This window comes from Sminthopsis crassicaudata, chromosome 1 (genome assembly GCF_048593235.1).
Source record: "Sminthopsis crassicaudata isolate SCR6 chromosome 1, ASM4859323v1, whole genome shotgun sequence".
NCBI classification, from domain to species: domain Eukaryota; kingdom Metazoa; phylum Chordata; class Mammalia; order Dasyuromorphia; family Dasyuridae; genus Sminthopsis; species Sminthopsis crassicaudata.
The window spans coordinates 453,439,881-453,876,699 of record NC_133617.1 but is presented as its reverse complement, the minus strand read 5'-3'; the positions used below and the strand labels follow the sequence as shown (position 1 = coordinate 453,876,699).

Here is a 436,819-nt window from a genome sequence, read left to right as displayed (position 1 = left end):
TAGCTCCCTGGCAAAGAAGGTTTTTTGGGTGTGGTGTTCATGTTTTGTTTTTATTTCTCTTTTGGCTCCCCATGGTTTAAATTTAAAAAGAAGTCTTTTAATACCATAAAATCCTATTTGAAGTTAATATAATTATCATTGGTGGAGATGTTAGTCTGGTATATTAGCTCCAAAATTTACTTAATCTGTACAAATCTTTCCACGTCTTCCTACAACAGACTGATGCCACAGGAAGCATAGGATTTAGAACTTAATGGGGCTTTAGGGACCATCTAATTCAACCCAAAGAAGTATATGTACCCAGCATGCCCAAGATCACTCATGTAGTTCTCTAAGTTATGTTCTCTAAGTCCAAAGCCTATTTACTTTCAAAGTACTCATATATTGTATCTGTTGGCAAAATGTTTAAGTTGTATTTTAAATCTTTATCAAAATTCATTTATGACTAGCTTAATACTTTTTAGATCCTGGAACAAAAAGTTCTAGGTAATTTGTGTGATTGATTTTGTTGTTTTATTTTGTAGAGAAAGATTCAAAATAAGTTACAAACATAAAAAAAAAAATTAGTCTATATGAATGAATGAAAAAAAGATTAACTGATTACAATGTTCAAAGCACTGTTCAAAGTGCTGGGGATACAAATAGAAAAACAAGGCAGTTCCTCCTATCAAGGATTTCACATTCAAATAATGGAGACAACACATCTGGGAGGTTTCAGCTATGAGTAAGAAGAGGAGATCAAGAACTTACTATGTCTCAGGCCCTGTGGTAAGCACTTTACAATTATTATCTTAATTTGATCCCTCACAAGAACCTTAAAAGTAGGGGTTTATTTTATTATGCCCATTTTATAGTTGAGGAAACTGAGGCAGGAAAAGGTTAAGTCAGTTGAGCAGGATCACACAGCTTGAAAGTGTCCGAAGCCTTATTTGAATTCAGGTCTTCCTGTCTCCAAGTCTTTAGGATACAATTTAGAATACAAAGCAGATGGTAGCATAACACCTTTAGTATTATTTTCATTGAATAAATTATATCTCTTTCTAATGTTGAATTATTTTAAAAGGCTATGGTAACCAAAACATCTTTTCCCAGTTTTCAGTAGCTGTGGCTGATGAGAAGGTGGGGTACATAGCATCTACAGAGGCAATTAATAGGCCATGTGTCTATAAAAGTTGTTCTTCTAGATATTGAAGGGACCAGGCTGGTAGCAAGGTTGATGGTCTAGAGGACATCAGCATTCCTGAGGTTCTTGGATTTAACTGTAACAGCTGGTTCAATAAATGATGTTAATGATGATAGGCACAGTTAGCCTACCCTGCACTAAATTTACTGCCTTCTATGATAACTCTGGTCTCTACAATAGAAACAAGACCTGGGGTAGGGCACTGGAATTCCTGGGACTTTTGAGTCCACAAGAAGTGGTGGTCAAGGTGTTAGTGGTTCTTTGACCCATCTTCCATGTGTCATTTCCTGAATCTTTCTCAGGATGCTTTGCTGCTTTAGCTAGGTTCACTTGCTTTAGTGATATGAACATTACATGGCTTAAAATTTGAATAATAATTTGCAAACAGAGGAAAGAGTTTAAAAGTAAATATAACAGCCTGGTTGGATATTTAAAATAAAAACACTCAATGAAAGCAGGAATGACAATCTTAACCTGATGTCAAAATCATATTTCCATAATATATCTTGGAAAATAATAAGGATGACCATAACTTTAATGGGGAGAAAGCCTGTAGCATAAATAAGATATATGCTGCATTAAGCTCTTCATGCCTGTTCCTTTCCTGCTTACCAAAGAAAGATTAAGGAAAGTAAGACACTATGAAATCTTTGCTGATGTTAATTCCAGGGTGTTGCTTAAACATGAGGAGCAAGTGAAGTATCTAAATTTTCATTAACAATTCCCTTCCAATAGTTTGGTCCAGGTAGCAGAGTGGATAGATTGCTAGACTTGGAGATTGAGTCTAAATCCTGGCTCAGACACTAACTTGTGTGATCCTGAGCAAGTCATTTAAACTGTCTGACTTACTTTCCTTACCTATAAAATGGGGATTAAAAATAGCCCCTACCTTCCCAGTGTTATTGTGAAATCAAATAAGAAAATAAATAAGTAAAAGTCAAACAAGTAGCATTTATTAAAGACCTATTATGCTAAATCCTGGGAGTACAAAGACAGGCAAAAGACAATCTCTATTCCCAAAAAATTTACAGTCTAATGAGAAGACAACATGAAAATGACTATATACAAACATGATATATAGAGAATAAATTTGAGATCATTAACTGAGGAAAGGCAATGATGATAAAAGGAGAATCAGAAAAGGCTTCTTATGGAAAGTGGGACTGGAATGAAGTCAAGAAACTTAGGAAGCATGGATGAGGCAGGAAAAAGGTCCAGGCATGGGGAAAAACTAGTGACAACACCAGTCTTGGGATGGAGTGTATTGTGTGCAAAATAGTAATGAGACCAATGTCTTTGGATTATAGAGTACGAGGGGTAGAAAGTATAGGAAAACTAAAAGGTGATAAGGGACCAAGTAATGGAGGAGTGTTAAAAGGAAAATAAGAGTATTTGATCCTGAAGGAATTGGAGGGCCATTTTACTTTATCAATAAAGGGGGTGAAATTATTATATTTATGCTTTAGGAAGATCAGTTTGATGATTGAATAGGGGAAGATTGAAGTGGAAGAGAGACCAAGTCACAGACGCTTGCAATAATTCTAGGATTAAGGTGATACAGGCCCTGTACCAGAATAGTAGCAGTGTCAAAGGAGAAAAGGGGACATTATCTGAGAGAGGTTAAAAATGTAAAAACCTCAATAGTTGGTAAGTAATTTTGTTTGGGGAATAAGAAAGGGTGAGAAATAAGAATGACATCTCAGTTTTGAGTCTGGAGATTGTGAGGATAGTGGTGCTCTTGACCGTAATAGGTAAGTTAAGAAGAGAAGGCTGAGAGAAGTGCTTTTCCCAACCTTAAATTGATATATACAAGTTAAGGATTGTAATTATTAGTGTTAATGATATTGATGATAATAATAACAATAAAATCTGATCTTTATTTTGCATTATCATAGGAATGAATGACTTGAGCTCAGCATGCCCAAAGAGATTTCTCTCAGGGAACATACCATACTTTCCAAAGGAAGTTCAAGAATGTGCAAATGTTTGTAATATGCATCTTCAAAACATTTACGAAAGGTTAGGAGGTCAGAAGAGAGCTCCCTATTTTAAGGATAAGGGAAGATGAAATATCCTGATTTGAGCTGATACTAGACTACATTAGGGAGGCAGTGGAAGGATTTAGAAATAAACAAATTCTAGGACATTAACCTCCTCTCGCCTGTTCTATTTACTAGACCAAGTTTCCTTTGTTTGTTTTTTCATATGCCAACAAGGAACTAAGTTTTATTAACACTCCCTCATACTGATCAAGTTCTTTAGAGCCTGAATGTGCTATCATGCTCCTCTTCTGAAATCTTCCAGAAATTCTCCAAAAGAATTTGATGGGCTTGATGAATATTACAATAGTTATTAGCAATATTATAGCATATTTACTTAAGAATCTAAGGATGTCTTCTTGGACATGTGACAGCTAAATCATTTGTGGGAGGGGAAGGTAATTAATAGGGATTATAATCAGCTCTCCTCTGGCTTCTTGCCTCACAAATCTATCAAGTGTAGAAAAGGTGCCAAGATGCAATGATATGAATGCCACTCTTCAACCTTAAAGGAAGTCAATTCCATAGCCAGAGCATTGAAAGTCACTGAATCAGAGATCATGCCAAAATTTTCAAGGAAAGGGAGAAAGGATCATCAGCTCATAGATGTGGAGCTGTAAAGGACCTCAATCTAAACTCTTTATTTTAATTATGAGGAAACTAAAACCCAGGGAGGTTAAATAATGAAACTTGGTCCTTTGATGCCTAGGACACAGAGTAGTGATCAAGGTGGTTGTGGTTCTTTGACCCATCTTCCATGTGTCATTTCCTTTCTCAAGATGCCTTGCTGAAGTAGTTATTAGGGGAAATTTTATATCTCTAGATGCTTACTTGAATAAAATAGAAAAAGAGAAAAATCAATGAATTGGGCTTACAACTAAAAAAGCTAGAAAAAGAACAAATTAAAAATCCTCAATTAAATGCCAAATTTGAAATTCTGAAAATAAAAGGGGAGATTAAGCAAATGGAAAGTAAGAAAACTATTGAATTAATAAAATAAGAGTTGGTTTTATGAAAAAAACCCAACAAAATGGATAAACCTTTAGTTAATTTGATTAGAAAAAGGAAAGAAGATAATCAAATTGCTAGTCTCAAAAATAAAAAGGGAGAACTTTCCACCATGGCTAAGAAATTAGAGCAATTATTAGGAGTTATTTTGTCCAATTATATGTCAAAAATTTAATAATCTAAGTGAAATGGAGGAATTCCTACAAAAATATAGATTACCCAGATTAACAGAAGAGGAAGTAAATTACCTAAATAGTCCCACTTTAGATAAAGAAATAGAACAAGCTATTAATCAATACCCTAAGAAAAAATCTCTAGGGCCAGATGGACTTACATGTGAATTCTACCAAACATTTAAAGAACAATTAATTCCAATACTATGCAAATTATTTGAAAAAATAGGGAAAAGAAGGAGTTCTACCAAATTCTTATTATGGCCCAGATATAGTCCTAATACCTAAACCAGGTAGGATGAAAACAGAGAAAGAAAATTATAAGCTAATTTCCCTAAAGACTATAGATGCAAAACTCTTAAATAAATATTAGCAAAGAGATTACAGAAAGTCATCCCCAGGATAATTCACTATGATCAAGTAGGATTTATACCAGGAATTCAGGGCTGGTTCAACATTAGGAAAACTATTATCATAATTGACTATATCAATAACCAAACTAACAAAAATCATATGATCCTCTCAATATATGCAGAAAAAAAAAACGTGATAAATTCAAGTTTCCTTGCTGCTTCAGGTAGACTCGCTTGCCTTAGTGATATGAACATTAGGGCATGCAGTGGGAAAGATGTAATGGTGGGGTGGAGTTGTTTTTCTTAACTTATGTCTGACTCTTTGTGACTACTTTTGGGGTTTTCTTGGCAAAAATACTGGAGTGGTTTGCTATTTCCTTCTCCAGCTTATTTTTCGGATGAGAAAACTGAGGCAAACAGGATTAAGAAATTTGCCCACTGTCATATAGCTAGTAAGTGTCTAAGACCAGATTTGAACTGAGGAAAATAAGTCTACTGGCCTGGCACTCCATACACTTTATGCCACCCAACTGCGCATAGTAGGAGGTGGGAGGAATCTAAAAAAAAACCTTTGTCTCCCATGCCTGCAATGTTTTCCTTGCTTCCCTGACTTCTTTTTAAGTCCTACCTAAAATTTTATCTTCCATACAGCTTTTTCCAATCCTCCTTAATTCTAGTCCCTTCCTTTTCCTTTTTTTTTTTTTACTGTGTATAGAGCTTGTTTGTACATAGTGCTTTGCATATTATCTCCTCTTTTAATTAGGGGCTCCTTGAAAGCAGTAACTGTCTTTCTTGTATCTCCATCATTTCGCCTGGCACATAGAAGAGTAATGCTTATTGACTGACTGACGTTAAATGCTTTGTTAGAAAAACAATTTGGATTCTGTTTAGAGTTTTGGCGTAATTTTAGTTATTGTTTTTTTTTTGTTTGTTTGTTTTTGTTTTGTTTTGTTTTGTTTTGACATTTGGAGACAATCTAGCTGACTGTTGGTAGCTAAATGGCTCAGTGGATAGAGTGCTAGGCCTAAAGCCAGGAAAATCAGCATCCAAATCTGACCTCAGACATTTGCTGGCTCTAGATAAGTTGCCTCAGTTTCATTATCTCTAAAATGAGCAGGAGAAGGAAATGTCAAACCACTCTAGTATCTCTGTCAAGAAAACCCCAAATAAGGTCTAGAGTTAGACATGACCTAAAAGAATGAACAATAACATACTAATCATACTTGCTATCTCTGTGGGTGACAGTGGCTAGGAAAATAACAAAAGACTAACCCTTTTCATAATTTATACATGTATTTTATATATGTATATATTTGCAGGAAGATAATTTTACACACATTAATATGATAACATCACACATGTATCCATCTCAGCTAGAGTACCTGAGTCTTAGGCACAAATTTGCTACAAACTCACTGGAGGAACTTGAACAAGTTATGACCTTTCTGAGACTGCTTTTTTCATCTCTGAAATGAAAAGGCTTAATTGAATGATCTCTGAAATCTATATTCAATTTATGCATTATATAGCCACAAACATATATCAGTCAATCATTCAAATTTTAATAAATGCCTGTCATATACCAAGCATTGAAAATAAAGACAATTTTCCCTCAAGAAGCTTATAATTTAATGAGGAAAGACATTCTCTAAAAGGAAGTTAAAAAGCTGGAGATGAAAAGTAGGTAATGTAGAGGGAGTGGGACATGATAGAGATGTCCAAAGAAATCCAAAAGCTGGACAGCTGGTGGGGAATAAATGATTGTCCTTGTCCTCCACCCTTTAAATTGTGGTACTGGAAAAAAAAAAAGGGGGGGCAGCTAGGTGGCGCAGTGGATAGAGCACCAGCCTTGAATTCAGGAGGACCCGAGTTCAAATCTGGTCTCACTTAACACTTCCTAGCTATGTGACCCTGGGCAAGTCACTTAACTCCAGCCTCAAAAAAAATAAAAATAAAAAATAAATAAATTGTGGTACTGGAGTTCAAGGTTCTGTCCTCCAATCAGAGGATGCAGAGGATAAATAAATATACTGATAAGATACAAGTAGCAAGGCCAATTAGATAATGCATATTGATGAGATTTCTTAATGAGTTTTCTGGGGTATGATGGTAAATAATGGAGAAACCCAAAGAAATCTAAAAGCAGTGTAGATAGTAGGAAAAAAGAGATATAATCAGTTGCTTCCGCTTATTACAGTACTTATATGACATTAGGCAAATCATTGAATTTCTCTGGGCCTTCGTTTCCTCATTTATAAATTGAAGGAATTGGACTGGATGTTATTTGAGGTGTTTTCAACTCTAGATTCAATGATTCTACATTAGAGGTAGATTATCCAGACTTGTGTTTTCATCAGTGCAGGGAGCTTCCTTACTGGGAACTCCTTGCTCTGATTTAGATCCACAAGTTTGCTGTAACACAGTCTCAGACACAAAAAATTTAAGTGGATTGACCATGTACACACAATAGGTGTCAGTAGCAGAACTTAAAAAAGATGTAGCATATTCCATGGTTCTATCCACTGTCTCATGCTTTTCACACACACACATACACATATATCTCCCCTCTGAACACAAATAGAATATGGCATATGTTATATAAATAATGTCTATTTTATATATAAAATGTCTATGTGTGTGTATATATATATGTATATGTATGTATATATTCATGTAAGTTTCCCAAAAATCTTAGTGCAGATTGAGTTTTACTACCTGCATTAAGACTTTTAGGACCCTGTGTGTGCATGTGTGTATGTATGTGTGTGATGTTATACATAGGCTGAAACCTATCCATATAGTTAACTTTTTATTTTGAGAAGAAAGTCTTAAATACATTAGAACTGTTAATTATCACAGATTCTAAGATATGAAACTTCAACATCCATCTGGTCCCATTCCTAAATGAAAGGAATCCTCACTATAAAATGTTACAGGAGCCACCTGCTACTGGCTCCTGTGTCATGGTAGTCACCTGCTAGTGGTTGCTTGGGGTCTAATTCTGGCCAACAGAATAGATCCCTTCATGTGAGAGGATTATAACAACACAAGGAGACTGAGAGGCAATTGCATGCTCTTCCCTCTTCCCTCTTCCCTCTTCCCTCTTCCCTTTTAGCTTCAATTTATTTCATTCCTAATTCACAAGCAACATCTGCTTCAGTAAAGGCTGATTTGCAATTCCTTCAGGCGTATTATGATTCACAGCTGTGGGGGATTTCAGGGAATCGACTTGCCCCTTCATACTTAGGCGTGGTCCTTACCAATTAAATATCTGCCAAGTGTCATACAGCTTCTATTATATGTCCTCTAGGGGGGAAGACGCCCATTCTTCTCAAGAAAAAATAAAGGATTGAAAAAATAGGGATTGAAGGAGTCCTACCAAATTCCTTCTATGACACAGACAGGGTACTGATACCTAAACCAGGTAGATCAAAAACTGAGAAAGAAAACTATAGACCAATTTCCTTAATGAATATTGATGCTAAAATCTTAAATAAGATACCGTGTTTCCCCGATAATAAGACCTATCCTGAAAATAAGACACCCACATACTCTTTAATATTCCGCTAAAATAAGCCCTCCCCCGAAAATAAGCCCTATCGAACTTACTATGAAAACGGTCATCATGGTGATCCCCTGCGCTATATGCTGCGTAGCGGTACCTTCAGTAAGCAGCGCCGCCCTCCCCTCCCGGGTGAAACGCACGTCGCGCTCCGAGCTGCATCCAATCAGAGCTGCAGCAGTGAGCGCGTCATCCTCTTCTTCCCTGGTGATTTGCTTGCTGGCGCTACTGAGAGCAGCGCCGCGGAGTAGAGCTGAGACAGGACCATCTAAAAACTCGGTAAGTTCAGTAAGCGATGGAGAATAAAATAAGCACTCAGGGGGCATGATGGAGGCTAAAAGGGGCATGATGGAGGCTAAAATGGGCATGATGGAGGATAAAAGGGGCATGATGGAGGCTAAAATGGGCATGATGGAGGATAAAAGGGGCATGATGGAGGATAAAATAAGCCCTCCCCTGAAAATAAGCCCTCTGGTGTTTTTTAGTCCCAAAAAAATAATAAGACAGTGTCTTATTATCGGGGAAACACGGTATTAACAAATAGACTTCAGAAAATCATCCCCAGGATAATACACTATGACCAAGTGGGATTTATACTAGGAATGCAGGGCTGGTTTAATATTAGGAAAACTATTAGTATAATTGACCATATTAATAATCAAATTAATAAAAACCATATGATCATCTAAATAGATGCAGAAAAAGCATTTGATAAAATCCAACATCCATTCCTACTAAAAACGCTTGAGAGTATAGGAATAAATGGACTATTCCTTAAAATAATAACAAGCATATATTTAAAACCTTCAGTAAACATCATATGTAATGGCAATAAACTAGAACCTTTCCCTGTAAGATCAGGAGTGAAACAAGGTTGCCCACTATCACCATTACTATTCAATATAGTACTAGAAACTAAAGCCTTGGCAATAAGAGCCGAGAAAGAGATTCAAGGAATTAGAGTAGGAAATGAGGAAATCAAATTATCACTTTTCGCAGATGACATGATGGTATACTTAGAGAACCCCAAAGACTCTGCTAAAAAGCTATTAGAAATAATTCAGAATTTTAGCAAAGTTGCAGGATACAAAATAAATCCACATAAATCCTCAGCATTTTTATACATTACCAACACAATCCAACAGCAAGAGATACAAAGAGAAATTCCATTCAAAATAACAGTCGATAGTATAAAATATTTGGGAATATATCTACCAAAGGAGACTCAGGAATTATATGAGCAATTTTTTTTTTTTCATCCAAGCTGCCCATTTATTTACTCTTATTCTTATTAATGTATAGTGCACCTTTTTCTATTCACAAAGATGTCTTTTTTTTTTAATTTTTTTTTTTTTTAAGACTACTAAGTTCATTTTATTTAAATTATATGAGCACTAAATACTTTCTGCATTTTCTCTGACAGTGGTTATTCAATCCTTGCACAAAGATCTCTAATGAAAGAAAAGATAGTATCTCCCTTCTACTTTTGAATAATTTTACTCATTACGAGTTCACATATCAAGTCTAAATTTATTTCTTTTCAATACTATAGCCAAAAAAAGAGCTTGCCTTTAAGTAAAATTATCTGGGTTCAAGTTCAACTCAGCACAGTGTTTGACTCATAATTGGCACTTAGTAAATGTTTACTGATTAATTGATCCTGGACTTTAATTTTTTATTATATATATATTTTTTATAATATTATCCCTTGTATTCATTTTTCCAAATTATCCCCCCCTCCCTCTATTCCCTCCCCCCGATGACAGGCAATCCCATACATTTTACATGTGTTACAATATAGTCTAGGTACAATACATGTGTGTAAATACCATTTTCTTGTTGCACAATAAACTTTAGATTCCAAAGGTACATGTAACCTGGGCAAACAGATATTAGTGCTAACAATTTACATTCACTTCCCAGTGTTTCTTCTCTGGGTTTCTTCTCTGTCCATCACTGATCAACTGGAAGTGAGTTGGTTTTTCTTTATGTTGAAGGTTTCCACTTCCATCAGAATACATCCTCATACAGTATTGTTGTTGAAGTGTACAGTGATCTTCTGGTTCTGCTCATTTCACTCAGCATCAGTTGATTTAAGTTTCTCCAGGCCTCTCTGTATTCCTCCTGCTGGTCATTTCTTACAGAGCAATAATATTCCATAACCTTCATATACCACAATTTACCCAACCATTCTCCAACTGATGGACATCCATTCATCTTCCAGTTTCTAGCTACAACAAAAAGAGCTGCCACAAACATTTTGGCACATATATGTCTCTTTCCGCTCTTTAGTATTTCTTTGGGATATAATCCCAGTAGTAGCGCTGCTGGGTCAAAGGGTATGCACATTTTGATAACTTTTTGGGCATAATTCCAGATTGCTCTCCAGAATGGCTGGATTCTTTCACAACTCCACCAGCAATGTATCAGTGTTCCAGTTTTCCCACAGCCCCTCCAACATTCATCGTTATTTGTTCCTGTCATCTTAGCCAATCTGACAGGTGTGTAGTGGTATCTCAGAGTGGTCTTAATTTGCATTTCTCTGATCAGTAGTGATTTGGAACACTCTTTCATGTGAGTGGATATAGTTTCAATTTCTTCCTCTGAGAATTGTCTGTTCATATCCTTTGACCATTTATCAATTGGAGAATGGTTCGGTTTCTTATAAATTATGGTCAGCTCTCTATATATTTTGGAAATGAGACCTTTGTCAGAACCTTTGTTTTTAAAAATATTTTCCCAATTTGTTACTTCCCTTCTAATCTTGTTTGTATTAGTATTATTTGTACAGAAACTTTTTAGTTTGATGTAATCAAAATCTTCTATTTTGTGATCAATAATGATCTCTAGTTCTCCTCTGGTCATAAATTCCTTCCTCCTCCACAAGTCTGAGAGGTAGATTATCCTCTGTTCCTCTAATCTATTTATTATCTCCCTCTTTATGCCTAAATCATGGACCCATTTTGATCTTATCTTGGTATATGGTGTTAAGTGTGGATCCATATCTAATTTCTGCCATACTAATTTCCAGTTTTCCCAACAGTTTTTTCCGAATAATGAATTTTTATCCCTAATGTTGGAATCTTTGGGTTTGTCAAAGATTAGGTTGCTATATATGTATCCTTTTTTGTCCTTTGTATCTAATCTGTTCCACTGATCTACTGGTCTATTTCTTAGCCAATACCAAATGGTTTTGGTGATTGCTGCTATATAATATAGCTTTAGATCAGGTAAATTTAGATCACCTTCCTCTGAGTTTTTTTTCTTTAGTTCCCTTGCAATTCTCGACCTTTTATTCTTCCATATGAATTTTGTTGTTATTTTTTCTAGGTCATTGAAATAGTTTCTTGGGAGTCTGATTGGTATAGCACTAAATAAATAGATTAGTTTGGGGAGTATTGTCATCTTTATTATATTCGCTCGGCCTATCCAAGAGCACTGAATGTCTTTCCAATTATTTAAATCTGATTTTATTTTTGTGGCAAGTGTTTTGTAATTTTTCTCATATAATTCCTGACTTTTCTTTGGTAGATGGATTCCCAAATACTTTATACTCTCAACATTTGTTTGGAATGGAATTTCTCTTTGTATCTCTTGCTGTTGCATTTTGTTAGTGATATATAAAAATGCCGAGGATTTATGTGGATTTATTTTGTATCCTGCCACTTTGCTGAAATTTTGAATTATTTCTAGTAGCTTTTTAGCAGAGTCTTTGGGGTTCTCTAAGTATACCATCATGTCATCTGCAAAAAGTGATAGTTTAATTTCCTCATTTCCTACTCTAATTCCTTGAATCTCTTTCTCGGCTCTTATTGCCGAGGCTAGCGTTTCTAGTACTATATTGAATAGTAATGGTGATAGTGGGCAACCTTGTTTCACTCCTGATCTTACTGGGAAAGGTTGCAGTTTATTTCTATTGCATATTATGCTTACTGAAGGTCTTAAATATATGCTCCTGATTATTCTAAGGAATAGTCCATTTATTCCTATACTCTCAAGAGTTTTTAGTAGGAATGGATGTTGGATTTTGTCAAATGCTTTTTCTGCATCTATTGAGATGATCATATGGTTCTTATTAATTTGATTATTAATATGGTCAATTATATTAATAGTTTTCCTAATATTAAACCAGCCCTGCATTCCTGGAATAAATCCTACTTGATCATAGTGTATTATCCTGGAGATGATTTTCTGAAGTCTTTTTGCTAATATCTTATTTAAGATTTTAGCATCAATATTCATTAAGGAGATTGGCCTATAATTTTCTTTCTCAGTTTTCGATCTACCTGGTTTAGGTATCAGTACCATGTCTGTGTCATAAAAGGAGTTTGGTAGGACTCCTTCATCCCCTATTTTTTCAAATAATTTATATAACATTGGGGCTAATTGTTCTTTAAATGTTTGGTAGAATTCACATGTGAATCCATCTGGCCCTGGGGATTTTTTCCTGGGGAGTTGATTAATAGCTTGTTCTATTTCTTTTTCTGAAATGGGACTATTTAAGCAATTTATCTCCTCCTCTGTTAATCTAGGGAGCCTATATTTTTGGAGGAAGTCATCAAGTCATTAAGTTATCAAATTTATTGGCATAAAGTTGGGCAAAGTAACTCCTTATTATTTCTCTAATTTCCTCTTCATTGGTGGAAAGATCCCCCTTTTCATTTGTAAGACTATCAATTTGATTTTCCTCTTTCTTTTTTTTGATCAAATTTACCAAAGGTTTATCTATTTTATTGGCTTTTTCATAAAACCAACTCTTGGTTTTATTTATTAATTCAATAGTTTTTTTACTTTCAATATTATTGATTTCTCCTTTTAATTTTTGTATTTCAAGTTTAATTTTTGGTTGGGGGTTTATAATTTGGTCTTTTTCTAGCCTTTTAAGTTGTAAGCCCAATTCGTTAATCTTCTCTTTCTCTATTTTCTTCAAATAAGCCTCTAAAGATATAAAATTTCCCCTTATTACTGCTTTAGCTGCATCCCAAAGATTTTGATATGATGTCTCATTATTGTCATTATCTTGGGTGAAATTGTTAATTGTTTCTATAATTTGCTCTTTCACCCAGTCATTCTTTAAGATGAGATTATTCAGTTTCCAATTACTTTTTGGTCTATTTACCCCTAACTTTTTACTGAATGTAGCTTTTATTGCATTGTGATCTGAGAAGAAGGCATTTATTATTTCTGCCTTCCTACATTTAATTTTGAGATCTTTATGTCCTAATATATGGTCTATTTTTGTATAGGATCCATGAACTGCTGAGAAGAAAGTATATTCCTTTCTATTGCCATTCAGTTTTCTCCAAAGGTCTATCATACCTAGTTTTTCTAATGTTCTATTTACTTTTTTAATTTCTTTCTTGTTTGTTTTGTGGTTTGATTTGTCTAAATCTGAGAGTGCAAGGTTGAGATCTCCCACTATTATAGTTTTACTGTCTATTTCTTCTTGCAGTTCTCTTAACTTTTCCTTTAGAAAGTTAGATGCTATACCACTTGGTGCATATATGTTTAGTATTGATATGGCTTCATTATTTATGCTACCTTTCAGCAGGATATAGTTTCCTTCCTTATCTTTTTTAACGAGATCTACTTCTGCTTTTGCTTGATCTGAGATAAGGATAGCTACCCCTGCTTTTTTGGCTTTACCTAAAGCATAATAGGCTCTGCTCCAACCTTTTACCTTTACTCTGTATGTATCTCCCTGCTTTAAGTGTGTTTCCCGTAGACAACATATTGTAGGGTTCTGCTTTTTGATCCAATCTGCTATCCGTCTCCGTTTGATGGGATCGTTCATCCCATTTACATTTACAGTTAAAATTACTAATTCTGTATTTCCTGCCATCGTATTATCCCCAGATTATGCTTTTTTCCCTTGACCCCCCTGATCCCCCTCCCCGATATTTAATTTACAGACCCCCCTTGTGACGCGCAACTCTCCCTCTTTTTTTTTTTTTTTTTTTTAGGATCCCTCCCCCCTCCCTCCAAGTCCCTTCACTTATTCTCCTTTTCCTTTTCCCTTTTCCTCTCCCCCCTTTTAATGAGGTGAGAGAAAATTCTCTGAAAAACAAATATGTTAATTATTTACTCTTTGAGCCTCTCCTGATGAGAGTAAGATTCACACAATGATTCTCCCCCTCACTAAGTTCCCTCAGATATGGTGTGTTTTCTATGCCTCTTCCTGGGATGTAGTTTCCCTCTTTTTATCATTCCTTCCCCTTTTTCTGAACCGACCTCCTTCCCTTTACTACACCCCCCTTTTTTTCTTTTATATCAGTAAAATCAAATTATCCTTGAGTACTTTTTATATACCCACAACAGAGTTACAGTTCTCAAGGGTTCTGTGTACCTTTTTCTGTTTCTCTTCAGTCTTGTGGATGTAGATCAAATTTTTTGTTTAAGTCTGGTTTTTTTCTTAGAAACATATAGAATTCCTCTGTTTCATTGAATGACCATCTTCTTCCATGGAAAAAGATGCTAAACTTAGCTGGGTAGTTCATTCTTGGTTGCAGTCCTTGATCTTTTGCCTTACGGAATATCAGGTTCCAGGCCCTTCTATCTTTTAATGTGGAGGCAGCCAGATCTTGGGTGACCCTTATTGTGGCACCTTGGTATTTAAATTGTTTTTTTCTAGCTGCTTGCAGGATTTTCTCCTTTGTGTGGTAATTCTGCAGCTTAGCCACAATATTCCGTGGTGTTCTTTTTTTAGGGTCTATTTCAGAAGGAGTTCGATGAATTCTTTCCACATCTACTTTCCCTTCTGTTTCTATTATCTCTGGACAGTTCTCTTTGATAATTTCCTGTAAAATAGAATCTAGGCTCTTTTTTTGGTCATAGTTTTCTGGAAGTCCAATGATCCGCAGATTATCTCTCCTAGATCTATTTTCCAGGTCTATAGATTTTCCCAGTAAGTATTTGACGTTGTTCTCCAGCTTCTCATTTTTTTTTTTTTGTTTTGTTTGACTGATTCTTGGGTTCTCTGTGAGTCATTCATTTCTATTTGTTCCATCCTGACTTTTAAGGAGTTATTTTCTTCTTTCACAGTTTTTAGTTCTTTTTGTAAATGCCCAATTTCGTTTTTAAATGAATTATTTTGCTCTATTGAATTTTTTTCCATTTCCCTAATTTTTTTTTTTTGAGAATTTTCTTTTTCCAATTCAGAAATTCTATTTTCTTGAGACTTTTTTATCTTTTCCAATTCAGAAATCCTAATTTCCTGTGTTTTTTTAACCTTTTCTAATTCATAAATTTTGTTTCCTTGCATCTCCTGTGAATTCTTTATTTTTTCCAACTCCAATTTCAGGACGTTGTTATTCTCTATCATAGCTTCCCTTTCCTTTCCCCATTTTTCTTCAATCTCCCTTAATTTTTTAAGAGTTTCTTCTAGGAGAGAGTTATGTGATGGGGGGCAGGAATCATTCCCCTTTAGGTTGTTATCTGCTGACTCTCTGCTGTTAACTTCCTCGGGGTTGGATACCCGCTCTTTCTCTGTATAGAAGGAATCTATAGTTTTTCTGGCCTTTTTGCTCATATTTAAAAAATCTTTTGGGGTCTGTCCCTGGGGTAGGAAATTATTTATTTACTTCTTTACCAGCTTCCTCCCAGACCGGATGGATGCAGCGGCTCCTGCACCTGAGCTAAGATAGAGCTCTGGGAGAGAGTTCCCCACCCCCTCCCTGGAAGTGCCTCAGAGGTGATTAGCACTGCTGTGCCCAAGGGCGCTGTGTTTTAGTGGCTTCCCTGAGATTTGAGACTGAACAGTAAAGACAGCACAAAGCCCAGCCTATGTGTCCGGGTGGGGAGTGGATGTCTGCAGCAGGTGACGTGAGAAGCCCCTGCGCTCAAACTGGAAGTGTCTGCCAGAAACCGCGGTCCCTAGTTCAAAGGTTCCGCTTCTCTGGGACTTCCTGGAGCTGAGTTCCACTCCCTCCAGCTAAACTAGGCAGTGTGTGTTGCCTTGGGCCGTATCCGCCCACTTGTCAATCTCTTAACTATTCTCAGGTGGTAGCTGAGGCCACGCCCCCTGGTGCCGAGATCTGCTGAGTCATCTCCAGGGTCCGGGGAAAATCTAATCTGAGTTTTAAAATATTTTGGCTTTCTCTTCTGAACTGCTAAATAATTAGCAGAGAAGAGCTAACAGCCTGTGCCAGATTCCTTTACCTCAGTGGCTTCTCTGATCCCAGAGCCCTCCCCAGCGCAACCAGCGCAGTGTGCCACTACCCCACTGTCTGTGCTGGCCTCTCTTCTTCCTCCCCCGAGGACCGACCTTCTCTGTTGAAACTCCAGATTCTCTTCAGCTGGTAAGTCGTGCTTCCAGTCCTTGTGATATCTATCAGTCCTGGGCTTGTTCTGAGGCTGATTTATCTAATTGGTTGTGAGGGAGTGAGGACGTTCACAGAGTCGTGTGTTTCTTCTCCGCCATCTTGGCTCCGCCCCTATATGAGCAAAATTACAAAACACTTGCCACAAAAATAAAGTCAGATTTAAATAATTGGAAAGACATTCAGTGCTCTTGGATAGGCCGAGCGAATATAATTAAGATGACAATACTCCCTAAACTAATCTATTTATTTAGTGCTATACCAATCAGACTCCCAAGAAACTATTTTAATGACCTAGAAAAAATAACAACAGAATTCATATGGAACAACAAAAGGTCGAGAATTTCAAGGACATTAATGAAAAAAAAAATTAAGTGAAGGTGGTTTAGCTGTACTTGATCTAGAACTGTATTATAAAGCAACAGTCACCAAAACCATTTGGTATTGGCTAAGAAATAGACTAGTTGATCAGTGGCATAGGTTAGGTTCACAGGGCAAGATAGTGAATAAAAATAGCAATCTAGTGTTTGACAAACCCAAAGATCCCAAATTTTGGGATAAGAATTCATTATTTGACAAAAACTGCTGGGAAAACTGGAAATTAGTATGGCAGAAACTAGGCATGGACCCACATTTAACACCACATACTAAGATAAGATCAAAATGGGTCCAAGATTTAGGCATAAAGAACGAAATCATAAATAAATTGGAGGAACATGGGATAGTCTACCTCTCAGACTTGTGGAGGAGGAAGGAGTTTGTGTCCAAGGGAGAACTAGAGACCATTATTGATCACAAAATAGAACATTTTGATTACACCAAATTAAAAAGTTTCTGCACAAACAAAACTAATGCAAACAAGATTAGAAGGGAAGTAACAAATTGGGAAAACATTTTTATAGTTAAAGGTTCTGATAAAGGTCTCATCTCCAAATTATACAGAGAATTGACTCTAATTTATAAGAAATCAAGCCATTCTCCAATTGATAAATGGTCAAAGGATATGAACAGACAATTTTCAGATGATGAAATTAAAACTATTTCCACTCATATGAAAGAGTGTTCCAAATCACTATTGCTCAGGGAAATGCAAATTAGGACAACTCTGAGATATCATTACACACCTGTCAGATTGGCTAAGATGACAGGAACAAATAATGATGAATGTTGGAGGGGCTGTGGGAAAACTGGGACACTGATGCATTGTTGGTGGAGTTGTGAAAGAATCCAACCATTCTGGAGAGCAATCTGGAATTATGCCCAAAAAGTTATCAAAATGTGCATACCCTTTGACCCAGCCATACTACTACTGGGCTTATATCCCAAGGAAATACTAAAGAAGGGAAGCTGGAAGATGAATGGATGTCCATCAATTGGAGAATGGTTGGGTAAATTATGGTATATGAATGTTATGGAATATTATTGTTCTGTAAGAAATGACCAACAGGAGAAATACAGAGAGGCTTGGAGAGACTTACATCAACTGATGCTGAGTGAAACGAGTAGAACTAGGGGATTATTATACACTTCAACAATGATACTGTACGAGGATGTATTCTGATGGAAGTGGATTATCTTCAACATAGAGAAGAGCTAATCCAATTCCAATTGATCAATGATGGACAGAATCAGCTATATCCAGAAAAGGAACACTGGGAAATGAGTGTAAACTGTTAATTTTACCTTCTGAATCCAATTTTTCTTGTGCAACAAGAGAACTGTACGGATCTGCACACATATATTGTATCTAGGAAATACTTTAACATGTTTAACATGTATATGACTGCCTGCCATTTAAGGGAGGGGGTGGAGGGAGGGATGGGAAAAGTTGTAACAGAAATGAGTGCAAGGAACAATGGTGTAAGAATTACCCATGATTTTGTTCTGTCAATAAAATGCTATAATTTAAAAAAAAAGAAAAGAAAACATGTAATAATCATAGAAGAGATTATATTCACATGTATCCATCTTTCCTTTGCTTTCTTGTAGATGATTATTTTGTTCTTTGCTGTGTACTTTTTAATTTATTTTTCTCCCTTTTATTCCTCCCAAGTCCTTCAAGCAGGTTACAGTTAATATATATTCACACTTACCCATTTACATGTATACATATAGCTTCATATATACATATATGCATACATATATAAATCTACATACTTACATGCCCACATATACTCAAACACACACATATATACATACACATTTACCCGTATGTACACATAAATCTAAAACAATTTTAATGTGACTGACATACAATGTAGATTTTTCTCTTGATTAATCTTTAAGTTTGATTTGTCTAAAATTAATGACTACTAGCCCTACCTGTTTTCCTAATAAATTCTATTTCTGTCTTGTAATATTTCTGTATATCTCCTTATTTCCTATCCATGCTAATTCGTCTACTTTAATTCTGTTCCTTAACTGGCTTTGCTATTATGGCTATTATTGAATTATTATTTATTAATATTAATTAATTATAATTATTATTGAATTTTCTATTATACCCACAGCTCCCCTCCCTTATCTTCTCTTCCCACCAGTTCTTTCCCTCTTCATCCCTTTTCCTTTAATCTATTCACCTTATTGCATTCATGTTAATATAAATATCCTTCTGTACCCCACCTTATTCTCCTTCTTTTCCCCTTTATTTCCCATTAAGCTATGTATATATATATATATACCTTATCCAACTACATAACTCTACATATCTTTCTATAGCTCACCTTTTCTTTTATCCCTTGCCTATTAATCTACATATCTTGCCCCATTGCCATAAATCTACACATCCTTCTGTAACACCCCCCCCTTATCCTATTCCCTCCCATTTCTTCATAGATTTTGGAGGGTACTATACCATTTATGATAAATATGTAAGTGTTCCTTATTTAACCTATTCCCAATGTAAGTGGGTTTTCAGAACTCCCCATCAATGTTTTTGTAGCAGTTCTTCCTCTTTACCTCATTTGTATGACATAATTATTATTTTTACCTTTTCTTAGTTTTGATTTTTAGAATCAGATCATACTCAACTTTGCCCCAATCTTTTTTTTTTAGCTATCCAATTACTGAAATCCATCTTTTTTTTTTCATTCATTATAGCTTTTTATTTATAAAACATATGCATGGATAATTTTTCAACACTGACCTTGCAAAACCTCCTGTTCCAACTTTTCCCTTCCTTCCCCCCACTCCTTCCCCTAGAGGGCAGGTAGTCCAATACATGTTAAATGTGTTAAAGTGAATGTTAAATCCAATATCTGAATACATATTTATACATTTATCTTGCTGCACAAGAAAAATTGGATCTAGAAAGAAAGAAAAAAACCTGAAAGGGAAAACAAAATGCAAGCAAACAATAACAGAAAGAATGGAAATACTATGTTGTTGTCCACCCTCATTTCCTATAGTTCTCTCTCTGGGTGTAGTTGAGTCTCTTCATTACTGAACAATTGGAACTGGTTTGAATCATCTCATTGTTGAAGAGTCACATCCATCAGAGTTGATTATTGTTGTTGCTGTGTGTAAGGATCTCCTGGTTCTGCTCATTTCATTTAGCATACTGATATCCATCTTAAACATATGGCATACATTTCCATATAAAAACCGTAAATAATTTGTTCATGTTGACTTCCTTGAAATTAATTTTTGTTATTGGCTCTTATATGTTAAATTATCTATTAGGTTTAGGTTTGGTTGAGACAAAGTTCTGAAAATTTAATATAATGGATAATTTTGCTGGATATGATCCTTTTGGCCATAAGCCTACGTCTTTTGATCGCTGGTATATATTATTCTAGGACCTGCAATCCTTTATTGTGGCTATTGATAAATCTGTTTCTACAATTCTAATTGTAGCTCCAGCATATGTGAATTATTTTTTCTTGTTTCTTACAAAATTTTCTCTTTGATCTGGGGATTTTGAAATTTGGCAATAATATTCCTATATGTTTTCCACAAAGAATCCATTTTTCCTATATTTTCTCTTCTTGATATCTTCTCCAAATCTGTTGTTTTTCTTATAAGATGTTTCTCATTTTGTTCTATTTTTTTTTCATTCTTTGTATTCTGTTTTGTTACTTCTTGTTTTTTTATAGCTTCCCTCTTGCCCAATTCTAATTTTCAAAGAAATATTTCCTTCTTTAAAACTCTGTATCTCCTTTTCTAGTTGGTTATCTTTTTTTTTTCATAATCTTCTTGCTTGAGTGGCATATATATATATATATATATATATATATATATATATATATATGTTAGGTTTTCCTCTGTCTCTCACTTGATTTTTAAAGTCTTTTTTGAATTCTTTTATAAATTCTTTCTGGACAGGTAATCATTTAATGTTACTCTTTGGGGAAGAAGATATATATATATATATATATATATATATATATATATATATATATAGTTTTTTTTTTACCTTCACTGCTTTCTGCTGAAGATGAACCCTGGTCTTCTTTATTCCTATAGTTAAGTTTCTGTGATTGGGCTCTTTCTTCTTTGCCTGTTTTTGTTTGTTTGTTTGGGTTTTTTTTGTTTTTAGTGAGAACTATTAGTGTAAGCACCTCTAACCCTGAAGTTGGAGGAGATGATATCCCTGGCTTAACTTCAGCTCTCCCCTCTACAAAACCCCAAATCAAAAGCTCCACCCTCCTGCAAGTGTTCTCAACCAGCAGTGTCTCTGCCCCACTGCTTTGGCAGTCACCAGGTGTGCTGGTTCCTTCTTTCCCAGGGCCTTCTCTCAGCAGCACAGTTGGGCCTCACATTCCTAATTAGCAAAGGAAACTCAGTCTTCCCAAACTCAGATCCCTAATTCCCTAGCTGTCCAGGGAGTAAAAATTCCTGTGGTTCTTACTGAGGCACCCTCCAAAACCAGCTAGCCCCAGAACTGTTTAGAGAGCTAGCCTAGAATTATTTGCACTTCACACTGGTTAAACACTATCTTGGGGTCAGTCTTCTGGTCCTCTTGGGTTATTCCAGGAGAACTCCAAATCTGTCTCAAGTCTTTGTTTTTCACCACTTGTTCATTTTTTTTATCACATGTTCACTTTTGATGTAAACTGTGATCTTTGGGGAAGGATGGTCCTATGTTAGAAATCTCAAACCCTTCTGGGAAGGGCCCCACCCTCTGGTTCATAGGGGAACTCCTAGATAGTAATCTATTCAATTGGAGATCTTGGCTTGGGGCATAATCATCATCCTCTATTGGGTTGAGAATTAGTCCCTCAAATTGCTCCCTAGCTTGGGGCAACAAAATCCAACATCTTTGCTGAAGATCCTAATAGAATTTTTCCTATTGATAAAAATATTTTCTTTTCAGTATAATAAACCCATTTTTGCCACAAACCTTGCCATTTGGGATTTTGAATTCTTTCGCAAAGAACCTGCAGCATCAGGGGATCTCTCACACTAATTTCTCACACCTCAACACTCTAAGGCACAAATTTGTTCAGTGGGGGAAAACTGGAGAGCTTGAAATTTACTGACCAACTTCATCATCTTCCCAGAATCCTCCTTAAACTGTTTATTTGGAAATGATACATGTAACACCTAAGAACTTTATCATTATTTTAGCAGTTAAAAGGAATCTACATAGACGGAGGTATGACTGTGAGTCAATAACATAATTATCCCAACATAAGGATAATCTTTTTTTTAAAAAGGTGAAAAAGAGAAGGGGAATAAAAGAGGAAGAATAAGGAAAATTATCTCACATAAAAGATGTGCAAGGATGACCTTTTATAGTAGAGAGGAAAAGGGGAAAGGGTAATGGGCAATAATTGAACCTCACTCTCATTGGAGCTTGTTTAAAGAGAGAAGAATATTTATACACACTTGGGTATAGAAATCTACATTAGCCAGCATGGAAGTAGGAGGGGAAGGGGATAACAAAAAGGGAGGGAAGAGTGATAAAAGGCAGAGAGTATTAAGTAAGGAAATGGTTAGAAGCAAAACAGACCTTTAAGGAAGAACAGGGTAAAAAAAGAGGGAATGACACAAAGAAAGTAAGAAGGAGGGAAATACATAATCATAACTGTGAATATTTAATGGGATGCACATAGCAAAGTGAATTAGAAACCAGAATCTAACAATTTATCATTCATAAGAGATGCTTTTGAAATGGAAAGTCCACACACAGTTGAAATAAAGGGGTGGAGCAAAATCTATTATGCTTCAGTTGAAGTTAAAAAAAAAAAAAAGGCAAGAGTATCAAGCATGAGCTAAGATAAGCTAAGATCTAATTAAAAGAAATAATAATTGTAAAGGAAGATATTCTTCCTTTGATATTCATAAGGTTTATATCCATCATTCAACCAAAATCCTGGTAGCTGTTATCTATATAACCTTTAGGTCAGTCCTCTTCTTTGCTCAATGAGTTAAGTACCTGATTCACAATTCTCTCAATTTTTGCCTTCATCCTAGGGAATCTAAGATTCCTCAATCCTCAAATAGCTTAACCACTCAATTTCTAAACTTTCTCATTTCCTATAGGCTACTTACTTCTCCCTCTATCCCCCAATCTTAGCCATACACAAAGATCATTATACTCTTGCAATTTTCACTATTATCACCAGTCACAAAAGTACCACTCCCATGTTCAAGAATTTAGAATTCCCCATATCTATTCATAATTTTAATGGCTGTTCATCTCTCCTTATTCCTTCTCTTACAAAACCCTTTGTCCATACCATGGACTCTAATCTCTTGACTCTTCAATTCTTTCCCAGGCCATTTTCCCTGATTTGTCCAATTCCTTTACTTTTCTTCCTCTTGATCCTTTGGTGAACCCATTTTACTCTACAATGCCCTCTTGTCTTGAAGCCTGAAGTCCCTTATCATTTTGCTGATTATATCCTGCCAAAACTCAGCCTCGGATCACTTCAACCATTCACCACATTTGCTCCTCTACAAATGTGCTACTGAATAAAGCAGAAGAAAATCACAAAACCATTTTGACTGTGTACACTACAAACTTATTACACAATCTCAATTACTGCCAGGTAATTCCTCTCAATCTGCTTGTTCAATTCATTATCCCATTCTCTAGAGTAGCTTTCCAAATATTTTAATTCCTCCTAAAACTTCCCGTGGTTTCCACCTTTTTCAGCTAAGAACTTTAATCATATCTTGCAGAGAAAAATGAGACTATTTGCAATGAACAGTCTTTCCCCCTCTTTCTCATTTGATATTACTCATATACTTTTTGCTAGTACCTCTTCTTTCACTTTTATTTCACATAGTAAAGTGGCTTTACTCCTTATCAAAACTAATGCCTCTGTCTGCACAAGTAATCCAATTCCTATCTTTTTCAACAGATTGACCTTTTGTCATTCCAACTCTATTGCTTATTTTCATTCTTCCACTTTCATCTGGCTCATACTTAATAAATTCTAATGGTTCCTTAACGAGATAGTCAGTCACCACACCAGATGAAGGTTGTAGCAGGTACATTTTATTTGGTACAGCTCATGCTGTCTTCTATAATGTCTCTTTCATGATGTCTCCCATTATGTCTCTCCCATGATGTCTCCCATTATGTCTCTCTCTCTCCCTCATCCCTAGCCTTATATCTTCCCCCTAAACGTCCTGCATTTCCCCCATTGTCACATGCCACAGCAATAGTCCTTCCAGAGGAGGGGAGTGCCTGCCCCATTCTTGGCACATACTCAATGCATGACTGTTTGTGCCATAATTCTCTTGATGGCTTGTACTGTAGCCAAGGCATTGTGTTATAGGGGTGGGGTAGAAGGTTTCAGGGCCCAATAGAGTATATAGAATGAAGGCATGGTTATAAGTGTCAAAACCTTCTGAGAGATCAAGAATACTAAGAATTCATAAAAGAACATCATATTTAGCAATTTAAAAAATCATTAGTTTTGGGGAAAATTGTAGGAACTGATGGAAAATTAGATGAGCAAAAATAGAACAATTTGTAGAATTACCATAATGTAAAGGAAAACAACTTTTAAATTCTTTACAACACTGATAAACCTATGACCATTTATGGTTTTAGATAGGCTGATTGTGAAGTGACTAGAGGTACAGAATGACATGCTTTTGGACATGATCACTGTGTGGTTTTATTTTACTTAACAGTGTAAATTTTTTGCAAGAGATGTCTTCCATTTTGGGGAGAGAGAGGAAGTAGATAGTGATGAAGATTAAAAAAAATCAACAAAATATTTTTTAAAAGAGTGAAAAAAGCAAAAAGTAGTTCATAAAGGGAAACTCAAAGGAATCTTATTACTGTCTTGGTAAATGTAATGCTTTAAAAATACAACTTCACATGTCAAAAATTTATGAGTTCACACATGTATCAACTTTTTTTTATTCTTTTCAGTTAAAATGTTTGCATTTATTAATGATTGCTAAATTAGTAGTACAAAAGAAATTATTCCTTTGGAATGTAAATGTAACCTTTGGGAGAGCAGTTTTAGTTAAGTGATAGAATAGATTGAGAAGTGAATGAGAGTCAGGAAGTAAAGTCACAAAGTTTAGATTATTTTCTCTACATTTTCTTTCTTTATGAAAGGTAGGCTAGATATAGGAAAATAGCTTGAAGAGACAAACAAGATGGGCCAAGTGAAGGAGTTGTTGTTCAAGGTCTTCATTCTAAAGATCAATCCTTGAACAATATGAGTAAAACATTCTGCTTTCTTAAGCTTTCTAGCTTTAACTTTGCAGATAGATAAGAATTTATTGTAGTTTATAGAGAACTGCTGAAATAGTTCTTCAGAAGAACTGTTATGAATTCCATAATGATTTCAGTTTGTAAAGGAAATGTCAAGAAAAAAGAAGAGGAGGGAAGGGGTCAGAGAAATTTTTAAAAAATAATCTCTTAGTAGATCATAAAAGCTAAAAAAAATTTAAGAAATGTACGTATAGAAAAAAATTCTTAATGGATAAAAACTTGTAGAAATATTTAGGGCTGATGCTATCTGATCCTAAGAGAGGAAACACTGCCCTGATGATTTAGAACTTAGATTTTTGTTCTGATTACAGTGACAGGATGAGCCAGAGAAGGAAGTTAGATGGCAACTATGTTAAATAGCAGAAGCCTTCACACACACACACACACACACACACACACACACACACACACACACACATACAATCTTATGTGTGAAATCTAGAATAAAATCTTCTGATTCTTTTGTTACTCTTAGGCTATGGAAATATATGATCTTAACTCTTTCAATAAAGAAAATGTAGGGTTTTGTTAGTAAAATGTGTCTTAGATACCTAAATTGCTTTGAATGAGTCCTTCAAAAGAATGTGGCTCCTCAAGTACATTCAGGCTGTAATTTGAGTAGCAAGAAAAATATTGATTATTTGTGTATGTAGTCTTTAAGGAACCTAGTGTTCAAAAAGTAATTTGTCAGGAATGGAAGTGCAGATACTTCAAAACTTCAAAAAAAAAATTCCTAAGAATTCCTTTCATTAATGTGGAGTGTAATCTTTTCAAACTTTAGCAGATTGAATAGTGGGAAGAAAGAAAGATGAAAATAAAGAAATGGAGGGAGGAAAGAAAGAAAGAAAGAAAGAAAGAAAGAAAGAAAGAAAGAAAGAAAGAAAGAAAGAAAGAAAGAAAGAAAGAAAGAAAGAAAGAAAGAAAGAAAGAAAGAAAGAAAGAAAGAAAGAAAGAAAGAAAGAAAGAAAGAAAGAAAGAAAGAAAGAAAGAAAGAAAGAAAGAAAGAAAGAAAGAAAGAAAGAAAGAAAGAAAGAAAGAAAGAAAGAAAGAAAGAAAGAAAGAAAGAAAGAAAGAAAGAAAGAAAGAAAGAAGCAAACAGAATTGAAGTAGCTGAGAAGAAATAGACATGCAAAGTTAGAAAATTTACCCCAATTTGTATTCAACCTGTGGCAGAGCATTCTAATCTCCTGATACACTGTAACTTGACTCGAATAAGGTATTTCATTTTAGTCCTCTTCTAGAATAAAGGACAATCTAGATGGAAAATAAATGGCAGTGACACAAGAAAAAAATAATACCCTAAATCAACTTCTGAAAAGAAGATAAAGTCTGATTCAAATTAAACACCACCCCATCTAGCAGAAAGGATTGAAAACAAGTCATAACTCTATCTACCATAGTGACCATAATAATATCTTACAGTTAAATCACTGGTTAAAACTTTTAAAGCATTTATTACTTCTCAGTAATTACTATCCCCATTCATCTTCTTTCCTTTAATCCCACCAACAGCTCTAGAATCCCATCTACTGCCCTTCCTACCTTCTACCTATCTCTTTAACCATTTTGCCCTATCCAATAATATTTTCCATCAGTTTGTCTCCTAAGTTGTTCCAATTATATTTTCTTATTTACCCTCTTCTCCTTTCTCTCTTTACCTTCATAGAATTTATCAATCATGCCCTTTTATAAAGATTAGCTAGTTTTTTTAAAATAGTTTTGAGGGAATATAATCATCGCACATTCTTACTATTATTATATACAATGTATTCCTCATTCTGCTTGTTTCACTGGGCATCAATTCATGTAATCTTTCCAGGCCTTTCTATAATCAGCTTGTTCATTATTATTATTATTATTATTTTATTATTTTTTTTTATAGAAGAATAATACTCCATTACCTTCCTGTCCCACAACTTATTCATCCATTCCTCATTTAATGAGCATCCAATCTTTTTCTTTTCTTTCAATTCTTTGCTACTACAAAAAGAGCTGCTACAAACACTTTTATACATATAGGTCCTTTCCCCTCATTTATGATTTCCTTGGGATACAGTTCCAATAATAGTACTGCTGGATCAAAGGGTGTGCACAGTTTTAAAGACTTTTGGACATAGTTCTAGATTGCTCTCCAGAATGGTTGGATCATTTCACAACTCCACCAACAATGCATTGATGTATCACTTTCCCCACATCCCCTCCAACATTTATCATTATCTTTTCCTGTCATCTTGGCTACTTTGAGAGGTATGAGGTGATAACTCAGAGTTGTTTTAATTTGTATTTCTCTAATCAATAGTGAGAGCATTTTTTTCATTTAAGTATAGTTAATAGCTTTAGTTTTGATATCTGAAAATTGTCTGTTTATATATCCTTTAACCATTTATCAATTGGGGAATTACTTGTGTTCTTATAAATTTGACACAGTTCTTTCTATATTTTAGAAATGAGACCTTTGTCAGAAATTTTTTCCCAGTTTTGTATTTCCCTTTTAATCTTGTTTTTGTTGGGTTTTTTTTGTGCAAAACCTTTTTAATTTAATGTAATCAAAGTTGTCCATTTTACCTTTCATAATGTTCTCTAGTTCTTCTTTTATCATAAATTTCTCCCTTCTCCAAAGATCTGGTTGGTAAATTATCCCTTGTTCTCCTAATTTGTTTATAGAATCATCCCATATGCCCAAATCATGTTTTCATTTTGACCTTATTTTGGTCTGGGGTATGAGATCTATGCCAAATTTCTGACATATTATTTTCTTGTTTTCCTAGCAATTTTTTGTTAAATAGTGAGTTCTTATTCCAGAAGCTGGAGTTTGAGAATTATCAAATACTAGATTATTATGGGCCTTTATTATTGTGTCATGTCTATCTAATTTATTTCAATGATTGGCCATTTTATTTCTTAGCCAGTACCAAATGGTTTTGATGAGTGCTGTTTTATAATATAGTTTTAGGGTTGGTACTGCTAAGATATCATCCTTTGTATTTATTTTTCATTATGTCCCTTGATATTCTTGACCTTTGGTTCTTCCAGATGGAAGATGAATTTTTTTTTATTTATTGTTTTGTTTATTGTCTAGAATTAAGGAAGTAATGGAGGAAATGTTAATAATGCAGATTAAACTTAAAAAGTGTGTCCTGCCTCTATCTCCTCCCCTGGAAGCTGGTTGTTAAATATTTACCAGTATATCATGGGCCAATTACTTTTCTGGTCCTATCACAAATTGCTCTTCTCCATATATTCTATGTCCTAGTTAAAAAAAATCTATATCTGATACTTCTCTTCTTTTCTGTTGCTTGATCACTTCAAGCACTTTTCCTGTCTCTTTGCCTTGTACCTCTTTCTCCTCATCTATTAAAAGTTTTATCTGTAACTTGGCTTGACCCAAAAGCCATCTTTTCCAAGAAGTCTTCTCTGATTTCCTATCAGTAAAGACTTTCCTCTTGGACTTCTCTTAGATTTTTTTTTTTCCATTTAAAAATAATAATAATAAAATAAATAAAAATAAAAAATAAAAATTTTATTTTGTACTTTTCAATGTATTCATTTTATATTATTGTGTATTATAATTATCGGTGTATGCTACCTTTCTCTTTTTAAAAAAAAAATTTAAAAATTTATTTATTTTTTATTAAGCATTTTTAAAATTAATTTTTATAATTATAACATTTTCTTTAGCAGTACATATGCATAGGTAATTTTTTTTTTTTTTACAACATTATCCCTTGTACTCCCTTCTGTTCCGAGTTTTTCCCCTCCTTCCTTCCACCCCCTCCCCTGGATGGCGGGCATTCCCATACATATTAAATATCTTATAGTATATCTTAAGTACAACATATATGTGCAGAACCGAATTTTGTTATTGTTGTTGCAAAGGAAGGATTGTATTCACAAGGTAAAAATAATCTGGGAAGAGAAACAAAACAAAAACAAAAACAAAAACAAAAAAAAAAAACAATGCTCACAGTTTACACTCATTTCCCAGTATTCCTTTTCTGGATGTAGCTGATTCTGTCCATCATTGATCAATTGGAATTGGATTAGCTCTTCTCTATGTTGAAGATAATCCACTTCCATCAGAATACATCCTCGTACAGTATCATTGTTGAAGTGTATAATGATCCCCTAGTTCTACTCGTTTCACTCAGCATCAGTTGATGTAAGTCTCTCCAAGCCTCTCTGTATTTCTCCTGTTGGTCATTTCTTACAGAACAATAATATTCCATAACATTCATATACCATAATTTACCCAACCATTCTCCAATTGATGGACATCCATTCATCTTCCAGCTTCTAGCCACTATGAAAAGGGCTGCCACAAACATTTTGGCACATACAGGTCCCTTTCCCTTCTTTAGTATTTCCTTGGGATATAAGCCCAGTAGTAGTATGGCTGGGTCAAAGGGTATGCACATTTTGATAACTTTTTGGGCATAATTCCAGATTGCTCTCCAGAATGGTTGGATTCTTTCACAACTCCACCAACAATGCATCAGTATCCCAGTTTTCCCACAGCCCCTCCAACATTCATCATTATTTGTTCCTGTCATCTTAGCCAATCTGACAGGTGTGTAGTGGTATCTCAGAGTTGTCTTAATTCGCATTTCTCTGATCAGTAGTGATTTGGAACACTTTCATATGAGTGGATATAGTTTCTTCATCTGAGAATTGTCTGTTCATATCCTTTGACCATTTATCAATTGGAGAATGGCTTGATTTCTTATAAATTAAAGTCAATTCTCTGAATATTTTGGAGATGAGACCTTTATCAGAACCTTTAACTGTAAAAATTTTTTCCCAATTTGTTACTTCCCTTCTAATCTTGTTTGCATTAGTATTGTTTGTACAGAAACTTTTTAATTTGGTGTAATCAAAATTTTCTATTTTCTGATCAATAATGGTCTCTAGTTCTCCCTTGGACACAAACTCCTTCCTCCTCCACAAGTCTGAGAGGTAAACCATCCCATGTTCCTCCAATTTATTTATGATTTCGTTCTTTATGCCTAAATCTTGGACCCATTTTGATCTTATCTTAGTATGTGGTATTAAATGTGGGTCCATGCCTAGTTTCTGCCATACTAATTTCCAGTTTTCCCAGCAGTTTTTGTCAAATAATGAATTCTTATCCCAAAATTTGGGATCTTTGGGTTTGTCAAACACTAGATTGCTATTTTTATTCACTATCTTGCCCTGTGAACCTAACCTATGCCACTGATCAACTAGTTATTTCTTAGCCAATACCAAATGGTTTTGGTGACTGTTGCTTTATAATACAGTTCTAGATCAAGTACAGCTAAACCACCTTCACTTAATTTTTTTTTTTTCATTAATGTCCTTGAAATTCTCGACCTTTTGTTGTTCCATATGAATTCTGTTGTTATTTTTTCTAGGTCATTAAAATAGTTTCTTGGGAGTCTGATTGGTATAGCACTAAATAAATAGATTAGTTTAGGGAGTATTGTCATCTTAATTATATTCGCTCGGCCTATTCAAGAGCACTGAATGTCTTTCCAATTATTTAAATCTGACTTTATTTTTGTGGCAAGTGTTTTGTAATTTTGCTCATATAATTCCTGAGTCTCCTTTGGTAGATATATTCCCAAATATTTTATACTATCGACCGTTATTTTGAATGGAATTTCTCTTTGTATCTCTTGCTGTTGGATTGTGTTGGATTGTGTATAAAAATGCTGAGGATTTATGTGGATTTATTTTGTATCCTGCAACTTTGCTAAAATTCTGAATTATTTCTAATATTACATGTTTTCTTGAAATGGCACATTATTATTATTATTATATATTTTTAATCCACCATGATGTTCAGCCCTGTACATGACTGATTTTGTTTGGTTTTGTTTTCTCTTTCTTTTTCTATTCTTTTTTTTCACATTTAATTTAATTTTAAAATAAAAGCAGAGAAAAGAAATATCACCACCAAAAAAAGAGAATATCAATAGTTTTAACCCTATTAAGTCCCTCTTAAGTCCCTCCTTAAGTCCTCTTATGTCATATGCTTTTTATGTTTAAATTTTGTGTTTCAATATCAAGTTTTCTATTTAGCTCTAATCTTGTCCTCAGGAACATTTGAAAGTCTTGTGCTTTATTTCATTAAATATACACTTCTCTGCTAAAGGATTATACTCAATTTTTATGGGTGAGTTATTTTGTTGTTGTTGTTGTATTCCTAGCTCCTTTGCTCTTCCAGAATGTTGTATTCCAAGCCCTCCATTTCTTTAATCTGAACAATGCTAAATCTTTCTTTTGTGCTCTTGATTATAGCTCCACAATAGTTGAATTTTTTTCTTTCTAGTTATTTGAACTGGGAGCTCTGGACTTTGGCAGGAAGTTGGATTTTCCTGGGAGTTTTATTTTGGTACCTCTTTCAGAAAGTGATTCATTTAAATTTCTATTTTACCCTCTGGATTTAAAATATCAGGGCAGTTTTCCCTAGTGATTTCTTGAAATGTGATGTCTAGACTCTCTTTTGGATCAGGACTTTCAGGTAGTTTATTTATTTTTATATTATCTCTCCTCAATCTATTTTCCAGGTCATTTTTTTCCCCAATAAAATATTTCACATTTTCTTCTATTTTTCACTTTTTAAAAACTTTGATTATTTCCTAATGTCTGCTGGAGTCATTAGCTTTCAATTGCATAATTGTAATTTTTAAGGAATTAGTTTCTTCATTGAATTTTTTAACTCTTTTTACATTTGGTTACTTTTACTTTTTAAGGAATACTTTTTTCAGTGGATTTTTTGTGCTTCTTATTGTTTTTTTGAATGCTATTTTATTTTTCTTTCTTTTTTTTTTTTTAATACTTCTTTTACCAAGCAATTAATTCTTGTTTCCTAATTTTCTTGTATCATTCTTGTTTCTTTTTCCATTTCTCCTACTACTATTCTTACCTCTAAATCTAGGAATTCCTCTTTGGCTTGAGTCCAATTTGCATTTTTATTTGAGGCTTTGCTTGTAGCTTTTGTTGCACAGTTGCCTTCTTCTGATTTTGTGTGGTCTTCCCATCCATCATAGGAGTTTTTTACCTAGGAAGCACTCCTAATAGCATTTCTGGTACTGTTTATAAGCAATAGAGTTGTCAAATGCCAACCAGTCTTGTACCAAGTGCCACCAGAAGATCGCCTGTAATCTCTTTCTGAACAGTTGTCTGACTTCCTTAATGTCTCTGGGCTAAGAGCTCACAAAATTGCTGTAGTTGTTGCAGGCCTGTTGCTAGTGTTGCCATAATATGTGTGCTCTGGACCAGCCCCATCTCACTGTTGTAGACTGTTGGGAGCCAAAGGCTTCGGCCCAGATGTCTCCCCCCCTAAGTGGGCCTGCCCAGGTGTTTCTCTCCCCTAAGTGGGCATTACCCTCAGACAAATTGTTCTGAGAATCGGCCGACCACAGGTGGGCATTACCCTCAGACAAATAGTTTCGAGAATCGGCGGACCATAGAATATTCCAATATTGTATACTGTTCCTGTTCATTGAACCAGCCATCCCCATGTTCCTTTCCCAGGCCCAATCCTACTTCTCCATCACTCCTGCTCCTTTCCCAGGCCCAATCCTACTTCTCTTTCTCATGCTTTTTGCTATATAAGCTGTACCCCAAGAGCAATAAACTGAGACCTTGACAAGAATCTGCTTGGTCTCGCTCCTCTTTCTCGCTCGTTTCTCTTTCAGGCTGGGTCCCCCTCGACTCCCCGAATAACTGAGTCCCGCTGGACGGGACAGTAGACCTCTCCTGCAGACCTAAATTATTTTGAGTTGGAAAAATGTCTCAGTCCAATTTTTTGACTTGAGTCCAAAAATTTGACTTGAGGCATCATCTTAGAGTTGTTTACAGATTATGGTCAAATTGTTAAGTGTATGCCACCATCTTGACTCTACTTCCTTTTCCATTTTTGGGTGTATTTGTGAGTATGCATGTCCATTGGAAATCACTCCTATTTCTCTAGAAATTCTTCCTCCCTACTAAAGATCTAATCTTAAACTGTACAATACCAAGAAAACTGAGGCCCTTCATCAGGAGCTCCATCTTCTCACCACTTTTGTACCTAGAATTTCCTCGTCTGTTTTTCCCTTTTCAATTCTAAGTCTTAAAGGAGGTTGTAGTCCTTTTCTGTACCATGCTCAATGTTCTTTAAATTTGCCTTATGTCTTTGACCCTCTGGATTTATGAATGAATGAAAAAGGAATTATTAGGTGCTTACTGGGCCCTTTCAAAGAGTTCAGACTACTGTGAAGGGGAATTATGTGAAATAAGGCTTGATGTATTGTAAAAAGGCTTTCCTTAAATTAGGAAAGAATCACAAGATTTTTGAAATAATAAAAGAGATTAGGATTAGATATTTTTGACTGCAAGCCCAGTGCTTAATCCTCTCCCTCCCCCTCATGATAAATTTTCTGAAGAGGATGATTTGATCTTTGAATGTCCAGCACCTAACATATCTTGCACCTTAATAGGTGGTTAACAAATATTTGTTGAACTGAATCATTTACTTACTCACTCTCCCCTTCTAGCTCTTTGCTACCCCTGAACTAGGAAGGGGTAAGGGAAATTGTGTTCTGTTCATGTATTTACTGCCTTGGTTTACCTGTCAATGTCTATTTTTAGTAATGCCTTTTAACTCTGAATGGGAGACAAATGAAATGATGGGATTTATACTTCTCCTATCAATACATTATACAAGGAAAGGAAACAGGAATATAGGGGTGTAGAGGACTGAAACTATTCGATGTGAGACAATGGCTCTATTAGCATATATTTGGATGATGGCTGTCCTCACCATTGGTGCTTGCTGAATGTCTGGGAGTAAGATAATTGTAGGCAAGGATTGGAGGGTGGAGGGAGAAAAGTGTGAGTCACTTGGCTGCAGGACTAGAAGGAGAGAGGCTGGAGACTCCAGACTCCAGAATCCAGGACACAGCTTTGGCAAACTGCATAGCAGCTTGCCTGCCTCCTTCATTTTTCTCCTTAAAGACTAAAGATTTTGATTTATCCTGATTCTGACTGACCCTGAGACCCTCCAGGGAGCTAGCCCATACTTTACATAGGGGAAAATGGGAATGGAAGTGCATTAAGGAAGGGCAGAAGTGGGACTATGCTGTCTGTTGTGTATTTGGTTTTCATTGGCTTTTGTGATAACTGTTGAGGTGTGAGAATTGAGGATTGAGGTCCCCTAACAGCAGTGAAATTCCCTTTGGCCAGCGGCAGGTTTTGCAAAAGAATTCGCAAACTCCAATAAATACAGGCACATCTAGGGGAGGGGGGGAGCAGAAGGAGGGGAAAAGTTGGAACAGAAGGTTTTGCAAGGGTCAATGCTGAAAAATTACCCATGTATATGTTTTGTAAATAAAAAGCTACAATTAAAAAAAACAAAACACAAGGGAAAATATTTGTGCTAAACAAAGCCCATTATAAAAATTTCAAATTACATAAAGATGTAGACATTCTCTGCATTTTGTGTGTGTGTGTGTGTGTGTGTGTATATATATATATATATATATATATATATATATATACGTACACATATATATATATATATATATATATATATATATATATATATATATATATATATATATATATATATATATATATGTATGTGTACGTCCGTTTACATGTATTTTTTTTTCCCCTGAGGCTGGGGTTAAGTGACTTGCCCAGGGTCACACAGCTAGGAAGTGTTAAGTGTCTGAGACCAGATTTGAACTTGGGTCCTCCTGAATTCAGAGTTGGTGCTCTACCCACTGCGCCATCTAGCTGCCCCTACATGTAGTATTAACCTCTTTTTTACAGTCCATATGCACATTCTTAATACCTAATTCTGTGTCACTCAACTATGATAGAATTTTTCTGAGTTTTTATATTGCAGATGTCAACAAATTTTTACATTAAATGAACAAGGGGATAAAATAAAAAGGATATCTATTTTTAGTTTAAAATAAATAAATAGATAAATACAGGTATACAAGGTTTGTGGCAAGAATGGGTTTATTTACACTAAGAAAACAGTATGCTAAAAAGACAACTTTCTTAGCAGGCAACCTCTTAATAGGAATTAGCAAAGATGGGTTGACAAACCCTTGGCTATATCAGGTTAGTCTTGGCCAGGAACTGGGAAGCAGTTTAAATGACTATGCCCCAGACCGAGATTTCCAATTGAATGAGATTACTTATCTGGGAGTTGTCTGGGAAGGCTGTGCCTATTCCAGGGTCTAGGAGGGTTTGAGAGTCAGGAACATTCTTCCCCCAGAGGTTCCTTTCTGACTCATCCCTCAAAAAGGGGCACAGTTTACATCAGGGTCCCCCAAATTAAAGGGGACACAATTTACCTCATTTCCCCCCTCAAGCAGTCCCCCCAAATTCATTTGGGGCAAAGGGACAAAGGTGTAATTTTCTTTAGTTGTTTTAAGCTGACAAGGGTCATAGAGTTGTCCCTATGTTTACTGGGGGTTCAGGCCAGGAGGGGAAGTGTGAGATCTGAAGAAAGCAGCAGCGGCATCTAAGGTATATTGTGTGTCCAAGTAGTTTGGAACCTGGAGGAAACAAATCTCATGAACAGATTAAAAGTGGAGTGTAAATTATGATGTTTAGGAATGGGGCCTTTGCAAAAAAATGCATTAGATCCCATCTGTAGGCTGCCTTGAAGATGCTGATCTCCCACCAAACAATCCTGAATGCCCTGTCCATGGAGCTCCCCTAGCTAAAAGAGGTTAACTACTAGCAGAGGCCATAGAATGACATCAAGTTGGAGAAAAGTTGCTAAGAGCAAAGTTCTCGTCCTTGGAGAAAGAGTTAGGAAGAACAGAGAGTGAGAGAAAGAGGGACAGACAGTTTCACCCTTCTTTCTCCAGAGTGCTCACAGGAGTACTCTGAAATACCTGAGGAGTAAAAGCTAGACTATCTGTTGCTCTTCAAGGAGCTAGGCAGACTTAGGCAAGGTATGATCTCTTTTAGCAAGTATTTTGATACCTCCTGCGCCTTTTCAGTCCTGCAGGACAAAGCTTCTACCCAATCAGTGAAGTGCCAACAAAGACAAAAAGCAATTTGAAACCAATCTCCCATGGGTATGTGCTCCTTTTCTGAACAGGATTCAGGAGAGGGGAAAGTTTAAAACAGTCAAAAGGAGAAAGGGTTTGTTCTTGTGAACTATAAGAAGGGGTGTAAGAATTAAGAGAGCTGGAAGATTAAAGGTGCCATATTCAGGGGATGAATGAACAGCTGCAAACTCATTTCTTTTGGCTTGAAGTGAATCTTTTTTTGGTGTCCTTTACAAAATATGATTCAAACCTCTCTGGGTTTATGGACAGCCTGAAGTAGCTGTAGAATTTCTCCCTGAATATTTAAGAGGAGAGTTCTTTACTGTCAAAAGTCCCCTTTCTTTCCATATAGCCCTGTGAGCATGCAAAATATGAAAAGCATATTTGGAGTCTGTTTACTCTCATTCCCTTCCCCAGTCCCAAAGCTCTGATTAATGCAATGAGTTCAGCTTTCTGGGCAGAAGTCCCAGGGTGCTATTGAGGGTAAGCTTCCCACTAGTAAGCCTTTGGCTTCTAAAATGCTCTGGTGCCCTAGGACAAACTTTAAGGTTTCTTCTCTAAGGCACAAGAGCCATTCTAGGGAAACTGAATCTAGTTCCTTTGAGAAATAGGTGACTGGTCTGGGATCTTTCAGGGCTTGGCCCTGTCTTTTGGGACTGCAGATCAAGATAAGACTGCAGTTAAGTGGCTCCAAATCTCTTAAATCTTTAACTAAAAGTTTGTGCTTAAGAAATTTCTCAATTCTGACTAAAGCTGGAGTGGCTCAAACAGAGGAATTCTTTTTCCTCCCAGATTTCAGAAAAAAATCTAGAGGTCTGAGAAAATTGGATCCCCTATTTCACCATTAAATCATGCCCCAATAAGGGAGCAAGATAAGAGGGAATAATAAGAAGCGAGTATTTAAATAACAGGTCACCAAACTGACAATGCAGAGGAAAAATCTCCAAACAATTCTTAAATTCCCCTACAATCTCCATTTTATGGGGGGAGGGGCAAGTGAAACCAGAGTGCCAGAGCAAGAAGGAAGGAGGAATCCCCATAGCAAAAAGGAATTCAGTGGTCTTACTGGCCACATTCAGGTGTTGGGCTGTTGGGTTTTGGGCTATTGTGCAGGATGACAGGACACTGGGGAGGCAACTTGTCCCCTGTAGGCAGTCTCTCCTCTTAGCTGGACTCAGGGCAAGGACTAGAGCATTTCCTCAGACAGTTTCCATGACACCTAAAGTATAAACTCCTTTGCTTCTGAGAGGTCAACAGCCAAAAATAGGGACTATTCTCTATATCTTGCTTTAACTCTGGTCTTTTTTCTCTGCTGCAGTTTGATCCCTATCATTAAAGACTCCAACAGTTTCTAACAGCCGAGTGGAAGAAGTTTGAGGGCCCAAAACTAGCTTCTGTAGCTTTCTCCATATATCTAGGGCAGATTGTTTAATATTAACAATCTCCCCAGGAAAGATCAAATTGGAGGGCATTAGCTTTGGACCCCTCAAAAAACTGGGTGGGGTCCTCAGAGTAATGGCCAATGTTTTCCTTAATCTGTGAGAGATTTGACATTGAAAGAGCTACCTCTGCTCTGAGTGTCTCTCCCTGAGAGTCTGCTGCTTCTCCCAAGGGGCAGAGGTTAGAATCAGTACACTGAGGAGGAGAAAAAGGGGTCCCACTCCTTGTATCAGAGGGATTGAGAAGTGGGCTGGAAGTCTCAGGATCTAGTTTAGATGAGGGGGATAAGTTAAACAAATATTGTCAGATATAAGGTCCTGTTCTAGAAGGGATTCAGAAGCCTCCTGATAAGGACCGTATAGGGGTGCAGAGGGGGGATACTGTGTCCCTAGAGGAGCAGAAAGGAGGGAGTGTGATTTCTCTCAAGCATTCTGCAGTGCTGTTTTAAGCTTTTTAGTTTTGATACCTGTTAAACTAAATTTGTCTCTGTTTTTTAAGATTCTGCTTAAGGAAGAATCCTTAGGGATAGAGACAGAGATAAATTGTCCCGTTTTGCCACAAATCTTAGATTTCCCCATTCTATAGCACTTCGTCCTTCTCTTAGGTGTCCCCAAAGAGGATCAGATGACAAAACGTTCCCTGATTAAGGGGACTTTTTGTCAGAAAATTCAGGAATTCCCAGCTCTGGCATCCTTGAGGGAATTCTGCTCAAGTGTGGAACTCCCAACAACCCAAATTTTCCTAGGAATTTGATTGTTCTAGCTATAGATCAATCAAATGCCAGACTTTCAGGGATTCCCCCTACTGGGCCACCAAATGTTGAGGTGAGAGAATTGAGGGTTGAGATCCTCTAACAGCAATAGAATCCCCTTTGTCTGATGGCAGGTTTTGAAAATAATTCGCAAACCCCAATAAATGCTGGTAGAGATTTGTGGCAAGAATGGGTTTATTTAAGCTAAGACGATAGCCTTCTTAGTGGGCAAACTCCTGGTAGGAATTAGCAAAGATGGGTTGACAAACCCTTGGTCATATTGGGTTAGCCTTGGCCTGGAGCTGGGGAGCAGTTTGAATGACTATACCCCAGGCCAAGATTTCCAATTGATTGAGATTACTTATGTGGGAGTTCTATGGGAAAGATGTGTCCCTCCCATAGTCCGGGAGAGTTTGAAAGTCAGGAGAGTTTGAGTTAGGAGCACCTTTCCCCCAGAGGTTCCTTTCCAACCCCTCTCCCCAAAAGGGGGCAGAGTTTATATCAGGGCCCTTCCAAGATTAAAGAGGACACAATTTACATCAATAACCATCCTGAGGCAAAGGAGCTGAGGTGCTGTAGGGTAAGGGGACTAGAACATAGAAGGGCCCTACTTGTCTCATTGTATATCTGCTTAATATTATTGTTATTTTCTCCCTAAGTACATTTATTTGTTTCACTCTTTTTGGCCACATGGGAGGTTGGAGATGCTGAGAAAGCAATTTTCTTTTCCTTCTTTATCATTTTTTCCTTCTTAATCATTTCTCCTCATTCCAAAGCAAAAATTCCCTGTTTTGTTCTTGTCAGTGGGAGGAGGTGGTTGGTTTCTAAGGTAATACCCCTCCACCACTCTCCACTCAATATCATCACAATTTTTAAAGGTAACATAAAAAGTCCATTTTTAAAGAATTCTGTGAATTTAAAGATTTAAAAGTAAGATTTAAAGTGGGTTTTGGGGGGGAAGGAGGGGTTTAAATGAAATATATGTTCATTTTACTTCATTTTTATAAGAAATTATTTTAGGACTTCCGGCCAAGATGGCGGCATGGAGGCAGACAGCTGCTTGAGCTCCTCGTTTTCTCTCAGAACTTACTTCATGACAAGCCTCTGACTTAATGCTTGACCCAGAAAGAAATCCACAAATTATCACCAAGAGAAGACATCCTTGAAAGTCGCCAGAAAAGGTCTGTGTTTGTTCGGGGGAGGGTCAATCAGACTGGGCGCAGACTGAGGGCAGACAGCCAGAGCAAGACAGGCAGCTCACACAGCTCAGACCTGAGGGGGAGGGGTGTGATCTCTGCCATTTCTGTGAAAGGGCTTTTGCCCCAGTGTGGATGCTCCATCTTGGCAGCAAGCCAGGAGCGGTGGAGAGGGTGTAAACAGCGGAGGTGAAGATTAAAACCCCAGAAAGCCAGCGTCTCTCAGAGCCCGGCCACCCCCAACCCCCACCTGGACTGACTCGGGTGCGTTCTCGGAGCCTCAGAGCGCAGACTCAGTACAGTCATTGCTGTTCTGTTAGTGGCTCTCTGCTGCCCTACCCCCAGTCTGTAGAGGAAGCCCATTAATACCATCCAGCCCCATCCCCTGTAAAACAGACCAATTGTTTCTCTTGTCAGTTTGTTTTCTTTGATTCCTACTCTGACAAAATGAACAAAAAATTCAAAAGGGCTCTAACCATTGACAGCTTCTGTGTGGAGAGGGAGCAGACTTCAAATGCTGAAGAGACTAGGAACAGAATGTCCCCAGATGTATCCCCTGGGAGGGATATAAGCTGCTCCTCAATACAAAAGAACCTCATAGAGGAAATCAAAAAGGCTCTCACAAGAGAGCTGGAAGAGGAATGGGAAAAGGAAAGGGAAGCTTGGCAAGAGAGCCTGGAGAAGTCATCCCATGCATTCAAAGACAGAATGGATAAAGAAATCAAATCATTGAGAAACAGGATTAGTGAGCTGGAAAAGGTAAACAACTTCAAGGAAAACAGGATTAGTGAGCTGGAAAAGGTAAACAACTCCAAGGAAAACAGGATTAGAGAGCTGGAAAAAGAAATCAGCTCTCTAAAAAATAAAATGGATACAATGGAAAAAAATTCCATAGAAGATAAAAACTCAATTGGACAATTACAAAGAGATATAAAAAAAGTGAGTGAAGAAAATACATCATTGAAAATTAGACTGGAACAAGTAGAAATGAATGACTCAAGGAGAAACCAAGAGGGAGTCAAGCAAAACCAGAGAAATGAAACAATTGAAAAGACTGTCAAGTACCTTACCAGAAAGACAACAGACCTGGAAAACAGATCCAGGAGAGACAATTTGAGAATAATCGGACTCCCTGAAAAATGGGAGGAAAAAAAGAGCTTGGACACCATTTTCGAGGAAATTATCAAAGAGAACTGCCCAGACGTTTTGGAAACAGAGGGTAAAATAGACATTGAGAAAATTTATCGATCACCTACTGAAAGGGACCCTAAAATCAAAACGCCAAGAAATATACTGGCCAAGTTCAAGAACCATCAGACAAAGGAAAAGATATTGGAAGCTGCTAGAAAAAAACAATTCAGATATGGAGGATCCACAATAAGGATAACACAGGATCTAGCAGCATCCACATTAAAAGAACGCAGGGCCTGGAACATGATATTCCGAAAGGCTAAGGAACTTGGCATGCAGCCAAGAATAACTTACCCAGCAAGAATGAGCATCATTTTCCAGGGAAGAAGATGGACATTTAACGAAATAAATGAATTCCATCTATTTTTGATGAAAAAACCAGACCTACATAAAAGGTTTGATCTTCAAATACAGAACTCAAGAGACTTCTAAAAAAGGTAAAAAGAAATCTTGAGAACTATACTTCTGTCAAAAAAATATGTAAAGAACATATGTACAATTTGTCTTAGAAACTAGAGGTGGAAAGGAGATTATATCATAAAAAAGTATAAAGTGGTGTACTACATCTCATGAAGAGGCAAAGGTAACCTATTATATCTGAGAGAAAGAAAGGAGGGAGATGAACATAGCGTGTATCAATAGACATATTCGATTTATGGTGAAACTTCTTCCACTTCATTGAAAAGTGAAAGGGAAGGAGTCAGCTAAGGGGAAGGGAATACAGTAATTTCGAGGAAAAGGGGTAAAATAAGGGGAGGATCTTTAAGGTGGGGGAGGGATCCTAAAAAGGGAGGGCTGTGAAAAGCAAGTGGTGTTTACCAGTTTAATACTGGATAGGAGGGTAAAAGGGAAGGAAAGGGGAAAAGCATAAGCAGGGGTTAATAGAATGGCAAGCAATATAGAATTAGTCCTTCTAACCATAAATGTGAATGGGGCAAACTGCCTCATAAAGAGGAAGCAGTTAGCAGACTGGATTAAAAGTCAGAATCCTACTATATGTTGTTTACAGGAAACACACCTGAAACAGGATGAGACATTCAAACTAAAAGTAAAAGGGTGGAGCAGAATCTATTATGCTTCAGGCAAAACCAAAAAAGCAGGAGTAGCCATCCTCATCTCAGATCAAGCAAAAACAAAAATTGATCTAATTAAAAGAGATAAGGAAGGGCATTATATCCTGCTAAAGGGAAGCATCAATAGTGAAGCAGTATCAATATTAAACATGTATGCACCAAGTGGTGCAGCATCTAAATTCTTAAAAGAGAAATTAAGAGAGTTGCAAGAGGAAATAGATAGCAAAACTATAATAGCGGGAGATCTCAACCTTGCACTATCAGAATTAGATAAATCAAACCACAAAATAAATAAGAAAGAAGTCAAAGAGGTAAATAGAATACTAGAAAAGTTTGATATGATAGATCTTTGGCGAAAGCTAAATGGAGACAGAAAGGAATATACTTTCTTCTCAGCAGTTCATGGAACCTATACAAAAATTGATCATATACTAGGGCATAAAAACCTCAAAATCAAATGCAGTAAGGCAGAAATAGTAAATGCATCCTTTTCAGACCATAATGCAATCAAAATAACATTTAATAAAAAGCCAGGGGAAAATAGACCAAAAAATAATTGGAAACTAAATAATCTTATACTAAAGAATGATTGGGTAAAACAGCAAATATAGACATAATTAATAACTTCACCCAAGAAAATGACAATAATGAGACATCATACCAAAATGTGTGGGATACAGCCAAAGCAGTAATTAGGGGAAGTTTCATATCTCTACAGGCCTACTTGCATAAAATAGAGAAAGAGAGGGCCAACGAATTGGGTTTACAACTAAAATTACTAGAAAAGGAACAAATTAAAAACCCCCAGACAAACACAAAACTTGAAATTCAAAAAATAAAAGGTGAGATTAATAAAATTGAAAGTAAAAAAACTATTGAATTAATTAATAAAACTAAGAGTTGGTTTTATGAAAAAAACCAACAAAATAGACAAACCCTTAGTAAACCTGATTAAAAAAAGGAAAGAGAAAAAGCAAATTGATAGTCTTGAAAATGAAAAGGGTGAACTCACCACTAATGAAGAGGAAATTAGAATAATAGTTAGGAGCTACTTTGCTCAACTTTATGCCGATAAATTCGATAACTTAAATGAAATGGAAGAATACCTTCAAAAATATAGCTTGCCCAGATTAACAGAGGAAGAAGTAAGTAGTCTAAATAGTCCCATCTCAGAAAAAGAAATAGACCAAGCTATTAACCAACTTCCTAAGAAAAAGTCCCCAGGACCAGATGGATTTACAGGTGAATTCTACCAAACATTTAAAGAACAACTAACTCCAATGCTATGTAAACTATTTGAAAAAATAGGGATTGAAGGAGTCCTACCAAATTCCTTCTATGACACAGACATGGTACTGATACCTAAACCAGGTAGATCGAAAACTGAGAAAGAAAACTATAGACCAATTTCCTTAATGAATATTGATGCTAAAATCTTAAATAAGATATTAGCAAATAGACTTCAGAAAATCATCCCCAGGATAATACACTAAGACCAAGTGGGATTTATACCAGGAATGCAGGGCTGGTTTAATATTAGGAAAACTATTAGTATAATTGACCATATTAATAATCAAATTAATAAAAACCATATGATCATCTCAATAGATGCAGAAAAGGCATTTGATAAAATCCAACATCCATTCCTACTAAAAACGCTTGAGAGTATAGGAATAAATGGACTATTCCTTAAAATAATAAGGAGCATATATTTAAAACCTTCAGTAAACATCATATGTAATGGTGATAAACTAGAACCTTTCCCTGTAAGATCAGGAGTGAAACAAGGTTGCCCACTATCACCATTACTATTCAATATAGTACTAGAAACTCTAGCCTTGGCAATAAGAGCCGAGAAAGAGATCCAAGGAATTAGAGTAGGAAATGAAGAAATCAAATTGTCACTTTTCGCAGATGACATGATGGTATACTTAGAGAACCCCAAAGACTCTGCTAAAAAGCTATTAGAAATAATTCAGAATTTTAGCAAAGTCGCAGGATACAAAATAAATCCACATAAATCCTCAGGATTTTTATACATTACCAACACAATCCAACAGCAAGAGATACAAAGAGAAATTCCATTCAAAATAACAGTCGATAGTATCAAATATTTGGGAATATATCTACCAAAGGAGAGTCAGGAATTATATGAGCAAAATTACAAAACACTTGCCACAAAAATAAAGTCAGATTTAAATAATTGGAAAGACATTCAATGTTCTTGGATAGGCCAAGCGAATATAATAAAGATGATAATACTCCCCAAACTAATCTATTTATTTAGGGCTATACCAATCAGACTCCCAAGAAACTATTTTAATGACCTAGAAAAAATAACAACAAAATTCATATGGAAGAATAAAAGGTCGAGAATTGCAAGGGAACTAATGAAAAAAAAGTCAGAGGAAGGTGGTCTAAGTGTACCTGATTTAAAGCTATATTATAAAGCAACAGTCACCAAAACCATTTGGTATTGGCTAAGAAATAGACTAGTTGATCAGTGGCATAGGTTAGGTTCACAGGGCAAGATAGTGAATAAAAATAGCAATCTAGTGTTTGACAAACCCAAAGATCCCAAATTTTGGGATAAGAATTCATTATTTGACAAAAACTGCTGGGAAAACTGGAAATTAGTATGGCAGAAACTAGGCATGGACCCACATTTAATACCACATACTAAGATTAGATCAAAATGGGTCCAAGATTTAGGCATAAAGAACGAAATCATAAATAAATTGGAGGAACATGGGATGGTTTACCTCTCAGACTTGTGGAGGAGGAAGGAGTTTGTGTCCAAGGGAGAACTAGAGACCATTATTGATCACAAAATAGAACATTATGATTACACCAAACTAAAAAGTTTCTGCACAAACAAAACTAATGCAAACAAGATTAGAAGGGAAGTAACAAATTGGGAAAAAATTTTTACAGTTAAAGGTTCTGATAAAGGCCTCATCTCCAAAATATACAGAGAATTGACTTTAATTTATAAGAAATCAAGCCATTCTCCAATTGATAAATGGTCAAAGGATATGAACAGACAATTTTCAGATGATGAAATTAAAACTATTTCCACTCATATGAAAGAGTGTTCCAAATCACTATTGATCAGAGAAATGCAAATTAAGACAACTCTGAGGTATCATTACACACCTGTCAGATTGGCTAAGATGACAGGAACAAATAACGATGAATGTTGGAGGGGCTGTGGGAAAACTGGGACACTGATGCATTGTTGGTGGAGTTGTGAAAGAATCCAACCATTCTGGAGAGCAATCTGGAATTATGCCCCAAAAGTTATCAAAATGTGCATACCCTTTGACCCAGCCATACTACTACTGGGCTTATACCCCAAGGAACTACTAAAGAAGGGAAAGGGTCCTGTATGTGCCAAAATGTTTGTGGCAGCCCTTTTCATAGTGGCTAGAAGCTGGAAGATGAATGGATGTCCATCAATTCGAGAATGGTTGGGTAAACTATGGTATATGAATGTTATGGAATATTATTGTTCTATAAGAAATGACCAACAGGAGAAATATAGAGAGGCTTGGAGAGACTTACATCAACTGATGCTGAGTGAAACGAGCAGAACCAGAAGATCATTATACACTTCAACAATGATACTGTACGAGGATGTATGCTGATGGAAGTGGATTTCTTCAACATAGAGAAATCCAATTCCAATTGATTAATGATGGAAAGAACCAGCTACATCCAGAAAAGGAACACTGGGAAATGAATGTAAACTGTTATTTTTACCTTCTGAATCCAATTCTTCCTGTGCAACAAAAAATTCGGTTCTACACACATATATTGTATCTAAATTATACTGTAATATATTTAACATATATAAGACTGCTTGCCATCTGGGGGAGGGGGTTGGGGGAGGAAGGGAAAAAATCTGAATAGAAGTAAGTGCAAGGGATAATGTTGTAAAAAATTACCCATGCATATGTACTGTCAAAAAAATGTTATAATTATAAAATAAAATTTAAAAAAAAAAAAAAAGAAATTATTTTATTTTTATAAGAAATCTTTTAACTTTTAGAGTAATCTAGACTTCCTCAAACAGAGAGAATTAATTTTTTTGAAAAATAAAATGTAAAAAAAAAATGAAATATTTCAGCCCTGCTATAAGGCCAATTCTTTCATATATACTTGCTAGTACAATTTGTTTTCTTGCCACTGACAGGTGCAATTCTTTCCAGTGAGCAAATTCATCTTTTGTCTATATTAAACGAGTATACTGAAATACTGAATCTCTTAAAATCTAACTCTGATGGAAGTGTGAAAGTAACTATAGGTCATCTATGGCTAGGTCAAAACAGCTTGCAAACTCTGATAAGTCCTTCCAACTGAATAGGCTTTCATTATGCATTAGCAATAGGTCTTTGTTTCCTGAGTGAGGATCAACCTACTAAATTAGAGAGCATCATTACAAGAAGGCTGGTCACCATGAAGAGGGGGACCCGGGAAGTCTGAAAATCCTTAAAGGAGAAAATCTCCTTCAACTCTACCTCAGTGAGAGACCCCACCCCGAAGGACAAACAGTTTCATCTTTGTTATCTGGGTGGGGTTGGCTCAGTCAGGAAACTCATTGAATTCAATTCAAATTCTATCCCTAGCTGAAACCCAGCAAGGAGCCAACTTGGGACTCCACCCATGGGCCCCCTTTGGCTAAATCTCTCATTATAAAAAGAGCCAAACTAAAATCCTCTCTTTGGAGAGGTTCCAAACATGCTAGCTATACCATATTTGACATCCCAAGGAGCCTCTGTACACTGGAATAGTCTTTCCAGTGCTATCCTCTCTTTACCCTGACCTATTTCCCTAACCAGACTTGAACCTTACTTCCAATCCCCATAATAAACCTTTTTTTAATCAATCTAGGTTTTCGGGTCTGTAAAGAGAGCCTCTGCACTGCCAGAAGTGAGTCCTCAAAACTCCCTACCCTTGCACTGAATCCCAAGGGGTTATAGGGGAGCTCCCTGAACCCCAAACCTGCCACCAGACCTTATCATTTAACTCCCTGACCACCAGAAACCCTAATTTCATTTGGGTTCCTCAAATCTAAACCTCATCAACCAGATGATATATTTCTGGCACAGCAACTCATAAGGTAACCTACTAAGCTATGGCAATGTTGCAATCAACATATATGGAAGAAATATCTACATCAATAAAATCACAAATCTTTAAATTAATGGGTATTATCATTGTTATTACTGTTCAGTTGTTTCCATTGTGCCTAATTCTTTATGACTCCATTTGGAGTTTTGCTGTAGTGATTTGCTGTTTCTTTCTCCAGCTCATTTTACAGATGAGGAACTGAAGTAAATGAGTAAAAGGACTTGTCCAGTAAAGGTCTAACGCCAGATCTGAACTTCACACTAGGATTTCTCAGACAAGGAAAACAAGAAGTCTAGACCAAAAGCAAAGGATCTAACACTAGGAATTTTTTCAAAATCTGTTAGGGTTACAAAGTGAGAACTCAGGTTGTCTGGGCAATTCTCTAGCTCAGAATTCACACCTTTGGTTCCAGCCTTTCGGGGGAGTTTGCACCTTTGAACTTCAGAAAAGGAGTTTACACAACGTTTGGGAGGAGCAAGTTCATTGGTTGAAGTAATTTTCTCACAAGCCCCATTGAGTTCTCACTACAATCTCTGCTAGGATAAAAGAGGAGGGCAGGAGGGCAAGGAGTGAGTCGAGTTTGGGACAGAGTTGGGACAGCAATCTCAGAGGAGGATTATAACTTAAGAGACGACAGGACCTTGACAAAAATCCAAAACATTTTTATTTCATTATTTCTCTTCAAGTTTTAATAATTTCTAAATGCAGTGAAATTAACATGATTTTTTTTCCCCAGATGGTAAGCACACACTATTCCTTTTGCCTTATGCTTTTAATGGATTTAATTTTTTAAATTTTAGTTATCATCTTATTGATGAGGTCTAGATTTAGGGTGGTGAGGGAGTTAAATGATGAGGTCTAGTGGCGGTTTGGAGTTCAGGCAACCAAATGGAGAGGTTTGGCTCCCCTACAGCCCCTTGGGATTCGGCACATAGGTAGGGAGTTTTGGGAACCTCCCTTATGGTGGTGCAGAGATCCTCTGTAAAGGAATTACAAACCCAAAAACCTAGACTGGTAAAAGAGGTTTATTATAGGCATTGGGAAATCAGCTTTTCCTATGCATGAATAGAAAGGCTGAATTCCTTAGTGCCAAAGAAATTTTATGGCTTTTGGCAAAGTCATTTTTGTTTGTGTCTGTGTCTTTGTGCAGAATGTCTGTATCATGTTTGTTCCATAAGCCAGATTTTGTTACCTTGAAACATTTAAAATGTAGCCAGCAAGAAAAATCTTCTATGCTGTAGTTGGAATGCTGTGAAGATTTCTTAACATCCTTGACTTCCACCTTAAAAAGGAAAAAGCCTAACTTTTTCCTATGGACCTCAGCTCTGGCCAAACTGGGGGGGCTACTGACATAAAGTTAGCTAATTAAAAATAAAATACTATCTTAGTAAATTCTCAAAGTTTTGGGCGCAATGGTTAATAAGTTTGGCAATTAGTTATTTTAATATCACAAGAAAATTTCCTGAAACACTGGAGATAACTTCAGGAATTTATCCCATTCTGAAAGAAAAGAAAAACAAAAAGCAAAAACAAATTAAGTAAATAGTAACTTTTTGTTAGCTCTTCCTTGACTCCTATCTTATCTGGAGTTCCCTTCTGCTTCTTTCAGAAAGCATCCCAGAAGTTTTTAAGGGACCCTCTCCACTTCACTTCTGGGAGGCCTGAGTGTATCTCAGTTGTGGGGACTGCTATATAGCAATATAGCCCAATATAGATCAATATAGTCCAAGTTCCTCTATTTGCAAACAAATTAAGAGAATGCTAAGGAACTGAAGGGAAACTTAAATTCTGCCTCACCTGTAAGAAATAGGGGAAGCAGCAAAATTGTGGAGACCCCACACAACCTTGCCTAAACACCTCCCCAATCCAACTTGAGGGAATGGGGATAAAATGGGATCAGGCTCCATGATCAGCATTTCCTTATCCCTGGCACCTGAAACTACCATCAAAGGGAGATTCTGGCACTAGTCACCCCCTAACCCCCGCTTTCTGCCAGTTCTGTTCAGCAACTGCCTGAGAAGGATCTGGGTATCCCTGGCAGCACCCAGCATGGCAGTGTGAAGTGTGAGGCAAATTATTTTATCTCTGCCCAGTTTTCTGATTTGGTAAAGAGAAATAATGATTGTTGTTGTGAAGATCACATGATTGCAAAAGTGCTTAGCATAAAACATGCTATATGAATGTTCACTGCTTTATTGGCAATTCAGTTTGCCTGGAACATTTAATTAGAATTTAGGGAATCTCATTAACTAAAGTTAATTTTAAAATTTGTTCTATCTCAATTTTAAGAACTGGTTTTTTTCCCCCCTAAAACAAACATTTAAGAGAAAACTATTTGGCTATTAGGACAATTCTAAAATTGTTAACTAAGTTATTTGGAGTTACTGTCATCCTGATAAACCTAAAATTGGTAATTACTGTGTGTGGAACAAGAGGGAAAGCCTTACTAGTTCACCTCCAAGTATGAAGTGTGCAACACAGTCCATGAAAACACTAAGAATAGTTGGTGTAGGCAACAGTAAGGTCAGTCCTTTCTCTGGGATCTCTGTCAACTTCCCTTAATTTGTAAGTTTGACAGTTTTCTTGAAACTATTAGGGTAAGCAAAGGTCATCAGTTCTGAAAAATGAGACTGTTTAAGGATTTATAGTTCCTAAAAAGAGAATGTGTTTACTAAGAATCCATAAGCTTGTTTAATGATTAATCCTTTGTACCAGAATAAATTTAAACATATAAAACATGTTAAACAAAAATCTTATGTGTGTAAGCCCTGGCAAACTTTTAAAAATAAGGTATTTAGTCCTAAATTGCAATTAGTAAAATTTGCTATTAGAGATAAAATCTCTAGGAACTGTAACTCTTTTGAGTTTGAATTTGATTGCCTGATAATTTAAAAGTATTTTAACTTCTACTTTTACTTCATTTTTTTTTTTTTTCTGTGATTGCCAACCTTGCCTTTGTAAACTATACTCAACTGCTTGACCTGGGCTTGCCCCCAGAGTCTTAGTTATTATTCTGTAGGAGGAGGCAATTCTACAGTAAATATGTATATGCATAAATACATTTTCAATCACCAGATTATAGTGAATGACTGAAGGACTTCGAAAAATTTTAATTCTCTTTATTTGCAAAGATTAATTTTTATCTTTTTTAAAAGACAAAGCTATAAAAATATTGCTTCTATTGGTATGTTTAATGTGTGATTAATAATAAAAATCTTCACTTCTTATGGAAAACCTGGATGAAAAATGTATTCCTGATACTAATCACAACTATTTATTATGTTAGAAGCATATTTGAATATAAAATAAGTCATGACAAAGCAAACATTTTCCTTTTCAGGAAAACCTAATCCATACATTTTTAAAAGTCCTCTTTTGGATTGTTGCTCTCAAAAATAGGGTGATATTTTCAAGGATTCATTTCAATAAACCACTTGTCAACAATAGTTTGTAACTATACATGGGCAGGCTATATTTTCTTCTGTTTTTAATGTTTTTCTATGAGTGAATTTGTTCAAAGTTCAGAAGTACAAGAATTAAAGTACTTGATGGATGCCTTGAAGTAAAGTCTGAATTCAGTTTCGAGTGGTATTGTGAAGAGAGTCCACGATGGTTTTATTGTATTCGGCAATTTGTTTAGTCACATTCTTCATAACTGGCCGATAATCACTCTCTTGACTCTTGGTTGCAATGACTGATTAAAATAGTTAAGGGAGATCACTAATAAATCACCAGTAAAATTTTAATTTAATTTATGGTTGTTTCTACTGAATGAGATGGAGAGAGATCTCTCAAGACAGTTGTGAAAATCGAGTAAGGCTTCATCTACTTCAGAGTTAGAGTAGCCCTCAAGGACTTTCTTGAAACTATTAGGGTAAGCAAAGGTCATCAGTTCTGAAAAATGAGACTGTTTAAGGATTTATAGTTCCTAAAAAGAGAATGTGTTTACTAAGAATCCATAAGCTTGTTTAATGATTAATCCTTTGTACCAGAATAAATTTAAACATATAAAACATGTTAAACAAAAATCTTATGTGTGTAAGCCCTGGCAAACTTTTAAAAATAAGGTATTTAGTCCTAAATTGCAATTAGTAAAATTTGCTATTAGAGATAAAATCTCTAGGAACTGTAACTCTTTTGAGTTTGAATTTGATTGCCTGATAATTTAAAAGTATTTTAACTTCTACTTTTACTTCATTTTTTTTTTTTCTCTGTGATTGCCAACCTTGCCTTTGTAAACTATACTCAACTGCTTGACCTGGGCTTGCCCCCAGAGTCTTAGTTATTATTCTGTAGGAGGAGGCAATTCTACAGTAAATATGTATATGCATAAATACATTTTCAATCACCAGATTATAGTGAATGACTGAAGGACTTCGAAAAATTTGAGTTGAGCATTGACTCAAGGGCATATATAAGTTCCCTTCCTGGTATCGTCCCATGACATCATTTCCTCCCTACTTCAATCAAATGTGGGCACTATGTACTTATTGGCCATGCATTGGTCACAAAGTGCAATTTCAAGGTATCTTCTACTCCTGGTCATCAGGGTCAAACCCAGAGTACTTCCTCATGCTTTTAGTCTATTCAGATATTAGGCTGGTGACTCATCCTTTCCTTGAATGACCCCAAAGATCTTTTTCATGTTCTGTGCTTTTGATGATGCATTTTGAATTCCCGTAATTATCAGTTCTCTAAGATCCCTCATACTTCCCCAATATATGGGGTTATTGTGATCCCAATTCAAATTTACTAAAGGGTATTTCTGGTCAGCTGGGACTACTACTGCCACTGGAGGGTGTCTCCTGTCCCACTCCCTTCAATTTCTTTGGTAGTTCCCACATTTAGAATGTAAGACCCTCAGCCAATGAGGATGATGGTCGGTGATGAGAGGGGTATTTGTGTTAGGGACTATTTAAAGTGTAAATCTGTCCCAAAATGTGCCTCCTCCCTTCTATTGCTTGTTCAAGGGGAGGGACACCTGCTTCTTGCAAAAACGTACAATAAACTTTTGCTCTCCAGCTTTTTTGATTAACTGATCTCCAGCTTTTTTTTTATTAAACAAATAATACCTTATCTTTTTCTTGATTTTTCCTTTTTATTTTAGCAGTTTGTTCCAATTATTTATTTCCCAATATCTACTGATATCTACATAGCAAATTGCTTGACTGATCTGTCCTCACACAGAGCCAGTCAGAATTTTTACCATGGAATTTCTCCCTTTTGCTTTGCCCTGAGTTTCTCCACTTCAGGCCCACTTTACCTTGGGGAGCAAAGAGAAGCCCTTGGACGTCACTGGTGGGCTGCCTAAATCAGGGCAGGGCGCCATCCACTAACACCCAAGAGTTTGCCTATTCACCAAGTCATGTGATCCTGGTCGAGCCCCAAAACTCTGTGGCTCAGAATGGTGAGTGGTCAGATTATCAGTAGAAAGTTACAGAAAGTAGAAGGATGGAATAATAAGAGCCTTTCCAATCTATTGAAGGAGGCCACCAAAGGGTATGTTAGAAAGGATGACGAGAAACAAAAGCACAAAAGCCAAAATTTTAATCTAGACGGTACAGGGAATTGCAAAGAATGCAGAAAAGCCAACAGGACAAAACCCTAAGGAAAGGAGACAGATATTCAGGAAGGGACAGGAAGCTTTCTGTTCCTGACAGTAGAAAGCCTTTGACATGTTGGATATGTCAAAAAGTAGGGCATATACAAAAAGACTGCCCCCAGCAGAAGATTGAGCAGCAGATATGTTGCCTTGTTAGCTCGATGAATGTTAGGGAAGTCAGAGGTGTGGGGATGGAACCCCACCAGTGTTCTTAGTAGACACTGAGTCATCAAGATCTTCAATGATCTGTTTGCCTGAGGGGAGTAAATTATCTAAGGAGACCCTGGTGATTTCTGAGGTCAAAGGAGAAAATTTCAGAAGCAGGAGTAAACTTACTGGGGAGAGATTTAATAACTAAACTAGAAATTGTGTTGATTCCACATGGACCCAGCATATAGCCCAGTAGAATGGCACTAATGAAGAAGAGTAGATTAGGATAAACTCTGAGGTTTGGGCAGGACCTGATAATCCAGGCAGAACAGACATAGTCCCAATAAAAATCACATTGAAAGACCCTAGGGAGGTCCAATTTCATTAGAAGGAGAGATTTACAGCTTGTAAATATGCCCAATATTTCACCCTTCAACACACCTATACTTCACATCAAGGAGGATGGGAAATACTGGTTAGTTCAAGATCTAAGGGAGATTAACAAAATCAAGTTACCTTCCCACCCTGTTTCCAGACCCATATACTATTCTGGGCTGGATTCCTACTTCTGCTAAGTAGTTCAGTGGATTTGAAGGATGCATTCTGGAGCTGCCCTTTAGAGGAGAGTAGTAGAAACCTCTTTGCTTTCCAATGGAAAGATCCAAAGACTGGAAGGAAGCAGCGAAGGGAAGGAAGTGGTATGTCTTGCCCCAAGGCTATACTGAGTTCCTGAATTTGTTTGGTTGAATCCTTGAAAATTGCATGGGAGATTTCCAACCAGTAATGGGAACTTGGGTTACAGTATGTAGATGATCTATGAGTAGTGGGGGACACAAGGGAATACACTAGCAGTTGTATGGTAGGATGGGAAAAGGAAAAATGAATTTAGTATTGTGGATGGAGATAAAACTTCCATTATTACCAAGGGCAGTCTACCTGCCCATTGGTCAGCTCAAACTTGTGAATTGTATGCCTTAAATCAAGCACTGAAGTTATTGAGAGACCAAGATGTATGGAATATATACACCAATTCAAAATATGCCTGGCATGTGGTACATATATTTGGAAAATTTGAGAATGAGGGTTTGTAAATAGTAAGAGTAAAGAATTAGTCCACCATACTTTAGTCTGAGAGAGGTACTGGAAAACGTTCTGCCTCCTAGGCATGTAGCAGTAATACACATAAAGGGACTTCAGATGGGAAATTCTTTAGAGGCAAGGAGAAATAGATTAGCAGATAAAGAGGTCAAGGGAGCTGGAGAGTAGGAGATTACTCATATAATGGCCTTGATACCTGTACTTCCCCCTAGTCTGCCCTTTCCCAGTTTTACCCAGAAGGAAAAAGAGAAGCAGGTGAGAACTCGGAAGGACGATGGCTCTTACCTGATGGCAGAAAGGCCAAAGCAAGTATGAGGTAGGTCTTTTAGCAACTTAACCAGGGCAGGCACTGGGAGGTCCAAAAATCTGTGTGACACTGTACTGACAAGTTATGTTTCTCCTGGCCTATATACTATGGCCTGACAACTAGTGGATGGCTGCCTTATTTGTCAAAGGACTAACAAGGTTGCTCAATGCCAGGTCCTGAAAGGGGGGACGATCTCTGGGAATCAGACCCTTTCAAAGCATCTAGTTGGACTTCAGTGGGTCGCCTCAAATATTTGCTGGTCATAGTGGACCATCTGAACTCATGGGTGGAGACATTCCCCTCAGCCCAAGCAAATGTCTCGACAGTTATTAGAATTTATTAGAATAAATTAATCCCAGATGTGGAGAGAAAAGAGTCAGATCAGGGAAACATTTTTTTGACCAAGTATTGCAGAATCTGATTAGAGCCTTAGAAATCACTTGGGATCTCCATACCCCTTGGGATCCTCCCTCTTCTGGGAAAGTAGAAAGGATGAATCAAGAAATAAAACGGCAACTGACTAAATTATCTTTAGAGACCCAACTATCCTAACTGAGGTCAAAGAAGAAAATTTTCTTGTATTAATGATCATGGCCTGTAAAATTTACATGGGAGAAAGGGAAACATTGGGCACATTTCTTCTTATCTCAGAAGCAGGAGTAAACTTACTGGGGAGAGATTTAATAACTAAACTCTTTCCTAAATGCTTTCCTCTTGCTCTGGTCAAAATCAACACTAAGCCATGTAGAGATATTGGGCTTTCACCTTATGAATTATTGTACAGTCCATCCTTTCCAGGCTTATCATATGGGAAACAGGGACCCTATTTTAGGGACAAAGGCTTTATTTATTTTTTTCTGAGGCTGGGGTTAAGTGACTTGCCCAGGGTCACACAGCTAGGAAGTATTAAGGTCTGAAATCACAGTTGAACTCGGGTCCTCCTGAATTCAAGGCTGGTGCTCTATCCACTGCGCCACCTAGCTGCCCTTTATTTCTTAAGAGATATGTGAAATCATTGGTACAACATTTACAAGAACTACAACAAAAAGGGTTAATAGCTCAGACTCCTCCTCTAAGGTTTCCCTGTTCATAGAATTCAGGTTGGAGATTGAGTTTTGATCCAATCTTGGAAGGATGAGAAGTTGACTCCAAGCTGGGACAGACCCTACAAGATGTTACTGACACTGCAATAGGGACCCCAGGAACTAGGCTGGGTATACCAAACAGAACAAAAAGACCTGTGGTACCATCTTTCTATCAGAGTGAACAGCTGAAGACAAGGGAAACCTCAAATTACATTTGAGGAAGGGGCCTCCACTGAATGGGAAAACAATCTCTAAATCCAGTGCATTGTAATTGTCTATGTATCACTCTTCTTACTTTTTAAAAAATTACTTTGGGCCTCTTCACCTGTTTGGGAGCTAATATATTTTCCCCTAGGAAGTTCATCTTAACCTCAAGTATACTCACCTACCTTTTAATTGTTCCAGGATCTGTTATACTGGATTAATAAGGCCAGAATTTTTTCTTTCTTCCTGAACAGGCAGACAAATATTTAGGGATTCAGTTGTAAAATGATTTGGAAAAAGGGAAACAGTTTAGATACTTCCATTACCCAGACTGGAGATGCAAATGGTTGGGGTGACGCCTGGTCCTCAGAAAGAATTAGTTAAAGAGTATGGGCCAGCCACCTGGGCTCAAGATGGAAGTTGGGGATACAGAACTCCAATATATATGTTAAATAGGATAATTAACTTCAAGTAGTTGTAGAGATTATCACCAATCAGACAGCTAAGGCACTAGATCTGATTGATAACTAGAACAATCCAAAGTTCATTATCCAGAATGATTAGGTTGGAAGGGAAAACTGAAGGGTCTGTTAGACTGATGGTGTTAAAAGGATAGGAGCCAGTGCCCCAAGACGACCAACAGGAGCCAGAAGGGGATGAGGAGGGGATAGGGAATATGAAATTATGTTACAAAAATTTGGAGAGATTTCAGTTTACAAATAAGAGGGGGAACTGTACGAAATGGGGTGAGATCTCGCAAAATAGTTGTGAAAATCAAGTAAGTCTTCATCTACTTCAGAGTTGGACTAGGCTTGAAGGTCCTTGAGCATTGACTCAAGGGCATACATAAGTTCCCTTCCTGCTATCCTCCCATGACATTATCTCCCTACTTCAATCAAATATGGGCAACTATGTACTTACAGGCCAAGTTCAATTTCATGTTTAGAATGTAAGACCCTCAGCTAATAAGGATGATGGTCAGTGGTGAGAGACGTATTTGTGTTAGGGTCTATTTAAAGTGTAAAACCTGTCCCAAAAGGTGCCTCATCCCTTCAATTGTTTGCTTGATGGGAGGGCTGTTCACTTCTCTTGAGAATGAAAAATAAACTTTTGCTTTGCTCCTAGAGGTATCTCCAGCTTTTTTTATTAAGTGGTGACCACTGACCATTCTGAGCCACACATTACCTAATCAAATGAGAACAAGGAATACTACAAAAAATCATAAATGACAAAAAAAAAAGCTATTTTAATAGGTTAGCTTATTCATTAGTTAATTTATTTAATTTTGCTGAGGCAAATGGGGTTAAGTGATTTGCCCAGGATCACTTTGGACAAAGTTACTTTGTATATGAAGTGGGACTGGAACCCAGATCCCTTAGGGTTTTTTTCTGAGGCAGTTGGGGTTAAGTGACTTGCCCCAGGTCACACAGCTAGGAAGTGTTAAGTATGTGAGGTCACATTTGAACTCAGGTCTTCCTGACTTAAGGGTTCGTGCTGTATCCACTGTGCCATCTAGCTGCCCCTAGGTTAGCTTATTTAACAAAAAGAACAAAGAAATATATGTTGAGCTTACTTAACCAGAACAGAAACCCAATAAAGTGTAACAACTGCATTCCTTTACCATAGGCTTTACAAAATATTGGCATACCATAGAAAGTAGAGTTTTCTGGCACTGAAAATATGTACATATTTAACTGTTCTTCAGTCTTTTCCCTACACCACCTGGGTGTTGAGTCCTGTTTGGGCCCATCTTGCCTAATTCCAGTTCTGAGTAGAGAAGATTTTAAGGTTCAGAGTTGGTTGGGGCTTTTTTTAGCCTGTCCTAAAGCTATCTTCCTTGGCTCTTTCCCTTCCATGTTTTCCTTGCTCCTTGACAGAAATAATGGGGATAATGACGGCAGCTGTGTCCAGAGCATTTGACCACACAAAGTTCCAATTCTGAAGTAGCAATATATTGCAGTATTTGGTATGGTTTCATGGGGGGTCTGTGACATAAACTCTGAGGAAATCACCCAGGCAATTTTATTGTAGCTTTTTAAAAGGATACATTCTTTCATCACAAAGTTATTTTGCTCATGGTGTTGCCATTTCCTCTCCAAATTTGTAAGCTGAAAACAAAAAGAAAACTGTTAGTAAATTCTCACACTCAACAACTGTACACCCATTATGAAGGTAAGGGGAAAAAAAATCCTCAATTTTAAAACTTATCAAGTCCTGGTATGAAATTTTGCTGATAAGGCCAGTATAAATAAATTATGGAATATAAATGTACAAATATGCATTTATTTTTTAAAATAGCTTTTATTCCAATTGTTTGTTTTCGAAACAAAGAGCTTTTCTAACAAAGTAGATATAAACGGACAGAACTTTACAATCTGATATCTCTCATGTCTAAAACAAGAAGCAATTCAAACATATATATGGAACAACAAGCTACGAATTTTTAGTGCAAGGAACACTGGATAAAAAAGCTAAGGGAAGGGCAGCAAGGTTGGCATAGTAGATAGAGCACTAGCCCTTAAGTCAGGAGGACCTGAGTTCAAATCTGACCTCACATACTTAACACTTCCTAGCTGTGTGACCTGGGGCAAGTCACTTACCCCCAACTGCCTCAGAAAAAAACCCTAAGGGATCTGGATTCTAGTCCCACTTCATATACAAAGTAACTTTGTACAAAGTACTTCATATATCTGGAGCTCTGTTTCCCTGCTTATAAAATCAGGAAGGTTAAAATAAAGATTATGATTTATATTTGGAACTATGCTCAAAAAGTTATTAATCTGTACATACCCTTTGATCCAGCAGTGTTACTACTGGGCTTATATCCCAAAGAGATTTTAAAGAAGGGAAAGAGACCTGTATGTGCAAGAATATTTGTGGCAGCCCTCTTTGTAGTGGCCAGAAACTGGAAACTGAATAGATGCCCATTAATTGGAGAATGGCTGAATAAATTGTGGTATATGAATATTATGGAATATCATTGTTCTGTAAGAAGTGACCAGAAAGGCCTGGAGAGACTTACATGAACTGTTGCTGAGTGAAATGAACAGGACCAGAAGATATACTTCAACAACAATACTATATGATGATCAATTCTGATGGACCTGGACCTCTATAACAATGAGATGAACCAAATCAGCTCCAATAGAGCAGTAATGAATTGAACCAGCTACACCCAGCGAAAGAACTCTGGGAGGTGACTATATACCACTACATAGAATTCTCAATCCTTCTACCTTTGTCCTCCTGCATTTTTTATTTCCTTCCCAGGCTAATAGTACACTATTTCAAAGTCCGATTCTTTTTGAACAGCAAAATAACTGTTTGGACATATATACTAATATTTACACTTTAATTTACCCTTTAAATTTACACTTTAACATATTTAACATGTATTAGTCAACCTGCTATATGGGGGAGGAGGTGGGGGAAGGAGGGGAAAAATTGGAACAAAAGGTTTGGCAATTGTCAATGCTGTAAAATTACCCATGCATATAACTTGTAAATAAAAAGCTATAATAAATTAAACCCCCCCCAAAAAAGATTATGATTTAGAACTAAAAGGGATTTTAGAAATAATTTCATCCATGCCCTTTTATATGAAAAAAGTCTTCAGCAGGTAAAGTGAGAAACTTGAGGTCACTCAGCTAGAAAGGATCTTTAAGAAGATACATTGCTAGCTCTTTAATTCAATGTTTTGTCTAATCCTGTAAATCTCTCCTTTAGAATTTGTGAAGTCTCAATACCACAAAAGATAGTACATTCTAACACTGTCAAAGTTCAGCTTACTAGGAGAAATTTTCTTATTTCCAGAGTTGAGTTGCCTGATCGAGAACAGATCTGCCAAAAGATTATGAGGGCTGGTGAAATATTGGCTTTGTTTCAATAATTTCAGCATCAACAGGAAGCTAATGTGAATATTATATTTATGGTTGCTTCCTCAGAAAACAATTTGACTGGTATAAAAATGCTTAGTATTTAAAAATACATTAAATTTATACTTTTTGTTTTATATCAACTTCATTTCCTTAAAAAAAAAAAAAAAAAAAAAAAAAAAAAAAGCAAAAAGACTTGGGTCTCCCAATCTCACTGTGAGTGTTCTTCCTTACACAAATCCACCCTTCTCTCTTTCCTAAATCCCCAGTTCCAAACAGCAGCCTCTCTGGTAGTAAGGTTTATAGATATGCATCACTACACCCTGAAAATACCTTCATTTCCAAAGACATCTCTCTCTCCCCTCCACTTAATGGTAAGCCAATCCATAACAAAGGATATAAAAAGAGGGAATAAATCAAATGAATTATTTGATTAATTTGTTATTTTTTGCTCATCAAATCAATCAACATATCATTTGCATTGACAGTACATATAATTTCCCCACTTCTGTAAAGAAGTAAAGAAAATAATTTAATTTATTCTTTGGAGCCAACCTTGGTCATTTAAATTATATAATCTTCAGTTGTTTTATTCTATTTGCACTATTACAATCATTTCATAGTTTTCTTGATTCTTCACTCTGCATTTCTTAATACAAGCTTTACATTTCTCTCAATTCTTCACATTCCTCATTTCCTACGATATAGTAACATCCCATTATATTATGTACCACAATTTATTTTCCATTGTTTGTTATGATAAAATATAATGGTATTAATAATTCAGTATATATATAAGTACTTAATTTTCAAAAGGAAAAATATTTTTAAAATAATAGCCATGTATATGAAAATAAAAATGAGTTGGCCTTTTAAAAAAAAATGCCAGATCCAGGGCATCTAGGTGGTGCAGTGGATAGAGTCAGAAAGACCTGAGTTTGAATGTGGCCTCAGAGACTTAACTCTTCCTAACCCCAACTGCCTCAGCAAAAAAAATAATAATAATAATAATAATAAAATTTAAAATTTTTTTTAAAAGATAAGGTCAAAATGAGTTCATGATTTAGGCATAAAGAATGATATTATAAATATATTAGAAGAACATAAGATAATTTACCTCTCAGACCTGTGGAGGAGGAAGGAATTTGTGACCAAAGAAGTACTAGAGATCATTATTGATCACAAAATAGGTAATTTTGATTATATTAAGTTTAAAAGTTTTTGTACAAACATAACTAATGCAGACAAGATTAGAAGGGAAACAAAAAAAATGGGAAAACATTTTTACATCAAAGGTTCTGATAAAGGCCTCATTTCCAAAATAAATAGAGAATTGACTCAAATTTCTAAGAAATCTTCAATTGATAAATGGCCAAAGGATATGAGCAATTTTCAGATGAAGAAATTGAAACTATTGTAGTCACATGAAAAGGTCCTCCAAACCACTATTGATCAGAGAAAAGCAAATTAAGACAACTCTGAAATACCAATACACATCTCTTCAGATTGCTAAGATGACAGGAAAAGATAATGATAAATGTTAGAGGGGATGTGGGAAAACTGGGACACTGATACATTGTTGGTAGAACTGTGAATGGATCCAACCATTCTGTATAGCAATTTGGAACTATGCTCAAAAAGTTATCAAACTGTGCATACCCTTTGACCCAGCAGTGTTTCTACTTCTAGCTTTTAAAGGAGGGAAAAGGACCCACATGTGCAAAAATGTTTGTGGCAGCCCTTTTTGTAGTGGCAATAAACTGGTGGCTGAATAAATTAAGGTATATGAATGTTATGGAATATTATTATTCTGTAAGAAATAACCAACAGATTGATTTCAGAGTGGCCTGGAGAGACTTACATGAACTGATGCTAAGTGAAATAAGCAGAACCAGTAGATCATTGTATATGGCAACAATAAGACTATATGATAATTGTGATGGACATGGATGGCTCTTTTCGACATGAGATAATTCAAACCAGTTCCAATTGTTCAGTGATGAAGAGAGGCACCTACACCCAGAGAGGACACTGTCGGAACTGAGTGTGGACCACAACATAGCATTTTCACTCTTTCCGTTAATGTTTGCTTGAGTTTTGTTTTCTTTTACAGGTTTATTTCTCCTTCTTGATCCGATTTTTCTTGTGTAGCAAGATAACTGTATAATTATGTATACATATATTGGATTTAACATATACGTTAACATATTTAACATGTATTGGACTACCTGCCAATATTTTATCATTGGGAGGAAGGAAGAAAAAATTTGGAACAGAAAGTTTTGTAAGCGTCAATGTTGAAAAATTACCCATGAATATGTTTTGTAAATACAAGGCTTTAATTTGTAAAAAAAAATGATAAAAGGAGTGGTTTCAGAGAAACCTGGGGAGACATATTAATTTATGCAAAATGAAATGAGCAGCTGAATCAGAAGAAACAATTTACACAGTAACAACAATATTGTAAAAATCAAATGTGAAAGACTTTGTAATTCCGATCAATAACCCACCACAAATCCAAAGGACTCAATAAAATATGCTTTCTACTTACAGATAGAAAAATGTTATTTTAAGAGTACATACTGATAGACATTTTCTTCTATTTCTTTCTTTCTGTACTCCTCCCTCCCTTTTTTGCAAGGCAAATGGGATTAAATGACTTGTCCAGGGTCCCACAGCTAAATGTTAAATATCTGAGGCTAGATTTGAACTCAGGTTTTCCTGATTCTGGGGCCAGTGTTCAATCTACTGTGCCATCTAGCTGGCCCTTCTTTCTCTTTAAAAAAACAAACATGGCTACTATGGAAATTTGTTTTCCATGTATACATATTTGCAATGGTTTTACTTTTCTTTTCTTCTCAATATGTGGGAGAATGGGAAAAGGGAAAGTGAGAATTTGGATCTTAAAATGAAGATAAAAAAAATAACTTCAGCAAAAGAAAAAGAATAAAGAGTCTAAACAACAGAGAAAATTCAGTACTTATGAAAGTGACAGTAAGAAACTAGTTTGGTTGGAAGGAAAATTCTTAATTCTTAAATTCCTATTTAAGGAAAATGGAACTGCTAAGGGAGATTTAAAGACTATCTTTTAAAAAATTATACAAGAGCAACAGAGAGTCAGAATAAAATTTAAAAGCAATAAACAGAAAGTCTTAAGGAGACAAAATTGGTTGAATTTAAAGATAATCTTTTTTTTTCCAAAACCTATTGTTAAATGGTGATAGGAAATTGTGAATAAAAATTATAGAAGTCTGGATGTGGAGAGTAGAGGAATTTAATTATTTAGAGACTACTTTGTATTTTAAGTCTTGGGATAAACACACAATTTATGTAAGACAACATTCCTATTCTCACAAAGCTTACATTCTGGCAAAGAGAAAAGACATATTAACAGATAACAAATATATACAATAATACATATTAACTATATTAAAGAAATTCAAAATAGAAAGTTTTTCTTTTAAGGTTATAAGAAAAGTATTGTTTTGGGACCTAGATTCTGAATTGAGGAAGAAGCAGGATAAACCATCTAGAAATAAATCAGGTTATATATTAGCTTCCAACTCTTCCCTCTCAATTAAAAATTAAATCCTAAAATATTTTTTTTATTACCTGAGAATGTGTCTCATTCTCTTGTAATTGAGTCTTTAATGTCTCATATTCAGAATTTAGCTTCTCCATTACTTTCTTATATGTGTTTCTGCGTTTTGATAATGCTGTTCTTGCTTTCTGGAGTTTCTGTGAAAAAATATAATCAACATTTGACTAATTACTATAAAAACATGACAGTATAGTGAGATTAATTATGGCTACATCCATGACTATGATCCATGAGTAGTGGAAGCCCAAAATATACTAGCTGCTGACCAGTACATATTGCCTGCTGGGGACCTGGTTACAACACTGTCTATGCTGTCTAAATTAACATGTGAAGTAAGGACTAGTGCCCTGACTCTTGTTTGCCAACAATATTCTAAGCTATAATATTAGAACTGATTTGCCACCCACTTCTATTTCTATGGTAATTTCCCACCATCTATTACTTGTATTCTGTATTATCTATCTCTCTATTAGCAACAAACTATTCTCATCCCTACTTCCGACCATTCACCCCAAATCTAATCCATTTAAGTCCCATTCCACAGTGAGCAAAATTCCCTTCATTCCTCTTCCTCTTACCTACTAACAAAGGATGCACACCCTCTACATCATGGTTTTGTATGAGAAACTGCAATGTTTTTTGCTCTCTCATTACAATTTCCAGTCTCTCCCTTTGCTCATATCACTAAAGACTTCCTCCTTCTGTGAAATTTCATATCCTTTTCTGTTATGGTCCAGAACTCTGAACCTGAAACAAGGACTCTTACAAGATGCTAATTCAGTAGAATTGATGGTTATCTAGTTTAGCATCATGTTCAGTATGATTATGATTAAAAAGTTCAGTATGATTGATTTAATCTAAGCTCTCAGAGCCAAGGAGAGAGAGAGATTCATTTCCATCTTCCTCAGCCCTGTGGTGGCTGGCCTGGCCTCCTTCATTTTCTCCACTGAAACCAAGGTTCTAGAAAGCCTTTAAGAAAGCTACCCGGGCCCCAGGAAAGGAGACAAGACTTTGAAAGAGATAATAAAGGATTTGGACTTTAACCCTTGGCTACTCTTGTGGTGATTACTTGAACTGAAAAGAAGGCTGCCCCAGAGACCTCCAGAAAACCCAAATAAGAACATCATACTTTTCAAATATGGTGGTTACTGTATACTGGTTTCCAGACCACTTTCCTTCCTTTCTCAAGGAAAAAGTCACTGTCTCCAAATCTTGCCCTTGTATTAGATGATTTTAAAATTCATGCTGGAGTTCCCTCAAAATCTCCAGTTTCCCAATTCATCAACATCTTCAAATCCCACAACATACAACTAAACTGTACTTTACTCACACATAGGATCTGAATTTGATCTCACAATTAACACAATTAACTATCCTCCATTTTCTTAATAATAAAAAAAATGACATTTCTTCTGACAATAACCCCTTAACAATATGATGGGTCAAGATACCATAAGGATCAGTTATTAGAAGAGGCATCTCTATAATTTCTTAAACTCATATCTTTGGCATCTCTTGTCAAACCTTTACCTTGAGCTGGAAGTCACATTGGATAAGTTTATATTATTAAACTTCATCTGGGCCCTCATTTGACCGAGGTAATATTGTTATTATTTTCTATTTCATTTATGATAAGAGCTTTTCCAAATGTTTCTCTCTTCTTAAACTTTTCACACTTTCCCTTTCCACACAACCCCTCCATTTACCTTTTACTACAAAAAGTGAGACATTGGGCACAGGCTTAATTTTATCTTTTTTTAATCTCAAAATTCCTGTACATCATTTACCACTTTCTCCTATTCTCCTAGTCTCTTACAATAAAGTGTTCCTTCTTATGATCTTAAATTCATTTCTTCTCATCTTCTCTATCAGATTACAACCTTAATTATCCTTCCATTATTCTCATTTTTCATCTCTCTACTAGTTCCTTTGCTATTACATCTTTAAAACACATCTGTCACCTCTAACCTTAAAAAAATAGTGATACCAAAAAAATAAAGAAATACAGAAAAGAGAAAATCAATGAACAATTTAAGAAAAAGGAAGAGAATATAAAGAAGCTTAAAAGAATAAAGAAGCCTACTACACAAAGTAGTAGGGAAGTATTGGAAGTTCCATTTCAAATATCAAGGGAAAGAAAAGAAGCTGTAAAGTAAATAGCTCTTTTTTTTTTTTTTTCTGTTTTCCTTTGTATAAGAAAATGCTATTGGTTGATGTTTTTCAAGTTTATTATAACAAATAGGGAATTAAAAAAAAACTATACTAAAAGCCATTCCTAAATAATCAAAAGTTGTGAATTAGGCCCAAAGAGCTATAAAATCATGCAAATCCTTTGATCTAAAAAAACCACTGCCAGTCTTGAATCCCAAATAAGATTAAAAAAAAAAAAAAAAAGAAAAAGGGTTTGAGAGGATGTCCATGCCCTAACAACTAATTGAGAGAGAATGGCTGAATAAATTGTGGTATGTGATGGAATACTATTGTTCTAGAAGAAATTATGAGTGAGAGGTGAAGCTAAGATGGCAGAGAATAGACAGGATTTTGCCTGAGCTTTTCCTGGCTTCCCTCAGAATCAACACTAGATCAACCCTATGAATGAATTTTGGAGTGATAAAACCCACAAATATTTGAAGTGTAACAAATTTCCAGTGGAAGATATCATGGAAGGACTTCAGAAAAGGTCTGTCTCAGTTGGGCAGGGAGGAGGGGAGATGTGGTCCAATACAGGTGTGGTGCAGAAGACCCCAGGAGGAGAGAACCTGTGAAATACAGTGCCAGTCTCCTCTTAGCCAAAGTACAGCAATGTTGGCTACTCTGTTCTGGTTCAGAAGGCCAGTGGATCAGCAGACTAGGTGTGAGACTTCCAGTGCAAATAATGAGCCTTTGAACCTTTACCTAATAGACAAGACTTGGCTAGGTGAACTGAGCACAGCGTGTAAGCCAGCAGCACCACCAGCACATTGTGAAAACCCTGTTAATGTGTAGAGACAATCTCTCCTGTGTCCTAGGAGCATTCCTCAACCTTTAAAAATGAATAAAAAAAGCAAAAAGAGCTCTGAGCATAGATAGTTATTACAGAGACAAGGAAGAACATAACTCAAACCCTGAGGACATTGAAAGCAAAACAACTCCATACAAAGCCTCAAAAAGGTGATATGAACTGGTCACCAGCTCAATTCTTGAATTCTTGGAATTGAATTCAATTTTTGGAAGAATTCAAAGAAGGATCTTAAAAGAGAATTAGAAGAAAAATGGGTAAAGGAAATGAGAGCTTTGCAGGAGAGTTTGAAAAAGGAAATATAGAAACTGACTGAAGAAAACAGTTTTCCGAAAAATACATTTGGTGAAATGGGGAAAAATATATACTGAAGAAAACTACTTCTTAAAAATAGATTTGGTGAAATGGAAAAGAAAACAATTCCTTAAAAAACAGAATTGATAAAATTGGAAAAAAAATCCATTGAACCAAAAAAACTTTTTTAAAAGTATAATTGAAAAAAAAAAAAGTCTAACTAAAGAAAATAATGCACTGAAAATTAGAATTGGACAAATGGAAGTGAATGACTCAATGACATCAGTCAAAACCAAAAACAAAAAGAAAAAATAAAAGAAAATTTAAAATAACTCATTAGAAAAACTACCGACCTGGAAAACAGATCCAGTAAACAATTTAAGAATTATTGGGCTACCTGAAAGCTACAATTTAAAAAAAAAACCTAGACAACATCCTTTCAAGAAATTATGAAAATTGCCCTGACGTCCTAGAACCAGAGGATAAAATAGCCTTTGAAAGAATCCAATCACCCCCTGAAAGAGACCCTCAAAATGAAAACTCCAAGGAATATTATAGCTACATTCCAGAATTATCAGATCAAGGAGAAAATACCGCAAGCATCCAGAAAGAAACAATTAAAAGTATCAGGGAACCACAATCAAGATTACTCATGAGCTAGTAGTAGCAGCTTTTACTTTAAAGGATCAAAAGGTCTAGAATATGATATTCCAGAGGGCAAAGGAGCTTGGACTGCAGCCAAGAATCAATTACCCAGCAAAACAGCATTTTCCTTCAAAGAAAGAAGTTGGACATTCAATGAAATAGGGGATTTTCGATTATTTTTAAAGAGACCAGAGCTGAATGGAAAATTTAATCTTCAAACACAGAACTTAAGAGTAGCATAAGAAGGTAACAGGAAAGGAAAAAAATCCCTCTTTTTAAAAAAAGGTTAAAATATTTACATCTCTATATGAGAAAATATGTTTTTATCACATATACACAACACACAGAGGGTATTGGTATAATAATGTGCTATATAAAAAAGAAAGTAGGGGTGAAAAAGGATTGTCATAGAAGAAGAAAGGGGAGATAAAATGGGGTAAAAAAAAAACAACTATTAAAGTTGAGGGAAAGAAGGAGTAGATAGTATTGTTTGAACTTTAATCTCACCTGATTTGGCTCAAAGAGCCATCATACTTATTTAGTTTTATAGAGAAACTTGTCTCAATCTACAAAGAAATGGGAAGGATAAGGAGAAAGGAAGGGGGAGGCAAATAGATAGGAAAGCAGAAGTAGAAGGGAAAAGAGACAAGAAATTTGGGAGGGGTTTTAACAAGGGGTTTAGCAAAAGAGGGCAGATTGAGGGAAGTAGTGGTCAAAAGCAAAACACTAGTGAAGACAGAAAGGGAGAAAGAAGAGAAAAAACATATCTTGGGAAAAGTGGATGGCAGGAAATAACTATTAATTTTAATTGTGAATGTGAATGGGATGAACTCTCCCATAAAACAGAAACAGATAGCAGACTGGATTAAAAGCCAAATTGCCATAATATGTTGTTTACAAAAAATACATTTGAAACAGAGAGAAACATACAGAATAAAAGCAAAAGGCTGGAGCAGAACCTATTATGCTTTAGCTAAAGTAAAAAATAAAAAAACAAAAAACAGCAAGGATAGTGATCCTGAGCTCAGTTCAACAAAAATAGATCTAATTCAGAGAGATAAGGAAGGAATCTACATCTTGATAAAGGTAACAAAGACAATGAAGTAATATCAATATTAAAAATATATGTATCTGGTGATATATCATCCAAATTCTTAGAGAAAAAATTAAGAGAAGTGCAAGAAGAAATAGACAGCAAAACTGTACTAGTGGGGAATTTAACTAGATAATTCTAACCACAAAATAAACAAGAAAGAAGTTAAGGATTTAAATAGAATTTTTGAAAAATTAGGTATGATAGATTTTTGGACAAAATTGAATGGGGACAGAAAGGAATACTTTTTCTCTGTGCTATGTGGCACACAAAAACTGATCATGTATTAGGGCATAAAAATGCCACAGTCAAATGCTGAAAGACAGAAATTGTAAATGAATCATTTTTAGATCATGATGTAATAAAGGGCCATGGAAAAACTGACCAAAAATTAATTGGATAATTAAATAATCCAATCTTAAAGAACAAGTGGGTGAAACAACAAATTATAGAAATAATCAGTAACTTCCTCCAAGAGAATCACAATAATGAGATAACATTCCAAAATTTATAGGATGCAGCCATCGTTCTTCGGGGAAATTTTATATATCTTGATGCTTACATGAATAAAATAGAGAAAGAGAGGATAAATTAATTGGGCATGCAACTAAAAAAGCTAGAAAAAGAACAAATGTCCCCCTAATCAAATACCAAATTTGAAATTCTGAAAATAAAAGGGGAGATTAATAAAATTGAAAGTAAAAAAATTATTACAAAATTTAAGGAGTTGATTTTATGAAAACCCCCAAAGTAAATAAAACTTTAGTTAATCTAATTAGAAAAAGGAAAATCAAATTAACAGTGTCAAAAATGAAAAGAGTGAACTTACCATCACCAAAAATTAAAACAATAATTAGGAGCTATTTTGCCTAGTCATATGCCAATAAATAGGATAATCTAAGTGAAATGGATAAATACATATATATATATATATATATATATATATATATATATATATATATATAACATAGATTAACAAAGGAAGAAATAAATTATTAAAATAGTCTTATTTTAGAAAAATAAACTGAACAAGTTATTAATGAACTCTCTAGGAAAAAATCTTCAAGGTCAGATGGATTTACAGGTGAATTCTATCAAACATTTAAAGAACAATTCTAAAACTATACAAACTATTTGAAAAAATAGGAGAAGAAAGAGTCGTACCAAATTTATTTTATGTCACAAATATGGTGCTGATACTTAAGCCAGAAAGGGTCAAAACAGAGAAAGAAAATTATACACCAATTTCCCTAAAGAATATCAATCCAAAACTCTTAAATTAAATATTATCAAAGAGATTACAGCAAGTTATCATCTGGATAATACATTATGACCAAGCAGCATTTATACTAGGAATTCAGGGCTGATCCAACTTCAGGAAAACTATTATCATAATTGACTATCAATAACCAAAATTATATCAATAGATGCAGAAAAAGCATTTGACGCCCATTCCAATTAAAAACTTAAAATGATAATGTAGCACTTACAGTAAGCATTATATGTAAACGGGATAAATTAGGAAAATTCCCAGTAAGATCAGGGTGAAAAAGGTTGCCCATTAATACTATTATTATTCAACAACATATTAGAAGTGTTAGCTTTAGCAATAAGGGAACAGAAAGAAATTGAAGGAATTAGAGTTGGTGATGAGGACACAAAATTATTACTCTTGGAGATGATATACTTACAGAATCCTAGGAATCAATTAAAAACTACTAGAAACAATTAACAACTTTAGCAAAGTTCCAGGATACAAAATAAGTCCACATAAATCATCAGCATTTCTATATGTTACCAACAAAGTCCAGTAGAGCAAGATAGAAAGAGAAATTCCATTAAAAAAAAAAAAAGTAGATAATATAAAATTATTTGGGAGTCTACCTGCCAAGACAAAGTCAGGAACTATATGAAAACAATTACAAAACACTTTTCACACAACGTTAGAGCTAAATAGTTGGAACAATATCAAGTGTTCATGGGTATATTGAGCTAATATAATAAAAATGACAATTCTTAAATTAATCTACTTATTCAGTGCCATACCAAACTGCCAAAAACTTACTTTATAGAGCTAGAAAAAACAATAATGAAATTCATCTGGAAGGACAAAAGGTTAAGAATTCCAAGGGAATTAATGCAAAAAATGTAAATGAAGGAACCTAGCCCTATCAGACCTAAAATTATATTATAAAGCAGTGGTCATCAAAACCATTTGGTACTGACTAAGAAATAGAATAGTGGAGCACAAGACACAATTGATTAGACCCAGAAACTTCAGCTTCAGGCTTAAGAACAAACACACTCAAACATTGCTGGGAAGATTGAAAAATAGAATTGGCAGAAACCAGGCATTTTAAACTAACCCCTAACACCCTATAACAAGATAAATTCAAAATGGGTTTATGATTTAGACATAAAAGGTGAGAGATACTATAAGCAAATTAGAAAAACAGATCTGTAGAGAAGGAAGGAATTTATGGCTAAAGAAGAACTAGAGAACAATAAGATATGCAAAATAAATAATTTTGATTATATTAAATTTAAAAGATTTTGTACAAACAAAACCAATGCATGCAAGATTAGAAGAAAAACAAAAAACTGGAGAAAAATTTTCACATCCAAGGGTTCTGATAATGGTCTAATTTTTAAAATATATAGAGAACTGATTGAAATTTACCTGAATACAAGCAATTCTCTAATTGATAAATGGCTAAAGGATATGAACAGACAATTTTCAGATGAAAAAATTAAAGCCACTTCTAGTCATATGAAAAAAAAGTCTATTGATTATCATTATTTGTTTATAGAGAAATGCAATTTAAGATAACTCTGAAGTACCACTACACAGATCTCAGATTGGCTAAGATGACAGGAAAAAATAATGACAAATGTTGGAGGGGCTGTGGGAAAACTGGGACTCTAATACACTGGTGGTGGAGTTGTGAACTGATCCAACCATTTTGGAGAGCAATTTGGAACTATGCCCAAAAAGCTATCAAACTGTCAATATCCTTTGATCTATAGCAGTGTCTCTATTGGGCTTTTATTTCAAAGAGATCATAAACAGGGAAAAGGACTACATGTGCAAAAATGTTTGTAGCAGTTCTTTTTGGAGTAGCAAAGAACTGGAAACTGAATGGATGCCCATCAATTGGGGAATGGCTGAATAAGTTATCATATATGAAATGTTATGGAATATTATTGTTCTATAAGAAATGATGAGTAGGATGATCTCAGAAAAGCCTGGAAAAATTTATGTCAACTAATGCTGAGTGAAATGAGTAGAACCAAGAAAACATTGTACATAGCAACAACATTATTATGTGATGATCCAACTGTGATGGACTTGGCTCTTTTCAATAATGATGTGATTCAGGCCAATTCCAGTAGCCTTGTGACAGAAAGAGCTATCTGCACTTAGAGAAAGGATTATGGGGCTCGAATGTGGATCATATTTTAACCATTTTTGTTGCTATTCTTTTTTTCTCTCATTTTTTTTTCCTTTTTGATCTGATTTTCCTTGTGCATCATGATAAATGTAGAAATATGCATAATGTCTCTTGGATTATTTTCTGTCTAGGGGAGGCAGGAATAGGGAGAGAAGGAGAAAAATTTGGAACACAAGGCTTTATAAGGGTGAATTTTGAAAACTATCTTTGTACATATTTTGAAAAATAAAAAGCTATTATAAAAAAAATGAACAAGATGCTCTAAGAAAAACTTGGAAAGTTCGCTATGAACTCATAAAAAATGAAATAGACTATCTACAAAATAACAGTAATGTCATGGGATGATCAGCTGTGAATAACTTTGCTATTCTCAGCAATCTTAGACTACTCTGAAGGAGTTATGATGAAAAATGCTGTCTATACCTAGAGAAAAAACTGATTGGGACTGAACATAGACTGAAGCAAACTTTGTTAAACTTCATTTAAAAACTTCATTTTTCTTAAGGGTTTTTTTTTTTTGAGGGGGGTTGGGGGAGATCTATGTTTTCTTTTGAACCTGACTTTTATGGAAATGTTTTGCATAGCTGCATATATGCCAATAGGCAGAGGGTAGGTTGGGGAAGAAGGAAAAGGAGTGAATATGAAATTCAAAATTTTGAAAACAAATTATTTTACATGTAACTGGAAAAATTATATACATACATACATACATATATATATATATTTAAAGTCTCCAAGCTGTATGGATAAAAAGCTTTCAGAACAGAGATACCTACTTAGGGATAATTTATAATCTTTAAATATTTACATCAACAAAAGAAAGAGCAGATCAACTTAACTGGAGAACAATAAAACCTAGAAAAAACAACACATTACCTAATGAAATACCAAATACTAATCTTGAAAAATGAAAGATTAATAAAATTGAAAGTAAAAAATACCTATGACATGGTACTCAATTAAACTTGTACATGGTTTTATGAGGACAAAAAACATGAAATATACTATTAAACTAATTTTATTTTAAAAAAATAACCAGCATCAAAAATGAAAAGGGAAAATTCACAACTAGTGAAAATAAAATAAAAACTATTATTAGAGGCTATTTTTTCCAATTATATGCCCACAAAACTAACAATATAAAAAGGATGAATATTTATAAAAATATAAAACAGAATAGTTAAGTAACGCCATCTCTGAAAAAGAAAAACCCCAGGACCAGATGCATTTATAAGTGAATTCTGCCAAATCTTTATAAAAATCAATTAATTCCAATACTATGTAATCCATTTGGAAAAACAGGAAAATTGCTTCTATGTCTTGATACTTAAACAAGAGAAACTCAAAATAAAAAAAGAAAAATAGAGACCAATTTTCCTAGTGAATATTATTACAAAAAAATTAAGTAAAACACTAGAAAGTAGATTACAGCAATGTATCACAAATATCACACACTTTGACCAAGTGGAATTTCTGTCAGGAACCTTTCGGTTGGCTCAATATCAAGAAAACTATAGACAGAATAACTGTCCATATCAATAACAAAATAAACAATAATCATATGATTATTTCAATAGATGCAGAAAAGTCAATTGACAAAATACTCATTCCTATAAAAAACACCACCACCACTATTAGGAAGCAGAGGAATCAATGAAGCTTTTCTCAAAATGATAACATCCATCTAAAATAAAAAGTGAGAATTCTCTCTAATGGATAAACAAAAACTTTTCCAATAAGATCAGAATATTCATTATCACCATCATAATTCAAAATTGTACTAGAAAGCATGAGGAAACAAAACTCATTTTATGCATATCAAAATAAAAATAAAAGAACTATGAAGTCCTTGAAGGCTCGAACTGTTTTTGTCTTTCTTTGTATTCTCATTATTTATTATAATAAATGATGCATAGTAGGTAATGTCATTAGTGGCCCAGGATCACAGATAGAAAGCTTACCTCTCTTTTTTGTGACTATTGAACAAGTATTTATGAGTACAATGAATATGTGTGTGTGTGTGTGTGTGTGTTTTAATTAGGAAGATAAACTATATATAGGAAAAAGTTAAATTTTTTGGATTCCAGTTTTACTTTTTCATATCCAATCTAATTCTTTACTATTTGAACTCAGGTTTGTGGGGTGGCTAAGTGGTGCAGTAAGAGAGCACCAGCCCTTAAGTCAGGAGGACCTCAGTTCACATCTGGTCTCAGACACTTAACACCTCCTAGCTGTGTGACCCTGAGCAAGTCACTTAACCCCAATTGCCTCAGCAAAATAATAATAATCAATCTAGTAATGTATTAAAATATGAACTAAGAAACATCTTTAAGCTAATTTAAGACTCAAAAAGATTCAAATTCTGTTACTTTATTAGCCACTCTCCTTTTTGCTTCGTCTAACAATAAGTAACATATATAGTGCTTAAAGTGTGCATTTTTTTGTAATTTGAAGCTCATAGCAACTATTGTCAGATAGGTTCTTCATTTGTAAAATGAAGGCGTTAGATTATATGATTTTTCAAGGTCCTTTACTGCTTGAAATCCATAATTGTAAGAAAAGGATTTATAGCAACACACTTATAGTGTATATTAGAAGATCTACATGGGAACATTGCTGGCGAAATTAGAAACAATTAAGATTCTGATTTTAGAAAACCATGTTGCCTTGTTACCTTTTTCTTTTCTTCACCTGATGATTTCAAAGCTGGTAAATCACTGTATGTCTCCAGATCTTTTGTCATTTGCTGAATTTTAGATTTTAGAGAACTTTGTTCCTCTGTCATTTTACTCTCCAGGAGTTCCATTTTCTGTAAATCTAATTGTAGACGTTGACTATCTAGAACAAAGGAGGCCAAGTCCATGATCAATTTAAACTTTATGTTTTCTTAATAGGATCTAATAACCTCTACTTTTATAAAGCATGAAGATTAAATGGATTCAGAGATAGAAAACACCTTGAGATTGTAGGTGTTACATAAATAAAATTTTTAAAAAATTGTTATCCACTACTTGAAAAGCTCAAGCTTTTCTAGTTTTTGCAAATTCTAGGCAATTTTAAAAATTAAAGTATTAGCAACTCTTATTAAAACAAATCAGAAAAATATACTAAAAATTACTGAGTTAAATTCAGAGAAAAGTTAAGCAACACATCCCTTAACTACTTGTTTATTTGAAAATTTTGTGATTTATGAGCATACTATGGTGCTTGGCACATGGTTAGTGAGTAAATAAATGTTTCTTGACTTAACTTTCTGACCATGCAACTGTGTTCCATCTTCTGTTTTCAACACAATATCCTAAACTCTTGCCCTAGACCCTGGACCTCAGACATTCTCCATTTCTGGCTCAGATTGATACCCATTGTAGAATTCTTTTAATGCTGGGCTTCTCTCACCCATCTCTCTTTTCCTACATAGCCTTCACATTTCCCACATTTCTATTTGTGGTTCTAAAAAAAAAAAAGTAACCAAACCAACACTGCCAAAACACCTCTCTAGTCATCACTCCCCTACATGATTTGCCTTCCTCTATTAACTCTTCTAAGAGTTTGACTGAGAAAGGAAAGAAAGATCTAGAAAAGATATGTAAAGATATAGGATTGAGGGAATGTAGTGAGTCTAGTGAAAATTTAAGAAAAATAAGGAAAAGATGAGAGCAATCAATAGATATTAGATACAAAGAAATTGTTGATTATAATTAAATATATTAAATTACATTTTAAATATATAATTATATGAATAAAAATAATCTGTTTTCAGTATAACAATTCTGGTACATGAGACAAATTTTTTCTGAGAGTGAAGAATTGTTTATTCTGATTTTCATTCTTTACAATTCTATTCTAAAAGTTAGATAGTCATTAAACTTGTGTTTGTAATAAAGTAATTATTTATTCAATTCAAGAAATATTTATTAAACATATAATCTGTATAAAAGCTATGCTAGATACTATAATGTAAATGACACTGTAATAATTTTATGTTCTTCATGAAATCACTTTTAAAAACAATTAAATACCTACTGTATGCAGAACACACATTACTTGCTACATACAAGAGGAAAAATGAGCTTTATCTAGAATGTTGTCACTTCCTTTATTAATATAAACTAATTTTTAATTTAAAAATTTTCAATATGACATACACAGGAATATATCCCCATATATACATATACATATATACACAAAATAATATATAATAGGCACATTCAGAAGAGAAATCATCTAAAAATTATAATTAAGGGGGTCATTCTAACATTATCACATCTCAAAGTATATTAAAAAACAGTAACCATAAAAACAATTTGGTATAGATCTAAAAATAGAAAGACTGGTTAATGGAATTGGCAAGGTAAACAAGATTCAGAAACAACTTAATATAGTAGTCCTAGTGTTCAATGAACCCAAGAATATTAATGAATGGGATAAGGAGTTTCTATTAAAGAACAATTAGGAAGCCCAGAAACCAGTTTGGCAGAAACTGTACTTAGATCAACATTTTAAATGAAATACTACAATAAATTCCAAGTATATAAGTAATCTAAATATAAAAGGAAAAATCAGAGTAAACAACTAAGGATAGGAAAAGAATTTTTAAGGAAGCAGGAGTTTGGGATAATCACAAATGGTAAGACAAATGACTCAATTATGTAATGTTTTTGCATGAAAAGTCAGTGCAGCTAGAATAAGAAGCAATTTATTAGGGAAAAAATCTTAGTAAATATCACTGAAAAAAGTCTCATCAAAAATATGTAAGGAATTAGAAATACAGAAAGCTTTGTCAAAGAAGTGGTATTTAAAAAATTAAGAGATTTTAACAGGTTGAAAAACAAAGCTTGTGTTTTAATAAAAGTTCCAATTTTTTATACTTCTATACTTCAGTTAAGATGGATTCCTCTCTATATCAAATAAACTGTACCTTGGTTCAGTTGTTCCCTATGCTTTAAGTATAGAATAGTATGAAATAAGACTGAAAAAGTAGAGCAGTATCAGATTATGGAGATTCTTAATTTGATTAACAGCAAAGAATCACTGGTTTGGGTTTTTTTTTAAGTATGTACAAGTAATATGCTTATATTACCTACTTTAAGGATAATAAAGATTAATTTATAAGGAAAAGATTGTAAAAAAGAAAGGGGAGGAGCTGGGAATATATATTATAAGCCAGCAGTCATTGGGATAGCAACGAGAGCTTGTCAGGGAGTAGTAATATTGGGAATCTGAGGAAGAAATGTTATTGAAATCAAATATACAACATTTGGTAATGAAATTTTATGAATATGAGGGAAATAGATCTAAGAATCTAAGTCTAATTCCTGAGGGAAACAGGAAACTGTGCTGCCATGTGCAGAAATAGTAAAGCCAAAAAAAAAAGAGCAAGTTTAGGGAAGAAGATAATATACTTGGGTTATGGTCATGAGAAACAAAAATCTCTAGCTTCCTAAAACTTGGTCAAAATATGGAAATCTGCTTCAGTCAAGAATGATATATGGCATCAAATTTAAGGAAAAACAGAATTTAAACCATACTTTTGAAATGATAGCAATAACACTGCAATAGAAATTATATTGGCACATATATCTATGACTGTTGAAATTATCTTCTTTAAAGATCCAGCTAAAATGCAATGTTAATGATAGAAATAATTAGTAAACCAGATATCTTATTTATACATTTTTAAAAAATGGTTCAACTCAATCTTATTCAACAAACATGTCACAAAGCATCTACTAAGTGTAAGCCATAAGACGAAATAAAACAAGTCTCTACCCTTAATGTGCTTACATTTAGGGGGAAAAAATTACCAAAAAAACCCAAAAAAGTAAAACCAAGATAATGTGAGGAAAGAGAAAGCTGGAGAAATAAAAGCTGGAGAAATCAGAAAACACTCCCCACACATCCTAAGGATTTGAAGCTAAGAATTCTAACAGGCATAGTTAAGAGAAATTAGTTATTCAAGACATAAAGAGTATTAGGAAATGAAATGCCATGTTCTAGGAAGCCAATGTAATTTGAACAATGTTTCTGAAGGATGATAAAAGAAAAATAATCTGAAATTAAATTGGCACCAAACCATGAAAAGTTTTAAATGCCTAGTTGAGGAGTTTGAATGAAATGACTTTAACAGCAAATGTAAATGCATGGCTAACAAAGAGACACTGCATGATAAATCTGAGAACTATCCAACTTAAATCACTTTACAGAAAAGGGGAAAATAATTGGTTAGTATAGATTAAAGTTTATTTTCCTTTAACAACAATCCCGATTCAAAGCTTAAAAAAACCTCCTCTGGGGGAAGACAGGAAGAGGATGTAGTCTAGTTCCTTCTGATATGCAATGAAGTTGCAGAGCTTAGTGTGTTCACAGTAGCAAAATCTGAGACTAAACTATTTTGATTAAATAAAATGCTTCTGAGAAACCATACCATGAACATATTTGTTTACTCCCTGAAGTTTCTTTTCTAAAAATATAAATAAAAGTTGTAGCTGACAGCTTGCCTCTATTCATGTAATACACTATGGAGACTAGGAGAATCCCTACTTCATTCACAGGAGGATAATTTCTTATTCGATTAGGTAAATACTACAAAACTTAGAATGTGCAATCTATTATCTCTGAAAAATGGATGTTGTTTATTTTAAATCTTTTATTGTAACTAAAGAATCAGGAAATTTTCAGAAAAATCTGTATATAATATGTACTAACAGAATCAAATAGTTTTACTGTCATTTTATAATACAGTTTTAGGTCTAGTATAGGTAAAGCTACCTTCCTTTGCATTTTTTTTCATTAATTCCCTTAATATTCTTGACCTTTTTTCCTTCCAGATGAATTTTGTTATTATTTTTTCTAGCTCATTAAAATATTATTTGGGCAGTTTGGTATGATATTGAATAAGGAGATTAATTTAGGTAGAATTGTCATTTTTATTATATTAACTCAGCCCACCCATGAGCAATTTATATTTTTCCAATTGTTCAGACTTTGTGTGTAAAGTGTTTTGTAATTGTGTTTGTACAAGTTCTTAGTTTTATTTTGGCAAGTAGACTCCCAAATATTTTATATTGTCTACAATTAAATAGAATTTCTTTTTTTCTCTTGTTGCTGGGCTTTGGTGATAATATATAAAGTGCCAATGATTTATGTGATTTTATTTTACAACCTGCAACTTGGCTAAGTTGTCATTTTAAATAGTTTAGTTGATTCGCTAAATAAATCATATGTTATAAGCAAAAAATGATGTTTTTTTTTCCCCTTGGTCCCTACTCCAATTCCTTCAATTTCTTTTTCTTTTCTTATTGCTTAAGCGAACATTTCTAATATATACTGAATAATATGGTAATAATGGGCATCCTTGTTTCTGATGTTAGTGAGAATGCTTTTAGCTTATCCCTATTACATATGCTTGCTGAAGGTTTTAGGTAAATGCTGCTTATCATTTTAAGGAAAATATTTATTCCTATGTTTTCTAGTGTTTTTAATAAAAATGAGGGCTAGATTTTGATTTCTACATCTATTGATATGATTTCTGTTTTGTTATTGATATAGTCAATTATTTCAAAAGTTTTTCTGATACTGAACTAGTCTTACATTTCTGATATAAGTCCCACTCGGGCATAGTGTATCTTATTAATAAATTCCTATAATCTCTTTGATAATATTTTATTTACAATTCTTGCATAAATATTCATGAGGGAAATTGATCTATAATTTTCTTTGTTCTGGCTCTTTTTGGTTTAGGTATCAATACACACCATATTTTTGTCATAAAAAGAATTTGACAGGACTTCTTCTTTGTCCATTTTCCCAAATTGTTTATATAGTATTAGAATTACTTGTTCTTTAAATGTTTGGTAGAATTCACTTGTAAATCCATCTGACCCTGGAGATATCTTAGGGATTTAATTTAATTTAATCTTAGGGATTTCATTGATGGCTTGTTCAATTCCTTTTTCTAAAATGGATTTTAAGTATTTTATTTCCTCTTCTGTTAAAATGAGTATTGTATTTTTATAAATATTCATACATTTCACTTAAGATTGCCAGGTTTACTGGCATACAATTTGGCAAAATAGTTCCCAATTATTGCTTGAATTTCCTCTTCATCGATGGTGAAATCACCCTTTTTATTTTTGATACTAGTAATTTGGTTTTCTTCTTTCCTTTTTCTAATCAAATTAACCAAAGTTTTATTTATGTTATTTTTTCCATAAAACCAACTTTTTTGTTAATAGTTTTCTTTCAATTTTATTAATCTGTCCTTCAATTTTCAGAATTTCTAATTTGGTATTTAACTGGGTTTTTAAAAAAGTTCTTTTTCTAGCTTTGTTAGTTGCATGCCCAATTCACTGATCTCTATTTTATTCATATAAACATTTAAGAGATATAAAATTTCTCCTAAAAATTGCTTTTGTTGCATCTTATGAGTTTTGGTATGTTGTGTCATCATCATCATTCTCTTGGATAAAATTATTTCTATGCTTTATTATTATTTTTAGGATTAAACTGTTAAAGATTTTTAAATTTCCAATTAGGTTTTAGTCTATCTTTCCATACCTCTTTATTGCATATAATTTTTATTGCATCATGATCTGAAAAGGATGATCTTTCTGCATTTGACAGTGAAGTTTTTATGCCATAATACAGTCATTTTTTATGTAGGTGCCTGTAAGTGCTGAGAAAAATGTATATTTTTTTTCTATCTTCATTCAATTTTCTCCAGAGATCGATCATATATAAATTTTCTAATATTTATTCACCTTTTTAACTTCTTTCTTATTTTGTCTTTAGACTTATCTAATTCTAAGAGAGTGAGGCTGAGGTCCTCTAGTGGTAAAGTTCTACTGTCCATTTCGTCCTGTAACTGACATATCTTCTCTAAGAATTTGGATGCTATACTTATTGGTGCATAAATGTTTAATATTGAGATTACTTCATTGTCTATGGTGCCTTTTAGCAAGATGTATTTTCCTTCATTATTCCTTTTAATCAAATCTTAGTTTTGCTTTCGCATTGCCTGAGATCATAATAGCTACCTCTGCTTTTTTTTTTTTTTTTTTAATTATAGCTTTTTATTGACAGAACATAAGCATGGGTAATTTTTCAACATTGTTCCTTGCACTCACTTCTGTTCCAATTTTTCCCCTCTCTCCCTCCACCCCCTCCCCTAGATGGTAGGCAGTTTCATACATGTTAAACATGTTAAAGTATATCTTAGATACAATATATGTGTACAGATCCATACACTTCTCTTGTTGCACAAGAAAAATAGGATTCAGAAGGTAAAAATATCCTGGGAAGAAAAACAAAAATGCAAGTAATCCACATTCATTTCCCAGTGTTCTTTCTCTGGGTGCAGCTGATTCTGTCCATCATTGATCAATTGGTACTGAATTGGATTTTCTCATTGTCAAAGATATCCACTTCCATCAGAATATATCCTCATATAATATTGTTGTTGAAGTATATAATGATCTCCTGGTTCTGCTTATTTCACTTAGCATGAGTTTATGTAAGTCTCTCCAAGCCTCTTTGTATTCATCCTGCTGGTCATTTCTTACAGAACAATAATATTCCATAACATTCATATACCACAATTTACCCAACCAATTTCCAGTGAAACATAGCATTCTGCTTCAACCTTTTTACCTTTATTGCATATAGCTCTCTGTTTGAAATGTGTTTTTTGTAAACATCATATTGTAGGATTCTAGTTTTTAATCCACTCTGCTACTTGCATCTATTTTATGAAAGAGTTCATCTTATCATTTTATCACTGTATCCTACTGCCTCCCTTGTTTATACTTTTTTTCTGTTTTCACTGTCACTTCTTGCTAGTGTGTTGCTTCTGACCATGCCCTCCCTTCTGTTACCCCTCCCTTTCTTCTCTTACCCTTTTCTCCTACTGCTTCTTTCTCTTCTATACAACCCCCTCTAAATTATAATAGGTTTTTTGTGCCTCTACATATGATCTAAAACTCTTCAAAAATGTTAATGATGTTCTTACAAAAAGAGGGACTTTACTGAGTCCTAATAGAAAGCAGGAAGTGAAGATTGTGAAGAAGACTGGGAAGACAGTTTTGGTCTATATTGAAAGTGGATTTGAGTGGAAAGAGACTTCAGGCAGACAAACCAACCTGATGGCTATTATAACAGTCCAAATATGAGGTGAGGACTTGTACTAAGGTGGTGGCAGTGTAAAAGGAGAGAAGGGCATATACATATAAGGGATGTTGTGAAAGTAAAACTGATAGGTCCTTGCAATATAGATTGGATATAGGAGGTAAGAGAGAACAAGAAGTCAAAGGTAATAATTAGTTTGTGATCATGGATGAAGGAAGAATAGTGATACCCTCAATTATAATATAAAAATTAGGAAGTGGGAAATATTTTGGGGAAAATTTGGAGGAGGGAAAGAGAATGAATTCAGTTTTGGACATGCTAAGTTGAAATAGCTACAAGACCCTTAGTTCAAAATGTTCCTTTGGCAACAGGAGAGAGATTAGGTCTAGATAAAGAATGTAAGAATCAGGGCATCTAGGTGGAGCAGTGGATAGAGCACCAGCTCTGAAGTTAGGAGGATCTGAGTTCAAATTCGGTCTCAGATATTTAACACTTCCTAGCTGTGTGACCTGGGCAGGTCACTTAATCCCAAAAGCCTCAGCAAAACAAACAAACAAGCAAGCAAACAAAACCAAACGTGTGTGTGTGTGTGTGTGTGTGTGTGTGTATATATATATATATATATATATATATATATATATATATGTATAGAGTATCCAGGACAATTTATATTCAGATTTTTTTTTTAATGACCTACAGAATCAATAGAAGGTATAAACTAGGTATAAATTGAAAGCACCTGATGTCACAAGTTTCTTCTTGGTTGAAATGAATCAATCATGTCCTTGTGGAGTTGGCTAAAACAACAAGTCACTTCATAATCAAACATTCTAATAGCAGGCCTCTTTCATAATGGAATAACTCCAGGTAGGCCCTTATTTGCTTTGGGGAAGAGGCTGAAAGCCTGGATTGCCCATCATTGTTGTTGGCAATATCTCAAGAATAGCACTGGCTGAGGCAGTAGGTATTCTATATCAACAGCCAAGAACAATCTAGAAGCAGTTGTAAGATGCTATAGAGGAAGCAACCACTGGAGCCCAGCAAAGAGCTATAACAGATGTAAGTGTAAACTTCATGAGAGTTTTATACAAATTGAGAAAAAAAAAATTTATTCAAGCTGGAGTTGAATTATTCCTTTGTTACATGTACTCTTTAAGATTCAGCACACATTTCCCCAAACTCTGCATGTACATGTGAAAGGATTATGTCTCAGAATTTTTGAAGGATGTTTTTGTACCAATTATCTTTACTGTACTATCTCAGTAAATATCCCTTTGCAAAAGCTATTTACATTTGGATAATTGGTAATCAAAGAAACCTTATGGAAAGAGGCTTCAAGCTGAACCTTATTAGAAAATTACCTGCAATCTGTAAAACTCTAAGAGGAGAAGTAGTAGTGACCTTCTGGGGACCCAATCTATGAGAATAAGTGAAGTTTAAAAGTGTGAGCTTAGAGAATTATTCTAATATGTAGTTTGTTTAAAAAGATCTCATTTTGGAGAATCTGCTTATATTTAGGACAACATATACTTTACAATATAATACATAAACAGCAAAGTTATTTGCCTTCTCTACTTCCTAGCAGATAATTTCAACAAATAAATTAATGAAAATATGGCAAATCTTAACACTCCACAGGTTACAATAATTTTTAAGGCTTTACTATATACTGTATTGCATTCTGGAGATAAAATAGAAGGATAAGGAAAAATAAACATATTTAGTTACATGCAATCATGTATCTATCTATAATGTATCTAAATACAATTTTTACTAATATAATGCAACCAATTTATTAAATCCTGTATTATGTCTACTTCATAAATAATTTTTTTTCCCCCTGAGGCTGGGGTTAAGTGACTTGCCCTGGGTCACACAGCTAGGAAGTGTTAAGTATCTGAGACCAGACTTGAACTTAATTCCTACTGATTTCAGGACTGGTGCTCTATCTACTGCACTACCTAGCTGCCAGAGTTTGGCATTTCTAATACAGAAAAATGTATCATCAATCAAACACTTCTAAAGTGGGAATAAAATAATGCTTTCTATTAATAAATTCCTATGTACAAAGGCAATACAACACAGTGGACAGAGTTATCTTGCCTTGGACACATCAGTTAGGAAAAAGAATATGAAAATCAGTTGTTTGTTTGTTTTTTTACCTGAAGTTAAATTTCTGGCAGTACTTTGTGATTTCTGCATTTCAGTAGATTTGAAATTGAGGTCTTCTTGCATCATCTTCAGTTCTTGATTAGTGATAGAAGATATTTGTTTCATATGATTTATATTCTAAAAGAAAATAATGGGAAAATTAACTTAAATTATCTCTTAATAAAAATAATTCAAAATACTTTTAAAGACCATTTTAATCAGATTTTATTTTTAAAAAGAAGAGCTAAATCAGGAACACAAGTTTTTAGTAAATAAGATACAGGTTCCATAACTGGTTCTTCTACTTACCAGAGTTGCCCAAATTATTAAAAAAAAACCCAAAAACTATTAAAAAAAAAAAAACAACCCTGGAATAGAGAATCTTAAAAAGTTCCTTTTAACTCTTAGATTCTATTATACTATGATAGAAGTATCAAAATATTTCAATAAAGTTTAATTTTAAAAAAGATTGCTTTTCTTTTCCTATTTTGCTTTCTTTGTTTTACTTCTATGAGCATGTTTATTTGAAGGGGCATGCATAATAAAGAGCAGAAACAAAGAATAAAATTCAATTTATTTGAAGAGTTTAATTTGAGATTTTTTCATCAATTTCTATAACTTGATTGGTAATGTCCTTAGGAAAGGATGCATATAATATATCTTTTGTACTCTCATAATTCCTAACATAGAGATAGTCAATTAATATTTATTGAATGATTAGAGTATGCTTTAGAGTAAAGAATAAGAATGTGAGAGAAATAAAAGGAAAGGTGACTATCATCACAGGGGAATAGGGTTTGTTTTTGGTACATTTTAAGGTATGGACATCTTGATAAATGGGTGAAGTAGAATGGATATAGGAGTCATAATAATTTGAAGGTTCAAAGAATTATGACGGTAGGTATAAAAAGTGGCATCCTCATAATTTCTGGAACTTTCAAACTCCTTGACTTTTACCATTTTATCACTACTCACACCTTGCCAAAACTAAGCCAGGAATACTCCACCATATGCCTCTTCTACTAGTTGCTACAGACTTGGCTAAAAAGGAAGTCACACTAGCATATTCACACTGCTTATTATACTTTTATGTTATTCATTTTTAACTTGACCTTCACTGCAAAAATGCTTTTTGTTCTTAGTTGGTCCCCTTACTCTCTAAAAAAGCTTTTCCAAAACTTTTTTCTTTAAATCTAATATACCTTTTTTCATTCTCTTCCCTTCTCAACTGAGGATACCACCTCTTTATTGAGAAAATTAAATGTGAGTTTTTTCTCTTCATCTCAAGACCCTTAGATATCATCCTCTTTCTCTCCTCCTTGCCAAAGCCAACTCATTTAAATTTGCCTATGATCTCTCATTCACTCCCATCTTCTACAATCTCAGTCACCTCCCCTCTTCTTATACCTTAATCTTCAACCTCTTCCTTAACTATTGATTCTATCCCTAAAAACATGTCCATTTCCTCCCATTCTTAAATTTTATTTCCCATTAAATTCTACTGTACACTCAAGCTATAATCCTATTCGTCTCTTCTTTTTGAGAGTCAAATTCCTAGAAAAAGCTGTTTACACACTGCTTCTACTTCTCTTTTCATTTATTCCTCAATTGTTTGCAATATGATTTATGACTTTATCAGTGACTGAAAAGCTTTCCCCAAAATAACTTTTAATGGGCAAAATGGAATTTTTTCTTTTTTTCAGATTTCAAACTTATCTGCTGCATTTAACACTGTTTACTACCCTCTCCTCATCTGCTAATGTCATCCTTCTCAAATTACCTTATATTTAATAACTGTATAATTTTTAAAAAATATTTATTCTGTATATATTTAAGTCCTTATTCTCTCTCCTAATGACAAATAGAAGCTCCTTGAGAGAGCATTTGTATTCTCAACATCTAATATAGTATTTCATGCATTCCAAGAGCTTAATTAAAACTTGTTGAATGATCTTTATTCTACTTTAGAAAAAAAAAAGCTGACATACTTTAGGACTCAATATTTTTAAAAACTATTCTATTTCAAGATCTTGAAACCAAAATTCCATTCTTTGGTTAAAATCATCTATCCTTTCATTTCTTTCTACTTTTTTTACCTTTTTACATGTTCCTTGATTTTACTGTGAACTTTACCCTTCACCCTTCTATTCCTTGCTACTCTGTTCAGGCTTGATTTCCTCTTGAATACCTAATCTTGACCTAGTGATATGCCATTTTAAAAATGATTTTTCCCTACCCTCTGACCTCTATGATTTTCTTTTATTTCTTTTTTTCCCCCTGAGGCAATTGGGTTTAAGTGACTTGCTCAGGGTCATATAGCCAGGAGGTGTTAAGTGTCTGAGACAACATTTGAACTCAGGTCCTCCTGATTTTAGGGCTGGTGCTCTATCCACTGTGTCACCTAGCTGGCCCATTTTCTTGTATTTCCATTTAACCTTTTAACTTCACCATTCTATTTAACCAATTTTCACATGCCAAGATCAATATAACCAAGTTATGGGCAATTATTATTATAATAATATATTCCTTTTTAGCTCTTATTTCCACACAAGTGTGTGACAATTAATTTTTAAAAATCTATTGCATTAGACTTTCCTTATACTTCCTCTCAAAGACCTGTTGCTTCTCCTATAGGTTATTTCATCTATCCCTGTTTATTTAACACACTACCTACTCATCTTCAACTGTGAAATTGCTTAAGCCTCCTTCAAAGTTCAATAGAAGAGTCAATCTCTACTTGAATCCATTCTTAATCCTCCTGAACAAAATGACCTTCAATTTGCTTTATAGATATTTTGTATTTCTATCTATAATCTGACATGTCTTCCTTAATACAAACTTCTTGAATTTTCTTTTTATATATTTATGTCCCAATACCTAGGCAAAGTGCTTGATGGATAACAGATATTTAGTAAATACTTGATTATACATTTAGTTCTAGTCCTACATTTCTAAATTTCTGCTAAGCATTTCTATCTGGATATTAAAAAAACAAAAAACAAAAAAACCCTCATTTTCCTCCAAACATGCTTGCCCTCAAAACTTCTAGTCTTATCTCAGATTATTCAATTCAGTCAACATTTAAAAGGACATATAGAGAATAAAGCACTCAGACACCATTACAGGACATACATAGAATAGAGCACTCTTAGACACTATTACAGGGAAACAGAAATCATAGATGTGTCATTCCCAGGACCCTTATGGATTTACAAGTGAAAACTATCAAACAGAGAAAACTAAAACCAATATTATATAAAGTGAAAAAAAGAAGAAAAGAAGGGATCTGTAGAAACTCTTTCTATGATAGAAATATGGTCCTAATACCTGAACCAATTAATTTTCTAGTAGAGAAAGAAATTATAGGTCATTTTCTGTAATGAAAACTGACCAAAAAAATCAAATAAAATGTTAGCCAAGAAGTTAAAACAACATATTAAAGATATGATACACTCTGACTAGATTTGACTCACACCAGAAAATACAAGATTAGTTCATAACAGGGAAAATTAGAAACATAATAGAAACTATTAATGACAAAATTAAAGGCAAGATTATATAGGGAGACTCAGAAAAAGCTTTTGACAAAATTCACTATCTATTGTTTAAAAAATACTCTAGAAACACAGGAATACATGAACTTTCTTTAATATGGTAAACAGTATGTTTAAAATTGAGAACCAACTCTCTATGTAATAGAGAGAGGTTATCATTCTTCCCAATTAGATTACAGGTAAAGCTAGGATATCCATTATCACTACTATTAGGTAACATAGTTATGGAAATATGGGCATTATATAAGATGAAGAAATAATTTTAAAAAGAGGAAACAAAACTATTTGCTTTTTGCAGATAAAATGATGATCTATGTAGAGAACTCAAAAGAGTCAACTAAAATTTAACTGAATAACTCCAGTCCAATTACAAGTTAAAAAATAAGTGCACATAAATTGTTATCACTTCTGTATATATCAACAAAACTTAACAGGAAGACATAGAAAGAGGAAAGTCCATTTAAAATAACTATAGATATGTATAATATATTTGGGTATTTACCTCCTAAGACAAACACATACATAACTAAAAATACTCAGGAACAGAAATAAATTGCTGGAGAAATATTAATGTTTACAATGTGTAAACCATATCCAGGTAATAAAAATTACAATTTAATAAATTACCTAATTTACTTATTCAATACCATACCAATCAAAATTCCAAAGGATTTATAGAGCTAGAAAAAATTAATTAAATTTATCTGAAGAAACAAAAAAGCCAAGCATCTCAAGGGAAATAATATTTTTTTAAGTGAGAAGGGAACTTGAAAGTACCAGGTTCTTAAGCTTACTATAAAGTAATAATTATCAAAATGATTTGATACTATTTAAAAAATAGAAACGACAATCAGTAGAATAGATTAGGTATACAATATATAGAAAAATAAGAACTATTTCCAAACTGACAAATGATCAATAGACAGAATAGGCAGTTTGCAAAAGGAAAAAGTCTAAGCTATCAAATATCATAAGAAAAAATGTTCCAAATCATTAATTATTAAAGAAATACAAAATTTAGCAAGTCCAAGGTTACAGATTGACAAACAGTTTTGACCAAAAAAATAGAAAATGACAGTTTTTAGAGAAACTACAGGAAAACAAATACTGCTAATAGAGTTGTAAAGCATGTTAAATTGTAAAGTCACTCTGGGAAAGCAATCTGAAATGATGTCTAAAACTAAATTCGGGGCAGCTAGGTGGTACAATGCATCAGCCCTGAAGTCAAGATGACCTGAGTTCAAATCTGATCATTTAACAACACTTCCTAGCTGTGTGACCCTAGGCAAGTCACTCAACCCCAACTGCCTCAGCAAAAAAAAAAAAGTCATTAAATTCTACCACAACTAAACCTATTCCTCAAAGAAAGAGAAAAAGGACCAATATATACAAAAATATTTATGGCAGGATTTTTAGAAAAACTGAAAAGAATGAAAATAATTAGAAATTAGAAAATGATCTAAAATAATGGTATATGAATACTAAAAGAATATTATTGTTTTATAGAAATGATGAAAGGGATTCTTTTCAAAAATCCTAGGGAACTTATATAAACTGATGCAAAGTAAAATGTGCTGATCCAAGAAAACAATAGCAATATTATAAAGAAAAGCAACTCTGACTCAGAGCATTCTGATCCAATGATCAATTATAATTCCAGAGGATTGAAACAAAAACATGCTACTTAACTTGTTTGATAAGACTTGATGAGTTCAAGATCCAGAATGACACATATATTTTCAGATTTAATCAATATGGGAATTTGTTTTCCTTCACAATGCTTACCTATAACAAGGGGTTTGTTTTCTTCTACTCTATAATTTGAGAGGAAGAAATGAATAATATAGTAACTTCCCATCCCCCCCAAAAGAAAAAGAAAATAAAGTCATTGATGCATTTTCTAATTCATAAAAGAGAACAGAAGGAAGGCCAGCAAGAATCAGAGAAGTAGGACTGCTTTGTAAGTTACATGTTGACCTTACTGCATAGTTTAAAAAGCTATGCACACAAGAGATTTGCAGTTTCATTTACAATTCTCTTTCTTCTTTTTATTAGATGGATGTGCTATTTTATTTGGTGTTTAAGTTTAGAATTGAAAAATAAATGTAAAAACCCAGAAAATAAAGATGAGACATTTTCTTTGTCTTCCTGGTTTACAGTTTATTAGGGGAATATGATTCACATGCAGAAAACTTTAAAACAAAATAATATATGACAAATGCATAAAACAAAATGTCTGGCAAGGTTTTTGTCTTGGAAGGTAGGAAGACTAGTTGAAAGACTTAAGAGGCAAGGCATGTGAGAGGAAAAAAAAGGCTATTTGAGAGGTAAGGAAATGGGGGGGGTGAATGAGATAACACTAGTCTTAAAGTATGAGAGACTAAGAGGTGCCACTGATAAGAATATTGAAGTCATAAGGAAGAGCAAGTTTATGGGAAAAATAAGGTTGGCAATAGATCTGTCCAGCTGATGTTTTGGAAACATTCCGATTAGGAAGTTATATCCTGTGAAAATCTGGAGATACACGTCTGAAATTCAAAAGAGAAGTCTTGAAACAAAAGGCTAAAACCATATCTTTGAGAAATTATCTGCATATAGAAGAGAAAATGAGATTTTTCAAAGGATAGAGAGAATGGTAGAAGATACAAGATTCAAGGACAGAATCTCAATTGATTGTATCTTAAAGAATAACATTGGATTTGGAATGAGAAGTGGGTGCAAATCCCATTAAGTGGGATTTACTTTCTTATATAAATTTATATATATATCATTTCCTTTATCTAGGTTGGACTAAATGATTTTGAAAATTCTTTTGAGTTCTAACAAAGTGATTAAGTGAAGATCCACTGAGGAAACAAGGAAGAAACAGACAGTTGACTAAAATTTGGATGGAAATCAAGAGAGAACCAAGGGATGAGAGAATGTGTATAAAGACAGGTAAACAGTTAAGGAAAATGAGGTCTCAAAAAAACCTACTGGATTTGGTTATAAGGAAATGACTAGTGATCCTGATGAGAGAAGTTTCGGGAGAATGCTGGGAGCAGATCAAATTTCAATGGCTTGAGAAGACAATGGGTCATATTTAATTAAGATCATATTACTTGCCTTTTCAATGGGTGAGGGAGAGGAGTTATTGTAAGAGAATTTAGAATTCAAATTTTTTTTGAAGAATACTAAAAATAAGTTAATAAATTAAAAAAAGAGAGTGGGTGATAAGCAAAAATGCCAGCTATAAACAGTAAATGGAAGATATGTAATTACATGTATTTTAAAACATCCTAGGAAAGCATTTTAAACAGTCTTGGGACTCAGAGAGACTTAATTATTCCTGTGTACAGATGGGAAAGGAAGAGTTGACACATCTTTCTTCTTATTTATTCACTCATTCATTTCTTTTAAAAATTTTTATGAAATTTTTTATTTTCAAAACATATGCATGGATAATTTGACATTAGTCCTTGCATAGCCTGGCACATCTTTCAAGAAAGGAAGGAGATAATCGTTGGAGTATGATTTTGGGGATAATGGGATCACATGTATAGATAGGAGTATTGCCTATATTGAAGAGTAGGAATACTATTTTTGTAGGACTGAAAATGAGTAGAAAGGAGCAAGTGATACCTCTAAGAAGTTTTGATGGCAACAGGATAGAAATTAAGGTGACCAGGTAATTTCAATTTTCTCAGTTATGAACTGTAATTGCTGGAAAATTGAAAAAAGAAAAGAAAATATTCAGTACAGTTTTGTGTGAAATGAAGAACAGCATGGGTAAAGCAGAGTATATCTAGTGAGCAGTATTAAGATCATATCTATCTACTGAACAAATTTAGAGGACAGAATTAGCTTGATTTAATTATCTTTTCTAGGGATATTCAATAGCTGCAAAGAAATTAGATGGTGAAAGTAAGCAAGAGGTTTGAATTAACAAGTGTGAAAAGGAAAGAACTTGCACAGGGTGACAGACCATAAGGGTCAAAATTAGGCATGAAGTTAACTGAGAATAGATAAGGAGAGGTGGACTGGGAGAACAAGAATAGAGTAAGGGAGTGGAGTTCATGACAGAGTTCATGTTACTAAGAATGGGAGAAGTCAAAGAACAAGGGTACTGTGATAATAAAGTTGAATATCAAAGTTTATGATCTTGAAGGTGGTACAATTCCATGATTCAGAAAGGTCTAGGTGTGACTATATTGATATATGGATGACACATGATGTTCTCCTCTAAATTCTAGTCAAATTGGACCACTCTTTCCTGTTTTCATCTTGATTTCTCCTGTCTCACTTGCTTTTTCCATGCCTGTAGTCTCTCCAGTTGACACCTGTTGAAATTCTTGAAATTCTTAAATTAAAATTCTTCCTTTCATCAAAATTCTGTTCCCAAATCTTCTTGGATTCCCCAAGTTGGAAATCTCTCATATGTTCCAGACCTCTCTTTTACATGCATTGCATTTTGCTTTGCATCAGAGATGTGCACATCTCAAACTCATTAGATTATAAGTTGCTTGAGTTTAGAAAGCATATTTTAAAATAATAATTAACATTTATATAGTGCTATATAATATTACTGGCCCTTTTCAATTATTTCATTAGTCTCCCAACAATCCTGCAAGGCAGATGCTATTATTCTTATCAGATAAGGAAACTTAGGCAAATGAAGAATAAACCAGTTAGCATTTGAGGTCAAATTTAAATTCACAATATCCTGACTCCAGGCTCAAAACTATAGTAATTGTGCCATGTAGCTTCCCATGTAGCTTATATTTATCTCTCCCAGGCTTGAAAGAAAATCTGTCACACACTTCAGTATTTCAACAACTTGTGATTCAAGTTCTGAGTAGTCTCTGATACATAACAACCTTCTTCATGCCTCAAAAAATAGTATGAGTTGCTGCAGCCATATATATATTTTAGGCATTTAACAAATTTGCTGAACTAAATTTTAATAAGTGCTCTGAATTGATATCATATATGCATATTGTTATAGTTTTCTAGGGAGAAATTATTAATGGAACACGCAAGGAGATCTTATGGAAGCTGTGAAGGCAACATAGGATGATAGTGTGGTCACTCCATTTGAGGAATATATTTGATGAGATATAGCCTATATGGCTAATGAGAAAAACAAAAGCACTCAGTACTTACTCTGCTACAGTGCTCCAATAGTGCAACAATATTGGATTCTATCTGTGACTTCCGTTCTAGTTCTTGATTCTTCATTTCTTCAAATGTCTCAATAAAGTCTATCAAAACACAAGAGAAACTGCTGTTGAAATAGTAACAGCATACAAAGGTAGTGATATGATTCTTAGCAGCACATATTTAGAATTAGATGCTAGTATGTTTTACAAGTCCCAACATCAGTTTGAAAACCATCACCATATATTTTCTCCATTTATTCCTAGACCACAAAGGAATCCTTGAGAAAAGTAATGACATCATGCCAATGAGCTCTCCTCCAAATTCATTCTATTTCTAACTTTATGAGTTTCTTATTGTTTGCACAATAACCCCATTCTCCACATAGCTACTAAAACAAACTTTTCCCAATCTATACACTCCTCCATAATTAATGCTGTTTCTTTCAAAAAATATTACCTGCTAATCTTTAGAATGGATGATACCTTGATTTCAAATATTCCTTCCACCCCTAACGTCCCATGAGACCTTGATCCATTATCATCCTCTCTCTTGTGCTTTCTTTGTTTCCTTCTTCTCTGCTTATAAATACACTAAGGACTAACCTTTCCTATATAGTCCTTTTGTTAAATAGCTAAATTATCAAAGATGAGATGTTAATCTCATGTCTTCTTTTCTTGCAAAATTTTTCAACTTTTTCTAAAGCATCTTCCAAATCGCTATCAAGCAGCTTGGAAAATGTTTATCAGTGTTTTTTTGTTTTTTTTAAATATTATTTGATGTGGCTTCTCAGCATATTTTTGGACAGTTATGCATAGTCATAGTGTCATAAAATCTTATAAAATTGAAAAATTTGGGTGGAATGTTTTGAAATCCATAAACAACAGATATAGCAGGATCTTCTGCAATGTAGCTTTTAGTTTTGTGAATGAAAAAAATCTGCTATGAGAAAATCATTTGTGAAAGGTGTCTCCTCCTATTATAGTTTTATCAAAGATGTTCCTGATAAATATACAGAACATTAATAAAAACATTTTTGTCAAGATGAGAAAGCAGAAATAAAGATCAGCAATTAATGTCTCATTTTTTTCTTTGATAAAATTACTTGATAAGATCTCTTCTGTTCTTTTGAAGTCCTGCTTCCTTTCGAAATGATTTTTGAGTGTCTTTAAAACAGTGCCACTTTATCATGGATTTCTTCACTATCTGGCAAGATACAGCAACTGTTCAGGCTTCAAGTTCTTAAGTAGTATTGTCATTCCCTCATGACATCTCACCTGAGATAGGAGGGGCCAAATGTCATGGTTATGCTATAGTCACTAATACAAATAGATCATTATAGAAATGTGAAAAGATCTATCCAATTCTTAAGATATTTGGCTTTTAAAAAATGGCTTTTTAAGTTTTAGAATTCATGCAATTCTACATATTATTGACAAACTCCATCAGCAAGAGATAGAAGAGAAATTCCATTTAAAATAACTTGTAGACAAAATAAACTACTTGGGGGGGGTCTACCTGCAAAACAAACCCAAGAACTATATGAACTATATGAATACAATTACAAAACACTTCTCACACAAATAAAATAAGATGTAAACAATTGGAAGAATATCAATTATTCATAGCTGGGCAGAACTAATATAATAAAAATGACAATTCTGCCTAAATTAGTCTACTTATTCAGTGCCATATCAATTTTAACTGCCAAATCATCATTTTACAGAATTAGAAAAAATAATAAAATTCAGCTGGAAGTACAAAAGGTCAAGAATATCAAGAACATTAATAGGAAAAAAAACACAAAAGATGGTTGTTAAGAACCATTCCTAAGTGTGAAGGTGCAGGTCAATTCTCTGAAAGCCCCCACAACTGTAAATCATAATACACTTGAAGGAAATGCAACTCAGCCTTAATTGACACAGTTGTTGCTTGTAAATTGGGAATGAAATAAATCAGAGGCAAGACTTAAGAGGAGAGAGGTCAGAGAATGCAATTGCCTCTCAGTCTCCTTGAATTGTTACCATCCTCTCATGTGAAGGGATCTCAGAAGCCACTAGTAGGTGGCTTCCCTAACACCCAGAAGCTACTAGCCAGTTGTTCCCATAATAGATGGTGGCTTAGTTGTACCAAACCTAAAACTATATTATAAAGCAGCAGTTATCAAAACCATTTAGTACTGCCTAAGAATGGTGGATCAGTGGAATAGATTAGATACACATGATACAATAATCAAAGGCTACAAAAATCTAGTATTTGATAAACCTCAAAACTACAGCTTCTGGAATAAGTGCGTATTATTTGACATAAATTGATAGGAAAACTGGAAAATGATGTGTCAAAAAACTTAGCATAGACCTACATCACACACCCCATACCAAAATAAGGTCAAAATATATACATGATTTGTACATAAAGGATGATACTATAAACAAATTAGGAGAACAAGGGATAATTTACCTATCAGATCTTTGGAGAAGGGAGGAATTTATGGTCAAGGAAGAACTAGAGAACATTATGAAAGTAATGGACAACTTTGATTACATTAAATTAAAAAGGTTTTGCACAATGGACTTAACACCACATATTAAGATAAGATCAAAATGGATCCATGATTTAGGCATAAAGAACGAGATCATAAATAAATTAGAGGAACATAGGATAGTTTACCTCTCAGACTTGTGGAAGAGGAAGGAGTTTGTGATCAAAGAACTAGAGATCATTATTGATCACAAAATAGAAAATTTTGATTATATCAAATTTAAAAGCTTTTGTACAAACAAAACTAATGCAAACAAGATTAGAAGGGAAGTAACAAACTGGGAAAACATTTTTACAGTTAAAGGTTCTGATAAAGGCCTCATTTCCAAAATCTATAGAGAACTGACTCTAATTTATAAGAAATCAAGCCATTCTCCAATTGATAAATGGTCAAAGGACATGAACAGACAGTTTTCAGATGATGAAATTGAAACTATTTCCACTCATATGAAAGAGTGTTCCAAATCACTACTGATCAGAGAAATGCAAATTAAGACAACTCTGAGATACCACTACACACCTGTCAGATTGGCTAAGATGACAGGAACAAATAATGATGAAGGTTGGAGGGGATGTGGGAAAACTGGGATACTGATGCATTATTGGTGGAGTTGTGAAAGATTCTAACCATTCTGGAGAGCAATCTGGAATTATGCCCCAAAAGTTATCAAACTGTGCATACCCTGTGATCTAGCAGTGCTACTACTACTGGGCTTATATCCCAAGGAAATACTAAAGAAGGGAAAGGGACTTGTATGTGCCAAAATGTTTGTGGCAGCCCTTTTTGTAGTGGCTAGAAACTGGAAAATGAATGGATGCCCATCAATTGGAGAATGGTTGGGTAAATTATGGTATATGAATGTTATGGAATATTATTGTTCTGTAAGAAATGACCAGCAGGATGAATACAGAGAGGCTTGGAGAGACTTATATCAACTGATGTTGAGTGAAATGAGCAGAACTAGGAGATCATTATGCACTTCAACAACAATACTATATGAGGATATATTCTGATGGAAGTGGATATCTTCAACATAGAGAAGAGATAATCCAACCAATTCCAATTGATCAATGATGAACAGAATCAGCTACACCCAGAGAAGGAATACTGGGAAATGAGTGTAAACTGTGAGCATTTTTTTTTGTTTGTTTTTCTCCCCAGGTTATTTTTACCTTCTGAATCCAATTCTTCCTTTGTAACAACAACAACAACAAAATTCGATTCTGCACATATATATTGTACCTAGTATATACTATAACATATTTAATATGTATGGGAATGACTGCCATCTAGGGGAAGGGGTTGAGGGAAGGAGGGGAAAATTCAGAACAGAAGGGAGTACAAGGGATAATGTTGTAAAAAATTACCCATGCTTATGTACTGTCAAAAAATGTTATAATTGGGGCAGCTAGGTGGTACAGTGGATAGAGCATCAGCCCTGAATTCAGGAGGACCTGAGTTCAAATCTCGTATCAGACACTTAACACTTCCTAGCTGTGTGACCCTGGGCAAGTCACTTAACCCCAGCCTCAGGGGGGAAAAAAAAGTTATAATTATAAAATTAATAAAAGAAAATTAAAAAAAAAAGGTTTCGCACAAACAAAACCAATAGAAACAAGATTAAAAGGTAAGTATAAAGCTGGGAAAAAATCTTTTCAGCCAGTGTTTCTGATAAAGGTTTCATTTCTAAAATATATAAATAACTGTGTCAAATTTATAAGAATACAAGTCATTTCCCAATTGACAAATGGTCAAAGGATAAGAACAGATAATTTGTATATGATGAAATTAAAACCATCTATAGTTTTATGTAAAAATTTTCTAAATCATGAGAAATGCAAATTAAAGCAACTCAGATACCACCTCACACCTCTCAAATTGGCTAACATGACAGGAAAAGATAATGAATCACTGTTGGAGATATGGGAAAATTGGGACATTAATATATTGTTGGACAGTAATGCACTGTTGGTGGAATTGTTAAATAATCCAACCATTTTAGAGAACAATCTGGAACTATGCCCAAAGGGCTATAAAACTGTGAAATGAATTATAAAATTATAAAATACTTTGATCCAGCAGTGCAATTATTGGGTCTGTATCCCAAGGATATTTGGATATAAAATCCCAAGGATTTAAAGGAAAGAAAAGGACCACATGTGCAACAATGTTTATAGTAGAAAAAGATCAGATGCCCATTAACTGGGGAATGGCTGAACAAGTTATGGTATAGAAAGGTAATGGAATATTATTTTTTAATAAAAAATGAACAAACTGATTTTAGAAAGGCCTGGAAAGATTTACATGCATTGATACTAAGGGAAACAAGCAGAATTAGCATATACTATAGTATATAGGCTACGCTATGCCAAGCACTTAGCAAATATCTCATTTGATCTTTTGATTTTTACAACAATAAGGAAACTGAGGCAAATGGCTGTTACATGAATTGTCCAGTGTCACACAGTTATTAGTAAGCTAAGGCCAGATTTGAACACAATCATGTATAAATTTATATGACTGCAGACCCGGTATTCTATCCATTATTCCACTTAGCTGTCTCATGATAAAAGGATCATTTAAAAAAAAAAAAACACCAAAAACTAGATTTATAAAAAAGAAAAAACAATCTAAAGAAGCTGTGTATATCTAAAGATGTGTGTGTATATTTCCATAATCTGATGGTAGAACTTACTATCCATGTTTTCCTCTCTCTTCTTCAGCTCTTTGTATTTTTGATTCATTTCACCTATAAGAGAAACAATTCTGTAATTTAACAAATGATAGATAAGAATAATCTTAAGTCTAAATGTGTTAAGATTTCCCCATATATTCCCTAGCAATTATATGAAATTTTTACATTGTTTTAATACCTTTTATTTATTAATGTAATTATAACAATATTCTATTAAATTATCGACATTGCAGTAAATGCTAAATTAGGGTATTTAATATCAAAATTAAAAATATGAAAATATATCTTACCTTGCACACCCAATTTTTGGTTACAGCATATTTTACCCAAGTAAGGATACATTAGACATCTTTTATGTATTTTAAATTGAGGCAATTAGACTTACTTTACAGTCATTAACAAGTTAGAACAAAATAATTCTATTTCTAAACATCAATGTTTAAACTAATATAAAAAAACAGGCTGACATTTAACATGTAAATGTTAATTAGCTAAACTGAATACTGTAGAAATAATTGGCATACCACAAAAATTAGGGACCATGCTATAATTAGGACTTTGACATGCACTGAATACAATATAAGAAAAAGTGGCCCTTGTTACTTTAAATCAGAGAAAGAGTCCATTTTTAACTATTTAAAAGCCCAACCATAAACTACCGTTGTCTCTCAATAATATGAGAATCTGTTTTTTAAAATCACTTAGACTCTTTAAGATGCCCGAGAAAAAAAGTTATTTTTATATAGAATGTAGGGTGATGAAGATAGGAAATAAAATAATTTTCTTCAATATTTCATTGGAATATATTTTACAATATCATTCAGGAAATGTATTCAAAAGGAAAAATTGCACATTCCAGTTCTGATAAGTCATTTGATTTTTACTGAAATAGAAAAAGTATGAGGTATGTGGGCTTCTAGCTTTAAGTCAGATAACGAATTTTGTTTAAAGTAACAAGATTGTGTATTTTATTCTTTCATAACAGAAAAATATCAATTATACAGGTATCCAGAATATCCTCTGTTAAGAAGTGGATTATCAGTGGAAAGAATAAATATTTCCCCCCCCCCAGGCTGGGGTTAAATGACTTGCCTAGGGTCACACAGCTAGGAAGTGTTAAGTGTATGAGATTACATTTGAACTCGGGTCTTCCTCCTGAATTCAGGGCTGGTGCTCTATCCACTGCGCCACCTAGCTGCCCCAAGAATAGATATTTTAATAACTACTTTGTACATCTTGTTTTCTGTTAGTTAATTTCCAAGTTTGTTTCATGATTGGATTTTCATAAAGTTGGCACCATCTTGTGGACCAATGTGGTATGGAAAGGTGATTTATTTTTGCTGAATGGCTACAAATAATTCTTTTACAATTTCCAGGAATAATTAAAAATCAGAAGGTCTGTTAACATTTACTTAATATAAGTGACTATTGGTCTTCATTTGAACTGCATAAAGCTTCAGTTTGCAGTTAAACAAAAACTCGTAAAACTTAATATCATGAGTAATAAAGGACATAAAATCCCCAACTTAAGAGGAAATAGCTACATTTTTATTTTTCAAAATTCATTTTTTTATATGACGTATGTGTGTGTGTGTGTGTGTGTGTGTGTGTGTGTGTGTGTGTGTGAGGGTGAGAGAGAGAGAGAGAGAATTCAATCTTGAAATAACTGGCAAGTTTACTCTCATCTAATTAAACTTGCAGCAAATTGTCTAATGAGTTTTATCTTTATTAAAGGCCAATAATTATCAATAACTGGATCTGCATATTATAAGTACATTTTAATTATATAAGAGAGCCACAACTGATGTAATCAGTAGAATGCTGAAATTGTGAGTCAAGAAAGACCTAGGTTTCAAAACCTGCCTTAGTTTCCTTATCTATAAAATGGAAGGTTGAACCAAATGGACTTTAAAATCCTTCCAGTCCTAATTCTATGATCCTTGAGCCTATATCCTGGAGAGAAAGCTAACAGACAGTTTGGCATTGAAATATAAACCAAAATGTAATTTACAAATTTGGTAATCATTTGTGCCTGCTGCAAATTTTTCATGTGCACACATTTATTATTTCAAGTATTTATAAGTATATATATATATATATTTAAATCAATCATACTGAACTTAGAGAACTATTAAGCACCATGTTAAATTAGATAACCATTTATCAATTCCACTGACTTAACATCTTGTAAAAATCCTTGTTTCAGGGTTCTGCCCATAACAGTAATTCACATTCAGTTCTTACATCAATTCCTTTGGGTAAAGATGACCTCTTCATCATAGGCATCAATCTTCTCATTGTTGGAAAGAGTCACATTCATCAGAATTAATTGTCATATAATATTGATATTGTCATGTACAATGATCTCCTGGTTCTGCTCATTTCACTTAGCATCAATTCATGTAAGACTCTCCAGGTCTTTCTGATATCCTGCTGATCATTTTTTTTTTCTTTTTCTTTCTTTCTTTTTTTTTTCCCTTTTTTTTTTTTTTTTTTTTTTTGCTGAGGCAATTGGGGTTAAGTGACTTGCCCAGGGTCACATGGATAGGAAGTGTTAAGTATCTGAGGCCAGATCTGACCTTAGGTCCTCCTGATTTCAGGGCTGGTGCTCTATCCACTGTGCCACCTAGCTGCCCCATGCTGATCATTTCTTTTAGAACAATAATATTCTATAACATTTATAAGTTATATCATAACTTAGTCAGTCTTCTCCAATTGGTAGGCATCCACTTAAGTTTCCAGTTCCTTGCCACTACAAAAAAGGCTGCTACATTTTTGCATGTGGGTTTTTTTTTCCTTTTTTTATGATCATTTGGGATTCAGACCCAGTTTAGATACTGCTGAATTCAAAGGGTATGAATAATTTGATAGCCCTTTAGGCATAGTTCCAAAATGCTCTATAGAATGGTTGGATCAGTTCACAACTCCACTAACAATATATTGGTGTCTCAGTTTTCCCACATCTCCTCCAACATTTATCATTATCTTTTCTTGTCACATTAGCCAATTTGAGAAGTGTGTAATGGTACCTATCTCAGAGTTGCATTTTTTGCATTTCTCTGATAAAGTTATTTAGAGCATTTTTTCATATGACTAGAAATGTTTTTAATTTCTTCATCTGAAAACTGTTCATGTCCTTTGACCATTTGGAGAATGGTCTTATTCTTATAAATGTATTCTTATAAATTTGAGTCATTTCTCTCTATATATTAGAATTGAGGCCTTTATCAGAATCCTTGGTATTGATTAGTATTACATGCATATTTACCCTTAATTATTAAGTATTTTATATTTCAAATTCTAACAATAATAATTACTTACCTTGATGCTCTTCTAAATCCATATCAAGCTGCCGAATTTCTTCGTTAAACTGGTTAATTTTTTCTTTTATGTCTGTTAACCTAGCAAATATAATAATAATTATTTTTTAAAATAATGAAAATGGGTCAGCTATGTGGTACAGTGGATAGAGCACCAGCCCTGAAGTCAGGAGGACCTGAGTTCAAATCTGGCCTCAGACACTTAACGTGACCTTGGGCAAGTCACTTAACCCCAATTGCCTCAGCAAAGGAAGAAAAACAAAGAAACAAAGAAAAGAAAATAATGAAAATAATGTACAACTTTTTTATGCTCTGTTTTGCAAATGAAAATAAATGCTCATCTCATCTAATATTTGTTAAGTTCAGGACTTTTTAAAAAATCTTATGAGAAAAGGAAATATGATTGGGACAAAATTATTTGATGGAAAGCAAAATGTTATACTGTAAAAACCACTAGGTTTGGAGTCAGAAGACCTGAATCTGAAGCACAGTTCTGTCACTATCTATGCAACTTTGGAAAATCCATTAAAACATTCCTGTGTCTCAGTTTCCTCATTTAGACTAAATGATTTTTACAGCACTATGTAGTTCTAAATTTATGGTTGTAAAATAATGATAAGAAATGTTATTTATAAAACTAGTTCTTTTTAGCTTGTATACAAAAAAAGTGTTAAAGGTAGAAAGGATCTAGATCATCTAGTCTAAAATTCTCATTTTATAGTAAAGAAAATAATACTGAAAAGTGAAGTGACTTGCCTAGTATCAACTAGTTTATAAAGTAAAGAATCAAAGCCTGAGTATCCTGACCCCCAATCCAACATTATTTATTCTTTACAATATTAACAATGAGCTCAGAGCTCAATTTATCTTTTTTTTGGGGGGGGTATCTTGAAACAATACTGCCCAAAATGCTTTACCAGACTTCTTTATGATTCTTTGAGAGAAGTGTTTAGTAAGAGCCATTTATTTATAATACCAGCATGATTTAGAGCAGTGATCTCCCAAAGTGTAGCATGATTAAGGAGTGTGCCCAAAACCAGTAGAATAAGGAAAAGCATGTATACTACCCTTCTTGCTACATCTAATTGAAGAATTTATCTCCAACACATCTGCCCTTCATCCATTATTGCTTAATCTACTTTATCCCTTCTGTACTAAACATCAGCCACAAAGGGCAGTTAAAAAAACTAATAACAACTCAAGCACCCATAAATTACAGCAGTTGTTCAGGTACCACTGGGAAATTCCCTACTACTACCACCATAATCGGTCTCTATTTCCCAGGTCACCACTTGGAAGTATGCTTTGTGTCCCAAGGTAATTACCCAGAGAAAGTATTCCATCCAATCTATTCTTATTATGATTGGTATAGAGTGAATCCCACTAGATGAAAAAGTATCAATGGGTTGTAATATATATGTCTTCCATTACATTATCTTATTATATGCAGATTACATTACATTATCTTACCCCCAAAACTATTTTTCTTCCAAACTTTCCTATTTCTGTTAGAGGGTACCACTATCCTCCCCCTCATCTATGTTCACAATTTTTCATGAAAGCCACATATTCAATCAATTGTCAAATACTACCACCATAATACTCTCATTAATCCACTTCTCCCTATCCAAACCACCACCACTCCAGATCAATTCCTCTTCTCACTTGGCCTGTGAAAGTGGCTTCCTAACTGATCCCTTTGCCTCAAGCCTCTCCCTTTTCCAATTCATCTTCCTAGTGATTCTATATTGACTCTAACATCAGTCAGTTAGCATATAAATTTATGTTTGGCATTTTAAAGCTTTTGGGCATTTAAAAGCTTTTTGAAACTTAGCCCCAAATGTTCTTTACAAATCTTATTATTTATTACTCTCTCATCCTGATCTTTATGGTCCAAACAAACTGACTTTAAAGCTATTCTTCACACATACAAAAATACAACAAAATTATTCAAATATTAACAGCAACAAGGGGTGTAAGCAAGCTAGGTGGCACAGTGGATAGAGCACCAGCCCTGAAGTCAGGAGAACCTGAGTTCAAATCTGACTTTAGACACTTAACACTTCCTAGCTTTGTGATCCTGGGCAAGTCATTTAACTCCAATTGTCTCAGCAAAAACAAATAATAATAATAATTGATAGCAACATAATAAAAATATCATCCAACATGACTCTTTCCAACAATGAGATGACTGATGCCACTTCCAATGATCTTGTGATGAAGAGAGCCATTTATACTCAGAGAGAGGACTGCAGGAACTGAATGTGGATCACAACATAACATTCTTACTCTTTTTGTTGTTGTTTGCTTGTATTTTGTTTTCTTACTCATTTTCTTTTCTTTTTGGTCTGATTTTCTTGTACAGCAAAAGAATTGTATAAATATATTTAGACATATTGGATTTAACATATTTAACATGTTTAACATATATTGGATTGCTTGCCATCTAGGGGAGAGGGTGAAGGGAAGGAAGGGAAAATCTGGAACACAAGGCTATGCAAAGATCAACGCTGAAAAATTATCTGTCCATATGTTTTGGAAATAAAAAGCTTTTAAAAAATACTATCATCCATTAAAAAGAACCATTAAAAAAAGGAAGGAATTTACATAAAATGTTTTCTACTAAATTAAAACCAGAGATAACTAAATTACTTTAAGATTTTGCAATATGTTGAATTATGTACAAACATATAAGCTAGGCTTATTCAAAAACATTTGCTGAACATCACAACCTATTATCTGATTATTATACTATGTATCTTTAAAAATTTTAAACAAAAAATAAGAAAATAATTACTATGTGCACAGCAGAACATAAATGAGGATTCAAAATATAAAACAATAAATTTCCATTTCAAGAAAGCTTACATAATACTACCCATTGTGTTCATAGCTGTCTATCTTTACTTCTTTGTAGGTCCTCTTTTCTCTGCTGTGCACTTTTTACCTTATTCCCCCTCCCTTTCTCCTCTATCCACACCCAAATTACAATTAAGCACAAATATATACATGTACATATATAATGCATATAGTTATCTATAATCATAATTTTATATGTATACACATATATCTTCATATGCATGTATGTATTTATTTCCACTTGTCCTGTTTCTCTGAAATGGATAGCATTTTCCTTCATGAGTCCTAGTCTTGCATATTTTTCTAAATCCACCGGCTCATCATTTCCTGCACCACAATATTCCAACCTTATACTAATTATTTTAAGTTGTTTAAAATAATATTGATTAATATGGCTCATATGTAGTATAGTTTCCCTATTTTCCTCTTTTAATTAAATATTATAATTTTAAATGTGAAATGAATACTGCTTTTTTACATAACAAATTCTTCTCCTGATCTTTATTTTATATATGTATCACTTTTATGTATGTATCTCCTTGAATGCAACATATTGAGTTCAAATTTTGAAATCTGTTTCCATTTTTACAGGTGAATTCATCCAATTCACATTCTAAGTTATAATTACTTGTTTATTTTGTTCCTTCCTAATTTCCTCCTTATCCTCATCCTATTCCCATCTTTCTTGATCTCTCTACTTTATTTCTACCCATTATCCCCCCCACCAGAATCTCTCCTTTATCCTTTCCTCCCAACCCTATCATTGCTATCTAAATTTAGAAGACTTTTAATTCCTTTCAAATATATGTTGCTTCCTATTTATTGCATTCCCATTAATCTATACATATTCTTCTATATCCCCCATCCTATTCACTCACCCTCTTATTTCTTTAAAAATTTAGAAACTTTTATTGACTTCAAACTGCTTATTCCTCCTAGAACCCCTTTCTTATCATCCCCATCACATTCCTTTGCATTATCTCTTTATGAATTTAGAATATTTTTACACTTTATATATATATATATATATATATATACACATACACACACACACACACACACACACACACACACACACACACACACACACACACACTTATATACTTTTCCCTCTTTAACCCGTTCCTGATGAGAATAAGGTTTTTGCCTCATTTGTATGAGATATTTGCTCCTTTTTAATCTCTCTCTACCTAAATAGACAGACAGATAGGCAGATACAGATAGAATCACTCCATCATACTCAGCTCAGTCCAAGTCTTTCTTTCAAACTACCCAAATAAAAATGACAACCATAAAAGAACTGGTAATATTTTCATATATAAGTAGTACATGATTGGGCTTTATTAAGTTCCTGATAATTGATCCTTAATGTTTACTTTACATTTTTCCTAGATGCTACATGTTCAATTTTCTCTTAGGTTCTGCTGCTTTTTGTCAGAAATATCTGAAATACTTTCAGTGTTGTGATTCACGGGAGAGCTGTTGGAATACCTGAGATTCAACCCAGACCTGCAGAATGGATCTCCTCTTGTGAAAGAATGATACAAGGCAACTGAGAGACAGATGCTGTTCTCTGACCTCTCTGACTGAGAGGCCATTGCATTGTCTGACCTCTTTCCTCTTCCCTCTGCCTCCAATTTTATCTCATTCCCACTCTGCAACACCTGTGTCAGTAAAGGCTGCCTTGCAACTCCTTCAGGTTTTATGATCCACAGTTGTGGAGGTTCTCAGAGAATTGACCAGTCCCTTAACAATTCCCCATTTTTTGTGTTATTTTCTCCCCACAGCATGGTCCATACACTGATAAATGCAAGCAGAGCTCTCACTTCTGGATGGTTGTAGCAGGTGTTGATTGAGGCAAACTTTCAAATGGAGAAGAGGACTGTAGTCAGAATAGGCAGTTAAGTCTCTCATCAGTCTCCTGGCTTGGCTCTTTGATGTATTGGCCCATTTAATTATCTCAATTAAAAAGTCTTACCAAGGCTCTTCTTCCTTAACTCAAGAAGGATCCTTCTCATGAACAGCTCTGGTTCTTCTTGAAATTCTTATGCTTCTTATACCCAATACCCCACACTGACCCTTGCAAAGCTTTTGTTCTAACTTTTTCCCTCCTTCCTCCTACCCTCTCCCCTAAATGGCAGGTAGTACATTAAACCTGAACTTTCGGAAAAATCACTTTAGTGACTCATTGTAGGATGGACTGGAGTGGGACAGACATATCCACCAGCAGGCTGCTGCACTAAGTAAAGCATGAGATGACAAAGCCTGGGCTAGAGTGTATCAAAATAAAGACAGGAGCATATAAGAAATTTTTGCAAAGATGAAACTGACTGATCTTGGCAATACAGTGGGTATAAGGATAAGTTTCAATAAAATTTGAATTTGAATATTTGGTTTTAATCATTTTCATGGTAGAAAAAGACATATTATTCACATCACTTACTTAATATTCATTTTTAATCCCATCAATTACAAAAAAGTCTTAGCTACATTTACTCCAATGTCAGTCAGTTATTCAAGTATGTGGATCTAGAATTCGTGTAAGTAACGCACTTAACTTTTAGCAACAAAATAACCTACCAACAGAAACATTTCCTAATATCCATTGGCCAAATGTTCTTTCCTTTACAAGTTCCTTTCAAAAAGAACTGCTTTTTCAATATTTTTTTTTCTTGACAGCCCAGATAAACAGGCAAATGAACCCAATGAATAAAGCCCAAAGCCATTATCTGGTGAATGGTTTATCAAAAGATATGAACAGTACCATGAAAATCAAACACTATTCAATACTAGATAAAGGCTCTCCTAATGATTTCCAGTAAAAGAAATGCAAATCAGTGTAACCCTGAGATTGGCAAAGATGACAAAAAATGGGGAGGGTCAATTTTTAGGGGAGTGGTGGTAGACAGAGATAGTCATGTGACTTATTTCATAAATTTAGATATCCCTTTAAATTACAAAAAAAAATTTAACACACTCAATATTATGTATAGCTACTAATTTATAAATCTACCAAAACAAATTTATCTTATCTACTAATTTATAAATTATACATATATCCATACTAATAATTATCTACATTATAAAAAGAATAAACATTTTAAAGAGATAGGATGAAAATGAAATAATATTCAATCCTAAAATCAATACAGAACCAGGAATTAAAGTTATCAAAACAGAACTTTTAGGAAAACTAATTTGGAAATTATATAAAGCAAAGTCATCAAAATACGAAGCCTGCAAGGCCGCAAGAGGTCTGCAACATTCCTAAATGGGACTTGAACAACATTAAAATGTAATTTGTAAATATTTAACAAAATAAATAAAAATACAATAAAACACAGATGATGTGTAGCTTTCTTAATATATAAGAGAAAACAATGGATTATATTTTTGATGCCTTGAGTTTTAGAAAACTACTAAAAATAAAGATAAAAATGGCCAATAAACAATTCATGATGCAAGACTAGATTTAAAGAGAGATTAAGTCTGGATATAAAGATTTAGAAGTTACTTGCATAGAAATAATAATTAAACTAATGGAATGCAAGAAAATCACCAAGTGAGAGAAGAAAGGATGGCCCTACACAGAGTTCTGGGGTATACCCATAAAAGGAGACTGAGGCAGGAGGAGAACCAAACAGACAAATGTCATGATAACTTAATAATAAAACAGTAATAATAATCATATAGCGCCCTATAAGATTTGCAAAGTTCTTTATAAATATTATTTGTGTATTATTTGATAAAATAACCCTAAGAGGTAGATGCTATTATTATCCCCATTCTACAAATGAGAAAATTGAAGCAAATAGAGATTAAATAACTTGCCCAGGGTCATACAGAGTGTGTCTTAAGTTAGAATTGAACTTAGGTCTTTTTGATACCTGGTTCAATTGACATTGTTTAAATATGCCTATTTGTAACAATCCTGTGAGGTAAAAACTATATCAATATTGATATTAACAAAGTGAACTATAATATGAACAACTCTAACAATTTTAATCTCATATTTATTTAAAAAATAAAGGATAGGAAATAGATATAAGGAAAATGATTCTTACTGCCTCTCCATGCCTGCTATTTCTTGATTATCTTCTTTAACCTACAAAACACACAAAAAATAGTATGTATGGAATGAGTAAATAACGAAATAATGGAAAAAATCTGAGTGGTCAAGCATAAAAAAATTTCCCCAATACAGTACATTGAACTGAAATGTTAAGTGTGAGATATGTACCCTTTTTGAAAACTTTTCATTCAGGAAAATCCAATTCATAGATTTCAAAGGGGAAAAACAGAAAAGGAACCATTCCCAGGTTTCTCTTTTGTCTTTACATAAGAGGTATGATATAATACATCTGAAGCTGTCTTATTAGTACTGCTAAGTAGTATGGCCCTAAGATAGTCAAAGTTTTTTGTTGCTGTTAAAAATATTTTCCCAATTATATAGAAAGACAATGTTTCGCATTCATTTTCACAGTTCTGAGTTGTAAAACATTTCCATATTATTTATAGTTGTACAAGGAAAAACAGATTAAAAGGGAAAAAGAAACTCTGAAAAAAAAAAAGAAACCCAAAAAGTAAAAACAGTATGCTTTGATCATATGTATTCAAAGTTCAGGGGCAGCTAGATGGCGCAGTGGATAGAGCACCAGCCTTGAATTCAGGAGGACCTGAGTTCAAATGTGGTCTCAGACACTTAACATTTCCTAGCTGTGTGACCCTGGGCAAGTCACTTAACCCCAGCCTCCAAAAAAAAAAAAAAAAAAAAAAAAAAAAAAAAAAGTTCATCAGTTCTTTTTTCTGGATGTAAGACAGCATTTTCCATCATGAGTCTTCTGTAATTGTCTTGGATCACTGTATTATGGAGAAAAGCTAGGTCACTGACAGTTGATCATCATATAATTTTGCTATTACACTGTAAAAATTCTACTAGTTCCATTCATTTCATTTGGCCTCAGTTCATACAAGTCTTTCTAAATTTTTCTGAGATGTACCTACTTATTATTTTCTTATTACACAGCAGTGCTTCATTATATTCATAAACCACAGCTGTTTCAGCCATTTCCCAATTGATGGGGATACTCTCAATTTCCATTATTTTCCTACCACAAAAATAGCTGCTATTTTTGTACACGTGTCCTTTTCCCATTTTTATGATCTCGGCATACAGACCTAGTATTATTTTTTTTTAATTTTATTTATAAATTTTTTTTGACAGTATATATGCATGAGTAATAGTATTATTTTTATTATATTGGTTAGGTTTATTATGAACACTTGATATTTTCCAATTGTTTAGACGTCTTAATCTGTGTGAAAAGTGTTTTGTAATTGTGTTCATATAGTTCTTGGATTTGTCTTGACAGGTAAGACTCTCAATTATTTAATACTATAAATACTGAGGCAAATGAAGTAAACAGAAACAGGAAAACAACATATAATGACTACAACAATGGAAATGAAAATGACAGCTAGTGAAACTGAATTATGAGAAATTACAAAGACCAGGCTTGACTTCAAAGAAAATATATGAGAATATAACTCTCCCTACTCCTTTGTTGAGGCAGGGAACCATAAATAAGAAATACTGAATATTTGACTTCTCTTGATATGTTTACTTTTGTAGAACATGTTTTCATTTTTTTTTCTTTAAATAAAGGATGCCAATTTCAAAGGCATTAAAGGGAGACTATTGAGAAAGATAAGTTATGTTTAAAAAAATCAATAAAATTTATTTTTAGAAACATGCAAATTCAAATTTGTATCTTGTAAAATATTCATAAATTAAATTAATTAAAGGAGGATATTAAGAATATTGAAGCAAGTAGTGGAAACTATAAAACTATAAATTGGAAGATATGGCTTATTGTAGCCACTAAAAATTACTTTTGATGTGGATAAAACTACAAGAAAAGTAATTTCAAGTGCAAAAAGTGACTTTTAAAATCTATTTTGTCTTATTAGCTATATCACACTGAGTTTAGATGGGCCTGTCTATTAAAGGAAAGCTATTCATTCAGTCTATTAACATAATAAACTAATTATTCATTAATCAGTATACAGTATAAGCTTTTTGGCTTTCTTTCCAATTCTTCAGGCTAAAAATAAGACTTGTGACACAAAAATAGTCATAAATATTTTTTCCTACTTGTTTAAGTAATCTCTCTCTCTCTTCCATTGGGGATCCCATGCTTTTGTCTTCTGCAATCATTTGATCTCGATGGGACTCCAATTCATAAAGTTTTTCATAAAGAAGTACAGCCTCCTGTTTTACCTGGGAATGTGCTATTTCCTACAGAGGAAAAAAAAAAAAGGAACTATTTGTAGTTGTCACTAAAACAGGTTTTGGTTTTTTAATATAAGCTTTAAAAGAGTTTGTCACCAGCATCATGATTAATTATGATCAACAGATATTTATTAAATGCCTACAAATATTTGCTAGATACAGTGCTAGGTGCTAAAGATAAAAATACAGAGAGTAAAACAATTTGATTTTCAGAGGTTTAAAAATATATTATTCAAAATCCAATTGTCAAACACAAACACCATTAATCTAATAATCTAGTTCACAATTTGATCAGTGACCTCTTGACGTAGCCTATGTAGCTTGCAAGACTCCCATATGAGGGCTGAACCATGTTGAAATGCAATTGGGAAATATTTAACAAAATGAAAATAGAATATAGACATTATTATTATGTAGTTTTCTAAGTCAATATACAATGAGTAGGGATCTTTAGTTAAGGCTTCCTATTTCATTTTGATTTCACTGATGTAGAATACCATAATTTGTATTTTTATGGGAATATTTATATGTGGTAATGTTAAACTAAGAATAAATATACCAACATTTTATTTATATTGAACAATACCATAATATATTTATATATGGTGAGTCAAAAATTCCTATCAACCTCCTTAGGTCTTTTTTTAGCATGACTTCACAAGAAATTTTGGACTACCTTGAACAAATTGGTGTGTCTGGTACCTATTTAAAAGCAATGGGCATTTGAAAAGAAAATATATCTTCCCCCATAAACTGATCACAGTTATTATTCTATGAGTAAACTTTCTCCACTTAAGAATAATTTGTTCCTAAATTATATGTTTTTTTAAGTAAAGGAAAAAAAAAACATTAAAAAAGGGACGTGATAAGAGAAATACTCTGTAATGAGGAAAATGTTCCATAGCACATAAGTATATTGATTTATAGGAACATAGGAACTGCAGATTATATTAAATTCTGTTAAAATGATAATTATGAATTTTAAACTTTTACTCAGTAGAAAAAACTGTCATACAGAAAGTTTAAGAATTATAGAATAAATTTATAAAGTAATCAGTGCTATAAAATTGCAAATGCCAATTTATATTGATAAGGTGAGTTCCCTCTTTTGGGAGATCCCTTAAATTATTGAGATAAAAAGTTAAATCCTATGGCAACTTATTTGTTTCCCTCTATATAGCACATTCATTTTTCTTACTCTGTTTTTGCTCATGCTATCCAATTCAGTAATTACTGAGTGTCTATTATGTGGCTAGAATTATGCTACAAGAGTATTAAGCTGAAATGAATGAAGTAATAGAGGTATAACAGGTGCAGCAGATTATTTAGTATCTTTAGCAATAAAATAGAGGAAAATGGTGGAAAGACAGAAGGTCTTAGATTAAATAAAGATTTTTTTTTAATCAGCATAAGCCATAATTAGCATAAACCAAAGCATTTTAAAAGCAAAAGTTATGGAGATAATAAAGCAATAAACAGTAAAAATACTTAAAAAGGACTAAGACCAGGAACATACTCTTTCTAGTAGTCCTAATTCTCAGGATCCAGAACTCAACTGAAATAATTAAGTTTTAGGAAAAAAGTAAGAGTGGAAGAAAGAAGAATAATATTGAGTTATCCCTTTGATTTAATGTCTGCCTCCACGCCTATCAAATTCCATCCCTCTTATATAACGTTGTGAAAGTTCAATGTTAGAAAAGACATTAAGTTCTATACTTACATTGTAGCCCTATAGTAATTAATAACATATAAGCTACTGAAGAAATATTTGTTAATTGATATATTTCACATTATAATCTTTACGAACTTAGTAAAAGTTGGAGTCTTATGTCTTATTTAGATGGGAAGTACTGAAAACACTTCTTAACATATATGGCACACTATAAAAGGCACCATTTGGTAGAGGACAGAATGTAGTTAAGATGTGAGTTTAAGTCCTTTGACATATAAAGGCCATATAACTCAGCCTAAGTCACTTAACCTCTCAGTGTCCTAGGCAATTTTCTAAGAATATAAGTTGCAAATCTATATTGATAGGGGGAGTTTCCTCATAGGGAATTCCTATTCTAATGAAGTTAAGAGAACTGGATTAAAAAAAAAAAAAGTGACCATACTGCTGTGTAGCTAAAACTTTTGATATGGGACTTAGGGGACTTCTATGTAGTGGGAAATCTTAACATTCAAGTGAGTCAATGTAGTGATCCTGATTCTTGAATAAGGTATATTTCTGTTATGTCCTAACACTTGCACATAGTCTATATTAATTTACTACCTGGAAGTTATCAGCTTTTAATTATATTTAATATGTGAAAATAAACAGGTAAATTAAAGTCAAGATATAATTTCGTGACATTCTGACATTTAATTCAATACCTAGTAATTAGATGATGATAGTTCTGCCAATTAAAAAACACCTATATTCTGTCAGTTGCCTGTTTATAAGGAAAACTGGAAAAAGCAGATGGATACTGAGGTATAATCTTAGAGGTTAAGATGGGAGAAAAAGAAAAGCATGCAAGGTTGGAATTAAGTAGCATTCAGAAGGAATTTTCAAACAAGAAAAATAACTTACTTCCCCAATTAGAATATTCATGATCTTGAGCTAAGAATAGAATTGCTGAATTATTTCAAATCACTTAATTACAAATTTGAAATTTTATGTGCTTGGAAAGTAAAGGGCTATGGGTCCCATTAACCTAATTACAATTTGATCAGGCCCAATTATCTTATGTATTTGGGTAATAATAGAGCTTTTATTTAATTTCATACATACAGTTTCCAGACCTTCTTTCTTCATATTCAATGAGTCTAATTCCTGCTGAAGTGTATCTAATTCCTAGATAAAAGAGAAAATTCCAAGAGTTATGTGAAGCAAGTATGGAAATAAGTTATTTCTTGATATTTCAAAATTACAGATATTAACGAAGTAAAAAACCCAAGATTTGAAACTGTAACACACCCCAGAGGTATTCTAATACAAAACCCTCATTTTACAGATGGAAAATGAGGCCTTCAGAGGTAAAATGATTTGCCCAAGGTCACAGAAGTATTAAGTGCCAATGTCAGGATTGGAATTCAGATTCTCTGACTCCAAATTCAGCTTTTTTTTTCCCCATTGTATTTTTCTGCCTCCAATAACCATCAAAAATATATATATTGCTCAAAACTTAGGTATCTTATATTCCTATTTTCTTTATTCTATTAAAGAAAATTACATAGATAACATGTACATATGTATGTGTATATCATGTACATATGTATGTATATATTTTGTTAAAGAGAAAAATTCTTACCAAAAAAAGTCACTTTTTAAAAACACTGACTAAATCGACAAATTTAACATTATTTTCACACTTAGCAGAGTTACTGGACTTGTATATCTAATGACTTCCAAAAAAAAAAAAAAAAAACCCAAACAAACTATAACTGATGCTGTTATGGAACCAAATGATGTGGTTAGTGGCAATGCAGAGAGTCAGGGAATCAAATGATGTGTTTAGGTAACCAAATGAGGCGGTTAGTGGCAGTGCAGAGTCAGTGAACCAAATGATTCGGTCAGGGAACCAAACGATGCAGTTAGGGAACCAAATAATGTGATTAGTAGCAATGCATAAAGTTGAGGTGTGAGAATCCCCTTCTCGTCGACACAGATTCAATGTGAAAGAATTCAAGAACCCAAAAAGTTTGACTGGCAAAAGAGAAGTTTATTGGCAATGAGAAGTCAGTCCTAGCAGAGAGATAAACAGAATGTCTTCACAGCAGGCAGGGGTCTTGACAGGCAGCTATGCCAAGGAGAGAGAAAGGTTCCTTGACAAGGCATGGTCCTGCTTTGGGGCTTCTGCAAAGAAATGAGCCCAAAATTGCCCTTTAATAGGAAATCTGAGACTGAAATTTCAATTGAATGAAATTAATTCAATGTTGTCACTGCTCCTAGGCCTAGATTTACAGTAGAATGAGACCACTTAAGCTCAAGCTAAGTAGGAGTTTTCAACTCAATAGAGTGGTATAGCTAGTCCCATATCAAGATAACAGAATGAAACCATTTTTACCGTGATTCCTTGAGGCAGGCCTCTTCCAGAGGAGAGTTTCTCAAGAGTTCAAGGAGAATTTCTCCCCCCAAAAGTCAAAGGACAGCTTCAGGATTCCCCCCATCATAACTACTTAAGATCAGTGCTTGATAACAGCTTAATAAGTACTTTTTATTCATTCACTCATTTATTCACCTTGTAAGATATAAATGGCAATTAGCTAGAATTAATAAGAATTGTCATATCTTCCTTTGAGGGCTATAAAGATATTGTAGTGCACTGATGATTTCAAGGCCCTGAAAGGAAAGGTGATACCTATGAAAGCTTTATGCCCTGTTACATGTTTGTATTGACATGAGCGAATGAAAGGACAATAAAAGAATTACTGTGTCCATATAATACATATTAGATGGAACAAAGAGAATATTTGGATTAAAAAACATAGAAAGATTGTGTGAATTTCAGAGGAAGAAAGATGCAGCAGTGAATAAAACTAAAGCAAAATACAACTTAGTAAAAATTGGGTTTTCCAGCATTACCTCAGAATAATCCATTCTGGATTGAAGAGGTTATTGGATACCAAAACATCTTTCCAACTCAAGTATAGCACATTAATGGTAAGAGGCTCTTATTGTATTGGTAGCTAGCTCCTTTTAGGCAGCAGAACTATTTTATTTTCTATCTTTTTATCATCACATTTCTTCTTAGTTGTCAGACAGTACACCTCAACACCTCTTCTAATCTCTACTTCTACTGTCACACTGTGTCTTTTTCCTTTTATTTTTTCCATTTTTCTTTTTTCCTGTTTCTTCTATTCTCCTGTCCTTTTCACTATAAAAGATACAAATCTTTTATATATGAGTTATGTGAATTATAATGAGATTACAATTATTTCTTTCCTCTTGATTCATAAATAGACTAATCCCTGTGTGTTAAATATAATCCTTGTTTGTTTTAATTGCTGCCTCCAAGTGAAGAGCTGAGCTTTTGGATTTCAAAACACTGAATATTCTAAAGATTAGTTTTATTATTCAATTGGATAACATACCATGGAAACAAATAATTTAATGTATTTAATATATCTAATGTGATATATATGAATACATATATATGCACATATATATATGTATGTATTATGCGTTTGTATGCAGCATGCATATATATTATTCAATTTAATGTATTTAATAATCTTAACAAAAAATAAAGGAAAGACAATGCTATTACCTGTAATAATTTTTCATTTGTAGTTTTCATCTCTATGTACTTGACTTGTTTTTCAGGAGACATATTTTTAATAATGCCATCTGCTGCTTGTTTTTCTTGTTCAATTTCCTCTTCTACCCGCCTAATTTGTTTTTCTTTCCTAGAAAAAGAGAGGATATATTTTTTCTATCATAGTGAATAGAATAGTTAAAATTAACATTAAATGAACCTTCATCAATAAAAATATTCAGATAAAAGTCTCATTTTAAGCAATTCACCAAAATTCTCTTTATCTCAAAAAATATTGATAAACAATGATCTAACAATCATTAAACCAGCAAAAATTATCTTTTATCTTTTGCAAAATTTGTATAATCCCCCAACCTGACCTCTATCTGACCTCTTCTATTTCTACCCCATTCCAAACTTCTTTCAATAGATGTACTCTTCATTCATTAGACAAGGAGGATAAAAGAACTTGACTAGAGCAGATATCTTCAGGAATCTTTCAAAGATTTTAATGAATTCCAAGAACCAAAGGCAATTGGCAAAATGAAATATTAAATTTCAACTTCACTGCTTAAATTCTTTAAACTTTTGAATGCACACATATGTTTTAAAATACATTTAAAATACAAAATCATTACATATAGATAACATATTATGTAGATATGTATATGTGTAGTTCCAGCAACAGACATACTTACTCCAGCAATCATGTTATTCTCACCAAGCTAAATAATGATCAATATTAGGTGCGGGGGGGTGAATCCCATAAGGAAGAAATCAATGAAAGAATCCAGAATAAGACCAATCAAAATAAAGGGCTTCCCACAAGGTACAACAATGGGTGGGAACCTAGCACTGGCACAACATCTCAACTCAATAACTAAAGATAAAATAAATCAAAGAAAACACCAACAGTATAAAAACTACTGCAATGCAACTACAGAACAATTTCAATCTGACACTCAAAAGGAGAAAAAAAGGTTTTCCACAACGACTATATGAATATATAGAAACAAATGAGCAAAAGAAAAAAATGAAATAAAAGTCTCTTGAAGGAAAAAACTGGAAGGAGAAGCTTAAATAAAAAGTGTTAGGGACAATTAGGAGGCTTAGTGGAGAAAAGTACTGATCCTGGAGACAGAACAATCCAAGTTCAAATTTGGACCCAGGCACTTTATTAGCTGTGTAACTCTGGGCAAGTCATATAACTGTATCTCACCAATTTAAAAAAAATAGAAAAATACAAAAAGAAAAAAAGAAAAAGAAAAAATACCAAACTTAAGAAATGGATACTCTGAAGAATAGATTATAACAGAAAATAACAAATGGTCAGTCAATAAGTACTTTATAAATGCTTGTTAAGTGCAAACAAAGATTGAAAAAAGTAAGAAATAGATTTGAAAAAAAATAGATCTGGAAAATAAAAAGAAAAAAATTTAATAATCATAAGATTCTCAAAATCATGATGGAAAGGAAAGCATAAATAATATATTTCAAGAAATCACAAATTAAAATTGCAAATATCTATTAGAACCAGAAGGAAAAGAAAAGATAAAGACCTACCAATCATTTCCTGAAAGGAACACTAAAAGAAAAAGTTATAGTAATGTCACAGACAAAAATCCAGAACTCCCATGAAAAACAATTTTAAAATGCCATATTCAAAAAAGAGTTCATAAGAGTTTGACTTGGTCCATGGCTTCAATTATCTTTAAGAGATGATTCCCTTTTCTCTCCTGAGATTTAGTCATATACCACTAAATATCAAATCTTCAAATGATTATCCCATAAGCATCTCAAACTCACCTTGCTTAAAATAGATTTCATTTATCTTTCTTTCCAGAGCCCACCATTGTTCTACTTCCTCATTTCTTTCTAGCACATTGACTGAAACTATCTACAACTTTTTTTTAATTCATTTATTAAGTCCTGTCTTTGCAAGTGTGTCAAATCACAAATCACAGAAATAAAAATTTCATTAAAAATAATGATAAAACAATGAGACCACAATACCAAAATGAATGGAGAGAATTCTAGGAAGATGGCAGAGTAGGTAAAAAAATTCCAGACTCTCAAAATTTTCCCCAATAAAATGACATAATATTGCTTCAATGTGAATACAGAGTAGCAGAAATAAATAAAAGTTGGGGTAAAACAGCTGTCCTCCTAAGACAACTTAAGAGAACTTCAGGAAAGACCCTACCTCCAGAAACAGAGGTTCCATCTTAGAAAAAAAAAACAACAAAAACTCCTCCAGGTAAACTGCACTGAAGCAATAATAAGCACAGGGAGTAACTGGGATCAGGTAGGCTTTAGGAACTTTCATGCCACCAACAGGAGTCAGACTCTAAGCAAGGGAAAACTGAAGGACCTGATACGGTCATGAGTCACCAGAGCCAGCTATGCTGAGCAGACATGGTCCCTGACTAAAGCTATGGACAGAAAGAAGTGAGCATATACTCAGTGAATGTATTAGTAGAGATGAGACTCTGCTGGCTGGAGACTGTAATTTGGTTTTGTTTTCAGCAGAGAGGGGAGAGTTGAGGTTTACAGGAGGACTGCAGGGAGCAAAAAGTGTTTGCAGGACAGCACAGCTAAGGACCCTCGCCATCATGTGGGTATAAGAAAGAACGCCCAAAATTAGACCCCTGAACAGAGCTGAGAAAATAATAAGAAAGACATGAGGCCTGGGGCACCATTCCCTATACCCTGGGACTAAAGCTCATAACAATAATAAACTGCTAAAAATAAAAATTAAAAAAAATGAGTAAGTAGGAGAAAGTATCCAATCACAGACAGCTTCTATGAGATATAGAAGATCTGTGTTTATATTTAGAGGAAGATTGTGAAGTTTAAAAAGCCACTCCTTACTCAATGAGAAACATTAAGTGGTCACAAGTTCAAAAAGAGTTCTTAGAGAGACTTTAAAAATCAAATAAGAGGGGTTAAGGAAAAATTAGGGGAAATAAAAATCCAAAAAAAAATCAAGAAATTATGAGAATTCAACCATTTGAAAAAAGAGATACAAATACTTAAGGGAAAAAATGACTCCCTGAAAACTAGAATCGGGCAAGGGAAGCTAATAACATTATAAGCCATCAAGAAATAATAAAATGAAAAATGAAAAAAATAGGAGAAAATGTGAAATATTTTGGAAAAAGAACTAATCTGGAGAATAGATCAAGGAGAGATAATATAAGAATTGTGAGATTAACTGAAAGTTACAACCAAAAAAAGTCTTGATACAATATTAGAAGAAATTAACAAAGAAAATTGTCCTAAGATTTTAGAATGAGAAGGTCGTCATCATCATCATCATCATCATCATCATCATCATCATCATCATCATCATCATCTACTGATCACCACCTGAAAGAGACCCCAAGTTGAAAACTTAACAGAATGGCATAGTCAAATTTAAAGCTTCAATGTTAAGGAGAAAATACTCTAATCAGCAAGGAAAAAACAAAAAAAAAAAACAAAAAACAAATCAAAACCAAAATAACAACTTAAATATAGTCTGAGCTACAATCGAGATCACACAAGATAGACAGACAGATGGATGGAAGGAAGGAAGGACACATTTAATGAAAAAAGATTTTCAGGTATTTGTGACATAAAGATCGGAATTTAATGGAAAATTTGATTTAAAAGATTCAGGAGAAACATAAAGTAAACATTAAAGACTAATTATAAAGTACTTAAGGCCAAAGTGTTTACTTCTTATATGTAAAATTATTATCAGTATTCTTAAGAATATCATCATTATTTGGGTAGTTTGAAAGAAAAGGCTTGGGCAGAAATGAGTAAGATGGATTGATTCTAAAAAATAAAATTGGATAAGATGAAGTAAAAAGGAGCAATTATTTCAAAAATGAGGAGTAAGAGGAAGAATGAAAGCAGTTTTCAGAAAAAGACTATGAAAAAAAGCTATGAACAGTCATATTTTTAAAATGGTCTACATCACTAACAATTATAAAATACAAATATAAATCATTAATAATTATAAAAATACAAATTAAAATAACTGAGATAAAATAACCTCATGTCTATTAAATTGGCTAACATGATAAGAAACACCCCCCTCCCCCAAACAAATCCTGAAGGAAGTATGGAAAAACTGGGACTCTACTATACTGTTGATGGAATTGTGAATTGGCTTAACCATTTTGGAGAACAATTATGAAACTGTGCCCAAATTATCCCAAAGAGATAAGAAAAATGGGAAAAGGACTTTTATGTACAAAAATATCAATAGCAGCTCTTTTGTGATGGCAAAGAATTAGAAAATGAGAAGTATGCCTATCAATTGCAGAATCGTCAAATGAGTTATGGCATATGATTGTGATAGAATATTATTGTTCTATAAGAACTGGCAAGCAGGATAGTTTTAGGAAAAAAAACTGGAAAGACTTACAAGAATTGATGCAAAGCGAAATAAACAGAACTAGCATATTGTACATAGTAATATTGTAACAATGACAAACTGTGATCATAAACTTTCAAAAGGTCTCATATAAAAAATGCTATCCATTTTCAGAAAGAAAACTAATGAAGCCTGAAACATATATATATATATATATGTGTGTATATATATATATATATATGTTTCATTATGTATTTATATATAATATACATATTATATATAATATCTTTTTAAATTTTATTTTTCTTGCTCTTTTGTTCCAATATGGCTAATATGGAAATATTCTGTATGACTTCACATGGATAATTGATATTAGCTTGCTTGTCTTCTTCAATGAGTAGTAAAGGGATGGGATCAAGGAAAAGAATTTGGAGCTCACAATTTTTAATAATGTTAAAAATAAATAAAAAGAATAAAAGAAAAATGTAAATTCAACCTTTGCAATAACTCTAAAATCTGTCTTCTCTCTGTTCATATACTACTCATGATAGTTTGGAACCTCATCATCTCTAATGTAGTCTACTGCCAATAGCATCCTAACTGGACTCTGTTTCTCCTTTCTTCATCCTTTACACAGCTACCAAAATCTTCCTAAAAATAAAGTCTGTCTATGTGCTTTGTCTGATAAACCAATTCAAAAGCAAAAGCAAAGGAATACACACAATGACTATAACAATATAAAAGAAGGCAATACTAAAAGGTAAGAAAAATCAAGGCAAATACAATGATCAATATTGGTTTTAATTCTTGGTTAAAACATATACACACTTTTTATTTATAAAATATGGGATAGGTAGGAGTCAGGAGAACCCCAGTTTAAATATGGCCTCAGACATTTACTAGCTGGATGACCTGGGGAAAGTCACTCAACCCCTTTTGTCTCCATACCTCTACACTCCCCAATAAAATAAAAAATTAAGTTTAAACCACAAAACTGGAAAAAGACAACCAAATTGCCACAGTAGATGAAAGTAATATAAACTTCCCCCAACTACTCTACAAAAATCTAGAAAATGCACCAGGAAAAATTCTAATTGAGAAATCCAAGAAAAAAAAAATTTGTAACATTTTTCCAGCCTATGTTGGCATAAGGAGACAGAGAGATAGTGAGATGGGGTCTAATAAATAACATGCTTTGAGGACTTCTCTAGTCCTACTGCTGAGTGAGAGCCTACATATTAGTTCAAGAAGAAATCCCAGAATAGGAACAGGCACCAACTAGCAGCTCTGTCACACATCATTCAATGATGGGTGAGTACTGAGAAGGAGACTTGAATCACAATAGGATTAAGATGGGGTTGGGTGTGTGGTAGCAAGGTTAGTCTAAGACATGGATTGATCAATTAATTGGGTCTTAGACTATAAGGTCTTAGACTTAAGGAACAAGTACAGAAGCAAGCAGTAACTGCATGTCTCTGATCTACTGAAAGGGGAGACTAGTAGGCAGTATGGTATGGTGAAGGAAGAGTTATTTTGAGTCATAAGGGATGAGATTTTCTATCACATTCTACTCATGTGATACTACAGAAAGCACTTACCCCTTTGGATTTCTGCATCTATAAAAATGAGGTGAATGGATTAGATGACTTCCAAGGTTCCGCACAACTTTTTAGTCTATGATAGGAAAGGTGCTAGATCTATATAAATTTTATAAAAAATAGAATTTTTAACTTTGAACCTTTATCCTACAAAAACATATGTTGTCCCATTTTTCCATGATACTCAATGATCAAAACTTTTATCTTTTACATGTCACTGGACCCACTATACTTTCACTATTAGTTACTCTGTTTGCCTATGTTTACTTCTCAGATGTTTGTAATACATAAATGAAAATTAATGTTAAATGTCACTTTACTGATATTAAACTATAGAGTAGAAAGGTGGTATAATTTCTGAGTGAGCATATAATGACTGACCATCCAGAGTAAAAATATAATTAAAAGCCAGAACTTTTTTTTTCCCTTTCATATCAAAGTGTAATTCTACTCAGGTTATATTTATACAATATATATGTATCCCTCTGTCACAAAAATGAGCATTTTACTAAAGTAAAACTAAATGGATGAGAAATTTGGTAATATTTCCTGATAGCAAATATCCAAAAACTGTACAGTTCTTTTAAGTACCAGGGGATCTATATATTCCAAGCATAACTTTTCTCATGGTTATATTATTTTTACATATCATTTATTCAAAGAGATGGTTTATTAGTTATTAGAAGTATGAACATGATCCACAATGCATTACTTGCTAAACGGGATACTGCCGATGATAATCTTAAGGAACTATGTTTCTAGTTAATCTTTTGTTAAAGAAGCTCTGGCCTCTTTTTTTTTTTTTTTTTTTTTTTAATAAATCATGAAGTCCATAGGTCAAAACAAAGTGAAATACTATTACAACACATAACTTCTTTTAATGGAGGAAAAGGAATAATACAAGATCTCAATATATCTCATTTCTCAAGAAAAAATAAAGGTAAGAGCCTAAACTACGTGTAGATAAAAAAAAAAAAAATACATATTGTTAAGAGTGTTTTAGGACACTGGTTTAGGAATAGGCTAGAAATATAATTGCACTTTTAATATCGCCAAAAGGGACATGAACCTTGGACACAACTAATGGAACATTTTCCTGATAAAAATATGCATGAATTACAAAATAATTTTCTTTTCTAGAAATCAAAGTTTTGATTTTTTTCCCTACAAGATTTATAAACTCTTTTTTTAAACAATTAAAATGCTTTTTGAAGTTACTTAGGCAGGAAGAAACATTTTTTTAATTTAAATTATCCCTAAAATTTTTATAAAGGAAATTTGTTACTTAACTTTAAAAATTCTTTTTACTTACCTGAACAAACTTGTTACTACATATCTTTACTAAATAACAGCTTCTTATATAAACAAAAGATTCAAGGAATTTGTACTTGTAAACATAATGTAAAAAACCATTGCTTTCTATATCTCACTAAACATGTACTGAATATGCTCTTTTTGAACTGGTGTCATAGGATATGTATAAAGAAACAGAATTAGGCCTTGTAATGAAAATTATTCCAAATGATCAATATTATTGAGTTCACATATGCAAAGGTCACTTCAAAATGACTAAGGAGAATAAAAATAAAATATCCTATGACTCTAGCAATGATCTATTTGGTGATGAAATTTATTCTTTTGTGATTAGATAAAATATGATAACTATGTCTACTTCACTAAAAGAACTGTTTTTCTTGGTAAAATCTTCTCTTAGTGCTATCCCAGTTCTTTGGTCAATATAATTTGGTTAAGACAGCCACCCAAAGTGGCGTGTGATTATTTCTAGCTTCTTATTAATGGTGTACTACTCACTGCTTCTGTGGTTTTCTGTAAGTTACTAAGAACAACAGAAATTAGTATTTACTCTAACAATATAGTAATTACTCTAATACCTCCTCATATATACTACCAAAAAAAATTCCAAATACTAACTAAAATAAATACTGACCTTTTAGTTATTTAGAAATGAAAGTTCTTTAAAGGAAGAAAAAATGGAAATTTTTATGATCTCTAAATATAGCAAAAGATTCTGGACCCTGTTTAACATTGTAATTACTAAGTATTATAGCTTCACGATCTAATGTAAAAATATTCTGGTCCCAGCTAGATTAAAGATTCTTAACTTTACACTAAGAGGTCTATCAATTTGAGTTGAGTTCCTTAAAAAATTAAATATTTTAAAGGAAATTGATTTCCTCTGTTATTCTATGTATTTTATTTTATTCATTTAAAAAAAATCATCCTTAGAAAGGATCCATAAGGTTCATCAATGGGCAAGGGGGTCCATGACATAAAAATAGTTTTTAAGAATCCATATACCAGACTATATTAACTCAATTAGAAAGTATCTGATTGAAAATTAAGTAAGAAAGATTTCTGGTATTCCTTTTTAAAAACAAAAAAACAAAAAACCTTTCATTAAAACCTACTACCTCATCAAGTTTTTATCTTGTATCTTTTTTTTTTTTTTCAAACTGGCAACACACAAACTCTCTCTCTCTTTTTATTCCTGTATTTTCTTTCCTCTAACTCACCCTCTAAAATCTAGCTTCTGATCTCCCTCAAATAAACATGTCCAGTTACCAAGGATTATATATATTTTTTCAAACTGTTAAGAAATCCACCTTCTTTCCCTCCTACCCTGTATCACCCCCCCAAGTGGAAATAAAAGAAAAACAAACCCTCTTAAGAATTGGGTACCATGTTACATCATTAGTTCTTTAGAATTATGGTTGGTTATTACACTGAGTAGAATTCTTTATTCTCTCAAAGTTGTTTATCAAACATTTTCCATTTTGTATTTCATCACATTTATAAACCAGAACTTGTTCATCCATTCTACAATGTGTAGGCATCCTTCAGATTCTCATTCTTTGCCACCTCAAAAAGAGCTATAAATATTTTTCTACAGCTTTAGGATTTGATTTGTTTTGCTTAGGATTAATCCCTTCCATAATTTAATCTCCTTACCATCCCACCTTCTCCTTTTACCCTATTTTCCTGTTGAATGAAATATATTTCTGTATTCAACTGTGTTTATATGTGTGTATGTATATGTGTGTGAATTAGTATCTTCTTCCTTCCAATGAGTTGAAAATTGTTAGGGCCCAAAAATTCAAGGTCTAAGGAAAAATAAAAGTGTTACAATTGGAAAACACCATATAAAATAAACAATTAACTCTTCAGATGAGAATGGGGTTCAAGTGCCAAGGCCTCTCCTTATTTATGTAGATGTTTAATTGCTCATCCTGATCATGCGAGATAAATTTCTCTAAATTTCCCTTTTCTCCTCCAATCAGCACATTTCTTTCCTCCTTTCTCAAGAACATCAAGACCTAATAGAAGCATTCCCAGATCTTATCTAGTATACTTCTGTCTAATCTTACACATTACCACATCCCTATATTAAAATGTAAATAGTTTGTCCTTGTTTTAGCACTACATCATTGTTCATTTATGTTTATCTTTCTATATTTTTTTTTGTTTGAATTCTGTGTTTGAATTCTGAGTCTCTCTTCCAAGTTTTTTCCTCAGGAAAATTTGGAAATCCTTTACTTAATTTTCCCCTGCATGTACTCAGTTTTGTAGGGTAAATTTGCCTTCTGAAATGTTAAAGTGTATAATAATTAAAATATAATAATGTAAAAAGACTCACAATGTGTAAAGAGACCAGATTGTAAAGGGCTTTAATGTCAAAATAGGGATTTTATATTTGGAGGTAAAAAGGAGACACTGGAATTTACTCAGTGAGAGGGCTGTAAAACATGGTCAAATCTGCACATGAAGATTGTTTTGGCAACTAAATGGAGGATAGATTGGAGTGTGGAAGAACTTGTACCATTTATGCTTTCACATTTTCACAATATAAAGTATGATTATTTATCAAATCACTCATTTCCTTCCCACTTATTCATGATTTCTTATGTCTTCTAGTCTAGTAGGTCCATGGGATTAAATACATGAGGAAAAATTTCTTGAATATGTTGCCTAAACATAAAAACAAGATAATTTTGGAAGTTTTGTTTTGCTGAATGATCCTGGGCAAATCATTTATTATCTTGGGACATATTTTCTTCACTGAATCTTCTGTTTCACAAGGTGTTTTTCAAGAAACTATATTGAAAAATATTAAATTTGAATTTTTATTATTAAGGCTTTAAGTTAATGTTAAAATCCTTTCCATTAATTCTAGCAGCTTCTTGACTTGCTCTTCATAATCTTGACTACATGTATATTTAAAAAAAGGGGGGGGGGACTGAGGAATTAGACAGCCTTGAAAATACCTTTCAGCTTATCGCCCTATGAACTTTAAAAAAAAAAAAAAAGGCTATCAGCATGTTGGGAAAAGCCTGGGAAGAAATTAATAAGAATTTCACAGAATGAGAAAGAATGCGTTTTGTGATCTGCACCCAATATAGGGAACATCCAATGGATGAATCCACTGAAATATGTATCACTACAGTTTACTGAACTCACATTATATATATGAACACGTTATCATTGAATACATGTAATAAAAATAACAATTATGATTGCTGACATTTATATGGTATTTTCAAGTCTGTAAAGGGCTTTAAATATACTATTTAATTTTATTCTCATAATGAATTTGTTATTATAGTGTTCATTTTTAAAGATTTAAAGCTTAGAGACTAACTTGCCCAGTCACAGACTGATAACTGTTAGGATCTGAGCATAGGTCTCTCTTAAATCTAAGTTGAATACTTTCCCCCATTACATCATATGTTCCATTATCAATGAAATCATAAGACTTTTTTTCTAATGTAAAAAATTGTGTTTCCACATAAAACAAAATACATTTCCTGTATAACTAAACATTGATGGTATTACAATCATCTATGTAAAAAAGTATCAATTATTTAAAAGGTCCTGTTGAAGAGGAAACCCCAAAACTCTGAAAAATCCTTAAAGGAGAAAACTTCCTTTGACTCCGCCTCAGTGAGGGGACTCTACCCCAAACACAAACAGTTTCAACTTTGTTATCTGGGTGGGGATGGTTCAGTCCTGAAACCCACTGAATTCAATTCAAATTCTAACCTTGGCTGAAACCCAACTAGGAGCCAACCTGGGACTCCACCCACAAGCCCCCTTCAGCTTGTAGCCAAAGCCCCTTATTAAAGAACCAGACTGGAGCCCTCTTACGCCTGGCATGCCAAGGATCTCTGTCCACTGGAACATTGTTTCCAGTACCCTCTTATCTCTACCTTCAACTTTGCTAACTAGACTTTAATTTTACTTCCAAACCCCATAATAAACCTCTTTTATCAATCTAGGTTTTCAGGTCTGTAATTTCCTTTACAGGGGACTCTTGCGCCGCCACTAGACCTCATTTAACTCCATATCCTTACGCCGAATCCAAAGGGGTTGCAGGGAGTTCTATTTGACTCCCTGTACCCAAACTTGCCACTAGACCTCAATTAAACCCTAATTTCATTTAGGCACCCCAATTCTATATCTCATCACTGTCATTAAATATTCTAATCAAACATTTAATGAAAACTATATTAACAAGTTTATAATCTTAATTGCTATAAAATTGTCATTAGTACATTAGTAGCGTGGTAAAGTACAGGTCACTGCTGCATCTTTTATCAATGCATCTTAAGAAAAAAATTAAAATAGAATCTAGCAAAGCTAAATAAAATTACTAAATCCTTAGCTTTATGTAAAAAAAAAAATCTTTTCTTTTAGGCTCTAAAGATGGAAATCACAGGCATCTTAATTTTGCTTTGGGACCTCTCACTATTAGCAACAAGTCTAAGCTGTGTTTTTAAAACAGTAAATTTTGAAATGAGAAGTATGAATTTTAAAGAGTTCCCTCTTAAAAACTATGATCAATGTATTAATCAATTTTAACTGCAGAGGATTGATAAGACACACTTTCTCTCTTTTGATAGGAAGGCTATGGGTGTACATGCTATCAGACATGATCAATATGCCAGCCTTGAAATGCTTAACTGTATTTTTGTCATTAGACAGGCCTGGTTTTTGTGAGGAGATAGTTGAAATGACGGCCATATATTTTTGAAAGCATCAATAGATTATTAAAAGAGTCAACTGGCTGAATGTTCTATAGGATGAGAAAGAGTAGAATCAGCTAGGTGACCCTGTGAATAAAGCACAAGTACCAGCAACAAGGAGGATAGGAGTTTAAATCCAGCTTCAAACACTTGACATTAGCTGTATGACCCTGGGCAAGCCACTTAACCCTAAATTGCCTTGCTTAAAAAAAAAAAATTAAAAAAAAAGAAGTATAACATCAAAACAATGTTTCCAAAAGTTGTATTTGATCTATCTAGTCAACTGTTGTTGTTTTTTTTTTTTAAAGATATTCAACTGTGAACTACAAGCTGATTAAAAAGGCTTGCTTGATAATAGCTATGGTTCCTAAAAATGTGGATATAAAAATAGTTCTCTACTTCTCCACTGACTGCCATTCTAAAACTAGAAATGAAGTTTTAGAAAGAAAGGGACAAACAGAGAGCTATGGAATGGATTCCAAGACATAAATGAACATTTTATTCATAAATATGGGGAGCTTTTTAAAATCACCTATTTACTAGGGGGAGGGGGACCAGACTGATATTTGTGTTTTCTTAGAGTTTTGTTATGGTAAAGTCCTTTTCCAAAAGGATTTTTTCCATTGTAGGGTGTTTGAATAAATGTGGATTTTCATACAAAGGGTTTCCTTGAAGTGGGACATGACACAATAAAACAGTCTTTCTCTTGTAAATCATTAGTCAATAATAATAGTATTGTTAGAGTCTGTGACTGTAGTGAGGATGATCAGAATAATCCTGTTTTATAGTACTGAATCTGAATTGGGTCATCCTATGGAGCTAGTCATGAGTTTTGGTCTCTTGCTGAGATGACACATTAACTCCTGATGTTCCCTATGATACCTACAAATAAATACTAGGCTGATAATTGTTATACTAATGTAATAGAGGTAATAAGGTACGTGTTATGGATTGGGTCTAAGATTCAGAAAGACCAATCCTCCCCTAAGGGGTATAAAAGAAACTGAAAAAAAATAACTATCTTTGAGTTATATTCAAGTGTTTCCTTTCTTTGACTTCCACCAACATCCAAAGGGCTAGGAAAATCAGGAAGTAGAGTTATCCTCCTATTTTCTCACAGTATCATTTCAATAATACATAAGTCCCAAGGAAAGAGACCAGAGGGTATATGCAGCTTCACAAAGGGTAAGCTAGTCCAGTAAAAAACAGGATTCACCTTATGAATGCGATGATATCAATATAACAAATGAGAATCTGTCTTTTGTGGTTTATATGTATGCAGCTTGTTATGTTTATTTTAAATCCCTAATATCAACAGATTAATTATTGAATTTCCCTTCTTCAAAAGCAACTCCTCTTCCCTATCTTTCAAGAACAATTTGTATGTGAGATCTTCGGTTGTTAATTCTTTTCTAGTTAATATGTTTTTGTTCTTTTTCTAGGATGACAGTCATAACTTCACTGCAAAGAACTATATTTCAGTTCCACAAAATATAAAAACATTACTATACTTGTTCTCAGTTATAACCAAATCACTCTAAACAGTACAGACATAAATATTCTTCAGACATATGCTTTACTAAATGAACTCAATCTGAATAACAACAAAATTATTTTCTTACGTAATAACAGTTTTGATAATCTTTCCAACCTGGCAATTTTAAGTATTAGCAGCAATTCTATTGATACAATTGAACAGAATGCTTTTTTAGGATTAGATAAGCTAAAACAATTGTGTCTTTGCCAAAACAAAATCTCTCAGCTGAATCCTTATACACTGATACCTCTAAAAAGTCAGATGGCTTTGAACCTGCAAGACAATATGATAAGTTATTTTGATGTTCCAAAACAATTTCAACTGGAAAAAATAATTTTAGATGGAAATCTATGGGAACTGCTCTTGTAGTCTGTATAATTTACAGGATTGGTTGAATACTTCAAAGGTAATGCTAGGTAAGTTAAAAAATTAAGATATTTCAAAAATAACGTGAATTTCACTTCAGGTTGTCATTTCCTAGAAGATTCAAAAGTAAATCATGTAAAAACAATGAATTTGTTCGTATCTGAATAGAAGATATTGTGAAAAGCAGCAACTATGAATAACAAAACATGAATATGTAAATAAATTAGATGCTATTTGCCTCAAACAAAAAATTAACTTGTGTGATGCTGCTTGCATTTCATATCTTTATGCTTCTAGTATTTGAGTTTTTTCTAAAATATATTTCCTGTGTGGGATATGCTAGTGGCAATAGATGGTTTAGTTATACTGACTTAACTACATATGTATAGACTTACTAATGTGTACATTTATAAAATGTAATTTTATTTTAAAAGAAATATACATAGAATTATAGGTTTAGAAATGATATTTGAATGATACTTTAAATTAAAAACATGCTTAATGGATAACTCTGTACTTTTCTCAGAAATCTCTAATGATTCCTTTAAAATCTGCTCTGTATGCAAAATAGTAAACTAAAGTCCTTGGGCTGCTCTTAGTTTCTCTTAATTATAACCTACTTGTCCTTTAGCTTAAAGTATTCCTATGACCAGTTCTAAATTTCTATCATTGTATGACTAAATATAAATTATAATAAATCACTTCCCCTTGAACAGTAAGTTCCCTTTTAAAAAGCATATTTTGACTATTTTAAATAATTACAGGGATTACTAGGTATAATGTGTAATTTACATAGAATAAAATTTGTTTTCTTTGTAACATGCAATTTTTACAAACTGCTTCAGTAAGACTTTTTGAGAAAAATGTTTTTGAAAGAACATGGATTTATTTTATAGAGTGAACAAAAATGAAAAGATTTACATTAGAGTATAATTTTGGGGGGGATAAATTAAATATTTGACAATGACAAAGAAGAAACTTTCAAGGGTATTTCTCTATATGGAAATTTTCAAAATTGGCAAAAGAAAATGTGACCAAGCCTTTCCTATATATTTTCTGATGACAATTTTTATTGCTATGACAACACCAGTAATCTGAGTGAACTTGAATTGGCTCAGAGTGTAGATAGTCCTCCATATATTCATTTGGCCAAAAATTAGTCATGTCACTCACTCTGTATAGAAATATGCTATGGTATCTTTAGATTTGCAAAGTAATGCAAAGTATGCAAAGATTTGCATATTATTAACCATTATCTCATAATTTAAATATCTGTAGCAATTCTATCAGTACAATTGAACAGCCTGTTTTTATATGTATGTTTACATAAAATTCTTTATTTTAATGAAAATTATAATAAAAGTAATAAAGAGAAGCAGCTTGGTGATAGATAAAGAACTGATTTATGGACTAAAAAATTAGGTTTAAGTGCTGTGCATGATGTACAATAGACAATTGACCCTGGCAAATTAAAGTCAGTTTAATTTCTCAGTGCCCCAGTTATTGATTCTCTAAGCATTTAAGTTTTATCTCAAATCCCACCTCCCCCCACTAACAAAAAAGCCCCAGTATAGTATAGTGGAAGAAACATCATTGTAGAAGTCAGAAACTTTTGACTTTGGTCTCCAGTCTGCTATCAACCAAATGTGAATTTAGACAAATAATTAAAATGTTTGTATATTTATTAATAAAATGCAAATGTTAAGATGATGAGCCAGATTCCTTCCAGTTCTAAATTTCTATCATTGTATGATTTTAACATAAATTATAATAAACTACTTCCTCTTTATTTTAAGGTTATTTAAGACAATTGAATAGTAAGCTTCCTTTTAAAAAGCACTATTTTGACTATCTCTAGGCAGGTAAAGAACATGATGAAAGGTAATTACATAAATTGCTATTAATAAAACCTATCAACATCTCATTAACTTATTCTCTTCATAGAAAATGAGAATATCACAATGTGTAGCTCTCCAGATGCATCAAAGTAGCACTTTACAAGAAGGGATGCCATTCAAAATCACTCTTACCTATAATTCAACTTTCTAATATTCATTTCAAATCTTCTGGCAATCCAACATTTTTTCAAAATTTAAATGACACTATGAACAACGTAACAAAAAATGCAGGTAATATACTGGATTTTTTCAAATTTAAAAGTTTATTCAAAAACTCAAATTTTCAGATTGCTTATATCCAACTCTACCATGTATGAAAATGGTATCTTTTTGTATTTAGAAATGTAAAAAATAAATTCTAAGTCCAAATAAATTTTATATATATAAGTTGTTTCCCCCAGTAAACTATAAGCTCCTTGAGAATATGGATCTTTTTTGTGTGTTTTATATAATGGTGCTGCCATTTGTTTATTAATATCAAAATCTTATTGATAGAATTGGATTATAAAATAATATATTATACAAGTTTTAATAGAAAAGCAAGTTTTCTCAAATTAAATTTTTCTTTTAACAAAGTAAGAGGTTGTGTTCAACCCACAACTTTTATCATGCTGGTATCTTTATCCTGGCTCTTTAGGTTCTCTAGCTCCATATTTTCACTGCCAATTCAATTCAGCACATGTTGAATAGACACTGACTATGTGCAGGACATGATGACAGGTTATAGATAATACAGCTATGAGTAAGACATTCCTGCATTATTCTTATTCCTGAAACTTTTTTTTTTGACCCAGTTTTTCAAATCAAATCATTTTTATGCTATGGCTCTTTGGTAGAAGATATTTCTCTATGAAAAACCAAATTGTGAAAAATATAGCCTATAAAAATAGTAGTTTTTAACATGGAAAATCTATTGAAATTTTTATTAACATTGTTATTTAAGCAAAATTTCATGCTAATAAATAATCAAATATAACAGATCCATCAATTTTCATCACTCTAACTCCTAAAATGAGTAAGAATGGTATGGTCCACAAGAAAAAAGCTACAAGGATAGCTATAGAATGGTAATCTCATTATTTTGTAAAAGCTTCCACTTTTTTTTTTTTTTACTTGATTACCAAGTAATCAAGTGCCATGTTTTCAAAAAGCTTCTTAGATTCAGTAATTTGTACTTAATGAAAGGTAGGCGGCATCTTAGTCTTTAACACTAAAGAATCAATACATGATTTGGGGTAATGATTTCTTTTATCTCATTTTTCTCAATTTGACCAGAGTCTTTTTCTCTTTCTATTTAAGAATCTGAGTCTCTTGGTAAAAGCTGGGCTTTTCTTCTTGGTGTTGCAACTGTGGTCTTGTAACTTCACTGCTGATTTTTATTGCCATCAGATGCCCAACAAGGTATAACTTTTTATTTAGCTACAATCATCATCACTTGGATGAGCAAGAGGATGATATATATGAAGATTTTGCTATTTACTTAATTCTCTTCCAAAAACACCAGATACAAACCCAGAAGAAAATATAGTGATATTTGATCAATTAAGTTGATTTGTGGTACATGAAGATGGATTTATTGAAGACAAATATATGCTCAAGAAATGCATGAAGAAAATTGTGTTCAAAATTTGATATTTTGTCAATGGACTAACATTTTAAATTTAATAAGGCATAAATTTTGTTGTGCATCAAGTATCAAATCACAACTAAAACTTCCCATAATTGTTACTACTGTCTCTGTCTCTATCTTTTTCTCTCTCTCATACCCTTAACATATACTTAATGATCATGACAAAAATGCTTAAGAAAAAAATTTTTTAATAGTACACAAACCCAGTAATAGATAACTAGCAAAACACAGTGCTAGTAATGAAGATCTGAAAATAATAACTTGTCAATTATTCTAACACTGGATGCTGACTAATTAATATTTACTAGCTAATACTCCAATTACATTTGGAGATGGAAGAGACTTTAGAGGTCTCATTATAAAATCATTTCATTTTACTAAGGAAAATGAAGCTCAGAATACTTAAGTACTTAACTTATCTAATATTACACTGGTTACAAAGTTAAAGTTTGAATCCAAGTCCTTTCATTCTAAATGCATCATTGTTCCTACTATACCATGAATAAAAGAGCTAATACTTGGAAGTGACAGTAATTGAATTTCATTATAATTATTTTCATAAAATTAACTTATCACTTAAAAGATACAAGTGAATGCTTTCCACTGGTTCAGTGGATTTTTTCTAAATCTAGTGGTAATTTAAAGCAATGCTTTAAGTACATCTTACACTAGTGCAATTATAAAATAAATGGCTACTGATTTTAGTAATGTGGAATAGTCATAACTATACAGACATATGGTAAATAAATATATATGCAAAAACACAAATACACATTTATTTCAATTTTTCACCACTTTCTATTCAGCTACTTATAATCATAAAATAGTTAGAGAGCTATAATAGAATCATGTAGTACAATATATCATATATATTCTTTACTTTCTAACCTATAAAAAAGTGAACTATAATAAATATTATAAAATAAAATTTCATGTGCCAATAAGAATTATTTACACATAGTAATCTGCAGTAAATTTTAAAACTTAAAAATGGAAATGCAAGCCAAATTTCTACCAAGAAAAAAAAAAGTTACCATAGATGGATCCACACATTTTAGCCATAATAAGATAAGAGATATTTGTCATTTACAATGCCATTTATATATTTGTCTAGATTTAAGACTTTATAATAAAACACAATTGTATGTTTATGTAAGTTATATGTGAAAACTTTTATAAGATCAAATTGCTTATATTATAATTGCTCAAAATATTTAAAAAAACAAACATTCAGAGGATAACATATTTTTCAACTATTTAACAACCTACTGTGCAATGTGATTACTTAATTATAATAACTTAATATTTTCTACAAGTTGTCCTTATCAGGGATCATGTTAATCTCAACATCAATTATTTATAGATTCATTACCTAGAAAGGCAACATAACAGAGAGAATATAGAATATCCTCAAAATTAGAATGACAGGAGTTAAAATTTCTCAACACATACTATTTGTGTGACTCTGAAGATATGTTTTAACCTTGGTAACCGTCTAAGACTATAAATTCATAACAGAAGCCAATTTTACTTGAAGTTCTCTAATGAAAGAAAATACAGATCTGGTATAAAAAAATGCATCTACCATGCCAGCATGGGTACTAACAACCTACAGTATATACTTGAGAAAGGGATGATGATCGTTTTGAGACTGAGGATCATGCCATATGAAGGAATTGTCAATCTTTAACATGAAGAAAAGAAGTCTTAGAGGGAGAAATGATAGTCATTTTCAAATATTTGATGGGTTATCATATATAAGATGGTTAATTAAGACTTCTTTGGCTTAATCTCAGATAGAATATGAGCAAAAGAAAGGAACTACAAAAGGGCTGATTAAGAAAAAACTCCCTAACAAATAAAGGATGTCCAGAAATTAAAGGACTATATAAGCAGAAATCATTCCAGAGACTTTTAAATGGATTCTGAAAAGTCATTGTCTTGGGATGTTATAGAAAGTTATGGCTTGTATCAGACAACCTTTGTGACAACATCCAACTCTAAGATTCTTTATTCTAGTCTAATACTCTCATTTTATGGATGAAGGAAATGAAGACCATGAAAGATAAATGACTAACCTAAAATCAAGTGGCTAAAAGGTGGCAGAGATGAGACTAGAACCTAGGTCTTCTGATTCCTATTTCCTTTTTCTTTCCATGACATGAAACACTATTCTGCCTATTATTCCAAAATATGACCTTTAATCATCCCATAAAACTCTTTAATGAAGTAGTCTAAGATAACCATGTACTTACGCTTGTCTTTCTGTAAATATTATGTCCATACTTTGAGTCTCTCGATCATTTTGAGCTTTTAGCTGTGTAGATAATTAACCAGAAATGTTAATGATAGAAAATAACATTAAAGACATATATAATTTTTCTTTACATGATTTTTTTGGGAATGAACTAAATGAAAAATTGTAAACAAAGACTTCTACTACTCAATGCATAAAGCTTAACAAAGTTGAAAAAATATTTCATTTAAAAGTTATTTAATGTCCTTGCAAGATTAAGCACATTAAAGTGATGCTGAGTGAAATGAGCAGGACCAGGAGATCATTATATACTTTAACAATAATACTATAAGATGATCAATTCTGATGTATGTGGCTCTCCAACAATGAGATGAACCAAATCAATGTCATTTGTTCAATAATGAATAGAACCAGCCACACCCATCGAAAGAACTCTGGGAAATGAGTGTGAACCACTACATAGCATTTCCAATCCCTCTGTTTTTGTCTGCTTGCATTTTTATTTCCTTTTCAGGTTAATTTTACATTATTTCAAAGTCCTATTCTTCTTGTGCAAAATAACTGTATGGATATGTATACATATATTGTATTTAACATATACTTTAACATATTTAACATGTATGGGTCTACCTGCCATCGGGGGAAGGAGAAAAATTGGAACAGAAGGCTTTGCAAGGGTCGGTGCTGAAAAATTACCCATGCATATAGCTATAATAATAAAAAAAAAAAAAGATTAAGCACATTACTGGCAATAATTTTCTAAGAGATTAAGGGGTTTTTTTCCCCCCATGAATGTAGTATTTTCCAACCAAAAAACACATTGTCCATTGAGAAAACAAATAATGTGTATTTGAACCAAATGAATTTAATCCAAATAGAGCTGATTAAGCATACAATAAGAAAAATAAAAATAAGTAAAAATCATTACCTGATTTTCTAAAATTAGGTTAAGAAAATCTCGACATTTCCCACCAGATAGTGATATACTTATGTTACTTTACCCCTACAGATACTGCAAAAGTTCAAGTTTGGCACAAACAATTTTGTAATAAGCTATTTATATGCAATTAAAACTATAGATTAATGAAAGAATTTTATTCTATTTACTATGAATTCAAAAGTTCTCTAATTGAATCATCAATATTTTTAAAGAACTCTAAATGAATTAAATGAACCAAAATCTAAGATGACTCCAAACTGTACTATTTATTTCAAAATTTCAAGGATCTGTGATTTGGGAGATATAAGTATCCCTTTATTAATGTAGAAAACAGAATCCTTTTAACATAACATATTTAAAGATCCTGAAGACTGTCAATGAAAAATTCATTGCCCCTGACACTAGCCTAATTATAAGCATTTCTTAATTAAAACAGATTTTGAATACTACATATACAATCAATCATCAGCCCCTTTTCAAAGATGTTCTAGTTTGGTTACATCTGCCAGAGCTAAAGCTGATGCTCTATTGGCACAACATGAAGATCCAAAGATCCCATCACAGTACCATAATGAAGTATCAAAAGAGAACTTGGGTAGATTTTACAAAATTCAGTTTAATTTTTCTTCTGTCCCATATACAAAATAACCTGAATTACTTTCATCTAGATAGTCCATTCTGTATTTATCAATTTTCTGTTTTGTAAAAGCTATATAAAGATGAGAGGCAACATAGTATAGCTAGTCGTGGAGTCAAGAATATCAGTTCTAGTCATACTTCTAACATATACTGGCTGTGCGACTCTCAAACTTTAAGTCCTCTAGTCAATTCTCTAAGACTGTAAGTCATAGAAGCAAATATCTCCTCCCTGAAATGGTAGAAGCATTGCACAAGTAATTGCACAAGTTTCTTATACCGCTGAAATCACTAGAACTAGCTCCTACTCCTATCCCTTACCTAAGTTATTTCCAATAACATTTAACTCAGTTTGTGTTAAAATAATACCAGAAATAAGAAAATGGAGACAAGATAAAACATAGATTTCTTTTCCAATAAAAAGCAGGATATGAGATGGCTTCAGATATGGCTTTATAGGATGAAACATATAAGAGGTCTAGATAATAGAGAGTAAACAAAGGCACTGCATATCTTTTGGAATATTATTAAGAAACAATATTCAACTAAGCAGATAAATTATGTCGACTTTCATTTTATAGACATTATGTTTTGTGGAAAATTGACTTGCAGTATATCTGGATCCATAACATAGAGGCAACATCTTATAAAGTTCACAGAATAAAATAAAATAATAAATAATAATAAAAAACTATGTAAATCTTACCATGTTGTAATCATTCATTACTTCTTCCATTTCTGTATTGGTGTTGAGTTTATCCACTAACTAAAAAGACATCATAATACTTTTAGTCATTAAGGATCATCTCTGCAGTTAACCAATATTACAATTAATCAGTCTTAGAAATAATCTTTTGTTTGAAGGATAATTTTATGAAAGATGAGTATTAAAGAATTTTAAGAACCTTTTGTAAATGAAACAGCATTAAACTGCTTTTAGTTAATGAGATAACTGGCTATATTACTTAGGGTGAAGAAGTAAACAGTAGAAGCTGGTCACTACTGAAAGCTCTACCCAATAACTTCTACTTTTTAGCAAAGAGTGTTGTCTGGAGAGGAGAATGACAAAAACTTTCTTGGGAATTTTTTAAATGTAGGATACTAACATGTAATTGCACAAAAGTCCAGTCTCTCAAATGTCTGTATTAGTGTTGAGTTTATCTACTAACTAAAAAAGACATCATAATGCTTTTAGTCATTAAGGATCATCTCTGCAGTTAACCAATATTAATCAGTCTTAGAAATAATCCCAATAGACAAGGTGATAAAAGACTATTTCAAAAAGGTGAAATGTGTGACATGAAAGAAATAAATACATGAAGATTAACTTAGCAAATTTAATTTTTATGAGATAGCATGTTCTCTACAGAAAATACATTAAACACTGCTTAATTGGTCTTAATAAACAAAGATGTTCATTAATGTTCATTAATTTTAAGATAAAATTTTATGAATAACATCTAAGAGGTGATGGTATATCTGTAAAATTATTGTACTGCAAACAAAACCAATGCAGACAACAAAGAGAAAAATCTTTTCAAGGTTTCTGATAAAGACTTCATTTCTGAACTATATAAAGAACTAAATCAAATTTATAAGAAAAAAGCCATTCTCCAATTAATAAATGGTCAAAGGATATGAATAGACATTTTTCAGATGAAGAAATTAAAACTATTTCTATTCATAAGAAAAAATGCTCTAAATCACTTTGATCAGAGAAATACAAATTAAGACAAACTTCTCTGATTGGCTAAGATGATAGGAAGAGATTAATGATAAATGTTGGAGGGGATGTGGGAAAACTGGGCACTTAATACATTGTTGGTGGAATTGTGAAGTTATCCAACCAACTGGAACAATTTGAAGAACAATTTGGAATTATGCTCTAAGGGCTATCAAATTAGGCATACCCTTTGATCCATCAATGTCTCAACTAGATCTGTATTCCAAAGAGATCATAAAGAGGAAGAGAATTTACATGTATAGAAATGTTTGTATGTTTACCTTTTGTAATGGTAAGGAATTGAAAACTGAATGTATACCCATAAGTTAGAGACTAGCTGAATAAGTTATGGTATATAAACATTATGGATTATTATTCTATAAGAAACGATCAGCAGGATGATTTCAGAAAGGCCTTGAGAGACCTGCATGAACTAATGCTAAGTGAAGTGAGTAGAACCAAGAGAACATAGTACACAGCAACAAGAAGATTATGCAATGATCAATTCTGAAGGACATAGCTCTTTTCAACAATGAGGTGATTCAGGCCAATTCCAATAGTCTTGTGGATGGAGAGAGCCATTGGCACCTAGAAAGAAGGCTGTAGGAACTGAATGTAAACAACACAGTGTTTTCCCTTTCTTGTTACTTGCACGCTTTTTTCTTTCTTTCTCATTTTTTCCTTTTTGATCTGATTTTTCATGTACAGCATAATTGTGTCAATATGTGCAGAAGAATTGCATATGTTTAACATAATATTGAATTACTTGCTATCTAGGGGAGGCAGTGAGTAGAAGGGAGGGAGAAAAAATTTGCGACACAAGGTTTTGTAAGGGTGAATGATGAAAACTATCTTTGAAATATTTTGAAAATAAAAAGTTACTATTAAATTATTGTACTGGTCTGAATATGTCACTTCCAAAAATAATATCTTACCCAAACAGCTGATCTCAGTGAAAAGAAAATTACATGTAGTACACATTTAGAAATAACACCAATCATTCAGTTTTTATAAAAATCAAGTACTATTTGACTTAACCAGATCTATGAGGCCTCTCTTCATATCAATATGGTAACCGCCATTTTAATAGATAATTTACTTTTTGTGTTCTATAATCACTTATAATCACTTTTCATGATATTTGTAAGCTACATGATATTTACTATAGCTGTACTTCTACTACTGCTCCTTCTCAGTAGGAAAAAATTCCTACTGAGAATTTCTTCCTCAGAATTTCTCTGGGGAAAGAGAAATAGTTTCTTTTGGTTTTCTGTGAGGCTATAATAAATTTAGTCCCTAATAAAGAACTAAACTGAACCTCATAATATAAATATTTGTATTTGGAGTTCCAGAATATCCTGTGATATATTTTATTTTACTCAGACCCCTCCCATTGCTTTTTCCCCAGGAAGAAACTTTGGAAATTCCTATCTGTTTACAGTGTTGAGTGCAAAACTCCCTTGCTTTATTATATCTTACTAGGATTACTGTCTATTGTTAAGAACATAGAGTGAATATGATTGTGACACCTCTCATGTGACCAAAATTACTCTATTATCAATTTTTATTTATCCATAAACAACTGCCTTTATTATTAGGAAAATGTTTAATTTAGCTATTTTACTAGAATCGCTTAAAATATATTTAAAAGCCAATTAAATAATTCAATAAAAATTATTTTAGAAAGGGAAAATTACCATATTGTAGTCTGCAAGTTGTCCTTGAAATTCTTTGATTTCAACAGCTAAAGTTTCTGCCCTGTACACATAAAAATAGTCCAACATATTTGAAAACAGTTCATAGTAAGATTTTCAAAACCAGAGTTTTTTGTAGTCATATGCTATGATATACCATAACAACATTTGTTAAAAACAACAGTAAAGAATATCTGTTTTTCAGAATGCTTCTTACAGACTGTTAGGATATGTTAGGGAGTTTCCTTCTGAGAATTGCCATGTATGCCATGTCAGCTGGTAGGGTAGACCCAGGAGGTAAAAAGGAGCTTGGCCTCTGAGGCAGGAGGCCATAGGCGAAGAGAAGTAGAGAGAGGTAGTGATGTAGAGGGATTCATGGATGCAGAAAGAGAGCCACAGAGACATACATACACTTGCTCTTGCTTCCTGCTAACCCCTGCTGAGATAAAGAAAAGATGTTTGGCACCTTAGTATTGTGTCTTCTCCATGTCTATACGGGGAAGACTGGTATGTATGGCCCTGGCAATCAGTAGCCTCAGAGCAGAGAGGTTACAACAGACTATGTGATGTTATTCCATTATTCTGTAATAATCCTGCTTCTCTATCTCTGCTTAAACAACAGTTCCTGTATCTAGAATGCCATCTTTCTCCTGTTCTATCCCAAAGTGACCTATTTTGCAAATCATACCATGAAACTTTCCTGAATGATTCTAATCCACAAAAATATTTTTCCATGTATTTGCTGGATTTAGCTGTTTTTGAACCAAGCACTACATCTTATGTTATCTTGCATTAACTTTATATTTATTATTATTTATGTTTAGCATTTATTATATTTATACATATCATATTAATTTTTTATCTTAATTAATCTTACATAGAATTATAGAATCAGCAACTTTAAGAATTAGAAGAAATATTTGGAGATCATCATCTCCCATCCTACAATTTTATATATATGGAAACCAAGGGCTAGAAAGATTAACTGAGTTGCCAAGATCAAACAACTAGTCAATAACAGAGCCAGAACAGGTGCAATATATTATCAATTAGAGAGTTCTTTTATATATAAAGAGAGAGAGAGAGAAAGAGAGAGACAGAGAGAGTGTCTTAAATGCCTAGTAATAGCAACTGTATATACTAGACAATAAATATTCACTTAATTAATAAAGTTTATGATAAGAAATTGGGAATAGATTCTATAGTATTATCATATTAAATGCTTATGCTTTACATTTAAAAAAGGCAAACAGGACCGTTTTTTTCTAGGTAGTATGTGACTCACCTCTTTTCATATGACAAATACACTGAATTCTCTTGGTTATACATTTCAATTTCCTTTTGGAGCTTATTAATTTCAGTTGTGAGTTCGCTTATTTTACTTCTATAGAAAAGAAATGGAAAAGCTTTAATGGTTTTCTAATCTGAAATAACTAGTTCAAGTCATTAATTATAGCTAATAATATTCTAAATACAGTTCTTAATAATTTTACAACTACTTCTGTAATACCTCCATTAATACCTCCACACACAAAAAGCAAACTCTTAAGTAGTTGTATTTTGACTAAAGCAAAAATGAAGAATTAAGCGATATGCTTTAGGTGCCTCTTAGTGTAATGATGTTTATGGCTCTTCAGACATACAGGCTTCATTTATTAACAGAAATTAAACAAACATCATTTAGTTTGGGTCCAATTGGGGATATAGAGGCAGAGTTGATAGTGAAACATCCTTACATCTACCAACTCCCTAATTTCTGCTACCTAACATGCAAAATGATGTCTCTATTAGTTATACCTATAACTTTCTGGTGCCAATGGAAAAGAAAGTTATTTTATTTCATCTAAATTCAATTTAGAGCTCTATATGAAATTAGGATTATCTGTAAATTGGTCATGTTCCATGTTGCTACTGTGTTTGAGTCTCATAGTATCCAAAGATATTAAGAAAAGAGGGGTATAGAAAAGCAAATTAGAAAAACTAGAAGAAGACTGAATTCAAAGGGAATTAAATGTAATAGAACAAAAGGATATAGATAATGTGTCATGAGAACAAAAAAATCAAAAAAAAGTGAAGATTACATTGTTGGGTAGTGAGATGGCAAAAAAGGCAGATGGAGAATAAGAAATAAATTGATTAGCACTAGGCATGCATTAGATGCTTAATAAATATTTATAGAGTGACAAGTTGAATGAAATTTGTTATTTTCATAACAATCTCTATGTATATGTGTGTATGTGTATCATAGAAATGATCATTTTATTAAAAATTGTTATTGTTCAGTAGTGTCCAACTTTTTACGATCTCATTTAGGGTTTTCTTGGCAAAGATAGTTGCTATTTCCTTCTCTACATTTTGCAGATGAAGAAACTGAAGCAAACAGGCATAAATGATTTGTCAGAGTCACATAGTAAATGTCTGAGGCCAGTTTTAAATTCAGATCTTCCTGATTCCAGGCCTAGTGCTCTATACTACTCAGCTGTCCATTTTTAAAATTAAGGACTTTTTCCCTTTTAGAAGCACCTAAAGATAGGATAGTTTGACACACTGCTGGCAATTCATCTGATCTAGAGAAAAAACAAAAACCTTGCAACATTTTGAAGCTATCACCATGGGGAAACAGAGCAGGGAAAATCAGGTCTTGGAGGGTTTTACTTAGGATGTATATGGGGCATCTCTCTCTGCAATGCAAAGAATTAATTAATTAATTGCCCAGGAATTAATTAAGCTACAATTAGAAAATAGAGCTTAAAACATCAACATTATAGTTCAAAAAATTATTTAGCAAATAAACCATCTAACTGCTTCCTTGTTTAACCACTTCTTGCTAACTTGATCCTAAGTTCAAAGCTCTCTAAATTTTGGAAAGTTCATTTAGCCCTAGTTAAAATCTATAAAAGCATAATTTCTTCCAAAATAACTGAATTTAAAATACAGAGTCTAGGGGTAGAGCCAAGATGGTGGAGATGATAGGTTTCTCTCTGACCTTCTCTACAACCCTCACACTAATTAGAAAATCCAGCCTCTGAATTAGCTGGAACAGCAGAACCCAAAAATATTGGGAATGCAACAAATTATGAGCAGAAGATAAATTCGAAGATCTCCAGAAAAGGTCTGTTTCAATTGGAAACAACAAGCACAAGCAGCTGCGTACAAACACCAGAGTGGAATCCCTAGGTGGTAGTCTCCACAGCAGTGCAGACTCTAAGTGGAAGAGAATCTAGGGAGAGAAATCTACAGGAATCTATAGCAGTGCTGGTCACTCTGCCCTGGTTGCAAGCCAACACAAACACAAAAGGTAAACACTGAACCCGAAATGCCAGAATCTCATGGGATCTTGCCACACCCACCTAGCCCCAGGAGTGAATCAGCACTGACACAGCACAGCTGTGGCTGCTTGGAAAACCTCCCTTACCTAAAAGGCAGACCTTAACTTTTTTTTAAAAAATGAGTAAAAAAAGTAAAGAGGATTGACAATAGACAGCTTCTATAATGAAAGAATAGGTTTCAAACCCTGAGGAGACTAAAAGGCAGATTGTCTCCAGTTGAAGCCCCCAAAGGTGATATAATCTGGTCCCCATCACACAAAGCTCTCTTAGAAGAAATGAAAAAGGATCTTAAAAGAGAACTAAAAGAAAAATGGGGAAAGGAAATGAAAACTTTGCAAGAGGGTTTGGAAAAGGCAATACTGAAACTATCTGAAGAAAATTCACAGGGGGCAGCTAGTTGGCGCAGTGGATAGAGCACCAGCCTTGAATTCAGGAGGACCCAGATTCAAATCTGGTCTCAGACACTTAACACTTCCTAGTTGTGTGACCCTGGGCAAGTCACTTAACCCTAGCCTCAGGGGGAAAAAAAGAAAAAAAAAAAGAAAATTCACTACAAAATAGATTTTGTGAAATGGGAAAAAGCATATAACTCATTAAATAAGATAGGTTTGATAAAATAAAAAAAGAAAGTAACTCCCAGAAAAACAGCATTTGTGAAATGGGGGGAAAAAAAAGAAAAAAAAAAAAAAGAAAATTCACTACAAAATAGATTTTGTGAAATGGGAAAAAGCATGTAACTCATTAAATAAGATAGGTTTGATAAAATAAAAAAAGAAAGTAACTCCCAGAAAAACAGCATTTGTGAAATGGAAAAAGGAAATAACTCCTTAAAAACAAGGAAAATAATTCCATAAAACAAAACTACTCATTTAAAAATTCAATTGGACAAATACAAAAAGTAAAAAAAGTAAATGAAAATAATTCACTAAAATTTACAATTGAATAAATGGAAATAAATGGCTCAAGGAGACAGCAAGAGTCAAGCAAAACCAAAAAAATGAAAAAATAGAAAAAAATGTAAAATACCTAATTGGGAAAGCAACTGACCTGGAAAATAGATGTAGGAGAGACAATCTAAGGATTATTGGACTCCCTGAAATACATGATAAAAAAAAAAAGGGCCTAGACACTATCTTTCAGGAAATGATCAAAGAGAACTTCTCGGATATCATAGAATCAGAAGGTAAAATGACCACTAAAAGAATTCACCAAACATCTCTTGTAAGAGACCCCAAAATTAAAACCCCAAGGAATATTGTGGCTAAACTTCAGAACTCTCAGGCCAAGGAATAAATATTACAAGCAGGCAGAAAGAAACAATTCAAATGCCGAAGAACCACAATAAGAATTACTCAGGATCTAGCAGCTTAAACTTTAAAAAACACAGTCTACATATAAATACAAGTTGTCCCAAAAGTCTTTGTCCAATAAGCATTAAAGCTGCATTAAGACTTTTGGGATACTCTGTATGTAAGATTAGGAATGTTCATTAGTCTGTAATCCTATATATTTTACAGAATATTCAATGTAATAATGATTCAAGGAAAAAACAATTCAGAAATAAACAACTTGAATTAATTAGTAACTACTAAACATGAAAATAGTTTATAATATTACAATTTTAAAAATTATTTATCCAACAAACCTAAGTAGTCCAAGATAGTAAGATTTATCCAAAATCTGCCTCTGGGGACCTAACAACAAAAATAAAAAGAATATTACATTTTGTTTGAAAACCAAGTTTTAAAATGTCACTTAACAAATTCAAAGTATATATAAAAATCATTCTCTAGTTTTTTAAAGATTGTCTTCATGCATTCCTTCTTGACTCAACAAAAGGAAAGAATGAAATAAAAACCAAGAAAAATTGAAGAAGATGCATAATTTGATATTAAAATAAATGTTTCTTTTTTATCTCAAGGGCAGGAGTTTTATTACATTTTATACTTTTGGTCCTCTTAGTAGCATTATAAAACAGATTCTACAGTTATCCTGGTCCCATTGTATAAATGATGAAAAGCTGTCAGTCTCAGATTATATAACCAAATTAGTTAGCAGACAAGGCAGGATTCAAAATGATTCTCACTTCAAGCCCAGTGCTTTTTCCAGAATGTCACCCTGCCTATAGCATTCTTTATTAAAGTATGACAACAAACATTTAATTATATGTCAGTATGCAGTATGGTAGGGTAAAAATCTAATAATAAAACCTAGTCTTCAGTTTGGATACTTAAAGGATCTTTCATAAATGAATCAGATTAGTAAATAATTGTAGCATTGGGCTTTTATTACAATGCATTTAAATTCACACTAAGGCTAGATTTAAGGAGACCCCAGGGAGTAGGAAGACAGTAATAAAGGACACAAAAGGAAGTATATAATTGTAGCAATTTGTGAATACCTATATATCAATTCCATATAAAGGTTACTGCCAGGACATTCAATTATGCAAGCAAGGATCATGGATAAGTTTTATACAGTGGACAGGGATGAAATCTCATTTACATGTATCTGATTGTTTCTTAGCTCTGATGTCATAGGAATAAATCTAAATTTATATGCCAAGTTTAAATCTATTACTCTTTTTCAAATTATGTATAGCAGCCTTTTTTGTACTACCAAATAAGTGGAAACAAAGTAGATACACATCTATAAGGTACAGGCCTAAAAAAAAAATGTAGGTGAATATAATGGCATATAACTGTCATTAAAATGAAGAATATGAAGGAGACATGGGAATATTTACATGAGCTAATACCAGGAAAACAATATCTGTGATGAATAGAAAGATTGACCAAAATTAAAACTGAAGCCTACATAAATATAACAATCACTTTGCACTGAAGAAAAAGATGAGAATTCAGCTACTTCCCTTCTTTGCAGAAATAGGGAACAATGGAGGTGGAACAAAAAATAATACTATCAGACTATGGAACATAGCCTTGTTTTCTTATTTTGCCATAGACACATCTTGGAAATAATTCTTGGTATAAGACGAGAACAGCTTTAAAAATTTACATACACCCCATTTCCTCCTCCCCCCGTTAACCAAGGGACAACAAGGCATTATTCATCCCTTCCTATCCCATCTAAAATAATGTTTAAAGTCATAGTTAAAATTAATGCAATTATTTACTTGGGAGATACATCTCACATTTTCTTTTCTCTCTGGTTCCTCCCATTTCTTTACACTCTTTCTTAGTTATCTCATATCCTTACGAATTAAAATATCACCTCTATCTAACTCTACGTAAGTAGTCCCTATCTCTTTTCTAAGCTCCATTGCTGCATCTCAAATTGCTTTTTGGACATCTCCACCTTAATATTCTATAGATATTTTAAAGTTAATATAAAACAGGGACTATATTTTCCCAGAAATTCATACTTCCTCCTTACTCCCTTATTTCTTTTCTTTCTCTCTCTTTCTTTTAAATTTTTTGCAGATAACTGGGATTAAGAGACTTGCCCAGGATCACACAGCTAAGTAATGTTAAATGTCTGGGGCTGGATTTGAACTGAGGGCCAATGCTCTACCCACTGAACTATCTAGCTTCCCCACTCCTTTATTTCTTTCAAAGGCATTGTCATTCTTCCTATCACCTGACAAACAGGGAGCCATACTTGATTTTTCATTCTTACTCATCTTGGCCTCTTCTCCACTCCCATTATTAAAATGGTTTCCAAGTCTTGGAGTGTATATTTTAAAGTCCACAGTAAGTGGGCAGGAACTGGGGAGTATTATTATGAAATAGTCACTGAATTCAGTGAAGAAAGAAAAACTGTGTCCTAGAAGCAGGTTGACAACAGTTAACAGACTCTTGAATGGATTAAATGGATTATAGATTAAATGTACCCCAAAGTAAAAGAGATTGTGAAGTGATGATAGTAAAGGAAATACTTATAAGTGGCAATGAGGAACATAGAGTATTGCAACTCTCTCATCACAATCAGTTGGATATGAGTGAAAGTACAAAGTGCAGTAAAGAGGAGCCAGGAAAGCTATGTCATCAAGAGGAAGGCAAGTCTCACAGAATGAGAGGAGGAGGGAGTGGAATAGAGAAAGGGGTGTTGCCTAGTCAAGATGCATGGATCTTCCTTTCTTCCTCACATTGTCATTTTGATTATTAATATGGCATTGAAATACCTCATCTACTCATTCTAAAAGATACCTTTCATTCCAGTTTTCATTCCACTTAAACCTTGCTGTGTTACTGGACGGTCTGCAACTTTGATTTGAGAAGACAGTACTCCTCCAGGTCCCATGGTACCACTTCTAGAGGCAGGTCTTGATGTACCAGGTGGTATCTAAAAAAAAAAAAAAACCCCAATTTTAAAAATAATATACTTCCATGAAATAATATACTTTCCATTGAAACATGAAGTCGATTTAAAAAGAACCAGGTGATTCAATGATGTGTAGGCCTTAACTATCTGTCACAATACTGTGATATAAATGTAAAAGTGTGTCCCTTTCAAATTTCTGAAAATTTATTAGGTAAGGAACAAACAAAGAGATAAGATAATAAAGGTAAAACCTTTTTTGGGTATGATTGAATCAGGCTATAATTTGCAAAGTAGGTGGTTTGTATATAAAAATCCAACAGATAATGAACTTGCTCTAAGGACAGAAATTTTTTCTTTATTCCCACTATGCACTGTCATTCATTTTCAAATACTAATAGAACCCTAGAACCCATTGGGAACCCTAGAATTGTTTACAATTGCTGGTCAAATAGCTTTTATTTAGTTTTGGCCTCATATGAAGAGATGAAGATTAGGAAAACAAATTGCACTTTCACCATACATTGAGGTGAGCACTTTTAAAAAGGGAACCTGGTTTTTAATCAGTTATTTCGGGGACAGTTAGACTTCAACTCTGCCATCTCCTTGCCTAGGAAATGGCTAGCCTCAAAACACAGCAAAACCCAACCTGGGTTTTGCATCTAAGAGAATAAGTTTAGAGGTGGTGAAGACTATAGATGCACATAAAGAATACTGAGCTACCCCATTTGGAAGAGATATGTTTCCAAGTAATGAAATACATAGAAGCAGTGGAGAGTGAAGAGATACCATTCAGAATTGTGAGTTGTGTTGGCCATGTAACCTGCAAGTGTGTGCCTCATTACCATTGTAGTCCTCTTAGATATATTATGTATTTGCGAGTGTTTTAGCTACTCCATTTGTGTTAATGTTTTTGATAAAAGCTCACCAAGATTCCTGGCAGATTGTTAATTGCATGGGTACAAGCAGGAATTCAGGAGCTACAGTAGTAAATCCACAAGATTATCTCTTAGAATTTGTGAATAGCACTCAAATCTGAGAACTCAAAAATACAAATTGGGGGCATCACAAAATCAACTAAATAATAAATTTTACTTAAAATATATCTATATTATTAAGCCTGATTTCACCTTCCAAATCTGAAGAAGAGAATAATGTATGATGTGGAAGGAAATATTCCCTACTATTTGAACTATATATACATATACAGTAGGTAGTATTTAAGTAATGATGATATTTTCAGAGAATTTTTGTTATCTGGTTTTTTTTTCTTTGGGGGGAGGAGTGGTGTGGTGGTGGTAAACTTTAATTCCCTTTCCCATTTCTGAGTGGGAGGAAATTATTCCAAAACATCTCTTTATTTTTCTCACTTGTCCTCCATTTTCCTTAATTTCCATTTATCCTTTCTTCCCCAACTGCCCAAACTGATGGAGGGATGGCAGTAGATTAACTGTCAGAGCAAAGAAGGCTCATTTTTTTGCCTACCTAAAATACTGAGTATTTACAAAGTCATCACAAAATTTTTTTACTAGGAATACTTAAGCACCTAAAATAAATTTCATTTGACATATAATAGCAATATTCTTAAATATGTTACAGAAGAATGTCTCCAGAATAAAACAAAAACTTGAAAAACTGTCACATAAAAAACTTCTCCATTTTGTAAACTCCAAAGGAAAAATAATGATGATGATAGCTAACAATGCTTTAAGATTTGCAATAAGAAAGATTAAATGACTTACCCAAGGTCATAATACTACTAAGTATCTGAGTCAGGATCTAAACTCAAGCCTTTTGACTTCAAGTTCAGTCCTTTACACCATCACAGAATTGCCCCTATAGTGAATAAATTAATAACAATAATCTTGAGCATAACATTTTTTTCAAAAGCTTACTCCAGTTGCCACTCGAACACCTGCTGATGGAGGCCTTATTCCTGAAGGAGGTCTTCCTGTCAACCCAATTCCTCCTCGTGAAATAGGGCGAGCAGAAGGGGGTTTGTGATTACTGGCCATCTCTTATTCACTTTAGCCACTGCTGAGAAAAGAAAACACAATTACCTGTAATAGTTCTATAATATTTGGCATAATTTGTCTATTGTTGCTTAAATCTGTCTCATCCTTTGACTTCTGTGATACTACTATCCTGCTAAAGAATTTTTCTAACTGCTTTATCTACTTACTCTGTCTTACCAATCTTATAGAACCCTTCAATAGACCTTCTTTCTCAAAACTCTTTAGCTATTCAGTGATTATCTAAATCACTGTCACCTTCTATACTGACTCCCTAATCCAAACCTTTAAGTCCTATCACTCAAATTCAAATCTAATTTAAAATCCTCACTGATATGTGAATGTGTCTAAATAGGTTATCTCACTAGGACTTCAAACATACATTCAAATATAAACTTCTCATATATTCTCTAAGGAACCAGTTCCAAAATTCTAATGCAACAGGCATTCAAGAGATGTAGAGCCAAAAAGACAGGGACCTTCCTGAGTGCTTCCAAATTCCCCTCCAAACAACTTTAATTAATATCTCAAATTGAAAAAAAATGGGGTGAAACAATTTCCAACACAAAACAATTTAGGACTGCAGGACAGGCTTGTCTTCAGCTGGTAAAATGGGAGTACAATCCAATGCAGGCAGAAATGAGAATTATACAAGAGAATCATGAAAAAAAAAATTGATAGCTCAGTAAAAGCAGCACAAAAAATGGAAAAATTCACTAAAATAAACAATGAGTCAAAAAGTAGAATTAGCAAAATGGAAAAGAATAAGTCCTTAAAAAGTAAAATTGTCCAAATGGAAAAGGAGGTACAAAAGCTAGCTGAAGGAAATGATTCCTTAAAAATTAGAACTGGGCAAGTAGAAGTTAATGATTCCATGAGACACTAAAATGAAAAGAATAGAAATGTAAAATATTTCACTGGTAAAAGCAGCTAAGTAACACAGTACCAGTCCTGGAGCTGTGAGGACTTGGATTCAAATCCAGCCTCAAACACTTGGCATTTACTAGCTGTGTGACCTAAGCAAATCACTTAACACCAACTATACCTCACCAAAAAAATAAATAAAATAAAATCCTTTGAGAAAACAACTGGGCTGGAAAAAATAGATCCAAAAGACATGAAATTATCAAGGAAAACTGATATAGTATCAAAAGGTAATACAGAATTTTAAAAATCCATAAATCACCTGAAAAAGATCCCAAAATAAAAAATTCCAGGAAAATTATAGCCTACTTCCAAAACACTGAGGCTGTTGAGGGCGATAGCCCCTTGATATTCCTTGTTTGATCTCCAACTTCCTTTGGGACTTGGACCTTTGATACAAGATCTGGTCAAACTTGTTTGGGCTGTCTGAGCTGGCTATGGTTTTAGAGCCCCCATTCTAATCTCCTCAGATAGACCAAATGCCAGCAGGAAATTCCTTTTTGGGAAGAGACTTCTGTCTGTCCCCAAAAGATAAAAAGAGAATCCTTATCTTATTTACATCACTCTCCGGAACCTCCTTACATCACTGCATCTGAATGATTGTGCTTTTGTATAAAACAGAGTCCTCAAAAATCTATTCTTTGCAAAATTGGCCTTGTACCTTGCAGCCATTTTGCCCACCAACTCTCCGGTGTTTCCATTATAATCAATAAAGACTATGTTTCCATACAGCATTAAGTAGCAAATTCATTTGCTGCCGAACCCGCCCTTGGTTACTTTGGGAAGGAGAGAGAGAAATGGAACTGACCCATCTCGGTTTAGACCTCACTTTACTCCCCTCATCAAGGCCAAAGAGAAAAATACTGCAAGCAGCCACAACAACAATGAAATTCAAATCTCATGGCACTATAGTCAGTATTACACAGAATTTAGCAATTTCTACATTAAAGAATTAGAGGGCTTAGAATATGGTATTATAGAAAGGCAAATATCCAGGAATACAACAAAGATTCACCTATCCATTGAAATTGAGCATAATGAATGTTCAATGAAATAAAGGATTTTAAAGCATTCAATTTTCCAAATATAAGATTCAAGAGAAGCACGATAAGGTAAACAAGAAAGAGAATACATAAGGAATTAAATAAAGTTTAATAAACTTTATATCCCTACATGGGAAAGTGATATTTATAATTCTTATGAACTATATCACTATTAGTTAAAAAAAAAAAAGAAAAGAAAAAGCAGGAGTAGCAATCATGATCTCAGATAAAGCAAAAATCAAAAGTAGCTCTAGTTAAAAGGATAAGAAAAGAAACAATTTTACTAAAAAGTTCCATAGACAATGAAGTAACATCAATGCCATTAGCATTCTCTCAAATTTTCTTGGCCTAAAATACTACACTTACAATTTTATTATTCTACTTGATCCTCATCATATTCAATCAATTTACAAGTCCAGTATTGTCCGGAAGATCTCTGGTTGAGTCTTGGTCTTAGGTGGAGAAATGATGAAGGCAGGAAAGCCACCAAGAGGATCTCTGTTTCTGTTTCCATCTTCTGTGTCTCCTCTATATTTGAGTCTCTCCTCTCTGTCTCTTCTGGGTCCTTATCTAATTCTAAGTCTGAGCCCTCATCTCCTCCAGTGCTCTCAATACCTCATTCTGATTACATCATTACATCACACTAAGTATATGTCAACTAGAGTGATTACATCATTATATCATACTAACTATATGTGAACTAGAGAACCATTATCTCATCACACTGAGTAAGCGCTTATTAAAAGCACCCTGCTGTAAGAATCCTTGCTTCAAGTAGAATACAGGTGGTCACACCTTCCCTGACTTCTGGGGTGGGGGGAGATGAGCCAAAGGGAAAAATGGGAAGCCAAACCAGATATTTTTAGCAGCCTCTGGGCTGAAGGATCTTATACCTCCCTCTACATCTCCCACTTTTGTTTTGTTTTACTTGAAACAGGTATACATAAATCCATCAGCATGGGAGGTATCACACAAACACATAGTAATATAACACAGTCTAGTAGTGACATAACAAACAACATGAAGCAACACGAAGAATTATATACATCCATAAGTTCTAGGAGAATATATAAATAACAATCACACATACACTTCCTTCAGCAGCCAAGAGATAATCCAAAACCAATTTATTGTCCAGTACTTCATGTGTCAGGGAATCCAATGATTCCTGCAGGTTTTGAAGTCCTGCAACAGTTTCAACATCAGGAAACCCAAGGATTTCCTGCAGATTTTTAAGTCCTGCAACAGTCTCATTAACAATTTTTGATGTTATGAGTCAATTACCATACACATAGGGTTAACAGCCATGCTTTTTTCAGTGGCACATATAGTCAGAGAGAGAATCACCAGAGGTTTCTTGGGTCTTTTCCTTCTTTTCAAGGGTCTTCTCCATCTCTCTCAGATGGATAAGGCGAATACGGCTTGTGGGCACCCATCTGATTCCTTCTCCACCTTGCAAACCCATTCTCCCAAGCAGTTAACCTATCTGACCCCTTCCATTCACCACTTTCTGGATCTCTCCATATCACTTGGTGATTATCTAAAGATAGTAGAGTTGCTTGCACTGGACAATGCTCTTCTGGTGGGTTATAAAACCTGTCTGCCAGAGCCAGTGCATCTTTATCAAAAATCAAGAAGTTAATTGTATATAGAGCTAAATTTAGAAGTTATCTAGGGTTATCAGTGGCTCCCCCTTTCTTTTGTTTTTGGAGTGTCTTAATGTCTCTGTTTCTCCTCTTTACTACTGCCTGAACTTGAGGATTAAAGGATATGCCAGTGGTATGTAAAATCTTATTGTGTGCACAAAAGTGTATAAAATGTTTAGAGGTATATGCAGGTCAATTATCTGTTTTTATTACTTGTGGCTCACCCATAATTGCAAACGCTTATATAAGGAATTCAGCGACCACTCAGGCTGTCTCTTTTGCTGCTGGTATTGCAAAAGTAAATCCTGAAAAGATGACTACTACAACATGGATAAAAGACAGATGACCAAAAGATTTATAATGAGTCACATCCATTTGCCAAATTTCAGTGGGTCTCAAATCATGAGGGTTCTTCCTTGGAGGGAGCATAGGAGCATGGAAAGGAAGGCAAGCTGTACAGGCTTTTACTGTGATACTAGAGAAAGCTAGCTTCCTCTTTTTTTATCCCAAATAGCAAACATAAAGCTCAAGCAGCCTGATGTATCATTATTAGATCATTTTTTTTCAATTCCACTTTCACCATATTAAACCTCATTGTTCAGCTTCAAGGTGTGGTCCAAATTTATTTTTATTTCTGGATACATTCTTAACTGTTCCATGCTCACAATCATGTTTACTGCTATCTTTGTGCCAACTTTCACTATCTCCCTATCTTGCCAGAGTCAAGTAACAAAATAAAACGAAACAACTAAATAGTACCAGCAAAGTAGCAAGGTAAAAAATAACTCACAAAATCACCAAACTCTCTTATATTTTAGCGATAAAATGGAGAATAAAGAATTTTCATTCACAATGATTTCAAAATATATGGGAATCTACTTTTTAAGACATACACAAAAGGTAATCATTACAAACTTTTTATAGATAGGCTAAAAAGATAAAAGCTATTGTCTTTGCTTGGGTCAGACCAATATAAATACTTTCACAAGCTAGAGGGGAGAGAGAAAGCTTTCTACTGCATACTGTGGAAGATTATGGATGATTATGTGAGACCACAAAGTGGCATAGAGAAATGTGCTAAATAACACAGAAGGATATTTATTTAGTAAGGGACTTACTAAAAAAAGCTTCTAAAGCCTTCCTCAGAGAAAGATGGAGAAAAATTACTCCAGGAAAAGAAACAGAATTTTGGAATGGCAGGTTATGTAGGAGCTAGTTTCTCAATAATGTACCTCATTTCCAGTTTGTCTCCTTAGAAATTTTATAGAAAGGAATTCTCTTTAGGAGAAACTAGATCCTCTCCCCTGATTTGAAATCTTATCTCCCATATGAAAAGTTCATTTACCCGTATACACTGTATAATATACTAAAAATTTGTATAATTTTGCTGAATTCTATCTGCTCTTTTATTTGGAAGAACAGATTTATCTGATAATTACTATTTGTAATAATCTTTTATGTAACCTGTGTTTGATAGGAAAAAGCTATACTGGTAAGTGTAATTTTCCCTGAAAAACAATGAGATAGTGCTTCTTTGTCTTGAACTTGCATAATTCTAGCTCTATACCCTTGATGTAAATTCTAGCTTTTATCCTTTTAGGAAGCAAGAAAAAAGAGTGCCCATTTTTGGTAGTACTCTAGGGTCTGTCTGTTACTCCCCCCATTTTCGCCTGTCCACTGGTGTGCTGGCTTATAGTCTCTCTGATTGCTGAGTTCCTTCCTAAAGTACTTACTCCAACCATGCTCAGTGAACTTGAAGAGGAAATCCTAAAACTCTGAAAATCCTTAAAGGAGTAAACCTTCGACTCTGCCTCAGTGAGGGGACTCCACCCCAAGCACAAACAGTTTCATCTTTGTTATCTGGGTGGGGATGGTTCAGTCCTGAAACCCAATGAATTCAATTCAAATTCTAACCTTGGCTGAAACCCAGCCTGGAGCCAACCTAGGACTCCACCCATAACCCCCTTTCAGCTTCTAGCCAAAGCTCCCTATTATAAAAGAGTCAGACTGGAGCCTTCTCTTTGCAGAGGTTCCAAACATGGCAGTCTTACGCCTGGCATGCCAAGGATCTCTGCCCACTGAAATACTGTTTCCAGTGCCCTCTTACCTCTACCTTCACCTTTTACTAACTAGATTTTAACTTTACTTCCAAACCCCATAATAAACCTCTTTTATCAATCTAGGTTTTTAGGTCTCTAAATTCCTTTACAGGGGACTCTTAAGCCATCACCAAACCTCATTTAACTCTGTATCCTTGCACCAAATCCAAAGGGGTTGCAGGGGAGCTCTATTTGACTCCCTGTACCCTGAACCTGCCACTAGACCTCAACTAAACCCTAATTTCATTTAAGTACCCCAATTCTAGACCTCATCAAACTCTTCATTCACAAGGAAGAAATTTGAGAATATTTTTGAGAGGTGGGAGAGAAAATAGGGAGAGATGTGACTTGGTGATAGCAATGAGGAAAAAAAAATGACAAAGCATTAACAAAGTTTAATTAAAATCCAAATCTCCCTATCTGATCTATGCTGGAAGTACAGCAGACACTCTTAGGTCCAATCCCCTTGCTGACCTGTTCTGTTTCTGACCTAGGTCACTCTACCTTCTCTTAGAGAGCCTAGTGACTCTGATGCTCTTGGGGGTTCACCAAATCAAAGCTGGCTCAATCCAAACAACTGAATGACTTAGCACACTGATACTCAAAATTCCTAAACTCAAGAAATGTGCCAGCGTTTACCATGCTAATAGTAGTGATGAGGTTTAGATTTAGGGAACCAAAATGAAAGTAGGGTTTCTGGTGGTCAGCGAATTAAATGATAAGGTCTAATGGCAGGTTCAGGTAACCAAATGGAGAGGTTTGGCTTCCCTGCAACTCCTAGGGATTTGGTGCAAGGGTAGGGAGTTTTGGGGACTCCCTTCTGGAGGTGCAGAGGTTTTCTGTAAAGGAATTTATGGACCCAAAAAACTAGATTGATAAAAGAGGTTTATTATAGGAATTGGAAGTAAGATTAAAAATCCTGAGAGGGAGGCATAAAGTCTGGTTAGGGAAATAAATGAAAATAAAAAGAGGATAACACTGGAAAAAAATATTATTCCAGCGGGCAGATCTATGGAAAATGAGTTTTACACTGAGAATGCAGTTCTCAGTTGACAGAAGGTTCTGGAAGCAAAGGGAGTGCCAAGGTTCATCTGCAAAGTCCTTAGCTGATGGAAGCTCATTATATTGGTTGTCTTGGTGGGGGTTGGGAAACCCAAGCAGATCAGAACCAGTAGGGGCTGGGAGAGCCCAAGTTGGCTCAGATCCAGTTGGAGCTGGGACAAGCCCAAGTCTCCTATTGGAATTCAAAGGGATCTTTTGGCCAGGATTTGTGAATCAAAGGCCCTGGCATCCAGGAAAGACAACTTTGTCTGGGGAGATATCCCTCAACCAGGAGGGGCTGAGAATCTGAAAGGAATCACAGATAAATAGGAAATATAGTTTCTTAAAGGGACCACAACCTGCTTCAGTAGGGATACTAAGAACAGTAAAAAATTTTAAGGACAGAGGGAGGTAGTTTTGTTTGTTTTGTAATTTGACATTTGGAGAAAAAGGAAGTACAATGGCAGAATAGGTCAGAATACAGGAATCAATGAATAGGTCCTATGTTGTATATCCCATATGGATTCATTACTTCATTTGGGGTCATATAACTGAATGTGGGTTGCAAAATTATGATTATCATTAAATTTAGTATACATACTTTATATCCCAATATAGTCAGTCATATAAAAATTTCTTGGGCAAAAGGAGTAGCAAGTGGAAAAAGTTTAATAAGCCCTGCCTTAGACCACACCTCACCTTCATATTTCATTCAGCTGTCCATTCAAGTCATTATGTCATCTAGCTAAAAGTTGTCTTTTTCCTGCTTCTTCCAGACTTGGATAAGTATCCTCAACACTTGTCTGGGACATCAACTCTCTGAACTTCCAGAACATGAATTTTAGGTCTCTCATTCACTACCTCTACAACTGGAGGCATGTCACTTAAAGACGGTCATAGCCTTAGGTTCCTCCTCTGTAAAAGAAGGGACTACATGGCTTCTAAAATCTTTTTTTGTAGTGTTCACCTAATTGCTTTCCTACTAATTCCCATTCATCTAGATCCAATTCTTCTTCCAGAGAAAAACAAGGACATATGACACAGTTTTTAAAAGTTCAGTAATCTCCTCCAAAATTATAATCAGTCCTTGGCTTTTCATAACCTTGATGATGCTCTCTAAACATTTTCCTTGAACAGAAGGCGTTTGCCCCATTTCACTATAAGAGATTGCTGGTTTAGCCCTTAACAAGTTAAGTTCCTTATTTGTCTATTAGAACGCTCACTTAATCTTTAACAAAGTTTCCTTGTTACTCAGAGAGACTGAGATCTAGATCGGAGGCTTTTCCACTGGAATCAGGATCGCGTCTGTCCTTGTTTGGGCGCCAAATTGCCATGGTCCGGTCTAGCTCCTCTGAAGGGCTCAGAATAAGTCCTTGTCAGGATAAAGCAAAAGTCCTTGCCCCACATTGTGGATGCTAATAGGAGTGCTCCTCCTTGCCCTGGGAATGTGACCCAGGATTTCATTTCAGATTTGTATATGTGCAGTGCAAAACATTTCTGCATTCTCTGTGAATAACAAGGACTCTTTTAATCTTTATCTAACCCCTTGCCTCTACCCCTTACCATCTGTGCACCGAATGTTTCAGAAATATCTCCTGCTGATTTATTTGTCCCTGAGGCCCACTGTTGCCCATGCCTGAATGTTGCCAGAGCTGGATTTAACTTCACTTTCACCCCAGTGCAATGGATCTTTCCTGCTGATCTTCTAGGTTGTCTTGGACTGGAAAAGGACTTCATCTAGTCCTATTGTGGATTTTTCCGCTCCAGAATTAGTTCTAAAAATAGCTGCACAAAAACTCAGAAGCATAAGAAAATTCTTCCTCAACCCTTGGAGTGGCTTCCAACTTTTGCATAAAATAAATAGTCAAAAAATATGTTGGAAAAGTGTAATGTGCTGTTGTCTCCAAAAGCTGCTGATCGCTCTCTGGGAGGAGATCTGCTGTGTCAACTCAAATCTCTCAGACAGATTCTTCTTCCTGTAGAGAGCCGACTTCCCTTCCTGCAGAGAGCAGCCTCAAGTCTCATCCAGACAAAATTCTCTTTCCTCCCAGCTGCCCTCTTTTATCCTCCCAGAGAATGGGCATGGGATAATGTAAGGGCTTCTGGGAAAAATTACTTCAACCAATGAGCTTGCTCCTCCTAAACATGCAAGCTCCTCCCCAGGAATTCACAAGTCAAATTCCCAGTAAAGGCTGGAACTAGAAAATTGTTAAGTACCGACTTAGCACTTAGTAAAAACCTAATATCTCATTATCTCATTAGCACTTAGTAAGAACCTAACATTTTTTGTTTTTAAATCTGTTATTCTATGAAATCTAAGAAAATGACTAAGACAAAATAAGACAAACTTCTGGGTACAATGGCCAACAAGACAGCAAAGCAGAAATTTCCTTATGATGTTAAACTGACTTTATTCCCTTGTCAGAAAAAAGCACAACCAGCTATTACCAGGCATACCAATTTCCAGACTATCTTATTTGTATAGAGTGATTGTAAGGACAGAACTCTTTTTGCATTTTAAACAACATTTGAGATACTGATTAGCATATTTTTAGACAGATCTGGAACATGGACTGCCAGGTCTACATTTCATCTGGCTTGTAGATCCCCACCTTTATTTCCCTGATTTACCTGAGAAAACTCCCAAGGCTATATTTCCCCCTTTAAAAGATCTGCTTATTGGAGGCAGCTAAGTAATGCAGTGGATAGAGCGCCAGCCCTGAAATCAAGAGGACCTGATTCAAATCTGATCTCTGACACTTAACACTTCTCCTAGCTGTGTGACCCTGGGCAAGTCACTTAACTCCAATTGCCTCAGGGGAAAAAAAAATTCTGGACATGATGATCTTTGCTAAATTCTTTTCAGAAGTAAACGCACTCTCTCCTTTCTCACAGTGCCTTCTTTAATGGCTTGGTTTCTTTCTCCTTAACTCTAGTTAACTGGTTAGTCTGCTAAACTCTTCTTTGGACCTAACTTCCAGTAATTGACATACTTAGGCCTCATGGCATATTCCTTTAATAGATTCTCCCAAATCCCTTTCCTAGATAACTATATGCTCTCCCAACTCTATATTTGCCACTCCTGACACCTGTTGTGATATGGGAGCAACCTGCCAGTGACTATTGAATCTCTTCAAGTGAGAGGATGATGATGATACAAGGAGACTGAGAGGCAGTTGCTTTCTCTAACCTCTCTCCTCTTCTCTCTTGCCTCCAATTTATTTCATTCCTAATCCACAAGTTACAGCTGCAAAGACTGCTTTGCAACTCCTTCAAGTATTATGATTCACAGCTATGGAGGTTCTCAGAGAATTGACTTGACCTTTCACCTAGGCATGATCCTTAACAGGTGCCCATTTTATCTCTTATTTTAACAGTAACCTCTTCTAAATAAACCTTTCTTTTGACAAAGGGAATGACCACTGTGGATTTGTCATATTTATTTCAAACTAGGTATTGTTGCCCTGATCTATCATTACTTAGATCACAAAAACTATTCAAACCTCTTCAAAGTTATATGGGAAATTATATGGCAAAGATAAAGCCACTTCAGCTGTCTCCATGGTCTATTACATCTGGAATCAAATCAAAAGGTTAAGAAATAAAACCAAACCATGAATTGCCAGCTACCCTGAACTCACTCAACAATCTCTGTACCACATTATCTGCAACAAGGTTGCATGAGCCGAGCAGTCATAAGAATTCAACCCAACTCAGAGGTTTACAATTAAACCAAGGACATGACACATGGATTTGCAACAAAACTCAACTCCTTATATTAGTACCCACTCCCTCCTTCCAGTGCCAGGGAGACCTCACCTCCAGGCAGAAGAAATTTGCTCAAGCTATGACAGCCAACCAGTATCATTTGTAGAAAAAGGAAGTACAAGGGCAGAATAGGGCTTACTAAATCTCTGTAGGAAGCCAAGGGGCAGAGAAAAGGGATAGAACCTATGTCTCAGTTTGGGAAAAAAGCTCAACTCCCATACTACCATCCCACCCCCCCAAAGTTCTAGATATACAAACTACAGAAATCAACCTTCTAGCACCAATAAGGCAGGTCTCTGAAATGACAACTCTAAGCCAGAGATCTGAGGACTAGAGGGAGAGGGAAAAAATAATAGACATTGTTGTGGAAGCTATATGGAAGTGGTATGTGCAACATTTACACTAAGCCTAAGGAAAAAAATTTAGCATCCAGCTTCTGTTCCCAACATTCACTTCTGTCCCCACCAAGTCACTTGGGTCAAAGACCTAAACTAATGAATCATGAATTACCTGCATGGTAGAAAACTGAGGTGCTTAAGATCCAGTATCTAAGGCAACCACTATCAGAGGGGAAGATGTCAGAAAGTCAACAATAAGAGGAAAGAAGGGGGAGGAAGACTAAAATTACTAAAAAATTTCAAGAAGAAAACTCAAAGATCTTGAACATAAATAAATGAATCTATAGGAAGAACAATAACAACAGAAGCAAATATGGCTTCGAGACTTCCTGAAATGAATTCTGACATCTATGAAAAAATACTGCAAAAAAAAAAAAAAAAAAAAAATACAACATTTGAAGAGATAGAGGACTTTATTATAAAAGGTGAGAAAAATATAAACCACAAACTGTTCCTAAGAAGATCAAAAAAGAAAAGAAATGAAAATTATAAGAGCAGAATTTATATCATATACTACCAAAATAAGGGGTAGAATAAAAAAACCTAAATCTTCTCATAAATAAATAAATATACCTTTTGGCAAGGAAAAAGCCCTTGGGTATTCTTCACATGTGAACTGCTACCAAATTCCATCATTTGGTGCCCATAACAGTCTCTTCATTTGCCATCATCTCTTGTAAAGTACAAAAGGAAATGGTACTCTATTGAGGTAGCTATATAACAAAATGGTAGAAACTGCCTAGAGGAAGAGACCAGAATGTATTATCTTGGAGCACTATAAAGAATATAGAGAGAGACTAAATAATTCTAGAGGGAGGTCATGGAGCAGAGAATGCTATCTAGAATAGACAGAGAGAATTGATAATGAAGATAACGAGAAAAAGCCTCTTTGGAATGGAATGCAAAAAAAATGAAATCCATAAGAACAATGAGCAAGATTAATTGAAGAGGAGAGAAAGAGAGAAATTAGTTGATTAAGTGAGAGGAAGAAAGAAGAGTAAGAAGAAAGTAAATTATTAAAAAAAAAAAAAAAAAAACAAGCAAAACCCCAAAATAGGGGGATAATAAATGAGAGGAGTATAGAAAGAGAAAGAGACCCAATAGAAACAGGGTTAACCTTAAAAAATTAAGCTAAAGTAACTGAAAAATAAAAACCAACTACCCAACAACATAGAAATATTTGTAACAGGAAAATAAAATTATAAATTGAAAAAATATTAGCTATAAATGGAGGAAATTACAAATATAATTCTCACAATTTTAAATGTGAATAGACTAAAGAATTCAAAAAGATTAGTAGATTGGATAAGAAACAAAATTACAAAATCTGTTTTTAAGAAGAAACACATTTAAAAAATAAAAACACATGAAATGAAACTAAGAAATTGGAAAAAAAATTATTCTGCATTAATTGGATCCAAAAAAGCAGGCTTTGCAAATTATACTATCTTTTACAAAGCAAAAACAAAAATTTAAAACATAAAAAAGAATAAAAAAGAAAACTACATAATCATGAAAGGAACCATATATATATAAAACAAACATCTGTAATAAACTTTTACTCTTAAACTGATAAAACTGTAAATAAAGTGAAAACATAAAACAAAAAAGAATAATCAGAACATATGAGTACTAACAAAGCTGAAATCAGTAATAGATTAGAATAGAAAGTAACAGAATAATAACTAACTTCAAAACATAAAATACCTAAACTATCAGAAGACCAGATAGAAATTTTAAATAACCCAATCTTCAGCAAGGAAATAGATTCAGGATCTTTTCATTCATCTTTTCATGAGACATATATAACCTTACTGTCTGAATTAGGGAAATAAAATACAGAGAATGAAAAACTATAGGCAATATATCACTAATGAATATTGACTAAAAATTTAAAACAAAATTCTAAGAAACAGCAATAATAAAAAAAAAATCATTCATTATGACTAAGTGGGATTTATGCCAGGGATACGAGAATGGTTCAGCATTAGAGGACCAATTGATATAATCATATTAAAAAGCCAAATATCCAAAGCCACTCAATCATCTCAAAAGATGTGGAACAAACCTTTAATAAAGTACCTACCAAAACTAAATCAAACCAAAACTACAAAATGGAGGAATAGAGGGATTTTTTTCTATTACAAAAATAATTAAAACCAAAAGCAAGCATCAGATTTAGTAGGAATATACCAGAACTTTTCCCAATAAATAAAAATGAAGCAAGGATGCCTGTTCTCTATGCCAAAGGGTTATAAAACTGTGCATACCCTTCCATCCAACAATATTTCTATTAGGTCTGTATCCCAAAGATATGCAAAAAAAATCAGGAGTAACTTTTTTTTAATTTTTAAAGCTTTTTATTTTCAAAACATATGCATGGAAAATTGGACATTGACCTTTGCATAACCTCATATTTGTTCAGATTTTCCCCTCCTTCTCCCTACTCTCTCCCCTAGATGGCAAGCAATCCAATATATGTTAAAATGTATGTATGTTAAATCCAATATGTATAAACTTATTTATAAAATTCTCTTGCTGCACAAGAAAAATCAAATCAAAAAAAAAAAGAAAGAAAGCAAGCAAATGAGCAAGAAAACAAAATGCAAGTGAACAACAACAAAAAAGTGAGAATATTTTAATGGTGTGATCCACATTCAGTTACCACAGTCCTCTCTCTGGGTGTAGATGGCTCTCTTCATCACAAGATCATTTCAATTGAAATCAATCTTGTCTGCATTAGTTTTATTTGTATAAAAACTTTTAAACTTAATATAATCAAAATTATCTATGTGGTGTTCAATTATGAGTTCCAGTTCTTTTTTGGACACAAATCCTTTCCTTCTCCATAGATCTGAGAGGTATCCTATGTTCTTCTAATTTGCTTATTGTAATGTTCTGACTAGCTCGTTGGAGGTCCCCTGAATGAGGCTTGGTTTCAGCAGAAACATCACCACAAGAATAGTCAGGAATAAAGTCCAAAGTCTTTATTATCTCCTTCACTGTCTATCTCTTTTACCTACAGCCAGGGTAGCTTTCTGGAAGACCTTCAGATGGGCCTTGGTCTCAGTGGATAAGTGAAGGAGACAGGACAGCCACCATGAGGGTCTTTGTCTTCTGTATTCTAGCCTCCAGGCCTTTGTCTTCTCTGTCTATCCCAGAGTCTGTCTCCCTTCCCATATCTCTTAGCTCTTATATACTCTAAGCACATCATCATAGGTGTTAATCTTGTAGAATAGGTGTCAACTTGTAGAACTATACTAAGTACATGTAAACTAGAGAATTATTATCTTAATTTCAATGAGTTAACACCTTGTTGTAAGATTATTTGTTTCAAGTATACTTGGCCCTCTACAGCTTATAATATTCTTTATGCCTAAATCATGGACCCATTTTGATCTTATCTTGGTATATGGTGTTAAGTGTGGGTCCATATCTAATTTCTGCCATACTAATTTCCAGTTTTTCCCAACAGTTTTTTTCAAATAATGAATTCTTATCCCAAAAGTTGGTATCTTTGGGTTTGTCAAACACTAGATTGCTATAGTTGTACACTATTTTGTCCTGTGAACCTAACCTGTTCCACTGATCAACTAGTCTATTTCTTAGCCAATACTAAATGGTTTTGTTGACTGCTGCTTTATACTATAGTTTTAGGTCTGGCACAGGTAGGCCACCTTCATTAGCATTTTTTCTAGGTCTGTAAAATACTTTTTTGGAAATTTGAGGGACTTCCGGCCAAGATGGCGGCGTGGAGGCAGACAGCTGCTTGAGCTCCTCATTTTCTCTCAGAACTTACTTCATGACAAGCCTCTGACTTAATGCTTGACCCAGAAAGAAATCCACAAATTATCACCAAGAGAAGACATCCTTGAAAGTCGCCAGAAAAGGTCGGTGTTTGCTCGGGGGAGGGTCAATCAGACTGGGCGCAGACTGAGGGCAGACAGCCAGAGCAAGAGAGGCAGCTCACACAGCTCAGACCGGAGGGGGAGGGGTGTGATCTCTGCCGTTTCTGTGAAAGGGCTTTTGCCCCAGTGTGGATGCTCCGTCTTGGCAGCAAGCCAGGAGCGGTGGAGTGGGTGTAAACACCAGAGGTGAAGATTAAAACCCCAGAAAGCCAGCGTCTCTCAGAGCCCGGCCACCCCCAACCCCCACCTGGACTGACTCGGTGCGTTCTCGGAGCCTCAGAGCGCAGACTCAGTACAGTCATTGCTGTTCTGTTAGTGGCTCTCTGCTGCCCTACCCCCCAGTCTGTAGAGGAAGCCCATTAATACCATCCAGCCCCATCCCCCACAAAACAGACCAATTGTTTCTCTTGTCAGTTTGTTTTCTTTGATTCCTACTCTGACAAAATGAACAAAAAATTCAAAAGGGCTCTAACCATTGACAGCTTCTGTGTGGAGAGAGAGCAGACTTCAAATGCTGAGGAGACTAGGAACAGACTGTCCCCAGATGTATCCCCTGAGAGGGATATAAGCTGCTCCTTAATACAAAAGAACCTCATAGAGGAAATCAAAAAGGCTCTCACAAGAGAGCTGGAAGAGAAATGGGAAAAGGAAAGGGAAGCTTGGCAAGAGAGCCTGGAGAAGTCATCCCATGCATTCAAAGACAGAGTGGATAAAGAAATCAAATCATTGAGAAACAAGATTAGTGAGCTGGAAAAGGTAAACAACTCCAAGGAAAACAGGATTAGTGAGCTGGAAAAGGTAAACAACTCCAAGGAAAACAGGATTAGTGAGCTGGAAAAAGAAATCAGCTCTCTAAAAAATAAAATGGATAAAATGGAAAAAAATTCCATAGAAGATAAAAACTAATTTTTACAGTTAAAGGTTCTGATAAAGGCCTCATCTCCAAAATATACAAGAGAATTGACTTTAATTTAAAAGAAATCAAGCCATTCTCCAATTGATAAATGGTCAAAGGATATGAACAGACAATTTTCAGATGATGAAATTAAAACTATTTCCACTCATATGAAAGAGTGTTCCAAATCACTATTGATCAGAGAAATGCAAATTAAGACAACTCTGAGATATTATTACACACCTGTCAGATTGGCTAAGATGACAGGAACAAATAACGATGAATGTTGGAGGGGCTGTGGGAAAACTGGGACACTGATGCATTGTTGGTGGAGTTGTGAAAGAATCCAACCATTCTGGAGAGCAATCTGGAATTATGCCCAAAAAGTTATCAAAATGTGCATACCCTGTGATCTAGCAGTGCTACTACTGGGCTTATATCCCAAGGAAATACTAAAGAAGGGAAAGGGACCTGTATGTGCCAAAATGTTTGTGGCAGCCCTTTTTGTAGTGGCTAGAAACTGGAAAATGAATGGATGCCCATCAATTGGAGAATGGTTAGGTAAATTATGGTACATGAATGTTATGGAATGTTATTGTTCTGTAAGAAATGACCAACAGGAGGAATACAGAGAGGCTTGGAGAGACTTACATCCACTGATGCTGAGTGAAATGAGCAGAACTAGGAGATCATTATACAATTCAACAACAATACTATATGAGGATGTATTCTGATGGAAGTGGATATCTTCAACATAGAGAAGAGCTAATCCAATTCCAATTGATCAATGATGGACAGAATCAGCTACATCCAGAAAAGGAACACTGGGAAATGAGTGTAAACTGTGAGCTTTTTTTGTTTCTTTGTTTGTTTTTTTTGTTTTTCTTCCCAGATTATTTTTACCTTCCGAATACAATTCTTCATTTGCAACAACAACAACAAAGTTTGGTTCTGCACATATATATTGTACCTAGGATATACTATAAGATATTTAATATGTATGTGAATGCCTGCCATCTAGGGGAGGTGGTGGAGGGAAGAAGGGGAAAAATTCAGAACAGAAGGGAGTACAAGGAATAATGTTGTAAAAAAAAAAATACCTACGCATATGTACTGTCAAAAAAATGTTATAATTATAAAATTTTATAAAAATAAATAAGATGATAGGAAAAGATAATACCGAATGTTGGAGATGTGGGGAAAACTGGGACACTGATACATTGTTGGTGGAACTGTGAACAGATCCAACCATTCTGGAGAGCAATCTGGACCTATGTTCAAAAAGCTATCAAACTGCGTATACCCTTTAATCTAGTAGTGTTTCTACTCAGCCTATATCCCAAAGAGATCTTAAAGGAGGGAAACATGTGCAAAAATGTTTGTGGCAACAAACCAGAAACTGAATGGATGTCCATCAATTGGAGAATGGCTGAATAAATTATGATATATGAATGTTAGGGAACATTATTGTTCTGTAAGAAATGACCAGATGGATGATTTCAGAGAGGCCTAGAGAGACTTACATGAACTGATGTTAAATGAAATGAGCAGAACCAGGAGACCATTATACCTTGCAACAATTATATAATGATCAATTTTGATGGAGTGCTCTCACAATGAGAAGATTCAAACCAATACCAATTGTTCAATGATGAAGAGAGCCATCTACACCCAAAGAAAGGACAATGGGAGCTGTGTGTAGATTATAACATAGCATTCTCACTCTGTTATAGTTTGCTTGCATTTTGTTTTCTTTCTCAGTTTTTTTTTCCTCCTTCTTGATCTGATTTTTCTTGTATAAATATGTATACATATATTGGATTTAATATATATTTTAATATATTTAACATGTATTGGACTACCTGCCATCTAGGGGAGAAGTGGGGAGAAGGAGGGGATAATTTGGAACAGAAAGCTTTACAAGGGTCAATGTTGAAAAATTACCCATGCATATGTTTTGTAAAGAAAAAACTTTAATTTAAAATAAATGAATTTTTAAAAATTTAAAACCATTTATAAAATTTATAAAAAATAAAAAAAAAAATTAGGGGAAAATAGCCAAGTGTAGTGATACATGCTTGTAATCTCTATCTAGTACTAGGAGGCTTGAGTTTAGGAATTCTGAGCTGTTTTAGAGTTAAAGCTGGTGGGTGTCAAATGGTAAATTCCCATGTGGTAAATTCACTAATATAAAGAGCAGAACCACCAGACTGCCCTTTAAAGAGCTCAGGTCAAAATAGCCAGTATTGAAATGAAGTAATGAATAGCTACTGCATTTACAACCTAAAAATAGGGAGAACTAATTTCAAATAATAACAAATAGTAGAAAAGAGGGAAAGGGCTATAAAACTGAAGATAGGGAAAGTGTATCAAATTTCATTAAAGGGATAGAATTTCAAATTTAAATTCAAAGTCAGTGAGCCTGACATTGGTTTCTGGCAAATTCTAGAAAAAAATAATGGTTTGTAAGCAAATAGGGAAAGGATGAATACTGTGAACCAAGAGATTCATTAAGAACAAATAATTTCAGTCTAATGTAATTTCCTATTTAGCAGAATTGCTAAAGAAAATTATCAGGGAAATAGTAGAATTCAAAAAGGACATAAAATTTAAAAAATGAGACTCAAGATGAAATATCCTACAGTGGAACAAATACTAGCCTTGGAATCAGAAGCCCTACTTTAAAATTATTCCTTAGAAACTCTGTGTGTGAAACTGGATAAATAAGATATCCTTTTGAGGCCTTAATTTCCTTTTCTCTAAAATAAATGGGAAGAATGGCATCAGATGGCCTTTCCAGGTCAATTATCATAGAAGAAAATGCAGGGGACCCATGATTACTCTCTTAAAATATTTGAAGGAGCAGTAATGAACTGAACCAGCTACACCCAGTGGGAACTCTGGGAGATGACTATGAACCACTGCATGGAATTCCCAATCCCTCTAATTTTGTGCACCTACATTTTGGATTTCCTTCACAGGCTATTATATATTATATTATATTATATAGGTACACTATTTCAAAGTCCGATTCTTTTTGTACAGCAAAACAACTGTTTGGACATGTATTCATATATTGTATTTAATTTATACTTTAACATATTGAACATGTATTAGTAAACCTGCTATCTGGGTGGTGAGGGGGAAGGAGGGGAAAAATTAGAACAAAAGATTTGGCAACTGTCAATGTGAAATTACCCATGCATATATCTGGTAAATAAAAATTATTTTTAAAAAATAATATAAAACAAATCCAAATCTTTCTGTATATTCCTAAATGCACTGTCATCATTTCCTATATTAAAGAAATATTCCAACCATATTTAGTTATTTCAACTAGTCTAAAACAATATTCATCAATATGTTTGAAATATGTGATTTCCCTATTATTTTCTTTTCATTAAATCTATTTTAACTTTTACTTTGCCTGAGACCAAGGACTACTACCACTTTTTTCTCCAATAAATATTATTCCTGATCATTAAAAAAATGATAATTATATATATTTGAAGGGATCTATCATGCAATAATGGTCTGAACTTACTCTGCAGAAACCCACAAGACAGAAAGAAGATGTTGAATGCGCATTCCTGCATGTACTCTACCAGTATTGGCTTCTCTGATCTTTCTTGGAACAAAATATGCATTCTCTCAATTCTGTGTATTTTTACTGGTTCTATCCTTCCTTTTATCTATTTTCTGACTAAGTCTCAACTAAAATCTCATCTTCTGTAGGAAGAGGTGCATGATTTACCTTAATGCTGGAGCTTTCCCTTTAAGGTTATCTTCAATCTGTCCTATATTCATCTTGTCTTATACATGCTGTTTTCCTCATTAAATTGCAAAAAAAAAATTTTTTAATAAGAAACATATTATAGGAAGACATATAATGACATTAAGAGCAGATTGGCTACTCTTAAGTATTTTCTAACTAATTTTTTTCTGTCCATTTTCTTTTTATTTTATTTTATAATTATAACTTTTTTCTTTTGACAGTACATATGCATGGGTAATTTTTTACAACATTATCCCTTGCACTTACTTCTGTTCAGATTTTTTCCCTTCCTCCCCCAACCCCCTCCCCCAGATGGCAGGCAGTCTTATACATGTTAAATATATTACAATATATTCTAGATACAATATATGTGTGTAGAACCAAATTTCTTGTTGCACAGGAAGAATTGGATTCAGAAGGTAAAAATAACAGTTTACACTCATTTCCCAGTGTTCCTTTTCTGGATGTAGCTGATTCTGTCCATCATTGATCAATTGGAATTGGATTAGCTCTTCTCTATGTTGAAGATATCCACTTCCATCAGAATACATCCTCATACAGTATCACTGTTGAAGTGTATAATGATCTTCTGGTTCTGCTCGTTTCACTTAGCATCAGTTGATGTAAGTCTCTCCAAGCCTCTCTGTATTTCTCCTGTTGGTCATTTCTTATAGAACAATAATATTCCACAACATTCATATACCATAATTTACTCAACCATTCTCCAATTGATGGACATCCATTCATCTTCCAGCTTCTAGCCACTATGAAAAGGGCTGAAATGGCAAATTTTTTGAGGGTTACAACTGTTTTTGCCTTTTTTGTCTTGAATGCTTAGTCCCTGCTATATTATGCCTAATAAATACTAATTGACTTGAGGGATTTGATTTTAATTTTGGTTTTAATTAGGAGCTGGATTAGCTTGTCGATACTCTGAGATTCATTCCAATTCTGAGATTCTATATCTAGAAAAATGTTACTGAGCATATAGCAGCAATAATACTTTCTTATTATAGATAAAAACAAAAAAAACAAAACAAAAATGAATAACAAAATTCAAAGACCATAGCAGGAAAAAAAAAGCTTGCTAACTTAATTCCCTCCAGTTTTCTTACCCTTTCCATTAGAATATCACTGCCAAAGTAATTTGTCCGATTAATAAATTTCTATAAACTTCAGTTGTAATGTTCTCTCTAAAATGTAATATTCTCTGTTGAGGTTTTCTTGGGGCCTCTGAGGCAGCCTTCGTTTCAGTTCAGTAATCACCATACGAGTACAGCTGGGTATTAAAGTCCAAATCCTTTATTATCTCTTTCAAAGTCTTGTCTCCTTTCCTGGGGCCCTGTTAGCTTTCTTAGAAGCTATCTCTCTCCTTGATTCCGTGGGCTTGAGCTCCTGCCTCCTTCTCTGCCTTCTGAATCTCTCTGAATAACCAAAGGTTTGTACTTCAGCCTCCAGCCACAACAAAGGTGGAAGATGGAATGAATCTATCTCTGCCTCCGAGAGCTTCTAATGCACTTATCCTTTCTGGGCCTGAGAGCTTCTTGCTTATATGTCCTACACTGGGTATACACCAATCATATCACTAGGAAATTATTATTTGTTGTAGGATTAAATCAATGATAAACTAGATTTAACCATTGTCTCCTCAATTCCACTTAATACTTTATTTCAAGTTCTGGCCCATAACATCTCCTTGTAGGATTAAATCAATCATACTGAACCATGCTAAATTAGATAACTATTGTCTCTATCAACTCCACTGACTTAGTACCTTGTAAGAATCCTTTGTTTCAAGTTCAGAATTCTGGCCCATAACATCTCCCATTTTAGAACAAAGGTGGTCATGACCTCCCTGACTTCTTAAGAAGGCGAGAACCCAAGGAACCCAATCAGGAAGGGAGATAAAAACACCAAAGGAAATGGGAAATCAAATCAGATTTGTGGGTTTCTGAAGGGTATCACTCTTAAAACAGGTATACATAAATCCATCAATATAGGAGGTATTACACATAATTACAATAAATTACAAAAGCACATAGTTAACACAGGCTAGTAGTGATGTAACAAATAACATGAATCAACATGAGAATTATACATGTCTATAAGTGCTAGAAATAGTCCAAAAGGATCTATTGTCCATTACTTCATGTGCCAGGAATCCAATAATTCCTGCAAGTTTTAAAGTCCTGCAATAGTCTCATCTTGTGTTAGGGAATCCAATGATTCCTGCAGATTTTGTTCTTAGGTTTTCTCTTTTATTTTGAGGTTTTTCTCTTTTTTTGTGTCTCTCCAGGTAGGTGCTCGTTGGCACTCATCTTATTCCTTCTCCATCTGTAAAGATACAAGCAAACCCTTTCTCCCCCAAGTAGTTAACCTATCTAGTCCCTTCTATTTACCACTTTCTAAATCTCTTCTCATCACCTGGCAATTACATTTGAGCTGCTTGCACTGGACACTGTCCTTCTGTTGGGTTAAAAAAGTTTATATTCTCTCCAATTATAATCCCTCTCAGCCATGTGATTGCTTTTCGGCTGATTGATCATATCAGAGTCCTAAACTTCTAAAGGTGTAGCTGAAGCTGAGCCCCACTTCTCATTTCCCTGGGTTAATCTATATTCTGAGGCCCAGTGGAAACCTCAGTTGCATTTTAGACACAGGGTTTTAAATCTTCTCTCCCCCGTCTTCTCACTCTATCTCTAAACCTACATTGGGCTCTCAGTTGTCCTATTTTTCCACACTGAAAGCAAGGAGGAATTTCTCTGAAAGTCCCTTGTCAAGAGGGACCCTGTCTTCCCATGTTCATCATCATAGCCTGGTTATAATAAGCATTTGTGCTCACTGTGGCACAACGTCTTATTTTCTCCTTTAAAGGAGCATCTTACTGTAGTCCCCATATAATTCTTCTGCAAACCTTATTAGCATTTTCCTTAGCCAGTTGTCTTAACATAATTCTTGTAGTTGCATTTTCTCCAATAGTTCGTGTCTGCAAACGCCCCAATCAGCAATGGGTTCGTTGGAACCTTGCTCTATTTTTGTGACGGTTTTCCCCTCCATCTTTCCCTGGGAGAGTGCTCCAAACTTTTATTGCAGCAGTGGCAATTTGTTCATAAGCTGCTATGAGGTAATTTGTCTTCGTATTGACCTTCACTTGCTAGTTGGTCAAGTGATCTATACGTTAATTCCAATTTGCTTTTTGTTTTGGGCTTGTATCCTGCATAATTCACCATGATTTGAAAGCCACAAGTCTTGTCCAGATTCTAAACATGTCCTTGCTGTGGATTCCCAATCACTAGGGGTTAAGGTTTCATAAGCCAAATTCTCTAGTAACATCTTAACGTAAGCCAATGTAGCCCCATAAAATGTGCAACCCTTTTGCAAATCCTTAATTTTTTCCAGATCATAAGGAGTGTATCTTCTCCATTGTTGATCTGAAGAGTCAAACTCTTAAATCACAGTGTATACATTTATTAAATCAGATACATCCTGTCCTTTTTGTGCCTTAACCAGTGCCTTTTGTAATCTTGTCATAGGCTGCTTCATAGGTAGTACTGATTTTGTTACTGTCTCTCCCCCTCCTTCTTCTTCCCCCACCCATGAAGGGTTAATTGAGGGGGGAGGGTCATGAGATGGGGAATGCCCTAAAAGCTTCTGCTGTGAAGCACTACACTCAGAATTGTACTTAACTCTATTCTTATCTGAATCTTCATCCTTTTCACCTAGTTTATCTGGATCCTCCCCCTCCTGCTCTTTCTTCTTTTTCCTTATTCCATAACTTATATAATTTCCTAAAGGCAGTTGTATTAAATTATATGTATAAAATGTTTCTTTGGAAATTGAGTCAGGTCCATTATCACTGTAGTATTGACATAGTTGTCCTCCTGCTAATTTCCACTTGTCAGGATTCAATTCTTTTTCCTTAGAGAACCAAGGAAATATGTACTGTACTGTTTCTAAAAGTTCAATGTTCTGCTCCAGAGTTACAATCAAACCTTGGCTTTTCATAAGTCTGACAATGTTCTCTACACATTTTCCTTGAATTGGAAAAGGCTGTTTTCTAAACATCTGTCCCATTTTACCTGAAATATTACTTTAACCCTTAACAAAGTTTCCTTGTCTATTTTTGAATTCACCCTAATTTCTGGGTCACAGGTATGAAGGTTCTTAGTACCTTGTAAGAATCCTTTGTTTCAAGTTCTGAGTTCTGACCCATAACATTCAGTAATTTTCAAGAATATAAATTCCTTACTCTAATACCCAAGAGCTTCCAAAGATAATTCTAATTTAATTTTTATTTCACATCTTCACTCCCTTTACTCTGTAGCCAAATTGGCCGACTAACAATTTCTTGCCCTTATTCTGTCTTGTCTCCTTGTAAAAAACTCTCCCATCTGGCAGCCTACTTACCTACTGAAATTCTTCCTTCAAGTTCAAGTACCACAGTTATAGAGATGACTACTTCATTGCCAAATCTCTTATTCCAGTTCACTTTCTCCTCCACATGTCTATAAGGTAGTGTTCTATAATTATCTATATACTTTTCACCTGTATATTAGATGGTGAACTCCACAAAGATGCTAATAGTTGCTTTTTGTTTCTCTGTTTTTAAGTTTTCCTAATACTGGTCTTTACCAGTATTTACATCTTGCCCAAAGGAGGCTTTAATAAATCTTTGTTGGTTGAAAGAGAGTTTGGTCAAAAAATTTTCTTCACTGCTGGCTTGGCCACAACTAACAACGGGTTTTTAGAAACACCAACCCATTATTTTTCTTTTTAGGAAAAAACTACTGTACGTAAATGTGGTGGGACTTAAACTTTTTTCTTTTCAATTACAAAAAGTTTGTGAAAAACAAAATCTCAGGCGGATTAAAAATGGAAATATAAAATCAAATCAACTAGCATTTATTTTGCGCTTCTACTACGTGGCAAGTACAGAGCTAAATGCTAAGTATACAAAGAAAGGCAAAAAAAAAAAACAACCCAAAACAACAACGACAACAAAAAAAGACCCTACTACCACGGAGCTTATATTCTAGTTGGGGAGAAAAAAAGTAAAGCAATCAGTACAAAAAAGACATACACAGAGTAAATTGTATTTACTCCCCAAGGGAAATCACTTATTTATTAAGATGTCTGGGGAAAACCACCAGGACTCAAGAAGTCTGGATTCTAGTACCGACTCAGCTGTGGGCTAGTGGTGAGATCTTGGAGCGGGCACAAAGTCAGAAACAAACCCAAAACAATCGAATGCTGAACCTACTGCCCTCCATCACCTTTTCCAGCTCTGAAATTCTGTACTTTTTGCGTCTTGGCTTTTAAAAAAATTCCTAGAACCCAAGTGTTTATTTTTCTTCATTTTTATTCTCAAGCCTTACAGCCTTCAGCAAAACTTTCCCAGCTCTTCAACTACTCCCTCCCTACCCCAAGGCACCCTAAAAACAATTAGTTGGGAGCCAGTGAGGTGGAAGAGACCTAGGCCGAATATTTCCGATTTCAGGAATGGGGTGCGTGGCCAGAGCTTGGAAACCGAGTCCGAGGGTAGAGGAAATTGGCCTGGGGAGATTATGGGTGGGGGGAGGGAGGGAAGAAATTATACGTTAGGAGGCTGAGGAGAGAGAGAACAGGGTGGGGAGAGAGATAATGCGACGCTAGGAGATGTGCTAGATGTGTAAGGAGGCAAACAGGGGGTGTGAGATAGATTAAAGATGGCTTACCTGTCCCAGATCTAGGAGTTATGGTGAATTGAGAGAACTAGAGCGTTCCTCCCTCCTTCTTCGGCTCGATCCCTCCTTCACCCACCCTCAGCACAGTTTCTGCTCGTAGAGGCCCTCGGAACAGCTACAGAGGCTTCCAACACCCCAGAAGCCTTAGGCGGAGAGCCTGTATCCAGGCAACCAGAAAAACAGCCCTACACAGCTCCACCATTCCAGAGCAGTTCCTCTCCTTTTGCCCCTCCCCTTCTCTTTACTCCTCCCCCAGCCTTCTCTCCGCTCAAAAACAAAGTAGCACTTGATTCTCGCGAGATGAGTGACCTTGCCATAATTCTTTTCCTGTATGCTAATATTTTCCTAAAGGAGGAAAGAAAGGGATGGCGAGAGGAGGAAGTGGAACTTCTCTGATAACTCAATCTAGTAGCAGTTTTAAGTTCTAAAGGAGACTACTTACTTGTCTAAGTATGCAGACGAATATACACGCAGAAAAATATATACACATTCGTGCATATACATACACATATACTTACATGTGAAAATACACTTACAAATACATATAAACATACAGTGCATATACACATATATTACAATACATATGCACTAATATGCATATGCTACACAATGCATGCATATATCTAGGACACATAACACACATATAGTACACATACACATGCATACCCATATACATACATATAAACATATATCTATATATAAATTTATGTGTGTGTATATGCATCCATATACACAATCACATACATTTATACTTAAGCTCAGTCTTCAGGAAGGATGGTATAAAGCAAACTGTGCATGCTCCTAAGGACCAGGCTGTCACTGACTATTAATTCCCCCTAACCATTGATTAAATACAGCCAGGCTAAATACAAAATAGTTTAGGAATCAGGTACAGCAAGAGGATCTTAATCTGGAATCTGTGAACTTGTTTTTTTTTTTTTTTTTTTTTTTTTCATAAATGCACTTCAGTATAATTGATTTCCTTTATAATCTTACTTATATAATTTTGTGTATTTAAAAACACTGTTCTGAAAAGGGGTCTATAGACTTCACCAGATCACCAAAGGGTCCATAACATCCAAGATGTGGAAGATAAAGCTTGACCTATTTTTAATGAAAAGATTCTACATGGTAAAAGTGAGAAAGGAGTTCATTCAGGACAAAGAAATATGAGGGAGGGAGAGCAAGAAGGCCAGTTTGGCTACGCAGTTAACAGTGTGGGAAGAGGAGTTCAGGAAATTAAGAGGCTGAAAACATAATTTGGGGCCAAGTGCTAAAGCCTTTTTAAAACAATTTATGAAATCTTTTTCTGTTTTTTTTTATTATAGCTTTTTATTGACAGAACATATGCATGGGTAATTTTTACAACATTGTCCCTTGCACTCACTTCTGTTCCAACTTTTCCCTTTCCTCCCTTCACCCCCTCCCCTAGATAGCAGGCAGTCATGTTAAAGTATATCTTAGATACAATCAATATATGTGTACAGATCTGTGCAGTTCTCTTGTTGCACAAGAAAAATTGGATTCAGAAGCTAAAAATAACCTGGGAAGAAAAACAAAAATGCAAATAGTCCACATAAATTTCCCAGTGTTTCTTCTCTGGGTGTAGTTGATTCTGTCCATATGAAATCTATTTCAAATAATATAATATGATCAAATGAGAAATCATTTTAAAAGTGATTAGCACAGTGTCTGACACTGAATAGATGCTGAACAAATGTTTCCTTCCTTTTGCTTATTAAGTTTAAACAGTGACAGATCTATGCTAACAGGAAATGACCTTGGTAGCTATGGGGAAGTTGGATTGAAGTAGGAAGACACTCTAAGTAAGGAAATGACAGGAAAATATCCAAATGGTCAAGTTGAGAGGTGATAAGGACCTGAATTAAGAATTTCTTAAGGACAGAGACGATAAATGCAGAAGATACTGGGGAACTAAAAGCAATTATTTGGCAGCTGATTCTATATGTAGGGTAACAGAATGGAGAATTTTTTTAAACAATTGAAAAACTTATTAGTATGGTGATATTCTTTACAGAAATATGGAAGTTTAGAAGAGGATTTGAGGTAAATAATAGCAGCTAGCATTTGTATAGTATCTTAAGGTACGCAAAGCACCTCACATGTTATCTGATTTAATTGTCACAACAATCTTAGAACATAAGTGATATTATTATCCACATTTTATAAGTGAGAAAAAGAAGTTCAGAAAGGTTAAGTGCAAGGTCACACAGTTAATATCTGAAATGGAATGTGAACTTAGGTTTTCCTAACTCCAGATACAATATTCAGTCTACTGTGTCACCTAGCTGTTTTCAGAAAATAAAACTTTTTGATATTTTAAATTTGATATAAGTTCAACATATCTATGAGACATCAGTCAAATTTAAAATATTTAATAGGTAATGTTGAACTAGAGCTCAGAAAACCACCACCACCACAACAAAAAACAACTTAAGAGTTGTATATATAGATCTGGGAGTCAACTGTATAGGTGCTAATTAAATCTATGGGAACTGAAGAGGTCACTTGAGAGAAAAGAAGAGAACCCAGGAAAAAAAACCTAGGGGTAAACCTGATATAAAGAGGATTGATGTGGAGGATGATCCAGCAAAGGTATTGAGGTTTGAGGAAGAGGATGAGAATAATATCAAGAATCAAAAGCTAGAGAAGAAAAAATATACAGCATGAGACGATGATCAACCAAAAATTGCTGCAAAGTGCTCACAAACGATAAGGACTGAGGGAAAAAAAAACCACACACACACATTAAATATGCCAGTTAAGATGTTTGTAATTCTGGAAATATCAATTGCAGTTGAGAGAGTTGAGAGTTGAAAATGTATAGGATATAAAGATCCTAACTCAAAATGACTACTCAAGAGACCTCTCAAAGTGAAGGTAGAAAGCCTTTTATTAGAATCTCTGTCAGAAGCAGGCAGTCCTCTCCTGGAAAGTCCAGTGTGAGGAGACAGATTTTACAGAAGCAGAAGCATTGGTTATATGGCATAAAACCAAAGACCACCCACCACCCACTGACCTTAAAACTAATTGATCTATACATGTGGAGTGATAATAAGTTGGCTAAACTGGCTGGGGAGGGGTGCTAGTTGCATAAGGGGATTTCTAAGTTTAATTTCTTTAGGTTTATGTGATTTCTAGGAAATCAAAACTGAGGCCTAAGGTTTCACATACTTTAGTAGATAGTTTTCTGAGAAACCACATTACTTGCCCTACACAGAGGTTAGACTTTAAAGATTAAGAAGTGAGTGAGGAAAAACAGGACTTGGAGGTAATGAGTGCAGACATCTTTATTTCCCATGAGTTTGCCTGAGAAAGGAAGGAGAGATATAGGATATTACATTGAGAGGATGCTACTGAGGGGGGTGTGAACCCTGAATCTGTGTCCCTTTTAATCTTCAAAAGAAGGGAGATTCGAGATCTCAAGCTCTCCCCTGGAAAAGCATCTCTCCCAGACAACACCCTCTTAAGTGGTCTCATTCAGTTGGAGATCTCAGCCTAATATTCCTATTGAGTGGCTTGAAACTCCAAGATAAATACTCTCTTTTCAACTGGAAATCTAGACCTGGGGGCATTGACAACATTGAGGGATTGTCATTCAATTTTGAATGAAAGCCATAGCCTCAGACTGCTAATAAAAGACAATTCTGAATTCCAAATCTCTGCAGAACTCTGAAACAGGATTATGCTTTATCAAGGACTCTCTTCTTGGCACAGCTGTCTACCAAAACTCTTGCCCATTGTAAAGATATTATCTTCTCAGTGTTAACCTTTGTCATTTTCCCTGACAGGACCTTACCCACTGAAAAATCTGTCTTTCTAGCAAAGCTGGCTTCTCAGTGCCAATAAAATTCCCTTTTGCCTCAGATTTTCAGGTTTGCAAATTCTTTCCCATTGGACCTTCACCCACCAGAGGGGATTCCCCACATCAATTCTCACACCTCTTCACTACCACTAGCACCACAACACTAGGATTTGATAAGATTTTTTTTTAAGGATGAAACAAACTTGGAAATATTTGTATGAAGCATGGAAGGAACCTGTAGTTAGGGATAGGCATATTATTAGAAAAAAAGCATCATTGAGGGAGCATTTATGAGAGAAGGGAAGTATTAGGGATCAAGGATACATGTAGAGGGATTAATTTTGGTGTGTTGAAAAGCCACCTTACTATCACAGACATTAGAGGACAATGCCAAAGGATGAAGAAGAGAGAAAGAAAAAGAGCTTTTAGTAATTGATCTTCATGGAATATTATGTATTTAAGAAGTAATAAATATGAACAATTCAGAAAAGCATGGGAATGTATGACCTGATGCAAAATAATTGGAACTAGGGAAACAATATATATGTAGATTGTGTATTGTAAGTGGATATATAGATAGCTATGCACATACAAAGGAACTACAATAATGTAATTTTTTTTTTTAATTTAAATACCATGTATAACAATTAGTCAAGTAATTGACCTTCTACAGGAAGTGAGAAAATGAATGTTCTTCCCTTTTTTTTCCCAAAGGTGAGGGACAATTGTTAGGATTCTTACAAGGCGCTAAGTCAGTTATCTAGTTTATCGTGGTACTTAACAGTTCTCTAGTTCACTAATGTACTTAGTACTTATTAGAGTTCTACAAGATTCACACCTTTAAGAGAGCATATATAAGTTAGGAGCCTCAACCAAGATTCAGTCTGGGACATTCAGAAGTCAGAGAAGCCCACAAGAAGCTCAGAGCCTCAGCCAGGATTCAGTGGAGGATATTCACAAGCCAGAGAAGGCAGTTTAGCTCTTGGAACCAAAACTACAGAAGGCCTCCAGAAAACTAGCTGAGCCCCAAGTGAAGGAGAAGACTTTAAAGGAGACAATAAAGGACTTGGACTTTAACTCCTGGCTGCATTTGGGGTGATACTCTGAACTGAAACGAAGGCTGCCTCCCAGAAGCCTCCCCAAAAAACCTGATCCCAGAGAACATTACATTTTAGAGAAGAATATTACGGACAATAAGTGCAGAACGTTGCATATACTATCAAACTTGGTTGCTGTCTTGATTCTGATGAACTAATTATTTTTTCCTTTTTTTTTTTTTTTTATGTTATAATAGCTCCCCCTCTGGAGCTACTTCTTTAAATATCATTTAAGTTATCACTCAAAGTTTCCACAGGGCAGCTGATTGATTACTGAGTTTTAAAAGTAAATTTTGAGGGGCTGTGTGTGGTTTCTAATACTGTATTAGTAATACTAATTAATTCTTAGAAGGCATATTTATTAAGCAGGTATAATAAGCCCAGGTATTGTAGAAACAGTTCTTCTAAACTGGTGGCAAATTCTCCCTTTGGACTCACAAAATCTCTGGGAAGGGGCTTCAGATGAATAAAAAATGATAAAGTACACATGTAGGGAACTTGTATGCTAAAAAGAGTAATTTACAATACCATGTTACTGGAAGGGAAGATTGGAACTGCTGGTGAAATAGTCATACATTGATTACCTGACAGCTTCCATTTTCCCATCTTCTTGGCCATTTACTAAAAAAATGCCATTTTGCCCCCATCCAAGTCTTTGACTTCTTTGAATCTATCTAAGGAACCTTTGGGCCTCTACAAATTCCTGCCCTAGATTGTAAGAAAAACGCTTAGCCCAAATATTAGACAGACAGAAAAGCATCTCAATAAAAGTGTTACACTGGGTGAAAGCTGGGGAAGTGATAGTATTACTAGAAAACTGCCATTAAGGGAAACCTTTTCTGGTCTTCTTGGTTATTAGTACTTTTCATCTATCCCCAATTTCTAATTGCTTGGGACTTATTTCATATTACTTATAAGAAAACATTGTTGTTCCCCTCATTACAATGCATGCTACTTGAAGGCAAGGACTGATTTTTGTCTTTGTACTCCTATGCTTAGCACAGTGTTTGCTGAATAATGGTTACTGATACTAAAGAGAAATAGCCATTTTCTTTAATATTTTAGGGTCTTATGCCTTTCTATTGTACGCAAGGTCATTTAGTTAGGATTACTAGTTATGATCAGAATCAGTCATCTTCAGGTTTCTGCTACTTGTTACTTTCCTGGGTAAATCCTCTGGGTCTGTTTCCACATCTCTTAAATAAAGGATTGCACTACATGGTCTTTAATGTCTTTTTTATTCTATGGTCCACTACAAAGCAGAACCATTAAAATTACATAAAATGTTTCCTTTAATGTATTCTGCTTTCCATTGCTATATTGATATTTCAAAAAAAGAGTATTCAGTCATTTTTAAGATATTCAAAAACTTTTCAGTGGTTGTGTTCCTTTCTTTTAATAATTTTGTATTTTGTTTATATCCTGTATTTATTCATCTGTGAATGTATTTTATCCCCTTAGCAGAATATAAGATCCTTGAGGGTAGTAAATATTTCACTTTTGTAATTCTCCAAAACCTAGGTCTTATATAACTAATAAATTGTTCATTAACTGATATATATATATATATATTTCTTGAATTAAATATTCTTCACACTATCCATGAAGAAATTAATGCATTTAGTAGTTTTATTTTTGTTGTTCAGTTATTTCAGTCCTGACCAATTCTTTGTGACCCTATTTTAGGTGTTCATGGCAAAGATACTGTATTAGTTTGCCATTTCTTTTTCCAGTTCATTTTACAAGTGAGGATTTGAGGTAAAGAGGGTTCAGTGACTTGTCCAGATCACATAGCTAGCTATTGTTTGTGGTCAAATTTGAACTCTGATCTTCTTGAATCTAGGTCCAGTCCTCTATCCACTGTGCCACCTAGAGGCCCTTAATTATATAATAAAGATTCATAATTTCACTGAACTTTATTTCCATCATGTAGTGTTCAGTAAGAAAAATATTTTAAACTAAGTAGCAAGTATTCAGACTTCTAAAACTAATGAACTATATAGCGTCAATGGTATGGTTACACATGGTCACCAGGATCAACAAGTATTAATAAGCATCTATTATGTACTAGGTACCATGCTATCTAGTAGGAGATATGTAGAAAGGAAAACAAACAAACAATACCCTGTCCTCAAGTAGCTCACAATCTAACAGAGGAGACAACACTTAAACAGCTATGTATAAGATAGAAACAGTTCTGAACTGGTGTCAAATTCTCCCCTTGGACTCACAAAATCTCTGAGAAGGAGTTTCAAACTAATAGAAAGTGATAATAAGGTACACAAGTAGAGAACTTGTATATTAAAAGGATAATTTATAATACCTTGTTTCTGGAAGGAAAGATTGGAAGTGCTGGTGAAATAGTCATAGATGGCTTTCTAGCATTAAGGAAAACAGGGAAGAGCATTGGTAGAAGATGGGATTTTATCTGGGATTTTCCAAGATTGAGGTAAACCAGTAAAAATACTTGGAACTGGGAGATGGAATATCTTGTTTCAGGAATTGACAGACGCCAATGTCCCTAGATTGCAGAATATGTGTGGAGGAGGAAAGTTTAAGAAGCATAGAAAGATAGGAGGTGGTCTAATTCTGAAGGGCTTTGTATATGAAAGAGGATTTTATTTTTGATCTTGGGTGTCACTGACTGTGCTGAGTAGATGGTGGGGTGCGGAATAACTTAAACAGACCGATCAATTTAAGGACATGCTGACAGCTGAATGGAGATAGGGGAAGAGACCGGTAAGGAAGACCAACTATTGGGATATTCCAATAATCCAGAAGAGGAGGGTTTATGCCAAGTTGTTTAAGATTAAAGCGGAAAAGGGGGCATATATAAAAGACGTTGAAGCGGTAAAATCTTCAGGATTTGGGAGGGCCATATTGAGTTCTGTCGTGGACATTAAATTTAAGATTTCTATGGGGACTTCCAGTTTGAGATATCCAACATGCTATCAAACATACAAATAATCCATTCTATCTAGTTTGGGAATGCAATTTCATGGTGCGTTACGAAGTCAGTTCATCATCCCAGATGTTGAGACTTGTTAAAAAAATACATATATGAAAAATAAAATGTTTGGGGGGGAAATAAAAGCAGGAAGTTTTTTTAGTACGGTTGCAACCAGAATGCTTAAACTATAACTCCCAAAATGCAATGCGGGGAGCTCTGCTTTCCAGAACCGCTTTGAAGAAGTTCGCTCTAGTCCCGGCCCTCTCAGATGTCCAGGTTAGCATATTGCTCTGTGGGACTTGTAGTCCTGACTGATTTAGGATTTAAATTAGAGCTTGATTAAATCCCTAAGTGAATCGAAGACTTTCGCCTTTCGATCGCAAAGTTAACTTCTCCATTTAATCTTCTCGGAGGAATGGAAAGCCAGGGAGCAGAAAACGAATGCGGGGAGGGTGGTGGCCTCTGCTTCATGCGTCACTCCCGGCTGCGGGCGATGACGCCTTTCCGGTGTGCGGAGTGGGGTTGCTGTGTCAGAGACTCCTGCCCCCTCCCTCGCCCGTTCGCCCGTCCTCGGCTATTCACGGTCCCTTCTCCCCTCCCCCCACTTTTCCCGCCCCGGTCTACAGCTCTCTCACTCTCTAGAGTTCCAGCAAAGTGGCCGTGTGGCTTAGCCGCTTGTCGGGGGTGATCTCTGGCCGCTCGCTTTCCCGGCCGCTTTTTGGGGTAATTTGCGGAACCAGCACTGTGTCCGTTTCCCAGGATTTTTCCCTCTTGGGCTCACTCCTTACCCCCCTTCTTTTATCCCCGCGCTGGCCGGCGTATTCAGGGCCATGGCGAGCGGCGGGGGCAGGTACCGGCTGAGTTGTTCGCTCTTGGGCCACGAGTTGGACGTGCGGGGCGTGGTTGCTGGCCTTTATCCGCCGGGAGCCTTCGTGTCTGTGTCTCGCGATCGCACCACCCGCCTGTGGGCCCCGAACAGGTGAGCATGGCCGCGGAGTCCGGAAAGAGGCATGGTCAAACCTCTACCTTTCCTTGCTTTTTGAAGGCCCTGCTTAGGAATTCCTGCAAAGATCCTGACCTGAGAGTCAATTGTGTTTTTTTTCCCAACTGGGTGAAACTAAGAGACTCAAGTTCACCCAATACTCAGTCTTGCATTGCTGCCCCCTCCCCTCCCCCGCTCGAGATTTGATTAGGCCCAGGGAAATACTTCACTGAATAATTGTCCCGGGAAAGGAATTGTGTAAACAATACTACAAAAGTGTAAAGCTTTTGGCCCACAATTTCAGAACCCCTACTTCCAGTGCGTACAAGTGATTACTAGTACACTTTCCCACTCGTTTATTTTCTGTATTTGTGTGTCAGATTTCAGTAGTCTAACAGTGTCAGTTTAAAAATTGAAACTGTTTCAGTGGTGCAGGATGCCTAAGAATATTTGTCGTAAAATAGAAATTTACTTCTAGTACTTCTAAGGCATCCTGACAAGTGTTAATTTTACAGCATACAGCCAGGAAGAATTTTTGTGTTTCAGGATCTCTAGGCTGATTGGTGTGGTGGTGAGGGGGGAGAGAAACATAAGGAAGATGGCTGGATTTATTTGTATAAAAGTTTTTTTATAAGAACTCACGTAAAAGCACTTGTGAAATTTTGCGTTAGAGTTTGTCAGAAATATTGATGTCTTAAGGATAGTAATTTTTCCTCTTGGATTTTGCTGCTTAAATTTTTTTTTTTTTTTTTAAAGGGCCTATTTTGTGTGCCAGGCATTAGAGATAGAAGTAAAAAGGATGAAAGTCTACTCACAAAGGGCTTACATTCTAATGGAGAATAATAATGGAAATCTGTTCATTGTGGATACTCTTGTCTGCTGGCATAAATTGAAACCTGTCATTTCTTATAATAATGCATTTCCTCTATTTTTGTACGTCTTTCAGAAAGGAGCTCCTTTTCATTCTTGGCCTTTTTAGCATTTATTGGCTTCTAATGAAATATTCATTTGTTCTCAACACTTTACTCTCCAAATGATCATTAGTTTGTCACTTTTCCTGTTTGTTTCTTGAATGTTTTTTTCCCTCACTTGGATACAGATTGCCCTTGAAACTTTGCTGTCGTCTACTTGTGCCTACTGTTTGTCTTTCCTCATGTTCTTTGGGTGTTTCTCAATTTTGATTCTTTAGATATTGTAGCATAATATGTTTGGAAGCCAATGTAGCACCAGTGAAAGAATGGTTGTGTTAAAAATGTGGGTTTTATGGAATATTGGGATCATTGACAGCAGTATTCCAAAAGCACATCAGAAAACATTTTTTTTTTTTTTCATTTCAATTATGGATTCATTTTTCATCTGCATGATCTGTCCAAGATAGATGAGTTTCTGTATGTAGGTATATGCCCACTTCCCAGCTATATTTTATAGTTTAAGCAATACATGGGCTTCATCCCCCTCATTTCTCCTGCTTAGGTTGTTATACCCACCTCTTTTGAATGATTCTGAATCTCACTGAGGAGGCCTTTTAGGAATTAGGTGCTTGATGTTATCAAACACCGTTATCTGCAATGTGAGCATCTACAGAACCTTACTATCTACAGGGAGTCTCTTATACTAGCAGATCTTTGGCTAACATGTCTTCCTTTTTATGCCTTGCTTTGCTATTCTTGAATAAGCTTTTTCTATGGTTGCATTAGTCAAGAAATCAAAGTATAATCTTAACTTTTATATCTTGATCTTGTTAGAAGAGAGCCTATAGTTAAGGATGCATTTAATGCTCTATTGAGTCAAATTCTTTTATTTTTGGTAATTAACACATTTTCTTGCTCAATTGTGTGGTGTTGAAAATGTGACTTCTGTTGAACCTTATCTATGAAAGTCTGTCTTTTCTCATTTCTATTAAGAATGTACTCTGATACATGTACACACCTTTTTCAAAAAGCTTTTATAAAGATGATGGACTTAGATTGGGATTTGCTGGTGTTTACATCATTTTTTAATGATAGTATTTTCTGTTTTTTCCACTCCATTCCTTTGGTAGATTTATAGAGTTTCTGAATGGGAATATCTAATCTAACCCATTTTTGAAAAAAGGATTCCTAAAACATTCCCAATAAGGGTATGTATATACATCTCACTGGTTTTGTTTAGGTACCCTTCTAGTTTATTCAGTAGCTCATCATATTTTTGGATAACTCTAATTTTTAAGAAATTTTTTTGTTTGTTTTAAATTTCAAGCATATAAAATTTACTACTTTAATGTTTCTACCTATTGGTCCCAGTTTGATACTTGAGACCAAGCAGAATAAATCTAATCCATTTTTCATGCGTCAGCCCTTCATATAGCTGAAGGTGGTTATGTCCTTTCAAGTCTTCTCTTCTCCACGGTTACATATCTAGTATCTTCAAAGGAGCTTTATGTGCTATTAGTTTTTATATCATGATTCTGAATCCCTTGAGATATTCAAAAACAATATCTGAGGACCTTCAGAAATGTTACATTGAGCACAGACTTCTGTATGTATTAGATATGGTATGGCAGTACTTCCCAAATCCCATTTTCTTAATTGCCATTTCCATTTCTTCATATATTGCATCAAATACTGAGATGGTGAAAGGCTGGATTCAGTTTTGCTGCTATTGATGAGAAAAACTGCTAGAGAAATAATGATTTTTGTTTATATATGTGTGTTTTTCACATGATTTAGTGTACCTTTTTTTTTTTTTTTTTTTTAAATTCTGGGAGGAAATACAATTTTCTATTTCTCCTGTAATATATCTTTAAACCTAGGTTTCAGTGTTACAATTAAATGTTTAGTTGAGACATCTTTTCATATTTTCCTTAGTTGGATGGAAAATTGCTTGATATTTGCTTTACCATAAGGTAAATAAAATTCATCTCAGTTAAATTCAATAAACATTTATTGAACATCTTATGTCCTTGACAATTGTCTCATTCTAGAGAACAGAGATGAAAAATTATATGTCCTTGACCCTAACATTCAAGAATCTTACCATTTTTCCCATTTTTCCCAGACCTTAATATCAATCCTGGTGCTTACAAGCACTTTTTTGAAAGATTCAACCTTACTAGTAATGAATAAAAGAATAGACCAAACCAGGTGGTTTAGGATTTAAAGTAAAACACCTGCAGAGATTACAACTCTGTCATGCACTGTGATGTAGTTTATGTGTTGGGTCTAGGTCCACTTAGCTGTGGGGAGTTCTTAGTTACTTGTAGTTGGTTCTGTCTTTGAGGTGCCTAGATTACAATCACTTTCACACAAGATCATCTTCATGGGTTTTCTGGTAGTGGAGCTGGATTCTTGTTCTAAAGAGTCCTTTTATAATTCTAGATATTGGACCCTTGAGGGACTCTGTTGTCTCAAATTGGGAATATAAATCTGGAGTTTAATTAATTAATAGTTATTAGGAAAAGAAATAATGTCTAAAGTTTAAATGAGAGGCATCCTATCACACATAAGCTTTTGAGTCTCAGATGTGCTTGGGTCTTTTTGGATACTCCTAATGAGGATCAAGCATATACAGGTAAGTATAATACAAGTTAGAATGTGGGTAATCCAAAAAGGGAAGTCTAGATAAAATACTCCAGGAAAATTTGATGAAGAAAATAACTCTTAACTAAAAAGATTAGAGAACTTATCATGTAGAAAGTGGCACCATAAGTGATCATTGAATGAAGAAGGTATAGAAGAGGAATTGCATTCTAGGGATAGGGTGCACTTCAAGTTCCTAGAACAAATAGGTTCTTGATAAATGTGAATGCTTGTAAACAGGATGAAATCAGGGAATAGTTGGTAGTTGCATAAAGGTAGGACACATGAAAGGGAGTAAAATAGAATAAAGCTGAAAAGAGATTGGAACCAGATCATGGAGGATTTCAAATTCTTAGTATAGTAGATAGTAGATGAGGATAGTAGAATCATGTAAGTGGAATTTTTAGTTCAGGAGAATAATATCAGTTTTGTGTTTAAGGATAATTATTTTGGCAGCTGTGTAAAGAATATATTGTAAGGCATGGAAGGAAACTGAAGGTAGGGAAGTACAGGTAAAAGGCTATATTACAATAGGTAATTCACCTCTCCAGGTGAGAAGTAGTTTTGTTGTACCCCACATCTAGAGATCTATGTATATATTGTAATTCACTTCAGAGTATGGAGAGAGGGAAGAAACATTTATATAGCACCCATAGTGCCAGGTACTGTTAAGTACATTTTTAAACTATAGGTTTGTAACTACAGTTTATTGTACTCCAGGAAATTAGAATAGTTCTAAGATCAGCATTATGATTTAGTTACTTTGGAGTAACTTTTGGAATTTAGCCTTATTCTTTCCAAGTTGAAATTCCCTTCAAGGAAATTTGTTATTGGGAGCTTTATGAGAGTGTCTTCTATGCTGGGAATGGCATGACTGCAGCATAAATACTGAATGTTTATGAACCTGGAATGGTAACCATGCTGTTGTTCCAATTTCCTTGGACCCACCTCTGATTATATGGTCTAAATCTTGATTGAACTTCAGATTTTAGGACAATTGAGGTTTCCTTAGAACCTATGACTTTTTAGATGTTACAGCTTCTTTGATTGTCCAACCCTAATCTGCCTCTCTTAGAAGCATAAATCTGACAGCCCTAGCCATAAGTGATCTCTTCTTTCTCTGAAGCATCCTACACTACTCAGAACTTGCCATTTATTACCATGTGTTTTTTGGTAATCTTTTCTCATATGCCCATCTTGTATCCTCACTATCAAACTAAGTATCTTGAATGTTTTATAAACTTTAGTTGGTTGATTTGATTATGTGAAGCAGTACAAGAATGCTAGCCATGTAGAATTAGATTGAAAATCCCATTTTCATGTCTATTATTGAATTGTGGGTTTGATGTTCTTGTATTAGATCATCTTCTGTGATTTAGAATGATAGACACGCTGTTTATTAGAACATATTACTACTCAGTTCTGGAGCTGTGTGAATGCTTATCAGATATTTTAGCATTTTAATGTCATTGTTGAGATTTTCTATGGTGGATGGATCAAATTTTAATAATTACAGGAATCATTTCACTTGAACCAGAACTCTGACTTTAAGGGTAACAAGTGCTGAAAAATGAAGTGAAGATTCAGTAATAAGCTATTAATATAAATTTTTTCCTCTTTTTTTCATATCCCTTGTTCTTATTGTTAATTGAATTTAATTCAATGACATTTCAGCTAGATTACAAATTATAAAAATAACACTTTTTTTTTTGTTTTTTAATTCTTTAGAGAATAAAATAATTGATTGGGTTAAGGCACCCTATTTTTATTTCATTTTAGATGATTTAATAGTAGCTTTACCATAGTATTATTAGAACAACACACTAAAATTCAATTTCAAGAAAAAAATTTATAATGACTTTTGTATCTTTGATGGTTGGTTATATCTTAGATTGTATCTGTGGAAATAAAAATACACAATATATTGATTAGCATATCTTTTCAGTTCTAACAGGGGTTTTACTGAAATGCACTGTATGAGCGGCCATTCCAATTTTGTTTCTTGTGTATGTATCATACCATCAAGTGACATCTATCCTCGGGGACTAATTGCCACTGGTGGAAATGACCACAATATTTGCATATTCACACTGGACAGTTCAGCACCACTTTATATATTGAAAGGTCACAAAAATACTGGTAAGTATATATTTTCAATTAAAGTTTTATCCTCTCCGTGTTGCATAAAATTCATATATTCTTGTCCATAAGAGTCATGTTTTTAATTTTGCTCCTATTCTACTATAGTGATTCTAGTTTTCATGAAGTATTTTAAGTATTTAGTTTTGATAAATGTTTTTCAACAAATTTATAGAAGTCTATTTTGCATGTGCTCAAAAATCACAAAGGCAGCTATCCTTTATGATAGCATTGTGGGCTTAGTGGATATAGTACAAAGTAGACTTGGAGACAGGAAGATCTGAGTTTAGATTTGGCCTTAGTCAACTTCCTAGCTATGTGATGCTAAATGAAAAATCACTTAAGTTCTCTGTGTCTCAGGGCTTCATTTGTTAAATGATTATGGATGGCACCTGTCTCCCAGGGTTGTGAAGATAAAATGAGCAGAAAATACTTTGCAAATCTTAAAAAGTGCTACATAAATGTTGTCTGTTTTTGGTGGTACTGTATAAATTACATTAAAATACATTAGGTAACAGTGTATGTTAATATTAGCAGTATCACATGATTTTATGATTGTGCATATTTTCATGTTCATTTATTTAGTGCCTGTTTACATCTCTGGGAGTGGGGAGATGGAAATTAGATTCAAAGATACTTAAGACAGCATAATCTCTGCCCTCAAGCAACTTGCAGTGTGGAATATGTTGATACAGTACATAAATAATCCTGAATATATGATAATTACATGTAAAACGTATAATATAAAATATGATAGTAATTTGACAGGTGAATTTATCTTTTGAGAAATAGAGAACTATTAGCAGTTTTGTAGAAAATAGCCAAATTAACTAGTTGCAAATTTAATGAAAAAAACTGGTTTGTTTTTTTAAATATGCCCTTTTTTCTAGCAGAAAATACAAATCAGATTTGAAGACAGAAAAATATGTAAAAATATTAACTGATTTCCCTCCCCCCCCTTCTAGTTTGTAGCCTTTCATCTGGAAAATTTGGAACATTACTTAGTGGTTCGTGGGACACTACAGCCAAAGTCTGGCTCAATGACAAATGTATGATGACCTTACAGGTATAGTAATTCTTTATAAATAATCAAGATAATGCATGAGGATCTTCTTGGACTGTTATGTGTCATTCTTTGGCCCTTTAAAATGATTCCAATCTTTTTTTTTAGGGTCATACAGCAGCAGTATGGGCAGTGAAAATACTACCAGAACAAGGTTTAATGTTGACTGGATCAGCAGATAAAACTATTAAACTTTGGAAAGCTGGAAGATGTGAAAGAACATTCTCTGGTAAGAATAGGAAACAAATTTGCTTTAGTTTATGTGAAGCTATTCCGTTTAGAAGATTAAGTTATTGTATTAAAAATAAAATTTTTAAAATGTTGCTATGCCTATCTAGCGACGAAACTAAGTAGGTAGCAAAGGGTATTTAAAATAATACTAGATTTGGTTTGAATCTGGGTTTTTGTCATTTAGATGGCTGTTACCTTATTAGCAAAGTAAGTCATTTTGTCTTTGGATATCCATGAACTGTATTTGACTGTTTTATCTAGTTAGGTTTATCTTAGAGAAAACTCAGTCTATGTTATACTGATTGCCATCTATTTGTCTTTCTATCTATTAATCAGTATTGTTATTGCTTTACTTTATTTTTAAAATTTATTTAAAACTCGAATATAAAATAGGGGGGAAAATTGCCATGTGCCCAGAACTTAAGTACTTAAAATATGTAATGATAAATTTCCATTTCAAGAGAAAGTGTGTGTGTGTGTGTGTGTGTGTGTGTGTGTGTGTGTGTGTATGTAATATATATAATCACATATAATAAGCATATATATATATATATATACATATAATACATATATATGTGTGTGTATACATACATATATATATACATATATATATGTAGAGAGAGAGAGAGAGAGAGATAACTATTATCATACACATACATAGTCACACATCTAGATACGGTTGAACTATGCCTATTCGTCCTGTTTCTCTGAAAGTGGATATTATGTTATCATCCTTCTTAAGTCCAAATCTTTCCATATTTTTCTAAATCTTCCAATTCATCATTTCATATGCCACAGCAATATTCCAATCTTATTTTATCTAGTTGTTTTGAGTAGTCTAAAACAATATTAATGTAGCTGACATAAAATGAAGATTTCTTTTGATTGAATCTTTGAATTTTTTGAAATCAATTATCGCTATCCTTACTTTTTCTAATAAATATTACTCCTGATCATCATTATTGTTTTTGTATCTTTTATTTCCTATACCTGCTGACCCTTTTACTTTACTTCTACCTGCTTGCCTTGCTATTATTACTTAATTTCCCTTTTCTCCCTTCCCAGCAAGGATCCCTTTACTTTTCCCCCACCCTGATCATAAATCATAATCCACTCCCATTAATCTACATACCCTTCTAGACCCTGCTTATTCTATTCTCTCCCCATAATTTAAAAAAAATTAACGAAAGTTTCTTTCTAGATAATAGTTTCTTCTAGATATAGATGTATTGTTCCTTCTTTAACCCATTCTTGATGTGAGTAGAATTTCAAAACTACTTTCACCCCCATCTAACTTCTCTGCGTCAGTTCTTGCTCTTGGACCTCATTTGTATAACATAATTACTGTTTTTTTTTTTTTTTCCTACATGATTTTGCTTTTTAGAATCACATCATACTCAGATCTACTCCAGTCTTTCTTTTGAACTAAAAGAAATCTTAGACATATGACTTACATTTCCATGTATAAAACAAACTGTTTCCTTATTGAGTCCCTTGAAATTAGTCTTTGATGTTTCCCTTATATTTTTTTCTTGGTTCTTATGTTTCAAATTTTCTGTTAAATTGAGTTTTTCTTTTTGGCAACACAGTCTTTTTTTTTTTTTTTTTTTTTTTTTTTTAAATTATTATATATATATATATTTTATAATATTATCCCTTGTATTCATTTTTCCAAATTACCCCCCCTCCCTCTATTCCCTCCCCCCGACGACAGGCAACCATACATTTTACATGTGTTACAATATAGTCTAGGTACAATACATGTGTGTGAATATCATTTTCTTGTTGCACAATAAACATTAGAATCCGAAGGTACATGCAACCTGGGCAGACAGATATTAGTGCTAACAATTTACATTCCCCTCCCAGTGTTTCTTCTCTGGGTGTAGCTACCTCTGTCCATCATTGATCAACTGGAAGTGAGGCAACACAGTCTTTAAAAATTTGTTGGCAATTTGTTGAATATGATTTTTTTTTTCATTGCTTAATTTTGTTGGCTATGTTATTTTCAGTCTATAGAACTCTAATTCTTTAGATTTTGATATTCAAAATATTCAAAGATCTGCAGTGTTTTATTGTAGTCTCCAATAAGTCGGTTGTGATTCTAATTGTGGCTCCAGCATATTTGAATTTTGTTATTGTTGTCAGCCTAGTTGATTGACTTCCTTTTCATAATCTTGTTTTGGGGGGTAGTAAAAAGGTGCAATGGATAAGAGTACTGGAGGACCTGAATTCAAATTTGACCTCAGACACTTAATACTTTCTAGTTGTGTACCCTTGGGCAAGTCACATAATCCCAATAGCCTGCAAAAACAACAGCAGCAGCAAACATCTTAAAAGGAATTTTCCTTTATCTCATTTGATTTTTAAAGTCTTTTTTGAATTCTGTGAATTCTTTTTGGGGCAGGTAACCATTTAATGTTACTCTGGTGTAGGAGAAGCTTTTTTTTTTTTTTTTTAACTTCAGTAACCTCTGAAGATGCATTCCAATCTTCCCTATTCTCATAATAACTTTCATTACTTTATCCTTTGTTGGCTCATTTTTATTTTTTTAAACAAGACATAAGTGCAATCATCTTTAGTTTTATGGTAGGAAGGATGGTGCCTCTAACCTAAGGTCCTTCCTAGATTTCTCCCCTTTTGCTTGGAACCAGAAACTTAAGAGCTCTGCCTTCCTCTAAGTGCCTGCAGTCAGAAGTCTAATTACTTCTGTACTAACCCTATGTGTCTGGTATTGTCTTGCACTGGGTGCTGTCTTGCAGCACAGCTGGCCCTGGTGATTCTTATCAAAAGAGGTTTCCTCAGTCTTCCTTGACTCAGAAATACCTGACTCTAGATTGTCTGGAAAGTGAAAGTTCCTGTGGCTCCCGCTAAAGCTACCTCCTAATCCAGCTACTTTCTAACCCAGATAATAAAGGCTCACAGCTTGGAGAAATTAGGAGGAACTAAGAGGTGTTTAGACTTCACATGAGTCAAACTTCTGCCCAGGTGTCTTTCTTCACATCTCCAGTTGTCCCAAGAGGATTATGGTTCAGTTCCAAGTCCTATTTGTTTTTAACCATTGTTCAGCTTGAGGTGCAGCTGTCTTGTTTGTGAGAGAAATTTGGAAAGCTTGGAATTTTCTGATCTATTTTGCCATCTTCCCAGAATTCTATTCCTTTTCTTTAAATATAAACACACACACACACACACACACACACACACACACACACACACACACACACACACACACACAGAGCTAGGATTTCTTTTCTTTCTTTTTTTTTTAAAAATAGCTTTTTATTTATAAGATATATGCATAGATAATTTTTCAGCATTGACAGTTGCAAAACCTTTTGTTCCAACTTTTCCCTTCCTTTCCCCCATCCCCTCCCCCAGATGGCAGGTTGACCAATACTTTTTAAATATGTTAAAGTATAAATTAAATACTATATATATATATATATATATATATATATATATATACACACACACACATACACATACACACATATGTCCATATAGTTATTTTGCTGTACAAAAAGAATCAGACTTTGAAGTAGTGTACAATTAGCCTGTGAAGGAAATCAAAAATGCAGGTGGATAAAAATAGAAGGATTGGGAATTATATGTAGTGGTTCATAGTCATCTCCCAGAGTTCTTTCGCTGTGTGTAGCTGATTCAGTTCATTACTGCTCTATTGAAACTGATTTGATTCATCTCATTGTTGAAGAGGGCCATGTCCATCAGAATTGATCATCATATAGTATTGTTGTTGAAGTATATAATGATCTCCTGGTTCTGCTCATTTCACTCAGCATCAGTTTATGTAAGTCCCTCCAGGCCTTTCTGAAATCATCCTGCTGGTCATTTCTTACAGAACAATAATATTCCATAATATTCATATACCGCAATTTATTCAGCCATTCTCCAATTGATGGGCATCCACTCAGTTTCCAGTTTCTGGCCACTACAAAGAGGATTGCCACAAACATTCTGGCACATACAGGTCCCTTTCCCTTCTTTAAAATCTCTTTGGAATATAAGCCCAGTAGTAACACTACTGGATCAAAGGGTATGCACAGTTTGATAACTTTTAGAGCATAGTTCCAAATCACTCTAGGATTTATTTTTAATGGAAATGAAATCATTTTTACCTGTTTTCTCAGATTTTACATAATTTTAGTCAAAAGAAGAACAAGAAAGATTATATTCCTTGGATTTTATTTGGAGTGATTAGCAGTTATCACACATAGCATTAGGAGAAGCTTTTGTTATATACTCATTAAAAAGTGAGGGAAAAGTAGTAATGATAGATAGGTGTCCCTGTTTCATATTCTGCTTTTAAAAGAAATTTGCGCTTTGTTAATTTTGGAAGAAATCAATTTTGTTGCTATTCTAGTTATGTTATGTATAGGCATTTAGAAAATTGAATGTAGAAAGAACTTGGGCACTATATTAATGTGTTCTAAGGAATCCTTTGTAAAGCAATTTTTTTAAATGTGAAAATTATAAAGTCTTTGCCAAGTTGCACAGCATATATGTTTTTTAATATTAGTAGTACTAAGCATACCACTGATTCCATCTCAAACTACCTCATGCTTAACTACTTTGTTTGAATTTGGTTGCATTTATTCTCTTTATATTTACTCTACGGGTATGTCTTTGTGGCTTTCCTCATTATAATATAAAGTTCATGTAAGAATTATTTCATTTAATGTTTATGTCATCAGCTTCTAGCACAGTATCAGTCAATAGAAAGTACTTTATAAATTCAATGATACATGGCAATTAACTCTATAAAAGTTTATTCTTTTTGATGATAATCTTGTCAGATAATTTAAATCAGTATAAACATTATATTTATGTAAATGAGTATTCATAAGTTTAGTAATAAAACATTTGATAAGATTTGCATGCAAAGTGTACTAATTGTTGTACACTTGTATTGCATGCTAAAGTTCTTAAAACAACTGGTCTTTGTAAAATCTGATATTTAGCAAAAGATAATTTTCCTTAGAGGTTTTAGTGGAAATGAATATTGAAAGAATATATGTATATTTTACATAAAGTACATGTAAGAATCGTGATGGATTGTCAAAACTAAAAATACAAACTGATTCCTTCATCTCTTCACAGATTAAAATCTTTCTCTAGATCATTTTTACTATACATAAATGCCTTATAACAATATAGTCATCAAACTACTGATACTCTGTTCATTTCTTTTTTTCCTATGAAGGTCATGAAGATTGTGTGAGAGGTTTAGCAATTCTAAATGAAATGGAATTTCTTTCTTGTGCAAATGATGCCAGTATTAGAAGATGGCAGATCACTGGCGAGTGTCTTGAAGTATTTTATGGACATACAAATTATATTTATAGTATATCTGTTTTTCCAAATTGTAAAGGTAAGATATAACTATATCCTATATATAACTATAGTCCTATAACTAGAAAAGTGTAGTAATGGGTATTTTTCATAAAAATAGCTTTTTAGAAAGTTTAACAAAGAATTGTTTGATATCTTAATAACTTCATATCCTATTTAATACTTTGTTCTCTTGACAGAAAGGTGTGTATTCTTTATATCAATGCAAACTAGTGATTAGTTATAAGACTAAAAGATCTTAGACCTTGGGGGAAAATGATATGGTTGTTTCCTAGTGGAAAAGCTGAAAATGTGGGCTGTGAAATGAAGGGACATAATGCATTTTAGTTATACTTGGAAAGAAATTGTGTACATCTGTCATTTTGGTCTGAGTTTTCAAGGAACAGAGACAGTTCAATATTAAATTGACTTAACTATGGGGTTTATTGGTAGTATACAAAGCATATTACCAAAGGATATTGCGTAAGAAATATTGAGAAAATTATATTGGCCTTGACCAGTTGAATTTCAATTACTGCTTCTGGTCTTATTGAGAGTATGTGTCTAATTGTGAGTTGTCTCATCTAGAACTTCTGGCTTGTTCCAGAGTCCAAAGCTAGTTAATGCTAGCATTGTTTTTATCTCCAAGAGAACTAAGGGAGTTGGGACCTTTACAGAGGCATATTCTAGACATTTCTGGCTATGCCAATCTTGAGTAGGTTAGATAGAATAAATAGTCATTGGCAGAATTACTTTGGAATTCCAGAGCCTCCTATATAGGCTTATTTATTATTGTTGTATCCAGGTCCTGTTCCTGTATACCAGACCCAAAGAGAAGGATCCTAGTCTAATTAGAAGAGTAGAAAAAAAAAATTATAAATTTTCTATGTTATCAGTGTTTATTCTTAATTGAAATACAGTTGTGATAGTTATGATTGTTCCTATGTTAATTTTAGATTTTGTGACAACAGCAGAAGACAGATCTTTGAGAATCTGGAAACAAGGGGAATGTGCTCAAACAATCAGACTTCCAGCGCAGTCTATTTGGTGCTGCTGTGTGCTAGAAAATGGTGACATTGTGGTTGGTGCGAGGTATTCAAATAACAGTTAAAAGTATTAAGCATATACTGTGTGCCTAGATTTGTGTTACATATTATGGAATGTAATGTTAATATAAGACATGAGTCTTGCTCAAATAATTACTCTTGAATTAGGGTAACAAAAGTATATTTGAAAGTTAATGAAAAGATAACACTAACTTTTTTGGGGGTATGTGTGAAGCAATTGGGATAAGTGACTTGTCCAGGGTCACACAGCTAGGATGGATTTGAACTTAGGTCCTCCTGACTTCAGGGCCTGTACTCTATCCACTGCACCATCTAGCTGCCCTAAAGATAGCTTTCTTATATAGTGTTGTAGCATATTGGTGTACTACAATCTTATAAAAATGAATTCTGTAGTACCTATAGTATTAAAGGCATTTTAAAAGGTTGAGATCAGTATGGGCTAGCATAGTTAGAGTAGGCTTTGTGAAATAAACTTGAGTTTGTAGTTTTGAAAGATAAAAGACATTTCTGGTGTAAGCATGAGAGAAATACGTGAGAAGTGAGCAGCAATGTGCATAGTAAAGAGATAAACATGACTGAAGTAGAAATTTTACATTAGAGAGTATTGACAAACACATTTGGACAAGTAAAAATACAACTTGATTATTGAAAACCTTAAAATTTTGATAGAATTTAGAATAATAGAACCCCTGATTTGAAAGGTACTAACGTCATCTAGCCCCCAGCTTTGTCGGCTGTGGTTTGTTACCCCATATATGAGGTCTTGTAACTGAATGTTGAGGTTGTGGAGTTATGATTTATTATCAGTAAATGTTTGATTTGTATGTCTATTTTATATACTTACATGTTCAAGATTACAAAAATTTCTCTGGCAAAAAAGGGGACATAAGTGGGACAAGTTTAAGAAATCCTGATCTAGTCTATTTGAGCTATTAATCTCTAATACTATATTTCCAGGCCTCTTGTTTGGAAATAACCTTTCCATTTTACAGATGAAGGGAACAAAACTTAACAGAGGTTACATCATTTGAGATTTCACAGCTAGCACTAGAACCTTTGTTTATTTAACCCACATTTAGAGTCCTTTTCTACTATTTGTAACTATAGGAATGGAATGGAAAGAATTGTTTATTAGAAACATTTCAAAGAAAAAAAAGAACTTTCGCACTGACTTTATTAAGAAGGGTGAGTAAAATGTTTAGGAATTGTGTTATTGTAGGAAAGAAATAAGAATCAGGAAAAAGGAAATATTGGGTAAAAGATTGATTTTAGACATATTGAAGTTAATCTAGTGATAAATCAGCTGTATAAAAATTGTCTTATACACAGGAAGTAGGAATTGGAACATAGACTTAAAGAAGCTCAGATGGAGGAGACCTCAGGTAAAGCGAAGTGGAAAAAGTGCTGGATTTAGTCATAGGACAGGGGTTCAAATTTCAAATTGGCCTCTTGACTAATAGTCCAAAATGACCTAGGACATTTCCTCTGTAGCAGGGATGGCAAAGAGAGAAGAGCAGAAGATCAAGGACCTTGTGATAGAGTAGAAAAAAATGGATTTGAAGTTTTGTGATTTGGCTTTACATAACACCTCTTTTACCCACAGGAGGTTTTTCCTCATCTGTGAAATGAGGTTGGACTAGACAATTTCTAAGATCCCTTCCAGCATCAAATCCCATAATCCTGTGACCTTTACACCTAGGAGGCAAAATAGGGAATAAGAATAGAATATAGTAAAACCAAGAAAATGTAGTTAAGAAATTTAGGATCAAATTAGTGTTATTTTATTTAAGTAAAAGAGTTTTAAGTGCTTTTATTATGTCAGGGGAAAAGAGAATTGAGAAAATTATAGATTTTGGATTTGGTTTAAATAACTTAAGTGTAGTGATGGTAAAGGATGGAGGTTAAAAATATTAAGGAACACTTAAGGAGGAAGTAAATGGTGACAAATTAGAAGCAAGAGGAATAAATCATTTTGTAAGTTTAGTCTTAATAAGAGAAATAAGAGAAGCAGAGGATTTTTATTATTAAAGTAATCAGTTTTACTAAGCATGTTTGAGGATAGAGGGAAAGCTTGAAGAAGATAAAAATTGATGTAAAATGTGGAAAGCAAGTATCTTAGTAAGGGAGAAGAGATTTGAGAGGAAGATTTAGAATGATTTTGGGAAACAGGTATACTTTTAAGAGGAAAAATTATGCAAAATCTATGCTAAAATATCTATTATAACTAGAAGGAAATTTTATGTAAAAAATTGTTATATCAAAACAGTGAGTGACTTAATATATTGATATGGATCTTTAGCAAATCAAAAATTTCCAGTCAGTAAATCCTGGACTACAAGACCTACCAGATAAAGCCTTAATATTTTTAAGTTGTCATTGCTATAATCTCCCTCAGATTTTCATTCCTCTGAATAAGGGGAGAGTATACTCTTGCTGACTCATTCATTTGAAATTGGGAGTTCCCTTGCTAGTGATCTCTGAGATTGAAATGAATGGAAAGTAACATATGTGGGGATCTCTCTTTTATACATATTAAAAAAAAAAATCCTAGAAAGGATAAAAATCATGAGTAATTATAGCTGGATCTGGGACTTGAACCTAGGCCTCTTGATTCCTAATGTGCTCTTGAAGTGTAATATGAAACTTGTATGAAAGTGGATTTTTAATTCCTTTTTAAAAAATTGTGCTAAAGCAGTAAATATTCACATACAAGTTTGTTATATCAAAGTGGATTTGAAATCAAACTCTGAATTTGAAAATCAAAGTATATATTTTCCTGTAAATTTTACCTTTATATGATTGGGTTTTCTGCCCATTGCATTGTCTACAAAGTAATAAAATATATACATGTCTAGAGCTATGTTTATTGTATGTATTATATAATATATAACATGCTTACCAGTTTGGTCCTTGGCAGCTTTTTAGAAATGTTTACATTTCTGCAGCATAACATATTTGATTCATTCATCAACATTCACTAAACATGAAGTAAAATTAGTCCATTTATTTATTTATTTTACAGTGATGGTATTATCAGAGTGTTTACAGAATCAATGGAACGAACAGCCAATCCTGAAGAACTTCAAGCATTTGAGAATGAACTTTCTCAAGCAACTATTGATTCAAAAACTGGTGATTTGGGGGATATTGATGCTAACCAGCTTCCTGGAAGAGAACATCTGAATGAACCTGGTAAATATTATTTCTTGGGCAAAAAAAAATCTTTGGATTATTCATATGGAGGTGGCTTAATTTTTCAAAATTATAATCAAAATGCCAAATAGGAACTTTTAATCACTAATTTGAGCTTTCTTACAAAGTAAAAAGAATATTAATGAGTTTCATTTCTCTTGGTACATGTATATGAGTAGATAGAAACATAAATAAATTAATGTTTTCATGATTTTTTTTTTTCTTTTACTTTTGATTCTAAAGCTTAAGCAAATTATATCTTTGCAAGAAAGCCCTAAATGGAATGAAGACAAAAATTTCTGGAAAATGATTTAACAACAACTAAAAAATCCTTGAGATAGAACTACATTGCTCTAAGAATATTCAAAACTGTCCTATTAAAATTGAAATTAGAAAAGGTTTACATATACTCCCGATTTCTACTTAGTACAATAAGAGTAGCAATAATGGTAGGGCTTTTAAAATAATTTTATGTTTTGTTTTGAACTTAATATCAACAAACATGAAATTTCAGTACTGCCAACAGTGAATTAGTGTGCCTGTTTTACAACCCTTCCCAACAGTTTTCATTCTTCATTTTTGCTGTTTCCAATAACCTAAATGAGTAATAAAACTTGTGTTGTTTTCATTTGATTTTCTCTTAACAATGTGGAACATTTTTTTTTCAGATGGTTATTGATAGCTTGCATTTCTTCTTTTGAAAATTCCTATTCATATTGAGAATATTATTTTTTGAACTTTAGATTGAGAATAGAAAAGGAGGATTTCTTTCATCTTGTTTTTTCTAGTGACCTTATCAGAGGATGGATCATAACATAGCATTTTCACTCTTTTGTGTGCTTGCATTTTATTTTCTCTCTTTTTTTTGCTTTTTGATCTGATTTTTCTCGTGCAACAAAATAATTGTATAAATATGTATGCGTATATTGGATTTAACATTTTTAACATGTTAAATATATATTGGATTCCTTGCGATATAGGGGAGGAGGAGATGGGGGAAAGAATAGGAAATTTAGAACAAGGCTTTATAAGAGTCAGTGTTGAAAAATTATCCATGCATGTTTTGAAAATAAAAAGGTTTGATTTAAAAAAAAAATTAACAATGAAAAAAACCCAAATAGTCATATTCCTGTATCAAAAAAAAAAATCTAATAAGAAGTCTAGTAATTGGGTAGTGTTAAGATTTTTATTGTATTTGAGAGTAAGAAATTTCCTTGGGAATTATTTGCACTTTGAGGTTCATAGATCATTAGATTGTACTACCTAGGAGATAATTCAGTTCATTCCTGTTTTTACAGTTGAAGAACCCAAAACACAGAGAAGAAATTGCACAACGATCCTAATTTTACTGATTTCAGTGTTTATACCATGCAGCCTCTCTTGGTTTTCATTGTACTTTTATAATTCTTTTTGGAATCTCCTTGGTAGCACATTTGATACTATATTATTTGTCTTTAAATCTTTGAGTAGATTATAAATTAGGTGAATGTTGGAACTGTTGTCTGGGTTCAACCCGAGAGATCAAAGGATGAGTTAAATTGTCTCATTTATTTAATTTTTAATACTTCATTTTATATCATATAAGAAATTATTATTATTATTATTATTTTTTTTTTTGAGGCTGGGGTTAAGTGACTTGCCCAGGGTCACACAGCTAGGAAGTGTTAAGTGTCTGAGATCACATTTGAACTCAGGTCCTCCTGAATTCAAGGCTGGTGCTCTATCCACTGCGCCACCTAGCTGCCCCTCATATAGGAAATTATGTTTCGATCAGTGCCTTATGTATACTAGGTACTCCCCTATGATTTTCTGTTAGGGATCTCTGATAAAAATATTCTTTTTTAATGCAGACATTCCAGATGGCAAACATCATATATCACTTAATTGCTTTGAGGAATGTTAATTTTTCCATATATATTTAAGGATTGAAGATCTTTGTTTCTAACAATATGTTTTATTCCTTGATATTTGTGATCCTTTAAATTTTCTTTTCAAGGTACTAGAGAAGGGCAGACACGTCTGATCAAAGATGGGGAAAAAGTTGAAGCCTATCAATGGAGTGTTAGTGATGGCAGGTGGTTGAAGATTGGTGATGTTGTTGGCTCATCTGGAGCTAATCAGCAAACATCTGGAAGAGTTTTATATGAAGGAAAAGTATGTTAATCTTTGTTTAATTACTGATTTATAGGAAATTGGCAGTTACCTCGGCACTTAGCTTACTTGAATAACTAGTATAGATTTATGGGGGTGTGGGTTTTTTAAAAAAATGTTTCACAAAGAAGCAAACTTTTTATTCTATTTTTTCTTTCATTTTCTAACATAGATCTTATTTCTTTCTAGATATAGAAATTTTAGCTGCCTTTTATGTCTTAGTTCAGGGATCTCAACATTTTTGTGGTGAGGACCTGCAGTGCCCTTCATGAGCAATTGACATTTAAATCAGGGAGATGTGGAGGTAGCCAACAGGTTGCTCTCCTGAAGGGTCAATATTTGAAATGCCAGAATCACTTGATCATGGTCAACATGTTGTTGAGGACTCCTGCCTTTGATTTTTAAGAGTACAAAAAAGGTGAGGGTGGATAGGGAGGGTGGAGGGGAAATGCAACAATCAGTTAAAAGGGTTATCACTTACTTTTTATTGTGTACATTAAGATAGGAGGATATCATTTCATCATAAGCACAATCAGTATTATCATCTCTGATCCTATAGATCAAAGAGAGGGATTTGGATCTGTTAAATTTATTAAATTATGATTATTAGTCTGATTATGAGTTTCTTTTATTTTGATTAACAATATGGACTGTTATACAAATATGCTATTGTGGAGTAAGATTCCTATGTCATTAAGCAAAAAGCATGGTTTTGTTTGCTTTATTTCTAGTAAGTTTTTTAGCTCTTATTTGTGCATACTTCCTGTTTGTAAAGAATAAGTGTACGGCCAAGTTTTAGTTTTGAAAGCCTTGGCTTTGCAAAGGATTTTGCAAACCTTAAGTTACCATATAAATGTTAGTAGACAGCTGAGTAAAGTAGATGAAGAGCATTGAACCGAGAATCAGGAAGACCTAATAAATATCTTGCCTGAGATATTTAATAGCCTTGTGACCCTAAACAAATCATTGTTAACTTGTTTGCCTCAATTTTCTCATCTGTAAAATAAGGATAACAACAACATCCACCTCCCAGAGTTATGGTAAAACTCAAATGAGAGAATATTTGTAAAGCTTTTTACTAACTTTAAAGTACTATACAAATACTAGCCATTATTTTCTTTTCCAGGCTTAAAAAGTTAATCTGTTGTAATTGTCATTAAGAAGATCTTAGGTACAAATTCTGCTTTTGATTTTTACTAGATATATGATGAGGAGAAAAGTAACTTAAGTTCTCAAAAGCTCAGTTTTCTAGTCCATAAAATGAATAATAACATTTATATATAACATATATAATAACAATAATAACAATAATAACATAATAACATATAATAATAACAATAAAATAACTAATAACATTTACATACACTTCAAAGTTAGCAAAGTACTTTATATTATTCAATAATAAAATAATATAAAGTACTTTGCTAACTTTGAAGTGTATGTAAATGTTATTAGTAATAAGATAAACTTGTTTTCATGCTTTTAAAAAAATTAATATGCTTTGCAAGACAGAAAAAGTAAAGTATTGGATAAAAATGCTAATACAACTTGATGTTTTACAAAACAACTGTTTAGATACCTATAATTTTTCATACATACTCTTATTTGTATAACAGACTAAAGGTTAAAAAAAAAAAACTTATTGTCAAACCATTTCCCCTTTGTATTTATTTTTAAAGGAGTTTGACTATGTTTTCACCATTGATGTCAATGAAAGCGGGCCTTCCTATAAATTGCCATATAATACCAGTGATGATCCTTGGTTGACAGCATACAACTTTTTGCAGAAGAATGACCTAAATCCCATGTTTTTGGATCAAGTGGCCAAATTTATTATTGATAATACAAAAGGGCAGACTTTAGGACATGTGAACACTGACTTTTCAGATCCATTTACAGGTAAGGGTAGAAGCAAATAATACCTCTATTAGTAATGGTTGATTTTTTTTTTTTTTTTTTGAATGGGGGAACAAATGGATTCTTCTTTGCCCTATGTAAGAAATCTAACCTTTTGTTTTTTGCCTCCACAATAAATTGACAAATATGTGAATTTGTAATAATGAATTTAAAGTTCTATCGTATAATTGCCATACAGAAACAGCTGCAAATAACTTAATTATTAAACTACATCTAGGTTATCTAGTATTTATTTTAAACATTTCTTCAAAGTGATAATGTAATTTGATCATTATCTTAAATTTAAAAAGTTTTCAAAGTGAGATTCCTTGAAGTAGTAGTGGACCCTCAGAGCTGGAATCAGATACAAGCAAATAAAATAAAATAGGCTTTTTATTCTATAAGTTTTTAAGTCATTACTTTATTATAATGGATTTTTCCATAGAAATCCTGTTATCTCAGTGTTAATTAAATTCTTGGAGCATCCAAAGAAATGTTTAATGTGTGACGTATGTGAACTTCAGAAATGATATTAACCTGCCTTTTGGGTCCTGGGTGAAGGAGGGTCATGTGTGTCAACTAGATTGAACCAGCCTCCAGCCTGTGGGTAGCTAGAGTTGAATAGAGGTACGCTAGAGACAGAAGGGTTAGGAATCAGAAGTTTAATTTCAAAGTGAGAGAAATAACTTGCAATCAATGTACATATGCTAGAGCCTGGCCTTTAGATATGGGAACCTGAGGCATCTCAGGGAGATCTCAGTATGTATACCAGTGACTGTGGTGTGCTAATGTGCTTGACAATAAGGAGTAACAGCCACAATGTGATAAGTTTGATTCATAATTGGGCTTCATGAGCAGAAGAGCAAATGCTTGTTTGAACTCTGCATCTAGCACAAAAATATTACAATAATTATGTGAAACAGTTTTAAGATTTTGCTGTGGTTGAAATCATCTAGAGGTTTAGTGCAAAGGATTGTTGTTATGCCAACTTCAGGGTACAGCCAGCTTGTTGGGCCTTTGCTTTAGAAAATAGCTTGAGCTTCAGTAACTTGAAATTTCCTTTTGGCCAAAATGAGATCTGAAAGAACTCCTACCTTTCTTGCCAGTCGTCATTGTTTGTCTTTGTTCTCAAAGACATCTGGGAGGTGATGCCATGATGTGCAAGTGACTTGGATGGAGGGGACTCCAGAGCCATCTATGTCCAGTGGCAAGATACAGATCAAGACTACTAGAAATGGTCCTGGATGAAATGGGGAGACTTTGGCCGTTTTAAGCTAAGGCCTTCAACATGTCTCAGTTTGATTGATGCTGCACCCATATATAAAGCTGGTATTAATTGAGGCAAAGAATCTGTTGTCCAAAAAAAATCTAAATTAATAAATGAATGAATGAGTGAATCTGGGAAGGGAATACCCTCAGTGTTTCTTCCCCAAAGCAGAAATGATTGCTATTTACATTCAACCTGAGTCAATCAGAACCCAAACAATGACCAAATGGGGCTTAGTTTAGGACCTATTGGTAGCTAATTAGAAGATCACTTGTGATTTAGGGCCTGGTTCTTAAGAAAAAAATCAAGATTCATTCAGCGATTGTTTGCTTGTAAGCAGGGAGATGGGGAGTTAGACTTGAATCATGGCCTTGGGTACAGGACAGTATACTCAGCCCTCCTTTGGAATCTTGGAACATGTCTCACATGAATGTCGGCTGTTTCTGAATATATACTAGATGAACTTTGAGGTTTGTAGAGAGTTATGTTGTTCACTTAAGGGCAAGGGCTTCAGATAACCCAAGAATACAAGGTTGTCAATTGTGTTAGTAGTCAGAAGGACTTGGTAGGGGCTTTTAGAGAAAACTCCTTGAGACAATCTTTTATCTGAGTTTCTGGTGAACATAGTCCATAGTTAGAAGTGGATCATAAAGATGATCCACTTTCCCAGCCACACAGGGCTGTTTAAACCATATGATGAAAATTTAAGCATAAACAAAAAATCAAAGCAATACAATAATTATAATAAATATTAATTAACATCAAGTCTCCTATATGCTACTAATCCAATTTCAAGATCTACTTAATCAACACATTTTGAGTCCCAGATTTCTCATGTAGTTATCTGGTCCCTAGATAGCTTTTCTTAATTCTCAGGACAACCTTAAAAGAGATTCTGCTTCTTTGGGCTTAAGTTTGATGGTTCCTAGATAATTCTGCTAGTAATGTCATTTAACTTTGGTTTTCAGTTTATATATCTTTGCTATTTCTATTCTTACCTAAATTTTATAGCTGATATAAGAATCTTTTAAAGAATTTGAGGTTCTAACTATAAAATGAATTCTATTGCCTTTTAAAATTATAGATGTCTTGAAAATGGGTAATTTCACTTTCTTTACCATTATTATCAACACAATTAATGTGTAAAATCCTTAATCCATTCTTGAGGATTTGATACTAAAATATACTAATAAATTTGACAGCCAATCATAAAAATCTGTATATAATCCTTAGAAAAAAGTCTAATTCTGCTGCTTTTCTCAAAATTTACTATTTCATTTAATTAGAAAACTTTCATGTGACTTAGTCTTATTATTTTGTTTAATCGTTTCCACCTTAGGAGGATATCATCCCAGTGTCATAATTTTATCACAAATACAGGCTAATTGTAAAATGCTCATACTTGCATCCTATTATATAATAAGTCAGAGATGCTCCAATATCAATTTAGTATTTAATAGATTTACAGAACTTCTTATTTATAGAAATTTTCTTATAAAGTAAAAGAAGGATGTTGTTATAACAATGTCACATATCATAACAGAAGGAAAAACTCTCTTAACTTTGTCTGATTCTAGGCATGAGTTATAATTGGCATAGTGTGAAAAGCAATGGTTAGGATTGCTAGGTGGGAATTTTCCTTTTTAGAAATATCCTACCTAGGCCATGCTGAGGTCATCTCCAAAATTTTTTCTAGGTAGAGAGATCCACTAGGAGTTCTTAAGATTGCAACACATGCCATGTTCTCCTTTTGGCTTCACCACAATATTAGACAACTATCCTGGTAATTAAAGCTCAAAACAATAGTGAATTACAGGCCCAGGAATTTTTACCTTAAATAGCAAATACTTGATAATTGATTCATCATCAATATGTTCAATACTAATTATACTTTAATAATAAAAAATGATTAACACAATAACTGATTATACTTTAATAATTGCTAAGAATTTAAAATGAAAATTTATTATAAATTATTATCTATTTTATAATAAAATATACCTCATTAAATATTTAACAGTCTTCAAGTATCTTTTTTCCCCCACATCCTCCATATTAAAAGGTTGTTTTGTCTAACAGCATTTCTGTTACAATGGTCTCTCAAATGTCACTATACAAGAGAATTTAGCAATGTAGTAACATAAACAATATCATGTATTTAAAATCTGAAATAAAACTTCAGATAAGACATCAATTACATTTCCAAATTATCACATATAAAAATTATTCATCTTTGATTACCTTTGACATTTTAAAACCACTGTACAGTTTTCAGGTATGGAATAATTATGTTCAATTAAGGAAATTTTGTTGTGCTTAGCATATGCCAGTCACTTGGTTACGTGCTTAACAGTCATATTACTTTGATCTTCATAGTAACACTGAGAGATGGGTGCCATTATTTTTCTCTTTACAGATCAGGAAACTGGGGTAAACTTGTTTATAATCATACAGCTAATATTTCTGCAACTGGAATGTAATTAAAATTTTCCTACATTTTTACAGCTTTCCCCCTCCCTCTAGCACTTTTATCTGATTTGAGATAAGAGGGGAAGAAGGTCTTTAATCTAGGAGAGTTATAGGTATCTCTGGTTAAACAACCAAAATTTTCCCTTTTCATGACTGATAAATGTCAAAGAAAGGGTCAATAAAGAGTTGCTATAAGATGCAAGCCATTTACCTTTTTTTTTTCCCCTTTCTTTACTCTGGGATTACTTCTAAACTAGCTGCCTTCCTTCATTGTTCTAGATTATAGTTGGGGAATGTCTGGCCTGTGGACCATATAAGGCCTGTGAAAGCATTTGCTAAAGCAACTTCAAGTAGTGATGAGTTGAAAGCTAGGTACAACATCCTCCCATTGCTTGAGTTGATAATTTTAATTTTGTATGTCCCCCAAATGGTGTTATAAATATCCAAATGGCCCTTGGCAGAAAAAAAAGAATATGGCCATTAATCTTGCCATTTTTAAAAAACTTGTATAAAATTTAATTCTTGTATTTCCTCAAAACAAATTCTATAGAGTGGTACTTCAAAACTTACTAAGATATTTCAGAAGGAAGGAAATTCCAGGAATTACTCCCAAAGTCCCAGGAGTTCTCTGCAGTCTTAAAATGATCAATCTTCAAATTCTTTAATGATTCATTTCCAAACCTCCAGGATCTGCTGTTTTTTAAAGCAGTTCTACAAACTTGGGTTATCTGACTTTATTTCTGTAATTCCAACATAGCCCAAGCTGAAATGACAGGAAAAAAAAAATGTCTTGCAGGATTTTTCTTTCTCACTTTTCTTATAACCTAATCTCCTGAGGAAAGCCTAAAATGGGAGTTATTGAGAGAATTGCTTCAGCTTTGAAAGTTCATTTTTATTTCTAATGTTCTAAACTTTGGGGCTAAAACCCTTGGAAGTTTTTCTGTGTGGCTGTATTTTAAATCTTTCAAGGTTATAGAACTGGTTAAGAAGATAAACATCACATAGTCCTTTTACAAAGACACAAACGGACCAAATGACAACATAGATACATACAGACAAAAAGAGTTCTAACAAAGCACGGAAATAAAATTCTAATTTCAAGTGGTTTAAAAACAGACACAAAGCTAAGTGAACACTCTTCTCTTAGTTTGCTGAGGGTTAGGGTAAAGAGAACTCTGATATCCTTACCCGAGAGAACCAACAGGAAGTGGGGTCACCAGAGGGCTCCAGAGTTTCTCCTTAAAGAACAGGAAGCTCAACCAAGACAGGAGCCCAGAACATGGAGCATGAACAAGAGCAGAGGACTCACCAGATCAGGGGAAGTTGGAGTCCAGAAAATTAAATATTTGTTGTTGCTGCTTATTCCAACTGATACTGGAGAGTTCCTTGTCCAGTTCTGCTTTTGACACTAATTAATGTCAACTGGACAGAACTAGCCTCTAACCTGTGGTGGCTGGAGCTGAACTGAGCTGACTAAGGACAGTGGGGTAAGGAATCAAAGAAGTTTAATTTCAAAGTGAGGATATTTTGTAGACAAGAACATGTGCCAGAATCCCACCTTTGGTGGGAGGGTAGATCCAAGGCAGTGTGGGGAGATCTCAGTACTTATACAGTGACAATGTAGTGAGCTGTAACCTTGACAATAAGGAGTAACAGCAACAATGTGACAAGTTTGATTCATAGTAGGGCTTCATGAGCAGAAGAGCAGATACTTGTGTGAGGTCAGACAATATCTAGTGCTACTCAACCAATACAATAGTTATATGAAATAGTTCTGAGATTTTAGTGTGATTGAGATCATTCAGAGTGCAAAGGATTGTTATGTCAAGCTCAGGGCACAATCTGGCCCTTAGTTCTGGAAAACAATGTGTCTCCTAACGTGATACAGAAAAAGCAGGAGGACGAGAATTTAATTTTTAAATAGTTTTATTCAAACTTTCCTCACTTCTTTCTGTATTTTTTCCCCCGATCCCAAACTTCTTAATGCTCATCTTTTCCAGGCCCATAAATACATGAACTGCTTACATTGCATTAAAGCCTTCTCTATGGAATCCTACCCAGCTGTGCTTCTCACATTTGTTTCTTGATCTAAATTTGTCTCTTTGCTTCTGTAGTTCAAATTTCAGGTGGCAGGGATACAATCTAATTGAATGAATTAATATTTATGTATATTCTTTAGTCTTTTATTTGCATTTATTTTATTTTTGCATTTATTTTTATTTTTTTAAAATAGTTGTTAACCAGAGTACTCTGTATTTAGTAGAATTTTAGAGAATTGGTGATAGGAGATAGAAAAACCTAGATTCAAGTCTTGTTTCTAACACATACTATGATATATTATATTGTCCTGCTCAAGTCACTTAGCTACTCCGTGCTTTAGTAAAGTCTCTAAAACTCAGCCTAAGAGTAGGTCCTGACTTGCATCAGTGGATGGAGTTTCAGTATTTCTCATCAATGAAATCATAGGTTCAGCTCCTATCCTTTTCCATTTTCACACTAATCTTCTCTCAGATTCTCCAGAATCAGTTTTTCCTAATTTATGTCTTTGAACAAATTCTTAAAAAGCTCCAAACTTTAAAATGGTTGTAGGGGGTTGTCTTATTCAGTTTCTAATGTGTCACATTAAAAAAAAGAAACTTTCTACAAGCTACTTAACGCTGGCTAAATGCTTCTCAGCAAATAATCTTGTGGGGGAAGGGAAGAGAACATTAAAGTGTCATATAAATAATCTCTGGAGACACATATGTAGTGGGCTCTGAGGATCCTTATTCAAACTCACCTTCCCACTTATGAGTCAGGGTTCCAGAATTTGACTCTATCAGCATTTCATCTTAAATGAAGTAATACTTATAAAACCCTTAATATGGTGTCTGGGACAAATTGGGCACTTAATAAATGCTTCTAGTAATATTAGTCCAGATCCCTCTCAAAAGTATCAGAATATGGGCCATTTGTAATTGAAAATTAATTTTAATTATACTTTTATTTGTTTCAAAAGTAGTGAACTTTACCAGTATAATATGACTAAAAACAGTAAGGATTCTACCTAAGGATTGAAGAACTTAGTACTTTTTCCAGCCCAAATGCTCATACATGAGCCCTGTTATGAAACAATGTCAGAGCATAAAAACACTTAGGTATATTGTAGGTGCATGCATTATAACTCATTTTATCCCTCAAATTCTCATTTTTGTTCTTTTCACTTGCAAAATTTTTTTAGTTACAATTTTTTTTTTTTGGTAGGAGTAGGAGCCAGTGATTATTATTATTTCAGTAAATGTTTTAGTACTACTATTTGAAGAGTATTGTGTATACAAAATAAAATTGATGCTATATATACTTTTTATCTTCAGGAAGCTGTTCTAGATTGTTTAGTTTTCTTAAGCTTGTTCTTTTAACATATCTTTTCCTAAATAAACAAGCAGACTTTGTGGAAAAACATTACAGAGCAGAATTATGCTTTAACTTTTACTTTTCTTGGTGATTGAGGCAGGGCTTCATTTTTGTTTTTAAATTCTACAGGTGGTGGTCGTTATGTTCCTGGTTCTTCTTCTGGATCAGACATGTTAGCTGCTGCAGATCCTTTTACAGGTAAATGGCAGGCTTGTTGATATTTTAACCTCCGAGTATGTAATATTTATTGCTTTAAGAAATATTGGGAAATTGTCTATTCATCTCTTTAAAAATCTTTATTCTTAACAATGACCAGTTCACACCTTTTCCTTTGTCTTCCAAATTCTTGCTTTTTACTAGAGCTTATGCTAGATTATGTCACTGTCATTTATGCCAACATATTCATTACTTTTTGTAGCAAACTTTACCTCATACTACATCATTCTGTTACCTCTCATTCTCATTTCCATTACCTCATTACTATCTTCAAAGCTCCTCTAGGTTCATAAAAATTAAGATTATTTTTGATTCATTTTTCTTATGTATTTTCAGGAAGTGATCCATTAAAAAAAAGTTAACAAGCACTTATTAAGTACTTAATATGCCAGGTACTAAGAATTAGGTTTACAAAGAAAGGCAAAAACAAGTATTTATTTAATGTATTTTCTTTTGTCAATATTAGGCATATTTTGGTCTTTTGGCTAATTTAGGTTTGGCTTTTATAGCATTTTTACCTTGAAATCCTATTTTATGTGTAACTACAAAATATTATCCTATTTTAGTAGCCAATTAGTTTATTCTCAAATTAGTTTATTGCTCAAATTTTGTCTTGCAATGGAAGCATTTCCATAGTTTTTTTCCTTCAGTCAGCAATTTAGTTCAAAAACTACTTAACTTTTTCATCACTCATGGGATTTCCTGAGATCTTTTTTAAATGTAATTGAAACGAACATGATATGCCAAGTGGACGTTCTCACCTTCAGTGGGAATCCCGACATAATTCACAGTTAATTCTATTTCTATTTCGAATACTTCAAATAGAACTAGGAAACCAAGTTCCATTGAAATATTCAAGTATATATATATATATATACATATATGTATTTTTTTTCTACTTATGTGGTATTTTTAAAAAATCATATGAGATGCAAAATAAGTGCTACAGAAGATGAAGTTTTTACTTGAAAACAATTTGTGAGTAGATGCTACTTTAATTCTAATATTATATTTTAGGTTCAGGTCGTTATCTTCCTGGTTCAACAAGCAACACTGGAGTATCTTCAACTGGAGTTGACCGATTTATAGGTAAATTCTTTTAAAAGTATCCAGATCTTTTAAATCTTTAAAAAATTGTTTTTCAACAATATCTCCTAAAAACAGTTTTTCTTATTTTTCCTTCTTAACAAAGATTTTACATTACCTCTTACTACTTAGCAAATCATATTCCAAATCCTTTGCCTGTTTTCAAAGACTTTAAAAATAAACATTACTTTTTGTACAACATTATTTTGCCCTACTCTAAGTTAGTTGGTCAACAAACATTTTTCAGAATGCTTACTATTTACCAAGCATTGTTCTGAGTACTGGGAATAAGGAGAAGAATAGTCTCTTCCTTTAATGTGCTTTCATTATCTAAATAAGTAGATAATTAGGATAAAAAGATTAAAAGGAAAACTATTTTAAAAAAGAAGGCATTAGCAGCAGGTCTGACCAGGAAAATCCTACTGCAGAAGTGGGATTTTAGCTGACTCTTGAAAGAAACCAGGGAAAACTAAAAGGCAGAGGGAAAGTGGGTGAAGATTTTTTTTTCCAGTCCACAGTGACCACAAGGTTCTTTATGTGAAAATATTTTAATGGTGATTGCCCATAATGGTTTTTATGCTTAAGTCTTAACTCTTCAATAATATTTAACAATCTTGAGGGGAAGCAAAGACCATTTGAACTATTATTTGTTTCATAATTGCTTAGTCTGTATTTAGGTATTTAATAAGTAACAGAAGAAAAAAACCTGACAACATTTATTGAGTACCTATTGTGTGCAAATATAGCTACTAGATGCTGGAGATAATACAAAGTTTTGATATAAAATAATCATATTTTTATATTATGGAGTAGATACTAAAATTATTCAGGATCTACAAGTTTTAGGAAAATGTTTCTGTTGTATTTTACATATTACTTTTGTATCAAGAGAGAAAGCAAACTTCCTTATTCCAACTTCAATGGCTGGGTTCTATGATCCCAGTGATAAGGGTCTTTCCTTCATTTAAAGATCAGAAAAAAAATCTTATTTTCCTATTCTGTATGATTTTTGTCTGTGTTTACTCCCATGAGTCTTTCATGGCTAAGTTCTTTGATCCTATTTTCTCCAATATAGGTTAAAAATATCAGAAATAAATGTGCTACTTTTCATTAGGAACTCTAGTTAACATTTCTTGTTTTCCATATTTTTCATTGAATGTACAGCTAAAACCCAATATATAATATATTGCTAACTCCTTTGTTGGATTTTGTTTACTATGTATTATTTTATATATGTCTTGCTGTTATGTCTTACACATTGTTATTGCTCTTTTGTTTATTAATAGACGCTCCTGGCTAGGGATAGAGTATAATCATTCCCATATTTTAATAAATAAAAATTCTGTGTATTGCAATTCCTTTAAAAATTTTTTTCTTTCTCTCTTAAGGAATGCTTGATAAATACCTTCCCCCGAAAAGAACATTTTTCAAGTACAAAAGACATATATTTGAAACCACAAATCTATCACATATAGTTTCTTTTTAAAAGTATGTCATAAAGTTGACATACTAATTTTAGAGTTATCAGACAATTACACATATAAGATATATGCAATGGCTTTAAAAGCCAAACAAAACTTTTTATCATCTATTTGATTCTCAGAGTAATAAGGAATCAACAGAATTTATATTTAGGAGAGGGAGAGTGACATAGTCAGACCTGTTCTTTAAGAACACTGGCTGGCAGCAGAGTGGAAGACAGATTAGAATAGAGACATGGGAGACCAATCCAAAAGTTATTGCATTAATCCAGGTGTGAGATAAGTGCCTGCCCCATGGTGTCTGTCAGCTGTGTGTGTTTGTCTGTGTGCATGCATGTGCACATGCAAAGAAAGGGACATAGAAGAGATGTTAAAGCAGCATTGATAAATGTGTTCAAATTGGATATGTTGGATGTGAGCAAGTGCAAGTGAAAAATTCAAAGATCACAGTGATGTTGCGAACCTGGGTAAATGGAAGATGGTGTTCACTTTGATGGAAGAAAGATAATGAATTTTATTTTGTTTGTATCTCTTTCTGATCCTCCTTATGTTCTCTAGAATATGTGTATAATTCCTAAAAGAACCTTTGTTTCACTTGTGCTTTACTAGCTTGCCTCTATCACTTCCAATGATCCCATTCCCTGAATCCAAGACAATAACCTCAATTTAATAATAAGCATAGTCAAGCAAAATGAATTGCCTTTTCTAAAAAATTAGGTCTTATTGTGCACATCTAATCAGTGTCCTTTCTATTAAGTCTATTAACCCAGACTTAATAGTTTCTATTAACTCTGTTAAGAGTTAGTTGGGTAGCATGCTTCATCATTTGATCTCCAAAGTATTAGTTCTTAAGTTGTTTTTCTTTAGTGTTGTAGTCGTTATATAAATTTTTCTTCTAGTTCTTCTCAATTTCCTGTGTCATTTCATACAAGTCTTCCCAGATATTTCTGAATCTATTCTCTTAGTCATTTTGAAACCAGTATGTCATTTTTGAATTCTGCCTTGAATTCAGTCAAAACTTAACATGTGTTAAATTTTTTGTTCAAAACTGTAATTTTTAGTAATGCTTTCTAAATTTTTATTTTTGTCTTATTTTTGTCCATATGAATAAGCAGAATTGAGTAATACTGGTTTGAAAAGTTTGGGGAAGATTTTCTGGCATATCTATATACTTCAAGAAAATTCAGTTCACATTAAGCATCTATTCTGTGCCAGGCACTGTGCTAAGTGCTAAGGATAAAAAAAGAGTTAAAATACACTCCCTGCCCTCAAGGAATTTGCAATCTAATAGAAGATCTTATTATTGAAAGGGGGACCAATATCCTGATATCCTTAATAGGGAGTTTACCTATTATCATCACTTGTCTCTTATGAATTTTGTTGTATGACCTTTTTCCTAGTTCCCCTGTGGATGTACTTCATCATTACTTAAAGAGTGTAAGGTGATCATTCTTCATTAGAGGAACTGGTTTTTTTCTTGGTATTTAAAAGCCAGCTATCATATACTTAGCTTGAAATGTTCATTAGTCCTTTTTTTCCCCCTTCTTGTAAGATTCTTATACCCTTTAACGTCCTAATACATCAGGGTTCAACTTTCTTCAGATTATCTTTTTTTTTTTTTTCTTTTTCTTTTTAGTGATCAATTTTTAAAGGATTCTTTCTTTCTTCCTGATACTGTAGAGTTATTATCCAAGTCCCTTTACCTTCCTCCTTAATGGTTGTCTAGGCTGTACTTAGGGTGTAAATAGCAACAGAAAGACACTGTAAAATTGTCATCTTCTTTCATACTTGTTATGAGATCTTTCATCTGTGTTATTACTGTTGGTAGTTCTTTTAATCAGCAATACATTTAGACATATTTTGTTTTCTCAGAATAAGCTGACTTAATTGGGCTTCATGCCAACTTTTCTATTGACTTCTTTTCTCTTCTAACTTTTTAAAGCCATATTATACTGCTAGTCTTCCACCATCATTTCCCAAAATGTTGTTTAATATATACTCTAGACCTATTTTGTTCATGGCTGAAAAATCTTTTCTCTTTCCCAAAGAGATTGTGCTTGTTGGTTTAGATGGAGTCTTTTTTTTGGACTTTTCACTTTAATGAATGCCTTGTTAGTTAAACATTTCTAAGGAATTATCACAATCAGTGTTTTTACTTTTGTCATTTCCCTTTTTTTCAGAAACAAACTTTTAAAAATAGGTCAGTTTGTAGTTGCAGTAAATTACATGCAATGTCATTTCATCTTTTCCTTCTAATGTGATGATTTAAACTTTTGCATTAACTAGTCTGGTTGTACACAGAGCTCATTGGTAAATGAATTACATCTCAGTAATCATACATTTCTTGTCTGTTAAGATATAGTCAGCTTCATTTTAAACATGTATTTGTCTATTCTGCCCAATGCCTTGTAACTGTTTTAAAAGAAAGTATAATGCATAAGGTATAGATTGCAAGCTAGAATAGTGTGAGGCTTCTGAGTAGTATATTGAGCCTTGAAATTCTTAATTGTGAAACAATTTCCAATGTAGTTTTTGCTGTCCTTCCCTATGCCCACCTTCATATTGGAGTCACCAGTTATTAAGGTATGTTATACTGACTTAGTTTGAAGAAGCATCTTGTCAGAGATTTTTCTTACTTCATTCTTTATCAAATATTATGCATAAGCTGCATTTACAATGCTCTTTTTGGTTATATCAAATTGTACTGGTAAATTGTGTTAGTGTAATGAGCTTGGACTTTATAGATTTATCTTTCTGAATATAAATGGCCAATTAAAAATGTATTAAGTATTGAATGCCTGCTATATAGAGCATTCTGTTATGAAGGCATAAGGAATTTAAAAAAAAATATGTAGAGAAGTTTTATTTTAAAATAACTTTCCGGTTTTGTTGAGTTAGGAGACAATACAAGTGATAGATTTGCTTTCCTGTGGTATCTTACATTCTTTTTACTCTCTATAATGGCTCAGGAGTCCTGCCTTCCACTTTTTAGTATCCTAGGACGTTTGTCTGCTATAAGCAATAAGTGATTTTGAAGGGGAAAAAAAAGGCTAGAGTTATCAGGAAAGGTTTCTTGCAAATGATAGCTTGTTGTTTCGCATTTATTTTGTAATCTTATAATATATTAAATCATCTTGACGTCACTCATTACACAAATGTCAAAAGTTTAAGCAGCAGAATGGTTCTTTGTTTATATTTCTAATTATTTCTTCATTATTAGAAAATATCATTTAATTAATATAAGCAAATGGTCTCAATATTTATCAAATTATGAAGGTTTTTAAAATAGTATTTTTATTCTTTGAACAATTAGAAATATTCTTGAATTTTGGGAATAAAAATATTGCAATTAAAAAAAAACCTCATTAAAACAGCTTAACAATAATCTTCATTACAACAATCTTTTTGTAGGTAGTGGTGTCTTCCAATCAGCTCCATTTAAAACACTAAATATATATTTTCCCAAGAAGGAAGCTGTCACATTTGACCAGGCCAACTTGACACAAATATTGGGTGAGTGTGATTTTATCATTAAATTCAATAAATATCACCAGGCTGCTTAACTTAGACAATCTAGTGACTCTATCCAGAACTACTCATTTGAGAATATTTGTTAATTTAATCAAGTTTTCTTATCCTCACAATGATTACATATTACAGGTGATAACTCTGTAAAATGGAATGAGGGAACTAAGGTTGATAATTTTTGAGAGTGAACTCCTAAAGGTAGTTTGTGGTCTAGCAAATATGTCTCTGGTGGGATTCAAATTCAGGCCATTCTTGGCATGAAATCTTGACTTTTTTGTGGTACATCAAACAATGCTTCACTATCATTAAATTAAATTAATAAACAAATAAATTTAATTAATTAATAATATTAATTAATAAATAAATAATTAATGAATAAATTAAATAATTTATAAATAATTAATAATTTATAAGTAATAAATATTTATAAAGAATCAATAAATTATTAATTAATAATTTATAAATAATCAATAAATTATTAGTAATTTATAAATAATTAATAAATTATAAAAATTCATAAAACTAAATAAATAAATAAATAATTTTTAAATGAATTAAATTAAATTAATACAAATGAAAATATAGTTGCTTTTATATTTGTTAGAGAAGAAATAGAGGTCATTGACTGAAGAAAGTTTAGGGTTTTTTCCCCTTTTAGATCAAGTCTGTAGTTTCTATAGATTGAAAATACAGAGACAGAAAGCAAAATACTTTAGAAATTCTTAGTAAATGACAAGTCTATGCAGTGTATTACCGTAAACCATATTTTCCCTTCTTCACCAAGATTTTATTCTTTGCCATGGACTGGATGGATTCTAAGGTCTTTCCCTTTCAATGCTAATATCTTATGTATAATCATAAGGCTACTAGAACTTGTTGCCTTTAATTGTTATAATTAGCATGTAAAACTTTCTGGCACTTTATTTTTTCTATCTTTAGAAAGGCAACCTTAGGTGTCACTTTGGATCTCTTAATTACAGTGTAAGATTGGGTTAGATTTTTTTATTCTTAGATTATATTAAAGGTGGAAGGGACATTAGAGTTTCTTTTGGTGCTAATTATTTTTAATTTGTAAGGCATTAAAACTTTGTTAAAAGAATATTCTTAGGGCAGCTAGGTGACATAGTGGATAGAGCACCAGCCCTGAAGTCAGAAGGACCTGAATTCAAATGTGGCCTCAGACATGTGGCCACATCCTAGCTGTGTGACACACCTGGGCAAGTCACTTAAGCCCAATTACCTCAGCAAAAATAATAATAATAATAATAAAAGAATATTCTTTAAATTAGAAACTTATACAGGGACAAAAGACTGTTTTCTTCCTTTAGTGCATCCCAAGTCATACTATGCAAAACATTTGCAAAGTAAAGGTTAACTGGCTGATTATAAATGATGTGCCTGTGATATTAATGGTTTTAGCTTTTGGTCACATCCTAGGTAAATTAAAAGAACTTAATGGAACTGCACCTGAAGAACAGAAGTTGACCGAAGATGACTTGATACTTCTTGAAAAGATACTGTCCCTAACATGTAATAGCTCTGCAGAAGGACCCACAGCTCACCAGCTTCAGACTTTGTGGAAAGCTGTTAACTGGCCTGAAGGTATATAAAACTTTTAAAGGGGAAAATTATATAAATGATGGGACAGAGGTTTAGTGATTTTAAAATCACGTTAAAATCAGCTTATCTGTTTTGCATTGTTTTTAGGTGACATATAATTAAATTTGGGGATCATCAGTTCATAAAGATTTCTCTTGTTACAAGAGTATCTTCAAGATAATAAACTCAAAATAAGATTAGGTACTAGAACTGTGATATCTATATGAAATGTTAGTTATCTGTAGGGTTAAAGAGCTTTTATATTTTTATAGGGAGTAAGAACTATCTCTGGCCTCTTCCATTACAGGATATCTTTGCAACTTACAATTTTAGAAAGTTGCTTAGAACACTGAGGGGGTTAAATGATTTGTCTGGGGTCATAAAGTTGTGTGTATCAAAGGCAGAACTTGAACAGGTCTTCTAAGGCCACCTACTCTATTGTGCTGTGTTCTCTTTACTTTCCTTATAAGTGCATTTAAAATATGAAAAATTAAATTATAATATTTTAGGAATAGAGGCATTTTGTAAAGGAGCTGTATATATTAGGAAAAACATGTACTTTAAGAAACTGGTGGTTTTTGTTTTTCGTTCAACTGACAACATTTTTTTCAAAATACAGATATCGTCTTTCCAGCACTTGACATTCTTCGGTTGTCAATTAGGCATCCTACTGTGAATGAGAATTTCTGCAATGAAAAGGAAGGTGCTCAGTTCAGCAGTCACCTCCTCAAACTTCTGAATCCTAAAGGAAAACCAGCAAACCAATTGCTTACACTAAGGACTCTTTGCAATTGTTTTATCGGCCAGGCAGGACAGAGGCTCATGATGTCACAGAGGGAATCATTACTGTCACAAGCAATAGAACTGAAATCAGGCAGCAATAAGAACATTCATATTGCACTGGCTACGCTGACCCTCAACTACTCTGTTTGTTTACATAAAAACCATAATATTGAAGGTAAAGCTCAATGCCTGTCAGTAATCAGCACAGTCTTGGAAGTTGTACAAGACCTTGAAGCCACATTTAGACTCCTTGTGGCTCTTGGGACACTAATCAGTGATGATTCAAATGCTGTGCAATTAGCCAAGTCTTTAGGAGTTGACTCTCAAATAAAAAAATATGGTTCAGTATCAGAACCAGCTAAAGTAAGTGAATGCTGTAGGTTTGTCCTTAATTTGCTGTAATTGTTTTTACTATACGGGGACTTAAAAGTTATGCCTTGATTAGTGGGTTTTTTTTTTTTTTTTCCTTATTTTACATGACTGAATATAATTGAAAAATACTGTGGATGAAGTAAAACTTAATTAAGTTTTGTTGAGTGGGAGGGAAAACAAATAAAAAACAATTTTTGCACTAATTGTAAACTGCGATACTTTCCTATATGGTTATGGGTAGGTTTTAGTGTATAAAACAAATAAATTTAAGGAAGTTTGGTGAAACAGTCATTGGTAAGACAAATATAGTGGATTTTTTTTTTTTTTTTTTTTTTTTTTTTTAAATCACTATCCAGGCAAAGAAGAATGAAAACTGATTTGGGAAGGTGTCACTGGAGTCTTTTTCCTTTATTACACAACACAGAATTATTGGCTTTTTATTCTGGTTCACCAGTTTTCATTGATAGTTAACAATATTGATTTATTTCAGGGCTTGAGAATACATATTTAAACATTTTAATTAAGTGCATCTTAAAAGACATCTTTTAAGTATAGGACAAGGGAGTATAGTATAGTATAGAGAATACTGGCCTGGGAATCAGGAGTATTGGATTTACATTCTTCCTTGGAGACTTATGGCTGAATGACCTGGGCAAGTCTCTTAATGACCCTGAATTTTAATTTTCTTATCTGCATTTGTTACTGCCAATATGAAAGGATTGTTGTGAAGAAAGCACTCTGTAAACCTTAAATCACTTTAGAAATGAGTTATTAGTAGAGTGTTTGTTGTCCATGCAAAAAAATGTGGAACAACAAATCGCTTAAATCTCACTATAAATTCAGACAAATTTGGTACCTGAAATTATTGGGTCCTGTGTTCTCTCCAGCCCTGTTTTTCCGGTCAATTTTCAGAGTATTTGCCTTTTCTCTCTAATTTTGACACCTACGAGTTTGTCAAGTCATTTTCAAATATAGATTGGATTTTAGATGGTTATTGCTAAAGTTAATGCAATAACTGTTTATGGTTTGATAGTGAAATTTCAAAGAAAGGTTAAATTATACTCTCTCTAAGCCTATCCACATAAAGCAGTGAAGCTTAAGTTTGTATTTTAGTGGAGAAAAGCTTTTTTTCTTGATATGTTGACACTTTTTGTTTTAATTACAACTTGCATGCATTCATTTGCACACATTTTTAGTATTGTAGAATTATGTCTTTGAATGATTTGTCCTGGCTGTCATAGATTTTTTAAATTGTTTTTTAAACTTCATGAGGCTATTTTTTTTTTTCATTTAAAGAAATCACTGATGCTGTTTTTGCACTATACTAATTTCTGAGTGTCATACAGTTGAATGTGTTCTAATATTGAAAAATTGCTAAGTAAAAATGATTAGCTTGTCCATAGTTTTATTTCATTTTGTTCTCTGGGACTGAAGTTAACCAGTGACCAGTTAATTGTTTTAGTATTTTCAATAATCTCTAGTAACTGGATGTGTTTATAACATATTTGTCTTTATAAAGTTCTTTATAGTTATAAAGCATTTTATATTTTATGTGTTATTTGAGCCTTATCATATTCCTTGTATTTATTTCAATTTTGCAGATTAAATTCTATTCAGCAAACTTAAGCACTCATAAGTTCAGCACACTTTGCTAGACAGTGGAGGAAGATAGTAAACTTAAATATTTAAAACGCAGTCCCTGCACTTGTGGAGCCCACATCAGATAGAGGTATACAAAGTACTATGTGAAAGCATCAAATAAGCCTTGATAGATATTATTTGGATTAGACTTTAAGGTAGGGTCCATGAAGAATAGCATGTATGCTATAGCACAAACATGCTACCTGGGTTTGGGATGTTAAGGTGTCCACTTTGCCTGGAGAACAGGTTTATGTAGAGAAAAGACATGTGAGATAAACTAAGGGAGATAATAGATTTTGAAGACTTTGAATACCAAACTAAGGAATTTGAACTATATTTGGTTGAAAAGCAAAAAGACTTTGCATTAGTATAGATAAGAGAAAGGATTGCTTTGTTGTGTGCAAAGGAGGTACAAATAGAAATGGCAAGTTCCTTGCTCTGAGAGAAGTAAAAATTTGGGTGAAAATGCTATTGTAATTACCAGGTAAAGTTACTAACGAAACCTTGGATTATCAAACTGACAAAACTTGATATGACAGATGAAGTTAAAGGTCCTGGGTAAATGGCAGTCCAACTTGATATGACAGATGAAGTTAAAGGTCCTGGGTAAATGGCAGTCATTGACTGAAATTGTCAAATCTTAAGTTAGGAATAGGTTTACAAGTGAAGACATATTTTTTGATGACATAATGGGAAGTACTGAAATATGTGTTTCTTTGTCTAAGGTTATTGCTCTTTTTTGCATGACACAACTTGCTGAACATATAAGCATGGCAACCCCATAACCATTCTTTCATTCACTAAAACACATAAATCCTGTAGTATCTACAGATAAGCTACACAATGTCATATAATAAATAGGTGTGAAAGTGTGGAACTTTCAAAAGTCTTTGAAATTTAATCCAGTTTCACCCAATATGCAGGTAAACTGGCCTAAAAGGGTGAAATGATTTGCTTAATATAATGACATTAATAGTGGAGCCTAAATGTAGAACTCAAATCACTTGAGGATCTTTTTCCCTTTTACACCTCAGCCAAAATGACTGATTCAGATTGCTTAGCTTTTAAGTGAGAATTTTTTTGGGGGGTCTTCTCCTATTAAACTTTAAGATGAGGTGACCACGAAGAAAAACAAATGAAGGCAGATGAAGTTGATCCTGAGGGAAAGGGCACATAAAGGATGAGGCTTGTGTCTATCAGGCACAAGAATTGCTATGGACTTATCAGTCCTGTACTCATCATTTTTATTAAGCAACTATTTTGAACCAGGTACTGTGCTAAACTGTGGGGATACAATTAAAAGCAAATAACAGTTTCTGAGGGGAACCCATGTTTTAGTGGGAGAGACTACATGAAAACAATCTTAGTGGGAGAGACTACATGAAAACAATCATGTACAATGTGTATACAGGACAAATTGAAAATAGTCAACAAAGGGAGGGCACTAAATTTAAAGAGAATTGGTAAAGTACCTTTTAAGAAGGTAGGATTTTAGCAGAAAGGAGAAAATGCCAGGCATAAGAGTGGCCACTGACAATATTTCGAAATTGGAAGATTGGGAGTGTTTACTATGGAACAAGGAAGACAGTTTTTACTTAGATTGTAAAGTCCTTGGAGATGGGGTTGCAAAGTGTGAGTAATTTTCTCTATTGTAAACTATAGGAATGGAAGATCCTTGATTAGAATCGTCATTTCCTCATTTATTCTTCACAGCCAAATGGCATATTTAGATTGCTTACTTATTAAAAGATTTTTTTTTTTTCTTGTCCTATTAAACTTGACAAAATTCGGTGAGGGGCTAGGTGAGGGGGAGGGAGCCCATAAAGTGATTAAAATGCAAAGTCAGTCCAAATTATCAAGGGCTTGGAATAAAAAAAAAGTAGCTTATTTTTTATTTCAGAGGTGATAGGGAGCCACTGCTATTTATTGCGGGAATGGTGGTGACATATTTAGACCTTCGACCTAGGAAGATAAAGCAGGAAAGCCAATCAGAAAAATTACCCCTCCCCCCCGGAAAAACAAATACCACAAAAAAATCCATGCCTTGGAGTCCTCCATTCTAATGGATCAAACCCAGCAGTACCCCCGCCTTCTACAAGCCTTCCCTAAGAAGCCAGCTCACGTTCGAGCGCAGCCGGTACGTATTTTAGCTCCCGGAAGTGACGCAAAAGGAATGGAGTTGGGGCGGAAGTGGTGTTACTCCACGACTCCAGGAGCTCTTGGTGAGCCTTTGGTTCTCCATCAAAGAGCCGCGCTGGGGAAAAACTGAAATTTAGCGCTACCTGAATTCTCTGTCGAATGGTATCCGTGGAGAGGACATGACGGGAAAGAAGTCCTCGCGGGAGAAGCGGCGAAAACGGGGCCGGTCGGAAACAGCGACGTCCACGGCGCCGACACCTGCGAGCGGAGAGCGACGGAAGCGGAGAAGCATGGACTCTACGAGTCTCCCTCTTCCCCAACCACAGGTGGGGCGGCCCCCTCCCAAACCCCTCCTTCTGCCGGAGAGCTCTGTGACGTCACAGGGAGCCAATGGGAATCCGGGCCTGGTCCCGGGGCTGGCTCTGGTAACTACGGCTCTGGATGCTTCCTTCTGAACTCTTAATACCTTTCCAGCTGTTCTCTGCCTCCCACTTCTACTACCTCTTCACCCTCCTTGGGCATCTTTGGGCAGTTTTCACAGTCTTCATATCCACACACTTTAAAGATTGGGGATCCTCTCTCTCCTACCCTGTAGTAGCTGGCACATCACACACTCCTGTATTAGTTATATAATAGGATTGTAGCTTCAGAGCTAGGAACCCCCTTGGCAGTCTCTTTTCTTTTTGCTGATAAAACAACTGAGACAGCTTATTACCATCACCACCCCCAAACCCAGTGACTTGCCTATTGTCACATTGGTAGGGATTAAGAGATTTCGTATTTGAACCTAAGTTCTGAGTCTGTTCTTTCAATCTCACTACCACATTTTCCGTTTTCTGGGGAACAGAATTTGGATAACTATTGATAACAGGGCAACTAGGTGCCCCCAGTGAAAAGAATGCAGGACCAGGAGTCAAAGTACTACTTCTCAGACATCAGCTGTGTGATTGAGCAAGTCACTTAACCCTATTTGCTTCAGTTTCCTCATTTATTATATGAGCTGGAGAAAGAAATGGCAAGCTACTCCAGTGTCTTTGCCAAAAAAATTCTAAACAGATCCATGAAAAGTCAGACAATGAAAAACGACTAAGCGACAGAACAAATGACAATAATTTATATCAATAGTCATTACAAACTTGTAACTTTTTCTGGCAACATTCCTATTAAAATGTGGAGTTGAAATTTAGGAGTAAATGATATCTGAAGAAATGTTTGAGGCCTATCTCCTAGAAATCCATTTCACATCTATTGATTCATATTAAAATCTTATAATTCTTCTGAGAAGCTTAGCCTTTTAATGAATATTTTTACAAAATATAGATCTTAAGGAGTCTGGGAGAATTGTTTATATGTTTTCAACAGAACTTAGCATTTTATGAGTACCATGCTTTCAGTTTAGTATAATAGGATCTTAAACTTCTAGAACTTGAACTAGAAGTGCCTTTCAGCCCTAAATCTAGGATCCTAAGACGTGAATCTGCAGGCATTATAAGATTATAAAAAGAGAACAAAACCAGAACAGCAAAATATTGTGCAGTATTTTATTTGGATTTAGATGTTTGGTTTTTAGTCAGTATACAAGTTAAACGTAAACGTAAGGATTGCCAGTTTAGAACGATTTAAATAAAAATATTTATTAAGAACTTAACCTATTTGACAAGCATGACCAAGTATTGAGTATACAAATACTTGCTTTCTCTAAGTGGGAGAAACTATGGGAGTAGAAGCCAAGGAAGGATATTGATTTGGAGAGTTGATAATGAGTGACTGGAGCTTTTGGGGAATGGATTGATTTTATTTTTCTAGGAGCAATGACATGAGTTTATTTAATTATTTTTCCAGAAATGAAGGGAGCAGAGGAAAATGGCAGACTTGGACTTGGTGATAAGTGCCTGAAAATGCAGTTAATATTGCCTGAAGCAGGTCCTAGATGTTAAAAAGTCCTTTGGAATAACATATTTTGTGAACTATGGTTTTCTCCTATACTGAGGATACACCCTTTACTTTCTTCTTGTTAGCATTCCAGATTGAATTCCCCTTTCTGAAATCAGCCTGGTGATTGTTTCTTATAGAACAATAATATTCCATTACTTTCAGATACCATAACTTATTCAGCCATTCCCTAATGAAGCGTCCACTCAGTTTCCAGTTCCTTGCCATAACAAAAAGAGCTGCTACAAATATTTTTGCACATGTGGGTCCTTTCCCCTCTCTTTGGGATTACAGACCCAGTAGAGACACTGCTGGATCAAAGGAGTTTGATAGCCATTTGGGCATAATTCCAAATTGTTCTGCAGAACGGTTGTGTGATCTTCATTCTTAAATTGTCTGTGAACTTCCCCAATGGATGATGCCCATACCTTCCCTATCCTTAAGAAATTCTTTATCTTGCCACAGTTATTTCCACGTATCTCTTCAGTTAAATTTCTTGAGAAAGATGAACTTTTATTTCTTATTGTCTTCAAAACTTTCTGCTATTTGGTATTCCACTGATACTACTTTCTCTAAAATTGCCAATGATTCCCAAATTGCCAAGCCTTATTCCCTTTTCTCAAAAACTAATTTTCTGTAGTGTTTGATTCTCTTTAGATTTCTGTGACACTAATTTCAATACTTTTATCTGACTGTTCCTTCTTGGTCTCCTTTTTTGGAGCTTCATCTTTGCCATTCTCATTAAGCATAGGTGTTCCTCAGCATTCTGTACTGTTCCCTTTTCTATCTCCATAGTCTCTCACTTATTAATTTCATTTTCTCTTTTAGGTTCATTTCCATCTCTTTGCCAATAATTCCCAGATCTATTTTCATATTTAAATCTTCTCCTGAACTCCATTCCTTTATCACTAGTTGCCTTTGAAACTACATGTTTAGGGTGTAGAGCATCAGCTCTGAAGTCAATTGTGTGACTGTGGGCAAATCACTTAAACCCAATTGCCTCAACAAAACAAACAAACAAAAACTACAAATTTAATAGGCATCTCAAACTCAATAAGAACAAAATAGAACTCATCTTTCCCTCTTAACCCTTCCCTCTTCTGAATTTTCCTTATTTCTGTCAGGAGCACTCTCATGAGTTTCCTAGACCTACAAGCTAGCTCTTGTTCTCACTTCCTCACTCTCATTTCTCTCATTTATTTAGTCAGCTGTCAAATAGTATTATTTGGTGGCATAGTGGATAGTGAACTGGGCAGTGTTAGGAAGTTAGGGTTAGGGCCTGGAGTTAGGAAGATCTGAGTTCAAAACTGGCTTCAGATACTTTTTAGCAGTGTGGCCTTGAGTAAGTTCCTTTACCTCAGTTTCTCTCAGTTTCTACATCTGTAACATGTGGGTATTAATAGTACCTACTTTTCAAGACTGAGGACCACATGAGATTAATAATTGTAAATTGCTTAGTAAAGAACCTCATATATTGTTGTTGTTCAGTACTTTCAGTTGTGTTCAATTTTTTGTGATCCAATTTTGGGTTGTGTGTTTTTTTTTTTTTTTTGGCAAATATTGGCTTGGTTTGCCATTTTCTTCTCCAGCTTATTTTACAGATGAGGAAGTGGAGGCAAACGGGCAAATGACTTGCCCAAGGTCACACAGCTAATAAATATCTGAGGCCACATTTGAACTCAGGATGAGTCCTCTTCCTGACTCCAGGACCAACACTTGTATCCACTGAGCCACCTAATTGCCCCTGGCACATGTAAGTGCTGTAAATGTTAGTTCTTCTGATCCTCTTCCCCTGCTTCTTCTTCCTACCTCAGTTTTTCATGTGTTTCCTTTTTTTCACCCCACAGCTACCACCCTCATTCAGTTGCAATAAACTAATTGAGCCTCCTACTTTGTCTCTCTTCTCCACTTTTTTATCTACTCAGTTATGAAAGTTATTTTCCTAAAGTGTAGATGTGGCATGTTAACCTCTACAATTTCATTGGTTCCCTGTTTCATCCATGATAAAATTAAAAGTGCCCTAGCCTTTAAAGTCCTAAGCAGCCTTGACAATTTTTTAATGCTTCTTACTCTTTACTTTACCATTACTATTTATCTTGCCGGTTTCTAAAATTTTATTCTCATTTATGAATTTTATCTGGCCTCTCTGTCCAGCTCTGGCCTACTTACTGTTCATTGAATGTGATAGTTCCATTTCTTTGTCTTTGTAGTAACTGTTCCCATGCCTAAAATGCTTTGTCTCCTCACCTTCATTTTGGTGTCCCTGGCTTCCCTCAAGATGAGTCTAAATTCTACATTATTTAGGCCTTTCCCAGGCTAGAGCTTCCTCCCTGAGATTGCCTTCCATGTATTCTATGTATGTTTATGTATATATATCTACATACATACATACATACATATATGTAGGTACATACATTTCTATATATATCTTGCCCATATTTAGTTATTGCTGTTTTGCTGTTTCCCCCCCCCCCCCCCCTCATTTTTATGAACTTTCTGAGGTCAGGGAACAATTTTGCTTTTCTGTAAATCTGGCACTTGGCATATAGGTACGTGTTTGTTGACCAATTGATTATTGTAGTTTTTAGGTTCTTTAAGTTTTTCTCATTTTGATGGAAAACTTATGTGGTTATGATGGCAAGGTACATCTTTAAAATTTTTTTTAAATCTAGACTTGTCATTTTATAAGTATAGAGCGCGCTTGGTCAGGAAACCCCTTTTGATATGATATTAAAGTATGTCAACCATTTGTATCTAATCTCAACCTTTTTTATTTCAGGAAATGAAATGTCCATTGCCACCTGTGGAAAGAGAGAAAGAGAAAGAAATAGAGGAACCTAGTGATATTGAAGAAGGTGGATTGGACCTCACTGTATCACTAAAACCAGTTAGCTTCTACATAGCAGATAAAAAAGAAATGCTTCAGCAGTGTTTCTATGTCATAGGAGAGAAGAAATTGCAGAAGATGCTTCCTGATATCTTAAAGGTGCTGAAATACATACTTTGTCAGACTCAGAGTACACATGGGATGAATAAACCTCCTGTTTTGAAAAAGTAAAAATCTTAATTTTATGTCTGAAGAAGTTAGGTAGAGAGATACTGTTTTTTTCAGAATTAGACACCTCTCATCCTGTTGAGTTTTTTTTCTTCAGGAGGGCTCTTGAAAAATGGGCAAGATTTAATCTTTCTTAGAAAGGATTTTTGAAACAACTGCATTTAGACATTTTGTTATGAGAAAAAGGTTGTTTTTATTGTGTATATCTGAGACATTTATAAAGCCTCTAATTTATAAAATAATTATCCAGAACATAAATGCTAGTATGACCTTTAAACTTTATTAATTTCCATTCTACTAATTTGGAATTTGTGATAATTCCACTTCATTAAATTCCAAATGCAAAAATTAGTTGCTGAACAAATGAATATATGGGAAATTCTGATAATACCAAAATCCATATATGTTGCCATTCATACAATTTTAAAGCATCACCTTATTTCTGTTCAGTCTTATTTTTTATTTAAAAATTTTTAATGACAAAATTTGAATATATCAACAAACACGAACATTTAAATATGCAAAGAACAGTGAATTTCTATTACATAGATTTTTAAAACTCTATGTAAAATTTAACACATAGTAAAATTGGCCTTTTTTTTGTGTCCTCTTCTGAACTTTCTCTCCTTTCTTCTGTTATTTTGTTCAGTGTTTCATTGGTGTTTTTTTCTTTTTTTTTTTGGCATCACTGTTATTGTCCACCAACTTCTTTTCTTCCACTACTTTCATATAGAACCTGTCTCATTACAAATATAGTCACATAAAACAAGTCAAAACATTGAAAGTTACATTATTTTGGGCCCAAGTCCTTCACTTCTCTGGCAAGAGATGAGCCTTTCGAAATCATGATTGACCACTGCATTGAAAAGAATTCTGAAGTCTTTCCAAATTTCCCTTATATCATTGTAGTCATTGTGTTAATTATTTTATCTCTGTTCACTTTATTCAACATGTTGCCTAGGTTTTTGGGTACATCATATTTACCATTTGGTGCAGTAATATCCTGGTGCAATCATAATTTATAATTTGTAGAGCTATTCTTTATTTAATGAGTACCCCTATGTTTGCAATATAACAAAAAAAGCTAGAAAATACATATATACATATATATGTATATACACATACATACACACATACATCATACATATATTTACATAGAGAAAGTATATGTATGTTTAATATATATATAGATATAGATATATGTTTGCATATAAATTTATCTTTTTATATATGGGTTCTTTCCCTCTCAAGCAGCTGTTTATGTAAAAAATACTTGCATTTTAACTCCACTCCGATTTCTTCATGTACATTAAAATAATGAAATTGTATTTCTTTAAACATATTTAAGGCTGGCTTTTACCCAGTGATATTAAAATTACCATGATATTAAAAAAGTAATTCTGGAGGAAATGGAAATAGTATTTATTTCTTTAAAAACTATTCATGTTCATTTCCATTCTAGAACCAAGTTTAACCTCCTTATTTGGTTGATGAGTATATGTTGAAACATTTAGCAGATGTATTATGTAAATACAGCAAGGATCTTGTAAGATGTCTTACAGAGATCTAGTATGGGAGCCTCCTCAACAATATGGATCACAAACCATCTTGGTCTTAGAGATCTAAGTTTTAGGGAGTTTCTTGAATCATACAGAGATTAAGTGATTTACTTAAGGTTACCCAGCTAGTTACTAATTTTTAGATTCGGGATATGAACCCATGTCTTTCTGACTTCAAGTCCAGATCTCTATCTATTACGCTTTTCTTTTATCTGATGATTTGCTTGTTGTATGTAGTCGAGTTTACTACTGAAAGTATTCATTGATTATTGAGGGTATCTTAATGTTTACCCTGTTTTTCAGTTTGTTCTGTTATAGTAAATGAAGTTTTATACTCAATTATCCTCTTAAGAAGATGTATTTGATTTTCACTATCTAGTTATCACTTTTCAGATAGTTTTTAGATTTCATGTTAAGAAATAGCTTATTTAAATCTCTTCAAGGACTTAAATATTTTAGTAAGTGATTTAGCTAACCAGTGTTTTAGTAGTTTTCAAGAGGGTATTGGAAATATTAATGTATATTTGTTTGTTGTTTTCCTTAGAATTGTTCAATAGATGAAATTAAAAAACTTTGCCAGGAACAGTTAGAACTTCTATCAGAAAAAAAACTCTTGAAGATTCTTGAAGGTAAGGTTGCATATATCTTTATTATGTATAACTTACTATTACTTAGTTTCATATGAAAACACTGACTCTTATTTATATTCACCTTTTTACCTTTGATTTCAAGATGGGATAAGTTTTAATGTTTTCATCTCCCTCTCAAGATATTATAGTTTGATAATGATAAAACATATAAAACATCAGTTATGCAGAAGACCTCCTGAGAGTCAGTTTTTGTCTTTCAACTTGTGTACTGAAATTTTTGTCTTTCAACTTATGTACATAAGAAATAATGAAAAATTAACAGAAAAATGTTCTTCGATCTATTTAACCAAAGTGTCTCAGGGAAAAGCAGCTGCTGAAAACTTAGAAATTTGACTTAACCCTAATTAGCCTGATATACCATGAAAATTTTTTTTTTTTTTTTTTTTTGGAGGCTGGGGTTAAGTGACTTGCCCAGGGTCACACAGCTAGGAAGTGTTAAGTGTCTGAGATCAGATTTGAACTCAGGTCCTCCTGAATTCAGGGCTGATGCTCTATCCACTGCACCACCCAGCTGCCCTTACCATGAAAAATTTATTTAGGTTGGAGTCAGAATACCAGTTTTGGCTCTGTTCCACATGATTTTTATGGTCCTGGTAAAGTCCTTTAACTTTATAGCTTTAGATCACCCCTTTAAAATTGGCATTGATGCTACTTATACTATCCACTTGGAAAGTTGTGAACAAAGTTTTTTGTAAACTCAGAAAAATTATATGAATGTGAGGTACTATGCTTAATAGCTTATTTACTTACTTTTATTTTATAAATTTATGTAATTATTTATAAATTCATAAATCCTGTAATACTATTATAATTGGTGACCTGTCACTTAATAGTGTTGTCAAAATAATCCTTCTTTTTTTTAATCATTACTTGTATAGTCACCTAGGTCACATTACCTTCTTTGATCACATAAATGCCTGACCTCCCATATTTTATCGTGTAAGTATTTATTTAGTCTGGAATTCATTAGTTTAAGAAGCTCACTGAAGAAATTCCCTCTAATGGTGCAGATTAGTAATCTATAATATTGGAAAATTTGGGGGGGCAATAAGAGGTTACATGAATTGCTCAGTTTCACACAATTTTTTGTGATCTTTGTGAAAAGTAGAACCTGAATTCAGATGTTTCTGACTCTGAAGCCAACTTTTCATTGGCCTTTCATGTCTAAGAAACATATCTGTAATCTCTTTTTTTCTTATTCCAAAAAATCCTTGTAGGAAATGTTCTGCAATTTTCATGTTAGCCTTAGTGGTCATATAAAAAGAAATAGACACTGAATTTCTAGAAACAACTTAATCAAGATAAAAATAATTCTTTTGAACACTACTCAAATATATATGTGTATGCATACTTAGGAATTAGGAACAAGTTTTAAATTTTAGAAAACTGAAAAGTTCTTCAAGGTAGATTCTCTCTCTTTAAAAAAAAGATAACACCTAAGTATTTGTAATAAAATCACTGGAATGCCCAATTTCATGTAAATTTCATTTACTAAGGTGAGAATGGGATCGACTCTGATACGGAAGAAGAGGCAGATGATGGCTCTAAGATGGGATCAGAATCAGTCAGTCAGTGAGTGAAATTTATTTTGAGATATTTTTATTGTTTTATGTAAGTTTTGCCTTTAGTATATGATTGTTGATCTGTAACATGTAATTGATTCATTAATATGGAAGAATTTATTAGTTTTTTGACTTCTTGTAACTATTAATCCTTTTTGAAGTATGAAGAACAGTGTCAGCAGTTGTGCCTTCAATTTTTTTTTTTTTTTTTTTTTTGCTGAGGCAATTGGGGTTAAATGACTTGTCCAGGGTCACACAGCTAGGAAGTGTTAAGTGTGTGAGGCCAGATTTGAACTCAAGTCCTCCTGACTTCAGGGCTGGTGCTCTCTCTACTGAGCTACCTAGCTGCCCCCAAGTTCTTCTCATTTTTAATGGATTATATCATTATAATGGGTTATATCATTTTTCTCCTCCTGTCATGTGGGCTTAATTTTGAAAGAGGGAAATTTGGTACTAGTATTCGTTGACATTGTGTGACCTAATTATTATTCAAATTCTAAATCAAACTTGAACATGAATGAGATTATCACATGTCATTCTTGCCCATTTATATATGGCATTTTTTTCATCTTAAATTCATTTTTTAAATGTTTTTGATAAATAGGTGATGCCTTATAGTTATAATTAAAAAAAAAATACCACAACTTATCTACTTTGGTCTTATGATACTTTGTCTCCTAAGCATATTATATTAAGAAAGCTTACTACTAACATATCATACCAGGCTATCTCTATGGAATGAGTATTCTTAGACATTAGTTTTGTGTGAAAAAGAGACATATTCACTGAAATGGAAATGAGACACTTTTAGTATTTCCTTTTTGGGGATGAGGTTTCTTACCTTAATAATGATAATCAAGGTAAAAAGTTTTCAGAATGAAGTTTAACTACCAAGATTTAAGATAAAGCATCACAATAGAATTTTCAAGTTTTAGAACTGGAATTGAAAGTAGAAAATACCCATTTCCATCCCCTTCAACTTAGGAGAAAAAAAGTGAATTTCTTTAAGATCATAACTACTTAATGTTGGAATCTTGATCTCTTGACCATTTCATAGTAAACTTTCCAAAACACTGAGATTCTGTAGCATTTTAAATAAAAAACAAAACAAAAAGCAAATCCTCTTGTCTATGTAAGCCAGCTTATCCTCAAAAATAATTTTTAGCTAGTGAATGAGCTATAAGGGGTTCTAAAATGTAAGTGACTAGTAAATAATGAAATGCTTGTTAGGTTCAGTGTTCATGATGATCTAAAATGATGTAACAATATAATCACAGTATTTATGAGAAACATTGACTGGCAGGTAACAAGTCTATAATTCATCATATTTATCTTAATTATCTTTTTGTGGTATAGTTATGATTCATAGAATTTTAATCTATTAGATTTGAAATAATAAAAAAGTGGCCTGTGCTTTAAATAGAAATAATTATCTAAACTAATACATTCTAAATTATTTTTAAATAATTTCTTTGCTTTCTACCAGTAAGAGTAGTTGCACTTTATGTATTACATTAAATTATAAAGTAATGCTATTTTCAGTTATACTGATGTTAAGAACTTTTTTTAGTAAACTATACAAATAACCTTATAATGTGAATTCACAAATAATAGCAATAATAATAATCATTATTGTATTTAAAATATTTCTTTTCTATGAAGCATAATTTTCTGTTGTTTAAAAAAAGTTTAAGCATTGTACTTTTTACAACTGTTGCTTAAAAAGTTTATGTAGCCTTGGAATAAGGAGATCCTGGTTTGAATCCTGGATGTTGTACATACCATAGGCAAAGTTCTAAGCCTTAGATTCAGGTCATAGTTTTAAAACTGAGTTCAGTTTGTCTAATTTCCCTCAAATGTAAAATGAAGGTTAGGTGTAGTTGTATTACTTTTTTTTTTTAACAAAGGAGTTGTGAGAAAATGACTTTTTAAGCCTTAAAATGTAATATAAATATTAATTATTACTCATATATTTTCACTGAGTCTTATGAATCTGCTGAAGAGGGCTTTAAACCAAAAATCTAGGGGAATAAAAAAAAAAGTCTTGACACATGTTTCCTAAGCCAGATACAAAAAGATTGATTACACTACTCAAGAAGGCTACCAATAGAGATAACCAATAATTCACATGGAGACTGTCCAACTAAAGAGTTTAGTATAAACACACACAAAAAACTCCCCTCAATCTTAGATTCACAGATGCAATAAAATATGAATACTAATATAAATTAAGATGCAGTTTTGAATAGAAAACTTTGGGTCAGAAATCAATCATTCAGCAAGCTTTTAAGTACCAGTGCTAAATTCAGTGCTAAATGCTATGGAAGGCAAAGAAAAAAATTGAGACAATACCTGCCTTCAAGTAGTTCACTTTTTTAAGTGTTGTAGAAACAGGAAATGACAAGGACCATCTAGGTTATAGTCCTTCCAAGTTATAATCCTTCCTCTGGCATTGACTGAGTGACGTCGTACATATCATTTAAATTTCTCATGTTCTCAGCATTTCTCTAAGACTGTACTTAAAGAGTAAGTACTAATGTTATTATTGGTAGAGGGAGTTTACTCACTGAGAGTTCCATATACTAATGAAATCATAGATCTGCCCAAAAGAAGATAAAATTAAAGATATTCATGCTAGGAAATAATTTTGAACATAAACATAGATAGGATCTAACAAATGTCTATAATATGATTATGGAAGAATATATCTAGTTGAAAAGGATTCATATCGAAAAGAGGGACAGTGAATTACCATTATGGATCAAGATTGGACAACTTGACTTTTGAAATCCCTCCCAGTTCCAAACCTACAAAATCAATAAACTTGAGAAGAAAGTAGAGTAGTGTGATGTGCATTTGGGTGAGGACTGATGGAGGTAAATAAAAGCAGAAAATATTGTTGTGGGAATACACTTTGTAGTATATTCCTTGGGCCAAGAAAAATACATAGGGCCTTTAGGAAAAAGTTTGAAAACTTTGCATGGAAGAAGGATGTAGTATTGATAGCAGTTTTCAATTATCTGGACATTTCTTTAGAATTCTATATTTGTTAAAAGAGCACCTGAGAAACTCTTTACATATTGTGAATTGTCATCAAAAAGTCCAGAAAAACTTGAGAGTTACAAGATTGGAAACAGGCAAAAGTTATAATTTTCATGAAAAGAACTAAACTAAATACCTACTAATCTTGACAGCAGACTTCTAGAGTACATTATTAAAAAGATGTCATGGGAGCATTTGGAAAGGAAAATGAAGAGTCAGCCTTATCAAGAACAGGTTATATCAAACTAAACATTTCCTTCGTTGAAGGGCCTACTAGGCATACTGTTCACACTGTTTCTTTCGGCAAAGCCTTTCTCTTGCTAACTTAATGTGGGAAAAAGGTGCAGAAAAGTGGGTTAAATAATAATAGTTTTATTGGATTTAGAGCTAGTTGATTGACTGGACACAAATAAGAATAGCTAGTGGTTTCAGTGCCAGTTTGTAGGCAGTGTTCTAGTGGAATTCTTCGGCATCTGTGCTAGGCCTTTTGCTTTAAAATATTTTTATCGCTGACTTATCAAATTTGCAATAGACAGTGTTGAAAATCATTTAGAATAACAAAAGAACTCTATAGCCTAGAATAATAGATCATTTAATAAGATGAAGTTAATTTGGAATAAATGTGAATTTTACATGAGTTCACAAAAATCAACTTTATAAGAATAAGTTTAGGGAGTCAATAAATGACATTGTACATAACTAGATGGAGGTCTTAACTAGGAAACAGATTCTTAGCTGGGAGGAACCTGAGACATCGTCTTCTGACATATTTTACAGATGAGAAACAAGAAATTAAGTGGCTTATTCTTTTGAGATATATGAAAGTCAACAAAACTAAAACATCTTATTGGCATTCTTCTCTAAACCATCTGCTTCCAAATTTCAATTTTTTGGAAAGACAATGCATTTAATCTCATAGATTCATAAACCATATGTTATCCTAGTATTCTCATTCTCCCTTACTCTTCATAGTTTGTCCTTTCTAACACCAACATTCTCTCACAACTCACATAACTACAATTTTAGTTCAGGCCTTTTTTTCACTTTTTGCCTAAATTACTGCAATAGCCTGCAATAATATAATCTTTCTGCTTCAATATTCTCCCTTTTCAAGTCCCTCCTATGTACAATTTCCTAAGAAATTTTTTAAGCCTTGACATGATCATGTGAACTCTTTTATTCTTTCAACATCAGAGCTCCCTATTATTTTTGAAATAATATTTAAGCTTCTCTTTTGTTTTTGAAGCTTCCTGGCTTCCAATTTTATTAATCTTTATTCTATCTCTAACACTTAGCAGTGCAGGCAAATTTTTGTTCATATATAATACTCCACCTCTTGCCTGTGCTTCTATATTGGCGTATCACATGTCTGGAATACACTCTCCTCTTCTGCCTTCAAAATTCAACTCAGATATTGTCTTCTACATTAATCTTTTCCTGATCTTCACAACTATTAGCACTCTCCCTCCTAAATCACTTTGAATTTAACTACCTTTTTTTTATAACTTCATTTTTGCATTTATTTTATATGTGATTATCTTCATTGACTGCAAGCTCCTTATGAGTGTGTATTTTTTTATTTTTTTTTAATTGGATTCCCAGGTCTCATAATGCTTGGCAAATAATAAGTGGACTGATTGCTCAGCTGAGATTTGAACTTTGATTCCAAATCCACCCTTTTTGCTATATGTATTGAAAAGTCAGCAGTGTAATATAGCTTCCCAAAAACTGTAACAGTCTTAGTCTTCGTTAAAAAAGACTTAGAATACTATTTTAGAGTAGTAGTATCTCTGGTATCTGCCTAGGTTTTTCATAAGATGAAAGATCTATTGTTAGAAGAGATTTTAGATGTCCCCTAGTCTAGTCTCCTAGTTTTGCAAATCATAAAGCAGGCCCTAGAAGAGAAACAACTTTCCCAGAATCATACCATTCTAACTCTATAAGTAACGGGAATACTGGGTGGAATTTTCAGAGGTGAAGACTAGTTTAGAAAGGAAAATTTTTCTAATAATTAAGAGTAGTTCCAAAGTGGAATGGGTCGCTTTTAAGGTTCCTGGAGTATTTTGAGTTGTGCTTTGGTAACTATTTATCTCATATGTTATAGAGAGAATTTTTCCCACAAATACATATTTTCCCAAAATACATAAAGTATTTTTAACAACTTTTAAAAAAAATAATAGTTTTTATTTTCAAAATATATGCAGATGTTTTTCAGCATTCACTCTTGTAAAACTTTGTGTTCAGTTTTTTCTCCCTCCCTTCCCCCCACCCTTCCCTAGACAGTAAGTAATCCAATATATATATTTTAACAACTTTTAATTAAAAGAATTTTAATAGGTATTTCTTCAACAGTGTTTCTTTTTTCTAGGTCATTAAGATCTTTAGAGAATATATATATATATATATATATATATATATATATATATATATATTTTTTTTTTTTTTTTTTTTTTTTTTTAAGAATCTTTGCCTAGTTCATAGTATTGCATTTTATAAATTTAGTTTCTATTTAAGGGTCAAATCCTAAATCCATGGAGGTATAGAGGAAGAGTGTAGATAACTAAATTCAGAGCTTGTATTATTATTTTTTAATTCTTCTATGAATTTTTCAACTGTCTGTGATCCTAGAAATGTTATTTAACCTTCTCTAGATTTCAGTTTCTTCACCAAAAAATATAGTAGAAGTCAATGATCTGATTTCTTCTATCTCCAAGAACAAATATAAAACTGGCTGGCTGGTATTTAAAGTGTAGATTCCTGTAGATTCCTCCCTGTAGATTCTCCACTATATGGAGTCTGCACCACCCCAGGACTCTGTGGTGTCTATGCTGGGGTTTGTGGTCAGTTGTTTGTGTTAGGCTGCCTCCCTCCTGATTCCGATTGAAATAGACCTTTTCTAGCAATCTTCCAAATCATCTTTTGCTGATAATATGTTGCACTCTCAATATTTGTGGGTTCTGCTGGTCCAGGCTGGATTTGCTAATTAATTAGTATGAGGGTTATAGAGAAGGTCAAAGAGAAATCTGCTTGTCATCGCTGCCATTTTGGCTCCACCCCCAGAAGTCTTAATGTCCTTCCTAATCAAAAAGCCCTTTCCTACTTTTCCAGTGTTTCCACCCTACTGTCTTCCCCCTATCCTCTCTCCCCTTCCCCAATACTGAGATCTACTCACTCTCTTTTTCTTGTTCAGTTGTTTTAGTTCTGTTTGACTCTTTATGATCCCATTTTGGGTTTTCTTGACGAAGATAGTGGAATCGCTTTTCCCTCCATCTCATTTTGTAGATGAAGAAACTGAGGCTAACAGGAGTAAGTGACTTGATAGTAAATAGCTGGATTTGAACTCAGAAACATGAGTCTTCCTGTATACATGAGTCTACATGTATAGCACTCTATCTGCTGTATCACCTACTTGCCTTTGTTACAACCTTGATGTTCCTCAAATAAATAATTTCCTGGTAACTTAAAAAAAAAAAAAAAAAAGATAAAAATTTTCCAGGCAATATTTCTGTAGTTACAAAAAACAAAACAAAACAAAACCCTCCAAACAGACATAATAGTATAGTATGAAATCTAGATTGCTAAAGATAAATTTTGTTTTTAAAACAGTTGTATACCCTTTGCACAGAATGTTAGACATAGTGTCCAGAAAAAGTAATTTTGCTGGACACAGGCCAAAACTTTTAGTAAATAATTCAAAAGTCCAGCAGTAAGAAAAATCACTTTTCTGGAGTCTGAATAAATAAATTGGACATCAAGTAACAAACTTAGTGATAAATAAAAACAATTCCTTTCTTCTCTATCAGATTAATTTATATGGACAATAAGCCATAATTCAAATGTGGATCACAAGTTATAGAAAAATAATTAGTAAATTGAAGAGACTCTCAAAACTCAGGGTCATGTGTTTGTAATTCTAAAAACGTTCTAAAAAAACCTTGATATTACCTTTTAAATAATAATTAATTAGAACTATATAATAATAATTACTGATCATAATAATGGGTGGTAGATTCAGTTTATCATTCAACTTTTATCTCAGCAGAATCCTGATGTATTTTATGGCATTATATATTAAGTATATCTACAGTATGAGAGTCCCTTTTTAACAACAAAAATTTCATAAATTCTGGTAAACATTAGATTGGCAAAATGCTAGTTTGAATTTTGTAATGAGTTTTTATTTTATTCATATTGTACAATTGTAAAATAATAATTGTGTTTGGGAAATAATCAGCTTACAGAAAGAAGTTGTTTGCTTTATTATTATACTGAGTTATGCTGCATATTTTGTTATAAGATCCTCTAATTCAGAGAGGTAGCAAATGTGCAGCTTGAAATACTCATGAGTGTGTCATGAGCCAGATTACTATGTAATTGGGAAATAGTTAATAAAATAAAAATAGAATAAAAGATTACATTTTAAAAATTAAGGCAATATGTGATGTGCAAGGATCCTTAGATATGAATTAGTTTGAAATAGTTTAATTTTATCTTTGTTTTTACCAATACTTGTTACAGAGGTGGGCACTAAATAAATATTTATTGAATTGAACTGGAACTGATAATACAGCAGAATGATACTGGTTGGTGCACATTTTATAAGGATTAATAGGAACATTACCTAGTAAAAGTATCAATCACATTCTCTAGTTTTATTATTCATTTCTAAATTGCATTGAAATTTTCCTAAAAAATTTTTTTTTATCTTGAAAAACATGAAGTATATAGATGCAGGTTTTGTATTTTACAAAAGAGGCATGGGATTACATTTCCTATTTTGGGGGTAAGATAATTTCACTATATTTTAAAAATGCGTGACCCTTAGTATGGTTAGCATATTTTTTACATCACACATCTTCACTTATCAAACATATCTCTGTAACATTGGCAAATGTAGGAAGAAAGGGGTGGAAATGATATCAGCTAGTAAAATTTTGGTAGCTTGCCAAGGGTAGAGAGATTAAAATGATTTTTTTGTACTTTCAGATATTAGGGACAACAGACAAAATATTAGGACTGTGGCCATAGGCCTTTAATATTTAGGATTAGTTTTGTTGATATACTTGTTTGTGTGGTAGGCCTTTACTAAGGATTTTTTCCCCTCTTGATCTTTGGTGTTTTGGTCTTTTTCTTTTATTTCCTGTCACCTTCTAACTCCTTTTATTATACATGTTTGTTTAATATTTCCTTTTTTTTGCAGTTTTTGATAAAGGCTTTAGGTCTCATTAACTGGTCAGTTTTTGTAAAGATGCCATATTGAACTAAGAGGTCTGTAAATCCTTTTCTAATCTTTTTTTAAGTATTTGAGATCTGTTATCCCCATTTTTTTTTTTTAAGTTCTGCTCAAGACCTTAATGTTATGTTTGTCTTTGCTACCTCTGTCCATCTCTAAAAGATGTATGTTAAGTTTCCATATTATTTTGAATTACAGTTTTACTATATAATATTTTCTCCTATTTGACTAAACTTTTTAAAATAAATTAGAAGTTATTCTATAAATTGAATATTATTAAGTATTGATTATCTATGGCACCTTTAAGCACAATCTAGTAAATTCTGCAATTAATCTTTTTTTTCTATATTTACTGTAGCTTTACTGAAGTGATCTGAAGTGATTACTACCTCTGCTTTTTTTTTTTTTTTAAGTTCAGCTGATGCATAATAGATTTTGCCCTAGCCCCTCATTTTAACTCTTTATGAACCTTTATGATTTTTTTGTTTTTTTGGTGGACATTATATTGTGGTATTCTGCTTTCGTGTCCATTCTATTTTCTTCCATTTTATGAGTTTGCCATTCATATTCACAGGTGTAATAACTCATTTTATATTACTCTCCATTTTACCTTCTCTCTTTCATTTTACTTGCCTCAATTAAGGTGGTAGAAGAAAGTGAATTTATCTGACACTTGTGATTCTTTAAAGGAAATAGCTGTTTTCCTCTCTGTTGTGGCTCTTCTCTTGCCTTTACTATGACTCTAATCCCAAGTTTTTATTCTTTCTTTTTTTTCTGAGGCTGGGGTTAAGTGACTTGCCCAGGGTCACACAGCTAGGAAGTGTTAAGTGTCTGAGACCAGATTTGAACTCGGGTCCTTCTGAATTCAAGGCTGGTGCTCTATGCACTGCACCACCTAGCTGCCCCTCTTCTTTCTTTTTTTCTTACAAATTGTTGTAAATTTTTTTTTTTTTTACATTCCTTACTTTAGCATTTGAGTTTGTTTTGTTATTCTGTAACTATCCTGACTTTCCTCTTTGACATCTCTAAGTCCCTTCCCTGTTCTTGTCCCTTTCTACTTTTAAGTTTTATTTATTTCTGCACAGAAATCTCTGTGTTCAATTTTTCTTTCTCTGATTTCCATGAATGTGTGGTTCATGGGATTCCAGTTTTTCTCTATCCCTTTTTCTATTATTACGTACTTCTCATTTTATGTATCTTTGTTAATACAGTAGTTATTTCCCTCTCTTTTTTCTACCTTTCTTCCCTACTCGTATCTCCTCTTTTCTATTTTGATATTCCTAAGACCATTAAAAAAGAAAGCATTCACTGACTCTGTCATTTTGATTTTTTTCTATGACCCTTAAAGATATTAGGAGTGATGGAAAATCATTTATTTATTATTACCCTATTAATATGTAAATAATTCTTCCCCACATTATTCTCTATCAATTATATAAATATGTATACCTTTCTATTTTTCTCTTAAGAGCTTGTGTTTGCATTTAGCTCTTCCACATTGTGGAAGTCAAGGATATGGTGCCTTCACAATCTGAAAAATCCACCAAAAATTTTTGGTCCTTCCTTTATACCAGAGATGTTTGAATTTTTCCTCTTTTTCTTTTATGGGGTGTTTGCAGTACCTTATTATAAGATTTGGGTTAAATATTTGGTTGTAGACTCTGTGTTATCTGCCCAACTTCTTGTGTTGTCTGCAGCTTTTATAAAGCTCCCCTAAAATTCCCATTTAATTTCTTATGCTGATCTGATCAAATCAAAACCATGATGGTGAAAGTTACTATGTGGAAGGGATAATTGTATTCAGTTGTGGCAGATTGATGGTACAATGGATAGAGCATTGGGCCTGGAATTAGGAAGACATGAGTTCAAATATATCCTCAGATAATTTTTTTTGTGACCCCAGGAAAGTCAGTTAACCTCTTTCTCAACTAACCTTTCTCAACTATGCAATGGGAATAATTATAGTATCTATCTCCCAAGAGAATTGTTGAAGACCAATCAATGTTTTGTATGGTGCTTATAGTGCCTGGTGTCTAGGTGCTTAATAAATTTTCCCTCCTTCCCTTTCTTCCTGCCTTTTATAAACACTTTGTGACATTTTGTTTGTAAACATTTATTTCTTACTTTTTTGAAAGCTTATATTTTAAACTCTCCCTTTAGAATAGTAGCTTCAGAGTTATATGATCCTCTTTGTGACTCTTTGGTACTTGGATTTTTTCTTTCTGGCTGCTTGTAGTATTTTTTTCCTTTGTCCTAGAAATTCTGGATTTTGGCTATGATGTTCATGGGAGTTTTTGTTTGGGTTTTTTTCTCCTGAGATTGACTATTTTAACTTTGCAGTGTAGTTCTAAGAATTTCAGGCAGTTTTCATTTATATTTTCTTAAAATGAGGTATCCAGACTTTAAAAAAAAATGTTTTTAAATTCTCTTTTCCAAACAATCTGATAATTCTTAGATTGTTTTCCCTTGGCCTCTTTCCCAGGTCAGGTTTTGGTAATATTTCTTAGGTTTCACTTTTTATTTTTCTAATATTTTTGTTTTCCAGTATTTCTTATCATCTTTTTGAGTCATTTTTTTCCTGGCTCGCATTAGTTTTCAGGCCATTCCATTTTTGAGTGAGGTTTTCTATAGTCTATTCTAAGGTATTTATTTTCCTTGCCATTCTTTCCTCTTTAGTTTTTCCATTCTGTATCTTTTGTTTCATTTCTTCCAGGTATTCCTGCAGTCCCTGTGGCCAGGATATTTTTTTCTCCGAGGCTTTACCTGGACTTCTTGTGGGGTCGGTATCCTCTCCGGGTTTTAGCCCTTGGGCATCTCTCAAACCAAGGTATTTCCTTACATGATTGTTAAAGTTTTCCTTGGTTGTTCATCTCTTCTACCCATTATCTAGGATGTGGGGATTGGGGTGAAGCTGTTCTTGAGTCACACTTTGGAACTTAATAGTGTAAAAACGTAGGTCCTGTGAGAAGTAGATCAGACTAGATTCTTCCTTTAAGGGATTCTGAGATTTTTCCGTATTGGGTTCTGCCTAAGTACTACTCTCTCTTGTCACAAGACTCTAGGACCCTTCCATCCTGTAAACTGCCTGACATTCTTTCTTTGAAATACGGAGCTCAGGGGCTATTACTCCCATTCTAAATTACCATCTCAGTTTTCAGGGATTATTAGAGTTTGATTTTGCTGTAGGCCACTAATGCCATGTTTAACTCTCTCTGGAACACCTTGATGCTCGTCTCTGCTTGGGCTGGGATCAAGTTTTTTCTGCTTCACATGGAGTACTGATATTGTTAGGGACCTAGTCAGCATGTCTGAAATGATTTACTCTTTTGAGTTTATTTCAAAGATTCTATCCAGGAGCACTATTTTTTTTTCTTCAGGAATACTTGAAAGCCTTCTATTCTTGAAAGAATGATTTCTTACTCTGTAGGATCAAGTTTTATAGGATAAGTTTTTTGGTGTAAGCTTTTGTCTTTTGTCATTTGAAATGCTGTATTACAAATGTTTTTCTTTTCTTTGTAGTAATAGTAGCTGCCAGATACTGTGTTATCTTAACTTTGTACTTTGTTCCTTTGGATTTGAATTTCTTTTAGCATTCCTGTGGTATTGTTTTTCTTTTACCTAGAAGTTTTGGATTTTGGCTTTAACATTTCTAGGAATTTTCATGTTGAGACTTTCTTTCTGGAAATGACTGGTATTTTTATTTTCACTTTGGTCTCTGCTTCTAATCATTTTAGGCTATTTAATTTTGATTACTTGAAACACAAACTTTCTTGAAAACAGCCTTTTTAGTTGTTTTAGTTTAGTTTAACTATATTATTGTTTCCAGATAATAATCTGATTCTTAAATTATTTTTATTTGATCTCTTTTCCAATTCATTTGTGTATAGTAGATATCTTGCATGCACTTTGATTTTTTTTTTAACTTTGTTTAATAGTTCTTAATATCTTCTTTTGCCATTGAACCTTTTGCTTCTTTTTTTCAGACAATACGTAGGTAAGGTTCATACTAAACTATTTTTCCATTTTTTTAAATTTAAAATTTCTAGTTGCATTTTTTATATAATGCTTTATTATTTTGAACTGCACATTGTATCTTTTGGCCAAAACATCATTTTTTTTGAGTCTCTTATTGCTCTAATTTGGACTTAATTTAGTCTTTTGTTTTACCTCTTGGGTTTTTCATAACCTAGTTATTTATTTATTTATTTTTTATTGTGGTTGTGTTTGATATTTTCTTATGTCTGTTTATAACTTCAACCTGAAGTTTTTGTATTGGGACTTCATAGTAGTCCATGCTCTGCTGTTTCTTGCCCTTTTGAATGGAGAAAGAAATCTTCATTTGGTTGTGATCCTTTTTTAGTGTGGATGTTACTGCTGCTATAGTTCTGGGATTTGATTGCTTCCAAGTCAGTGGTTTCTTTCTCCTTCCTTGGTGACTTAGTGGGTGTTGGCTTGTCTCCTTTTAATATAGCTCCAACTTAAAGTTGATTCTGTTTATTATCACAAGATCCAAGTGCATTAGGTGGTAATAGTGCTAGTCTTGAGCCTTGTGCAAGGTGTCTGGCATATGAGCTTGCTTTGATCAATTTTTTTTTTTTTATTCTAAAGTCTTGTAGGATGTTATTCTTGTAACTCTTTATTGTTAGCTTTTTGGTATATTGTTCTAAGATTTTCTCTCCTATATGATAGTGGCTGTCAGATATTGTGTTTTCTTTTTTTTAAAGCTTTTTATTTTCAAAGTATATGCATGGATAGTTTTTCAACATTGATCCTTGCAAAATGTTGGGTTTCAAATTTTCCCCACCTCCTTCCCTAGATGGCAAGTAATCCAATATGTATGAAACATGTTAATTTTTATATACATATTTTTACACATAACATGCTGCACGAGAAAAATCAGTTCAAAAAGGAAAAAAATGAGAAAGAAAGCTAAATTCAGGCAAACAACAATAAAAAGAATGATAATACTATGTTGTGATCTACATTTAGTTTCCATAGTCCTCTCTTTGCTGCAGATAGCTCTTTTCATCACAAGATCATCGGATTTGACCTGAATTACCTCATTGTTGGCGAGAGCCATGTCTATCAGCATTGATCATCCTATAATTTTGTTGTTGTCATGTATAATGTTTATTTTTACAAAAAAAAAATTTATAATAAAATTTAAGTCTTGAATAGGCAATAAAATGATCATGATTGAGATATTTTTTGAATAATAATACAAACACTTTAGGGAAATGTTAGTAGTAGTCATTATAATTGTTTTTTGCAAGTAAATATAATTTTAAGAATTTTTAATTAATGTATGTTCAGCTTATGACATTGAAGAAAATGTCAGCTGGAATGATATGGTATAGAATTTAAAACAATGCTGGGGTAATATCAAAATACTAAAAGGTAATAGAATTAAAGATCTCAGAGTATGAGTGAATGAAAATGGAGCCCATAATAACATATCAAAAATCTACAATGCTTATTAGCTTTACTGTCATGTTCTTTGAAAGAAGGAAGTATATCAGAATTAATTATTCTTAAGGTACTGTACTCCTTTTTAATCTTAAAATTATTAGGGAGTAGTATTGGTCATACACTCATATGCACTTGTTATGTTAGGCAGTAGGCAGAGTGTAATAATGTTGCTTAAATACAATATAAAACCTTTCTTGAACATTCCAATGAATGTACAATTACAGTGTACTTCTGAATAAATTACAGAGATATGGTATATAAATTAAACTTTTATATTTACACTAAGGAAGTGTATTTTAAAATATTATTTTATAAAATAAAGAATTATTTTTAGTAATTACCCCTTAATTTATTAGCTATAGTACCTAGTACACAATAGGCACTTAATAAAATATGTTTATTGAGTCTTATCATCCTGTTCTAGTCTTATCTTTGTCTTCTTTAGAAAGTCACGCAATATGATTAAGGCTTTGTTGTTGTTATTTTGATATTTCATGGGTAGCATTTTCTCTAGTCATCTCTTGTCCCTCACTTTTATATAATGACTAGCCCATCTTTTTTGTCTGGTCTCATAGATGTCTTGAATGATATCTTTTGTTCACCTTCTTGTTCTCAAGTCATCATTGGTGATAGGCTATAGATTGTTTATATTCCCTTGCTTTTCATTATTTTATTTTTTAAAATAAACTTTTTCTGTTAACTGTATTTACTAAATATCATTTTTGGGTCAACTAGTTTGCTAAACACAGAAGATACTCTCCCAAATAAAAGCCTCTGCATATCTATCTATTCTGTTTGTCTACCTACCTACCTACCTGTCTTATAATTTATGGCATTTTATGAAATGTACTGTATCCATTGTCCTTCATCACTAGAGAAAGATAAGATGAAGGCCTTTTTTTATTTCTTTGGAGCCAACCTTGTCTTTGTAATTTTACAACATTCAATTTCAGTTGTTAGCTTGTCCTTGTTGTATTTTTCATTTATGTTGTAGGCATTGTATATATTGTTTTCCTGATTCTGCTTGTTTTACTTTGCTTCTGTTCATATATATATATATATACTTACATATCCATGATATTTACTTTTTTTTTCTTTTTAAAAATTTATTTTATTAGTCTTTTCTTTTTCATTTTTAAGTTCCAGATTCTTTCCGTTCTTCTTATCCCTACCCTACCCACAAAGAAGGCAAAGGTATCAGTTATGCCTTTGAAATCATGCAAAACATTTTCATATTAGCCATATGACAAAACAAAGCAAAAAACAAGAAAGGAAGGAAGGAAAGGAAGGAGGAAAGGAAGGAAGGAAGGAAAGGAAGGAAGGAAAGGAAGGAAGGAAGGAAGGAAAGAAAGGAAGGAAGGAAGGAAGGGAGGGAGGGAAGGAAGGAAAGGAAGGAAGGAAGGGAGGGAAGGAGGAAATTGTACTCAATTTGTCATGGGTAGCATTTTTTTTGTCTTGAGTCCATTTGAATTATATTGTATCATTGTATTGATCAGAGTAGCCAAATCTTGCACAGTTACCACTTTGATCTTATTGTGTATTGGATTTTTTCATTTAATTTGTATCAGTTTGTATTGGTCTTCCCAAGTTTTCCTGGAAGATCTTGCTTGTAATTTCCCACACCATAGTAGTATACCACAATCATTTGCTACAACTTATGTAGCCATTCCCCAGTTGATGAGCATTTTCTGAATTTCCAACTCTTTACCATCAAAAAAAAAAAAACTTCTATAAATATTTCTGTATAGATAGGTCCTTTCCCTTTTTCTTTGATCTCTTTGAGCTACAGACCTAGTCTGGTATTATTTGATTAAAGAGTATGTCGACATTTCTAGAATAGTTGGATCAGTTCACCTCTCTACCAGGAGTTCATTAATATACCCATTTTTCCTTATCCCTTCTGGCATTTGTCATTTCTGATGACAGAATAAAGTAAGATGGTACCTCAGAGTTGTTTTAATTTGCCTTTCTCTAATCCATAGTGATGCAGAGAAATTTTTGATGTGATTATAGATAGCTTTGATTTCTTCTGAAAATTGCTGAAAATTCATATCCCTTGATTCTTTATAGATTTTGAGTTAGAGCTCTTATTTTATAGATTTGACTCAGTTCCATAGAGACTCTATAGACATTTGAGAAATGAAGCCTTTATCAGAGAAACTTTCTGTAAAATTTGTTGATATTCTTTGTTCGTGGTATATTTTAGCAAAATGTAGTTTTCCTGATTATCTCTTTTAATTAAGTCTGTTTTTACTTTTGCTTTGAGATCATGATTTTTTCCGTCTTGTTTTTTTCAACTATAGCTGAAGCATAAGAAATTTTTCCACCAGCCCCTTTAACTATGTATGTTTTTTTGTTTCACATTTGTCTCTAATGCATGTTATTGTTGAATTCTGTTTTCTAGTGCATTATGCTATCTGTTTCCATTTTATGGATTAGCTTATCACATTCATATTTAGAGTTTCAATTATGTATTCCCTCCATTCAATTTTCTTCTGTTTATTCTTCTTTCTTTTTATTTTATCCCTTCTCAAAAGTTTCTTTTGCTCCTGACTAGTTTCCCATAGTCTGTCCTCCCTTTTATCATATCTCTTATTCCCTTCCCCTCCTATTTTTCTGTTGGGTAAGTTACAGACTCTACCCAACTGAGTGCGTGTATAAATGTATGCATGTATGTGTATATGAATACACCCTACCCCTTCCAGTGTAAAAATTCTTCTTTGTATGCCTCTTTTTTATAAGAAAAATTTCCCCATTCTATCTCCCTCTTTCTCCTTCAAGTGCAAACTTCTTCTCATCCCTACATTTTTTTGGACATCATTCCAACATAATGAACTCACACCTGTGCCTTCTATGTCCTAACTACCAAAATAATAATAAAGTTCTTAGGAGTTACATATACCATCCTCCCATGTAGAAATTTAACTTTAACTTTATTGTTTTTAGCTGTGAAAATTTAAAACTGAAGTAAATGTTTCATAAATTTAAGCTATTAAAGCTTAAAACTGCTCTGAGAATTTTGGGGCAACCTATTTAGGTAACTAGGTGGTATAGTAGATAGAGCCTTTGGTATTGGGAATTAGGAAGACATTTCTTCAGACTCTTTTTAGTCACACACTAGCTTCTCATTTATGAAATAGGGCTGTAAAACACTTACTTCACAGGGTTGCTCCAGGGATCAAGTGACATTATATTTGTAAAGTCACATATTCTATAAAAATGCTAGTGGTTTCAATTAGCTTTAATTCCAGAATTTTTGGATTAGTTCATAGCTTCTTCTATCAGTGCATTTGTGTGCCTGTTTTTCCACAACTCCTGATCTTTATTAGTATTATTATTATTACTTTTTTTTTCATCTTTGCCAATTTGCAAGGCATAAGGAAAAATCTTTTTCTTTTGATTTGGATTTCTCTTCTTATTAGTCATATGGGACATGGTCACAATTATGGTCACAATTTTTAATTCTAATTTTAAGAATTATTTCTTCATGTCTTTTGGATATCTTTTGGGGCATGACTTTTGTTTTAAATATTTCTGTTGGTTGTTTTTATGTCATGGATATCAGACTCTTCAGAAAAATTTTTCTATTTGTTTGTGCTTTCTCACTCTAGTTAATTTCCTTCATGCTGAACACATTTTAAATTGCATATTTCATCTTTTATGATATCCTTTAATTGGTTAAGAATTTATTCCCCAATCCATATTTTATCCATTTTTTTTATCCTACCCTTTTATATTCTTGAATTGTAGAATTCTAGGTTGAAATGCAAAATTTGGGATTGTAATAAACAAATCTTGTAGCTTTGTTAAGTGCTCCTCCATAACAGTCTAACTGATCATCCAAAATTTAGGTAATTTTTCATCTATTTTATTTTTTTCAATGCTCTTGCTCATAATTAATATATCTATACAGAAAAAAATATTTTTGTTTTGATCAACTTTGACAGTATTATTTTAATAGGTCTATGAAGCAGAGATGTTTCTATGTATGAAAATACTTGGCAATAACCATGTGTTGTTTAACCATAACTGTACAGAGAACTAAAACCCAGTTTGTATTTTGTATGTGTGTATGCCTGTATGTGTAGGGATATACATAAATCTGCTTAAGAAACCATGTGTCATATATTGTTCTGCAGCAAGTCCGTGCTTCAAACAGATACTTGTTTTCTTAGCATCTTAGTCTCTTTTAAAGTTGTCTTATGGTTTCAGTTTAGTTATTACTAGCAAATTTGATTTGTTTCTGACTACTCAGCAATGTGTATATGATTGTTGGGCTCTTCTGGTTAATACTGGGTAGCACTCATCTACTTTTATGAATCATGATATCAAGGGATATTGGAGAAATCTTTTTGACTTCTTATACAGATAACATCCCTGTTAGGCAATTTATAGCTGAAGGGATCCAGAAATTCATGAGGACATGATATTCCACTGAGTCATTGATAGGTTAGAGTAAAAATGGGTGAAAACAGTTTGTACTATCATCCTTTGCTAAGTCTTATTTCTGCTATTGAAATTTTCTAATATTTTATCAGTGTTAAGATAGAAATTAGTCACTATTAGTTATAAAACCTATAATACCTTTTATTTCCTCTCATTGATTGTTGTTTTATTCTTATTCTTTAAATGTAGTATCAACTCTCTCCTATACTATTTTTCCCTATTTTTGATATAGAGCATCTGATAAAATTATTTTATATACAAATTGAAGAACAAAATGAATGTTATTGTTAAATGAAAACATTTATATTTTATTTAGCAAGCATTATTTCATAATGTTTTGGATCATGTTATTTCATTAATGCTACTCTTAATTACTCAGACATATAAAGATTTTGGAAGGCTAAATGAATACTTTTAAATCCTTAAGAATATCATAAATGGGCACACATTAATTCTCCTGAATTTAGAGAATCACCATTACATCACATTGTGGTCAGCCATCCTGCCTGAAATCCTTTTAGGTTCAGAACACTTAACATAATGTTTGAATTCAGTAAAACTTAAATATTGCAATTTGATCTAGTTGCTTAGATTGGATTCTGGCATTTATCATTTGTGAAAACACTCTTACATGAAAGTAGTGTTATTCATTCATTCAGTAAGCATTCAGACCATGTGTCAGGCATGACTAAGCAGCAGGGAATTAAAGATGGAAATGAAACTTTCAAGGAACTTATATTCTGTTGAAGGGAAACCCCATGTCTACACATAACTAATTCAAAATAGATTCAAACTCAAGAAGATAAAACAACTGAGAGCAATCAGGATACATTTTGTATTGAACTGAACTTAGATGGAAATTAAGGATTTCTGAGAGGCAGATATGAGAAGAAATGAATTATAGGGATGTAGTAACATCTGTGCAAAGACATAGAGACCAGCAGAGGTCGCAGAGTAGAAGGTAATAGTACTCACTACCAAAACTATTCCAATAGAGAACTAGAAAGATCACCTGAGTCATGTTTAGGAAATCTAAGGGGGAAAAAACAGCGAAGAATTTTTCTATTCCAAGTAAATGTAGGAAAATAAAGGTTTGCGCATAATGGCTATGGTGTCCCAGCTAGGAGGGTGAAATGCAGAGTTTTTAAGCCAGGAGACTGAACTGCAACCTGCAGCTTAATATAAGAGCCATCTTTGAGATCCTTGAAGAGAAGAAACTAACTCCAAAGCATCTATTATCAAAGCCTCAAAGAAAACATAACTTAAATGCAAAGTCAAATAGGATTCGAAATCGTAAAGACACTTTTGGTTTTATTTTGTTAAAAATAATTTTGTAAAAGAAATGAGAGTATTAGTAGAAAGAATTGGAGGTAAAATGAGAGCTTTGGAAGGAGAATTAATACTTTAGTACAAGAAGAGCAAAACTTTATTTGAGCAATAGATACCTTGAAAATTAGAATGAATTAAATAATAGTTAATGACTCCATTAGATATTTAACATTAAAACAAAAGATTAAAAAAGTGGGAGAAAATCTGAGATATTTATATAATAAAAAAAAAACAACTGATATGGAGAAGAGGTCAAGGAAGGATAATTTTTTTTTTTTTTTTTTTGAGATTTGAGCTAAATCTTTTTTTTTTTTATTATATATATATATATATTTTATAATATTATCCCTTGTATTCATTTTTCCAAATTACCCCCCCTCCCTCTATTCCCTCCCCCCGATGACAGGCAATACCATACATTTTACATGTGTTACAATATAGTCTAGGTACAATACATGTGTGTGAATATCATTTTCTTGTTGCACAATAAACATTAGAATCCGAAGGTACATGCAACCTGGGCAGACAGATATTAGTGCTAACAATTTACATTCCCCTCCCAGTGTTTCTTCTCTGGGTGTAGCTACCTCTGTCCATCATTGATCAACTGGAAGTGAGTTGGATCTTAAGGAAGGATAATTTAAAAATCATTCGACTACTTGAAAACCTTGAGCAAAAAAAAAAAAATGTAGGTATTATATTCCAAAAAATTATTAAAGAAAATTGCTCAGATCTCTTAGAACCAAAAGATAAAATAAAAATAGAAGGAATCCAGTTACTTCCTGAAAGAAACCTCAAAATAAAAACTTCCAGAATCATTATAGACAAAATCCAAAACCTCCAGGACAAAGAAAGCATACTGTAACTAGCCAGTTAATAAAAGGACTCAGGTACCACAGAGCCTTAGTCTGGATCAGGTAAGACTTAGCAGCTACCATGAAGGAACTTGGAATATGATATTTCAAAAGACAAAGACCACATACAGAATTGGGAATGTCATGTTTGGGAGAAGGCATGGAGGCCAGTTTGGTTGGCATATAGAAAGTATAACTGTGAATAATGTGAAAAGATAAGTTAAGCCTAGAGTTTAAAGAGCTTTAAATGCCAGAGGAATTTTTTTTTTTAATTTTGAAGACTGCAAGGAATTATTGTAGGATTTTGAGTAGGGGAATGACATTGTCTATGTAATGTCAGTAATATACGTTATGTAATTTTTCATGAAATTTCAGAGTTGAATGTACCTTGAAGATAAGGTTACAAAATTTCCTTTCTGAAGTTTTTGTTGATATGATCAAAGGAATTTATAAATAGCATTAAAAGGCAAATAAATTTTCTGTTTCCAGCAGATATTTACTGTTTCATCTACAATAGCCATTTTTATATTCCAACAGCTGAAATATTATAAAGATTGCTTAATATAAAGCTTTATAAATTTACCTCGTTATTTAAGATTATTTCTTATATCTAATACATAAATTGAAGAACTTAATTAAAATTGAGACTGACCAAGTTTTCAGATTTAACCTCTATGTAATTATAAAAATTTACATCTTAATTATTAAGTAGTTACTGTAAAGATAATGATTTTAAGTAATTTTATTTTAGTATTTCTTGTTCACTTCAGATAATCTTAAGGAAAAGTGCCTTTTTCATTTCTCAGCCACAAGATGGGGTAGTATTCTTACTTTTTGAAAGAATGGTGAGTTTCATTAACAGTCCAATCAAACCCAACCTATTATGATAAAATAAAATGTGTTATAAAAAGATCACCTCTGGGACTAAAATAAATTGTTTTTGACAGCAGGTGGTCTTTACGGTGAGCTTCATTTTTATTTGAAGCCTTTGATATGGATTAGCTTCAAGGGACAGCCACAGACAGGCAGGTTTTATCATATCATTTATTTTATTACAGTATTTCCTTTATATATTTAGATTTGTGTGTGTTTGGGGGAGAGGTAGTTGTACAACTCTTTTAAAAGAATCATTTTCTCTAGCTAAAGCCAGAAGAGGAATTAAAAATAAGTTGCCTTTGCCAGTAGATGTTTATAATTTTTGAGTGAAATACTGTTATACTCAAGACATCCAAACCTAAATATTACAAAGGTTACAGCAACACATAGGTGTTTTCCATAAGAACTTTTGTTGGATTAGTTTGTTGTCTGCTGGGCTTTGAGGACTGTTAATCAATATTCTGTAGAGAAAGTCATAATTTCATTTTTCTTCTGGGCAAAGGTAAAAACTTGGAAGCTGTTAGGAAAAAAAAAGTAAAATTTTAAATATGCAACTGATATTTTACATTTCATGATTTACATTAAACTAAATAACTTAGAACTCTATATTTGGATATATATGCGTGTATGTTGAGGGGCGAGAGGGAAGAGAATTGAATGAGAAAGCTTAATGCAAAATAATATAAATATTAGTCTGCCTGCTGTCATGAAGAATATGAATAACTTGGTTTTTTAATATATTTTTTTATTTTATAATTATAACTTTTTTTTTTTTTGACAGTACAAATGCATGGGTAATTTTTTACAACATTATCCCTTGCACTCACTTCTGTTCTGATTTTCTCCTTCCTTCCATCCACACCTTCCCCTAGATGGCAGGTAGTCTTATACATATTAGATATGCTATAGTATATCTTAGATACCAATATATGTATGCAGAACTGAATTTCTTGTTGCACAGGAAGAATTGGATTCAGAAGGTAAAAATAACCTGGAAAGAAAAACAAAAATGCAAACAGTTTACACTCATTTCCCAGTGTTCCTTCTCTGGGTGTAGCTGATTCTGTCCATCATTGATCAATTGGAACTGAATTAAATCTTATGAAGAACTTGTTAAAGAAAAAAGTTCACATTAATCTCCCCTTTCATGACCTGGAAGTTTAGGCTCTATTGCTGTTGCTTAACTGAATTTAGTCAGTCTCTTGATTTAGAAACTTTGGTGTAGCAGTAATATCTGAGATGGCACATGAAAGATTCTTTTAAAGATAGTTCTTTTAAGAGAAGTTATCACTTTTCTTATTTGAATAGCTATAGTTTCTCTTTACACCTTTGGGGTATTTCATCAAAGAGGTGGTTAAAAAAATCAATGCCAAGGTAATATGACAACCTCTAGAAAGTGAGAAGCAATTCTTCAAAATAGTTTGTAGCCCAGTTATAAAGAACATAGTGAATTGGAATACTATTATTGACCCAATTTATTATGTACCAAAGTGTTTTCTTTTTTGTTGATCTGTTCTGACTCCTGCAAACTGCCTATAGTTAACTTTGATTTTGTGTAAGACATATATCAAAAAAATCTTCGGTTATAAAATAATTGAAATAAGAAATGTGTATAGCTAGATATAAAAATAATTCTATTGCCAAAGTGTTCATTAAATTCAACACATGAACTTCAATGATTGTTTTATGGTTTTCTGGAAGCAGTGCTCCTTCCTCATCATGTTTATGCTCTATTGTCATTAAGAGAAAACCTAACCCTATGTTCTTATTTTTTGATCTGCTTTGGCAAGAAATTTTGCAATCTAAGCAGTGAGTCATTTCATATCTCTCTTCTGCTATTTTTGTATTGTGTTTAAGAATCTTTAGTGCAATAAATTTTACCCACAGTAGTCAAGAGAAACAATTCAACCTTCTTAAGTATCTAACAGTATCAGATAATGACAAGTAATAATAAGGCTAATATGGTTCAATATTTTATTGTCTCTTCTTCTCTTCCCTTCTACCCCCTCACCATTAGGATAATAGTAAGTGAATTTAATCAAACTATAAAGTTTTTTTGTAATATTTTCTGATATTAATATTAAAAGCTGAGTTATTTTTTTTTCTTTTAATTCCTCAGACAAGACAACAGTGTAGATTCTACCTCTTCCCTGAGGGAGAACAAGCAGCCTGAAGGTTTGGAATTAAAACAAGGTATGTATCAAATACTTCTTGCTATATATCATCATTTATTGATAAGCCTTAAAATATTTTTATCAACAAATTTTATAATATCTTCATAGAACTTAATACCCATTTCAAAAGCTATAGAAATATAATTCCAATTTTTTTTCTAAGTTAAATGAGAGTAAATAACACAATCAAGAATAAATCTTGCAGTTGATGACAAGTTTTAACTTCTGGTTTCTGATCCTATGATAATATAGCAATATTCCAATAGAAGAAAATTATTTGAACACTTATTGGTTGTAGTGATCTCTGTTAGCAACTCCCGTGAAACAAATGCTATGGTAACATAGCAATATTCCAATAGAAGAATATTATTTTGAACACATATTGGTTGTAGTGATCTCTGTTAGCAACTCCCCTGAAACAAATGCTTCCTGTAGGATTTTAGTAATTCAGTAATTAGAGAGTTGTAAATTTTATAGAAAAAAAAATAACATTTCTTGTTGAGGTACATGGTCATTATAATTTTATTCTCATTTTCATGTATGAATATTCATGGCAATACCAACTAACATAGACAATTTTTTTCCCTCTTAATTTAGTCTTAACTTGGACAAATTTTTCAAAATCTTCTTTATGTCTTTCATATATTCAGTAAATAGCAAAGAATCTAAAATAAATTGGTGATACTTACCCTCATGCTTCTGGCATTTTTCCAGTTTTCTAGCATTTTAGAAGCTATAAAATTCTAGATTTTAGAGTGGTAAAATTATTCCAGTCAGAGGGGTATATCAACTGTTATTAAGCAACTTGACTTTGATAGTTTAGAATTGTTCTTCCAAAACTTTTGAGTTGGAGAACTTATTTGACACAAAGAATTGGACAGAAACACTATACTTTTCTCATCATTAATTCTGAGTAACAAATGAAAATTAAAATTGTGTAATTGATTTTGCCCATTTATTTTGTGTATAGAAATATCGCTATACATTTTGTGTATTACAAAATTGTCAAACCATAGCTGTTTTCAGTAATTTCAAGAATAATCAGCGGTTTATAAAGTTAGGATCAAATATGGTGTTTAAGACCCTATCTAAAAATTGAGTCTTCTTATACAAATTCAGTTTTATAGTTGTACACATGTTTAATTACCAAGTATATACAAATCCCCCACACTCATACTCTTTAAGTATTTTTATACTACAAGTTTGCACATTTTTCCTACTCCACTTTGTTTTGCCCTAGAATTATGTGGTTATCACTAAATTTGCTTTGTGTGGTATTGCACACTTTTCTTATGAACAGAAAACAGTAAGTATGACTGATTGGAGAAGTGAGAACAAGGAAAAACCTTGGAAATGGCATTGGAAGTGAAGAAAAAGTAGAATATACTGGGCTAGAACAATTTCTAAATATATCCAGTTAAATCAAGGAAATATGGATTAGTTGCTTGCTGTGTATCAACCTCTTCTAGGTTTTGGGCATTCAATTCAAAGGCAAAGACAGAACACTCATTGCTCCAAAGAGCTCATACATTGCTAGGAGAATAGAGTGTGTAATTGATATAAATAGAAATTAATGGGAACAAAGGGAAAAAAGTTTTTAGAAAATTTGAAAAGGAAAAGAACATTTAAGACAGGGACGTCAAGGAAAGCTTCAAGTCCTTTCCAAACCTGTTATATTTAAAACAAGAAAGTAGACTAGAAGCATAAAACCTAACATGTTGCTGTGGGCTTGCTGATAATTAACAAATGCGGGAAATGGATGATCAAAACAGAGATCTGGAGCTGTTTAGTGTGGAGACAAACAGCCCTACACATCACTGGTTCTTGGGTGTATCACTGTCTTACTCTTGGTCTGTTCTTGTGGTTTCATCTGTTTAGGGAATGTTAAGTATGGAACTTTTCTCTTTATATGTGCATCACCAACTTGTTTATAACGTTTGTTGTTGTTGTTGTTGTTCTTCTTCTTCCTCTTCCTCTTCTTCTTCTTTTTTATTAGAGCTTTTTATTTACAAAACATATTCATGAGTAATTTTTTCAACATTAACCCTTGCAAAACCTTCTGTTCCAAATTTTCCCCATCTTCCTCCTACCCCATCCTCTAAATGGCAGATAATCCAATACATGTTAAATATGTTAAATCCAATTTATGTCCAATATATGCTGCACAAGAAAAATGGGATCTAGAAAGACAAAAAAAAAAAAAAAAAAAAACCGTGAAAGAAAATGAAAATGCAAGCAAATAATAACAGAAAGAATAAAAATGCTATGTTGTGGTCCACACTCAGTTCCCATAGTCCTCTCTTTAGGTATAGAAGGCTCTCTTTATTACTGAACAATTGGAAACTGGTTTGAATCATTCCATTGTTGAAGAGAGCCAAATCGATCAGGATTGATCATCATATAGTTTTCTTGTTGCCCTGTATAATGATCTCCTGGTTCTGCTCATTTTACTTACCATCAATTCATATAACTCTCTCCATGCTTCTCTGAAATCATCTTGTTGGTCATTTTTTACAGAACAATAATATTCCATAACATTCATATGTCATAATTTATTCAGTCATTCTCCAGTTGATGGGCATCTATTCAGTTTCGAGTTTCTAACACTACAAAAAGGGTTGCCACAAGCATTTTGGCACATGAGGGTCCCTTTCCCTCTTTTCAGATCTCTTTAGGATATAAACCCAGTAGAGACACTGCTGGGAGACAGGGTATGCACAGTTTGATAACTTTTGAGCATAGTTCCAAATTGGTCTCCAGAATGGTTAGATACATTCACAGTTGCACCAGAAATGTATCATTGTCCCAGTTTTCCCACATCCCTTCCATATTCATCATTTTCTTTTCATGTCATTTAGCCAATCTGAGAAATGTGTAGTGGTATCTCAGAGTTGTCTTAATTTGCATTTATCTGATCAATAGTGATTTGGAGCACTTTTTCATGTGACTACAAATAGTTTCAATTTCTTTATCTGGAAATTGTCTATTCATATTCTCTGACCATTTATCAATTGGAGAATGGCTTGATTTCTTTTGTGTGTGTGTGTGTGTGTGTCCCAGATTTATTTATTTTTATTATAGCTTTTTATTTACAAGATATATGCATAGGTAATTTTTCAGCATTGACAGTTGCAAAACCTTTTGTTCCAACTTTTCCCCTCCTTCTCCCCACCCCTTCCCCCAGATGGCAGGTATAATGTTTGTTCTCAATGAGTTGTAAGAGGGTGACTTGCTCATGATCACATGCTAGTATTTGTCAGAAGTAGGACATGAATCCAGGCCTCTTTTTCTTATTGTTTTATTTTTATTTTAAATTTTAAATTTATTATTTACTTATTTTTGTCATTCATTCAAACAAAATTTTTTTAGTTCTAAATTTTCTCCTCCCTTCCTTTATTCATTGTAAAGATAAGAAATGTGATATCAGTTATACATGTAAAATCATGCAAAATACTTCCATATTAGCCATGTAGCAAGGAAAATGAAAAAAAAATGTTTCAGTCTACATTCAGATTATCAGTTCTTTCTCTAGAGGTAGATAATTTATCATCATAAGTCCTCAGAATTGTCTTCAATCATTGTATTGACCCGAATAACTAAATCATTCCCAGTTGATCATCATGAGATATCACAAGCTCACACCCAGAGAAGGAATACTGGGAATTGAGTATAAACTGTTTGCACTATTGTCTTTCTTCCCAGGTTACTTTTACCTTCTGAATCCAATTCTTACTGTGCAACAATAAATTTGGTTTTGCATACACATATTGTATCTAGGATATACTATAACATTTAACATGTATGGGATTGTCTGTCATCTAGGGGAGGGGTTAGAGGGAAGGAGGGGAAAATTTGGAACAGAAGTGAGTACAAGGGATAATGTTGTAAAAAAAAATAATTACCTATGGGCATGTACTGTCAAAAAATTATAATTATAAAATTAATAAAAAAAGTTTTCCTTCTTAAAAAAAAAAGATATCGCAAGCTCTTGCCACTCAAAAAGATCTTCTATAAATTTTTTTGAACATGAAAGCTCTTTTTCCTTTTTCTTTGATGATTTTGAGATATAGACCTAGTAGTGATATTGTTGGGTCAAAGGAATACAGTTTTAAAGCTCTTTGGGTATAGGTACCAAATTGCTCTCCATAATGATTAGATCAGTTTACAACTCTACCAGCAGTGCCTAAGTAACACAGTTTTTCCACATCCCTTCCAACATTTGTCATTTTCCTCTAGGCAAGTCACTTTCTTTGTGTCCTACAAGTTAGTGATGGGCATACATGCAGAGAGGTTCCACACTTCACATTCCCTATATAGATAAATTCACTGGTGTCAATCAAGAATAAGATAGTTATATACCCAAGGCTATTGATATTTGAACTATTTGTCTCCATGTTAAATGGCTTCAGAGCTCTCTTTTGATCATTCTTCCCATTTCATTTGTCAACTATCATCAAAAGCCTATAGATATTAGCCAGTCTGATAGATATAAATTGGTGTTTCAGAGTTGTTCTGGTTTGCATTCTTCTAATCCAAAGGTGGGAAACTTTTTTTTTGACAAGGACCATTTGGATATTTATAACATAGGCCACACAAAATTGTCAACTTAAAATTAGACTATTATATTTAGTTATAACTTTAATTAGCTCACTCTTAATGTAATGGTTGGAACTATGGTTTCATTGGCAGGGTCAGACCAAATGATTTCTGGTGCTTATATGGCCCTTGGGCCAAATGTTTCCCATCCCTGCTCTAATCAATAGTGATTTAGAATAGTTTTCTTATGACTATGATAGCTTTATTTCTTCTGAAAACTGCCTCTTCATAGTCTTTTACCACTTATCCATTTTGGAATGACTTGTATTTTTACACATTTGACTCAGTTCTCTAGATATTTACAAAATGAGGCTTTAAAAGAGAAACTTACTGTAAAATGTTTTTCCCAGCTTCCTTTCTTTCAAATTGTGGCTGCATTGTTTTTGTTTGTACAAAACCTTTTTAATGTAATTAAAATTATCCATTTTATACCTTGTGATCCTTTTTATTCTTTGATCATCAATTCTTCCCTTGGCCATATATCTGAGAAATAAAATTTTGACTTTTCCCAGATTTGCTTATAACATCATCCTTTATGTCTAAATTATATTTTGATGTATGATGTGGGATGTTATTCTATTATGCCTAGTTTCTGTCAAATTTTCCAATTTTCTGAGCAGTTTTTCTTGTCCCAAAAGTTTGGATCTTTTGGTTTATTAAACACTAGATTATTATAGTCTTTTAAAATACTATGTATTATAATACATAATATATTCTACTCATCCACCACTTTGTTTCTTTGCCATTACCTTATTGTTTTAATGATTACCACTTTGTAATACAGTTTTGAGATCTGGTACTGCTTGACTGCCTTCTTTCACATTTTTTTTCATTGACTCACTTTATATTCTTTACCTTTTGTTCTTCCAGATCTATTTTATTGTTTTAATCTAGCTTTATAAAATAATATTTTGGTAATGTAGTATGGCATTAAATATTAATTTATTATTTATTTATTTATATTATTTATTATTAAAAATTAATTTATGTAAAATTGTCATTTTTAGAATACTGGCTTGGCCTGTCCATGAGAAATCATAATTTTTTCAGTTGTTTAGATCTGTCTTTATTGACTACAGTTATTTGAAATGGAATTTCTCTTTCTATCTCTTCCTGCTGGATTTTGTTGATGGAATCTAGGTCTTCCTGACTACAAGATCAGTTCTTTCTTTATACTGTATCGCCTCTCACTGCATTATAATACAACAGTTTATATTCCTCAAGTAATATAGAATTTCTGCAACAGGACCATGTCAGTGAAATATAATTCAGAATCAAAAATGTGTGTTCATGCAAATGATCCTTAGTTAATAGTAACTCACATTTATAAAGTACTATAAAGTTTCCAGAAAGCATTGTGTAAACAATGTAAAGCATAAACAACCTTATGAGATAGGTAGTAAAATGTTACCTCTTTTTTTTACAGAAGAGAAAACTGAGGATGTGATTAAGTGACATGCCTATGATCATACACTTAGTAAATATAAGGATCAAAATTTGAGCCTTAGTTCCCTAATTCTACATGTATTGCTTTTTCTAATATAACAGGTCTATTTTAAAAGATTTCCATCAATAATTGTTAAAATAAAGCAAAAGTTTTGGATTTTAAAGGAATAAGTTTCAGTTGTCTGGAAAATTCTCTTCATTCCCAGTACCAGGGTGAATGAGGCATTAATATGTTGTTTTAAATTGAAATTTGAATTATAGGATAAATAACTTGTACAGTAGATAATAAAGTGTGGTTAACCTTGAAATGGAAATCTTTCTTAACTTGTGTATTTGAATATCTACTAAGACAGGTCATTACCTTCTTTTGCAAATAAAACATTATTAATTTGTCTCTTTTTATCGTATATAAGTCTTTCAAAACACATTTATTATAAATATCTCTGATGCCATAATTATCTCTGCTCTTTTGTTAAAGGGTAAATTTAAAAAAAATTTATTTATATATTTTTTGACAATATATATGCATGAGCCATTCCTTTCTTTTACAACACCAGCCCTTGCATTCATTCCCCCAGACTATCCCCTCCCTCCCCCCCACCCCCCCCCTCGACTACAGGCAATCCCATACATCTTACATGTGTTACAATATAACCTAGATACAATATATGTGTGTAAATACCATTTTCTTGTTGCACTTTAAGTATTAGATTCCGAAGGTATAAGTAACCTGGGTAGATAGACAGTAGTGCTAACAATTTACATTCACTTCCCAGTGTTCCTTCTCTGGGTGTAGTTGTTTCTGTCCATCATTGATCAACTGGAAGTGAGTTGGATCTTCTTTATGTTGAAGATTTCCACTTCCATCAGAATACATCTTCATACAGCATTGAAGTGTACAGCGATCTTCTGGTTCTATTCATTTCACTCAGCATCAATTGATGTCTCTCCAAGCCTCTCTCTATTCCTCCTGCTGGTCATTTCTTACAGAGCAATAATATTCCATAACCTTCATATACCATAATTTACCCAACCATTCTCCAATTGATGGACATCCATTCATCTTCTAGTTTCTAACCACTATAAAAAGAGCTGCCACAAACATTTTGGCACATACAGGTGTTAAAGGGTAAATTTTTAAAAAGAAGAATGTAGTACTTTTTGTTGCCTGTGCTCTGAAATTTAATCTAATGTTTTGACCACTTAAAAAAGATAGTCAATCTGTTTAGTGGTATTATTCAATAGAACAATATAAAGTAATGCCATTTTTAGTATGTCAGAATAAAATACATCTTTACTATTTGGCATATGACTAAGAAATTCCTAAATCAAATTATGTATTCAGAAAAGCAACATCCAGTTTGCCTGTCACTTCAGAAGCTTCAATACTGAATAGAAACTGTGATTTACAAATGCAAATAAAGTTTAAAATTAGAATTGGCATTTTTTCTTCATCTAGTGCTGATGGCATTCATCTTGTTGACAAGACATTGAGAGTACTGAAGATGAATATCACATATTAGACCAATTTTCATTGTGTTTTAAAATTGAACTAATGTTTAAAGTTACCTTTATTGTATAAACATTGTTTAAATGTTAAAATTATCTATGGATTGAAGAATTGGTTTAAAAAATTGGGATTGTTGTGTATGTTAGGATTGATGTTCTATATCATATAAGAGAAAATTTATAGCCCTTCTATTTGATTAAGTCAAAAAATTTTTATTCAAATTTTAGTAATTTCACCATTTTAAAGTTGAAATGGCATCTTTAAAAATATGATATGCCAATTTTGCCTCAGATTAAAAAAAAAAAAAAACCTCGCTTTCCTCCCAATGGAATGCCTAATAAAAATTTATTAAAAATATAAATAACTTATCAAGATTTTTCAAGATAAAGTGAAAATTGATCAAGTTCTTACAGATTGTTTTGTAAAATATGTAAATTAAAATAGAACTTGCAGTAATGTGAAGATATTGACCTTTGTTAATTCTTTCTTTTCATGTGTTGGTTGGAGGTTGTGTATTTTTTGAAAATTGTTTCAGTATCACTACATAGATTAGATTTTATGTTTTCTTATTCATAAGGGTTGTCGCAAGTGATTATTTTACATAGCATAAGAAAAACAAAAAGTAAAAGGACTTGAAACTATTTTTAAGAAGTTTTAAGGTTTTAATGCATTGTGACAAATTATGGTATTTTCTGTATTCTGGCTGACTGACTTAGTATCTTTTTTTTTCCCCCTTTTTCTACTTTTCTGCTTTTTTATCTGTGGCTTAGCTACCTAAAACTGGATGACAGACTCACAATCCAAAAAAAAAATCTTGATAGATAAGAAAATTGAGCTGAATTTAATAAAGATTAAATTTTATAGGGACAAATGCAAAATCTTAAAATTGGGTTCAGTAAATTGACTCCACAAATATAAGGTGACAAGGCCAAATAGTAGTTAATTTGAAAAAGATCTGAAGGTTTTAGTGGACTTACAAACTCATTATGAAGTAACCATATGATATATAATGTGTTCCTATACTCCATTGAGAGGTAGCAGGGCATCCAGGAATAAGAGGGTGTGGTGATTCCTTATGTGTTCTTTGTTTTAGTCAGACCACATGTAGAGTATTCCTTTTAGTTTTGAATATCACAGTTTAGGACGAGTATTGAGAAATTGCAGAGACTTGATAGAGACTAACCAGAATGTTCAAAGGCCTTAAGTATATGCCGAAAAACTAGTTGAGTGAACTGGGAATATTTAGCCTGAAAAAGAGAAGAGAGAGAGACATAATAGCTGTGTTCAAGTGCTTAAAAGGCTGCCATATTGGCAGAAATTAGATATGGATCCACACTTAACACCATATACCAAGATAAGATCAAAATGGGTCCATGATTTAGGCATAAAGAGGGAGATAATAAATAGATTAGAGGAACAGAGGATAATCTACCTCTCAGACTTGTGGAGGAGGAAGGAATTTATGACCAGAGGAGAACTAGAGATCATTATTGATCACAAAATAGAAGATTTTGATTACATCAAACTAAAAAGTTTCTGTACAAATAATACTAATGCAAACAAGATTAGAAGGGAAGTAACAAATTGGGAAAATATTTTTAAAAACAAAGGTTCTGACAAAGGTCTCATTTCCAAAATATATAGAGAACTGACCCAAATTTATAAGAAACCGAACCATTCTCCAATTGATAAATGGTCAAAGGATATGAACAGACAATTCTCAGAGGAAGAAATTGAAACTATATCCACTCACATGAAAGAGTGTTCCAAATCACTACTGATCAGAGAAATGCAAATTAAGACCACTCTGAGATACCACTACACACCTGTCAGATTGGCTAAGATGACAGGAACAAATAATGACAAATGTTGGAGGGGATGTGGGGAAACTGGGACACTAATACATTGCTGGTGGAGTTGTGAAAGAATCCAGCCATTCTGGAGAGCAATCTGGAATTATGCCCAAAAAGTTATCAAACTGTGCATACCCTTTGACCCAGCAGCGCTACTACTGGGATTATATCCCAAAGAAATACTAAAGAGCGGAAAGAGACATATATGTGCCAAAATGTTTGTGGCAGCTCTTTTTGTTGTAGCTAGAAACTGGAGGATGAATGGATGTCCATCAGTTGGAGAATGGTTGGGTAAATTGTGGTATATGAAGGTTATGGAATATTATTGCTCGGTAAGAAATGACCAGCAGGAGGAATATAGAGAGGCCTGGAGAGACTTAAATCAACTGATGCTGAGTGAAATGAGCAGAACCAGAAGATCACTGTACACTTCAACAACAATGCTGTATGAGGATGTATTCTGATGGAAGTGGAAATCTTCAACATAAAGAAGATCCAACTCACTTCCAGTTGATCAATGATGGACAGAGGTAGCTACACCCAGAGAAGAAACACTGGGAGGGGAATGAAAATTGTTAGCACTAATATCTGTCTGCCCAGGTTGCATGTACCTTCGGATTCTAATGTTTATTGTGCAACAAGAAAGTGATATTCGCACACATGTATTGTACCTAGACTATATTGTAACACATGTAAAATGTATGGTATTGCCTGTCGTCGGGGGGAGGGAATAGAGGGAGGGGGGGTAAATTGGAAAAATGAATACAAGGGATAATATTATAAAATATATATATATATATATAATTAAAAAAAAAAAAAAAAAAAAAAAAAAGGCTGCCATATTAAAAAAAGAATTTCATTGTTGTTTTCCTTATAGCCAAAGTAGGTGTAGTAATAGTTGGACATTGCAAGGAGGAAAATTTAAGCTTAATGTCAGGGAAAACTTCCTAACAATTAGGGTGATTCAGAAAATTGACTGCCTTCAGAGAAGTGGTTTCCCCTTATTTGAGATCTTCAAGTTTTAAAGAGTGATCAACCACTTTTGTGTGTTGTAGTGGTGGTTTTTGTTTGTTTGTTTGTTTGTTTTGTTTTTTAACTAGTATGGTACTATGTAGTATGGTAGAGTTGTACAAGTTGGCTCTTGCTGGACTTTCCAATCCTGAAATTCTATGAATTATGAGATTCATGTAAAGTAAGACTCAAAATATTAAAGTATTAAAATCCTTGAAATGAATGGAGGGAGTGGGTAGAAGGAAGGAAGGAAAGGAAAGAGAAGAAAAGGAAAAAGGGAAGGAAAGAAGAATGGAAAGAAGCCTCTTAAGCCAGTCAGTTCTCTTAAGAATCTCCCATTTATGTTCTAGTCAGATGGAAAAAACTCATAATCTTTTTGGTGCAGAAGCACATCAGATGATAATGAACATGTTGCCTTGTCTCTTCCTCCACCATATAGGTCATCTTGCTACTTTACTAGTTTGGTTTGCTTCCTCATGGCAAGTTAGTAGCTGATGTTGTAGTAGTGAGTAAGGATGACAAGCCTGTTTTCTCTTAATGATGACTGCTAGAGCGTGAATTTACATATTAAAACTTAAAAGAAAAAAAATAGGTTCTTTTTCTAATCTGGTACCTATAAAGGGCCAAATAAATAAATAAAAATTAAAAAAAAAAAGTTAGATGAGTAAAATACAGCTGAAAGATATTGATATGCCAAAATGAACTGTAGCTGAAGAAATCGGTACAAGTTACGAAATTGAAAAATGCCATCAGAGATTTATTGCTGTATAAAATTACAATTGAAAAAATGAATGAAGCCCATCAGCTCATTTTGCATCATTTGTAGGCCAGTAAAAATTGTTACTTCTACCTTTGAAGATCTGTAGTAGTAGTAGTAGTAGTAGTAGTAGTAGTAGTAGTAGTAGTAGTAGTAGTAGTAGTAGTAGTAGTTCTGAGAATAGTGCTAAGTTGGAAAAAAGCAGTTCTATACCTGTGTGGGTTCTTGGAAATTGACAAGTCTATATTACCAGTTTGTTTAAGGAGTGATTTATAATTTATTCATTTCTACCACTTGATACATGAGACCATCTTTAAAAGATGAAAAGATGCAGAATCTATTGAAGATTGAACTTCTCTTCAAAGAAATGCTATTCTATTGAGTAATTGATATAGTAAAAAGGAATTGTATCATTAGTGGGACTAAAAAATTCTCATTTCTTATCTCATTGATTCTTATTCCTTTTTTCTTTCTTTTAAGTTATTAACAGAAAATAACACCAACAATACTTTTTACTTACTTTGTATTTTCTGTAAAATGCATTTGAATAAAGAGGTGAAAATTACATCTCATTCTAAATGGATCATCACAAACTGAGTGAGTATATACTTTTTGAAGCTATAACTTTTGTATTTAAATTTGAGGTTGTCCTAATTTTTTTTTAATTTCAAAGTCTGTAGGGAATTTCATTTAATTCTGTATAAATATGGGTGTTGTTTAGATAGTTTGTTTGATTATTCATTTCTTAAATACCAATTTGCTTCTAATCTATAATATGGAATTATGTATTTTGTGAAATATACTACTGTTTTTGTGCATTTAAATAATTATCAGCTGCTATATAAGATGTAGAAAATCTTGTACTTCTCTACATATCTAAAATTAAAATCAAATCCTCATTCTGTCTTTTTGAATCTGGTACAGTAAATTAAAAGTAGTGCAATAAAAAAAATCTGATGGTTGGTTAAAGTAATTAAGTTAGAGCACACCTCTGTATGGGTAGAATGTTGAACCCTTATATGTAACTCCTCCCAGAAAACACATCAAAAATAGTCTTGGAAATTGGTTGAGGGAACAAAAGAGAAATGCCTATATTTTTAAAGCTATTGTGTATAAAAACTGACAGAGCCATCTATCATTTCTTGCCTTCTTTCCCCTTCCCCCCTAGTAAACAGGAAAGTATATGTTTAAATTTTTTCTTTTTAGCTTTTGGAAACAGAATTTGAATTTATGAGAAAGAAGTTAATTTTTTAAAAATAAGAACTATTATTATTTTTATCATTTAAAAAAGTTTTTTTGAATACTAAATTTTCTCCTGCCTACTTTTCATCACTGAAAAGGCAAGCAATATAGCATCAGTTATATATGTAAAATCATGCAAAACATTTCCATCTTAGTCATATGTCAAAGAAAAACACAAAAAATAAAATGAATGAAGTATGAATTTTACACTTAGTTTATCAGTTCTCTTTCTGGAAGTAGATAACATTTTTCATCTTTAAGTTCTTTAGAATTATCATGGGTCATTATGTTGATTAGAGTAGCCAAGTCTTTCATAGTTGATTATCATAACATTATCTGTTACTGTGCAGAGTGATCTTCCAGTTCTAATCACTTCACTTTGCATCACTTTATATAATAGGTCTTTTCTGAAGCTTTTTTGAAAAGGACTTCCCCTTTGCTTGTCATATCCCACAGCACAGTAGTACTCCATAATAATCATTTGCCACAACTTGTACATTCCCTAAATGAAGAGTATCCTTCAATTTCTAATTCTTCACAACCATAAAAAGAGCTGCTACAAACATTTTTGTATATATTGTTCTTTATTTTTTGATCTCTTTGAGATATAGAGCTAATAGTGGTAGTGCTGGTTCAAGGGTATGCACAGTTTTTTAGTCCTTTGGACTTAGAATTATTATCCTTAATGGTTGGACCACTTGATTAGTCCATCAATGGTTTATATTAATACTGTACCTATTTTTCCCTCATGCCCTCCAGATGGGATTCAGATGCAGATCTGGTAGATCTGAGATCGTATTGCAGCATTTTCTTTTTAAAAACTGATTTCCTAATTTCACCAACATACTCAAGAATTTTAAGAAATCTCTCCTAAATTTTCTCACAATTTAGTCAGGTAATAAATTACCTTTCCTAGTCCTTTCACCTAAATTTTCAAGAATTGCTAGTCAGTCACAAGTGACTTGTTGGGAAATTTGGTCTGGATTTCTTATTTTTTCTTGAGGCTATCTTTAACTTTTTTTTTCTGGCTGTTGATTTTTACTAATAGCTTAATTTTAAGTTAGTAGTTCTTTGATAACTTAAAACTTCATTAAGACCTTTGTGAAACTCTGTATATGAAGACTATTTCTAAATTTTAAAGGATGAGGTTTCATAATCAATACAAATAATGCTTGCTGAAAACTTTGTTAGTGATTCTGGGAAAAAAAAAATATGAAAACTTTAGGGAACTTGAGTATTCATTGAACCACCCAACTATCTTTAACATCTAAATCTAGACATATATTAGTATTTTTTTTGCCAGAAGCATAACTAGCAAGTTATTAATAATAATTTAATTCTCCAAAAAGTATTGGGAATGACGTCTGACCAAAAAGAAAGTCAGTGTGATATAGCAAAGTACTGTTATGTGTAGTCAGAAGACTTTGAATCAAATTCTGTCTCTCCTCTTGTCAGTTTATTCCTTTGCAAAAGGTAGTAGAATAAATGAACCTTTTTGACATAGCCAGACTGGGAAAATCAACCATCACTAGGATACCTTTCCTCCCTCTCTGTACCCTTTTAAGGCCACCTTACATTTTACCTAGACTGCTTCAATACTCACATGATTTGAGTGAGATGGGAATTACCAACTTTTTTTTTCTTCCAGTGAGATAGAGCAGGGCTTCTTAAACTTTTTCTACTCACAACTCCCTTTTCATCTGAGAAATTTCTATGTGACCCTGGGTATATAGGCATGTAAAATAAGTATGCAAATAACCCACTAACTCATAATAAATAATCTTTTCATCACTCCCACATTCATTTATGAACATTTAGGAACTGCAACCCACAGTTTAAGTAGCTTTGAATTAGATGACCATTAGACTTTTACATCTGCCTTATTTCTTGTCTATGATCTGAAAGCCTTACCGTCTTTTTTGACTCTATCTATACCTTATAAACCTTCTGGTACTGTTACCTGACTTTATGACAATAACTTAGATTCCTTAGAATTTGCCATTTTTTTCTCTTCTGCCATTTTAGGATTCTAGGATTTTCTATCTGCCTTGCTGAAGTTTTTTTTAATATTCTCTTTTCTTTAAAATGTGAGCTTCTTGGAGAAAAAAAGGACTATCTTACTTTTTCTGTTTGTATCCTCAGTGCTTAGCCTAGTGCTTGGCACCAAATCATGGCTTTTTCATTTATTCATCTCCAAAATTCCTTCCTCTTCCAAATTTATGATCTTATGAACTGGTTGCCTAAAAGAGCCTAATGTAACTGCACAGAGTATTATCAATCAACTCAGATTTTAAAGATGTAGAGAAGATTGTAGCAAGCTCAGGTAATAGAAGATTAATATAAAAGCATCTCATGAACTTGCAAAAACTATACCATGAGCAGTATATCTTAGAATGGCAAGAGACTGGCAGTGAACATTAAGGACAATAATAAGAATTTTTTTAGCTATGTAAGTGGAAAGAGCTGGCTCAGATAAAGATGATGGGACCATTGCTTAGGGTGGATGAAATAACAGATGATAGACGGCAAAACTTTTCTACTTTGCCTTTTGCTTTTGTTTTCAAAGAAATTTTTCTTTATAATGTAAAGGCTAGAAGAAAAAAAAGATACTAAGGAATTAAAATATACTGTAAGTGAATCAATATAAATCTGTCCTGCTGAAGTATGTTCTCTCTCCCAGTTAGAGTGTGAACTTCTTGGGGGGGGGGGGGAAGGACTGTGTTGCTTTTTCAATGAGTTTTTTTGGTGAGTTCAAGTTACTAAGCTCCTTCAAGAAAAACCTCCAAGCTACTGAAAGGACTGGGACTCTGAATGATGGGCTGTTCCCTGTCTTTGATCTTTAGAAGAGCTCCAGGAATATAAGACGTGCAAAAGGACTAGAGAAAGGGAAACATCCTTATTTTCTGGGGGAAAAAAAGAGAAACTGTAAAGAATAGGTCAGCTGCATACCTCAATTTCTAACAAAAACAGTGGATTTTTTTTAAAAGATAGTGAACTACTAGAAAAAGAAGCAATGATCACAAAAAGCCAGCACAACTTTATGAAGGACAGGTTATGCCAGACTAAGATTTCCTTATTGATAGATTTAGAAAAATGGCAAATAAGGGAAATGGTTTATATTTTATTTAAGATTTCTGTAAAATGTTGGATAACTTATCTCAAATATTTGATTCTTACAAAAGTGATGGAGAGATATGGGCTACTGATAGTACAATTAGATGGATTTGGCTTTAGTTAAGTGGTTAGACTAAAAAATGTCAAGTTCATTTAGCTCTAGTAGAATATTATAGTGCTTAGATCTGTGCTGTTTGCCAGTTTTGTCAGTGATCTCTAAAAAGACAGAGATGGCCTGTTTTATCATTTATAGATGATGCACTATTGGCACATAACTTGCTAACACATTGGATGAGAAAAGTCAGAATCTAAGAATATCTTGATGGAATCCTGTTACCATTATTAAATATCACATTTATGCATTAATTTGTCTCCTTTACCTTGCCATATCTGTGTCTTACCCAGTTGTCTTGAAAATTTTTTTCACTTCTTTTTATGGCTTTTATTCAAAATCAAGAGTAATTTAAGTGTTTAATGAACATAAATTAACTTATTTTGTGTGACTGTGGCAAGTTATTTAGACAATTTCTTCCTTAGCATCTATTTCCATAATATGGATAATGTATTATGGAGAATATGATGAGTCTAGAGACAGGAAGATCTGAATTTATAGACAGCCTATAGACATACCTGTTTGGGCAAGTTACGCTTCACCTTTGTCCCCTCTACTTTTTCCATCTGGAAATGGAGTTAATAAAAGCACTTACCTTCCATGGTCATTGTAAAGATCAAATGAGATAATATTTGTAAATTGTATAGCACAATACCTGATACATAATAGATACTATGTAAATGCTTGTTTTCCTCCTCCATCTCTTTTCATTTTTTTCTTCTGTTTAAAAGTATATTGTTAAAATTAATTTTTCTATTGGCAGGTCATAATGTGTTTTAAAAAGCATGAAGTTTTCTTTGTCACAAAATAATGAAAGATCCAACTAAATATAATTTTTAGATGCAAAATAAACATTGTTTTTATATACTTTAATTATAGACTAAAGAGTTTTAAATTTATTTGAGGAATAAGAGGCAATTGTCAAAATAAATGAATGTTAATTATTAGAGTGATTTCTTCTCTACTATTCAAAATTTGTTGTTTCATTGTACATGTTTCATTTTAAAATAAACTTTTCTCTAGATTTTGAAATTTAAATTTTATGGATAAATATTACAAAAAATTTGGAGTTAGTTGCTTATTTTTGACATGTAAAAATAACTGGCAATACTTTTAAGTACTTATAGAAATTGGGTTGTGATTATAGTAAAAATGGCATTCAAACTGCAGTAATTTTTAAGGTCAGGATGTTGAGAATGATAATCTTTAAAGTTTACAACCAAATTACTAACATCAATTATAGGAATTTTTCAACAATTGTATTTTTACTACATTATGCAAACTTTCCTAATTAAATTTCTCTAGAAAAAGACTTATTTTAACTTGTTAAAATGGTTTTAGGCATCTTCCGTTTTATTTATTGAATTGAAAGAGAATAGGTCAAAATAAAATAGGAACAGATTTTGTACCTTGTAAGGTACAAGGTGTAATATACAACTTGCTATTTTTTAATATTTTATAAAATAGTAAAAATATTTTAAGCTGCACCGTCATTATTAAATTTTGCTTCTAAAATAATAATAATTAGCCCTAAAGGTTTCCAGCATCAGTTTTCATTTTGTAATGCATGAATTTTATTATAGTATAAAACACTATGACATTTTAATTAGAAGAATAGATCTCCTAACTCCATATAATTTTCCAGGCACTGCTGCTTGGGTATATTACATATTCTAATAAATTGGAATGAAAAATTACATTAAAACTTGCCTAAATTAAATCTGCTTTCAAAGTTGAAGAGCTAGAAAATGGTAATAGGTGGGCTTTTTTTTTTTTTTTTAGAATCTATACAGAGAAAATGAAAGCAACACTTTTGATAACTTCATTAGAAAGATAATTTTGATCAGGGTCCTTGGGCTATCATTATTTTCCATTTTTGTGTACTACAGGCAAAGGTGAAGATAGTGATGTTCTGAGTATTAATGCTGACGCATATGACAGTGACATAGAAGGACCATGCAATGAAGAAGCAACTGTGCCAGATATACCAGAAAATGTTAAAAGTGAAGCTGGTCAAATAGATGACCTTCAGAAGGACATTGAAAAAAGTGTGAATGAAATACTGGGATTGGCAGAATGCAGCCCAAAGGAGTCTAAAGCAGCTGCACTGACTGTCCCTCCCTCAGAAGATGTTCAGCCTTCAGCACAGCAGCTAGAACTTTTGGAACTTGAAATGAGGGCCAGGGCAATTAAAGCCTTGATGAAAGCTGGTGATGTTAAAAAAATAGCTTAAAGTTATTTCATTTTATTAAGCTTTTGTATTTCCTTGAAGGGAATAATGTCAGTTTATTTTAGTTGTAAAATTTATTTGTATTTTATGTGACATTCCTCATTCAATCCAATTTTGTAAAGTCTGATCTTTGGCCAAAAATGCTTATGGTTCTACTATGAGGTTTTTATTTTTTTATTTGTGACTTATAAAGTTGGATTTTGTGTGAGTGTGTGTGTGTATGTGTGTGTGTACTTTGCTAGATCAGTATTTATTTGAGCCTGGTTATTTCTTGGATTCCATATACAAAAGGTCCCAGATTACATACATTTAAATCTAAAATATGGAGTAATGCTTTACAAAAATAAAGACCAAGTAGGTTGCCTTTAAGACTGCCTGCACTTTTTCAGTAAACAGTTAAATTGTTTTCCTTTGAACGTCATCATAATTTTTAAAAAAATCAGTTTTGTATATGCACTTTTAAGAATATAATGTCTTGAAGATGCCTTTTATTGCTTCTTGAAATATTCTAGTGGTGTTGGCAGGCTTTCTTTTCATTGAGTCCAAGATATTAAGAATATGTATCTGTTGATTAAAGCTGAAGAACTTTATATTTTGGACAATTAAATGCATACTAAGAGATCTCCAGTGGCTGAGGAGGAGCATTTTTACATAGCAACATAAATCATTTTCCAACAAACAAACCACTTTAAAAGATGGACACTTTGTTAGCTTCTTTTCTAATTGGGAAAAAAATTCATTAACATTCCAAGTTAAGAAGTAAAAGAGAATATTGTTCCAAATTTTATCTGAGAGTTTTTGTTTGAAGATCTGATGTGATGATTCATTCAATTAAAAAAAAAAAAAGGACTACTGTTCTGGAGATGATTTTTTGATATTTTGCCAATAATAAAGTTGTTTCATATCATTGTGGAGCACTTTAATCACCTAATAATGTAATAGTTGTCCTCTAGTTTTATAGCATTTATAAGAAAATTAACACCTTACATTTTACCTTCAGGATATTTATTTTTCCTTAGAAGTACTTTTAAATTTTAATATAAGTCTAATTTGGGAGACTCAGCTTAAACTAAATCCATTTTTACTGGAGTAGACATAGTACCTTAATTTTTATACTTGACTATAAATGTGGTATTCATGAGAAATTTTCTAATAGCAGAAAACACATGGAGCCACATTTTTATTATGTAGCTTATTTATTGTATATTGGTAGTGAGTTGATTTCCTATGGAAATTGATGACACTTATGAAATATTTACATTGTACATATTCTTTATTTTTTTTCCTCAGTAACAATTTTTTAAAATCCCCAAGTCATTCTAAATAGTAATTTTTAAATTGATTAGTATGGATATTAATTTGTTTTTTTTTTGTTTATTTTTTTATGTTAATTTGAATAATAACATTTCCATTGTGATTGCTTTAAGGTGAAATAATATTGATTATGTTAACGTAATCTTTTTTCTTCACCTTGTAAAACCAGACTAAGTTTAATACTAGTTCGTGCAAAGTGAACTTTTAAAAAAGCTTGTCAAGTTATTAACTGAGGTAAACAATAGTAAATTAATATTACTACAGCAAAAGCTATGGCAGTTTGAGTGATTCATGGATGACAAAAATGACCACTTTTAAGGATCATAATTTTTAATTTATGATATGTTATTCACTGTGATTGGAGGACATTGGAGTAGGTAAGTATGAAGCAGAATGAAATGAGTAAATGAGAAGTAGGCAGAATTATGTCTAAGACAAATAGGTTCTCTAGTGAACAGAAAAAAAAAAGGCTTACTTTAGAAATATTTTAAGTAATAGAGAAAGTTCAGTAGAGATTTCTGGTGCTATATAAAATCAGTTAATGATTTAATATTGAGCACCCATTATGTACCCACCCATCTTTGTAAAGAAATTTAAATTTGGGCATATTACAATAAACATTTAGCATGGCATAAGTAGACAAATAACAGAAGTTCTTGTTCAAAGATTAAGAAAAATCCACTTATGTGAAAAGTTTCAATGTATCTCCTTTTTTTTTTTTTTTTTTTTTAAATAGCTGACTTTATATATTAAGTCCTTTGTATTCATTAACTCATAATGATCCTTAACAAAAACTCAGGGGGTCAGCTAGGTGCCAAAATAGATAAGAGGACTGGCCCTGAAGTCAGGAGTATCTGAATTCAAATGTGGCTTCAGATCCTTACCACCTACCTCATGCAAAATAATAATAATAATAACTAAGTAAGTTTGGTTTTGGTCTGGATGTGTGATTTTATCAATAAGAGAACTTTTAATATAAAATCATTTCCTTTGATGCAGATCAGTAACTTTTCTCTAACAAGGTCTTATGGAGTTGCCTGGAGCACTAACAAGCTAATTGGTTATGCATGATAACCATAGACTTCTTGACTACAAGACCAAACCTCTTTCCACCCTTAAAAGTTAGTAGTTCAAATAGTTTTGTCACCTTTTAATGAAAATTGAAATGGCCCCAGAGAAGTTATAAATTGTCCAAAAGCATAGAGGTATTAGAAAATATCAGAGCTGGGCTTCAAACCCAAGTCTTCAAATTTCACTTTCTTTCTTAAATTAAGTTAATCTACTGTCTTTAGGGTAATTGTCCAGGCAAAATTAATTAGCAAATTAATTAATTTGTTTAAAATTATTCCCAAATTTATTCGTACTAATTCGTTAGTTTAGTAGTTTGATCAAACTTTCATTTGACTTAATAGCTAAACATTTTAAAATTGCATCTTTTTTTATTAAGAATTTAACAAATTTTAGCATTTGAATTAAAAGAACATTTTATATGAAACTCAGTTTATGGTTTAGTATGAAAATAACATAGTGTGATAGATAAAAGAATTAATCTCTCTGAACCACTGAGCTTAGTTCATCTCCTCCCTCTGCATTAGTAGCTTGGTAACCTCTTGACAAATCACTTAACTTTTCAGTGTCCTTAAGAAAATCTCAAGAACTATAGGTTACTGATAAAATGCTGAAATACATTTCTAGAGAAAGCGTCCTCATGCAGATCAGTTTTGTATATCAATAAAATCACAGTTTCAGCCTTTATCTATTTAATATTATATAGTAACAAAAATGGCCTGCCAGCTGTTAATTGTCGATGGACTATGCACCAACAAAATATCTCAGGTACCAGATCTTAGTGTCCTTCAGAACTTCCCATCCACTCACTCTGAAAATAGCACAAAAGGTCCTAAAATCTTCTCGAAAACTATAACCCCTGAACCCTTAACATTGAAGTAATAAGCTTCTCCCCTCCCCCATTTATCATAAGAACTTACTTTCCATAACTGATTTTGTTTTTGTTTTTTAAGAAAAATTTGGGCTGAGCATTTTCATTCCTATCACAGATTATAGGCAAGGCAGAAACTGAGGCAAGAAATTCTAAGGTCGAATAATTTCTGAACTGTTTTGGTAATAAAGCTGACTCATTTATTAATCTCTGGTTAGAATTAATAATGCAAGATATTTAGAAATGCTTGCCTAATAATTTTGAAAATTCTTATTTCTGTTCCACCATGAAAAAGCCCATTTTAATTTGAGATTTTAATTATTTTATAAAAGTATTAGTCAGGGGACTTGAACTATGTGAGCTGTTAAATAAGTGTGATTATTTTGTAAATCACTCCAGACTCTCTAATTCTCATATTTCTTATCTGTAAAGAATGGGGGTGAGATGATATGAGTTCTCTGGTGCCTTCCAATTCAAAATGTCTCTAATTCTAACAAAATTAAAATTTTGTGAAATTGAAATTCCTGAAATGTTCTCAACAGACATGTTGGGGTAAGTTGATTTTTTTTTTTTTTTAAATGGAATGAGGTAAAATTGCTGCATTAGATCACCTTTGCTCATAAATCTGGCTTAAATAAAACATGAGTGTAAATATATATTCACATATTTTGGGAAGCATTATTAAATTTTTAAAATGATAACTTTTATTATTTTAGCCTATATTCAGAGCAGTACAGTATTTATATGATTAGAGAATTTTATAACTTAATGAAAACTTAAAGATCATCTCATCCAAGCCCTTTTACTAATACTCTCAAGGGGAAAAGCTTGAGATTGAGAGAAATGAAGTCACTTAGGAAGTAAACTTAATTTGCCTTTCTTCTACTTTTGCCCCAGGTTTAATGCTGAATAGGTCCTTAAAATAAAAGATGAATTCTGATAGTTTTGTAATTTGTAATTATTTAATGTTATTTACAATGTCCATTGTGATGCTTGCTTTGATTTTATGCTGCTAAAAAACTGTCTGTTTGGGTCTGTAAGCTTTTCTTAGTTCACATCATCTTTGTTGTGTCTTGTTTTCTGTTCATAAGTGATTCTGTGCTAATTCCAGGGTAAGTGAATTTTTAGGGTAATTCTTATTTCTGAGATGTTTTGCTTCTCAGAAACTTGTTTTTCCTTCTGAAGACAATGTAAATACTACTAAATAGATGACCAACCAAACAAGGTCTATTATTATTTCTCTAGAATATATTGGAAATTTCATAATTTTCTAGAGCATAAGAACACAGGGTACCAGTTGGGAGGAACATCAGATAGCATGTCTCCTGCCTCCTGAGGTCTGGGGAGGTAATATGATTCCTCTAAAGTTAGGCAGCCAGTATTTGAACCCAGTTCCTGATTACAATTCCAGTTTTCTTTCAACTTTACCAAATTGCTTACTATAATATTATTTTCTGTAGAAAAAGTTTATAATAAGGTGGACCCATTTTTTACTTTCATTGAGGTGTGTGTGTGTGTGTGTGTGTGTGTGTGTGTGTGTGTGTGTGTGTTTAAGCTACTGAAATTTGGATTGGAACTTATTATAAAGCTATTTCAATCTATCAGATCTGGACATTAGACTTTAATTCTTGAGCTATTTCAAGAATTCATAAAGTTAGTAGTATTGTGTTAGTCCAAATATAAGCCTCATCCCTAAAATAAAATATATTTGAAAGGAAAAAAGAATGGAAATGCACCAAAATTACATAAAATTACTGTATTAAGTATTTTTATTTGAAAATTTTGTTGTATGAATAAGGTTTGGATATCTACTCTGAAGCTACTCCCATGAAATAATGTTCTAGCATTTGTAAGGACTTGAAAACTCCACTTCTGATAGTTAACTTTATAAAAAGGTTGCCCCTTCTGTATATTTCTTACCTAACTGTACCTTTTACAAGAGAAGCTTGAGGTAGGGCAGACAAAAGCCCATTTGAATGTGATGACTGACCTAAGGCTTTGTATAGTCTAGGTTTTAGGGAAATTTAGATTCATTATTTGTTATTAAAGTAGCATTGTGATATTTAGGTATTATTCCAAGTGCTTTATCAACAGTGCTTTATGTGATACTATGTATTTGGTTAGTTCTTAGATATAATGAAGGTTTATTTTATATATGAGACAAGAAGAGTAATTGAAATTGATGGGGAAAAAGAAGAGTTCCAAGAAAAACATGTTAAGAATACTAAATCAGATTTTTTTTATCATGAAAAAATATATTAAATAACTGTATAAATAGTTGATTACCTGTAATTTCTGTGAGCTTTCTTTGTGGTGCCTTAAGTTATTAGCTTCACAGTGAACTCTTCTTGAATTGATTTTATTAGATTTCAATAGCTTTAAAATATAATTTAATTTTTGCATCTGTTGAAGTGTAGGCTTAGAATTTTTCGTCAAGGGTGTAGTGTTGTATTTGTGTTCAGAATGTATTTAAACGTTAAAAATGTAACTGAATTATTTGTGACATTTCTTTAGATCATTTGATTTATTTTTTCCTAGTCTAAAGTTTTAAAAACATTTTGTATGCTGAGAAGTAAATCCTATTGTCTTTGAGATGTATATGTACATTTTGATTTGCTTAAAGGTAAAAACATCACAACTGCTTTCTAGTAGAAAAGGAATTTCATGAAATGAACCTTTGCTTTCATTTGAAAAGAATATATTTTGAGTGTCAGACAAATCAATCAATCAATAAACATTTATTGTGCCATGTCCTAGGAATACTGTTAGGCATTGGAGATTCAAATATAGAGAATGAAAAGTGCCAACTATCAAGAAAAAATGCATCTCATCCAGAAATCCAAATATAGTAGTTATTATCGTTGAGGCTCTGAATGGTAATGACTCTTTTTTAGTGATTTGATAGAGAACAATAATTTAGACTTGTCATTTAAACATTTTTTTTTTAATCTATGAATTACTTGAGTTTTTTTTAATTATGGTATTTACATTTTACTAAAGGAAATGTTTTGCGTAAGGTGATGAAAATATAAAAGTTTAGGTTTTTAAAAACTGTTGTCCACCTATTCCTTAAAGAGTTTTTACTCTGTAAGTGTGTTGTTTTATTGTTCTGTGGTTTCAATTTGTGTTTGACTCTTCTTGAGATACCATTTCTGATTTTCTTTGCAAAGATACTGAAGTGGTTTGCCATTTCTTGCTTCAGTTTGACAGATAAGGAAACTGAGGCAATTAGAGTTAAGTCACTTGCCCAGAGTTATACAGTAGTCTCTGAGACCATATTTGAACTCAGGAACATGACTCTTCCAGACTTCAGGATCTGCATTCTATCCAGCATAGCAACTAATTGCCCTTATAATGATAGTTGTTACAATAATAAAATTTCATTCCTACTAATAATGATGATAATTCTCATTTAAACAGAAACATACTCCTTAAAATAAGATTCAGAAATTGCTAATAGTTTTAACTTAGGCAATATAATATATTGACTATATTTAAAAACTCTGAAAATAGCAGCTAACCTTACTTTCCTGTTGTAAAAAATTTCATTTGAGTCTTACGGAGTTATGTAATAATCTATAAATAGTGGATTATGTATTAGTAAACATGAAGAAAAGGAATACAATTCTAAAAGCATATAGATACCAAATTAAAATCAGATTATGAATTTACCTTAGTCATTGTAATATAAACCTTCATGTTTATTGTTAAGTCAATCTGTAATGTGTAGAAAGAGAAAAAAAATGCTTATCATGTTTATTTATGGCCAAATTTAAATGTTAAAATACTGCAATTTTAAAAAAGTTTCCTATTTTATGTTTTTTTTTTCTTGCTATTAATATTAAAATATGTAAATAGGATACATAAAAAGTGAAGAAAACTTCAAAGCCTGTAAGAAGGTTTTTGCTGCATACTAGTTAAAATAAAACTTATGCTATAGTCAAAGGGGGAAAGAACCAAAGAGCATAATTGTAAATATTGCATAGCTAATAAACTGCCAAGGACACTTGTCATCTCTGTTTAAAAAAAAAAACATTTTCAATGTGATCTGTATACTGTGATACTGGATCTTTGGTGCAAATTTTAGAGTAAATGGTAAAATGGTTCTACAACATATTACAGCTTACCAGAAAGATGTTTGTTAAATGAAATTTTTTTTTTTTTGTAGAAGAGTTTAACTTTTAATTTTTGTTTTAACATGTGTCAACAAAAAATAATTTATTTTTAATGCTACCATAAAACCCATATGCGATCATTTGAAAGTTCTGATTTCCTTTCCCTCTCCTTCATTGAAGACCCAAATTTGAAGAGGAATTCCACATTTATCCATCCACACTTCAGAACTGAGTCTCATGACAATAGATCTGACATATTTCTCACCCTTACTTGAAATCCTCTAGGGAAGAGGAATGTACTTCCTGAAAAAGTTCATTTCTACTTTAAAAATCAAATTATAGGAATCTTTGACTGTAAACCTAAATCTGCCTCTGCAATTTTCACCCATGCTCAACTGTTTGTGAAAAGTGCAGGAAATTTAATTCTACTTTCACATGATAGCCTATCAAATACATGAAAACTTTATTAAATGCCCAACCTGAGTCTCTGGGTTCAACATGCCCATTTTTTTCTTATATTGTGTGACCTTAAGACTTTTCATTGTTGTGGTTACCCTCTCCTGGACTTCCAGTTTTATCAATGTCCTTAAACTATAGTGCCTATGCACACAATACTAAATTCTGATGAAGGTAGAGTACATTGAAATGACCAATTTTTTCTCACTGCTTCTCTTAATGTAGTCCAAGATCAAAGTAGTTCTGTCTTATTCCCCTATTAACTCATTTAGCATTAAAGTCCATGAAAATCCCCAGGGCTTCTTTCAGGCAAACTTCTATCTAACTTGTATTTATCAAACTTCTATCTAACCACAGCTCATCCTGTATTAAATGGAAAGTTGATTTTTTAAACTAAACACATTTATCTGTATTTCATTTCATCTGATTAGGTGCAGCCTGGTTTTTTTCCCCTATATTGTCAAGATCTTTTGGACCTTGACTGCATTCCAGAGTGTTAGCTGTCTTTCCAGTCTTTTCATTCAGATTTGGTGAGCATTTCATCTATGTTTCTTATCTAAATTTGAGGAAAATATAAAGAACCCATCTGGGCTGCATTGTTGCTCACAGATGGCATGGTGAGATGGGAGCCATCAGCTTTCTTCCAGTTAGGTAAAGGACCATCCATTCTTCATCCTACTGATGAAGTCAGGGTAGCAATTCCTAGTTTGAAATAAAAATGTGACATTCACAATGGCCATTCTCTTTGTCAAATGGTTGTTATTTACAAGAAGAGGTTGCAGACAAAATGAAGTGGTAAAATAAATTAGAGTGGCTAATATAAATTAGAGTTGGGAGAGCAATACTTGGGGAACAAGGAACTAAGTTTGGAAGAATCCATTAAAGGAATGTCATGAGGCCAGAGTATGCCATTAACTGCCAGGTTAGATCCATAGAGGAGTTTAGAAGACTAGCCAGAGTTAGCTATAGTAAGGAGAAGGATGCTATTAAAGGAAAGATACCATGAGTACCTCCCTCATAGTGAGTTTAGTCCAGAAAAGAAAGTAGCAAAGATCTTCACCATGGAAAGATCTTTTGTAGGAGAAATAGAATCTTGGGGATTTTTCAGAGAGGATCAGGAAAAAAATTGGTAGCTCGGTGGGAAGGATCAAGGAGGAGCCAGATGAAATGTGGCTGGTCCCAGACCTTTACAGATAAAGATATGCCAATATTTCAAAGATTGTTTAAAAGTGTCCTGAGGTTTGAGGGATAGACAATGGAGAGTTCCATTCTCACACTATCATTTTATACAAACAGGATAGTCTGGGATTTGGTTTTGCCTATTAATAGCAACTTTCCTGATTAAGGAAGAGAATAAGTTGAAAGTCTACATCACTACTACTGCCTTCTAAAATCCTTCAGCTTTAACTGTCTCCCCTACCTCCACACTGTCCAGACTCCTGGCACTATTTTTCTTCTTGATGTGATTTTCATTGCAGAGAGACATCTCATATTACAAATAATATTTTTAAATGAAAAAAAAATAGAAAAAGGAAGAAAAAATAAGAAAAAAAATCAATACATCAAAAAAGTCTCAAAATATATGCAATATACCACACCTATGAATATATCCCACCTCTGTAAAGGAGTGAGGTTGGGAGTATCTTCTCATTTCTGTCCTTTGGACCATGATTTTTTTGGTAAATTTTCAATTTTCACTTTTGGTTATTTTGTATTCTTTTTAAATTTGGTCACATTAATTCTGTTTAATTTCATTTACATTATTGTAGGCATTTTTAAATGTTTATTTCATTTTTCAACAATTCATATAGCTCCTTCCAAGCTTCTCTGTATTCATTGGATTCCTAATTTCTTACAGCAGGGTAATATTCCATTACATTTATGTATCAAAATGTGTTTAACTATTCCCTAATCAATGGACATCTACTTTGTTTTTAACTCTGTTCTACCACAGAAAGTTTAATCTATTATTATTCCTTCTCAGACCTATTCTTTTTGTCACCTTAACTTAGAGAACATGTATCAATAGAAAGTCAGAAATTGTATAGGGTTTTTCCAAGACATCTCCTAAATGTGTTATGAGGTCTGCAGAGATGTTATTGAGTGATCCTGGGAAATCCTTTTCAAGTACATATAAACTATGTGGCACTTACCACCCCTAGGATTTCTCTCTGAAACATCAGATACACAGGGTCATCAACATTTAGGCTTCCAATATTTTTAACTGAAAAATATTGGGATGACTTGTATACATGCTTCTCTGATGGATCACAGAGTCTGTAGCTCTTCAATATTTTCAGAAGCTCTTTCCTGGCCAGAACATAGGACCCAGTGTTTGGGACCACTATTGTCATGATACATCTGGGATATGACAAAACCTTATTCATTTCCATATTTCCAATTAGGATTTTATCCCATGTATCCTCCTCATAAGCAAGGAAGCAGATAATTTAAGCTATAGTCCTGTAACTTCTTCATTTCCTGAAGAGAAGAGCTTATTAAAAGGATGACTTGTAATCACTTATGAAAGGAAGTAACAATCGCTGTTAGCATGACTATGTGAAAAACAGATGACAATCATGTCCTTTTCTTCAGAGCTATTAGTTTGATAGATCAGGGTAATACAGTAGAGAAACCACTATGAACATCTAGATTTCAGCTAGCAATTAAATGCCAACGATTGAGTGAATATTGATTAAATACCCTCATCAACAAAATGAAGAGATGATATTACAAGCAAAGAATTCAGAACTAATGAAAAGACGTAACTGAAGGAGATTGTGATCCATGCCACAGATCCATGTGTTTGATAATACTCTGGTCAAATTTTTGTCATTAATTTGTAATGAGCCCTGAGATCTTTTTAATGGTAGAATCTGAGTACTTTAACTTATTTTTTCACTTTTTTACTCACTTAAAAATTTTTATCACAGCTGATAATATGATTACTGTTCACTGAAGGAAAGAAAATAAGCCAGAAGAAATAAACTTGTTATATAACAACAGTAATAATAAGGCTTTAAGATTTTCAAAGTACTTTACATTATATAATCTTATTTGAGACTCGCACCAAAACCTTGTGAGATAGGCACTATTATTGTCATTTTTATATGAGGAAACAATGAGAATAGTGAAGTGCATTGTTCAAGATCACATATCTTCTAAACATATAAAGCAAGACTCAAACCTTGTACAGTTCTTTCTGATGTTCTTCTTTACCCACTGTGTTACTCTGTTGATAAATAAGTATAGGATTCTTAAGTTCAAGTTCTTAATTTGTTTTTGCAGTATAATACCTAACTGAAGGCTGAAATATGTGGAAGAATTTTGGGGCATATAAACTTGATGAGAAACAATTTAGGGTAACAGATTCTTCCTATTTGACAAAGTTGTATTTACTTAACATATATTGCATAATATTTCTTTAGACATATTTTCCAAGTATCAATTTTTCTACCTCTAGGCAACTAGCTATTAGCTTGGAATCAGGAAGACCTGAGTTCAAATATGACACGCAGATACTGTGTGATCTTAGACAAGTCATTTAACTTATATCAATTTCCTTAATTGTAAAATGGGGATAATAATAGCACTTACCTCCTTTGGTTGTTGTGAAGATTAAATAAGATAATATTTGTAAGTGGCTAACATAATCCTGGATTAAGAGTAAGAGCTTAATAAATACTTTTCTTCTTATTCCCATGGCCACATATGAGGTCCTGAGGGTAAGATTGGCAGAAAAAGAATGAAATATTGTCCTGAGGCAGGCAAGGAGAGGCACTGATGGGGATATGTTTAGATTTGTAGCCCCACCCTCTGTGGAAGTCATGAGCAACCCCACCTTGCTATGACCAATCAGAAATCCGAGTTATGTCGAGCCCCTGGGGTTAAATTTTCCCCTATAAATCTGTCCATGACTCATGCCATCTTTGCGGAATCCCTCTTGGGATAGTAGCCTATCAGCACTCTGCCTCATGATGTCTTTCCCCTCATCCCTCCTCATGCCACCTGGTACCTTTCTTTTCATTCCCCCCCCCCATATCTTATGGATTATATTCAGAAATAATATAATTTTGGAGCTCCAGCAATAATCCCACCTATTGCATGTTCCAATGCATGGTTTTCCCTAGAAAAAATCAGGTATTGGCATTTGTGTAGAACCTCACAAAAACAAATTAGAGCCTTTAACATTGTATAAAAATTAGAATAATAATACACTGAAAATAGGCTTATTTTGTTCAATTATGTCTGACTCTCTATGACCTATTTGGAATTTTTTGGGGAAGGATAATGGGATTTTTCTTCTCCAGCTCATTATACAGATTGGGAAACTGAAGCAAATATGGTTAAGCAGTTTATTCAGGGTCACAGAGCTGGAGTATCTGAGGCTAAATTTGAACCCACCTTCTCTTGACTCCAGGTCCTCCTCTCTCCCCACCTTTTCCCCAAATCTGTCTCTACTGTGCCACCGAGCTGCCCAAGCTCTTTTTGAATTCAAGAAAAAAAAGAAAGTGCTCCCTCTTGAGCCTATTAGCAGTTGCACCAACTGACCTGTCCTTCTTGTGGGGACTCTCCCTTCCCAAAGGACTATAAATTAAACAGTTGTTTCTTTTTCTTATAGTGTTGGGCCAGAGCTCCAGACTCACCCTTTTCCTCCACACATAAAAAGGAAAGTACTTGGAATTTCTGAAATATAATGAACTTGTGAATCCCACTTGCTCACAGGGGACCTGTATATAGATGTCTAGATTTATGATACTCTAGGACCAGAGTTGAGTGGAATTTAATCTTACATGACAAAAATCCTCTCTACAAAATATCTCGTGAGTGACCTTTGCTTGATCACCAATAAGGGAAAACCTATTATCCCCAGCTAGTACTTTTCAGCATCTCTAGTTCTTAGCTTCTTTAGGCTATTCAACTTAGTTTTTTCAAGTCAATTCTCCTGAAATATGATCTTATGTGCCTCCATTATCTTACTGGCCTCCTCTGGGTGTTTGACAGTTTATTGAAATTTTTACTAAAATGTGGAAGTTAGGACTTAAAAATATTTTCTAGATGTGGTCTATTTGGAGCAGAATATAATAGTTCTATGAAATCTCTAGTTCTGAATTCCAACCTCCATTAATGCAGGATAAGTTTGCATTAGTCTTTTTTTTTAGTTGCCATATAATATTATTACTCATATTGGTTTTGTAATGCCCTAAAATACCAAGATTTTTTTTTAAGACAAACTACTATCTAGCCATGATTCTTATATTTGAACACATAAAGTTGATTTTTTGAGTCTTCTTAATAAAGACTTTTAATTGTACCTTTATATTTCTTCATATTAATCCAACCCAATATTCTGATTCCAAAAGTGTCTAGAATATGATATGTAGTATTCTTTTTAGGGAATTAACAAAAACAGTGGTTATAGGCCATATTTATACTCTAAATGCAAAATTTATACTACATATTTTTTGTTCATTGAAATTCAAATTCAAATGCTACAATGTAATTTAGAAAGTAGAAATACTTTAATTAAAAAAATCTTTATTCATTCAAATAGACCTTTACTATATATACTGTTGGCATTTAAAACCATATCTAACTCATTTTCCAACCATCAGAAGATGATCTTTTTTTACTTTCTATGTCTTTGATTTAAGGGCATAAAGTAAATCTTTAGTTATCAAAATTTGAGAATAAAAAATTGAATTTATAACTCCATCACAGACACATCCTTTGGCTGCCTCTGAAGCTCTTGATCTTTCTACTTCAGTCTCTATATTTTCAGTGGAAATCATTCATCTATCAGGGTCATTGAAATTTATTTTGTTAGCTCGAGCTTTTGTTTTATCTGGTCCATATCTAGGCTACTTCCTGATAGCCCCCAATCACATTACTTTGATTCTGACTCTTCTCTACTTCCCAGTGAAACGCAAATTCCTTCATTTGGGACTATGGGCTCTGAAAGGGAAACTCTCATCTTATATTGTCCAGAACACGACTACTTAACCACCTCTTCTCCATTCACCAATCAGTTCTCATTGACAAAACTTCTGCCTCACTCCCTCTCCCAAGCTAGATCCCTGTGTGTGCTCTTTTATTAAAACGTTTTTGAGGGCACATCTGTATCATTAGCTCTTAGCATTGTGCTATAAGCATATAGCAAATGCTTTATAAATGCTTTGTTATTCATTCATTTACTTATCAAAATCTTTATAAATATTTGCCTTTTATATTCATAGTGCTCTGAATGAATTCCAAGATGGGTTTTTAGAAGCAAAAAGACATCATAATAAAGCTGATAAGATGATGCATTTGGGATCAGGAAAATCAGGACTTAAATCTTTCTTCAGAGAACTATTAATTGTGCAGCACCGAGCAAATCACTTAACCTCTCTTAGTTTGCCCAGTTTTACAAATGAACTTTTGTGAGACTCATGAAATAATATATATGAAGCACTTCTCAAACCTTAAGGTACTATATAACTAAGAACTATAATTTTCTGATTAAAAGACTAAAAGATAATTGTGTGGCATCATTTTAAATGTAAGTACAATAATCCTTAAAACTATTGTAGAAGACTCAAGTGGCATCTTGTAAAGGATTATGAGGATGCTTAACATTTCACCATAGAAAAGACCTTGGTTCAATACTTCAAAAATAAGCATCTCATGAATATAACCAAGAGGAAAATAAATACATCATCTAGTGATTAAATCACGTTTCATCTTTATGTTATATAGTAATCTCCAGTTCTTCCAACAGCCTGCACTTTTAAGAACATGGGCCACTTAATACAATAGCAATTATTATGTGAATTCTTTAGGCCTAGAAGCAATCTTTTCCCTTTCTATTTGATTTCTTTATATTCTCTCTACTTGTCTCCTTACTGCTCTACATAGTAAAAAATAAAGACAAACAAACAAAAGAAACCTCACTTTACACCTTATTAAATGGCATTTTGGACTTGCACTCATTTCTATATTGCAAAGGAATGAAAAAATGAATGCCTTTTCAATTTGTTGGTGCTACGAGATCCCTGCCCATACAGAAGGTTAAGCTAGTGGGGCTATCATAATTCATGTCACTACCCTATTGCTTATATTTTTAAAAGTATGAACTCCTAGATCATTGTACACAGCAAAAACAAGATTATATGATGATCAATTCTGATAGATATGGCTCTTTTCACAACAATGAGATGATTGAGGCCAATTCCAATGATGATGTGATGAAGAGAACCATCTACACCCAGAAAGAGGACTGTGAGACTTGAGACTGAATCACAACAGCATTTTCTCTCTTTTTTTTGTTGGTTGTTTGCAATTTGTTTTCTTTTTTCCTTTTTGATCTGATTTTTTTTTGTGCAGCAAGATAATTGTATAAAATATGTATATATATGTACATATATATATATTGAATTTAACATATATTTTATTTTTTAACTTTTTTCTATTTTATTTTATTTTATATTTTTTAATTTTTACAAAAAATTTATGCATAGGTAATTTTCCAGAATTGACAATTGCAAAACCTTTTGTATCAACTTTTCCCGTCCTTCCTCTCACCCCTTCCCCCAGATGTCAGATTGACTGATACATGTTAAATATACAATTTAACATATATTTTAAACATGTTTCACATACATTGGATTACTTGTTATCTAGAGGAAGGGATGGGGGATACAGGAGAGAAAATTTGAAACTCAAAGTTTTCAAGGGTCAATGTTGAAAAATCCATGCATATGTTTTGAAAATAAAAAGCTTTAATAATTAAAAAAAAAGAATATGAATTCCCAATAGATCGTCAGTCTAAAGTTTTAAAAAGTTCCCTCAATACATTGTCATCACTATGAAAAACAAATTAAACAAAAATCTCTAGGTCCCACTCAGTCTTTTTAATGAAATAATGTGACATCTTCAAAATTTCATTGTGACCTTGGCAATGACTGAAAAGAGATATTCAAAAGCCTGAGGTCCTATGAAGCTGTTATTAGAGGATTGTTGGAGAATCACTATATTCCCATTTATACCATGAGCATTTTTTCTTCTTTTTAAATAGCACAATAGGCTAAGGAAATAACTCCTCTTTATTTTCTTATACCTAAATAAGTGAAATAAATTTTTAAAATGGATGCAATAACAATCTATATATTTAAAAAAATTCCAGCATTGTCACTGGGTCTCCAGCATCATTCTTCGAAGAAGTAGCTCCAGCAGCTGATTCAGCAGCGCTTTCTTCTCCCTGTACTTTAGCTAGCCTGTAACTAGTCAGCATCTCTTCCAGAAGTTGTCGGTAGTTTCCCCTATGATTAATTCTCATTTGCCTGAGAGCTTCCACCAATTTTCCCTGTGATCCCCTTTCCTCAGCATCATCGGAGGTCCCATCATTCTCTCTATGTGGATTTAGTCTATTATAAACAGCCTCAATAATATAGTGCTTGCCAGCAAGACCTCCCCCTGGAGGTAAATTAGGGATATTTTCTGCAGACAATATGCGCATGATATGGGCAAGATCTGGCATTCCTTCTTCACCAGACTTCTCCATAATTTCTTCAACTCGTGATTCCAAAGTTTACTTGTAAACATGGCATTTTAAAATAATTTGGAGTGGCAAAAGATGCTCTAAAATCATTTTGGCCAATTCTTCAGTTCAGAAAACATAATTCTTTATCCTCCTTCCTGTTGGCTTCTTTGGCAACTGTGTTCCTTCATTGAGAAGTGTCTAGTGTGGACCTTACACATTTTTTAAATACTATATCGATATTTCACCCAGGAGCAAATTCAATAGCAAACTATATAGTCAACATTTTATCTAGGTTCTGAGAAGACAAAGTTCCCCAAAATTTATTTTGAATGTATTTTGCTCCTGGATGAATTAAAAAAAAATATAGGCCAGTACTGATTAACTGGTAGTTTCTAAAACACAATGCTAGGACATGCTCATAAATAAGAGAATAATGGAAAATTCATTCCAAAGCCAACACTGGGCAGATGAAATAGTTTATCAGCAAATAGCTAGACATTCTCTCCTAACTTTAAATATCTATGCATTTTTCTGAGCCAAACACAAAGGTTTAAGACTGTACCTAGAAACAATAACCCTACTCCCCCCCCCAAAAAAAAAATTCACAGAGCCAAAGAGATACTCCATTCATTAGTTAATTTGTTTGAAAGAGAAACTCTAAAACTCCTTGAAGAAGAAAATCTCCTTCAACTCTGACTCAGTGAGGGGAGGAAAACCAGACAGTTTCATTCTGTTTCTTCTATTCCATTCTATTCAAATTCCAGCTTAAGCTGAAACCCAGCTAGTAAATGAGCCAATTTGGGACTCCACCCACTAGCCCCCTTCAGTTTGTAGCCACAGCTCCTATTATAAAAGAGACAATCTAAAATCCTCTCTTTGCAGAGGTTCTAAACATGCCAGGCTATGCCATGCCATACCAAGGAAACCTTTGCCGGCTGGAATAATATTTTCTTTCAGTGATATCCTCTCTTTACCCTCACTTATTTTCCTAACAAGACTTTATGCCTTTCTATCAGAATTTCTAACCTTACTTCCCAATCCCTTTTATCAAACCTTTTATCAATCCAGGTTTTTGGATTTGTAAATTCCTTTACAGAGAGTCTCTGCGCCACCAGAAAGGGGTTCCCCCAAACTCCTTACTCTTGTGCCAAATCCAAAGTGGATACAGAGGAGCCAAACTTCTCCATTTGCTTCCCTAAACCCCGAATCTGCCACTAGATCTTATCATTTAACTCCCTGATCACCAGAAACACTAATCTCATTTTGGTTCCCTAAATCTAGACCTTATCATTTGGTTCCCTACTAAAGGGAACCCCAAAACCTAAACCTCATCATATTTTTGGTTCCTATGCCAGGAGCCCCCAAAACTAGACTTTACCTCATCAGTATTACCATCAATATACTTGGGAAGCTATGCTAGTAAAATATTTGCAAAGGCAAGTAATTTATTTATAAAATTTATTTGTGAGCCTGAACTACACACAAATGCTATGCCTGTTTTTCAACTAACTTGTATAAATGTAATAACATGCCATTGGGAGAAGTTGCTAGCCTGTGATGATTTTCCAATAACTATCTGCATTGGAGCTACAAAATCTCGGCCAGATTCTTCTTCCTGTAGAGTAGCCAACTCTGACCTAGAGTAGAGACTCCTCTCTCCTTGCTCAATGTTGCTTCTTTTATACTCCCAGAGAATGGGCGTGGAATAACTCAGGGGCTTCTGGGAAAAAATACTTCAACCAATGAACTTGCTCCTCCTAAGCATGCAAGCTCCTCCCCAGAAGTTCAAAGGGGTAAAACTCCCAGTAAAGGCTGGAACTAGAGAAAGGTTAAGTACCTCTTTAGCACTTAGTAAGAACCTAATATCTCATTATCTCATTAGCACTTAGTAAGAACCTAACACAGTATCCTGTATATCTATCATCAAAAAACCAATTTAGCTAAATCCAGAAAAAGGAAGGGCTTTTTTAGTCACAATTATTCAGAAAGATACTCAGAATATGGAGAAGTAGCAAATCTACATTGTTTGGGTAAAATACCCATGGAAGAAATTACAAACCCTGTTGCTATGCAACTTCTCTTACCTTTTAGCCTTTTGTGTAAAAGTATAAAAATACTATTTGATGATATACCCATTTGACTAAGTAGGTTCAGCTTTCTTCAATTTATAAAATAGGCACTCCTTATCAATGTGTCTTCCTTCTATCTCCCAAAATATCTTCTGTTCTCATGCTGTCATGGTGTCTTCTTGGAGGAAAACATCTGAGAAGATTAAAATTAGCATTAAAATTAGTCAGAATTCTATTTGTATCTGTCCCAGGCATGTTTACATTTTAAAACATGAACAGGGAAAAAAAATCAAGTATATCATGAAAATGTAAATAATTAATGGTAAAATTTCAGCTACTCATCTAAAACATTTAGGGACTTGGGAGCCTTCCTAATTTCCCTCAGTAATTTTGAGCTATCTACATTACTTAAAAGGAAATCTTTCTGCCAATGACATTTTCACATAGTCCATAGAAGTTCTTAACCTTTTTTATGCCAGTGTGGTAAAAATCTGTGGGCCCCTTCTCAGAATTAAGTTTTAAATGCATTAAAAAACAACAACAACAAAAAACACCAAAGAAACATAGGATTACAGAGAGATTTATGTTGAAATACAATTATCAAAAATTTCTTTAAAACTCAAGTTCAAACATCCCAGTTTAGGAAACCCAACTACATTATTAGTATTTCATTACATTGGATTATAGACTATAGGAAAGTTTAAAATACAATTGTATACGTATGCATACACATGTATACATGCATATGTTTATATGTATGCATATATATATATGTGTATGTAATTTCATGTATGTATATTTGTGTATATAAAACTGAGACATGTAATTTAATTTCCCTCTCCCTCCAAAAATATTACCTGATAAAGGGACTCTCTTTTTTTCTTACAAATTGTCCTCCAAGGATGAAAAGAAAGTATTGGGACAAAGGACAATTCCATACTTTCTTCTTGCTGGAATTGGAGGCTAGAGAGGGTCTCCTAGGAAATGCTGTTGTGGGTTTTAGGTGCTAAATGTTATAAATACCAAAGAGTAACTTAGTAGATAAAGCACTGAAGTTGGAATTTAGAAGATTTGAGCTTAAACCTTAACCTTGACATTAATAGTTATATGAGCTGGGGTTTCAGTTTCCTTTCTGTAAATAGAGATTACCTTATAGGTCTGTGAAAATTAAATGAAATTATAGATATAAAGTATGTTTCCAGAACTCAAAGTGTTACATAAATGCCAGTTATTAACATATCACATGTGTGTATATATGTATATGTATGTGTTCGGTGCACACATTTTGTGATTGCTGGTAGAACAACATTTCCCAAATGAATAATAACAGTCATTTGAACATATTATTCATCATTTGCAGAGTATTCCTTATTAGCTTTAAATTCATCATATATTCATCATGGTCTGTCCATGATGTGTTCCATTTTTTTCATTCAATAGTAGTTCAGTGAAGGGCAAGAGGTGAAAATTACTTGACTAAATCTATGGGGTGAGTCAGAAGCAGCATACACATTTCTTGCTTATCAGTTAGTTCATGGAGATGTGCCAGTAGTTGAGTTTACACTATACATGAAGACACTAATGATCATCAAGAAATTTGAAAGTAAATTATTTCATGCCTATATGAAATTGACCTTAAAATTTTCCCCCAAATTTGTTATCTTTTAAAAATCTTTTTTTTTAAAGTTTTAGGGTTTTTTTTGTTTTAATATTTATTTAAAATTAAATATGAAATAAAAAAACAAAATTAAAAAAATAATAGAAAAGTGTGATGACCGAGTTAGCTCCCTGTTGACCTCAGGATCAGGCAAAGTCAGAATAAGCAAGAGTCTTTGGTCTTTAGGGGAAGAAGTAAAGAAGATGTACAAAGCTGTCACAAACTCTCCACAACCTCCAAAGTGTTTCTGGCTTGTTTCACTCCACCCCCTAATCTCTCCTACAATTATCTGTATACACCAAAAGATTGAGCCAGCACAAAATAGTGAGAAGGACAATTTTCCAAGTATATGCTAATAGAGTATTGTCCAATTGATAATTAGCCTTAAGTGCTTGGTTGTCTGATTCCAGTGCACCTATTCATAATTTCAGCCCTTTACAGAAAAGAACAATTAAAAAAACAAAACAAAACACTTATGTGCTCAGCAGAACATCAGGGAAGATTCAATATATGTAACAATAAATTTCCGTTTTAAGAAATCATATATAATAATAGAAGAGATTATATTCATAACTGTCCATCTTTTCTTTGTTTCCTTATAGGTTTTTCTTTTGTCCTCTGCTGTGTATTTTTTACTTTGTCTTTTTTATTCCCCCTTTCATCCTCTCCCCACAAGCATATATATACATATATATATACATATATATAAAATTCATACCCACACACTTACACATACACATGTCTATATACATACATATACACACATGCATATGTATACATACACATATCTATATATCTATATCTATATATATATTAATATGATTGAGATATAATGTAGATTTGATTTTGTCTGAGATCAACGATTTCTAACCCTACTTTTTTTTCTAATAGATTCTACTTCTGATCCTTGTTGTAAAGTTTGTGTATTATCTCATTTCCTATTCTACTCCTTAACTTGTTTTGCTATTATTTAACCCCCCTCTACCCATGGATCCTTTTCTTATCTTCTCTCACATTTTCTCTCCCTCTTTATCCTATTCCCATTAATCTATACACCTTATCCCACTGTCATAATCTATATACCTTTCTATACACCCCCAATCCTATTCCCTCTCCCACTTTATTTCTTTAGATTTTAGAGGTGCTATACCCTTTGTGATATATATGTATATACACACATAACACATATATGCATGTGCACACACACATATTGATCCTTATTAAATCGTTCCTGATGTGGGTAGGTTTTCAGAACTATCAGCTCTCCTTTCCCCTAAAGCTTCAATGTCAGTTCTTCCTCTACACTTCATTCTTATAACATAATTGCCATTTTTTATCTTTCCTAGAGAGCTTTGCTTTTTAGATTCATATCATATTCAGCTTTGCCCTAATCTTTCTTTTGAACAACCCAATAACTGAACTGAGGTTCTTTCTTGAGCTAAACTGCAAAACATTCAAATTCTACCACAGAGAGCACAACTCTGATGCCAAAAGATAGATTTCCTTAAAAAACTGTTTTATGGAGAAATTATACAAGGCAAGTGCTCACATGGAGATGAAAATGAACAATACAAGGATACTCTCACAGTCTCTCTGAAAAACCTTAGTATCAATAGTGAAACATGAGAGATGCTGGCACAGAATCACCCAGTAGAGTATGCTTGCCTTATGAAAGATGTTAGAGTCCAGCTCCTGTAGTGATGAAGGATGTGATGTACCGAGCCAAGCAGAGAAGTCCTGCTTATGGACTCTTAAAAGTTTATTGATCAGAGACACAAATATAATATACACCTCAAGAGATACTCATCAGAGAAAAGTTTATTATATCATTATCTCAGGTATCTTTATCCCAAATACCTTTAGTATCCTTGTAGATATTTTTTCTGTCCTAATTTTAAAGGTTTAGCTTTTAATCCAAGAGGAATGTTTGCATTTTCTTTCAGTCATTAGATTATTAATTTGTTATATTGACAAGCAATCTCTGCTATTTCAGTAAGAGAATTTTGGTGAGCCAAGTTATTGTAAAACTCAAAACCTGGAATAGAGGCTTACCTCCTGGCCCTCTACAATTCTTCCCTTTTTTAATTAAAAATGAAGTCTATGGACTTCAGTTCTCATAGTTGAGAATGATTGTAAAACATTCTTGACAGCACAAGGGGCTAAGCCAATGAGTAGCAAAATAAAACATGCGAGAGGAACAAAATGCAAAAGCATGGAGGTCAGATTATGTACAGGATTTTTTAACCACTCAAATATTTGGTTAGTTACACTATCAGGATCAATTCCATGGACATTACTTCTTGCCATGTTTTTTGCTAAAAAGTTAGCTGTAATCAAGATTCTCAATTGTTCACATGATTCCCTAACTACACTAATGACTGTTCCACTAAGTTTAATTCTTGTTTTAACTCATAATCTATATTAATTTGTTCTAAAAAGCTTATGATATACTTTTTGTTGATTTATCTGTGAATTGAGCAGTCTGAACAGTTTTTGTAAGAGCTGTAGTTGGAACAGCAAGTGTTGTAATAGTTGATTTAATTGCTAGAATTCCATCAGTGAGTAATCCCACAAATCTCTTCTACAGCTATTTTCTAATTTTTTTGATGTTGTCTCAAACCTGTTCACCTGCTGATTTATACCAATTGTGATTAATCTTATTAGACCTTATCACATAGGATGGATGTTTCATAATAACAACCATAGGTATGGAATTTGACAAACATTTGAATAGAAGTAAGACATTGGAATAAAATACATTTGTAACATTTTACAAAATATCCCTTTAACACATTCATGATCTGGATTCTAATACCATTCCTTAAAACAATATTTGCGGTTAGGAATATCTGTGGTCATTTTAAAATATTTTATACAGTATATCTCTGAGGGTTTGGAAAACATCATGGAATCCCATATCTGAAATGTGAAAATTTGTGTCATTTTAAGTCCCAAATACATTGTAACAGGAGACTCATCCAGAGACTGGATAATTTGGGGTCCATTCACCAGTCAGTTCCAATTCCCTCCCTTTAAACAAATGGGGCTCAAAGTCCTTTGCATGCCAGGGGGATGATCTCATCATCTGAAACTGCTTTTGCTGAGAATGGGCATAGATTTGAGTCACTTGCAAGGTCCCATCTTTTTATGGAGGGGATGGCAAGTTGGAGCTGACTGAAGTGTCCAAAGGTTGATTTAATTCCTTGAAGCTGGCCAATGCAGCTGTAACTGATCAAAATCTAGAATATAAAACAATTCTAACAAATACAGGTTAGGATGATCTGAGATAAAAAGACAAGTCCACAAGGACTTCTATAAGATGTACAAAGACCAATGTATATTGAGCAGCAATGTTCAGGTAATGAAATGTATTTGTATCACAGGATATACAGTATATACCAATCTTAAAGATGTTTCAGTTTTAGTTTCAAATGAACAATAAAATAACAGTTCATTCTTATGGATAATCATGCTAATTGTTCTTACATTATTTTGGAAACTTATAAAAAATTTTATTTCACTAAACATTTATGTGTGTCTGTAACAAATGGATGACTAGTCCAAATACTCATTCATCAAATTATTTAGGATATATTGACGACATACTTTCATATTGAAAACAACAAGATATTATATACTTGAATTTGTGTTGACCATTTGCTCTTAACATAGGAATTTGTTATAAAAGGAAAATATGGAGGTATGATAATACCATCAAAACTGATTCTTTATTCCTCAGCCTGAGAGCACATACATGACAAAATAAAACTTCTTTAGTTTAGATTGATATCCAATTTTAATAGTATTACTTTATCAGACTCAGGAATTATCAAGTATGAAACAAAGAAACAGAATTAAGTCAGAAATATGAATTATCAAGTATGAAACAAAGAAACAAAATTAAATCAGAAAGATCTCACTATGAGCAAAAGCTCCCAACTCTTATCCTATTAGATTCCTATTTGTTCAGGGTCATATTTCTCTGAGTAGCTTATGAAATTTCTCTCAAGTGGTAGATTACTGCCTTAATGATCAGGCAGTCAAATTCAAAACTCAGAAATAATAGATAAGTTGCTATCCCAAGAGGTTTTATTTCCCATATCAAATTCCACTAATTGCAACTTAAGGCTAGATAAATTATCTCTTTTAACAAAGTTCACCAGAGGTTTGCCAAACTTAAACACATAAAAGATTATTTAACTTGTTTCATATGTTAAACTCATCTGGGTGTAAAGGATTGATCATTAAATGAACTTACAGAATTTTTGTTGTAATTTTTCTATTAATTTTCTAACAGCAGTGAAACATATCTAATTCCTTAATTTGCATTTACAAAATAATTTGAGATAGGATGAACAAGGCTAAATAGAATTTTCACCTTCTTAATAATTGCTACATATATTCTGTCTCCAAACTGCTGAGCTGAGAAATTTTCAGAGATGATTTTCATTGCTTAAATAATTTTACTTTTTTGTTTAGAGAGCAGGCAAGGCAATGTATGTATATATATGTAGATACACACCTAAACACACACACACATATATATGCATATATATATATATATATATTTTGTTGAGCTAAAACAGATTTGTGAGATTTATATGACTTTAATTCATAAAATTTCTTAAATATCAATTCAAGTTCTGGACAAACTGAATATCCATTTTGAATATTTTCCAATTTTACACAAATCATTTTTCTTTGGTGAGCCAGGAAAGTTAAAATGTAATTTTTTTGTGTCTGGACCCTGTAAAGTCTGATTCTAATAAACAGGCTGATTTTTTGACAGTTTTTAAGTTTTTAAGTTGTTAACTGCTTTTCTGTTTTCCTAAATTTAATGCAAATAGATTACAACTTATATATTCTTATAATGGGCTTTGTTTAAAGTTCTTTTAAACCACTCTTATCATATCTCAAATATCAAATTATATTGCATTATGCATATTTTCTTTCTCTTCCTTTTATCCCTTCTTTAGGTCAGGAAAGGAAAAAGGAAAGAGAAAGAGATTCCATACATAATCTTCCTAGGCCTAGTGAGGCCTAATTGAATTTGCTTAATGTAATTTATATACCCTAAAACCATTCTTTTACACACTCACATACAAAAATTACTATTAAGAAATCTTTTAACCAGCAGAATATTCAGGACTTGAGCTGTTTCAAAAAAACAGAAAATTTGCTATCTGAAAAATATTAAGAAGATCTTGAGTGGTATACAGTGTAGTAATAATTGCATATAATTCCTAGTGTTTTCAAATATTTTCAAGCCAAGTATTAAAAAGCATTTAGTAATAGTGTTCAAAGACAAGGGTAGGGAGACAGAGATCTTGAATAAGTTTTCATTGCTATTTTTATGCTAAAGAAGGTTTTACAGAAAAAAAGACAAGGGTCTTTTTAGATAAGCAAAAAAGTTTTCGTATTGCTGAGTCATCTAAAGTTTAGGGCTTTTTTTCAAGCCTCTCCTCTCAAACCCATTTTTCCAGGAGATTTAAGGCACAATCTATATCTAATAGATGGAATATGCATACATACAATACACATACAATAACTTTTGTCAGTCAGTTATGGAAATATCCATTGAGGTTTAGTCCCAAATTATAAAATTAGTAGCTAAAAATATTATTAATTGTACCTGTTTGGGACAAAGAGACCTACCCAAATTGACTACTCAGAGATCACTCATAAAAAGCAGAATTATTTATTAGAATCTTGAGAAGCCAAAGGTCACAGCAGGAGAGAGACACAAATATATATACACCTCAAATGCTCATAGGCTTGATACAAAGTACACTCTTTTAAAATTCCTATAGCCTAACAAAATTCTACTCTACATCTACTATGATGTAAAAGATTAAACCCCTTAAGCCCCAGATCTTGGTTACTTAGACAGAGATGTAAATAGTTGAGATATGCATCAGAGTAAAGTTTATTATACCATTATCTCATGTATCTTTCTCCCAAATACCTTTAATTTCCTTGTGGACATTCTTTACTGTCCTAAATTCAAAGTTTTAATTTTTAATCCAAAGAGTAATGTTTGCATTTTGCTTCAGTCACTAGATTATTAATTTATTATATTGACAAGCAGTCTCTGCTATTTCAACAAGGGAGTTTTGGTGAGTAAGTTACTCAAAACCTGGAATGGAGTCTTACCTCCTGGCCCTCTACAAGAAGGTACTTTTCTCTATGAGCAAAACAGAATTGTAGTAGTACAAAAGAAAAGTTGTTCAAATCCAGAAACTTTCCATACTCTTTATACACTAGAAGATATTAGTCCTATTATGTGGAGTAAGATAGGGTGAAGAACTTACAGATTAAACACATATTGATCAGAGACTGCTAGCTGACGTAAACCAGACCTCTAGGCCCCAGTCACGTGAAGGCCTAACCTGCATTCCATTGTCTAAAGAAGAACAGGCCGTAAATCACCTTTGTCGGGTTGCATTCCACTGACCAAATAGGGGAGGGCAGACTTGTATGACCAATCACAACACATGGAGGGTGGGATTTTGGAGGTTCTTTGTCTGAAATGTATAAAAGTTGTGAACATTTTCAAGGGAGTGGCTCTCTCCTGCTGTGAATTTGGCTCACAGACCAAGATGGGGTCCACTTCTCGAGATTCTAATAAATAATTCTGTTTTTCTATGAGTGATCTCTGAGTAGTCATTTTTGGATAGGATTTTCTATCCCTCACAGTTTGGGGGGCTTGTCCGGGATGCATCTTTGGGGGAGATGGCTGCACATCCTGAATGGGGATAGGTGCACCCACGGCTAGTTTTTTTCTGTGGTCTCTGGCTCTGAGTGTATAGCCTCTCTCCCTCTCTGACAAAAGACCCGAGGCAGAGATACTCAGTGAAAAGCAGAATTGAAGACAAAAAGGAGAAATAGAGTTCCTGATGAGCCGGCAGTAGTCTGAAAGGAAAACACGTATTCACAAGGTGGGCTTGGAGTCTGGGGATCTATTGGCTGGGTCAAGGGAGACCCGAGGGATTAGCCCTTCTAAAATTGTTGTGTTGGACTGTTATTGATCTCAATGAAAGGACTTTCTAAGAAAGGCTCTTAGGCTTTCTCTCTCGGGTGACTACGCAGCGGGACAATTGGCCTCCGCTCACAATTTGGTTTGAGACCAACTTGTAAAAATGGGATAGAAGCAGTCCAAAGAATTTGTCACGATGGTAAGTGGGTATAAAAAGAAATGTAAAAAGTGAAAATAAGAGCTCTACTTGTGTCTGTGTATGTATGTTTGTCTGCTTTGTATTGTTTTTGTCCCATGTTAAAAGTTAGCAAGTTCGTAAGAGATAAGAGTTCACCCTCTGTTTTGCAGGCTTAGAAAAATATCAGACTGAATTGCTGGGAGTTGGGATTCAATCAGAGTAGTAATTCTTTCAGAGTGGCTCAGAATGTATTGGTCTTAAATCATGGAATATCTAGGCATTCTCTGGGAAGGCAGAGAGATGCACTAAATGGGCTTGGAAGTTTAGAGAAACTCCGTTTGGATTCTGGGAGGGAAGAATGTTCAAGGTGAAATATTCTCTCCAGGGGCAGGGTCCTGGGAAAAGCCCCTACTCTGTTTTGCTGATTTAAAAAGCTCTGTTAAGTTTTAAGGACAATTGTTAAGAAATTTGGGAATTGGTTATTTGAAAATTTGCTAGTGATTTAAATTTTTTTTTTTTTAACCTGATGTACTAATTTGTAAGTAAATGGAATTTGGCTATTTTAAATTGATGGGAAAGTTTTTCCCTTAAAGCAGTTTTCAGAGCCTTCGAGTAAAAGGGCAATAAAACCTTATCTGATGGAAACTCAGGCAGTAGAAAAACATTTGATTAGAAATATTGGGATGATTCTAAAATTATGGGAAATATAATTTTGTTATTGCCTTTGCATGCTAGATTTGTTTATTCTGAGTATAAGATCTTAGAATTTGTTTGAATATTGAAACCTTTATTACTAAAGAGGAAAAAGAAAAAAAAATTGTCTAAAAGCAGCCTGCTCTAGTTCGAGAGAAGGAAAAGAGCAATAAAATTCAAACCTAGTCTGGGCTAGGCTATAAAAGCTCTGCCTGAATAAATAAGACAGCTGTTAATTACTGTCAGAAGAACACTCAGACAAAAGAAAAAGAAAGAAAACTTTTAAAAGAAGTTGTATTAGTTTGATTCAGTATGTTACCTTCTGAAACATGTTGGGTAATTTGTTAACATTGTTAAGTTATGTTTTATGGAATTATCTAGGTATTCACTGTATTGTGAATCTTAAAAGTTCTGAAGGGAACTGGAGAGGAGAATGCAGGAGATTTATGCAGGATTGATTTATAGGAGTAAATTGGAAACTTGAATGATATCAAGAAGGAATCAGTTGGAAAAAGAAAGGAAATTAACTGATTGCCTAAATCTTGAGAAGAATTCCTTTGTAAGAAAGGTCTCATTTCCAAAATATATAGAGAACTGACCATAATTTATAAGAAACTGAACCATTCTCCAATTGATAAATGGTCAAAGGATATGAACAGACAATTCTCAGAGGAAGAAATTGAAACTATATCCACTCACATGAAAGAGTGTTCCAAATCACTACTGATCAGAGAAATGCAAATTAAGACCACTCTGAGATACCACTACACACCTGTCAGATTGGCTAAGATGACAGGAACAAATAATGACAAATGTTGGAGGGGATGTGGGGAAACTGGGACACTGATACATTGTTGGTGGAGTTGTGAAAGAATCCAGCCATTCTGGAGAGCAATCTGGAATTATGCCCAAAAAGTTATCAAACTGTGCATACCCTTTGACCCAGCAGCGCTACTACTGGGATTATATCCCAAAGAAATACTAAAGAGCGGAAAGAGACATATATGTGCCAAAATGTTTGTGGCAGCTCTTTTTGTTGTAGCTAGAAACTGGAAGATGAATGGATGTCCATCAGTTGGAGAATGGTTGGGTAAATTGTGGTATATGAAAGTTATGGAATATTATTGCTCGGTAAGAAATGACCAGCAGGAGGAATATAGAGAGGCCTGGAGAGACTTAAATCAACTGATGCTGAGTGAAATGAGCAGAACCAGAAGATCACTGTACACTTCAACAACAATACTGTATGAGGATGTATTCTGATGGAAGTGGAAATCTTCAACATAAAGAAGATCCAACTCACTTCCAGTTGATCAATGATGGACAGAGGTAGCTACACCCAGAGAAGAAACACTGGGAAGTGAATGTAAATTGTTAGCACTAATATCTGTCTGCCCAGGTTGCATGTACCTTCGGATTCTAATGTTTATTGTGCAACAAGAAAATGATATTCACACACATGTATTGTACCTAGACTATATTGTAACACATGTAAAATGTATGGTATTGCCTGTCGTCGGGGGGAGGGAATAGAGGGAGGGGGGGTAATTTGGAAAAATGAATACAAGGGATAATATTATAAAAAATATATATATATATATGTATATATATATATATATATATATAATTTAAAAAAAAAAAAAAAAAAGAATTCCTTTGTAGGAAATTGAGTAGGGGGAAGGGCAGCAGTGGAAAGTTACCTTTGTTCCTGTTCCTGCCAAACTGCTGTAGCTGAGTGGGGTATGACAGGCTAATCATTTAAAGGGACAGGCTGCTCTCACAAGATATTAATTGACTGAATATTTGTTTCTTTGAAACATAATGGTTTTTTGTTTAAAGAATATGATCAGAAATGCAATTTATAGTTTAAAAGGGGTTATTTCAAAACGTTTAAATGATGTTTATAAGAACTTTTCAGGTTCTTTTATGTGAAAATAGGAAGTTTTAATTACTGTATTGATGCCAATTATTAGAGGGACTCTAAGTATAATAGTTTTTGCCTTTGTCCTTTTGAAAATGTTTTTGTTATGGCAATAGTTTGGGATTTTTCTGGGTATTGGGTATTTTAAAAGCAAAATGATTGGTATAATGTTCAACTTATAAAACATTTACTTGGGTATGTAAGAATTGTGTGAACATTCTGGGATAAATTTCTTACTGTTAAAAGTCTTACAAAATGTAGATGATCCTCTTGTGGCAGGTAGGAAAAAGAGTGACCTTGCCCAAGTTACTATAACTCTGTTAAGTTATCTAGGGGCACAGAGATTAAGTGTTTCCTAAGACAAATGGCAATTTGTGAAATGTGAGGAAAAATGTTTAGACCATTTTATAAGCTTAGGGAAAAAGAAACTAGACCCTGTATGGGAGGAGGGGATTCTTCAAATTACTAAGCCTAGGACAAAAGAGAGTCTCCAGAGATTTCTAGGACAAAAAAGAGTCTCCAGAGATTTCTAGGATTGGTGGGGTATTGTAGAACCTGGATTGATGAATATGCATTATGAATTAAGCCTCTATATACTAATTTGTTGGAAGAGAAACTTGATATAGTGCAATGGGATTCAAAAGGGGAACAAAGTTTTGAAATGTCAGCCCCTGTATTACTTTTGCCATCGTTAGAAAAGGATTTTCATTTATATGTAAATACAGTAAATGGAGTGGCTTTAGGAGTATTAGCACAATTAAGGGGAGGGCAGCCACAGCACTTTTGGTAGAAGAAAGTCAGAAATTAACCTTTGGGGGTACTTTAATAGTGAGTGTCCTGCACCAGGTTCAATCAATTCTGAATCAAAGGGGCTGGGAGGTGTCTAACTGATTCAAGGATTTTAAAATATGAAGCAATATTATTGGAAAGAGATGATTTGTTACTCTCAGCAGACCATAACTTTTAATCCAGCCATGTTCTTATCTTCTTCCCCTGGGGAACATGTGTCCCTTGAACATTACTGTCCAAATGTGATTGATTACCAGACTAAGATTAGGGAAGATTTGCAGGAGGTCCCTTTGTTGAAAGGTGCTCAGTGGTTCATAGATGCTTCCTCACGAATAGTTAATGGGAAAAGGAAAAATGGATATGCTATTGTTAATGGGGAAGACTTGACTCTGATTTAAGCTGGATCCTTGCCACAACAGTAGTCAGCTCAAAATTGAAAATTATATACATTAAATCAAGCCCTAAAATTGCTTGAAGGAAAGAATGGAACCATATATATGAATTCAAAATGTGTTTGGGGAATTGTTCATATATTTGGGAAAATATGGGAAGAAAGGGGAATGGTAAATAGCAAAGGAAAGGGATTGGCACACAGGTCACTGAAATTTTAACTAATCTTATGTTGCCTAAGAATATTGCAGTGATTCATGTGCAGGGGCACCAAAGAGGAGATTCATTTGAGATAAGGAGAAACTGCTTTGCAGATGAGGAGGTGAAACGGTGTGGAGAAGAAGAATCGGTAAGTATGGAGGAGATGATGGTGCTAATTCTGGCATTTCTGCCTCCAATGCCTCTGCCTTCCCTTACCCCAGAAGAAAAGCAGAAAACCCAAAGCCTTGGCGCTCAGGAGGATAAAGAGGGCGCTGGTTCCTCCCTGACGGCAGAGAGGTACTCACCACAGCAGGTATGAGACATGTACTCCAACATTTACATCAGGGCAGTCATTGGGGTGTCCAAGGCCTGTGTGATGTGATGTTAAGTTTGTGGCACTGGCTTATACACAATAGCAGGCAACTGGTCAGCGGGTGTCCTGTTTGTCAGAGGATGAATAGGGCGGCCCAATGACCAAAAAGTCCAAAAAGGAGGAAGGCCCCCTGGTATCAGGCCTTTCCAAAAGCATACAGGTGGACTTTACCAAGCTGCCATCAGTGGGGTGTCTCAAATATCTGCTGGTCGTAGTGGACCATCTGACCTTATGGGTGGAGGCCTTTCCCCTTGCCTGGGCAACTGCCTCAGCAGTTGTAAAAGTATTCCTTGAGCATATCATTTCAGGGTATGGGATGGTGGAGCAGATAGATTCGGACAAAGGCACCCGTTTCACGGTTAAGATCCTCCAATCTGTGGCCTAAGCTTTAGAAATATCATGGGACTTATCTACCCCATGGCATCTGCCCTCATTAGGTAAAGTGGAAAGGATGGATAAGGAAATTAAACAGCAATTGACTAAATGGAGTTAGAGACACAATTGCCCTGGACCAAGTGCCTTCCCCTTGACTTATTAAGAATTAGAACAAAACCCCAAAGGGATGTGGGATTATCACCTTATGAATTATTGTATGGTCACCCTTATCTAAAAGGGATTCAAAATTCCTCCTTGGATCCAATGTTTTAGTCCAAGGATTTGTTTTTAAGAAAATATGTCATGTCTTTACTGCAACATCTGAAAACTTTACATCTAAAAGGGCTTATTGCTCAGACTCCTTCCTTAGGATTCACAGTACATAAGTTCTAGCTTGGAAACAGGGTCCTGGTTCAGACATGGAAGGAGGACAAGCTGACCCTGAGATGGAAAGGACCGTTCCAGATCCAGTTGACTTCAGATACAGCAATATGCACCAAAAAGAAAGTTTGGACACATCACACTCGAGTCAAAGGTCCCGTGGATGCGCCAAAGAAGTGGGCAGTAGGGGCTGATCCAGAAACATTGAAAGTGCGGCTGAAATTCAGAAAACTTAGCAAAGAATGATGATTTGTGCATGTCAAATCTTTTTGACTTGTCTCATTTGGTAAACTCTCTTGGGACTTTTCTTGTATGTACTAGACATTACAATTTGTTGAACTGTATTGTTAGGAATTAGGGGTATTATAACTAGTAAGGAGAATGGGGTGTGAATCAAACCCAAAGGGTTGGAGACTGTGCCTTGTATATGCATGTATGATTTCATGTGGGTACACTCTTTGTACTGGTACCTCAAGAGCAGTGGGATATGAAAATATCTTTCAAATCCTGATCCAAACAATAGCCACTAGCTTTAAATTGACTGACTGTTGGATATGTGGGGGACTTGATCAACTTACACAGTGGCTCTGGGTTCTTGTTCCTCTGTCTCTGGCCTGGAGCTTGAGCAACAGGTCAGTAATACACAATGGAACAGGTTTCTAGTCAGTAGAAGAAAAGCATCACTGGACCCTGACCAGTACAGTTTTAGGGAGATATTGCCTACATCAGACTGGTACAGGGGCCATGGATGGGAGAAAGTGAATGTACATGGACATTTACTTGAAGGTCAGAGAAGGGAGCTATCATAGACTACAGTAGGTATTTGATCTACTGATCAATTCGCTGTATCCAAAGTTCTAATAGTAGTGAGGGGTGTGCGAGGAAAATGCCACCTGCTTGTTTAATCCCTGATCCAGAGGGACCCCAGATATGGACATGTATAACCTTGAATAGTATAGCACCAAGTTTAACTTACACTTCATATGGAAGTGGGAGAATAGAGAAGGCACTGTTAGGAAAATGTTTAATAGTTTCTGGAGCCGTCAGGATCTAACTGGGGAAAATAGTTGCATCTGCCAGTGGGTAGTTGAAAGTCATCTTTGGAGATGTAATTCTAATACGGGGGACCCTTAGGTCCCTGAGATGTGAGGTATTTTCCACCTTCAAGTGGAATTTCATATTTTAGTATGAAAATAATCCTGCCCTGAAGGGACATTCTTGGATCTGTGGTCAGACAGCTTATACCCATTTACCTAAAAATGGGACTGGGGTTTGTTATATAGGTATAATTAGACCTAAATTTTTCTTTCTCTCATCAAGCATTGGTAGGTAATTGGGGATACGATTTGGAAAGGGAAACACGATGTGTGGACCGCTCCCCAACCTGCATTGATTCTTCTTTGACCCAAACAAATGATTCCAATGGATGGGGAGATGCCTGGCCTCCAGAGAGAATTATAAAAGAATATGGACTGGCAACATGGGCCCAGGATGGTAGTTGGGAGGGGTATCGAACACTTATATATGTTTTAATCAGTTGATTACGCAACAGGCAGTCCTTGAGGTAATAATTAACCAAACTGCTCAGGCCCTTGATCTAGTAGTTGATCAGGCCACCTAAACAAGGGAAACTGTTTTATAACATAGATTAATTTTAGATTATTTGCTAGCAGAGGAAGGAGGGGTCTGTGGGAAATTAAACTTGCTTACTTGTTGCATGCAAATTGATGACAATGGACAAGTGGTAAAAGAAATTGCAAAAGACATTCACAGAATAGTTCATGTGCCTGTACAGGTGTGTACATCCCCTTTTTCTAATAGCTGATGGTCCTGGTTTGATGGTAGCTGGTGGAAACAACTTTTATAGTATGGACTAATTGCTATCAGTGGTATTACACTAATAACCAAAATAGTCCAACGATCCCTTTCAAAATTATTGCATCCAGAGGATGCTGTTAAAATGATGATTCTCCAGAAAAGAGGCTGGAGGGTGTTGGAAGGGGATAATTCTGATAGTGAACTTGATAAATGTGTAAGCTTATTAACTGATTTTGAACAATGTGTAAATTCTTCACAGAGCATGTGATAAAAATCACTTACATATTAGGAGTGGGGAGCTGTGTGGAGTAAAATATGGTGAAGAACTTACAGATTAAGCACATATTGATCAGAGACTGGTAGCTAATGTAAACCAGATCTATAGGCCCCAGTCACGTGAAGGCCTAGCCTGCATTCCATTGTCGGGTTGCATTCCACTGACCAAATAGGAGAGGGCAGACTTGTATGACCAATCACAACACATGGAGGGTGGGATTTTGGAGGTTCTTTGTCTGAAATGTATAAAAGTTGTGAATATTTTCAAGGGAGTGGCTCTCTCCTGCTGTGAATTTGGCTCACAGACCAGGATGGGGTCCACTTCTCGAGATTCTAATAAATAATTCTGTTTTTCTATGAGTGATCTCTGAGTAGTCATTTTTGGATAGGATTTCCTATCCCTCACACTATCATAGTGTAGAGGATAAAGAGCCTACTTCCTTAATATCCTTATTGTAACTAATTTACATAATAATGCTTCCTATAGTTCCTCAGCAGGAGTATATACCTAGTATAAACAAAGTTCATTAGAAAGATATTAGGAAGGAATGAGGATAGGATAATCTGATCTGGTAGTGAGTGAAGAAAATAATTCATTGAAAATCAGATTTGAACAAATGGAATTGAATGACTTGAGGAGACACCAAGAATCAGTCAAACAAAACCATAAAAAAAAAAGAAAGAAACAATGGAAAAATACCTTTTTGGGAAAACAACAGATCTGGAAAATAAAGGAGAGACAATTTGAGAATTATTGGGCTCCCAGAAAAATATGATGAAAAAAAGAGCCTGGACATTATTTTCCATGAAATTATCAAAGAGAACTGTCCAGAAGTTATTGAAACAGAGGGTAAAATAGACATTGAAAGAATTCATTGATCACTTACTGAAAGGGACCCTAAAATCAAAACTGCAAGAAATATAGTGGCCAAATTCCAGAACCATCAAACCAAAGAAAAAATATTACAAGCGGCTAGAAAAAAATCAATTCAAATATAGAGGAGCCACAATAAGAATTACCTAGCATCTAGCAGCATCCACATTAAAGGATCAAAGGGCCTGGAATCTGATATTCTGAAAAGCTAAAGAACTTGGTACACAGCCAAAAATAACTTACCCAGCCAAAATGAGCATTTTCTTCCAGGGAAGAAGATGGACATTCAACGAAATAAGTGAATTTCATCTATTTTTGATGAAAAAACTGGATAGAAACAAAATGTTTCATTTCCAAATATAGAACTCAAGAGATTCCTAAAAAAGTAAAAAGAAATCTTGGGAACTATATCTCTGCTATAGACATATATAAAGAACACACATATAATTTGTTCTAGAAACTAGAGGTGGAAAGGAAATTGTACCAGAAAAAGGATAAAGTGTGGGTACTACATTTCATGAAGAGACAAAGGTAACCTATTACATCTGAGAGAAAGAATGGAGGGTGATGAACATAGTGCGTATCATATTCTCATCAGAATTGGCTTAAAGAGAAAAATATAGACTTATTTGATTTATGGTGAAACTCCTTCCATTTCAGTGAAAAGTGGGAGGGGAAAAGTAAAAAGGGAAGGAATAAGCTAAGCAGAAGGGAATACAGAAATTGTGATAAAAAGGGGTAAAATAGGGAAAGGAACTCTAAGGTGGGAGGAGGGATACTGAAAAGGGAGAGCTGTGAAAAGCAAAGTGCTCACAAGTTTAATACTGGGGAAAAGGAAAGGAGAAAAGCATAAGCAGGGGTTAGTTATCAAGATGGCAAGTAATACAGAATTAGTAATTTTAACCATAAATGTGAATGGGGTAAACGCCCCCATAAAGGGGAAGTGGTTAGCAAACTAGATTAAAAGCCAGAATACTACAATATGTTGTTTACAGGAAACACACCTGAAGAATGGTGATACATACAGAATAAAGGTAAAAGGTTAGAACAGAATCTAGTATGCTTCAGGTGAAGCCAAAAAAGCAGGGGTAGCCATCCTTATCTCAGATCAAGCAAAAGCAAAAATTGATCTAATTAAAAGAAATAAGGAAGGGCACTATATCTTGCTAAAGGGTAGCATAGATAATGAAGCAATATCAATATTAAACATATATGCACCAAGTGATATAACATCTATATCCTTAAAAGAGAAATTAAGAACTGCAAGAAGAAACAGACAACAAAATTATAATAGTGGGAGATCTCAACCTTGAACTTTCAGAATTAGATAAATCAAACCACAAAATAAATAAGAAAGAAGTCAAAGAGGTAAATAGAATAGTAGAAAAGTTAAATATGATAGATCTTTGGAGAAAACAAAATGGAGACAGAAAGGAGTACACTTTCTTCTCAGCAGTTCATGGAACCTATACAAAAATTGATCATATATTAGGACATAAAAACCTCAAACTCAAATGCAGCAAGGCAGAAATAGTAAATAATCCTTTTCAGACCACAATGCAATGAAAATTACATTCAATAAAAAGCCAGAGGAAAATAGACCAAAAAATAATTGGAAACTTAATAATCTCATACTAAAGAATGATTGGGTGAAACAGCAAATCATAGACATAATAACTTCACCCAAGAAAATGACAAAAATGAGACATCATACCAAAATGTGTGGGATGTAGCTAAAGCAGTAATAAGGGGAAATTTTATATGTCTAGATGTTAGGATTCTTGCAGATGTTATGGGCCAGAACTTGAGACAAGGTAATGTACTTAGTTCACACCTTTAAAAGGAGTTTATGCCTTTAAAGGAGTTAACATCTTTAAAGGAGCTTGCTCATTGGTTCTGTAAGGAGTTCCCACAAGCCCATTCTCTGGGAGGATATAAGGAGCCAGGATTCAGGAAGGAGGGGTGATTTGAGATTCTACTGTGGTATTGGCTGGGGACACTTAGACAAGAGCAGATTCGCAAGTCTTGGAGGCAGAGTCTGATTCATTCTCACGTCCATCTTCATGCTGGATAGAGGCTTTGGATTTAGAGGGAGCTAGAGACTGAAGCTGGCTGGAGACATTTTGACAAGAGCTATTCAAGCTAGGTGGACTCCAGGAAAAGATTCAAGACTTTGAAGGACACAATAAAGGATCTGGACTTTAACTCCTGGCTGCATTTTGGGATTTATTGAACAGAACTGAAAGGAAGGCTCCCTTAAGAAGCTCCCCAAGATATCTCCTCCCAGAGAACTATTACAATCTAGAGACAAAAGAAATTCACATCTAGAGGCCTACTTGCATAAAATAGAGAAAGAGAAGGTCAATGAATTGGGCTTGCAACTAAAAATGCTAGAAAAAGAACAAATTTTAAAAATCCCAGACAAACACGAAACTTGAAATTCTAAAAATAAAAGGAGAGATTAATAAAATTGAAAGAAAAAAACCTATTGAATTAATTAATAAAACCAAGAGTTGGTTCTATGTAAAAACCAACAAAATGGACAAACCCTTAGTAAATCTGATTTAACAATGGAAAGAGGAAAATCAAATTGTTAGTCTTAAAAATGAAAAGGGAGAACTCGCCACTAATGAAGAGGAAATTAGAGCAACAATTAGGAGTTACTTTGCCCAACTTTATGCCAATAAATTTGATTACTTAAAGGAAATGGAAGACTACCTTAAAAAATATAGCTTGCCCAGATTAACAGAGGAAGAAATAAATTGGTTAAACAGTCCCATCTTAGAAAAAGAAATAGAACAAGCTATTAACCAACTCCCTAAGAAAAAAATCCCCAAGACCAGATAGATTTATATGTGAATTCTACCAAACATTTAAAGAACAATTAACTCCAATGTTATATAAACTATTTGAAAAAATATGGATTGAAGGAGTGCTTTCCTTTTATGACACAGACATAGTACTGATACCTAACCAGGTAGGTTGAAAATAGAGAAAGAAAATTATAGACCGATCTCCCTAGTGAATATTTATGCTGAAATCTTAAATAAAATATTAGCAAAAAGATTACAGAAAATCATCCCCAGGATAATACACTATGACCAAGTAGGATTTATATCAGGAATGCAGGGCTGGTTCAATATTAGGAAAACTATTAGTATAATCGACTATATCAATAACCAAATGAACAAAAACTATATGATCATCTCAATAGATGCAGAAAAAGCATTTGACAAAATCCAACATCCATTCCTAATAAAAACACTTGAGTGTATAGCAATAAATAGACTTTTCCTTAAAATAGTCAGGAACATATATTTGAAACCATCAGTAAGCATCATATATAATGGGGATAAACTGGAACCTTTCCCAGTAAGATCAGGAGTGAAACAAAGTTGCCAACTATTACCATTACTATTCAATATTGTATTAGTAATACTAACCTTCGCAATAAGAGTCGAGAAAGAGGTTAATAAAATTAGAGTAGATAATGAGGAAACCAAATTATCACTCTTTGCAGATGATATGATGATATACTTAGAGATTCCCAGAGTAGTCTACTAAAAAGCTATTAGAAATAATTCACAACTTTAACAAAGTTGCAGGATACAAAATAAATCCACATAAATCCTTAGCATTTTTATACATCACCAACAAAATGCAACTGCAAGAGATACAAAAAGACATTCCATTCAAAATAACTGTCGATAACATAAAATATTTGGGAATCTATCTACCAAAGGAATGTCAGGAATTATATGAGCAAAATTATGAAACACTTGCCACAAAAATAAAGTCAGATTTAAATAATTGGAAAGACATTGAGTGCTCTTGGATAGGCCGAGCGAATATAATAAAGATGACAATACTCCCTAAGCTAATCTATTTATTTAGTGCTATACCAATCAGACTCCCAAGAAACTATTTTAATGACCTAAAAAAATAACGACAAAATTCATATGGAAGAACAAAAGGTCAAGAATTTCAAGGACCTTAATGAAAAAAAAATCAAATGAAGGTGGCCTACCTGTACCTGATCTGAAACTATATTATAAAGTAGCAGTCACCAAAACCATTTGGTATTGTCTAAGAAATAGATTAGTTGATATGTGGAATAGGTTAGGTTCACAGGACAAAATAGTAACTATAGCAATCTAGTGTTTGACAAATCCAAAGATCCCAACTTTTGGAATAAGAATTCATTATTTGACAAAAACTGCGGGGAAAACTGGAAATTAGTATGGCAGAAATTAGGCATGGACCCACTCTTAATACCATATACCAAGATAAGATCAAAATGGGTCCATGATTTAGGCATAAAGAATGAGATCATAAATAGATTAGAGGAACAGAGGATAGTCTACCTCTCAGACTTGTGGAGAAGGAAGGAATTTGTGTCCAAATCATTAATGATCACAAAGTAGAAAATTTTAATTACATCAAATTAAAAAACCCTTGTACAAACAAAACTAATGCTAACAAGATTAGAATTGAAGCAATAAACTGGGAAAACATTTTTACAGTTAAAGGTTCTGATAAAGTTCTCATTTCCAAAATATATAGGGAACTGACTAATTTATAAGAAATCAAACTATTCTCCAATTGATGAATGGTCAAAGGATATGAACAGACAATCTTCAGAGCATGAAATTGAAACTATTTCCACTCATATGAAAGTGTTCCAAATCACTATTGATCAGAGAAATGCAAATTAAAACTACTCTGAGATACCACTACCCACTTGTCAGATTGACAGGAAAAAATAATGACGAATGTTGGAGGGAATGTGGGAAAACTGGGACACTGATGCATTGTTGGTGGAGTTGTGAGCAAATCTAACCATTCTGGAGAGCAATTTGGAACTATCCCCAAAAAGTTATCAAACTGTGCATACCCTTTGATCCAGCACTGCTTCTACTGGGCTTATAGCCCAAAGAAATACTAAAGAAGGGAAAGGTACCTGTATGTGCCAAAATGTTTGTGGCAGCCCCTTTTGTAATGGCTAGAAACTGGAAAATGAATGGATGCCCATCATTTGGAGAATGGTTGGGTAAATTGCGCTATATGAATGTTATGGAATATTATTGTTCTGTAAGAAATGACCAGCAGGATGAATACAGAGAGGCTTGGAGAGACTTACATGAACTTATTCTGAGTGAAATGAGCAGAACCAAGAGATCATTATACACTTCAACAACGATACTGTATGAGGATGTATTCTGATAGAAGTGGTTATCTTTGATAAAGAGAAGATCTAATTCAGTTCCAACTGAACAATGATGGACAGAAACAGCTACACCCAGAGAAGGAACACTAGGAAATGAATGTGAACTGTTTGCATTTTTGTTTTTCTTCCCAGGTTATTTTTACCTTCTGAATCTAATTCTTCCTGTGCAACAAGAGAACTATTTGGTTCTGCACACATATATTATATCTAGGATATACTATAACATATTTAACATGTATAGGACTGCCTGCCATCTAGGGGAAGGGGTGGAGAGAAGGAAGAGAAAAATTGGAACAAAAATGAGTGCAAGGGATAATGCTGTAAAAAATTACCCGTGCATATGGACAGTCAAAAAAAGGTCATAAGTATAAAATTTAAAAAAAAAGAAGAAAGGCAGTACAAAATTTTACAATTTTAATGTAATTTTTTTACATTTATTTTAAAAACTTTGAGTTCCAGATTCTTTCCCTTTCTCCCTCTCCTCCTGCCTCCTTTGAGAAGGTACATATGAAGTTATATAAAACATTTCCTTAAAAGTCAAAGAAAACTTTTTTTAAAAAGAATTAAAAAAATTGAAAGTATCTACTCAAAGTAGATAAATAATAATAATAATTTGCCTTTATATAGTGCTTTAATGTTTTCAAAGTTTTTTATAAATATTATAACAGTTGATTTTCCCAACAGTTCTAGAAAGTAGGTGCTACTATTGTCCCTATTTTAAAAATTAGGAAACTGAGGCAGACTGGGTTTAAGTGACTTGCCCAGGATTACATAGCTAATGTCTGAGGCTGAATTTGAACTTAGGTTTTCCTGAGTACAGTGTCCAATTTGTCCACTGGAATCCTTTTCTATAATACAATGTTAATATGTACCATTATGCTTTCTTTCTTAGCATATCTGCAAAATTAATACTTCTAGTTTAGGGTCTATGATTTCTGTACTTCATTTTAGAATGCTTTACTTCTTTATCTGGATTAGGTTGGAACACAATATGATGACAATTGATTTTTTTTCTCTTCTTATCTTGTTTTCTTATACAGCTGTAGATTTGTTTGATTCATTAGGTAATTATTGTGTGGGTCAGAATTGAAGTGGGGTGTCTTTGTTGTATGGCTGTGAAGGGTGAGCTATAGTATTATTAGGTTGAATTTTGTTTATTACTATTCTGGTTGTTTTGGAGATTGTCCAAGGTCTGTAATTATATGATTATTAGGGTTAGTGTCATAGTTAAGGATAAGAAGTATATTTTAATAAGTCCTTTTTGGCAGAAGTAGAAGTAGATGATAGGGAGCTGTGAAAGTTGACTTAACCTTTGGGTCCTTTTTTTTTGTATCAGTTTAAATCAATGAATATGGTAGCTATGTATTGGCCTATTTGTAGATTTGCTAGTGGGTTTAATCGGTGGAAAATGTGTTTTGTAAGAGTGGATATAGTTGTAGGGATTATTGTGGTTGGAGGGATATTTGATGTTAGAAATCCTGTGAAGATGCTTCCTAAGACACCATTTTCTGAAAGCAACCCTATTAAAAATTGTATCATTTACCTCATGAAATATAAACTTGCTGAAAAGCATGTGTGTCAGATCTACTCAACAGTTAAGATTTTTCCATATTTACAACTTGATACTTAATAAATGATGCTAATAAACTCGTTTACCAGCATATATGAAGAATTTCCACAAATTAAACATAAGTATACTTACTATATATTTTTTTGCCCGTTTCACTGATTTGCACAATTTCTCATAAATGTAACTTTTAGATATAAATTCAAAGATACCGTCTTTAAAAAATCATCTTGTACACATATGCAACTAAGATGATTTTTATAATTCCTCTTCTGGAAAAAAATATCTAAGTAATGCTTATTTTAATATAGATTTCTTCATTTATCTGCTATAATTTTTTACTGTATGAACAATTTGCATTTTCCTCAATCTTGCAAGGGAATTGCATCACTGAGAAGGTGAAATATCTGCAGTATCTATATCTTATAGTAGAAGAAAATACTTTTCTTACAATTAACGTGAGAGAAAACTAACTTAAGAAAGTCATTGGAAGATTCAATTCAATTTATTTCAATGCAATTCAGCAAACTTTGTTTATATTTATAATATATATATATACATACATATATATATGTATATATATACATATGTATATATATACATATATATATACATATATATATACATATATATATATATATATATATATATATATATATATATATATATATATATATATATATATATATATATATATATATGCTTCTTTTAGACTCATAGGTCGTTAGTTCTACATGACATCCTAGAGCAACACTCTCATTTTAAAGATGCAACTATGGCCCAGAAAATTCAAGTGACTCCACCAAAAAGAAAATTGGTTCACATTTTGAAAGTCCTTTCAAAGTTCTATCAAGTATTTCCCTCTCAGCAAACTTGTGAAATAGATAGGATGAATATTAGCATCTTTCAGAGTACAATCTGAGTCTCAGAAAGATAGTAAACTTTTTACATATCAGAGAGATGCTAGCTAGAATTTGAAGCTAGGTCCCAGATCCCAAGACGTAAGTTTTTCCTATTTACTATATTTTTATTAGGGAAAAAAATGATGTGAAAAGGATCAGGCTGGTGTTGCCATTAGTATTTCTGTGAGATCAGCATTATATCTTTGAAATATTCTGATAAATTGGACAAGCGATAGTCTATGGGAGTATGTGCCTGTTTTTATGCAGTACTATAACTGATAACATTCTATGTCATGATACCTCCCCCAAAAGATTCTTTATGAACTTAAAAAAGTTTCACATATAAAGGTTATGCTATCAACAAATGGTAGCTTGAAAGAACTAAATAGGATTATGAAGATTATCCTTCTTTAACAATGCCTTAAATTTTTTATCTCCTTATCCTTTCCTCATTGCTTTCTCTCTCAAGACATTATGGTTTATTGTGTCTCCACTAGGTACCTTGCATGTGATTTACACACTAAATGGACTTGCTTTCAGAGCAAGTTAATGATATAATATCCTTATTTATATTCAGAGCAGTCAACACTTTCTAGTTTTCAGAATAATAAAAAACACCTGCATTTAATATACATGGAAAAATGGGAAGGCAAATAGCAGATATGGCACAATCAAATAAGTTAATCAGATAAAATATCACAATATTATAGCAGATCAGCATCTGGTAATGACTTGAATTTTAAAAGACTGACGAACAGCATGGCCTAAAGCAATCAGGAAGGCCTCATTCAGAGGTATTTATCCCAGATTGAATTGCTCTTCTCATATGTTTCTGGCAGATTAAACATTCAAGGTTTCTTATTATAACTCTTCCAATGCTGTACTGCATTCATGGAAAAAGCACACTGTGTTCCTTTTGGGTCCACAATGAAAAGTCAAACAAATAACATAATTAAGAACCAAAACCCAGTATCTCAGATTTGACTCAAATTTATAATAATTGTTCAATCTTTTTTTTTAATCTTTTTTTCAATCTTTTTTAAAAATAAAAGGTCTAATTTCTGCCTCTGTCTTTGCTAATAAGGTATCTTAGTTGCCTTTTTAACTTATCAGAAAGATGAATCATGAAAAAATGAATTTTTATGATGATTTTTCCATTTGGGCAATTAGCAGGTAGCAACTGCATTCTAGATTAGAATTAATTGCAGAACTCAATTACAATGGTTAACATTGTGCCAAGCACTATGCTAAACATTTTGTAATTAGTATTTTATTCAATTCTCATAACAACCTTGTGATGTGGTTGCTGTTATTATCCCCATTTTATAGTTAGGGAAATTGAGACAAAATGAAATGAAATAATTTGTCCAGTCAGGACACCATGTATACATGAATATTCTTTATATAGCTATGTATTCATATAATATATGTGTATCTCTGTACACATCATATATATACAAAAATACTCTACATATAATACATGCACACATTTATACAATATATACTATATATATTTACATAATATGTGCACACATAATAAAGACATTCACAGTGTGTGTGTGTGTGTGTGTGTGTGTGTGTGTGTGTGTGTTTGTATACATTAGTTTACCTGCCAGACTGAAAGTCTACAGAGCTATTGTGCTATCTTCTTTGTTCTATGCTTGGAAAATGTCAATGTTGTTCCCAGTGCCATGCCAGAAAATTGAACCAATTCCATTTGAATCATGTTAGGAATATTCTGAAGACTATATGGCAAAATAAAGTACCAGACATTGAGATCCTTTCTAGAACTAAACTGTCAAGCATTCAAAGTCTACTTCAGAAAGCACAATTCCAATGAGCTAGAAAAGCATCCTTTTGTCTAAAAGACTATTTTACAGAGAACTCACATGAGGCAGGTACTCACATCATGATCAGAAGAAGCAATACAAAGACATTCTCAAAGTCTCTCTGAAGAATTTTGGTATCAATTATGAGACATAGAAGGCACTGGGACAGGACTATCCAGCATAGTGTTCTCACATTGTGATAGCTTGAAAGAAACATAAGATGTACAAATTTATAGACATCTCCCTTTCATATGGTCATATGGATCATAATGTGCCTAACCTGTGGTAAAGTCTTTTAAGCTTTGGTATGATCAGCTAAAGCCAGACACACTGTACATTGACCTTAACATTGTGATGTCATTTTAGACGTCTTCAAGCATGAAGAACAAACAACACACACATAATATATGTGTATACATACATATATTCACATTGTATATACACACAGAAAATATACATATATCTTCAAGGTTTCAGAGACTAAGGATTGAACAAGACCAGCATTAAGTTTGGAACTTGTGTAAAAAAAAAAAAAGAAAAGGAAAATTGCTACTCTGAACATGTGTGATCCTTAAGATTAAATGATGCTACTTCTAATGCCTGATGGCAGACAGAAGCATCTGCTCTATCTTCTGAGCTGCTGCAAGCTAAGCTCCCTACTATAAAGGCTGTGTAACAGGCATGCCTGTGGGATAAACTGTTCTGATTTTCTTTATTATGACTTCCTCAATGGTGATGCTCCAGGAAAGCACTTCCTTGATCTTTTAGATCAACTTCTTTACTTCTAATTATTTTAGTTGTTTTTGGATTTTTGCATGCACCTCCAGAGATTTGCATCTCCAGGGAATTGCTATCTTTGGAAGAATTGAAAAGGGGGATGGTTGTGTATATTCTTAGCTTATAGGTTATATTATATGTAATATAAGGGAAGATGTAAGAAAAAAGATATGATTGTCCTAAAGAGTGACCTCTGAAATAGGTTCTGTGGCCTGACTCCAAGAAGTGTGTGAACAACCTGTCAGGGGATAGAAATATGATTTGCATTCCACATTATTCATGATAGTCAAACACACTACCAGTTTCTAATATAATCATATCAGCTTTTATCTTTCAATATTCCCTAACTCTCCTTTCTCTTTCTCCGTGCTTACCATCCTCTTACCATCCTCACTACTGTGCTCAACATTGCCCTTTTAGGGCTATTATAACCTAAAGGACACCATGTTTAATTTTTAAAAAAATTTATGTTCAGTTTAAAATAAAAACCCACCTCAACACCTACCCAAGACATTGAGAAGGCAAGAAATACAATATACATATATAGCTATGCAAAACCATATTTCCACATTAGTATGAAAGCACCATACTTAAATCTACACAAATGCCTTTGAGAAAATTCCTGTCCATTCTGTCACATGCAGATCATCTCATGGCAGAGCTAGATGCCCCTTAAAGGGAAGGCTCTGGCTTAGGGCAGAGAGTGTCTCCCTTATTTTCATTTTATGTGGGTCAATTTTATATTCACAAGATTCACAAGATTAACATTCACAAGATGAATAGACATAGATGGGTTGCAATATGCATGAGAATTCTTTTTCATATTATCTTTGCCCTCAAACCCACCTAAAGAGGGCTGGAACTCTGGAGAAGTATACATGAAACAAGGTGTTAACTCAATGGAATTAATGAGATAATGGTTCTCTAGTTCACACATAATCAGTATGCTGTAATGATGTAATTACAATAAGGTATTTAAGGGCTAAGGAGAACTGGAAGATAGACATTCTATCTTTGACCAGCTTTGTGGTGGCTCTCAAGTCTCCTGCACTAAGATCAAGACTGGGCCAGAATAAAGAATCTAGACTCTATTCTTGACCATTTTCGTGGTGTCTATTCTGCTGAAACCTCCAGAAAGGTGGCCTGAACATTATACCCACCAGTCTTTTGAACTTCCTTATTTCTATCTAAGGTACTTCCACCCATCTAAGCTCCCAATTTATCTTTTGTGTCACTTTTGGTACAACCTTGTCATCTTCAATTCTTCCCACACCTCACATAGTTGCCACATATTGTTGCTTTCACCTTCACAACATTAACTCTTACCTTGTCAAGAAGTAATAGTCTCCTATTATTCTCCTTAACTAAAGTCTTTCCCCTTTTGCCATCAAGTCTCCACATAGCTACCTTAGTGATTTCCCTAAAGTCTAGGTCTGATTATGTCACTCTCGTACTAATTAAACTGTAGTGAACTCTATTGATTCTAGCATGAAGTATCATTACAATTTTATCTCAGCCTTTTAAAATGTCTATTTTTGTTCAAATTTTATGATGCACATGATTATTAGTTGTAATAATGTACATAATTTCTATAATAGACATATCACATGCATATAAATTTCTTTACAATGATGTGCATGGGATTAAAAAGAGAGAAAATTCCAACCACTCCTTGTAACAAAATAAATCTAAATATGCACCCAGTTATGTTGTTGCAACCATGGCCCTTTTGGTTTGCTAAGAAAAATACAGATTAACTTCCAGCCAAGATGGTGGAGAGGACACACACACCTATTTAATCTCTGTCTTTCTTCTTAGAATTTATTTTATGACAAGCCTCAGAATTGGTGCTTAAGTGGAAAAAACCCACAAATAATTACCAACAGAAGACATCCTTGAAATTCTCCAGAAAAGGTCTGATTTTGCTTGGGGGCGGGGATGATCAGATCAGGTGCAGTCTGAGGGCAAGGCAGCAAGAGCTTGGCAGGCAGCTCACACTGCACAGACCTGAGGGGGAAGGGGAGTTATCTCTGCCAAAACTGTGGAAAGACCTTCACTACAGTGTGGACATTCTGTCTTGGCAGCAAGCCAGGATAAGCAGAGAAGCTGTAAACACAGGACGTAAAGACTATAACCCCTAAAAGCTAGCGTCTCTTGGGACCTGGCCACCCCCACCCAGAGCACCCAGACCCGCACAGCCACTGCTGTCCTGCTAGTGCCTCGCTGCTGTCCCCCACAGTCTATATAAGAAGGCCGGTAATCCCCTCCAAAAAAACAGACTACATTTGTTTTTCTTGTTAGTTTTTCTTTGATTCTTCTCTGGCAAAATGAGCAAAAAATTAAAAAGGACTCTAACCATTGATAGCTTCTATATGGATAGAGAGCAGACTTTAAATACTGAGGAGACTAAAACAGACTATCTCTAGATGAATCCCCAAAGGGAGATATGATTTGTTCCTCAATACACAAAATTCTCATAGAAGAAATCAAAAAGGCTCTCACAAGAGAGCTAGAAGAAAAATGGGAAAATGATAGGGAAGCTTGGCAAAAGATTCTGGATAAGTCATCCCACTCATTTAAAGATAGAGTGGATAAAGAAATGAAGTATTTAAAAAACTGAATTAGTGAGTTGAAAAAAGAAAATAGCTCTCCAAAAAATAAACTTGGTGAAATGGAAAAAAATTCCATAGAACAAAACAACTCACTTAACAACACAATTGGACAATTAGAAAAAGATATTTTTTTAAAAGTGAGTGAATAAAATACTTTATTGAAAATCAGAATCAAACAAATAGAATTGAATAACTCAAGGAGACATCAAGAATCAGTCAAGTAAAACCAGAAAAATGAAACAATGGAAAAAATGTCAAATACCTTCTTGGGAAAACCAGGAGAGGCAATCTGAGAATTATTGGACTCTCTGAAAAATATGATGAAAAAAAGAAACTGGACACTATTTTGCAGGAAATTATCAAAGAGAACTTCCCATTCGTTTTGGAAACAGAGGGTAAAATAGACATTGAAAAAATTCATCAATCACCTACTGAAAGGAACCCTAAAATCAAAACGCCAAGAAATATATTGGCCAAATTCAAGAACCATCAGATGAAGGAAAAAATACTGGAAGCTGCTAGAAAAAAGCAATTCAGATATGGAGGAGCCACAATAAAGATACACCAGGATCTAGCAGCATCCACATTAAAAGAATGAAGGGCCTGGAATATGATATTCTGAAAGGCTAAGGAACTTGATATGCAGCCAAGAATAACTTACCCAGCAAAATGAACATTGTTTTCTAGGGAAGAAGATGGATATTTAACAAAATAAATGAATTCCATCTATTCTTGATGAAAAAACCAGATCTACACAAAATATTTGATCTTCAAATACAGAACTCAAGAGATTTCTAAAAAGGTAAAAAGAAATCATGAGAACTATATTTCTTCCATAAAGATATGTAAAGAACACAAGTATAATTTGCCCTAGAAACTAGAGGTGGAAAGGAAATTATATCATAAAAAAGTGTAAAGTGGTGGTACTACATCTCATGAAGAGGCAAAGGTAACCTATTATATCTGAGAGAAAGAAAGGAGGGAGATGAACATAGCGTGTATCAATAGACATATTAGATTTATGGTGAAACTTCTTCCACTTTATTGAAAAGTGAAAGGGAAGGAGTAAGCTAAGGGGAAGGGAATACAGAAATTGTGAGGAAAAGGGGTAAAATAAGGGGAGGATCTTTAAGGTGGGGGAGGGATCCTAAAAAGGGAGGGCTGTGAAAAGCAAGTGGTGTTCACCAGTTTAATACTGGATAGGAGGGTAAAAGGGAAGGAAAGGGGAAAAGCATAAGCAGGGGTTAATAGGATGGCAAGCAATATAGAATTAGTCTTTCTAACCATAAATGTGAATGGGGCAAACTGCCTCATAAAGAGGAAGCAGTTAGCAGACTGGATTAAAAGTCAGAATCCTACTATATGTTGATTACAGGATACACACCTGAAACAGGGTGAGACATTCAAACTAAAAGTAAAAGGGTGGAGCAGAATCTATTATGCTTCAGGAAAAACCAAAAAAGCAGGAGTAGCCATCCTCATCTCAGATCAAGCAGAAACAAAAATTGATCTAATTAAAAGAGATAAGGAAGGGCATTATATCCTGCTAAAGGGAAGCATCAATAGTGAAGCAGTATCAATATTAAACATGTATGCACCAAGTGGTGCAGCATCTAAATTCTTAAAAGAGAAATTAAGAGAGCTGCAAGAGGAAATAGATAGCAAAACTATAATAGCGGGAGATCTCAACCTTGCACTCTCAGAATTAGATAAATCAAACCACAAAATAAATAAGAAAGAAGTCAAAGAGGTAAATAGAATACTAGAAAAGTTTGATATGATAGATCTTTGGCGAAAGCTAAATGGAGACAGAAAGGAATATACTTTCTTCTCAGCAGTTCATGGAACCTATACAAAAATTGATCATATACTAGGGCATAAAAACCTCAAAATCAAATGCAGTAAGGCAGAAATAGTAAATGCATCCTTTTCAGACCATAATGCAATCAAAATAACATTTAATAAAAAGCCAGGGGAAAATAGACCAAAAAATAATTGGAAACTAAATAATCTTATACTAAAGAATGATTGGGTAAAACAGCAAATCATAGACATAATTAATAACTTCACCCAAGAAAATGACAATAATGAGACATCATACCAAAATGTGTGGGATACAGCCAAAGCAGTAATAAGGGGAAGTTTTATATCTCTACAGGTCTACTTGCATAAAATAGAGAAAGAGAGGGCCAATGAATTGGGCTTACAACTAAAATTGCTAGAAAAGGAACAAATTAAAAACCCCCAGACAAACACAAAACTTGAAATTCTAAAAATAAAAGGTGAGATTAATAAAATTGAAAGTAAAAAAACTATTGAATTAATTAATAAAACTAAGAGTTGGTTTTATGAAAAAACCAACAAAATAGACAAACCCTTAGTAAACCTGATTAAAAAAAGGAAAGAGAAAAAGCAAATTGATAGTCTTGAAAATGAAAAGGGTGAACTCACCACTAATGAAGAGGAAATTAGAACAATAGTCAGGAGCTACTTTGCTCAACTTTATGCTGATAAATTCGATAACTTAAATGAAATGGAAGAATACCTTAAAAAATATAGCTTGCCAAGATTAACAGAGGAAGAAGTAAGTAGTCTAAATAGTCCCATCTCAGAAAAAGAAATAGACCAAGCTATTAACCAACTTCCTAAGAAAAAGTCCCCAGGACCAGATGGATTTACAGGTGAATTCTACCAAACATTTAAAGAACAACTAACTCCAAAGCTATGTAAACTATTTGAAAAAATAGGTATTGAAGGAGTCCTACCAAATTCCTTCTATGACACAGACATGGTACTGATACCTAAACCAGGTAGATCGAAAACTGAGAAAGAAAATTATAGACCAATGTCCTTAATGAATATTGATGCTAAAATCTTAAATAAGATATTAGCAAATAGACTTCAGAAAATCATCCCCAGGATAATACACCATGACCAAGTGGGATTTATACCAGGAATGCAAGGCTGGTTTAATATTAGGAAAACTATTAGTATAATTGACCATATTAATAATCAAATTAATAAAAACCATATGATCATCTCAATAGATGCAGAAAAGGCATTTGATAAAATCCAACATCCATTCCTACTAAAAACGCTTGAGAGTATAGGAATAAATGGACTATTCCTTAAAATAATAAGGAGCATATATTTAAAACCTTCAGTAAACATCATATGTAATGGCGATAAACTAGAACCTTTCCCTGTAAGATCAGGAGTGAAACAAGGTTGCCCACTATCACCATTACTATTCAATATAGTACTAGAAACTCTAGCCTTGGCAATAAGAGCCGAGAAAGAGATCCAAGGAATTAGAGTAGGAAATGAAGAAATCAAATTGTCACTTTTCGCAGATGACATGATGGTATACTTAGAGAACCCCAAAGACTCTGCTAAAAAGCTATTAGAAATAATTCAGAATTTTAGCAAAGTCGCAGGATACAAAATAAATCCACATAAATCCTCAGGATTCTTATACATTACCAACACAATCCAACAGCAAGAGATACAAAGAGAAATTCCATTCAAAATAACAGTCGATAGTATAAAATATTTGGGAATATATCTACCAAAAGAGAGTCAGGAATTATATGAGCAAAATTACAAAACACTTGCCACAAAAATAAAGTCAGATTTAAATAATTGGAAAGACATTCAGTGTTCTTGGATAGGCCGAGCGAATATAATAAAGATGACAATACTCCCCAAACTAATCTATTTATTTAGTGCTATACCAATCAGACTCCCAAGAAACTATTTCAATGACCTAGAAAAAATAACAACAAAATTCATATGGAAGAATAAAAGGTCGAGAATTGCAAGGGAACTAATGAAAAAAAAGTCAGAGGAAGGTGGTCTAAGTGTACCTGATTTAAAGCTATATTATAAAGCAACAGTCACCAAAACCATTTGGTATTGGCTAAGAAATAGACTAGTTGATCAGTGGCATAGGTTAGGTTCACAGGGCAAGATAGTGAATAAAAATAGCAATCTAATCTTTGACAAACCCAAAGATCCCAAATTTTGGGATAAGAATTCATTATTTGACAAAAAACTGCTGGGAAAACTGGAAATTAGTATGGCACAAACTAGGCATGGACCCACATTTAACACCACATACTAAGATTAGATCAAAATGGGTCCAAGATTTAGGCATAAAGAACGAAATCATAAATAAATTGGAGGAACATGGGATGGTTTACCTCTCAGACTTGTGGAGGAGGAAGGAGTTTGTGTCTAAGGGAGAACTAGAGACCATTATTGATCACAAAATAGAACATTTTGATTACACCAAATTAAAAAGTTTCTGCACAAACAAAACTAATGCAAGCAAGATTAGAAGGGAAGTAACAAATTGGGAAAAAATTTTTACAGTTAAAGGTTCTGATAAAGGCCTCATCTCCAAAATATACAGAGAATTGACTTCAATTTATAAGAAATCAAGCCATTCTCCAATTGATAAATGGTCAAAAGATATGAACAGACAATTTTCAGATGATGAAATTAAAACTATTTCCACTCATATGAAAGAGTGTTCCAAATCACTATTGATCAGAGAAATGCAAATTAAGACAACTCTAAGATACCACTACACACCTGTCAGATTGGCTAAGATGACAGGAACAAATAACGATGAATGTTGGAGGGGCTGTGGGAAAACTGGGACACTGATGCATTGTTGGTGAAGTTGTGAAAGAATCCAACCATTCTGGAGAGCAATCTGGAATTATGCCCAAAAAGTTATCAAAATGTGCATACCCTTTGACCCAGCCATACTACTACTGGGCTTATACCCCAAGGAACTACTAAAGAAGGGAAAGGGTCCTGTATGTGCCAAAATGTTTGTGGCAGCCCTTTTCATAGTGGCTAGAAGCTGGAAGATGAATGGATGTCCATCAATTGGAGAATGGTTGGGTAAACTATGGTATATGAATGTTATGGAATATTATTGTTCTATAAGAAATGACCAACAGGAGAAATACAGAGAGGCTTGGAGAGACTTACATCAACTGATGCTGAGTGAAACGAGCAGAACCAGAAGATCATTATACACTTCAACAATGATACTGTACGAGGATGTATGCTGATGGAAGTGGATTTCTTCAACATAGAGAAGAGCTAATCCAATTCCAATTGATTAATGATGGACAGAACCAGCTACATCCAGAAAAGGAACACTGGGAAATGAATGTAAACTGTTATTTTTACCTTCTGAATCCAATTCTTCCTGTGCAACAAAAAATTCGGTTCTACACACATATATTGTATCTAGAATATACTGTAATATATTTAACATATATAAGACTGCTTGCCATCTGGGGGAGGGGGTTGGGGGAGGAAGGGAAAAAATCTGAATAGAAGTAAGTGCAAGGGATAATGTTGTAAAAAAATTACCCATGCATATGTAATGTCAAAAAAATGTTATAATTATAAAATAAAATTAAAAAAAAAAGAAAAAAAAAACCAAATATTACTAACTCGACAAACCTAAAAAAAAAAAAAAAAAAAAAAAGAAAATGAAAAGGGAGACCTCACCACTAATGAAGGGGAAATTAGAACAATAGTTAGGAGCTACTTTGCTCACCTTTATGCCAATAAATTCCATAACTTAAATGAAATGGAAGAATATCTTCAAAAACATAGCTTGCCCAGATTAACAGAGGAAGAAATAAATTGGTTAAACAGTCCCATTTCAGAAAAAGAAATAGAAAAAGCTATCAACCAACTCCCTAAGAAAAAATCCCCAGGACCAGATGGATTTACCTGTGAATTCTACCAAACATTTAAAGAACAACTAACTCCGATGCTATATAAACTATTTGAAAAAATAGGGATTGAAGGAGTCCTACCAAATTCCTTTTATGACACAGAGAGGCTTGGAGAGACTTACTTCAACTGATGCTGAGTGAAACGAGCAGAACTAGGAGATCGTTATATACTTCAACAATGATACTGTATGAGGATGTATTCTGATGGAAGTGGATATCTTCAACATAGAGAAGAGCTAATCCAATTCCAATTGATCAATGATGGACAGAATCAGCTACACCCAGAAAAGGAATACTGGGAAATTAGTGTAAACTGTGAGCATTTTTTTTTTGTTTTTCTTCCCATATTATTTTTACCTTCCGAATACAATTCTTCCTTTGCAACAACAACAACAACAAAATTTGGTTCTACACATATATATTGTACCTAGGATATACTATAAGATATTTAATATATATGGGAATGCCTGCCATCTAGGGGAGGAGGTGGAGGTAAAGAGGGAAAAAATTCGGAACAGAAGGGTATACAAAGGATAGTGTTGTAAAAAAAAATTATCTATGGATATGTACTGTCAAAAAAAGTTATAATTATAAAATTAATAATAAAAAGAGAGGTAAAGTACAGGAAAAAAATTATAATAGTGGGAGATCTCAACCTTGAACTCTCAGAATTAGATAAATCAAATCTCAAAATAGATAAGAAAAAAGTGAAAGAGGTAAATAAAATAATAGAAAAGTTAGATATGATAGATCTTTGGAGAAAACAAAATGGAGACAGAAAGGAGTACAATTTCTTCTCAACAGTTCATGGAATCTATACAAAAATTGACCATATATCATTAGCATATAAAAACCTCAAACTCAAATGCAGTAAGGCAGACATAGTAATTAATTCTTTTCAGACCACAATGCAATGAAAATTACATTCAATAAAAAGCCAGGGGAAAATCGACCAAACAATAATTGGAAACTAAATAATATCATACTAAAGAATGATTGGGTGAAACAGCAAATCATAGACATAATAATTTCACCCAAGAAAATGACAATAATGAGATATCATACCAAAATATGAGGGATGCACCCAAAGCAGTAACAAGGGGAAATTTTATATCTCTAGAGGCCTACTTGCATAAAATAAAGAGGTCAATGAATTGGGCTTGCAACTAAAAATGCTAGAAAAAGAACAAATTTAAAAAAACCCAGACAAACACGAAACTTGAAATTCTAAAAATAAAAGGAGAGATTAATAAAATTGAAAAAAAACCTATTGAATTAATTAATAAAACTAAGAGTTGGTTCTATGAAAAAACCAACAAAATGGACAAACCCTTAGTAAATCTGATTTAACAATGGAAAGAGGAAAATCAAATTGTTAGTCTTAAAAATGAAAAGGAAGAACTTGCCACTAATGAAGAGGAAATTAGAGCAATAATTAGGAGTTACTTTGCCCAACTTTATGCTAATAAATTTGATTACTTAAAGGAAATGGAAGAATACCTTAAAAAATATAGCTTGCCCAGATTAACAGAGGAAGAATTAAATTGGTTAATCAGTCCCATCTTAGAAAAAGAAATAGAACAAGTTATTAACCAACTCCCTAAGAAAAAATCCCCAAGACCAGATGGATTTACTGTGAATTCTACCAAACATTTAAAGAACAATTAACTCCAATGTTATATAAACTATTTGAAAAAATATGGATTGAAGGAGTGCTTTCCTTTTATGACACAGACATGGTACCAATACCTAACTGGGTATGTTGAAAACAAAGAAAGAAAATTATAGACCAATCTCCCTAATGAATATTGATGCTAAAATCTTAAATAAAATATAAGCAAAAAGATTACAGAAAATCATCCCCAGGATAATACACTATGACCAAGTAGGATTTATACCAGGAATGCAGGGCTGGTTCAGTATTAGGAAAACTATTAGCATAATCTACTATATCAATAACCAAATGAGCAAAAACTATATGATCATCTCAATAGATGCAGAAAAAGCATTTGACAAAATCCAACATCCATTCCTAATAAAAAACACTTGAGTGTATAGCAATAAATAGACTTTTCCTTAAAATAGTCAGGAGCATATATTTAAAACCATCAGTCATATATAAGGGGATAAACTGGAAACTTTCCCAATAAGATCAGGAGTGAAACAAGGTTGCCCACTATCACCATTACTACTCAATATTGTATTAGTAACACTAACCTTGGCAATAAGAGTTGAGAAAGAGATTAATGAAATTAGAATAGGTAATGAGGAAACCAAACTATCACTCTTTGCAGATGATATGATGGTATACTTAGAGAACCCTAGAGATTCTACTAAAAAGCTATTAGAAATAATTCACAACTTTAGCAAAGTTGCAGGTACAAAATAAATCTACATAAATCCTCAGCATTTTTATGTATTACCAACAAAATCCAACAGCAAGAGATACAAAAAGACATTCCATTCAAAATAACTGTCAATAGTATAAAATATTTGGGAATCTATCTACCAAAGGAAAGTCAGGAAGTATATGAGCAAAATTACAAAACATTTTCTACACAAATAAAGTCAGATTGAAATAATTGGAAAAATATTAAGTGCTCTTGGATAGGCCCAGTGAATATAATAAAGATGACAATATTCCCTAAACCAATCTATTTATTTAGTACTATGCCATCAGACTCCCAAGAGACTATTTTTATGACCTAGAAAAAATAACGACAAAATTCATATAGAAGAACAAAAGGTCAAGAATTTCAAGGGAATTAAAAAAAAATCAAATTAAGGTGGCCTACCTATACCTGCTCTAAAACTATATTATAAAGCAACAGTCACCAAAACCATTTGGTATTAGCTACGAAATAGATTAGTTGATCAGTGGAATAGTTTAAGTTCACAAGACAAAATAGTCAAAATAACTTTAGCAATTTAGTGTTTGACAAACCCCCAAATCTCAACTTTTGGGATAAAAATTCATTATTTGACAAAAACTGCTGGGAAAATTGGAAATTAGTATGGTAGAAATTAGGTATGGACCCACACTTAACACCACATACCAAGATAAGATCAAAATGGGTCCACAATTAGGCATAAAGAACGAGATCATAAACAAATTAGAGGAACATAGGATAGTTTACCTGTCAGACTTGTGAAGGAGAAGAACTAGAGATCATTATTGAGCACAAAATAGAAAATTTTGATTACATCAAATTAAAAAGCTTTTGTACAAACAAAACTAATGCAAACAAGATTAGAAGGGAAGTAACAAACTGGGAAAACATTTTTACAGTTAAAGGTTCTGACAAAGGCCTCATTTCCAAAATTTATAGAGAACTGACTATAATTTATAAGAAATCAAGCCATTCTCCAACTGATAAATGCTCAAAGGATATGAACACACAATTTTCAGATGATGAAATTGAAACTATTTCCACTCATATGAAAGAGTGTTCCAAATCACTATTGATCAGAGAAATGCAAAGTACGACAACTCTGAGATACCACTACCCACTTGTCAGATTGCCTAAGATGACAGGAAAAAATAATGATGAATGTGGGAAAACTACATTGGAGGAGTTGTGGACGAATCCAACCATTCTGGAGAGCAATCTGGAATTATGACCCAAAAGTTATCAAATTGTGCATACCCTTTGATCCAGTGGTGCTACTACTGGGCTTATATCCCAAGGAAATACTAAAGAAGGGAAAGGGACCTGTATGTGCCAAAATGTTTGTGGCGACCCTTTTTGTAGTGGGTCAAAACTGGAAATTGAATGGCTGCCCATCAACTGGAGAATTGTTGGGTAAATTGTGGTATATGAATGTTATGGAATATTATTGTTCTGTAAGAAATGACCAGAAGGATGAATACAGAGAGGCTTGGAGAGTCTTACATCCACTGATGCTGAGTGAAATGAGCAGAACCAGGAGATCATTATACACTTCAGGAACAATACTGTATGAGAATGTATTCTGATATAAGTGGATATCTTTGACAAAGAGAAGATCTAATTCAGTTCCAATTGATCAATGATGGACAGAATCAGCTGCACCCAGAGAAGGAACACTGGGAAATGGGTGTGAACTATTGTCTTTCTTCCCAGGTTACTTTTACCTTCTGAATCCAATTCTTCCTATGCAACAAGAGAACTGTTCAGTTCTGCACACATATATTGTATCTAGGATATACTATAACATATCTAACATGTATAAGATTGCCTGCCATCTAGGAGAAGGGATGGAGGGAAGGAAAGGAAAAATCAGAACAGGAGTGAGTGAAAGGGATAATGTTGTAAAAATTACCCATGTAAATGCATTGTCAAAAAAATTATAATTATAAAATAAAAAAATTTAAAAAAAAACAGATTGATCTGAATGATTATAGTAAATAGTGGGAATAATTCTCTCTGAAGTGTTTGATGTTGAAAGTCCCTTTAGGAATAATAGGAATATTAGCATATTAGGAACCCAATTGTATTATAGTCCTACAGAGCAGCCTAAAGATCTGTGAGAGGATTTTTATCTTCTCCATAGTGAAACAACTAGCTATTCTCCTGTTTTCTATGTCATGCTACCTCTCAAAATCAGTTTATACAAAGATTTTAAATGATATAATATATTTGATTAGCCGAAATACTTAATAGGATTTCCCTGCTTTATACCTTGCTTTTTGGAAATACGTTGATCAAAGATCTGAAGTCTTTCACATTGCCTTCATATATATAATGTTTTTTTGGTTGTAAACTGTTCTCCTGGCTCTGTTTACCTGGTTCTTTATCAGTTCATAAAGTCTTCCTAAATTTCTTTGAATTCTTAATATTTTTTATGTTTTATTGAAGAATGATATTCCATTAATTCATATACTACTTTTTTCTCCTCAGACATTCTAATTTTACAGGTATTCACTTTGTTTATTAGGCGACATTTCCTGTATTTTTGACATCCTAGGAGCTATTTGCTTAGAAAACATGTATGCAGAACCAGGAATACATTGTACACAATAATAGCAAGAATGCATAGTGATCAATTATGAAAGACTTGTTTCTTCTTAGTAGTTCAGTGATCCCAATAGACCTTGGAAAGAAAATTCTATCTACATGCCGAAAAAGAACTAAGGAGTCTGATATAAATCAACACATGCTATGTTCACTTCTTTTTTCTGTTTTTTTTTAATCTCTCTCATGAATTTTCCCTTTTGCTCTGATTTTTCTTTCCCAATATGATTCACAAAGCAATGTGTACAATAAAAAATACCGAACTGAAAAAATTTTTAAAATTAAACAGTCCCTGTTGTGAAAAAAAAGGAAAAAAAAGAAAATATATGTATAATAAGTAGGGTATATACAATTTAGCTACTTCTAAATTATTCTGTAGAATAATTGGGGTCAATTCACAGCATCACCATTAGCAAATTAATGTGCTTATATTGCTATGGCCCTTTAAAATATTTATCATTTTTTCATTTTTATCAACAAGATATACTTCTTTCATCTCTCTCTCTCTCTCTCTCTCTCTCTCTCTCTCTCTCTCTCTCTCTCTCTCTCTCTCTTTTTAGCTGAGGCAATTGGGGTTAATTGATTTGCCCAGGGTCACACAGCTCAGAAGTGTTAAGTGTCTGAGGTCAAATTTGAACTCAGGTCCTCTTGACTTCAGGGATGATGTTCTATCCACTGTGCCATCTAGCTGCCCCTGAATCTCACTTTTTTTTTTTACAAAGACATACCTTGCCACCCCTTGCAGTATCTTGGTCTCACTCAATATATTTGCTTACTACCATCAGTTCCAGAACTGATTTGCATCCTTTTATTGTATCATCTTTAGATTCTCCATTTTATTTCAATCAATATTTCTTTCTTCAGAGAATGACATCTGACTCAAAATCTTCCTGTCCAGCCAACTTTTATTTGTTTTTGGTAACTTCAATATTCACATTCATGATTAAAATATCTTTGCTTCCATATCCATTATCCATGATCTGTTGATTTCACTTTACCTTAGTCACACCTAACTTATTATGAAATGACTATTCAATTACTCCAATCATCTTAGACCTTTTCATGATCTGAAATTATTCCAACAAGATCTTGAAATCTTCTCTGATCATAATCTCCTGTTGTTCTACTGCTTCAATTTTTTTTCTAGAAGTCACTGTTCATCCTTACCTTGTCCTTTGTTTCTTCATTTCCAATCTTAAAAAAACCCTCTATATTCTTCTTGCTTTCTAGCCTTACTAATACTGTGCTGACCTCTACTTAACAATTTCAATAAAGTATTGTTCTTCTCTTTTATATACCCTACTTTCTTGCCTTTTCTGAAATGAATTAAAAAACAATACTTAAAATTAAAATATAGGATGTTTTTTTCCTTAGGATGAAATTTTAGCACAGTCTATAACAAAGGTAGTACAATTTCTCAGAAATGTATGAAATGAAAAGTTGTAACTTTTTTTCACTAGTATAAAGTTACACCAGTGTGTTCAGTTATGGGGATGACATATGAGTATATTTAGGAATAAGGAAATCATCTGCTTTATCACTTTTTTCTCCTGGATATTGACAGTTCTTAGGTACTAAATGTAATTGCTTTGAAGTCAACTACTGCTTCTGAATTCTAACTAATATTATTAAACTCAGGTTTACTCAAGTTCAATTCCATCAAATATTCACACAACTAAAATCTAATACAGGTATAGTCTAAGCTTGCTGAATAAGAAATACCTCAGTCTTCCTTTGAGCCTACAAACTGCTTTCAAGAAAGTCATTTTAACCAGGCTTCCCACTGATATATGGGGAAAAATATTACTTCTCACCCTTAGCTTTTGAAATGTATTTATAATTATCTAAGTTTTCTAGAACTGTCTGCATTTCATTCTGTGTAATGTGGATCATCAGAAAAGTCAGGAACATGGTATTTAATAAATTGTGAATAACAAAAATATTGCAGAAATGTCTTTGTAAATATAGTTCTAAGAAGCCATTGTGAATAGTTTGTGCTCACAAATTATTAAGTATAAAATTTGATTTATTGAGAAAAATGATTTGAAAAATAGTTAACTGGACTGAATAATGAGAACTACAATTAACATATTCTACAAATACATTAATAATATAGCTCAGCATGTCCTTGTTGCTCTTCAAAATTAATAATGACAGGTACCAAGACCTTATTAATATTTTAATAGTCTAATAGGCACAGCCAAGCATGCAGCAAAGGAGAATATAAATTAGTGGTCAGAGATGAAAAGCTCCCTCTGGGGTTTCTCCTAGGATGTGTAAGACAGGTATACATAAAGCTTTCCCGATATATTTTCATATTATCATCTACAGGAAAATGTACTAATAACCACTAAAATCATAAGAATTTGCAAAACAAAGAAACAAAATTATCTTTAACATTCCTTTAGCTCTTTATCATAATGTAAAAAAAATTCTTGAAACTAATGGAGATGTATTGCCATGTGATTTTAAATAACTTATCTCTTGTAAGAGAGTGATGCCTATTAGGAGAATTGCCCCAGAAGTCTAATATTATAGATACTAGGCTTTCTCCAGTAAGGACTTTGGTCAAAAGACTGAGTCTCTATTTGTATGCTTTCTCTTAATTTTCAAGTTTAGCCCCAAAAATATATGTCACTGAGTGGAAAAGATTTTGAGGTTCTAGGATGAAAGCTTCAATATGAAACCAAGATATTACAGTAATTTCTCATTTCCTTTTGTCATGAATCTAGAGTCATAGATTTGAAGCTAGGAGGGACCTTAGAAGCCACTAATTTCAATGCTTTCAGTTGAAGAAAGCGAATTGTGGAGAAGTTAAATGACTTGCTCAGGATCATACAGGCAGTAATTATTTAAGATAAGGATTTGAACACTATAAGCCTGGGCATACATACATATTCTTTTTTTTAATGTTCAATATTATCACTTTTTTTAATAATATTATCCCTTGTATTCATTTTTCCAAATTATCCCCTCCCTCCCTCCATTCCCTCCCCCCGAGGACAGGTAATCCCATACATTTTACATGTATTACAATATAACCTAGATACAATATATGTATGTAAATACCATTTTCTTGTTGCATATTAAGTATTAGCTTCCGAAGGTATAAGTAACCTGGGTAGATAGACAGTAGTGCTAACAATTTACATTCACTTCCCAGTGTTCCTTCTCTGGGTGTAGTTATTTCTGTCCATCATTGATCAACTGGAAGTGAGTTGGATCTTCTTTATGTTGAAGATATCCACTTCCATCAGAATACCTCTTCATACAGCATTGAAGTGTACAGAAATCTTCTGGTTCTGTTCATTTCACTCAGCATCAGTTGATGTAAGTCTCTCCAGGCCTCTCTGTATTCCTCCTGCTGGTCATTTCTTACAGAGCAATAATATTCCATAACCTTCATATACCATAATTTACCCAACCATTCTCCAATTGATAGGCATCCATTCAACTTCCAGTTTCTAGCTACAACAAAAAGAGCTGCCACAAACATTTTGGCACATACAGGTCCCTTTCCGCTCTTTAGTATTTCTTTGGTATATAATCCCAATAACAGCAATGCTGGGTCAAAGGGTATGCACAGTTTGATAACTTTTTGGGCATAGTTCCAAATTGCTCTCCAGAATGGCTGGATTCTTTCAAAACTCCACCAACAATGTATCAGTGTCCCAGTTTTCCCACATTCCCTCCAACATTCATCATTATTTGTTCCTGTCATCTTAGCTAATCTGACAGGTGTGTAGTGGTATCTCAGAGTTGTCTTAATTTGCATTTCTCTGATCAGTAGTGATTTGGAACACTCTTTCATATGAGTGGAAATAGTTTCAATTTCATCATCTGAGAATTGTCTGTTCATATCCTTTGACCATTTATCAATTGGAGAATGGTTTGGTTTCTTATAAATTAGGGTCAGTTCTCTATATATTTTGGAAATGAGACCTTTGTCAGAACCTTTACTTTTAAAAGTATTTTCCCAATTTGTTACTTCCCTTCTAATCTTGTTTGCATTAGTATTGTTTGTACAGAAACTTTTTAGTTTGATGTAATCAAAATCTTCTATTTTGTGATCAATAATGATCTCTAGTTCTCCTCTGGTCATAAATTCCTTCCTCCTCCACAGGTCTGAGAGGTAGACTATTTTCTGTTTCTCTAATCTATTTATTATCTCATTCTTCATGCCTAAATCATGGACCCATTTTGATCTTATCTTGGTATATGGTGTTAAGTGTGGATCTATATCTAATTTCTGCCATACTAATTTCCAGTTTTCCCAACAGTTTTTTGTCCCTAATGTTGATATCTTTGGGTTTGTCAAAGACTAGATTGCTATAGATATACCCTTTTTTGTCCTTTGTATCTAATCTGTTCCACTGATCTACCAGTCTATTTCTTAGCCAGTACCAAATGGTTTTGGTGACTGCTGCTATATAATATAGCTTTAGATCAGGTACACTTAGACCACCTTCCTCTGACTTTTTTTTCCCTTGAAATTCTCGACCTTTTATTCTTCCATTTGAATTTTGTTGTTATTTTTTCTAGGTCATTAAAATAGTTTCTTGGGAGTCTGATTGGTATAGCACTAAATAAATAGATTAGTTTGGGGAGTATTGTCATCTTTATTATATTCGCTCGGCCTATCCAAGAGCACTGTATGTTTTTCCAATTATTTAAATCTGACTTGATTTTTGTGGCAAGTGTTTTGTAATTTTTCTCATATAATTCCTGACTATTCTTTGGTAGATGGATTCCCAAATACTTTATACTCTCAACATTTGTTTGGAATGGAATTTCTCTTTGTATCTCTTGCTGTTGCAATACATACATATTCTAAATGAAGAATAGTTGTTAAGGAAGTGGACGCATTAGATATAGACTTTTGGCAAGGAAGGGGAAAGAGTGAGAATACCAGCTGGATGGAGTAAAAGAGTCAAGAAAAGGTATTTGGGGACTGGGCATACCTAATTAGTAGTCAGTCAGTCAATACTATTTACTAGACATTGTGCTTTAAGAAGTGTATCAGGAAAGTCTTCTGGTAAAAGTGTACTAAATAAATGAGACATTTGGTGGAGATATTTAAGATATGTGAGAGAAAGACGATGATGGCTGAAATGAAGTTTTGAGGAATATGAGTAGCTGTTCCTATTAGGAGTTCTAATTGACTAAATATCCCCTGTTATAACAACAACGTACCTTACATTATTCTTGGTCATGTCCTTTTCTATATGGTAAACAATTCTTCCCCTTTTACCAATTAACCTTAAAACTATTTGTGATTTTTAAATGACATTTCCTAGTCAAACTATGCAGACTTAATGCATTTGATTTTTCTTAATAAACAAAGTTTTTGGCTACTTTCAAAGGATTTTTGTTCTAAAGCAGGACGTCTTAATATTTTAACCCTTTAAAATAGATGACCTCTTTTTGCCCAAGAATTTTTTACATGAACCTGTCTCAAATTTGAGCCATGGTATTTCTGGCAGTATGTTGTGTGTTAAGAACCAAAGCTGCAGTGAAGTTGTGCTATGCAACATGGGCAAATGCTGCCCAAAACATTTCTGATTCATTACACATTTGATTTTGAATTAATTTTTGGTCATTGTATTCAGAAAGCCTTTTACTGTTACCAAATTTTTTTTTGTGATCCCCACATTCAATTACATGAGTCCCATATGGGCTTGTGACCCACAGTTTAAAAAGCTTTGTTCTAAAGCACTCAGTGGTGGAGGTAAATGGGTTATATCTGATGAATGGTGTTAGAGGACAAATGAAAATCATACTTGATTTGTGGTAATTCTGAATCAATTTTGCATGGATTAACAAGTCAAACATTGGGGAATGCCTTATTCTTGCTTTAAGCTTGTATTTGAAGAGCTCTAGCTTTAATAATCATTTTTCAACTTTATTGTGTAATGTTTTTATAGGAGAAACAAGAATACACAATTAACCAGAGAACCAGCTTATTTATAAAACAATATATAAGTTCAGCTTATTTATAAAACTGAAACTGATGGTTAAAATTCTATTCATCCTCCAAAAGAAATACCACCTGATTTGTAAAGTTAATGAATGTATCATAAAATTGTGGAACCAGGCTGGTCTCCAGGGATGATCTAGTTTAATTCTCTGTTTTATAGAGTCAAAGATCCTATTTTGTTGTCTCTAGAAACAGTCTCAGAAAAGTGATATAACTTTCTTGAGACCATATAGCCAGGGAACAGTATCGAAAGATCATGGATTTAGAGCTGGAACTTACTTTAGAAACCAAGAAGTCCAACTTTCATTTTACAGAAGAGGAAACTGAGGCACAGAAAGGTTAAGTGACTTACCCAGAGTCACACAAATATCAAATACCTGGGAGATGATTTGAATAATAGAATTTCACTTAATGTTTTGTAAGCTCTTACTGAGGTTCTAACTGAGCTTGATTTAGTTGTTAGATATGTGGATGGGAATGAAAATTATTCAGTAAAGGCACAATCACTTACTGATAAATGATCTGTGAACCTGTAGAATTGTATCTCTGTGATTTCCTTCCCATTTCATATTATGGATTTCATATTATGAGTTTATTTTGCCATCTTTATGACTGCAGGTAGTCTGGTCATTTAGTGGTGACTAAATGCACTTTTGTACCAAGTAGAGAAATTTGAGGGACTAATTTGCTTTGTTGTTCAACACAAGGAAGCACAAAGTTCTTAAAAGGATCCCTGTTTTATCAGCAATATTGTTATTTTTGCTTTTTGAAATCTCAGACATAGAAGAATGGACCTCAGAGGCCATATGGTCTAAGAAAATAAAGCCAAGAAAGACTGGTTAAATGAATTGTCCAAGATCACATAGGTGGTAGGTATCAAAAGTGAGACTTCAACTAGTCAATTTTGACTATAGAACTTGTGCTTTTTTCCATTTTGTGATTCTTTCTCCTGTTTTTGTTCTTTAAGGAGAAGCTTTCTTGAATTTCTCAGTATTATGTAATTTCTTGGTGTATTGCCTTGTTCTGTAATATATATATATATATGTATATATATATATATATATATATATATATATATATATATATATATATACATATATATATATATTATAGCTTTGACTCGGCATAATATTGTAGCTGGGAACATTTAACAATGAATGTTCATTTAAGGATCAAAATTCTAGTGAGATGATTTTGGGAAAATAATAGAAAAATCATATATTAAGGCCTTTCTATTTAGTGTCTTGCACAGGAGGACTGTGTTGTTCTCATATATCTGGGGGAAAGAAGTCAAAGCTCCTTGTATATTCTTGCTACATTATTGTGCACAAAGTTCACAACTATCTTCAAGAAATTCATGCTTACTAAACCATAGGAGAAAGATGGAAAAGCAACAAAGAAAGGATGTAATGGAAAAAAATGAAAAGAATGTAATGAAAGATGATTATTTTTTTTTTATTCAATCACCTTGGATTTAAATTTTTGAAGTATAATAGCCAAATTACAACAACAAATTGCACCTCAGATGAAAAAGAGATAAGAAAAATGTCTAAAAAGACAAGTCAGTTATTTAGATACCTGTTTTAGAAATTCCTTCTGGAAAAATAGAAAAAAAATGTATCCCCACAATTCCCATTTTCTTGTCTTAATCTTTTTTTTAATATAAAAAAAATAGCTTAATAACTTTGCTTGATTCTTGACTTTTAAATTTTTTCAACTATTTAAAATTTTATCTGACATTTGTGTGATATCGTTTTATTTTGGAAAATTCATTTGTTTTCTCTTCATTCACAATTTGAACCAAAAGGCAGCATGGAATGAACAATGAGTTTGGAGTCAGAGAACTTCCGTTTAGTTCTGTGACCCCAGTGATATAACCAAGCTTTAATCAAGCAATCAATAAAATTTACTAAATGACTATTGAGTGCCAAGCATTGTGCTAAACAATGGATTGAAGAAAAGCAATCCCTCTCCTTACCTTATAGTAGACTTCAATTTCCTCATTTGTAAAATATGTGAAGATACTATTTGGTACTAACTCTATCATCTTTTTTTCATGGACACTAGTGATTGTCATAATCTTTTTGTGGAATTACAGAATATATATTAAAATTCCTATATAAGTGCCTTATAGGCAGTCTGAAGACTACTCATGTTATCTATTGAGTGAAAACTTCTGAGTCTCAAGCAAAGGTAGGCCCAAAGTTGTATATGGAATCCTGCATGAAATACAGAAATGAAAGTGAAAGAAAAAATACAAATCATGAATCAAACATGTTCTACAGGCTACTCCATTACTTGTATATAATTGGAGTGATAGGAATAAATCTTAATCATTTTCATTTTTAGCAATTTAACAACTAAAATGATATATCTTTTTTTTATTAAAGAAGAAGATACACATGAATTTGTAAGCTCCCTTCTTCCCTCAATACCAACTAGTTAAATCAGCCTCAAAAATAATACTGGACTGATTAAAAACCACAAGGATTAGAAGCACAACTTATCATCTGAAGAGAATCGGGAATTTCTACAGAAAAGGTTGGTTCTGAGGGGAGGAAAAAAAACATCAGCACTGACAGGGTTGGACTAAGAGCTAGCACACCGTGCCAAACAGGCTGGGGAGAACTCTGGGATCAGAGAAGCCACTGAGATAGAGGAATCTGGCACAGGCTGATAGCTCTACTCTGCTTATAAAACAGAAGATCAGAAGAGAAATCAAGCTATTTTCAAATGTAAAGCCAGATCTTTCCTAGACCACCTCAATGTGGAAGTGACCTAACACTAATCTTGGCATGGCTGTGCAGCCGCCTTCTACTGTCCGGGGCTTTTCCTTGGGGTAGTTAAGAACTTGAACAGCAGGGAACACAGCCCAGGGCAGCCTCTAATCCACATAGTTCGGGGCTCAGCCTGAGGCAGTGGAATTCTAGCAGCAGTGGAACTCCCAGAGAAGAGGAATCTCCGAAGCAGGGACCGTGGTTTCCGGACAGACACTTCCAGTATGAGCACAGGGGCTTTTCGCAGCAGCAGCTAATATCCACGACCTCATGGGAGGCTTTGGCTGGGGTTTGTGACTCTTTCACTGTTCAGCCTTAAACCTCAGAGCAGTGACTAGGCCATACAGCGGGGTTCCTCACTGGGCACTCCTCACATCTCAGCCATGCTAACCACCTCTGAGGCATTTCCGGGGGGGGGGGGGGAAGGGGGAACTCTCTCCCAGAGCTCTCTCTTAGCCCAGACACAGGACTGCTGCATACATCTGGTCTGGGAGGAAGCTGATAAATTTCTTACCCCAAGGGCAGACCCCCCACAGAGTATTAACAATGAGTAAGAAGCTGAAGAGAATAACTGACACCTTCTATACAGAGAATGAGCGGGTGTCCAACCCCGAGGAGGCTAATAGCAGATTGTCTCCAGATAACACCCTAAAGGGGAATGATATCTGCCCCCCCCCATCACATAACTCTCTCCCAGAAGAGACTATTAAAAAGTTAAGAGAGTTTGAAGAAAAATGGGGAAAGGAAACAGAAGCTATGATAGAGAATAACAAAGTCCTGAAATTTGAGTTGGAAAAAAATAAAGAATTCACAGGAGGTGCAGGGAAACAAAATTTGTGAATTAGAAAAGGTTATATAATCACAGGAAAGTAGGATTTATGAATTGGAAAAGATAAAAAATTGCCAAGAAAGTAGGATTTGTGATTTGGAAAAAGAAAATAACTCACTAAAAAAAATTAGTGAAATGGAAAAAAATTCAATGGAGCAAAATAATTCATTTAAAAACTCAATTGGACATATACAAAAAGAACTAAAAAATGTGAATGAAGAAAATAACTCAATAAAAATCAGGACTGAACAAAAAGAAATGAATGATTCATTGAGAAACCAAGAATCAGTCAAACAAAACAAAAAAAATGAAAAGCTGGAGAATAACGTCAAATATTTACTGGGAAAATCTATAGACCTGGAAAATAGATCTAGGAGAGATAATCTGAGGATCATTGGACTTCCTGAAAATTATGATGAAAAAAAGAGCCTAGTTCTATTTTACAGGAAATTATCAAAGAGAACTGTCCAGAGATAATAGAAACAAAAGGGAAAATAGGCATTGAAAGAATTCATCGAACACCTTCTGAAAAAGACCCTAAAAAAAGAACTCCACGGAACATTGTGGCTAAGCTGCAGAACTACCAAACTAAGGAAAAAATATTGCAAGCAGCTAGGAAAAACAATTCAAATATCAAGGTGCCACAATAAGGGTCACACAAGATCTGTCTGCCTCCACATTAAAGGATTGAAGGGCCTGGAACCTGATATTCCAAAAGGCAAAAGAACAAGGATTGCAACCAAGAATAAACTGCCCAGCTAAGTTTAGTATTTTCTTCCATGGAAGAAGATGGACATTTAATGAAACAGAGGAATTCCATTTGTTTCTAAGAAAAAAAAAAAACAGACTTAAACAAAAAATTTGATCTATGTCCACAAGACTCGAGAGAAGCAGAAAAAGGTAAAAAGAACTGTTGAGAACAGTATCTCTGTTGTGGATATACAGAAAGTGCACATAGATAATTTGATTTTACTGATATAATATAAAATAAGGGAAGAAGTAAAGGGAAGGGGATAGTATCAGAAAAAGGGAAAGGAGAGATAAAAAGAGGGAAACTACATCCCAGGAAGAGGCATAGAAAATCTACCACATCTGAGGGAATTTAGAGAGGGGGAGAAACATTGTATGAATCTTATGCTCATCAGAGTAGGCTCAAAGAGTAAATAATTGACATATTTGTTTTTCAGAGAATTCTCTTTCACCTCATTATAAGGGGGGGAGAGGAAAAGGGAAAAGGAAAAGTGGAATAAGGAAAGGGTATAAGAAATAGGAAGGGACTTATAAGGAGGGGGAAAGGATACTAAAAAGGTAGGGCTGGGCATCACAAGTGGGGTCCATAAATTAAATACTGGGGAAGGGGTTCAGGGGGGACAAGGGAAAAAAAGCATAATCAGGGGATAATATGATGGCAGGAAATACATAATTAGTAACTTTGACTGTAAATGTGAATGGGATGAACTCTTCCATTAAAAGGAGGTGGATAGCAGACTGAACCCTACAATATGTTGTTTACAGGAAACACATTTAAAGAAGGGATCTCCCTTAGATAGACCGTCGTGAGACAGGTTAGTCTCCCTTACATACAGAATAAAGTAAAAGGTTGGAGCAGAATCTATTATGCTTCAGGTGAAGCCAAAAAATCAGGGGTAGCCATTCTTATCTCAAATCAAGCAAAAGCAGAAATTGATCAAATTAAAAGAGATAAGGAAGGAAACGATATTCTGTTAAAAGGTAGCATAGACAATGAAGCAATATCAATACTAAACCTATATGCACCAAGTGGTATAGCGTCTAACTTCCTAAAGAAAAAGTTAAGAGAGTTGCAAGAAGAAATAGACAGCAAAACTATGATAGTGGGTGATCTCAACCTTGCACTCTCAGAATTAGATAAATTAAACCACAAAACAAATAAGAAAGAAATTAAGGACATAAATAGAATATTAGAAAAATTAGGTATGATAGATCTTTGGAGAAAACTGAATGGTGATAGAAAGGAGTATACTTTCTTCTCAGCAGTTCATGGAACCTATACAAAAATTGACCATATATTGGGACATAAAGGTCTCAAAATTAAATGAAGGAAGGCAGAAATAGTAAATGCCTTCTTCTCAGATCACAAAGCAATAAAAACTACATTCAATAAGAAGTTAGGGGTAAATAGACCAAAAACTAATTGGAAACTAAATAATCTCATCTTAAAGAATGACTGGGTGAAACAGCAAATTATAGAAACAATTAATAATTTCACCCAAGATAATGACAACAATGAGACATCATACCAAAATGTGTGGGATGCAGCTAAAGTGGTAATAAGGGGAAATTTTATATCTTTAGAGGCTTACTTGAATAAAAGAGAGAAAGAGAAGATCAATGAATTGGGCCTACAACTTAAAAAGCTATAAAAAGAACAAATTAAAAACCCCCAACCAAAAACTAAACTTGAAATTCTAAAATTAAAAGGAGAAATCAATAATATTGAAAGTAAAAAAAAAAAACTATTGAATTAATAAATAAAACTAAGAGTTGGTTTTATGAAAAAGCCAATAAAATAGATAAACCTTTGGTAAATATGATCAGAAAAAGGAAAGAGGAAAATCAAATTGTTAGTCTTAAAAATAAAAAGGGAGATCTTTCCACCAATGAAGAGGAAATTAGAGAAATAATAAGGAGTTACTTTGCCCAACTTTATGCCAATAAATTTGATAATTTAAGTGAAATGGATGACTACCTCCAAAAATATAGGCTTCCTAGATTAACAGAGGAGGTGGTAAACTGCTTAAATAGTCCCATTTCAGAAAAAGAAATAGAAAAAGCTATTAATCAACTCCCCAGGAAAAAATTCCCAGGACCAGATGGATTTACATGTTAATTCTACCAAACATTTAAAGAACAATTAGCCCCAGTGTTATATAAACTATTTGAAAAAATAGGGGATGAAGGAGTCCTACCAAACTTCTTTTATGACACAGACATGGTACTGATACCTAACCAGATAGGTTGAAAACTGAGAACGAAAACTATAGACCAATCTCTTTAATGAATATTGATGCTAAAATCTTAAATAAGATATTAGCAAAAAGACTTCAGAAAATCACCCCCAGGATAATAGACTATGATCAAGTAGGATTTATACCAGGAATGCAGGGCTGGTTTAATATTAGTAAAACTATTAGTATCAAATAATCAAATTAATAAAAACCATATGATCATCTCCCTTCCCTTCCCTTCCCTTCCCTTCCCTTCCCTTCCCTTCCCTTCCCTTCCCTTCCCTTCCCTTCCCTTCCCTTCCCTTCCCTTCCCTTCCCTTCCCTTCCCTTCCCTTCCCTTCCCTTCCCTTCCCTTCCCTTCCCTTCCCTTCCCTTCCCTTCCCTTCCCTTTCTTCTTTTCTTTTTTCTTTTTTTTCTTTTCTTTTTCTTTTTTTTGCTGAAGCAATTTGGATAAATAACTTGCCCAAGGTCACACAGCCAAAAAGTGTTATGTGTCTGAGGCCAGATTTGAACTCCTGATTTCAGAGCTGGTGTTCTATATACTATATCACCTAGATGTCTCACATCATTTAATTTTTAAAATAGATTTGGGACACATTTGTTCATGTTAAATTAATTTTCACTCCTCAGTCACATCCCATTTAGGTTATTGTGCCTCATGGTTTTCCATACATTGGCAGCACTTCTATTATTCTTGCCATTAAAGCATTCATGAATATTTATTTTAAATATATTCTTAATATAATAATCGTATCAACAAGCAGATAAAAAAGGGATGATACTTGAATGATCTTTGTTCTTGGCCTTAGAAAGGTAACTGTAGTATAGTCTCTGGTGACTTAGCAAATAGGATTTGAATTAGGATCTTCTTGCCTATAATATCAGCATTCTAGGCCCAGGAAGAAAATGACTATAAAATTCCAAGTAATAGTAGAAAATTAAAACTGTTTGAATTTTGATAAAAATAAATGTAACTCTCTGACAAAACAAGCCTATTAGTGCTATGTTCCCTTCTGAGCTCTTTTTAGATAATATGCTCCTCCCCACATATTTATAAATTCACACTTATTATTTATGAAGCATCTTGGTGCAGTGAGGAGTGCTGGACAGTACACCTGTGATCAAATACTCACTCTGACTCTGACTAGTTCTGTAATTTTGAACATATCTCAACTTTTGTGAGTGGCAGTTTATTTGTAAAATGGGATTGTTTTGAGAGAAGTATTTTGTAGACCTCAAAAGATCTATATCAGTTTGAGATATTGAGATGAGAGTTTTTCATCAATTTGCATATCTTTTTCTTTTGGTATTATTTTTTAATACCACAATCTATTTAGTCATTCCTCAGTTACCTGATATAATGATTGACTCTCCATTCTTGTGATGAAAAAAGTTATGCATGTTTTTGTTTTGGGTTTCTTTCTCTTATTAAGTAATATACTTAAGTTATAATCCAAATAATTGGATCATGGTGTTAAAGGGCTTAATCACTAGATTAATTAAAATGTTATTTTAAAATGTCACCAATTGAATATGTATGTACATGTGTATATATGTATTTATATCTATCCAGACCCAGATTATTTTGATAATTTGATGGATCTAAGGTGTTTTAGTTTACTTTTTCCCTAATTATTTGGATATTTGAAACTTTACAATAAATTATTGATCTGTGGTTCTTTCTTTGAAAAATATCTGTTTATAGCTTTGAGCTATTTGGAAATTCAATCACTGCAAATTTATGTCTTTTTACTATAGATTCTGAATATAAATTTTTATTAGATATATTTGCAACAAATTTTTTTCTTCTAATCTTTCTTTTCTTTTGGTACATTGGTTGTTGTATGCAAATCTTTAGTTTTATACAATCAGTTTAATCAAATTTGACACCAATATTTCTTCTCTTTATTTCATAGGGAAAACAGTTTCTGTTCTCTACAAATGAGATAATTTATATTTTTTCCTTTTTCTTCCAATTTGTTTTTTATATCTACAAGTGTGGTGTGTGGTATGAGAAGTGAGTTATCTTTCACCATCCAATTTGAACCTTACATTTTAGTTAAATAACAATTTTTTCCCTGAGGTTTTATAATCTTGGATCTATGAAACAATATTATGTTACCCATTTGGAAGTATTTCTGTTTCTTTTATTTTCAAAAATGCATTTTATATTATAAAGTGGCAGTGATACTTAAGATGATGAAATCAAGAAAGAGTAATCAATAAAGACTTAGAGAAGAAATCTTTGCCAAAGGAAAATTAACTTAAAAGTCAGTCAGAGAACTGTTTTTAAGATTCAACAAAGAAGGGAAATTCTGATAGAAGGGAAAACATCTCAAAGGATCCTTTTTAATTCTTTTAGTGCAAGTATTAGCTTAATTTATTGGATGTGTTTTCAGTGAGTTAAAAACCAAATGGGCATTAAAAAGTTCTTTCAAAAGCTTTTCATAGAAAAGTAAGGGAGAGAACACTTTTTTAAAAATAACAAAAATAAAAGAATTGAGAAGACATTAGGACTTCTAAGTCATATTATTAACAAAATGACAAACTAGACATTTTATTCCTTACCCAAAATCTCTCAAATCTCTCTAAAATTATGCAGCAAAAATAAAGCAACTTCAATTGGTCTATGATACATAGAATCCAAAAAAAGGTTTAAAAAATGAAATTTAGGGGGCAGCTAGGTGGTGCAGTGGATAGAGCACTAGCCTTGAAGTCAGGAGGACCTGTATTTAAATCTGGCTTCAAACACTTAACACTTCCTGGCAAGTCACTTAACTCTAATTGCCTCAGCAAAAAAAGAAAAGAAAAAGAAAAGGAAAAAAAATGAAATTTAGGAGTGGACAATCACTGGTCTTGAACTCACTCAGCATCCCATCACCATCTCCCATGGCAGTGACACTGCACTTAGCAAATTCAAGCTTACAATAAAACCCATTCCTATATTCTGGCCCTCCCTTTTTCCAGTGCCTTGGACCAAGGTTCCAGGAAATTTGTTTGGGATCTCTGTGGCTAACTTGGTAACAGCTCTTTATGATCCAAAGTCAGTTGGGGACTGCAACCTGAAAGCACCACTGCTGCAAAATTCTATTGCTGGTGTTAGGACTTAGGACTACTGATGGTGGTTCAGAGAACTGAGAAAAAGAACAGGTAGGAAAAGTCCCTAAAGTAGGACACTTGTGCATATGGAAGGCTATATACTACTCTACCAAGCCTGAGGGGAAAAAAGCATAATACTCCACAAAGAAAAATTATAATCATCCAAAAGTCATTTGGAGTAGAGATTTCATCTGATGAATCCTGAGAGAAGGATTAGACACTTTAAGACTCAGCTCTCAAGTAAACCACAATCGAAGGAGAGGGATTTAGGAAAAGAATGAACAGGAAATAAGGGGAGTAAAATACTGAAGGTACCAAAGATATTCAGGAAGAACTCAAAGACCTTAAACATAAACAGATAAACCAATTAAAAAACAGTAACAAGAGAAGGAAATATGGCCTCTAGATCTAGTAAACAAGTTCAGGCATCTATGAATATATGCTACAAAATAAAGAAAAATGAACCAATTCTTTTTTTCCTACCAAATTCCTTTTATTTTTCCTCACTTAATAGTATTTTATTTTTTTCAACTACACATAAAAATAGTTTTCAACATTTATTTATAAGATTTCGAGTTCCAAATTTTTTCTTCCTCCATTTTGCCCTCCCCAAGATGGCAAGCAATTTCATATAGATTATACATATACAATCATATTAAATATTTTCACAATAGTCATGTGGTAAAGGAAGAATCAGAGCAAAAGGGAAAAACCATGAGAAAGGAAAACAAAGTGAAAATAGTATGCTTCAATCTGCATTCAGACTCCATAGTTCTTTCTCTGAATATGCATGGCATTTTCCAACATAAGTCTTTTGGAGTTGTCTGAAAACCACTGTATTGCTGAGAAGAGCTGACTCTATCAAAGTTGCTCATCACACAGTATTGTTACTGTGTACAACTGACACAACTCTTGATGAGACAGGGGACCCTGTGAAATTTGGGAGAGAGTCTAGAATTACAACATGTTGTTCCTAAGTGGTTTGAAAGGGAAATGAGAATTATGAGAGAAGAAGAATTTATATGGTTTATTATTGTTTTAGATAGATGCTACTAATCATGTTAAGGAAAACTCCATTTATTCCTATGCTCCCAGGTGTTTTTAATAGGAATGAGTGTTGGATTTTGTCAAATGCTTTTTCTGCATCTATTGAGATAATCATGATTTCTGTTAGTTTGGTTATTGGTATAGTCAATTATGCTAATAGTTTTCCTAATATTGAACCAGCCCTAAATTCCTGGTATAAATCCTACTTGGTCATGATGTCTTCACCTGTTGATAACTTGTAACTTTTTAGCTAATATTTTATTTAAAATTTTTGTACCAATATTCATTAGGGAAATTATTCTATAACTTTTTTTTCTCTATTTTGACTCTGCTTGATTTAGGTATCAGCACCATATCTGTGTCATGAAAGGAATTTGGTAGAACTCCTTCTTTCCCTATTTTTCCAAATAATTTGCATAGTACTGGAAGTAATTGTTCTTTAAATGTTTGGTAGAATTATCTTGTAAATCCATATCTAATTTTCTAACATTTCCGTAATTTCTCTTTTGTCTATTTTGAGTTTGATTTACCTAGTTCTGATAAAGATAGATAGTTTTGATAGGATTCAAGGTTAAGATCCCCCACTAGTAGAGTTTTACTATCTATTTCTTCTTGTTTCTTAACTTCTCTAGGAATTTGGATGTTACACCACTTGGCACATGTATGTTTAATACTGATGTTACTTCATTATCTATGGGACCCTTTAGCAAAATGTAGTTTCCATTCTCATCTCTTTTAATTAGATCTATTTTTGCTTTTGCTTGATCTGACATCAGGATTGCTTACCCTGCTTATTTTTACTTCAGCTGAAGCACAATAGATTCTACTCCAGCCTTTTTTATCTTTATTCTACATGTATCACTTTGCTTTAAACATATTTCTTATAAACAACATATTGTAAGATTCTGGCTTTTAATCAAGTCTGCTATTCACTTTCGGTCCATTCACATTCATAGTTAAATTTTTTAACTGTGTATTTGTCACCATCTTATTTTCCTCAAATTATATTTTCTCTTTCCTTTCCCTCCTCCCCAGTGTTTTGCTTCTGACCACCACCTCCCTCAATCTGCCTGTCCCATTTATAGCCTCTCCCCCTTTTTTATCCCTTTTCCCTCCTTTTTCCCTATAGGGTAAGACAAGTTTCTATATCAAATTAAACATATCAGCCATTTGAGCCAAATCCAATGAGATTAAGGTTCACACAATGCTCATCCTTCTTTCTTCTTTCCCTCAACTGTAATAGGTCATTTTTGCCTCTTCATGTAATATAATTACCCTCATTTTACCTCCCCTTTCCTCTTCTTCCAATACAATATCTTTTCCTCCCCTAGTTTCTTTTTTATGCCATAACAGTAAAGTCAAATTACACCTATACCCTATAAGAATACTTCTAACAAAGATATAGTTCTCAGGAGTTAAACACATCATCCTCCCATATAGGGATGTAAATATTTTAACCTTTAAAAAACATAGCCTTTTTAGCATAGTGTGCCTTTGGGGCTGGGGAGGCCTCTGGGGTTAGAAAAACTACCAAGACTCTGGAATAGGCTGATAGCTCTGCTCTGCTTACAAAACAACTGATCAGCAGAGAAAACAAGCCACTTTTTAAAAAACTGCCAGAAACTGCATATAGCTACCCCAAACAGGAAGTGAATCAGCACAGATAGAGGCACACCTTCTGCTGTCCAGGGCTTTTCCTTGGGGCAGTTAAGAACCTGCAAGGCAGTGGGACACAGCCTAGAACAGCCTCTAATCTCACAGTGGGGAGCTCGGCCTGAGGCAGTGGAACCTGCATAGCAGGGAAACTTCCACAGCAGCGACTGTGCTTCCCGGGGCAGAGACACTTCCAGTCTGTGCTCCCAAGTTATTTGGTGGTCAGCTGCTAACACCCACGGCCCCACAGTGGGCTTTGGCCTGGGGTTGTGACACTTTTACTGTTCAGCCTCTAGCTTCAGGGCAGTCTCTAGGCTACACAGCAGTAGTTCTTCATTGAGCATACCCCCAGCCTGGCCTTGCTAACCAACTCTGAATCACTTCCGGTGGGGGGAAACTCTCTCCCAGAGCACCCTCATACCTTTGCAGCCCGTTCACAAGACAGCTGCCTTCCATAATATCTCTGTTCTGTAAAGGAAGCTAATGACCCCTTACCCTGAAAGCAGACCCCATAGGTTTTTAAAAATGAGTAAGAAATTGAAGAGAATGGTTGACAGCTTCTATACAGAAAAAGAGTGGGTTTCTAACCCTGAGGAGGCTAACAGCAGTCTCCAGATAATACCCTGAAGAGGAATGTTACCTGGACCCCATCACATAACTCTCTTCTAGATGAGATTATTAAAGGTCTGAAAAGGAAGTTAGAAGAAAAAGCAGGAAAGGAAAGAGAAGCTATGCTAGAGAATAACAACGACCTGAAATTTGAATTGGAAAAGATAAAGAATTCACAGGAAGTGCAGGGGAAAAAAATTTGTGAATTGGAAAAGGTTAAGAAATCACAGGAAAGTAGTATTTCTGAATTGGAAAAGATAAAGAATTCCCAAGAAAGTAGGATTTTTGAATTGGAAAAAGAAAATAACTCACTAAAAAAAAATTAGTGAAATGGAAAAAAATTCTATAGAGCAAAATAATTCATTTAAAAACTCAATTGGACATATACAAACAGAACTAAAACAAGTGAATTAAGAAAATAACTAATTAAAAATCAGGACTGAACAAAAAGAAATGAATGATTCATTAAGACACCAAGAATCAGTCAAGCAAAATTAAAAAAAAAAAGAAAATCTGGAGAATAATGTTAAATATTTACTGGGAAAATCTATAGACCTGGAAAATAGATCTAGGAGAGATAATCTGAGGATCATTGGACTTCCTGAAAATTATGATGAAAAAAAGAGCCTAGTTCTATTTTACAGGAAATTATCAAAGAGAACTGTCCAGAGATAATAGAAACAGAAGGGAAAATAGGCATTGAAATAATTCATCAAACACTATCTGAAAAAGACCCTAAAAAAAAAACAAAACTCCAAGGAATATTGTGGCCAAACTTTAGAACTATCCGACTAAGAAAAAAATATTGCACGCAACCAGGTAAAACCAATTCAAATATCGAGGTGCCACAATAAGGGTCACTCAAGATCTAGCTGCATCCACATTAAAGGAGTGAAGGGCCTGGAAAGGCAAAAGAACTTGGAATGCAGCCAAGAATAAACTACCCAGCTAAGTTTAGCATTTTCTTTCATGGAAGAAGATGGACATTTAATGAAACAAATGAATTCCATTTGTTTCTAAGAAAAAAACCAGATCTAAACAAAAAATTTGATCTCTAACCACAAGTCTTAAGAGAAGCAGAAAAAGGTAAAAGGAACTCTTGAGAACTGTATTTCTCTGTATTTGTGGATATACAGAGAGTATATTTGATTTTACTGATATAACATTTAAAAAAAGGGAAGTAGAAATGGAAAGGGAATAGTGTCAGAAAATGGGAAAGGGGGAAATAAAAAGAGGGAAACTACATCTCAGGAAGAGGCAAAGAAAATTTATCATATCTGAGGGAATATAGAGAGGGGGAGGTACATTGTGTGAACCTTACTCTCATCAAAGTTGGCTCAAAGAGTACATAATTGAAATATTTGTTTTTCAGAGAATTCTCTCTCACCTCATTAAAAGAGGGGAGAGGAAAAGGGAAAAGGAAAGGAGTAATGAGGGAAGGGTACAAGAAAAGGGAAGGGATTTAAAAGGAGGGGGGAGGGAAACTAAAAAAGGAGGTCTGCATGACACAAGTGGGGCCCATAAGTTTAATACTGGGAAAGGGGTTCAGGGGGGACAAGGGGAAAAATAATTTGGGGATAATATGATGGCAGGAAATACAGAATTAGTAATTTTAACTGTAAATATGAATGGGATGAACTCTCCCATTAAATGGAGGCAGATAGCAGACTGGATCAAAAAACAGAACCCTACAATATGTTGCTTACAGGAAACACATTTAAAGCAGGGAGATACTTACAGAGTAAAGGTAAAAGGCTGGAGCAGAATCTACTATGCTTCAAGTAAAGTTAAAAAAGCAGGGGTAGCCATCCTTATTTCAGATCAAGCAAAAGCAAAAATTGATCTAATTAAAAGAGATAAGGAAACTATATCTTGCTAAAGGGAAGCATAGGCAATGAAGCCATATCAATATTAAACATATATGCACCAAGTGGTATAGCATCTAATTTTTTAAAAGAGAAGTTAAGAGAGCTGCAAGAAGAAATAGACAACAAAACTATAATAGTGGGAGATCTCAACCTTGCACTCTCAGAATTAGATAAAACAAACCACAAAACAAATAAGAAAGAAATTAAGGACATAAATAGAATATTAGAAAAATTAGGTATGATAGATCTTTGGAGAAAACTGAATGGTGATAGAAAGGAGTATACTTTCTTCTCAGCAGTTCATGGAACCTATACAAAAATTGACCATATATTAGGACATAAAGATCTCAAAATTAAATGCAGGAAGGCAGAAATAGTAAATGCTTTATTCTCAAATCACAATGCAACAAAAACTACATCCAATAAGAAGTTAAGGGGTCAATAGGCCAAAAAGTAATTGGAAACTAAATTATCTCATCTTAAAGAATGATTGGGTGAAACAGAAAATTATAGAAACAATTAATAATTTCATCCAAGATAATGACAACAATGAGACATCATACCAAAATGTGTGGGGTGCAGCTAAAGTGGTAATAAGGGGAAATTTTATATCTTTAGAGGCTTACTTGAATAAAATAGAGAAAGAGAAGATCAATGAATTGGGCCTGCAACTTAAAAAGCTAGAAAAAGACCAAATTAAAAACCCCCAACCAAATACTAAACTTGAAATTCTGAAATTAAAAAGAGAAATTAATAATATTGAAAGTAAAAAAAAAAAACTATTGAATTAATAAATAAAACTAAGAGTTGGTTTTATGAAAAAACCAATAAAATAGACAAACCTTTGGTAAATCTGATTAGAAAAATGAAAGAGGAAAATCAAATCATTAGTCTTAAAAATGAAAAGGGGGAACTTTCCACCAATGAAGAGGAAATTAGAACAATAATAAGGAGTAACTTTGCCCAACTTTATGACCATAAATTTGATAACTTAAGTGAAATGGATGACTACCTCAAAAATATAGGCTTCCCAGATTAACAGAGGAGGAAGTAAATTGCTTAAATAGTCCCATTTCAGAAAAAGAAATAGAAGAAGCTATTAATTGACTCCCTAAAAAAAAATGCCCAGGACCAGATGGATTTACATGTGAATTCTACCAAACATTTAGAGAACAATTAGCCCCAATGTTGTATCAACTATTTGAAAAAATAGAGAATGAAGGAGTCCTACCAAACTCCTTTTATGACACAGACATGGTACTAATACCTAAACCAGATAGATTGAAAACGGAGAAAGGAAACTATAGACCAATCTCCTTAATGAATATTGATACTAAAATCTTAAATAAGATATTAGCAAAAAGACTACAGAAAATCATCCCCAGGATAATACATTATGATCAAGTAGGATTTATGCCAGGTTTAATATTAAGAAAACTAATTAGTATAATTGACCATATTAATAATCAAATTAACAAAAATTGTATGATCATCTCAATAGATGCAGAAAAACATCCATTCCTACTAAAAACACTTGAGAGTATAGGAATAAATGGACTATTCCTTAGAATAATCAGGAGCATATATTTAAAACCATCAGTAAGCATCATATGAAATGGGGATAAACTGGAACATTTCCCAGTAAGATCAGGAGTGAAACAAGGTTGCCCACTATCACCATTACTATTCAATATTGTATTTGAAACACTAGCCTTGGCAATAAGCGTTGAGAAAGAGATTAAAGGAATTAGGGTAGGTAATGAGGAAATAAGACTGTCACTCTTTGCAGATGATATGATGGTATACTTAGAGAATCCCAGAGATTCTAATAAAAAGTTATTAGAAATAATTCACAACTTTAGAAAAGTAGCTGCATACAAAATAAATCCACATAAATCCTCAGCATTTTTATACATCATTAACAAAATCTAACAGCAAGAGATACAAAGAGAAATTCCATTCAAAACAACTGTCAAGAATATAAAATATTTGGGAATCCATCTACCAAAGACAAGTCAGGAATTATATGAGCAAAATTACAAAACACTTGCCACAAAAATAAAGTCAGATTTAAATAATTGGAAAGACATTAAATGCTCTTGGATAGGACGAACAAATATAATAAAGATGACAATACTCCCTAAACTCATCTATTTATTTAGTGCTATATCAATAAGACTCTCAAGAAGCTATTTTAATGACCTAGAAAAAATAACAACACAATTCATATGGAAGAACAAAATGTCAAGAATTTCAAGGGAATTAATGAAAAAAATCAAATGAAGGTGGCCTAGCTGTACCTGATCTAAAACTATATTATAAAGCAGCAGTCACCAAAACCATTTGGTATTGGCTAAAAAATAGACTAGTTGATCAGTGGCATAGGTTAGGTTCACAGGAAAAAATAGTGTACAATTATAGCAATCTAATGTTTGACAAACCCAAAGATGCCAACTTTTGGGATAAGAATTCATTATTTGATAAAAACTGTTGGGAAAACTGGAAATTAGTATGGCAGAAATTAGATATGGACCCACACTTAACACCATATACCAAGATAAGATCAAAATGGGTCCATGATTTAGGCATAAAGAATGAGATCTTAAATAGATTAGAGGAACATAGGATAGTTTACCTCTCAGACTTGTGGAGGAGGAAGGAATTTGTGTCCAAAGGAGAACTAGAGATCATTACTGATCACAAAACAGAAGATTTTGATTACATCAAATTAAAAAGCTTTCGTACAAAGAAAACTAATGCACACAAGATTAAAAGGGAAGTAACAAATTGGGAAAATATTTTTACAGTTGAAGGTTCTAATAAAGGCCTCATTTTCAAAATATATAGAAAACTGACTCTAATTTATAAGAAATCAAGCCATTCTCCAACTGATAAATCGTCAAAGGATATGAACACACAATTTTCAGATGATGAAATTGAAACTATTTCCACTCATATGAAAGAGTGTTCCAAATCACTATTGATTAGAAAAATGCAAATTAAGACAACTCTGAGATACCACTACACACTGGTCAGATTGGCTAAGATGACTAGGATGACATAATGATGAATGGTGGAGGGGCTGTGGGAAAACTGGGACACTGATGCATTGTTGGTGGAGTTGTGAAAGAATCCAACCATTCTGGAGAGCAATCTGGAATTATGCCCAAAAAGTTATCAAAATGTGCATACCCTTTGATCCAGCAGTGCTACTACTGGGCTTATATCCCAAAGAAATACTAAAGAAGGGAAAATGTTTGTGTCAACCCTTTTTGTAGTGGCTAGAAACTGGAAACTGAGTGGATGCCCATCAATTGGATAATGTCTGAATAAATTGTGGTATATGAATGTTATGGAATATTATTGCTCTGTAAGAAATGACCATCAGGGTGAATACAAAGAGACTTGGAGAGACTTACATGAACTGATGCTGAGTGAAATGCGCAGAACCAGGAGATCATTATATACTTCAACAATGATGCTGTATGAAGATGTATCCTGATGGAAGTGGATATCTTCAACATAGAGAAGATCTAATTCAGTTCCAGTTGATCAATGTTGGACAGAGACAGCTACACCCAGAGAAGAAACACTGGGAATTGAGTGTAAACTCTTTGCACTATTGTGTTTTTACCCAGGTTACTTTTACCTTCGGAATCCAATTCTTATCGTGCAACAAGAAATTTGGTTTTACACACATATATTGTATCTAGGATATACTGTAATGCATTTAATATGTATGGGATTGCCTGTCATCTGGGGGAGGGAGTAGAGGGTGGGAGGGGAAAATTTGAAAAATAAGTGAATACAAGGGATAATGTAAAAAAATTACCCATGCATATGTACTGTCAAAAAAATTATAATTATAAAATTAATTTAAAAATAGCCTTTTTTCTTTCTAATTTAATCTTTTTATGTGATCTCTGTTTGAATATAAAATTTTCTGTTCAGCTGTGGTCTTTTCATCAAAAATAATTGAAAACCTCCTATTTTATTGAATATCCATCTTTTCCCCTGAAAGATAATGCTTAATTTTGCTAGGTAGTTGATTCTTGGCTGCAGTCCAAGCTCCTTTGCCCTGCAGAATGTAATATTCAATCCTTTAAAGTAGAAGCTGCTAGGTCTTGGATAACCCTGATTGTGGCTACTCAATATTTAAATTGTTTCTTTCTGACTGCCTGCAGTATTTTCTTCTTGATCTGTAATTCTGGAATTTAGCTACAATATTCTTTGGAGTTTTCATTTTGGTGTCACTTTCAGGAAGTGATTGATGGATTCTTTTAATGGCTATTTTACCCTCAAGTCAGTTTTTATGATTTCTTGATTAATTTTGAAGTACTTCTATTCTTGCAAAGACATATCCCTTATAATTATCAAGTTGAAAGACATTATTTCACTCTGTCTCCTGGGAGTTATACCAATTTTGTTGCATTTTATGTATATGCAGATTTTCATGAGTTAAGTAGAAACATAGACCTAGGTCTTTGAAGGTCTCTGTTTAAGATTCCTCTTATTTTATATAATGAAAGCGAGATGCTCTTTATTTTTGTTGGCAACTCTTGTTTTTGATCACCACAAGAAATTTTTATTACATTTCTGTATTCTAATCATTAATATTTTAGTCTATACTTTTGCATTGAGCTTTTTTTCCCCCAACTCATCTTTTTCAGGTTTCTATGTAAAACATATTTGACTCACACGAAAAAGAGACATGTTTTAGAGACAAGAGAACTTAATTTTAAATTAGAAGAATAAGGTTTTATTTACTTAAGTTTGCTTAGTACTTGTGTGAATTGAGTCATTTAATCTTTCTGGGTCTGTTTTCTTTTCTTCCATATATGTATATGATTATAGATATCTATTGTAATACTGGAGAAATTGAAGCAGGATAGATATTAGAGAGTTTTTAATATTTTATTTGAAAGGGAGAGATTTACTGGGACCAAATTGATCCCATGGTTTGGTCCCATGGCTGAATGAGACTATTGTCTCCAAGAATCCAGCATCCAGTCAACATCCAACAGTAGATGTGAGTTCTCCGTACATGTTTATACACAGTAGCTAAACAAAGGCAGGAGGGTGGAGTCCAAACTCTGGTGAGCAGGAATCTCCAGGTAGGAAGCATTAATCTGGTTCTGACAGGTTGGGGGGTAGGACCATAAATTTTAACAAACTGGTAAGTAAGGAAGTGTCTCTCTAGAGACACAAACTGAGTTTACACACTGATAATTTATAACCTTAGAGCAAGTATCCCTGAGTTATATCAGTCTTAGTGAATCAGAGGAGGGGTTTGCAACTAAGGGGATTGAGGCAGAACAATTAAGGAAACTGAGGCAGGACTAATTAGGGAAACTGAATCAGGACAATTAGAGAACTGTGGCACAACACTATGAATATGTAAATATATACATATATGGATTTATGTATGTATATATAAATATATCCATGCCTAATTGTAGCCTTTTGGGGGGAATAGGGTGGGGGGGAAGAAAAAAAAAGGACACAGTAGAGAACAAAAGAAAACTTATAAGGAAGCAAAGATGTATAGTATGTATTATATAGGCTTTCTTGAAATGGAAAAGTTATTGTTTCATATTTTGAATCCTCTTGTGTTCTGCTGTACATATAGCTTATTTTCTTTTTCTATTTTTCTATTTATTATTTCTATTTAAATAAACAAATATTTTAAAAAAGAAAAAAGTCTACACACATACGTTCTTAAGTACAATTATTCTTCCAGTTGTTTGGCTTCCTCTTAATTTCCCCTTTCTCTTCTTTTCCCTGAAGAAAACTACAGGAGATTCAGAATATGCCAATTCAGAAAAAGTGACCTAAGAAAAATCTGACTAGTGGCTGTTTATCATTGTTCTCTCACTGAAATGACCATGTCAGGGGATTAGGCTCTAGAATTTATACTTAACCGCTGTGAATATTTTCCAGATTCCAGCACATATATACACAAATTAAATTCTTTACAGCTTCTGATATTACCAGATTCTTCACTGACTCCACCCACATATCACTTAAATCTGTTTCTCCTCTGTTTTTACAAAGTCAAATCACTCATCTCAGTATCCTTCTTACTTTTTCTTTCTTTCCTCTTTTCCCTTTGCCCCTTCTCACTTTCACATATCTTCTACATAATAAACAAAACTACATTCTATTTCACTCATTCAATAAAGGTTGGGTTCTGTCAAACCCACAAAATGATTACCAGATTCAAACTAACATATGTATATGTCTATCTACTTGTCCATTCATTCATCCATTCCTTCATCCATTTCTATCTCTATAAACACATATACCTAAATATATAGAAACCTATATTTATCTGTATAAATACATATGCATACATAAATATATTTTATTTAAATAAGTATTTATTGAATGCCTACTATACATCATATACTGTTTAGGGCTCTAGGGACACAAAAATACAACAAAATAGCCTCTACCTTCATGGAGCTTACCTTCTATTAGAAGAAAGAACACGTACATTAATACTTAAATGCAGAATTTATATATAAAGCTATTTCCTTGGACAGGGTAAGAGAAAATAGAGGAGGGACTATCAGAATGGGCTTCTTATAAAAGGTGGCATTCTAGTGGAGATTTGAATCAAGTTAGGGATTCTATGAGATGAAGGGGATGAGAATTTAAAAACATAAGAGACAGATTGCAAAGAGATGGGGATAGGAGATGGGATGTTACATATGAAGAACAGCAAAAAGACCAGTTTGACTGGGATATTGATTATATAAAAGATTCCTACCTGTGAAAAAAAAGTCTGGAAAAGTAAAGTAGAACTACTATGTAATTGAAGAAGAGTATATTTTAGGTATGTGGGGAGAAGATTTATTACTATTATTTTTATGAAGCTATCTTAGTAAATACTTTTGCTTCTCTAATTTCTAGCTATAAAGAATATCTTAAACCTAAGAGTAATTGCTCCATTGGAAACCCAACTTATATCTGCAAATTTGGGAGAAAGCCTTCTCCATTTATGATAGTGAAAAGTTGAAATAATTTATATGCCTGATACTTAAGAGAGTGATAAATTGTTATTTATTTAAATAAACGGCATTGTCAAATATGTCAAATTTAAAAGAAAAAAAAAGAAAATATAAAAAGCCATCTCTACATTTTCTCCAAGGTTATGCTAATTTTGCACTTCTTTGACTTTTCCACAACTGAGATTTTGTCTTCTTGAAAGATCCAATCAGTCTTGTTGCTTATATCTTTCTTTTCTTTTCTTTTTGATAGGCAATCAGGGTTAAGTGTCTCACACTGGGTCACACAGTTAGTAAATGTCAGATGGTTGAAGTTAGATTTGAATTTAGGTTCTCCTGACTCCAGAAATCAGTGGTCTATCCACTGCATCACCTTGATGCCCCTTGTTTCTATCTTAAAGTACCTATTACTTCTCCGATTGAAAGATGAAGCCATAAACTCCTCCATTTAGGAAGAAATAGGAAAGATAACTCTGTAGGCATCTCATTTCCTAGGGGGCTTCACTCATTTGGACTTATTTGACTTCTTATTTGACTAATTCTGCCTCCCCTGCCCCCAATCATCTTTGTTTGTGGTTGTCATTCTTTTTAAAATTGTAATCTTCTTGAGGACAGCTATTGTTTTTCTTTTTTGCATTCATATCCCTAGCATAGTTCCTGACACATAGTTAACATTTAATAAATTAATTTAATAAAGAAATGAATAAATAATAATAAATTAATTTAATAAATATATTTAATGAATAAATTTAAATCAATTAACATTTAATAAATGTTAATTGATTAATATATACCAATGTTTCTCTACAATATGAGTTAGGCCCATGCCTACTCCTTCTCCCTTAAGACAGGAATTCATTTCCCTAAAAAGAATCAAATCTGCTCCCAGGATCTGATTGACTGCTTCTTCCCATGATGCAATTTTAAAATAAAATATATTTTTAAATAATAAAAAAAGTATAGAGGCAGCTAGGTAGCTTCAATAAGAAGACCGTGTCTTCCTTCCTTGCTTGTCTTCCAAGATTCTTGACTTTAGTCTTAAAAGCACCTCTCCTATAATCATGATGGTCTCCTTTTATGGACCTGCACAGTTTTTATCTTGATTTATTTTTTGCTTGTATGGAGATTTTTAATTTTTATAATCAAGTCCTTCTATCTTATTTTTGATACTTTATTTTGCTTGCTTAATAGGTAAAATTTTATCTCTTCTCCTCTCCTATTTGTGTAGGCAAGACTGAAGTTTTTGCTTGCCAAAATATAGCAAAATAGCAACAAGACTTTGTTGTTGATAGACATTTAATAAAAACAGGAATATAGACTAGATAAAAGAACACTGATTTTCTATCTTTAAAAACCTAATTAAAACCTTGGTTCAAATTTGTCTGTAGCTGAGTCAGAGAGGATCTTGGGAATATGTAAGAGTATTGGAGACTGAACTTAGTTATCTTCTATCGAAAACTTTGATATCTGCCTAGAAACAGAAAAAACTTAGAAAAGATGTTTGTTTGTACCAAAGAAGAACAAGCTATTAATAAACTCAAGTGTTTTGAAATCTTCTCATTCCTTCCAATGAATAAGTGGAGGCATCTTTCTTTCTTAGTCCCAAAACTTACAAAGTTAAAGCCAGAAATCTTTTTTTTTAAATAATAGATTTTTGTTTTCAAAATATATGAAGATGTTTTTCAACATCTCTTGAAACACTCTTGCAAAAAATTGTGTACCAAAATTTTATCCCTCCCTTACCCTAAACAGCAAGTAATCCAATATATGTTAAACATGTACAATTCTTTTATACATATTTCCATATTTATCATGCTACTTAAGAAAAATCAGATCAAACAATAAAAGGCAAAAAATTGTGATCCCTATTCAGTCCCAAAAGTTCTCATTCTGGAAGGAGATGGCTGTCTCTAATACAAGTCTATTGGAATTGGAACCCATCACCCCAATTGTTGGAAAGAGCCTTGTCCATCAGAATTGATCATCATATAATTCCACTCAGTTCACTTAAGATTAGTTCGTGTATGACTCTTCAAGCCTTTCTGAAATCATCCTACTGATCATTTCTTATAGAACAATAATATTCCATAACATTTATATACCATAACTTATCCAGCCATTCCTCAACTGATGGGCATCCACTCACACTTTCCAGTTGCTTGTCATTACAAAAAGGGCTACTATAAACATTTTTGTACTTGTGGATCCTTTTCCCTTTTCTTTGGTATTTAAGCCTAGTAGAGATTAAAGGCTGGATCAAAGGGTATGTACAGTTTGATAGACCTTTGGCTATAAAATTGCTCTCCAGAATGGTTGGATCAGTTTACAACTCTCCCAACAATGTATTCATGTCCCAGTTTTCCCACATCTCCTCCAACATTTGTCATTAATCTTTTCCTGTCATTTTAGCTAATCTGAGAGGTGTGTAATGGTATCCCAGAGTTGTCTTAATTTACATTTCTCTGATTAATTATGATTATAATTACAATAATTATTTAGAACATTTTTCATATGACTAAAATGGTTTTAATTTCTTAATCTGAAAATTCTTTGTCATATCATTTGACCATTTATCAGTTAGAAAAATGGCTTATATTCTTATAAATTTGAGTCAATTCTTAATATATATTAGAGATGAGGCCTTCATCAGACTCCTTGAATGTAAAGATTTTTCCCAGTTTTCTGCTTCCTTTCTAAACTTGTCTACATTGTTTGTACAAAACCTTTTTAATTTAATATAATCATTTGCATTTCATACTGTACTTTAGTTCTTCTTTTGCCATAAATTCCTTCTTCTTCTTTACAGATCTGAGAGGTAGATTATCTTTTATTCTTTTAATTTAAAGTCAGAAATCTTTATAAAAAGAACATTACTATAATTTTATACTTATCTAGCATGGATATGGCTATAGTCAAGACAGATTATCAAGGAAAAGCCAAAAACTTGCTAAAATTAATGAAAAACTTAATTTTTCCCTTTTTGCAGAAAAGGAAAGATCTACCCAGCTAAGTTTAGCATCTTTTTCCATGGAAGAAGATGGTCATTCAATGAAACAGAGGAATTCTATATGTTTCTAAGAAAAAAACCAGACTTAAACAAAAAATTTGATCTACATCCACAAGACTGAAGAGAAAGAAACAGAAAAAGGTACACAGAACCCTTGAGAACTGTAACTCTGTTGTGGGTATATAAAAAGTACTCAAGGATAATTTGATTTTACTGATATAAAAGAAAAAAAGGGGGGTGTAGTAAAGGGAAGGAGGTCGGTTCAGAAAAAGGGGAAGGAATGATAAAAAGAGAGAAACTACATCCCAGAAAGAGGCATAGAAAATACACCATATCTGAGGGAACTTAGTGAGGGGGAGAATCATTGTGTGAATCTTACTCTCATCAGGAGAGGCTCAAAGAGTAAATAATTAACATATTTGTTTTTCAGAGAATTTTCTCTCACCTCATTAAAAGGGGGGAGAGAAAAAGGGAAAAGGAAAAGGAGAATAAGTGAAGGGACTTGGAGGGAGGGGGGAGGGATACTAAAAAAAAAATAAAGGGAGGGTTGCGCGTCACAAGGGGGGTCTGTAAATTAAATATCGGGGAGGGGGATCAGGGGGGGTCAAGGGAACAAGCATAATCTGGGGATAATATGATGGCAGGAAATACAGAATTAGTAATTTTAACTGTAAATGTAAATGGGATGAACGATCCCATCAAACGGAGACGGATAGCAGATTGGATCAAAAAGCAGAACCCTACAATATGTTGTCTACAGGAAACACACTTAAAGCAGGGAGATACATACAGAGTAAAGGTAAAAGGTTGGAACAGAGCCTATGCTTCAGGTAAAGCCAAAAAAGCAGAGGTAGCTATCCTTATCTCAGATCAAGCAAAAGCAGAAGTAGATCTCGTTAAAAAAGATGAGGAAGGAAACTATATCCTGCTGAAAGGTAGCATAAATAATGAAGCCATATCAATACTAAACATATATGCACCAAGTGGTATAGCATCTAACTTTCTAAAGGAAAAGTTAAGAGAATTGCAAGAAGAAATAGACAACAAAACTATAATAGTGGGAGATCTCAACGTTGCATTCTCAGATTTAGACAAATCAAACCACAAAACAAACAAAAAAGAAATTAAAAAAGTAAATAGAACATTAGAAAAACTAGGTATGATAGACCTTGGGAGAAAACTGAATGGCAATAGAAAGGAATATACTTTCTTCTCAGCAGTTCATGGATCCTATACAAAAATAGACCATATATTAGGACATAAAGATCTCAAAATTAAATGTAGGAAGGCAGAAATAATAAATGCCTTCTTCTCAGATCACAATGCAATAAAAGCTACATTCAGTAAAAAGTTAGGGGTAAATAGACCAAAAAGTAATTGGAAACTGAATAATCTCATCTTAAAGAATGAATGGGTGAAAGAGCAAATTATAGAAACAATTAACAATTTCACTCAAGATAATGACAATGATGAGACATCATACCAAAATCTTTGGGATGCAGCTAAAGCAGTAATAAGGGGAAATTTTATATCTTTAGAGGCTTATTTGAAGAAAATAGAGAAAGAGAAGATTAACGAATTGGGCTTACAACTTAAAAGGCTAGAAAAAGACCAAATTATAAACCCCCAACCAAAAATTAAACTTGAAATACAAAAATTAAAAGGAGAAATCAATAATATTGAAAGTAAAAAAACTATTGAATTAATAAATAAAACCAAGAGTTGGTTTTATGAAAAAGCCAATAAAATAGATAAACCTTTGGTAAATTTGATCAAAAAAAAGAAAGAGGAAAATCAAATTGATAGTCTTACAAATGAAAAGGGGGATCTTTCCACCAATGAAGAGGAAATTAGAGAAATAATAAGGAGTTACTTTGTCCAACTTTATGCCAATAAATTTGACAACTTAAGTGAAATGGATGACTTCCTCCAAAAATATAGGCTTCCTAGATTAACAGAGGAGGAAATAAATTGCTTAAATAGTCCCATTTCAGAAAAAGAAATAGAACAAGCTATTCATCAACTCCCCAGGAAAAAATCCCCAGGACCAGATGGATTTACATGTGAATTCTACCAAACATTTAAAGAACAATTAGCACCAATGCTATATAAACTATTTGAAAAAATAGGGGATGAAGGAGTCCTACCAAACTCCTTTTATGACACAGACATGGTACTGATACCTAAACCAGGTTGATCGAAAACTGAGAAAGAAAATTATAGACCAATTTCCTTAATGAATATTGATGCTAAAATCTTAAATAAGATATTAGCAAAAAGACTTCAGAAAATCATCTCCAGGATAATACACTATGATCAAGTAGGATTTATTCCAGGAATGCAGGGCTGATTTAATATTAGGAAAACTATTAATATAATTTACCATATTAATAATCAAATTAATAAGAACCATATTGATCATCTCAATAGATGCAGAAAAAGCATTTGACAAAATCCAACATCCATTCCTACTAAAAACTCTTGAGAGTATAGGAATAAATGGACAATTCCTTAAAATAATAACAAGCATATATTTAAAATCTTCAGTAAACATTATATGTAATGGCGATAAACTAGAACCTTTCCCTGTAAGATCAGGAGTGAAACAAGGTTGCCCACTATCACCATTACTATTCAATATAGTACTAGAAACGCTAGCCTCGGCAATAAGAGCCGAGAAAGAGATTCAAGGAATTAGAGTAGGAAATGAGGAAATTAAACTATCACTTTTTGCAGATGACATGATGGTATACTTAGAGAACCCCAAAGACTCTGCTAAAAAGCTACTAGAAATAATTCAAAATTTCAGCAAAGTGGCAGGATACAAAATAAATCCACATAAATCCTCGGCATTTTTATATATCACTAACAAAATGCAACAGCAAGAGATACAAAGAGAAATTCCATTCCAAACAAATGTTGAGAGTATAAAGTATTTGGGAATCCATCTACCAAAGAAAAGTCAGGAATTATATGAGAAAAATTACTTGCCACAAAAATAAAATCAGATTTAAATAATTGGAAAGACATTCAGTGCTCTTGGATAGGCCGAGCGAATATAATAAAGATGACAATACTCCCCAAACTAATCTATTTATTTAGTGCTATACCAATCAGACTCCCAAGAAACTATTTCAATGACCTAGAAAAAATAACAATAAAATTCATATGGAAGAATAAAAGGTCGAGAATTGCAAGGGAACTAATGAAAAAAAAAAAACTCAGAGGAAGGTGGTCTAAGTGTACCTGATCTAAAGCTATATTATATAGCAGCAGTCACCAAAACCATTTGGTATTGGCTAAGAAATAGACCGGTAGATCAGTGGAACACATTAGATACAAAGGACAAAAAAGGGTACGTATATAGCAACCTAATCTTTGACAAACCCAAAGATACTAACATTAGGGATAAAAATTCATTATTTGGAAAAAAACTATTGGGAAAACTGGAAATTAGTATGGCAGAAATTAGATATGGATCCACACTTAACACCATATACCAAGATAAGATCAAAATGGGTCCATGATTTAGGCATAAAGAGGGAGATAATAAATAGATTAGAGGAACAGAGGATAATCTACCTCTCAGACTTGTGGAGGAGGAAGGAATTTATGACTAGAGGAGAACTAGAGATCATTATTGATCACAAAATAGAAGATTTTGATTACATCAAACTAAAAAGTTTTGTACAAATAATACTAATGCAAACAAGATTAGAAGGGAAGTAACAAATTGGGAAAATATTTTTAAAAACAAAGGTTCTGACAAAGGTCTCATTTCCAAAATATATAGAGAACTGACCCTAATTTATAAGAAACTGAACCATTCTCCAATTGATAAATGGTCAAAGGATATGAACAGACAATTCTCAGAGGAAGAAATTGAAACTATATCCACTCACATGAAAGAGTGTTCCAAATCACTACTGATCAGAGAAATGCAAATTAAGACAACTCTGAGATATCACTACACACCTGTCAGATTGGCTAAGATGACAGGAACAAATAATGATGAATGTTGGAGGGGATGTGGGGAAACTGGGACACTGATACATTGCTGGTGGAGTTGTGAAAGAATCCGGCCATTCTGGAGAGCAATCTGGAATTATGCCCAAAAAGTTATCAAACTGTGCATACCCTTTGACCCAGCAGTACTACTACTGGGCTTATATCCCAAAGAAATACTAAAGAGCGGAAAGAGACATATATGTGCCAAAATGTTTGTGGCAGCTCTTTTTGTAGTAGCTAGAAACTGGAAGATGAATGGATGTCCATCAGTTGGAGAATGGTTGGGTAAATTATGGTATATGAAGGTTATGGAATATTATTGTTCTGTAAGAAATGACCAGCAGGAGGAATACAGAGAGGCCTGGAGAGACTTAAATCAACTGATGCTGAGTGAAATGAGCAGTACCAGAAGATCACTGTACACTTCAACAACAATACTGTATGAGGATGTATTGTGATGGAAGTGGAAATCTTCAACATAAAGAAAAACCAACTCACTTCCAGTTGATCAATGATGGACAGAGGTACCTACACCCAGAGAAGAAACACTGGGAAGTGAATGTAAATTGTTAGCACTAACATCTGTCTGCCCAGGTTACATGTACCTTCGGAATCTAAAGGTTATTGTGCAACAAGAAAATGATATTCACACACATGTATTGTATCTAGACTATATTGTAACACATGTAAAATGTATGGGATTGCCTGTCATGGGGGGGAGGGAATAGAGGGAGGGGGGGATAATTTGGAAAAATGAATACAAGGGATAATATTATAAAAAAATATTTATATAATAAAAAATTATTAATTTAAAAAAAAAAAAGAATATTGTACACAACAGCAAGATTACGTGACGATTAGCTGTGATGGACTTGGCTTTTCTTAACAATGCAGCGATTCAAGGCAATTCCAATAGACTTGTGATAGAAAATGCCATCTTCTCAGAAAGAGAACTATGGAGACTGAATGTGAATCAAAGCATAAAATTTTTACCTTCTTTTTGTTTCTTTGTTTGCTTTTCTTGTAATTTTTTTTTCTTTTGGTCTGATTTTTCTTGTACAACATGACAAATATGGAAATATGTTTAAAATGATTGCACATAAAAAAAATACCCAATACATAGAAAAATATCCCAAATTGCATATTGTCCTTAACAGAAGCATCTTCAAAAGGACAAGGAAAAAAAACAACAAAAAACTTATTATTTTAGAGGCTCTGTCCCAATACGATACAATCAATTTAAACTTATATAGACTGTCCAATTCCACATAAAAAAAATTCAAAAAGTTCTTAAAAATAGCAGTTAAACTTTTAGAAATAGTCCTACCAAGGTATGGATTGCATTTAAAGTAGTAGAAACCCAGGCTGTTTGAATTATATTGCTCTTTCTGAACCTTTTTTGCTTTAAAAGGAGCTAGCTTTGGTGGGTGTGTCTCGTTGGCAGCAAAGGAAGCCCTTTCAAGGTGGGTGGAGATAGATTAGCTAATCTGTTTCAGTAGATTTTTTTCAAGACAATGTGAATTTCTTTATTAAGAGGCGGTAACCAGCCCCGAGCACCCCAATTCTATTGCTTTCGTTCTCTTTAGGCGTCCAAGACAGAGAAAGAGAGAGAGAGAGAGAGAGAGAGAGAGAGAGAGAGAGAGAGAGAGAGAGAGAGAGAGACTACAAAAACTTTAATTTTTGTCAGTTTCACAGAGGTATTTACAATTGGCATCTCAATGTAAAAACCCAGCTGAGTGTTTTGAGCTCCAGACAGTGTCAATCAAGTCCCAGGAAATTGAGCTGACCACCTTGCTGATAGAGAGTGGGGGGGTTTATGTTACCTCATGGACAATATATCAGAATGACTGAAATAGAGGCAAGAGCAATCAAATTATTGGAGTAGGTCTCCAGAGAGATGACATAATCAGGGGAGACAGCATCTTGATAAGACATTCTGATAGCTTGGGATGGGAGAGGCATTCTGATATTCTTAACCTAAGTTCTTTTACCCTTATCAGGGAGATGTGATGGAACTGAGAAGCAGGGAAATTGAGGGAGGACTGAGTAAGAATAATTAGGGAAACTGAGTTAGGACAAAAATAAATAAACCAGACTAAGACTATAAAAATATAAGGATTTATCGCAAGAACCAGTTTCTCCCTGATAACCCCAGAATTATTAGCATCAAACAGCATTCCTCATTCAGGGAGACACACAAGCCTCCCTGTTTGAATCTCTGCAGTTGGGGGGCATCTCAGCCAGAGATGGACAGTCTTTAGGTCATTTGTGTATTAAACTCAGCCTCTGTTGAATAGCAGTGCTCAAGGCAGTCCTGTCACCCTAAGAGGGGCACCCCATGACTATCAGGGGCTCCAAGAGGGAAAAAGTGGAGTTTAGAGTAACTCCACCTGTCCCCTTCTCTCTGGAACAGAAGCTGCTAGTAGGAGACAGATTTCTGAGTAAATTATGCAATTAGACCAAGACAGGCCACCTCAGACCATTAGAGTCCTGATATCGAAATGCTGAAATAGTAATTAAGGAACTGGGGTAACAGGGGTGGAGAAACAGATTCAATCCTTGGACAGGTGTCTGATTTTTGGCTGTTTCTAAGGAATAATCCCAAAGACTAACCCAGCAAATCATAAGCAAAGAGTAAAATAGTTTCCAATTCAGTATGAACTTAATGAAATAATACATCAGTTTTTCCCAATTTCCTGACCAGTTGTAATCAGTTTCCTTCCTTCCCCTATTTACAGAAATTATCAGATCATACATAACAGACTAGCAAATTTCCTAAAATCCCTCAAACATACAGCAATAATTAAAAAGTTTTAGCAAATCCCCAAGTTTTAACAAGTCTTAAAAATAGATCAATTAACTTAAAGGAGGGTCTACTTGGGAATCTTTTACAAAACCAAGCCTCTGCAGAACATGGGTGTGGATGAATTCCATGTGGCCCCTTCCTCACTCAAGAGGCAAGGGGGAGGGGAAGGCAGCTAGCCTTCACCCAAGGCTAAGTAGGTGCTTAGCAGAGAACAGTGGGTCGGTTGAAAGACAAAAGATTCTGCCTCACCCAACCTTTAGTGGGTTGAGTGTGGGGGCATTGGAGCATTTAGAAAAGTCAGATGCTAATTGGAGATACGTGACTCCTGAAAAGAAAGTTGGGGGTTGGGTGAAGAGAGAGAGAGATTGGAATTCTACCCAGGGTTCAGGTGTTAATTAAGCTATTTTCTTTCTTTTTTTTTTTTTTTTTAATTTTTATTTTATTTTATAATTATAACATTTTTTTGACAGTACATATGCATGGGTAATTTTTTACAACATTATCCCTTGCACTTACTTCTATTCAGATTTTTTTCCCTTTCTCCCCCAACCCCCTCCCCCAGATGGCAAGCAGTCTTATATATGTTAAATATATTACAGTATATTCTAGATACAATATATGTGTGTAGAACCGAATTTTTTGTTGCACAGGAAGAATTGGATTCAGAAGGTAAAAATGACAGTTTACATTCATTTCCCAGTGTTCCTTTTCTGGATGTAGCTGGTTCTGTCCATCATTAATCAATTGGAATTGGATTAGCTCTTCTCTATGTTGAAGAAATCCACTTCCATCAGCATACATCCTCGTACAGTATCATTGTTGAAGTGTATAATGATCTTCTGGTTCTGCTCGTTTCACTCAGCATCAGTTGATGTAAGTCTCTCCAAGCCTCTCTGTATTTCTCCTGTTGGTCATTTCTTATAGAACAATAATATTCCATAACATTCATATACCATAGTTTACCCAACCATTCTCCAATTGATGGACATCCATTCATCTTCCAACTTCTAGCCACTATGAAAAGGGCTGCCACAAACATTTTGGCACATACAGGTCCTTTTCCCTTTAGTATTTCCTTGGGATATAAGCCCAGTAGTAGTATGGCTGGGTCAAAGGGTATGCACATTTTGATAACTTTTTGGGCATAATTCCAGATTACTCTCCAGAATGGTTGGATTCTTTCACAACTCCACCAACAATGCATCAGTGTCCCAGTTTTCCCACAGCCCCTCCAACATTCATTGTTATTTGTTCCTGTCATCTTAGCCAATCTGACAGGTGTGTAGTGGTATCTTAGAGTTGTCTTAATTTGCATTTCTCTGATCAATAGTGATTTGGAACACTCTTTCATATGAGTGGAAATAGTTTTAATTTCATCATCTGAAAATTGTCTGTTCATATCCTTTGACCATTTATCAATTGGAGAATGGCTTGATTTCTTATAAATTAAAGTCAATTCTCTGTATATTTTGGAGATGAGGCCTTTATCAGAACCTTTAACTGTAAAATTTTTTTCCCAATTTGTTACTTCCCTTCTAATCTTGTTTGCATTAGTTTTTTTTTTGCAGAAACTTTTTAATTTGGTGTAATCAAAATGTTCTATTTTGTGATCAATAATGGTCTTTAGTTCTCCCTTGGACACAAACTCCTTCCTCCTCCACAAGTCTGAGAGGTAAACCATCCCATGTTCCTCCAATTTATTTATGATTTCGTTCTTTATGTTAATTAAGCTATTTTCGTAAGCCCAAAGTTTGTCTCTGCATTAAAAGACAGCTTCAAGGAGAATCTATTCATATTCTATAGTCCCTGGGCTTTATGTCTTGAAATGCCAGAGAAGCTGAGGCAAGATAGAGATCAGTTTAGGGAAACTAAGGCAGTAAAAGAGAACTGTGGCAGAACAGAACAGAGAAAGATTCTAGAGAGGTGCCAAATTGAAAGTAGTTAAGGAGTTTTCAAAATAGTCTCTGTCTTCCCAACTTACTCACTGCGGCAGCTCAGGGAATAAGATGGAGACAGAAGTCATATTTACTCTCTTAACAATTAATTTAATTTGCCTTGATTTGGAATTTTGTTCCCCAGCCAACATTACAAAGGTCTTTTTTTAAAAGCTACAACCTGGCCGGGCTGGGCTTAAAAAGAAACTTTAATTGTTGGCAGGGGGCATAGAATGCCAATTGAGAAAAATAGGAGAGTGCGCTAGGAGCTAAAAGTCCTGGACCAAGGGAAAAGTCAGGAGTTCCCATCTGCAAGGTTAGTGAGACAGAGAAAGGTGGAGCAGATGTCTAGGCTTTATCTGTCCATGAGCAAGCAAATGCCTTGAGGCTTAAGGAAAAAAAAGTGAGCAGTTTTAAAATCCTTTGTCTTTGTAGACAGCCTGGAGAGAATGGAAAAGTGTAATTCTAAGGTTACTATGGTGAAAAGCTGTGACGGGAGGCATTGCTCTAATGCAGGATGACCAAATCAGGGAAACCGAGTCCTGTTTTAAAATGTATGGAGCAAGCTTTATAATGTATGAGATGAGCTTGCTTTCTGAGAGAGCTGAAAGCCTCTGCTCCTTTAAGAGCTCTGGGAGGGGTGTGGCCCATTTCTCTAGCTCACCCGCAAATTACCATTTTAAAGTACCATTTAAAAAGTTTTGAATCCCCAATTTCCCACTGCACAGTTAAATGGCAAGTTGCCAAACCACATGGGAGAGGTTCGAGAATAGAGAGGATGGGGAAGAGAGAGATTTTATCTTACCCAGTGCTTCCCGGATGGCAGTGGTGAGGGCTCACACAGAAACTTGGGGGTAGCTTGTACCTTTGTGCTGGTTAGAGACACATCTCCAAGTTCACCCAGATCCAGAGACCTTTCTCCTTGTGGCTATAGCCTGACCACTACAGTGGAGTGGGAGAGGGGCTCAAACACAGATTTCTCACCCAGAACAGATCAAAGAGACTGCTGGCCTGGGACCTCCAAGAGGGATGGGATCTCAGAACAGCCACGTGGTGGGGGGTGGGGTAAAGAAGAGACACTTTTTCCCCTGTGTCTTGGAGTTCGGAGCTGACTTTCTGGCGAGAGAAAAGGGATTAGAAATGCCTTGGAAAAGGTCTTTTGTCTCTGGAAGCATTTTTCATCCAGAGTTCTGGGTTCCTTGGTCCTGCTATCCCTAAAAATAGAGTGTGACAAAAAGAGGACCTTTTTCCTGAAATGCAAGTAGTCTCTATGAGAGAATTTTGCTTGCACCCTAGACCTGATCTGGGTGCCCACTATGTTTTAGAGATAGAATGAGACGAGAGTAGGAACACAGATATTCTTCCTAGAAGCTGCGAACCCAGTTTGGTTCTGAGAGACCTGAAAAGGTTAAGGTTAGCTTTTGGGGTACCAATTTTTGGGGTTTCAGTTTTAGGGGTTCCCTGTGCGGGCCACCACATGATGAGAGTTAAGAAAAGGGGAACCCCTTTTGGGTTGGCACAAGGATAGTCCAGTGACGGCGCATTGTAAAGGAATTTACAGGCCCGAAAACCTAGATTGATAAAAAAAGGTTTATTGTAGGAATTTGGAAGTAAGGGTAAAGGTAGAAAGACATCAGGGCCAAAGGTGGTCACCGGGTGGACAGGAACCCTTACATGGCCGGAAGGATATCATGTTTGGGGGGGCTCCTGCAACAGTGGGTGGGTTGGAAATTAGAAGGGAATCTTAAAGGGACCTAAACCCCCATCAGTATGACGGCTGCTGAGAAAATGGCTATGGAGTGAATGGCCCAGAACCAATATTTTAAGATGTGTGAAAAGTCTTATCAAGCCTGTTCTTTCATAATGTTGGTTGTAAATCTGTCATCTACCAAGTTACAGGATCCTTACTCTAAGAACCAAGAGCAGTTTCTTGAGAGCTCTTGTTGATTATGATCAGTTGGGTTTCTAGAAGTAGTGCCCTTTAATTCCCTCTTTTCTCAAGCTATTATGGAAAAAATATCTCCTATGATAATATGCTTCTGTTGTGGGATGTAACTTCTTATACATGAGGGGTGGGGAGGAGAAGGGGAATTAAAGAGAATTTCTTCTCTCCTTGCTGAATTTGGCTGGATGCTCATGGAAAAAAAATGAAGAGTTCTTAGAGATTCTTTAAGCTGCCTTCTCAACTGTTTCAGAATACGTTGGTCAGATTCATTTTTATTTGGCCATCAGAATAATGATTGATATTCTAAATTGTATTTTAGAAATGAACTGTTCCCTATCACTTGACTTCATTTAATTGTCTAATTTTATTAGGCATTTAAAGGTAATTTGAAGAACTTTTGCAGTTTGATCAATGGCCCACTGTATTTAGGTTATTGTTTTATACTCTGTTATCAGTTTGTTTAGGAAAAAAACCAAAAAACTCTTTTCTCTGTTATGCTTTGAATAAAATTATTATGGCTGCTCCCCCCACTCCTTGCCATTAGGACTGAGAGGAAAAACCTTGGATCTCCGATCATCTTTACATACAATTATGTCATAAAATCCAGGTGCATTATCTCAATCCTTGCTAGGATAATTTCCACTCCCCTTTGAGTTATTGCCCCTCAACTTGCTGTCTCCTGCCCTCCTTCTTACCTTAACCCCTATCCTGTCAGAATTAAGTTACAATCCTTTCCTGGAATTATGAATTGTCTGCCCAAGTATCCTCTCTTCCCTTATCTGCCTTTTTTTCCTCTATAAAATTATATATTCAGGTTATGTATACTGTTCGTAAACCCTAGTTAGCTAAAACCCTATAAAAGTTCCCTGACTCAGTTCCTTGGGGCAGAATGATTTGGACATGAGTCCCATCAGGCCAGCTAGTCTAAACCCTCCACATTAAAAGATTAAAAGCCAATTTCTGTCTTTCCTCAGTTTCTCTGGTATTACATCCCTAGCTCTTTTCCACCCTGTCTGCAAAACAAAACAAAAAACCCATTAACTACAATCAACAAGCCCTTAGTGTAGAGTCATGCAGTTGAGTTCTGGGGACTAGTCCTGGTAAATGAACATTGTTATTATTACTTCATTGTGTTAGGATAAAGTAACAGAGTAACTAAAATGGCAAATCAATTCAATTCTCTCATAACATCTTTTCAGTTTTTAAAGTAACTAGAATGCAAATGGCTTGTTTTTGTCAGGCACAAATTAAGTAGGTTACAAATTCTTCATATTTCCCATTTCCCATTTAATTTTGTGATTGCATAAATTTCAACAATAAATAATGAGTAAGGGCTAGAGATCTAATATGATTTACCCTTTTTGTATACAAAGAGATAAAGAGGATGGTTTTGTATGCTAACAACCTACTTAGCTAAATACCTGTTGGAATATCAACCTTGTTTTTCACCTGGATAAGATAATGCAGACAAGAGGAAATCCCCTGAGAATTATTGCTTATCTCTTTTGTATTCCAGTCTTCCCTACAGAAAATTAAAAATAACGGCAACAAATAATAGCTGTTACTCATGTTTTAAAGTTAATTTGCCCCATAGTTAAAATGACTTTTTCTCCTCTTTATTTTGACATTGAAAAACAGGTACAATTGATATTATCATAAATGGACATTGGCTATTTATTCTCCAGTTTATCTGATGAAGTGGCATAACCTTCATGCACAAGTAAGAGAATCCCATTTCAGTTTCATAATAATGTGGTATGAGTCAGAAGAATGGGTTCTCAATATTCAAAAGGATCTGTGATCACCTTAATTTGGATGTTTCTTCCAACAATAAAGATTACAACTCATCCATAGTTCACCTCAGGGATTCGTCTAACAAGGCAGAGGCCTTCCTCACTGTTTGTTTAAATTCCTCATTAGTCTTACACTATGTCCTGTTCATAGTCACCATATATCTTTCCCTTGTCTTCTGAGTGATACTGATTTTGAACTCTTCAGAAACTGTGGAGTTCTGTATTTCCCCAAAATAAAAACAGCAAGAGTGAAATGCCAGTATTAAAAGAAAACGAGCTTTTCCCCCAGGAAAAATTTGAGGTAGTTAAAAGAGTCTGAAGGCTATCCTACTCAATCTTTTCCTTCTCTTTGTATCCCCAGTGAATAAAATAGTACCTGAATGTCGTATCAAGATCTATAATAGTAACCAAATAGAAGATTACTGCAATAGTTGAGATGAGAGGTGATGAATTCTAGATACTTATCCATCAAGTAAACAATCCAGATCAATTAAAAGAAATGAATGGTGACAACACTGTTAAATTTTTTTTTTTTAACATCAATTTTTTTTTGGGGGGGGTGAGATAGTGATTTCAGGAGCCAGGTGAAGCAAATTCTTTTTTTAACCCTTTTAACTTCAAAAACCATGTTAACTGGCATAAAGTAACCAGATTAATTTATAAGCTATTTATAAGCAGTGCCAAAGAACACTTGGCACTTTCTTTTCAGTAGAGTTACATTATTATTCATTATTGGTCTTGCCAATATAATTTTAAAAATTGGCCACACTGTCTCAATTAATTTTATAAATTTGGCATGATGTTAGATTATTAAGGGAATGTAGAAAGATACAAAAATGGTCTGTAGTATAGAGGTATAACATTAAGATATTTTGAAATATATGGTAAAGTAGATAAACACTATTCAGTATTAAAATGCTAAAAACTAAATCAGTTTAACAGACTACATAAGAAAGAAATAAAAACAGTAGTGTAGTGTAATCCCTAGAAGCAGATGACTGAGGAAAGACTTCTTTTTTTGATAAGAGTAATTGAGAAAAGTGGAAAGCAGTATGGTATAAATTAGCTTTAGACCAATACTTATTACCATATACTACAAAATTTGAAAAGTTACTTTCTTTTCTTTCTCTTTTTAAATAAATTTATTATATATGTATATGGAATAGCAGGTTGTATATAAAACATTTTTAATTTCTTGTGTTTTAAAAAATATATGTGAGGGAAATTCTTGTTTTATCCCATAAATTTTAAAAAGGTTATTTGATTTGAATATGTTCATTCCCTAGTTTATCTTTCTTGTATAATGTATATATCTTATATAATGCAATATAATAACATTTTATATTAAATAGTGATTTAGGTGACACAGTATATAGAGCTCCAATTTAGAGGTAGAAAGACCTAATTTAAAATGAAGCCTCAGAGGATTACTTACTCTATATTCCTGGGTAAGTCACTTAACTTTTGTTGGATTCAATTTCCTGACATGTAAAAATTTGGATAATAGGATTAAACAAAATAATATTTTTAAAGTGTTTTGCAAATCATTAAAGTGCTATATAATGTTATTACTATAGTTATTATTGGTATAACTAGCAGTTCTAGCAATATTAAAAAAAAAAAGTAGTGATGATAATAGACATCCCTGTTTTTGTTGTAAATCCTTCTAGTTTATCCCTACTACATAAAATATTTTCTCTGATTGTTTCCTCCTTATTTCTCCCAGACTCCAGATCCTGGTATGAATCTTGGCAAAACTACTGAAACTGGATCAATCTCAAAAAGAGTTGTTGGCCTTGGCCTTGTTAGTTAACTGGAAGGCTTTTCATGTTAGAATGATGGTGTTTACCTTACATCTGGAGGATGGGGAGAAAAAGGGCTAATTTGGTAATCCATGCTTTGGGGTCAGTGACAGCTATTCCTGAGTTGTGGCTGAGTTGACAATCTTCTACTGCAGTTAGATTGTAAAGCTATAGGCTTGCCTCTGTTCATTCCTCAGTTTCTATTCTGATAGCTTGTCAGTGGACTAAATTCATAATCTTTGGAAAGAAACTATTATATGTTTTTACTTACACTTTTTTTTGATCACTGTTGCATTTGATGCTCTTTTTAAATCTTTGTTAGAATAGTTATGTGAGGAAATGGATTATATTGCTTTCTCCTATTCGGTCATCTTTGATTGAATAGGTCTCCACCCTAACACACTTAAGTGAATTGGGTCAACTCTTCTAGAAATCAATTTGGAATTATGTTTAAAAAAATGACCTAGTGATTTTACTTTAATATTGGGTATTCACCCCTCAAGAAGGTAAAAAAAACAAACAAACATAAAGTTCTATAAATACTATAAAATTTCCAAATATAAAGATCTTTTTTCAGTCTTCATCCTTTCCTGAGAATTGTGTACATTTGGCTACTCTCTCCTCTTGTATACTCTCTCTTTGGATTTTTGTGTCATTATTCTCTCCTGATTCTCTTCCTATCTGTCTGATGACTTTTCAAATTTTTTTCTCTATGCCATGCCCATCAACTGGTCTTTCAGCTTCATCATCTTGCCTACTTAAAATTTATCATTTCAATGCAAATGTTCCCAGATCTATATATGTAGCCTGAGTCTTTATCTAGGCTCTGATCCCATCTTATTAGCTTTGTATTAAATACTGAGAAATAGATTTATTATAGGAATCTCAAACTCAATCTGTCCAAAACCTAACAAAGCATCTTTGCTCTTAAAATCCCTCTTCTAAATTTTCTTATTATCATCATCTTTTTAATCACCCAGATTTGTCAGCCTTGGCGTCCTCTTCAGCTCCTTCCTATTACTCAACCTATATATCCAATTACTTCTCAGAGCTTGTTATTTTCATGTTCACAGCATCTATTTTACTTCCCTTCTCTCCACTCACACACAGTCACTGCTCTAGTTCAAGTCTTCAACACCTCTCTCCTAGGAGATTGCAATAAGCTCTTTTTTGGTTTTCTTATCTCAACTCTTTCCCCTCTACACTTAGCCTACATACAAGTGATATTCCTAAAGCTCAGGCCTTATCTCTCTACTCAGTAAATCCTGGCAGTTCCCTATTGTCTTTAGGATCAAAGAAAATCCTTCGTTTTTGCTAGCTTTTTAAAATGTTACCCTTTTCAGTTTTCTTACTGTTCTACTACTATATGCCATTTATCAATTGTTCATTGTAGTAGGACGGTTTTCTTCTTTTGTACCCTTGATTTTTCCCTGAAATTGTGATCTGCCCCAGAAGTAGGTTAAGGTTCAAACATGTGCTTCCTTTGATGGAGCTTCTTGATGTCTTCTGGCAATGCTAACATGGTTTCCTTGATCATGTAGAGCTACAAAAGAATGATTAGCATCCTTTACACTTGGTCAATACCTCAGGACTAAGGGAATCAACACACTTCACCTTGCTAAACAGACTCATTTCTTCATGGAGTCAAGTCAACACAAATTTATAAAGTATTATTATTTGCTATTATGTGTATTATTATAGTGCTAAATGTTGGAGACAAGAAGACCTCATCTTCTGAAGGAAAGTATTGAATCTTTGCTATGTTGGGGCTAAGTATGCTTCCTTTTGCTAATATTTCAATGACCTATGAGTAACTTTGAACTTACATTAAGAAGGCACCCAATTAAGCTAATTCTTTATCTCCTTACTGGCCTATTTGATGTTCTTCTCACATCTCTATGTCTTTGTGCTGACTGTTTCCCATGCCTGGAATAGTCTCCCTCACTCCTCCCTCATGAAGTTCTTAGCTTCCTTTAGTTCTGTATTTAAGCAAAACCTCTTTCCCTCACCACACTTAATTTCCAACTTTACTTTTTTGAGTTCCAATTTTTTCTCCTTTCCTTCTCTTCCTTCCCCCCTCTCCAAGACACCAAACAATTCAACATAGGTTATAAATGTATAATCATATTAATTATATTTCCATGTAAGTCATATTGTAAAAGAAGAATCAGAAAAGGGGAAAACCATGAGAAAAAAACAGCAAAAAAGTGAAAATAGTATGTTTCAATCTGCATTCATATTCCATAATTCTTTTTCTGGATGTGGATAGCTTTTCCATAATGAGTCTTTTGGAATTGTCATAGATCATTATATTGTTGAGAAGAGCTAAATCTGTCAAAGTTGGTTATTATACAATGTTGTCAAATAGGAAGTCTTCCTTTCTAAACTGCCTTGTAATTCCTGAGGTATAAATTCTAAATATATTTGTCCCCCTCTTAGGATATATGTTTTACAAGGTTTTCAGTTTTTTGTTTTTTGTTTTTTTATCCCTAGCACTTAACACAGTGTGTATTGTGTAAGTTACACTTAACAAATGCTAATTGATTGGTTCTAGAGAATGAATAATAAAACATGCCTCATTTTTTATAGCAAAGAGATAGGAAACTACCAGAGCAGACAATATATGTTACATATATTGTCAGCTTTAGAAGTGAAATTTGCATCCGGAGATTTTCCTTATTTTCTCTGTTATAAGGGATGGGTCAATGGTAGTGGTGGGGTTGTATATATTTATACCTATATACATGAAATAACATTCCATTCACTATCACTGGAGGTTCAAGTTGGTTGTACACTTATGGTACGGTGGAAAAAATGCTGAATTTGGAGTCCAAGGTTTTCATTTCGAATCTTGATTTCATTACTAGACTGACTGTATAAACCCCTTAGGCAGGTTTCTTTATTTTATTTTTTTTTTTTTAAGTTTTTCAGCTATAAAATGAAAGACATCAGACTAATTGAATTCTAAAGTTTCTTTCAACTTTGATCCTGTAATTCTGAGATCCTTCCTCTAATATTTTCTCTTTCTAACTTATATTTCATAGTCTTTCCAGACTAACCTTTCTAGCTATGCCATTCTTTATAAACATTTGCTTGGTGCTTACTACTTGCAAGGCAGTATGGTAGATTCAAAGATAAAAATGACACAGTCATGGAAACCTGAAACTTTATTTTTTAGAAACTCAACAGATGTGAAGGAAGCTATACAACTTGAAGAGTGGCTGAGATTCTCCATCAACAGTTCTTAGTATATAGTATGTAGTCTTAGTATAGTGCCATAATTATTATCAGTTAATTAAACTTTAAAATGTGTCTTTGAATACACTACTGGCATTTAATCATGTAACAGGTAACGTATGTACATTATTAGGGGACATATGACTACAGTAAAGCATAATTAAATTCCTTTTAGTTTCTTGATATCTCACTGATTATGATAATAAATTGCAATTTATTAATTAAATTAATTAAAGCAGACATGGAAGTGAAGGTCACATCAAATTAATAGTCTGTAAAACAATTACACATTTCAGCAATGTTTAAAAAACTTTTTTAAAAGAGGGCATAGAAAATTACTTAAGTAGATTATCCTTCCTTTTGTCATTTGGCATAGCTGTACAATAAAGAAAGCATTTGATTTTAAGCCCATTGTATATTATGAAATGATACCCAAGAGTCAGTGCCAAGAACATTTTGGACAATGAAAACTAAGTTTCTGGTCTTAGAAAATGGAAAGGAAAAATTCTGATCAAAATAATAAAATTATACCTTAAAATAGCAGGTAAATGGAATGATATTTTAAATGAAATAAGAGCTATTTAGAATGAAATGCATGATGGCAAAACTACATTTATAACCCTGGGTGATCTGGGCCTTGTTCTAGAATTGAAAGGGTGCAAAATTTAGCATATGTATTTACTTTTCAGTCAAACAGAAGTCAGTATATAGACTAATTTTCTTTCCCATTCAACTTAATTAGTTTTAATTTCTTTCATTATTTTCACAGCATGAATTATAAAGTTGATTTGATGAAGGGCTTTAAGCTGCTTGTCCAAGATTTGAATGTGCTGCTTGCGCCAGGTAACAAAATTGCTAGTTATAGCACAGCATGCTGAATCTTTTTTATAAAGATGAAGATTTGTTACCCATTACATTCCTCTATTTGAATAATATTTGATAATATTTGGAATTTGATAATAGTTGGAATTCAAGGGAAATCTGTATCTTGTGCAGATTTCTATGTTACACAATTACTGAAAGGGTTCTTTGCACATAGTCAATGTTCGATAAATATTTGTTGCATGTTAAATGATTGAGCATTGTAATTCCAGGTTTTTGTTTTTGGCCTTAGTTATCTAAGAAATATCCATTCTCCATTAGAATATAAGCTCCAGGAGAGAAGGAATTGTTTTGTTTCATTCTGTAATTTCATTCTCTTATAATTTCCATTCCACTGGAAACTTGGGCAAAATTTCTGTTTTTGCTCATCTTTCTTAGAATTGGACCTTCATGTCAGTTTGTTCAATCTTCTCCATTTGTTTCCTGCAGCTATTTTTCCCTACTGCTTTTCCAGAACTCCTCTATATGCTGTCTTCTCTCATTAGAATACAAATTGAGGACATGTGTTGTCTTATTTTCTTAATTTTGTACCTTTAGCATTTAGCACACATGACATATGTATGGATGCATGTATGTATGTGTGTATGTATGTATGTATATCTCTTTTTCCTTCTTCCTGTCTCCCTCACCTCAATCCCTATTTCTCTCTTATTTTGTCTGTCTCTCTTTCTCTGTTTCTGCTTGTCTTTGTCTCTATCTCTGTGTTTTTCTGTGTCTCCATCTCTGTGTTTTTCTCTCTGAATGTTTCTCTTTATGCTTCTCTCTTATCAAGTATAGCTTAATTTTTTGGTTCCTTATCTCCTGGTTCAATTCTTGCAATTAGCAGGTGCTTAAGAAATGTTTGTTAAGAAGAATATGTTGAATTTCTTTAGAAATTAATTCAATATTCTGAGTAAGACACCCTATAAGAATAATGGATTGGTTGTGCTGAAAGCACATATGAAAACTTTTTTGTTATTACACAAATTGAAAATTTTGTATGATATGGAAAATCATTTTAATGACAACACCCAATGAGTAAATGTAATTTTGATTTAAAATATAACATTTTGAATTTTGGATTTATCTAAGACATTAATGCATTAACATCTATTATCTCATTTCTTGGTTCTATTTAATAAAAACAAAAAAATTAATTAAAATTTCAATTACATTCAATGACTGATGAAAAAACCTATAGCTCAAGACTACTGGGGAAGAAATCATGTTCTACAATTATTTAGAAAAGATTCATCAGTTGTAAACTGAAAGCAATCCACTTGCTGTAATGTTCTTTAGTTCAGTTTTCTTGTGGTCTCTGGGGGCAGCTTTCATTTCAGTTCAGTAATCACCACAAGAACAGCCAGATGTTAAAAGTCCAAATCCTTTATTATCGCCTTCCTAGGGCTGGGCAGATTTCTGGAGAGACTGGCTTTGGTCTCAATGGAGGAAGTGCTGGAGGCCAGGCCAGCCACCAGGAGCCTGATTAAAGGTGAAATTAATTTTTGTCTCCTTGGCTCTGAGAGCGTCAGCTTCTGCTTCCAGTTCTCTTGTCTTCTCTGCCTCTGAATGAACCTAGCTGAGGTTTCTTTCTCCTTGGTTCTGAGAGCTTGAGCTCCCACCTGTCTTCTCTGCCCTCTGAATGAATATAGCTGAGGCTCCCATCTTATATGCTGTACACTGAGTACAAAAATCAATCATTATATCATTAGGAAACCATTATTTGTTGTAAGATTAAATCAATCATACTGAACCATGCTAAACTAGATAACCATTGTCTCATCAATTCCATTTAGTACCTTGTAAGAAGTTCAGAGTTCTGGCCCATAACAACTTGCAAACATGATTCTCATTTTTCTATTACAATTAAAAGCAAATCCATTTAAATAATCATGTTCTGATTTTATTTTGCCATTTCTACTACAGCTGATGGACGTGTTTTTTTTTTTTTGTTTGTTTGTTTTTGATGATGTTGAATGTTTGATGCAAGTGCTTCCATATCTTCTAAATTTTAAAATCTCAATATTATTCACATACATATTTTGTTCATCGAAGGGATTTGGTTTCCTGGCATGGCATTAGTAGACTGTTCAGGTTTCACAGACACACAACAGTGAGGTCAGAACAATGGCTCTGTAGACCATTTGATAGGCAGTCTAAGACCTCTCTTCCCTTCCACATTCCTTGAGTTTGCTGCCTTCAAACACTGAACTAATTTTGGCAATGTGTGTGTATGGTTAAATGAACTTAATCACAGTATTCCAAATTTCTTCATTAGTTATAACCAGTGTACCATATTTGGATGGGGTTGTGATAGCTAATGGAGAGCTTCTATTTTCTTGATGTTAATTGTCAGGCCAAAATTAGCACAAGGGGTGGAGAACCAATTCATAGTCTGTTGCACCTCAGCCTTAGAGGTTGCATCAAGTATACAATCATCTTTGAACAACACATCCCATACCAAGGTTCCATCCACTTTAGTCTTGATTTATGCCTTTTTCAACTTCAAAGTTCAGATGGTCTGATCAGCCACAGTGTACACACTATATCTTGACTTCAACAAAGAACAGTATAAAGTATGATGGAAAAATATTAAACTCTTTACTGTTTCCTCCCCATCAAAACCAATAATATTGGAGACAAAAGCATTTTTGTGTTATGTTGTTATAGATTACTTGACTTTAAATCCAAGAATGGAAAAATGTGGAAAATAATAATATTAATTCCATGAAATTTTTCCCTATGAAGAAAAAAGCATATAGTCGAATCAGTTTCATTAATAACTATAAAAAGATAATAAATTCAGGTGACAGTTCTATAAAAAGTAGAAATAAAATGTTTTAAACATCCATATATTTAAATATATGGATGCTTAAAACATCAAAATAAATTACTTACAAAGATAGTATAGGATAACATTTGAAGAAAGGTCAAATGTAGGATCACTGATATATCTATGAAAGGGCTAGGGAAGAGGGAAGGCTCAGGATCTAAGGATAAAATGTTTGGGTCCTGAACAAAGAAGAATGAATGATTTAGATTTTCTGTAGTTCATTTGTGGTTATGTGGGTGATTTTGTGTCTGGCTATGTATAGCAAGTTCTGCCATCATACCTTTAATACTGCTGGTATCATTGTTCTCCAAGGCAACTTCCAAGTTATATAGATCAAAGTGCCGTTTGAAATCCAAGAAGGGAAAGTAATTTTTGACTGAGGAAGATTTAATGGAATAGGTAGTTTTTAAACTGGAACTTGGTTTTGAAAGATGGGAAGGATTTCAAAAGAAGGCAGTCAGGGTTAGAGACATAAAAGAGGAGGGAGAGCACTATAGGGGTAAGAAGCCACATAAGCAAAATCATAGATGTGAGATGTTGAATAACTTATTTTGGCTCAATTTCAGCTATGGCACCTAAGGATCTTAGTGGATAAGTGCCTCATGTGGAACCAGCAGTTGAACTCTTGCTTCAGACACTTACTAATTGTATGATCCTGGGCAAGCCATTTAACACTTCACGGCCTCAGTTTCCTTCTCAGTGAAAGGGGACTAATAATAGTGGCTACCTCCCAGGGTTGTAGTAATCAAATGAGCTAAAATATTAAAGCACTTTGCAAACCTTAAAGTTTTATATAATTAATGTAATGAATTGATTTATCTATAGATTAGGGTGTAGGAAAAGATCATAAGGATTTATATCTTGGTAGTAAAACTGAATAATAGGAGTTAGAGAAGTAAGGATAGGATGATAACTGGATTTGCTTGTTAGCAGTAAGGGGAAGGCCTTTGAGTAGATGGGATTTAGGCAGTGAAGGAACTTTCAACTGAATGGATTATTTCTCTACTGATAACAGTTGTGAATTTTTTCTGGGACTTTTTGATGGTGACTTTAGCCTTTTCTGAGAAGAAAGAGTTGAAGATAGTAAAATGCCTCTTATCAACATAAACATGCTTTAATTTGTCTGAGAGGCCAAAATAGTAGAAATTAAGTAACCTAAAGTCATGAAAACGTGTGATTTAATTCTGACCCAGACACTTACAAGCTTTGTTACCTCATCTTTCTGGGCCTCAAATGAAAAATGAAGATGTTGGATTCAATGACTTCTAATGTTTGTATCTTCTAACTCTAAACCTGTGTTCCTTTGAGAAATTAGTCCATGTTCCTTAGGTGTTCCTGATTTGAATTAGCTGCCTCTGACTTTCTGTAAACAGGTAAAATACAGGATAGTTCCTGTCAGAAAACAGGACAGATCCACATGAGCTAAATGGGGGATTAAATCCTAAAGAGAGCCTAGCACCCAGAGATGTTGGAATCTTGAATTTCAAGCTTCTTTGAGTTTGAATGATTATCTAATTGTTGGAGATATATCATTAAGCTGTGATTAATGGATTTTTATCACCCTTCTGGGTACCTGTGCTACTGTTATTAGAGATTATTGTAATTTGCAATTTTAATTGATTTGCTATTACTTATTAATATAGGCAGCCCATAAATCTAAACTATTTTATTTACATGCAATTTGTTTAGCCTCCAAGTATCATTGGAGAACTAGAGTCAAATCTATATTAGACCAAGTTTTATAAACAGACAATACGAATATCAGTTATAATTATTATTACTTTATCAAATAAGGAATGGACTGGATAATCTTTAACATTCCAGGCTTTAAAAAACAAATTGCAAGTTTTATGAACCTATGAGAACTAAGTAGAGGTAGGAAGAAAAAAAATAATTAAAAGTCTTACTTTTAGAAATAATTAAATTCTTACTTTTACTGTAAGCTGCCACCTAGTTTCAATGATATAATACATTCCATGGAAATAGAACCAAATGTTTTCTTTCCTCAACCCCAAACTATACATATTAATGGTATCAGGATAGCAAAAGCTGTAGTCCAGAGGCCATTGAAAAAGTAATTCATTTCAGAGGAAACCACACCTAATTTGATACAATTGAACTTGTCTTTAACCTTTTACTATGATTTATATGATTAGGCCATTTGAAAGAAGTGGTTTCCAAAAACGTGATTAAAATACTTTGAGGAAATAATTTCTGTCTTGAAGCACCTTATAGGCATTTTAAAAAATGTGTGTCCTTTATCAAAAGAAAAGCAGGAAGATGGAGAAACATTAATTTTTAAGCATTGTCTTGGATTGTAACGAAGGTCTGAAGTATGGTAGAGCAGTTTCTTCCTTCCTTCCTTCTTTTCTTTTTTCTTTCCTTTCCAGCCTGACAGACTTAACTAAACATTGTATATGAAACCCTAAATGTCTATTATATACAGCTAATTATATACAGCATTTTTAAAGAAATGCCTTACTTGTTCTTTTTGGAATTTCTTCTGCTTGGTTTCTTGTATTTCATTTACATATTATTAGGTGGTGCAGTGGGATCTGGATCTGGATCTGCAGTCAAGAAAATCTGAATTAAAATCTAGTCTCAGATGCTTAGTAGCTGTATTATATTGGGCAAGTCACTTAATCTCTGCCTTATTTTGCTATTCAGTAAAATGGGTATGTTACTAAGAGCCTATACTGAGGATGCTGTGATGATCAAATGAGATATGAATGGAATAAATGAAGATTTCTCAAAAGACTGTAAAGTAGAGCAGATCCTAGGCCTAAGTTTTAGAAAATCACATGATCCCTATGAAGCAGAATCTGCCCTGTCATATCAGCACTGTTCATGCCAAATAAGGCAGCATTGTTGCATTGTTCCTTCTGTAATGCCAAAGAAACTAAGCAAGACAGAGATTAGAGAGTATTCAATACAGAATTTATTAAATGGAGAGATCCATGGTTGGTCCCAGGGCTGAACAAGACTATTGTCTCAAAGAATCCAGCACTGAATATCGGATACAGGATTTTTTATAGGTTAACAAGAACAATGACATAATCGGGGAGGTATCTGGATGGGGAGGACCTAATGGGGGGAGGCACCAAGGATAACATGATGGATGGAGGTACTGGAGAGGCTCCTAATATTCTAATGATGTCTAAAATGGATAAAGACCTTTATTCCATCAAACATTAAAAGGGAATAAGTATAGCCTAAGGTCTAAGATATAAGACCTTTATCCTAACATTAAGAGGGAATGAATATAACTGAAGCAGAGTAACTGAATAGGACAATTAGGGAAACAATTAGGATCAGGACATTAAAAGAGAACTGTGGCACAACACTTCCATGTTCCTGAAGAATTCAGTTCATCTGAAGAATTTAAAAATCAACAGGATAAGGAGGGGGACCCATGTTTTTCAGCTAAATAATCCGGCTTCTGCTTCTGTGCTGTGCCATACCTTACTGGACTACCCAATTAGTGTGCTGGCCCACTTCTTGCAAGAAACAAATAAAGGCTTTATGTTTGTACCTGGAGAGAAGTCAATTTGGGTAAGGGAGAGTCTAGTACTCCTTCCCACACAGATATAAATTATAAATTTATATCACAGCCTGACACATAGTAAGTACTATATAAAAATTGTTATTAATATTACTTATTTTTGTCATCATTATCACTACCTTACCTATCTAATCTCCCCAGTATTAATTCATCCTCTTGTAACAAGTATAATTGAGTAAAAAAAAGTAAGAAATTCATTAGTAGTATCTAGAAAGGTATATCTTATTTTTCAGTTCTAGTTCATAACTTTTCTATCAAGATTTGGATTTGTGGTTATTTATTCTATTTATTTTTAAATTTAAATTTTTTTTTAAAGTTTATTTTTTCCTTCACAATGTTGCCAATGTTTAAATAGTTGTATCCATTCTGCTTACTTCAATCTGCATCAGCTCTATCTTTCTACATTTCTCTGAATCCATCTATTATGGATAGATTCAAAGCAATTTCATTATCCTGCATTACATACCCTATTTTCTCCTGTGCCATCATGCAGTTGCTGATGAAGACATAGTGCTCATGGGAGTTTGTTCTTAACTAGGACCCTCCCTGACTCCTCCAATCCTCTAGATCTTGCTCTTCACCTTCTTCCCTTTGACCCTTAAATAATCCTCTTCACTCACATTTCATTGCTTGTTTTGATTTTGCCTGTGAGCCTTTTCATATCAAAAAAGGACCCTTGCGACTATATCTGATAATGTCTTTTGTGAACTTTTCACATTCTGAACTGCCTCCTACAACATGCTATTTCATCTAATATATCTTCCCTGAGTCTTCCCTTTCTTCCCCTTTGGAAGGTTTTTTTAAGTGGCTTATTAATTTTCTTTTTTGCAGTTGAGTTATTTAAAATTTCTATTTCTTGACTTTTGGAAGCAGATATTCAATATTTTGCAAGTATTCCTGAATTTAAGTGGCAAAAATTTGAGATTATTTTCTTTATTTCCTCTTCATGTGTTGTGTATTCTCCCTTTTCATTTTTGTTATTGGCAAATTAATTTTCCTTTCTTTTTAAGACTGAGTAACTATTTATTTATTTTATTGTTTTTTTTGAATAGCTCTTTGCTTTTTTTAACCATTTTTTAAAAAATGCCTTTAATTTTGTCTGTATTTTCTTTAGTTTTTAGAATTTCTACTTTTTTTAAATTGAAGATTTTCCCCCCCCACTGCATTAAGAATTTATTAATCTTTTTTTTCTCTTTATGGAAGTATTTAAATATATAAAAATTAACCTAAGGGCAGTTTTAATTTTATCCCAATTTAAAAATATTATGTCATCGTTATTTTCAGTGATGAAATAACCTATTGTTTCTATAATTTGAACTTTAGTCCACCAATTCTTTAGGATTGAATGATTTTGTTTTCACATAAGTTTGAATTCTTTAAATATCTTTTACTGCTTATAATTTTTTATGCATTGTGGTCAGTTAAGATTGTGCTTCATATTTCTACTTCTTAGCATTGGTTTATGAGTTTTCATATCCTGGAACATGATTAGTTTTTATAAAGGTGCCATATAGAGGAGAGAAGAGAAAAGGGAGTGAAGAGAAGGAAATAAGAATTTATATGTCACCTAATATACACTAGGCACTATGCTAAACACTTTACAAATATTCTCTTTTGATTCTCAAAACAACTCAGCAAGGTAGTTGCTGTTATCATCACCATTTTACAGTTGAGGAAACAGAGTCAGACAGATGTAAAGTAACTAGTCCCCATGTTAGGATGGGTGTGAATTTAGGGCTTTCTCACTCCAGACTTAAGGCTCTATTCACTGTACCATGTAGCTGCAGAGATAAGACATATGCCAAGGAGAGAATAAGAGGTGAAACAGGAAGAGAAGTGCAGTCAAAAAGGACTTATTAAATGTTTACTATTTACTACGTCTTATTGTTGAGGTTGGGAAAAGGGGATCCCAGAATGGTGTCAAGAGAATTTGCAAGCTTGAACGAATCTTCTAGTTAAGGGGCAAAGTTTATTGAAAAAAATGTGATGCCATTACTAAACAGACTGAATTGTAAGGGAATTCAGTAAAGAAACTGAATCAAGGAGAGTAATTTTATCCAGCTTCTACAATAGATATGCTAATTCTGTGGCTCAAGGTCTAGGGCAGTGGTCCTCAAATTTTTAAAATAGGGGGCCATTTCACTGTCCCTCAGACTGTTGGAGGGCCAGACTATAGTAAAAACAAAAACTCACACTCTGTCTCCGCCCCTCATTTGCCATAACCCCACGGGCTGCATAAATGTCCTCAGTGGGCTGCATCTGGCCCGAGGGCCGTAGTTTAAGAACCCCTGGTCTAGGGAGTCTTATCATTGTCATGTTAATTCTACAGCCCAAGGGTAAGTCTAGGAAATAGTCTCCAGATTGATGGGTGGTCTTCAAAATTTGATCATCACTGACCAGATCATCAGTCAGAAATGAAGTGAGAAGTAGTCTATTCAAAATCAGACAAATTTGGTGTAGGAGGCACATTCCAAATCCAAAAGTTTTAGGGTTTCATATCACATCATTATGATGACTGCTGAAAAATGCAAATACAATCAGAAATATAGACCCTACCCTATAGAAGCTTAAATTTTAATGAATGAAGACAACATACAAAAGGAAATTGAAAAGATAGGATCTGGGAGCTGATGAAGTTACCTGTAAGAGAAAGTCTAGAGAATCTGGAATGTAGAAGAATGAAGACATGGCTGACCTGGGCATCTACCTTAGAATGGAAGTTTGGGGAGGATATAGCCAATGAAGGCAGATTCCATAGAGGCAGAAACGTTCAACATGAGAAATGCAGTAGTGGAATGAACTCTCAGGGTGAAGAGGTTTGTTGTTTAGTCATGTCTAACTCTTTGAGACTCCATTTGGGATTTTCTTGACAAAAATAGCTTCAGCTCTTTTAATAGATGAGAAAACTAAGGCAAACAAAAGTTCTACAGCTAGTGAATGATGTATCTGAAGCTCAATTTGAATACAGGTCCTCCAGATTATAGGGCTTGTCCTCTATCCATTGTGCCACCTAGCTGCTCCTTCCCTGCACATCATATATTCTTATACTTTCCCCCTTTCTTCCTTTACCTCTCTTTGCAAGGAAAATTATGGAGAGAAGTTATTTGAAAAATATTAATTTTTTTTTCCAATTGAAGTTTTCGGTTTCTAACTCTGATCTCTAATTTTTATACTTTTGTAATGCCGGAGAAACTAAGGCAAGATAGAGATTAGAGAGTTTTTAATATTTTATTTGAAAGGAAGAGATTTATTAGACCAAATGGATCCATGGTTTGGTCCCATGACTGAATGAGACTATCATCTCCAAGAATCTAGCAAGGAATGTTGGATACAAAGATTCTTTTATAGGTAACAAGAACAATGACATAATGGAGGGAGACACCTGGGATGGGGATGATGTAATGGAGGGAGTTAACTAGAGATGGGGATGACAAAATGGAGGGAGGCAACTAGGATGGGGATGACATAATGGAGGGAGGGCACCTAAGATGGGGAGAGGCTCCTGATATTCTAATGATGTCTAAGACATAAGACCTTTATCCTATCAAACATGATTAAGAGGGAAGGGTTATAGCCTGAGGAAGAGTAACTGAGGTAGGACAATTAGGGAAACTGGGTCAGAACATTAAAAGGGAACTGGCACAACATTCCATACTCTCTCTTCTGAATATTCAAATCATTGAATCATCTTCCTTTAGATACCTGAAAGGTCTTAGAACCATAATTTTGAGCAACTCTATATGAAGTAAATAAATATCAAAATAAATACCGAATAAAAACCAAAATAAAGCTAGAAAAATGGAAGAACTTATGGCAAGGACAAGTCTCTCCCTGATAACCCCAGAATTAATCAGCAGTACAAAGGCTCCCTTGTTGCTAGCATATCAGGTCCTCTGAGGTTCTGGAGCATCTCAGCCACAGAATCCAGTTTGAGATGAACAGTTCACTGTGAATTAGGTGGTCTGCAGTCATTTGTGCATGAAACTCAAGCCTCTGCTTATAGAGTAGTAGGGCTTGTGTTGCCCATTCAGAGAGGCAACCCACTCCAGGGGAGAAGGATGAGGCTTGGAGTAGCTCCACCTGTTCCCGCCCAGAGGAACAGACAGGGCTGCAGAAAGGATCCAGATTTCTGATTGGAGTATGCAAAGTTTGATCAAGGCAGGCAAATCCCAAACTTTTAGAGGCCAGATACCAAACTGCAAGGTCTTTTGAGAATGCTGAAATACTAATTAAGGAACTGGGGTTACAGGACTGGAGAAACAGATCAGAGAGACTGCCAGACAGGTGTCTGATTTTTGGTTATTTCTAAAAAATAATCGTAAAAATTGAGTCTACCAGGGCAATTCCAACAGAATAAAGGATTTCAAAGTTAAAGTATAATGAGCAAATCATAGTCCAGCAAATTTAAACAAGGGGTAAAAAAAAAACAAAAAACCTGAAAAGGACTGTTTAAAGAATTTCCAATTCAATCTGAACTAGTGAGATGGGGGGGGGGGCGCAGAAGTGCCTAAGGCAAAGTGAATAGGAACTAGGGGTTCTTATTCTTTCAGGTATTTTGAGAAAAATACATCAGTTTCCCCAATTTCCTATCTTTTCCTCCCTTTTTTTTCTCAAGGAAAGGAATTATCAAATAACCATCCCACATGTAAATCCCAAGAGTGAATCAAAATTCCTATATTTAACAGACTAATAAATCTCTCAAACAGCAATAGTTACATAATTTTAACAATTTCCATCCCAAATCTTAAACCCACAGTAATAGATGACTCAGTCAGGGTTTAACAGTCATTCATCAACTATTACCAAATTCCTCCATATCAGTCTAAAGAACACTAGAAGCAGGGCAATGGTTTCTTAAAAACTGCTTTCTGCTGAAGATGAGCGGAGATGATCAATCCAGGGAGAGGGATGGGTATGGTGTGGTGTGCTGACAATTAAAGCTAATCTAGGTCCCAGAAGCAAGATAATATTGGTAATTTGACTAAATCTAAAGCAAACAAAACAAAACACAAATCTAACAAATAAAGGTTTGAATAGAATGATACAAAACATGAAGAGACCAGTATGAATTGGCCAGCAGCTTAATAGGTTTTCTTCACAGGGAAGGCAAACTATCAGCTGTCAGCTATAGTCCAATAGATAAAATAGAAGTTAGGTTTCACAGACCACTGTTAATTGTCCTCTCATTAGTTAGAAACCTTTTAAAAAAACTTGAATATCCAGATACAATATCCAATAACATATAGATGACCAGGCTAAATACTTATTTGCCCAAGTATTTAGGATATAATGATTACAGATAACCAGATTGGAAACAGCAAGGTGTGACATAATTGAATTGCATTAACAGTTTCTATTGACCGTTGCTCTGATTATAGACATCAAGTCCCAGGAAGAAAAACATGCAGGGATATGACTATAACAATATAAGCAATTAAAACTGATCCCTAAGCTCATACAGGATAAATAGCGACTTTTGTCCCAATGGAGCTTTAAAACTCCCAAATAGCATTAACTTATAAGCTCAAAAAATTTTACCTCCAATAATAAATCCCATTAACCAAAGTTTTGGATAAATCCTAAACAGATATTTACCATGACCTTATATTGATACAAATCAGTTTGCTTTAAAATACCCAATACATACACAAATATTCCAAATTGCATATTGTCCATAACAGAAACATTTTCAAAAGGACAAAGAAAAAATTATTTTCAGAAGTCCTTTAAATTATGGGCATAATTTCAGGATACAATCAATACAATCAAGTAAAATTTATACAAAATATCCTAATTCCACATAAAAGGATCCAAGAGGTTCTTAAAAGTATAACCTTTCTGAATTATAAATCACTTTATGACCATATTCCTTAACCAAGGAAACCATTATGTATCAAAAAAACAAATATTCAATTAACTTAAATCACAGTTTGCTCCTTTTAGCCAAGAATCAGGTGGCTACAACTTAATAAAAAAAGAAGACTAGAACACACTTGGGGTGGGGGTGGGGGAATTCCACGTGGCCACCCTTCCCCCCACTCCATCTTTAAAGAAGTATGGGCGAGAGAAGGTGAGCTAATCTGTACCCCTGGTCAAAAAATTCCCTCCTGTTCCTTCCTACTCAATTTTCCCCACCCAGAAATCCTTCCATTAAAAACTTTCTTCTGTCTTTTCCTTAAACAATTCCCAACCCTATAATCTTTCTAACTATTCTCCATTGCTAAAGTAGTAGAGAGCAGTGTGTATATGTGGGGGGAGTTTAATCTTCATCTTTGAAAACAAAACATCCTCTCCTATTTCTCCCTCCCCCTTCTCTTCTCCTCCCAAATACCTTCCCAATACTTTCTCTTATTTCCTAAAATCATGCAAACTTTTAATTGCTCCTACAAATTGGTCCTTTTAAAATCACCTTTATTCACATGTCTAGCAGAACTGGATTTAAAACAAAATTTATAATGTTATAATATAGTATGACAAATTACCCAATATGTTTCAGAATAGAACATACTTTACCTAATTAGAGGTATGTGACTCCTTTCAGGCAAGTTAACAGAACTTCTCTTTAACAAGCCATTGTTCTTAAGATCTTACACTCAAAGATAACCAAATCTAGTCTGCATAGGTAATAGTAAAACCATTTTAAAACTGCCCCAAAGGATACTGGTTTTTTTTTTTTCCACTTAGGTTTAAATTTAGTTCTCCAAAACCTTTCCCCAAGTTTCAAAGCAGTTAGCATAAACTCTTTTGTCCTCCAGAGGCCTTATCTTCCTAGCCCAACTCAAGCCAAGCCTGAATTTTAAACTACTTCAAGGAAAAACCCATATGCCAGTTTAAAATATCTCAGGGTTTTTTTTTTTTTGTTTGTTTGTTTGTTTGTTGTTGTTCTTTTACTTACAAATTAGTGCAATCAAGCTAAAAAGTTTAAAATCACAAGCAAATTTGTATACTATACAAATTTTTATACAGTTGCAACATTGAAATAACCAATTCTTAATCATTGTTCTAAAATCTTTAGCAGAACTCTTAACCAACAGAGCAGATAGACAAATGACACAGAATACAGAACACAGATCACACATGGACTGCACAGTTACAACATTAAATAAAACATTTAACACATATTACCAGATAACACATATAGTACCCAAGAAGGTGCTCAGCATCAGATCAAAGCAGATATGTCTTAGAAGACACCCAAACAAGAGGGGATCATCCATGTCCTGGAATGATACCGTCGGCATTTTATTATTCTGAGAATCCAGATGCTAGCACGGACAGAGAGAATAGGTAAACAGATCAGATTATGTCCTAAGACATCCAGACTGTCCACCATCGGGCATGGTTACAAATGAAAATTGCTCTCTTCCCTGGAGACTCTGAAGAAATGCAGAGGGCCAGCCTCTCCAGGCCAAGAACCCAGATTCTCAACCACCCCAAGGCCCAAGGTGGAGAATCTCTAATCCTGCTCTCATTTTCTAATATCTCGGTGGAACCTCCAAAATGTAATAGTGGAGAAACTGAGGCAAGATAGAAATTAGAGAATTTTTAATATTTTATTTGAAAGGGAGAAATTTACTGGGACCAAGAAGATCCATGGTTTTGTTTCAGAGTTGAATGAGACTATCGTCTCCAAGAATCCAGCAACAAATGTTGAATACAAAGATTATTTTATAGGGTAACAAGAACAATGACATAATGGGGGCAGGCACCTGGGATGGGGATGACATAATGGAAGGAGGCACCTGTGATGGGGAGAGGCTCCTGATATTCAAATGATGTCTAAGATATAAGATCTTTATCCTACCAAACATGATTAAGAGAGAATGGTTATAGTCTGAGGCAGAATAATTGAGCTAGGACAATTAGGAAAACTGGGTTAGGACATTAAAAGGGAACTGTGGCACAATACTTTCACTCTTTTCCACTTTAACTTTATGATCTACTATTTAAAGTCAAAATTTTTTTTTATTTGTGACTTTCCATTAAGGACAGGGACCATGACTCTTGAATTTCTAGTACCTAAGACTGTGTCTGGTATTTAATAATTGCTTGGATATCCTGTCTCATTTCTTTCTTACTGCTTATTTCTTTGTTTAGTTTTTACTACATCTCTATATCAAATTTTCTCTGTCTCTGTCTCTGTCTCTGAATCTCTCTCTCTTTCCTGTGATAATTCAGATAAAAGTGGGCATCACTGTATAACCTAAGGAGATCAAAGTTCAGGGGATATTCAAAACTGCATATCTAGCTGATGAATGTGGAGCAATAAAAACTACATAATTAAGGAATGTGGACAAATCAAAACTTCTTATCTGTAACTCCTTATTTGTTTCAGACAGAACCCCTATCCTAACTTATTTGCTTTCTATAAAAGCTCACTATTCCTAAATTATAATCTTTCTTATCTTTCTTTTATAATTTACAACCTTGTAGGTTCTTAGTCTGTTAGCTAATGTAAGAAATAAAATATCTTACCAAGAAGTCCACTGACTCACTGATGAATTCAGGAAAGATTTATTTTACATTCTTGAAAGAATAGGTGCCTGGGTGAGTAAATACGCCTTTAAAACTCCAAAGGCAGCATTTTATTTTATTTTATTTCCTATAGTAAAGCAAAAGTCCCTCCTTGATTCTCACTAAATTGGTTGTTACCGAAGTTACACATCATGAATTTTCGGCCCCTTCCTCTATAGTCAATCCCTACTCCCAATTTTGCATTCTAGAAGGGGGGAAGGGTAACAGAGGAGGGCTAAGGGCAGAGAACAAAAGATTCTTTTCAAATTTCAAACTGCCACAACTGATTACAAAAGTCAGTCCCTGGCCCCAAGGAGTTCACATTCTTTTAGGGGAAGATAAACTCCATCCTTGATTATTTCTTGATGTCCTTATGAGTTTCAGTTTTCTAATTTAATTTTCATTTCTCCAATTTAATTTTTGTAATGTAGAAAACAAATATTCATCAATTTCTCACAATTTCTCTCTTTTTTAAAAAACAATTTGATTTCCACATCCTTTTCAAATCCCTCAGATTTGGCTAATTTGTATTAATTCCTGCTTGATAGGGTTATACTAGAAGTGAAACTAACAAGAGGAATCCTGAAACTTCCCTGACTATGGAAGGGAGAAATTCTCCTCTGGGAGAGACTCACCTCAGGGAATCAAGATAATGGTTTCATTTTGTTAACTTTGTGGGACTAGCTGCACCCTCTATTGAGCTGAAAATTGGCTCAGGACCACTCCCAGTCAGTTCCCAGGCAAAACAGTTTTGAGAGTGCTGCCTCCACAATACCATCCAAAATTTACTGGAGGTATACTCATCCAAGAAATTGCCAAAGCTACCCTCAGTTACATTCCAGACACTGGTACATGTCACTACAATCCTCAGATTTTAGTATCTTTTACCCTGCCATGAAAGGCAAGGTGATAGATAAAGCATTGCAATTCTCCCCAGGAATGCTATTTTGGGAATAGGAGGAATTCACTTTTATATTCTGCCATACCCAAAGGAAATGGTACTATCTGGGCATGGGGCAACCTGTATCACAGGCATAGAAATAGCTTTTTGTTCAGATTCATTACAGAGTACTTTATCAATTTTACCTAAGCATTGGTGTCCATCACTTGCCTTAAATCCTTTAACTTTTTTTTTTTTTAATTATAACTTTTTATTGACAGAACATATGCTTGGATAATTTTTTTACAACATCATCCTTTGCACTCCTTTCTGTTCCAACTTTTCCTTTCTCTCCCTCCATCCCCTCCCCTAGATGGCAAACAGTCTTATACATGCTAATTATGTTATAGTATATCCTAGATACAGTATATGTGTGCAGAATCGAACAGTTCTCTTGTTGCGCAGGGAGAATTGGATTTAGAAGGTAAAAAATAACTTGGGAAGAAAAACAAAAGTGCAAACAATTTACACTCATTTCTCAGTGTTCTTTTTCCAGATATAGCTGATTCTGTCCATTTTGATAAATTGGAACTGAATTAGGTCTCCTCTTTGTCAAAGATATCCACTTCCATCAGAATACATCCTCATACATATTGTTGTTGTGTATAATGATCTCCTGGTTCTGCTAATTTCACTCAGCATCAGTTCACATAAGTCTCTCCAAGCCTCTCGGTATTCATTCTGCTGGTCATTTCCTACAGAAAAATAATATTTCATAACATTCATATACCACAATTTACCCAACCATTCTCCAATTGATGGGCATCCGTTCATTTTCCAATTTCTAGCCACTGAAAAAAGGGCTGACAATAAACATTTTGGCACATACAGGTCCCTTTCCCTTCTTTAGTATCTCTTTGGGATATAAGCCCAGTAGTAGCAGTGCTGGATCAAAGGGTATGCACAGTTTGATAACTTCTTGGGCATAGTTCCAGATTGCTCTCCAGAATGGTTGGATTCATTCACAACTCCACTAGCAATGCATCAGTGTCCCAGTTTTCCTGCATTCCCTCCAACATTCATCATTATTTTTTCCTGTCATTTTAGCCAATCTGACAGGTAGATAGTGGTATTTCAGAGTTGTCTTAATTTGCATTTCTCTGATCAGTAGTGATTTGGAACACTTTCATATGAGTGGAAATAGTTTCAATTTCATCATCTGAAAATTGTCAGTTCATATCCTTTGACCATTTATCATTTGGAAAATGGATTGATTTCTTATAAATGAGTCAATTCTCTATATATTTTAGAAATGAGGCCTTTTATCAGAACTTTTAATGTAAAAATGTTCTCCCAGTTTGTTGCTTCCCTTCTAATTTTGTTTGCATTAGTTTTGTTTGTACAAAGGCTTTTTAATTTGATGTAATCAAAATTTTCTATTTTTTGATCAATAATGATCTCTAGTTCTTCTTTGGTCACAAATTCCTTCCTCCTCCACAAGTCTGAGAGGTAAACTATCCTATGTTCCTCTAATTTATTTATGCTCTCGTTCTTTATGCCTAAATCATGGACCCATTTTGATTTTATCTTGGCATATGGTGTTAAGTGTGGGTCCATGCCTATTTTCTGCCATACTAATTTCCAGTTTTCCCAGCAATTTTTGTCAAATAGTGAATTCTTATCTCAAAAGTTAGAATCTCTGGGTTTGTCAAACACTAGATTGCTATAGTTGTTGACTATTTTGTCTTGTGAACCTAATCTATTCCACTGATCAACTAGTCTATTTCTTAGCCAATACCAAATGATTTTGGTAACTGCTGTTAAGTCATTAACTTGATTCCAAATCTTCCTGAGAGAGCTATGCCTATTACCAAATTATTTTTTGATCTGCATTTTTTAAATGTCCAGCCCTTATAGCAAACCAAATCATGTGATACAAACATGTGACCTTTTTAGGTAAGTTACCAGAGAACTTTGTTTTAATAATAGATTTTTTAAACTTAATATCAAATCAAGTACAGATTTAAACTTTCAATAGCAATACTACATGCACATATATTTCTAAAATCTTGTTTCCAAATGCATCAATTGAAATTAATTCTATCATATACTATTTAAATTTAAACATAGTAATTTTTGGAGAAAACTCTTCTTCCCCCTCAAAATTCCATTGTTTTAAATTGCCCCAAATCTTTGAAATGGCATGTCTCTAATAATTATTTGAGGCCTGAGACTGGAAACACGGGCAAAATGACTATGGCTCCTATCATCTCCCTTAAATTTTGTACTCTTCGCTATGAACTGCTGTATTGGGAAGGAAGAAAGATTTTAAAATGCAAAATAGATTTATCCCCAAGCCACCTGGAGATGGAACACAGCCTTTTACGGAATCCAGAATCATTGGAGAAGAGTTTTGGGATTTTGGAATGGAGGATGGGAGAGATGGGGGTAGAAGGTGTTGGGAAACAGAGTCCTATCTAGAGAAAAACTGAGGCTGACTCCACAGCATGAGGTTTTTTTGGGAGCCTATCATTCTTTGGAGAGGCTGGACTGGACATAAGTCCACACACAGCAACCCTGGTCATTCTCAGTCCTCTTTAGGGAGAGAAACTTGAAAATTTAAGAAAAGTTCAAGTTATTTTGCATCAAGATACACAAAACAAGTGTTTTTAAATCCCAAAATGGCCATTTCTTTTACTTTGCAATTCAGCTGACTGAGAAACAAACTTAGAAGCCAAAACAAACACACACACACACAAACAAAAACTGCTTTTAAATTCCTTTTTTTTCCTAATAGTTATTTCTTCCCTATTTCCTGGACAAGAACTTCTTCTCTTCTGGGGCCCTATTTCTTTATTTCTTCCCTAGAGTATCTTGTAAATACATCTCTTATAAAGATCTCCACACTCCAGTGATCCCACACCACTAATATTTTTACTCAACTCTTGATTTCCTAACATCCCCTCTTCCAGGACTATATGAGAGATATGTCTCAGGTGTTCCTACTCCTTGGAACCATTAATTTCCCCATCTTACTAACCTGTCAGACACCTCAGATCCTTTAAGACGATCCTAGCCACTAAAGGAGATAGTAGAAAGTCCACATTCTTACCTTTCTTAGTCTAAGCAGAGAGTTTGCCTGACTGCTGCAAAAGCTACTTTAATTCCCTTGCTAATTCCTGGATTCATGAGTGATGTTACTTACCAACGTGATCCTGGGATTTTGCACAGTATGGGGAGAAAGCTGAAACTGAGGCATGAGGCCATTGAAATCAAGGGGCACTGCATCTTGTGCTTTGACAAAGTCACCCCAACTCATAATATTTGGATCCTAGACAGAGTCCCCATTTGTAAGAAACAAAATATCTTACAAAGGATTCCACTGACTCACTGATGAATGTGAGAAAGATTTACTTTTACATTTTTGAAAGAATGGGTGCCTAGGTGAATAGAGACACCTTTGGGACTCCAAAAGCAGCATTTTATTTCTTATCCTAAAACACAAGTCTTTCTCTTGATTCCCCATTAATTGTGAAGGAGGTGTAAAACTGTGTTCCCTTTTGATCTTGGAGTCTCAGGTCCTCATGGGAAAGCATATCTCCCCAGACAAGTTATTCAATTAGAAATCTTGGTCAAAAAACACCACATTGATTTTTTGGGGATGCCAGACCCTTTCAGAAAATTCCAGTTGGAGAACTGGGTGAGATACCAATAAGCATATAGGCCTGGGAACTTTGGCTTTCTTTAAAACCTGAAACCTGAGCCTCAAGATTCCTTTTTAAAAGGCAGTTTCTGAACTCATTCTTTGCAGAATGTCCACAGTAGAACCCTGCCCTCTGAGAAGGCATTCTCTTCTCAGTGCCAGCCTTCATTTCCCTAATAGGATTTTGCCACTAAAGAAGTCAGTCTCCTAAGCAAAACTGTCTTCCTATCCAATAATAAATTTCCATTTTTGCCAATTAATATTTCGGGGTGATGCTAGGATAATTCTCCCAAGCCTGGAAAAGCTGCTTATCACTAGAACTTCCTGGGATTTACCCACATGGACTCATTTCATGGGAGTTACAAAATTTCTCCGAAATTAAATTTTAACAACCAAATGGAGGGAAATTGATATCACTGTTTTCATGGAGTCACAGCACATAAATTAGATCTTAAATTATGGAGCACCTTACCCAAGGGTTTTTCGAGGTAGTATTAAAGGATCATAGATTTAAAATGAGGAACAGCACTTAAAAGGCGATCTAATCCAATCTATTCATTTATAGATAAAGCAGAGACCCTTGGAGGTTCCTTGTCTAGAATCACAAGTAATACGATCTATAGGCAGGACTTGAACCTAGGTCCTCTGACTCCTTGTACAGTAGTGATTTTGTTCATAGGATGTTACATCTACTACACCACTTAAGCTGCCTGTGAATTGGGTATCTAGTCTTTAGTTAGAAAGTCAAATCTGTTATTAGATACTTAATAGTTATGTGATCCTGAGCAAATCATTTAATCTCTGTGTCAGAATTTCTTCAAATGTAAAAGTGAGATAAAAATAGACTCAAATTAGATAATAACTATAAAGTGCTAGCACACAATACCAGATAAGTTATTTATTATGCATGTAAGTTTATATAAGTTAATTATTATTATTTGCAACATAGTCTCGTGGGACTTTGCTTGTAGCTTTCTGATACTTGAACTTTTCTTCCCTGACATACAGAACCCACCACACACCACACACACACACATCCCAACACCCACACCCTCCCCACACACCCATATATATGTCATGAAAAAAAGAGAAACAACAGCAACACTTTTTTATTTAATAGTTTTTATTTATCAGATATATGCATGTGTAATTTTACAACATTGACAATTGCCAAATCTTTTGTTCTAATTTTTCCCCTCCTTCCTCCCCCCTCCAGATAGCAGATTGACCAAACATGTTAAATATGTTAAAATATAAATTAAATACAACATATGTATACATGTCCAAACAGTTGTTTTACTGTATAAAAAGAATTGGACTTTGAAATACTGTACAATTAACCTGTGAAGGAAATCCAAAATGCAGGCGGACAAAATTAGAGGGATTGGGAATTCTATGTAGTGGTTCATAGTCATCCCATAGAGTTCTTTTGCTGGGTGTAGCTGGTTCAGTTCATTACTGCTCTATTTGAACTGATTTGGTTCATCTTATTGTTGAAAATGGCCACATCCATCAGAATTGATCATCATATAGTATTGTTATTGAAGTATACAATGATCTCATTTCACTCAGCATCAGTTTATGTAAGTTTCTCCAGGCCTTTCTGAAATCATCCTTTTGGTCATTTCTTACACAACAATAATATTCCATAATATTCACATACCACAATTTATTCAGCCATTATCCGATTGATGGGCATCCGTGTAGTTTCCAGTTTCTGGCCACCACAAAGAGGGCTGCCACAAACATTCTTGCACATACAGGTCCCTTTCCCTTCTTTAAGATCTCTTTGGGATACAAACCCAGTAGCAACACTGCTGGGTCAAAGGGTGCACAGTTTGATAACTTTTTAAGCATAGTTCCAAATTGCTTTCCAGAATGGCTGGATGTGTTCACAGTTCTACCAACAATGTCTCTGTTTTCCCATATCCCTTCCAGAATTCTGCATTATCTTTCCCTGTCATTCTAGCCAATCTGACAGGTGTGTAGTGGTATCTCAGAATTGTCTTAATTTGCATTTCTCTGATTAATAATGATTTGGAGCATCTTTTCATATGGCTAGAAATAGTTTCAATTTCTTTATCTGAGAATTGTCTGTTCATATCCTTTGACCATTTATCAATTGGAGTTTGGCTTGATTTCTTATAAATTAGAGTCAATTCTCTATATATTTTGGAAATGAAGCCCTTATCTGAACCTTTGACTGTAAAAATGTTTTCCCAGTTTATTGTTTCCCTTCTCATCTTATCTGCATTAGTTTTGTTTGTAAAAAAAAAAAACTTTTCAATTTGATATAATCAAAATTTTCTACTTTGTGATTAGTAATGATCTCTAGTTCTTCTTTGGACATAAATTCTTTCCACTTCTACAGGTCTGAGAGGTAAACTATCCTATGTTCCTCTAATTTATTTATAATCTCATTCTTTATTCCTAGGTCATGAGTCCATTTTGACCTGACGTTGGTGTACAATGTTAAGTGTGGGTCAATGCCTAGTTTCTGCCATATTAATTTCCTATTTTCCCAGCAATTTTTGTCAAACATTGAATTCTTATTCCAAAGGCTGGGGTCCTTGGGTTTGTCAAACACTAGGTTATTAGAGTTATTGATTATTTTGTCCTTTGGACCTAACCTATTCCACTGATCAACTACTCTATTTCTTAGCCAATACCAAATGGTTTTGGTAACTGCTGCTTTATAATATAATTTTAGATCTGGTACAGCTAGGCCATCTTTATTTGACTTTTTTTTTTCATTAATTCCCTTGAAATTCTTGACCTTTTGTTTTTCCATATGAACTTTGTTGTTATTTTTTCTAAGTCATTAAAATAGTTTTTTGGGAGTCTGATTGGTATAGCACTAAACAAATAGATTACTTTAGGTAGTACTGTCATCTTTATTATATTTGCTTGCCCTATTCAAGAGCATTTAATATTTTTCCAATTGGATAGATCAGACTTAATTTGTGTGGAAAGTGTTTTGTAGTTTTGCTCATATAGTTTCTGATTTTCCCTTGGCAGATAGATTCCTAAATATTTTATATTATCGGTAGTTACTTTAAATGGAATTTTTCTCTGTAACTCTAACTGTTGGATTTTTTTAGTGACATATAGGAATGCTAATGATTTATATGGGTTTATTTTGTATCCTGAAATTTTGCTAAAGGTATGGATTATTTTAAATAGCTTTTTAGTTGAATCTTTGGGGTTCTCTATGTATACCATCATATCTTCAGCAAAGAGTGATAATATTGTTTCCTCATTACCTACTTTTTTAATCTCTTTCTCCATCTTATTGCCAAAGCTAGCATTTCTCATACAATATTGAATAATAATGATGATAGTGGACAACCTTGTTTCACCCCGGATCTTAATGGGAATGGTTGCAATCTTTCCCCATTACATATGATGCTTATTGATGGTTTTAAATAGATGCTACTGATTATTTTAAGGAAAAGTCCATTTATTCCTATACTCTCAAGTGTTTTTAATAGAAATGGATGCTGGATTTTATTAAATACTTTTTCTGCATCTATTGAGATGATAATATGATTTTTGTTAATTTGGTTATTAATATGGCCAATTATACTGATAGTTTTCCTAATATTGAACCAGCCCTGCATTCCTTGTATAAATCCTACTTGATTATGATGTATTATCCTGGGGATGATTTTCTGTAGTCTTTTTGTTAATATCTTATTTGAGATTTTAGCATCAATATTCATTAGGGAGATTGATCTATAGTTTTCTTTCTCCGTTTTCAACCTACCTGGTTTGGGTATCAGTACCATGTCTGTGTCATAAAAGGAATTTGGTAGGGCTCCTTCATTCCCTATTTTTTCAAATAGTTTATATAACATTGGAGCTAATTGTTCATTGAATATTTGGTAGAATTCACCTGTGAATCCATCTGGTCCTAGAGATTTTTTCTTAAGGAGTTGATTAATAGCTTGTTCTATTTCTTTTTCTGAAATGGGACTATTTAAGCAATTTTTTGTTTAGATCTGGTTTTTTCCTTAGAAACATATAGAATTCATCTGTTTCATTAAATGTCCATTTTCTTCCATGGAAGAAAATGCTAAACTCTGCTGGGTAGTTTATTCTTGGCTGCATTTCAAGTTCTTTTGCCTTTAGGAATATCAGATTTGGAATTTAGGAATATCGATTTTTTAATGTAGAGGCATCCAGATCTTGAGTGACCCTTATTGTGGCACCTTAGTACTTAAATTGTTTTTTTTCCTGGCTGCTTGTAATATTTTTTCCTTAGTCTGATAGTTCTGAAATTTGGCCACAATATTCTGTGGAGTTTTTTTTTTTTTTTTTTTTTTTTTTTTTTTTTAGGGTCTTTTTCAGAAGGTGTTCAATGAATTCTTTCAATGCCTATTTTACCTTCTGGTTGTATTACCTCTGGGCAGTTTTCTTTGATGATTTCCTGTAAAATAGTATCTAGGCTCTTTTTTTTTTCATCTTAATTTTCAGGAAGTCCAATAATCCTCAGATTGTCTCTCCTAGATCTATTTTCCAGGTCTGTCATTTTGGCAAGTAGATAGTTGACATTTTTCTCCAGATTTTCATTTTTTTTTTGGTTTTGCTTGACTTGTGTCTCAATGAATCATTCATTTCTGTTTGCTCAGTTCTGATTTTTAATGAGCTATTTTCTTATGTTAGCTTTTTTAAACTTCTTTTTGTATGTGTCCAATTGAGTTTTTAAATGAGTTGTTTTGCTCTATGGAATTTTTTTCCATTTCACTAAATTTGTTTTTTAGTGAGTTATTTTCTTTTTCCAATTCACAAATTCTACTTTCTTGGGAATTTTTTACCTTCTCCAATTCATTGATCCTACTTTCCTGTGATTTCTTTACCTTTTCCAATTCCCTAATTCTGTTTAGCTGCATTTCCTGTGAATTCTTTACCATTTCCAATTCACATTTCAGGAAGTTATTTACCTTTTCTAATTCACATTTCAGGACATCGTTATTCTCTTGCACAGCTTCTCTTTCCTTTCCCTATTTTTCTTCTAATTCTCTCTTCAGATTTTTAATAGTTTCTTCTAGGAGAGCGTTATTTGGGGTATTGTCTGGAGGCTGTCTGTTATCAGTTTCCTCAGAGTTGGAAACCTGCTCTTTTTCTGCATAGAAGCTGTCAATTGTTTTCTTCATTTTTTTTACTCATTTTTTAAAAAGCCTTCAGGGTCTGCCTTCAGGGCAAGGAGATTACCAGCTTCCTCTGTAGAGGAAGAATGGGTTTATAAACAATATCTGTCCTCTCAATGAGCTGCAAGGAACAACCAAGCTGCGGGAGTGCTCTGGGAAGAGCTCCACTTGGAAGTGAGTAGGCCTGGGTATCAGGGGTTGGGCTGTGTAAGTGCCCTGAAAGGAGCTCCACTGTGAGGATTAGTGACTGCCTTGGGGCTAGAGGTTAAGGAGCAAAAATACCACTGCCATTCCCACAAACAACAGCTTTGAATATTAGCAGTCGCCCTATCCCTCATCACAATGGAAGTATCTCTACCTGGGGAGTGCAGTCAAGCTGAGGAAATTCCACTACTCCAGGCCAAGCCTCTCACTGTCTAGCTGAGAGGCTGCCCTGGGCTGTGCCCCTGCCATGTGTGACTGCCCCCCAATAAGAGCCCCTTGCTGCAGAATGCCACGAAGAGCCGTGTTATGGTCGGTGCTGAGTCACTTCCTGTTAGGATTACTAGGTGAGAACTCAGGTTGTCTGGACAGTGACAAGGTGAGAATTCAGGTTGTCTGGACAATTACAAGGTGAGAACTCAGGTTGATTTGATAGAAGGAGCAAGCTCATTGGCTGAAGTGGTTCTTTCCAGAAGCCCTTGCATTATCCCACGCCCATTCTCTGGGAGGATAAAAGAGACAACAGTGGGCCTGGAAAGTCCGTCTGCCTGGAGAAGGATAAGAGCTGGAGGAGATTCAGAGCTAGGATTCAAGGAGAAGTCTCTGCATTACATCTGGCTTGATGCAGCTCTCTGCAGGAAGGGAAGTCGGCTCTCTGCAGGAAGGGAAGTCACTTCTCTGGACAAGAGTTAACAGCAACTACCTGGAGACAACGGTTCACTACAGGAAGAAGAATCTGTCTGAAAGATTTGAGTAGACACAGCAGATCTCTTCCCAGAGAGTGATCCAGCAGCTTCTGGAGAAGATAGCTCGCTACATTTGGCGTCCACACGTGGGGCAAGGACTTTTGCTTATCCTGACAAGAGGAGCTAGACCAGACCTTCACAATTTGGCGCCCGAACAGGGACAGACAGGGTCCTGATTCCAGTGGAAAAGCCTCCCATCCAGATCTCAGTCTCTCTGACCCAGAACTGTGAGTAACAAGGAAACTTTGTTAAAGATTAAGTGAGTGTGCTAATAGATAAATAAGGAACTTAACTTGTTAAGGGCTAAACCAGGAATCTCTTATAGCTAAAATGGGGCAGATGTTAGTTAAATTCAATCCCTGGACCTCAGCCGACTCAACCCCAGCCCCAGAAGCAACCTCAGCTCCACCCCCATTCAGGAGTGGTACTATAGAGAGTATAATCAAGATAATTGAGGAGCAGAGTTTACTTGTAACCTGGGTATAGATTGCTAAACTCTTGGCTGCATTAAGACGCACATCCCCTTGGTTCTTAGAGGAAGAAAAGATAGATGTAGATAAATGGAAGGTGGTGGGATTTGAAATGAAAGAATTTCATGCAAAAAATGGGCCTCGTTCAATTTCTGCAGAAGTATTTTATATCTACAACATAGTTCAATTAGTCTTAAACTATCAAGCAAGTTGTAGGAGAAGGAAAAGTTTTAAAAATGAACAGAGGAGGAAGTGTGAGGAAAAAAGGAAAGATCAAGATCTTGCCCTAGAGCAAGAGGATTTAAATGAGGAATTATGGTATGATTCTCTTGAAGAAGCTTCAACCCTGCCTAGAGAACAGATTATTGGCAGGCCCACATCAACCCCACCTTCAGGGGTGGAGCAAGAAGGAGGAGAGGAAGAGGCAGAAACACAAACAGAATTGTCTGTGAAGCAGTCTAAGCCTATGACAAGATTAGAAAAAGCATTGGTTAAAGCTAAGAGAGAAGGACAGGATATAAGTGATTGTATACATGCATATCCTGTGATTGAAGAGATTGACTCTGTAGGACATAAAAGGAGAAAATATGCACCTTTAGATTTGAATAAAATTAAAGATTTGAAAAAAGGTTGTACCCTTTATGGGGCTACATCAGCTTATGTTAAAATGTTACTAGATGGTTTGTCTTATGAAGTCCTAACCCCAAATGATTGGAAATCCATAGCAAGGATATGCCTGGAACCTGGAGAAAATTTATTATGGCTTGCGGAATTTCATGAATTATGTAAAATTCAAGTCAGATGCAATTTGGAAATAGGAGTTAACACACAATTCACTTTTGAGCACTTGGCTGGTGAAGGTCGGTATGGAGAGAATTCAGAACAGACTAATTATACCATGACAATATATGAACAAATTGCTAAGGCTGCAATAAAAGCTTGGGGTGTCCTCCCTGGACAGAAAGATCGCGGAGAGGCTTTCACTAAAATACAGCAAGGTCCCAATGAACCTTTTGCAGATTTTGTGGGACGTTTGCAAACTGCTGTCAAAAGAACTATTGGAGAAAATGCAGCTACAGAAATAATGACCAGACATCTGGCTAAGGAAAATGCCAATGAGATTTGCAAAAGAATTATATGGGGATTAGACAAAGATGCTCCTTTAGAGGAGATCATAAGATGCTGTGCTACAGTGGGAACAAATGCTTTTTACACCCGGACAATGATGAATGTGGAAAGGCAGGGTCCCTCCTGGCAAGGGACTTCTAGAGAAACTCGGAGATGTTTTCAGTGTGGAAAAATTGGACATCTAAGAGTTCAGTGTAGGTATGGAGATACAGTGAGAAGACAGGGTGAAAGAAGACCTAAAACTCCATGTCCAAAATGTCACAAGGGCCTCCACTGGGCCTCCGAATGTAGATTGACCCAGGGAAATGACAGGTGGGGCCCAGCTTCAGCCCCCCAAGTGGGGCATGATGGCAGCCGAGGTTACATCCAGAGAATTTTTAGACATGATCAATCAGCCAAAAGGCAATCAGATGGAAGAAAGGGATTGAAATTAGGAAAAATAGAATTGTGTGCAGTAGAGACTATTGAGATACTCCCTGGAGAAGTGAAATCTGTTCCTGTTGAGCCTATGGATCCTTTGCCTACGGGCATAGTAGGCTTGACCATTTCACCTTCTGAGAGTGCCTACAAAATAGTGTCCATCCATACACTGATGTGGGAAACTGGAGAACGTGTATCTAATATCCCAGTCACTAACACAGGCAGACAACGTGTGATTTATCAACCAGGAGAAGTAGTAGCATCAGGCTTATTGTTACGTACCCCTAATAAGCAACCTCGTGATAGTCGCCTAGATTTTGACTCCAATGAACAAAATCCAGGAATATATTGGACAGCAGCTGTGACAGCTGACCGACCTATGCTTACTATTTATATAAACGGAATACCATTTGAAGGATTGGTAGACACGGGTGCAGATCGTACAGTTATTAGAGGTGCCAATTGGCCTGGTCACTGGCCAAAGATTAAAGCAGACACCTACATGTCTGGGGTGGAAGGATCAATAGCAGCAGAAGTTAGTGCTAGGCCTTTGAGATGGGTATTTGAAGGAGAAACAGGAGCTTTTACTCCTTTTGTGGTTGAAAAAATCCCTATCAATCTGTGGGGAAGAGACATTTTACAGCAGATAGGATTACAAATAAGCACTTCGGCTTTTTAGGCAGGGCTGCTGTTGAAGGCCTACCTGCACTTTCACCAGTTCCTATTCAGTGGAAGACTGATTCACCAGTGTGGGTAGAACAGTGGCCCTTAAGAAGTGATAAAATTCAGGCCTTATTAGACATAGTGCAAGAACAACTTGACCAAGGACACTTGCGGCCTTCTCTAAGTCCTTGGAATTCCCCAGTATTTGTGGTGAAAAAGAAATCTGGAAAATGGAGGATGATAACTGATCTAAGAAGAGTAAATGAACAGATGGAAACTATGGGAACTCTTCAGCCTGGACTTCCATCTCCTACTCAGTTGCCAAGAGAATGGCCTCTATGGGTAATAGACATTAAGGATTGTTTCTATTCTATTCCTCTAGATAAGGAGGATATGAAAAGATTTGCTTTTTCAGTGCCTAGTGTTAATTTGGCCGAGCCTTATAAAAGATATGAATGGACAGTTTTGCCACAGGGAATGAAAAACAGCCCTACTATGTGCCAAATGTATGTTGCTGCTGCTCTTGCTCCAGTAAGAAAAGCCTTTCCAAAAGTAATATTGTTACATTATATGGATGATATTTTGGGATGTGCACCTGAGGAACAAATGTTAGAAGCATGTCTACAAAAGACCATGGAAACATTAAAGTACTACAAACTGCATATAGCTACAGAAAAAATTCAAAGACATGCTCCTTTTCAATATTTAGGATATGAAGTATATCCTAAGACACTCACAGTACAAAAGCTTTCTTTAAGAACAGAGAAGTTGAACACCTTAAATGACTTTCAAAAATTAATAGGAGATATCCAATGGATGTGTCCAGTGTTAGGCTTAACTACCAATCAACTACAACCTCTATATGACATTTTAAGGGGAGACAGTGCTTTAAATTCACCACGCCAGCTTACAAAAGAAGCACAAGAGGCTTTGAGACAAGTTGAACTGGCTTTATCCAATGTGGTTGAAAGAGTCACTCAAAAACCCTTGGAAATATCAGTTTTTGCTACAAAAGAGGCACCCACAGCAGTCCTTCTTTAAGGAGACAGAGTGATTGAGTGGGTGAACCTCCCAGCACAACCAGAACAAAGCCTTACACCTTACCCAGTGCTTGTGGCTAGGATTTTATTAAAGGCTATTAAGAGAGTAACACAATTATCTGGAATAAGTCCTGAAAAAATATACACATTCTATAGTAACGCACAAATTAATGTATACTGTGAGACCATCCCAGAATGGCAAATTTTATTGGCCACCGCTCCAAATTTTGCACATGGATCTCCATTAAAGATTACCTGGCTACTACATAATTGGCGATGGATTTTTGAAGAAAAGGTTTCTAAGGTTCCTCTTAAAGGACCAACAATCTTTACAGACGCCTCCAAAGAAAATATTTGTGCTGTATACTCTCATGATTTAACCATAAAGAGAGTAGTCAGGACTCCTTTTCAATCCACTCAACAGAATAAATTATTTGCTATCATGCTAGCTCTTACTTATTACCCAGGAGATGTAAATATAATTACTGATTCAGCCTATTCTGTAGGTGTAGTACAAAGAATTGCCACAGCCCAAATAAAATTTGCAGCCTCCAATATTTATCAGCTCTTTAAGGAACTTCAAGAGCAAGTGAGAAAACATCCAGGCAAGATTTATATCTTGCATGTCCACTCACATAGTGGACTCCCAGGTCCTATTTTTGATGGAAATTCAAAGGCAGATAGCCTTCTAACCATGTTAGCCAGTAGTCCTTTATTTCAGGAAGCGCAAGAATCTCATTCTAAATATGATCAGGCTGCTCGAGCTTTATGTTTACAATTTGGAATCACAAGAGAGGAAGCTAGGAGCATAGTAAAAAGCTGTACAGCTTGTCTTCCTTTCCATGATCCTACACTCCCTCCAGGGAAGAATTCTTGTGGTTTGAGACCCAATGAAATCTGGCAAATGGATGTGACCCATTATAAATCTTTTGGTCGTCTATCTTTTATTCATGTCGTGGTAGACACCTTTTCAGGATTCACATTTGCAATGCCAGCAGCAAAAGAGACAGCCCGAGTGGTCACTGAATTCCTTATACAAGCATTTGCAATTATGGGTGTGCCACAAGCAATAAAAACAGACAATGGACCTGCATATATGTCCAAACATTTTACACACTTTTGTGCACAGTATAAGATTTTACATACCACGGGCATACCCTTTAATCCTCAAGGGCAGGCAATAGTAGAGAGAAGAAACAGAGATATTAAGACATTCCTCCAAAAACAAAAGAAAGGGGGAGCCACAGGTAACTCTAGAGAACTTCTAAATTTAGTTCTCTATACCATTAATTTTCTAATTTTTGACAAAGATGCACTGGCTCTGACAGACAGGTTTTATAACCCACCAGAAGGGCAGTGTCCAGTGCGAGCAGCTCCACTGTCCTTAGATAATCGCCAGGTGATGTGGAGAGATCCAGAAAGTGATGAATGGAAGAGACCAGATAGGTTAACTGCCTGGGGGAGAGGGTTTGCTTGTATTTCTTCAGCAGGAGAAGGAATCAGATGTGTGCCAACAAGTCGTATTCGCCTTGTCCATCAGAGAGAGACAGAAAAAGAGAAAGACCTCAAAATAAAGGAGAAGATCTAAGAAACATCTTACACTGAAAGAGCATGGCTAATAAAAAGACTGTTAAAGAACTTTAAAACCGGCAGGAATCATTGGACTTCCTCACACAAGATGAGACTAATGGACATTTATAAATTTTCAATTTAGGATTATTTGATTATGTTATATACTTTTAGCATGTGTTATGTTACTATGTTACTATGTGCTTATGTAATTTATGTAATTATCTGTAATACTTCCCATATTGATGGATTTATGTTTCAAGGTCATTTATGTAATTATCTGTAATACTTCCCATATTGATGGATTTATGTTTCAAGGTCATGACTGTCCTATGTTCTAAATCAAAAGAAAGGGGGAGATGTTAGGATTACTAGGTGAGAACTCAGGTTGTCTGGACAGTGACAAGGTGAGAATTCAGGTTGTCTGGACAATTACAAGGTGAGAACTCAGGTTGATTTGATAGAAGGAGCAAGCTCATTGGCTGAAGTGGTTCTTCCCAGAAGCCCTTGCATTATCCCACGCCCATTCTCTGGGAGGATAAAAGAGACAACAGTGGGCCTGGAAAGTCAGTCTGCCTGGAGAAGGATAAGAGCTGGAGGAGATTCAGAGCTAGGATTCAAGGAGAAGTCTCTGCATTACATCTGGCTTGATGCAGCTCTCTGCAGGAAGGGAAGTCGGCTCTCTGCAGGAAGGGAAGTCACTTCTCTGGACAAGAGTTAACAGCAACTACCTGGAGACAATGGTTCACTACAGGAAGAAGAATCTGTCTGAAAGATTTGAGTAGACACAGCAGATCTCTTCCCAGAGAGTGATCCAGCAGCTTCTGGAGAAGACAGCTCGCTACAACTTCTGGTCCTGGCGTCCCTCAGTGTACCCACTACCCCAGGCTCCAACTTCTCTGTTGGTCCACTACTCCACTACCGAAGCAAAGCAGCCACAAACCTTCCAGCCACAGAGGCCACCCTGCTCCTGTTTCTATCCCTGTTCTGTGCTGGTCTACTCCCACCACCTCAGGTCAAACCTTTTCTGGCAATATTCCAGATTCTCTTCCACTGGTAAGTTTTTGTATTTCCAATCTTCGTGGATTTTACCAGTCAAGTGCTGTTTTTGAGGCTGAATTAAATAGTTGGTAGAAAGGGAATTAGAGAGCTTAAAAAGTTCCATCTGGCTTCTCTGCCATCTTGGCTCTGCCCCCCTGTTATTTTCTTTAGCTGTAGGACATTTACTTTCTCAATAATCTTTTAACAGTGCAAAGTATATAATGTGATTGGTAAATTAATAACATTTTATATGAGTGTCTTTACTCTGAGCATTCATGTCAAAGGTAGGAATGAAAATAATTTATTCTGGGACATTTTTAAAGTCTTATCCTAAGATTTAGAGCTGGAGGACATCTTTGAGATCATCTAGTTGAGTCTCACTTTACTTTGGAAAATATTGAGACCCAGAGAGGTTAAGTCTTTCCCAAATCCAGGGGTAATAATTAAAACAGGTGAGATTATGAATCCAGTACAAATCCAGCATTCTTTCAACTTAACAATGCAACCTTTAGAACATTTTAGCTTTTGCAGTTTTCTTCCTATTATTCAGGATCTTTTACAAAAATGACATCATTGGCATAATCATCACACCAGCATTTATTTATTTATTTTAAAAAATTTAAAAGCTTTTTATTTATAAAACTCATGGATAATTTTTCAGCATTGACCATTGCAACATTTTCTGTTCTTTTTCTTTTAAGATCTCTTTGGGATATAAGCCCAGTAGAAACACTGCTAGGTCAAAAGGTATGCTTTAATACTTAATATTTTAATGACACCTTAATCAGTCAATATTATGAAGAGTACATTTAATGATCTTGGAGATTTTATATATACATATATATGTGTGTGTGTGTATCTGTGTGCATGTACACACACATAACATATATACATATATACATCATACATGTATATATGTGTATATGTATATATATATATACCTGAAAGTGATTCATGGAACAAAAAAGCATCCTAGGATCAAGTTTTTCAAAGGACCACATTTATTTAACTAACTAAATAAAAGGATATGCAAGTGTAATGTATTATTTAACCATAGTAATTTTGTTAAGTGACATACTTCTGTATTTCCAGTTCTTTATTCTTGTTTATCACATATCATGCCCTCCTCCATTCTTAATCAGTGAAAATTATCTTATCCTTTTAAATTTTGCATTCTGTAATTTTACTATCAGTCGTCAATTTCCTAATCTTTGCACAGTTATTTTGCATTGTAGTAGGTACTTAATAAATATTAGTTTTAATTGAATAAATCCTAGCTCTTTAACTTGATATTCAAATCAAATGAAACTCTAGATTTCTAAATGTTTTGGAGGGAAAAAAAAGTTTGCTGCATTCTTATATGTATTTTTCCAGTTGTCCTATAAGGTATTATTAACATTCAGATTTTTATAAATTCTTAATTTTTGGTCACTCTCCCAGTAGTATAGGGTCATTGAATTAATTATCAAGGGTCTTTCCTCTAGTTGTGGCTAATTTTCTGTAGCAATGAGGATAATCACTTTCACCTTAATTAATGAATATCTTTGCATTTGTATTCTCTAATGTTAATTTTGAGGCAGACTGCTGGGTGGTTACAATTTATCATGTTATCTGATTTTTCTCTTCTTGATGTGTGTTCATAAATTAATGTGTGTGACATAAATTACTATCTCTCTCTTTCTTCATTCTACTTATCTTCATCCAAAGATTGTTCTTTGTTAAGCTCCTATTTTCTTTGATGCTCTATGTTTATTTTTTCTTTCACTTTAGAATGGTGAAGGGGGGCAGGGAGAAGAGAGAGGAGAGAGAATGAAAGAGAATTCTGCATGTAGAAACTTCCTCCCCACTTGCAGATAATATGTAAATTATAAGCTTAGAGAATTACCCCAGACTGAAACTTTAAGTGGCATGTTCAGGATCTGTATCTTTAGGGTTATAGGTATCTCAGGCAAGGGCTGGACTCAATTTGATACCAAAACAAGCTCTTTAACCATTAATTTTTTCCTGCTATCTCTTATTCATTCTTTTACGTAATTCAAATCTCCTATTTTCTCATCAAGTTAGAACTGTTCTAAAAGGAAGCATTTTTAATTTGTTTCAATAAGACAGCATTGATTCTCTCAGTTTATTCTATCTTGGTCATAATACATCATCATTTTAGTCAACATGAGATAAATTAAATTCTATTACTTTAGAACAATAGCAATTAGGAAAATGGAGAAAACCCAATAACATGAAAACTCTTCAGAAAACTTTTATATTTTTTCCTTCACAAGAAAAACAAACACATCCTGTTATGACCCAAAAGAAAATTTAGTTTGGTTATCTCTGAGAGCCATTAAACGTCACTTGCTTTGGGTGTAGTCTTTCTGCTTTGGGCATGCCCATCTCCCCTCCTGTGTAATATGACAAACTTTGTTCTATTGGAACAGCTAGGTGATGTAGTGGACAACATGCTGTTCTTAGAAGCAGGGAGACCTAAGCTCAAGTCTAATCTTGGATACTTACTAACTGTAACTAATTAACTGTTGAAAGAAAGAAAGAAAGAAAGAAAGAAAGAAAGAAAGAAAGAAAGAAAGAAAGAAAGAAAGAAAGAAAGAGAAGGAAGGAAGGAAGGAAGGAAGGAAGGAAGGAAGGAAGGAAGGAAGGAAGGAAGGAAGGAAGGAAGGAAGGAAGGAAGGAAGAAAGAAAGAAAGAAAGAAAGAAAGAAAGAAAGAAAGAAAGAAAGAAAGAAAGAAAGAAAGAAAGAAAGAAAGAAAGAAAGAAAGAAAAGTAGGTTTGACTTTTTTGGCTATGTCACCCTAGGTAAAGGGATAGGACATATATACTAGAGTTTTTGAGAGGATCACATGAAACATTATTTTTAAAAGTGCTTAATGCAAAGCCTGGCACATAGTAGGTAGTTAATACATATATATATATATATATATATATATATATATATATATATATATATATATATATATATATATATATATATATACTTAATATATACTTCTTCTTTCCTTCCTCCCTCCCTCCCTCCCTCCCTCCCTCCCTCCCTTCCTTCCTTCCTTCCTTCCTTCCTTCTTCCTTCCTTCCTTCCTTCCTTCCTTCCTCCCTTGTCTCTTTTCCTCCCTCCCTGCCTCCCTTTCCTCCCTCCCTGCCTCTTTTCCTCCCTCCCTGCTCTTTTCCTCTCTCTCTTTCTTTTCTTCCTCTTCCCTCCATCCCTTTTCCTGACTTGTTCCTTTCTTCCTTTCCTTTTTCATCCCTCTCTTTCCCTCCCTTCTTCCTTCTTTACTTCCTCTTTCTCCTTCTGCCCTTTTCCCCCTTTGCCCTTTAATCATTCACACCCTCCTTCTTTTTTCCCTTTCTCTTTTGTTCCTTCTTTCCTTCCTTCCTGATCTAAAATTAACTTCTCTGATCCTCATTTCTTCACCAAAAAAGAAAGGGGCCTCTAAGGTCTCCCAAGCTCCAAAAAACTATGACTTTCATGTTTCCTTCTAGTACAACCAGGACTTCACTATTCAGTTCCCTGAGCTTCTCTACTTGTGATTTCAGAAATGTAAAATGAATTAGATAAGCCCAAATGAGAATCTGCCTATTCTATGTAAAACTAATGACCCTTCCTTTCATCAGTGATCTGCCCTGGTATAGAGAAAATGAAGGGCCAGGCATCTCACCTATAGAGTAGGAATACTAATGACAACTTGGTAGCCTCCAGGGATGCCAAATCCAAGTGTATTCTAACCTTAACCCTAACCACAGCTGACTTTTTTTTTTTCAGTATTTATGCTCTGGATTCTATTAGTTCACAAGGTTCCTACAATTTTCCTGGTTATAGTTTTTAAATTAATATTTAATTTCCCTCCCCATCCAGTTACATATACAGATAATTTTTAACATTCATTAAAAAAAAATTAAGTTCCAAATTTTCTATCTCCCTTACCTTTCACCTTCTTGAGGACTAAGCATTTTGATATAGTTTATGCATGTTCAATAATGTAAAAGACATATTACCATATTAGTCATCTTGTGAAAGACAACATAAACCCAAAAGGAGAAAAATCTAAGAATAAAAATAGAATATGGAAAATAGTATGCTTCAATGTGCATTCAGATTCTATCAGTTTTTCCTTTGGAGGTAAGACATCATTTTTCATGATGAATCCTTTGGAATTATGCTAGATCATTGTATTGCTGATAATAGCTAAGTCTTTCACAGTAGATCATCCCTATGATATTGCTCTTGCTATGTACATTGTTTTCCTGATTCTGCTCAGGAATTTTGCATGATTTCATATAAATCTTCACAGGTTTTTCTGAAATCTTTTTGTTTATCATTTCTTATAATTCAATAGTATTCTGTCACAACCATGTTCAATCCTTCTCCAATTGATAGGCATCCTCTCAATTTCCAATTCTTTGCCACTGCAAAAATAGGTTATAAATATTTTTTGTATAAATAATTCTTTCCCTCCTTTCTTTGATTTCTTTAGGATATAGAACTACTAGTAGTGGCTGGATCAGAGGGTATACACAGTTTGATGGCTGTTTCAGCATAATTCCAAATTACTCTCCAGAATTATTGGATCAGTTCATAACTCCACCAACTGTGCATTCATATCTCAACTTTTCCACATTCTCTACATTTGTTGTCATTTTCATTTTTTATCATGTTAGTCAAACTGATAGGTATGTGGTGATATTTAAGAGGTTTCTTTTAAATTTCCTTTTAAAATTCCTTCTAATAGTGGTTTTATTTGTGCAAAACCTTTTTTAAAAATAGTATCTTATTTTTACAAATACATGTAAAGATAGTTTTCAACATTCACCTTTGCAGAACTTTGTGTTTCAAATTTGTATTCCTCTTTCCCTTCTTTTTCTTCTCTCCTCCCCAAGACAGCAAGGAATCCAATATAGGTTGAGCATGTGTTTTTCTTCTAAATATATTTCCATATTTATCATGCTGTTTAAGAAAAATTAGCTCAAAAGGGGAAAAAACCGTGAGAAAGAAAAAGAAAAGCAAGCAACAACAAAAGATGAAAATGCTATCTTTTCATCCACATTCAGTCTCCATAGTTCTCTCTCTGGATGTGTATGGCACTTTCTATCACAAGCCTTGAATCACTCCATTGTTGAAAAGAGCCAAGCCAATCACAGTTGATCCTCACATAAACTTGTTGTTATTGTATACAATGGTCTCTTGGTTCTCCCACTTAGCATCAAGTTCATGTAAATCTTCCTAGGTTTTTCTGAGATCAGTTTGTTCATTCTTATAGAACAATACTATTCCATTGCATTCATATACCATAAATTATTCAGCCATTTCCCAATTGATGGACATCCACTCAATTTTCAGATCCTTGCCACTACAAAAATAGCTGTTACAAACATTTTTGCATATTTATGTCCTTTTCCCTCTTTTGTGATCTCTTTGAAATACAAACTCATATAGACACTGCTGGATCAAAGGGTATACACAGTTTTATAGCTCTTTGGTCATAATTCCAAATTTGTGCAAAAAAATTTTTTTAAATTCATTTTTCCAAATTATCCCCTCCCTCCCTCCACTCCTTCCCCCCCCGATGACAGGTAATCCCATACATTTTAACATGTGTTACAATATAACCTAGATACAATATATGTGTGTAAATACCATTTTCTTGTTGCACATTAAGTATTAGCTTCCAAAGCTATAAGTAATCTGGGTAGATAGACAGTAGTGCTAACAATTTACATTCACTTCCCAGTGTTTCTTCTCTGGGTGTAGCTACCTCTGTCCATCATTGATCAACTGGAAGTGAGTTGGATCTTCTTTATGTTGAAGATATCCACTTCCATCAGAATACCTCTTCATACAGCATTGAAGTGTACAGCGATCTTCTGGTTCTGTTCATTTCACTCAGCATCAGTTGATGTAAGTCTCTCCAAGCCTCTCTGTATTCCTCCTGCTGGTTATTTCTTACAGAGCAATAATATTCCATAACCTTCATATACCATAATTTACCCAACCATTCTCCAATTGATGGACATCCATTCAACTTCCAGTTTCTAGCTACAACAAAAAGAGTTGCCACAAACATTTTGGCACATACAGGTCCCTTTCCGCTCTTTAGTATTTCTTTGGTATATAATCCCAATAACAGCAATGCTGGGTCAAAGGGTATGCACAGTTTGATAACTTTTTGGGCATAATTCCAAATTACTCTCCAGAATGGCTGGATTCTTTCACAACTCCACCAATAATGTATCAGTGTCCCAGTTTTCCCACATCCCCTCCAACATTAATCATTATCTTTTCCTGTCATCTTAGCCAATCTGACAGGTGTGTAGTGGTATCTCAGAGTTGTCTTAATTTGCATTTCTCTGATCAGTAGTGATTTGGAACACTCTTTCATATGAGTGGAAATAGTTTCAATTTCATCATCTGAGAATTGTCTGTTCATATCCCTTGACCTTGGAGAATGGTTTGGTTTCCTATAAATTAGGGTCAGTTCTCTATATATTTTGGAAATGAGACCTTTGTCAGAACCTTTACTTTTAAAAATATTTTCCCAATTTGTTACTTCCCTTCTAATCTTGTTTGCATTAGTATTGTTTGTACAGAAACTTTTTAGTTTGATGTAATCAAAATCTTCTATTTTGTGATCAATAATGATCTCTAGTTCTCCTCTGGTCATAAAATCCTTCCTTCTCCACAGGTCTGAGAGGTAGATGATTTTCTGTTTCTCTAATCTATTTATTATCTCATTCTTTATGCCTAAATCATGGACCCATTTTGATCTTATCTTGGTATATGGTGTTAAGTGTGGATCCATATCTAATTTCTGCCATACTAATTTCCAGTTTTCCCAACAGTTTTTTCCGAATAATGAATTTTTGTCCCTAATGTTGGTATCTTTGGGTTTGTCAAAGATTAGATTGCTATAGATGTACCCTTTTTTGTCCTTTGTATCTAATCTGTTCCACTGATCTACCAGTCTATTTCTTAGCCAGTACCAAATGGTTTTGGTGACTGCTGCTATATAATATAGCTTTAGATCAGGTATACTTAGACCACCTTCCTCTGACTTTTTTTTTCATTAGTTCCCTTGCAATTCTCGACCTTTTATTCTTCCATATGAATTTTGTTGTTATTTTTTCTAGGTCATTAAAATAGTTTCTTGGGAGTCTGATTGGTATAGCACTAAATAAATAGATTAGTTTGGGGAGTATTGTCATCTTTATTATCTTCGCTCGGCCTATCCAAGAGCACTGAATGTTTTCCAATTATTTAAATCTGACTTTATTTTTTTGGCAAGTGTTTTGTAATTTTTCTCATATAATTCCTGACTATTTTTTGGTAGATGGATTCCCAAATACTTTATACTCTCAACATTTGTTTGGAATGGAATTTCTCTTTGTATCTCTTGCTGTTGCATTTTGTTGGTGATATATAAAAATGCTGGGGATTTATGTGGATTTATTTTGTATCCTGCCACTTTGCTAAAATTCTGAATTATTTCTAATAGCTTTTTAGCAGAGTCTTTGGGGTTCTCTAAGTATACCATTATGTCATCTGCAAAGGGTGATAGTTTGATTTCCTCATTTCCTACTCTGATTCCTTGAATCTCTTTCTCGGCTCTTATTGCCGAGGCTAGCGTTTCTAGTACTGTATTGAATAGTAATGGTGATAGTGGCAACCTGGTTTTACTCCTGATCTTACTGGGAAAGGTTGCAGTTTATTTCTATTGCATATTATGCTTACTGAAGGTCTAAAATATATGCTCCTGATTATTCTAAGGAATAGTCCATTTATTCCTATACTCTCAAGAGTTTTTAGTAGGAATGGATGTTGGATTTTGTCAAATGCTTTTTCTGCATCTATTGAGATGATCATATGGTTTTTATTAATTTGATTATTAATATGGTCAATTATACTAATAGTTTTCCTAATATTAAACCAGCCCTGCATTCCTGGAATAAATCCTACTTGATCATAGTGTATTATCCTGGGGATGATTTTCTGAAGTCTTTTTGCTAATATCTTATTTAAGATTTTAGCATCAATATTCATTAAGGAGATTGGTCTATAATTTTCTTTCTCAGTTTTCGATCAACCTGGTTTAGGTATCAGTACCATGTCTGTATCATAAAAGGAGTTTGGTAGGACTCCTTCATCCCCTATTTTTTCAAATAGTTTATATAGCATTGGTGCTAATTGTTCTTTAAATGTTTGGTAGAATTCACATGTAAATCCATCTGGTCCTGGGGATTTTTTCCTGGGGAGTTGATGAATAGCTTGTTCTATTTCTTTTTCTGAAATGGGACTATTTAAGCAATTTATTTCCTCCTCTGTTAATCTAGGAAGCCTATATTTTTGGAGGAAGTCATCCATTTCACTTAAGTTGTCAAATTTATTGGCATAAAGTTGGGCAAAGTAACTCCTTATTATTTCTCTAATTTCCTCTTCATTGGTGGAAAGATCCCCCTTTTCATTTGTAAGACTAACAATTTGATTTTCCTCTTTCTTTTTTCTGATCAGATTTACCAAAGGTTTATCTATTTTATTGGCTTTTTCATAAACCAACTCTTGGTTTTATTTATTAATTCAATAGTTTTTTTACTTTCAATATTGTTGATTTCTCCTTTTAATTTTTGTATTTCAAGTTTAATTTTTGGTTGGGGTTTTTTAATTTGGTCTTTTTCTAGCCTTTTAAGTTGTAAGCCCAATTCGTTAATCTTCTCTTTCTCTATTTTCTTCAAATAAGCCTCTAAAGATATAAAATTTCCCCTTATTACTGCTTTAGCTGCATCCCACAGATTTTGGTATGATGTCTCATCATTGTCATTATCTTGGGTGAAATTATTAATTGTTTCTATAATTTGCTGTTTCACCCAGTCATTATTTAAGATGAGATTATTCAGTTTCCAATTACTTTTTGGTCTATTTACCCCTAACTTTTTACTGAATGTAGCTTTTATTGCATTGTGGTCTGAGAATAAGGCATTTATTATTTCTGCCTTCCTACATTTAATTTTGAAATCTTTATGTCCTAATATATGGTCAATTTTTGTATAGGATCCATGAACTGCTGGGAAGAAAGTATATTCCTTTCTATCGCCATTCAGTTTTCTCCAAAGGTCTATCATACCTAGTTTTTCTAATGTTTTATTTACTTTTTTAATCTCTTTCTTGTTTGTTTTGTGGTTTGATTTGTCTAAATCTGAGAGTGCAAGGTTGAGATCTCCCACTATTATAGTTTTACTGTCTATTTCTTCTTGCAGCTCTCTTAACTTTTCCTTTAGAAAGTTAGATGCTATACCACTTGCTGCATATATGTTTAGTATCAATATGGTTTCATTATTTATGCTACTTTTTAGCAGGATATAGTTTCCTTCCTTATCTCTTTTAATTAGATCAACTTCTGCTTTTGCTTGATCTGAGATAAGGATAGCTACCCCTGCTTTTTTGGCTTTACCATAATAGATTCTGCTCCAACCTTTTACCTTTACTCTATATGTATCTCCCTGCTTTAAGTGTGTTTCCTGTAAACGACATATTGTAGGGTTCTGATTTTTGATCCAGTCTGTTATCCATCTCCATTTGATGGTAGCGTTCATCCCATTCACATTTACAGTTAAAATTACTAATTCTGTATTTCCTGCCATCATATTATCTCCAGATTATGCTTTTTCCCTTGACCCCCCTGAAGCCCTTCCCCAATATTTAATTTATAGACCCCCCTTGTGACACGCAGCCCTCCCTTTTTTTTTAGTATCTCTCCCTCCTCCCTCCACGTCCCTTCCCTTATTCTCCTTTTCCTTTTCCCTTTTCCCCTCCCCCCTTTTAATGAGATGATAGAGAATTCTCTGAAAAACAAATATGTCAATTATTTACTCTTTGAGCCTCTTCTGATGAGAGTAAGATTTACACAATGATTCTTCCCCTCTCTAAATTCCCTCAGATATGGTGTATTTTCTGTTCCTCTTCCTGGGATGTAGTTTCCCTCTTTTTATCACACCCTCCCCTTTTTCTGATACTACCCCCTTCCCTTTACTACACCCCCTCCTTTTTTTTCTTTTATATCAGTAAAATCAAATTATCCATGTGTACTTTCTATATACCCACAACAGAGATACAGTTCTCAAGGGTTCTGTGTACCTTTTTCTGTTTCTCTTCAGTCTTGTGGATGTAGATAAAATTTTTTGTTTAAGTCTGGTTTTTTTCTTAGAAACATATGGAATTCCTCTATTTCATTGAATGACCATCTTCTTCCATGGAAAAAGATGCTAAACTTAGCTGGGTAGTTTATTCTTGGTTGCAATCCTTGATCTTTTGCCTTTCGGAATATCAGGTTTCAGGCCCTTCTATCTTTTAATGTGGAGGCAGCCAGATCTTGGGTGACCCTTATTGTGGCACCTTGGTATTTAAATTGTTTCTTTCTAGCTGCTTGCAGGATTTTCTCCTTTGTGTGGTAATTCTGCAGCTTAGCCACAATATTCCGTGGTGTTCTTTTTTTAGGGTCTATTTCAGGAGGAGTTTGATGAATTCTTTCAACATCTACTTTCCCTTCTGTTTCTATTATCTCTGGACAGTTCTCTTTGATAATTTCCTGTAAAATAGAATCTAGGCTCTTTTTTTGCTCATAGTTTTTGGGAAGTCCAATGATCCGCAGATTATCTCTCCTAGATCTATTTTCCAGGTCTATAGATTTTCCCAGTAAGTATTTGACGTTATTCTCCAGCTTTTCATTTTTTTTTTTTTTTGTTTGTTTTGTTTTGTTTGACTGATTCTTGGGTTCTCAATGAATCATTCATTTCTATTTGTTCCATCCTGAATTTTAAGGAGTTATTTTCTTCACTCACAGTTTTTAGTTCTTTTTGTAAATGCCCAATTTCATTTTTAAATGAGTTATTTTGCTCTATTGAATTTTTTCCATTTCCCTAATTTTTTTTTTGAGAATTATTTTCTTTTTCCAATTCAGAAATCCTATTTTCTTGAGACTTTTTTATCTTCTCCAGTTCAGAAATCCTACTTTCCTGTGATTTTTTTTACCTTTTCTAATTCACTAATTTTGTTTCCCTGCATCTCCTGTGAATTCTTTCTTTTTTCCAACTCCAATTTCAGAATGTTGTTATTCTCTATCATAGCTTCTCTTTCCTTTCCACATTTTTCTTCAAACTCTCTTACTTTTTAAATAGTCTCTTCAAGGAGAGAGTTATGTGATGGGGGGCAGGAATCGTTCCCCTTTAGGTTGTTATCTGCTGACTCTCTGCTGTTAACTTCCTCGGGATTGGATACCCACTCTTTCTCTGTTTAGAAGGAATCTATAGTTTTTCTTGGCTTTTTACTCATACTTAAAAATATTTTGGGGTCTGTCCCTGGGGTAGGAAATTATATATTTATTTCTTTACCAGCTTCCTCCCAGACCGGATGGATGCAGCGGCCCCTGCGCCTGAGCTAAGAGAGAGCTCTGGGAGAGAGTTCCCCACCCCCTCCCTGGAAGTGCCTCACAGGTGATTAGCAGGACTGTGCTTTGAGGGCAGTGTGTGTTCTAGCGGCTTCCCTGAGGTTTGAGACTGAACAGTAAAGGTGACACAAAGCCCAGCCTATGAGTCCCGGTGGGGTGTGGATGTCAGCAGCAGGTGATGTGAAAAGCCCCTGCGCTCAAACTGGAAGTGTCTGACAGAAACCATGGTCCCTAGTTCAAAGGTTCCGCTTCTCTGGGACTTCCCGGGGCTGAGTTCCACAGCCTCCAGCCAGCCGAGCCAGGCAGTATGAGTTACCGCCCCGCCCACTTTTCAATCTCTTAACTACCCCCAGGTAAAAGCCTGGATTGCCTATGTTGGCCACACCCACAGTGCCAAGATCTGCTGAGTCACCCCAGGATCCGGGAAGATCCAATCTGGTTTTAAATTTTAAAGTGGCTTTGATTTCTCTTCTGAACTGCTGTATTATAAGCAGAGAAGAGCTAACAGCCTGTGCCAGATTCCTCTATCTCAGTGGCTTCTCTGATCCCAGAGCCCTCCCCAGTGCGATTGGCACAGTGTGCCAGCACCCAACTGTCTGTGCTGGCCTTTCTTCTTCCTCCCCTGGGAGCTGACCTTTCCTGTTGAATCTCCAGATTCTCTTCAGCTGGTAAGTCGTGCTTCCAGTCCTTGTGGTTTCTATCAGTCCAGCGCTATTTCTGAGGCTGAAATTATCTGATTGGTAGTGAGGGAAGAAAGGAGCTTACACAGTCTCGTGTATCTTCTCCACCATCTTGGCTCCGCCCTGCAAAAAACTTTTTAATTGAATGTAATCAAAATTGTCCATTTTACATCTAGTAATCCTCTATATCTTTTGTTTGGTCACAAATTCTTCCCTTCTCCATAGATCTGACAGATAAGTTATTCCTTAATCTCCTTATTTCCTTATTATACCACCTTTTATGTTTAAACCATATACCCATTTTGATCCTATCTTGGTATATAATATAAGATATTGAAACATACCTTGTTTATATCAGTTTTCAAATTTTCCCAGCAGTTTTTTGTCAAACAGTGAGTGATTGTCCCCAAAGCTGGTATCTTTTTTTTTTAATTAAAGTTTTTTATTTTCAAAACATATACATGGATAATTTTTCAGCATTAACCCTTACAAAACCTTATGCTCCAAAATTTCCCCTCTTTCCTCCCATCTCCTCCCCTAGATGGCAAGTAATCCAATATATGTAAACATATTTATACAATTATCTTGCTGTCCAAGAAAAATCAGATCAAACAGGGGGAAAAATGGCAAAGAAAACAGAATGCAAATGAACAACAACCAAAAGAGTGAAAATGTTATGTTGAGATCCACACTCAGTTCTCACAGTCCTCTCTCTGGGTGTAGATGTCTCTCTGCATCACAAGATCATTGAAACTGGCCTCAGCCATATCATTGTTGGAAAGAGTTAGAAAGAATTGATTATCGTATAATATTGCTCTTGCCATGTACAATGATCTCCTGGGTTCTGCCCATTTCACTTAGCATCAGTTCATGTAAGTCGCTCCAGGCCTTTCTGAAATCATTCTGTTTATTGATCTTATAGAACAATAAGATTCCATAAAATTCATATCCCATAACTTATTCAGCCATTCTCCAGCTGATGGACATCCCCTCTGTTTTTAGTTTCTTGCCACTACAAAAAGGGCTGCCACAAACATTTTTGCACATATGGGTCCCTTTCCCTCCTTTAAGATCTCTTTGGGATACGTGCCCAGTAGAAACACTGCTGGATCAAAGGGTATGGGCAGTTTGATAACTTTGTGAGCATAGTTCCAAATTGCTCTCCAGAATATCTGGATCTATTCACAATTCCACCAACAATGTATTAGTGTCCCAGTTTTCCAATATGCCCTCCAATATTTATTATTATCTTTTCCTGTCATCTTAGTCAATCTGAGAAGTGTATAGTGAGAGGTATCTCAGAGTTGTCTTTAATTTGTTTCTTTGATCAATGGTGATTTAGAGCACCTTTTCATATTACTAGAAATGATTTTAATTCCTTCATCTGAAAATTGTCTGTTCATATCCTTTGACCATTTATCAATTAGAGAAAGGCTTAAATTCTTATAAATTTGAGTCAATTCTCTATATATTTTAGAAATGAGGCCTTTATCAGAATCCTCAAATGTAAAAATGTTTCCCCAGTTTATTGCTTACATTCTAATCTTGTCTGAATTAGTTTTGTTTGTACAAAACCTTTTTAACTTAATATAATCAAAATTATCTATTTGATGTTCAGTAATGAGTCTCAGTTCTTCTTTGGTCACAAATTCCTTCCTTTTACACGGATCTGAGAGGTAAACTGCCCTATGTTCTTCTAATTTGCCAAAGCTGGCATCTTTTCATTTATCAAACACTAGATTTCTATAATCATTTACTTCTGAGTGTTGTGTATCTAATTTATTCCATTGATCCACCATTCTGGTCATATTTTTATGACTATTGCCCCAACCTTAAATTAATTAGGCCATAAGTTTTTTCTTTAACTAGTTAAAAATATAATAAAGGCCAATTGCTTTAAACACCGAAAACTTCCTTAAATCCTCAAACCTGTATTAGAGTCTGGAACATCTCCTCAGATCATTTGGGTGGCATATTTCACAGGGAACATATTTTATAAATTCTTTTTGCAAATAACAAAATTAAATCTGGGTTAGATCTCTGAGATTTGATGACTTAGGTCCCAAAGTAAAAAGGGTTGTGAAGTAAATACTTATACTTTTACAGGTCTGTCAAAGCAACTATTTAAGAACCAAGCACTGGTACTTGAACTGAAGGAAAAGGTAAAAGAAAAGGAATCTATGTGGGTTTGTGATATTTCTCCTGATGTGGTTTGAGTTTCTGAAATATAAAAGATATTGGTAGCAATAGGGCTAGTTAGAAGTTGTCAAGTTTTATGAAGAGGGGAAATAGGGCATGATCTCCATCTTATAGCCATCTCCCAACACTTCCCACTGTAAAAAATTGTCTTATAATGGAAACAATCAAACTCAGTAAGTTATCTGTAAAGAGATTTGTCAAGCTAAGTACTCACTTTGCAGATGCTCTTTAAGCTCTTTTTAATTATAGATATTAGCATTATTCTGAGCTAAAAAGCACCACTCTTGCCAATTTCAACAGAGGACACAAGTTATTAATATTATTCAACTCCAATGATTGGAAACTTTTAGAGTAAATCTGGTTTCTCCCATTCAACACAGTGTGCTTGAAAGCTGATTTTTATCTTGAAAGCATTTTGGTTTCTGTTTGGTTAAGGATTATCTTTTTTTCTCTCTGTGTGTGAAACAATTGGAGATGCAGCCATTGAGATTTGATATTTGTCTTCCTGTACTTTACTGCCAAACAAAATCCAACTTGCAATCAACTGAATGTGCTTTCATAAATTAGCTTGCAATATAGAAACATTTGAAAATTTGAATATACAAGGCTGGCTTTCTGGCACAACATGTAACATAGAACATAGCAAATTCCTTTATAGGGACATTTATGCCCATTTCCTGGGATTTACACATTTTCTTCCTTTTATTACTAAAAAGAAAATATTCTCTCTTTGATAAAGTGATTCATTCATCTAGTTATGAGAATCAGATTTGTGATTTGGAGAGCCAGAATTAACCCCTAGCTCATCAGATTTGTGCTAGTAAAATCATTGAAACAAATTTTCTATTTTATGCTGATATGAGGATCAGCTAGATGAAAGGGCATATGTACTTTTGAGTTGCTACAAATTAAAATATTGCATAAAAATTTGAACTTTTAGTTTCTTCCAATTCCTTTCCATGTGGATAACCAAGTGCATAAACTTCTAGTTTATTGGAGACAAACTGGGAATACATGTAGGTTGCTGCTAATTTACCCTCCAAGGTGTGAATGAAAATGATAGCATACTAAGGGAGGTAGGGCAACTGAGCTGTGGGTAGGTAGAGGCTTCAGGCATTAATAGCTTTCCATCTCCTACTCAGTGGCTGCCTAGAGATATGAGATAAAGCAATCAGAGTGACCTCCGAATCAGCATGGACAAGTTGGTCCCATAAACTGCTAGCTTTCAGAGTTAATTTAGATTATGATATGAAAGACCATCTTGTCCTTCATACAGGCATTTCTTAGTAGCTTTCTCTGTGTTCTTTTAAGATCTGGTATTCCTTAGTTGCTTTCCTGGAAAGCTAAAATCTCTATGTTGTTCCCTTACATTGAGGGAGACCTAGGTATAGTCCTATATTGTAGAATGCAATGTAGAATAGCTGACCAAAGTCCTATATTAGGAGATCAATGAAAGGCCTAGATAGTGATAAATCTCTGTCATAAAATATGACTTTGAAAACAATGTGGTAGCCAAAAAAATAACAAATTTAGGGGAGATCGTCAAGAATAAAAGAGGTGAATGTTTCATTGTCTTCTCCCCTGGTAAGATTATATTTGGAGTATTGGGTTCATTTTTAAATGCAATGTAATAGAGCATTGATAATTTGGAGCATATCTAGAGGATGATTTTTGGATGATGAAAAGACTGAAGTCCTTGCTCTAGGAATCACTGAAGGAGCTAGAATAAAGAGGTTGTTGATCCTGAAAAAGAGAAGGCTTTGGGGGTTGGTAGGACATGATGGCTATCTTCAGATATTTAGAAGGACATGATACACAAGAGCTTAGATATGTTTTCTTAGTCCTGAAAGATAGAATTAGGAATTATGGGCAAAAATTTTAGAAAGAGATTTAGGTTCCATATGAGTAAAAATTTCCTAACAATTAGACCTGGCCCTTATGAAACTCATAATGTCACAGTTGTAGAAAAAGAAAAATGACATGAAGATACTGAATAATAGGTAAGATCCCTCAAATATAGTTTAAATGTGGAATGTGGAACTTGAGAGTTAGCAATTTTTCCATTCATTGTAGTTTTAAAGTGGATATTGTAGATGCTCCTGTGCAGGTGTTGTTTAGATTATATGACCTTTGAATTTCTGTGAATCAGGAATTCTGAGTCATTTGACTCACCAGTACTCAATTTTCTCATATGTATAATAAAGAAATTGAACTAGCTAACAACCTTTCCTACTCTAGCAAACTGTATGTAAAATGCTTTTTAAGGTAAGGGAGCTATATAAATATCAAGTGTTATTATTATTGCTTTAAACAAATCACTGTTTAAAATTTTTGAAAAAATATTTTATTTGACAGAGCATTGGTTCTTCTTCTCTAGAATGATGGTGGCCAATTAATCTAAATTCCTAATTGAAATGAGTTATGTTGAGGTGGTAAATCGGCCTTCAATGTGGTTATTATTAAGATTTACCATTATAGCTCTGTACAATTAGAACTCATTAGAGCATCTTCATCCTCAGGCGATTAGCTGAATTGTTTCTCATACTTTGGTGGGTCCATTCCACTCAGGTCAGAGAAAATTATGAGATTAATTTGCACTTATAGTGCCTTTCATCCAAAACCTTTAAAATCCTTCACAAACAAATATATGTGCTGGAGACACTCTGTGTCTCAATTTATAGATTAATAACTTGCAATGCAGTTGAATCACTCAGATTAAAAGTTATATGTAGATTTAAGAATTTATTGCTGCAATTTTTTTAGCTGTTGTATACACTTTGTTTATGAATAATTTTTCCAACATTGACCCTTGCAAAACCTTTTGTTCCAAATTTTCCCCTTCTTTCCCCTACCCCCTCCCTTAGGTGGTAGGTAATCCAATACGTATTAAATATGTTGAAATACATGTTAAACCCAGTATTCGTATACATCTTTATACAGTTAATTTGCTGCACAAGAAAAATCAGATCAAGACAGAAGGAACAGAAAAACTGAGAAAGAAAACAAAATGCAAGCAAATAACAACAGAAAGAGTGAGAATGCTATTTTGTGTTCCACACTCAGTTCCTACAGTCCTCTCTCTGGGTGTAGATGGCTCTCTTCATCACTGAACAAGTGGAAATGTTTTGAATCCTCTAATTGTTGAAGAGAGTCACATCTGTCAGAATTGATTGTTATATAGTCTTGTTGCCGTGTATAATGATCTCCTGATCCTGTTCATTTCACTTAGCATCAGTTCATGTAAGTTTCTCCAAGCGTCTGTGATGTCATCCTGCTGTTGGCTTCTTACAGAACAATAGTATTCCATACACAGCTATATTTTTGATAGAATATTTTCTGCAAAAGGATGGTATAAAGCTAATCTATGTAGAGATTGATTATTAATTATTACTTAGCAAAAAGGTTTCTAGAGTTTGTCAGACCATAAATAGAGATGAATTCAGGGTTGGTTGCAATTCAGAGAAGTGATTTAGGGTAGGAAAGAAAATTTGCTTATTCCATTTAAATCTCAATTCATCAACATGTCTTTATTAAATGCCTACTGCTAAAAATTAGAGGCAATCTTAGTATAGTGGCTAGAGAGCCATTCCCACACTCAGGAAGTATTGTATTCAAGTTCCTCTAGATACCTGCCAGATATGACCCTGGGCAAATTGTTTAATTTGTCAGTGTGTCCACTGACACTATAAATTATGAATCACTTATGAATGTGTAGAGAGAATTTCTATATCATCAGTTTCTACATGATTGAAATTATAGCTCTAGTAAAAAAAATAATGTGGTCAACATTAGAACTGAATGAATGGATGATATAAAAAGGACACAATCTTAAAAAATCTTGGGTCTCCTAGATAAAAATAAAGTGTGGCATATGGTGATATTGGCTAAAAGTTAAAGAGATAGTTAAGGAAAAGCATTTGTAGTCACAAAAAGGCTTTAGGAAATAATTAGGACACATGGGGATAAGATAGGAAGGAATATGAAGGTGGAGACCCTTTGACCCAAACCTCATTTTCTTATCTTCTATTTAAATCTTATTTAATCTATTTCTATTGATTCTGGAAAAGAGAAGGCTTTGGGGGTTGGTAGGACATGGTGGCTATCTTTAGATATTTAATCTATTTAAAACTTAACAATGGCAGGAAGTGGATGATTCTATGAACAATGGTTCTATGGATAGAGCCTGGAGTCAGGAAGATCTGAGTTCAAATCCAGCCTCAGACACCCACTAGCCATACAACATTGGACAAGTCACTTAACTTCTGATTGCCTTAATCCACTAGAGAAGGAAATGGCAAACTACTCAAATATCCTTCCCAAGAAAACCCCATAGTGAGTCATGAAAAGTGGGACTTAATTGAACAATAACAATGGCTTTTCAGAGATGTAATGTTTTAATTCAAATTAGTAACAAACACTCCTGATGTTGGATGCTGTAGTAGGCCACGTTGGGAGATATGGGTGTTTTGTTTTTTTTTTTGGCAAAGGAAGGAGAGAGAGATGGCCCAATTTACAGTTTTCATATCATATGTTAAAGAAATTGTCTGTTCTGCAAACATGGGGGGCTAGTCTTGATTGAGGTCACCAATGTCATGTATTATTTGTTCACAGTTAAGCTGCCAAGTTGACAGAAGGTGAACACAGAATTAGACTCATTTATAAGAAAAGAGTAGTGACATTGTTTTAGAGTATAACACTGCTTCACTGGATTATGGATAGCAATGAGCTAACGGAATCAATTTTCTTTAAGAATTTAATTTATGTTTTCTGTTCTTTGTTCAGGAAATAAATGGAAGATTGGTCACTTAGTGGGATATAAAAATGCAAATATTTTTCTATTTATTCAATTTTGCAAAATTTGAATACATTTTGCATTATTTGTATTTGGATTTGGCCAAAAATTCATCTGAAATTTGATTATTTCTTGGTTTCAGAAAAAAAAGGTACAATATGAAGTTTTTAAAGTAATGTTTATGTTATGGGAAAAAAGTGGCATATAATTTTTATTATTAGAATTAAATAAAGAAATATTCAAAAATTTCTTATAAATGTGTTAAGGGACATAAGGAGATATAAAAATGATAAGATTCAGTCTGTGGCCCTCTAATTATGGAATTAGAAACAATCACCAGAAAAGAAATTGACTTGAAAATGATGAGTAATAAATAAGATTCCCCCAAATATAGTTGTATAAGGGCAAAGATTATGTCATATAAATTTCAAATACAAATCAAGGGCAAAGATTATGTCATATAAATTTCAAATACAAATCAAGCATTAATACAGTGCTATGCAGCTAGTATGCTTTTAGTAAATGTTTGCTTATTTGAATTGAATCATCTTTTTAATAATGCAGCTCAAAATTTGCACCTGTGCATCGTATCCTATGGTTTTTGAATTAGTGGGAGTCAAAAAAATTCCCGGTGAATCCATTGAGATATGACTTGATGTATAAAAAGAAGTTATGTTTAAATTTTTACAGTCAAAAGTTCAGATAAAGGCCTCCTTTCCAAAATATATAGAGAATTGACTCTAATATATAAGAAATTAAGCCAATCTCCAATTCATAAATGGTCAAAGGATATGAACAGACAATTCTCAGATAAAGAAATTGAAACTATTTCTGGTCATATGAAAAGATGCTCCAAATCATTATTGTAGCGAGCTGACGTCTCCAGAAGCTGCCGATCGCTCTCTGGGAAGAGATCTGCTGTGTCTACTCAAATCTCTCAGACAGATTCTTCTCCCTGTAGAGAACCGTTGTCTCCAGGCAGTTGCTGTTAACTCTTGTCCTTAGAAGTGACTTCCCTTCCTGCAGAGAGCCCCGTTAGGCCTGATGTAATGCAGAGACCCTCTTCTTGAATCCTGGCTCTGAATCTCCTCCAGCTCTTATCCTTCTCCAGGCCGATCTGCTCTCTGGGCCCAGTGCTGTCTCTTTTATCCTCCCAGAGAATGGGCGTGGGATAATGCAAGGGCTTCTGGGAAGAACCACCCCAGCCAATGAGCTTGCCCCCTCTATCAAGTCAACCTGAGTTTTCACCTTGTAATTGTCCAGAAAACCTGAATTCTCACCTTGTCACTGTTCAGACAACCTGAGTTCTCACTTAGTAATCCTAACACATTATTAATCAGAGAAATGCAAATTAAGACAACTCTGAGATACCACTACATACCTGTCAGATTGGCTAGAATGACAGGGAAAGGTAATGCATAATTTTGGAGGGGATGTGGGAAAACAGGGGCACTGATACATTGTTGGTGGAATTGTGAATATATCCAGCCATTCTGGAGAGCAATTTGGAACTATGCTCAAAAAATTATCAAACTGTGCATACCCTTTGACCCAGCAGTGTTGCTACTGGGTTTGTATCCCAAAGATATCTTAAAAAAGGGAAAGAAAGTGAAATGGATGACTTCCTCCAAAAATATAGGCTCCCTAGATTAACAGAGGAGGAGATAAATTGCTTAAATAGTCCCATTTCAGAAAAAGAAATAGAACAAGCTATTAATCAACTCCCCAGGAAAAAATCCCCAGGGCCAGATGGATTCACATGTGAATTCTACCAAACATTTAAAGAACAATTAGCCCCAATGTTATATAAATTATTTGAAAAAATAGGGGATGAAGGAGTCCTACCAAACTCCTTTTATGACACAGACATGGTACTGATACCTAAACCAGGTTGATCGAAAACTGAGAAAGAAAATTATAGACCAATCTCCTTAATGAATATTGATGCTAAAATCTTAAATAAGATATTAGCAAAAAGACTTCAGAAAATCATCTCCAAGATAATACACTATGATCAAGTAGGATTTATTCCAGGAATGCAGGGCTGGTTTAATATTAGGAAAACTATTAATATAATTGACCATATTAATAATCAAATTAATAAGAACCATATGATCATCTCAATAGATGCAGAAAAAGCATTTGACAAAATCCAACATCCATTCCTACTAAAAACTCTTGAGAGTATAGGAATAAATGGACTATTCCTTAGAATAATCAGGAGCATATATTTAAGACCTTCAGTAAGCATAATATGCAATAGAAATAAACTGCAACCTTTCCCAGTAAGATCAGGAGTGAAACAAGGTTGCCCACTATCACCATTACTATTCAATATAGTACTAGAAACGCTAGCCTCGGCAATAAGAGCCGAGAAAGAGATTCAAGGAATTAGAGTAGGAAATGAGGAAATTAAACTATCACTTTTTGCAGATGACATGATGGTATACTTAGAGAACCCCAAAGACTCTGCTAAAAAGCTACTAGAAATAATTCAAAATTTCAGCAAAGTGGCAGGATACAAAACAAATCCACATAAATCCTTGGCATTTTTATATATCACTAACAAAATGCAACAGCAAGAGATACAAAGAGAAATTCCATTCCAAACAAATGTTGAGAGTATAAAATATTTGGGAATCCATTTACCAAAGAAAAAAGGGAAAGAGACCTATATGTGCAAGAATGTTTGTGGCAGCCCTCTTTGTGGTGGCCAGAAACTGGAAACTACACGGATGCCCATCAATTGGTGATTGGCTGAATAAATTGTGGTATGTGAATATTATGGAATATTATTGTTGTATAAGAAATGACCAACAGGATGATTTCAGAAAGGCTTGGAGAGACTTATATGAACTGATGCTGAGTGAAATGAGCAGGACCAGATAATCGTTGTATACTTCAACAACAATACCATATGATGATCAATTCTGATGGATGTGGCCATTTTCAACAATGAGATGAACCAAATCAGTTCCAATAGAGCAGTAAGGAACTCAACCAACTACACCCAGCAAAAGAACTCTGGGAGA

At 34.0% G+C, this 436,819-nt stretch overlaps 4 protein-coding genes and 1 pseudogene across 28 annotated transcripts; 3 read left to right on the top strand and 2 right to left on the bottom strand.

Moving 5' to 3' along the window:
* Positions 1-47,792: 47,792 nt before the first annotated feature.
* Positions 47,793-224,796, bottom strand: IFT74 (intraflagellar transport 74). 21 transcript variants are annotated; one of them, XM_074280775.1, is made up of 21 exons: positions 224,612-224,796; positions 149,658-149,799; positions 147,651-147,786; positions 145,127-145,175; positions 141,438-141,536; positions 140,156-140,216; positions 137,442-137,501; positions 135,158-135,219; positions 115,479-115,617; positions 113,000-113,062; positions 110,089-110,232; positions 107,999-108,039; positions 101,077-101,156; positions 97,756-97,809; positions 92,525-92,622; positions 83,840-83,966; positions 74,230-74,393; positions 63,085-63,210; positions 57,645-57,705; positions 50,697-50,845; positions 47,793-48,651 (listed from the first exon to the last, which is right to left on the bottom strand). In XM_074280775.1, the coding sequence occupies exons 2-20, from the start codon at positions 149,775-149,777 to the stop codon at positions 50,727-50,729; spliced, it is 1,803 nt and encodes a 600-aa protein (XP_074136876.1). In that variant the 5' UTR covers positions 149,778-149,799; positions 224,612-224,796; the 3' UTR covers positions 47,793-48,651; positions 50,697-50,726. The 21 variants fall into 21 exon arrangements, 16 of the variants coding, with proteins under 16 accessions (XP_074136876.1, XP_074136878.1, XP_074136872.1 ...); XM_074280777.1 differs by lacking the exon at positions 224,612-224,796 and adding an exon at positions 174,986-175,249; XR_012484573.1 differs by lacking the exon at positions 47,793-48,651 and having other exon boundaries at positions 50,257-50,845; positions 74,230-74,389.
* Positions 127,152-134,764, top strand: LRRC19 (leucine rich repeat containing 19). Its single transcript, XM_074284650.1, is given in 11 exon segments — positions 127,152-127,229; positions 128,914-128,962; positions 128,965-129,362; positions 129,364-129,424; positions 131,319-131,348; positions 131,351-131,503; positions 132,572-132,622; positions 132,625-132,750; positions 132,753-132,863; positions 132,866-132,891; positions 134,699-134,764. Coding segments are annotated over 11 exon segments (1,149 nt in total).
* On the top strand, positions 183,698-220,979 carry PLAA (phospholipase A2 activating protein). The gene is made up of 14 exons (XM_074280770.1): positions 183,698-183,846; positions 189,352-189,545; positions 190,511-190,611; positions 190,717-190,837; positions 196,061-196,228; positions 197,145-197,280; positions 200,278-200,447; positions 202,444-202,601; positions 204,278-204,497; positions 211,753-211,821; positions 212,857-212,928; positions 217,818-217,919; positions 219,372-219,536; positions 220,153-220,979. Exons 1-14 carry the CDS (start codon positions 183,698-183,700, stop codon positions 220,716-220,718), a joined length of 2,391 nt encoding a protein of 796 aa, XP_074136871.1. The 3' UTR covers positions 220,719-220,979.
* CAAP1 (caspase activity and apoptosis inhibitor 1) lies at positions 224,500-275,427 on the top strand. 5 transcript variants are annotated; one of them, XM_074280788.1, is made up of 7 exons: positions 224,500-224,794; positions 229,180-229,386; positions 231,559-231,643; positions 233,161-233,236; positions 244,215-244,328; positions 256,595-256,668; positions 274,180-275,427. In XM_074280788.1, exons 1-7 carry the CDS (start codon positions 224,648-224,650, stop codon positions 274,521-274,523), a joined length of 1,047 nt encoding a protein of 348 aa, XP_074136889.1. In that variant the 5' UTR covers positions 224,500-224,647; the 3' UTR covers positions 274,524-275,427. The 5 variants fall into 5 exon arrangements, with proteins under 5 accessions (XP_074136889.1, XP_074136891.1, XP_074136894.1 ...); XM_074280793.1 differs by lacking the exon at positions 244,215-244,328 and adding an exon at positions 227,990-228,153 and having other exon boundaries at positions 224,549-224,794; XM_074280789.1 differs by having other exon boundaries at positions 224,648-224,794; positions 244,215-244,280.
* Positions 275,428-290,493: 15,066 nt separating this feature from the next.
* Positions 290,494-290,910, bottom strand: LOC141550422 (protein phosphatase 1B pseudogene; annotated as a pseudogene).
* Positions 290,911-436,819: the final 145,909 nt, after the last annotated feature.

What these genes read in the sequence shown, in the direction of transcription:
- CAAP1 (XM_074280788.1), top strand. Translation starts at nt 224,648, where the DNA reads ATGACGGGAAAGAAGTCCTCGCGGGAGAAGCGGCGAAAACGGGGCCGG. An exon ending in TGCTTCCTGATATCTTAAAG is followed by an intron (nt 229,387 to 231,558) that starts GTGCTGAAATAC and finishes TGTTTTCCTTAG; the next exon opens with AATTGTTCAATAGATGAAAT. An exon ending in GGATCAGAATCAGTCAGTCA is followed by an intron (nt 233,237 to 244,214) that starts GTGAGTGAAATT and finishes CATTTCTTCCAG; the next exon opens with GTATTCCTGCAGTCCCTGTG.
- IFT74 (XM_074280775.1), bottom strand. Translation starts at nt 149,777, where the DNA reads ATGGCCAGTAATCACAAACCCCCTTCTGCTCGCCCTATTTCACGAGGA. An exon ending in AATGAAAACTGGAATGAAAG is followed by an intron (nt 145,176 to 147,650) that starts GTATCTTTTAGA and finishes TTTTGTTGTTAG; the next exon opens with GTCCCCAGAGGCAGATTTTG. An exon ending in AACTTGCAGACTACAATATG is followed by an intron (nt 137,502 to 140,155) that starts GTAATTTTCCCT and finishes ATGTCTTTTTAG; the next exon opens with TTAGTGGATAAACTCAACAC.
- PLAA (XM_074280770.1), top strand. Translation starts at nt 183,698, where the DNA reads ATGGCGAGCGGCGGGGGCAGGTACCGGCTGAGTTGTTCGCTCTTGGGC. An exon ending in GACATTGTGGTTGGTGCGAG is followed by an intron (nt 197,281 to 200,277) that starts GTATTCAAATAA and finishes TTTATTTTACAG; the next exon opens with TGATGGTATTATCAGAGTGT. An exon ending in AGCTGTTAACTGGCCTGAAG is followed by an intron (nt 219,537 to 220,152) that starts GTATATAAAACT and finishes TTCAAAATACAG; the next exon opens with ATATCGTCTTTCCAGCACTT.